At 40.1% G+C, this 576,716-nt stretch overlaps 30 protein-coding genes, 3 long non-coding RNA genes and 21 other non-coding genes across 59 annotated transcripts in view; 39 read left to right on the top strand and 15 right to left on the bottom strand.

Moving 5' to 3' along the window:
- Positions 1-4,407: 4,407 nt before the first annotated feature.
- Positions 4,408-4,837, bottom strand: LOC111610831 (histone H2B 1/2-like). The gene has a single exon (XM_023345809.1). It carries the CDS (start codon positions 4,835-4,837, stop codon positions 4,463-4,465), a length of 375 nt encoding a protein of 124 aa, XP_023201577.1. The 3' UTR covers positions 4,408-4,462.
- A 1,141-nt stretch (positions 4,838-5,978) lies between these two features.
- On the top strand, positions 5,979-15,373 carry LOC102219674 (scavenger receptor cysteine-rich type 1 protein M130-like). The gene is made up of 10 exons (XM_023345790.1): positions 5,979-6,175; positions 8,751-8,783; positions 8,884-9,168; positions 10,029-10,352; positions 10,444-10,728; positions 11,619-11,942; positions 12,031-12,315; positions 13,286-13,612; positions 14,376-14,458; positions 14,554-15,373. The coding sequence occupies exons 1-10, from the start codon at positions 6,133-6,135 to the stop codon at positions 14,668-14,670; spliced, it is 2,106 nt and encodes a 701-aa protein (XP_023201558.1). The 5' UTR covers positions 5,979-6,132; the 3' UTR covers positions 14,671-15,373.
- An 8,940-nt stretch (positions 15,374-24,313) lies between these two features.
- Positions 24,314-24,972, bottom strand: LOC111610839. Its single transcript, XR_002753791.1, has 3 exons — positions 24,878-24,972; positions 24,667-24,755; positions 24,314-24,544 (listed from the first exon to the last, which is right to left on the bottom strand). It is a non-coding gene; the product is annotated as an uncharacterized LOC111610839 (long non-coding RNA).
- A 19,109-nt stretch (positions 24,973-44,081) lies between these two features.
- LOC102219165 lies at positions 44,082-46,583 on the top strand. The gene is made up of 6 exons (XM_023346642.1): positions 44,082-44,085; positions 44,179-44,883; positions 44,965-45,084; positions 45,728-45,765; positions 45,877-45,981; positions 46,557-46,583. Exons 1-6 carry the CDS (start codon positions 44,082-44,084, stop codon positions 46,581-46,583), a joined length of 999 nt encoding a protein of 332 aa, XP_023202410.1.
- A 1,594-nt stretch (positions 46,584-48,177) lies between these two features.
- LOC111611032 lies at positions 48,178-49,302 on the top strand. Its single transcript, XM_023346639.1, has 4 exons — positions 48,178-48,220; positions 48,343-48,672; positions 48,751-49,113; positions 49,196-49,302. Exons 1-4 carry the CDS (start codon positions 48,178-48,180, stop codon positions 49,300-49,302), a joined length of 843 nt encoding a protein of 280 aa, XP_023202407.1.
- Positions 49,303-55,019: 5,717 nt separating this feature from the next.
- Positions 55,020-57,684, top strand: LOC102218639 (immunoglobulin kappa light chain-like). Its single transcript, XM_023345802.1, has 5 exons — positions 55,020-55,083; positions 55,172-55,858; positions 55,940-56,065; positions 57,292-57,335; positions 57,592-57,684. The coding sequence occupies exons 1-5, from the start codon at positions 55,020-55,022 to the stop codon at positions 57,592-57,594; spliced, it is 924 nt and encodes a 307-aa protein (XP_023201570.1). The 3' UTR covers positions 57,595-57,684.
- Positions 57,685-60,979: 3,295 nt separating this feature from the next.
- On the top strand, positions 60,980-62,712 carry LOC111605758. 3 transcript variants are annotated; one of them, XM_023345797.1, is made up of 5 exons: positions 60,980-61,066; positions 61,140-61,838; positions 61,934-62,059; positions 62,159-62,172; positions 62,299-62,712. In XM_023345797.1, the coding sequence occupies exons 1-5, from the start codon at positions 61,012-61,014 to the stop codon at positions 62,326-62,328; spliced, it is 924 nt and encodes a 307-aa protein (XP_023201565.1). In that variant the 5' UTR covers positions 60,980-61,011; the 3' UTR covers positions 62,329-62,712. The 3 variants fall into 3 exon arrangements, with proteins under 3 accessions (XP_023201565.1, XP_023201564.1, XP_023201563.1); XM_023345796.1 differs by having other exon boundaries at positions 62,295-62,712; XM_023345795.1 differs by having other exon boundaries at positions 62,129-62,172; positions 62,295-62,712.
- Positions 62,713-64,710: 1,998 nt separating this feature from the next.
- Positions 64,711-66,076, top strand: LOC102218126. Its single transcript, XM_023346638.1, has 5 exons — positions 64,711-64,753; positions 64,853-65,533; positions 65,645-65,758; positions 65,854-65,888; positions 65,987-66,076. The coding sequence occupies exons 1-5, from the start codon at positions 64,711-64,713 to the stop codon at positions 66,074-66,076; spliced, it is 963 nt and encodes a 320-aa protein (XP_023202406.1).
- A 2,532-nt stretch (positions 66,077-68,608) lies between these two features.
- On the top strand, positions 68,609-71,176 carry LOC102217877. The gene is made up of 6 exons (XM_023345801.1): positions 68,609-68,662; positions 68,755-69,099; positions 69,189-69,524; positions 70,365-70,475; positions 70,564-70,592; positions 70,663-71,176. The coding sequence occupies exons 1-6, from the start codon at positions 68,623-68,625 to the stop codon at positions 70,771-70,773; spliced, it is 972 nt and encodes a 323-aa protein (XP_023201569.1). The 5' UTR covers positions 68,609-68,622; the 3' UTR covers positions 70,774-71,176.
- Positions 71,177-73,795: 2,619 nt separating this feature from the next.
- On the top strand, positions 73,796-73,869 carry trnan-guu. Its single transcript has one exon. It is a non-coding gene; the product is annotated as a tRNA-Asn (tRNA).
- Positions 73,870-74,237: 368 nt separating this feature from the next.
- On the top strand, positions 74,238-74,311 carry trnan-guu. Its single transcript has one exon. It is a non-coding gene; the product is annotated as a tRNA-Asn (tRNA).
- A 372-nt stretch (positions 74,312-74,683) lies between these two features.
- On the top strand, positions 74,684-74,757 carry trnan-guu. Its single transcript has one exon. It is a non-coding gene; the product is annotated as a tRNA-Asn (tRNA).
- Positions 74,758-75,120: 363 nt separating this feature from the next.
- trnan-guu lies at positions 75,121-75,194 on the top strand. The gene has a single exon. It is a non-coding gene; the product is annotated as a tRNA-Asn (tRNA).
- A 371-nt stretch (positions 75,195-75,565) lies between these two features.
- Positions 75,566-75,639, top strand: trnan-guu. The gene has a single exon. It is a non-coding gene; the product is annotated as a tRNA-Asn (tRNA).
- A 363-nt stretch (positions 75,640-76,002) lies between these two features.
- On the top strand, positions 76,003-76,076 carry trnan-guu. Its single transcript has one exon. It is a non-coding gene; the product is annotated as a tRNA-Asn (tRNA).
- Positions 76,077-76,446: 370 nt separating this feature from the next.
- Positions 76,447-76,520, top strand: trnan-guu. Its single transcript has one exon. It is a non-coding gene; the product is annotated as a tRNA-Asn (tRNA).
- A 364-nt stretch (positions 76,521-76,884) lies between these two features.
- trnan-guu lies at positions 76,885-76,958 on the top strand. Its single transcript has one exon. It is a non-coding gene; the product is annotated as a tRNA-Asn (tRNA).
- A 363-nt stretch (positions 76,959-77,321) lies between these two features.
- On the top strand, positions 77,322-77,395 carry trnan-guu. The gene has a single exon. It is a non-coding gene; the product is annotated as a tRNA-Asn (tRNA).
- A 371-nt stretch (positions 77,396-77,766) lies between these two features.
- On the top strand, positions 77,767-77,840 carry trnan-guu. Its single transcript has one exon. It is a non-coding gene; the product is annotated as a tRNA-Asn (tRNA).
- A 363-nt stretch (positions 77,841-78,203) lies between these two features.
- Positions 78,204-78,277, top strand: trnan-guu. Its single transcript has one exon. It is a non-coding gene; the product is annotated as a tRNA-Asn (tRNA).
- Positions 78,278-78,640: 363 nt separating this feature from the next.
- trnan-guu lies at positions 78,641-78,714 on the top strand. The gene has a single exon. It is a non-coding gene; the product is annotated as a tRNA-Asn (tRNA).
- A 363-nt stretch (positions 78,715-79,077) lies between these two features.
- Positions 79,078-79,151, top strand: trnan-guu. The gene has a single exon. It is a non-coding gene; the product is annotated as a tRNA-Asn (tRNA).
- A 371-nt stretch (positions 79,152-79,522) lies between these two features.
- Positions 79,523-79,596, top strand: trnan-guu. Its single transcript has one exon. It is a non-coding gene; the product is annotated as a tRNA-Asn (tRNA).
- Positions 79,597-79,967: 371 nt separating this feature from the next.
- On the top strand, positions 79,968-80,041 carry trnan-guu. The gene has a single exon. It is a non-coding gene; the product is annotated as a tRNA-Asn (tRNA).
- Positions 80,042-80,795: 754 nt separating this feature from the next.
- On the top strand, positions 80,796-88,120 carry LOC111611031. The gene is made up of 13 exons (XM_023346637.1): positions 80,796-81,484; positions 81,590-81,676; positions 81,800-81,925; positions 82,083-82,352; positions 82,437-82,918; positions 83,020-83,347; positions 84,213-85,014; positions 85,133-85,342; positions 85,459-85,703; positions 86,184-86,408; positions 86,492-86,596; positions 86,698-86,984; positions 87,511-88,120. Exons 1-13 carry the CDS (start codon positions 81,296-81,298, stop codon positions 87,530-87,532), a joined length of 3,378 nt encoding a protein of 1,125 aa, XP_023202405.1. The 5' UTR covers positions 80,796-81,295; the 3' UTR covers positions 87,533-88,120.
- Positions 88,121-88,583: 463 nt separating this feature from the next.
- On the top strand, positions 88,584-88,655 carry trnan-guu. Its single transcript has one exon. It is a non-coding gene; the product is annotated as a tRNA-Asn (tRNA).
- A 372-nt stretch (positions 88,656-89,027) lies between these two features.
- Positions 89,028-89,101, top strand: trnan-guu. Its single transcript has one exon. It is a non-coding gene; the product is annotated as a tRNA-Asn (tRNA).
- A 361-nt stretch (positions 89,102-89,462) lies between these two features.
- On the top strand, positions 89,463-89,536 carry trnan-guu. The gene has a single exon. It is a non-coding gene; the product is annotated as a tRNA-Asn (tRNA).
- A 363-nt stretch (positions 89,537-89,899) lies between these two features.
- Positions 89,900-89,973, top strand: trnan-guu. Its single transcript has one exon. It is a non-coding gene; the product is annotated as a tRNA-Asn (tRNA).
- Positions 89,974-90,344: 371 nt separating this feature from the next.
- trnan-guu lies at positions 90,345-90,418 on the top strand. Its single transcript has one exon. It is a non-coding gene; the product is annotated as a tRNA-Asn (tRNA).
- Positions 90,419-94,274: 3,856 nt separating this feature from the next.
- trnan-guu lies at positions 94,275-94,347 on the top strand. The gene has a single exon. It is a non-coding gene; the product is annotated as a tRNA-Asn (tRNA).
- A 14,835-nt stretch (positions 94,348-109,182) lies between these two features.
- On the top strand, positions 109,183-110,370 carry LOC102226740. Its single transcript, XM_023345803.1, has 5 exons — positions 109,183-109,236; positions 109,351-109,692; positions 109,781-109,912; positions 110,017-110,042; positions 110,131-110,370. Exons 1-5 carry the CDS (start codon positions 109,197-109,199, stop codon positions 110,260-110,262), a joined length of 672 nt encoding a protein of 223 aa, XP_023201571.1. The 5' UTR covers positions 109,183-109,196; the 3' UTR covers positions 110,263-110,370.
- Positions 110,371-123,268: 12,898 nt separating this feature from the next.
- LOC111610825 (V-set and immunoglobulin domain-containing protein 1-like) lies at positions 123,269-124,825 on the bottom strand. The gene is made up of 5 exons (XM_023345792.1): positions 124,742-124,825; positions 123,933-124,637; positions 123,728-123,844; positions 123,613-123,656; positions 123,269-123,512 (listed from the first exon to the last, which is right to left on the bottom strand). Exons 1-5 carry the CDS (start codon positions 124,794-124,796, stop codon positions 123,381-123,383), a joined length of 1,053 nt encoding a protein of 350 aa, XP_023201560.1. The 5' UTR covers positions 124,797-124,825; the 3' UTR covers positions 123,269-123,380.
- Positions 124,826-128,600: 3,775 nt separating this feature from the next.
- LOC106700360 (V-set and immunoglobulin domain-containing protein 1-like) lies at positions 128,601-130,038 on the bottom strand. The gene is made up of 5 exons (XM_023345794.1): positions 129,984-130,038; positions 129,175-129,879; positions 128,970-129,086; positions 128,855-128,898; positions 128,601-128,762 (listed from the first exon to the last, which is right to left on the bottom strand). Exons 1-5 carry the CDS (start codon positions 130,036-130,038, stop codon positions 128,625-128,627), a joined length of 1,059 nt encoding a protein of 352 aa, XP_023201562.1. The 3' UTR covers positions 128,601-128,624.
- A 3,181-nt stretch (positions 130,039-133,219) lies between these two features.
- Positions 133,220-134,701, bottom strand: LOC106700359 (V-set and immunoglobulin domain-containing protein 1-like). Its single transcript, XM_023345793.1, has 5 exons — positions 134,624-134,701; positions 133,817-134,521; positions 133,612-133,728; positions 133,497-133,540; positions 133,220-133,400 (listed from the first exon to the last, which is right to left on the bottom strand). Exons 1-5 carry the CDS (start codon positions 134,676-134,678, stop codon positions 133,281-133,283), a joined length of 1,041 nt encoding a protein of 346 aa, XP_023201561.1. The 5' UTR covers positions 134,679-134,701; the 3' UTR covers positions 133,220-133,280.
- A 1,548-nt stretch (positions 134,702-136,249) lies between these two features.
- Positions 136,250-138,047, bottom strand: LOC102227253. Its single transcript, XM_023345800.1, has 4 exons — positions 137,997-138,047; positions 137,209-137,904; positions 137,030-137,121; positions 136,250-136,463 (listed from the first exon to the last, which is right to left on the bottom strand). The coding sequence occupies exons 1-4, from the start codon at positions 138,040-138,042 to the stop codon at positions 136,341-136,343; spliced, it is 957 nt and encodes a 318-aa protein (XP_023201568.1). The 5' UTR covers positions 138,043-138,047; the 3' UTR covers positions 136,250-136,340.
- Positions 138,048-138,942: 895 nt separating this feature from the next.
- On the bottom strand, positions 138,943-142,507 carry LOC102227512. Its single transcript, XM_023345798.1, has 5 exons — positions 142,211-142,507; positions 141,421-142,116; positions 141,223-141,333; positions 140,839-140,882; positions 138,943-139,245 (listed from the first exon to the last, which is right to left on the bottom strand). The coding sequence occupies exons 1-5, from the start codon at positions 142,263-142,265 to the stop codon at positions 139,123-139,125; spliced, it is 1,029 nt and encodes a 342-aa protein (XP_023201566.1). The 5' UTR covers positions 142,266-142,507; the 3' UTR covers positions 138,943-139,122.
- Positions 142,508-157,418: 14,911 nt separating this feature from the next.
- Positions 157,419-158,830, top strand: LOC111610835 (histone H1-like). Its single transcript, XM_023345814.1, has one exon. The coding sequence runs from the start codon at positions 157,699-157,701 to the stop codon at positions 158,326-158,328; it is 630 nt and encodes a 209-aa protein (XP_023201582.1). The 5' UTR covers positions 157,419-157,698; the 3' UTR covers positions 158,329-158,830.
- Positions 158,831-158,968: 138 nt separating this feature from the next.
- On the top strand, positions 158,969-160,493 carry LOC111610833 (histone H4). Its single transcript, XM_023345812.1, has one exon. It carries the CDS (start codon positions 159,137-159,139, stop codon positions 159,446-159,448), a length of 312 nt encoding a protein of 103 aa, XP_023201580.1. The 5' UTR covers positions 158,969-159,136; the 3' UTR covers positions 159,449-160,493.
- A 716-nt stretch (positions 160,494-161,209) lies between these two features.
- Positions 161,210-162,109, bottom strand: LOC111610838. The gene is made up of 3 exons (XR_002753790.1): positions 161,903-162,109; positions 161,725-161,833; positions 161,210-161,647 (listed from the first exon to the last, which is right to left on the bottom strand). It is a non-coding gene; the product is annotated as an uncharacterized LOC111610838 (long non-coding RNA).
- A 5,300-nt stretch (positions 162,110-167,409) lies between these two features.
- LOC111610824 lies at positions 167,410-173,106 on the top strand. Its single transcript, XM_023345791.1, has 4 exons — positions 167,410-168,182; positions 168,644-168,847; positions 169,921-170,131; positions 172,677-173,106. The coding sequence occupies exons 1-4, from the start codon at positions 167,477-167,479 to the stop codon at positions 172,927-172,929; spliced, it is 1,374 nt and encodes a 457-aa protein (XP_023201559.1). The 5' UTR covers positions 167,410-167,476; the 3' UTR covers positions 172,930-173,106.
- An 11,085-nt stretch (positions 173,107-184,191) lies between these two features.
- LOC111610832 (histone H2B 1/2-like) lies at positions 184,192-184,697 on the bottom strand. The gene has a single exon (XM_023345810.1). The coding sequence runs from the start codon at positions 184,695-184,697 to the stop codon at positions 184,323-184,325; it is 375 nt and encodes a 124-aa protein (XP_023201578.1). The 3' UTR covers positions 184,192-184,322.
- A 933-nt stretch (positions 184,698-185,630) lies between these two features.
- On the bottom strand, positions 185,631-186,265 carry LOC111610834 (histone H4). Its single transcript, XM_023345813.1, has one exon. The coding sequence runs from the start codon at positions 186,092-186,094 to the stop codon at positions 185,783-185,785; it is 312 nt and encodes a 103-aa protein (XP_023201581.1). The 5' UTR covers positions 186,095-186,265; the 3' UTR covers positions 185,631-185,782.
- A 522-nt stretch (positions 186,266-186,787) lies between these two features.
- LOC102227773 (histone H1-like) lies at positions 186,788-187,903 on the bottom strand. The gene has a single exon (XM_014469140.2). It carries the CDS (start codon positions 187,527-187,529, stop codon positions 186,903-186,905), a length of 627 nt encoding a protein of 208 aa, XP_014324626.1. The 5' UTR covers positions 187,530-187,903; the 3' UTR covers positions 186,788-186,902.
- Positions 187,904-191,248: 3,345 nt separating this feature from the next.
- LOC111610830 (histone H2A-like) lies at positions 191,249-191,807 on the bottom strand. The gene has a single exon (XM_023345808.1). It carries the CDS (start codon positions 191,635-191,637, stop codon positions 191,251-191,253), a length of 387 nt encoding a protein of 128 aa, XP_023201576.1. The 5' UTR covers positions 191,638-191,807; the 3' UTR covers positions 191,249-191,250.
- A 71-nt stretch (positions 191,808-191,878) lies between these two features.
- Positions 191,879-193,391, top strand: LOC111610828 (histone H3). The gene has a single exon (XM_023345805.1). The coding sequence runs from the start codon at positions 192,000-192,002 to the stop codon at positions 192,408-192,410; it is 411 nt and encodes a 136-aa protein (XP_023201573.1). The 5' UTR covers positions 191,879-191,999; the 3' UTR covers positions 192,411-193,391.
- A 6,878-nt stretch (positions 193,392-200,269) lies between these two features.
- Positions 200,270-211,091, top strand: LOC106699653. Its single transcript, XM_023345746.1, has 6 exons — positions 200,270-200,349; positions 208,277-208,343; positions 208,437-208,532; positions 209,258-209,374; positions 209,467-209,510; positions 210,769-211,091. Exons 2-6 carry the CDS (start codon positions 208,301-208,303, stop codon positions 210,895-210,897), a joined length of 429 nt encoding a protein of 142 aa, XP_023201514.1. The 5' UTR covers positions 200,270-200,349; positions 208,277-208,300; the 3' UTR covers positions 210,898-211,091.
- Positions 209,049-211,847, bottom strand: LOC111610806. Its single transcript, XR_002753784.1, has 3 exons — positions 211,770-211,847; positions 209,243-209,366; positions 209,049-209,094 (listed from the first exon to the last, which is right to left on the bottom strand). It is a non-coding gene; the product is annotated as an uncharacterized LOC111610806 (long non-coding RNA).
- A 1,027-nt stretch (positions 211,848-212,874) lies between these two features.
- On the top strand, positions 212,875-214,311 carry LOC102228539. The gene is made up of 5 exons (XM_023346636.1): positions 212,875-212,909; positions 213,026-213,730; positions 213,858-213,974; positions 214,055-214,098; positions 214,183-214,311. The coding sequence occupies exons 1-5, from the start codon at positions 212,876-212,878 to the stop codon at positions 214,309-214,311; spliced, it is 1,029 nt and encodes a 342-aa protein (XP_023202404.1). The 5' UTR covers position 212,875.
- A 3,574-nt stretch (positions 214,312-217,885) lies between these two features.
- LOC102228808 lies at positions 217,886-221,341 on the top strand. Its single transcript, XM_023346635.1, has 5 exons — positions 217,886-217,940; positions 218,064-218,732; positions 219,523-219,648; positions 219,725-219,771; positions 220,858-221,341. The coding sequence occupies exons 1-5, from the start codon at positions 217,886-217,888 to the stop codon at positions 221,041-221,043; spliced, it is 1,083 nt and encodes a 360-aa protein (XP_023202403.1). The 3' UTR covers positions 221,044-221,341.
- A 9,042-nt stretch (positions 221,342-230,383) lies between these two features.
- sorcs2 (sortilin related VPS10 domain containing receptor 2) lies at positions 230,384-539,893 on the bottom strand. Of its 4 annotated transcripts, none has more exons than XM_023346473.1 (27): positions 539,272-539,893; positions 440,875-440,942; positions 386,916-387,015; positions 282,563-282,727; positions 279,886-279,959; positions 277,792-277,856; positions 272,680-272,798; positions 268,649-268,738; positions 259,565-259,744; positions 256,758-256,904; positions 255,740-255,842; positions 255,281-255,357; positions 254,975-255,066; positions 248,181-248,288; positions 242,478-242,598; positions 242,173-242,306; positions 241,968-242,087; positions 241,126-241,297; positions 240,853-241,039; positions 239,521-239,654; positions 238,473-238,596; positions 237,193-237,305; positions 236,267-236,389; positions 236,076-236,175; positions 235,619-235,721; positions 234,616-234,809; positions 230,384-233,700 (listed from the first exon to the last, which is right to left on the bottom strand). In XM_023346473.1, exons 1-27 carry the CDS (start codon positions 539,581-539,583, stop codon positions 233,636-233,638), a joined length of 3,390 nt encoding a protein of 1,129 aa, XP_023202241.1. In that variant the 5' UTR covers positions 539,584-539,893; the 3' UTR covers positions 230,384-233,635. The 4 variants fall into 4 exon arrangements, with proteins under 4 accessions (XP_023202241.1, XP_023202243.1, XP_023202240.1 ...); XM_023346475.1 differs by having other exon boundaries at positions 234,616-234,764; XM_023346472.1 differs by having other exon boundaries at positions 233,613-233,700; positions 234,510-234,809.
- Positions 539,894-559,562: 19,669 nt separating this feature from the next.
- Positions 559,563-563,603, top strand: grpel1 (GrpE like 1, mitochondrial). The gene is made up of 4 exons (XM_005800023.2): positions 559,563-559,664; positions 560,288-560,435; positions 561,783-561,864; positions 562,728-563,603. Exons 1-4 carry the CDS (start codon positions 559,597-559,599, stop codon positions 563,072-563,074), a joined length of 645 nt encoding a protein of 214 aa, XP_005800080.1. The 5' UTR covers positions 559,563-559,596; the 3' UTR covers positions 563,075-563,603.
- A 1,368-nt stretch (positions 563,604-564,971) lies between these two features.
- tada2b (transcriptional adaptor 2B) lies at positions 564,972-573,352 on the bottom strand. The gene is made up of 2 exons (XM_023345573.1): positions 572,969-573,352; positions 564,972-570,727 (listed from the first exon to the last, which is right to left on the bottom strand). Exons 1-2 carry the CDS (start codon positions 573,341-573,343, stop codon positions 569,528-569,530), a joined length of 1,575 nt encoding a protein of 524 aa, XP_023201341.1. The 5' UTR covers positions 573,344-573,352; the 3' UTR covers positions 564,972-569,527.
- The window catches only part of LOC102229329 (coiled-coil domain-containing protein 96-like), a 4,754-nt gene continuing 1,378 nt past the window's right edge, over positions 573,341-576,716 (top strand). The window contains exons 1-2 of the mRNA XM_023345574.1: positions 573,341-574,061; positions 576,385-576,716. The exon at positions 576,385-576,716 is cut by the window's right edge and continues 1 nt beyond it. Of these exons, the coding sequence (XP_023201342.1) occupies positions 573,342-574,061; positions 576,385-576,716 (1,052 nt within the window). The 5' untranslated portion in view covers position 573,341. The remainder of the gene's footprint in view (positions 574,062-576,384) is intronic.

Raw genomic sequence — 576,716 nt, 5'->3', positions numbered from 1 at the left:
GGGGTTTTGCAAACGGTTCAGAAATACACTAGACATTTTCTCCTAGTTGCTCTATTATGATGTTTTCTTGCTCTTCTTCTGTTGTGATTTTTTTAGCTTAAAACTGTCCTGTATCCTCTTCCATACAGACGTTTTCTTGCCCGCTGCCTCCACTGGTTCCTCTGACTGATTTGCCACACAGCTGTCTCTCCTGTCTGTGGCCTCAGGTTCTCTCTCTACCATAAAATTATTTGCCTCCCTGTTCGATGTGTGAGGAACATCAATGTCCTCTTCCAGTGTTTCTTCTAAGTGATGGTCCTGATTTTTGGCTGCAGAGTCAGAAATGCTGTTTGTGTCTTTTTCATTTTCTTTTTGACACTTTGCCATGTTTTTTCCTGGAGGTCCAAATTCATTTCCGTCTTGAAGGTGAGATTTCATTTTTTCCTTCTCCATTTTGAAACTAAACTCACAGCCAGAGTTCAGTTTCTGGAAGGCAGTCAGCTCTTTTATAAGATGTTTCTTCTCAGCTTCAAGCTCCATGATTTTCAGTGAGGAAGCTTCCCTCTCTTTAGCTACATCCTGCCTAAAAATGTCTGCCTGCTGCATCAGGCCAGAAACTTCGCCTTCATGTCTGGCTTTAAGTCCCTCAAAAGCAATAGTAGCCAGATCCAGAATACTCTTTAGATGTATTATTGTCTGATTGGATTGTTGTTGCAGGACAGACAATTCTTCTCTCCTTCTCTGGTCCAGATCTTCTTTTTCTGCTCTCAGTGTGTCGATTAGCTCAAGGTCGTTCCTGGCTTTCTCTAGATGAGCTTCTTTCATAAGAGTTATTTCGAGCTGGCAATCCTTGTTTTGTTGTCTTAGCGCAGAAACATCCGCTTCATACCTCCATTTCAGGTGTTGGTAAGAAGTCGTCATCTGATCTAGCTCTCTCTGCAGACGTTTCTCCTTGTTGTCATCATTATAGTTCAGCTGCATCTTGTCAGAAGCGTTTATAGCTTCTGGACTGCTAAACGTCTTTACTGCCTCTAGTTCTGTCTTTAGCTCTCTGCTCATTTTCATGAATATCTCCTTAAGAGTTTTCTGCCTCTGCAGCTCATTTTTTGTCTCCTGTAGTTCTTTTTGGGTGGAGGCCAGCTTTTGGGTCTCGTCAAACCATTTCGCTCTCTCCATTTCAAAAAGAGATCCGAGTCTTTGGATCTCTCTCTGGAAGTCCATCACAGGTCTGTTCTCTTCCCAGCCTTGCTGCTGTTGTTCAGCTATAAAATCTGACTGCTGGGGTCTCATCCCACCGTTGGAGTATTGTTGTGTTGGATATGACATGTTTATACAAAACAGTGCTGGTTCAAATCCGTCTTTTTCTGCAAACAATCTCCTTCTGAAAGCGCTTTGCGTACGTCTGAACTCGTCAGTAGTGCAGGAAGCAATGACAAGAAGGTAGCAGTTTGTTACATACATACAGTGCTGATGACATCACAAGCATGACTCTAGTTGTGACATCACAGTTTTCCTTCATCTTTGGAATGATGATGATGCCAGTGTTTGAGAAATCTACCACACTGACCAACCAGCCTTCCCCCTCCATATTGAAATTGGGCTGAGTGGGAGTTGAGGGGGGGGGGGGTTATACAGTGTTAGGGTGACTGATTAGGGTGACTGCCCCCAAGTGTGCCCCTGCACACTTGGGGGCAGTGTCTCAAGAACTCTGAAATGAGTCTCCATTTTAGTTCATGGTTATTTGTTTTGCTCTTACTGTTTTAGTTTCAGGTGATCCTGGTCCCTTGGCTCCGACACCAAATAATCACATCTAGTTGAAACAAATTGAGGCCATTTTATATGGAAATAGTTGTATTGTCTGTAATGTCAGCATCAATCCATTTGTTTCATAACTGAATCAGAGGATTTTCAGAGAATGGAGAGACCAAAGATCTTCATGAATCCCAAGGAACACGGCGGGGAACGGTCAGAGAAAAAGACATAAAAGTTCCAGTTCTAGTTTGTCATAAACCATGTAATTTGTTTTATTGGTATTTTGAACGACTATTCCATGGACTCTAGACAGAAGTTGCTGGTGGATTGGAAATGAATGGGAAAGCTGCAGTTTTTAGTTTTTAATTTTATGAAGAAAAAAACAATGCAGGAAGATGCCAACGCCCAATGGGCTTATGTAAAGCTTCCACCAAATAAGAAAATAATATGTAATAAAATCCACTAATACAGTCCTTCATTTATTGATTGTAAATGCATGAAACAAAAATACATCTACAAAGTTTTGACAGGAATTTAAATAGCTTGGGAGACTTTAACAGTCGCTAACACAAGTTAGTTTTTGGTTGGTCATTCCGGAAATGAAGGGGGCGCTAGTGACACTATTTCCTGTACCAACCGTGTTATAATAATTATAATAATAATGTATTTTATTTGACAACGCCTTTCAGAACACCAAGAACACTTTCAGCATTAAAAATACAAATTAAACAGTAAAGAAATGGCTACAAAACGTGATATGTCACATGGTATGACCCTTTTTTATTTTTAAATCTTTATTAAATCTTAATTTAGAATTATATTAGTAACAAACAATCTAAAATAAGCAACAATAAGGAATCATTATGGAGATGTATTTATCTATCCTTACACCCTATCTATCTCAAACAAAAGTCATAAAACATGAATCAAATCAATATTTTGGAGACAAATGTACATTACATTTATCCATCCATTAATTATTATACACGCACGTTTATCCCTATAGTGGGTCATGAGGGCTGGACCCTGGACAGATCGCCAGTCCATTGCAGATTAAGAAAACAGATATAAACAAATATTTGCTGGTGCTGAAGTTCAAATAAAAGATTCTGATGTTGTGAATGGTACTCTTAAAATAAATAAGTTAAAATCTAAAATATAATAGCCTCTGGCTTATTTAAGAAGACCGAGGTGGAAAAGAGGTTTGGTCAGTAAAACATTTAGTCAACAATTTTGGCCAACTCAGTACGTCCATTCACAGAGCACTTTTGTTGTTTACCTGCCAAACATTTTTCTTATTATTCACATTATGAATATAATTTACAAACAAACCAAAGGACTTTTGAACTTCTAACAAGTGCCATTCAGAAAACTAGAATATTTTTGGTTGCAGGTGACCTGGCTCAGCTGTTATCATTGTTTACCATAATGTCTCATTGGAAACTTTTGCTATAAGGACTCCAGCTCAACCAGTAAACTGACTGGTGTCCCACTATTCCATTTAGAAATTCAATTCTACCAATTGCAATCGATTCATAGAATAAAGACCTTAAATATCCAATTGTTGCGAAACCCAAAGTGATTCATTGAAAACTTTAAATGTAGCTTCAACCTGGAAAGACAGTCAAGCAACTTAACTGAATGAAGAACAGATTTTAATCCATCAAAAAATAAAACATGATACACAGATAAATGTTTGTTAGGTTCCTTCTAACCTTTATTTGTTGTCTTGTATTAATGTTTTTCATTTTTGGTTTTAAAATACCTAACAGTGCACATAACGTCATTGTTATTCATGTCTGCTGAAATAAATGGGTAATATTACATTATGATCAGTGAAACAGTAGTTAATAATAATAATAATAATAACCATTTCACCAAATACTTTGTTACTTTACTTGTGTCGTTTATTGCAGTTACTTACTAAAACTATATTGAAGTTGTGCTGCTCGTCATTAGAGCATCACATCTGGGTACTACACCCAGCTATGATGGCAGCTGTTAGTTTATAAAATATATTAGACTTTCCAGAAATTTAACATTGGTGTATAAAACATATTTTAAAAAGATTAACCTTTAAAAAGAAAAGAAAAACACTAGACAACTGGTAAGTATGTAAAAAATATTTGATATTTTTCAGGTGTAGTTTTACATGCCGTCATGTTGCAGAAGAATCTCAGCGCCGTCTAAACTCTCCGCTCTGCTGAACTCCTTCACTCACCGCTGCAGGACCTGAACACCGACGCAGGTTTTGTCCTCATTCCTCTGAGCTCAGATTGTAGCAAACATGAAAGACGGGATTTGAAAAGCAACGTTCACGTTCTGACAAAAAATCAACTTCACATGCTGAATCTGTACAAATTAGAAAACTGATCATTATTCACATATATTTGTGAGGTTAGTGTCAAGAAGTTACTTTTTTTTGCATGTCTGAGAAACATCTAAAATAAATTTAATGTACAATTATGCAGCTTTTAAAATGCTTCATTAATATTAATGCCACCAACTTTCATTCAACAAGTGGATTGCAATGGCAAAGTAAACAGATTGATTTGCTAGATTGCCGTCACTTTGCTTGTAGACTGGATGTAGCTTCCCAGTTTAGCATCACAGGACAAACATGTCATATTTTAATAACTTTAAATGTCTCAGTGCATAAACCAAAGCTCTCCAGATGCAGTGAGTGGCTCTTAAAAGAGCCGTTGGGTTGGAGCATCAGCAGCAGAGCTGGTTACTTGGAGCTGGTGTATTTGGTCACAGCCTTGGTTCCCTCGGACACGGCGTGCTTGGCCAGCTCACCGGGCAGCAGGAGGCGCACAGCGGTCTGGATCTCCCTGGAGGTGATGGTGGATCTCTTGTTGTAGTGAGCCAGACGGGAGGCCTCGGAGGCGATGCGCTCAAAGATGTCGTTGACGAAGGAGTTCATGATGCTCATGGCCTTGGAGGAGATCCCGGTGTCGGGGTGGACCTGCTTCAGCACCTTGTACACGTAGATGGCGTAGCTCTCCTTCCTGGTCCTTCTCTTCTTCTTGCCTCCTTTGCCGGCCGTCTTGGTGACCGCTTTCTTGGAGCCCTTCTTGGGCGCAGACTTGGCGGGTTCGGGCATTTTGTCTCTGGAAACTTACAGCGACGAATGAGCTGCTGGAGAGGAAACAGCTGATATTATACATGCTGTATGGAAATTGAGCTGCAGCGTCTCCTGGCTGTGATTGGACGAGGCGCTTGAAGTGAAACCACGTGGCTTTTCAAACGGTGCGCGCAGTCGGATCATAGAGAGAGAAAGAAAGGCGGGACGGTAAGCAAAAACAGAACTTTACAAGGAAACTCACACTAGTAGAATTTACACCTGATTTCGTTCATTTACTCCTCACAACATGATTTCATGATTGTATTTTTTGTATTATTATTATTATTATTATTATTATTATTATTATTATTATTATTATTATTATTATTATTATTATTATTATTATTATTAGCATCTGGAATGCAATTTATTCTTATTACCTTAGATGACATCTTGTAAGGATTCAGTATTTCTTCGTAGTGCTTATTAAAACCATCGCCACGTCCTGACAAGTCGAGTATGAGAGAGACGATCCACCGCCAGGAGACGCTCCTCTGGCTCCTCTGGCTCCTCCTGGTGGTGCCACCGCGATTTGCAGAAATGCGCTGCTGCCAGTCAGAAACGACCAAGCAGAGCCAGGAGGAAAGTCAGACAAAGAACTTTGTTTTCCTGATTATTATTATTATTGTTTTTTGGTCTGAGCAAAAGTTAAATGTTTGGTCAAAAACCAAATATCTGGGCCATTACGTCCCGGAGCAGCTCTGTGATGATGATGATGATGATGATGATGATGATGATGATGATGATGATGATGATGATGATGATGATGATGATGATGATGATGATAATGATGACATTGTCGCATATTGTACCCCCAGGCAAACGTTTTTTGGGGAGGACATTTCATATGTGCATGAGGTAAAAATAAGTCTGTTCAAACAGCCTGTTTGTGTTGCACATTTAAAAAAGTCACTGCCTACGACTCTCAGTAGCCATTAGCATCTCCTTTTAAGGGCCTAAAATACTCTAAACTTACTCTGGCCAAATGAATCTGATGGAGCGGCTCAGGTCCGCTGGTTCTCACGTATCAAACATGAACGTGTTTTTGCAGTGCGACTGCAGCTTCTTTTTTTTTTTTTTTAATCAAGATAAAGTCGGTCGGGACACGTTTTTAGAAATGTGGACGTGATCAAATGTGACAGTTGAGATCAAATTCAGACGGGCAGCGCCGATCGTGTGGCGTAGAGAGCGACTCGGTGGGAGGAGAGAGCAGATTTATTGCGGACTTCATCCGAAGACGAACACACGCGACGAAGGAGCGGACGGGCCTGAGCATGGGTGACCTGTTGGTGCTGCTGGCGCTGCTGTGGACATCAGGTAGGCCTCTGCTTCACAAATCGGCTCAGAGTTGATTGAAAAACTGTGCAAACTGCTGAAAAGCTCCTGCTTCATGAAGTCTGAGAAGGTTTACATTTTTTAATTAAAATAGACAATAAAAGACAAGGACTCCATATGCAATACATTGAAGGGTTTCTGTGTCCGAAGGTCAAACTGCCAGGATAAAAGTTGGTCAGTTGCAACAAAAGACTAATTCATCTATTTAGAGAAAAGGCCAGAGGGAGCCACCCGAGTGAGGTTTGTGTGTTTGTGCAGCAAAAAAATGTTTCCGTTTGTGCTGCTGTTATTTTCAAGATATGGAGAAATGTTCCCAGAGGTCACGAAAGGTCAACCAGCGCCTCCACCTTAGTCAAATCAGACAAAGTTGGTGTAATATATATATATATATATATATATATATATATTTATTTTATTAATTTGAGAACATTTAGAATAAAAACATGAAGTGAATTTATCTGAAGCTGTATATCATGTTTTCACTCATTTCTCAGAGACAGATAAACGCTGAGAGTAAACAGATGAATCTGAAGCGTAACGACTTGGTTTTCAATTCGGACACAGACTCCACACAGCCTCAGTTCCTTTGTTTGATAACTGCATTCTAGAACGGTTTTGTGACGTGCTAATGAGGTGCATAGTGCGTTACTACATGCACAGCACATACATTAAATAATCATTTAATGTAAAGAAAATGCATGAAGTTGCATCGCGGGGCCTCCAGACTTTAAGCAGCTCTCTGTCGCCCTGACTCCAGTGATCAGCCCAGTCCTGATCAGTATTAAAGATCCTGCTAGTTATATGCTTCTTAACATTCCGCCGTCATCCGACCCACTCTGAAAGAAATAAAATCCTCGCACTTGTTTACGGGTAAAATAATCTGATGGAACAGCTCCGGTTCTGCTAGCTGTCGTGGTGTCAGCCACGTAATCTTTGAGATGCGAATGCGAGATAAAATTAGTCAGAACATTTCTCAGAAACGTGGATGTGATCAAATCTGATGGGTGGGGGACAAACGAGCAAAAACCCGATGAGCCTCAACTTCCTCCCCCCGGCCACAGACATTTTCTTCAAACATCTCTGTTTGTTCTGCTATCATTTTAAAGGTACTGATAAAAAAAAAACAGGGGGTAACACTTTATTTGACGAGGTGTGCATAAGACTGACATGACACTGTCACAAACATGACTTAACACCTGTTATGAACATGAAGGCGTCTTTGTGAATGTTTAGGACCGTTGTCAGGAAGTGTCATTTGGTAAATAATGACACTTTCGGGCGTACTGTGGTGGCGTAGTGGATAGCGCGACCCGTATTTGGAGGCCTTCAGTCCTCGACGCGGCCGTCGCGGGTTCGACTCCCGGACCCGACGACATTTGCCACATGTCTTCCCCCCTCTCCTTCCCTATTTCCTGTCAGCCTACTTTCATATAAGGGACACTAGAGCCCACAAAAAGACGCCCTGGAGGGGTAAAAAAATAAATAAAATAAAATAATGACACTTTCAATGCAAAGTTGATCTAAAAGTTGCATTAAAAGTGCCAACTTTGCAATTATTTTGCAAATAATGACACTTTAATGCAAAGTTGGCACTTTTAATGGACTTTCAATGCAACCTTTTAAAAAACGTTTGCATTAAAAGTGTCATTATTTACAGAATGACACATCTTGACAACAGTCAGACATTCATAAAGACGCCCTCATGTTCATCACTCGTGTTATGTCGTGTTTACGACAGTGTCATGTCAGTCTTATGCACGCCTCGTCAAATAAAGTGTTACCAAAAAGGTTTACAGAGGTCGCCGAAGGTGAACCAGCCGCCCACGTTGCCCCAACCAAGCAAATTTGGTCTGAATCAACTGTGCTATCTATAGTCAAGGCTGAAAGGTCAACCAGTCCAACCCAACCTTACACAAGTTAGAAAAGAAAAAAAAAAAATTGGTGTCAATCAGCCATTCTGTGTTTGGGCTGCTAATATTTGTGTTTGCAATGCTACAATATTGAAACTATTAAAGCAGGTCAATAGAGACCATCACAGGCCACAGTTTGACTGAGGCAGGAACAGGATGCTTTGTATAATAATACTCATGCATGAATTGACTGGCAACATTACTATTGACGTCCATTAACAGTTTGGATTTCTTGATTTGAAAACCAAACAAATGTAGTTAGAGTTTCTTTCCTTTAGTTTTTATCCAAATATTTTCCTACTGTCAGACAGTCTAAGCTGTAATTCAGAATCTTAATTGGACATAAACTGGATAAAAAAAATATGATAAATGTAGATTGAGGTATTTATTACTGGTATTATTATTTATATGTCCTTCTAATTCATGTAAAGCACTTTGAACTGCCTTGTTGCTGAAAATGTGCTACGTAAATAAAATGACCTCACCTACCAGATATTATTATTTTTTTAATAGACTTATGCTCGCAGGGCTCTCCGTTCCAACTCCTGACTTGGTGCAGTGGTCCGTTTTTCTACCAGAATGCCTAAAAAAAAAAAAAAAAATAGCTTTACTAATGGGTTTTGTTTGACTCTTTATGATCCCTGCAGGAGTCCAGGCGGAAGAAAAACACGAGCCAGAAGGTTAAAGAACAATAAACAATCACACAAGTGGAATTATTGTTCTTTCATAATTTACTTCCTCAGTAATGACTCTTTTCTTCTTCTTCTTCTTCTTCTTCAGAGGCTGATTACAGGTTGGTGGGAGGAGCGAGTCGTTGCTCAGGTAAACTGGAGATGAGGCTGGAAGAGTGGAAACCAGTCGCTGGATCTGACTTGATCCTGAGGGACGCGGCTGTCGTCTGTGAGCGTCTGGGCTGTGGCTCGGCTCTTTCTTTAGAAGAAAAGTTGCAATCGCTGCTCTTGCCCATGTGGATGATCACACCTAAATGTCTTCAGTCAGGAAAGTCTTTGAAGGAGTGTGCTTATCCAGAGAATTTCATTTTGGCCCTAGAGCTCACCTGTTCAGGTAAGCCTCTCATCTACAGTATATGTTATCGTATTCTATTGTCTTAGAAAGCTTGGTTGCTGTAAGTACAACAACACTTTTTTCTATTTATTATTGATAGCAGTATTTTTTTGTGTATTTTCTTTAAAGTTCATATTCCTTTTAGTTCTGTCTCCTTTTCTTTCACATTCTTGGATGATGTTTCGAGAGACGCTTGTCGCACGCTCCATCAGAAACTCGCTCTTTAGTTGAATGAAATTAATACTGAACCTGTTTTCCGCTGCAAACAAGGCTTACACCTCAACATGGTTAAATATTAATAAAAAAAAGTTTTTAGACCTCTGGATGTTGAAATCAGGAGATAACGGTTTCATGCATGTTGTATTAGCCGGTTAAGTTTGCACAACAGGACGGTACAAGTCTGGAGCAAAATGTGTCTTGTTGTCTGTTTTTAAATGGCAAGATTTAACATTAAAGTAAGTTTGATTTATTTTTATTATTTTAATAAGGACTTGGGAGATTTATAGTGACTTTTTTCGGTTGACAGAAACTCGAAAAAGCGGTTAGGATTTCCTGACGACCAGATTGTGCCGATGTGGCTCCGTCTCAAAACGCTTCCGCCAGCTGACTCCCGTACCGTCAGGTGGAACTTAAACAGAAGATTGTCTTTGCCACTAATAAAACGCAGCTCAAAAATAAGTCACTGTATTTATACAGAGCGGATGTGGAATCACATTTAGCATTGTGTTTCTCAAATTTTAATTGTAAAATAAATGGAAATGCCGCGGCTGTCCAAACTTTATTCATCAATCAATCAATCGATCATAGACCCAAGTGTTTTGATTCATTTGGCTCTCTTTGATCCCTTCTGATCTCCACAGACTCCATTAGGCTCCTCAATGGGACCAGTATGTGTTCAGGCAGACTGGAGGTGAAGTCCTCCCAGTCTGACCAGTCCAACCAGAGTTGGTCCTCTGTGTGCGACGCTGACTTTGACCACAAAGCTGCAGAAGTGGTCTGTAGGGAACTTGTCTGTGGGCCTCCTGTTGTCCTCCAGGGGGCGCTCTACGGAGAATCGGAGGCTCCAACATGGACCGAAGCCTTCCAGTGTGCAGGAGATGAGTTTTCTCTCCTGCACTGTAGGCGCTCAGGCTCAACCAGACACACCTGCTCACCTGGCAGAGCTGTAGGACTCACCTGCTCAGGTAAAAGACGCCCGGATTTCCTGTTCTTTGTGTCTGTTCTGGTCAAAGTCGGACATTACCTGTTGCTAATTACTCTCTGCCTTCGGTTCAGAACCTGTCAGGTTAGTGGGTGAAGGAGCCAGCCGCTGTGCAGGTACGCTGGAGCTGAAACACCAGGGAGAGTGGAAACCAGTGAACTTCTATGGGATCAGCTACAAGAGAGCGTCTGTCATCTGTGAACACATTGACTGTGGCTCTCCTCTGTCTATAATTGACAAAGGCTCCTCATACAAGTCTGTATTAGGCATTCGCTCTGACTGCTTACCTCCTGTCCACGCACTAAGGGGCTGCGTTTCTCCACAAGACGCTTCCGGAATCAGCCACGTTGTCTGTTCTGGTAAGCTGACGTCACGTCTTTTGATAATATGTAGAGAACATTTCCTTCAGTGACTATTGCTGGGTTTCAGACACGTGACCCGGATGACGCGCAAAATTCAGATGGAGGTCCGGAAGTGGATTTCTCCGGTTCAAGAGAGTAGTATACAATACAAATACATGTATTGGATATAATTATGTCTTGAATTTACTGTCCGTTACTCGGCACTGAGCTAGCTGCTAACGACATTAGCGCTCTGAGGACAACCATGCCAGGGCATAAAAATAATAAATCTTACCTCCCATATGGATGCTTGTCTTTCTAAGTAACTGTCCAATAAAATACCTGAAAATACAATTATGAATATAAATATAAATACATACGATGCGATCGTTACCTGTTAGAAAGTGGGCGCTGCAAACTCTGGCGAATGGTGAACTAAAGTGCTTTTAGAGTCAAGCTAAAGGATATTAATTACAAGAAAAATGCCACAAAAGCAATTAAAGTTTCTAATAAACATGCATATATATATATAACAAGAGACAAAAACATGGGAACAATTGCAGTCCTGAATAGATAACACATATTTTCTAGTTTTTTTTTTTTTTTTTTAAATGCAAATGCACACTGCTTTTTTGTGCTGGTCCATCATGTGAAATCTCAGTGAAATAAATTCTAGATCCCAGCTGTGCGGCATGACAAAAGTGAAAATATTTGAGGAGTAACAATACAAAGCGCTGCGAGAAATTAAATCCTCATCACTTCATGATGTGCTGGTGAACAGATTACAAGTGGGACCCGCCCACTTTTTCCCCCCCATATCCTCCAACGCAAACATAACTTAGTTGAGTGTGAAACCCTAAAATTTGTCTTTTTAACTATCTCCTCTGGATGTGTTCTGATCTCCACAGACTCCATTAGGCTCCTCAATGGGACCAGTATGTGTTCAGGCAGACTGGAGGTGAAGTCCTCCCAGTCTGACCAGTCCAAACGGAGTTGGTCCTCCGTGTGCGACGCTGACTTTGACCACAAAGCTGCAGAAGTGGTCTGTTGGGAACATGGCTGTGGGTCTCCTGTGGTCCTCCAGGGGGCGCTCTACGGAGAATCGGAGGCTCCAACATGGGCCGAAGCCTTCCAGTGTGCAGGACATGAGTTTTCTCTCCTGCACTGTAGGCGCTCAGGCTCAGCCAGACACACCTGCCCACCTGGCAGAGCTGTAGGACTCACCTGCTCAGGTAAAAGACGCCCAGATTTCCTGTTCTTTGTGTCTGTTCTGATTCAACTTTTATTTCAGTTACTGATTACTCGCTGCGTTCGGTTCAGAACCTTTCAGGTTAGTGGGTGAAGGAGCCAGCCGCTGTGAAGGTACTCTGGAGCTGAAACACCAGGGAAAATGGACAACATTGGGAAGTTACAACCTGACCTCAAATGAAGCCGCTTTAATCTGCAAACACCTGGGCTGTGGCAGCGCCGGTGTCTTACAACTACAACGTTTACCAAGCATGACCATGTTGACTCTGGTCCCTGAATGTGTTTCCTCCGGTTCCGCTCTAAGGGAATGTGTTTCTTTCCTGTTCTCCTTCCACTATGTGCATCTTACCTGCTTAGGTAATAATTCCACCACAACATCACGTGGGAATCTAATAGTCTTGTTGTCCTTTTTCAGCCGACGTTCTACAGAAGATCCCGTCCTAAAGTCTACAGAAGCAGATTTGTTTTTGATGTTTTTCCAAACCTCAACGGAGTACTTATTGATTTGCTTATAATAGGCTGATAATGAGCCTGAATGAATCAGAACCTGAAAAACTTTGATCCCAAAGTTAGCTAGATTTCACAGAGGATTTCAAAACATTTTTGTAAATACAAACTTATTTTAGATAGTTAAAGAACATACCATGGTCAGGATTAAATTATCTTTATGTTACTTATTACTTTAAAAAATAATCCAACCAGAGGTGGAAAGTTTTATACTTTCTATCTTTTTAACTTGCAGAACATAATGAAATTGAAGTCATTTCAGAAATTGAACAAGTTACTTTGTTTACTGCTGACTGTAGTGGATGAAAAATCATATATTTTTACATATTGTGCTTCAGTGAAGCAACAAAATAAAGAAACTGCAATTTATATGAAGGATACACCCATAGAAGCTACTTATGTCTCATTAACAGAAAACTAATCAAATGTACAACTTCAATAGTCGTCTGTTAATTCTTCTGGTTTACCCCAGAGTCAAGGTGGCCACAAGCAAATACAGAGGGAGATATTCTCCTCTAATATGAAGATTATGCAGTGTCAACATAGATGAGAAGTTTTTTTATCATAAATGAGCAGATCCTCCTTTAACACTAATAAACTGGAACATACAGTATATATATATACACATTTATATGTATGTATTTATGTGTATATATAGATACATTTTTTTATTTTTTTAAACGTACTGGTTGTTTTTACAAATACTGAGTTTATCATTATTGCTTAGTAACTAAGCACATTAGGTTGCCCAATTTCTTGAGAATTGCTGGACATGCAGTGCTTAATTCTACCATCTGATGATCCCTCTGTGTGTTCCCAGGCCAATCATTTCAGCCAATCATCTCTGTGTCTGACGGCAACACAACCTTGGATGCCCAGCAGCTGAGCATACGGGTGTCCAGAGGTTCCAGCTTCATCATCAGCTGCTCCATCCAGTCACAGCATCCGGGGGGCTTCTTCAAACTCTTCTTCACCTCCTCCAACACGGCACACAGCACAATTCAGCCGGCTGTACACCACTGTGCCCATTTTCTGTTCCCTAAAGCTGAGCCTGCCCACCAAGGAAACTACAGCTGTGTCTATGTTGTCACCGTTTTCTCTCAAACAACTTTCTCTGAGAGCCATGTGCTGTCCCTGACCGTCTCAGGTAAATGGAATCAGTGCCAGTTATCGACTAAGACACTTTTTAGTGTGTGGTGTTATGGGGACCGACTGCTCACAACAATTGGGTCCAAATCCTGGGCCCCATAAAAAGAAGTTCTGTTTTTGTGGTTACTTTTTGAACTAAGGTGTGAATGAAGTTTAGGTTATGTTTTGGGTCAGGAATGTACTGGTAATGGTTAGGTTGAGGGTAAAGGTCAGGGTTAGGCTACAGGAATGAAAAACAAATGAATGGAAGTCGATGCAAAATCCTTGTCAAAAAAGAATGACATACCTTGTGTGTGTTAGGTTGTATGTGTGAGAGTTTAACTCCAGATATTTATACAACTACATCGGTAGTTATGTAACTACAGTACTATATATATATATATATATATATATATATATATATATATATATATATATATATATATATATATATATATATATATATATATATATATACAGTACAGACCAAAAGTTTGGACACACTTTCTCATTGAATTCAATGAGAAAGTGTGTCCAAACATTTGGTCTGTACTGTATATATATATATATAGTATGTATAAGTGTGCATGTATATACAGTACGAATACATGTATCTTATATAATTATGTCTTGAATTAACTGTCATTCTGTCTGTAAAGATTGTTTTTGGATGACTTTTGTCCTGAATTGGTGCCATGTAAATAAACTAAATGAAACTGAATGAAATTGATTAGATGAGCATTTGTGTGGAATAGAAATGATGACTGAATATGTTTGAACAGATTCAACAGTTCATCTCATCAAAGTCGTCCTCCTGCCTTTGACTCCGCCATTGCTTGTTGCTGTCTTGTTTTCCTGCTGGAAGGTAATGTTTCCATCCCCGTCTATGGTAATTTAACCGTCTCACCCTAGACGAACAACACACCCACGTCGTATCTGTGTGCTGTAATGCCTCCTCAGGTCACCAGGAGGCAGAGGAGGCACAGACAGGACAACGTGGAGATGCTCCAGTCCAACATGTCTGCAGCTGGAGGACAGACAACCGAGGAGGAAGAGCAAAACAGTACTTCCAGATGAATTCATCAAGCAAGACCACCAGAGCACAGTAGCTGTATTTTTATAATTTCACTTTGAAATCCAACAAACAACTGCCACAAACACCACTGCGTTTATATTCAGATCACTGGAAGCGCTGTTAGTTGTGGTTTTGTGGGCTTTTTTTAAGACCTTGGATTATTTCTCCAAACACATAGTTAAATTCTGAGTCACTTTTGAATTAACTTCCATCAAATGTTATTATCCAATTTATGTTTTTTTTTCTAATTTATGTTTTATATGATGATGGTGTATACAGATATACATAGGGATGCATTTATCTGGAAAAGGAGTGGGAAGAAGGCAAATTTATTTACCCCAAAATTAGTGTTCTGTACATGCTATTTCTTTTTTTTTTTGTAAATGCTACTGATGTCACCCATAATGTCCCCACCAAATTGATATTTCAATCATGCATTATATAAAATAAAATAGCATTTAGCAATTCTATTAAGGTATTGAAGCAATAGTAATTCTGAGTTTTGTATGTTGTGCATTAGAAAGTATTGGTATTATGTTAACCCAGCGTCTACTAGCTTAGCATATATTCATGGTCAATAATCACACACTTAATATTCTTGGTTTTTACAAATTTATGATTGTCGCATTTCTGGAATTTTGAACTATACGGTATCGATTTTTCATCGTCGGCTTGATTTTTGAAAAATAAATGGCTTGGATTAAACATGTGTTGTGTTTTGTACATTCATCCAATAGAAATAGCCAAAAGCAGGTAAATCATGTTTTTCCTTTATGTGCCAGGCTTTTTTTTTTACTTGTCTCATAGATTATTGTAATATTTTGGAGTGCTATTGATCAATAGATTTTCCAGGTGCTGTGAGGAACAAAGTTCAAAGACTTAAAAATATCTCAAATTGGCAAACACTCTGACTAGGGAGCTTTTAATTAACCAGAAATAATTTGGCAAAGATATTACCCAGAATCTTAACGACACATCATCCTTCAACTGATCATCTGCAGTTTTCAGATTATAGCAGTTTAATATTTTTTTATACTAAAAGCAGCTTTTTGTTTTCCTGGAAGCTGTAAAATACAGGGGGAAAAAAACTTGTGAGCGCAGAAAAGTACAGCATTTATTCAGGTCACCGAACGCTGCTTTGAGCACCGTCACATATAGAAAGCTGCATTCAATGGCAGGAAAAAAAAACTGCAAATTTTTGTAGCTTGTGACATTCATGATGCCGTCTAAGGCAGCATTTTGGCGCCCTGCCCATGCTTTACTTTCCCACCTAATTTAAACCGCAGTAACCAAATAGGGGAAGAAGTACTCAATGTCAGTCTTTGCTTCTTTAGCATCTTTTTTCATCTTATTTATTGATTGATTTTTTTTAGGAAAAAACTGCCAAAAAACTGGGATTTTTTTTTTGGATTATTGGATATTGACACAATCTTAGAAGAAAAAGAAAATAAAATCCTATTATAGATGAGATGGGCCACTGGGATTTTTTTGATGTTGCCCAATTCAAACCTGCAAAGGTAACTTCCAGTTACACTTTGAGGTTGTGATGAAGGTTCTTTTTCTTGATGACTGTTCTATGGAAAGCGTGTTGCATGGTGGCTGACTGCAGGTAAATGTCAGAACCTGGTTTGTTTGCTTTAAGCTCTCCAGTCTTTCTGGTGGTGAGGCACAGAGAGGTTTCATCGGACAGCCGATGAAGACCGTTACTGGCCGCAGACCGGTAACGGTCCATGGATCAATTGGTACTGCACAAGAAATAGTTAATATCCGTAATGTATTATCTCAGTTGTAAGGATCTTTTATTTCGGAAAAACCTGTAACCGGATTCTCTCGGTTTCGTCTTGCACGCCAACGCTGTACCCACAAGCAAGCAAAATCAGTAAGAAACAGATGTCTTTGGAAAGTTTCTTTACGAAGGGGAAAAGGCCTGGCGAAGACACAGAAGCACTTCCAAGAAAAAGAAAGCCTTTAACAGACAATACCGGGCTTCCTACTTGAAATATGGATTTATGCCGGTAGGTGATTCCGACATTCCAAACCCACTCTGCATAATATACGGCCACTGTCTCGCTATGCCTTCAAAACTGCTTTGCCACTTAAAGCTTTTGAGTCTAAACCCTATGATAGAATTAAAATAATAACCTATATAAAAACTAATCATTATATTTAAGGAGGCCTCACTGAAGGGAGCAGTAGACATGAATGTTTTGAGAAAGGGTGTGAGTGCAGCCGGTTTCAGCAGGTAATTGCTCGGCAAGAAGTTCCTGTGCCCTTGACACGAAAGATTGTGTAAAGCTGTATAGCTTGTTTTTGTTTAATCGTACATGGACACGTGTTCCAGAAGATATGCTGTGTAACTCTGAATCACGTTGCAGCTGTGTGACCCATTTTCCTTAGAGATGCAACGTGTATGTAACTAGGGAACGTATGAAATAAAAAGAGAGGGTGCGGCAGGAGGTACTTCAGGGCAGGAAGAGCTTGTAACTGAGTACGTCTCTGTCCGTTCTCCACGAAAGTATAAGAAATCTAACTCTTTTTTCTTTTCTCTTTGTGTTATTAATGATGTTTTAGGATGTTTAAACCCGACACCCTCGTTCACACGGCACAATTCAAAGATCCAAAATGTTTTCAGTGTTTTGATGTGCTTAAGACACGTAATTAGTTATGTAAATACTTCTTATTGACACTTCTTATCTGTTCTGAATATTTATGAATTTCAAAAAGGGTGAATCTGTTTGAAGTATTTGGAAAATAAGAAGAAATGGAATTTAATCAATTTCAAATGCTCATTAGGTAAAGAAAAAAATATATATCAAGCAAGACACAATGTCCATTGTAAAACACATTTGTTGGAATAAAAATAACATTTATTAAAGGAAAATTGTTGCAATATGTTTCTTTGATGCTTAAACTATAAAAAAAATGTAATTTTTTTTTTTACATCTCTAGTGATTTTGGAACATCTACTGAAATGACACAAACAAATATGAGGCATGTGTGACAAAGTGAAATGTATTTTTGTCGCTAAGGAGACAACCTCTTACAAAAGAATAAACACAACAGCTACATATTAAGATTAGGGGAAAAAAAGCATTTTTTTGCATTTGGACCTAAATAACACAACACCACCTCCATTTCTATGTAAACTAGTTTCACCTTTAATGTTACAGATGAAATAGTTACTTACATAACTATCGGCTATTGGCTTGGTTTGGCCACGTTATTAACTTGGCCAAGCCAAGTTTTACTTAAAAACAAAACCTGAAGGCTGTGCTTGAAAATCAGGTCATTAACAAAAATAAGAATATTCCTGCTCAAGGTCTTACATTAACTAATATTCTTTCTAAAGAACATTACTTCATGTAATATTCCACTACGGCCACAATATTTAAGATGCTTTAACTTGCAGATTAAGAATATATTGTGTTCAAGTCATTTGAATATATTTCACACAGTTACAATAGTTGATATAGAAATAATTATTTTACTTTAGAATGATAAAAAATTATTTATTTTAACCTATATATATATAGCCATCCATCCATCTTCTTACACACTTGTCCCTAGTGGAGTCGGGAGGTGCTGGTGCCTATCTTCAGCGAACATTTCGGGCGAGAGGTGGGGTCACCCTGGACAGGTTGCCAGTCTGTCGCAGGGCAACACAGAGACAAACAGACAGGACACACGACCAGGCACACACACTCACTCACACCTAGGGAGACTTTAGAGATACCAATTTACCTAACAGTCATGTTTTTGGACTGTGGGAGGAAGCCGGAGAGAACCCACCATGCACAAGGAGAACATGCAAACTCCATGCAGAAAGACCCCAGGCCGGGAATCGAACCCAGGACCTTCTTGCTGCAAGGCAGTAGTGCTACCAACTCTATATGTATTTCATTTCCTTTCGGAAGACGTTTCCATCAGGCAGTTTTGTCCACTTCAGGGTAAATCCATGCACTCCTGTCTCTTGCAGTCTGTTCTGGAGCTTTAAGACAAAATTACAAGCCATTTAAAAAGTATAGTTTTCTAAATTTGGAGATCAGATTGGATTTTTCTCTAATCTGATATATATTAGTTTGTAAAAAAAAAAAAAAAAAAAAAAAAAAACAGATCTTTACATTTACAGATCAGATTTTTTCCTCATCTGAGGTGTAATTATTTGTGCGCTACAAACAGTTTTTATTCCAAACTTGCCTTTGTCAGGATGTTTTCCCTCAAAACAGGGTCATTCAGATCCACCGGGTTGTCTGTGCGAAGTTTTATCTTCACAGCCTGTTTCATTACTGATTTGAAATAAGAAATACAGCAACAGGTTGAGTGTCCATTTTAAAAACATGTCCTTATATGACCAAATAAATGAGTATGAAATGCATTGATATGTATGTAAGTTTCACATTAGAAAATGGGCTGAACTTATATGTCACATTTCCAGTTAGTTTGACCACCCAAAGCGTTTTCTACTCCGATCTGTAGGCAACTTGAGGTTAGGGGAACATTGGCATGGGCCAATCCCCCTTCTGACCAACACCAGCATGCAGGCCGACCGGGAATTGAATCCACCGATTGCAGGGCGAACTCCTACCGCCGTTGTCATGTTGCCACCATGTCTGTCGAAGGCATGCTTCTGTGTTGTTTGGAGCTCAGAGTTCCACCTAGTGTCTTTGACTTGTTATAATCATGTTCTGCGGAAGTCTGATTATGCCACTGAGAATTTGCATGCCAAGAGTCCTGCCCTTGACTGCCATCTACCTGTCTTACATTGACCCTGATCTTAATATTTCCCTTTGCACATGGAGTAGGACTCCTGCAGAGTCATTGGGCTGAGCCCAGCTGTGTCCTGGTATTGAAAGCTCAACCACCAGGTTCCTACTGGTGAGTTCACCCCAAGACCTGGCTGTAGGAGGGAGCCGTGGATTTCCTTCCTGCGGTCAGACAAATCATCAAAGTCACTGAAGTGGTCTTAGTCTGACTCCCAGGCTGGTTTGCCTTTTGAGAGCCAACCAGGAGCTAAAACTACAGACAACATAGAACTGTGGGTAATAGGGGTACACAGACCCTACAGCACACTAAGGCGGTGATTCGACAAAGGGTGATGGATTTAGGCTTCATCTACTGTTATACTGTATGTAGTGGCAAAGAAAAAACTAAGCCAAAAGACAAAGCTCTCAATTTACAGATCTGTCTATGTTGAGAGGAATCACTCATAGCCAAAAAAAATTACATCCTGGATACAAGAAGGAGAAATTAGCTTCCTTTATTGGGGGGCTGGGACTCGGCCTCACAGTCAGGGTGAAAAGCACCTTCTATGAACTGAAAAGTCTTAGTTAAGATGATCGGGGCATTGATCAGTATGCCTCCTGGCGACCTGGAGACTTTACAGGCGTGTCCCACCAGGAGGAGGAAACCATAGTGACATTAAATCTCACTTAATATGTTGCAAACCCCAACATCAAGGAGTCCAGTCCAAACTAAGAGAGAAAACATGGTATTTTAACTTAGTTGTGCATTGTTGCTATATACAGTATGTCAATTCAGATATAAGAAACAAATGATAAAGCCATGCACTTCTTTATAACTGCATTGTAACTACATTCCTAGTTAATCCTGGTTAGATCAAGATATTGAAATTGACTTGCAGAAACTCCAGACGGAAAAACAACTCTGCTTTTGTCACTAAAAGCTGACCTGCATAATTTAGGTGAGTGACTTAAGAGACAAACTGATTAATAAATATAATGAATCTTCAAAGCATTTAAATGGCATTTTTTAACTAACATTTAGGAAGTATCAGACAGCAACTCAGCATGTAGAGATAACTGTTCTTAAATGACTGAAATCTGGACAAAACATATCCTAATCATCCCCAATTCTTCCTATTACTTTGAATTATAAAAAAGAAAAGAAGAGAAACACTCACCAGGAGGGCCATAACAGACAAAAGGTAATTTTGTTTCACAGGGCAAAAACTTCCAGTTTCCTGATCTTGCAGAAGATGTAACACCACATATGACTGTCATCGAGCCAAGCGGATTCATAACGGAATCCCAGCTGGTAAAGACGACGCTGCTCCCATCAGACCAGTGGAAATTTGGGTCTCTAAATAGCCCAATCCATGCATAGTACGTACTAGGCATTTGGCTCTGAACCTTCTGGTTGTCTGTGTCACTTTTTATGGTGGCGAGGTCTATGAAGTTGTTTCTGCAGTAAGTCTGAGCACTGGACCAGTTCATTGGTAGATTCACAAACACAAATTCAGGGACCAACTGCGAGCCTGTAGTTGAAGGGAATAGAGGACAAAGGTGAGAGGAAGTTCAATATTTCACAAAGAGGTTTTAAGAAGGATGTGTCATATTTAATATTGTTAACCTTTGTAGCACACAAATTGGCGATTGTCTGAGCAACTAACATCATACCAGTCCGCATAGTATGCGAACATTACGCAGAACTCAATGGAGTAATGGAAACTAGGTTCACTGGATGATGTTCTCCAGTGTCTGTAGTCGGCTCCGCTCCCCGTAAAGCCATCGGACCATCTCCAGTCGATTTCATCGAACAGACCAATCCAGACGTCAGAGCTGTAACCAGCAGACGAGAGAGTGCTCATGAATCGGTTCTTTTCTTCTGAGCTTAGAACGGTTGCCAGGTCAGTGTGGGTCTGTCTGCAGTAGGACTGAGCTTCAGTCCAATTCAGATATTGATTAACAAAATGGTAGACAGGCTGAAGACGAAGGCAGGTGGAGAGGATGACCAGGTCTGGAACATAATATAGATTTAATTGTTTTTCAACCTTCAGTGCTGCTTTGTTAAATAGCATTTAATACCAGATTGGAAACATAACATCACTGACTCTGACCTGAGAGAACCAAGACCCCCAACAAGATCCTCTCCATCGTGACTCCGCTCTGAGGACTGCAGTAGAAGGCGCTGAAAGTCTCTGAAACGTGTTCTGGCTTTCTGCTTGATACAAGAGTATTTGTCTCATCTGTAGAACATGGTCACCTCGTTGCCACGACTGACAATAGGTAAATGATGTATAAGAAAGCACTGAGTAGATTTGCAAGGTTTGTAGGCTACACAAGCAAATTGTTCTCCTTAAAAACAAACACAATCATGAATGACAAATCAAGCTGTCAATGTGACACTGAGTGCCAACTTTTGTAGTTTCTTATATACATCTAGCTACATTATGTAACTGCTGGTATGTGGATTTTACAAGTCAAAATTGATCAGATACTCTACCCCCACTCAAAAGTTTGGGGTCACCCAAAAAATGTCCTTTGGCTGTTTAGCTGCCAATTTGTTGAGTTAATCTGAGGAAATATCCCCTCAAACTGTTCCCACTACAGCTAAGTAGGGTTGAGATCTTTTGATTGTGCCGGCCTCTCCATTATAGACAGAATACCATCTCACTGCTTCTTCCCTAAATAGTTCTTGCATGTTTTGGAGCCAAGCTTTGGGTCATTGCTTCGTCAGACAAAACTGGCTTCAATAAAGCGTTGTCCACAGTGTGATAGTCAATATACCTTTTACCAGGTGCAAATCTCCTACTTCAACAGCACAAAAGCATCTCCAGCCTATAAGCCCAGCATCCTGGAGCCATGCACTAACTTTGAGGCTGATGTTTTGGGGTTTAATGAATATACCAGCTGATGACCTGAGAGATGTCTGTTTCTAAAACTAGAAACTCCGAGGGGCTTATTGTCTTGTTCATCCTAAAATCTTAATCCTGAAAAATATCTGGAAATTCCCTACTTTGCTTACCTATTTAAAATGATTAATTGTGAAAAGATAGCTTATCTGTCAGACAGACTTTTATCAGTCGTAACAGTGATTGTTCTCATTATATTTTATTTTCCTCTCATTCTTAAAGACGTCTCAATGGAGGTTATTTTCTCCAATTTGCTGTATTCCAAAGTTGGGAGACACAGCTTGTACAAGCCATTTTAAAACTAGCGTAATTAGTTAAAAACCAGTCTGTGCTAAATATAACAGACGAGTCACTGAGTAGAGGGAAACAACACACGGAATGGAACAGGAAAAGATTATTTTTGTAATGAAAGGAGCTGTAGTCTAAAAAAATAAAACCTTTAGTTCAGTGGTTGTTTTATGCAAAGCCTGTAGCACAGAGTAGGCAAATTTAATCATGGGAGTTGTCAACCTGGTAGGACTGTGTGTGTTTCCTAAGCAAATGGCTCTTAAAAGAGGACACCACACACAATTTTGAAGACAGATAGTGAAATAAACACTCATTTATGATGAAGACAGATTATATTTGTTCTGTGTTTGACATGACATGTTTTGTTTTTTTCACTTTGTTATTGATCCCATCTAAACTTCTCGACAGTTTCTGTTTCTCTTCATATTTGGATTGTTTCTGTTTGGCTTTTTACATTTCAGCTCAACCTCATGTGAACTGACAACTATTAACAGACTGATTTTATATATAAGTTGTGGTATGTAGCTTTAATAAAAGATTGCAGCTTTAAAAATGTATTGTGCTACTTTATAGCTCTGTCCCTGAAGTTAACTCAGTCTGTGGGAATCTATATTAGCGTATCACAGGCTAACATTAAATATTACTTCTTGGTCACCTTACTGATCTATGACTGTTATCTCTGCAGCAGGACCAACAGCCGTCTCACGGATATGATGTCACACATGCAACTTTACTCTTCGAATGAAGAGACACACTTAAACTACAGTGCCACCTGCAGGACACTTTGAAACCTGCTCGAGACAAACTGGAAATAAAGGTGACTTCACTTTGGAAATTTTGACTTATTAACTTCACCTGGCCACACACACACACACACACACACACACACACACACACACATGATATCCATACATAAATTCGCTCTGTGTTGCTTAGGCTGTCATGAAAAGATCAGGTCAAAGAAATTAGATTTGGGCTCCGGGGGAAAACAACAAAAGGATTGAGTTGTTCATACGACTCTTAAAAACTCAACCAGTTGATCTTGGAGAAGAAAATGTTTATTGGAATACATGAACATAGACCTATAAAGCTGAGATGCCATCAAGGGACAATTTTACTTGACATCTTAATAATGCAGACAGAAAACCAACTTTGGTTATATAGTTACAAAAATGACAATTGTTTTTCACAACAGCCCCAACCCCACCAGTTAAACCAGTTTCTAGTAGCAGTGGCAAGTCTTCTCGAGCTCTTCCATCATGTTTTGTTTTTCTTTTTCATACTTTCAAGCAAAAGAAAGAAATTAATTGCTGAGCCCAAAATTATTCATACCCCATGGCAAATTTAGATTAAGTTTGACTTTTACCAACATGTTTCTAACTGACAGGAAGTAGTATTAATAACTCACGGCGGCCCATTGATTGGTAGAACGTCATAGAGAATCTGTGGAGGTGAGCTAAAGATTAAGGTGATGGCAATGAGGCCATCACAACCTCACAGACCTGGAGCTCAACATAAGAGATCATCTTTCAAAACACCGAAATCTGGTCAGAAATTTGAAGAAGTGTTTGATTGCTGTAGTGCCAGGATTTCCCCCGCTCATAACTGGGAAGAAAATCCTTAATTGTTCAGCATGACATTTTATTAAAATCTAAATAAAAAGAAACGTTCTATTTTTCAAATGATAGTTCCTTTGCTTTGTTTTATCGTTCGAGAGATACCCGTCTCTTTTGTTATCAGAAATAAACTTCCTTGTAAATTGATAAAGAAAAAGGATAATTTTGAACTTAATTGTAACATGTCTGGTTCAGTCCAAGTTGGGACTATCAGTTCATGGTTCAGCCTCCTTTATCTCCCTCTGCTTGTTTTCTGCCAGCCTGCTCTGTCCACTCCAGGGAGACTCCACTCACTCCTTTCGCCTCCAATCTGTCCTGGAGCTTGGGGGGACAAAAACTTTGTCATTTTTAAATATTTCAACAAATATTTTAAGGACACCCTCTTATCCTTGGGCTGTAAACTCTGTTCCCTAAGATATAAATACCGAGCTTTTCAACTCTACCTTTTTTAGGATGTTTGCTTTCAGAGCGGGATTGTTCAGACCCACAGAATCCTCCGATTCGATCGTCATCTTCATCGCCTGTTTTGCTTCTAGTGGTAGATGGGATGGGGAAAAACAGCTTTATTCGAAGGTTGACAATTCAATTGACTGAATACCACTTTCCTCATTGAATGCATCATTTTATGTCTCTGAAGGTCAGTAAAACACCCACCTGGGGGGAGGCTGTAGCAGACAAAAGGTAATTTTTTTTCACAGGACAAGAATTTCCATGCCACTGATCTCGTAACAGACGTGGCACCACATATGATTCTCATTGAGCCAATTTCATTCATAACATTATCCCAGCTGCTGAATTGGAAACTGCTGCCGTCAGACCAAGAAAACTTTTTATCTCTAAACAGACCAATCCATGCCAAGGTTTTATTTGTCAGGTTATTGATCTTCTTGTTTTCTGCATCGGTACTGACAGTGGCCAGGTCGGTGTAGCTCTCCCTGCAGTATTTCTGGGCACTTCTCCAGTCCGTTGATTTATTAACAAAAACAAATTCACGAGCCAGACGTGTTCCTGTAGCAAGAAAGGATGGAGGACAGAAGTGATTACAGTTTTGTATGCTGTTATAAAACTTTTAGACCTAAATGTCATGCTTGGTATAATTACCAATGTAACAAACAAATGGTAACTTGCTGCTGCACTCTGTGTCCAACCATAACCCATTCTGGTAAATGTTTACACAGAACTGATTGGCTCCAATGAAATCAGGGTCATAAGCTGAAGTGTACCAGTTCCTGTAGTCAGCCCCACTGCTGCTGAAGCCATCTGACCACTTCCAGTCGACTTCGTTATACAAACCAATCCTGACATCAGAGCTGTGACCGGCAGAATTGAGTGTTTTCTTAAGCTCATTATTTTCATCAACGCTGCTAATAGAGGCCAGGTCTGTATATGTTTGTCTGCAGTGGGTTAGAGCTTCACTCCAAGTGGATGACTGGTTGACAAAGTGGTACTGACGGCAGGTAGAGAGGCTGAACCACCCTGCCGGAAAATACATTACATTCTTGAAAGTGAAATGTGAAGTCTGAAACCAGCAATCTAAATCTACTTCTTCCTTAATGAAAGAGTAAGTCAAATATAATCGCATTGAACTATTTCATTTACCTGCGAGAAGCAGGAGTCCCACCAAGATCCTCTCCATCGTCAGGCATCTGTAGACTGGAAAAAAACCCTGGAGCTCCCAAAATAAAAAGGTTCCTCTTTTGCTGTTTATGCAAATGTTTACTAGGAAATCCATTTAGCATTCTGAATAAAAATGTGAAATGAACATGAAGTTTGAAATTTGATATCATTGTTTTCATTGTGTGGAGATGGATGGAAGAAGAAATGACAGTATAACTGTTTTTGCATTTTGACATTTCAAACATAAATTTGGTTTATGGAAACATGGCAATTTCAGAAGCACACCCGTTTTCAATAAAAAGCTTTGGAGGTAGGATAAGGTGTTTTCTTTGGCTGTATTGGTTTATGTTGCCATTGGGGTAAACCAATGGCCCTCATACTTATCAGAGCCTATTGTCTCTGCCTTTCCTCCTTCCTTTCTTCTCTCATGTCCCCTCTTTCATTCCTAGCCTTTTCTGTCTCCCTTCTCTTTTCTTCTTCATCCATCCATCCGTTTTCTTACAGCCTTATCTGCGTTAGGAGGAGGTGCTAGTGCCCATCTCCAGCTGTCAACAGGCCAGAGGCGGGGTCACCCTGGACACGTCGCCAGTCCATCGCAGGGCAACACAGAGACAGACAGGACATGCACACACACACTCACACTCAAGGAGAATTTATACAGACCAATTAACCTCATGTTTTTGGACTGTGGGAGGAAGCCGGAGTACCCGGAGAAAACCCACAAACTCCATGCAGAAAGACCTCGGGCCGGGAATCGAAACCAGGACCTTTTTGCTGCAAGGCAACAGTGCTACCAACTGTGCAGCCCCCTTTCCTACTGTATGACCTTCATAATTCTTTTCTTGTTCCATATTTTTTGCTCTTTTCTGTCCTAGTAAAGTTCTTCCCTGACCTCCTTTCCTTCCCTTTTAGTGTCTTCCATCAGTGTTAAACCTCACCTATCTAAAAACAGTTCAGTCTGTGCAACAAGCCTTACAGTGTTTATATTTTGAGGAAATGTTTCCATGGAACATGTAATAATTATTTTTCGAACAGCCTCGCTCTGTCACTCTGCGCAGACAAATTTGACATGTAAATAAAAGTCAGATGAGGGTAAACCACACTTCTTTATATCATCACAGCTAACCATTCTAACCATTCTAACCATTCTAACCATTCTAACCAACAGCAGCAGTTGTTATGACTTGCTAGGACATGATCTTTGCATATTATGTTTGTAGAAAATTCTACAGCTTGTCTAAATCTACATTACACTTATCCTAACCCTGACTTTCCCATTACTGTAAGTATTAGTCAACCCATATGTGACACCACACATTATGATTCCCAGTGAGCTAATTTCATTCCTAACATTGTTGGGTGCTGTCAAACGAAGCCTTTATGTGATTCCAACTTTGACCCAGGGTCTCCAGTTCATTTTCCAATTCTGTGTGGACTACCAGCCATTTATTCATGGTGTAGCGTAGGGCTTGGCGATGTATCGAGTATACTGAAAGTATTGTGAGTTTTTCAATTTACAATAGTTAGAATGACTACATCGCAACCATTGAGTATAAATTGTCGTTCAAATAATAAGCTTTCGCCTTCAAATTCATTGCGAGTATGGTTTATCCGACACCTATGAATGCATCACAAGTCCCTCGGCCCTCCCAACCTGAACATTTTCTACCAATCACGCTGCGCGGAGAAAACAAACAACATGGTGACAGCGAGAGTTCGAGGTGAGCCGTGAATGAGACGGTAACTGAAGACGAATCAGATGAACTAGTCTAGTTCCGAAGAGAAACAGCGCCCGATCAATAATTTGGTGGTAGTTCAGATTTTATATGGAGGATGTCGAACAAAATGAGGTAATTTGCAAAACAGGTTATAAAACTATTGCCACGAAAGGTTTTACCGCAAATTTATTTCAGGATTCAGCACCAAAAACTCTCAAACATTTCCCCCACACTTAGAACAGAACATTCAGTTTGTTACAGTATTAGTTTTTAGGTTTGATGTGTATTTTGCGATTATCAATAAGTGATCGCTGTGGTAGATTAGCCACCGCTGCTCTTAGCCACGCTAACACAGTGGTGGCTGATTAGCTCATTTTAACACCCGCTCTACTGATGCTCTGTCGGTTTGTGTGTAGGTCGCTTTTTTATTTTTAAGCTGAACCAATGCACACCTCATTCCGCAACACGTTTATGTGTTAAGTCAAGCAAGCAACTGACCTACTTCCCTCTCCCTCGCTATTTTTTCTGATCTTGTTATCTAGTCATAGTGTAGACAATTCATAGCAAAACACTGCATCCCTTTTTATTTCATATATCAAGATTACATTTAAGTCTGGCAGGGAAATTGGGGTGGAAACTTGTGTGGGTGACATCATGCTGCAAGGGATCTATAGTTTAAAATGAACTTAAATGAAGCTCATTTAAGAAAATCATGATATATATCGTGTATCGTGATATAGCAAAAATATATTGGGATATTAGATTTTCCTCATATCACCTAGCCCTGGCGTATCTTGTATTCCGTTCCTGCTAGTATCTTTCATCCTTCACACAGTCTGCCTCTGGGTTCTTGTCTGATCTGGTAGATCTTGGTCTCTATTGCCCTGGTGCTCAAGACCTTAACCTGTTTTGTCATCTTTAGTGACTCTGTGCTGCCTTCTCTAGCTATTGGTAGAATTTGGTTATCTCAGCAGCTAGAGGTTGGTGGATCAAATGTCGATAATATCGATACCAAGTTGGTACCAGTACTGGATTAATGCTACCTTGGTAAGATCAATATTTTAGTCTCAGATTCCCTCCTGAAATTTTGCTTTGTTGTTGCATTGTAGTTTCTCAATTCTACCTTAAAAAAAGATTTACTTTTGATTTGGTCTCAATTGATCCTTTGTTTTAACTTTGGTTAGTTAGGAAAAATGCACATAAATCATGTTAATAATGTTATGAAAGTGTTTTGCATACACCTATATAGAAAAGCACCAAACGGTCAGAAGTTCATTATTATATTAAACTTAAATAAAAAGTTTATTTTTACACGGCTTTGGATCAATATCAAAATATGTAGCCTCACACACCTCCTTTCTCAACCACTTCGGCCAGTTTTCCTCGTACGGTAAGTTGCTTCTCTGTCATTAGCAAATTTATCAACATGTACACAAGCATGATTGACAGAGCTAAGACCCTCCTGCTGGCTCTGATTGGTTGTTTTTGACCAGAAGCGGTGCGTTTCTGTTGGCGGCAGTAGCAGCTCTGGGAGGAGGTGGAGAAGGTAGATTTTTTTACACAGATTATGTGTTTCATATTATACTAACAGGACAGGGGGACAGCTTAAAATAAACAACAACAAAAAAAACATATACTGCAACTGCTGCAACAGACTGGCGACCTGTCCAGGGTGACCCAGAATAAATCTTAATTAAATAATAAGAGAACTATCTACATTACAATAACACCATTTTGGCATTTCCATAATTTTTTAAAAATGTTCTTTTAATATAAATATTTATATTTTCATAACATGACAGTATAAAGTACAAACATAAAATTTTGTAGCTCTATTTTTCCTCTGCGATCTATGCCTTTTACCGCGCTACGTTTATAATACCATACCAACTTTATTTATGAAGCACTTTATACACCGACAGGACCAAAGTGCTACACACAATCATAAAATACAATGCGATTATAAAATAGAAAAGATTGAAATATAAAATACATACCTGCCTTCTCTAGCTACAGTAAAACAAAGCGAAACCTCTCGGATTGTGCCAAAAGCCAAAGAAAAAAGATGGGTCTTACGAAGGGACTTAAAAACAACAAGTGAAGAAGCCAAAGGAAGATCATTCCATAGCTTGGGAGCTGCCACAGAAAAAGCACTGTCCCCTCTGAGCTTACACTTTGTTGTTGGCACCTTCAGAAGCAACTGATCAGGTGACCTGAAGGAACGGGAGGGTGTGTAATAATGTAACATAATGGCTGCAGGTCCACGTGCTTGTAATAAACGACGGCTTAGTTGAACTTGTAAAGATAAGATTCAATCGAGAGTTTATTAAATAAGGATGAAGATGGATCCCATGCACATTCATCATCCAACGCCGTAATCTCAATGTGAAATGGCTAACCGCGGTGCGGATCTGAGAAAGGTCAACGGCAGAAACACAAATTCCACAATTTGATTTCACGTACAGTGTTTTTTTAAATTATTATTTACACATGTGATTCAGAGTGTACATTTCTTGGTCTAGACTGGTCAAGGAACGGGAGTGAAGTGAACTTGCAAACTTGTGGATTTGACCTGCTTTGGGTCAAATTATTGCAGAATTTGCTTGTTTTCGATAGAAATACACAGAGCACTGTGGATCTTTATCTTTTTTGTTTGTTTGTCATATGGTGTTTCAAACCTCCAGATCAGTCAGGGAGCACATGCTGACCCCAAACACCAACAACGGGCATGTGAACATCAACACTGGACTTGGAAACAATGAAAAAAAAGTATGGCTTTGTCTGATAAATTATGTTTTTTTTCCACAGCACATGGAAGTTGTGTGTGAATTACATACCCAGAGAAAACATGGGAGGACCAGAGGAGGGTAGCAACTTTTAACATTTACTTGAGTAACTTCTTGGGAAACAAACTGACTTTTAGGAGAAGTTTTACTCTTTAACCCTAATTTTACTTGAGTAATTGTATTCTAAACTATCACTACTGTCTTTCTGGATACTCTACCCGCTGTGAGTAATTTGACTGAATGGAGAACAAACATAATTTGCCCCAAAATGCATCTGATGCTGATGCAAACCTACAGTTTATGTTAAAGTGAGACTTCTTGGTTGTACACCAGCTTCAAGTTATTTGGAGGTCAAGTGAATATACAGTAAACACAATTACCGTACTCTGCCCTGTTTAAACATGCACTCTATACACATAATCTATTGTAAGGATTATAAGTTTTTATAAGAAGTCTTATAAGTTTTACACTGAAACAATGGAAACAGAAAAGGGCTTCTTAGATTTTTTCATATTAGTTTCAGAAATACCAGAATTTGTGTAAAAATGTAATATTGTTAGTCTATCTGAAGACACTAACATTGTAAAATATTGAATCTAATTGTACAATCAAATACGGTCAAGCAGTCAGAACTTGCGTGGCTGTTTTACAGAATACTTTTTTACTCTTACTTGAGTAACTTCTGTTTACTTTTACTTGAGTACAACTACGCTGAAGTAGTTGTACTCTTACTTGAGTACAATTTTTGTGAACTCTACCCACATTCTCCCTGAGTGATGTGGAGGTTTGAAACGCCACAGTGCAAAGCTCTGCACATTTCAATGTGTGGAGGACGACGTGCTGGTAGAGGCAGCATGCAGCGGTCTTATGTATGGAGAATTTAAATACATGATACAAATGAGCTATCATAAATGAATATTGGATTATATTTTGGATCTCATTGTTCCCTCAGGAAGACTCCTCCATCAGGTCGCTCGCTCCACTTCAGGGCAGCTCCACTCACTCCACTCTGCTGCAGTCTGTCCTGGAGCTGAGACACACACACACACACACACACACACACACACACACACACACACACACACACACACACACACACACACACACACACACACACACACACACACACACACACACACCGTTTCAAGAAAAAAAAAAGTTTTTTTTTTTTAATCAAACAAACATTCTCATTTGAACTATGGATTGAAATGTGCAATTCTGTGCAAGATTTTCATATACATTCACCCTTTACTATTTTCATATGAACTTTATCAGGATTAGACAGACGGACGGACGGACGGACGGACGGACGGACAGACAGACAGACAGACAGACAGATAGTGGTGCATGTATGTCGAGGTTGAACTACAATGTCTGCTTTTTAAAGGTTTTGTTAACTACGGAAATCTGAAGTGTACCGTTTATATACATTCTGGCTCTTTGATTTAATATTTTATGCAAATATTATGCATGACTTCCATCTTCACGAAACGCAAACCAAAAATGGATTGATGTCAGATTGTAGCAGTTGCAGGATTTCTCTTTCTCTCTTTTGCGAGAGCCATTATTCCGCTCGTGCGAAACACGCACGTTTGTTTTGCTTCTATTTACCCAGAATGCCCTGCGCTACAGCCCACTTCCTGCTTTTGGAGCGGTCTCCGATCTGCTCCAAGGTTGACTTCAACTGAACAAGATCCAGGTTTTGAGGTGGATGCATTCTTGGTCAAACAAACCGGACGTTCTAGGCAAATGAACTAGAGTTGGACTAAAGTGGACTCACCGGGCCTGGGTGGATGAACCCTTAGAGTCCATTGCAGCTCCTGCTGCATATTTTTAATTAGCATCCTGCTGAACTTCTCTCCTAATCTAAATTGTTTTGCTACCTTTGTTATGTTTTCTTCTTCTTTATTTTCACTGAAATAAATGTAAAAGAAAGAACTGTAGTGTTCCAGAGCATTTCTCACGCAAGAGTAAAACATAATGCGATGAAGAGGTTTTACTCCAGAACTGAGGGATTGTTCGATCACTTGATTTAATCAGTAAACGCCATGTCAGGCAGAAAAGTATAAAGTTTTATGCAATATCTGGTATTTAGAAAAAAAAATTATCGAAAAAACATGAATGCATGAAACTTAATATGTGAGAAACAACTTGAAGTAGTTAATGTTTATGTGTTAGAAGAAATGTCAGAAAGTCCTTCCAGTGATAATATATGCTGTTTGCTACATATTAGGTTGCCCTTCGAGCAGTACAGGAGATTTACAGAGTTACAGAAAATAATATTAGAACAACAAAGCTTGAGTAGGCAGTGCGTGTGTGTGTGTGTGTGTGTGGGGGGGGGGGGGTGCCAGGATGTGTTCCTTATCTGTGTTTATTTTGAGTTTCTGTGTCTCTGAGTCTCTGTGTTGTCCTGTCTCTCCTTGATTGTGCCCAGGTGTTTCTTGTCTCCTTGATTACCTTCTGTGTATTTAACCCCACCTGAGTCTAGTCTGCCTGTGTCACCAGTTGTGAGCATTTGCCCTGCGCTCCTTTGTGCTGCCTGGTCTTTTGAACTTTGATTTTCATTAAACCGTCTTATTAATCTCTACCTGGGTCTGCTGCCTCACCACCAAATCATGACTGTGTGTGTGTGTGTGTCTGGTGCTCTTTTTCAGCATAGTAACTACAGCTGGACTGAGTAGCTGGAAATTGGAGAGTAAAATTAGTAAATATTAGTGAAGTAAAGATGAAAAAGTATATTGTGTATAACTAAGTATTTTTTTTTAAAGTTTATTCAACTGTTTGCCACTCATCTTTATGTGCAGCTCTAGTTCTCATCATCTTTGACTTTTTTTTTTTTTTTAAAGTTTGAGTCGCAGGAAAAAGTTTAATTTATGTCTCAGCTGATCAGATCATTTAGCTGCTGTGTTCACTTAATGGCTTTTGTTTTAAACTCCAAAAGGTGATTTTTTTTAAATTTTTTATTTTCCCACTGTGACATTTTTCTTTCCACTTATTCGTAACAAATTTGTTTGCCAGTTAGTGTTGGTGTCTGTGGGAGATTTGCACTTCTACTCTTCTCATTTTCAGTAGATGGATTATGGGTAAAATAAGCTGAATTCAAATGCATGGCACACTTCCTGGGTTCGCATTTGTAAATCATGTTGAGCAGCAACGTGTCACCTCACTTGTCGGAGATGGACTATAACAAAATCCAAACTGCAACACACAAGCATGTGAAGGTTTCATGTCTCAGTCCGCCTCTCAGACTTGCCTTTGTCAGGATGTTTGCTTTCAGAACCGGGTCATTGGGATCCACGGCGTTCTCCACATTCAGTCTCAGCTTCACCACCTTTCTAAATACTGGTTAATCAAGACGAGCAGATATTTAATGATCCTTCATATCATACAGATGTTTGCACTAGTTAGATTCTGGTTGTAGACGTGCAGTAAAATACTCACCACTGTAGCAGACAAATGGTAATTTAGTTTCACAGGACAAAAATTTCCATTTTCCCAGTCGCCCAGAAGACGTAACGCCACATACGACTGGCATTGAGCCAAGCGGATTAATGACAGAGTCCCAGTTGCTGAAGAGAAAGTCGCTGCCGTCAGACCAAAAAAGGTTTGGATCCCTGTACAGACCAATCCAGGCTGAAGAACCTATTATGTTAACCAGTTTCTGGTTTTCTGCATCTGTTTTCACGGTTGCAAGGTCCACAAGGTTCTCCCTGCAGAACCTCTGAGCGCTGGACCAGTTCCTTTGCTCATTCTGAATAGAAAATGTGGCCGACTCCTGCGTTCCTACAGATAAGAAAGTGGGAAAAAAACGCTGAACAGAATTTTCAAAAATGTCTTTTTATTATCATTACTACTGTTGCTATTTTAAAAGCCGTGATGAAGCTCCTTACCGCTGTAACAAATAAACGGAAGGTTTAGCGCACAATCCTCATCCCACCAATTTCCGGCGCTCCCGGATTTCACGCAGAATTGCTTGGCGCTCTCAAACTCCGGTTCATTGTAGTCACTTCTCCAGTGCCTGTAGTCAGCCCCGGTCCCAGTGTAGGCGTCGGACCACTTCCAGTCGATCTCGCTGTACAGACCAATCCAGACGTCAGAGCCGTAGCCGGCGGACTGGAGTGTGTCCATAAGCAGGCCCAGTTCGTCGGAGTTCTCTACGGTTGCCAGGTCTGCGTGCGTCTGCCTGCAGTAGGCCTGCGCTGCAGTCCAAGTCAAAGGTTGACTAAAAAAGCGGTACTGATGGGTGAGACCGGAGGAGAGGATGAGAGAATCTGAAAGATACAAATACACAATCACTTTGTAATCTACCCTTAAATTGAAACATCTGTTTAAACAAATACAAATCACTCACTTGTGAGAAAAATCACTCCTAATAAAATCCCTTCCATCGTGATCCTCCTCTGTAGGAGACACCTACTGTCACGAATGCACGTTGTGTGAGGACCAAATAGGTTTTTGAGTCTTTGAAAACGTGTCTTAAGGCTTTTGATGCAAATGGTTTGGCACCACGGCCGTATGTAAGTGCAGGCAAATGTCTCTCCTGAGGAAACGCCACTGCGTGAGTGTAGCTGCACGTGTTACACGAATGTCCTGCGAGCACCACTTGGTGTTGAAACAAGCAAATTATGTTTTCTCCAATCAACCTTCCAGACCTCTCAGGTCTCCTGGTTCTGGTTCTGCTCAGCATCCACAGAACCAGAACCAAACATGGAGAAGCAGCAGCCAGCTTCTATCCTCCTCAAATCTGGAACAAAATTTCAGAAAACTGCAAAACTGTTCAAACACTGACTTCCACCTGTTTAGAATTGCATCTGATTAATAATAACTGTATTTGATGTATCTTTGATGATTATTGCTGAAATGGACTTTATGAATTTCACTTGACTTGACCAATTTCTTTACTGTGTTTTGTGCAAACATTGCTAACTGTTCAATGTTTATCTATTAAAATTAAAGAATCACAACTTGAAGTTCCTTAAACTACGAACTTCAGTTTTTCAGAAGCTGCTACCAGTACATTAAATCATTTTAAAAAATTGTCGAACCATTTTTTTTTTTTAAAGTTACGGTCCAGATTCAGGGCTGGACATTTTACTCCAATCCATCCATGTTCATCCAATTCCATGTATGCAATTGTAATATTTTTAAGTTGAATCTAATTAGATCCTTAAAGCAAAAAAGAAAAATTGACCAGTAGACCTGAATGCCATGTAGTATTTGATGAACTTGATATGTTTCTAATAGAAGAACCTCAGAGGCAACAAAAGCAAAATTCACCACAGAGGACCAAAGCTGGTGTCATGATCTGTGTTTTTCTGTGTATTTATTTCGAGTTTCTGTGTCCTTGAGTCTCTTCGTTGTCCTGTCTCCCCTCGATTACTCCCAGGTGTTTCTCGCTCCCTGATTACCTCCTGTGTATTTAGTGTCACCTGTGCGTCTGTGTCTTTGTTGGGTCCTCGTCTCGTTTGACTTCTAGTCTGTGTACCCAGTCCGTCGTCTCGTCCATTGGTGTAACGGTTGCTACCGGCGTCGGGCCCTGGCTTCCACTCGGCCGTGCTGCCCGTTGTTTGGACCATGTTGGACTGTGTTATTCTGGACATTCATTATTAAACTCATTTATTTATCGCATCCTGGGTCTACAGCGTCTGCCTCACCAGCCCTACACCGCAATTCATGACAGCTGGACACTCAAAGACCTGCAGAGGTAGAAGGAGATGCCAATGGAAAAATACAACCTTAACTATTGAAACACTCAGTGTTTAAAAGTCGTTTCAGTGCAGGCTGGTTATTCTAAACAGGAATGGCAATATGATTGGTTCAGGCAAATCTAAAACAGCTCAACTTGGTGACCAAGGCGCTATATCGAAATAAGATTCTGCAATCCCTGTTTGACTGTTGCTAATGTAACAGGTTAACGCAGCTAACTACAGAACAAAAATGAAAAAAAAAAAAAAAAAATTGAATCATGAAAGATTTCAGCCCTTTTAGGGTAATTCGAGGAGATAATTTTGTTTTTCATGCAAAATGGTGCTGTTGCGCAACACCTCTTGAAAATAAAGAACAGAGTGACGTTGCAATTGTAATCTGACTCCCAGGCTTCCCAAACAACTATTTTACATCTGAAAAACAAACACACGGTGTCACATGTTTGGGTACCCATGGTGCCATGCAAACCTTTTGAGCCGATTGTCTTTTCTTTGTACCAAGTCAACCAATCAAGTTTGTTTGCATCGCACATTTCAGCAGCAAGGCGGTTTCAAAGTGCTGCACATCATTAGAAACTTGCATTATAGTTTACATCAGTGAAGTTTGGCTTTTCAGAAATATTTACAACAGATAATTAATGTTTCTCAAAGTTTTCTCATTGCGATTTAAGATTTTTTTATTTTATTTTTTTACTATGAAAGATCTTTAGTACGCTGACAGATACAATTATTTCAGTGCAACTAAGTGAGCAGTATCGGATGCTTACCAGCAGAGGGCAATTGTCTGCTTTGCCATATAACCCAGTTAATCACAATGACGATGGCGGTTTCTTTACTTCATCTCACAAAACTTGAATGTGGTCTTGACACAAGATGAAAAGGTTTGCAGAAACAAGCTTACAAGAAGCAGAGAGACAGGACATGAATGCGGCCACTTCAATCAAAGATTGCTGTGTGCTGCTCCACCTACGGATCTTCTGCTCTTTGTTCAAGTCCTTGTAACATTTGTCATTATACAGGATTTAAAGGGTACATGTTTTCTTGAACTTCAGCCCTTTGCCTCCTAAGGAAAGTAAAGTTTTTAAGATCTACAACCAGCAGCTAACATTGAACACGGAAACTACTTGTCGCTGCTGGGTTTCTGCTCTGGTCCAGGTTGTTTACGTCAACTTCAGCTCCATTGGTTTAGTCAACCCTGCTACTGACATGTCTTTGTGGTCGTAGCTTTGACGGTGTGTCTTAGTTCATGTGGCTTTACAGTAAGACCTCTACCATGTCTCTTCTTAACAGGGATGGAGGGCTTGAGACCGGTCATGACCTGTTTTTTTCCGGTCTCAGATTGTTAGGTCTCGCTGTTGGTTTGGTTTGACAATATTGGTAGAGGGTGGCTTGAAGCTATGGTGTCAAAGCTTTGCCCCCTTTTTTTTATCTTCACCCGCAGAAGCATAACAAGACGAATATGAATTAAAAGCAACGTGAGTGATCACAGCGCAGCTGCATCCCACCGTCTCAGAAACATTGCAACGTTGGTTATTGCTAACGACCGCGAAATCGGGCTGCATGTGAATGTCTACAACAGACGGCAGCTGGTCTTTGGTTTGAAAGAGTGCGTCTGTGCGGTTTGTCCTGGTTTGTGATGAACAAACGACTGCAGAGCCAAGAAAAGGATTAAATCTGCTTTTTAAAAACATGAAGAAGTTTAAGAGAGGGGAAAGTAAAGAACACCAGGATTTTGACCACCAGGATTAACGCAGACGGAAGGAGAAAAATGCCAAAAGCACAACACCAAGTTTCAACCAATGTTCACTAATATGCTTTAACAAACCTCTGAGGCCTTTATGTAACATTTGAAATTAGAATATAGGTTATACATAGATGGACTGTGCTTGTTTTTCTTATTTTTTTTCCATGACCTTTCAAATTCAATACATCAAAACATGTCATAAGACGGCAAACGGGTAAAGTTCAAGAATTGTTTTTGACGGCGATCCAAACGAAAGGGGTTGTAGCCCTGACTTTACTTTATCTTGGAATTTTTTTTTTTATTAATTCAAAACGTGCCTTCACCATCTTCATATAAAGGCACTCGGTTTGAGAAATGAAAAGATATTTATACTGCGAGCAGCAAAATGCCTCCAACATGGGCCCCACATGTGGTCTTGCTTTTCATTGCAGGAGTCCACAGGAAACTTATCACCTCAAAACTGACCTGAATTTTCTGCTTTGAAGCCCGAGAGGCACAGTGGAGCAAAAATCAAGTGGTACCGCAAAGCTGTAGCCCCTCGTGCTTCTGACCTATTTTGATTTCTTAGAAGAGTGTTGCTGTTGCCATTCTCGCTTACTGTCAGTGAGTGATTCGGGTGAAAACCACAGCAGTTTATTTATTTACTCTGTCAATGTGAGAAGGAAATCTTACTCGGGCATATAGCTCAAATAACCGGGCATTTCAAATATAGTAAAAGTAAAGTATTAACATAAAGAATCAGTTAAACAGATTGAAAACACAAAGGTAGGGTAGATAAGGTATACCCTATTTGAATCTGAATCCAAACAAATGACTTCTGGTGTCTTATTTAAGAAAAGATCTGGAAAAGTTTAAAGCAGAGATGGGAGATTTAAGAGTATGAAACATCCGCATCCACGAGGATGATCTTCATCATATATACTGTATATGTACAGTATATATATATATAGTTCCCATATATAGATTCAGAAATCAAATTCCCCTGAAGCCTTTCTAGTTAATAACCCAGAGACAACTGTTTTAAAGATGTCATGGCCTGTCTCTTGTATTGAAACAATGTTATAAAAATACTGTATATCTAAGCAATCCTCACACTTAAGTGTTAATGTAATACATTGTTCAACAATGTTATTATGACTTTATTATGACGACATTACAAAAAAACTTTGACTTTCTTATCAGTGTTGAGATGAATAGAAAATTAACAAGGCAGAAGAATCACTACGACACCTTTATTGAGTTCCCCTGTTTTGCTGACTGTCATGTTTGGATCTAGGTTTTTAACCCACATGCAGAACACGACAGGAGTAAAGAAATCAATAGTATAATGTTTATTGAATACAATTTCGCAATATTCAATTATATATGATATACAAGAAAGAATTGCCCAAATCTTTTTTTTTACAATACAAGTGCAGATTTATGTCTTTTGATTGAAACAAACGTCATTCAGTGAATTTACTGCAATCTAAAAAAATAACATTAAACACAGACTTTAAATTGTCTCTGTAAAATGATTCAGTTTTATTACAAATTAACAATAAAAAACAAGCAGAAATGAGATGACAGATGGACGATAAAAGCGTTAAATGAAATGGTCCGGCGAACCACAGTACAGGCAGAGACGGGAAGTAATGGGTCTTTGCAGCTCTTCTGGCGAGAGCTGAGTACTGCCGATCTGCATTGGCTCAGGTTCGGTGGTGTCATGCGAGCTAGCAGCTGGGTGAACGGAAGTGGATGCTGGTTCTGATTGGACAGGATTCCTACGGTTCCGTTCTCTGGTGCGAGATCGAATCCTGTTATCCAGTCGGATCGTCTGATTTATGAGCTCTTCCAGAGTCTCGGGCTCGTCTTTTATGTTTTCATTTAGCGCGTGAAAATAAGCGCTCTTAAGAGCTGCAGCATTCCAGTTAGAAGCTGCCTTTATCCTGAAATCGATGGCAAAATCTGCCACTGTTCTTTGACCCTGCTTAATTGTCCATAATTCCCGGGAGTTAAAGGTTTTATCTGGGTCCTGTCTGAAAACCTGTTTAAACTCCTGCAGAAAATCCTCAAATGTGCAGCCAAAATTAGTGGGGTCTGGAAAACGAGCCTCAGTTCAATCTGAAGCTCGTCCTGACAACAGGGAGAGAATGTAGGCGGTCTTAGCGCCGCCATGGACATTAAACACAGACTTTAAATTGTCTCGGTGTAAGACGATTCAGTTTTATTACAAATTAATAAAAAACAAGCAGAAATGAGATGACAGCTGGATGATAAAAACGTTAAAACTGAAGTGTGCTGCTGGTTCAGTTCTGGCAGCGCATTGGAGTGCCCTGACCTTTCTTCTGCTTTAAGAAAGGTAGGTGGTCTTAGTGCCGTCATGCACAAAACTCTGCGGTGAAGGAGGGACAGGTAGATTCTGGAGTGGAGGGAGGTAGAGGAGCGGCACTGCTAACTGGCAGGTCCGGGTTCGGCTTGAGATCCAACTGAGGAGATGGAAGTGGAACTAGGGCAACCAGTGGGTAGTCACTACGGCGTCACGAGGAAGGGTTATCCAAAGGGCCAGAACGAGATCATCACACGGCGTCGCTAGGAACACGGAGACAAAGGATTTATGACCTTGGGGGTATAATTTCTGTTATGTGTGGAGAGCCTTAAATCCTCTATTTACCAGATCACACAGATGCGTTTGTAAGAATTATCAGAGGCACTGTTGCAAATTAAATACAGTTTATTAATTTCATAAGTTCCTTTGGACAGAGAGTTTATTTTATTATACAAAATTGACCACAAGTTAAAGCAAAAGTCTATGCTGGCCCTGGAAACCTCAAGCTAAGAGACAATTAAACCCAATTAAATAACAGACTGTTTGGGGGAGGATAAATAAAGAAAACACAAATACAACTAAATGCACCCAAGTGTTCCCAAACAAAAACACACTCACACAAAGAAAGCCCTGGTGATACAGCAAAGGAAAGAAAAACTCCCCTTCCACTAGTCTCCTCAATCTGAATACAATAGCTTGGGACCCAGAGACAGCACAGGTCCTTTTTTATTATTTAAAACAAGCCAAAAGGCTAGACAATAAAAACTCCCCTTCAACAAAACTAGCCAAAAAGAAAATACTTTTAATCAATAATAACTAACCCCCAAAAAAGGAAAGAAATTCTAAACTAAAGCAAAAACTGAAACAGGCCAACCTACACATAAAAGACATCAAATTAGACAAGCACCTTAAGTAGTCAGATAATTATGAGAAACTGCCTTCACCAGTCAGTGGTGCTCTGTACGTCACTGGCTAGAAGTATCTCTCCTCTGTAGGAATCATCAGCCTGGGATCTGATCTCTTCTTCTTCTTCTTCTTTTGTTTTTTATTGGCGGCTGGCATCCAACTTAAGGTGCATTTACCGCCACCTACCAGACTGGAGTGTGGTCATCAGAGATCTCAGAGGGAATTAAATCCACCTCAATGATGTGTAGGATGTGCAAATTCACATCCTAACACACTCATTAATACCTGAATTAATGCATGAGCATGCACTGGCATACACACAAATACTTGTTCATATCTTAAATACGACTCATTAACCCAGTGTTATTTAAGAACCTAAATAAGAGATTTCTAACATAACTTGATTTATTATCTAATAGACTAATCATAGACAGTCCTATATTCTTTCTGCTTAGTAACGACTTTAAAATCTGGCGTTCCTCTGAGTATTTATCACATTCTAACAAGACATGCTCCACTGTTTCCACCTGATTGCAATAATTACAAGCCCCATTCTCATGCTTTCCTATTTTAGATCTGATCTCTTCAGCAATCTACCTGCTTTTAAATGCAGCTGCTGATTACCTGTCTGGCTAATGAACCAGCTGCGCTCTGTCACAGCGTCTTCCATATATGGGCAAAGGAAGAATGCGCAACACTATACTTCCAGGACAAAATGCCCCGGCTACAGATTACTTAGAGAAGATTCGCTGGGTGAAAACACAGAGAGTAAGTCAGGGTAGGCTCGATGTATCATCACTGGCAAACACTCAGGCAAAGAAGTGCAGTCAGTCCCCTCCTCTTAAACCTCAGGATGATTAGATGATGACCAACAGGTGTGCTGAACCGCAGGTAACACCTTGCCTGGGAGGCAGCCTCTGGCGCTATCCGGTGGACAACCAACGGAACCACAGATGAACAAAAAGGAAAAGAAAACCCCAGAAGGACAAAAAACCCCTTTTTTTGTCCTAACACTGACTTTTGACACTACTTGTGATGCGTGACTTACTGTCATACAGAAACCAAGTTTTTATGGGAACTACATCTGCAAAGTGACACCTAGACATGTTAACGTCTCAACCTCTTCAGTTTGGGTTGAAACACCAGACGACGTACTGGGAGATGCCGACTCTCATCTCCAGGCACGTACAAACACATCCTGTCCATGTGGAAGGTTACAGCCTGAGCAGAGCCGCAGGTTGATGTCGTTTTGGCCCTTTCCTCCACAGGGTTGCCACAATAAAGCAACCTCACAATCACCACAGCTGTGCGCACACAGACTCAGGATTATTTTGAAACTCTTGGATGTAGTTTCAAGAACTTATCTTAAAGCAAATCTACAGGGGGTACATCCTGTTTCTTTTGATTAGCAGCTAAATTGTTAAACCTCTCTTGATGTAAAAATGTTTCTGTAAAGGAACTTTTATTTATGTTGGAGCATTTTGGGATTGACATTTAGTTTTCAAAAACAATTGGTTACTCTAAATTGTCTTTATGTAGGTGTGTGTGTGTGTGTGCGTGTTTATAATTGTTAGTCCTGTGTTGGACTAGTGCCTACAGGTGATGGACGGATATATGGACTTTTTTGACTCAATGTAGTAAAATATTTTCACTGATAAGATCTATTTCATTGTTATAAATTTTAAAATAACTTTTTTTTGTACATGTATTTGAAGTGTCATGTCTTCTGCGCCTTGCTTTCGGATACTTTATTGTCTTTCATCAGTAATTTTGACAAACTTTTACACAATGTAAATAACTGATAAGTCTTTCCAGTAGTTGCCTTTCCTTCTATCTTCAGTTAGTTTTCTGTCATCAATCTAAGTGTCAGTTTTCAGTCAAATAAATTATTGGAAGTCACATTTGGGCTCATTTTTCTTTCATGTCTGTTCTGAACGCTTTGAACTCAACAATTACTATACAAAGACGCAAAACTGGACATTTTGTTTCTTTTCCATCAATCTGAGTAACCATGGTAATAAGAGCGCACCCTCAAATCCCAAACACAACGGAGTATTCCTTATGAGTGACAGTAGATTTTAACTTCCTTTTAAAGAAGTGAGCGGCACATAATGTATTTTTTTCAGTTTGTACTTTATTTGATCTAAAACACTGATACACATAATAATAATAATAATAATAATAATGTAAAATTTAAAAGTAAGTTGATCACAATCCTAAAGGTTTCAGTCATATTAAAAAATAAAAGAAGTATTTTTTTTAACCCTGTTACATCCTTTGGCTGTTTCTTGGAGATGCACCATGTGATGGACGTGTTGCTTAAGACCCACAAATCCCAGAGAGGAGATTAGATTAATTTTTAAATATGAGGCATTGCGTTATATCTGCTTGCCCAATGTAATACCATTTCCAGTGAAGAAGTTTGAATTGGGTTGTTTTAAACTTTACCTTTACCCATATATCTTTACATATTATCATAAATAGTCCAGAAGGTGTTTGAAGGGTTTGACAATGTATTATGGCAGATATTAGGGTAAAGCGGTACATATTTGATATGGCCAGGTTTTCAATTAGAGGACTGGGAGGTAGTTACAAAGACTCAGAAATCTTTCCATATTTGTATTTGTTGAAGTCTGGAAAAATCATGTTGTTTTCCCTCCATTTCAGAAGTGTGATGCACCTTGTGTTTGCAATATTAAATCCCAATAAAATCTACGAAAGTTCATAGTTGTAATTGGAATAAATAACATGAAAACTTTAACTGTTTTCTGTTCACTGTAGCGTATATACACAATATAACTAGCACTTACACAGGGCCATTGTTTGAGTAGGATGACACAGAAAGAATGTGGCTCTGAAGCTGACTGTGGACATGTGACCAAGTTTCTGAAATACCGGACGTTGCGTCACCTCTGCTTGGCCAATCAAGCATCCTTGATGCTTGATTGGCCTGTACATCCTTATCTATGAAAACTGAAAAATGGGTCGAGGTTCTTCTCAATCAGAACAGAAATCTAAACGCCATGATAGGCAAACGCTTTGTTGTCTATCTGATGTTCTTGTTCTTGGCGACAATGGGTGAGTCTATGCACAAGTTCCACATTTCGATGCACTGTACCAAGTTGTCATATGTTTATCATGTCGGGGTTTTTTTTTTTCTTTTTCCCACAGCTCAGACAAAGACCCCAAAAGTTTTATCTGTTCGCCAAGACAAACATTTCGTGTTCGCTAAAGCGGGAGACAGCCTGACTCTGCAATGCTTCTACGAAAACATTGTGGACGCACGGTTCTACTGGTACAGGCAAAATCTGGGACAGAACCCGAGGCTGGTCTCCTCCTATTACAAGTACGAGACCAACGCCACTTTCCACAATGAATTCAGAAACAATCCGCGCTTTGAGCTGGAGACCACTAAAGGCAAAAATCACTTGAAGATAAGAGATCTGAAGATTTCAGACTCTGCAGTTTACTTCTGTGCAAGTAGCTACCTATACATGCTGGATTTCGCTGAAGGCACAATGGTGTATGTAGAACAAACAGGTTCCAAGCTGCAAACTTCAGTTGATCAGTCAGCATCGGAGACCCTCCGGCCCGGAGGCTCTGTGACCCTGAACTGTACGGTACAAACTGGGACCTGTGGCGGGGAGCACAGCGTTTACTGGTTTAAAAACTCTGAATACTCTGAACCAGGACTCATTCACAGCAAAGGGGGTGAGAACAAGCTGTGCAAGAACAAATCCAGCGCACGGACACACAGCTGTGTGTACAAGCTGCCGATTAGCAAACTGGACGCCTCTCATGCTGGAACCTACTACTGTGCGGTTGCCTCGTGTGGACACATTCTGTTCGGAATAGGAACAAAGCTGGACTTAGAAGGTGAGCAACTGCAATGCAAAACAAAACAAAAATGACCCATTTTAACTTAAACAGAAAGTTTATGTTGCTGTGTTTCTGCAGATACCAACAACTTGGAGACTAATTTATGGGCCGGAGCCTTTTCTTTCACCTCCCTCCTGAGTGTTTCACTGACTCTCTCGCTGTGTGTGATACATAAGAAAAGGAGCTTCAAACATTCAAGTAACAGATTTTTTAAAAACCTTAACAGCTTTAAATCCACATACCTATACATGCAATGTAGTAAAAATCAACATTTGACTCATGATATATTTCTTTAGATTTTTCTTTCTTCCCCCACATTTATTTTCTTGAGATTATGAAACTTGTTTCAACATTGAACAAAGATTAAATCCAAATCCAAAGTGTATTCTCCAAATTCTGATTTCACTCAACTTAATTTGATGCTCTTGCTTGAAAATCCTCCAACGTAAACATATTCATGTAGTTCTTAATAAATTAATGGATAACAATTCCTCCACAGTGATGCAAATGACTTATTGCCAGTTATGAGAAACTCTTGATATCAGTTGTTGACATGGCTGTAATGGCTTCTAGAGGTAATTAATTTGCAAACTGCTTTTTGTAATTTGTCACCTTATCTTTGCTAATAAAACACATTTGAACATATATGTTTAGGATTAGGGTCACAGAGAAAAAAGTATTCTGGCTTTTTTCCCTAAAATTCTGACTTTAATTTCAGAATTTTGACTTTCTTCTCCCAAGACTAAAGTCAGAGTTTTTCTTTTTGTGGCGCTAATCCTCCTCCGTATAAAATGTAAATAAATATACAAAAAACTAAGTAAACTTCTGCATTTACCTGCAGAGTCTGTAAAAGAGCCATCCCATAAGCCAGATGTGAAGGTGAGCGATTTTTTTTCATCAGTCCTTTTCTATTTAATATCATACACATAACATAACAGTTACTGTATTTTTTTCTGTGTGCAAAATTTTAACAAACCTTTTGCTTTCCAGGATGCTTACACTGCACAAAAGGCATATTATGCTGCCTTTTTTGCGCTGCGCGATAGACCCCACAGGAGAAAGGATCCCATCTGGAGTGAATGTGTTTACCACAGGGTTTAGTAGTGGGATGGAACTGAAAAAAATAAATAAAAACACAGTCAAGTGCAGAATTACTTGAAGCCTTTACAGATTTTGTTCTGACTAGATTTAACATCTGCACATCTTGAAGTGACCCAGCCAGAATCACAACTTAGATCTGATAGAGAATCTGTAGAGCGAGTTTTAATTATTGAAGGATGCTTTCTACTCTCATAGACTTGTCAACAATTAGAAATAGAAATCAACAAAATACAAGTTGAAACATGAAAAGAAAAATACAGAATGTAACTGATTTCAACACGCGTGTTTAAAATTGACATAGGACTAGAGTAACTGTTTTTATTAATTGATTGTTTTTCAGTTAGATCCGTAAGGACTTGCCAGATATGTTAATTTCTTTGTGTTCAATGTTATGGCATAATGAAGTAATGCCATAAAATCTTACGTTTTATAGAGGACTATGTTTTACATAAAATGCCATGTTTATCAAATGACTTAAACAAAATCTTGCTTCTTAATGTAAAATACGCCTTGAAATTGGGCCTCTGTCTCTTTAAAAACTCCTGTTTTTTCCGAAACTCCGCCTTCAGGAAGTCATCACCACGTCGCTCCCTTAACCCTTTAACAGCTTTGCACTGAAAAGTACCATCATCACAACATGCTGTAATGTTGTGAGCTTCAATGAGCTTGAACCTTTTCTGAACGCAACATGATAATATAATGAAAATTGTTATAAACACTTTTGTCATTTCAGTAAATGTGCTTATAATTCTATGAATTCTGAGTTTATCAATTTTTGTTTTTGTTATTTCTTTTATCAACATTTAAGCTTGAATGTATCTGTTGGTTACATTGACATCATGTCGTTTGTGAATCATTTCTGTAGCTTTGTTATCATTTTTAAGATGCCATGAGCTTTTATCTGCTTTTCTTCTACATTAAAGTGTAACAGAATCAAATGTGTTGTGCCTATTTCACACATTTCTCCCACCCACTGAATGTCGGTGACACAGGTTTCACTTATCTGTTTCTCCATTTCCTTTTGAGAAACCTTTCCTTCAGGCTTCTCTCTTTACTTTAAGGTGATTTCTCTCTCGCCTTTCAACATTATGATGTCCTGCAGCTGTAAGCCACAGGTTTTGGTGTAGCCTACTTAAAATCCAGATTAAATCCGATTAAGAGTGTGAAGATACCTTAAATACATAATTAAATGTGGTTGAAGTAATTCTGCAGTGAAGGGTGGACCAGAAGTTTTACACTTTGTTCCACTTTGACCGTCAGCGTTCGGTAAGTTAGATTTGGGATCAATAACTTTTTCACCTGGTGCTAGTTGGGTTTAGATGGCTTTTTCCCTTAACCTTAATAAGTGATTTCATTTAAGGCTACATTTTTTTTATTTATTCAAGTAATGTTTGTTAAATACTTAAATTTTGTTGAATGATCTGAGTCAAAAAGTCTGAAAAACAGCAAAAACAGAAGGATGTTATTTTTATCATTTTACCAGGGAAGCCAAGCCAAACCAGGTCCTCCTCCTCTTCCTCCCAGTGCTCCTAGTACTAACTGGAAACAACCAATTAGAGCCAAGAGGAGGGTCTTAGCGCTGTCAATCATCTCGTGTACACACTGCTCACTTCCTCCCTCACATGTTCTCTGCTATGGCTTCTTCCTGTTAGTGGACCCTCTTGTAAATAATGGCAAGGCTGGTTAGCATAGCCACCGATGACGGTGGATAAAAGTTGTTTTGTAACAATAAGTTGTTTCTCTGGCTTTAGCACATTGAGCAGCACATACACAAGATTGATTGACAGCACTAAGACCCTCTTCCAGGGCTCTGATTGGTTGTTTTTGACCAGGAGCGCTGCATTTCTTCAGACGACCATAGCAGCTCAGGGAGGAGATTGATTTTTTATTTATTTTTTTCACAGATTATGTGTCTCGTATTATACTGTCATGACTTGGTGACAGCTTTAACAAATGTGTAAAAAAGAAACATATTGCAATAAGAGTTACATACCCCAGCTTTAAATGAAAAAAGAAGAATAAAGTTGATAAATAGTGAAATCAGAGCTTTTCACTTCCTTTTGTGCCCACACTGTTTCCATTGTCAGAGTAAGTAGAGGTAATTTCTGCTGAACATGTAAAGTCTAGTCCTCGACCCGTTTACTGAAGTCACCATTACACTGGAAGAGTCCAAGCAGTGAAGAGTGAAGGATGCTGAGGTTTTATGTACTCCTGGTTCTTCTCTGTAAAGCCTGTAAGTCACTCCACTCACACACTTCCTGCATCGTGACGGTAGCTTCTCAATACGGCAACACTTTCAGGTACCCGTAAACCATTCTGTGGACTTTGACTCTCCGATCTTCATCTGCGTTTCAGACGGGAACGTGCTCTACGCTGACTTCGGAGACAATGTGACTCTGCGTTGTTTCTACACCTCCAGTGCCTCCCATCTGAACTGGTACAAGCAGGTGCCAGGAGAATCGCTGCAGATCATTTCCACTTTTTACAAACATCATGCCGGCTCTGACACCTTCCACAAGCAGTTTAAGGACAATAGACGATTTTCAGTTCACACCGAGGAAGGGCTCTACGATCTGAAGATCTCCGATGTCCGAGACTCTGATTCTGCTCTGTACTACTGCGGCTACACCAGCATCTCCATCACCAAGTTTGACAACGGAACATTTTTATTGCTAAAACGTAAGAGTACCTTGATGCTTTCTAGAAGCTTTGTGCACTCATTTTCACCGCTTGTATTGATATCCTTAGAACATCTCGTCTTAGATTCCAGCTACAAGACTTTCCTCCACCAGCCGGACTCTGTCTCTGCCCAACCAGGAGGCTCTGTGACTCTGAACTGCACCATGCTGACTGGAACCGTTAACGGAGACCACAACGTTTACTGGTTCAGGAAGAACTCGGAGGGATCCGGTTTGGGAACGCTGTTCACAACGACACGGAGCGGCGGCCCGTGTGCGAGGAGCTCAGAGGACGGTCCTGATGTCCTCAGGTGTGTGTACAGCTTACCAAGGAGGAATGTGACCGTGTCTGATGCCGGGACGTACCACTGCGCTGTGGCTTCATGTGGACGGATTCTATTCGGGCCAGGAACAAGACTATATGTGGGAGGTCAGTTTGAAGTTTGTTGCTTTTTTTCCTCCCCAAATCTGCAAACGTGTTCTATATTTTTTCTCAGAGAAACAGCTTGACCCTGTGTTGATGCATGGAGGGGCTGCATCCCTGGCTGCGTTTCTGATCTTGAACATCATCCTGACTTTTATTGTTTGTCGATATTCCAGAAGAAAAATAAGTCATTCAGAAGGTACAACCAGCTGATATTTAGTAGGCAACTTATCTTCTTCTTTTTGATGATTTTTTTTTAAAACTTGCCCAGAACTGCCAACGTTGCGTAACCTTTTCGAAAAACCCAACTTGTAATTTTTGATGAATATCTACCAAAAGTAATTTTTCCTTGTCATTTTTATAGAATCACAACTTTCATTTTTGTTTTTAGACAATAAAACTTTATTTAAAAAATGGAAGATGGATATAATATTTTTTACTGGATCTTAACATTAGGCATAACATTATAAAAACAGTACTACTGGTACTTTTAGTGTCTTTTTACTATGGAAATTCAATGCAATTTTCCCTAGAAAATCTCCTCCCCCCCAGAAAAACTGGTAAAACCTGCATTTCTTTTCATATGCATATTTAAAAACATTGGTTGGTTCCTTTTCCATCTTCAGAAAGAGTTTTGAGAGCCACTGTGGAACATCCAGAGAGCGATTTGCAGCTCTAGAGTCACAAATTGCAGACGTGAGCTGTTCGGCAAAACCAAAAACGGTGCTGCAATTTATTCATCTGTACTCTGCTCTTCATGTAAGTGTGACCTCTTGCTCCAGCCTTATTTGTCAATCTATAGCATCTTTATTAATATCTAAAATGTCTTGTTTACGCTGCTATTTTACTAAAAAAAAAAGTCAAAGCAGGGGCCACAAGTTAGCTGGTGCCTACAAGGCCTATGCACAGCGTGTATATATGTGTTGTTGATGATGTTTTGTTCCTGACCAAATAAAGTTGAATGAATATATTAGAACTTTAAAAAAAAGGATTTGTTTTTTGTGTGAAAAAGTATCAGTTACTATCAACTGTGGTGTTACATTTACCTTTTGCTCAATCAGAAGGAACCACACAGACATGCTGTCTCTTGCCTGTTACTCAGCAGACCACAGAGGGTCAAAGTTCAGCATATTTCTTTAACAGGATAGCACCTCCACCAAGCTAGCAAGCTCATGTTTTGCTGCTGTTGCATGCAAAACATGAGGTAAATATTAATGTTTAAAAACTTAAAGAGCATTCAAAATGTTAAAAGAGAACAACTTTTCTGTTGTATGTACTTAATACTCTCTATTAAATCACCTCGGTTTGTCTGTCTCTCTTTTTTAAATATTATTTTTTTCTTTCCTCATTAGCAGATTCCAGACTATTGTCTATAAGACTTGATAACACTTTAGCAGGGTGTGTTCACTGACCGCAAAAAAAAAATCAGACAAAGTGAAGCTGAAAATGAACTAATCACAATCAACAGCCAGATTTTCTGTGATCTTTATTCTTCTTATGCTTAACCTCAAAGTGAAGTGATATTCATATTTATAAAATAAATTGATATTTTCTTGGTTATGTTTCAGGAGATTTTGGGATTTTTTGTGATAATCTCAACATCATGAACTCCACCACGAGTTTATTCCTAAAACAAGTTTGAGACTTGTGATGAAGTGAAGGTTGCTATAGTGACTTTACAGATAAAAGTATTTCAGTCATGTTGGTAAAGTGACATTTTTTGAGTATTTGATTGAGATATTGCAAACAATTGCCTCCATTCAGGACATCTCATCCCAGCGCTGCGTGTCCCGAGGCCGAAACATCATCAGTGACCCCTCACACCCCCACCATGGACTGTTCTCCCTGCTGCCCTCTGGAAAGAGGTTCCGCAGCATCCGGTGCAGGTCCACCAGGTTCCGAAACAGCTTTTTCCCACTTGCCATCAGACTGCTGAACTCTTAACTGGACTGCACTTAAAATCTGGTCTCCACTTTATACCTTGCACATGTACAGAGCTAAGTAACTTCCTTTTCACTGTCAGTCCTGCACTTTATATTTTATATTTATATTTATATTTTATACTGTATTTTATTTTATTCTGGAGTAACCTCACAACATTGGAAGCTCAAAACATTGTCCTGAGCCGTATGCAACGAAATTTCGTTCTGTATACACCCTGTGCATGCAAAATGACAATAAAGTCAGTCTAAGTATAATCAAATATGCAGTTAGGAAGTCAGCCAGCAGAGAGCAGCAAAGTCATTCCTGAACTGCCTTAGAAGTTAACACACATTGTAAGAGCGGTGTGGTTGCGATGCTAGAGGGCAAAATTAGCTCATTTAAAAAAAAAAAAATCTGAATAGAGGTGAAGCTGAAGATTTTAACCCTCTATGGCATGGCGTTGCCCTCAGGCAACAAACCACATAGCTGTACCTCACATTGCTCCTTTATTTTATTTTTTGGGGGGCATGATTTTTGACATATTTTTGTCCAAAAAAAAGTTTTTTTATGAATATAGTTTTTGTTTGATTTGTATTTCATTTCTCATAATCAGTGTAGACAATCTTGGTGTTCTAGACCAATGTTACCCTGAGGCAACAAACCCAAATCTGGTTCCAGGAGGTGTCAGAGTCCGATTTTATGATTGACATGTAATTAGGGACCACCAAGCTCCCAAAGAATGCAGGAAAATATTTCTTCCCCACAAAAATAAAAAGTCATGCCATAGAGGGTTAAGAATTCAGCTGGAGCTCATCAGGTGATCGTCTCTGTTCAAAATGTAGAACGTGAACCTACAGAGGGAAGTTCTAGCATGTGCTGCGGTTGGCTGACATAAAAAGTTCTCTGTTGAAGTTTTTGAAGTTCAGCCGCAACATATCACAGTTTCTCAGCTCGGTTTGCCTGAGGACTGTCGCCCTATCAGTGCAGTGACTGCATTAAAACAAAAGCCTTTTACAATAAAGCTGGTAATCGGTGAGGACATTGTTGTTTTGTCCTCACCGATTACAAAACGACTAATCAGCGATGGTTTGTAATCAACGCTGACTACAGTGATCAAATTTGAGCCAATTGGTCTCTTGGTAATAAAGTGGCGTTAATCTCCGGTTGGTGACTAATATAGCAAGTTTAACAGACTTAAAAATACAACAGCAACAAACAAACAAACAAACAAACAGAAAAGGAGCAGTTCTCGCTCTGGCCCTGCCTGCTAGCAGCGACCTCAGCCCCAGTGGTTCAGTTAAAGCCCCGCCGCTCCTCCGTCCTGACAGGATGTCTGTGCGGTTGTAGCTTGTTCCTGCTTTCAATAACACATCTGGGCCATCGGTTCTTGTCACGACCTGTGATTTGAGTTTTGTATTAGAAACCAACGCAGTAGTCATGTCTCTAGTGACACAATAAACTAAAAAAGATGACTTTGCACCACCGCTGCAGCTCATACAGTAGGAGTTTTGGGCCACAAATTTTACTTTCTTTCCTGTGCATCTCCTTGTATTCTAGCTAAATATGCCGCTACCTTTTCTGTTCTAATTTAGTCATCTTATGACAGTTGAGCAGTGCTGCCGATGTGCCCAACTATGGCCATTTGTTTCCATTGTTCAGCATTACAGAAATCCACAGACTACATATCTGGACAGAACTGACCTGAATGTACTTTAGTAAAACCTCAAGCGCAGTGGAACAAGCAGCAGTCCTGTTACCACGGGGTGGTGGCCCTCTGCGCCTCTGACCCATTTTAGCCAACAGGAAAACAACTGTTTTGTGTTTGACAAATTAAGAAGAACAAAAAGGCTCTGAAATATTTTCATTTCCAAAAACAACCCACCGCCTGAAAAACCAGAACAGCTTTCTGCCTTTGTTCACTATGCTAAACTACTCTAATATGTAACAGTAAAATTTACTCAACCGCTCAGAAGACATTTTTAACTTAAACTTGAAAACTTGATTATTTGTTATGCACTAACAAATAGCGTCCCTCTCTCAGCAAACATAAACTTAAAATGGTGAAAGCTGAATCACTGAGCAGCTTGGCTCGGGTGTGCTATGAATTTTCCAAATTAAAATGTAAGATTCACCATTTTTCAACAATTTCAAATGTTCAATTGAATTGCGATATGCATTGTTTTCTGGTCGTCCTATTGATACTGATTAGACTTTCCTCAAAACAGCAACAACAACAAAAAAACAGACTACAAATGTGAAAAACTGTACAAAATCTTTTGTTAGGGACTGTATGTGTCAGCTGAGTTTTAATCTGAGCTGTTTTTGTTTGCATTTTAGTTCTTTGTTTCCACCTTATATTCATCCATCACGTACAGAGAAGAGACGCTGACGATCTCCATTACGCTTCTCTGAATCTCAAAGAGAGGCGATGAACGTCACAATCAAGAAGATGAACTGGTCGGCATCTGTGTGTACTCCAGTGTAAAGCGGAAAAAGAAATGAGAGTCCAAAAAAACATCTGAGAAATGACAATAAATCCTGATGAAACTGAAGATTGTTGGTCTTTTTTCCCCCCACTCTTAGGTTATGTTCTGAGTGAATCAGCAACATGCTTCAGGATCTCTAAACCTCACCAAAATACAGACACAGCAGAACTGCAGCGGTGTCCTAAAAATATCTTCATAATAATAGCTTACTGTACATGTATTTACCCCTGTGGTAAAGGCGGTGTGACCTACAGTCAGGTAAGTTTCCAGTGATGGAAACAAGCTCTTGCTGAGCTAAAGCATAAGAAGGTTAGCATAAAGCCTCCAACCACAGTGACCTGTTTAAGTGTGATGTTGAAGGACCTGCTGTACAAGTTAGGTAAATGAGTCTGGCCTTTGAGAAACAGTGAAGTTAGCTCAGTTATTCCGAATTGATAGGAAAAATCATTTCTGGTTGCACTTTGCTTCAAACTCACGTAGAAAGACAGCAAATATGAGAAAAACTGAATCTTTTGCCAATATCAAAAATAGCATAACATGTAAGTGGCCTCTACTTGTTTGGTACTTTCTCCAGTCCAGAGGACTCCAGAATGTTTTATTCAGTCATTCATGCAATGATGCTGCTGAGATCCATTGTTGCCACAGCTGCCATACAAACGGTGCTACTGGTACCAAAGAAGGGAGGTGAAGCGTCCAAACACACCACAACTGAAATGAAAAAAAAAACTCTCCAATTACAGGACAAACTCCTAGAGTAACCTCCTGAGCCACTATCACCCCAAAAACCTTTGAGTGGAAAACTGACATTGCCCAATCACCCATCAGCACATGAAGCATCATGATTTCAGGAAGCTTTTCTCCAGTAGCAAGAAGGAAGTTGGTCAAAGGTCAAGAGAAGACTGACTAAATGTAGGAAATGGTGAAACGAAAGGCTCAACACGAGGAATATGTTAGCGTTCCAGCAGAACAATGGTCCAGACCTTTAATGGAATTATTTTTAGTCAAAGTGAATTCTTGTTTGAGTGGCCCAGTCAAAGTTTATTTTCAGAATGTTTATGGGGGTAGAATTGAGTTGTTTATCCACACGTGATCTGTCTGTAAGTGATGAGAAAAACTTGTAGAAAAATGTGGCGTACCACTGAGGTCAGGAAGACAAGCGGGGCGACGACACCGTCTCTTTCAATAGCCTGTTAGCGCTGACATCCAATCTCATTCGTCTCTTTAAGTTCCCTCTTCCAAAGTCAGTTTAGAAAATCCAAATACATTAAAAAATATTTAGACATCATTCACAGCTTTAGGTTCCAAACAACTTTACCGAATTTCTACAGGGTTTGTAAATTGAAAACTAAAAATACTATCACTTGTTCTGGACATTAAATGTTTTTAGCATGAATATTAACTACAGACACAGAACATGTGAGTGTTCTGACATTTATGGTGGGCCAATCGTACACAGTCTTGTCTCTTGAAAGTGGAGCAACCAAAAAGATCTTATCAGTGAAGCAAAACCCCTTAAAGAAAATGGATCTTCCAGTGTGTGCTGGCTATGCGACATGTCTGCTTTTGGGGAACCTGAGTAAGTTGTGCGACGTTTTCTGTTAGACTCTGATGCGTTTCTGCTCATCAGAAACACTTACTATTCTTAAATGTTTCCTTTCCAGTGTTTGCGGCAGGTCTGGCACCGTCATCGTCAGGTTTAGGTTTTGAAGCCGTCAATGTTGGCCGGGACGTGACTTTGAAATGCTCCTATCAGGAAAATTCTGCAATAGGCGTTTACTGGTACAAACAAAGTCCGGGACGGAAACCACAGCTGATGTCGGAATTCTTGAAACATGCTAGGAACGGCTCTATGAAAAGTCCGTTTAACAACGATCCACGGTTTCAGCAGGATACAGGCGTCGGCAAAAACAACTTGAAGATCTCAAATGTCCAGACGTCAGACTCGGCCGTTTACTACTGTGTAAGTGGCCACTCGTTCCAGTTCGACTTCTTGGAGGGCATCACTGTCCAGGTAAAGGACTTAGCATTAAACCTCCAGACGTCAGTCTACCAGTCAGAACTCGAAACCATTCATACAGGAGATTCTGCTGTGCTGAACTGTACTGTGCACACTGGGATCTGCGATGGAGAACACAGAGTTTATTGGCTAAAAAACTCTGATGAATCTAGTCCAAGAATCATTTATGCGCAAGGGGACAGGAGAAACCAGTGTGAGATGAATCCAAACAGTCAAAGTCACACCTGTGTGTACAACCTGCCACTGGAGAACCTGAACGTGTCTCACGCTGGGACCTACTACTGCGCGGTCGCCGCCTGCGGATACATCCTGTTTGGAAACGGGACCAAGCTGGACTACAAGGGTAGTAGATCGTTTAGCAAACACAGCTTTGCGCGATGAGTTGAGGCGGTTGTGAGATCTCCTAACCTCTGTCTCCTTACAGAACACCTGGACTCTCCTGTCCTGCTGTACGTGTTGACAGGAACTTTGGCCTTCGTCGTTGTTCTGATGGGTCTGTTGGCGTACACATCCCACAAACTGTACAAGACGAAGAAACGCAATCGTGAAGGTGTGTCACATACTTTGTAACTTATGATACATGTTAGACCAAAGTGATGTGGGCAGAAGACAGGGAACTGTTATTATTATTGAGCTAACAAGTACACTTGATTGACCTTAAATAATAACAATAATAATAATAATAATAATAATCTGTTCTTTTTATATAATCAGTTATGTTATGGAATTCCACAATTTAGCAAAAAAACCAGAGACCATAATGCTGGTTGCTCGTGTTTAATCACTCATTTATCTACCAACAGTTCTGAGTCGACTGTAAGATCGAATACATTTTATGCCCATTAATAACTGACAATGGCTGGTTAACAGGTGCTCCATTCCCATCATTCAGCGCTTTTGCACTTATAACAAACTATTCATGTCTTCTCTATCTTTTCTTGTCATGGTTCCTTATTTTTTTTTGAAGAGGACCTAATTGCTGCCAAAGCAACTATTTAATCCTTTAAATCTTACCAATAGATTTGCAATGGTCATTTTGCTCCAGTACTTAAATGACGGTTTCATTAGACAACAAAACATGATTTAAACAGTGGATCTGAACTGTGAACTGGTATTTTAATGTTGCCTCTTGAGTGAAACGGCTTCTTCCTCCCTGAGCGGCCTTCCAGCCCAGGACCGTGCAGAACTCTTTCCACCGCAAAATATAAAACTCTCCTCTGAGCTAAAGTTGGCGTCTTCACGAGGCCTTTTGCTTTTGTACGCAGACGGGTTTTGGTACACCAAAACACAAAATAGTAACTGGACATCGCCATGGTGTTCATACCTGTCTGAACAGATGAGCACGACACTCTGTGGCATCTGTAAATTCAATCAATCAATCAATCAATCAATCAGATTTGTATAGAACCTATTTGATTCACCTGATTGTGATTTTATTTTTTATTTAAATCTCGCCATGATGTCACACAACATCACAACACAGTGAAACAAAAAGAAACAAAAAAAATTCTCCTAAAACTGATCTCTCATCATCCAGACATTCAGAAAGTAGAAATAATCTTTTTTAATCCTCCCTGAGCTGCAAGGGGAAATGTTTAATCTGATGCAGTAAACCGCATTGAGAAGGTAAGAATAACAATTTTTAAAAAAATAGCCGGTGCATTAGTTTTGGCCCTCTAGACGTATGTTTATAGAAGCATTTTACCTGCTAGATAAAGTGTTTAAAATAAAAACAAGAAGAATAAAACACCTCCCCCTTTTGTTTCACTTAAACAGATCCTCCAGAGAGATCTTCAGCTGCTGCAGCTCCAAAAGCCCAAGTGAGTATTTCATCTACAACTACAAGCAAAGTCAAACAACAAACAAATGTGACATATATCTAGTATGCAGTGTACAATAATCTCTTCTTAGTTGTTAAATTTCTTAAATAAAAACCGGTGTTTACAAAATTGCCTTGATGGTGGGGAAGGTTTCTCAACAACCGTCATGAAAAGACAAAACAAAAAGACGTTCCTTTACAAAGCTTTGTGCAACTTGTCGCAAGATATGTTGTGAAAACTCCTCTTTTCTTACAAGTAGGATTCTGCGGAGGCAGCTGACCTCCACTACGCTACGGTCAGCGAGAAGAAGAACGCCATCAGCTCAAGGAGGCAGAGTGAAGCCAGCGATGTGTGTACATACTCTACTCTAAAGCAGTAGAGCCGGACGTGGCGAACATGTGGCTTTCCTTCATTTTGAAAAAAATTTAAAATAAATAAATGAAATCCGACATCCTCTACAGTATCAAGCAAATGCTCTCCGTGTTTCTGATCAATGTGTGTTGAATAAAGAAGAAGAAAACCAACTGGTCTCAGTGTTGGGAGGTTTCAGGAAGAGAGCGTGCAACAACCTGGGCGACCTCGAAGACTGCAGAGGTGGCTCAGGGAACATTTTACTGTAAAAGCAAAACCACTGACATTATGTATGGATGTAGAGCAAGTCAATATGTGCTGAAGCGACCGGTGAGGTCGGCAACTCTTCACAGGCCGCGCATGTTGGACCCCCCCTGTGCTATTCGTGGTCTCAGGCAGGAAGTCTCTGCAGTCGTTTGATGCCTTGCAGATTCAAAGTGTGACTCTGACTAAAAATACAAGAAACTCAAAGCTGAGCGAAAACTAGTTTTTGATAGAAACTGAGTTAAGTGACAACATGTAATAAAGAAACATTATAGACGCTGTTCAACATTTCTAAAGTTTTTTCAGGCTACGGTTTATTTGTTACACTGATGTAGAGCGATGTGAAAAGGTTTTTAACCCCTTACATACTTCCTGTTGTTGCTGGATTATTATTTTTTTTATTTCAGTCGGACAAAGATGATCTGAGTAAATGCAAAAGACAATTTTTTTTTACAATAAAAACAAAAAAAAAAACAATCCTTTTGGTAAAGCTGAGTTAGGGGACTTTGTTGTGTTTGGCTACATTTTCAGTTTTACCAGCCAACCTCAGGTTTGATCACTTCCTGGTCTTAAGAATTAAAAAAAACATCTAAGTAGAAGATTTTTTTTGAACATTTTATACATTTGCTGTACAGAGAAATGGATCGTGTACCGAGCTGAAGTATCTCTTCAACTTCCTGTGCGGTCTAGACTTTGTAGATTGGATCTCAATATGGTTTATGTGAAACGGATATGCATATTTATGAGCCTTTTTTTTTTTTTCTTCTGTCTTTGTGGTTCAAGGGAGGAAATCTTTGCTTTGGTGCCGTCAGGTGCAGCTTCTCGCTTACTTTGTACCCAGAATAACAGAAATAAAGGACTTTGTGGTTTTGTACATCAGAGCAAATATCACATGTCATTAATTAAAACGTAAAGCTGCCTATGTGATGGTTACAGTTTGATTCAAAAACAAAGGACTTACTGAAGATCCATTAAACCCGACATCAAACCTAAAATGGGATGGATGGAAAAAAAAAAGAAAACTTACTTTTGCTATTTATGAAGATTTTTATTTCATACGTTTGACAGTGTTCAGATCGATCCTAACCACAACACACATCAGCTGGATTTGAGCGCCCCCTTGTGTTTGGTAAAGTAACACAAGGAGGCTTATATTACTGAGCATAACACCTGCTAAGTAATATAAGTACAATATATTTTATTTTGAAAAAGAGAAAAGAATTAGGTTATGGTTAAGGAATTTGAGCAGTTTTTGAATAAAATGAAGGTGAACTGTGTCATTTTGAGATTTTATTTTTGTTTGATTCTGGATTTAAACACGTTTCTGAATACATGTCAGTATCGCTAACAATGCTAACATGGTAAAAAGGTCACATTTTTTTGTACAAAAGCCATTAGGCTTTGGGGAATTTTATGATAAAGTTTGACTAATTTTATTTTGCGTCTAGCTGGTTACATAAAAAAAAAATAATCAAAAATTCATCAAGAATTGACCAAAATATTTTCAGCGTCGTGTCTTCATGTGGAATCATATTATTTTACGTCGATGTGCCTGGATCAAACATTTTCTCAAAGCAAAGCTAAAATCATTCTCAAGACATATCTGAGAATATTTTGGTCATTTTCTGAATAATGGATTTTTTGTATTTCCTATATATGTATATATTTTTTAAATGAATACTTCTTTGAACTTGACACCAGCTTGATGTTATTCCACTTGTAGATATGACCTTATGAAAATATTTTGGTAATTTATTGATAAAAATTTTATTTTGTATGAATTTATTAATTTCGGTATAAAACGTTTAATGGCTCACTCCATTGAAACAAAACTTGATCCAGGGGCATGGACATAAGAAAATATGAATTAATCTGCAGACATGACCACTTGAGAATGTATTGGTAATTTTTTATTACCAATTATGAATTTTGCTTTAAATTGTGGTAAGTTGTGGTTATGTTGTGAAATAGTAGTTGACATGAGTATTTAACGCCAATCTGGGGGGAATCAAAGGATCATGTGAAGCCCATGTACTTCCCATGTAGTTCAAGGGTCGTACGCTACATCACCAGCCCTAACCTTTGACACAAAGCATGATGGATCCATATTTCTGAGCCTTCTGTCTGAATGTCACTGCAAAAACCAAGACTGTAAACGCTTTTCTTGTCCAGATGTTGTTGAGTCTGTGCATAATTCTGTCTGTTTCCTTTCCTTAGCTGACATCAGTGGTTTTCTGTTGCTGTGTCCCATCTGAGTTTATATGTGCGCTGTGCATTTAAAGACGATGCTATATACTTTGGTTGCAGCAAGTTGTTACTTGACCTTCTGTTGCCTCTCTATCATCTTCTACCAATTTGCTGATTCTCCTCTTACATTTCACATCAGCTGTTGCTCACTGGAGGCTTTTGAGGGGATTTAAACTTCAACTAATGGCTGTCCAAGAAAATAACACCAGCGGAGCGGTTTCTGAAATGCTCCGATGAACCTGCATTGCACCAACAACACTGCAGCTTAGTTGCGTCTAATCCATTGTGAGATATGATCGTTTCCCTCGTCATAATGTTGTCGTTCTCATCTAACAAAAGGGCTGCAGCCTCAGGCGCCCTGTCTACGCAGGTCTGATGTGTTTGTTTGTTTTTTGTTCATTGGATGGACTTAAGTAAAGTAAGGTGTGACATTTACATCTATGAAGATGGTTCCCTAGTTAGAAACAGTTTATTGCTAAAGGTTATAAGTTTACAAAATAGCTGTGCTCAGCTTCAACTCAAATTCAGTTTTGTTAAAAGTTAAAAAATATATAGTTTTAAAAATCAGTAGAAAAACATTCACTCTCTCACCTAAAGCTGCGCAGAACTAAACTTTTTTCTCGTCCACCTGACCAAACCGGTCATTTCTCTTTCGTTTTTCTCTTCTGCATTTGAAAATTGAAATGGGAGGATCCTTTTTGAACTTCAGGTACTTGGGTTTTCACACTGCTACTGTATGTGGCTGTGATAATGAGACCATGTTCCATTTGTAGCCACTCAGCGGGGTGACAAAGTGCGTTTCATTCAATGCAGGATGACTCTTTCAGAGGCTCTTGTCTGTCTCTCATGTGTTTTCTTATGGAACAAGGGTAAGTAACGCATTAGCTATTAAACCACTTTATATCTGGTAACATTTAAATATGACTTTCTCCTTTATTTTAGCCGAGATGAATGATTTGGAGACATTTGTGGATCACAAGACAGGCTTTGTATTGGCTGATGTTGGTGGCAACTTGTCTCTACAATGTTCTTTTGACGAAGAAGAGGCCAGTTATTTTTGGTACAAGCAATCCCTGGGACAGAAACCGCAGCTGATCTCCATGAGTTACAAATTACAGAAAGAAAGTACTTTTTACGGGAGGTTGAAAGACGACCCACGATTCAGTCTGGAAACTGAAGTAGGGAAGAGTCGGTTAAACATTTCCAATTTGCACTCTTCAGACACAGGAACATACCTCTGCGCCAGCAGCCTTTCAGTCCTGCTCAAGTTTGTGAAGGGTGTGACAGTTGTTGTGAAAGATTCAGCGGTGGGAGGCGAAGCTTTGGTCCGCCAGGCGGCATCTGAAACCGCACGGCCAGGGGACTCCGTGACTCTGAACTGCACGGCCCAAACTGGGAGCTGCCGGGGAGAACGCAGAGTTTACTGGTTCAGAAAGTCCTCAAAATATGATCCAGGACTCGTTTACTCCCGTGGAGCCACGGCGGACCAATGTCTAACAAGTCCCGACACGCATACTCACACCTGTCTGTACAAACTGCCAATGGAGAACATTAAAAAGTCTCACGTTGGGACTTATTACTGCGCTGTTGCCTCCTGTGGACGGATAGCGTTTGGAAACGGGACGAAATTGGAATTGGAAAGTGAGTCGTTTCACTGAATAATTGCTTTTGTTCTTTTTGCTTGTCTGGAGAAGAGAGAAGCTAAAACTTTGGGGTTTTGATGCTTGGATCTGCAGGTGAGGCGGTATCGCTGGGGTATTTGGCGTATTTCTTATGTGCAGCTGTGATTTTCACCATCGTCCTAAATGTTTTGCTGGCCATCAAACTGTACAAGGAACACAAAGACAGCTGCCAAACCTCAGGTAACTGCTGGTTTTGTATTCGGGTTATCCACATTTCCTCATTTTAAAAAATGTCTCCGTCTTTCACAGTATTTCAAGGAAAGTCTTTGTTTTGTCCAGCTGCAGATGGAGAGGTAAATACAACTGAATGTGTTTAGTGAATACCAAAAATGCACGTCTCTTCAACATGTCCTGATCAGATAACTATGTTTGGAAGGAAAATTTGTTCATAATCTCTGATGTGTCCTGTTATTAGGAAGACGGTCTCCATTATGCTGCTGTTAACGTGAACCAGCCCACCCGATCAAGAAGACAGAAGAAAAGTCAAGAGACCGAGTGTGTTTACTCCTCTATGAAACAGTAGATTGAGCAGATTTTTGTCTTAAATGTGTTTCAGTTGGCAGGTTTGGAGTTTAAATGATTATGTATAAAGAAACTGAGTTTGATGCCCCGGACCTATTTCATCCCAAACTTTACATTCCTGGCTGATGTCTTGAAATGTCGCTTCAGTGTTTCCACGTATTGTGGGAAACGCACCAGTTCTTCCAGCTGGAAAACAGCAACATACTGGGATTCTGTCACACTCGTCCCTTAACGTTGGGACAGTACTGTGAGATTTGAAAGCTTCTCTCATTTTACTCACAAATAAAGCAATTGTCGTATGAGTAAACAAATCAGTTGTTGTTTGGAGCATGTTTCGAAAGGTAATGGCCGTTAACTGTATTTGCAAACTTTATTCTGTCTCTCTTGTTCTGCTTTCAAGTGATAGTTTCTTCCTCTGTGAGCGGACTGTTAGCCCACAGACCTCATAGATAATGATACTACTTTTACCAATTTCTAGCTAGCATCTTCACAAGATAATTTTCTTTTTTTTTCTTGTTGTGTTGGGTTTCATACTCACAAATTGTACAAAAACACATTTCTCCACGTCCTTCCTGAAGTGTGCAGCCGTTGGCTCTTGCTGCTAAAACAAATTAACGTGGTTTGATGATCATCCCAGTTGATAACAAGCTTTGAAGAACCTGTTAAAAAATATAGCAAAGCAACATTCTGTAAATATTTCTACTAATAGAGATATTTATAAGTATAATATTATTTTATTCATTAGCAAGTAAGTGAAGATGCGCTCCAATCTGCAGGTTTCTTTGAACAGACAAGCTTTTACCAATTTACCAAATTTGGAAAATATCTCAAAGGACCCTTTACCATTATTTAAATATATGTTAAAAATATATACAAGTTAACTTATCCTGTGTAAGTATAAAACAAAAATATTGTAAATATTGTAATTACATCACTGCTGCCAGCCTTACATGGACCATCTGACAATTTAATCTAAAATATTTTATTTAGACATTTTTGCTGAATCTAGGAACTTTATATTGTTCTCTTATTATATGCAGTACAGACCAAAAGTTTGGACACACCTTTTAATTCAATGAGTTTCCTTTATTTTCATGACTATTGACATTGTAGATTCACACTGAAGGCATCAAAACTATGAATAACATGTGGAAATATGCACTAAACAAAAAAGTGTAAAACAACTGAAAATACTCCTTATATTCTAGTTTCTTCAAAGTAGCAACCTTTTGCTGTGATTACTGCTTTGCACACACTCTGCATTTTCTTGATGAGCTTCAAGAGGTCGTCACCTGAAATGGTTTTCACTTCATAGGTCAACCTGCCCTGTCAGGTTAATAAGTGGGATTTATTGCCTTATAAATAGTCATGAAAATAAAGAAAACCCATTGAATTAGAAGGGTGTGTCCAAACTTTTGGTCTGTACTGTATATATATATATATATATATATATATATATATGGGATGAAGATCCAGTGTTTCCTTGTTAATAAAACAAGTAAACACTTGTTTTATTAACACTTTTATTAGTCACTTGTTAATAAAACAAGTGATTAATAAAACATAGTGTGAAATTGATCCAAAATACATGAGTAAATCACCTCCGAAAGGATTCATTAAGTGTAAAATCAGCTTCTTCCTTAGCAATCTCAGTTCCCTGAGCTAAATAAATCCAATGTAAACTCAGTGGGACGACCAGAAAAGGGAGTCGCATGACAGAGAACTCTCTTAGCTTGGATGATTTAGAGGAACTATGCAAATCGGATTGGTTAAAGATCTGCATTGGTTAAAGATCTGCTTTTATGTCTGCCCCAACTTTGTTAAACGGTTCACAAAGTCTAAGTGCTGTCCAAATGACTTTGTGACAACGCTACTGTCAGAAGTAAAGATTACTCCTTTTTAAGACTTTCCAAAAACTATGTTATGGGGCCTACAAACATTCAGTGGTTCTACAAATATATATCTATGTATGCGTGCGAAACAGATTTTTAAGTAAAATAAAACACAGAAGCATCTCATGATGTGCAAATCAAGTAAATCTAATGAGCATTTGTTACGCAGGGCCCATAGTTCAGTGACACTGATGTTGATCTTCATCTCAGTGAGAACTTTTAAATGACTTTCATGACTTCTGACGGCATCTTAACCAATTCTGTCATCACATCTTCCTGTCTGCTGCCCAGCGTTAACACCAGGAAGGCTTACTGACTCCCTCCTCATTTCTGATTGGCTGGTAGCATCCAGCTCACTCATGAGAAAGTAGAACATGTTGAGAGATTGTATCAGTCCAGCGCAACCATTTAAACATAATGACTACTCTGAAGATTTTCTATCTGTTCTTGGCAACAGTTGGTATGTAATAACATATTTTTTTTCATTTTTAGAATATTTAATAAGTTTGCAGCTGTAACAAATGGCCACTTTTGATTTTCTCCTCAAATCTCTCTTTAGCTCCTTCGGCAGCTTTGGCGCCGTCGTCCCCTTTGGACTTTAAATCCGTTCGCGTTGGCCAGAACGTGACCTTGAAATGTTTCTACCAAGGCAGTAATGGACCGATCTTTTACTGGTACAAAAAAAGCATGGGGGAAAAAGCCCAGCTCATGTCTGAGTTCTACAAACACAAACAAAACGGCTCTCTTCACAGCGACCTGATCACCGGCGATCCACGATTCAAACCGGAACCCGGCAGCGGCGAATTCCACCTGAAGATACTGAATGCGCAAGTGTCGGACTCGGCCACGTACTACTGTGTCAGCCTGTTTTCCCATGAGTTTGACTTCTTGGAGGGCATCGATGTCCATGTGGAAGGCCCGGGCTTGAAAACCGAAGGCCTGTCGGAGTCGGAGAACGCCCGGCCGGGCGGCTCTGCGACGACACACTGCACGTTACGAAATGGGACCTACGATGGAGAGCACGGCTTTTACTGGTTCAAAGGCTCTGAAGACTCTTTCCTGAAACTAATTTACACCCACAAAAGCAGCGGCAATATGAGTGACAAGAAAGCAAACACAAAAACACACAGCTGTGTGTTCGTCCTGCCCCTGGATGCGTCTCAAGCTGTGGACTACTACTGCGCCGTTGCCTCATGCGGACAGATAGTGCTCGGAAACACAACTAACCCGGACTTAACATGTGAGTACCGATATCATAGTTTCTAAATTAAACCTATAAAATCGTTTCAATTTGTCCTTTCAAAATAAAAGACAAATAAGAACTCTATCTGTATCGTCTCCTTCTATGCAGACGACTCAGTTACCATTTTTCTGAGTGCAGCCTGTGCGTTCACCTCTGCCCTCAGTCTTTTACTGGCTTTGTTGGTGTGCAAAATCACTAAGAAGACAAAATGCATATCTTCAGGTGACACAATATTCAACTGTTTTTGATTTTACTTTTTTTAAAATTATAAATAATTGACGTTGTCATTAAACAAACATTTCCTTTGTCACAAGCAGAGTCCCAACCAAAGCACCCGTCAGCACATGTGAAGGTGAATTAACCTTTAACATTTAAGCTTCGTCCAGTCACAGTTTTCCTGCATGTTGCAACGACTATAAACACCTTTTTCTTTTTTTTTTTTTTGGAAAGAGCTATCACACTGCAGTAGCCGTGGCGACCGACAGCTCGATGAGACAGAAGGATGGAGTCTGGAGTGAATGTGTTTACCACAGATATTAGAAGGTAGACATTTTGGTATTTGTGTCTCTGAAGACGTAATACTGAGTTTGTAGAAGAAGTCTGAGGTTTTTGTTTTGCAATTCCTTTGATACTATTATCGGCACCTGAAGCTCATCGGTTACAGAATGAACTCCTGCCTCTTGAGATGTGCAGAAACCTTTAATTTAGGGCTGAAAAGATTTTGGTGTACTGATCTAACAACCCGACTTGAGAACATTTGGTTCTTTTATGCATTTGATATTTGTATTTTAACTGTATTCTTTTAATGCAATGCCTTTACGCTTATCTGGGTTTTTTTCATGTGTTACCCTGGACGTCCTGGAAAGCATTTTGAAAGTGATTTCTGTTTGAACGATGCTGCATAAATAAACTTGCCTTTCCTTCGCGAGTTTTCCTAGCAATGTTTGTTTTTGCCAATCGTTTTTATTGATCCCATTTGAAAAAGTGACGTGAAAACCGAATGTGGAAGTGCAACGAGAGGACGGCTGGTACCACAGTGTGAGAAGGGAAAGGTTTGTTTCTTTACTGGATAATTATCACAATAGATCCATTCAACTAAAGCATAAGCTACAAATTATGACTGATGATTGTTTTTCTCAGAGAGAAAATCTCTTCCCTGTGCTTTCAGTTGTCATGGAAATAGATCCTTTTGTGCTTTTTTCTACACTGTTGAATGAGTCAACAATTATTTATGTATAACCCTGAATAGGTATACATAGAGTTACTGGCTTCTTTTGAGTTATTAATGCTATTAATTGAGAGTGAATAACAGAATACATAACAAAGAAAACACTGATTCCGTTTTAATGAGTTCCTTGTAGTTTCTCATTGTACTCAGTATGGATCAATAATCAATAAGCGCTAGCAAACAAATTATGTTGAGATTTGGCACAGAAAACTCTGGAGTCAGCCATAAACCCTATCAAGAGATCAATAGACCTGTGATTAGAAGCACATGATGTTTTTTTTAAACACTTAAAAATCTCTGTTTCCAAATTAACCAAAAATCCAAACTGTGCTGCGTTCGCCTAATCTGCCAAGTACATCAGTCAAATGGAGGCGGAACACCGAGAGTCGAGGCATTTTCTCTACGCCTGGAGACAAGCGTCTGTTTTGACTTTCACAGGGATCAGATGTAGAGATAACCTATTTCAGAACACTTGCTGTCCTACATGTTTCTATGTCTGTGGTTGAGAGGCTGCTTGTAGCATCGGTCCTGAGATGTTCTGCATTTTTTATAACACCTGTGTCAATGCGCAGCATAGGATTGATTCATCAATGCTCTGAAGAAAAGTGATAGCTCTGACCTCATCTCAAATGAGTAATGAATTTACGGCAAGTGTTCATTTTTAGGAGCAGTTATTTTTCACAACCCTTGCACTCAAATTCAAGAGCTTGGTTTCCACTCTGTGTGTCGGCACCCAGCGGTGGGTCAAAGTATTATGCACACATATTTGCCTTTTTGATTACCCAGGATTGATGATGTTTATCACCATCCTTCCTTAACCATGTAAACTGAACACCCATTTTGCCAAGTTAACGTCCATTATACTGCGCAGAACCTGCTGCACTGAGGGCTTGGAACCTTTTGTAGATCTGCAGGTACAACAGAGAAAAAAAGATTAATGTACCTGCAGATTCTGTTTTTTCTAACTCACTTTTATCAGATAGCATGTGAGGATTTACTAAAGAGGAACAACAGCCTCGTAGTGTTTTCAGGAGAGTAAAAATTGAAATCTGTCGACATTTCAGACTTATCTAAAGCCAAAAACATACGTAAATAATAAAGCAGATAAGATAAAATGATAGAAGAACTGGTTAATGTTGAGATGTTGAATTAGCCGGTGAACTATTAAGATGAACTAATTCAGTTTTATTCTATTTGAACTGAACTTGGAACTGATACTTCTTAAATGTGATGGGGGGATAGAAAAGTGTCATTCTACTATACAAGTCGGTTTGAACATATTCCTTGTACTTTATGTGTTTTCTATAATTAGTTGCTAGTACAGAATGTGTGTTATGATATTTGGTTCTACTTTCGTTGAAGCAGCACATTCTGTGTAAACCGTAAAAACAAGTTGAATTTCAAAGTTTGGAGAAATCAATGCAACAGCTGGTGCTGAATGATCAGCTCCTAAAATTCAAACGTCAACACCCCGGCAAGGTTTAATTGGTAAAAAATAAATAAAAATTTCTACCCTGTGTCATTTCTCCTGCTTGCTTGTTTCACACTAAAACCCATAAAGGTCACATTTTGCTGCCCTAACTACTGGAAGACAAAACAAGGCCAAACTCCCCACAACAAGTCTGAGTCATTCAGCTGCTTTAAATAACCACTTTTTTTTTCTTGCTATATTGTTTCCTCAGGAATCAGCAAATCAGGCTTTTCTGTGCTAAACTTTATGAACCAATCATATCAGAGCTGATAGATGTGGCAGAATGTAGAACAGCCTGGTGTTGGTACGTCTACGCATGGTCATTTTCTGCCACTTCAGTAGGCTTGGCTGCTGCAAATAAGTGGAAGTGCAAAAGCAGAAGTGGAGATGGCTTTCTTTGCGACCGTGCTCCTTCTCTGTTATCTGTGTGAGTACAAACAAAAAAATGTAGATTAGGAAAATCTCTTTTTCTCCCTCTTTGTGCACAAACATGATGATTTCCTCTGTGTTTCGTTGCAGGTGAAGCAGAGCCCAGTGACGTCTCTCAGCCCGTTTCGGTGCGAACACTGAAGCTCGGAGAATCGGCGACCATCGAATGCTTCTTAAAGAGTGTCATTTATAATAGAGTGTGGTACAAACTGACAGCAGAGAGAAGACTGCAGGTGGTTGCAACTTATTCTTCTCGCTACAATTGGAGTGCAGTTGTTGACGAACTGAAACATCGTTATTCAGTTCATTCCAATGGGATCAATAATCACTTGACCATAACAGCAGCGTCTTGGGATGATGCTGGAACTTACTTCTGTGGAGTTCTGCGGCTGAATGACATTCAGTTTGGGTCAGGAACCTTGTTGATGCTACAAGGTATTCAGTCTATTCTCATATCCACTTAGTTTTAGTTGGACCCACAAACGGCTCTTCTGATCACAGCTGATCTGATTTCTTTCTCCAAGGCGTGAAGCTGAACCACTCTGTGGTCCAGCCGCCGAAATCCCAGCCAGCCGGGTCGGAGGACGCCGTGCCTTTCAGCTGTACTTTCCACGCCGCTCAGTGCACGGCAGAGGACACTGGGGTCATGTGGCTGAAAACCTCTCAGCGTTCCGCGCCAGAAGTCATTCACGTGTCTCGGAAAGCAGACGACTCCTGTAAGAGGACCGAGCGCGGGGAAACGACCTGCGTGCACAAGCTCCTCGTCAGAGACGTCGACTCCGACGGAGGGGGAACTTACTACTGCGCCCCCACCGTGTGTGGACAGACACAGTTTGGAAATGTGTCCATGGTTTTTAACAGTAAGAGAATCGCAAAATATATGTAATGTTTATGACATTGTTGGTTTGATTTTATGTGGAAAATATGTATCAAAAAAGTCAAATAACATACAACAGAATAGGCGCTCAATGTAAAATTAAGTGTAAATAGTTTAACAGTCAAGTCTCTATCTAGCAGTGCACTTTAAATTGGTTTAATAACAAAAAAGAAATTCTATAAATTTGCAAATCCCAGCTAATCTTTGAACAATACAGTATAATTAAAAAAAATGTTTATTTAACTAAGTCAGATCATCCTGTGAAATGTAGATTTACTGCATACAAAGCCTTTATATGCATTGAATTTGAAGATGATGGCTTACGAACAAGATTCAAAAATGTGTTTTATTCCATATAACATTTCTGATAAAAAAGACATAAAGTTTGTTATGTCCATATCATGACCCACACGAGTCTTATGGAAAACTGCTGACTTAACAGTTTTCCAGTAGAAAGTGACTGACACAATCTATAAGAAGGGTAAGTCGCAGTGAACCATTCTGAACTAGCTGCCTGCTCACACATTGCTATATTAAAACATTTTAATTCAAAGTTAAATAAGATCCAAAGTCTGGTAAACAAAGAAAGAAAAAGTTCACAAACAACATAGAAGCAAAACGCATTCAAGAGATGTAGAGAGAAGTTATAACTGAGCGCAGGACACCAACAGAATTAGCCTCACTTACTGTAATTAATCACAATGACAACATATTTCACTAAAAATGTGAGAGTATTTAAAATTTCCACTATTTCGCCACATTTTAATATGTTACCTTCTCGATGACGTCATGATTTATTCACTATGTGTCCTTCTGTTTGAAGGTGGCCTGAATCCAACTGTTGTTGTACTGGTGACGTCAAACATCATTTTTGGAATCACGACTCTCCTCCTGTCCTGGATGCTTTGTAGATCCCGGAGGAAAGCTTCTGCTGGTGTGTAAAACTACGTGCAAAATGGCATAAATGTTGCTTCTGCATTGAGTTGAGTTGATCTGAGGTTTTACTTTTAACCCATCTCCAGGGGCCCCTAAAAGAACTTTTGCTGATCAGGTGAGCTCACCTTTTCACGTTATGCTATATGTAAATTTGAATGATTATTTCATACAAGCGCCTCTTACAGACTGCAGAATCCGTCGTCTATTCGAGTGTGTCTTCGCCCCACCGAATCGTCGATTGCCGATCGTCCACAGCGACGCACAGCGGTGTGGTTTATTCTGACACTAGAAGCTGAAGAACAGAACCATCTTGGACTAAAGACAAAGAAGAAATACTGAATATTGTTGAATACATGTCTTTAAATAATGTATTGTAGTATAATGTTAGTAGTGAAGCATAACTGACCAAGATAGCAACGGAAAAATCAAGAATGTCATAGAGATGGTGATAATTAAATATCTGTTATGCATTGACTAGTACAGCAATCGCTATGGAAACTCTGAACCTGCTTGAACGTGTGTTGCTGTTGATGTTTTGTATCATGTTTGGGTTCTAACACTATGATTTATTTGTGAAAGTCCTATAAAGTTTTACCATTGTTGTCTTAAAGCATCAGACGAGGACAGTGTGAAAAGTGGCCGTGGAGTTGCAAGGCAATGTAAGGCTGTGGAGGAGACGGCATGGATGGGAAGGAACAGAAAGGGATAGAGCATGAGGAGATGATTGAGAATGAACCACACACACACACACACACACACACACGCACACACACACACACACACACCCACACACACACACACACCCCTGTAAAAAAAACATAAAGAAGCAGTGTGGAGGATTGGGTTTGCAATACGTCTCAGGATTTCTGCTCCCCAATATTTGCTTTATTTCTTATAAGTTGATTGTTCAATAAACACTTATTGACAGATTTGTGTTTAACCTTTTTGTTAAATACATACAAACAGTAGATTTTATTTTATTTTTTAAATGCTGTTTTAATACCACAAGTAAAAATCTTTTGTTTTAAAGTTATGGCCTCGCATTATTATTCTGTGCAATCAACAAACTGCTAAACACTGACTTTTTGCTAAAAGTATTGCATGCCATTTCAGTTTGGCCTCTCCAAACCAAGCTCCCAGGGTGAGTTGGAAAAACAGCAAACTCCTGGTTTGGAAACAAAGTAAAAGAAAAAAAATGGTAATATGTGAAAAACATATTTCTAACCTTCCTAAAAACGTACTTTTAAAATATTCTGTTTTTTTAAGTTGACAGTTACTCAGAACAAGCCATTTTATCGACAAGATAGTTTTTCTGAATGAAATTTGCAAAAAAGCAGAATAATCTGTTGTGAGTAAACTTAATATTTATTCAAAAATAGTAAAATACAATTATTTTTCGTACCCCTCAAGGGGGTCTTTTGTGGGCTCTGGTGTCCCTTATATGACAGTAGACTGACAGGAAATGGGGAAGCAGAGGGGGGAAGACATGCGGCAAATGTCGTCAGGTCCGGGAGTCGAACCCGCGACGGCCGCGTCGAGGACTCAAGGCCTCCAAATACGGGTCGCGCTAACCGCTACGCCACAACGGCACGCCCCAAAATACAATTATTGCGATTTTGTGCAAAGGAAAAAAAATGGTATATATACATCAAATAAATACTTATATATAGCCATAAGTGATTGATACAAGTATTTTGTGAGTATTATTAAATTATAGCACTACATATAACAAAGAAACCCATCCATCCATCCATCTTCTTCCGCTTATCCGAGGTCGGGTCACGGGGGTAGCAGCTTCAGAAGGGAGGCCCAGACTTCCCTTTCCCCAGCCACTTCTTCTAGCTCTTCCGGGGGAATCCCGAGGCGTTCCCAGGCCAGCCGAGAGACATCGTCCCTCCAGCGTGTCCTGGGTCTTCCCCAGGGCCTCCTCCCGGTGGGACGTGCCCGGAACACCTCACCAGGGAGGCGTCCAGGAGGCATCCTGACCAGATGCCAGAGCCACCTCAACTGGCTCCTCTCGATAACAAAGAAACATAGAGAAAAAAATGGACATGGCTTGTTTTACATGAACAAGTCATGTTTTTTGTAACATTAAGCATTAAAATTATCCATACATTTCCTGTGATAAATTTACAGGACAAATAAATTAATATATTTTAACTAAATAATAATAACAATGGAAGACTCACTTTACTGTGTGATTGCCAGAGACACTGTGAACATATCTGAGGATTAGAGCTACACCTGTATTTTCGGATTTCTCAGAGGATTTAGGGGTGTTTTTGAAAAATCCTGGGGGGCAAAGGGTATAGGGCACAAGTTAGCTGAATGGGCCATCAGACCTTACCCTTATGCCCGACATTCTGAATTTTTAGCACCCATGGTGACCCAGTGATGGGTCATTCGGGAGGACTAATATTGGGACATTTGGGAGAATTTAATATGGGACATTTGGGAGGAATTAGAAAAGCACCCCCATCCATCCATCCATTTTCTGTTCACCCTTGTCCCTAATGGGGTAGGGAGGGTTGCTGGTGTCTACCTCCAGCTACGTTCCGGGTGAGAGGCAGGGTCACCCTGGACAGGTCGCCAGCCTGTCGCAGGGCAACACAGAGACATACAGAACAAACAACCATTCACACACACACTCACACCTAGGGAGAATTTAGAGAGACCAATTAACCTGACAGCCATGTTTTTGAACTGTGGGAGGAAGCCGGAGTACCCAGAGAGAACCCACGCATGCACGGGGAGAACATGCAAACTCCATGCAGAAAGACCCCGGGGAGGGAATCAAACCCAGGACCTTCTTGCTGCAAGGCAACAGTGCCACCAACTGCGCCACTGTGCAGCCCAACCATAATGGTACATATGGGAGGAATTTTAATGGGACATTTGGGCGGAATTAAAATTTATAAGGTTGCACATGTGATGACTCTATGTCACGGCTACCTGTAGCTTTGCAGCATCTCAAAGGACGTTACATGGCTGATTAACACTGAGTTTTGGATTTCGTCTACCAGTTTTGGCCGTTGCTTTTGAAATACTCACTACAGTACGTGATTGCCGCAAAAAAAAGACGTTGACCAAACGCAACTTTTGGATTGCTCGACGTTTGAATTGTAAAGACTGTATAGAAATCTAACATGTTTGGTGAGAGGCGCAAAGCCGTGTTTGAGGTTGAAGCAATTCCCCATCATCTTACCGCTTACCTCTGTCTTTTGCCATGGTTATTGCATTGGATATCAGAAGCGAGGCTAGAATGTTGCACATGTAATCAATCTTTGTCACGACTACCTGTAGCATTTGTGGATCGCTGTCTCTGTGGCGCAATTGGTTAGCGCGTTCTGCTGTTAACCGAAAGGTTGGTGGTTCGAGCCCACCCAGGGACGACTGTCAATATTCTAGATAGGACAAAGGATGTTGTCTGGCTCATTATCAATGATTGTTGAATTTCATCTGCCATTCCTGTCCGCTGTTTCTGAAATACGCACTACAGTACATGATTGCCACATAAAAAGGAAGTTGACGAAATGCACCATTTGGATTGCTCCACCTTTGAATTGTAAAGACTGTATAGAAATCTGACATGTTTGATGGGAGCGCAAAGCCGTGTTTGAGGTTGAAGCAATTCCCCATCATCTTACCGCTCAACTCTGTCTTTTGCCATGGTTATTGCATTGGATTTCAGAAGCGAGGCTAGAATGTTGCACATGTGATGAATCTATGTCACGGCTACCTGTTGCGTTTCAGTGTCTCTGTCTCTGTGGCGCAATTGGTTAGCGCGTTCGGCTGTTAACCGAAAGGTTGGTGATTCGAGCCCACCCAGGGACGACTGTAAATATTCTTCATAGGACAAAGGATGTTGTCTGGCTCATTTTCAATGATTGTTGAATTTCATCTGCCATTCTTGTCCGCTGCTTTTGAAATACTCACTACAGTACGTGATTGCCAAATGAAAAGGAAGTTGACCAAATGCAACGTTTTGATTGCTCGACCTTTTGACTTTGAACTATGGTAAGGACAGTATAGAAATCTATAAGGTTTGGCGAGAGGCGCAAGCAGTGGTTGACGCAATTCCCCATCATCTTACCGCTCAACTCTGTCTTTTGCCATGGTTAATGCAATGGATTTCAGAAGCGAGGCTAGAATGTTGCACATGTGTTGAATCTATGTCACGGCTACCTGTAGTATTTCAGGGTCTCTGTCTCTGTGGCGCAATTGGTTAGCGCGTTCGGCTGTTAACCGAAAGGTTGGTGGTTCGAGCCCACCCAGGGACGACTGTCAATATTCTAGATAGGACAAAGGATGTTGTCTGGCTCATTTTCAATGACTGTTGAATTTCATCTGCCATTCTTGTCCGCTGCTTTTAAAATACGCACTACAGTACGTGATTACCACATAAAAAGGAAGTTGACCAAATGCAACGTATGGATTGCTCGACCTTTGAATTGTAAAGACTGATTAGAAATCTAACATATTTGGTGAGAGTCGCAAAGCCGTTTTTGAGTTTGAAGCAATTCCCCATCATCTTACCGCTCAACTCTGTCTTTTGCCATGATTATTGCAACGGATTTCAGAAGCGAGGCTAGAATGTTGCACATGTGATGAATCTATGTCACGACTACCTGTAGCATTTCAGTGTCTCTGTGGCGCAATTGGTTAGCGCGTTCGGCTGTTAACCGAAAGGTTGGTGGTTCGAGCCCACCCAGGGACGACTGTCAATATTCTAGATAGGACAAAGGATGTTGTCTGGCTCATTATCAATGATTGTTGAATTTCATCTGCCATTCTTGTCCGCTGCTTTTGAAATACTCACTACAGTACGTGATTACCACAAAAAGGAAGTTGACCAAATGCAACGTTTGGATTGCTCGACCGTTTGACTTTGAACTATGGTATGGACAGTATAGAAATCTATAAGGTTTGGCGAGAGGCGCAAGCAAGTGGTTGACGCAATTCCACATCAACTTACCGCTCAATTCTGTCTTTTGCCATGGTTAATGCAATGGATTTCAGAAGCGAGGCTAGAATGTTGCACATGTGATGAATCTATGTCACGGCTACCTGTAGTATTTCAGTGTCTCTGTCTCTGTGGCGCAATTGGTTAGCGCGTTCGGCTGTTAACCGAAAGGATGGTGGTTCGAGCCCACCCAGGGATGACTGTCAATATTCTCGATAGGACAAAGGATGTTGTCTGGCTCATTTTCAATGACTGTTGAATTTCATCTGCCATTCTTGTCCGCTGCTTTTAAAATACGCACTACAGTACGTGATTACCACATAAAAAGGAAGTTGACCAAATGCAACGTATGGATTGCTCGACCTTTGAATTGTAAAGACTGATTAGAAATCTAACATATTTGGTGAGAGTCGCAAAGCCGTTTTTGAGTTTGAAGCAATTCCCCATCATCTTACCGCTCAACTCTGTCTTTTGCCATGATTATTGCAACGGATTTCAGAAGCGAGGCTAGAATGTTGCACATGTGATGAATCTATGTCACGACTACCTGTAGCATTTCAGTGTCTCTGTGGCGCAATTGGTTAGCGCGTTCGGCTGTTAACCGAAAGGTTGGTGGATCGAGCCCACCCAGGGACGACTGTCAATATTCTAGATAGGACAAAGGATGTTGTCTGGCTCATTATCAATGATTGTTGAATTTCATCTGCCATTCTTGTCCGCTGCTTTTGAAATACTCACTACAGTACGTGATTACCACAAAAAGGAAGTTGACCAAATGCAACGTTTGGATTGCTCGACCGTTTGACTTTGAACTATGGTATGGACAGTATAGAAATCTATAAGGTTTGGCGAGAGGCGCAAGCAGTGGTTGACGCAATTCCACATCAACTTACCGCTCAATTCTGTCTTTTGCCATGGTTAATGCAATGGATTTCAGAAGCGAGGCTAGAATGTTGCACATGTGATGAATCTATGTCACGGCTACCTGTAGTATTTCAGTGTCTCTGTCTCTGTGGCGCAATTGGTTAGCGCGTTCGGCTGTTAACCGAAAGGATGGTGGTTCGAGCCCACCCAGGGACGACTGTCAATATTCTCGATAGGACAAAGGATGTTGTCTGGCTCATTTTCAATGACTGTTGAATTTCATCTGCCATTCTTGTCCGCTGCTTTTAAAATACTCACTACAGTACGTGATTACCACAAAAAGGAAGTTGACCAAATGCAACGTTTGGATTGCTCGACCTTTTGACTTTGAACTAAGGTATGGACAGTATAGAAATCTATAAGGTTTGGCGAGAGGCGCAAGCAGTGGTTGACGCAATTCCACATCAACTTACCGCTCAATTCTGTCTTTTGCCATGGTTAATGCAATGGATTTCAGAAGCGAGGCTAGAATGTTGCACATGTGATGAATCTATGTCACGACTACCTGTAGCATTTCAGTGTCTCTGTGGCGCAATTGGTTAGCGCGTTCGGCTGTTAACCGAAAGGTTGGTGGTTCGAGCCCACCCAGGGACGACTGTCAATATTCTAGATAGGACAAAGGATGTTGTCTGGCTCATTTTCAATGACTGTTGAATTTCATCTGCCATTCTTGTCCGCTGCTTTTAAAATACGCACTACAGTACGTGATTACCACATAAAAAGGAAGTTGACCAAATGCAACGTATGGATTGCTCGACCTTTGAATTGTAAAGACTGATTAGAAATCTAACATATTTGGTGAGAGTCGCAAAGCCGTTTTTGAGTTTGAAGCAATTCCCCATCATCTTACCGCTCAACTCTGTCTTTTGCCATGATTATTGCAACGGATTTCAGAAGCGAGGCTAGAATGTTGCACATGTGATGAATCTATGTCACGACTACCTGTAGTATTTCAGTGTCTCTGTGGCGCAATTGGTTAGCGCGTTCGGCTGTTAACCGAAAGGTTGGTGGATCGAGCCCACCCAGGGACGACTGTCAATATTCTAGATAGGACAAAGGATGTTGTCTGGCTCATTATCAATGATTGTTGAATTTCATCTGCCATTCTTGTCCGCTGCTTTTGAAATACTCACTACAGTACGTGATTACCACAAAAAAGGAAGTTGACCAAATGCAACGTTTGGATTGCTCGACCTTTTGACTTTGAACTATGGTATGGACAGTATAGAAATCTATAAGGTTTGGCGAGAGGCGCAAGCAGTGGTTGACGCAATTCCACATCAACTTACCGCTCAATTCTGTCTTTTGCCATGGTTAATGCAATGGATTTCAGAAGCGAGGCTAGAATGTTGCACATGTGATGAATCTATGTCACGGCTACCTGTAGTATTTCAGTGTCTCTGTCTCTGTGGCGCAATTGGTTAGCGCGTTCGGCTGTTAACCGAAAGGATGGTGGTTCGAGCCCACCCAGGGACGACTGTCAATATTCTCGATAGGACAAAGGATGTTGTCTGGCTCATTTTCAATGACTGTTGAATTTCATCTGCCATTCTTGTCCGCTGCTTTTAAAATACTCACTACAGTACGTGATTACCACAAAAAGGAAGTTGACCAAATGCAACGTTTGGATTGCTCGACCTTTGACTTTGAACTAAGGTATGGACAGTATAGAAATCTATAAGGTTTGGCGAGAGGCGCAAGCAGTGGTTGACGCAATTCCACATCAACTTACCGCTCAATTCTGTCTTTTGCCATGGTTAATGCAATGGATTTCAGAAGCGAGGCTAGAATGTTGCACATGTGATGAATCTATGTCACGACTACCTGTAGCATTTCAGTGTCTCTGTGGCGCAATTGGTTAGCGCGTTCGGCTGTTAACCGAAAGGTTGGTGGTTCGAGCCCACCCAGGGACGACTGTCAATATTCTAGATAGGACAAAGGATGTTGTCTGGCTCATTTTCAATGACTGTTGAATTTCATCTGCCATTCTTGTCCGCTGCTTTTAAAATACGCACTACAGTACGTGATTACCACATAAAAAGGAAGTTGACCAAATGCAACGTATGGATTGCTCGACCTTTGAATTGTAAAGACTGATTAGAAATCTAACATATTTGGTGAGAGTCGCAAAGCCGTTTTTGAGTTTGAAGCAATTCCCCATCATCTTACCGCTCAACTCTGTCTTTTGCCATGATTATTGCAACGGATTTCAGAAGCGAGGCTAGAATGTTGCACATGTGATGAATCTATGTCACGACTACCTGTAGTATTTCAGTGTCTCTGTGGCGCAATTGGTTAGCGCGTTCGGCTGTTAACCGAAAGGTTGGTGGTTCGAGCCCACCCAGGGACGACTGTCAATATTCTAGATAGGACAAAGGATGTTGTCTGGCTCATTTTCAATGACTGTTGAATTTCATCTGCCATTCTTGTCCGCTGCTTTTAAAATACGCACTACAGTACGTGATTACCACATAAAAAGGAAGTTGACCAAATGCAACGTATGGATTGCTCGACCTTTGAATTGTAAAGACTGATTAGAAATCTAACATATTTGGTGAGAGTCGCAAAGCCGTTTTTGAGTTTGAAGCAGTTCCCCATCATCTTACCGCTCAACTCTGTCTTTTGCCATGATTATTGCAACGGATTTCAGAAGCGAGGCTAGAATGTTGCACATGTGATGAATCTATGTCACGACTACCTGTAGTATTTCAGTGTCTCTGTGGCGCAATTGGTTAGCGCGTTCGGCTGTTAACCGAAAGGTTGGTGGTTCGAGCCCACCCAGGGATGACTGTCAATATTCTAGATAGGACAAAGGATGTTGTCTGGCTCATTATCAATGATTGTTGAATTTCATCTGCCATTCTTGTCCGCTGCTTTTGAAATACTCACTACAGTACGTGATTACCACAAAAAGGAAGTTGACCAAATGCAACGTTTGGATTGCTCGACCTTTTGACTTTGAACTATGGTATGGACAGTATAGAAATCTATAAGGTTTGGCGAGAGGCGCAAGCAAGTGGTTGACGCAATTCCACATCAACTTACCGCTCAATTCTGTCTTTTGCCATGGTTAATGCAATGGATTTCAGAAGCGAGGCTAGAATGTTGCACATGTGATGAATCTATGTCACGGCTACCTGTAGTATTTCAGTGTCTCTGTCTCTGTGGCGCAATTGGTTAGCGCGTTCGGCTGTTAACCGAAAGGTTGGTGGTTCGAGCCCACCCAGGGACGACTGTCAATATTCTAGATAGGACAAAGGATGTTGTCTGGCTCATTTTCAATGACTGTTGAATTTCATCTGCCATTCTTGTCCGCTGCTTTTAAAATACGCACTACAGTACGTGATTACCACAAAAAAGGAAGTTGACCAAATGCAACGTTTGGATTGCTCGACCTTTTGACTTTGAACTATGGTATGGACAGTATAGAAATCTATAAGGTTTGGCGAGAGGCGCAAGCAGTGGTTGACGCAATTCCACATCAACTTACCGCTCAATTCTATCTTTTGCCATGGTTAATGCAATGGATTTCAGAAGCGAGGCTAGAATGTTGCACATGTAATGAATCTATGTCACGGCTACCTGTAGTATTTCAGTGTCTCTGTCTCTGTGGCGCAATTGGTTAGCGCGTTCGGCTGTTAACCGAAAGGATGGTGGTTCGAGCCCACCCAGGGACGACTGTCAATATTCTCGATAGGACAAAGGATGTTGTCTGGCTCATTTTCAATGACTGTTGAATTTCATCTGCCATTCTTGTCCGCTGCTTTTAAAATACGCACTACAGTACGTGATTACCACATAAAAAGGAAGTTGACCAAATGCAACGTATGGATTGCTCGACCTCTGAATTGTAAAGACTGATTAGAAATCTAACATATTTGGTGAGAGTCGCAAAGCCGTTTTTGAGTTTGAAGCAATTCCCCATCATCTTACCGGTCAACTCTGTCTTTTGCCATGATTATTGCAACGGATTTCAGAAGCGAGGCTAGAATGTTGCACATGTGATGAATCTATGTCACGACTACCTGTTGCATTTCAGTGTCTCTGTGGCGCTACTTCGCTCACGTTAGTCGGTGTTTCTCCTCCAATGGCGCTTGCCCCTCTCCATTCTCACATTGAACGGTTTAGCCAATGTCGTACCGCCTCATAATGGACCGAGCCTATCAATGTCCGCGCTCACAATGGAAATCGGCCAATCACCGTGGCGACATGAGAACCTATCAATGTCCGCGCTCACAATGGAAATCGGCCAATCACCGTGGCGACATGCGAACCTATCAATGTCCGCGCTCACAATGGAAATCGGCCAATCACCGTGGCGACATGCGAACCTATCAATGTCCGCGCTCACAATGGAAATCGGCCAATCACCGTGAGCCCTCCCTCCCTCAGACGCCCTCACGCCCCCCACCACCACAACCAAAACAAATTTCGAATTTTATTTTTAAAAATAAAAACCGTTGGAAGATTCTGAAAGTCAGATGTCAGTAGCCTAGCTTCGTTGAAGAAGGATTCGTCATCGCATCATTGATCTCTCGACCTAAACGATCTTGCTGTGAGTACCCATTAATATTGTTTATTGTCTGTTGTCGTTCAAACAGATTTCGTATTTATAATTGTACATCAGCTAAAATAATATATTGTGGGTTAAATAAAAGGGCGACATAATGATGTCATGTTCTGAGTGCAAGAGTAAGGACACATTTTATTTTATAATATAGTAGTAACATTTTAAGTTAAAATGTAAATGCATACATAGATATCAACCTATATATAGACCAACCTCGATCGATCGATCGATCGATCGAGGTTTATAGTTTTTTTTTTTTACCTCATCATAATTAGCACAGAAAACTATGGCTTTGATTTTACTTTTAAATGCTTTTATGTCATACCCATTGTTAGTTGTGCACAAAGTGCATCATTAGTTTATGGAATTTGATTCTGCTAATTCCCAATGTTATCTTCAGATGAGCACCAAGCCAAAGAGCCACAAAGGTATGGGGGATGGGGAGTGGATGGCAAGGCTTAAGGCATTTGCCAGCACTGGGGTTTGGCCTTCCAATGCAGGGAATAGACCAGCCCCAAGGCAGAAGAAATGGCATGATATCTATCAGAAGGTAAAGTGAAGTCACTGTTTCATTCACTTGTGTGTGTAGATATGTTTATAAAAAAGGACAGACTTGAGTAGCTGTCATTAATAAGATTATGTTACACTGTTTCAGATAGAAAAATGCCCCATGCAAGTTCGGGGACAGACCACCCTTTTTGGAGCGTCTGTCACTTGTGACTGTGGCTTTCACACTGTTAAAGTAAGCTGGTTTAAAATAATATCTAATAACAATCACTTCTTAGTCAAATTTGAAGCTATGTCTTGTCTCTTGCAATTCTGGTGAATGGTGACTTTTATACTTAAAATATCTTTGTTTTGGTAGCCTGCACTGCAGCCTCCTTCTGCACCTCCTTCTTTGACCCCACAGTCTGTGGGTTCACAATCTAATTCTGGAGATACAGCAACAGCCACCCGCTGTTTCCTGAGGTCCCCTCCATCTTTGTCAAGGGTAAATGTTCTTGTTTGTTTGCTCAATACTTTATATTATTGATTCTGTCTTGGCAACAAACTATAATAGTTTTTGAACAAAACATTTTCTTGTGCTTATTTTGATGTAGTGATTTATAAAGTATATACTTCACATGATTGTACATTTCTCGTTTCAGTTCACTAAGTCCTATTTTGGGGGTTCTCTTTCGGATTCAGTGAAGCCAAACTTGGTGGCCCGGAAGACACCGAGTCCCTCTCCATCCTCTGTGAGGAGCCCAAGTCCCTCTCCATCCTCTGTGAGGAGCCCAAGTCCCTTTCCATCCTCTGTGAGGAGCCCAAGTCCCTTTCCATCCTCCGTGAGGAGCCCAAGTCCTTCTCCACCCTCTGTGAGGAGCCCTAGTGTTGCTCCATCCTCCCAGACACACTCCGGCAAGACAGTTGCATCTGTGAGTACAGCATTGTATATTCATTAAAATAAAGCAGTTCTAAGATATCTGTTTTCAAACATATTTATGTTCTGTTGTTTTTAGGAACAGCCTTCAACGTCTCTGTTACAACCAGCTGCAGGTGATAATGCAGCTTCTTTCTGGTTACCGAGTGAGATGAGGAAAACCATCCCTGTGCAGGATCAAAGATGGATCTCAAATACCCTCTTTAAATCTGGCAAACTGCGCCCAGATTTAAAGCTGTGGTACGAGCCTCCTGCGCCGGCCCTCATTTACCATCAGGTGCCAACACCTGAGAGGTTTTTTTCACATCGGCTCCTCGTATGGATGCCCTACCATCAGTGGAAGGTCAGGGTGTTCTGCAAAACTTGTGGGAATCATCTTACAGGTGCTGGCATCCACAAGAGGGCTCGGAAAGTCCTGGATATTGATAGGTATTACCTCCTTGTGACGGAGACACTCAGGTGCAGCGGGTGTAATCTCACGTATCTATCAACATCCCAGAGCATCCGAGACCAGCTGGACTTGCCGCACCAGAAATTATTTCGGCTCATCCTCACCCAAAAGTGAGTAAAACATTTAGTAAAATGCTAACTGAAGGAATGAAGATATTACATTACATGCAAATGTAACTGCAAAATAAATACTTTGTTAATCTGCCTTCCAGGTATGCTTGTGACATACGAGTGATCAGGCTGATGAGAGACAGGACACAGGGCAACAGTTCAGCACGGCTGCTGAAGCAGCTGAAAGAAAACCACGGGGAGGAGTGGCTGAACAGGTTGGGGCACTATCTGGAGGAGTGCGCTAACTTTGTAAATAGACCCAGCCTTTTCCCTGTGGTGTGCCAGGAGCCCCCAGAACCAGCTGACATCCCCACTGATCGCTGGTTGTTGTCAGTGTATGGCAGAGATATTCTGTCACGCATAGAACACATAAAAGCCAGCATCACCTCCACCTTGGGGACAGTTCTGAAGCTGGACTCCACCAAAAAGGTTAGTAACCATGTAATGATAATTGTCAAGTTAAAACAGCAAATGGTACATTTGTGAGTGCATTTACTATCTCCACCCAACTGGCACACACATCACAGAGAATCAAGCGCACCCCTCCCTTTCAATCAGGCCTATCTGAAGTCTATAAGGTAACTTGGCACACCTGTGCTCAGACAAAGAGCCTCAGCTTCAAGCTTCCACAAAGACACCACTGGTAGGAACTGGACATTATGCACAGTTTATATCATTTAATCTGCATTCAGAAGACCAAATTAGCCTTGGTGATGAAATGGGATTTATGTGTGTGGAATGTAGTTTGTTTGTTCATTCACTGTTCACTTAAAAGTAGATTAACATTACCTGGAAAACTAGTTCATTAGTTCATTGTGATCTGTAATTGATTTTGTTTCATTTGTTTGTAGGTTTTCAAACTGCTCTGTGACTCTCTGTGACTACTTCTGCAAAATCATGGTGGTCTTACACTGTTAATTGAACTAATCTAAAGACAAAAAGAAAAGATGAATAAAAGATGTCGCTGAAATGAGTGGTTCCTGCATTTCTTTGAGGGAAGCAAGCTTTTTCAAGTTTGGGCAGAAGCTGAGGTGGTTTAAAGAGAGCAAAAAACTTGACAATAATAATATTGATTATTATATCCTACTTGGAAAAAAAGTTGTACACTACTAAATTTAAAACGCTAATAATTTTAAAAATGTTTGGGATAACTTTTTTTCTGTTTCACAAACAATTAAACTTGTGAAAAGTTTATTGTTCTAAGTACATTGAAAATGTTATGAAATACACAGCCGGCAGTGGTTTCTGTAGACATGAGAAACGGCAAGATTTAATTCCACACTTTCTATTGTAGATCACCAAAAAGCTGGCTGGCCACAGCAAAGGAACGGCTCTGTGGGTGTCGTCAGTCAGCAATGAGCTGGGCCAAATATTGAATAGTGTCCTGACTGTCCAGGAGGGTCCAGGACTGGACAAAATGGCTGCAGGACTGATGGAGCGGTACCGCCAGGCTGGGGCTGCACCTCCAAAGGTGCTGTATGTGGACTGTGGCTGCTGTGTTAGTGAAGGCCTCAGCAAGCTGCAGGCCAGGTTTGGAGGGTGGCCAGATATTTACATTCGCCTGGACATTTGGCACTTTATGCGGAGGCTGGCTGTTGGTTGTACCACGGATGCCCACCCTCTGTATCCTGCTTTCATGCGGGCACTGTCCTCCTGCATTTTTGAGTGGGATGCAGGGGACCTTGACCTTCTTCGACGAGCGAAAGAAAGGCAGCTCCAGCAGGAACAGAGGCCAGGTATAACCAACACCATGGTGGACAGGCAGATAACCAAGAAGGAGTTGAGTAATTTCTGTCGTAGGAGGACACGGGGAGAGGACATCACTACTGTCCTTATTGAACGACTGCTGGAGGAGCTGAATGGTCCAAAAGGGAGAGATTTGATGGGGGTTCCCTTACTGGATGAAGTCAGGATAAAACACATCTGGGGTGTCCAAAAACGGCATGTGAAATGCATTCAGGATGTTGCAGGGATTCAGTTGTACACTGAGGTGGGCAGTGTCAACAAGAGCGGAATCAAGTTGACACGTTATCGCTGTTCACGAGGCTCTACATCCCTGGAGTCATTTCATTGTCATTTAAACAGGTTTATTCCAGGTAAGTCGCTTTCTAACATGACTACAACACTTTACTGTATATTTTTTGCAAAACTGGATCAACCAGTATTGTTTCAAAGACATTAATATGATGTGTTGTTTTTTTCCTTTTTTTACAGGAACCAGTGCAAACTTACTGAATTTCCAGCTCTACCTCCTGGAAGGCCTGAATAGATGGAATCAGGATCGGGGTTCTGCAGCAGTGACCAACAAACCATCGTCTCTTCTGACATATGCTGGAGACATGACTCAGTCCATAAATCAGAACAGCTTGAAGGTGCTGGGACGAGAGTACGTCCCACAATTTATGCCCCCTTCAAAGTACACAGGTACAAATGAAATATGTGAAGGATAAACAGTTTAAGATAAACTATAGTATAAAAAGATCAATAATATGTAACATGTTTTGGAATGTTTTACTATCAATATGTTTGATTTTCCATAGGTGAGCTACTGGGCGTTGACTACCTTCTAAGTCAAACAGGAAAGCCACTGAAACCCCAGCCTGACTCAGAAGAGACAGATGTTCTGCTGGAAGATGTGGAGGCTAATGTAGCAGAGGAAGATGAAGGCTTTGTGGACGAAGAAGCTTTGGACTTTCTAGTATCAGAGCTAGACGATGAGACCCTTTTCTCAGCTACATCACATCTCGAATCCTCCTCCCAGCCAGCTCCCTCCACCCAGCCAGCTGCCTCCACCCAGCCAGCTGCCTCCACCCAGCGTGCTGCCTCCACCCAGTCAGCTGCCTCCACCCAGCCTGCTGCCTCCACCCAGCCTGCTGCCTCCACCCAGCCTGCTGCCTCCACCCAGCGTGCTGCCTCCACCCTGTCTGCTCCCTCCACCCAGCCTGCTCCCTCCACCCAGCGTGCTCCCTCCACCCAGCGTGCTGCCTCCACCCTGTCTGCTCCCTCCACCCTGTCTGCTCCCTCCACCCAGCCTGCTCCCTCCACCCAGCCTGCTCCCTCCACCCAGCCTGCTCCCTCCACCCAGCGTGCTGCCTCCACTCAGTCAGCTGCCTCCACCCAGCGTGCTGCCTCCACCCAGCCTGCTGCCTCCACCCAGCGTGCTGCCTCCACCCAGCCTGCTGCCTCCACCCAGCCTGCTGCCTCCACCCAGCGTGCTGCCTCCACCCTGTCTGCTCCCTCCACCCAGCCTGCTCCCTCCACCCAGCGTGCTCCCTCCACCCAGCGTGCTGCCTCCACCCTGTCTGCTCCCTCCACCCAGCCAGCTCCCTCCACCCAGCGTGCTGCCTCCACCCTGTCTGCTCCCTCCACCCTGTCTGCTGCCTCCACTCTGTCTGCTCCCTCCACCCAGCCAGCTCCCTCCACCCAGCCAGCTCCCTCCACCCTGTCTGCTGCCTCCACCCAGCCTGGCATTGCTGAGCCTATGTCAGAGGTGGGCATTCATAGTAAGCTGTAGAATTGAAGAAAAATTTAATAAAACTTCAAATAACTTCAACATTATTTATGTTTTCTCAGGGTTTAGATGAGGCCGGTGTACCAGGCCTGGACAAAGTTGACAGCTTGGCTGAGTATCTGGTGGAGCTAAGGAGCAAAACCTCACTGGTGCTGACCAACCAGGAGGTCAGTAACATGCATTGTTGCTTGCTGCAGACATGCACACGCCTTTCACCTCACTTGCATATTGTTGTCCTAATGTAAAATTGTTTTATTTTCCTGTTTAGGTGAGCTGCATTGTTGCTCTGTGGCAGAACCTGCTGGAGTTTGATAAACAGAGAACGGTATTTGCTGCAAGACATCAAGAAAGATTGAACACTGGGAGGTTTCGGTCCCCCAAGAAGAGGCAAGAATTTACTCCTGGGGTTGAGAGTGTAAAGAGGCATGCTCTAACCACTCCAGCCCCATCTGCCCAATGGCCAGACTGCTGCCGCTTGGTGGAGACCATCTTTGTCCGACTGTGCAATATCCATCGTAGTCCAAAGAAAAGAGGATCAGGCACAGTCTCCAGGTGGGATTTGATCCTACAAGACTATAGAAAGATCAGGCAGCTCGTTCTGGCGAATGGAGCTGTGATGGGGCAGACACATTTGCAGCTAGTGGATGTTAGCTACACCACCCTGGTTCAGTGGCATAACAGAAGGGTCAAAAGGCAAGAGACCGCTGTGGTACTTCAAGGGCTAAACCTTCCCAGCCAGTTTTCTGTAGCTGCTGACCCGCTTCTGCCTGCAAATATACGCCCGCATTACGGCGTACCACATTCAGGGCCACTGCATACATATAGGCTACCATCCAACACTGTGGGGCAGTCAAAATTAAAAGAAAGCTACAATTCACTGATGGGACAAATCCATCAGGACAGCGGCAGCTTCTCCCTGCCCCACCCAAAAGGCCTCAGCTAGTGGCAATTACTCCAATGGCACCACAGGGATCTGTTATCCTCACTACCCAACAGCAACAGAGTTTGTGGAACCTCTCCACCCCTCCTCCACATGCTTATCCTGTGGCCCCTGCTCTGGCCCCTGCTCTGGCTCCCAGAGCAGCCCCTGCTCAACCTGGTAGAGAACCTCGAAAATTGACTCGCAAAGTTTTGCACAACACATGCAAAAAATGCGGGCAGTTTAGAATAGCTGAAACAGGACACAGCCAATATAGAGGGCAAATTTACTGTCCCTCTAATGAAAGTCTCACTAAAGAGCAGTGGCTGGAACAAATTAAAAAGAAAAAATAAACATTTTCTTTATTTTAAATAACTTCACTGTATATAAGTTTTATTTAGTTCATAGTGTGTTTATTTTGTTTTGGGTTAATGATACAGATATTTATTCTTATTGTCATTGTGTACACAAAGTAATTCAACAAACCATACAGTAAAAGGATTTAAGTCCTTCAGCAAACCACAAATTTCTTGGTTAAGAAAAAGAAATGGGAGACTTCAATGGAAATGTGTTGCATCCAAATGCTACAATGTTTTGGGACTAACTAAAAATGTTTAATTCACTGTCTTAATTGTTGAATAAATATTTGGTTCTTTTAAACCGATAAGGTCTATGGTCTTTTGTGAGTAAATATTAGCTGCTTCAAATTCTGAATTATTGGTAATTTAAGCATACACTAGAAAAAAGATATCATTCACTTCACTCAAAGTACTTTAGGAAGACACTTGCAATTTTAGTTTCAGTCACTGTTTTGCTGTGAAAAATGAAAATAAGCACTGAGTATGATTAAGGACATTAAAATATACATCAAGTATATAGTATACAGTATAATTTAACACATTAATTTGAATATATCAGAATAAAAAAGCAAAATTAATTAAGCAATTCAAAGTTTTAAAAAGAAAGCCTTTTATGACAAGTGTTGGGTTTTAGTTTACAGTACTACACTATCTGTACAAAAAGCATTTAAAATGTTTTCAAGATACAAAAAAACAGCCGTTACTTCATAACACTTAAACATTAATTGTGGGAAATCTTTTCACTAAAACATAGTATGGCGACTGGTAGGATCGAACTCGCGACTCTGGGATCGGCCTCACTCTTCCCCTTTCTTCTCCCCTCCCTTTCTTCCCCCTTTCTTCCTTTCTTCCCCCCCCCAAGTAGACTATTGTTCCCCAACTTTGGCGCAATTGGTTAGCGCGTTCGGCTGTTAACCGAAAGGTTGGTGGTTCGAGCCCACCCAGGGACGACTGTCAATATTCTAGATAGGACAAAGGATGTTGTCTGGCTCATTATCAATGATTGTTGAATTTCATCTGCCATTCTTGTCCGCTGCTTTTGAAATACTCACTACAGTACGTGATTACCACAAAAAGGAAGTTGACCAAATGCAACGTTTGGATTGCTCGACCGTTTGACTTTGAACTAAGGTATGGACAGTATAGAAATCTATAAGGTTTGGCGAGAGGCGCAAGCAGTGGTTGACGCAATTCCACATCAACTTACCGCTCAATTCTGTCTTTTGCCATGGTTAATGCAATGGATTTCAGAAGCGAGGCTAGAATGTTGCACATGTGATGAATCTATGTCACGGCTACCTGTAGTATTTCAGTGTCTCTGTCTCTGTGGCGCAATTGGTTAGCGCGTTCGGCTGTTAACCGAAAGGATGGTGGTTCGAGCCCACCCAGGGACGACTGTCAATATTCTAGATAGGACAAAGGATGTTGTCTGGCTCATTTTCAATGACTGTTGAATTTCATCTGCCATTCTTGTCCGCTGCTTTTAAAATACGCACTACAGTACGTGATTACCACATAAAAGGAAGTTGACCAATGCAACGTATGGATTGCTCGACCTTTGAATTGTAAAGACTGATTAGAAATCTAACATATTTGGTGAGAGTCGCAAAGCCGTTTTGAGTTTGAAGCAATTCCCCATCATACTTACCGCTCAACTCTGTCTTTTGCCATGATTATTGCAACGGATTTCAGAAGCGAGGCTAGAATGTTGCACATGTGATGAATCTATGTCACGACTACCTGTAGCATTTCAGTGTCTCTGTGGCGCAATTGGTTAGCGCGTTCGGCTGTTAACCGAAAGGTTGGTGGTTCGAGCCCACCCAGGGACGACTGTCAATATTCTAGATAGGACAAAGGATGTTGTCTGGCTCACTTTCAATGACTGTTGAATTTCATCTGCCATTCTTGTCCGCTGCTTTTAAAATACGCACTACAGTACGTGATTACCACATAAAAAGGAAGTTGACCAAATGCAACGTATGGATTGCTCGACCTTTGAATTGTAAAGACTGATTAGAAATCTAACATATTTGGTGAGAGTCGCAAAGCCGTTTTTGAGTTTGAAGCAATTCCCCATCATCTTACCGCTCAACTCTGTCTTTTGCCATGATTATTGCAACGGATTTCAGAAGCGAGGCTAGAATGTTGCACATGTGATGAATCTATGTCACGACTACCTGTAGCATTTCAGTGTCTCTGTGGCGCAATTGGTTAGCGCGTTCGGCTGTTAACCGAAAGGTTGGTGGTTCGAGCCCACCCAGGGACGACTGTCAATATTCTAGATAGGACAAAGGATGTTGTCTGGCTCATTATCAATGATTGTTGAATTTCATCTGCCATTCTTGTCCGCTGCTTTTGAAATACTCACTACAGTACGTGATTACCACAAAAAGGAAGTTGACCAAATGCAACGTTTGGATTGCTCGACCGTTTGACTTTGAACTATGGTATGGACAGTATAGAAATCTATAAGGTTTGGCGAGAGGCGCAAGCAAGTGGTTGACGCATTTCCACATCAACTTACCGCTCAATTCTGTCTTTTGCCATGGTTAATGCAATGGATTTCAGAAGCGAGGCTAGAATGTTGCACATGTGATGAATCTATGTCACGGCTACCTGTAGTATTTCAGTGTCTCTGTCTCTGTGGCGCAATTGGTTAGCGTGTTCGGCTGTTAACCGAAAGGATGGTGGTTCGAGCCCACCCAGGGACGACTGTCAATATTCTAGATAGGACAAAGGATGTTGTCTGGCTCACTTTCAATGACTGTTGAATTTCATCTGCCATTCTTGTCCGCTGCTTTTAAAATACGCACTACAGTACGTGATTACCACATAAAAAGGAAGTTGACCAAATGCAACGTATGGATTGCTCGACCTTTGAATTGTAAAGACTGATTAGAAATCTAACATATTTGGTGAGAGTCGCAAAGCCGTTTTTGAGTTTGAAGCAATTCCCCATCATCTTACCGCTCAACTCTGTCTTTTGCCATGATTATTGCAACGGATTTCAGAAGCGAGGCTAGAATGTTGCACATGTGATGAATCTATGTCACGGCTACCTGTAGCATTTCAGTGTCTCTGTGGCGCTACTTCGCTCACGTTAGTCGGTGTTTCTCCTCCAATGGCGCTTGCCCCTCTCCATTCTCACATTGAACAGTTTAGCCAATGTCGTACCGCCTCATAATGGACCGAGCCTATCAATGTCCGCGCTCACAATGGAAATCGGCCAATCACCGTGGCGACATGCGAACCTATCAATGTCCGCGCTCACAATGGAAATCGGCCAATCACCGTGGCGACATGAGAACCTATCAATGTCCGCGCTCACAATGGAAATCGGCCAATCACCGTGGCGACATGCGAACCTATCAATGTCCGCGCTCACAATGGAAATCGGCCAATCACCGTGACCCCTCCCTCTCTCAGACGCCCTCACGCCCCCCACCACCACAAACAAAACAAATTTCGAATTTTATTTTTAAAAATAAAAACCGTTGGAAGATTCTGAAAGTCAGATGTCAGTAGCCTAGCTTCGTTGAAGAAGGATTCGTCATCACATCATTGATCTCTCGACCTAAACGATCTTGCTGTGAGTACCCATTAATATTGTTTATTGTCTGTTGTCGTTCAAACAGATTTCGTATTTATAATTGTACATCAGCTAAAATAATATATTGTGGGTTAAATAAAAGGGCGACATAATGATGTCATGTTCTGAGTGCAAGAGTAAGGACACATTTTATTTTATAATATAGTAGTAACATTTTAAGTTAAAATGTAAATGCATACATAGATATCAACCTATATATAGACCAACCTCGATCGATCGATCGATCGATCGAGGGTTATAGTTTTTTTTTTTTACCTCATCATAATTAGCACAGAAAACTATGGCTTTGATTTTACTTTTAAATGCTTTTATGTCATACCCATTGTTAGTTGTGCACAAAGTGCATCATTAGTTTATGGAATTTGATTCTGCTAATTCCCAATGTTATCTTCAGATGAGCACCAAGCCAAAGAGCCACAAAGGTATGGGGGATGGGGAGTGGATGGCAAGGCTTAAGGCATTTGCCAGCACTGGGGTTTGGCCTTCCAATGCAGGGAATAGACCAGCCCCAAGGCAGAAGAAATGGCATGATATCTATCAGAAGGTAAAGTGAAGTCACTGTTTCATTCACTTGTGTGTGTAGATATGTTTATAAAAAAGGACAGACTTGAGTAGCTGTCATTAATAAGATTATGTTACACTGTTTCAGATAGAAAAATGCCCCATGCAAGTTCGGGGACAGACCACCCTTTTTGGAGCGTCTGTCACTTGTGACTGTGGCTTTCACACTGTTAAAGTAAGCTGGTTTAAAATAATATCTAATAACAATCACTTCTTAGTCAAATTTGAAGCTATGTCTTGTCTCTTGCAATTCTGGTGAATGGTGACTTTTATACTTAAAATATCTTTGTTTTGGTAGCCTGCACTGCAGCCTCCTTCTGCACCTCCTTCTTTGACCCCACAGTCTGTGGGTTCACAATCTAATTCTGGAGATACAGCAACAGCCACCCGCTGTTTCCTGAGGTCCCCTCCATCTTTGTCAAGGGTAAATGTTCTTGTTTGTTTGCTCAATACTTTATATTATTGATTCTGTCTTGGCAACAAACTATAATAGTTTTTGAACAAAACATTTTCTTGTGCTTATTTTGATGTAGTGATTTATAAAGTATATACTTCACATGATTGTACATTTCTCGTTATTTCTCGTTAGGCAGTCAGCTGCCTCCACCCAGCCTGCTGCCTCCACCCTGTCTGCTGCCTCCACTCTGTCTGCTCCCTCCACCCAGCCAGCTCCCTCCACCCAGCCAGCTCCCTCCACCCTGTCTGCTGCCTCCACCCAGCCTGGCATTGCTGAGCCTATGTCAGAGGTGGGCATTCATAGTAAGCTGTAGAATTGAAGAAAAATTTAATAAAACTTCAAATAACTTCAACATTATTTATGTTTTCTCAGGGTTTAGATGAAGCCGGTGTACCAGGCCTGGACAAAGTTGACAGCTTGGCTGAGTATCTGGTGGATCTAAGGAGCAAAACCTCACTGGTGCTGACCAACCAGGAGGTCAGTAACATGCATTGTTGCTTGCTGCAGACATGCACACGCCTTTCACCTCACTTGCATATTGTTGTCCTAATGTAAAATTGTTTTATTTTCCTGTTTAGGTGAGCTGCATTGTTGCTCTGTGGCAGAACCTGCTGGAGTTTGATAAACAGAGAACGGTATTTGCTGCAAGACATCAAGAAAGATTGAACACTGGGAGGTTTCGGTCCCCCAAGAAGAGGCAAGAATTTACTCCTGGGGTTGAGAGTGTAAAGAGGCATGCTCTAACCACTCCAGCCCCATCTGCCCAATGGCCAGACTGCTGCCGCTTGGTGGAGACCATCTTTGTCCGACTGTGCAATATCCATCGTAGTCCAAAGAAAAGAGGAGCAGGCACAGTCTCCAGGTGCAGCCCCTGCTCAACCTGGTAGAGAACCTCGAAAATTGACTCGCAAAGTTTTGCACAACACATGCAAAAAATGCGGGCAGTTTAGAATAGCTGAAACAGGACACAGCCAATATAGAGGGCAAATTTACTGTCCCTCTAATGAAAGTCTCACTAAAGAGCAGTGGCTGGAACAAATTAAAAAGAAAAAATAAACATTTTCTTTATTTTAAATAACTTCACTGTATATAAGTTTTATTTAGTTCATAGTGTGTTTATTTTGTTTTGGGTTAATGATACAGATATTTATTCTTATTGTCATTGTGTACACAAAGTAATTCAACAAACCATACAGTAAAAGGATTTAAGTCCTTCAGCAAACCACAAATTTCTTGGTTAAGAAAAAGAAATGGGAGACTTCAATGGAAATGTGTTGCATCCAAATGCTACAATGTTTTGGGACTAACTAAAAATGTTTAATTCACTGTCTTAATTGTTGAATAAATATTTGGTTCTTTTAAACCGATAAGGTCTATGGTCTTTTGTGAGTAAATATTAGCTGCTTCAAATTCTGAATTATTGGTAATTTAAGCATACACTAGAAAAAAGATATCATTCACTTCACTCAAAGTACTTTAGGAAAGACACTTGCAATTTTAGTTTCAGTCACTGTTTTGCTGTGAAAAATGAAAATAAGCACTGGGTATGATTAAGGACATTAAAATATACATCAAGTATATAGTATACAGTATAATTTAACACATTAATTTGAATATATCAGAATAAAAAAGCAAAATTAATTAAGCAATTCAAAGTTTTAAAAAGAAAGCCTTTTATGACAAGTGTTGGGTTTTAGTTTACAGTACTACACTATCTGTACAAAAAAGCATTTAAAATGTTTTCAAGATACAAAAAAACAGCCGTTACTTCATAACACTTAAACATTAATTGTGGGAAATCTTTTCACTAAAACATAGTATGGCGACTGGTAGGATCGAACTCGCGACTCTGGGATCGGCCTCACTCTTCCCCTTTCTTCTCCCCTCCCTTTCTTCCCCCTTCCTTCCTTTCTTCCCCCCCCCAAGCAGACTATTGTTCCCCAATTTTGGCGCAATTGGTTAGCGCGTTCGGCTGTTAACCGAAAGGTTGGTGGTTCGAGCCCACCCAGGGACGACTGTCAATGTTCTACAAAAGGCAGTAGATGTTGCTTTACTAAATATACTTAATTTTTGGATTTCATCTGCCGTTCTTGGCCGCTGCTTTTGAAATACTCTCTTCTGTACGTTATTGCCAATCACAGTGAAGTTTAATAGGGGCATTAAAATAAATGTGTTGACGATATTTAGTGGTCGGGGTTTGATGTCAGACAGAATGGATCAGGAGAGGAACCTAAATAACCAGACATCGGTCTCTTCATCCCACAATCATTTCCTGAGATCGAAAAATTACATAGATGGCAATTTAAAGAACAAATCATACAAATAGATTAATGGTAAATAAATATTCTGAAGAGAACATTTAAAATGTTTGTTATGATTGTGTAGGAACATTGTTGATATCTTTTATAAATACAGTGTTTTGTGGTCAATATTATTTCACCAATTTATTAATGTGGGTTGCCAGTTTGGATAAGGCTTCCTATCAAGCAACAAGAATGATAGAAAACATGCTAACAAAAAGCTTCAGACCTGCAGACACAGGCTAACAGAACAGTCTCTTTGGCTCTCTTGTACAAGTTTATGTGGGGGCCCGAGGGGTCGGGGGGTGAGATGTTCACATCCACCTCAAAAATATGTAGTTGCTCCCCTGCCAGGGACGTATGTTTTTATTCTAGAAAAGGCAATGGATGTTGTCTGACTTATTAACACTGATTGTTGGATTTCATGACTGTTGTCATAAAGTGTCAAAATTTATATAGCTTCATATTATTAAAGCTAAAGTTTAATCAGTAATACTTTTATAACAAATTTATGTTACATAATGATTTCTTGGTTAATGTCCAGTTGTCATGACGAAGACATTTTCAATAATGTCAACATTGTATTAAAAGTGTCTTGATTTTCCTAATGACAGTTTATGACAACAGTCATAAATATTCATGAAGACTTACTGATGTTCATGACAGGCGCTATGTCTTGTTTATGACGGTGTTCATGACAGTCTTATTCACAACCCGTCAAATAAAGTGTTACCTTTTTTTCTTTTGCTAAGTGTGGTCTTTGCTCATGTAAAACATTTATGTACAGCCTGCATACCAAAAGACTTTACTGCTTTTACCTCACCATGAGGTGTTGCTTTGAGTATGTTTGTCTCCTGTAATTATTAGCAAAAAAATCACAGTTTCTTGTTTGACAATCAGTAAGAATAATAAGCACCCTCACATCACAAGAGACCAAGTATTTCAAACTCAATGGAGAAAAGGCAAGTTAACAGTTTTTTTTTGCAAAATGTCGTCTACAAGTTTTGACTTAGCGTAACAGAGCTACGCTATATACCGTTAAGAGTTAAATAGTGCAGACCGGATGAAAGTTAATCGGTGCTCTAACCTTAAACATTACAGTTAAAACTGTAGGATCAAGATGAAAAAAAACTCAAAATATTGGCAATTTTTTCTCTGTAAATAAAAATAATGCAGTCAATAGATTTGATGTTATTGGTGAATATTAGGCAGTTTTAGTAGGTTTGTTTTTAAAGAGTATTAAAATATACCTATTGTTCTAAGTTAACCTTTGAGGATGAACAAATTATCTCTTTGTATGTACAACAATGTGTCAGTTTATCAGGTGCATTCATTCATTGCTTCAGAGGGAAGAAAAGGTCTATAATTTATCTATAACAAATTGAAGTTAATTTGATTTTTGTAACTGAACTGTTTGCATCACCACAAGTTACAGAGAAACAGGCCTGAAAGTTCAGTCAGTTTAATTTTACATTTGATGTTAAAACTATGAGCGACTGATAGACCTTTTTACAGGAATGCTGCACAGTGATGAAATTGGACATGAGATTGAAAGTCTGTCATCTGCGGTTCAGATTTCATAAAGAACATTTAATATTTAAATTATAATAGATCACCCCAAACGTGTTTTTATTTTATTTATTTATTTTTTTTGATGCAATATTTTAATATTTTTTTATTTGACCGGACACTTCCTGTGGCGATCTGTTGGATTATGAAAACCAACCATTGAAGTAGTGGAAACTACAGTGGAAGAGACAGAAGAGGCCAAACATGCATGACAACCCACAGCACCCCCACAACTTGGTATTTATTTATTTGCTTTATGATAATTTCAGAAAGTCTAAATAAACATGATGGTGAAGTCTAGTGCATTACTGCAACGGGACACCATTTTCCTTTGCACATGGTTGTTATAGCCAGTCATATTCCATCTTATTCTATGTGAAAACCATTCTACATAGTCTTAAAAGAGTTTCTGCCACTCTTCTTTTTTTTTCCTAGATGTATCTCAAAGCCCAGCAGACGGTCCCGAAGGTGTATCCATGGACAGAGAGAAAACGAAAACTTACCAGCTGTCACTAGTACTGAAGTATGATTACAACAGCACAGTGCTCAAAAGATTTTAGATCTACAAAGAGCCAGTGAACTATATGCATCAGGACTCACTCAGAAAATAATACAGTGTCTAGAAAGATATGGTCTCAAATACTGTAGGTCAGAGGTGCATCAGTGATGTCTGCTGGTGCGCTAGGGAGTTGCTGCATGGATTAAACCAGAGGCTAAACGTATCTTTTTCCGTTCATTGCAGCACCCACTGCTTTAATCTAGTTATTGTCGATTCAGTGAAAGTAGTGCCTGTGTTTTTTTGTATTGCTTCAACAATTGTATATATGTACATCAGGTTCTTATGTTCATGAGAAGTTTTACTTCAATTCAGTTCTTACATTGAAAGCACATACACAGGCAGACTGTCTCTGGTGCATAGTGAGACTGTGATGCGTTCAAGTGTCTGTTTGTGTTCTGGATGTCCCAGGTTTTGAATCGACTGCAGAGTTCTAACACTCAAATCAAATCCACGTGTTTCTGTTTTGGTGAGTTAAAAGGCTTTACTATTCAAATTCTGCCGTACCATTTATCACGATCTGAAACTGCAGGGAAATGAGACAAAATAGCATTTTTACTGTACCACCACTCTGCAGTCTATGGCCCAGTCTGACTCCCCCAAGGCGGCACTCGCCTAGCTGTTAGCTGACTGGTCGGTGGTTTAAGTTGTCCAGGAGATGCTTGTCTTTGTTATGAAATGCTGATGGATGTTGGTCATACAGCGACCAATAAAAGTTGGCGTATTGTGCATCCTGTTTTGTGAGACTTGTTTAACTTTTTTGTCAGAGTGAAGTTCCAGTCAGAATTGCCAACCATGATAAAGCGAGGCAGACAAACCTAATAGAGGTGAACACATTTTATTTTTCCTGTTCACACAGTATTTAAACATCACAATGGATAAGTTGATATAATTGAAGACCTTACTGTTTTCCTTCAAAATACACAGCAAAAAGGTGGAGTTTTAGGTTTTTACATATACTCTGTTGAACAAAGTAAAAAGAATAATTATTTATTTTGTCTCTTTTTCTTTCTTTTTTTCTCCTCAAAGTTATATTTAAACAAAATTCATTCTCACTGTGAATGCTAACCGGATACTAAAAGAACACCCCACCTCCTGGCAGTGAAATCATTGCTACTGGAGCACAGTTCAGTCACTAACACTGTCCATTCAGGCTCTTACTGTGTTCACAATGGGAAACTTCAGCTTGATGCTCGCTTTACTCTGCAACCTCAGTAAGTACACCTACATGTCTTAGTACGTTCACTGGCTCACTGTACTGCAATCCATTTCACATTCATTGTTTTGAACTTAACAAAAGCATGCTGTGTTTTTTTTATTATTATTATTAGTATTATTTATTATTATTTGTTTGTTTCAGGTTGGGTCGCTCTGTCAGCTTCCCTGTTTCAAACCGTGACGGTTCGACCCGATGAAGGAGTCACTCTGCGATGCGCCAACCTTAGCCGAATTGCCGGTCACATTTTCTGGTTCAAGCTGAACGACGGACCCGACGTGAGCCGGATCTCGTCTATGTCCACCTCCGAAGCCGTTCCTTCGTTGCACGGTGAATTTCAACGGGGCAAATTTACCATGAGATCCAACGTCACAAACATATTTCTGGACATCAAACAGGTGGAGGTGACCGACTCCGGATTGTATTTCTGTGGGTTTTATGCTGAGGATTTCCCTGGAGTCTTTGCTGCAACATATTTACATGTCGAAGGTAAGATTGTGATCCCTCGTATTTCAAGTGACTTACTAAATATTGATTACACTCCAACGCTGATGTATCTTCTGTTTTTCCCTAGTCAGCCTTTTACATCAGATTGAAGAACCAGGCAACCTGCTGAATTGGACCCTGGGTGGTGTAGTCATTTTTCTTGCTATGGTCATCATCAATTTGGTTGTCAAAATCAGGACTTTGCGTACAGGTATAAATATTTTAATTCCAGCTGAAAAGTGAGATGTTTATTTGTGTAGAAATGCTCACATTAAGCCAACAGTACTAAGAGTTGTGGTTGTTTTCAGCTCCAACACACAGAAATAACGCTCAACACTGTGAGGTAATCAATTTGAAACAAATGACATATTTCCTCAATTAAACCCGTTCTGTAGGTTTCTGAGTTAGTGACTGTCAGTTCTTTTATTTTACAGAATTTGGACTCTTGCACCCAGAACTATGCAGCGCTGAGTTTCCCTCCAAAAGCAAAAACCAACAGAAGACCAGCAGCAGAACGAGAGCCATGTGTTCTGTATGCTGCTACAAGGTAGACTCATCAAGAGAAACAGCAAATGATAGTAAAAAAAATAATAGTAATTGTGACGTTTTTTTTCTTTTTTGTTGCTTTTTTAGTTAGAAAAAGTTTCTGTTTATTGACTTTTCAAACTTGTAAGAAACGAGTAAGGGAGGCCAAATAAAGCTTTTTGAATCTATGTTTAGAGGTGAGGCAGAGGAGCGCTGGTACATGCAGCTGCTTGTTTCCACTGTGGTGGCGGCAGATGAGAAAAACAAAATACCACAAAGACTGCTTTAAGCTCTCTGCATCAGAGCAGCACTGCCTTTCAATTTATAAACAATTTAATCTATAAATATTTAATAACTGGGGGTTTTTTTTATTATTATTGTTTATGGCAGCCATTCTAATTTCTCCATTTCTCCCCAGGGTTTTACAAACCTGATCTTATGATCCAGTGGTCAGTGTGTCAGGAAGGTTGAGCTCTTTAGCATCGGCTGCTAATGAGTCATTTTAACTGATTATAACAGTTTGACAGTCAGAGTTCTGCAGGGATATTAATAGTCAATGAATTGATCGGGATCTTTTGGGTCATGTTCTGTTAAAACTTAGAGGCAGTTCATGTCTTCGTTGCTGTTGATAACTAAATTTAGTATACATTTACATTAGTTTGTTTTCAGCTTAGAGCAAGCGCAAAAGGGCAAAGGTCAACTGAAACTTATACTGTCGCGAAATAGCTTCTGTCCCTATCGGTACTTTAATGTTCTTTTGGTTTTCAATTATCGCTGAGCATAAGCACAAATAGAGTAAACATGAACCGATCTTAACCGTGGCAGAAGAGTAAAACGGATATTTCTGCTCCCACATGGATCTTTTGTGGTGTGGTATGATAACGGGAGCTAAAACTTGTTAACGTCATGGTTGTAGTTGGAGCCAAATGCAGGAAACTCAGGCACAGAAAGGTAAAATGAAGAATTTTCTTTAAATAACTTACAATACTGTGGTGAAGGGAACAGGACATGGACCAGGCGAGAGTGAAACAAGAAGGGCAAAGGAGAAGGATTTAGAAGGATCCAGTGGTGAACGATGTCAAACCAGAGGGCTGTTTCACAAAGGCAGAATTCAGAAATCCATGAAAAGAGATAAAGCCAAGTTTGACCTAGTGTGATCAGTTCATCCTGGCTTTACCTGTTTCACGAAGGTCAAACCAGAGTCAGGAGGTGCGACTGTGCCGAACCAGGGTTAAGTAACTCGGGTAAATGTGGGTCCACAGCTTTCCTCAACACACCATGAGTTCGATCACAGATTCACTGATGCTGGAATGGATATCTGAGTGTGACATACGTCACACCAAAGGAGCAACAACTCTTGATGGAGGATTATGAGGAGCTGAAGCACATCATACTGAAACTGCAATGGCAAACAATAGAATGAACTTGTAATTACCATAAAATATCCTTTCCTTGCCACTGCTCTGATGTCACACTCTTATTTTTGTTACCAATCTTATCAATATTTAAGCAGAAAAAAACCCCCACACGACCGGACCAATGAGAACCTGGCGACAGGTCAAGATTAACTATAAGAAAATTTTGCAGACTGGTAACTTTCTAGGCAATAATGTTGACTGTAATGTCCAAATGATATCAGCCATCGATCATGACTTCCTCGTCTCAAGGCTGAAGCAGTGGGTGGGTATCAGAGGCTCTTCACTGGTTTCGCTTGTACATCACTGACAGACATTTTCGTGTTAGTTTCTGTGGTCTGAGCTCAGACTGTGCTCTGCTGCCCTGGGGTGTACCGCAAGGCTCTATTCTTGGACATCTGCCTTTTTTCTTTTTTTTTTTAAAACGTCTGCTTTCATCGTTTTGCAAATGATTGCCATCTCTATTTCCAATCGAAACGCAGAACACACTATGTTAGGCCCCTCCTTGACTGTATGGCTGACATCAGAAAGTGCTTGGCACAAAATGCTATGAATTTTAATTATGAACCTTCCACCTTTGGCACCATATGAACTAACCCTGTAAATAAATGTAGGAGTAAAAAATGGACAATCTTTTGAAAATGAACAGTCAAGTGAACTCTGTTGTGAAGTCTCGTTTTTACCAGTTGAGGAAATCAGCAAAGATTGAATCTGTTTCTGTCCAACATCAGTGTTGAAACAGTAGTCCATACTTTCATTATGTCTCAGTTCGATTGACATGGACTTACATTTGGTGTTGCCCAACCTGCTGTTGCTCCCTTACGCCTAGTTCAAAATGTTGTCAAACTGCGACCGGTTGTCCAGATTTTTATTCATGTTGCTTTCCAAACCACTATTTTCAACTGAAAGATGATTTTGTAACATTATGTGGGTCTAGTTCTTTTGCTATATAATGTAATGTAGTTTGAGCTTGAGCTTTGTTAAGGAGAAAAGTTATTATGATAGCTTAAATTTTGGAAAAAGCATGGCTCTCCTTTTCCTCCTGGATGCCCGGGTCGCGAGCGGATGTCGTCACGGCCGGCAAGGAAACGGCAAGGCACAATGACGTCACAGATCACAGAGTTTAATTCATACTGAGCAATCGACAACAAAGCTGCAGAGATACAGAGATATGCATTTTCTCATGAAAATAAAAAACACACAAAGGGAAGACAAACGAACACAGAGACAGACAAAGGCGCCCGCGTGGAGTAAAAAGATGGAAAAAACTCTAACTCCGTTTTCTGGCCTGGAATTTTTAAACAGAAGAGGAGTTTCCCTATTTAATATATGCAAAAAAGGCGTTCTGCTCTTCGTCCAATTAGAACTCCCTCAGGCCCCCAAAGAAAGTTGGGACTTCCTGATTTATAGCAAAGGTGCCTGTTTTTTATCTAAGCAGAGGGCGGACTACCCCGTGGTCATCTCTGCCTGATACGGAAGATCCCTGGAGCCAAACGTCCTAAGATGAGATTTCACAGACACCTGCGTAGCCCCCACTCCCATTGGAATGCAAATTTATTGCTCTGTTGTGTCAATGGGGAAGAAAAGGCCCTGTTTTGTTTGAATGTCTGCTGTTGTGAGCTCCCCCATGCTCCACAGAAAACTGTTCCAAATAAAGTGTTGGCTATCCCTTTACACATGTTGTAAGATTAAGTGTATTTTTAGCATTAAATAATCATTTTCCTTAGCAGCTTCTAGACCTTTTGATTATGTCAAAGCCCAACAAGGGACAATAGTAGAAAAGCAGCTCCAACCATAAAATATCAGTAAAGTACATTAGTTGTACTCTATGTCTGATTGTTTTCCTGTCAAAATAAATTCTACTGTTATCATTAACAATTTTTTCTGATCTTTTGTTGTTCAAATTTAATAGAACTAGCAATTGTAGACCCAGTTTCATGTTTTTGTCCGACTAGTGGGACATGTTCTGCTCCTGTAGCCTACCTGCTTCAAATTCTGTTCAGAGATTGTATATCTTACACCTTGGTAGAGGTAAGTAGTTGCCTTACTGCTGTTACAATCAGGTGACTCATCAGCCCAGGTCTGTTGTCCCAACAGTGAACCTCCCAGTATTTCAGCTCTTCATTGTTAGTCATCACTCGCCGGTTCCTCTTGTCTACTCCTGTTAATTTTCCCATCTGTTCCCTGCCTCACTTCCCCCCGGACTTATGGTTTGCACTCTTTTTAGCTTCATTGTTTGTTTGTTTTTTGTGATTTTTGTAAGTTTTTGTTCTTCATCTTTTTTTTTTTACGCAATTTTCACCACCTGGTGTCTCAAGCCTGCTGCATTTGGGTCCATCCACAGCATACGTCATGACAGAATCTTTCATCTCTACTGGCGCCACATGCTTGCTCGGTATGAGGGATTGCTGTAAAGTCAATGACACAAGACGAGCAATTTTCCACTGTGACCAGCAGGAGGAATGAAGTCAGTGACTTAAAGCAATCTGCTGGTTTTCCTTAGATGCAAAACTTTTTATGCTAATTACAACAATAAACTGAGCTTAATGTTTTGTTTGATAATATCAATCTACAGGATTTAATCAAACTGAAGCAATGTCTCATTATTGCATTTGTGAAGTACCAATTGGCCCTATACAAATGAACTGAATTAGATTTTTGTCCCACCTTCTCAGATATATAAGCTTGAACTAGAACCAGTGGTGGAGAAAGTACTCATACAATGTACTTAAGTAAAAGTACAAATACACAGACAAAAATTTACTCAAGTAAAAGTCAAAGTACCACATTATTATTTTACTTAAGTAAAAGTAAGAAAGTACAAGCTTTTAAAACTACTTAAGTATTAAAAGTAAAAGTACTTGCCGACCATAATACCTAACGGCTTATATAATGTCATTAAGTGTACCTATCGTATTTAGTTTTAATAAATCAGTAATGTACCATTTTAATGAGCAATGCTGCAGATAAAGCATGTTTTTATTGTGTTTACCCCCTGTGACAGTTTAGATTTAGATATTTTATTCTATGCATCAGAATTCCAGGGATGACCTGCAGGGTTACATGTAATTAGGCAAAATGAGAGAAATTATTATACCTTTGAAATGTTTTATTTAATTCAAAATAAACACGTTCAAAAGAAAATTGTTTCCCTGAAAAAAGGGACTTTAAACTGACCTAACAAACATCAAGCGATTTGGAAACATCTAGTCTTTCGTCCTAACAAAACATGAACTTAACTTTTTTGCCAGCTATTTTGAGAGAACTGTTAACAGAAAGGGGCTGACAATAAACACCTTCCAGGCAGGGGGGGTACGGCTGACTCTGTGGGCGGGAATGTCCGCCAATGTCGCCGGACTTGCGACAATTGCGTCTCATTGGAACCCATATTCTAATTTATTGAATATGACTGTAACTGTTACATGGAGATTATTTTAATGGCGCTAACATTTATTCAATAACCAGGACGTGAAGGAGTTTAGCGTCAACTTATATGTAACATTCATGGCGGGAGACGTGATCACGACCGCAGTAATCACTGTTACTTGCAAGTTCATGCTAGCTTATAACAATATACAGTAATCGTATTTATTTACTGCAGTCGAGTTCAACAAAAAGCTTGCTGAGATTACATAAAACTTCACTAACACAAATTAATTTAACATCGATAGCGTTTAGCAACTTAACTTACCTCAATTTTCAAATTTGATGGTGAATTTTTGAAAGATAGAATTTCATGCTTTCGGGGAAGGCAAAGGCGGCATTGGAATCTCCAGGAAGCGTTTTTTGACCCAGTTATTTCAAAGAAATCTTTTAAATAAGGCCATGGGTGGGGCAGGTCTTCTGGAGGATGACTATCCTTGGACTCCATTCTGGGAGTTAATGATTCTGCAGGTCCTGCGTACTGTGCTGCTCTTCTTGAGGGAGGGCCTAATGGTTATTTCCCGCTTTGGATTGGTTCAGCGGACTGATTCTGCTCTCGCCATTGGATACTTTCAAACTAACGAACAAATCAAAAAACTGAAATGCGTCTTGGATGTAACGAGTAACGAAACGCTATATAGAAATGTAGTGAAGTAGAAAGTACAGATACTTACTGTTAAATGTAGTGGAGTAAAAGTAGAAAGTATCCATTATTAAATCTACTTAAGTAAAGTACAGATACACGAAAATTGTACGTAAGTACAGTAACGAAGTACTTGTACTTCGTTACTTCCCACCACTGACTAGAACCCATTCTAAATTCAAAGGATTTATCATGATGATTGCTGCTATGTCAACTTAAGCTCTTCTACAAAGTATTTCTACAAGGTTTAGATTTACATTTTTTTTTTTTTATATATATATATTTTTTTTTTACCATTTCCCCAGAAACAGAAACATATTTATGGGATCAGACACTAATGCTGGACAAGTTGGGGCCGAGCTAGCCGTCCCACAAGTCACCATTCCAAAGGAATAAACGTGATTTTATCAGCAAAATAAATCGCATGTATATAAATATCTTGTCAATAAAAAAATGCACCTCCTGCATGACAGCACACACACACTGCATTGTATCACAGCGTTAACTGTGTTAAAGGCACCGGATACTTAGATAGGAAACAGCACAAAGGGCGTCAAAAATGCTGCAAACTCTTCTGTAGTTGATTCTCACTACAGCATCTACCGTTAGCCTTCATATGTCATATTCAGGCAACTGTCGAAGGTCTGGTATGATTTTTTTGTTGCTCTCACAAGTTTTATGGCTTCTAAAGAGACGCCTCAGCTGTTTCTTGATGTGATTCTGTGTGCTGAACGTCTGTAGTTGGTAAAAGAGAAATAAGTCAGAGTGATTTTATGCAACATAAGAAAGCTTTTCTGTTTCTCACGAAACTTCAAACCATTTTCAAAAATTGTTTGCACAAACCACTACTTTTATTAATCAAATGGGGTTCTTTGTCAGTGTTTTGTTCGACTACTAATATTTATTCCACCTGTTTCTTTAAATGTTTCTGACCAATCGGTTCAGACAGAGAACACGCCTCCTCCTTTCTCACTAGTCACAGTTTACCGTCGAGTCTCATCCGGTGCAACATGACAAACTTCACCTTCCTGCTCCCCTTACTCTGGACCCTCAGTAAGTTCATCCATGTTTTTTGGTTTTTTAGAACAATCAATACCTGAAATGCCTCTTTTCTTCTGGTTAAATTTAAACTCTGTAAGTGTTTCATCGTCTCGTTCCAGGTCGTGTCCGTTTGACGCTCTGTCGGTTTCACTCAGTGACGGTTCAGGCTGGAGGACACGTCACCCTGTCGTGCGCCAACCTCAGCAAACTTCCCTCTCACGTCTCGTGGTCCAAACTGGCCGACGGCGGCAACGTCGGCTGCATCTCGACTATGACCAGCTCTGAATCCAGAGCTGTGCTGTGTGATGAAGGTCAAGGTGACAAATACAACATGACGTCGAACGGGACAGACATCTTCCTGGACGTCCAGGAAGTGAATTTATTAGATGCTGGAGTTTATATCTGCGGCCAATTCACCGACGAGTTTAAAGGAATCTTCGGCGTAACTTATTTACAAGTTGAAGGTAAGGCTGAGCCGATTCTAATCGGTGTTATTAGCGATATTGTATTTTTGGTTAATGAACTTGTTTACTCGGATGTCAGTCGTTGTAATTTTACAGTGTCGGCCCCCGACGCTTTAAGAACAAAATGGTTTTACGGGACTTGTTTTGTAGTACGACCATGTAAAAAAACATGAATCAACATAAAAAAATAAAACAAAAATCTATGATCCACTGAAAATTTGCTGTCAGAAAAAGTGGTTATGTTTCAACAACATCTATCAGAACCGGGCAGCTCAGAGTCACTTTGGTTCAATTCAGGATTGAATCTTGTTGTTCAGAACCCAACTGGCAAACTGAATAGAAAATACATTTAAAACATGAATATCTGTCAACTGTTTAAGTCCATAATTGAATATGATCAATAGTTAACTGCAAGGAATGCCGAACTAACCAATGGCTCAAGTACATCATGCTAACCTGAAGGAGCAAACTGACCCAAACCATTTTCAGTCTTTTTGTTTTAATAATCCAGCAGTCCTGCATTAATGTCGTTTTCTTCTCTTACAGGCGACTCAAACCAGGCGTCACACAATCTGTTGACGGTGATCCTGGGAAGTGTTGTTGTTTTTCTTCTAGTGGTCATCTTTGCTTTAATTCTCAAAGTCACGACCTCTCACACCGGTAATCTGTCGCTGATCGATGTTAACTTGGGAATAAAAAAATGACGAAACCTTTAAATAGTGAACCAGATGAACTGTCTTTGTTTTTTCAGGTCAAGCTAGCAGACAGAGGCAACAACAAAGAGAGGTAATTACATTTGAACCATTTCAGCTGTTTTCTGAAACACTTAATAATAAAACTTGGTGAGTATTTTTTAGGTAATTATTTTTTTTTGTTTTGTTTTGCTTTACAGAACTTGAACTCGGAGGCTGTAAGCTATTCAGCGCTGAATTTCAGATCCAAAGCAAAAGGCGACAGGAGGCCCGCTGCAGAGAGAGAGACGGAGGCAAATGTGATTTATTCTGCCACCAGATAAACTCTCTGACCAGGAATGATGTAGTTTTATCATTTTATCTTCTATTTCTGGGGATTTTTCTCTCTTCTAAAAAGCTGTAATAAAAGTTTTGGTTTTTACAAAGACAAGCTTTGACCAATCCTCATCTTTAGAAGCAGAAAGCTGCTTTCTGTTTTCCTTCCTCGCCTCTCATTTAACTCTCTGTCTTTGTGTTTTCATGTTAGTTTTCGTCACTTTCAGTGAAACTTTTGTTGTGTTCTTGTTGGGAGGTTCATCTCCACTTGGTTCCTTCAGCTCTTTCATGTTCTGTTGTGGGTTTTTTGAAAGATTTGTCTCCAGTTTGTCTCCATGCAGTGGTTCTCATAAAACAGCGGCTCACACATCATTGATTCGACTAAAGGCTCCCGACACGGCCGACTTGTTACCCCTAAAACATTTTTCATGCGACAACCACAAACTTGACCTCTACTTGTAATGCCGACACAAAACAATGTCAAAAAAGTTTGAAAGGGGGAAAAAAAAATAATAATCTGAAGTTTAAATTCATAAGGAGCACTTCTGAACTCCAATAGTCTCAAAGAAAGCATCATCCTGTAAGAAACAAATGTCCCAGAATACTTATTCTGGGACTTTTTTTAATTTACTTTTCCTTTTTTAAATAAGCTCCAGTTTAGTCTCAGTATAAATCAAACTGTTTCATGAAGTTCCTCTGATCTCTGATGAGAACTGCAGTGAACAAAAGCTGCCATATTGCTGGGATGTTTGCGTAGGTCAGAGTATCAGTGAGTTTTTCCTCCAGGGGGCGTGGTGACTGGAGGAGTCATGGCAACTGTTACCTCCAATCGGATCCCTCCAGTCCTTTTCTTCTGTGACTCAGTTCCCCACATATTTCTGTCTCCCACAGCTCAGAGGACCTCAGTACTCATCACAAAATCCCCTATGAAGGCTCACCTGTTTTTTTATCAAAGGTCATGGATTACATGACCTTTAGAGGCCTTACATGTGTCCTGGAGTCAGTAATACCTGCCTTCAAATCATAACTTGTGACCAAGAACAAACAATTAAGGACTTCACCACTTGAAACACTCTGAGTTCCCTGTATCCTGCGAGTCGGGAAATTAAATCTAAACATGACACCAGCAGCATCACGAAGACTAAGAAACACAGGAGACAAAGTTGTGGAGAAGTTTAAAGCAGGGGAAGACCTGAAGCAGAGAGGAGGAAAAAGTTTCAAGACTGGATCAGAGGTTTAAATTCTAACAGGACAATGACTGGAAACAGAGGCAGAGCTACAACAGCCTACGTTAGTTTAAAGCATATCCGTGTGGTAGATGGCCCAGTCAAAGACCAGGCCTAATTCTAAGTGGAAATCTCCAAACTTTATCAGAACTTGAGCTTTTTTAGAAAGAAGACCAGGCAAAACTTTCAGACCCCGACTTTGCAAAGTTGCTATAGTTCCAGTAATTGCAGTGGTAAAAGGTGTTAACTCCTGAGTTCCCAACTTCAACAGAAATGAGTTTTTTTTGTTTGTTTTTTTTTAAATCAATGAAATCCATGTATTATTTTTCTTCCATCTCAGAATTATGCAGAACGTTGAGGGTTTTTCTCAGTAACTGTAACGCATAGATTTATGCATAACAAGATAGTCCCACTTTTCAAAGACTTTGTACCTGGAGCACCGACAAAAGACGGTGTGTGTTGACCGATGAAACCAGCTCTAATGTGCCAGAAGGAAATGTAAAACACTTTTTTTTAACCCTCCAGTCTTGCTCGCTTAAAGATATTTTTTGCTCAAATTTTAAAGTAAAAAAAATGTAAAAAGTTATCTGTAAAATGTCACTTTACTTGAAGCACACACATTTTATGATGGAGTCTCATTCACTTGGGGAGAAAATCAAAAAGTTATATCACCTTTAGTTATACCTCATGGTGTCATGTGGGGAAAAACGGACATTTCAGCAACATGTAAATCAGATGGTTGCCTCAGTTACTGTCATCATTTATGAAAGTTTATGGAAGATTCCTGTGTTGATGTCTGTTACCAGTATTATCCGTGGGTTTTGAATAAGGAAAACATAGATTTACAGTTTTTGTAGAACATGTATTGAAGCCATTCTCAGTGTCCCTTTCAGCAGGCTAAACACACCAAGCAACTCCCCACCTCCTTATCACGAGGTCGCTATAAACTGGAGCTCAGTTCAGATTCTGACACCGACTGTGTTCACCACCATGAGCTGCACCTTCACACTGGCTTTACTCTCCTCATTCAGTAAGTGCATTTGAAAAATGTTCTCTTTTTTTTTCCTTTTTGTACAAAAATCCGACTGAAGTCAACAATTACTATCATCAACTCTTTTTTTTTTGTACTTTCTGAATGCTACAGGTTGGATCTGTGTGTCAGGGGTTCGGTTTCACACGGCGGTGGCTCAGCCTGGTGAAGAAGTCACACTGCGGTGCTCCAACATGAGCACTTATCGCTCTCAGGTGTTCTGGTTCAAGCTGGACGACGGACCCCTCGGCTGCATCTCGGCGATGCTGAACGCCGAATCCGCCCCGACGTCCTACGGTGCGTTTCAGCCGGACAAATTCGCGATGACGTCCGACTCCACAAACGTCTCCCTGCGCATCCGACCGCTGGACGCCAACGACTCTGGGTTGTATTTCTGCGGACACTATTTCGATGCGTTTCCTGCCGTTTTCACCGCAACATATTTAAAGGTTGAAGGTAAGATTATGGGCTTTCATGTTGCTAGGGCTGTGAGATTAAAACAAAAGAACCGATTTGGACCTAATGTTGCTGTAAATATTTACAGGAGTATCAGTCGATTCTTCTGAGGAACCTGATGGACCAGAACATCTGCTGAACTGGATCCTGGGTGGCATCGTCATATTTCTTATAATTGTCATTGTTGGTTTTATTGTGAAAATCAGGACCTTGTATGCAGGTACTCATGATATTTTTATGCAAATTTTACATTTGGATGTTCATAAATGTAAAGATACAACTTAAACTCACCACCTCCATCATTTTCGGTGCTCTCGTCTTCAGACAGAAAGACTTTACAACATCAGGAGGTAAAGGCTGTTTAAACCAATGTGAGCCTTTCTAAATAAACCGTTTATGACTTCATAAGTTAGTAACTGTAAGTCCTTTTACCTGCAGAATTTGGACTCTCACATCATGAACTACGCAGCGCTGAGCTTCCCTCCAAAAGCCAAGAGCAACAGAAGCCCTGTAGCAGAAAGAGATCTGGGGACAAATGTCCTGTATGCTGCTACAAGACAGACTCACTAGTAGTGATGAGCTCAAAATCTCTAAATCCTGACAATGCCGATGCTTTAATGGTCATCTGAGTATTTATTTAATTTTCCTAGTTGAAATAAAGTTTTACTTTAACGTCTACGTTGTTGTTGTTGTTTTTGTCCTTGCCTGTCGGATGGAAAATGTGAAAGGTCACAGACGAGGACCGACTGAGACTTGTGGTATCTATGTTTAGATGTGAGGCAGACAGAAGTCGGCACCAGGTGTTAGCCAACGTTTCTACGGCAGCATTGCTGCTTGTTTCCACTGTGGTGGCAGCAAACGCGAAATACCACAAAGACTATCTTTAAGCTCAGGCTCGGCAAAACTACACGCAACCTTACCAATTACAGAGAAGTTTATTATGCATTACAAATGTAGTTGACGTGTTTATTGCTCCAGTGTGACATGTTTAACAACCCAGGATTTATAAGGCCGGTGTTACACTTCGTGTGTAATGATGGATTCGCTTTAGCATAGATGCTAACAAGCAGATGTTACTGATGTTTTCTTGTTTCCAATCTATTGCTGTTGCTGTTGTTTTTGCTTTTCTTTCATTTGCTGTAAGGCCTGTATTGATTATTGGCCATTTTAACATAATTTCATGCCATTTATGTCTGTAAAACAGAGAAATGACGCCCCATGTCTCGATGAGATTTACCTGTACGGTGAAGAAACAATAAAATGAAAGTTACTGAATTCTGGGTAAAAGCCCAGCACCAAAGGTCACTCAGCAGGTGGTAACAGTCTTGAAGGGATTTGTTCTGTGTTCATTTAAGAAAAATCCAGATCCGCCTTTCTCACAGCTTAAAGCACATGTCGAACTGAACAAATCTGACCCATGTAGCTTTTTATGTGGCCCTCTAGACTCCAGATTACATCAATAAGTTCCTCCAGTTTTTCACAAATCTGAAAAATTCACATAAAATCAACATATACCCTTTTTTTTCTCATTTCACTGCAACCTTTTCTCAAAATTGGCCAAAAACATTGGGTTTAAGTGACCTCTACCGCATGCCTGAGAGGTAATGATGATCAGAGTAAGTAACCGATGTGTCCAGCTAGCCAAGCTGAGGTACAAACAAGGGAACAAAACATGGAAAACAACACAATTAAGCAACAACGCACCTAATCAAATGTCAAACCAAGTCAATTTTATACAACGGCAGTAAAATCAACATGCCTAAAAAGACATTTCAAAATAAAAACAAGCACGAGAAATAATGAAAACCAACAATTCAAGCTGGTAGAAAGTGACTGCTTAGAGATTTAAAGCTACACATAAGCAAGCAAGACCAAGTATACAACCAACAAATAGGCATAAATAAGATCAAAAGAACTATGTTTTAAAAATGTGCATGAGTTACACTTACAGCTTGAGAGAACTGGGAAGTTTTGAGTTTCTATTGAGAAAAATATAAATAAAAATATAATAAAATTTACCCAGACTGCATTTGTTCTGGACAACAACGTGTCAAAGCATAAAGTTGAGTGGGATTTTTTTCACCGTGAATGAATCAGGAGACAATCTGAACTTTGACCCTGATGTTTGCTGTGTGTTGATGGAACGGAAGATAAACTGGTATTCCCGTTTTTATTTACTTTCCTGTTTAAATGACGTTATGATAAATGGTCAAATATTCCACAAGACCTGCATGAAGTGTACGTCTGTTTTATGAGGCTGAATATTAAATTGGCAAGTGATGGACCTCCACCACATAAACCACAAACTGCTTCAAAGTTTACCAGACAAATGAGATACAACAGAGAATTTAGAGTAATTTATTTTCTTATATTTACTGAAATAACTTATAAAACTTTGCAGCCAAAAGTAGAAATTGTTTGACTTTTCTACCAGCCTCTCCTGAAGAACAGATTCAACTGTTACACATATATCACCAGCCTGTGGGGCAAACACACACACACACACACACATATCAACACACACATTGGTTCATATCAAAGCTTTTACTGTGTTAAAGGTAGCAGATTCTCAGACATGAAAGAAAACAAAGTGCATCAAAACTACTGCAGATGAATCTTTCATTTATCTGCAGGACTTGTTACCTTATTCAGGGTTTTGTGAAAGCTCAACATTTTTCTGACTAATTCGTATCGTGTGTTATTTGACGTGACAGGATTACTTCCAGCTCTTCGCAACCAATCGCTGCCGTTTCTCCTGTTCTAATAAAATGATTCTCGTCGTCAGTTTGAGGAAACGGATAACGCAAAGAAAACTCCACCTCTACACTGCAGGCTCACTAGAACTGACACAGTTTATTGCTCCAACTGAACCATGTTGAGAACAACGATGAACATCAACGTGATGCTGGTTTTCCTCTTCAGCTTCAGTAAGTACAGCTGTCTATGGTTTTCTAAACACTTTTACCATTTCTGTTCAGAACGCACAACAAATTGACGTCTATCATTCAGAGTCGTAGTTGATCTTTGTGAATGTTTCAGGTTGGATCACCAAGTCAGACTTTGAGTTTGACTCAGTTCTGGTTCAGCCTGGTGAAGAAGTCACTTTGCTCTGCCCCAACTTTACCAACGTTTTCGAACACATATTCTGGTACAAACTGATCCCTGGACCCGGCGTCAGCCGCATCTCATCGATGGTTAATCCTGGATCTAAAGTTCATTTACATGATGGATTTCAACGTGAGAAATTCAACATGACGTCAAACGGCACAAACATCTTTCTGAACATCAAACAAGTGAATTTCTCAGATTCTGGAGTTTATATCTGTGGAACCAAGTCACCAAGCTGTCTGAAAATCTTCAGTGAAACATATTTACAAGTTGAAGGTAAGAGGACTTGTGTTATGACTGGTAGTCAGGGCTAATGTCATGTTTTTATCTATATACTTGTCCATGTTTTTGAGGTTTGTCTTTGTGCAGATTTGAACCTATGATGGTCTCGCTTTGCCAACAGATGATTTTTAACAGTTTTCTAAAATCTCCTACATAACCGGCCAAATAAAATCCATCTAATGGAGGTGGACTGGAGCTAATGTGGCTTTATCACCAGCTAATGACCTAATCTGCTTTGTTTTACAGGAGTCACCCGACCCAAATGTGGATCAGACCCAGAATCAAAGCAAGGCAGGTTGAAATAATGTGAATGATAAGGAATAAAACGTTTACGAAAGGAATGTAGAAATAAATTAGATACAAGATCTGAGGTGTTATGACAAACGATCCCGAAAATTATTTTTCTACATGTTTGCTGTTATGTGCCGTATACATGTGGATTTTTTTACTATCCGGTGTAGCTGCACTTTTCGTTGATGTGAATTTGGATTTCCCTTACAGTCTCTTGTTTTATATTAATAATAATGTTAATGATAATAACAACACTACTACTAATAATAATAATGTTAATTTAATAATAATAACAATATCATATTATTATAATAATGATATAATGTGATATTATTATTATTATACAGTAATAATAATATAATAATTAGGGTTATCATTGTAATAATAATAATGATAATAATAATAACTATTATTATTATTATTATTGATTTGCTGCCGTTAAAGTGAATTTCCCTACTGAGGGACAATAAAGTATTTTTCTATTCTTTTTTATTTTCTCTTCTATTGTTTAGGTGAAGGCGTACAACATGATTAGTTCATATTTGTGAAATGGAAGTAGATGGAGATACAATAAATCATATAAAGAAGTTGAGCCAAGAACCTATTTCTTGATTCATTAAAAGCAGAATAAATGTCTTTGTCTCTGCTGTAGACGGACTGGATGGAGTCAACAACCTGCTCACTGTGACTCTAGGAAGTTCAGTGATTCTCCTTGCTGCTGTCATCATAGGCCTGGTTTGGAAAATCAGGACTTTTCATGAAGGTGTTTTTGTTGTAGCCTCTATTTTTGTCTTTTTGTTTTTTTTGCAATCAAATTAAAATAAACAACTGATGTAAACAGAAGAGTTTCTGTTTTTCAGCTCCGACCAACAGACAGAATCAACAACAAAATGAGGTACAGACACAACGATTAGATACATTTTCTGAGATTAACCTAAATCGTACCTACGGGACTTAAATCCTTTCTCGTCACAGAACCTGGACTCTTTGAACTACGCAGGACTGAAATTCAAAGCAACCAGCAACATGAGGCTTTCTGAAGAGAGAGAGACGGAGACCAGTGTGCTGTACGCTGCCACCAGATAGGACGACAAATATTATTTTGATTTCCCCAGAAACTCGGACACTTGGTTCAGACCTGAAGCGCTTCAATCATCCTCTGTTTACAGAAGACCTTTGACCTTAACATAAAGTGTGTTTTCTATTAGTGGTTAGAAACTATAACGGAATAAACAAACTTCAGGCTTTCGCAAGTACAAAAATGACTAAAAAACATTGAAATAAACAAAATATGTCTGCATCAACATTAGCATGAACCGATGTTGGTCATTTTTTTTAACGTATCTGTATCAGTCCGATAAATAAAAGAGGACAAATATTAAAAACGAATGTTTATTTCCATTTTGTTGCTGTTTTTCAGGAGGGAGAGTGAAGGTTTGGTTCTGTGCTCTGTTTTCATGCGACAGAAATAATGTGATGTTGAACTGAAATGGAGAAACAAAGCAGGCCCTGTAGATGCTTTAATACAATGTCATATGAAATATGATATCAGTAAATATTGGTAAACGTTGCAACAACAGAATAACAGCAGTATTAATATTGGATATTGGTGTCAGGATCTCTAATAATTACTCTAATGTAGCTTAGGAAATTAGCGTTTAACAATAATAACCTGTTTTAAATCAATTTGAACAACAATTACACAAAACTCTGAAATTATATACAACATTATAATTGAAATTAAAAGTCTTAAGACTGCTAGGCTGTTTTACAGTCTTTAACTTTCTTCTTCATTCATCCTCAGTCAATATAATAAATTAACTCTCATTTTGCAAAGTTTTTTTTGTTTGTGTTCTTGCAGCCTGTTTGAACCTTTGGGACTTTTATCACACAGAAACACACACCAGCTACATGCACAGAAAAACCTGCAGCCCACATAATGCCACCGGGACGGTACCAAGATATTTATTGTCCTATTGGTTCATAAAGCTACATTTACGTTTTTTTGAAAACATGAAATCAAGTCTGTCGTGTTCAACCTTCTGGTTCCCTGAAAATCCTGACGTTTTCATCCGTCATTCAACGTCCCGCAGACAGAACGTGAGAAGTGGACATGTCCAGGGAAAAGAGGACATCTGGTCGTCCTACACAAAACAGACGTACACAGTAATGTTAACATCAGCCCAGAGTCAAAATAATACTTTATTATTATTTTATGTTAGCCTATCAACATCTACTCAATGGCTTTTCTACAGGAATTGCTTTAAAAAAAAAAAAAAGTAAATAAATTGTTTTCACAACAAATAAACTTTGACCTTTCCTCTTTTCTTCTTCAAAGAAACAGTATGATGAATGTTTTTATACGTCACACTGTTCGCTGTTCGGACTGAGCTGGACTTTTCTGGAACAAACAAGGGTAGTTTTATTAAAGAAATTATAACTGAGTCAAAACAAATATTGGGCGTATGATTGTTGAGGGGGGAGAGGAAGGAAATCATTTACCAAGAGTCTATAGATGAGAAACAGTAAGCCATTTTTTAAAACCCTGCACAGTAAAAACAAAAATGCAGAGTCAAGAGTTCGGCTCTAGCTGCTGGTTCATTCTGGATTCCTTTTCTAGGTTCTGGTCAGTAGATCTTATAATGTCACCACTGTTTGAGAAGAAAGGATTGCTTGAACCATTGGTGTGAAGTTGTGGATTGTTTTGTACCAAGACGTTTATGGAGGTCACCACAGACGGTCATGTCATTTGCTTCTTGTTAAAAAAAAAAGGGCTTTAACATCTGATGTTAAAGTAGAAAACTACGATCATGATAAGTTCTGGGAAAGTAACAGTGACTGTGTCATGATGGATTACTATTTTCAGACCCACATACAGAACACAATTCAGGAGAGGTATATACGGTAATTGGTTTATTGTAAAACGGCAAGTGAAGGTTGTGGAAGCTCTGGTCTGGTCCAGGAAGGAAACGGGTTCACGGAGTGACCGGCTCTCTAAAGAGGCAGAGCAGAATGGTGAGTTCAGGGTTGTCGGAAACGGGAAAGTCACAGAGTAAACGGAGCTTACTTGTGGTTCGATGGTACGAGATCTAGGAGAGTTTACTGGAAGGTTCGGAGTCTTAGTCTCTTAAGTGGTCCAGGTGGTCCGGTGCCTGACGGCTGGTGTCCAGGAGGAAAACAGAGGATTGCGTCGGAGGGCGGACAGGTAGGCTCGGGCTCGGCGGGGACAAAGGAGCGGTGCAACTACCAGTCGTGGAATCCGGGGGGAACTTGTAGTCAGACTGAGGAGGTGAGTCTGGGAACTCGGGCAACCAGTGGGTAGGACCCACGACGTCATGAGGGGAATCTCGATCAGAGAAGCAGACAGGATCTGTAAGGGCTTCTCCGGGGAAAAACCGTTTCTGGCTAACACTCAGGCGCTGAAGGACTGGCAGAAGCCTCCTTTAGTACACGCCGCTGATGAGTTGATCGGGTTCAGGTGTGCTTGATGACGGTCTACACACACACTCCAGTCGGGTGAGTATGGCGCCATCTGTCGTAAAAGGTGAGTGTATGCACAGAAAACCCCACAAAGAACAACCAAAGGACCCCGAACCACAACAGACTGGTTCTGAGCATCACGGATCGGATCGACCCCCTGCTGTTTTATGACACTGTCTGTGTGAGACCAGCTGATTTAATCTTATGACAAGACATTGTGTAATCTAAAGGAGAGGTGAGGAACACATTATTATTATTATTATTATTATTATTATTATTATTATTATTATTATTATTATTATTATTATTATTATTATTATACTGTATTTTTATTAAAACAGTCCAGGAGGTCATTAAGAAACTGGCAACCAGACAATACTTTATCGTTGTTCACTTTGAAAAAAGGAAAAAAAAGGTTTTATTGGCTTTAATGGCCTTTATTTGAGAGTGATCAGATACTAAAGTGGGTAACGAGTCTCGTCTAGGACTCAGGCCTCCATCCATGGTGGTGCTTTATCCTTGTGCCACCACAATACCACTGCTCTTCACTTTTAATGGGTTTCTGCTGACTTTCACTTGCACCAGTCAACAGTTTTTAAAACAGCGCTGACAGAAAGTGTCCAACCTTGTGATCCGGAGGTGCAATAGTAAGAAGTCCATTTTGACTAATGGACTTTCTGCTAAGGAGGGGCTGCTGTATTCAATTCACATGAATAAAAGAAATCCTCTATCTGCATTTTTGGCAATTCTGAATAAATTTCCAAATGCAACAACGTTGAACAGAAAGAGGCCAATGACCTTTGATCTGTGATCTTCTCATGACAACTTCATTTTTATTTTTCATATTTAAGCACTCACCTCCAATTGATTAAGATGAAAACATACATCACAGAGTCATTTTTTATGGCACTGTATTTTGTATTTTGTATTTTGAAGTAACAACTATTACTTAAGTAACTATTTTCCTACTTCTCTAGCCACACTCTTCTGCAGAACACATGCAAGTGATAAATATGTAACACACACAGGTGAGTGACACGCTTCATGCAAACACACAATATTCATATCAAAGCTCTTAAGCTTTTTAAGCTCTTGCAGATTCTCCAACTTGAAAGAGCGTTGCGTGTGTTATTCATGATGACGTTACTTTCAGGTCTTTACAACCAATGATAGTTTTGTTCTAACAAAATGATTCTCGTCGTCAGTTTGAGGAAACTGATAACACAAAGAAAACTCCACCTCTACACTGCAGGCTCACTAGAACTGACACAGTTTATTGCTCCAACTGAACCATGTTGAGCACAACGATGAACATCAACGTGATGCTGGTTTTCCTCTTCAGCTTCAGTAAGTACAGCTGTCTATGGTTTTCTCAACACTTTTCCCATTTCTGTTCCGAACGCACAACAAATTGACGTCTATCATTCAGAGTCGTAGTTGATCTTTGTGAATGTTTCAGGTTGGATCACCAAGTCAGACTTTGAGTTTGACTCAGTTCTGGTTCAGCCTGGTGAAGAAGTCACTCTGCTCTGCCCCAACTTTACCAACATTTTCGAACACATATTCTGGTACAAACTGATCCCTGGACCCGGCGTCAGCCGCATCTCATCGATGGTTAATCCTGGATCTAAAGTTCATTTACATGATGGATTTCAACGTGAGAAATTCAACATGACGTCAAACGGCACAAACATCTTTCTGAACATCAAACAAGTGAATTTCTCAGATTCTGGAGTTTATATCTGTGGAACCAAGTCACCAAGCTGTCTGAAAATCTTCAGTGAAACATATTTACAAGTTGACGGTAAGAGGACTTGTGTTATGACATCATATGTGTGGATTGAAATCAGACAAAACTTCCAGAATCTTCAGTGGAACTTATTTGCAAGTTAAAGGCCAGAATGCTGCCATGATGAACAGAGTCTCTCCGATATTGTTTGTAAGTTTATCTTGTTCATGGTTTTGTTCCGCCATTTTGTGAATGTGCAGTTTTTGATGGAGAATCCTCCTGCTTTCTCAACAAAATCAGAATACTGATTTATAATACTGTAAATATCATCTATTTATAATATATTTTAACTTCAAATACATTAATCTAAAGGTCCAATTTAAAATAATTAACAAATAATAATTTTCCATGGCCTACTCGTAGTCTAGGTAACGTGATACAAGTAAACAACGTCTACCTCTGATAGGTCACTAGAGCCAATTTGTTTTTATTGGAATCACTGGGTCCACATCTGGATCAGAGCCAGAATCAATGGAAAAAGGATTCCATTGATTTTATTTCAATGGGAAATTTGTCCTAAACATTCCATTAGGACAAAAAGTTTTCCTAACAGAATGCTATTAAAAACTTATGACCTATTTAAGACAATTTATCTCTATAATTTCTAAAAATGTGTCACAACAACAGGTATTAATGGTTATATCGTCGTTCAGGTGTGTAGAAAATATTGGTTGGTTTACAGGTGTGAAATAAAAGTAGACAGAGAGAAGATGGGAGTCTGGATCAGTCAAGACGGGCAAGTCGACCTGGAAACTTCTTTATTATATTGTGCTGAGTACATAATATATGTCTTTGTCTCTGTTGTAGATGGACTGGATGGAGTCAACCTGCCCACTGTCATTCTGGGAGGTGTAGTTATTTTCCTGGTCATAATCATCCTGGGACTGGTTTTGAAAACCAAACCTTGTCACGCAGGTATTTTGTGGTTGTATTTTTCTCTGTATTTCCTTTTCAACCAACTTAATAATATGAAATATTATGAAATGACACATTGAAGAATGTTCGAGCAGTTTACGGGCTTCAGCGTCTCTGTTTTTCAGGTCAAACCAACAAACAGAATCAACAACACAATGAGGTAATCACAGAAAATGATATATTTTTTTAAATCATTGAATCCTTAAACTTGCAGAGTCACTGCAAGTCTTTTTTTTTTTTGCTTTGCAGAATCTGGACTCTGATCTTGTGAACTACGCAGCGCTGAATTTCAGACCCAAAGCAAACAGGAAGAGAAGGCCTTCTGCAGAGAGAGAGACGGATCCAAATGTGGTGTATTCTGCCCCCAGATAGACTCTCTCAATATTAATAACAGCAGCTAAGGCTGTATTATCGTCATGAGTCATTTCTGTATTGTTTTCTGTGTCTCTTCTAGCAAAAATGGAAAAAACCAGCTTTGCTCAATCTTGATTGTGTACTATTTTGTGTTTGTCTATTAAAGAAACTCTCTATAAAATAAATGGAAGTTTATTGTTTGTAACATGACAAAATGTGCCACACGTGATTTTTAAATCTTTTTAAAACAAATTATGTTGTTCTACCCCTGACCCATATTGTCTTAGTTTAGTTCACTTAGCATCATTTCCCCACTGCCATCTTTCTTGACCTAAACACACATTTCATCAAGAGGAACTCGCCCCAACATCACTACTGAAGCGTTTTTTATGAAAGGACAGTAGGCAACACTTTGCACTTTTTCACTTACTGCTATTGTTTGGTGAGTTTCAGCAGCAAAGGAGAATGAGTTTTACCAGGCCTTCCCTGAGGCCCACTAAACACACCTTAAAAGAGAAGATCGAATCTCTTGATGTGAGAGTAGAGAAGCTTTTGCCACTTGTGGTTTTGGTGCAGCGCTGAAGGCTAGTCTCTCTGTGGCTAAACGTCACCGCAGTGGAAACTGGGGAGGGACTGTCAGAAACCAACACATTCAACATCACACACCTCACTGTTGCTTTATTTCTCTTCAACGCCTTTGCAGAAACACACATTTTGATGTTACTCTCATTATAAAAACGGGAAGTTAGTCCAACATGTCTGCTCAGTCTGAGGCCTTTGGTGCTGAAGGTTGCAGCTGTCCTCTCTCACACTGCAGCCTCTTCCTGAGGAACGGCGTTTATCTCGGCCCGTTTATGACTCACTATGAGCAGACGGATCATCAGCGTCACACGTGGCTTCTCCTCGTCAAACAACCTGGTTCCGTTGCTCCCCGTTGTTTCCGGCTCGCTTTGTGCAACTTCAGTTCTTCACCAACTCATCTTATTCCACCAATCATGAAACAGTTTGCCTTCAGAAGTCCAGCAGATAAAATAAAGAGAATTTTTTTCTTTTGTGTCTTTTTTTTTCATGACGTGTCAACACTCTGTGGTGGGGATGCGCAATATTGTCGCCACTGTTTCGGTATCGGCCAATGTTCACTGTAAAATGTAATTCCGTCACAATAACTCACCGATATAAAAGACGTTTTTATAAGACAAACAAGTGACAATGACGCCTGCATTGTTGTCGTTGTCTTAGAGAGAGAAAATGTCATGAATAAATTAGACATTAAACATAATGCAAGTTGGAAGAGTTAGATCATTTTCCGACTCCATTTTAGCATTTGCTTCTGGTAGCAGGCTAACTTGACAAAGATTATGCAGCATTTTAATTCCACAGTAGAGAAAGACATATAGTGTCACTAAGTAGATATAGGTAAAAATATCGGTATTGGTATTGGTTATCGGCCAAATGACTTCTAATATATCGGCACGGATATTGGATTTTTGAGATCAGAAGTCCAATATCCATGTGATGTTAGTCTAGTCTAGTCTAGCCTGCTAGTCTGTGGTTCTTCTTACTTCCCTTTTTACCATGTTAGAGTGAGAGAAACACAAGATTTGAGAGAAGAAGGAAACCTGCTCTTAATTTGAAAAGGTCTGCTCTCATATGTTCACACTCATAAACTTTGATAGATAGATTATCTACTTAAATGTCTGACACTTTTCTTCTGAGTCACATTTTAATTGGAAGAAACCAGATGGTTGGTATTGACATTATGTATTATTTAAATCTAATTCATTTGAACTGTGTCAGTTTTTATCCAATGAAAAGTGTTCCGATGTGATCCGCCACCATAGAAGCAAAATACACTGAACCAAATTAGACCGTATTGCTGAAGGAAGTCATGATGTGAAGAAAACTATAAATCTGAAGCGTTTTCCAGATTGAGGTGTGTTTCTGTCAGTGCTGTTTGTAGCGTTAGCCTCCAAGATGAAGAAAACCTAAGAACACAAAGAACGTGGATATTATTGTCAGCGTTCATTTTACTGCATGTGGTGTCGCGTTGTTGTTCTGCTGCTGCGCTCGGCTCTCTCACCAAAATCCACACACGAGACCACCCCTACCCTCGGCTCAAACACGTTCCCACGGCGACAGTGACGGTCCTGTCTGATGGGTGTGGTCTGTGGTTCAATGCATAAACGTTGTCTTCTTGTTCTTTTAATCTCACTATGATGTGAGACCATTTAGGTCGCCCTTTTGTGTGTGACACATTTTTAAAAATCAAACTAAGTACGCTGACACTCAGCAGCAGCAGCTTTGATTTGATCAGAACCCTGATGTTTTCACAATGGTCTGAAGAGAGTCGATGCATGAGGTTGAGCGACGCTCACCTCAGATGTGCTCAGACCACACTGCGCTGTCTCTTCCTGTCAAACACTCCTGCACGTTTCTCTCCTCCCACTGCAGACCACTCGACTCTTTGCACGAAAAAGTCTGACAGTCGTTGGTGTCGTGTGCGACTCTCTCTTTTCAACACAATAGACGCTTCACTCGCCTCTCCACACTGGGTGCTTGGAACTAAAATGGAGGCTTTACAGCAGGACTTCCTTTGCGATTCAGTTCTGCTGATCAGTTTTTGACCAGCAGGAGGCGCTCACAGAGCACTGAAGTTTCTTTCCCCAGGGAATCAGTTGACCTTTTGACATAAGAAGTCAACAACAACGAAACAGAAATAAATGAAGCCCCTGAATAACAACAACTTTGCTGGTCTAGACGGAGCAGAACACAAGCAGGTGGACTCTACTGAATGTGAATGCTGGAAAGACATCAATTTGTTTCAACCTGAGTCTCAGTTTTAAAATAAATCAGTATAAAAATAAGTTATTAAAGCTACTTGTGTACTGTAGGTAGACCAAGAGATAAGGGTTGGAGTAGCAGTATAATTTTGCTGGAAACTGTTGTTGAGTTCTTTGCTTTTAAAAAAATAAATAAATAAATCACACATTTTGCTTACTAGCACCTCATCATCTAATATAAGAGTTATTTTTAAACGTTTGTTTTTTGGCGAGGAGCATTATGGAGCATTGTGGTTTCTAAGATCGATGCTGACCTCAAACATTCAGCGATTCAGGTCACAGAACTGGGTCTGTGGCGACGAGTGAGGGTGAGATTGTGCTTCGCAAATCCAGGAGATGACATCACGACGTACCATATACATATTTATTTTATTTTATTTTTTTGTGGTAAATTTAATTCCTTGATGAGAAGTCAGAGGCAGACAACTTGAAATGTGCTTGCTATAGTAAAGTTAATTATCTTTAAAAATGTCAGCAAAGTCAATGATGATGATCTAGCTCAGATATTCAGCCATCAAAATAAGTGAAGAGCCAAATACAATCAGCATAAAATAAAATAAAAAAAGATGGTCCGATTTACAAAGCAATCACATTTTGTTAGCACTAACTGATGGAACAATTATCCATATCTACGTCTGTACAGAGGAGTACACACAGTCAGGTTCTTCATGTCTCTGCCTTGATGATCTGCTGCTCTTCTGGTCTGTTAATCTTCTCGTCCTCAACGCTGCATAATGAAGGCTTTCCCCACTTAGGTCGCCCTGTATATCAGACGGAAAAATAAATTTTGGGAAAATTATTGTAAATTGAGAAGAAAACGTTACTACTGACTTGAATTTTATGAAGGGTAAAACACAATACTTCTGCAGTGGTTGTTGAAGGAGAAGACCTTCTGGACTGAGAGTCTGGAAAAGAATGACATATCCTTTATTGATGCCGTCTTGAGTTTGTAGGTATTAATATGTAGTTGAAGTACCTGGGTCTCCTGAGTGGTTTCTCTTGTAGAGAATGAACAACAACACGGCCTGTGAAACACTTAGAAATGTGGTGAATACCAAAGCTCCTGTCAGGAGATACACAGAGTCTGTCTTAGCTGCAGAGAGACAGAAAGAATACAGACATTAGTGTCTGAAAGAGAGAACTGTATTTGAGGGGAAAACAAAGTAGAAGTTGTTACTCACTCTTCACATTCAGGTTCGTCCCGTTTCCAAACAGTATTTGTCCACATGAGGCAACAGCACAGTAGTAAGACCCGACATGAGACACAGTAAGGTTCTTCAGTGGCAGACTGAACACACATTTATTAGTTTGTTCCCCAGGCTTCCTCTCACACTGATCATTGCTTCCTTCATGAGTGTAAATTAGTCCTGGATAATGCTCCTCAGAGCTTCTGAACCAGTAAACTCTGTGTTTTCCACCACAGCTCCCAGTTTGTATTGTACAGTTAAGAGTCACAGAGTGTCCTGGCTGGAAAATCTCAATTTCTGACTGTTGGACCAAAGCCTGGATGTTTAATCCTGATCCTTCGACGTGAATGACGGTGCCTCCATCGATCTCAATCTTGTATGAATACCCAGTGATGCAGAAATAAGTCGCTGAATCGGAGGGCTGCAGATTTGTAATCTTCAGGTTATTTAAATTTGCTGTAGTGTTTAGGGTGAAGCGGGGATTATCTTTGAACTCTCTATGAAAAGTTCCATTTGGGTCGTACTTGAAGACAGTAGAAATTAGTTTTGGCTTCTGTCCAAATGACAGTTTGTACCAACTGAACTTTGAAGTTGTAGTTGGGTCACAAAAACATTGCAGAGTTACACTTTCTCCAGTTTTTACTGAAATGAACCGACTGTCTTGTTGAAGAGACGAGGAAACCTGGAGAATAGCCTGATCTGAGATAAGGAGAGACGGATCAGTATCTCTGAAATCAAACACGCAGAAACAAATTTAAATATTCTGCATCACATTACGATGCCAAATGAACAAACAAACTTACCAAACCTTAACGAGAATAAAAACATAAGACCGACGACAAGCTGTCCAGGACTCATCTTGATCAACGAGCCGAGCTGAATGAGAAAAGCTCCACGTCTTTGTTCCCTTTAAATCGACAACACTAAATTTGACTGACAAAGTAGGAGTGAGAGCTTTTGTCATGATCACCACCTAATGGCCTGAATGGAAAAAAAAATGTAGACGAGGAGGGGACAGACTCGTCATTTCTGCTGTAGCTTTAAAGAGGACATGGAAAATTAGCTGCATTTGGCGAAGGAAACCCCTGCTGTAGTGTTTTGTTCTAGTTTAAATTCTGTCTGCAGAAAAATCACGTACAACTTTGAAAAAGACTTATTTTGATGTTTAAAGACAAAGAAATCAGAACATCAAACCACTTTATAAGCGGCCACCATGTCAGACCTGTGGCTGCTTATAAAGGCAGAGTACGCACAAAATATGGAGCATGATGCTTTTAACGTACGATTAGATGAAGACTTTGGTTTTGTGTGAATCTGATTGTTTGCAGTGAAATCTGTTCATTTGATGTGTGTTACCACATCCTATAGGACCAAACCTATAGCTTTGTCATCGTCATCTTAGGTTATGAAAATCAACCAACACTTTTAAAATCTTGTCATGTGAACAAGGAGTATAGTTTGGTCTGATGACACCAAACCTGATCTCTTTTAATGGCATTGAACACTGGAGGAAGACTGGTTCTGCACATCAACCCTAAAACACAACGCCAAAAATGAAATTGGAAGGTATTAGCAATGAAGGATTGGGTTATCTTAGAGAAGAGGGTTGGATAACGAAATGTACTGAGAATCTGTAAAATATCAAACTGACATTCTTTCTGAAGAGCTGAAGGTCAGAGTGCATGCAAAGTGCCTGCAGAACCTTGAAGACCAGAAGGCAGTTTATGCAAAATAATTGTCAAAAATCACACCTGTGAAACTATTTGACTAGTTTAAACATTTCGAAGTCAAGAATTACACTTTCTAAAATAATTCAATAAATTTTTGATAATATGTTCAGAAATTGTATCCAGTGGCATTCCAATTTTGGATCATTTGGGCTCTAATGTGGTTTGGATTATTTCTATAAACTGACTGTGAGGAAGAGGATAGTATCGGACTGACAGGTCTTATTATCTCACATGTTAGTTTTGATTATTGTGGCCCATTCTACAGTCAGACATTTTACTGGAACTTGAGGATATATCAGAGACACAAGACACCATCCATAAATTTTATATCACGTCATGTAGATTCAGTCATTATCACCTCCACCCACGACATTTTGTAGCAAGAAATGTTTATAATTTAAAGACATAATTATGACTGCAGTCTACCACTTATATTAACCCATTTGCAGACTAAACCAAAGGTGGGTTATATCTGTGGCTTGAGAAGGCCTTCACAGTTTACAGAAACAAAGGTTTCTGGGGCATAAACAAAGCAAAGGTTTCCATCCCAGATCAGAGGGACTGATTGAATCTTTACTGGATTGAATCTACAAGAGTAAGTAGTCAGAACGCTGCCAAGGCGAAGACAAGGTTTCAAAAGATTTATTTTGAAAAGCTGATATGATGGTGATAGAAACCAATCCGTAGAGAGTCGGACAGAAACGGATGTGATTGGTTCATCTTATGGACATACACTGCGCTGTCGGTCTCAGTTTTTATCTGCTTGGAGGCTTATTAACATGTTGTAATGGTCTTAGGTAAGCTTTTGGCCCACATGCAGAACACTCTCAGGAGGCAGATGGAAAAAATTAATGAAGTTTATTGAACAACAATGAATTTGATTATGAGTCTTTGTCCAGGAAATCTGGAAACGAGGGAAGGATCAGGAAGACTGACTGAGTGGGGAGTACTTGGAAAGTTCAGGGTGGGATGTTCAGGAGAAATGAGGATCTTACTGATGATGATGATGATGATGATGATGATGATGAGTCCACGAGGGAGAGGCGAAAGGAGTCCAGAGCTGAGCCTTAGTGGAGGAGTCTTAGAACTGCCGTAGCTATTGAGGTCTTGGGTATGATACGAGGAAAGCTGCTGGTCAGTGGAGACGTTGGAGGACGGACAGGATACAAAGAGTTTGAATTGAGAAAAAGGAGTGGAACTTTGCCAGCCGTGGAGCTTGAAGCAGAGTTAATTACTTGGAGTCTTTAGATCACGAGGAGAAACCAGATTGACTGGAGGAAGAGAATCCAGGGAGTCACCAGAGAGAAGACTGGTGACATCAAGAGATCATCACAAAGTAGCACAAATACCAAACTATCGCAGGGACAACAGAGGGGTCAGAGTATCATGTTAGGTTGACACTCAGGCACCGAAGGACTGGAAACTAGGTCCTCTTATCCTCGGGCTGATGAGCCTGCATGATTAGCAGACGTGAGATGTGATTGATTGGCAGGTCCAGACTCCACAACAGCTTCCTGGCTCCCTCTGGTGGAAACTGTGAGAAAATAAAGACCACACACAGAACCCAAACCCCACACGCCTAACACACTGTAGGATATAGGAAGACTTCAAGCAATACAAGTAGCTACAAAAGTTTCTCGAGCATCTTTGGGTCCTTTTGGTGAGCGCATATACACTTGTGTTCTACTCAACAAAAACATTGCACAGTAAAGATTTCATTACTCTTTTTTAGTAATTGTTAAATTTAAGCTGAAGAGGGGAGTGCTGTGGTGGCGGAGGGGTTTAGCATGCTCCACGTTTGGAGGCCTTAGTCCTCGACGAGGACAACCTTTGCCGCATGTCTTCTCGCCCTATTTCCTGTCTGCCTACTGTCGCAAAAAATACGAGCCACTAGCGCCTCAAAAACTCTTCGGAGAAAAAAAAAAATTTAAGCTGAAGAATGGTCACTGTTTTTTTTTTTAAATGAGGAAAACTCATTGAGTGTGACTTACAGCGTCTGTGTATTTTCAAGAAGATAATAGGAAACGGAAAAGAAACACTCTGACCTTTTCCTGATTGCCACAGAGAACAACATTCAAATCAGGCACAGTGACGTCATCAGGATCTTCAAAGCAGGAAAAGAGTCTATGTCAAGTCTCTGGTATTTGAACAAGTTTTTTTTCAGATGTTCATACATTTGTGGATTTTAACTGGTTGTGTATTTTATAGATGCTAAAGTAACATCACATTACATTGTCATGTTGTTTCCAGTATGATTGTCCGAGAAACCAATGTGTAGAGTTATGGACATTATTAAACATCTGCATCAGAATACATACGACTATTGATTTAAAATAAGTACACATGATTTTCAAGCTGTGCCTGTAAAAGATCTCACACTTTGAAAGCAGCTGGTCGTCACATATACCACAAAAAATGACCCTTTTTCCATCTGAGCACCTGCCGTCCCTCCGAGGCCCCTACCCCAAATAAAGATGTCTTTGTACTTCACTGGTAGTAAAAGTTCTCTTGTGAACTGTTTTGTATTTAGTTGTTTAAAATACCTCACCTTTGCTTAGAAGCATCTAATATTCTCTCATTAAAATCATCTTTAATAGTTTGTTTTTAGTAAGGACCATTAGTGAGCATTATGACTTCATTCTGGGGTAAAATAAATATTTATTTAGGTCAAAGAACTGGGTCTGTGGTATTGTGTGCGGGTGAATTGACATGTCACACTTTGTTGTTTTTTTTTTTGTGGTAAATTTCATTACTTGATGAAAAGTCTCAGGTAGAAAACCCAAGACACTTTTGCAAGAGTAAATTATCTTTAAAAATCTAAGCAAATGACAATCATCTAGCAGACATTCTGTCATCAAAACTTGACAACAGTTGCACAAAGAGTAACAGATTGTGTATACAAGAGTAACGAGATACTGTTATGTCAGTCGGATTTACAAAGCAACCACAACTCGGATCAATTGTCCAGCTCTACAATAGAGTAAACACAGTAAGTATATTCATTTCTCTGTCTCGCTGATGTGCAATTAATCTGGTCCATTAGTCTTCTGGTCTTGGAAGCTGCATAATAAAGGATTTTATCATTTTGGTAAACCTGTAAATGAAATGGGGAAATAGAGAGTTGAAGTGAATGACAAGAAAAACTTCAGAATAACATAAATGTTGTAAAAAGTAAATAAACAATACTTCTGCAGTGGTTGCTGAAGGAGAAGACCTTCTGGACTGAGAGTCTGGAAAAGAATGACATATCCTTTATTGATGCCGTCTTGAGTTTGTAGGTATTAATATGTAGTTGAAGTACCTGGGTCTCCTGAGTGGTTTCTCTTGTAGAGAATGAACAACAACACGGCCTGTGAAACACTTAGAAATGTGGTGAATACCAAAGCTCCTGTCAGGAGATACACAGAGTCTGTCTTAGCTGCAGAGAGACAGAAAGAATACAGACATTAGTGTCTGAAAGAGAGAACTGTATTTGAGGGGGAAACAAAGTAGAAGTTGTTACTCACTCTTCACATTCAGGTTCGTCCCGTTTCCAAACAGTATTTGTCCACATGAGGCAACAGCACAGTAGTAAGACCCGACATGAGACACAGTAAGGTTCTTCAGTGGCAGACTGAACACACATTTATTAGTTTGTTCCCCAGGCTTCCTCTCACACTGATCATTGCTCCCTTCATGAGTGTAAATTAGTCCTGGATAATGTTCCTCAGAGCTTCTGAACCAGTAAACTCTGTGTTCTCCACCACAGCTCCCAGTTTGTATTGTACAGTTAAGAGTCACAGAGTGTCCTGGCTGGAAAATCTCAGTTTCTGACTGTTGGACCAAAGCCTGGAGGTTTAATCCTGATTCTTCGACGTGAATGACGGTGCCTCCATTGAACTCAGTCTTGAATGAATTCCCGGTGACGCAGAAATAAATCCCTGAGTCTGAGGGCTGCAGATTTGTAATCTTCAGGTTATTTAGATTTCCTTTGGTGTCTAGGGTGAAGCGGGGATTATCTTTGAACTCATTATGAAAAGATGCATTTGGGTCGTACTTGAAGACAGTAGAAATTAGTTTTGGCTTCTGTCCAAGTGACAGTTTGTACCAACTAAACTTTGAAGTTGTAGTTGGGTCATGAAAACATTGCAGAGTTACACTTTCTCCAGCTTTTACTGAAACAAACCGACTGCCTTGTTCAAGAGACGAGGAAACCTGGAGAATAGTCTGATCTGAGATAAGGAGAGACGGATCAGTATCTCTGAAATCAAACACGCAGAAACAAATTTAAATATTCTGCATCACATTACGATGCCAAATGAACAAACAAACTTACCAAACCTTAACAAGAATAAAAATGTTAGACCGACGACAAGCTGTCCAGGACTCATCTTGATCAACGAGTCGAGCTGAATGAGAAAAGCTCCACGTCTTTGTTCCCTTTAAATCGACAACACTAAATTTGACTGACAAAGTAGGAGTGAGAGCTTTTGTCATGATCACCACCTAATGGCCTGAATGGAAAAAAAATGTAGACGAGGAGGGGACAGACTCGTCATTTCTGCTGTAGCTTTAAACAGGACATGGAAAATTAGCTGCATTTGGTGAAGGAAATCCCTGCTGTAGTGTTTTGTTCTAGTTTAAATTCTGTCTGCAGAAAAATCACGTACAACTTTGAAAAAGACTTATTTTGATGTTTAAAGACAAAGAAATCAGAACATCAAACCACTTTATAAGCGGCCACCATGTCAGACCTGTGGCTGCTTATAAAGGCAGAGTACGCACAAAATATGGAGCATGATGCTTTTAACGTAAGATTAGATCAAGACTTTGGTTTTGTGTGAATCTGAATGTTTGCAGTGAAATCTGTTCATTTGATGTGTGTTACCACATCCTATAGGACCAAACCTATAGCTTTGTTATCATCATCTTAGGTTATGAAAATCAACCAACACTTTTAAAATCTTGTCATGTGAACAAGGAGTATAGTTTGGTCTGATGACACCAAACCTCTTTTAATGGCATTGCACACTGGAGGAAGACTGGTTCTGCACATCAACCCTAAAACACAACGCCAGAAATGAAATTGGCAGGTATTAGCAATGAAGCATTGGGTTATCTTAGAGTAGAGGGCTGGATAACGAAATGTACTGAGAATCTGTAAAATATCAAACTGACAATCTTTGTAAAGAGCTGAAGGTCAGAGTCAATGCAAAGTGCCTGCAGAACCTTGAAGACCAGAAGGCAGTTTATGCAAAATAATTGTCAAAAATCACACCGGTGGGGTGTGTCATTGTGGCGTAGGGATTAGCACAACCCACGTTTGGAGGCCTTGAGTCCTCAATGTGGCCGTCGCTGGTTCGACTCCCGGACCCGTCGATATTTGCCGCATGTCTTCCTCTCCTTCCCCATCAGCCTACTTTTATATAAGTGACACTAGAGCCCACAAAAGACCCCCTGGAGGGGTAAAAATACAGTACAGACCAAAAGTTTGGACACACTTTCTAATTGAATTCAATGAGAAGGTGTGTCCAAACTTTTGGTTTGTACTGTATATATTTTAAAAAATCACGCCTGTGAATAATTTTAACCAAGCAGGGGACATTTAGAAGTTGTCAAGAATTACGCTTTGTAAAAGTATAAAAGTGATAATATTTTCAAAAATTGTGTCCAGTGGCATTCCACTTTTACATCATTTGGGATCTAATGTGCTTTGATTTCTTTCTATAAACTGTGAGGAAGAGGATAGGATCAGACTGACAGGTTTTATTATTTCACATGTTAGATTCGATGATGGTAGCACTTGCTACAGTCAGACTTTTCACTGGAGCTTGAGAATATGTCAACTGTACAAGGCATCACCCATAAATTTTGGATCAAGTTGTTCACCATTATCACCTCCACCTGCAACATTTAGTAGCAAGAAATGTTTTAAGTTTACAGACATAATTACTATTGCGTTCTACTACTATATTAACCTCCAAATATAACCTGTCAGACATTTTCTACAAATTTCCACCAGCAAAAGTAGAACATTTCCTACAAGGTTACCAAGGTTGTTAGCTTCAGACACTGATGAAAGCTCTAGCTGTAGTTTGGTTGCACTGGACTGGAGACTAAACCAAAGGTGGGTTATATCTGTGGCTTGAGAAGGCCTTCACAGTTTACAGAAACAAAGGTTTCTGGGGCATAAACAAAGCAAAAGTTTCCGTCCCAGATCAGAGGGACTGATTGAATCTTTACTGGATTGAATCTACAAGAGTTAGAAGTCAGAACGCTGCCAAGGCAAAGACAAGGTTTCAAAAGATTTATTTTGAAAAGCTGATATGATGGTGATAGAAACCAATCCGTAGAGAGTCAGACAGAAACGGATGTGATTGGTTCTTCTTATGGACATACACTGCGCTGTCGGTCTCAGTTTGAACCTATTGGAGGACTGATAACATGAACACTGTAGGATACAGGGTGACATCTAGCAATAGAAGTAATTGCAGACGTTTTTTGAGCACATTTTATTCATTTTGGCGAGCGCCTACACATTTGTGTTGCACTCAACAAGTACATTGTTCTGTAAAGATTTTGTCTCTCTTGTTTGGATATTGTTAAGTTTAAGATGCAGAATAGCCCCTGGTTAATCAGGTTTTGTGAAGATAACTCATTTAATGTGACTTACAGCTTCTCTGGAGAGATCATAGAAAATGTTGAAAATGATCAAGTAGCTAATAAATATATGTATGTTTAGAAGAACAACTTTGACCTAAGAATCAGGCATAGTGAGATCATCAGAACCTTCAAAAGCACGAGAAAGAGAATAATAATGGTCACTTTAGTCTTTGAGCAAAAGACAATCGAAGTCAAGTCTCTTTGAACTTTTTTTTTTTTTTCATATTTGTTGGTAGATTTTGTGGATTTGAGCAGGTTGTTTATATTTACAGACTCTGGTGTGGCTTTGAGGCGCTTTGTTGAATTTGGTTGTTGGAGAAACCAATTCATATAGTGGTGACCATTATGAAATATCTGCGGCAGATTACATACGGGTATTGATTTGAAACAAGTAAATGTCATTTTTTAAGCTGTTATTGTAAAACAAATCTCACTCTACCAGAGCTGCTGCTGGTTACAGAAAACACAAAAGGTGACATTTTTTTCCATCTGAGCAACTGCCCTCCCCCCCCCCAATAAACCGAGTCCTGAAAGACGTAGTTAAATTACATCTTAAATTACCTCATTTTTGCTTTCTAGAACCTTATGTTGTCTTATTAAAATTATATTTAAAAGTGAGTGTTCTGGTGAGGTCCGTTAGGGAGCATTTTGATTCATAAGATGGATGCTGGCATCAGGCAAACAGCGATGTAGGTCACAGAACTGGGTCTGTGGTAACATGTGTGGGTGAGATTGTACCTGTAGACGACATCATGACATGACATGCTTTGTTTTTTTGTGGTAAGTTTAATTTTTGGATGAAAATTCACAATCAGAAAACTCTTAAAACTCTAAGCGCGTGACGGCGACTCAGCAGGCAGTTCGTCATCAAAGCTCGAAAACAAGTTAGCAGAAATAAGAACTTGGATATATAAAAGAAATTAAAGATTGGTTCAGTCTAATTTACAAGGTAGGGTTTCTTAAATCAATTTTAGAGCTCAACAACAGAGGAGTAGATGCAGTTAGTCTTTTCATTTCTCTGCCTTGCTGATCTGCTGCTCTTCTGGTCTGATAATCTGATTTTAAAAGCGGCGTAATGAAGGTTTTCACCCTGCAAACGAGAAAGGAAAAAAAAGTCATTTTAAAATAATTGTCAATGAATAAGAACTAAGTACTAATGACATAAATGTTATAAAAAACATAATACTTCTACAGTGGTTGTTGAAGGAGAAGACCTTCTGGACTGAGAGTCTGGAAAAGAATGACATATCCCTTATTGATGCCGTCTTGAGTTTGTAGGTATTAATATGTAGTTGAAGTACCTGGGTCTCCTGAGTGGTTTCTCTTGTAGAGAATGAACAACAACACGGCCTGTGAAACACTTAGAAATGTGGTGAATACCAAAGCTCCTGTCAGGAGATACACAGAGTCTGTCTTAGCTGCAGAGAGACAGAAAGAATACAGACATTAGTGTCTGAAAGAGAGAACTGTATTTGAGGGGGAAACAAAGTAGAAGTTGTTACTCACTCTTCACATTCAGGTTCGTCCCGTTTCCAAACAGTATTTGTCCACATGAGGCAACAGCACAGTAGTAAGACCCGACATGAGACACAGTAAGGTTCTTCAGTGGCAGACTGAACACACATTTATTAGTTTGTTCCCCAGGCTTCCTCTCACACTGATCATTGCTCCCTTCATGAGTGTAAATTAGTCCTGGATAATGTTCCTCAGAGCTTCTGAACCAGTAAACTCTGTGTTCTCCACCACAGCTCCCAGTTTGTATTGTACAGTTAAGAGTCACAGAGTGTCCTGGCTGGAAAATCTCAGTTTCTGACTGTTGGACCAAAGCCTGGATGTTTAATCCTGATCCTTCGACGTGAATGACGGTGCCTCCATCGAACTCAGTCTTGAATGAATGCCCGGTGACGCAGTAATACGTTGCTGAGTCTGAGGGCTGCAGATTTGTAATCTTCAGGTTATTTAAATTTCCTTTAGTGTCTAGGGTGAAGCGGGGATTATCTTTGAACTCTCTATGAAACGTTCCATTTGGGTCGTACTTGAAGACAGTAGAAATGAGTTGTGGTTTTTGACGCAACGTTAGTTTGTACCAGTAAGCCCTCGCAGGTGTATCAGGGTCACGAAAACATTGCAGAGTTACACTTTCTCCAGTTTTTACTGAAATGAACCGACTGTCTTGTTGAAGAGACGAGGAAACCTGGAGAATAGTCTGATCTGAGGTAAGGAGAGACGGATCAGTATCTCTGAAATCAAACATTTAAAAACATATTGAACTACTCTGAAAGTCTCACATGATAATGGAAGAAAAAAACTTACCAAGTTTTAATAACAACAAAAATGTAAGACTGACGGCACGCTGTCCAAGACTCATCTTGATCAACGAGCCAAGCTGAATGAGGAAAACTCTACGCCTTTGTTCCTTTTTGATAGACACTAAATCTGACAGGTTTTGTCATGTTCGCTACCACCTATAGGCCAGAGTGAAAAAAGATAGATGAGGAGGAGACTGATGGATCATTTCTGCCTGTTTCTTTAAAGATGTAGAACGTTAAGCTATAGATAGCATAAAATATTTCAATTCATTTTGTATGTTTTTGTAAACATACAAATTCACCCTAAACTGACATCACTGCATCTTTTCATTGATTTTTTTCTGTAATTTATTATTTTTCATTATTCCATTCATATAACACTTTTTTCCCCAAAACAACTCTTTCTTTTAGTAATGCAAGATAACTTCTGCTTCCTGGTGTTCAGTCTTATGTTGGCTCATTTCCAGCTTTATTTTCTCTGCTCTCTGAAGCCAAGATTCACTAGTACTTTGAAACATGTGGAGTCAAGATGATCAAAATCACAAATGATTTTATTGGCACAAAAGGTCTTGCTGAGTAAATCAGAGCTTGATTGAAGAGTTCTGGCGCCGTGAAGAAACTATGGGGGGAAATGCCTCTAGCCCTCTAAAGTCAGTGTTCCTCTAAAACACTGAGAGCAAAGCTGCAGTGTTTAGAGTGACAAAGCACAAATCAGTGGCACAGATTTGTGCTCATGTCAGCAGCTACAGTATATGTCATCATCTGACTCTTGACAACTGATCAGTTCCACGTCTCAACACTGGAGAACATTTATTTTTGTAACTTGACATTTGCTATTGTAATCCATATTGTCTAATTTGAGACATATACAGTACAAACTATGTACTTCCTGATGTGTGGATATTTTATTCATCGCAAGTTTCGCTGTTGGTGTGAAAAAGACGGTTCTGGATCTGCTTCACTGTCAGTCCACTGGGTTGTTCTGGTTGCATTGCTCTGTAGTGTGTACAGAATAAAAGCCTTTGCTTCTGTGAGGCAGAGTCTTGTAGTCTGTATTTAGTCTTTATTTATAGACTGAATACAGATTTAGTCTGTACAGCAGACTAAATCAGGGACACAGGTTTAGTCTAGAAAGTTGTGATCATATCAGTAAAGATGTAAAATAAAAGAAACTAGCAGATAGTTTTTGATCTTTATTTAAGATTTCTTGATGTTAACAAAGACACGAGTTCAAAGGTTTGTACAAGAATAGTGACAGAGATGGACTTACTTTGGTCATATCTAACAGGTTTAGCTTAATTACAGCTAAATGAAAAGGACTATTTATGTTTTGGTCAAAAGCTTAGCAAAGACTTTCTACTGGAGACGTTAGCGCAGTGGTTCCCAAAGATTTTCTGGGCCCCCCTGTGGATTACAATAAAATCCCCCCAAAAAATAAAAAATAAAAAATCAACTGGGCACACACATTGTTCAGCCAGACATAAACCTATACACATATTTTGTTTTCAAACTCCACTGAAATTTATTTCACACTTCAGATTGCAACAAAACAAACTACAAACCATCTTAACAGTGAAACACTTTTGTGTAACTGTTTTTTTATTTTCATTTATCCATATCGCTTCTTGTGCTCCCCCTGCAATGGCACGGCGCACCCCCTAGGGGGCGCGTCCCACACTTTGGGAACCACTGCGTTAGCATAACAACACAAAGAAGCAACTTCAGTTCTGAGGCCCAACACTGGAGTACACAACTTCACTGGTGGCGTCCCTCTTCCCTCTCGATCTGCTGAGTTTATTACTGCTTAAAGCAGCATAATGGAGATTTTCTGCATCCTCGTAATCCTGAATAAACAACAGAGTTAAGTCGTGAACAAAGTAGCTTTAATGCCAACTACAACCCTGTATTGTCTTGTGGTATTGTTACATATGTGACTGCATAAATATGGCATTATTTTTATATTCTCTATTAAACCTGCTTTATGTTGGACTGACAAATACAGGCCTAAAACTACCAATCTGATCTTTTTGTTATGTTGTGTAATTCATCAGCAAGTCTATCCTTTACCAGACCAACTTCTTAATTTGAACAAGGTACAAATGATAAGTTTTTAAGAAAAGTGCTCTTGGTTTTTATATCTGATTTGCAATGTCTTCTGATAAATAAAGGTGCGGCTTAAATACCACGAGTGTTGTTGGAGTCATCACAAGTTATTCAGCACAGCCATATCTTATCTGAAACAGTCTACTACACCAGTCCTTGTTGAGACACTACTGGCTGTACTCAAGCTTTTCTTTGAGTGGCCTGATGTTGAATTTATTTTTTGTGCTCTTTCTGCAGCCTTCTCGTATTCTGAACACTGAAAAATATGTCACTGAGAAATAATAAGACAAAAAAGAATCATGCTCACATCTGCATTTGTAGCCAGAATTATCACCATGATGATGCTGAATGCTAAAGCTCCACTCAAGACGTACAGCAGGACAGGGGAGTCAGACTTTTCTGAAGAGAGACAGTGAGACGTTACAATCAGAGGACATCCTCACCACTTCTTGAAATGTAAGACCATTTTTGAAAAAAGATTGTTACTCTCATAGTCCAGCTGCATCCCTTTTCCAAACAGAATGTGTCCACATGAGGCAACGGCACAGTGGTAGGTCCCGGCATTGGACGCGTTCAGACTCTCTATGGATAGGCTGTACACACAGCTGTGTGCCTGTGTGGTTGGCTTCTTCTTACACTGGTCATCGCTGGCTCCATTGGTGTAAATGATCTCTGGAAGGTGTTCTTCAGAGTTTCTGAACCAGAAAACTCTGTGTTGCCCATCACAGGTCCCGCTTTGTACCGTACACTTCAGAGTCACAGAACCTCCTGGCCGGTTGATCTCAGATCTGGACTGATCGACCAAGGTCCAAATGTTCAGATTTGGTTCTTTTACATGGACTGTAATGCCCTCTAGAAATGTATACAGATATGTATGAACTCCTGCACAGTAGTAAGCAGCAGAGTCTGACATTTGCACATTGGAGATCCTCAAGTGGTTTTTGTCTTTGCCAGTTTCCAGCTCAAATCGTGAATCATTGCAAAATTCACCCGTAAGTGAGCCATTTCTCTTATATCTATAAAACTCTGACATCAGCTGTGGTTTCTGCCCTGGAGTTTGTTTATACCAGTAGAAAATCACTCCATCAGTTTCTTTAAAGAAACACTTTAAAGTCACATTTGAGCCGACGCTGACCGATTCAAAATGCAAAGACGGTGATGGAGTCTGAGCTTCCAAACGAACTGAAAATGGAGAAGAAACACAGACACGTAACTTTCTGCTATGGCTGCAACATTGAAGAGAAAATAAAAAAATGCTAAAAGTCACAACTTACCCAGGATCAGACATGTCACATAGCCAATAAACACAAGAGGAATCATTTTCTTTAAATGGTTTTGCTTCACTGATAGAATCTCTTACTGTGCTCTACTTTCTAGAGACAAGACTGGTTGTGACAAGCCAATCAGAGTGGACTCAAGCCTCATGTGATCAGTGTCTGCTTTCAGTGTTAATGGTTAAAGGAAATGGAAAGGGGGAAAGAACAAGTTCAGAAAATGATCTCTGTGAGAATCAGTTATATCACTTTTCGGAGGGGAAATTTGACATTCCATGTTCTCAGAAGTTATGTAAAACCCACAACGTCTTCAAATATGTGGGATAAGGGTATGGAATAGTCGAATCTCCTATATTGTAAATAAGGAGCATCAAAGGGGCCAAAATAAACAAAAGGTTGCTAGTCAAGGCCTGGACTGGTTCAATGTCTATTGAAATTGAAATTACCTTATTTAGTCTGTATTTATAGACTGAATACAGATTTAGTCTGTACAGCAGACTAAATCTGTGATACAGATTTAGTTTAGAAAGTTGTGATCATATCAGTAAAGATGTAAAACATAAGAAACTCGCAGATAGTTTTTGATCTTTATTTAAGATTTCTTGATGTTAACAAAGACACGAGTTCAAAGGTTTGTACAAGAATAGTGACAGAGGAGATGGACTTACTTTGGTCATATCTAACAGGTTTAGCTTAATTACAGCTAAATGAAAAGGAATTTTTATGTTTTGGTCAAAAGCTTAGCAAAGACTTTCTACCGGAGACGTTAGCGCAGTGGTTCCCAAAGATTTTCTGGGCCCCCCTATGGATTACAATAAAATCCCCCCCAAAAAATAAAATAAAATAAAAAATCAACTGGGCACACACATTGTTCAACCAAATATAAACCTAAACACATATTTTGTTTTCAAACTCCACTGAAGTTTATTTCACACTTCAGGTTGCAACAAAACAAACTACAAACCATCTTAACAGTGAAACACTTTTGTGTAACTGTTTTGTTTTGGGGGTTTTTCATCCATATCGCTTCTTGTGCTCCCCCTGCAATGGCACGGCGCACCCCCTAGGGGGCGCGCCCCACACTTTGGGAACCACTGCATTAGCATAACCACACAAAGAAGCAACTTCAGTTCTGAGGCCCAACACTGGAGTACACAACTTCACTGGTGGCGTCCCTCTTCCCTCTCGATCTGCTGAGTTTATTACTGCTTAAAGCAGCATAATGGAGATTTTCTGCATCCTCGTAATCCTGAATAAACAACAGAGTTAAGTCGTGAACAAAGTAGCTTTAATGCCAACTACAACCCTGTATTGTCTTGTGGTATTGTTACATATGTGACTGCATAAATATGGCATTATTTTTATATTCTCTTTTCCAACACATACAGGCCTGAATCTAACAATCAGAGATGTCTTAAGACTTTTTGTAATTCAGCAGCAAGTCTATCATTTATCCGACCAAATTCTCGATTTCAACAAGATACGTATGATGTTTTCAACAAAAGTGCTCTCGGTTTTTATGTCTGAGTTGCAATGTCTTCTAATAAATAAAGGCGGGGTTTAAACATCCCAGCTATTGTTGGAGTCCCCTTTATGTTCTCTATATGTTTTGAAATAAAATTATAATTTCCATTAAAAAAAGGGCGTTAATATCCTAGCCATATCTTATCTGAAACAGTCTACTGCACCATAAATCCTAAATTCAAACTTTTCTTTGAATGACCTGATGTTGAATTATTTTCTAAAGAAGGTATTTCACGGATTAAAAGGTTTAAAATTTTGTTTTCTGTTTTAACTCGATATCAGTGGGTGTCTTGAACTGCGGAATCAAAGGAGTGTTGCTAGAAACTTAACCCTGAGCTGCAGGCGATTTCCACAAGGGGATTTCATTATTCCACAAGGGGCTCAGCATTATTGAGTCATGATTCTCTTGTATGCTGCTCAAATACATTTATGGTTTCAAGTAAAGAAAAGTGGTGTTTTAGCATCCTCCAGCTGTTATCATTTCTGTCAGATTCTGCTGATCAGCCTGTGTGTCACAGCTGATGATGTATCTCTGTTCTGTGTGCGCCTACAGAGGGAGCAACTGCCTGCTTTGTACTTTTAGTTATGCCTCTTTTAGAGGCCATAAGCTGCCATGTGTTAGTCTGTTAATACAAAATCATTTGGTCCCTCAGTATTTCAGTATTTCAAACGTACCTCTCTCCACGTACCTTAGAAGTAGATGAAGTTGTGCCAGAAGCTTTTGGTAATCAGTCGTCTTTTGAGGCACAACATCACATTTGTGTATTATACATTCTATTTGGTTTTATGAAATATAGCTTTTTTTATTATTATATTTTTGTTTGCAGTAACTCACAAGCTTCCAAATTAACAGAAAAAAACATTACAATTCCAGAAGTTATCAAAAATATAAAGTGTTACCAAAAAGGTATAATTGCCATTATTATATTGTCACATATTTTGGTTGACCTTACATTAAGCCTACAGCTATGATATGTAATTTAATTCGATTTTAAACCTGTTTCACTTCAAGGAGTTTTGGTTATGAGTATGAAAACAAAAGCACACCAGTTTTATATTTATCTCTTCTGTAGTAAACTGTTAACGGTTTATTCATCTTGGCTTATTTTATAACTGACTATGAAATAGCATTTTGAACCTACAGTTTAAGGACAGATTATATAAAAATGCAACCTGGTGAATTACAGCTCTAGACAACACTGTGTGATACTAAGAACATCAATATTGCTTTTGATCTCCTCTTTCTGCAGCCGTCTGGTATTCTGAACACACTGTAAAACATTTCACGGAGAAATAAAGAGGAAATAAAAATGCTCACATCTGCATTTAGAGCGGAGGCTGCGGAGGATCTGTCTGGAGAGTCTGTCGGCACAAATAACAGCAACAGAAAAAGAATCGTTTAGGAATATAATCCACAGTATTGTTGAGGATTTTTTTTAAAACTTAGTTTTATCCTCCGATGACAAAATGGTCAACTAGTAGCCTGGTAATAAAATGTCATTTACAAAAAAAAGTGGACGTGTTACTTCAATAGGACGTATCTATCAAGTAAAAAAATAGAAAAACACTAGAAATTCGAAAAGAAAAAAACATCAACAGATTAAAAATGAGGGAAAAAAAAGAAAGAAGGGACACAATAATCTTTCACTGCTTGACTCTAATAATTTCTAAATTGCAAAACTAATCTGTAGCCAAACTTTACCTTTGCAGGACTTGGTCTTGTGCAGTTTTTGAGCCAGAATTACCACCATGATGATGCTGACTGCTAAAGCTCCACTCAAGACGTACAGCAGGACAGGGGAGTCAGACTTTTCTGAAGAGAGACAGTGAGACGTAACAATCAGAGGACATCCTCACCACTTCTTGAAATGTAAGACCGCCTTTGAAAAAAGATTGTTACTCTCATAGTCCAGCTGCATCCCCTTTCCAAACAGAATGTGTCCACATGAGGCAACGGCACAGTGGTAGGTCCCGGCATTGGACGCGTCCAGACTCTCTATGGATAGGCTGTACACACAGCTGTGTGCCTGTGTGGTTGGCTTCTTCTTACACTGGTCATCACTGGCTCCATTGGTGTAAATGATCTCTGGAAGGTGTTCTTCAGAGTTTCTGAACCAGAAAACTCTGTGTTGCCCATCACAGGTCCCACTTTGTACCGTACACTTCAGAGTCACAGAACCTCCTGGCCGGTTGATCTCAGATCTGGACTGATCGACCAAGGTCCAAATGTTCAGATTTGGTTCTTTTACATGGACTGTAATGCCCTCTAAAAATGTATACAGATATGTATGAACTCCTGCACAGTAGTAAGTAGCAGAGTCTGACATTTGCACACTGGAGATCCTCAAGTGGTTTTTGTCTTTGCCAGTTTCCAGCTCAAATCGTGGATCATTGCAAAATTCACCCGTAAGTGAGCCATTTCTCTTATATCTATAAAACTCTGACATCAGCTGTGGTTTCTGCCCTGGAGTTTGTTTATACCAGTAGAAAATCACTCCATCAGTTTCTTTATAGAAACACTTTAAAGTCACATTTGAGCCGACGCTGACCGATTCAAAATGCAAAGACGGTGATGGAGTCTGAGCTTCCAAACGAACTGAAAATGGAGAAGAAACACACACACGTAACTTTCTGCTATGGCTGCAACATTGAAGAGCCAATAAAATAAAACTTTTAAAGTCACAACTTACCCAAAGTTTCCAGGATCAGACATGTCACATAGCCAATAAACATAAGAGGAGTCATTTTCTTTAAATGGTTTTGCTTCACTGATAGAATCTCTTAATGTGCTCTACTTCCTAGAGACAAGACTGGTTGTGACAAGCCAATCAGAGTGGACTCAAGCCTCATGTGATCAGTGTCTGCTTTCAGTGTTCATGGTTGAGACTCGGTCATCTCGATTTACAAAGGGAACTATTACATTCCAGGTTGGTAGAAGTTATCCAAGACATATCTGGGATAACGCTACTTAATCATTGGTCACTATAGTGAAATGTCTTATATTATAAATCAGGTGGTCAAACTCCAATACACAGAGGGCCAAATTAAAAAAAAAAAAAGGTACTAGTTGAGGACTGGACTGGTTTAACTTTTATTGAAGACTTACTGCGTATACTGAACCTGGAATTAAAAAAGTCTATTTTATGTAAAACCATTTTTTACTTGAGTAATTTTGAGTGGAAACATTCTTGTACCGGCAAACAAGCAAAACGTAATTTTTAATTCAAAGGAAAATCAAATGTCTTGTAACAGCACGAGGAAAAGATCTAAAAGTGACTCTGCCAGATAGTTGGTGTCTCATCTTGGATACAACTTGGTCAATGTTTTGGGATTATGCTCTGAGTTGAGTAAATCTTCCGTTTGAGTGAAGTGAGACGACTCCTTTAGGATGTTCGCGTGAGCAAACATGCGGAGCGTTTGAGCAGCTTGGCATTGATGTCAGGATGTAACGCAGAAACTCTGCAGCACCAACAGACTCAGTTTTAGCTGTCAGCGTATGAGGCGTGCCAACTCAGCGTCAAGTATCTCAAGCTTTTTACCGTGTACTTGTGAAGACGCCTGGAAAGAGCTGCTTCTCCGTAGCTTGGCAGCACAAAATGACACAAGATTTCTTGGAGCATATTTGTTTCCTGAGAGCATTAGCTTGGTTTTGAAGACTCTCGCTCCAGCAAAAAAAAAAAAAAGTACCGTATCAATGTTGACATGGGCACGCAGTGGTTCCTGGTGGACGATCCAATGGTCATCTGTTAGCACACCCGTGATGTTTTCCTTCTCCATCTCCTCCAGGGTCCTTCACTACTAGTCCACCTGTATAACCGCACCTTTGATCTAATGTTGGATATTTTTATTTTATTAAGTCTCTACTGAAATGCCAGAACTTGAAAATAAAAATAGCTAGAGTCCATTACCTCGGCAGATGAAGTCAAAGTATTTAAAAAATACTTTGACTTACCCGAGGTTTCTGGTGGCTCTGTGCATCGTGGGTCTGTCATGGTTGAAAAACGACACTAGATTGTAACACATTCCAAATGTAGAATCAAGACTTATTGGAACAGGACATTGTTCTCTACTTGATATTCAAATCTTGATAAACAGTTTTTGGTGATTAGCTAACAATAGTGGTCCCCAAGTACGGACATCTGCTGCTGTAACCTACCTGCCTCGGTGTTTGGCGTGTTGTGTAGTTAGAGATGGTGTTTTGTCTACCTTGGTTGCAAATTTACACCAAAAGAAGAAAGAACCAGTCATTTGAGAAGTTGGTACTTAAAAATCTGCCATCAGTGACTTCAAGTAATCCCTACCTCCTAGAGGACAGCACTTTGTCACATTTTACCAGGTTCTGTGTTTCTCAGAGGTGTTCAGAGTCCTTCCAATGAATAACCACTCTTACTCTAGACCCATTGAGTCAAGATGTTTGGAAATTATCTTCCAATCCTTGGTAGATTGATTGGCAGACACCCTTAATCACTGCTGGTATCTTTTCTACTTGACATAGTAGCAATTGGCTAATATGTTTTTAAGTTTGACCCGTCACACAGTTCCTCTGGTATCCAGATTTTTCACGTTCTCAAATGGGATTACCTTTTTATCTAATGGCTGTAGAGGACCAGCAGGATTCTGTGGCAAAAGATCACATAACAATAAAACCACAATATCTAGTTTCTAACATTTGATTGACCACTAAATGGATTAAAAGGCCCTTTGAGGCCTTTTATCATCTACAATTCTTCGGATGGTAAAATCTGAGCTGGAATATTCTACAATGATTATAGATTCTTCAAAGAAAGCCTTTGGTTTGTGAAACCTTTCCAATAGTAACATGGGATTCTCCTCTTAAAAATTTTTTCTTCTTTTAAATCTGGAGAGACAGAAAGAGACTTTATCAACCGAAGCTGATCTAAAGTCATACATGTCCTTTACATCTCCCTCAAGTTCAAAATGTCCTACAGTCGCTCAACTTTTGTTGTTCCAGTTGTTAACAGCAAGTCCAGATCACACAGATATGGTTGACGCTGGAAGCTCAAGGCCATGCAGCCTCCTCCGTCTTGGCAAGAACAAGCGTTTCCACTGGTGGAAACTTTTGCTGAGTAGGTCAAACCACCGTCACCACACGAGGGGACAGTAGACGGATGAGACAGTTGTGCACCAAAAGATCCAACCGGTGCTCACAGACATATTTATAGACCGCAGGGGATTTTTTTCAAGGTGACTGCAGCGTCTACATCTGTGTTCGGTATCAATCTATACGCATGGGGATTCTGTTGAAGGCGGGTTGGTGTAGAGTCAACCTGGACAAATGAATCCTGAGTGACAATGACCCAAGATTGAACCAAGTAGACGGGAGGACCAACGACGTACGCGTCTTTAATGCCCCCATTACTGACATCAGTGGTCGTATTGGTGCGGTTGTTCTGACTGCAACTAATAAGCTACTTATTTGATCAGCGTTTTATTAGCATGATCTGTTGGTGTCCTGTTTTATTCCATCCAAGTTTATTTCTGTTGATCGGTCACCTTCCTTTGGTGTACCTGTGCAGGTTTGTCCTTAGCTGCACGTCATTCTCCTGATTAACCAAATCTTGCTCTCATGTCCTTCATTATCCCAGGAGCTCTAAAACATTTCAGTTTCATTACCTCCTTACGTAATCCTTCCATAGCTTTGCCATTGTGGAGGTTGTAGTCCTTCATGCTAACTCATCCAGGAGGTCCCAGAGAACCCATATCGACATTTAAAGCGCCGCAGGCCTTACTTCCCTCAGCTGCAGTCAATGTTCATGATTCAACAATAAAGAGACTTGAATTTTGGGGGGGAGGATATTCTGAAACAGAAAAACAGTCACAAAGAACATGATGATCCCCAGAGCTTTGATGTGAATATGGCATAATAGAATATTTTTCATGGACTGATGGGAAAAAGTGGGATTTATTGGAAGGTAAACAGTGTCTGTCATAACACTAAATCATAAATCTTCCTAGAGCCACTTCAACATCAGCAGTTAATCAAGCAAATAGTCACCTAAAAAAACTGAATAACTATTTTCCATTTGTTACAAAAAACAGACAAGTAGCATTTCTAAATAGAATATTTGGACACTTTGTTTCTATAACAAAAGCATATGACTGATTTTTTTTTACTTTTAGCAATGAGAAAAATGAGAGAAAACTCTTCAAAATAAATAAAATTGTACTCAGGCATAATTTCTTTCATTGTTTGTTTTGAGACAAAAGGATTAGCTTAATGATTAAACATCTATCACGTCCTTGTCAGGTCACAACCAAATTCATTTTCTACTTTTGATTATTTAAATGAATTGGTGTGTGTTTTTTTCTTAGAGAACACAATATGAACGTCTGTATTGATGTGATCAGACTAAAAAAAAGAAGCAAAATAGCTCTCGATGTATAAAAGGAGCAAAAACATTTTAAAGGAGTACAAAAAGCAAATTTGGGCGCAACATGGCGGCTGGGATTTCCTCCACGTAGTTTTAAAATCTCATTATCTGTCCTTTAAAACAACCGATGCAAACATACAGACTCTGAGAGATGTTTGATACTCACACGTTTCATAAAGAAGAAGAAAAACTGGAAAGCTGCATCAACACTGAACCTCTTCTGTTATTTGCCGTTCATATTCAGACAACGCACAGAACTCTTTCCGTGAGACAAAGGCTGCTTGTGATTGGCTTAGCTGTAAGGTTTGGTTAAAAAATGCGTCTGACTGTCCAAATGATCTGTCTGATCACGTGACAGAGGGGGTGCAGTGGGTTGGGTTCAGCCCCTTCAGTGGCGTCGTCTTTTTCTTTTCTCGCAATGAAGGACAGCAAGCGCCATGATACCCACACATGAGAATAACTTGGTTTTAACGTGGGGAAGACATGTCAGCTCTTATGCACGTAAAATGTCCAGAGAACTAAAAGAAATGAAACATGTTATGTGACATTTGTCAGTATTTTTGCTTTGTATCGTGTGTGAAAAGAAAGTATGTGTCTGAGTGTTCTTGGTGTTCAACAGTTTGGGTAATTTAAGAGAATTTTGAGATTATTTTGTGTTTAGAAGGTGTAGTAACTATAAATAGAAAGTAGTATGTAGCAAACAGACAGTACTGTAGTAGTAATACACTCTGGCTGGCCAAAAAAACACTTACCACCAAACTAAAGGTAACACACTAATACTCCTCTCGACTTTGATCACGGCACACATTCATTGTAGCATATATTGGGTAAGCCTCTGCAATGTTACCTGATTTGTTTTCATTCAGTGTTAATCATTTTTCACCCAGGTTCCTGCACTGAGGATGAGAGAGTCCTATCGATGTTGCAAAGCCTTCTCCTTCCCATCCCAAAGATTCTCTGTGGAGTGAAGGTTTGGACTCTCTGGAGGCCAGTCCAGGTGTGAAAATGATGTCCCATACTCCCTGAACAACTCTGTCGCAATTTGAGTCTGATGAATCCTGGCATTGTCATCTGGGAACATGATGAGATAAACTGGTCATCCAGTTCATTTAGGTAGTCAGCGGAAGTGATTATCCCTCCGTCCATCAATTGTCTTACACCCTTATCCCATTGGGGCCTGTTGTTACCTATCTCCAGCAGCCAACGGGTGAGAGGCGGGGTACACCCTGGACAGGTCGGCTGTCCATCTCCTGGGTCCACAGCGGTTCACTTGAGTTCCCTCTTCATTTTGCATGTGGAAATACCCTGAGTTCTGCTTTCGTTGATATTTGATTTCACCAAATATATATAATAGCATTCAGGATTTGTTTCTCATCCACATTTCTTCTTCAAAGTCAACGGTTCTCCACTTTCCATCCAGACTTTAGGAATCCGCTGGACAGTTCTTGACCCAGATTGAGTAGTTAATCTGGCTTGACCCATGCCAGAGATGTGACCATTCTTAAACAGACACACATCTTTTTCAGGACTGTCTTTACACGTGAGGGTTGAAGAAATGAGAAGCTACGTGTTGCATTGGTTTGGGTTCCATGACTTGTTGCCAACTGCATAAAATAATCATCCAGTAGGATCCTTGTGTCTGTTTGCTTAGTTCGATCCAGATGATGAGTTTTGTTGGCCTGGAAACGCAAAATACTGTTTAAAGAAGAGCATGTACTAAATCACATGCACATGTTTTTAGCATGTGGTGTTTGTTTCCATCATCATCATCATCATCATCATCATCATCATCATCATCCAATTCAACGGATTGTAGAGATCAAACTATTAAATGATTTTTATTAGATTAAATCATAATCAATTAAATGTATTAAATCACTTTTGGTGATTTGGTCTAAAACCAAAATGGGATCAGAGTCACAAACAGCGCTTTGGGTAAATGTGTATTCTTTAAATGTACTTTATAAATAAAATGGATTGAATAGGATTAATAAAGTACATCAGTTCTTTGTTTACAAAATAAAAGTAAGTTGAAAGTTATAGCAAGGCATCAGCACAATATGGCAAGCTTTTTCTGTCAATGACCTTATCCTTTTTGTCTGATAAGGTCATATAAGAAGAAGCACAAACCGGTCAGCTAAAGCCTTAAACAGAATTATATTGACAAAAAGAAAATCACATTACTGCTTCGTGTCTCAAAGCCGACTGCTGACACCTCATTATGAGCTTTTCCACATCTCCACTTCTTTACCAGATATGAAATACATGATTGGAAAATCTTGAAGCAAAAAAAAAACAAAACAATCTGGCCACATGCTCTCTGTTTTCTGATTGGCTCTTTCACCCTGGGCGGCTCCAGACCTGCTACAGCTCCTGTACTGAAGAGGTGATACTGAGTCACGATACTCACTGACACAGAGACTGAAGCCAATTGGACCAATTTCATTTTTACGCTTTTGCTTCAGCAATGAATAAAAAAATGAAAAATTAAGACGTTTAGTCGTATTGAGATGAGATCACAGTCTTCATCTGCTGGACTCTGAGGTTCACTTATTAACACTGATGAAATATTTCCTTGTTCTTTGTTTTGTTTCATTCTTTATTTCTGGTCCTCTCTAAATAAATTTATGACGTCCCTCATAAATTCGGCCTTTTCTTCCCAACAGGGTTTTGGCAAATTATTTCACGTGAAAAAGTGACTGTTCATAGCTCGACAAAACTTTTAACATTTTACGCAGCCTTATTATTATTTCTTGTAAAGGCAGACCTCGGGGAGAACATGTTACTGTAAATTGTAAACTAATTTTAAAATAGGCAGAGCAAAATATTCTCACAAGTCTTTAAAACACTCTGCAGCTCAAAAAGTATTCAACATATTGAGAAAAACAAGGCTTGCAAAGCACCTTAAGATGTAACTCTGTGCTTACAGGATGACAAATAAATAGATGTTTGCTACGTGCGGTCATGGTGGTTAGAGAGAAACAGAATCAGGTCTGCATTGGCCAGAAAGGTTCCTAGTTTGCTCTGGAAACTTAAACAGTTAAAGTAAGTGCTTTCTTTCGCTCCTTTTCGATGCATTTGCAACATTTTTTTCTGTATTTATCTTTCTCTCTAAATGCATGAATAAAATTTGGTGTAAAAAGACTGGAATATAAAGGTTCAAATCCAAAAACGGTCATTTAAAAGCAGGCCTTCTCTAGCTAACCCTATCAGAGGAGCTGTTGTCTCTACATCAGAGCTATGACCACATATACATCCTGTCAGGGCGGAGGAGGGGTGGCGCTGACTAAACTGCTGGAGCAGAGGTCGACGTGATCGGCCAGAGCGGGAACTCTGCAGCAACAGGCTTCTTTTTTTCTTTCTTTGTTTCTTTGTTTTCTATATTAGTCAGCTGCAGAGAGTAAATTCTTCTCTGTCCTTTTCTGAGGCAGCAAATCTGAAGGATTTCGAAGTTTGATGCCGATTTGAGGCTCTAACAACGCGCCTTGTGTCAACCACAGCCTGACCCAGAACAAGGTTTCAGTGTAACAGAAGGCATTCTGTGGAGGAGAGTTCAACCTCATCTGCAGCTCTCTGATGAGGTTGCAGCATCAGAGCACGTTAGTTAAAAAAAAAAAAAAAAAGACAAGGTGATGAAGTGAAAAACTAAAGGTTATTTATACGGCATGTGTCATAGACAAAAACACAGGTTAAAATGTACTAAATCTGAACACAACAAATGCAGCAAATAAATTAAAAACGTCAATATCCTTTATTCCCACACATTATAACATTTTATAATGACTCTTTAAATAAATTTAGAAAGTGGCAGTTGCTGCATAATAAAGCGTTTTAAGTTACAATAAGGTTTGGTGCTGTCACTGCATTCATTTACCCAAAAATTCCAAAAAAGAAAACTTTTTTTTTTTTTTTTGAAAATGTTATTTTTAAAATGGTCACGCAGATATTCTTCGCTGCTGTTTTCGTTTCAAATATCCCCATAAACGGAACTTAGCCCAAATTACTGGCACGTTTCCTGCTCACTGGAGACTTCCGGGGTGATTTATGTGGTTTGTTTGGTAGGCTGCTGCCCTCTGCTGGCCAAAATCCTTACTTCACTGATTATCCAGACTCATTTCGTTTCATAACCTGTTCACTTAACTGAGGAGCTCCGTCCTCACACACCGTCACCGTTTGACAGGCATGTTGACGCTGGAGGCATTGATGATAAGAGAATCGTCCACAGTGAAAAAACAAGGCAGAAAGGTGGTTACAGCGTAGTTCTCCATAGAGACACAAAACGCACAAAATAAAATATCTCCCGTAATCATATACAGTATACGCTGACAGAAAATATTCCAGTGTGTGATGCGAGAAAAACTGCAAAAAAAAACCAAAAAAAAACAAACAAAAAACACGACGTGTTTACCCGAGCTTTGAATGCCTCAACAAACATCGTTCCATCGTCTGAAAATGGAAAGAAAGGAATATAAATACAAAATCTTAAACATTAGAGAAACTTTGAAAATCTGTACATCTATTTCCGGTGTTAGGCTAAGGAAAAATCTAAATGAGAATAACAAATAAATATGAGTATCAGACAGTTGAATATGTAAAAATAAGGATTATTATTGGTAAACATAAGTAATAATTATATATTTTGTTACATTATATTATTATTATACCGGATAAATACGTGCGGTTTTGTTTGTTTTTTTTCTTCTTAGTTTCTTTTGGTTATAATGTACTATTATTGTTGTCACTTGAGGTGGTTACCGTCCATTTATTGCTCCAGATGGCTGTCCGTCAGCCCTCAGCACAGTTCCATTAACAAGCATCAGCGTCACAGAGTCAACCGGAAGCTAACACCGGTCAACAACCTGCTAACGATTTTTTTTGTTTGTTTGTTTATTTTTTATTGAATATACAAAGATAACAATAACAATCTCAAACAACACGTCAATAACAGACATTACAAAAAAAAACCAACTAATATCACAAGAACAGCTGTTAACAAAACCAATTAGATGTAAGGCTAAAACAAAGTATTAAAATAATGAAAAGAAAAGAAAATAATAATAATAATAATAATAATAATAATAATAATAATAATAATAATAATAATAATAATAATAATAATAATAATAATAATAATAATAACTAAATCAGAGGGGACTCCTAACTGAAATTCTTCCATTAACTCAAACATTTTAATTGCGTTTAAATTCTGCATCTTTCTCCGACATCTTTTAAAAAAGGAAAGATCATTTTCTAGAGCAGAGAATGAGAGGGAGCATTTTGCATAGCGACATTTATGGATATAATATTTGGTTATAATCATTAGAACATTGACTAAAAATTCCATATTTTTTTCTTTGATCGATAAACCGAATTTAATGTTTTGTACGGAAATAAAATCCACATTTATTGTTTTAGAAAATTTCAAAGTTGATCCCATAAGTTTAATATTTCTTTACATTCGTAAAACAAATGTTTAGTTGTTTCCAATTGAGTTTTACAAAAACCACAATTCTCAACATTAAACTTAAATCTCTCTCTTAAGAACTCATTTGAAGGATATATGTTATTTATTATTTTTAAAATGTAATTCTTTATATTTAGGAGGAATTGGGAATTTCAAATAATTCGTCCTAATTTTTATGGAATAAAGACTCCATAAGAGTTTTTATTCCAAGACTCTTATGGAGTCTTGGAATAAAGAAATGAGGTAAATTGTTTTTAACTGACTGAATGAGGACATTAGTGATACGACGTAAAACTTTCTTATAAATTGTTAGTGAACAATCAGCTCCATACTTCCTGTAAAATTCTTCCAAACTTAGAATATTACCATTTCCATCCAGTAAATGAGTAATTGACCAGATTTGTTTATTCCACCAATCTTCTAGAAAAATAGATTTTCTACACATAGAATGGCTCTGTTGTTCCACAGTGGGACATTATGAGGACTGAAGTTATTTAAACATTAACTTCCACTGTAACAAAACCTGTTGGTGGAAATTAGAGAGTTGTAGGGAGTTTTGATCATTCAAAATCACATTTCAATAACAGCTCAATACCTCCAACTTTTTTGAAATACAAACGAATTATTTGGTATAACACACCAAATAAGATCACCGTTTTTTAAAAAGGACTGAAGCCATCTAATTTTTAAAGTACCCTTCATAATTTCAAAATCGATTGCCTTGATACCACCTTCCTCAAAAATTTTTTAGCAAATCACTTTTTCTGATGTCATGGTGCTTGTTTTTCCAAATAAAGTTAAAATTAATTCTGTTAATCTGTTTTATGATATTTGGAGGGACGGCTAAGGAATATGCAGGAAACGTCAGCCTGCATAACAATTCAGTTTTTGTTAATAAAGTTCTACCAAACAACATCAAGTCTCTTTGAAGCCAAATATTTAAGGTTTTGCCACATTTATCAATGTTGTCTTGTAAATTTTTTCTAACACTGGTAGCTCTACACTTAGTAATCCACATGCCTAAGTATTTAACTTCATTTTTAACTGGAATATTGAAAATTGAAGAATCAGAACAATTATGGATACTCATAATTTCACATTTATTTACATTTAGCTGCAGCCCTGAGGCTTGAGAGAAAAATTCTATTTCCTTTAGAGCTAAAGGAATTTGTTCTTTGTTTTTTAGGAAGAGGGTTGCATCATCTGTGAATTGGCTAATGATTATTTTCTGGTTATTTATTTCCAGACCTTCAATATTAGAGTTTTTAATTGTTATTGCAAGTAGTTCTGTGACTAAAATAAATAAGAGAGGCGAGATACTGCAACCTTGCCTGATTCCCTTTTCTACTTTGAATCTGGGGCTTGTGCCCTGTGACAGAGACACACAGCATAATATTAATATTAATATATAATAATATATATAAGTGTTGATATTGGTGTTTAACATGGTAATCATATTAAGAAAACCATTTCCAAAACCAAAATGTCTCAACGTGTTAACAATAAAGTGATGTTCCACAGAATCAAATGCTTTGTGTAAATCTAAAAACAACATAAAACCGTCATCTTTTATTAAGTGACTATAATCAATAAGGTCCAGAACCAGGCGGATGTTGTTATGATGGATCTGCCTTTCAGAAAACCGGATTGGGTTTGACTAATTATTTTAGGTAAACCAGTTTTTAACCTCATTGCCAAAACTTTTGTTAAGATCTTGTAGTCAGTGTTCAAAGTGTGATAGGCCTTAAATTATTTAAATTTTTCTTATCTTTACCAGGTTTTGGGATTAGTTTAATTACGCCTTGTTTCATAGTTTCCATGAGTTCCTTCCTACTAACAGCCTGAAACAACAGAAGTTTTAAATCCTCCCAGAAATGTTTATAAAGTTTAGCTGTGAGGCCGTCTGGCGGTCAGAAACCATATTTCTCATAGCAATGTCAAATTCAGAGATTCTTGGCTCTTCATCACAAATTTCTTTTGAAGTTTTCATCAATAACAGGAACTAGATTACTTATTTTATCGAGAAAGGATGAAGTAATTTGTTCTGTATGTGAAGATTTATAAAGATTACTATAAAACTTAAATACTTCTTCTGTTATTCTCTTATTCTCAGAACATTCCACTTCATCAATTATAAGACTATTAATAGCATTATATTCCTGTCTACGTTTTTCCAAGTTACAAAAGAAAGCACTATTTTTTTTCTCCTTCTTCGATCCACCTGGCTCTGGACCTTACATAAGCACCTTTTGCCCTATTTATGTATATCTCGTCTAATTTAGATTGCAATTTATTTATTATTTCTTTATCCTCATCAGTCCAACTTAATTTTTTCTGTAAAGTGACATAAGATCTTTAATGACCATTGTCTCTTCTGCTTTTATTTTTACAACCTGCTAACGTCTCACCGGTTCTACGGTTCTGGTATATATTCGTTGAACCACAGCGACGCCCAGTGGCCACAACATGACACAGCGACTATTTTATGGCTCTTAACAATACAAATCAACTTTTAAAAAAATGTATAAATTGAACAAACAGTGGTAAAAGACTGACAAACCAGGTACATTATGCAGGACGTTTCTGTTTAGTTTGTGTCCAGCAACAGACTTAAATTATCAGGAAAAGACATTAAAGGCATAAACCTCAACTTGCTGCGATTTATTCAACATGAAGCTATGTTGTTCAGATAACATGGGAGCAGAACATGTGTTCTTAAAAAAATGAATTAAAGAGTTCTGTGGTTGTATTATGTTATATATTAACTTGAACTTTTTTGTGAATTCCTTGGGCTAAACTCCTGAACTAATCGGTCAGGTTTATTTGTACAACACATTTCAGCAACGAAGTAGTTCAAAGTTGTCTACATGATAAAACACAAAAATAAAAAACTCATAAAAACAACACACAGTTATACCAACGTATACAGCAGGAACAAACATTACATTTTGTCGAGTGCCATCATCCAAATCATCAACACGCTAAGAAAAAGGATCCCCGTTAAAATGACGACAATATTCTGTCAGATCTTGTGTTTAGTGACTTGATGAATGATGAAAGTCAAAACAAACCATCAAAGTACAAGAGGAGCAAAAGGTGAAGGGCGAGTTTAAGAGTCGCCTTCCTGAAATGACTGAGTGACGACAGAACAGTCGTCAAGAAGAACACGTTTCAAGTTCAACTCTTCTTTGTTCAAAACTCACCTTAATACTGGTGAGGACAACTAACATTATTCACCGTTTCGGAACAACCAGCATCGACACAAAGCTCGGCTGTTTTATTTTGAAATTGAAACTAAAGGTCTTCCATTCAGGGTTGTGCTTTAAATTCATCTGAGTAATTTAACTAAGTGTCAGTAGGCTTGTCCTAAATTTATTAAATCAGTTAAGAAAGCTACTGTGATGTTCTGTCAATGTCTCACCTGAAACATGTAAAGCTTTATCATGTCACCACACATACAGCTACAGCCTTTAATAAACTCTGCTCCAGCTTTTGTTTTGATACTCAGCTTTTAGTGTTATGCTAACTTTAGCTTTTTTTCCCCCTCCAGCAACAGAAAACTGCTCTAACAATGTCAGATTTAACTGATGAATGTTTTAGCTGCTGTCAACAAACTTATGGCTCACAAGCTATAATACAGATTTATCTAAACTAGTAGTTCAAAACGTGTCTTTTGGCAGAAAATCCTAGGCCAACACCTGCTAACTGGAGTTTAGTTTCATCAGGGTCTCCTGACAGCTATTGTTTCAAAATACTGAGACCATGAAGTTACTATCATTAATATTTCCCTTACCTGTAGTAGCAGACAGACGCCACGTCATTAGCTACTAGGAAAGTGGCTTTACTTTAATGCACGTGAAAAAAACTGGAATATATTGGAAAAATTAGATTTTTTTTGTCACTCATTTCTGAAAGTAAAACTCATATATTACGTAGATTCATTCAACGCAGGGTAAATATTTAAATCTTTTTTTTTCTCTTTTGTGTGTGTGAGTTTAATGATTATGGGTTACAGATACATAAAAACCCTAATACAGCGTCTCCAAAAATTAGACTATGACATAGGGCCAATAAAAGTGAACATTTTTCATTAATTGATCTTCTGAACACAAATGTCACTTCATTTCTAGGCGCTCATTTCTATACTTGGTTTTGCCTCTTGTTTGCCTCGAACTGCTGCAGGGGTATCAAACTAATTCTCATTTTGACATTCATCCAGATCATGAATGCCCTCAAAGTTATATTTAAGAACCGTAAACAGCTTCTTAAGCCATTAGGAGATAAAAAGAAGAGTAGTTTTCCTAAGGGGGTTGTCAGTTTTTACAGTGTACCAATGACCTCTTTCCTGGTTGTGAAGTCACCGATCTCCATCGTCATCAGACGGAGGATCGTGACCCTTTCAGAGGATCCTGGTACGATGAATGATGAGAACTCTCCCAGAATAGCTGTGAAGATAAACAGAATAATAAATGTAACTGTTACGGTCACTGACCTCTAGGAGCTCTCTTCATGAGAGAGCTCTTTCTTTGTGTTTCAGCTTTACCTGGCTGCCACAGGTGCAATGTGTTGGAGCTCGTCAGCCACCCCATAAAGAGCTCCAACCGGAGACGTCAGATCCCTTTTTCCTTGGGCCTTGATCTGATGTGATCTTGTCAGTGAGCTGATTGTTTGTGGAGACTTTGTATAGTTTTGCTGTGAGCATTATTGTGAAGCACAAAGTGTATAACCTAAGTTTTGTTTCTCTTCACAGTGGAAGCTGGTAGGGGTTCTTTGCCATTTTGTTAAACTGTTTTCTCCTGTTTTTGGTTAGTCAGGGAGTTCAGGTATTGTACTTTCTTTTTTCAGTTCTCTTCTAGAAAGTGTTTCTATTTTACAATTAAGAGTTTGTTGTTTTGGCCTTGGAGACCCTGAAGTTGAAAGCTTCCCTGTGTTTGTCTACTGTGAGTGACATTTTACTGAAACTGTAAATTAAACTATATTTTTGGTACTGACACCAACTGTTTAGGTTGCCTTCTTTTTGTGTTACACCCAGTGCCAGACTTGACCCTTATTGGTTTTGTGGGGGGTTGTAACAGTAACACTGAACCTTATTGTAGCAGTAATGTGCTGTTTAAACCGTCCGATGCATTGATCATCAATCGTCTTATACCTTATTGGTTATATTTTGTGATTTTTACATACATACAATGAAACGATTTAAAAATCTTTCTTAGTCTAACTTTAAAAATATACAGTAGACGGTGAGAGATTCTATCAAAATGGTCTTTCAAAAGTTTCAATGTCATTTTCTTAAAGTCAAGTGAAACTGATACGGACATTGGAACGCTTCTTTTTTTTTTTTAAATCTTGAAGGTTAATTTTATTACCATTTATGTTCCAGTAACGACTGTGTGGATGAAGACACCCTAGTGGAAAACAATAAGATGGTCCTGACATGAGAAAATGAAGCAACTATATGGTTACCTGAATGAATGAATGAGACTTTGGTTTCATCAAAATGAGTCATTTTAATTTTCTTCATCAAAATGAAGATATTTTTAATTTTCTTAAGTGTCCTGCTTTTAGAATGTAGTATTTCAGTCATGACCTCGTGAAATTTAATTTGTCTGCAAGTAATAGTTGACTAATTCAAAAACTATCTGTTTAAAAGTGGATTAAGAGGTCGTGCGAATGTGAAAGGCAACAAAAAAAGATATATATTTTCTGACGGGGACTAGCTATGAGAGATTTTCATTGCGTCTGCTGCTGAATTCATATTTAGCGCAGATGAGACGTTTAATCCAGCGGATCATCTGGGAGCAGTCCGCCTCCAGCAGCGGGACAGCGGTGTGTTTACATCCGCGGAAAATGCTTCTCTTAAAAGTCACTGGATCGATTCAGCGCAACGTTTTCACCGTGACTCTGTCTCCTCGTTTGTCTGTTATTAGAAACGCAAACATTACATGCAACTTAAAATAGTTTTAGATGTTTTCGGAGGCGAAATTCTAGGAAAACTCCCCGCAAGCGGCGCAAACAGACCGAGAATCTGGCCGCTTTCAAGGCTCCTGGGACGAAGGAGAAACTTGTCGGACATCAAACATGAGCTCAGCGTGGAGGAGAGAGACTTTTCTACCTGCTTCAGTGACTTTGGTCTTGTAAGATGTTTGTTTTCGGAGTGTTTCGAGGCTCAATGTCGGCGGAGAAAACACAAAGTGGAGCCGCTTTTCGAGGCGGCAGCAGAGCAGCGGGTTGCGTTGTCTCTTCACGGTTCTCATGTGTGTTATAAGTCCCGCCTCCCGCTCTGAGCTCCACAAGTTCCGAGGAACGAAACAGCCCGACAGACATGGCAGAGGAAGCTCCAGCAGCCGCGCCGGCTAAGGCTCCGGCCAAAGCCCCGAAGAAGAAGTCCGCTCCCCGGGCCAAGCAGGACGGACCCAGCCTCCCGAAACTGATCGTGGCCGCCGTGGCCGAGTCCAAGGAGCGCAAGGGGATGTCCCTGGCGGCCCTCAAGAAGGTGCTGGCCGGGAAAGGAGTGGACGTGAGCAAGGCCAACAAGCGCATCAACACCGCCGTCACCAAGCTGGTCACCAAAGGGACCCTGAGCCAGACTAAGGGCACGGGGGCCTCCGGCTCCTTCAAGCTCGCCAAGGAGCCCAAAGCCGCTAAACCGGAAAAGAAGGTGGTGAAGAAGAAGGCTCCCGTCAAGGCCAAGAAGCCCGCCGCCAAGAAGAGCGCAGCGGCCAAGAAACCCGCCGCCAAGAAACCCGCAGCAGCGGCGGCAGCAGCAGCCAAGAAGTCCCCGAAGAAGGCTCCGGCCAAGAAAGCGGCCAAGAAGCCCGCCAAGAGCCCCAAGAAGGCCGCGGCCAAGAAACCCAAGGCCGCCGCCGTCAAGAAGCCCAAGGCCGCAGCCAAGAAAAGTCCAGCAAAGAAACCTGCAGCCAAGAAGGCCGCAGCGAAGAAGGCCAAGAAATAAACAGCAGCTTCAGCTTTTTACTCACCAAAGGCTCTTTTAAGAGCCAACACACATTCTGCTGAAGAGCTCGTCCTTTACTTTGACTGACCCCACATTCTACTTCATACACGCAGCTTCAACACTTTTACACCGATTTATACCTATATGGCTTATTAATTAATTAATGTAGCTGCCACATGTTGTACAGCAGTTTAACAGTCATGGGATTTCCACTTCTTAGAAAGGATTCACCTCATTTGGCTGGATACCAGTATATGTGGAAGACATCAACTTTCACTCTTTTTCTTCTCATCTAGTGTCTTTATGCTACACGAGTCTTTGGCCGCTGCTTATTACTTCACTGTTCACAAATGAATAGATGGAAAGCCAGCAAAAGGCTCACACAGCGCTCACTTCCTGTCACCATGAATCAGGAAAGTCACAATGTTTAAACAGCCACATCATATATAAAATGAACTTTTCATGTTGATCATTGACAAGTTAAATGGAGTGAAAGTTGGTTCAGAAATCCCTCACATGTTCCTCAGCTGCACAAAAGCATCAACACAAACTTCACATGACAGCCAGTAGAACTACATTTATTTGATGTTTGTTCCTTTCAGATTCTGTTGAGCGGAGTTTGATTCAGCCAATAATTTCATTTCATCAAAGTTCAATTATTGCTTTTAAAAAGAACGTTCTCAATCTGGCTTGTAGGAGGAGCTGCTGAGCTCGGCTCCTCATAGGTCCGCAGCTCACACATAAAAAGCGACGCTCCGCAGCTCGCGCTCACATTCGTCTTTGTGTTTCCACAGAAGAAGAAAACAAAATGAGCGGCAGAGGAAAAGGAGGCAAAGGTCTCGGTAAAGGAGGCGCCAAGCGGCACCGTAAAGTTCTCCGCGATAACATCCAGGGAATCACCAAGCCCGCTATCCGCCGTCTGGCTCGCCGCGGGGGAGTCAAGCGGATCTCCGGTCTCATCTACGAGGAGACCCGCGGTGTGCTCAAGGTCTTCCTGGAGAACGTCATCCGTGACGCCGTCACGTACACCGAGCACGCCAAGAGGAAGACCGTCACCGCCATGGACGTGGTGTACGCTCTGAAGAGGCAGGGCCGCACTCTGTACGGCTTCGGGGGTTAAACCGACAACTTTGCTCACTCGACCAAACAAAGGCCCTTTTCAGGGCCAAACACTGATCGGATCATGAGCTGAATTCCTGTGAAATCTTAACAAGGTACTACAGATTTTTGGGGAAACTGTAAGAAGCATTGCTCCTTAAAGTGTTTTCTGATTATTTATTTTACATCTCTTTATTAATTTTCTTTGCTTGTATCTTGCTACTTGACACACAACCCAGGCAGCAGAGCGCTGTTGCTCTCCGCTTCTGTTATGATTTGCATTCACTCCAAAAAATATTTTACTATTGAAACAGCTCGTAACGGATAGTGAACTATTTAAAATAAATTGCCCAAATAATTTAAGAAGCAGGTTGAGACAATAGATTTATGAATATGTTTATATATAAATAAAAGTTCGAGCTTAGATCTCATTTCATTCAGACGTGGTGGCATCAGGTTGGATCATGAAGAGAAAGTTTGGAAACAAAAGCCGTCAGTTTTCCAGAGAGATAAAATGTTTTATTGTCGCTTCAGGAAGGAGTTTGATTTGCTGCTTCAGCGTAAAGAAAACGTTTTGCCGTCGCTAACAGAGAAGAATATTATTTTGCTCTTCTGTTTCAATTTAATTCAAAAATTTTGTAAATATTCTCCTGATCTTAAACCGGAAACTCAGCATACAAGCTAGTTATTATTTATCTTATCAGGAAGCAGAAGTGTGTATTTTACTTTTGATATGTAGATTTTTTTTTCGTATTTGTCTGCAGATAAAGAAACTTAATAATATTTATAATGTGAAAGACATAAATGTGATCAACTTAACAGAAGTCAGAAACCAGCTACAGATGTGTGGTAACTGAAAAAAAAAAATCTTATTCTGTAAAAATCTTCCCAGAAATATTAAATGTGGTTAATTTTGAGAATCAAAGTTTGTGGGAGGGAAAAAAAAACTACCTTGTGGCGCTAATAAGATACATTTAACAACAATGTTGCAACTTGTCTTCCGGTTGTTTTTTTGTTTTTTTGTCGTTAAGCTCCAACAGCGAAGTTGTCTTATCAAAATAAAAGCATCAAATCAGAAACCGGAAGTCAATCATATCTCATCCAAAATAAAACGAAGTCAAGGAAATAAGAGTTAAAAAGGTGATGTAACAAATTTGGGGTCATTTGCAATAGCGATGGATAAATATCACATAAATTTGGAACATCGGCCGGAACATTACATGACTCCTACACGGAAATAAAAATCAGGGTTTGTTAACAAATGTAGTCATTTTTCACAGTTAAAGTTTCCACACACACACAAAAAAAGGTGGTTTGTTGAGAGAGGTATTACATGCAGTTAAAAATACAGACTGTAATATAAGTAGTTATTTGATGTTCACAAACGATCCAATTCTTTTGAACGGCTCCTTTCCAGCTGTTCTAGATTCTGGAAGACGGGACTCAAATCTTAGAGCCGCTCTTTGGTTTTTTAAAAACCTGTTTCGAGCTTACAATACTAGTGGTGCACTCACCAGTATCTCTTAATCCGTTTGACTTAAAATGTGTTTATTTAATACGCCAATAGATGCAAGCGGCGAAAGGGCTGAACGTATGAGCACACAGCGCCTCCTCATTGCTCACCGTTTGTTTTTCTCACGTGTCACCGTGAGCTGCCGTGACGCAGGCTTCACGCAGCCGCAGAGAGGACGGCATCCTTCCTGGTCCTTCTCGCCTCTGTGACCAGCAGGGGGGGGGCTCTTTTTAAAACAAGATGCACCAGAACACAGAATAGTTTACAATATTTTATTTAAACAATTTCATTAAAACATTTCCTTTTAAAAGCATGGCTTCAGGCCCACTACTCTGTTCCTGGAAAGGAAAAGGGATCATGTGAAATAAAATGACAGTTTGAATTATTCCAAAAACAAATAATAATAAATGAACAAACAAAACATGTAATGCAAAAGAAAACAAATTAGTCAGTCAAAATAAAAGAAAGCAAACTCATTAATAATTTCAACAACAAGCAAACAAACTGTAAAAGAAAAAAATAAAACACTTTAAACGGTGGAACAAATCGTCGTTGTCCAATATCAGTGCCTTTCAAATGGGGCCAGAGGAGTCCTGCCCCGCTCCCTCAGCCTGTCCAATCAGCAACAGGTTTCCTTCAGAGCGGCCCAAACAAACACCGGCACAACAAGACAGCAGAGCGTCCAAGCGCTGCAACTCCAAAACAATCCTAAACCCCCCAAAAAAACTCATTAGAAAACCCGTGGATTCAGGTAAAGTGAATTAGAATCTAAACAGGCAGCTTACCCAGGAGTGGTAGCACAGCCGACCCAGGCAGAGAGCGGATCAGCAGGCGAGGACTAGATGGAAGCCGCAACGACCTCCAGCTGCAGCCGCTAACGCCAGCCGAGCAACGCTGCAGAAACGCACGGCAGGTATAGATGGCACCAAAACCCAACCACAGATGGTACAAAATGGCACTTACGATTCAGATGAGCGGATCAAGCACACCAGCCATTTGTGAAGCCGTCATGTAGTAGGGGAAGCAAAGACACACACACCTCTTCTTCTTCTTCTTCTTCTTGAGTTTATTGGCGGCTGACAACAAACTTTAAGTAGCATTACCGCCACATACTGGTATGGAGTGTGGTTCGAGATGGACTATCAATTTATATAATATATATATATACTCCTACAAATAACAATAATGAATAAACTAAATAAATAAATCATACATATATATATATATATATATACACACCCATTCATCCATTTTTATACTTAACTTTATACTATACCCCTCTAGATCATGCACATATTCACAAACATACCTACTATAATCAAATTCTGTGAAACAATTTAGTTTTCTTTAAATATTTAATAATTATTTGTATGTGTTTACTCCCCAAATTCTTCCTCAAAATATCTAATAAATTAATCTTTTCCTTTATACATTCAAACTCTCTTCTCATGTATCTTCTTTCTCTTTCATACTTATGACATTCTAATATAACATGCTCTATTGTTTCATATTTTCCACAGTAATCACATTTGCCATTATCATGCTTTTTTATTTTAAAAAGTGTATAATTAAGTCCTGTATGCCCAAATCTTAATCTTGTTATCACCCTTTCCTCCTTTCTATTTCTTCTTCCATTTCTTCTCTCTCCTACTATTTTCTGAATTTTATAAAACCATCTTCCTGTTTTTTCTTCATCCCACCTTTTTTGCCATTTTTCCATCAGTTTTCCTTTAACCATACTCTTTCCCTCAGATTTACTTGTTTTAACTGTAAAACTAATAGGATTTTGAATTGCCCTCTTTGCCATTTTATCTGCTCTCTCGTTTCCTTCAACCCCAATATGTGCTGGAACCCACACAAATATAACTATTAAACCCATATTTTGTATCCTAAATAATGTATGAAATATTTCAAATAAAATGTCCATCCTACTATCTGATTGAGTGTTCTTTAAACTTAATAGTGCAGAGCTTGAATCTGAACATATCACTGTTTTTAATGGTTTTATGTCTTCTACCCATTGTAAAGCTAATAATATTGCCAACATTTCTCCTGTGTATACTGACAATCCATCTGTAATTCGTTTTCCTATTTTTAAATTGAATTCTGGTACTACAAAAGCTATTCCTATTTTTCCATTTATTTTTGATGCATCTGTATAAATTTGCATATATTGATAATAATTGTTTAAATGTATCTGTACTGAATAACTATCTGCTATGTAAGATTTATCTTGTTTCTTTTCCATTATTGACATGTCTACTGTTGCTTCTGGTAGAATCCATGGTGGTGTTATTGATATTGGTGTCTGACTTATTTCTAAACTATTCATTTTAAATTCTTTTATTTTATTTTCAATTGTCCATCCAAAACTCCTCATTTCTTTCTTTTCTTTTTCCCAACATGGACTTAAAATTTCTCTAGTTGGATGATCAAATTTATTGCTTTGTACATTTAACCAGTAATTTATTTCTAGTTTTGTTCTTCTTAAATCTAATGGCATTTCTCCCATTTCCACTTCTATTGCTGCTGTTGGTGTGGTTTTAAATGCTCCAGTACATAATCTTAATGCCTGATGTTGAATAATGTCTAATTTGACCAGATGTGTTTTAGCTGCTGAACCATAAACTATACAACCAAAGTCTATGTTAGATCTTATCACTCCAATGTAAATCTGTTTTAGAGATTTTCTATCTGCTCCCCAGTCACTGCCAGCCAAGCATCTTAAAATATTTAAGATTTTTTTACATTTATCTACCACTTTTTGAATATGAATATTCCATTTTAGTTTTTCATCGAACCATATTCCTAAAAATTTTATACACTTTACTTGCTCTAATTCTTGATTATATAATTTTAATTTTATTTCCTTGTTTAATTTTTTCTGAGTAAATATCATTACTTTTGTTTTTTCAACTGAAAACTTAAATCCCCATTGCAACGCCCATTTTTCTATTTCAATAATAACCTTTTGTAATTTTCTTACAATGAAATCTACATTTTTCCCTCTTTTCCAAACAGCTCCATCATCTGCAAAAAGTGAACATCCAATTTCTTTTCCAATATCTTTAAATACATCATTTATCATAATTAAGAACAATAACGGACTTATAATACTTCCTTGCGGAGTTCCATTTTCTACTTTATATTTTCCTGAGATTACGTCACCAATTCTAACTTGTATTTTTCTATTTGTTAAAAAGTCTTTAATCCATTTAAATAATTTTCCTTTAATGTCCAACATACATAATTTAATTAATAATCCCTCAACCCACATCATATCGTATGCTTTTTCTATGTCAAAAAATACTGCCACTACACTTTCTTTATTTACCTGTGCTTTTCTAATTTCATGCTCTAGACATAACGTTGGATCATTAGTGCTCCTCCCTTTTCTAAAACCACTCTGAAACTTTGATATATATCCTTTACTATTTAAATAATATACGATCCTATTGTTAATCATTCTTTCCATTATTTTACATACATTGGATGTTAAAGCTATTGGTCTGTAGTTTTCTGGGTTTGAATTATCTTTTCCTGGTTTTGCTATTGGTATTATAATTGATTCCTTCCAGTTCAATGGTAGTTTTCCCTCCTCCCAAATTTTATTATATAATTGCAATATTATATCTTTTGATTTTTCACTAAGTTGTCTTATCATTCTATAATAAATCCGATCTTTACCTGGTGCTGTATTTTTTGTCTTCCTAAGTGCAGAATTCAATTCAGCTTTTGTAAACTCAACATTTAACAGATTATTTGTTTCTTCAACACTCTCTACTAACTCTTTATATTTAAGTTTTGTATTTTCTCTCCCTTTTCTTCCCTCTTCACTAATATTATTTGAACTATGAATTTTACTAAATGTTCTTGCCAATATTTCAACTTTATCTTCATCTCTTACTATATTCATATTATCCATTTTTAATATAGGATATTCAAACTCTCTCCTTATGCCATTCATTCTTTTAATTATTTTCCAAATTTTTTCTATTTTGGTTTCTTTCCCTATTGTGCTACAGAAATTCCTCCAATATTCTCTTTTAGCATTCTTAATAGTTCTTCTTACCATTGCTTGCTTTCTTTTATAATCAATTAAATTCTTATAAATTGGGTTACCTTTTAGTACTTTAAATGCTTTATTTCTTAACTTTATTGCTTTTTTACATTCATTTGTCCACCATGGCACCATTTTCTTATCATTTCTACACCCTGTTTTCTTTATAGAATTATCTGCTGCTTCCATAATTATTTCACTAATTTCTAAATTTATATCATTTATATCCATTGTCATATCTACTTTCTCTAAATTTATTTGACTCAAGTATCTAAATTTAATCCAGTCTGCCTTATTAAAATTCAGTTTTTTATTGACCTTTATATTCTTATTTAAATTTAATCCTACTCTTATTATAATGGGATAATGATCACTACCTATTGTTGAATTTTTATCAATGAACCACTCACAAATACCAGCTAAAACATCTGAAACAATTGTTAAATCAATAACTGATTCCATCCCTGTTCTTACATTGATTCTTGTTCCCCTCCCATCATTAATACATACAAGATTTTTCATTCCCATTAATTCTTCTATAACTTGTCCATTTCTATCATTACTTTTACCCCACAATGTACTATTTGCATTAAAATCCCCACACCAAATTATTTTCCCTTCCAAATATTCGGTTAACTCCTCCAATATTTCAATTGATAATGTTTTGCATGGATTATAAAAATTTATTATTTTAAATTTGCCTTCTTGTTCCCATATTTCAATTACTATATATTCAAGTTCTTTCCCTTTCCCTAATACCTGATATTGAATCCCTTGTTTTATAAATATTCCACATCCTCCTCCACCTCTCTCCTCCTGTCGGTCTCTTCTAACACTATTATATCCTTTAATCACAAAATCTAATGTTGTTTTTAACCATGTTTCCTGAACACAAATGATTTCTGGTTTATCCTCAAGACTATCAACATAACCTTTAAGTTCCTGTCCGTTAGCAATTAAGCTTCTTGCATTCCATTGTAATATTAGCATTAATTATTTTCACCTGGTGGTCCTGATCTACCATCTACCTCCAGCTTTTTGTTTATGTTCTCCCATGATCCCTCTTTAAACCCCAAAAACTTTTCAGCTCCTCTCACTATTATTTTAATTTTCTCAGTTTTATGCTTGGCTTGGTCCGTGCAGTTGATAACATATGCTACAAATAATATTAGTTTTTCTACTGATACTGTGATATTATCTTCTGATTGTACTTTGTTTTGCTGTGGGATTTGGCTCGCTATTTGTTCACTCTTTCTTGTTGTCTGCTCCTTCACATTTTTAACAGCTTCCGCATAACTAATATTTTTAGTTGTTTTAATCTGTATAATTTCTTTTGCCTTCTTCCTTACCTCACATCCTCCATACGTAACTCTATGTTGCCCTCCACAGTTACAACATTTTTCTTGTGCTTCTTCTTTACACTCTTCTAATTTGTGATCTTCACCACATTTTGGACATCTTTGCTTCCCTTTACAAACTGCTGCTATGTGTCCATATCTTTGACACTTGAAACAACGAAGTGGTGGAGGGATATAAGGTCTGACCTGAAAACTGAGATAACCTATTTTGATGTTTTGTGGCAATTCTTTTCCTTCAAATTCAATGAGGATTGACAAACTTCCTACTCTTTCTCCATTTATTGTTCTTGACAATCTCTTCAAGTTATTTACTTTTGCTCCTACAATACTTCGCTTAATTTTATCAAGATCTTCATCTAAAGGGATCCCATAAATCACTCCTCTAGTTTTTTTATTTTCTCCCACAATTTTTTTCTCCAACACAGTTTTTTTACATATATTATCCACATTTAAAGCCTTATTTTTTTGTTCTTCATTTTTACAAACTACCAATAGGTTTCCATCTCTCAAAATCTTTACCATTTCAACATCTCCAATTTTCTTTTTTATTTCTCTTGACACCACAATGGGGCTGATGTTATCCTGTTCTTCTTCGTTCTTAAGTTTTAATATTATTTTAAATTCCTCCCTCACAACTTTCCTCCTAACTATCCTTTCTTCTTCGGAACTACTTCCTTCCAGTTCTCGTTTATTTCCTTGAATATCACCCATTTCCTTTCCTTCATCTGTTTTATGCCTTCCCCGTCCTCTCCCTCTTCCTCTCCCCACTGGCGTCCACCCTTCAAAATCCATGTCTTCCTCATTTCCTGTCTCCATTTCCAACCAAACCATTCACATACCAGTTTATGCCAAAATCCGCCTTTTCCGATATGTGTTTTGTTTTGCCGCACTCCGTCTCCGCTCCCGTGACCAGAATCCAGCCACGATTCACCCATTCGACACACACACCTCGCAGCGGCCTGCTCAGCTATAAAGCTATTTGCCCCGCCCACCAATCAACTGCAAGCTACTTGATACACCTGGTGCACATAGTTGGGAGGGTGGAACACCATCCGACCACGAGTATATTTACGCACTAGGTTTGTTGCCTGTTGTTCTATACGCTGAGTGCATGAAGTAATGGAAGGACCACCGCAGCTGCCACCTGAACTTTGGGTTTATGTGTTCAGCTATCTTAGCACAGAGGAAAAACACACGGTCCGCTCCTGCTGCAGGCACTTAAAGAAGCTTATCGACCACCCATCCCTATGGAAGGACTGCACTGTGGCGATGTCCAAACTTCGCCGCTACACTTACGGCTTCTGGCACACATTGAATTATCGCAAGCTCACCCGGGTGGCTGTGCGACACCTGCGGCGAAAAGAGTGGCGACGTTTGGTGAAGTTCCTCCCGTCGCTCACTGCCATTGTATTTGTAGATGGCGGGCGACAATATAAAGAGAAATACATGAACAACCTTGCCCGATTTCCCAACCTACGGGACCTCGGGGTACGGAACTCTACCTGGGATGAAGCGTTGCTTGGCCACAGCCTGACGGAGCACCTCCAGGAGCGCCTCACACACCTGAGCGTGTGCAACGTGCGGCTGCCCGACACTGTGGCGTTCATCAAAACTGTGTCCCAGCTGGTCAACCTGCGCTCCCTCCTTTTCCACCAGCAGAGCGAGGGTTGCGGGATGGACAAGGTGAGGCCTGTTCCCCGCAACGACTTCCACGCCATGTTGCTGAAGCTGAAGAAGCTGATCCACCTTTCCTGGGGGATGAAGGGGGAGCCACCAGAACCTCTTCCTGACGACTACTTGAGTCCACCGAATCCAGAACTGCCAGGTATGCCTTCTCCTTATGCCTGCCGTCATAGCTTCACAAGTGACGGTCCGAATTATACACTGTACGTTCAGTCCCATTTAAATAGTAAATATACTAATTTGGAGAACAAGCAACATGCACAAACGTTGCCTTCCTTTGGGACAGTCGGTCATATTTTCCCTGTATTTTCGTCACAATGTAGTTCTCAGGACACGGGTTCAAAACTACTAGGACCAGAAGTCCTGCTAAGCATAAAACTAAATCATGGCCACTGTTGTATTAATTTTCACCAGATGGACAATAACAGCCGAGTAGCAGTTTTATAGATAGTTTATGTATTTTCCAGCTGGAAAATCTATTACTTTGCTTGAGTTATTTCAGTTAATAAAAATTAGAACTCCTAAACCTCTCATGTAATCCAGTGTTGAAGCCATAATCTACACTCCTGGATCTGCTTCTTAATGTTTTCCTTTCTGCTGCAGGAATGTCTTCGTACGGCGGCCCGGCGCTGACCAGTCTGGAGCTTGTGGACTACCCAGAGACTATCCTCCCTGAAAATGCTCTGAGGAGTCTGACCTCACTTCGGTCTCTTGCTGTCCGCTACAGGTACATCAGAGAAGGGATGGAGTGTCGACTCGGGTCCTGGCTGACCCCTCTGCGACAGTTGGAGTCTCTCGCCGTCATCGGTCAGTTCTGCTGCCTGTCAGCATGTTTTTACATCCTGTAGTTTGTTTATGCTGATATTTATGTATGGGTGGATAAATCACAAGTACACAATATTAAAATGTTCTTCAAATGCATTTTAATATAAAATATTTACGATTTTAAAAGCACATTTTTGTAGCTTGCTGGTCTGGATCATTAGGATGCGAGTTAGCATACAGCATCAGTCATTCTTCCACTAAAAGTGGGGCATAATGATATTTAGAAACATGTAATTAGATTAATGCTGCGGTTGATTAGTGTCATGATGATGCTGATTACATTGAACCTAAACGGACTCCTTTCTTTTTCTTCTTCATCAATACTGTTTGAGTTTTACCTTCTTGCTCAGTGAGAGGAAACAGCTGGGTGGTCCAACCCTCAGTGTAACAGAGCTCAGCTGAGCCAACAGCGTCTCCAGTGATTTGTGGTATAAAAACAGTTGGAAGGTCCATTCACTGCTTCGTCTGTGTTCCTGGCTGCCATTATATCAGGAAGACTAAAGAACACACAGGTTTTGTCGGGTCATTTCACACAAAGAGAGCCAAGCTTGCATCATGCTGTATAAATCAGGTACCACCCAGGTGAACATTTCATGTTGATGCAGTGGACCTGTGACAGTCCAGATCTCAGCTTTTAGGAAACAACAAATGTGTTTTAGCAAGGCTGTCACTCAGAACAGCTGCGGCCGCAACAAGGAGCATGAGGAGTTTGAAGCCTCAAATAGAGAAACAGTGGAGAGTCCAGGCCTCTCTGCTAGTAGGTGAGCTGGAAGCTGCACCCTTCAGACATCAGAGTGCAGCTCAAGCTTGAAGTGGAAACAGCCAAAGTGAATCAGGCGAAAAGGGAAGTTCTTTAGAATCATGTGCTGATATCATTCTTGGTTAGATACACAAAAACCCTGGGCTTATCCAAAATCTGGTACTTTCTTACAGGTTCCATTAACAGATCTCCTTGAAAGTTCTGTTGATGGGAGATTTTAGAATTTGATGTTTCCATTGAATTTGGCACAATCACTGTGTTGGTTCTGAGAGGAAATGCTCTAATGTTTCTTAAGGTGGGAACTCCCTTGCTACATATACAACCACCATCCCACCCAGTGTGACCAGGCTGACACTGCGAGTGGCTATAACTCTGAAAGACATGGGCTCCATTGCTCCTAAAGTTCCAGGACTGGAGCACCTGGACATTGAGCAGAACCGTTCTAGTGGACGCCTCTGCAGACGGATCCCCATTCTATTTCCTCATCTCAAGACTCTTAGGATACGGTGAGTAGCAACATTTGGACACTTGTTTACTGGAATGCAGACTTCACTAATGTGCGGATTATATTTAAAGATAAAATCATTAATATGTTGACTATTGCTACATTAAACCTTATAGTTTTATTCACAAGATGGGGGAAAAAATGTAAGAAATTATAAAATCATATTTTCAAGATCTGTGAAAACGCAGACATTGTGTTGTCTGTTGAACACAATTAAAGGAATCTAAAAAATTAACATTATATGTTGAAAAAGACAAATGGAAGACTTATAAAATTGACTTTGTGAGCTTTCCATCATGTTACACACTGTGTTCCAAATTATGCAAATTGGATCCAAGTGTCATAAATTAAATTTTTTGTTGTGCTATTAAATTTATAGATGGTATTGTGTGTCAGGGCTCTTTGAATCACTATAATTAATTTCAGAGAGCAGGTTGATTAGTTTGTCTGGTGAGCTCAATTAAAGGAAATCTACTTAGGAAGGATGTTCCACATTATTAAGCAGGCCACAGGTTTCAAGCAATATGGGAAAGAGAAAGGATCTCTGTATGAATACACTATATGATGATTTTCCTCAGCAAATATCTAATGTATGAAAACATTAGATATTTAACAAAAACTGAAGCGTTATCATCGTACTGTGAAGAGATTTGTGGCTGATTCAGAACAAAGATGGGTTTGTACAGATAAAGGCAAAATGAGGAAAGTTTCTGTTAGACAAGTTCATCGGATTAAGAGAGCAGCTGTTAAAATGCCTTTACAAAGCAGCAAACAGTTATTTGAGCCTCTGGAACCTCAAGGTGGAGGATCCTGCAGAGGCTCGCGGTGCATGAATCTACTATTGGGCCCCTAACCAGAGCTCACAAGCAGAAACAGTGGCAGTGGGCCCAACCGTACATGAAGATTCATTTTCAAACAGACTTGTTCACTGATGACTGCTGTGCAACCCTGGATGGTCCAGATGGACGCAGTAGTGGATTGGTGGTGGATGGCCACCACGTCCGAACACGGCTGTGACGTCAGCAAGGAGGTGGTGGAGTCATGCTTTGGGCTGAAATCATGTGGAGAGAATCATTGGTCGGCCCCTTCAGAGTCCATGAAGTGACCTGCAAAGAAATTCAAGCAGAAACGTTCCACAAACTCACAAGTTCAATGGATGTAAGAATTGTGCTGTGATATCAAAGAAGGTCCAATGTTAACATGTAGCTCGATCTGTTGAGATGTTTTTGATTGAAATAGCTTTAGATTTTAGTACATGTGAACACTTAATGCTGCACATTCAAAGAATGACTGTTTACAGTTCTTTATAATCCATAAAATGTTTAGAAAATCTGCTGTGCATAATAATTTGGAACATTTTGCATTTAGAGTTTTTTATTTTTGAAAAAAATACTGTTCTCATGGGGAGCTTTGTTCAGGAAAATTGTATATATACTGTAATAGTTCATGACTTGAAAACTATACTGACCATCATTTGCATTGAACATTTAAGAAAACCTGAGAAAATGTCACTTGCATAATAATTTGGAACACTGTGTAATGTTTTCCCCCCATCAAAAACATACCTGAGGAGTTGCTTTGATTCTTTCATGCATGTTTGAGAAATCCTTGAATCTCCCGTGGCAACCATGCTGGGTGCTAAATGCTTGCTTTCATAAAAATGTGCTTATTTCCACTAGGCTCATTCTCTGAGCTTTCACCTCATTCACTCCTCCAGACTAGCAGCAGCAATTAGCAGATGCCTCATGGAACTAGGAGTCTGCTGAGCTAATCATACAAACTACTTCTCATTTCTGCGTTCCTAAGATGGTTGTAATTGTAAATGGCATATTGACGAACATTATTATTCCACGGTGGAGGGTCAGAAAGAGGAGCTTCTTAAAGAGACAGAGCCCCAATTTGAAGGCATCAAATTGCAAAGTCAAATTTCTTTGTCTTTTTTTTAATATAGCATTTTACAGCAACTGAAGATAACAGTTACTTGCTATAAAATGGCATTATGTTCTTGGAAATACACAATATTTTGTGTATTTCTTTAAGAATTTTGAAGTGCAACAGAAAGCTTTAACATAACTTTTCCTCAAATGAATATTTCCATTACAATTTTCTTAATAACTGACATTTGATGACATCCGTCCATCCATTATCATACATCCCTAGTCGAGTCCCCAGAGGTGCTGTTCCTATCTCCAGCGGTTAACGGGCAAGAGGTGGGGCCGCCCTGGACGGGCCGCCAGACCATCACATCTTGATGATGACATAGAAAAATCTAAATCTTCCTGTGATGAAAACAACCATGCAGATCGCTATCAAAGCAACAATACCAACAGATATTGAGATACCAACTCAATGATCCAGTATCTGCCTTAATCAGTATCCCATGTCATTGTGGATGACCTATGACCTTTCAATGCTGTGAATTGTGCTTTGACCCACAATTCAGTGCCTCTCACTGTTTTAGATGTGTTCTGAACAATCCCTAAGAAAATGAACAGCTCTGTTTTATTTTCTTCAACCTTTAACATGTTTTCCCATCTCATCTGCAGATTTTTCCACCGGGAGCCAGGGAAAGATCTCCTTAGTCTCCACAAACTGCGACACCTGGTGCAGCTGGAGCTCCTGGTTGAGCGCTCCTTCGTTCTGAGGGATTACCTGAACGGCCACCCGTGGCCCAGCCCCCGTGTGCAGGAGCTCATCAGTGAGCTTCGGGATCTGTCAGAGAACAGGATCACTGTGATCACCACAATGCGCCAGAGAAACCTTTTAAGAGAGTGTGACTGTTTGTGGGAGGGGGACTGATCTATCTATTATATAGGGCAAGACAAGAAGCACGCGGTTCATAAAGTGCAATACTCAAGGACAGAGTCAAACAAAAAGTTCAGAGGTGAAAGCTGCAGTGGTTGCCAGTTTTTCTAAAATGAAACGTTTGGATTCTGTATGTACGCATTTCTTAATAAATTGACATTCATATCAGTGGCTGAGGATTCATAGTGACCATTTAGCCGATTAAATACCGGCTCTAACAGATTTCTGTGATTGTCAGAAAAGTCAAGTGGCAAGACGGTTCTGGGACTCAAACTCTAAAATCCACAACTTTCCCCACATGGAACAATGCAGCCGTCTACCTGTGTGCTGCAGAATTCCTGTGTATAAAAAGCTGGGATAAGTTTTCTTAAATGTTCACAGGTTACTTTATTAGAGTACACATTTACCCATGAAGACTCATTTGATACAAAACGAGAAGCACAACTTAAATTATGCAGACTTGGACTTGAATCAGACTTGAGCCGATTAATATTAAGACTTTAGAAATGACTTGGGGAAAAAATGTTCAGACTTGGATTTGAACCTGTTTACTTGAAAAGACTTGATATTTTACCCAAAATATAAAGTGTAAAACACATATTTATAAAGTAGACCCATATAATGTACAATGGTCATCATTTTGTTGGGCCGGATCCTGGCAACAAGGGTCGAGTTGGGAATCCTGGGTTGGAGAATGATAGGTGCTTTGTTTTGAAGTTGACAAGGGGGTTTCAGATGGATAAGTATGGGAATTCTTGGCTGCGGATTGGGGGGGAAGTATACTGGAGGACACAGGGAATGGCGGTGTCTCCACAGACGAAACAAAAGTATCAGCTCCATGATTAAGTTTGCTCTAATGACAGGTTTTAAAATCAGATGTTCATTACCAGTTAGGACAAGAACATGGAATAGGTTACCAGCTCAAACTACTGTATGCATTAGAACCTGCTACACCTGATTATAGACAGAATATCCAGCAAGAGAATGTTGTTAGCTCGACTCATTACCGTTTGAAACTTACAATGACAAGCATCACAGTGCCATACCATATGCACCGAAAAATACTGTTTCATAAGACTCTGACACTGAACCATTTATGAGAATAAACGTCACTGACAAACACTTTAATTTGTTTAATTCTGGCTCCACAAAAAAAGATTTTATGTAAAATCGACTTTTTCTGAACTCTATATACTTTTATAATGTTATTCCTTCGTAAAAAAAACAACAAAAAACATTGTGTTGATTTCAGTCTTTCATGCATGTTTGACAAATTCTTCAAGCTCCTGTGGCAACCATTTGGGGTGCCTAAACCCTTGCTCTCACAAAGCTTCACTTATTTCCACAAAGCTCCTCCTTGAAGCTGCAGTTTACAAGTTAGTGGGGTTCTGTCTCACAGAGCCCCTCCCCTTCCCCACTCAGTTCCACCAGGTGTTTGCTAACTGGGGCAGGCTGCGAGTGCTGAGCTCATTATATACCTGGTTTATGTTACTGGCAGACATTACTGACAATACTTAAACCACTATATTATATATATATGTGACCATGAATAGTGGTCACTACAGTGGACAGCTATCTAAAGGCCATTTTCTTGTGCTTCTTGTGGATTTTTATGTTATAAATTCACACAGACCACTGAAGTGGACACTAATGCATCATAAAATACTCTAATAGTGTATTAGATAGTGTATTCTGTAGTGATCAGGCCATCAGCTGCAAATGCAAGAAATAATTTTTTGTTAAATCCAATATGGCCGCCAGACAAACAAGCACGCCAACTGACCCGGTCCCCCCTTCTACCGTAGACGACTTTGCAGGTAAAAAAAAATATATTGTGACATCAGATAACCCTAAAGAACAATACTACTGATGTATTTTACAAATAACAACTGTGTATTTGGAGAAAATTACAATTGATCACCCGATTCACAGTATGGAAAAAAAAAATTCTGACACAAAGGATCATAATTCATGCATTAAGGGGTTAAATATATTTTATTGGTCAACAGACATTTGATTTTTGGTCAAAATGCTTTGATGTAAGTTGACTAGCAATTGAACAGGTTCTGCGTCTTTCTAAAACTGAAGTAAAAAAATAGGACTCAAAAGTTTGAAACTCAATACAGCACTTTGACCGACAAAAATAAAATCTAAACACAAGTTTTGTTCTTCTTGAACAACTGTCTACATCAGTGCAACAGTTCGATCTACAAAATAAATAAAAATGATACTTTTCACATCTAACAGACGCCTTAGCTTCTCACTGATGACGCAGTCTCACTTTGCAGCTCTGCATTCAGCAACTTACCAAAACATGAAAAAAACGGAGGCAGAAAAGCCTAAATGGTTTTGTTTCCTATCATTTTCAGCCACAACATTTAACTAAAATATCTATTGATATGTGTTATTATCTCTGCCTCCCTTTGACTCTATGTAGCCTGATGGCCCTGCATGGATTCATGTATTTACAACAGACACTACAGTAATGTACAGTGTCAGAATGTGAATTAACTAAATATAAAAAAAAGTATGTTTTTTATCATACAGAATGAGAATTTAAGCAACTTAACAATTTTCAGATGTATACATTATTATAGTACATTGCAACTTTATTTTCTGTGTAACCCATTTCTGAAATCTCCTAATCATTACCCTTATAGTGTGGAAATTATGAAAAAAACTATTGAAACGTTGAAAGAAATCAACCTGACATCAGTCCTCACCTGTTCTCCTTTCTGGTTCTACTATAATTAATTATTTTTTTAATCCACCAGCAACTTCTGTCTAGAGTCCATGGAATAGCCGTTCAAAATACCAATAAAACAAATTACATGGTTTATGACAAACTAGAACTGGAACTTTTATGTCTTTTTCTCTGACCGTTCCCCGCCGTGTTCCTTGGGATTCATGAAGATCTTTGGTCTCTCCATTCTCTGAAAATCCTCTGATTCAGTTATGAAACAAATGGATTGATGCTGACATTACAGACAATACAACTATTTCCATATAAAATGGCCTCAACTTGTTTCAACTAGTATTCATCAGTATTGATTACACAGCTACATGGTCAGATGTTCTTTGTTTCATAAATATATCTAGTTCAGGAATAGCAAAAGCAAATCCGGTTTTATTTGAAACTAAATCTTTGTATATATAATAACGAAGGATTTATAAATATTCTTTTTTTATTTTTTACAAAACTTACCCAGTTATTATCTTTATTAACCTGCATTTCTTTATAAACCTCTAGATCAACTTTCGCATATGGAAACAATCAAAAAGGTGTAATTGGATGAGGCACCGCAGCACCGTACCTCTTTCCCTGTATACCTCTTTCCCTGTATACCTCTTTCCCTGTATACCTCTTTCCCTGTATACCTCTTTCCCTGTATACCTCTTTCCCTGTATACCTCTTTCCCTGTATACATCTTTCCCTGTATACATCTTTCCCTAACACATTTATCTGCTGCCCATGCAAAACAGCCTATTTGAGTTTTTCCACTCTCCCAGTGTAGCAGTCCCTCAGACCCAAGAAAACACAGAGAGCTTCGACGGGTGTAGTAGCTTTGTATTTGCTTCTTTCACAGCCAAGTTTGCTGAATAGCACTGAAATACACCGTGAAAACTCGCTCCGCTGTCCAAGGGCTGCAAAGTCCACGGCGGCAAAGTCCGTGCAGCGCTGCCTCTAGCCTTCTCTGAAGAAAGTGCGCTAACCCAGAGTCACAAAGATGAAGAACATCCTCCTCCTCCTCCTGTCCGTGGGATATTCCCGCCCAAAGCTCTGACCGACTAGCAACACTTCCTCTCATTCTCCACCTCAAATGAAGGCACCAACTCAGACTGAACCAAACCACAGCGCCCCCAGTGGGCACCATGGGTAGCAACCCACAAACAGCACAAACAATGGAATGGGCATTTACACCCAGCAAGGTCTCGGGATTCTTACTGTTGGATTATTCTCCTCCTTTTTTCCTCATATCTTATTAAGTTCTCTGTGATTCATTTATGAAGAACAAATTCAGAAACCACCTAAGATGATGTGGAGACTGGTACCCATCTTACCGATTGGTGAGTTGTTCATTTCATCCATAACATCTCTATATTTTTGGAGATAAAATGTTTAAAAAAAAAAGCATTTGTACAACAGGACAGAGGAAATATATAAATGACACAGCTAAGCAGTGAAAACCAGAGAAGTCAGGATTTTGTCATTATAAACTAAAAGTAGTTAAGCAATTAAAAATGAGACTTTTACCACACTTCACAGGAAGGCTGTATGTAACTCAGCAGACAACAGGTGAAACCAAATAAATCACCTTAAGTTTTTTTTTTATTATGTTATGAAATTTTGAAAGAACGGGTCAGATTGTCTCTTTTTATTTATAGATTGCTGCAGCCAGCCAATGATGGGTCCGACTGATGAGAACGCATTTCAGTCTTCGAGCTCCGCTAATGAGTAAATCAGCCGACTGACCAACCTGGTCTTAAATTAGAGTCTACATGTTCAGGCTTTAACATTTCAAAGGATATAATATGCAAGTACCATTCAAACATTAGAGTATCATGAAAAAAAAATATATATATATACTGTATATTTGTTATCCTTTCAGAAAGTGAAACTAATAGAAAATATACAGTAAATTTATTACACAACACAGTGAAATCTAAAGAGGTTATTATAATTTAAGATTATGGTTTATAGATAGTAAAAAACTGTGTTTCAGAAAACTTGCAAAATGTATGTTTTCTATCAATGCTACAATATTACCAACAATAGATCAGTAGATCAGCAGAACAGAGTTTAGCTTTTCTTCTCGTTAATTATTCTAACAGTGTTTTTATTTTTTTAACACTGCACATTGTGTATACATTTTTGTGTTTCATAAGCAGCTTGATGTCTTGATGGCTCATCATAGGAAGGTTTTCTGCATGTTTATTCAACTAATATCAGAAGAGAAGAAAATGTTTTCCTTTTTCTTCTTTCATTTTTTAAATCAATATTTTATCCCTGCAAACAAAGTGTGTTGAGTGAAACATGGCAGTGGCAGCAGGATGATGTGGGGACCATTTTTATTCCACTGGCCAGGAGAAGTTAGTGAGACTGAGGAGAGCAAGGCAGACGTAACCTGCAGCAGCTCCAGCATCGTCTCAGGGGGGCTGAATGGTTTGTTTTTAGACTTTTGCTTGTAAAATGTTTGCAAACCCTGAGTTAGTTTTCCTTCATTTTCACAATTGTGCACAGCTTTATTGCCAGAGTGGCAGATTTTGAAGTTATAATTTCAAAATAAATATACTGAAGTTACAACAGTTTCCTGCAAGGCAGTGCACGGCTCATTGTGCTGAGCAGAAACAAAAGTAAGCAATCATTTCTACGATTAGCAAAATGTCGCAGTTTATGTGGAATATACATGGTTGGATTGTAGCACCAAAGGTGGTGTGGATGAGACACAATTTTACATAAACTGCAAATCCTCTTAAAATCCTCTTTCCAAACACACTGAGCTCATGTTGGTCTTTTGAAGCAACAGCCTTGAATGTCCTGAGGAAAAAACTGATGCTTAACGTTTTTTGTCCTAAAACGAAACTTTCTCCTTGTTTTCAAACTGGGATAAACAAAGAATTAAGTTTGTTTCTTTGAGTTTGGACTCTTTGAAAGAGTTCAAATCAGTTAAGTAAACGATTACTAAGCTCTACCCAGATGTGGATCTGAACAAGCCGTGTCCTACTTGCCAACCTCAGAAAGAAATCCAAATGAGAAAACAAGAAATGAAGATGTGGTAACAACCGCAGCACAGGAATAATTACATCAGTTCAGCTAAAGGCATTAGGATGGTTTCATCTTGATGACTGATAATCCACACTAATGCATTAATTGACATTTTCTCATGTAAAAATACAACATTTAGTTAGAACAGCCTATCGTTACACAGAAACCTCACTCAGTATTTCAGAAAAGCATTTTGAGTTATCATTGTTAATGTTTCTATGTTTCGTTTATGGTCAAGTAACAAGAATTTAACACGTCACCAATTTTCAAAGTAAATGTCTTTTGAAGATGAAGCTGACATGACATTCTTTCATTGAGTCCAGGTATAAAAGGAAATTAAACTCCAGTTTTATGGTAAGAGAATAAAAAATATTTTTCTGTTCAAGAGACCAAAAACTGATCTGGTCTTAATTTAAATTGAACTTAAACTGAAGTGCCACAAATTACTGGCAAGCTGTTCAGTTATTATCTGCTGCTACTTTTATCATGTTTCTTTTTTTATTATTGCAACATGTTTAATAACACAACAGGGGGAAAAAACTCATTTACTCAGAAAATGAACAGGAGAGGGCGACAAAACGCAGCTCAACTGGAAGAACCACATTAACTGGTCTTGCAATGCAATCAAAGAAGCAAACTCAAGAATAAAATCTCCATTGCAAATGTTTTGGGTTGGGTGTCACTTTATGCTGCAGTGGTAAGAGTAAACAGAAGATCTCTGAAAGGGGAGATTCATAAAAACACAGTAAAGAGGCTGAGATGGGGGTGTTAGAAAATGAGAAAAATTAAAAAATAAATAAGGTGAGATTAGACATAAAATTCTTTGGCTGATGATCTGCTTGGTGAATCATCCTTTTCACTGAGTTCAAACGTAAAAAAAAAAAAAAACAACAATAATAATGTCATTATTAGATGTCGTTAAATGTTTTCCTTATGAACAGAGCAAGTAATTAAGGCAAGACATGATAAGTTGAAGAGGATCCTCCTCACTCCCAGTTCAAAATAGATCAAGCAGATGGTTTAGAGCCAGTTTCTAAATGTGACTGATGTGTGTCTAACTTCTGGAAAAATACTTACAATCTATAAAACCTATCAAAATCAAAAACACTTGTATTAATTTATTTGTTTTCGAGTATTCTCATAGGTAAAGTTACACGTACGTATGAGTTGAAATACAGGACAAATACAAAACTTGCATTTATGCACATTTACTGACTTAAATTCACAAACTTAGATGTCTACGCATGCATTTTAATAGACAATAGTCTTATCTCATACAGAACTCCTTGTGTTTCCATAGCAACTAAAACAAACAAGAACTTGACACAGGTCGTGTGACATCATCATGTCATCGGTGTTCTCATCGATGATGTCATAAAGGTTCAAGCGATTATTATTATCATTTGCAATACAAGAATTCTCAGTTTGCTTTTCAACGGCGTTGGAGGTACAACACTTTGATAGAGAGACGATTTCGGACGGTGATTTTAGAAACCATTTCAACTGCAGTCAAGATGATTTTTACTATCGGTTGGGGCCTTGGGTATCTTGTCACGAAGGGAGTAGAAAAGTTGCTGGGATATCGGATAAAAGATGAAGACCTTTCAGCAGAGAGCTCAACTGACGAAAGTTCAGAACACTTTGATTTTGACGTCGTCGCCGAAGACGATGTAAAACACAGTGGTGTTTCAAAGGAGAGCTCATCTGAAGATGAACGACATAAGTACTTCGGATTTGAAGATTTCTTTGAAGAATGTGTAAAACACAAGGATGTTTCTTCAGAGAGCTCATCTGAAGATGGAATATTTGACTACTCTGGTTTTGACATCGTCTCCGAAGACGAAAAACACAGTGATGGTTCTTCAGAAAGCTCATTTGAAGATGGAATATTTGACTACTCTGGTTTTGACGTTGTCGCCAAAGACAACGTAAAAGACGATGATGGAACTTCAGGAGAATTCAAAGAGGATATGACAGGGAAGTACTTGGGTTTTGACATTTTATCTGAAGATCAGAAGGACATCGATGCTTCCTCTAAAGTTGAGGAAGTTACCACCAATACATGTTTGATAGTAAAGACATCTGGAGACACTGCTGCTTTGGAAAGCATATGTCTTCCTGAAAACAAAATGGAGCTGGAATTTGAAACCTTCTCTGGGGACACAGAAATTAAAAATTGCACAGACCATTTTGAGAACCTGGACACTAAAGATACAGATGATTCACCTAAGGAAGTTGACTCTGGAAGCAGAAATGATGCAAGTGTTGTGCCACATTTTGATGAAGTGTCTGAGCTTTCTTCATCAGAAGAATGGTCTTCAGATGAAGAAAGCTCTGAAGATGATGTTGAATTTGACCCTGACCATAACAACAGCATTTATACTAAGAACACTGATCCTACCTCTAAGGATGAGGAAGTTGGTTCTGGAAGCCCAAATGCTGAGGATATGTGGACAGATTTTGGAGAAGTGTACAAGTTTTCTTCATCAGAGGAATCATCTTCTGAAGAAGAAAACTCAGAAGATGGAAATCAGAATGACACCAATGATTTCGACGCCATGGATGTAAACATTTACCCAGGAATGTACTTTTGCAAATTCTCCAACTCCTTTTATAACTGTTGGATGAATGCCACAACGCAAAGCATCATGAACTTGACTGTTGTAAGAAGGTTTGTGGCTCAACATCCTGAGGAGATTTCTGAACTTTTTTCAGCGACACCATTGTTTGCGAGATGTTTCTTCACAGCAATGTGCAATCCAGGAAGAGACTTTCTTCCACATGAAATCTTTGCTCTTCAGAATGAACTCATTGATATTCTGAAGATGAAGGATGTAAAACATCAGGACAGGCCTGGAGTCCTTTTGTTTTACATGTTGCACTATCTGGCGGAGTGTGGCATCTACACAAACGCTAAGCTATATACAACTGACTACTGTGAACAATGTCAGAAGTGTTCACGAATTATTCGTGACCTTGGTCCTGTCATTCCTCTGCCAAAAGAACAAGAAAATGACACCACATCAACTCTTCTGGAGGATTATTGGTGTGGAATTTCAGAAAGTTGCGACACCTGCAAGTCCAACAAAAAGAGGAATTGCTTTTTTAATGACACTGATGTGATGACCCTGATACTGCCATGGCCAGACAGTCCAGATGATAGCAGACATCCTGTGATACCTGACCCAGCCCTTGAAGTCCCTGTAAAAAATGGAACTCAGCTATATCATCTGTCCTCCATCATTTGCTGGAGACATTCGACTACTTCTGATACCAGCAGCTTTTACACATATCTGATGTGTGGAGAACTGGTGTTTAAGGCAGAGGATGAGCGGGTATCACTGGAAAAGATCGACTGTGGAGCTGACATTTGCAGCAATGGATACATCTACATCTACGAAAAAGCCACAGAAGGACAGGATGAATACAGTGTAGGGCTCAAAGTGACAACTGACCAATAACAAAGATAGTGCTTCAGATGCCCAAAACAAGTCTGAAAAACGAAACACAACAAGGGTGGGTGGAGGGGCGCAGGACGGGGGGCCAGAGTCCAAAAAAACAACCCAACAGGGTGGGCAGAGACACAGGAAGGAGCCAAGAGTCCAAAAACAACAGAAAACAACCCATCAGGTGTGGGCAGAGGCACAGGAGATGGAACCCGTGGGAAAAGTCCGGCGGGCGTCCATCGCGTGGGAGGTCCGGCAGGCGTCCATGGCGCCGGAGAAGGTCCGGAGGACATCCGCGGCACTGGGGACGGGAACCAGGAGGTGCGGCGTAAAGACAGAGACAGCACGATGACACCAAATGAGACGAGGACCTGACAAGGGTGGGTGGAGGGGTGCAGGATGGGGGGCCAGAGTCCAAATAACAACAAAAAACAACCCAGGAGGGTGGGCGGAGACACAGTAAGGAGCCGAATGTGGGTCCGGCGGGCAAAGTCGGTGCTGGGGCCGGGCCCCTGGAGGCTGGTCCGGAGGTCGACATCAGCACAGAGGTCAGGCTGCGGGACGCGAGTCCGCCAGGCGACGTCGACGCAGTGACCGGGCCACAGGAGGCGGCGACAAGGAGTCTCTGAGAGAATCTGGAGGAGCACTAGGAGGCTGGTTCTCGGGAGGAGCACTAGGGGGCGACGAGGAAACATTGGGAACACTAGGGAGCTCGGAGGGGACGCTAGGGAGCTCCCTAGCTCCCAAGTAAACCTGCTGCTGCTGCTCAGCAACAAACACACAACGGCTCTTTTAAGAGCCACACACTCCTTCATCATGAGAGCATCAAATCCTCTTTAGCACATTGTTTGTTGTTCTAATAGGTTTTGGTTGTACATCATTTCGTCCAGCGGTGTCTTAAAGTCATTTACATTGGAAAGTCAAACTGCTGTTGTCATGGGAATTTCGACTCTTTTTAGAGAGCCGGTTCTTTCGGCTCCCAAACTGCCCTTAATGAATTCTCATCTCCAGTTCCATATACAATATTTGTAAATAGGAATGTTTCATAATAAATCCTCTTTCATTCAGTGTTATACAACCTTAATTTTATGCATTATGTTATGAAAGCAGACATTATGCTTGTGTACCATTTTTAATGAATCTTTATATCTTTAACAAAAACAAATGAACAGAATAGTGCAAAGAAATCAGACCCATAATTATTCAATCTTCTAAATTATCTTTAATCTTCAGCCAGATGTTCTTCTCTTACAACTCATTATGGGCATTTTAAACACATACCAATCAAAAACCTTTTATTTTGATTTTTCTGACAACAGCAGTGCTTTATTTCTTTATTTTGGACTCTGACTGCAGCTTCTGTACAGTGGAAAGAAAATGTTGTTACATTTATTACTATCATATGCAGAACAAAAGCTGTTATACAACAAAAGTTGAAATAATGCCGGACACTTTTCATAGTGATGATCAGATTTGGGCCAGTGAGAAATTTTAGGATGGTCAGTACACCAACACTGGTCCTTCTGCTGACTCTGGTAGAGGTCAGCAGTGATGGGCCCTCTGAAGCCCCGCTTCAGGCTCGTGTCGTCTTGTTGAAAACCACGTGACTGGCAACAAACGAGGCCGCGCAGTACATGGGTCACGTGACTGCTTCATTTTGCGTGTCGGTTTTCAAAATAAAGGCGTGATGAGCCGCTGCTTCATTGGTTATTGTATTTGATCGCATCAGGGGAGGATTTGTCTTCAGCAGTGGCCAAAATAAAAGGAACCTTTTCTAGTTCATGTGCATTAATGATGGCACTCAAAGTGAATGTTTATTAATTTTCTCAATGGTTGATTATGGTATATTTTATGACATTATATTTGTGTGTTTTTTTTATTATGTAAAGCTTTGAAACTGCAATGTTGTTGAAATGTGCTGCACAAATGAACTTGACTGAAAAGGAGCCAGCAAGGAGAAAAAATCTGACATCTAATACTTTGAGATGATCATTCACAAGGTTCTTAAATAAAAAATAATTAACCCCTTCATCTCCAAAATTTCTCACCTTCTTGAAATCATTTCCACTATTTCTTTGTTCTGTAAAAATATAGCAGTCATGATCAAAGCTCTCCAGATGCAGTGAGTGGCTCTTAAAAGAGCCGTTGGGTTGGAGCATCAGCAGCAGAGCTGGTTACTTGGAGCTGGTGTATTTGGTCACAGCCTTGGTTCCCTCGGACACGGCGTGCTTGGCCAGCTCACCGGGCAGCAGGAGGCGCACAGCGGTCTGGATCTCCCTGGAGGTGATGGTGGATCTCTTGTTGTAGTGAGCCAGACGGGAGGCCTCGGAGGCGATGCGCTCAAAGATGTCGTTGACGAAGGAGTTCATGATGCTCATGGCCTTGGAGGAGATCCCGGTGTCGGGGTGGACCTGCTTCAGCACCTTGTACACGTAGATGGCGTAGCTCTCCTTCCTGGTCCTTCTCTTCTTCTTACCTCCTTTACCGGCCGTCTTGGTGACCGCTTTCTTGGAGCCCTTCTTGGGCGCAGACTTGGCGGGTTCGGGCATTTTGTCTCTGGAAACTTACAGCGACGAATGAGCTGCTGGAGAGGAAACAGCTGATATTATACATGCTGTATGGAAATTGAGCTGCAGCGTCTCCTGGCTGTGATTGGACGGCCCAGTGGATCAGGAAGTGTTTGAATTGAAGCCACGTGATGACAAAGAAAGGGCGGGAATCGAGAACGTTCTCCAGAAAAGTGAAACCATAGAAGCAAACACTTCAAATTTTCACAGCTTTTCAGGTTATTTTGTTGCTTGTTCTGTGCGCGTTTGTTGAGATACAGAAACTTTTTCAAGATTTATGTGGAAACAAATTCTATAAAAATTCTGTATTTCTCATAAACAGCAAGAAATGCTGTTATGCTTAAAAACCACAGAGTTAAAACCACTGAAAACTCATTTGAAAATAAAACACACATAATCTTTAGTTTTTTGTTCAGAAACGGTGAGTAGAACCTCCCAATTTCACTTCATCTTTTTTCTCATTTAAAATAAAACATAAATTTTTGGCCTACAAAAGAAAAAGACTTTACCCTGGATAAAAGATAAAAGTTCATCTTTCATCATGTCTTACTCTGCATATGATTAATTTATTCTTTCAATAGAATTTTTTTGGGTTCTTCCAAAAGAAAAATAATTGAAAATTAAAATTCCTTAAGAAACTAACTTGTAACAACTCTGTCGTTTTTCTTTAAGACTGAACTTGTAGTCTCTCTCCATCACACAGTGTAAAGTTCTTCCTCTACATTTCATGAGAATACATTTAAATTCACTTTTGATATTTTAGTTTAAATATCTCCCTGTGGATTCACTGATAAAGCAGAATAGTCTAATGAGTTCATGTATTGCCAGTTTAACCATCAAACCTTCAGTAAGAAAAATCAGTGGAAACAAAACTTTTTACATTTTGTGTGAACAAGCAGCTATAATTCTCTGTTTTGTCAAATTAATATTAATATAGATACATTTTTACACTCATAGGTCGCTTATGGAGAGATTTGGTTGCATCAGACAGGAATTCAGCTCATGATCCGATCAGTGTTTGGCCCTGAAAAGGGCCTTTGTTTGGTCGAGTGAGCAAAGTTGTCGGTTTAACCCCCGAAGCCGTACAGAGTGCGGCCCTGCCTCTTCAGAGCGTACACCACGTCCATGGCGGTGACGGTCTTCCTCTTGGCGTGCTCGGTGTACGTGACGGCGTCACGGATGACGTTCTCCAGGAAGACCTTGAGCACACCGCGGGTCTCCTCGTAGATGAGACCGGAGATCCGCTTGACTCCCCCGCGGCGAGCCAGACGGCGGATAGCGGGCTTGGTGATTCCCTGGATGTTATCGCGGAGAACTTTACGGTGCCGCTTGGCGCCTCCTTTACCGAGACCTTTGCCTCCTTTTCCTCTGCCGCTCATTTTGTTTTCTTCTTCTGTGGAAACACAAAGACGAATGTGAGCGCGAGCTGCGGAGCGTCGCTTTTTATGTGTGAGCTGCGGACCTATGAGGAGCCGAGCTCAGCAGCTCCTCCTACAAGCCAGATTGAGAACGTTCTTTTTAAAAGCAATAATTGAACTTTGATGAAATGAAATTATTGGCTGAATCAAACTCCGCTCAACAGAATCTGAAAGGAACAAACATCAAATAAATGTAGTTCTACTGGCTGTCATGTGAAGTTTGTGTTGATGCTTTTGTGCAGCTGAGGAACATGTGAGGGATTTCTGAACCAACTTTCACTCCATTTAACTTGTCAATGATCAACATGAAAAGTTCATTTTATATATGATGTGGCTGTTTAAACATTGTGACTTTCCTGATTCATGGTGACAGGAAGTGAGCGCTGTGTGAGCCTTTTGCTGGCTTTCCATCTATTCATTTGTGAACAGTGAAGTAATAAGCAGCGGCCAAAGACTCGTGTAGCATAAAGACACTAGATGAGAAGAAAAAGAGTGAAAGTTGATGTCTTCCACATATACTGGTATCCAGCCAAATGAGGTGAATCCTTTCTGAGAAGTGGAAATCCCATGACTGTTAAACTAGTGTACAACATGTGGCAGCTACATTAATTCATTAATAAGCCATATAGGTATAAATTGGTGTAAAAGTTTTGAAGCTGCGTGTATGAAGTAGAATGTGGGGTCAGTCAAAGTAAAGGACGAGCTCTTCAGCAGAATGTGTGTTGGCTCTTAAAAGAGCCTTTGGTGAGTAAAAAGCTGAAGCTGCTGTTTATTTCTTGGCCTTCTTCGCTGCGGCCTTCTTGGCTGCAGGTTTCTTTGCTGGACTTTTCTTGGCTGCGGCTTTGGGCTTCTTGACGGCGGCGGCCTTGGGTTTCTTGGCCGCGGCCTTCTTGGGGCTCTTGGCGGGCTTCTTGGCCGCTTTCTTGGCCGGAGCCTTCTTCGGGGACTTCTTGGCTGCTGCTGCCGCCGCTGCTGCGGGTTTCTTGGCGGCGGGTTTCTTGGCCGCTGCGCTCTTCTTGGCGGCGGGCTTCTTGGCCTTGACGGGAGCCTTCTTCACCACCTTCTTTTCCGGTTTAGCGGCTTTGGGCTCCTTGGCGAGCTTGAAGGAGCCGGAGGCCCCCGTGCCCTTAGTCTGGCTCAGGGTCCCTTTGGTGACCAGCTTGGTGACGGCGGTGTTGATGCGCTTGTTGGCCTTGCTCACGTCCACTCCTTTCCCGGCCAGCACCTTCTTGAGGGCCGCCAGGGACATCCCCTTGCGCTCCTTGGACTCGGCCACGGCGGCCACGATCAGTTTCGGGAGGCTGGGTCCGTCCTGCTTGGCCCGGGGAGCGGACTTCTTCTTCGGGGCTTTGGCCGGAGCCTTAGCCGGCGCGGCTGCTGGAGCTTCCTCTGCCATGTCTGTCGGGCTGTTTCGTTCCTCGGAACTTGTGGAGCTCAGAGCGGGAGGCGGGACTTATAACACACATGAGAACCGTGAAGAGACAACGCAGCCCGCTGCTCTGCTGCCGCCTCGAAAAGCGGCTCCACTTTGTGTTTTCTCCGCCGACATTGAGCCTCGAAACACTCCGAAAACAAACATCTTACAAGACCAAAGTCACTGAAGCAGGTAGAAAAGTCTCTCTCCTCCACGCTGAGCTCATGTTTGATGTCCGACAAGTTTCTCCTTCGTCCCAGGAGCCTTGAAAGCGGCCAGATTCTCGGTCTGTTTGCGCCGCTTGCGGGGAGTTTTCCTAGAATTTCGCCTCCGAAAACATCTAAAACCAAATTATACTAAAAGTAACAAACATGTTTCTGTTAGCAAAGACACCTGAGGACAGAATCAGAGCAAAATGGCAGCGGTGAAGTGATTTGTGGAGATAAAAGGAGACATTTTTCAGCGGATGTAAACACACCCTCAGGATCCTGCGTGAGACAAACTGTTGATCCTCTGGCATAAACTTCCTGTCTGCAGTAAATGAAGATTCAACAGCAGCTGGTCTGAAAATCACCTCAATATCCAGATTTCGTCAGAAAATGTTTTTTTATATATATTTTTTATTGTATCTAAGGAGCTTATGCAGGGATTTACATATTTTTACTTTATCACAGTCAAAACTGGATGATTTCTAAAACATTCAGTTTATTAAAACTCGATCTTCTTTCTGACTTGCAGGTATGAAGAGTTTTTCCACACCAACCTAGAAAAAAATAATTCCTTCATACATGAAATAATCTGTAGACATGATAAACACCAAACACACACACACACACACACACAGATTTCTGGTTCATTGTGATTCTCCTGCCAGGAACTATTTCATTTTTCTCAGTGATCTTCATATTATGTTAAAGGAAACATGAGACAGATTCTACACTCATTATTAAATCATTTGTCATTTTATTACTTTCATTTACTTTTACCTTTATAGTGCACATCCACTATAAAGTCAGTACCAATGCTGTGCCCAAACAAAACAAATACAGGAAAAATGACCCAATTCCAACTACTTAATTATAAAACCCTACAGGAAGTTAAAAGTCAATAAGCTCCAGTTCCTGCTGTCTGGATGTTTTATCCTCACATTTCTTTAAGAAAGTTCTGCCTGTTGTTGCTGCTGATCTGATCCAGATATTAAACTCTTGGCTCTCATCAGGCGTTTTCCCCCAGGCTCTGAAAACAGCAGTAATCAAACCACTTATAAAAAAGAACAATCTGGACAAATCACTACTGCAGAATTACAGGCCGACCTTTGACCTCCCATTCATCAGCAAAGTTATTGAAAAAGCTGTGTGTAAACAATTAACTAGCTTCCTAACTATAACCAACCTCTTTGACTCCTTCCAGTCTGGTTTCCATGGTTACCACAGCACAGAGACCGCCCTTGTAAAAGTGTTCAATGACATCCATATAAATACGGACTGTGGCAGAACCACAGTGCTGGTTCTGTTGGACCTCAGTGTTGACCATGACATATTACTGAATCAACTGGAGAGTTGGGTCGGACTCTCCGGTCCAGTGCTTAACTGGTTTGAATCCTACATAAAGAACAGGGATTTCTTTGTTTCAATTGGAAACTTTTCATCATAGAGGTCAAAGGTCACATGTGAGGTACCCCAAGGTTCAATCCTAGGACCCCTTTTATTCAATATTTATATGCTCCCACTAGCTCAGGTTATAACAGGAAATAATATTAGCTACCATAACTATGCAGATGACACACAGCTCTACATTATGATGTCACCAGGTGACCTTTGACCCCATCCAATCACTGAACAGATGCTTAGAGCAGATAAATGTGTGGATGTGCCAAAACTTTCTCCAGCTGAACAGAAACAAAACTGAAGTTATTATTTTGGACCTAAAGAGTAACGATCGAGAGTTATAGATCTAGAGTTATAGATCTAGAGTCAATGCACAGCTTCAGTTATTGCAACTGAAAACCAGCGATCAGCCCGAAACCTGGGAGTAGTGATGGACTCTGACCTGAACCTCCAGAGCCACATAAAGACAGTTACAAAGTCGGCCTTCTATCACCTGAAGAACATTTCCAGGATTAAAGGACTAATGTCTCAGCCAGATCTAGAGAAACTCATCCATGCGTTTATCTTCAGTCGCATTGATTATTGCAACAGCGTCTTCACAGGTCTGTCCAACAAATCAATCAAACAGCTGCAGCTGATCCAGAATGCTGCTGCTGGCGTTCTCACTAAAACCAGGAAGATAGAGCACATAACACCAGTTTTAAAGTCCCTCCACTGGCTCCCTGTAGCTCAAAGAATAGACTTTAAAATACTGTTGTTAGTTTATAAATCACTGAACGGCTTAGCACCACAATACATTAAAGATCTGCTGTTGTTGTATCAACCTTCCAGAACCTCTCAGGTCTTCTGGTTCTGGTTCTGCTCTGCATCCCCAGAACCAGAACCAAACGAGGAGAAGCAGCTTTCAGCATCTATGCACCACAAATCTGGAACAAACTTCCAGAAAACTGTAAAATAGCTGAAACACTGACTTCCTTTAAATCTCAACTAAAAACCCACCTGTTTAGGATTGTATTTGAAATGTAATCAATTACAAATTTAACTTGACTTAATGCTGTTTTGATTATTGATTCTATGTTGCTTTGTGTTTCTGTGTCTTTATGATGTAAAGCACTTTGAAATGCCTTGCTGCTAAAATGTGATATACAAATAAAATTTGATTGATTGATTATAGTTATTTCTTTGCTAGGATTTAATCAAATGAGGTTCTTGTTGCCAAAAACCCTTTCAGAAAGTTCTTCTGCTTTTAGCATCAAATCCAATCAAGATGGATTTTATCAGATTCACTTGAATATAACATCATAGTTTATGCATATGAAATAAATCACATGTGAAACAAGATCAATCTCTAATCAACCACATTGACTGTTCATTCTATGTTGCTCTCGTTCATTTTGTCCTTTGGTTTATTTCAGGATGAATTGTGAAGAAAAAGCAAAATAAAAGCAACACATGAAGACAAATCAGCTCATTAAATAAACTGACTTTTAGTTCTCTAGAACTTTTTCTCTGATTTGCTTGGAATGGCCCAGTCAAAGCCCAGATCTGAATCCAAACCATCTGTGGCAAAAGTTTAGAGAAATATATTTACAGACATTCTCTGAAGTGAATTGAGATGTTTTGGAGAAAAAAGGGCAAAACAATTAATTTAACTTTCTGTTGGTCTATAAAATACAATCCTGATCAAATCAAATCCTTATAAATGGTAATTAGATGAAATTTAATATAAAAAACATTTTGCAAAGGACTGAAAGTTTAAATTAGGAAAATGTGTAATATATGTTATATTACAAAGTGAAATAGAAGTTAAGAGAACTGCTGATGTTCAACTAGATGTCAAGTTTTGTTGAGCAGATTAAACTATTTTATGATGATCTACAGTTTTTGCTTTGATGAAGTTTGACATAAAACTTGTCTCTGATTTCAGGTCTAAGATCAGCAAGTTTATCAAATGAGCAACAATTAAACATTAAAATAGTTTAGAATATGAACAGAGTTATTAGTGTTCTTGGTTGGAAGCAAAACTCTCATGATGAAGGAGTGTGTGGCTCTTAAAAGAGCCGTTGTGTGTTTGTTGCTGAGCAACAGCAGCAGGTTTACTTGGCCTTGGCGGCCTTCTCGGTCTTCTTGGGCAGCAGCACCGCCTGGATGTTGGGCAGCACTCCACCCTGAGCGATGGTGACTCCACCCAGCAGCTTGTTGAGCTCCTCGTCGTTGCGGACGGCCAGCTGCAGGTGACGGGGGATGATGCGGGTCTTCTTGTTGTCGCGGGCGGCGTTCCCAGCCAGCTCCAGGATCTCAGCGGTCAGATACTCGAGCACAGCGGCCAGGTAGACGGGGGCTCCGGCACCGACCCGCTCCGCATAGTTGCCTTTGCGCAGCAGCCTGTGAACGCGGCCCACCGGGAACTGGAGTCCGGCTCTAGAGGAGCGGGTCTTGGCCTTCGCTCGGGTTTTTCCTCCGGTCTTTCCGCGGCCACTCATTTCGTTGCTGCTTGTTTCTGGAGACGAGACTCAAGAAAATGTGACCAGCAGCGGCTGAAAGCTGCTTTATATGTCCGCGGAGAGGAGCGGGACGATGCTGGCGACCAACCAGAAAAGCTCCCAGCAGAGCGGGACGGAGAGGCGGACTTTTTGAACGCAGCTTCCTCCAATGAGCGGCGGACATTAAGCCGGGAGGCGACGCCTCTGGGCGGCGCTGAGCTCCAGGAGGAGCCGCTAACCAACCAGGATCCGGAGCGGAGCTGCAGCGTCACAGAGAGACGCCCAGAGCCGCAGCTTAAGAGCAGCGGAGCCTCAGCGGTTCGCCACATTTCTCTCCTGATCCCGAGCAGAGAAGCAGAATCATGGCCAGAACCAAGCAGACCGCCCGTAAATCCACCGGAGGCAAAGCCCCCAGGAAGCAGCTGGCCACCAAGGCAGCCAGGAAGAGCGCTCCGGCTACCGGCGGCGTGAAGAAGCCTCACCGCTACAGGCCCGGTACCGTGGCTCTGAGGGAGATCCGTCGCTACCAGAAGTCGACGGAGCTGCTGATCCGCAAGCTGCCCTTCCAGCGTCTGGTCCGAGAGATCGCTCAGGACTTCAAGACCGACCTGCGCTTCCAGAGCTCCGCCGTCATGGCTCTGCAGGAGGCCAGCGAGGCCTACCTGGTGGGTCTGTTCGAGGACACCAACCTGTGCGCCATCCACGCCAAGAGGGTCACCATCATGCCCAAAGACATCCAGCTGGCCCGCCGCATCCGCGGAGAGAGAGCTTAGAGGCTGCAGCTCCAACAAACACACAACGGCTCTTTTAAGAGCCACACACACCCAGTTTAACAGCTCTTCCTGTTGGTAATATTGTAGCGTAGATTTAAAGATTAACTTTAAGTTGAGAAGTTTGACTTTCCTTTTCGGTTGATCTTGTCAAAAACAGGCCACCTTATGTTTAATTAACCATTAGTTAATCAACATTATAACTGTCCCTCAAATATAAAGACAGAAATTATCATGGCATCTAAACATTTCTTACATCAACTACAGTTGATAAAACTTGTTTCACATGAACGTTTCCATAAGTGAGTGAAAAATGACCCAAATTCTCCTCGGAGTTTCATTTGTAAACTTGGTTCTGAGCAACATTAATGTATATTTATTTTTTTGACGCACACAGAGAACATCAAGTGTTAGTTATTGTGTAATTTATTCTATTTTACAGTTTATTTAGCTAGCTAACTTCGCATTTTTCGTGTTTGTGTCATTATTTATTACATTATCCTATTTCATCATATTCTTAAAATACGTCACTTCCTCCACGTGTTGGATGAAGAAGCTCTTCCTCATGTACAAAATATTCTATTCTGCTGTCATGAAAATTTTCCAATTTTCAAAATGTTTCAAGTTTGTTTTTTGTTTTTATTAAAAATTATTTTCAGGTAAAAATCCTTCTTTTGTGTACCGCTACAATACAAAATATGTAGCAAATGATGATCTTTAACCAAAATTAAAAACACGTTGATTCTAAAACCGGTCATTTTCGACTCGCCTATATGGAAGCGTGTGGCCGTCCTGTCGCTCATGCAACTAAAGGTTCATTATTAATTTTTTAGGTTATTAGTATTTACACAACATGATTATTGCAGCTTTTTAATCTTTTCATATTTCTTAGCTTGTATTTTTAGTTGAGACACAGTATATTGAATATGTTTATAAATTAAGTTGCAAGTATTTTTTTTTAATTATTAGTATTTCTGAGATCACCAAAAATGGCGCCTCTGCTACATTCATTAGCTTTTCACTTCACACATTCCTACTATCAACCAGTAGAGGGAGATGAAGCGCCACCTGTCTGCTGACGTTCTCACGTTCTGTGTGGAACAGAGAACCAAAAAAAGGAAAGAAAGTCATTTTGGGACATTATAGGTGTTGGAGCTATTTATTCTTCATTTCTTTATCCATTTGAATTTTGTTAGTTTATTCTTAAATTTCAATTTTTTGTATTATTTACAGAGTGAATTTACAAGTTAATAATTGTTGATTCTATTTATCTTTTGTTTTATTATTTTCTTCTTTATTCTTTCTGAGTCAGACAGGAAGTAAGGTGGGTCAGTCCACTTTCTATCAGTGTAGGGGCCTGGAAAAGGACCAGCAGGCATTTGGGTTTGGGGCCTATGGGTTGTTTTTTTTACCAGAGCAAGAGAGGTAAAATGAGAACAAAGGGAAGTTTGAACTCTGTAATTGTTTGCTGAAATAGGAAAAATAAATCATCCAGAACAATCAACAAGTTTGGACATTGAACCTTCTTTTGCCTGCGTACAGAAAACTGGACCCCAGTGGCTTGATGGAACTTTCATTGGATGTTTGGTTTGGCAAACAATGGCCACTACAATAGGAATAGAACTACAAATGATATAAGAACGTAGAAGTTCCTTTGAACTTCTTCTACAGTTTTATCAGTAGAAAACAGCTTTAGACACCCGGACATGTTGGATCAGATCATTTTTAAAATAACTGGACATTTCTCCATATGCAAACTACAAGGAGGGTAATTAAAAAAAACTGCAGCATAAACGAGTGGGAGTGGAAACTCTTACTCCCACTCCTCCCACTCGTGGGAGATAGAAAATGTCAGTGTCTATCTCTATTAGGAGATAGAAACTGACATTTAATGTAATGTAGTAACCATAGTAACAATGGGTGTGTGCCTTTTTCGCAGAAACAAGGCGTGTCTCCGTTTCGTAACGTCTTTTTGTTTACTTTAAATCTGACTGCCGTCACTTTACGCCCCCACGGGTTTTTTTCAAATAAAATATTTGGATGCTAAAAATATACATCACACTTTTCTGAGAGATTCTATTTTTGGGGGCCTAAGATGAAAAAAAGTGTACATGTTGCAGCGGCCACAAGGTTGTACACTTCTGCGGTTTCATTTTTAAGGGTTTTGAGTTTAGCTTCAGGAATAAATAAAAAAAACTTTTAACAAAATCAGTGCAAAACACAAGCATTGTTGGTTTTAGGAACGCCAAAATGTCAGATTTGAATTGAGTGACTGTTCTGATGAGCAACAACGCAGATTTACAGTGAAACTTATACTGTAGTTCTTCCTCAGCTGCTTGCCCCACTGCTACAGATGCATTATGGGAAATGTGAAATCCACGATTTGTTCTCTCGCTACCGACTTCTTAGTCCAAACATGGATCATATTCAATGTCAGCCATGCGCCTTATATTGTTTAGCTCAGTTTTAGCTAGGTACCAAGCTCTGTAGCAGAATTTTAACCAAGTATCTTTTATGGTTATGTATGTTTACAACCTAAACTTGTACTCTGTACATCTTTAAACTCAATGTACCTTGTTGTACATTTGCGATTTGAAAATCTAAAAACCCCAAAGCATTTTCTCCAGGCCTTAGTTTTAACATCTTAGCTACTTGAATACATGTAATAATTCAGCTGCTCAGATACAGATGAGTCCTTTTAATGTTCTTTGATTTTAATCCAGTTATTTTAATTTCAAAAATGTACCCAACTATGGTCTGATGCCGTCTGAACATATAACAGATTCAACACCTACACAGGTTACAGAGTGAAACCCTGGAGAGGCAAGATAGGGCCGGGCATTCCAGGGAAATCCAGATTTAGAGATAAAGCATACTATGTGGGTGTGTGTGTGTGTGTGGGCAGGTTTGTGTAATTATTGTTCGTCAACCCTTGATACCTGTTTAGACTTGCCACCTTCTCAGCAAACCCTGCAGAAAAACAGAGTTTAATTCTTCGGTGGTAAAGACATTAGGAATGGATCAGACTTAATGCTTTGCAGCAAGAAGTCCCAGTCCAGGTTCCTTTACATGTTCTCTCTGGACATACGCGAGTTCTCTCTGGCTACTCTGACGTTTTTCCCACAGTCCAAAAACAGTTCTCTCTGAATTGCTCTTAGGCATGAGTGTGTGTGTGTGTGTGTGTGTGCAGTGTCTGTCCTATGTGTGTCTGTGTTTCTCTGTGAAGGACTGGCGACCTTACCTTTCAGCCAATGACCGTTGGCGATAGAGACCAGCCCACCCACGACCCTGGGTATGCACAGCGGACGGATGGGAACTTTTCAAGAGAAAACATTCGAAATTTTGTCATACAAGCAAAGTGAAGCACAAGCAGTTCAACTCTATGCCTTTCATTATCCATTGAGCTGAATCTAAACACACCAGAGAATCAGTTCAACTCCAACTAAAACCTTCAATCTGGTCTTTGTTGGTCAACAGGTCCGTGTCTCCAACCAGTTTATGTCTGAACCACGGACAGGTAAAGCTGCAGAGCATAACTTTTATGTAGAATTCCCCCTCCCCCCCCATATTTGTTAAAACTATCACTACACTGTGGCAGTATAATACAAGACAGATGAGTGAAAAAAAAAAACTAGCTCCTCTGCCTTCTCTACCACAGAAGTCAACGTCCAAGATCTTATCTCCACTTTTGCCAGTACAGCCAACCAGTGATAAGGAAAGCATATGGTGATCCTGGATTGGCTGCTTTGCAAATGCCAGCCAATAGCGTATCAAGTGCCACTGTAGCTAGGTCCACCGCTCTACAAACACGTACCGGCATCCTTTCTGCTGTAACAGTTTTAATGAACGGTTAGGCCGTTTGGAATCGGCGGCTTCTCGATTTATTCTGAAAAGAACAACAAACAGAACAGAACCATCGGCGGCCCACTCAAAGCCCTACAACTTTAGCATAACTAAAGTTTAATTCCTGGTACTTTACAGTCGTTAGTTCATTTAAATATTCACATTATGCAATGGATTTATCTATTACGATGGTGAAAGTAATAAAAACTAACTTCATAAATCTATAAACATACTGGATGCATTTAGATGAAAAAAAAAATAAACACCACCTACCTCTCTCACAGGACAACCTGACCAAAGGGGAGGGTGGCAAACAATTTAACAACAATACCACAGAAGAAGAAATAAAGAGGAGGAGCTCCCGAGCTTCAGGTCACACGGTTATAACAATGACGGGGTTTTCGAAGGTCAGTCAGGTGAAGGAACAATCTGAATAATAAAAGACATTTTCGGCAGCTACAACAGAGAAACCCGGTTACATGTGTGAGGTTCTAAGTGTGGGTCCGGCTCATGTCAGGTTTTAAAAGTCCTGTTTGCAAAGTTGCTCATGTAAATAGCAAAGCAGTCAAATATGTATTCCTTTTATCCTAACTATAAACAATGTGTGACATTTATCTTTCTTCCCATTAAACAAAATAACAGAAACAATGGAATTTCACACGTCTGCCAGGGATCAAAACTCAGCATGTTAGAAGCATCTGGTTGGTTTTTATTGTTGATGGTTTTTTTCCCTCTCCAATATGGACGCAGTGAATGACGGAACAGGCTCTGTGGTTTTTTTATTGGACTAGATTTTACCTGAACCTTTTGTTACTCTTTGACCCGACTAACTCCTTTTGAGCCGTGGCCACTACTTCTTCAGCCGAGTCAGTCGGCCTTTTATGGAAATATCAGCCTTTCTGGGTTCTGCATAGCCGGGTGATGGATTTGTGTGCGATTTACGAAGCTGATCAGATTTTGGATCAAATGCCACAATGTAAACCTAGACAGCTCTCCCACTGCCTGTTATAGTTTTTGTGGAACTGACAAAACGACAGAGTAGAATATGAAAAGGCAAAGTGTGTGGATTCTTGAAGGTGGTTCGAAAAAGTGAAGAATCCTTTTGCAACTTCCTGAAAAAGCTCACAAAAAGTAGGAATAAGGCTTGCTAGAATGTATTCATCCATCCATGTAATATTTTTTCTTCACGTCGCAAGAGACGGTCTTGGCTTCATAACACATTTTATGATTTTGACTTATCTGTCTGGGGTGTTTCAATGCACCGACTCAGCTTGTAAATTATATTGGTATGTATATTTTCATTTTCCTTTCCTAAATATTCTATACCTTCCCCTTTAAATGTGATGAACTTCTAAGCATCTCCCCACCTGAAGCAGTGAGCTCTGTCTGTATGACAGGTTCTACAAACTTTAAAGGAATTTATATATTTATATATATATATATTTATTCTCTCCCAGCTCCAGGAAGAGGTAAAGCAGAACAGAGTAAAGAACTCAGTCCACCTGAAGTCTTCAAGAAGAGGGGAAAAAAACAAGCTGAGCTCTGAAATATTAATCCTAAAACAGAATGTTTTATTTATGAAGTATCTATAGTAGGATGCATGTGTGTAACTGCAACCAGTTGAGACAAATCAATAAGTTCATTATCTGTATTATATATACTGTATATATATATATAAATTATATGCAAGCTGTTCATTTTAACTAGACTTTTGTATAATTTAATGTCTTACATTCAGGAGTTATATTCAGAGCTGGAATTAAAATGCATACTCTGATTCAATCGGAGGTGATCCATAGTGTGGGACAGACGTTCTATTTTTCTTTTTCGTTACAGCACTTTTTTTATTTTATTTTGAAAGTGCCTTGAGACGGCATTAGTTGTGAACTGGTGCTGTACGGATAAACCGAACTGAAACCGTGATGAATGATGGATCATCTGCTGATAATATCGTTTGCCAGTTGTCCCAAACTTGCGCCGGTTTTCCTTTGTGATATCAAACGCTTCGACGTGTCGCGCGTGTTTTTGGGGCGTGAACAGAGGACTTCCTGTTAACTCTTCTTCTGCTGTCAGCTCTGCTTAGCAGCACAGAGCGACTGCAGCTTTGCTCCATCAAAAAATAATCATTATAAATAATAAAAATTATTTATTCATAATAAATAATAAAAAAAAAATAATTCGTTCCACAAATTATTATTATTAATAAGAGCTTATTATTACAAGCTCTTTCTTTAAAAAAAAAAAACATCTCTTAATAGTTCTGGTAATCTTCAAAAGTATTGCTTTTGATGTTTGAAAAGTTATTTTTTTCCCCTTACAACATTCTTCTGTTTTTACCTTCTTGTCTCGATTAGAAGTTTTGCCCCATCAAATAGGTTTTAGTATCAGACAAATATAAACTCACTAATTAAATAAAAACATTTATTTTTTAAATGCAGTGCTGCGTTCAGCATTATCATCTTTATTACATTGTTGAGTAATAAAATAATATTCCTAATAAAACACAACAAAAATGTATCGATTTATTTAAAAAAAAAAACATATACATGACATCAGTCAACTCTATAAACAAACTCTCCCAAAAACATAATGTCTCTGCGTTGGAGACTGAGGAAAAATTTGAATCCTTTGACCTTTATTTATTTTTTTGCCGTATCTGTCTAAACAATATATGAATAGTTCATAAATGCCAGTTAAAATCGGGCATAATCTGACATTAAGTTGTTTTTTCTGTCTAAAAATAGTTTAAGACATTCTTCTGCAAACTAAACCCAGCCTTGTTTTAGACTCAAATTAAAAAATGGCTGCGGTTGACGTTTCATGTTTTACTAATTGATATGCATCAGTTATGGCTTTATTATTGGATTAATTAATTGAAGAGATAAAAATACAAGCCTGCTTCTAATCTTCCTCCGTTATCAATTCGGTCACAGTGGAGCTAAAACACGGAGATGCTTCTTTAATGTGAAACAAACTAAGCTCTGTGAACGGAGATTAAATGTTTAACACTTTATTCTGGGTCTTAGACCTGCAGTACTTTTTATTTGACGCCACTCATCCTTTCTAATGATGGCCTTTCTTGGCGCACATGTAGCGTAAATCCGTCCCTGCTGTCGCCGAATTGTTTGCGGGTCTCGCCAGATTCTCGTCTTCTTCTAACAGTTAACAAGTTTTCCTAACAACTCCCTCTGGACCAGAACCACGACTCGGCTCAGTCGGAGCCCTTGTACATGACTCGATTCCAGCAGCAGGGTTGGGAGATTTGAAATGTCCGTCGATCGGCCTTGGCTAACACACTCCAGGAACTTCAACCATGACTTCTCATTCCCACGTCCAATTGGCTAACCTGATCTAACTACCTAAACCTAACCTGACTCTGAACTAACCATGAATAGGCTCAAACGGGGGGCGGCGGGGTCTTCCTGTGTTTCACTCGGTTGGTGGGTCTCCTGATACTGAACTACCATTGGTCAATTGGTTACCATTGGTTCAGGCGGCGCAGGCTTGCAGCGTAGTCTCCGCAGGGTTAAAGTCCGTCATCTCCGTTATGCTGCGTTCGGCGCTGGGGAGCTTGTTAAAGTTTGCCATGTTTTTGAACAACATCAGTTTGACGTAAAGAGCCAACAAGGTGAGAAGGAGCATGGACGCAAATCTGGAAAACACACAAAGCACGATCAGGGCGTCGGCGTGCGACCCCGCTTTTACTTCCCCAACCAATCAGAGGCTTGACGGGTGCAGACAGTTTAGAGGTGAAGCTAAACCTCAGAAGGAACGCAGCAACCGGACGGATGAGGTCATCGCTTTCAAACAAGTCTGATAACATTTACTCCAGGATTTCTGTTTTTAGAAAGTTACCAACTCCTGATTATTTTTAGGTTTTAATCAGGCAGAGAGAAAAAAATATTAAATGAGTCACTAATCACAACAACAACAAAAAAACAAGCTAAACTACAATGAAAAATCCCAAAGCTACTCCAACTCTGACACTTACATTCCAGCGAGGATCCACACGGCGGGAGGAACGCCTGAGGACAAGAGGAAGACGAGGTTCAGGGAAAGAAAGTCGACGAGACGACGCGGGCAGTCGGAGCCGCTGCAGGTGAGTTTACCTGTTGGCTCATGTTCAGGATCAGGATCCACTGTCGCCTGGACGGTCCGGTTCCAGCAAACGGTGTTGGAGTATTGAGAGCAAGGACTCAGAACGTCCAGAGAATTATCTGCAGGACACGACAACATGGCATTGTCTTTAAAGAGACTAAAGAAGCAACCAAACAGAAGTCAGTGGTCAGAGTTCAACGTGACGAAGCAACGTTGAGGAGCAGAGGAGGATGGTTTTACCTGAGCACTTGGTGCATGGAAAACACTTAGTCCCAAGTGCAGAGTCGTGATCCATTGAGCAGTTTCTGATTACATAGGAACCTGGAGGTTTAATGCACACACACACATCAGTCTTGAAGATTAGCATCAGGATCGTTGTCTTTAGAATTTCAGCAGAACTTTCTAACCTGCGGGACACATGCGACAAATCAGTCCTGCCACACTTTTGTCGAACACCATCAGCATGGCACATGCAACGCTCACCTGGAAACACACACACACATTGTGTCAGTCAAACACACTCACAGTGAGAGAAAATTACAGAAAATTAAAATATTTAAATCCAGTTTGCCATTCAGTTTGATGCAAGAATCAACAACAACAACAAAAAAAACTCTGTGGTTTTTGATGATTAGGATCGTCTGTAAATCAGCTTCAAAGTTCTTCTAAGTTTTATCTCTCAGTCAGCAGGGCCAGTTCAGACATGTTGGACAGAAAAAGCTGAATGTTGGAAACAAGCTTCGATTGCCACATCCAAGATATCTTAAAGACTTCATATCAGGTCTAGAAACCCCTAAGAGCAAACCAGAACTGTCCACAGCTTCAGCCGTGAAACCCAAACATTCATTCATTCATGGCACAACATGGAGCCATGAATGGTTTAGACTAAAACCCTGCTCTGGATAACCAGTCTAAACATGACAAGCCAGGAGATGACGGAATTTAAAAAGCAACACTAATCCTATGCTAAAAAAAAAAAAAAAAAAAAAAATCAATATCTGCCTCAGATCAGTTCTGAGCCGAAACAGCAGCAATTCCTCACCTGAAGTTTGTCCATGGCGAGGAGACTCAATGACAAGGGGGAGTCGGTTTCCTCGCCTTATGTAACCACGTTGCAACGTGATCGCATGCGCAAGAACCCACCCTGCAGGTCCGTGCTGTCTGAAACCACGACAACCGTTTTGGCAACAGTCGTGATGTGGTATTATTTACAGAAAATAAAATAAAATAAAATCCAGCAAGGCATGGCAAAGTCCTCAAATAAACAACAGAAAACTTTCATTGTTGTTTGGTCAGAACAATAACAGGTGGATGATGAAACATTAACGCCTTTTGCAATGAAAGAAAATTTACGTTTAGGAGCGTTACATTATCTTATAATGTTATCCCTTCATCGTAAAAATATCTGGACTGGTGTCTTGATTATTGTTATTTTTTTTATGCATCTTAATTATTTAATTTTTATTTTTTATTCAATTTATTTTATTTAATTATTTAGGCCCGATTTCAAGACGTTACATTGCGAAGTGAAATGTCTTTTAAGTCGTGTTTGATATATAAAGCATTTTTATAAATACTGAAAGCAACAAAGTTACTTTAAAACGATTCTGAGTGGTTGGGAAACAAATCTTGGATCAGAACCTTCTTCCCTCACCCTGACCCTTCACAGATCAGTGGTGTCCAAAGTCGGTCCTTGAGGGCCGGGATCCCGCACGCTTCGGTACGTCGATGTTCTGCGGAGGCCGGCCAACGAGCCGTCGTTGGATCCAGCTGTGTTGATCCAGGGAGAGAACTGGAACGTGCGGGATCCCGGCCCTCGACGACCAACTTTTTGACATCCGTATTGTAGATGGTTCGGCAGGCAGCTGGGACTTCCAGTCCAACAGGGTGAGTCCCAGAGTGGGTACATTTCAAAACGCGGTTCATGCTTACATGCAAGCCGCTTCCATTTTGAAAAATCTGTCCTGCGTTTTCCTCACTTTCATAAATAACCAACCTTGTGCTGATGCAGAATACTGTTCTGTGAGAGTGTAACAGCGCCACAGACCGGCCCCACACATCTACACCAGCGTTTTCAGACGATACCAGATTGCGCGTCCCGTTGTCTGAACTCACAATTTTCTCAGTTATTTACAAAAGCCGACTGCATTCATCTCCCTGTGGATGGAGCTAGACTGGTAAAAAACAGTCCGTTGTTCAACACTTTGCTTCGTCCAAACAGTCTGGACCTTCTGCTGTTGAGAAACGATTGCTTCCAGGAGGCGTAGACTCTGTTGAGGTTTGACATTTTACCCAATTGCTAGTGTGTGATTCTCCAGCTCTGCGCTATAAAATTGTGCCTGTGCCGCGAACAGCCGTCCTCCACTGTAAAGAGTGAAGAACAAAGCCGATCAAGAAAGGAATATTTTGGAATATTTGAAAGGAGTATCCTGTCTGTTTCTGTAGAACCCTGAAACGGTACAACCATCTTCACTGATGCCTGTCAGATCTTTGGTTCAGGGTACAAGTCGTTCTGACACGTCAAAAGTCACACAAGGATCACAGAGCCACAGGAACATCCAAAAAAAATAAAAAAACATTTATGCTTGTAAGACAGTCGGAGAAAGACACCATCACAATGAGTGAGTCATAGGCTGAACTGCAGGAAAAGGTCGAACCAGTTGCGGAAGCTGCCAACTCTCTAAACTGGAGTAAAATGCCAAAAATAATTGCTTGGTTGTTATATTTTAAAGTGACAATCATCTTTCATGTCTTTGATCTGTGATGAATCACAACACAAAGAAGTTTTGATTAAGCAGGTTAACCTTCAAGTGACACGGGAATTCATAATGGAGTGTGAGTCATGTCTTTTCAGATCAAACGGTTTCTTTTGTGAAGAGATTCTTGGGTTTCAATGACAAAGATCATTGAAACCCAATAATCTTTGGGTTTCAATTATCTTATCCTATACTATTATTCATCGGTATGAATAGTAATAATAAGGTCCAAATAAAAATTAAATGCATATTTTGCATCGGTTCAGCCAGAAAGACTGCAGCGTGACGACACTTTCATTTCTTTCTGAGCAAAAGCAAACGTTCATTTACCCTTTCAAACTAAGAGAAATATGTTTGTTGATGCAATGAAGCATCAGTGTAAACAGTGACACGGAGAAAATGCCGAGCAATTATGGCAAGATTTGTGTAAAAGTTGCAGAAATCTAAAAATCTAACATTTCCGATACCTGAAGTCTATTACTTAAATGCAAAATCCATTTGCTTAAGTAAGATTCGCAGTAGTTCATAATATTACCCAAGTAAAAGTTAAATGTACAGTAAAATGTCCTTTTCCCTAGTATTACCCACCTCTCCTAATTCTGATCATTTTATTACTTTATCCTTATGTTGCTGTTTTTTTAACTTTTATTTTGTATTACTATGGCCTTAATACTCCATCACAAGATACAGGGTTTATTATTTTTGTCTGCATGGTTAAACTTTTGTTAATAAATTCTTCTTCTGCTTCTTTGGACAGAAGTTGCGTTTGTTGTTCGGCATCGTTACATTTACTGATTTAGGGCAAACATTTGTCGCAATCCCTGTTGCACAACACGTGAGGAAACTGAGGCGAAACAAGTGAAAGCAAAGCAGAAACGAACACAAAGCAGCACTCGCTGGTTTCCATGGTGAAAGGAACTGTTCACAGCTTTAGCTTCTGTTTTCCCAACTCTTTAATCTCGGGTGGTGATTTTGTCTCGGGTGAGCTGCCGATTCTTCTGCCCCGCCGACTCAGAAAACCCTTCAGAGCTTCAGGCTCAGAGATGTCAGCCCAGCCTCTGACAGTCGGTTTAGTTGCTGCTGTTTCTGAAATCCTTAAACTGACATTTTGTTTGTGGATTCCATTCATTTCCAGTTCGAGAAACGCATAAATATTTCCTTTTTTCACCTGTCGGTAGCACCACAAACAACTAACTATAATTTTCTTAAAAGTAAACTGCATAGTTCTTAAACTGAAATTAGAGGGTTCTTTTAGAATTTTACATGGTTTTTCCAGATTAAATTTTCTTTTTCCTGCGATCTGGATTTAACTTTGCTTACCGTATTTTCCACACTATAAGGCGCACCTAAAAACCTTCAATTTTCTCCAAAGCGGTGCGCCTTATAATCCGGTGCGCCTTATATATGGACCAATATTGAGCCACAACAGGTCTTGCAACTGCGGTAAGCAGCCGCCGACTTCATTTTCCCCCGTAGAAGAAGAAGCGCGCGGTGCATGCTGGGTTTTGTGTAAAGACCCCAAAATGGCTCCTATTAAGAGACACGTTTACGACGCAGAGTTTAAGCTCAAGGCGATCAGCCACGCAGTAGAACACGGGAGTAGAGCAGCAGAGAGAGAATTTAACATGAACAAATCAATGGTGTGGAAGTGGATATATATTGTGATTGCACTAACGTTTGATTTACCGTAACAGTATCAGACTGTTTTTTACGTGTTTATTGAATCGAGGAAAAGTTCCCCTCCACTATATGTTATACCTTGCTGTTGTTAAAAGATAAAAACTGTGTCACGAAAATACCACGTCACTGACTTTACCTCGGGGAAAATAATCAAACAGCTGTTTATTCATTTTGGGAATGAATGGAGTTTTCAGAACACTGGTTTGTAATCTATTAATAAAGTTTGACTGACCTATTTGACTATTTTGTTGACATTCCCTTTAGCACAGTTCCATCTAATGGATTCATAACGTAACCCCAGCCTCTACTGTAGCGTCTATTCTATGCGCCTTATAGTGCGGAAAATACGGTACTCATATATTTATTTTTCACTTATTTTCTCTTCATTAAAATGTCGTCTCAATTTAACCCATTCATAGTAAAATTGCTAAGTTATTGCACTCTTTTGGCCATGGTTTGCAGAATGATATGTTTTAAAAAGTAAAAATTCCTAAAAATTATTGAAGTGATTGATTTTCACTCATGTTTCAGCAGATTCCTGCTTTTGATACATATTAGCAAATACTGTAAGTGTTTCATGTCAAAAAAGGTTGATTTTTTTTCCACCTCACGAACTTCATAAATGTCATAGTTTCAAGTCTTATAACTTAATATTCTCACTGTTTTCTGAGCTGTCGTCACAGCAGCCTCTGGTGGCAGTAAAAGCGAACTGCAACGTTCTGCTAGATTTATCTCATCATTGATTTTTACTGCTTAAAAATGAACAGACAAAATATTAAGACAGTTAAGACCAAAGCTATTGATTAAAATTACATTCTGTCACAATTTCAAAAATAATCTGTTATATAAATATCTTATAAAGACTGATTTGATATTTGGGTGAGCTACTGCTGCCTCCTACTGGCCAAAAGGCACACAGACAGCTGCTGCATCTTTTAACATAAAGCTTTGAACGCATGAAAGATTTTAGAATAATATATTACTAAATGTCCAATAGATTGTGAATAATGGTTTCTCCATTCTTCTCTTTAAGTAGATATAGAGCCTATAGAAATGAATGAGGTCTGTTTCACATGAGACTGTAGTTTCTCTAGTGTCCAATAGAGGGGGCGACAGAAACACAATCAGTCTGAGTTAAAGCAGGTTAAAAAAATTAAAAGGTTGCTGACAATATGATGTATTAATCCATTAATAAATGGTTAGAAAAATGCCAGTGCTAAAAAAAACAAAAAAACATGCACACCCCGTCACTCACACACACACACACACACGCACACACACACACACCCACACACACACACACACACACGCACACACACACACACACACACACACACACACACACACACACACACACACAGCTATAAATATATTTCCTGACTTCCTGCTCTGGTCAAGCTCGCTCACATCACCTCTAGCCCCTGTGGTTTCGTCAGCCTCACCTCTCCTACAAGCAGGATGTTTGTTTGACTGTTTGCAGGCCCGTTCGCTCTGCTGCAAAACAACACCTCGGACCTCGTTCCCATAGATACGTCGGCTGCTACTCGTCGAAACCAACAAACGGGCCTCCACCTTCAGTAACGCACAAATGCGCTTTGCAACGGCTTTGGCTTGGCAAAGCTCGCAAATCTCCAGCAGTGCGATCAAGCATGTGGGGAATCAACAGAAACTGATTTTCTTATGATAGTAGAAAAATATTTTCCCTAGGCAACACTTCCTGCTTTTTCTTGCAACTAATCTGAAGAGGCCTCTGAAGCCACAATCTCAGGATTAGCGTTGCTTTTTAAAACCTGAAGTCAAAGAGAACATTAGGCAGCCATTTTATGGAGAGGCTCTACATGACTCCGGTAGTTTGAAACGTGAAGTGTTGCTCTGTAACAATAATTTGAATTTAATTTAATTTATTTGGCAGGGACACGTTTATTAACATTTTTGTTAATAAATACCAAAAGACTATTTTTGATCTCTCGTCTCTGGACGATGTTCAGTTTGTCCAGCTAAAAAAAAGAAAGAAAGAAAAAACTAAGGCTAAAATGACTTAACTACAAATGTAGTCAATAAATACAATAAAAAAATACAATCATTAGAAATACCTACAAATAAAGGAGACTACACACACAATTATTATTAAAAAAAAGTATAAGAATAAATGAAACAAAATTACGCAAAATTCACTTTGCGTCTCATGTCAGTCGATATTGATAATTATCAATATGTGTTTTGCTTTAAAATGTTGAAGTACTGCAAAATCGGTGGCGTGACTTTTCCTGTTTTTATCCACAGTTTCCACTGAACACAGTTGTTTTTGTTGTTTGTTCTTTTTAAGTAATTTGAGGTGAAACCTGAAACGGTTACACAACAAGTTGTTGCTAGTTAACTGATAACTGAGTGCAGTTGATGCTACCAAACCTGCTTATCTGGCCTTCAGAGGGTGAGCGACCCAAGCTTTTCTCCCAGAATGCTATGCGCTTCTGGTTTGGAGCTCAGTGGAATTATTGAATATTCTATTGGATGGGTTATCTATTAATATTGATCACCTGTCTATAGTGATATGTATTGTTATTGGTTTACTGCCCAGCCCCTAATATCTTCAATGATTCAGATTTCATATGGATGAACGAGTCAAAATGACACTTTTGACTTAACAGACACGATACCAGTCAAATAAACTCTGTTGGATTTTTGGACCAAGACCATGGTCTTTTTAAAAAAAAAGAAAAAGAAAACTTTATTCATAAATAAAGTTCAAGCATAAAAAGAAAATCTAGTCTTCTCTTTTAGTCTGTAAAGACTGAATGTTATGTGTTTTACAGTTGCTACTGTCATTTAAGTTTGGGTGACTTCGCCATAAAACACTATTGCTGAATTCTGTTGGAAAACCAGCAGCATGCGTCAGGGAACACCTGCATCCACAAATCACCAGAAGAACCCTGGTTGTGTTTGCTGGAAGACAACTTCTATTGTGTTCTAGAACAGACTTTAGTTAAAACAGAATCAGCTTATGATAAAGTACTATGTATATTTTTCAAAAAGAATAAGGTGAAATGGTCCACAATAAAAGTTCCATCTCCTAGACATAGTTTCACCTTGAAACTGTCTTTAAACAAAGATTTGTTAAATATTCTTTCAAGTTTTTTGGTTTTTTTCAAATAAGGAATATTCACGCAATAAAAACATAACCAACAGGTGAAAAACCAATATGATAAGTTTCTCGTCAATGCAAACTTTCCTTCACATGGTATCAGCTTTGTCACTGACAAAGCTGTGACAAAGCTTTGTCACAGCTTTGTGAAAGGGTTTGATGAACCCTTTCATCAAACCCTTTGTTTGATGAAAGGGTTGATCTGACCCCAGCTCCACCTCCAATCACCTCACTGAGATCGTATGGACTGGAACCAATCACAAGTCTGACTTCTAAACTTAACCATTTACAATAGCCAGTCACAAACAGAATTGATCTCATATATGAGCTTTATTTGTCTATTAACCCAGAATCCAGACCACGAAGCTTTGAAGATGGAGCTACTGTTTGTGACTCTTTTGATCCTCTGCAAAACCAGTGAGTATTTGTGGTATCTTTCAGGTCGTTTGACTCTTAAAACAGTGAATATTTAGAATTATAAATATATTAAATCTTTGCTTTTCCATACAGGTGACACGCTCTCTACCAACAACGCCTCAGATATGAATCAGCAGACTGGGATTAGGACCGCTGAAGTTGGAGAGACAGTGACTCTAACCTGTTCCTGTAAGCATGATTCTGTAAATTACCTCCTTTGGTTTCACCAAAGCCCGGGTGGGAAGCTTCACATCGTATCAAAGTGGATGAGGCACCAAACGGAAGTTAAAATTTCCCTTGCACACAAAAAAAGATTTCAAGTAGTTGCAAACTCCACAAATGGCGTCAACGATCTGATAATCTCAAATCTTCAGCTTTCGGATTCAGGAACGTATTACTGCGCTATTCTGAGACACGTTGATCTCGTGTTTGGACAAGGAGTATTCCTCCATGTCAAGACATCCCCGTCAAAAAACACAAAGTTGCTCTTTCATCAACCAAAGCTGAAACTACTACACCTTGGAGAGTCTGTGAACCTGAGCTGCAGGATCTACGCTGAACCCTGTGCAGCAGAACTGGCAGTTTATTGGTTCACACATGCCGGGTTGAAACCCGCACTCCTGTATCCCAGTGACAGTCACTGTACAAGCGGCTTAAACGGCACATTTCGTGGTAAATATTGCACTTCCTACCTCGTGCTAGATCTGGTGAGGTCCTCAGATGCAGGAACCTACCACTGCGCACTGGCTTCCTGCGGTGTGGTTGTTTTTGGAGAGGGAACAAAGGTAGAAATTGTAGGTATGTGGTCTGGTCAAAGCAGCTTTTCAACCAGATTAACAGGAATTAAAACAATTTTGTTTTACCAAACATTAACACAACTATTTATTTATTTTTCTTACCATCACCCACTACAGTCCCGCTTCTCCTGGTGTATTGTCTGAGTGTCGCTCTGGCAATATCTATCATCGGGGTCCTTGTTTTGTCTTCCTTCATGTACACGCTGCAGTTAAATCTCAAGAGTGCCTGTGAAGGTGAGATCATGAAATAAATTTAAATAATCTATCTGTATCAGCCTGACACCATGGCCGGTGTACAAGTTTACAGGACATACTTTGTTTTACAGGAGTTGATGCCAATGAGAGATTTCCTTCAACCAGAACAGCTGTGGTAAGTTCAGTAGAAATATTTCAATAATTTAATATAGCCATCTTATAAGTATTTCGTTTTTTAATCTCCTAGTTGTTCAGCGCTTTCCTTAAAAGCACCTTATCAATACAGCTGTTCTAATTCCTAGTTATTGGTCTTCTTAATATTATTATTAGCAAAAATAATAATAATATTGCGTTAATGTAAATTATGCTACTGCTGGCTATCATGGTAATGCTATCATGCCACCACTTTAGCTAATAATGGTATGTTAGTAATTCACATTGTATGCTACTTAGGGAATGTTAGCCAATTTTGGGATGTTAGCTTAAGGAAGGTGAACTGACAGCTAAATGTTACCATATAGTAGATTATGTTTGTTATAGGTAAATTAAATGCTCAGATTGAGTTGTTGCTTGATAGCAATGTAGCTAATACTGGCAAATAAGATGCTAGTAGCAGAGCCTCAAGTGTAGGCAACTATTAGCAAAATTGCTACAATTCCAATGTTACCAGCTTTGCTTTGACAATCATATGGACAGTAAAAACACTTCTTCTGGGAAAACGCTCAGCCTTTAGCCTGACCTACCACCTCAAAGACTTTACAATAACTGTGGTGGATTACATGTTCATCTTGTAGTGTATCAGTTTTATAATCCAACATGACATGAAGAAGAAGCTCCACACAACAGACTCCACTGAAGCTTTGTCGTTTGCCATTCTTGTTTTTTTGCCGTCTTTACCGCTTTATGTAGAGGCCTCATGAATTCTCCATGTTTAGCGCCACTTACAGGTCTGGGGGAGTAAGAAATAGCATTTTGGGACATTCTTGTTATTTCCGTGTGGATGTGGGTGTCTTTGAAACAGACAAGCAGTTTTAGAAAAAAGCGTCCCTGTGTGAACTGGGCGTTAATTTACTGCATTATAGCTACCCAAATACGACCAAGCTTCAGAGGTCTCAGTTTTTCTTTTTCTTTCATGCTGATCTCCTTTTTCTTTTGCTCTAAAACTACTTTGAACAGATCAGTATCACTCACTTCGTCTGCTTTAATTACTTCTTCTTGAGTAGCTTTCTGCTTCACTAGGTTTCCTTCATTTCATTGTCTTCTACTTTATTTCTTTACTACATTTTCAACTGACTAGTTACTTTTTAACAAATTGTCACTACAACAAGTGTTTCTGTTTATCTCTGTGAACTGACCATCATTCACAGTGTGTTTTTTCAGGACATACACATTTTTCTAGTTTTACAGCAATTTTCCACTTTTTCCACCTATAGCAGGAGCGCGAGCCAGGAGGTCTCCATTATGCTGCAGTGAATCTGAAGAGGAGCAAAGAACAGCAGCTTCAAGGGGACCCAGAAGAGGCTTGTTGTGTATACTCCAGAGTAAAGAGCCCAAAGGACTAAATGTCTGAAGCAAGAAAACGACTCACACCACTGACTTATATCTGTTTGAATGTGGTGCAATGTTTGCCAAATGAGCATTGCAAGTGCAGCACCGCTTCGAGAAACAATAAAATGTCAAATTAATTTAAATAGCAACGCTGAAGTTTTATGAATTTCCCCTTCAATCACCTTTGCTAACAGTCTGCGAACCTCGCTGTGTAATGGTGTCAACTGTTTGGCCCTCCACTGCTGTGGTGAAGGTGTTGTTACTGTAAAGAAGTTTCCACTGGTGGAAACTTAAAACCCCAAACATGAAGACTGGGCCTCCAGTCCACACCACTGAGCTATTCAGGCCTTTCATTAACCTGCTGTATATTTAGTAATTGGTAAAAGGTTTCCCATTCTTCTTTTTCATGTGACAAAAAAAACAACAACTTTCAGGATTTTATGTAACTGAGTACAAAGACGTGCATAATTGTGAAATGATGAAATTTTAGAAGGAAGACAGAGTAAAAACTATGAAAATGGCTTTGTATCTGTTGAGCAGTTATGAAGGTGAGACCCTGATTTGCAAGAACAAGTTCAGATTGACATCAACTGAAGTTTCTTTAACCAAACCACACCAACAACAAGAACAATGAATCACAGACGACTTAAATAAAGCAGAACTAAAATGGGAAAAACCATCATGTGAAATACAAAACTCCAAAAATGGTCAGCAAACAAGAATATTTACATTAACCAAAGAGCTAATGAAACTTGGCTGAGCATTAATGGCAGACCGGCTGGTTTCAGTAGTTTATCTTACAAATCAAGACAAAACATATCTTGATTTAATCCCATTAAGTACTCAATACTTAACACAGAAAACAGAATAATGTGATAACACAGACCTTCATCCATGTCCTAGTGTGGTTCAGTCCCAGAGCTGATCAAATGTGAACGAGCCAACGGGGAATGTTACTGCCTGTTCGAACCTCCTGGGAGAAGGAAATGACAGAGATAAGTATTCACAAACACTGAACTCTCATATTTTACGTCCTTAAACGTTTTGATATAAATTATGAAAAGTTATCAATTTACCCTTTCACAGAAAATGCCATGATGGAAGCCACACATAAACTCAACTCCTACTTTCAAAATAACTCAAACTGAATTGAAAACCCAGATGCAATGACTCATTGCTACACTTTATAATTCTACCTCACAGACAGCGGGTTGGAAAAAATATAAGCAGCGTGTACAAAACATGACTGACAGCAGTAAGACATTCCTCCTGCCACTGATTGGTCGATTCTGACTGAGTGGTGTATTTCTGCAGTTAGTACTGGGAACAGTGGGAGAAAGCAGAGGAGCTCGATTTTTTTTTTTTCATTTTATTTGTTTGATGTAACTGTCACACCACATAATGGCAATAAACTAATATCTCATAAACATTTTTCTTTTTCTTTTTACAAAAGTTACATAATTAAAAGCAACTCAAACTGTAAAGACCATAAAAAAATGAAAAAAATGTAAAGCTATTTCATGTTTGCATATAAACTATTGTTAGCACTGCACGTACAGCTACGCCCAACAGAAAGTTAGAATAGCAGCAGTTGCAGAATGACAGACTCACTATCTTTATGAAATAAAGACAAACACTCACCTTCCTACACCCATACAAAAAGTAAAATGAAACAATATTTACAGAAGAACATGCTACACTCTTCTTTACGCAGTCTGGACGTAAATGAGCAAAGCGCTGACATGTACTGACAAAATAGAAAAAAGCTCCACATGTCAGACTTTCTGTCCTCAGGTCACAGAATGGGCAGAACTGAACTGATCCGATTCCACCTCCGGTCGCCTGATGTGACAGATCTTCTAAACCTGAACAAATTGTAAGCCTGGTTTGAAACGTAGCCACTCGTCTTAGCCAATCACAGGCAGCCTTATTCTTCTTCTAAGAGCTCGGGGGCATCTGTGTCCTCAGAATACAGTCTGCATAACTGCAGTGATGGAGCCACTTTACATTCTTCTCCTGCTTCTCTGTGAGTATTGACTAGATATTTAGTTGTGTTTCTTTGTGAATTGGTATTATTCTGAAGAGAAAAAAAGAACATTTTTACACGCGTAAATTAAACCTTATAATGCATTTCTTCTACAGGCGAAGGGCTTAATGTTTTGAACACCTTAGATATTATTCAGGATTCTGGAGTAAGGACCGCTAAAGTTGGTGAGACAGTGACTTTACCCTGCTCCTGTCAGCATAATGCCGTAACTTATCTTTACTGGTACTACCAAATCCAGGGAGAAAAACCCCGTATCATATCAAAACAGATGAAGCATGATCCGCAAGCCGAAATTTCCCCTGCATATGAAGAAAGATTTCGAGTTCTTGCGAGGTCCAAAGATGGCGTCAATGACCTGATGATCACGGATCTTCAGCCTTCGGATTCAGGAACGTATTACTGCGTGATGTTAGAGTTCAACGCCATCGAATTCGGACGAGGGGTTTTCCTCCATGTCAAGACATCTTCATCGAACGCTCGGCCGTCCAAACAACAGCCAACGCTGAAGAAGCTTCTAAGACTCGGGGACTCTGTGAATTTGAGCTGTAGCGTGTCTGCTGAGCCCTGCGAAGGGGAACGGAACCTCTACTGGTTCAGACGTACCGCCTCCCAACCGCCACTCATCTATCCCAGTGAAGGACACTGTACAAGTCTTTCTAATGGAACCCTCTACGGTATAAACTGCACTTCGAACCTCCAGTTGGACCCCGTGAGGTCCTCGGATGCTGGGACCTACCACTGCGCTCTGGCCTCCTGTGAGTCGGTTGTTTTTGGAGGGGGAACAAAGGTGGAGATCGCAGGTATGTTGCTACTGCATAGGCCCAACTAGTTAAACAATCAAACTTAACCGCATTAATTCTATCCTATGAAAAACTGGTGTAATATTTCAGTTTCTTTTTTTATTTCTCATGTTGACCTCCACCACAGTGCCTTCAGTCGTTCTGGGTTCCCTAAGCGTTGCTCTTGCGCTTTCCACCATCGGGCTCCTTGTTTTAAGCTTCCTGAGGTACAAACTGAAGTCAAAGTTATGCTCTTCCTGCAAAGGTAAGGTTTCTATAGTTACTCAACATAATTCAGCTTTAAACCCTCACCTGAGGTATTCCTTTACATGCCGTGGTTTATAGGGACGGGTAAGCGCCGGATGTGTTCTGAGGCCCGAGACGCCGCTGTAAGTCAACACAAATGTTCTCGTTCCCTTATTTCACTTAACTTTGTCTACCTTTACTTGAACTTTTCTTTTTGCTGTCAAAAGCAGGAGAATCAGACAGAAAGCCTCTATTATGCTGCTCTGAATCTGAAGAGAAGCGTTGAGAGACAGCAGCAAGAGGACAACGTCGAGAGTGTCTGTGTGTACTCCAGAGTACGGAGCAGAAAGGAATAAAGCACAACCGTCTACATGAAGGAGATCAGAACCTACCAAAATATTTGAACGAAATAAAGTACTTTTTTTGTCACCTTTGTTGTTGTTTGAGTTATGAAAAATGCCCCTTGGCTACTGAGCTCATATGCTAATATCTGGTTAAAGTAAAGGAAATGAAATGAATACAATAGGCTCAAAAAAAAAAAAAAAAATCCCCCAGTCTATTAATATCTTTCACGATAGAAGCCGTGAAGCTCCATCTGTAACGGTGTCACTGCTTAGCCTCCACTTCTGTGGTGACGGTGGTGTGTGTTGCTCTGCAGAAGTTTCCACTGGTGGAAACAAAAGCTCACTCAGACCTCTAACACACACAGGAAGGCTGGCGCACAGTGGCTTATGGCTGAGCTAGCTTAGTGATGCTGCCATAGAAATGTACAATCCAAGAAATGTCACAAGACTATAAAATGATAAGTAATGCAGAGGCAGTTTGATAGTCATTTAACGAGCAGGAAAAGATAAAACAAGAAGACCTTGGGGTTTTGTGCGGAGTATCAGCTCAGCAGATTCTGGTGATTTAGAAAGAGTTGTACAGAGCCGACAGATCACTGGGGTGTATGGAAGCCAAAATGGGACAAAAGTTATTCCGCTTGCTTGTTTCAGTTTAAATCTTGAGCTACGTCATTCATAACTAAGTGCAAGGGACCAAGTTATGATACCCAAGGTTAACATGAATGGTATTTCTTTTGCTGAAAAGTAGGATGTTCTGAGTTCCCAGTTTAATACACAACAGTAGCACTTTAACAAAGTGAGAACTCCAAGTGGCAAAGTCACAAGTTTCCAAGCATCCAGTATAGTTGAAGGTATAAATTGTTTTTAGCAACTCTGATGGTTATTATTAAATCAGTCACATACATGGTGGTAGAATCTATTTTCAGACATGTTCAATTTCAAGTTTGAATGCAAAAAATGAACTAAATACATTATCACTTTTTTTTTGCCAGTCGTACTTAGCAGTTACCATGTCACAATGGGTTTTCGACTTGCTAGTACAATATGTCACTTCAGTGTGATATTTTAAGCTTCCAAAATAAATTTAATTGGCAAACTTAATTTAAGCACCAAAAAACTAATACATTAGTCCAAGTGGGAAGACATAAAGGCATCAATGACTTTTTCCAAGGTTGTTAAAAGCAAGAGACAAAGTTCTAAAATATAAGCCTTCTATTCAGATCTACTCAAAACAGATAAACCAAGGAGGAGGTGGTGGGTACATTTAATATTAATAATATATAATATAATATAAATATATATAATATAATATAATATAATATAATATAATATAATATAATATAATATAATATAATATAATATTGAAATTAGATGATATGCTTTCAAAAATTGAATCAAAACGTTGAGTTAGGTTAAAAACAACTGGAGAAAAATAACAGGTTTAAACACAGATCCCTGTGGGACACCACATGAAAAGAGGAGATTTTGCACAAGACATTTCACTTGATGACTTAATCCTAAAGATTTGCTCTAAATGCTTTTGTCAAACACGTTAGAAGCAGCACTGAGGTCTAAAAACAATTCGCCTCATAGATATATTATACATGATGTTCCTAAACATCCTGGTGATTTCTAGTCCAGCCATTGCTTTCTCACGCAATTCTGTTTGATTCTCATTTTGTGTGGACAAAATGATAAAGTTACATGAATTAGTAAAAGATTTTGCGATGCTTATTTACATGCATCTGAAAACCAGCGATTAGCCCGAAACCTGGGAGTAGTGATGGACTCTGACCTGAACCTCCAGAGCCACATAAAGACAGTTACAAAGTCGGCCTTCTATCACCTGAAGAACATTTCCAGGATTAAAGGACTAATGTCTCAGCCAGATCTAGAGAAACTCATCCATGCGTTCATCTTCAGTCGTATTGATTATTGCAACAGCGTCTTCACAGGTCTGTCCAACAAATCAATCAAACAGCTGCAGCTGATCCAGATTGCTGCTGCTGGCGTTCTGACTAAAACCAGGAAGATAGAGCACATAACACCAGTTTTAAAGTCCCTCCACTGGCTCCCTGTAGCTCAAAGAATAGACTTTAAAATACTGTTGCTAGTTTCTAAATCACTGAACGGCTTAGCACCACAATACATTAAAGATCTGCTGTTGTTGTATCAACCTTCCAGAACCTCTCAGGTCTTCTGGTTCTGGTTCTGCTCTGCATCCCCAGAACCAGAACCAAACGAGGAGAAGCAGCTTTCAGCATCTATGCACCACAAATTTGGAACAAACTTCCAGAAAACTGTAAAACAGCTGAAACACTGACTTCTTTTAAATCTCAACTAAAAACCCACCTGTTTAGGATTGTATTTGAAATGTAATCAATTACAAATTTATTGATGGAACTTGACTTAATGATTGATTCTATGTTGCTTTGTGTTTCTGTGTTTGTAATGATGTAAAGCACTTTGAAATGCCTTGCTGCTGAAATGTGATATACAAATAAAATTTGATTGATTGATTGATTGATAATGTTTGCCACTCAAACAGCAGTCTTTACATTCTACAAAGCCTTTACCAATACTTTTAAAGAAGACTGTAGAGATCTTTGGTCTGTTTGCCTTCCTTTGCGACCAGCAGAGCCCATCTGTCGCTTCCTTTAAGTCAGTTGACTGCGCATCAAAAACTCTATGATCTGTTTTTTTCAGCTTTTATGTGGTTAAAAGCCACTGTGTCAAAGACCCTCGGCACTCTGCCAGGAAGTACGCAGTGTTTTTTTTTTTTTTCTTCAGTTTGAAATCCATGCACTGCAGCTACACCAAGTGAGTGACACTCAAGATGCTTCACATAAAGTGCAATTTTTAAGTGTGAAACCATTTTTGGTCATTGCACGAAAATTTAAATGTTATCTTTAGAATGTTTACATACATTGGGGTAGTGTGACGCCACATATAACCCTAAGCCAACGCGATGAAATATGGCAGAATTATGTTTTGATGCACATCGCAATCATGGTATTCCATTAACCTTTGTATCTCTGAAACAGTTGCAGTCCATTGCATTAGGAGAAGTACAATTTTTCCTTAGCAAAGATTTTATTTATTTGATAAAAATGACAGATTATTCATAAAACAATCAAGCTGATTATATCCAAACATCATCCTCGTTGTCTATCAGTCAGTGGGTGATGCATTGATAATGTTTAGAAGGACTCAAACAGGGAAGAGATACTCAACTTTCTAAGAAAATAAAGATATTTTCAGATCACTCAGTGCATTTTTGTGGTTACATTTTTACTGGATAGTCAGACATTTTCTACTTTAGTACTTGGAATGAGACAGGAATGCTTTTATGTATAGTCAGTCACACTATAAGTAGTGCAAATGGAAGAAAATTGATTTTCCTGAACAAGTGGTAGTAGATAGTTAATCAACGTTACGACGAAGGAGCAGAAATCAGCAGAGGAACATAAGAGGCGTTTTTGGGTAGTCAGGCGTTGCTTCTCTTCAGCCAATCAGAGTCTTCCTCTCTGTGATCAGCAGAGTTCATAATGAGATTCATTTTGTTTAGTGCAGCACTGTGGATACAATGACGCCCCTAGTCATCGCCTGGTGTCTGACTTTTCTCTTTTTGGGGAGTTCAGGTGAGATTTTATTAACCATTTTTGCAAAAATAAACCCAACAAAAAAACACTTAAATATTTAAAATAGATCTACATTTTCCAGATAATGAACAAGGTAATTGAAATATTTTTCTCTTTCTCCAGGTCGGAACAAATTATTACGTCAGGAATGGGCTTTTCACTCAACAGAAGTGGGCAGCAACGTTACTCTTCCGTGTTTCTATTATGAGGAAAATGCGGTGATGATTTACTGGTTTAAACAAACCGTGGGCCAGAAACCGAACATGTTCTCCCGTCTTTATAAAGTGGACGAACAAGGCAGCTTTCACGATGAGTTCAAGGACAATCCTCGCTTTGAACTAGAAGCGGGAAACGGTAAAAATCACCTCCGAATCTCTGATTTGCAACCTTCAGACTCTGCTACTTACTTCTGCGTCGCTATCGATTCAAACACATTCGAGTTCGGAGACGGAGCTACAGTCAACGTGGAAGGTCCTGGTTCAAACGTTCACACTTTGGTCCATCAGCCAGAAGGGTCTGTGACTCTGGACTGTTCAGTAGACACTGGAAGCTGTGACGGAGAGAACAGTTTTTACTGGTTCAAAGAGGCAAAAGAATCTCAACCGGGACTCATTTACACTCATGGAGGCAGAAACGGTGGATGCGGTAGGACGATGACGCCAGCAACACACACCTGTGACTACATTGTGCCACTGATGAACCTTGATGGGTCCGATGGCAGGGTTGCCAGCTGCGCCGTAGCCTCATGTGGATCTTTACTGTTTGAAGATGGAGAAAACATGGAGTCAGCAGGTAAAAAGTTGGTTCAAAATGATTTCCCTTTGCTTTTTCTAACAACTACCCTTCTGGATGAATAGAAAATTGAACTACTAATAATAAAACTGTCATTGAATAACTAAACAACTGAAGGGACATCAACTCCATAAGTAGAAGGAATGTCGTATTTCAAGATCTGCTGAAAAAACAACAATAGTGTCCAACTTAATAATAGAGGAAAACTTATGATTTATTCTTATGGTTAGGATTGTTATATTGTTTCTTATTTACTGCAGCCTTATATGAGCCTCGAGTCAAGTTTACTTGTACGGCACATTTCAGCAACAAGGCAGCTCAACGTGCTTTCCATCATAAAACCATCGTACTGTCACCAATTATGAAACGAACAATAAACATTACATTTTGTCAAATGCCATCATCAAAATCACCAATGCAGATCAAATATGTTGCTCACTGTTCCATTTACTGCCAGTCAAAAGCAACTTTAGCAACATGTGTGTTTTAGTCCTGATTTAAATAAACTCAGTGTTATGGCAGCTTTGCGGTTTTCTGGAAGTTTGCTCCAGATTTGTGGAGCATAGAAGCTGAATGCCGCTTCTCCGTGTTTGGTTCTGGTTGTTAAGAGTCGGTTTTCTGTCGCAGCTGACAGTCCTCAAAAAGTGTCTTCCTTTTCCAGAATCCTTTAACAGACTGGGTGCTTCGTATGACTTCATTTTTTTTAGCACTTCACCTAAACGGTAAGCCAGGAAAGCTTTACAAAGGGTTTCTTCTAAATGTGTAATGCCTTTATCGGTTCTTTTTACAGATGAGCTGAACTCCCCTGAGCTTGTACGTTTTCTAAGCGGAGCTCTGACAGTCACCGTCATATTGAGTGCTGCGATGGCTTTCTCGATATGCAGGATGAAGAAAAAAATCCAACATCATCGTGCAGGTAAATGTCTATTTTGTTTCAAGCTGTTTAAAAACAATTACCTTTCATTAAAATAAAAAAAAAATCTGTTTCACAGCAAACTCAGATGCAGAACCAGCAGAAAGCCACACAGCTGATTCAGAGGTGAGCCTTACTTTCAAATGTAAACTCCATTTTTAGTGCTTTAAACTAAAATCTCTCCCATTCTTCATCCAAAGCCAAACACTCGACGTCAGAAGTGGCTGAAAAACGTATCACGATGTAAACGTTTCATATCAGTCGGTATCGATGATTATTGATTCGTTTTCGGTTTTAGATATCTGAAATACTGACAAACTGGTGACGTGACGTTTCCTGTTGTATTCACAGTTTTCACTCCAAGTTATTGTTTTTTTTTTAAGCAGTTATGAAGTATGGTAGCGAAACATTAAGCTGCTGCTGAGCAAGTTACTCAACAGGCTGTTGCTAGGTAACCAAAGCGTGAGTGAGTTAGTTGATGCCACCCACCTAGTTTAGCTGGCTAGTTGACATGTTGAGTGGATAAAGTCTCTTCTCTCCCGACAGTGAAATGACTGAATATTCAATCAGACACATTTTCTGTTAAACTTGTCTAACTGTTTATTGCGATATACAGCATATTGTTATTAATATATTGCCCAAACAACAAACAACTGAAGGGACATCACCTCCATGGCTCTGGAACAGTCATATTAGCACATCTTTCACACAAGGCCCAGAACACCTTCCCGCTTCGGTATACATCACACATCTACCCAACAGGGTTCCGACTCCATCGCTACACTTTCCATATCGCTTTTACAAAACAGTCAAGGAGCTAGCGCTAGTCAAGGAGCTTTCTGCAGGTAATGGGATTGTAATTCTCATCCAGGATCTGTTAGCCATTTGACAGTTTTTGTAGTTATTTTCTGAAGAATCATAAAAATTCCTCATCGTGTCTGATAAACGTTCCTCACAAGACATATCAACCTTGCTGTCCAAGTGTCAAATACACCCCACAAACCTCTGACCAATCACACAACACATCACACATAGTTCTAAACAAAATAGTTCGACTCGGACTTGAAGTCGAGTTCGGCAGACAGATGCCTCTCTGCGAACAACTGTCGTAACAAAACCACGTCAATCAGAGCCGATATTGATACTTCGGGTGAAGTATGGGAGAACTTAATTCAACATGAGATCGTTCACTGATATATGTTTCTATATCAGGGTAACGAAGATGAAGAGAGCCTCCAATATTCCACTCTAAGGCAACCCAGGTCAAACGGATCAAGACGACAGAGAGACGATACAAGGAATCAGTGTGTGTACACAAGTGTAAAACAAGCCAAATCCACCCTTCAACAACAATCTGTTGCAGCAATGTCAGATAATATATTAGATAATGTTTTTTGAATGTGACGTGAAAAAAATGTAAAAAATAATAATGGGGTTTTGTACATTTTTATGAATTTCCAAGAGCTGATATGTTTCTGTGGTTTCGCCAGTTAAGTCTGTAGAGCTGAAACAATGAACTAAAGACATTTTACAACGACTAAAGGCAACAAGAACAAGACAGGATGAGATTTTTTTGTACTAATAGGGTAAATTTCAAAACTCAATAATGTAGCTTATAGAATCTGCAATCAGAGTAATATAATTCACTGCAGGTTTGACCAATGGGGATTTTCCAAAGAAGTCTTGTTTCTGAAATAAACATCGAAAATGTTTTGAGTTTTCACAAATAGAATAAAGGTTTCATTAACTCTCTGCTGTGTTGTGCAGAATCTTTTTTGAGCCAAACAAAAAATGCCTGCACAAACTTTTTATTTTTTAACAAAAGAATATGTTTTCTCACATTTGTTAAAACTGTTACCATGTCATGACCGCATAATATGAGTCAGATAACCTGTGGAGAAAAAAAAAATCAAGCTCTTCCACCTTCTGCCTGAGCTACTATTGCTGCTTGAAAAAATGCAACACAAAAGCAACCAATCAGAGCCAGGAGGAGGGTCTTAGCGCTGTCAATCATGGTTGTGTATGTCCTGATTGTTTGGATCTTGACTTTCACTTTGCAACTGTGTCTTTCGTCAATAGAGAATGTGAATGTTTATAAAGGGTTTTTTTTAACATTAATGTAGCCAACGATGAGTTAACTTAACTATATCCATCATAATGTCAAAATAAGAGTCTAAATTTAGATACATAGGTCAGTCATAAAGGTTAAAACTTCTTTTATCATGAGGTGGTGATAAAAAAAACTAGACATAAATATATATTAATATAACAAGATCTATAATTGCCATTATAAAATTAATAACTTACTCTGTATAGATGGGAACCATTTTTGTATGGCTGATAGATAAAAACACAATTTCTTCTTCTTGCTCTGCTTGTTATGTCAGTTGAATAGCTCAACTATCACTTGAAGCCAGGTACAAATACATCTGGAACGATTTGCATATTGAAATTCAAACAGTCCATTGTTTACCTAGCAAAATCCCACACGCCTCTGAACAAGGAAATGTCAAACAGCATTTCGCTCTCCTGGGTGTTTATGAGTATCATTTTCTCTTGTGGGCCATTTTCTGTGTTTCTCTGGGGTTGACCAGATTGATTCTTTTATGTTGTTTTTTTCCTTTTCTTTTCTTTTAGTTTTATTCTTGTATTCTGTTTCTTATACATTTGCATTTATTTCCATTAGCGTATTCTCAGATTTCCTGCTTTGGTGTTTGGATGCTTTACGTCTTTCATGCATAAAAAGAAGTGCATGACTAAATTTTCTGCTTTAACTTCAGACAAGACAGGAGGTGTCATCTTTGAGAAAGAAAATCAGATTAATCAATCACTAACTCTGTATGGGATTAATAAGTTAAAGATTTTTGGAGTTAATGATGACCAGTTTTTTTTTTGTTTGTTTTTTTTTTTTAAATCCTACACTAAGAACATTTTTTGAGATTTCCTTTCTTAAGCATATTTTCATTTATTTCTATAAATGAAAATATATAAGCTTTTCAGGGCCAAGACCAACATGGCCCAAGTTGCCCGACTCACATTTTATGTGTTTTTTTGTAAATGGGAGATCCAGAAAGCAATTAGTTGTATATAAAATAATAGTAAAAAAAAAAACTTTTGCAATACTGAACTTTTAAAATGTAAACTAAATAAGTTGAGAAGTTAATAAATGTAGTGTAAGCATACCTGTTCTTGTTGTAGGAACTCTCTTTGTGGACCCTTAAGACATTTTTACCCTAGAGGAAAAATCTAAGCAAAAAACATAATAATAATAACAAAAACACTTGTAAACGTGTCTAGCAGTCTACCAAATAAGAAAATAGTACATACATTACTCATTCCCTTAACAATTTTGGGAATACTTAGAAACCTTTGTGTTTCTCCTGTGTGTGGAGTTAGACTGAATTTAAACATTCAACAGGTTTCCTTCTCTTCCTTATTGAGTTATTTCCTTTTCCAAGTATACTTTTTCTTACTGCTTGCTGCAGTGAGTAACTCTTTGTTTTCAAAGTGCTGTTGTAAACTCTGAACAGGTCTGCTCAAAGTTGAGTGATCAGTAGCTCACTCCTCGTGAGATCAACAGAGCAGCTGCTCCTGCAGTCACTCCATTTGTTGGCCATTCTGGAAAATATTCCTTTGACGTATCCAGCGGAGGCCGGGATGCTCAGGATGTGACTGATGATAAAGTGAGAGTGTTAAGGCAGGTCAGCTTCTTTAAAGAGAGTCGCCTATCTGGCAGGCACACCTTTGGACCGCTGCAGCTTTAATTCAGTTAAGTAGCCACAGAGTTGGTCATCTCGTCTTCGTGCAAATTTGTCCCTGAAGTTATTTATGATAGGATATAACTCAATACGGATGCTTTTATCCCTCTCTGGTTTCTATACAACTTGTTCAAAGAGTGAGAGCATATAATTGCAGAACAGAAGATAGACCTCCACACAATACCTCCTTGTTGATCTTCCTCAGATTCTTCACTGAGCTGCAACAAACCACGTAGTTGTCTGGACACTCCTCCCCGTATTTCGACCGATGTTAAGACTTTGCTGCAGTCAAGGTTTGCAACAAATGGCCGATTGCTGGATTTGGAGACAACCGCCTGGTTGTGACATGTCGCTGAGTTTCCTGGAACTCGACATCACAAAAACGGCAAAACTCTTTGAGCGACACTCTTCTTTTGGCTGATGTGGAAAAGTAGCCGTATATTTTCAACACCACATTTTCCACATCTGCAGTGAGCTGGTCAAGACCATGCTTCTCTGTGTTGGGCTGGTGTGCTAGTGAAGACGGAGTTGTGAATTCCGATATTGACATGGGTGTTGTCCGCACTGAACGCTGTCACTTGACCAAACGATAAACCAAATATTTTCAAGCAGTCGCACTGATAGAGTTACTGCACTATCAGTCCAAATCAGCTGACTCATCTGGATTCGCTATGAAATCGAGCCTTTTGCTGGTGATCTCATATTCTGGAGTGAAATGAAATATACTATATATATTTACACACACATATTCATACAGCTAAAAAGACTCCATAATACGTGTCTGTGTTTCCATTAACCATAAAAGTGCGCAAAGTGAAATTACGAAAATAAATTAACTTAATAGAAACAAGCAAATTCCGAAACGTTTTTCGATAAAACGTTGAGGGAGTTTTTCCGTTTTTGTATAAAATCAGTCTATCAAGTACACTGCTCAAAAAATAAAGGGAACACTTAAACAGGTGTTTAACACTTAAAGTGTTCCCTTTATTTTTTTGAGCCGTATATATTTCTAAAGCATTTCAGCAACAAGGCAGTTCAAAGTGCTTTAAAACTCATAAGACCCCCAAAATACAACGTCATAAAAAAACACCATACACCATACAATTGAAAAACCAAAATAGATGTACTCCGCAAAACTGTAATGGAAAAACTTTTTTTCGCATCACAAATCACGTGGTGTTACTACAGCTGGATGTTACTACAGGTAAAAAAGACAAGATGACAGAAAGTAGTAAGAGGATGAGTGCTTCTTTTTTCTTTGTTTTTGGACAGTGTGCAGCTGGATCTACCAATATACCAAAGCTCCCACACAGTTTATAAAAAGTCATGTGTCATTCTAATGTGTTGAATACTTAACTGTTTTATAAAATTGCTGATTACAATTTACCCAAAACGCCACATATGTAGTCACTCTCAAATATAAGGAGCTTGTTGCTCTAATGCCTGAATAAGACGTCAACATCTTGTCCCATGGCTGCCAGATGATGAATATATCTTATGGAACTGTTAACATCCTTGATTCTTAGTAAATTATTGCGTGAACAAGCTTATTCAAGTGTGATTTTAATTTAATTTCTTATTTAACCTTAACATGCAACAGATCACCCGTGTTCCATTTGTCCATTGTATTTTCAGGGAGTGAGAGTTAAACAGAAACACTCGCAAATGCAAAAATTGGGCTTTTTTGACATTAGCAGAAAATCAACAAACTCCATGACGTGGCTGTATGTTTGTCCGCATGCTAAACTGGGAACTGTAGATCTTAATCCTAGGTAAAAACTGTCCTTGTTAAAGCTGGTTTATTTGCATCAGGATCTGCCAACACGTATTTTACGTTGTGTGTTTGTGTGTACCAGATCAGCCGCTTTTAGATTATGCTAATGCTCCACTTCCCCCTCTGTGCGTCATGTTCAACTCCAGTCAGCTCTTTGCAAAGTGAATTATTTCCATGTCCATTTCTGAACTGCATATGGATCGGATTATTTCCAAATCAAGACTAATCCTTCTTGGTGATTCACTTGATGCATAAAGGGTTTTATCAGTCAATCATGCTTCAGTGGCTGAGCTGTCCCTGGAGCGCTCCAAATTGTCTGCTGTTTCCTAGCCATGCAGTCGCCCTCGCTGTGATGCTTTGCATAAACAGACCTTTTTTTTTATTGAAGGCTTCACTGTAACAGAGTACAGTGCAGCATCACGATGAAGAGTTTCCTGCTGGCAGCCTGGATTCTATCAGGTACAATTTATTAACCTTTTATATATTTTTTAATGACACTGTAGAAAATGTAATAAGATTTTAAATATCTAAAGATTTCCTATATTTTTCTAGCCTTGCTCAGTTTTTCCTTGTGCCAGGAACGTCAGTACTACTTTGTCAAAGAGTCCCTGAACTGGGATGAGGCTCAGAGATACTGCAGAAAGCACCACACGGACCTGGCTACCATCGGAAATTCTAAAGACGTGAAGCAATTCCTCGACATTGTTTTGTCTACTGATGACGACGTCTGGATCGGTCTGTACAGCAACATCAACTGGACATGGTCTGGCCTACTGAACAGTGTCGGGTCCCAGTACAGAAACTGGGAGAGTTCCGATTACGATCCCGACTTTATTTCAGCCAATCAGTTCTGTGTGTGCATTGGAGACAATGGAGGATGGTGGGACTACGACTGTGCGAAAAAATTCCCATTTGTTTGTTATAACGGTAACATTTCAGTGGTGAATAAAGTTTGTTTTTGAAATTGAGATTGTAATCTTACCACACTGTCTAATCGTTCTGTTGTCTTAACTTCATACACAGCAGGTACGACTGAGTTTGTGGCTGTAGATGAAGCAATGAGTTGGTCCAATGCTCGGACGTACTGCCGGCAGAACTTCACAGACCTGGCCACAATCAGGAACATCAAAGAAAACCAATGGGTTCAAACCCTGGTACCGACTGGATACTGGGCATGGACTGGTCTATATAGAGATGAAAACATTTACTGGTCTGATAAGAGTAGCTTCGGGTTCAGCAATTGGGATCACATATCGAATCTTAATGGTTCCGACGCACGGATATGTGGAGCTACGTCTAAGGCAAGATCTGCAAAATGGAAGTTTTTACCCTGTCAAACACGACTGCCGTTTGTGTGCTACTCGTTCAAAGGTGAGTTTTACCGTTCTCTGGTAAAACAAATGACTGACTTAGGAAGGAAATTTTCAAGATAAAATTGCAAACGAATGTGTGTTTTCTTCAACTAGTGATGAAGAGAATAGTGAAGATAAAACTGACATCAACAGGTGCTTTGAATCTGAGTGACCCCGAACAGAAAGCCCAACTCCTGAGGAAGGCAAGTGTTTTGTGGCACACAAGTTACTAGCTGCGTTTCCATTGACTGTATAATTGCACAAATTGGAATTACAAAAATAAATTCACTTAAAGGAAACATGGCAATTTTGAAAAAAAACAAAACAAAAAAAAAAAACTGACGTTTTTCAATAAGAAGGTTTTGCGCTAGCATGAGGTGGTTCCTTTGGTCGTGTCAAAATCAGCGATATGGACAGAAAGTGCAAATGAAAACACTTTTTTCACATCACTCGAGTCACGTGACCAACAACTGGATATTACTGGTGGAAAATATGAAGAAGATGACAGGAAGTGGGAGGAAGGTGACGTCACGGCATGATTACTAATGACTTGTTGCTCAAGCAAAAGTTATTCACACATAATTTTAATTGCATTTCTCATTTAATGGAAACACAGCAACTGCGAAATTGTGTTTTTCTTTCAACATTAGCAGAATATTGGGCAACGTTTTGTGCACATTTTTAATGGAAACGTAGCTAGTGATTCCTCAAAGATTGCCTCCAAAACCCAAGTTCTGATGAGATTTTTGAAAAACTGCCAACTATTTTTCTCTCGCAGCTCCAGGAAAAATTAAGCGAAAGTGCATCGTTGAAGTTCGTTGAGCAGCCAAAGAAGGACAAGAAAAAGACTGAATTGTAGAATATACACTACAGATTTCCACTCTTCTTTTGGAGACAGTTTAGTCACATGTGACTCGTAATCTGCTGGACTTCTAATGTACAGTAAAGACACTTTAGTCTTTCTAACAGGTTGATGTCGACCTCAAAAGGCTAAAGTAGGACTGTCTGGACTGGCTTCAGGCCAGACAGGAGGTTGATTTTTTTTATTATCATTTTTATAAAGATTGTTTGAATTTCTGTCTGTAATAAATATATTTTTGTTGTGTAATTCTAAAAAAACCAGAGTGAGAGAAATGCCTATACACTCTCTGGAATGAAGCTAACTAGCTCGTCACTAAGCACAGTGTTGCTCACCTTTTTCACTGGGACAAAAGAGGAGTTCTGCTGGTATCGGGTCTAGAGCTGCTGCTGACTGGTTCCTCTGTTGTTAAGTGTTGTAAAAGGTGCAGGTACCAGTTAAATATATGGATATGTTGGTAATTCTTTTCCTGTCGTTCATTAAATGCTAGAGAAATGGAGGCAAACAGTAGTCTGTAGCTAAGCTAACTATGCTAAATGGTTGATAATCTCAGTCTACTCACCTTTCTTAGAGAAAAACGGCTACAAATTGACACTCTTGTCTTTTTTCTCTCTCTCTTCCTTTGAAAACGTGACTTTATTTTTTTTGGCAGCATAGTTACTGCCACAGTCGTTCTTGACTTGTTCTAACTGCTGCTGACCACAGTCACCTTGAAGCGCGCCAAGCAGGAACGAACCATTTCATGCAGATCCAGGGGGGGTTCAGTGCAAACATGAACGTGTGCTTTTTGGTCTGGGAGGGGCAGCATTTAATTTTTACTACTAAAAACAATTTCAAAAACACGATACGATTAATTTTGTAATTGACAGAAATAGAAATAAATTGGGGCACAATGAAAAAAAAAAACTACTTTTATGTGGGTCCCCCTGTCAGTCAAGATCCCTTGGAATTGTCCTAACTTTTCCCCATACACTGATCCCTGGACCCCAGGATCTCCTCCAGGGCATTTCCTCTGTACCACCTGTAAATTCGGTCAATTTGTCTAATCATTTATTAATCACCTGCGCGTTTCAGACACTGTCAACGGCCTAGTAAATATGTTGGGGTTTTTTTTTTCCAACATAATTGTTCCTACGTTTATACTTATGTCTGTAATATAGAACTAGTCATGCTTTCAATTTTTACATTGCTATGCAGTAGAGGTGGACCCTTATCATGTATTGGTTATCTTGTAAAATTTCTGGTAAGAATTTTAACTTAAGAATTTTAACTTCTCCTCCATGGGCTGCCACCTTATCGTGGTGGAGGGGTTTGAGTGCCCCAATGATCCTAGGAGCTATGCTGTCTGGGGCTTCATGCCCCTGGTAGGGTCACCCAAGGCAGACAGGTCCTAGGTGAGGGACCAGACAAAGTGCAGCCCGAAGACCCCAATGATGAGTAAAAACATTGGACTTGGTGTTCCCTCGCCCGGACGCGGGTCACCGGGGCCCCACTCTGGAGCCAGGCCTGGAGGGGGGGCACGATGGCGAGCGTCTGGTGGCCGGGCTTTTACCCATGGAGCCCGGCCGGGCTCAACCCGAAGAGGAAACATGGGCCCCCCCTCCCATGGGCCCACCACCCGTGGGAGGGGCCAAAGGGGTCGGGTGCACTGTGTGATGGGTGGCAGCCAAGGGAGGGGACCCTGGCGGTCCGATCCTCGGTTGCAGAAACTGGCTCTTGGGACGTGGAATGTCACCTCTCTGGTGGGGAAGGAGCCGGAGCTAGTGCGTGAGGTCGAGAGGTTCCGGCTAGAAATAGTCGGTCTCACCTCGACGCATGGCTCTGGTTCTGGAACCAGTCTCCTTGAGAGGGGCTGGACATACTTCCACTCTGGAGTTGCCCAGGGAGAGAGACGTCGGGCAGGAGTGGGCATACTTGTTGCTCCCCATCTCGGCGCCTGTACGTTGGGGTTCACCCCGGTGAACGAGAGGGTAGCCTCCCTCCGCCTACGGGTGGGGGGACGGGTCCTGACTGTCGTTTGTGCTTACGGGCCGAACGACAGTTCAGATTACCCACCCTTTTTGGAGTCCTTAGAGGGGGTACTGGAGAGTGCTCCTCCTGGGGACTCCCTTGTTCTGCTGGGGGACTTCAACGCTCACGTGGGCAATGACAGTGAGACCTGGAGGGGCGTGGTTGGGAGGAACGGCCCGCCCGACCTGAACTCGAGCGGTGTTCTGTTGCTGGACTTCTGTGCTCGCCATGGATTGTCCATAACGAACACCATGTTCAGGCATAAGGGTGTCCATATGTGCACTTGGCACCAGGACACCCTAGGCCGCAGTTCGATGATCGACTTTGTCATCGTTTCGTCGGATCTGCGGCCGTATGTCTTGGACACTCGGGTGAAGAGAGGTGCGGAGCTGTCCACTGACCACTACCTGGTGGTGAGTTGGCTCCGGTGGTGGGGGAGAAAGCCGGTCAGACCTGGCAGGCCCAAACGTGTTGTGAGGGTCTGCTGGGAACGTCTGGCGGAATCCCCTGTGAGACGGAGCTTTAACTCCCATCTCCGGCAAAACTTCGAACACGTCCCGGGGGAGGTGGGGGACATGGAGTCTGAGTGGACCGTGTTCCGTGCCTCCATTGTCGAGGCGGCCGATCGGAGCTGTGGCCGCAAGGTTGTCGGTGCCTGTCGCGGCGGCAACCCTCGAACCCGTTGGTGGACACCTTCGGTGAGGGATGCCATCAGGCTGAAGAAGGAGTCCTATCGGGCCTTTTTGGCCTGTGGGACTCCGGAAGCAGCTGATGGGTACCGGCGGGCGAAGAGGCATGCGGCTCGGGCGGTTGCTGAGGCAAAAACTCGGGCGTGGGAGGAGTTTGGAGAGGCCATGGAGAAAGACTTCCACACGGCTTCGAGGCGATTCTGGTCCACCATCCGGCGTTGGACTGTACCAAATAGATGCCCGTGCGACGGTACCAGGTCACAAGGCTGATTGACCCAATAAAGTTCAGACACACGTACAAGTTATGGGAGTGATTTATTTCAGGATGCAGGTTCAGTGCATTAGGCTTCCTGAAGAGACAGCACACAAACGAAGAGATCAAACAAACCAGCGAATAGAAAACGCAACCAAAGAAAAAAGCAGCGTGGTACAAATCACAACGTCAGTGTCATCATCCGTGAAACTCACTGGACTAATACCGTGGAATATCACAACCCCTCACGTTCCCCCCTTCTTGCTTAAAGGAACATTGATACAATGACGACACCTCACTACGAAAACTAACTGGAACATGAGCAGAATATATGTACAAAAGATGATCCAAGGTGTAAACAAGCGAATGTAATGTGCCGTATTCAATACGTGATAAACCCCAAGAGTGGTCGTGACAACAGTAGCTGCGTTTCCGTAACAGATGTGCGCAAAACCTAATGTTAGCTAATGTCTTTAAAAAAAAACACAAAAAAAACAGACAATTTCACAATTTCGGTGTTTCCGTTAAATAAGAAAGCGGTTTAAATCAAGTAAATTAAGTTTGTTTATTAAAATAAAACAAAAAAAAACATTCTGTGCCATCATCCTTCTACCACTTCTTCGTCTTTTCCATCAGTTGTAACATCTGGTTATTGATAACATAAACATGTGATGGGTAAAAAAAAAAAATTTCCATTGAAGTGTTGTGAAATAATATTTTTCATAGTTTGGTCAGAAGACCACCTCATCACAGCTCCAATGTTTTCTAGCAAAAAACATGATTTTTTTCTTTTCTTTCTCTAAATGTTTCGCGTTTCCATTAAGTGAATTTATTTTTCTAATACAAAATGTTATGGTCAGTGGAAACGCAGCTGCTGCTGGTTTTTGGTGGCCTGCAAAGGCCTTCAAATGTAAGGTTTTCGTTGGACTGTGTCATACTTCGTAAAACCAGTTAGTGCAAGCAATCGCACAAAAAGTCATCAGCAAGAGGTCAACAGAAAAAGAAAATGAACTTGTGTATCAAAAATATCCATATACATAATAATGACTGTATACAGTAGCTGTCAGCGCCTTTTGGAGATGACAGTCTTACTTCCAGTTAGCGATAAGTGTGAAATATTCCTGATCCGAAAACAGTCATTTTGAAAATGGATACAGGGAAAGCAAGCGATGACATCGAAACCGAAAACATTTGTTTTTAATATCGTCATTAGGAAAGCCATTGGCGAATCAACGCAGAAGGAGAAAGGGGGAAAAAAAAAAAAAAAAAAAAGATTTATTTTGGTAGTCGTGTAAAACACAAACACACACGTTGATGGGAATATATACAAAGTGGAAATCGCTGTTCATATTTACACATTTACATACAACAAAACCAAACCTTTAAAGAGACAAGATTTCACCGTGGGCTACGCCTAATATAGGCTGATACAGAATACGTCGACTTACCCCCCCTTTCTCCTCATGTCGCAACCTTCGTCTCCAGGGGACAGAGTCCGCTCCGACCCACAACGTGTAAGGAGGAGGAACAGAAAGGGCCATTCTTTTTTCTTCTTCTTCTTCTTTTCATTTTTAACGCTCCCGCGGTCAGAAATGGGGCCAATTAAGAAGCTGCGAGCTTTTTACCCTGTGCGGCGACTCCGCGCGCGACCTTTTTACGTTTTGTGTGTGTGTGTGTGTTTTTATGGTTTCAGGAACCTCTCGTCGCCCGTCCCACCCCGCTGTTTGACCGCGGGAGAGTTAAAACACAAATAACATGATGGCAGAGAAATGTCACAGAGCAGATCGAAGTCTGCCGTCTTAGGCACCATGGGACAGACGAGAGCCGATACTCAATTGAAACACCGCACATCGATATTCATACGATTTTAAACAAGGATCCGGAACAATGGTGACGTAGAAAAGGAGGGGGAAAAAAAAAGAAAGATCAAAGCTATGTGGACATAATGGTGTAGTCCCAAGGAGGTGAGAAGTACCTGTGAGTGGAAATTCCAAAAAAGTGCAACACCGCCCTCTTGTGTTTGCATGCTTATTCCCTTCAGATGCAAGTTCACAAGGGTTTTTATTATACTGTACATTCCATTGAGATTATTATTGCCTTGTAAAAAGAGAGGAGTGCTAACTTTGGGGGAGAAGAAAAGTAAGTAAAGGACTAAAAGCGGGCTCATCTTTCGTTTAACATCACTACCCCAGCATGGCTCAAACATAACCATACAATCCCTCGGAAAAGTATTTCTACCCCTTCAAAGCTCTATATTTGGGCACATTACAACCACAAACTTCAATGTATTATTAACACACCAACTTAAATTGTTGCGTAATGTGAAGTAGAAGGAAAACAATTCATCTCTCTGATCGCGCCAGCAGGAAACATAGCGGTGGCAGCGTCATGCTGTGGGGAACGCCGCAAAGGGAGAGACTGGAGCAGATAAAAACGGCGACAAAAAAAAAATCGTAGGCTTTGAAAACAGCCTGTGACATTAGGAAAGACGTTCTTCTTACCACTGAAGCTACAACGGGACGGTTTACAGGAACGCACACGTTAAGAGTGGCCCAGTCCAAGTAACGATTTAAGTCAAATGGAGAAGCTTTTCTTCTCGCAGATGCTCTCCATGTAACCTTGTAGAAAAATGTGGTTTTGCAAATAATCGATTTGTTTGATCTTTAAAAAATTAAAAGTCGTGTATCATTTCTTTCTACTTCACAAACATCCTCATGACTTCCCGGAGTTCAAATATCCACACAATTTGGAAAGTAAAAAAAAACCCAACAACTCTTTTTCATGGTAGTCAGGAGGATATATGCTACTTTGTGTCATAAACGCCCAATAAAATACACTGAAGTTCATAGCTGCAACATGACAAATATTAATAATAAAGGTTTAGGTAAAGGTAAGACTTTTGCGAGGCCTGATTTCAGTCGCTGCTGGCCTGCACCGATCAACCATCTCATCAGTTAAAACCAGTCAGGGAGGTTGTGCTACTTCAGCACATTTTTGAAGCACTGATACATAAATTAACAGATGAACCTTAAACACTTCTTCAGAGCTGAGATGAACTGAAAAGGAGAAGAAAGGGACGTGGAATACAAAAAAATTCAAACAGATCGCCTAAACGTTGGGTTGGAAGAGGCTGTCGGGTAGATCTGATGTCTCCAAAGTGGATGGAAAAACAAAAAGAGAGAGAGAGAGATAGAGAGAGAGGCAGGGGAGGGGAGGAAGAGGAAGTCAGAGTCCCTGTGCTTGTTAGCTGGCTCGGCTAGGCTGGGCTAGCCCGTCAGCGTTGCCCCGTCAGCCATCAGCTGCTCAGGTAACCGTGTAATTCTCTGGAGTTGATGCTCAGGATCACACCCGAGTGGTTGCCTGGAGACGAGGTCGGGGGGGTGGGGGGGAACGAAAAAACAACATGTGCAAACGAATTAACAACAGGCTAACAAATGAACTGCAGAAATCACAGTGAAGGGTGTAAACGGTACTTTGTGGAGTTTTCTAAACAAAAGAGTGTAACCATGTGAACACACATCTCAACCAAATTAACATCAGTCAGATACGAGAAAACATTTAACTATGTAGCATAGCATGCTAAAACTACAGGCACATCTCAATAAATGATTCATAAGTCAATAAATTTCACTGCAAAGTTAATTTGCTTCGATTTTTTATTTTGAAAAAGGATAAACACGATCATCGTATTTCAAGTATTTATTGATGATTTGCTTCTGCTTTTGATGATTACGGCTCACGTCTAAGAAAAACTCCCAAATTCAAAGTTTTTTGAAAAATCTGAATAATCCATAAGACTAATAAAATCTTTTTTTTTTTTTTTAGCAGTCACTGATACCATGCACAAATAGGGCAAACCTCAAAAAGTCACGCTGACGAAGCCGGTTCTCTGCCCACTGCCACAACAACCGGAAGGTTGAGTGGAAGGAAAAAGTGGAGTTGTAAAACAAGCACAAGCAAAACTTAAAAAAAACCAACACATCTTTTTTTAAATTAAAGAATACTTTATTGATTAGGGAAATTAAGCTAAATAATTAATTGAAATTAAATAGGTTACATGCTTATTTACTGAGATGCACCTGTACATATAATCAATTGACTGAAGTGCCTTAAAAAACAGACCGACAACATTAAAATATTAAAAGAAAACGGGTGAAGTCATTCAGTACCTTGGTGTGTGTTAGCTGCTGGAGTTAGTGGCCTGGCTGTTTTAGTAGCAGTGGTTAGTGGTAGTCCTTATAAGAGAACGGAAGGCGGGGCTGCCTCCCGCGTTACCTAGAGTCTGCGAGTCCAGGTCGTCGTCGATGAACTCCTCGCCCTGGATGATGTGCTGCGTGTCCTCGCTGTGGTTGACGGGGCTGGTCATCTCCTGCTCCTTCTCGTTGTGCATCTGGGCGTAGATGTTGCGGTTGCCGGGGAGCTTTCTGAAAAACAGTGGAGGATAGGGGTCCTCAGTCCTAGGCCAAGGACTGTGGGATAGTGGTTTGTTTTTAATGAGACGGGGCTGGAGAACCGAACGGCAGGTTTTCATTCAGGTGACTTTTCGGTGGATATTCGTGTTCCGCGCTCAGGGGCTGTGGTGCCATTAGTGAGCTACTGTTGTGGGGGGAAATAAATTAAAAGTGCATGCAGTTCATAAGATCTTGTTATCGACGCTAAATTTCATGCAAACTACAGTGTGTGGTAGGAAGAAGGGGGGCAATAGTTTGGGCAATAAAGCAACGGTTACCAGCGGGTTTCAGATAATGCTTTTGAATCAAGCAAACAAAATTTAATAAAACTATAAAAATCTGCTGCAAAAATTCAATTATTCTGTAGAATTATTTGCATTTGTTGTAGTTGGTAATGGCTGTGGGGCAGGAGAGATCTCCTGTAGCAGTCTGTGTTACAGTGTATTTGAAGAAGCCTCCGATTGAAGACATTTTTTAACATACATTCTTGGAACTGAATCATGACAAGACCTTTATTTAGTGTTAACAAACGTCCAACTTGTCTTATGTAAACGTGTTTCTGATTCCCCCGTCACTGGGAGGTGGGGTGATGTCACCACGACCTCCATGACCTCTCTGAATGAGGCCGGACTGCAACACCCTTTGAAAAACTACTTCACTGCTGCCATTGTCTTTTTGATTTCCAAATAGGTTTGTGTATCTATAAATATAACCAGCCTTTCATACGTCAAGAAAGTAGATGTTTTGTGTTAAAACTCAGATCATGCTACTGGCTGTGGTCGAGTGCTGACCAACAGGAAGTGACTTCACACCAGGACAAAGCTCACCTTTTAAACTTGTACAGAATGAACGAGCCAGTGCCAACGACGCTTATTAGGAATATGACAGCCAGCGCCCAGACACCTGGACCTCCGGCTGCTCCATGGTAGCCTAGAGTGACAAACAAATGCGCAGGTTTCAGAGAAGAAGGGACCGACGTCACGTAGAAGCAAAAGCAGAAACTTGCTAGCGTTGATGAGAAAGTGTGAGAGGTGTCTGGGAGAACAGGACAGCACGGCGGCCTCAAAGTGGAGACGATTCATTGGGTCGCAACAGGGAAAGGGTTTTATTTGTGTTTGGTAACGTCTGGTGACGCACCACTCTCTGCCGCCGCAGCTATCGAGTCATTAGCAATTAAACCTCTTCAATGGACATAATCATTAGCATGCTGTTTGTTATAGCTTGAATGATAAACGACAGTGGAAACAAACACAAAGTAAAGTGTCGGTAGATTTCAGGGTCTACCTGCGTTCGGGTCGGCCAACATCACCAACACCCGCAGACCGCCTCGGACCATGAAGCTGATGTTCTTGTCGCTGACCGCTTGAACCACCGCTGGGATACGCTAAGAAGGAGAACGTTGCATTAGAGCTGCGATTACACTCAACGGGTCTTTATGTTTTTGGGAGAAACTGCGCGGGTCTGTGTGGATCTACCTTATCTACTAATACGCTGCCCTTGGCTGGTTTGGAGTCCAGCGGCAACACGTACAGGTCGGCCGTCGTGGGGAGGCCTGGGTTCACCACGGTAACCAGAGAGTCCTGAGGTACGCCTGTGGTCTGAGGACATGTGGTCACAAAGAACGGTGTAAGGCTGGTCAGCAGGAAGCCGACAGCACAACAATCGCACATTCTACAAAAAAATTTAAATTGCTCAGCTTTGCAGTGTCTCAAATTTCAGCTCAACGTATTTGCCATTTTTTACACCAATTTAGTAATTAAGCTAAAACTAGACAAAGATGAAAAACCTTCCTTGTCTGTACATATGTTCTAAGCTTCTCTTGAAGTGGAGTAGTTTTTTCCCGTAAAATGCCTCCTGCTGTCCAATTATTGACTAAAAATTAGTCAACAGATCAATCCTCTGCTGCAGATTCATCATTTGCTACGAATGATCCAGCGTTCACTGTGTTGATGCTACGGTATTGCATTTTAGGCAATTCTTTTTAGTTAAAAGGGAATTGAGTTATTTGTTTACTTGCATTTTTAAAAATGTTTTTCTCATATTATAAAAATAAGCTTTGGTAGGTAATGAAAAATATGCAGAATGTGTCAGTTCTTTCATTCGATTAATCGTCAGAATAATCGATTAGTTGTAGCCCTGAAAAATATATAAAGCCGCTGCTGCTGGGCTGATAACAGATTTTGTCAAATTGGGCAAATAGACGACAAAAATCCAACAATAAAGGACAGAGCAACACTTCTTCTGGTCATCTTTCATACTTCATCACCATCAACCATTGAAATTTTGTTTTTAAGCTTTCGTCTCGCTTCGTTGCAAAGCAACCAAGTGATCCAGCGGAAACATCAACGTTGTCTATAACAAAGAAAATGACTGGAAATGAGGTGAAGTGAAGGGATCGAACCTTGGCTAGGAGCTTGGTGACCACCTGGCCGACGTCGTCCCTCCACTCCGGGATGTTGGGGTTGAAACGGTCCAGGTTCCTGCTGAAGCTCAGCGGGATGACTTGGAAGTTGTCTGGAAGGAGAGCGAGTCGGCCACGTCCGTTAGGACCAACACCCGATCGGGCCCCAGCAAAACACAACCCAAAACCCCACAGCTGCTGCTCTGAGCGGACAGACGCGCCTCGTTGCCAATCACCTCGGAGGAAACACGTGGCGTAGTTTCGGTCTGCGCGTTTCCGCGGCGCTGCCGGCGCTAACAGATGGCAGCAGGTTGCCGGCAGAAGTGTAATCAAAGTGGCGTCATTTAACCGAATGGGATCAGAGACGCAGTGAAAAAAAAAAAGCAGACTTGATGTGAAATTACATGTATAGCCGTGCAGAGTGGTAATGTACAGACAAAACACATCTATGAGCTACATGGCTACAACTCAGCTTTTGATGCAAAACAAGATTTTATAGCATGCAGCTCTGTTCAGGGCTGTACAAGACGAACAAAAACTACTATGAAAAAATAACCACTGAATTTGTTTCTCTTTAATAAGGACTCAAATGTAAAAAGTTAGATCAGCGGCATCCAAACTCGTTACACTGAAAAGCTCTCAGGGGCCAAAAAAGGTTTTCAATACAAACATTTTGTGTCGTTTTTGTTAAGTTTATCTGCTCAATAATAAATGAAAGCAATTTTTTTTTATTAATTACAGATACAAAACATAAAAAAAAGGTTGTACACGAATGAGTTATGACACAACAGGTCACCAGTAAAAGAATCCTGACTCATTTTGTGAAGATGTTATTTATCTGCAACAAAACTTCATTTTATAAAACGTGATATTATTCATCTGTAAAAAAAAAAAAAAAAACATCTTGATTTTGTTTAGTAATTTGTTATTTATCTTTTAAAAAATTCTTTTTTTTTTTTTTAGTAAATTATTTATCTGTAAAAATCTTGCACTGCAAGATGAAAACTCATCCATTTGCATCAACCACCTATTTGTGTTGAGGTCGGGGGGCTGTGCAAAATCCTCCAGAGGGCTGCAAAAGGCCCCCGCGCCGCAATATGGACACCGCTGTTTGAAATGGTTGCAAATGTAATACTGTCAGACACTGTTTTAAAGTTATTAAGTAAACCAATCTAGTATTACGTGGCCACAAAGCTAAGCTAAGTCCCTTATTATGGAAAAACACACGCAACCATCGTTACCTTGACGCTTCATTAAGTGTAAGATATTAATTGTCTTACCATAGACTCTGACGATCTTTGTGTCCTGCACCATGGATCGGCCGTTGGACGCCTGGACGGTGACGGAAACCTCTCCGCTCTCGGGGAAACGGGTCACAAGGCTATTCTGGAGGGTCAGTTTGGGCTGGGAGAGGGAGAAATGTTAGCTACACGACAGGAAGAACAAGACAAACTAGAACACCAAGAACTTAGGTATTAAACCTCATAATCAATCCACCTAGTTTTTATACATTCAAACATTATTAAATCGTTATGCTGCGTTAAATATGCCAAAATGAGGTTTGATATACTTCGCATTAACATCAACTGCTGCTTTTTCATGAGTTGAAGGAGCCCAGAAACTCTTTTATGGTGTAAATATTCACAGTCGATATTATGGCCAATACATAACATATATGCATTAGAAATTCCTTTTTTTTAATTGTTATCTAAGAATCTAATTTTCTGAGACCTTTCTGGCTTGAAATATTTCAGCAATAAATTTATGTGATACACGAGTTTCACTTTCTGAAATGAGAGACTGAAAATATTAAACTTTTTATGGCATTTTAGGTTTTTAAAGGGGCAGTGTGGTATGTTTTTCTGGCACATTTTATATGATAATCAAGTAACTATGTTACCTTCAGTTGCTATAAAAATGCTACATATATCAAATACAACTTAAAAGAAATGTGACTTTGTAATTTAGTTCCTTGAAATTGGGCCTCTGTCTCTTTAAGAAACTCCAGCTCTTTCTGAAACTCCGCCTTCAGAAAGTCATCACAACACGGCTCCTCTATTAAGCCTTTAACAACGTATGAAAGGCGGGGCTAGGTCCACCCAGGCGTTTTGCACAGGTGGATGGTTTCCATGGAGATTAAAGGATTTCTCAAACATTCATGAAATAATCAAAGCAACACTTCAGGTATGTTTTTGATGAGGGAACAACACTACAAAATGTAGTGTTATTTTACATGTTATGTGGAATAACACCACCCCTTTAAGATGCGCCTATAGGTTTCTGTCAGTCAGCACTTGCAAAACAACAGCTGAATATTTCCAACTTTACCTTAGGGCCGTCGCCGAGCCACCAGTAGAAGACGGTCAGGTTGGCTGTAGTGGGAAGAACTACGGCCGTCAGGTTGACTACATGGTTTCTCCTGGCGATGGGAACCGCTTCCAGGTGAACTTCCTGCAGAGGCTCTGCACAGGAAATAGTTGGGGGTTTTTATTCACTCAAAAAACTGTTGAATGGAAAATCCCTCGCTGCCTTTCTTATTCTACTGACCAGCTGTTACACTTAAACGTAAAAAGCCACATTCAGCAAGACTGACACCGTGTCCCCTGCCGTCTTTACACACCGATGAGCACAGCGGGTCGATTTGAGTTCAACGTGTTGCCTGAGGTCACAGTGACGCATAAAAAGGACTGAACAGGAACGCTGGACGATCTGACTGGTGGAAAAAATAAAAACACTTTAGATCAAACGGCACCTCTTTCAAAAGAATGAGGCGGCATTTCCGCAGCTCATGGACTTTTGGAATGTTTTTCTTTGCTTTTTCTCACTTTTATTCACTATTTAATATTTGTTTAGCATAAATGCTGCCTCATGCCTTCTGGTTTTAGTAGGCAATGAGTTCTGTTCTGTTCCTTTGGTCTATCTCTTTTCACAAACTTGTCCATTTTGCGCTTGCTGGCTTGAGGAGCAGAGCAGCTTGATAAGTTTGACAGGCAGCCAATCAGAAAGCTGACCATTTCAATAACTTATTTTAGCTTAAATTTTATCTTAATTGGTAAATAGATTTGATTGTATTCTTTAAAAAAATTGAATTTTAAAATGAGAAAATTAGCTTTTTTTCTTCCTCATCTTTCCTCCAAGCTTCTGAGGCTCACCTAGCGCCCCCTGGCGGCCACGACTTTGAAAAACTCGAGTCTAGAGGTTTGATTTTTTTTTAATAAACTGCAAAAAAGTCAAATTGTTGTGAAAACTCAGGACATAATATCTTACTTAACTGATTTACATCATGTTATCTACAATATGGAAACAATCAGGAGTCACTGCGCACGTTTCCATTTTGTTCATCCAGAATTGCTAGAATGCTAGCATTACCTTTTAATAACTTCCTAGACTTTTTACTTCCTCAAACCTGTTTTGTATTTTTTATTTCAGCATTTCCTTGTAGGAACGATGTTGCTGAAAAGTGGTATTTATTTTACTGACTGCTACACAGGTTTATTTGTCTCTGCTGCGATGTTGAACACTCCCAGGTGTGAATAAAAGAAGGAATGAAGCATTTAGGTTTAATGCCTCTGACAAAGACAGCTGTCAGACTGAGGAAAGGAATAAAACACCGACTAAATACGTTCCCTTTAAAGGTCACAGAGTAGGTCAAACACTGACCTGTGACCTGGATGTACATGGTGGCCTCGTCGTGTCCCGCAATGTTCTCCGCCTTCACCGTCACCTTGTAAACGCCGGGCTTTTCGTAGCGATGCTGGATGGGCTCGTCGGTCACCGTCAGGTTCTGGTAAATTGTTCGAACGCCGTCGCCGAGGTCCACCTGATACCTGGTGCTGCTCGTGTCGCCCTGTTGGGAGCAAAACGACCCGTAAGCCGGTTGCAGAGGAAATGCCGGAGGGAGAAGAAAGGAGAAGTCGGCTTTTTTTACGACACCTGCTCCTGGTGGACGATGAACGTGATGTCATCGCCAGGGGCCACGGCCAGCATCTGGCCTTTAATGCCGACCTTCAGCCCTTTAGGGGGCAGCAGAGGACAGCTGTGCTGTTTGGCGCTCTGTTGTTTGTCGAGGCCTCCCTCGCAAGAGTTCGATATCACCTTCCTGTAGCTGCAACACAACGGAGAACAATGAAAGAAAAAAAAAGCTAAGCGACCGTAAAAACAAGCTAACAGCTAATATCCTAAGTATTATAAACGCCTGTCTGGTCAAAGCCACTCTGGTTTCTGCTACTTTCAGACTTTAGCTAAGTCTAAGCTACTTATTGTCCAAAAACACATCAGGAATTTGACCTTAAGCTGTCTCTGTCGCTCAGTACAGAAATAAACCTTGTACTAAAAATGTTCAACTCATTCAGTAATTCAATAACATATCACCACTGGAAAAAACTTAGTCCAGGTACACGGCATCCAAAACAAGAAGGAATGGTTGTCATATAGAAAGAAATTTAAAAAAAAGAAATTGTTCCCCCAGAAAATCAGGAATTAAACTTTGAGAATAGAAAATATCTAAAAATAAATGACAGAACTACTCCAGCGCACTGATTAATAATAGACAATTAAAAAACACTACGTGATGTCATTTATTGCTCAACATAAGCTAAACAAACAAAAAAAACATCACGTAAAAAAGAAAATCTGATTTTTCCCCCCCTTTTTTTGCTTCAAAATTTGAGTTGCTGCCACTAGGTGTTGGTCTCATTAACACATAGCATGAAATTAGGGGTAAAAGAACAACAAACAAACAAACACAAGCTTTTTTTATTAAATATGAAACGTACCCAGTGCTAGACTGGTAGTTTTGTCCGAGGTGGCAGCTTTCTGGGGGAGATTCGGGATCAAACCAGAAGTCTGGGAAGCATCGATCGCCCTCCGTGTAGGAGCGCTCAAAGCCGTAATCACTGCATGTGCACAACGGTTAGAGGCACAGTTACAATCAGACACTTTGTTTTTGAGCGTTTCATTTTTTTTCAGTGGCCCGCTCACCAGATGAAGTCGCTGTCGGTGCACTGGCAGGGCGTGGCGGTGAGAGCCGAGGTGTAGCTCTTTCCTTTCACGCAGAACGCGCTGTCCTTCCGCTTCCTGAAGGTCCGCTCTCGTCCCATAATGCACTTTTCCCCCTGAGGGCGACCCGAGCGCACCGAAAAACATTCACACGAGTTACCACGATAACGTTTTCTCCACTCCTACATCCTCAAAAATAGTTTAGATGTCAGAAAATCTATTAAATAGCTGTATTTATAGGGGGAAATAAAACAAATGTTGTGTTCGTGGCTTTAAGTGTGATTTACCTGCAGGTCTGTGAGCTGCCAGGACTCGTAATCCAACTCAGTGCACTGACGGGGGAAAGACTGCCTGAAGTCCACTTTGACCAGCTCCCAGTCCGACCTGTAGCTGATGTGGCCAAACACACTGAAAACACACACACACATTCAATATTATTTACTGTTGCTTCAGGGCAGAGTGGTCTTTATCTGTCCTTCCATAATTTTCTTTTTATTCATCAATAATTAAAAAGTATCAAGATAAAAAGAAAGAGCTACAATAAGAAAACGTACGATGGCGTATTTGGGCCGGTGTAGATAAGAAAAGCAAAGAATAGAGAAGTACCTTTTGAGATTAATCAGTAAAATTGTCTAGAGAGAAACTTGGACATTTCTGAGCTTGAAAAGTCAAAAATTTGCTAGAAAAAAAACTACAATTTTGAGATTAACCTCAAGAAATTTTCTAGTGTTGCAGAAGTCAAAGGTTTTCAACTTTTTCTCGAAAATTTCTGAGACTAATCTAAAATGTATGAACTTTTCCCAGAAAATTTTAGACTTACTTTATAGTCTTTGCACAAAGACACAAAAGCAAATTCGTCAATAAAAGGTTGTTGCCTGGCTACCGGAGTACGCAGAAACAACACTGAAAAACTGCAAATGTGAGCATTTTCATTTCTGAAATTATTCTCAAAATATCTTGAGTTTCTTCTGGCAAACTTTCAACGTCAGAAACTCAGAAATGTTCCAAGTTTCATCTAGAAAATTTCTGAGATTAATCTAAATATTTTTTTGGCAGAAATTTACACTTGTTTTTTTTTTTAGTCCTGTCTACAATTTCCCTGATAAAATTGTCATAAAATGATACCACTCAGCTCCAGAGTAATAAAGCCTCCCTGACACACACGCGGCATCCCTCCACTAGATGGTGCTGTTCTATAATCCAACACAGGCCCCGTCACCATTCGGGAGCTACGGTAAGCTGTCTTCCCGTTGCGGTTGCAGCGTTGCTTCTAAAAACAGACTGATGTGACTCAAGTCAGTGACTCCAGCATATGTTAGTCTGCCAGCGGTGGCCCACCATCACCTTGATGAGGAGAGCAAAGCAAGCATGACTAATACCGCCTGCACTGACATCGTTAAAGACGACGTGATGGATGAGTTTCTGTCGACTCATACCAGCCGCTTCCTCATTTCCTCTCCTGTTGCTGTCTGAAAATATTCAAACCCCTTGAAACCACAAAAGCAACACGAAGTAGGAAAAGCAAAATCCAGTTTTTCTGTTCTCGCCGCTCTGGTATAAAGCCGATTATGAGTTAAGAAAAAACTTCTTCCTCACAAAATTGTGCCTCATTGATCTGGTCTATAATATAAAATATGGATAAAACAAATGGATGCTTGTGGCTCTGACGTGCCATTAGATGTAATTGTTCATGCATACTTTGGCAAGGCATCGAGTCTGATGCTCTGCTATCAACTCACTGAAGTTTTTACTCAAATTAATGTACATTAACTGTCACTCGCTGCGTTTCTATTACACATTTTGTCTACATTCTGCTGATGTTGAAAAAACACAATTTTACAGTTGCGGCGTTTCCTTTAAATAAACGCAGTTAAATTCACGTGATTAAGTTCACGCAATAAGTTTATTTAAAAAACAAGGCGTACCATCATCCTCTAACCACTTCCTGTGTTCTTCTTTGTGGTTTTTGCCAGTAGTAAGATCTAGTTGTCGATCATGTGACTCGTGTGAAGCGGAAACACCGTTTCCATTGCGGTTTTGCAAAAAACCAAAACAATTTTGATATGACCACAAAAAAACAATCACCTCATCCTAGCACCAAAACTTTTCATTGAAATACTAGAATTTTTCCATTAAGCAAATTTATTTTCAAATTAATCAACTAACATGGTCAATGTAGGTGAAATCAAATGGCTCAAGTGATTTCTAGAGGCCCACACATACTTGCTAATGAATTCCTAAACTATGCTGACTGCCTTCTTCCTTCTCCCGTCCAAATCCGCTCCCACACAAATTCAAATTAATTCGCTCCAGCTTTTAAAGCGAGACTTACTGCTTTATCTGATTCCCACCAGCCTCAGTTAATTTAGCATCTTGGTGCTTCAGTGGTGAGTTGGCACTTCAGAGCCTCTAGAGCTCTGTCAGTTGACAAACAATACTCCGAAGAGAGCCGAGCGAAAACAAACTCGACGGCCATTAACGGATCGTCTCATTAAGGAAACACAGAGGAAAAACGCCACCGCGGGTTGGGTTCTTTTTCATTTTATTTTGTATTTTTTAATGGGGGGAGCTTCTGGTGCCAAAAGATATCGGATGCGGAGGCGCTTCAGAGGAAATCTTTCTGGCGAAGAAGTTCCTGCAGGAGAACGGGGAACGAAGAGTGAGCTGGGATAATGATCTGGCGTGTTTCTGACACATTGTTTCCATCGGCGTTCTTCGTCTGTCCGGTCTTTGATCTGACCAGCTGTCATTAGTACGAGAGCTGGATTAGCTCTGCTCTGCCACCAACACCCACCCTCCCCTCCACCTGTCCTTGGTGCTAAGTCACCGCTCAAAGACTTCATTATGGGATGGCAGACTGTGGCGTCAAAAAATCGAAACTCCATGGTTAAGAAATAGAGCCAGGCTAATCTTTCAGACAGGAGCTGCCCTCAACTCCCCTTCGACCCTATCTCTCCAGAGCCAGATGGGGAACACACATCTGTGTGTGTGTGTGTGCGTGTGTGTGTGTGCGTGTGTGCGTGTGTGCGCGCCCATTTCAACGCATCAACATGGGAGGTAATTGTGAGTGAACCTATATGCCAAAGCCTCTTGTCCTCCTGTCTCTGTCGGTGTAAGAGTGTGTGTTGGTGTGTGTCCTAGTGTTTGTGGTCTTCTCTTTGCCCTTCTCGACAGATTACAGCTGAAAGATTGGCCTTATCTGTGAACCTGGCCGTGTAGTCTGAGATGATGTGACAGGTTTCACTTCAGTTAACTTTCCTGATGGAGGGATTAGCAAAAAGGAGGAGATGCCAAAAAAAAGAGAGAGAGAGAGATATGAGGTCTTGAAAGTTTGACGTTATAGTCTGAGGATGCTTTCTACTGAATTTCTGCCAGGTTGTCAACGCCAAAGGATTGTCAAGAAATCAACCATTTTAGTAGTAGAATATGTTGCAAGTCTTGTCAAAGATTTGGGTTTTATGTTATCAATCTAGCTCAAATGTAGAGGGGAAACAAAAAGATTACTGTTAAAAAGCCATAAAGTATTGGTTTTCACACCTGATATTCCGGTAGACTCGGTTTGATTAGGGACCAAAATTGCAACATTTGCTACATTTTAAGCTGCTGCGGTTTGCTTTCAAACACCACCGTGAAAGACAAAACCTGTTTCCCTTCTCGCCTGTGGTGGCGCTGCACCAAGAACCACAGAAGGAAACAGCACAAAAACGTCAGAAGATGACACTGAGCGCAACCTCCTTCTTCATGAAATGTAAACAAAATGGAGTAACATCAGATTTTAGTGGTTAGGGTCTCTCTTTTGTCTCTGGTAAAAGACCAAAAGGCTATTTCTCTTGCCAGTGTTAGACTCGCTATTTGTTTTGGTTGTATTTACCCAGGATTCCCTGCGCCATCATCCATTTCCTGCTTTTACAGCACTTTCCCAAAAATGTATCTTTTGTTTCCCTCTAAATATTTACGTTTGTCATGGTGGAGCATCACCCACAAATAATCTGTCAACACGTAGATTGTGATTAATGGACGTTGAGACCCGTTGATCTAAATAAGCGGCTTTCTGTTGAAAGTGTCCAACAGATTTGAATATTTTTTTGTATCTCCCTTAGCCTCCTGCTCACTCTGTGTGTTGCAGAGATAAATAGCGGTCTCTGTCCAGCCTGTAGGCTAATAGCTAAAATAAATGGACCTCTGTGTCACATCATATTTATACACCAAGGAAAGTAAAAGTCATTAGAAGTTTTAAGAAACTCCAATTACCATTGGATTTGTTCCCTGCTGAATAAATATACTGGACCTAAAAGCCAGATGTAAAAATAATGTTCAGTGTGAGCCTAGGATACTGGCTCCTTAAACATGAATTTAAGGCTTTTTAGCCATCTTTACTTGGAGCTCCAGTAACTATGGAAGAAACTGTGTTTCAGTGCCATGGGGAAAGTATCCCCCCCTTCATACCATTCTCCTATCTGAAAAATGTTCAGTTGAAATCGGAAGTTTATATACCTCAAAAAGCAGAAAAAAAAAACATACACCTTTTTTTTTAACACCTTTTCTGAAGTTAAATCAAACCAAACATCTCTTGTTTTAGATAAATTTGAATTACCAACATTATTAGGCTAAATGCCACAATGAAAACATATGTCAGAGATTTGTTTTATTAATGTCTGACAGATCAAAAGACTACCTACAGAATCACTGATATCTCTCTCAACAGTGTGGCATTACCCTTTACAAACAATTAAGATAATTATTCATTCCTCTTGTTTTGTCTATCTATTTTGGATATTTAAAATGTCTTCCAGCTCCAGTGTTAAATGTTTGTTAGAATTTAAAGCTTACTGATCTTTGAGAATGTGTTCTTGCATTATTATGGCATTACCACTATATTATATTAATCGGTTTCACAACAACATTATTATCGTTTATCGCGATAACTTCTGGTACGATTTATCATCCAGCAAAAGTTGCTAAAGAGGCTAGAGAGGCTAATGCAGCTCAGAAAATTACCTTAAGGATGAGCATAAATCTGAGCATACCCTTAGTATAACACTTCATGTTGCTCTAAAGTGTACCATTTACCCTATTTAATATGCACAGATCTGCCGTACCTCGCTGGACGTTGCTGGCTGGCAAAGAGCCAGCATGGAGAAACACACACACACAAAAAAAACAACAACAAAAAAAATGCCCAGATCAGATCTGGTAAAATGTCAGAGGGGAAAGAAACAGACAGGAAGGAAGGCCATGAGGCTGATTGGGCTGTTTTCTCCCTTCAACCTCCACTGTAATGGCAATTTAGAGGTCAAGACAGAGGAGGGGGGGCTCTGAGGGGAATCGGGTGCAAGAGCAGCTGCGGTTAGCACCACGAAATTGCTTGCCCCGCTCCAACAAATCGCGAAAGAATCGCTGTGATGGAAGAGTAACTTGAGCCCCCTCCTTAAGCATAGTTTGCAGCCTGGGAGGTTCTGTCAGATAACTCATTAGAAACGAGCAGAAAGCAGAAAGTGTGAGGAAGGAGAGCTCGGGCAGACAGCGTTTGGCATTGCTGTGAAAAGAACCTCATAATAACCTTTTAGCATAATGCTTTTCAAGAGCTCTGACAGAGAAATGCACCTCTGCCTCTTTCTGTAAAGAGGACACGTCGACGGACTCCCAGACCCGCAGAAAATAGAGCTTTAAAAAAAAAGAAAAGCGAATCAATATTTTTTTTCTTCCAAACCAGCTGAGGTAAGTTGGTATACGCTGTAAATTATGCAATGATCCTGCAAAATAAAAGAGAATATGATTGAAAAAGGGAGAGCTACACATGGAAAACCGTATGTTTATATATAGAGAAAAAATACTCCGTTGTGTTGGAAACACAAGCAGGAACTCGTCAAATTTCAGAATCTTAGTCAAAGCAAGTCTGTTCCACATTGATTAATGTCTCTCAGTAACAGGCTCTCAACCAGATTTAGGTTTTATTTGTATTTTTTGGGGGGAAAACTTTATTAACTCACGTCATAACCAGAGTTTCGTCTCCTGGTTCGCTCAGGAGTCCGTCGACGAACACAGACGTGCTGGTGAAGTTGTGAATGTTCCAGGTTCTGCCTTCATCAATGCTGAACCTAAGGAAAGAAAAGCATTAGCCCATATCAAAAAGAAGTTTAACTTTTTATTGAGAAACATGATTAAGATGCTTTAGTTAGCTTCAGAAAGCACATATCTGTGCCGAAAATCCTTTTGGAGGAAAGTAGAAGGCTGTTGCAACTATTTCTTTCCAGTTTGTACTACAGAAAAAACATTTAAATAATAGTTAAATAGTAGAGGTAAAGGCAAATATTTCAAATTCTATTCAGATTTGTGACAAAAACCTTTTAACTTCAGCTTTAATTCACATTATTTGACATAATGCCTGATGGAAGTATCGGAAATAAGAAGAGTTCAAATGAACTTTAATCACCATCTCTTGCAACAACCAATGCAATCCGTTCTGCATCAGAAGAGCTGATTTCAGAAAATGTTCAACCTACAGAAATTCGAACAAGACAAGTGCTAAAAGTTTCCTGTATCAAAAAATCTCAGAAGTGAACAAAGGTCGCATCAAAATGTAGAAGTCCCAGAGAAAGTGAGGTATAGAAAATTACACAGGGATCTTTTATCAGTTGCGAATCTCCACCCAAAACTCTGGATGAAAACCAAACTCGTTTTTCAGGGGCTTCTTGGATCAGTGAACCATTAATGTTTCATTTCTGCTCTGGTAACAGAGGAGAGCCAAGGGAAGACCTTCCAATCAGGTGTCAGCACATTTCATCATGGCAATTTAAAAGTATTTGCTGTTCTTTCTCTAAGAGAAATGATGTTTCAAGTCGTATTACTAAGCACTTTCAGAGTTTCACAAGTTTATTTTAGGATAGTACCATGGTTTGTACTGTAATGAGGGTGACCAAGGCCCTTTGAGTTCCTCAATAACAATTCACTGCCTTTTAAAACGGGGCTGGTGATTAAGTTTCCCCAAAGGTAGCAATGTGTGGTTCTGCTTGTTCTCAAGAGGCAGATAATTAGTGGATCGCAATGATTTCCAAATTATACTTTGCATTAAACTCTAAAACATTGCAACTGAGCGATAAAATCCAGCACAGCATACTGAGAGCTGAATCTTCATACTGTCTTACTCTGAAGTTAGTAAGCAAGTTGTCGTGTTTTACTTAATGTTCAGCTTGAATGATCCCTGAGAAAAGAAACGAGTTTACTTTAACTTTAGTCAATATTAAATATACCACTTAGGAGTAGGACTGTACAACACTGAGAAACTGGATAGTACTATTATTCCAACCAAAACTCTCTGTCAGTCATGCCTCGTTTCCATAGAGGAGGGGTCTCAAACTCCAGTCCTCAAGGGCCGCTGTCCTGCAACTTTTAGATGTGCTTCTGATGAACCACACCTGAATAGAATAATTAGGTCATTAGCAAGGCTCTGGAGAACTGATCTACAGGAGGTGATTAAGCCATTTCATTCCATCGTTTTGTACCTGTGGCACATCTAAAAACTGCAGGACAGTGGCCCTCAAGGACTGGAGTTTGAGACCCCTGCCTTAGAGTGATACGGCACGGGTCACTGCGGTTCGGTAAGCTACTTCATGGCCCGCAGCAGTCTGGGGAACGTTTCTACCAAAAGTCGGACGTTGGACGGTTGTGGTTAGACGCAAACGTCTAACTTTATGTCTCATCTTTGTAACAATCAGTGACGTTTTTCAGTCCATCAGTCAGTGGACTGCATTATGTGACACCAGAAGCTCCACTCTAATCGTACCGTACCGTTGACCTGAATGTTGTGGTATAGAGACACTTTTACAACAGAAATATAAAAATAATGCACCAAATGATGTCGAACTGTGCCTCAACGCTCAGTTGAAACAATGCCTTAGTATCTTAGTCACAGTAGTGAGACTCCATCCAACAGGATGAATATCTGATTATCATGCAAAGTGTTCATTCATGAAGACTGGAAATATCAAACCAAGACTGCATATTAATCAGTCCTTACCTATTGTTGTCCATGTGGCAATGGATAAAGTTTCTATTGTATTCAATATTCATAATGTGCACTCCGATGTAGTGATGATGACCAAGAAGTTCAAAGTATTTGATTAAAAAGTTCACGTCTTATATACCAGTTGATTTTCACTGGGTCTTTATAAAAATGCATATTTCCATCACATCAGTATAGAAAGTAATATCATACACTCAAAATCGGTTTTAGAAAAGTTTTCATCCACATCAGACCGCACAAATCCACCCCGAACGTTGGTTTAAACATGCCAGACACATAGGGGGCAGCGTAGCGCAAAGCTAAAAGCTATGTCAGCCAATCACAATCCTTCAAAGCAACCACAACCTTTTGTTGGGAATTAAATATGGCTGTAGGAGGTTTGTTTGTTTGTGTGGACAGATGTATAGGGTGAACTACTTTATACAACCTATTAGAATATAAAGTTAATAAACACAAGACGACATTGAATAAGAATCACGTCAAAGCAAGCATGTGGATATATTAGCACATTATTTGTTGCAGACTGTGATGTGAATAAAAATTAGTTTTTTTATTCGATGTCCGGCTACATGTGGACTAGGCCTTAGAATGAGGCTAGCATGGAAAGTCAGGCTTCTAAGACCAAGCTAACAGAAGGTGTGAAACCTCGGATCCATTAAAAGGGAAAATCTCCAGAAGACATATTCTAGTTCCCTGAAGACCATCCGTGTTCTGGCTAATTATTAACAACATAGTGGGGTCTTCATCCAGCCTGTATACACTACAAGTTAAAAAGTTGCCAAAGTGGGACGCTATTTTTATTTAATTGTTTTAGCATTGCATCATATCATGTTACTTTTAATCATGTCAACCCAAATGGAGAATCCTTAGCATCTGGATGCGAAGACCCTACAGGATGTTAGCACGATTAGGTTGTTTACGTGGTTCTCAAAGGTTCTCTTTGGGAGTGACGAGGATGGACCAGGTCAGGAATGAATGCATCAGAGGAACAGCATCTGACATGTGGCTCATGTCAGATGTGTGGGGAGATAAAGTGAGAGGTGCCAAACTGAGATGGTTTGGACATGAACAGAGGAGAGTAGAAGGATGCTGAGGATGGTGGGAGACCTACAGGAAGACCAAAGAGGAGATTTAAGGATGGAGTGAAAGAGGAAAGGAAGGTAGCTTGTGAGAGAGAAGAAGATATAGAAGATAGGGTTACATGGAGACAGATGAAAGGTTGTGTACATGCCTATTCTGTGTATTAAAATTCAGAAAAATCCTCATAGTTTGAACAGAAAATGTCCTTTTCCTTGATTTTGACCCCAGTTGACTGAATACGATTGAGGGCTTAGAAAACACATGATATCAGAACACGGCTGTGCAGGCAGGCGTACCCAGTTTGCTATTAAATTCCTTTTTTTCTTTTTTCGGAAAATAAAACAAGAAGAGCCATCTGCTCTCCTTTAGTCACCGTGCCAACAATTTCAGCTGTCGACAGTGGCAGTAGCGCTGAGTAAGTGTGACTGCGTGATGGAGAGGGATCAATGAGGAATCAAGCAGCGTCTCGCTCACACAACGCGGCTGTGCGTTTTAATGACGCTCTTACCGGGACGACAATAAGATAATCAGCAGCGAACGCGCACAGCGAGGGGAAGACAGCACAGATCAACAGCTACTGAGGAATCAGTCGCAAAGCCTCATTATGCATCAAAGAACAGCTGAATCTAACCACGTTGGAGGTCTCTTTTCTGTCAACACAACCTGTTGGGCGCTGAATCCGAGGGCTTTGTAATTGTTTGAATTACCGCTCAGGTGTACGGATGACGGAAATTGGTTTGGAATTACTAAAGCGCTTCTGTTTTCGTTCTGCCTCTATCTTCCTTCGGAGAGACAGACATAGAGAGAGAGACACAGTGATCCCGGAGACGGATTAAGAAAAATGTTATGTAATCACGAGGCTTTGATGGGCGAGCCTTTAACTTAAACTCTGGGTAAGATCAGTCGGATGCTGACGAGGTCCAGAGAAGCTGTTGCCCTCGCAACTTTGTTTAAAGTAAAAATTCTGTCAGATCAAATGGAAAACAGCAACCTAAGAAATGTTTCTGTTTTCTTGCATTCTCAGGTCTTGATTTGACTTCAAATCGTCGATCATCCGTTGGGCAAGAATCACTTATTAGCTCAAACATGGCAGTTTATTAGCTAGCTAACAGCGCCGTACATCAATGCACGCTGATCTTATAATTGGCTTTATGCTACAACGTCGATTCCATTTCGACATCTCCCAGTAAAACGACCACAAATTGTGATGTAATTTGGGGAAAGAGGGGTGATGAGATGAGATAAACAGACACAAAACAACATGTAAAGATAGAGCAGCAACAAAAAAAAAAACATGACAACATTTCATACAGGTTCACTAAAATTGGACAATAATAGATTGGAAAAGCAATCGCTGGTCAAGTGATTGCTTTTCCAAGCACTTGGAAAAACAATTCCAAGTGTTTGGAATCATCAGAATTTGACGGAAAACATGGATCTCACCTGAATTACGCAAAAAAAATAAATAAATAAAAAATTCAGGTGAGGCTGGTGGTGGTGTAGTGATGGGCTCACTTCTGCTAATCCACTAATTTTCGAGCTAATTTTTCAATTAGCCCTTTAGCTAGCTCTGAAAACATTTAGCACACCCAGCTCCCCCTAAATGAACTTTGACACATACTGTATATTGCAGAGTGCTAATTTACGTGGCTGCTTTGTAACCTGTCAGTTGAACGACTTCGACATCTGTGTTGAAGTTTTGGTTACCGACTGAAGGATTCTTCAGACAGTTGGCGGTTTACGCCACCAAATAACGTTATTTTAAACGACATACAAAAATAAAATAAAACACAAACAGTAGAGAAGACGTAAACATACATACAACATCTCCAGAGTCGGAGTCTTTCGAGGGCAGATATAATTTGATTTAATGTCACAGCTTAATGCTTTAGCTTCCACTAAATCCTGTTGGGTGTACTGATGTAGCATTAGCAGCACTGATGTTTATAATTAGTGCTTTAGGGTTAGAGTGTTGTCCTTTTGTGTTCTTGGAGCTAATGTTTACGATTAGTGCTTTAGCGTTAGCACAATTAACATTTTAGTTGCAGTGTCTGCCTCTTGTTCAGCGACCTTGAAGAATTAGGGTCATTCTGAAGGTCGGGTCCATCACAGTATAAGAAAGTAAAGATAAAGTGTCAGATGAGTGTATATCAAGCCCATCAGCTTTTCAAAAGCACATAAAAAGTTTATATGTGTGTGTATTAATATGCACAGCTTAGATTTGCTGCCGTTTGAATTAGCCACACAAAATGATACAGCATTAAAAATTTAGGAAAAGTTTAAAACACTGTAATAATCAGCATCTTAATCTCTGGTACTAAAGCAGCAATCATTCACGGTAATTAACCAAAATTAAGTTAATGGCACACCGCTAGTTTCCCAAATAACGCTACATCTCGCCGCATTAAAACCACATCAGCCTGAAAAATAGAAATCCGTCACGTCCGAGGGAACCTGGGAGGCCTCGGAGCGTGGAAAACGCCTTTAGATGGGCTGCAAAACGATCGCTGACACCGGGGGCGACCGCCAGTTGGAGTTGTAGCAATAACAAATGATCCACTTTACTGAGACTGCGAAACAGTTTCAGCTTAAAATAGACGCAATAAATCAGTTTGAAAAACCCTGGAAAAAAAATAAATAAATCTACATTCCATGATTAGCTGCTGTTTTTTCTTTTTTTTGGCCTCATCCAGAAGCTCTTTAACAGAGCCGTTACACAAGAACACAGGTTTTCTGAGGCCGGAAATATAAAACAAACAGCTCTTTTATGTCATGTTATGTCATGGTTAAAATCAGGATTATTTGACTAATATTTGAGATTTCCCTCTGCGTGAAATTTTTCTGTCACTGCTCGTTTAGAAACGAACGCCTTCAGAGGTCAGGTGAAAGACTGAGTCCGTCTACAGGGTCATCTGAACCAAAGCTGTGCCACATACTTCTCATTACATCTCTGCCTTTGGGTTTTCATCATAGCATTCCTCTTTAAGGGCAAAGAGATAGCATCCTGTTAAGCTTGTGATAGCCTGTGTGAGAAAGAGTGACTGTCTCTAATGGATTCCAAGACTGTAGTGCTGCATTAGCTTAGCAGAAATCTGGTTAGTTTTTAAATGCTAAAAGGAGAAGGTACGTAGCACAGGTGCTGGTCACTAATCATAAACAGTAGCTCCGCTAACTACAGCAACACCAACACTGTATTTAGCTTAAGCTAAATCTAATGCTAAAGCGCTAACTTCAATTCAAACTATATTTGTCTTTGAAAGACCACAACAATTTACTTTATATGTTCCATAATGCTCTTAAATATTGTATTCAAGTTTATATCTTCTCCTGTCCATGTTTTATTTTGTTGCTGTTTATTGGGGAGGGGGGGGGGGGAGCAGGCATAAGGAGAGGAAAAGGTCAGGCTTCACCCACTTCAAAATAAAAGCGGGAATATAAATGTAAACTTCACATCTGTGTTGAAGTTTAAAAAGTCAAACTTCAGCACAGATGTCCAAGTTTATTCAATAAATTAGTTTAGGAGAAGCTAAGTGCGCTAAGTGTTTCCAAAGTCAGCAAATACGCTAAAGCGCTAACTGAACTCCGCTACTAGCGCTTTAGGGGAAGTGTGCGCACCACTGGCAGTTTGTAATGAAATTAAAACAGCAAGTAAGAGGTAATAAATAGTTGGTGTAATCTTACTTCAGTATCTTGAGGGGAATAGAAGTGTCCTTGATGGCAACAATGACTCCACCATGGTCCAGATACAGGATGTGATGCTCCTCTTCAAACACCTTTAACAGGAAAACATTAAGGGTTGGAAATTACTTTACCAATGGAAACAATTCAGTGTTTTTCTCATGATCAGCTTCGTTAAGCACAATTTGTATTTCTTATTTTTTATTTTTTTAGCTTAAAAGAAACCCAAGTAAAAATTGGATATTCGATCTATGCAGGTTTCTCCTTGGAGTACAAAAACTAAAAAAAGTCAGGCAAAGCATGCCGTACCTGTCTCCATGTCTTCCCACAGTCTGAAGTGATGTACATCTCCTCCTTATACTCTACGAGTTTGGAGCCAAGGTTACCTGAGGGAAGATGAAAAATGCAGAGCTGCATCAGAAAGAGGGGACTCCCGAAACACACAACAGAAACAAAGCCAGAGACAGAGAGGAGAGACACGAGCAACAGGGCTGAGAGAGGCAGGTCTACAGAGAGCCACCACACAGAGCAATACAGCAGGATTTCTACCTCAGGCCATTTTTTATTCATTTAGTTATCCTCCCTACAAATGCGCACAACTTTCAGGTTGCATCTTGAAAATCGACAGACACCCACGTTCTAAAACTTCCATTTAAATTTCCGTCTGTTTTTCCAGCCGTTTGAGTAAATTCAGGGGAAAATAGGCGTATAACTTTAAAAGAAAAAAAAACAACCTGTTTTAATCTGAAAGGAGACGGTTCCACTCACCAGCGCCCATGATGAGGCCCGGAGCCGAGTCTTTAGTGTGGACGGTGCCAGAGACGTAGGGATTGTCGGCCCAGCGCAGGTGGAGGTGGAGGTGGCAATCCGGCTGCAGCGGAGCAACAGGAAGGACGGTAAGCCAGCATATCGTAAACTTCAACGTTTCATTCGTAGACAATCAAATTTCAGCAAAGACGGACATCTTCGCTGGGCGGTTCTGCCGTAAAAAGGAAAAGAGTCTGGCTCTGTTGACCTCAGCCTCAGGGAAACCCTTGATATTAGCTCGTCTTTATGCTAGGTTGCGTTTAGCGGTGTTTTCCCCATCCGGATTTCCTTCTACAGGCAGTAAGATTAACCATCTTCACGCCGACAGCTCATTAATCTCCGGAGCCGATCTCCAACAGGTGGGAGACAAAGGATCGAGCCTTACAGTTTTTCTCTCGATGAACCAAGGCGCCGTGCCCCGCGGCGTCACACAGGCGATATGTGTCGCGTCAGCGCTTGAAAATGAAGTCTTTGCTGTGCCTGATAGATGTGGAGACTTACATCCAGGACAGCAGATATTTTGCCGAGCAATTTTTTTTTGAAGTATGGGGCGAGCCCATTGTTATGACAAGGTCAGTATCAGAGATCTAACGTGTGTGTGTGTGTGTGTGTGTCTTAAAGGTGGTATACGAGCGTCAGGCTCATATCTGCACCTGCCTTCATATTTTTTTTTTTTAGCAGATGGGAGCGATGGTTCAAATAAAGGAGAACACTGGTGCTCCCCTCTGCCTCCCGGCCAGGTGTGATGTATTGGGCTCAGAATATGGACGGGGTTTGGGTGGAGACGTATGGCTCTTTGCTGTCTAACCTTGCGAAGCTGCGACTTTGGCAAGATGGATGGCAAGAGTCTTGTGTGCATTCCTCATACTGCAGCACTCATCCTTTTCCCCTTTATGTTCAATGTAGAGATGGAACGATTCGTTATCGATGTCTGTATCTGCCCCGATGTTGAAAAAAAGCTGGAAAATGGAGCACTTACTACTTTGCAGCTGACTGGCTTGCCGTTCATGTCCGTGGCGGGCGGGGCCAGGGGTTCCCAGGTCCGCCCCTTGTTGAAGGTGATGAGAGTCGTCACTTTTCCGTCGACCTTCTGATTGGCAAGGAAAACGCCTTTCACCCCACGCACCTAGGAAACAAAGCAGATGTGCTACATGCTGAAACAGCTGGGATTCCTCCTGCTAAGCAGTGCAACAATGCCTCTCTGTCTTTTTAAACACCATTTAAAGGAAAAGATAGTCCAGATTGGGGATGCTGTGGTGGCGCAGGGGTTAAGCACAGCCCACATAAAGATTCCCGGCCTGGTGACCTTTGCCGCATGTTTTCTGTCTCTTTCTCTTTACCCACTTTCCGGTCTTAGCACTTTCAAATAAAGGCCACCAGAGCCAAAAAAAAAAAAAAGGTTTAGATTGATGGGTGGTAAAGAGTAGGGTTAAACAAGTTTATCTGTAAACATGAAATAATAATACAGTAATATTTGTAGTAGCTGCTACTACAAATATAACAAGTGAAGCTTAATCTAGACATTCTGCTGGAGTACAAGCTCCAGTTGTGCTGCGTCAACAATGCAGCACAAATTGGTTGTGCTGCATTTATAAGAATAAGTGTGTTTTATTACACACCAATTTGTGGCATAATTGGAACTAATTGACGTTGACTATCAACGCCTAGCATGTTACAAATATTCTGTCCTTGACAACAGCTTCTTAGCTACCGTTAAGCAGGCATGTGAGGAGATGTGTAGCTCAACATACAGATCCTGAACTCCTACACAAATGGCAATTAGCTTCAGCAGCGACCCCTGTAAAACTTTTTTTTTTTTTCCCCCCTGGCACTCCTTTACTGATTAGCTGCTATTTCTAGTGTGATCAAAAAGTGGAAAAACAACACTGTAAGCTGCTTAAACCGTTTATTAATACTGCCTCTCAAGACAAATGAGGACAAAACAATAAGTCAGATATTAAAGCCAGGGAGTGTTATGAGTGCGAGCATTTGGCCGTTCACTCACAGATTTACGGTTGTTCGGTCATTTCATTGGGACGCCTCCCAGTTGCTCTGCCAGTGTGCAATAAAACACACTTATTCTTACAAATGTACCACTTTACAACCTCAGTGAATATCCTAATGCTAATACTGTAAATTTATGCCTTTAACGATGGAGAATGTTACATTTATTCTTGCGAATATGCTACCTTTCAGGAACCGACAACATCCGAGCTTTTTCTTTTAAATGTGTGAAATTAACCTGAAGATTTCTGAAACTGGCTCGTCCACAGCCAGTTTATTACTGTTTTGTTTTTGTTTCTTTCTTTTATCTTCCATTCTGTCGTGCTGCTGGCAGCGTGGAATCTGGTTCACTAACTGGAAGCTCTTTTTGTTAAAGCTGCCGTATGCAATTGCTTTTTGCACATTTGCAGAACTTTTGTTATTTTAGAACACTATTACGGTACTTAGCATGCCACTGTCACACAGACCTTGGTCTGATAGGCCTGGGATTTCTTCAGGGTGAGAGAAAACATTGTCTGACATGTTAGGTTTATTGGTTTTTTTTTACCATTTATCTGAGGAAATCCCAAGCCGAAGGTTTAATTCCACAAGAGCTCAGGGTAACATTTTTATCTCAGGTTGTATGTATTAAGATACATGCAAGTTATGTATTGCAGGGTAACTTCAAGTTCAAAGATCTGAATGTTCTTAAAGGGCCGGTTGTGCCAAAATGTATTCAGAAAACCCATTAAACTGTTAAAATGTCATTAAAATCTGTTTGTTTCAGCTTTCAATAAGTAATTCTTAAAATGAATATACATCTTTTCACTCTGATCTTCCGTCCAGGATTCCTTGATTGTTTTTGTGGGTTGTTTTGCAATCAAAATCCGAGATTCTGTGGCGTTAATTTAGAAATATTTAGAAGAAACTTTTATAATATTTACGCTAATGTATGATGCTAAATGTGCCGTATCAATCACGGACGACAACTTGACATCAACTAAGGCTGAGGCAGCAGTCAGGTGAACTCAATGTTTCCTGCCAATTCGGAGAGAAATTTGCAGTAGAAATCTGAAAAAAAAATAAAATAAAAATGTTGGAATCTGTTGATTTTGTCAGTTTTTCGGATTTGTGAAAACCCAGAGGGATTTACTGATGTATTTTGGCGTGTAGAGGGCCACATTAAAAGCTACGGCGGGCCAGATTTGGCCCCCAGGCCTTGAGTTTGGCACATATGAATTAGGTGGTCTGTGAGTGTTTGTTAAATGGGTTAATAGTCCCAACTCTGAAAACGTTTGAGGAACACTATAACCAAGCCATAATAATAAAAAAAAAAAAAAATCATAGAGTTCCACCTCCTGTTTGAGTAACACATTAAAAATAGGTTCAGGAGAGAAAAGTGTATTACATTTTACTAGAAATCCCCAAAAAACGGTCTGAAAGCCTCTCCTACAATAGATAAATCCCAATGAGACCAAGTACATCAGTGGCTCTGGGCTTTTAATGGGATTTACTGATAGTAAGATTAATGAAGGGAAGTGTAAGCGTTATCCCCTTAAATGTGGCTAAGTGGTTCGTTTACTTATAACATCATCAGATGCTCATTTTGTTTGCTTAGGACTCGGGAACACCGTCACGACGTTTCCACCGGTTCCCCGCCAGTGGAACATCTGGCTTCATTTGTGTTCATAGTTGCAACTTATAGATTCAATCACGAAAAAATTAATTATTAAGGAAGAAAACAGAAGGAGAAAAAAACCCCACACAAACAACACATTTGTCATTTGTTACGGAGCGCCTCACCTCCAGGATGTCGATGAGGACGTTCTCCTCAGGCTGCTTGGTGCTGCGGACGTTCTCCAGGATCATGGAGTAGTACACGCCCTGCGAGTCCGACTGGTACAGGTTGTACGTGTCCGACTGGTACCACTCCTGGAGGGCCAGGAACACCTGGCTCTCGTCTGTGCTCACTATCTGAACGTCCTGCAGGATGCAGGAAGGGAGAGAGCAGGAAACGGGTGAGAAGAGATACTTTTTCTTTTTTTAAATCGGCGTAACAACCCCAGGTTAAAAACTTTTACTCCACAACAATTTGGAAAAAGACACTCTCTCATATTGCCCGCTAACAACGTAGACACTCCAAGCAATAACAGATGCGATGAGGTACTGAAGGGGTCAGCAGGATGTGAACTCTGCTGTACGCCTCCAAAAACATGTAATATTGGTTTGACCTTCTGAACGATATCCTGCTGGACGCCCAGACTGAGTTTGGTGCCCTGAAGAATAGTGTCTTTTTTACACATTTTTGTCCATTTGGGTTGTAAATATAAAAAAATAACTGAAACTATGACCACAACTTTACGCAATAAGTCACAGGTGGAACTCTCACTAACGCTGCAATCAGTTCCGCTGCCACAAAAAAGTTAAAGTGTCAGTTTTACGTGTTGTAGTGCCATTTCATAGCACAATCAAGTAACTATGTTACTTTCAGTTGTTATAAGAATGCTACAGATATCAAACATGACTTAAAAGAATATAAGGTTGGAATTTAACGCCTTAAAATTGGGCCTCTGTCTCTTTAAGAAATTTCTGCTCTTTCTGAAACTCCGCCTTCAGGAAGTCATCACAGCATGGCTCCTCTATTAACCCTTTAACAACATTTTCAACAGCGTTGCACTGAGAAGCAGCTCCTATAAGGAAGCCCCGCTAATGTTCAATCAGGTGTTTGCTAATGATGCTAGCTAGTTTGAAGGAGCTGAGCGGGAGGAAACGAGGAGGAGCTGCGCCGAGAAGGCGGGGCTAGGCCCACCTGGGCGTTTTGCACAGCTGAGTGGTTGCCACGGGAGATGGAAGGATTTCTCAAACATGCACGAAAGAATCAAGGCAACACTCCAGGTACGTTTTTGATGAGAGAATAATATTATAACACAATTATTAATTAAAGTCAATTTTATGTAACACCTCCCCTTTAAATAAAATGTAAATTCAAAAATATTTTATTGATCCCAAAGGGAAAATAAATGTTGTTGTTAATACAAAACTTAAATAAAAGCTTATTGTAGATAGGAAAAGTAAAAAAAATGAAAAGCCAAAAAGAAAATACACAAAGAAAAGCAGATAACGCAACCCAATAAAAACAATACCAGTGTAAGCAAGAGGATTTGAAGAAAAAAAAAAAAAAAACAGTGAAGCGCTTCAAAATGTAAGAAAAAAAAAAAAGCAACAACCATTTGGCAGCTAGAGCAAACTTGCTAAGTGTACTTGTCGGTGCTCTTGGGACTGTGAGGAAAACGGCTTCATCACTCATGAAATAATGTAGCAGCCACACAAGGGCGACTCAGCACTTTCTCCGTGTTACTGATTACATTACCATACCATCTGAAGACAAAACCACCAGCGTGCGGAGGGAAGCTCCTCCGAGGGGGTGTGTAATCATTAACACTCTTCCATCTTGATTATAAAGACACACTCAGGCTCAATTACCTCTAGATTTATTGTCGTTCCGAGTGACGGAAATACAAAAACAAAGGGCCGCGCATCGATCTTCATATTTAAGAACGTAACGTTTCTGATTCAATTAGCCGGCTCTGTTGCAAATTGTGTGCGACGGGATTATGACAAAACGAGCAAACTGAGAAAAACGATCAACGTAAAGAGGAGTTAATGTTGAGAGCTGAAGGAATTCATGGCAGTGTTCTGATCCCAATCCAACGCATTAGAAACGCCGGTATAAACTCTATACACACTGATTATGGTTCTGATCCTTTTTTGGGATTGTTCACTGATTAAGCAAAGGATTCATGAGGAGGACATGAATGGACTTTAGGCATTTTTAACCTAAAAACGTCGGTTAAGAGGTTATGTAAACCAAAACAGTATGAAATGACAAAAAGGTTGCCGTGGAATATTTCGTTCAAATCTTGCACTTTTGAAAGCCGAGAATTTAAAGCCATAAAGAGGGTCAGCTGGATGTGAACTCTGCTGAAATAAACAGAAAATTTAGAATGTTTCAAGTTTTCTGAGATTTTCATTACCACAAAGCCTAATAATAACATTAATAGTAATAATAAACAAACTTCCCAAAAAAATGAATTGATTAGTAATGTCTAAGTACATGGAGTTCTTGTGCACAAGTATAAAATAAGGTCACAAACTGACAATAGACTGAATTGGTGTGGGGGGTTTGTTATATGTTGCTGCGTTTTGTTTTGTTTTTCTGTTTCATTATTCCGTTTGTCTTTATTTTCATCCACAAACTGGTGCGATTGGTATTTAACACTTTCCGCACTTCTTACGTTTACAGTTTTGCTTCTGTCGCCGCCACCACTTCTTTGTGATGAAAAGAAGTTGTCTGATATTACGCTCCTCATTATTTGGTTTGATAGAAGATGATTTAGAATAATTTGCATGGTCCACTGTGTGAAAAATGGGGGTCGATTCTATTTTAATCACTGTGAAGAAAGAAAGCAAGGTGACAAAAAAATTCATTAGACTGTAACGAGTGCTCAATGAACGCAAGTGCGGCCCCGCCCCGTTCCGCTCCTGTCAGTCACACGTCCCAGAAAATTTGCTCCCGACTCAACTCGGAGGGTAAATCAGTAAACAGACATGAAATGTAATGTAACAACAAACTGGATTATTTCTACTTTGCTTTAATGCAGTGGTTCATACACGTCCAGATGCAGCTTCACTCAACGTGTCTTATGGCCAGGAAACCAGCGGCCCTACAGTTTTTACTCCTCTATATTAAAGCTCAGATTTACCATCCGAACTGAACTTCAGGCTATGTCGGGCCAATTTTTTTTTTTTTTTTTTTACAGACAGTCGGATTGGGCCTGGGTTTCTGAGGCACGATTAATAAGCTTACCACACGTCCAGCACAGTTAACACTAAACGAGAAATAACGTTGCGAAAACATCGGAGTAGGTTTCTGACCCTGTTGAGGCAAGAACCTAAAGTCCAAACTGAAACAAGCAATGTGCACTGCATAATGACTGCTAAATGCTGCTGGCTAGTCTGAAGGAGCTGACTGGGTGGAGGGGTGATCTGAAGCTTGGAGTTATGGACAGCTGAACGGTTGAAATTGGAGGTTATAGGATTTCTCAAACATGCATGAAAGAATCACAGCAACTCTCCAGGTATGTTTTTGATGAGGGGATACAAATATAATATAAAGCTAAAAAAAATTTTTTAAAAAGAGTTGGTTTAACATAACACCGCCCCTTTAGGAAAGAAACCTTTGGATCGAAAGACATAATTGACTTCATAGTAAAGATATGACACTCAAATAAAAGAGTGAGTTCCTATGAAACCCCATAAGGAGTTTTTTGTATATTATTTTAGGAATAAAAACCTATGGGTTATGTAATAAGCCACTCTGTTTGATGCGTCGCCCTCCTCGTCCCACGACCTCCTCTTCCAAGTCCCCGCTCTTCATTAAACGCCGCTTCGCCGCGGTTTACGGCTGACATCCTGTCTCATTTGGCGACGCGGAGCCGCAGCAGCAGGAGGAGGCGGCGCTGAAAGGGACACCGACCTGCAGCTCCGGCTGCCTTTTGACATTCAGTCAGCCGCGCCGCCCACCGCGCCGCAGAGGAGACAACGTAATCCGCCGCTAAAAAGATTCGGCGGAGGCGACGGAGTAAAGTCAACACACGCATATATAAACCCGCGAGGCTGACGCCGATCTGTGTGAATGTAAGCTGTAGAAATAGTTTCGAAAGACAATCTTGATGCCAGAAAGCTACTGAAATGACTTTTCTTTCTCCTGTAGCTCCATGCTGAGGTTCAACAGCTTAAAGCTGAGACTTGTCAGTGTGACGCAGCAATCCTTCATCAGTTTGCTGACTCGTGACTGTAGCTATAAAAAAAAAACTACAAGCATTCAAAGAAATGACACCATGACACGTCGTTTCAAAACTTTCTACACTTTTAATGGGAAAGTTCGACTGAAAAACAGAAAAAATCTGTCGGAGGGAACGTTATAAGAAATAAACAAACATGCAGACACTTATCTATACTATAGGTCTGCACTGTTAGCTGATGTTAAGAAGTTTGTCGTGTAAAACTGAGAGATATTTAATGTTTAGAGTTTAATTCATCTTAAAGTAAGTCTGCTTTCATCACAATAAGCAATAAACCAATTAATCACAATCTAATCGTTTTCATTTGCATTCTAATGTAGTTAACTTTATTATTATTATTGAAAAGCCGTCACTTTGAAAAATGCTGAATACATTTCACACACAGCATAATGTAGTTAGTTTGCATTTTTGTTATTGTTCTCATCATTTCTTTTTTTTTTTTTTTTTTTTACAAAAGTCCTAACTGGCAGTTTTGCATGATTTTCCTTTCTGAGCATAAAAACTCACTTTGTTTTGTTGAGACTTTATGATCCATTTTAATTGTTTGTCGTTTCGGCTGTCTTGCTTCTTTATTTTAGATATTTAAAAAGTGTTAAATGTTCTCCGAAAGAAAAATTTCCTGATCGTTGAGAATGTGTATTTGAATTATTCTGCCCTCATCGTTATATTAGTTGAAAATGTTTTCAGAATGACAGTGTTATCGTTTATCGCAATGATTTCTGGGACAATTTATCGTCCAGCAAAATATGTTATTGCAACTCGCCTAAATTTCATCTAAAGAAAAGTCATCTGAGAACATGATGCTGCCACCGCCATGTTTCATTGGAGGTACAATGTTTAAAGTTTGTAGTTTTTATGTCAAACATGGCTGTTGGACTTGAAGATAGATTTCATCAGGAACGTTTTGGCTTTTTATATTTCTATGGCTCTTTAGATTATTTTTGCTGTATTATAAGCTCACTGCAACGAATTGACTGATTCATAATTTCAACATGCGTTACAATGGACTCCAGCCTATTTCCCCGTTTGCGAGTCAGTCTTTGCAAATTCATCTATTTGTTGATTTTTTTTTGTGGAATATAACTCCAAATTATTCGCACAAATTTGTCTTATTTCGACTTTTTTTTCAGTTTTTTTTTTCTTAGAGCTAAAATATTTGAAAGAAAATGCAGCTCAGGAATCTGAAACATCTGGGCACAATGCTAGTTGACGTGCAATTGGCTGGCGTTTGTAAAGCAGCCAATCAAGGAGCGCCATTTATCTTCCTTGGCACTGATTGGCTGAACGCCCAAGAGCGGAAATAAGGAAGAACCTGTGAATCGAGGGATGGAGGGAGGGAGGGAGGGAGTAAGAACCTGTGACCGTCTGTTAAATGTAACGTTGCAGTTTTGGTTAAATAAACCATTTAAATCCTAAATCTGTCCTCTGCTCACTATTTCAGTCAGTTGCTCTCAAACAGCTTCTGAAGTTCTCTGCTGCAAGGCGCAGTCTGTGATCAGAGGTAAGGATTAGTGCCTCAGCAGGAACATCTGGGTTTAGTTCTGGGCTCCCAGTCTCAGAGCTTTACTGGTTCGCATTATCACAACAACTCGCACCGGAAAGATTTATTTTTGAGATTTGACAGCACCACGCCACCACCTCCCGGCCAATCAGCCGTCACAGCCGGATGGACGGCGACAATCCATTCACTCTACTTCCTTTCCCAAAATTAAACCCTGACTTTTCTTTCTTCTATTTTTTTTTTTATTGTGACACATTTTATAGTTGAAAAAGCTATCATATATGCAGCCTAAAGGCTCCCTTGTCTTGCTTGGTTTTATCCAAAAAAAAAAATCACTGACCTTTAAAAGTTTGTTTTTTTCCCCTCCCTGCATTCCAGACTAAATCCACAATTATTCTAAAATATCATTGAATTAGAATCTCTAACAAAATCAGCTTATTTATTTATTTTTTTCAAAAAAAACTTTTTTTTTTGGTGTCAGGAATGACCTTGATAACAGTTAAGGGAATAAAATGAATGTCAGTATGTTAGCAGTGCTAATTACAGAGCAGTAATAGTTTGGTGGCTTTTAACCTAGTGAAGTAAGATTACACTTTGCTTTTCTGGAACTCTGCTAAATGATTATCGTGAAACTAACGGAATGAATTAGATTTGAACTGAACCTGACGGCTTTTTATTTCTGGATCGGTGGGATGGAATTAAAGCCGACTGATCATAAGGAGATGCCAGAAGCTCAGATCGTCTCGCCTCATTCGGGTTTCAGCGCCGATTTGCAGATGTTGTTCCAAAATTAGAAACATCAAATCGTGATGCCCGAGTTGCTCTCGACATTCAAAATGGTGACGCAGAAACCGAAATAATGCAGCAAGCAGGACTTCGAAGTTTGGTTCTCCGGGTCTGTGCACTGTCCCGCCCCCATCGTTTCCGGCCAATGGGAGCTATGACTGACACCCAAAGGGCTTTGGCTGTAAACCGAACCACACCAAACAAGCAAACAACCAAAAAAAGTCCACTTTTGGTCCGGACCAACCAAGTGGACCAAAAGTCTTTCCTGGTGTGAATCAGTTGCATTTTCTGTTGGCCGACCATCTTGGAAAAAGACCCTTAGACAATTTATCAAGACTGATCAGTGTGAACAACCTTCCAACTGCAACTATTGAAATGTCAAACCTGTTTTCTACTGTTCCAGGTCCACCTCAGGTTTCTGATTGCTCTTGGACAAACAAACCGGGAGAAGAAAAAACAAAAACAAAAAAGGTTGGCCATCAAAAGAAGAGATTGGAAGCCAAGCAGAAAAGGGACAATTATTACCTGTGATTTCACAGCCCAACAAACTCGGTGCCTGTGCCTATGCGCGCATGTTGTGTGTGGGTGTGTGTGTGTGTGTGTGGTTAATCCATAACTCGGGTCAGGTCTTACAAGACAGAGCCAAACAGCTTTCTCTGATGGCCTCTGCATTTTTTTTTCATTCCCCGAGCTTTTCAATTATTCACAGCAGAAAAACAGAAAAACACTGCTCCCCCTCCCCGCCCTCCTTACAGAAACACACACACACACTTTCTCCTAATCTCCTTCCTTCAATATCTCTCCTCAGGCCCCCGTGTCACTGCCAACACCTTGCCCCATGTCGCTCTACCTAAAAGCTTTGCAAACTGTGACCTATCTGCTCACCCAAGTAAGAGGACACATGCGGAGAGAGGCGAGACGAGGCACAGGGAGCAACTAAGTGTGTGTTTTGACTAAACACACACTCTCACACACACCCCTCCGTATGCCGACACTCATGCATAAAGTGATTTATCCACCGCCTCCCATGCACACCTAATCAAATTTTATGTTTTGTTTTGTGTGTGTGTATGTGTGGGTGTGCGAGCGCATAGGTGCTTAAAGGCAAAAAGGATTGTGTGTGCGCAATTCAATCCCTCTCACCTTCTTTAAGGATCAGTGAGTGCTGCAGCCAAACCACAGGGACGTTGTATGTAGGGGAGCTGGAGTTGAACGAAGGCGACGAGGAGTCTCCTCTGACAGACCGTCAATTCAAGGGTCGATTCTAAACGCGGAAAACTACATGTAGCTCCCCCCCCGGGCTCTGCATGTCATCAGCATAGGTCAATAGCACTCTTACTGGTGTTGCCTTAAAACAGCTCCCTGTGCCGCTCCGGCTGACAGCAGAGGTTCCCGTCCGACCTTGGGCCGAAGACAAAGTTGTTTACCGTCTTTGACCGCGGCAGTGACGTGACGCACGGGTGGATCGATGTGCGAGTAGGAATACTTTATGCAGCGTACCATTTGTCGGGCCGGTGCCGTGATTTATTTGAGGGGCAAGAGCTACGCTAACGCCCAACGCTGACAAGTTTGTGTAAGACGGTGGTGAGACTGATTTCCAAATGCAGGTGGGTATCCCCGGAGTAGAGGGTTTGGATATTTCTCTCTCGGTCTTCTGCACAAGCCTTAGAATAAGGCTTGTGCAGAAGCCAAAAGAATAATTTTCCAATTTTTGGCCAATGGCCTTGCCCAACATCTGCGCACACTACAGAGAAAATCTCTAAATACAGAAATATATAACAAGTGTGAAATAGGTAGACTGTTTAAATATGTGATAAATGGTAAATGGAGCTTTACACCACATTCAGTCGTTCACCCATTCATGCACACATTCACACAACTGAGATGAGATAGACGGTACCCACAGCTGCCCTGGGTTCCTCTGACCACCACCAGCAGGCGAAGTCTCACCACAATGACTGAGAGAGACAAAGTGTGGATCTGAACTGCCAACCCACCACTTCCATTTGTATTGATCAGGGTGCTTTGAGATTAAATACACTCTGGATGCACAATTATTCCATAAATACAAAGACAGTAAACTAAAAGCACTCCTACCCTCTACCACAGTACATCAATATTAGCTGGTTTCTTACTCCCAGGCTATCAAACACAAAGCATCTATTTATATATAATAGAAAAGTGTTTTTCCAACCTTAGTGTTGCAAAACATACAGCTGGCATGGTAACAGGCATCTTTCTAAAGTTCAGAATGTAACAACCACATGACTGTATATTCCAGTGGAGGCCCGGCATGCAGGATGCCGGGCCTCCACTGGGTTCTGGAGGCCCGGCATCCTGCATGTTTTAGTTCTCTCTCTGGTTTAATACATCTGGGTCAAATGATGGCTCGTTAGAAGGCCTAAGAAGAACATTGTCATGCTGAGGAGGTTGTTACTACCTCCAGGGAGAGAACTGAAACATGCAGGATCCCGGCCGTCGAGGACCGACTTTGGGCACCCCTGGTCTATTCCAATAATCCTTAAAGAGTTGCTAAGATGTCTTTAATGATGAAAGAGAAAAAGAAATTTGACTTTGTGCATATGCCTAGTAAGATTCCACTACAATTAGTGTCTGTACTAACAAGGAAACCTAATAGGAAATGAGTAGTCATCCCTGAGGAACACCAGAAGTAACCGAGGCAACTCATGGATTGACACAAGAGCTTAGAGTTACATCAGCTTTGCTGCTCTTTACCTTCGGCAGGGCATACTTGGGAAACCTCATCTGGACGAACTCATTGCGCCGATAGGACACATAGTGCTTGGTGCGGTTACCTGTTGTGACCTATTGAGACGAAAAGAGAAAAAGACACTAAATGTAAGCCTCAGTTCATAACATTGCTAAATATTTTGTATAAATGTGACATTTAGTTACAGAGACATTATATCTGATAACATAGGACTTTCTTAATTTACTTTCTTTTAAAGATAGACTTTAAAAAACTCGGTATTCTGTAGAGGTGCTCCGTAAAGCTTACTAATAGTAAGTTCCATTAAATGGAAACTTACTTTAAGATTGAAAATGTAAAAACTTGACAAAGAAAAGTGACAATTTGGATATAAAAACACATAAATGTACGTTTAGGCTGAAGTTTAAAGTCATTTTTTGTCTTTGGAAATGAAAAAGAAGAAGATAGTGAGCATCAGCCCTTGTGCAACTCACTGGTCAAGCAGGAGTCACTATTTCTCATTAGTGGCTCACACATGTTGTGAGGTGAATTCAAAGAAACTGCCTCACATTGCAGAGATTTCCACAAAATGCGAGTCGCGCTGCCCTCCAGCTGAACCCAACTTCACCAACACAGCTGCAGAGGAATCTTCATAAAAGCCTGAGATCGACGGCACACTGAAGCTGAACATCGGAAATCTAACACGAGAGGTTCGCCTACCACTGCACTTTTTGTACATCACCGGTCATCTTCTTTTATTTTTTAGCTAATAGTAAATCTTTTAAAATCCTTTCTGAATCTGATGGATAATTAATTGCTTTTGAAAGCATCTGCAAAGGGGGAATTTATTTCCGTTTCTTTCCGCTCTTGTTTGAGCAAATCTGAATTTTTGTCAGCTCGTTCAGGAGTTGTGCTGAGAGGCGTCGGCTTTGATTGACAAGGGCAGACGAGCATGGGAGTGTGTTTAAATGCTAACAAGCGACTTGACAAAAAAAAGAAAAGAAAAAGTGATGAAACCGACCGAGTTTTTAAAACAGAATCGGCTAAAGAAAAGAGATCCTGACTGAATTTCTGAAGAGAAGTGGAACAATTAAGTGTAATTAGACTTTATTCTCAGCTTCTGAGAGGATATTTGTGTTTTACTCGTCTATATCTTAGCAGAAGTAGATTAATAGTATTTTCTCTTGCTGTATTTGATTCTGTTATATAACAGCAAGCCACGACAGTAAAATTATGAAAACCTATGCTTTCATATTGTCCTGTGTACTGTAAAAACTGTCCTAGTTTTTTACAGTACACTGGCCCAGTAAAATGCACTTATTTTATCTCATAAATTCCACTCTTTATAATAAGGTTTTGTTTTATGTACACAGAACATACATTCATGAGTCTCCAATGTTTAACTTGTAATTATAAATTGTTCTGTTTTGAAGCTTTTCAGCATCGATTTAATTCATACCTGAAAATTGACTTTTATGATAGTTTTAAGTCAATTTTTTTGAACTTTCGTTTCTAAGACAAAGGATTATAAATATAATAGTGTGGAAAGTTTTGAGGGTTAAGTCAGTGACTTGGTTTCTTTACTTTAATCTATTCTTTAAGGTAAAACATTTTTATTCATATGTGTTTCCATAATATAAGAATAAAGTGTTCAGTATAAGAACAAACAAAAATTCACATAATGTAGTTCAGGGCCTTCTTTAAAGTTACTTCTTAAGAGTACAACACAATGTACATAATTCATATGATGTTTCGTATGTGCCTATGAATATTTGTGATCGGCATGAAATACTAAAAGGCTGTTCTGTGAGTTACATTCATATTGTGTTGTAACTAAAACAGATGTTAGCTGTGATGCAACTTTTTGTGTTTTTTACTTAATCAAATAAAATAATCTGGAGGCTAATTAAGCGTCTTGGGCTCCTTTGTTGCTCTGGTTTCTCTGTTCATTAAGGCAAGTAATTGTTAATTATATGGCATTATTGTATATACAATCACAAAGCAAAAAATGTAACACAACGAGGTTAGGCTAGAAGTAATAAAAATAACTCAACAAACAGAAAAGCAACATTAAAAACCTCCAGAATTTAATTAACTTTGTGTAAAAAGAAAAATCTCCAGTAAGTTTTAAAAAATCAAACGGCATCATGAAAGGAGTAAAGAGGTAAACTAAGGAAATCACCGAGTTCTTGCTTGTTGATCTTAATCAATGCGGCATAATTACACGATTGTTCTTAGACATAAGGAGCTTGTTTCTTCAAAGCGCTGAAGGTCACAGCAAGAGATGCAAAATGGATTGTATATTGACCTTGTAACCAGATATAATCAAGTTCTTTTTCATGAAAAATATGAAATAGTGGCCCTGCTAACAGTTTAGAGTAATGACTGAGGAATACCAAGTCAAAACTACACATGTTTACAAGGAAACAAGCAGCTTTCATGGTTTTTATTTACTATAGTTTCTATATTGGACCTTCACTGCACCTGGATGAACCCGGCGCATCAGGTCTGCTAAGTCAAATGTAAACAGATTTGCGGGAATGCTTCACTTTCCTTCCAGACCGGTAAGATGTAAACATTTTAAAACTGTTGCAAACCATCAAGTAAAGTTATTAAGATTATCATTCATAACCCTGTGGTCAAATTTATCCAATGTAGATTAAAAATCTAACAGAATTCAGGCACCATGCTTCCCAGAGTTTGGTTACTTGACATACCTTTTTTTTTTAACCAGGATAAAATCTGAAGAAGGCTCAAAACAACAAATACAACACACAAAAAAGTACACCGGTTGATAGGGGGGAAAAAACAGCTACATGTCATTGAATCGGCCTCAAAAATGTTAGTTTGGATGTAGAAGCACCGACTGTGGAACACCTCCTACTAAAACCTGATTAGAATTTCTCTAGTAAATCAGATGTGATTCAGTTGTGGAGCTTGTATCGTTAAAATGTCCATAAAGATCAAAAGTATTCCAAAGGAAGTAGCAGAGGACGTCCAACACTTACTAAAATATGGTGTTCTGACGCTACATTTTGCACCGAAACAAAATATAGCATTGCTTTCTTTTGACTACATTTTTAAATCTGTTCAGAATTATTATTTTTCTTTAGGAGAATTTAAAGGATACATTTAATAACTTGTTTTCTCAGCTCCCAAGTGTCAGTAAGCTCCGTTTTACCTGCACGTATCCATTAATATGGTGGTGGTGGGTGAGTGATACTGGGAGAACTGGGTGAATTCCTGAAGAATAACTATACATGACCTTGCTGCTCCAAGGCATTTCATTCACTCTCGCAAGTAATAACAAAAGCGAAAGCTGCAGACACACATTCACACGTATTCATCCACATACGACGCGACACACACAACCCAACAGTATATGACTAATTCATCTCATTACAAGGACTCCGCTCTGCCGTGCCACATGTATATCTTCCTGTTATCGCATGCAAATGGGATTCACTTATCGGGCTTTGCATGCTTTAGTATACTGTACTGCATGGCAAGTCTATTACAGAGGAAATTAATTCAGCACACAATCCCAGAATAGCGATTCTTTTTCGATTTTATGCACACCGCAGTGCATAAAGAGTTATCTGGCCAGGAAGAATTTATCTAGAGAAAAACTGTGAAAGTTAAAGGCTTAACTCTGAAGGCAAACACAGTTACTAGTAAAATAAATGCACGCCTTGTTCGATGCGTCGCATCAGCATTTAGGAGGTGCTTTTTTAAAAAGATGTTATTTGAAACAAAGATGGCTACGTTCATATTAGTTTCTTAGTAAAATCAACACAGGCAATGCTGCTATAACTGAGAGAAAACAAATTCCTACCAAGTGTGTTAGCTCTAGTTTCCAGTGCAAATATCTTGGTACGCTTAAAATAAGACACAACTATCTTACGAGTAACTTTTAGCAAGAAGTACAAGCTTTTTTTTTACGTCAACAATTCCTTAATATTGATGAAAAAGCTACTAGTTCCCCTGGGTAAATATTTCACTTATAAAATGGAAAACATGTCTTGTTATAGGCCAATCCTGCAGTGGTCATCATTACCTTTACAAATATGTAGTCGTCTTGCACCAGCAGCGAATTGTGATCAATTCTACCCAGAAACTGGGCGGTCAGCATTTTGTCCGAACAGTTCTGGATGAGGCAGGTGACGTAGAGGTGGCCTGCGGAGAGACAGGAAGGAACAGGGCGGAAACATTGGTTACCGTTTAAAAATAAAAACAACTCTCTGTCCTTTCTAGGTCTATTTTGAATATTTAGCCAACCATTATTATTATTATTATTATTATTATTATTATTATTATCGGGGATTCCATAGCGATTAAGACTTTCCGATTCGCTGTTCACTGTATTTGTGGATTCAGCAATTTGCTGATTCTTCTGTGAAACAAAAATCCAAATTATTCATGGAAACTTCCATGAATAATTGTTATTCTTAAAAATCCACTCTGGATTTTAATACTTTTTTGTATTAATGAAAAAATTGCATTGGCTGGCATTTTCAGCGCATCCAATCGAAAAGCGCCACTCGTTTATCTTACAGTCGATTGGCTGTACTCCCAAGAAAGACAGAAAATGTTTGCCTCTGTGCTAAGGCAGTTTCCACTGAGCGCATTAACGCATATTAAGGTGTGTTTGGTGTTTAACTATTAAAATAGGCAGTTATAAGAACTTTAAAGGGGGTATTTGCACATTTTCAATGTTTAAAACATAAAACAAACTCTAGATGCCCCACAAGTAGCCATTTAAGTGATGTAAAAAAAAGCAAAACAAAGATGAAGGAATAGTAGTAAAACTTCATCTTTCACTGTAAACCTGCCACACGAAAAGCAGAGGAGGCTGCACACAGCGGGACGCAAAAATGAAAGTGTGTTAGTGTTGGAAAAGACAAGAAATTGAGACATCTCTTTTGTCCAAACACCATAAGATCCGACAGCTTCTCCATGGAAATCTGGCGTCCAAATGGTCGGGGCGGGGGAGCTGATCCTCACAGACAGACACAGCGAGGTTAGCACCTGTTGCAGAGCTCACCCACTGCTGAATTTCAATCCAGCAGATGCATCAGCAATATCAACACATTATCCTACACAGAGGCTGCGGCAAGCTGGTAGCAGAGAAAAAAATTATAATAACACACACACACACACACACACACACACAAAAACAGCACACTATCCCATTCTAAGTCTTCATGCACCCACACAGGTGTGAGGTTTGGAGTTCACATGTACAGTGTAACATTTCAATGGGACGGATGAGTCTGGATTTCCAGCCTCTGCAGTGGGAGGAAGCTTTTAACACATTCAGCCTCTGATAGGAGTCTTTTTATATCAACGTTACAAACATCCTTGTAACTTTATGTTGTCAGTTTTAAATTGTTGGTCTCACATGCAATTTCTGTACATATGTAAGCCAAATTGAATTTGCGTCGGGGTGATGAACCTTTCTTTAAGCTGCCTCCAGGTGTTCATGAGTCAGATGTGTGTTTTCATACATGACTCCGATATTGCAGAACCATAGACTTTGTGCCAAACAGACTTTGTGTAGCTCCCCCTGCTGTCCACATTGAAACACAGCACTCAGAACGAAAATGAGATGTTTAAAATGGCTTTCCAGAGTGGATTTTTAAGAACAACCCTTCCTGGAGTAATTTTTGTAAACTTAATCTCCAGAGATTGTGAAAAAAATTATTACATAGAAGAAGCGGTGGTTTTTGTAGTTGAGTAACTTTGAAAAAAATAAAAAGTAGTTTTACTCCATCATACTTTGACCTTTATTGAGTAATATTGCTACGAATAATCACATCTCTTACTTGAGAAAGTAAAAGTGAAACATATATTAACCAAAACTCCATCAGAGACAAACAAACATTATTTTCTATTTGCTGAGCGAGCAGCATATACTGTTTTGCATTTGATAATAAGTGAATATATGCAGGGGGGACAAACGGTAGATTACAGACTAGTGAGCTTGGTTTTACTCTATTTTTGGAGATAATCTATCTCAGATATGACATTATTTTTTACTAAAATGATTTTTTTTTCTGTTACTATATTATTGTGCATAAAATATTATGAAGTCATCAAAATGTGCTGAATGTTAATTATCTTTCTTTGGGAAATTCTTCTCAATCTGACTCGTATTGGCAAAGATTTTGTCACTCACAAAATGGCGGATATCTCACGGATATCTTGGTAGCTTTCATGTCTCGCTACCAAGACATGAAAGCCAAGGCAGCGTCCACTCTTCTGTGGTTTACGGTTTCACTGCTACTTGACATATAAGCTGAACAAGTTAATAACACGCTAAACAGCGTCAAAGAAAACACAACCTGCATTTCTCTTTGGAAGAATTTTTAGCCGCGAAATAGCTAGCTAGCCTAGCAATGATGTAGCAATTCAAAATCATTGCTACATGATGTTAGTACTTAATGTCAGCATTATCTCCACCTGCTGGTGGGTTGTAGGTATTACAATGTCTTTCTTGTTGGTACGGTTTCAAACAGCCTTTTTTCTGGAAGGTTCTCTTTGGTCCTCCGACCTCCTCCTTTAAGGGAATGTATACTTTGGTGACATCTTATATTGTGTGACAGCATTGTTTCTCAGAGGAATAAAAGGAGAAGAAAGGACAATCAGAGTAATGACTTTAGCTCCGGGATGAAAAAAGTCTACATTGCATCACCTAGTCAGACCCTCTTTATTGGCACTGTACCCTGCCCTCCCCCACCAACGCCCCCCCGAGACACTGGAGAGGTGTCCGCTGTAACAAATGGAGTGGCTAATTTATTGAAAAGCCCAGACATTTAATCAAAGCAGCATATGGCGAGGAACTCATTAAAAAACTATTACGGCGGGCTAAGTGTTCATTTCCGGCTAGTGGCTTGTGCACTTCCTCATGCCTTTTTTAGCTGTCCTTTCACATCTGCAAGCGCGCATATTTGTTCTTCCCCAAAGCAACTGAGGTATTATCCCTGGGAAAACTGTAAGACGACAAGTAAACAGGATTTTAGAATTTTGTTTGGTCTAATAAACTGGTTGTTTGAATATTTAGACTTGAGGGAAATGTGTGTTTGTGTAGGTATCTCTGTATCAGTCGATGTTTCCAGGCCTGTATATATCTACACATGCTTCCCTGCACATCAGTCTCCCTAATGACACACACACACACACACACACACACACACACACACACACACACACCCACACACACACACACACACACACGTACACACGCACACACACACACACACACACACACACACACACACACACACACACACACACACACACACACACACACACACACACACACACACACACACACAGTTATTCTCCCTGTAAGCCCCCGTTGCACACATGGCTCATCCATCAATCAATCGGCGCGGATCTTTTCTGGAGTGCCGTACCCTCTCGCCAGCCGGAGGCCCAGAGCGACGAGAGGCCGCCGTTCCTCGTCTCACATGGATCCCCTCGACTCTGCGTCCTTCGCTGTCGCTCACCGTTTAACCTCGGCGGCGCAGCGTGTGACGAAGGGTGGACTGAACAGAATGGTTTTGCACGCCTGGTCGCCCCGGCCCCGCTTTGACTCGGCTTCTATCTGGGCACCGAAAAAGAGAGGAGGAGCATGTGGCGCCGCCCGCAGCCCCAGGAAGCGCTCCCATGCCTGGGCACCCGGCCCGCACAGACGTCCCTTTCCTCTTCGCACTCGCCGAAGACAGGCGGTCCCTGTTCAGGCCGACAGATTTCACAGCACTCTCCTCAAGAGGTTCGGCTTTTTTTTTTTCTTTTTTTGTTTCTACAGGGCAGTTTCATGAAGAAACAATAAGCGGACGAATAATTCATTTAAAAACAGGTTTTTCACGCCCTTTGACCGTCATTCACAATGAACCCTCACTTATAGCTGGAGGGTTATTTAAGTAATGTATAAACACAAGTGGACATTTACAATATTTACAATGCCCACCCGCATCCATTTACATCACCAACTCACTAAGTACAACATTTATGATCACTTATCGTTTCTAGTAGCTGCACTGAACAGTTGACTTGGTGGTTGGAGGAGAGAATAACTCACCACACAGTTTTGGGAACTGAGAACATCCACAGGGATTAAAAAATAAAGTAAACTAAGGTAATGAATCCAAGGTAGTTGGTACTATTCACATCATACCAACTGTATGCTGGCGTGTCTGCAAACTTTATTTTTGGGGTCTAAGTGTGAAGAAATGAAGCAAACACTTTTTCGTATAGATTTCGTATGAATTAGTTTTATTGTGTGCATTTCGGTAAAACCGTCATTTTGTGGAGGAATTGATCTCTGAGGAGGTACGTTTGAGCCCCTTGTACTCTGCTGCCTTTCTTTTGAGATGCTATTTTGTCCAAGAAAAAAATGTCCTCACCTACCTGATCAGTAGGATTTTCAAGGAGAAATATCAAAATGCCCACGCCATGGGAGAAATTTAAGACACCATTGTCATCGTCATTGCTACAAGGTTTTATACATATATAAAAAAAAAAGAATAAAAAAAATCAGTGCAACTTATGTTTTTATTCACAGGGTTACGTTATTTCTTCTGGCACATTTGTGGAGGTGATCTGTCGTATTGGGGCTTCTCAAAAATTTGTCCTTGATTCGCATTTGTCAATATTTTTTCAGAAATGTTTTTAAAGATTCTGTTTTTTTTCCTCAACCAAACACACATTTTCCACGCAAACTAGAGCATCTGAAAGAGTTTGTTCTTGTCGTGGCGGCGTAGACGGGACCTGAATGTTTAGCCATTGAAAGGAGGAGAGTGTTTCCACTGCCAGTTGGTCTTTCATTGGAGAGGCAGAAACGTACGATCGATAAGCTATAAAAGATCCACCATGTCTCACAAAAACACCGTAAGCAGTCATGTTTTTGTGTCCTCCAATCAACGGAGAGCGTTGTGTGACGCCAGAAGCTCCACCGTTATCTTACTATCCCTAAACCATTTCCCTGTGAAGCTGCAACTGAAGGAATTGTGAGGCATGGTTTGGTTGCAAAAGCCTCTTTTACAATTAAACCCACAAAAAGGCGCACTGGAACACATGAACCTGTGATGTATCACTAAGTGGAAATGACGCATTGGTTTCTTTGACGTTGACACACTAATAAATAAAAGAATCATCACAGTACCTCCACTTGAATCTTGCATTTCCATGTGCACCAGATCAGGGTCCAAATCCACACCAGACACAGACCTAAAAACACACAGAGGTTTTCCATTATTATGAAATGTTTCTGATCGTTTGGTTTGATAATAGATCTTCATTCAAATACTTTATGTATGCGCAGTAGTGCATCAGAGATTTATCAAAGTCAGATTTTTTCCAGACCGGTGAATACTGACGCAATACCAGGTCACATTAACTCCACTCTTTGGTGTGAAGGTTGTTATTGAAAGAAGCTAACAAAGTGAATGATTTAGGTATAGCAATAGTTTAGCAGATCGTGTGTAACTGGCTTTTAGAAATATAGCTTTACTTTCTACACATCAGTTTTTCATTTAGAATGCTACAACAAAGAACCAAACTTTTGCTTATTAGTTCTTTTTGTTTTGTTTTTGGTCTGATTGTTTCAGGCATAAAAAGGAGCCACCTGCTACAAAACATCAACTTGTTCTCACCTTGGGGACTTTTTGATGAACTGCTAAAGAAGCAACTTGGATCTTAGCTGATTCGGCAAACATTAGCCGAGCTGAAGGTATAGCAGCAACGTAGCGCTGTTTTATACCTTTAGGTTTTCAACCTCTGTCTGTTATGCTAGATTTGGAATTGTTGGCAGTATTTTGGAAATCAACGAGTTAAATACGTAGTGAAAACACACTGCTGTTTAGAGCTAGCAATGCTAACCATGCAAATAGAATAAATTGAAGGTTCTTATAAGTAATTCTTAATGACCCTGGCTAGCTTTATAGCTAGCTAGCTACGAGAAGCTGATTCAAATGTAGCTAGCTAGACAGCTAGATAACACATTAGTGATTCCTGGAAAGATAGGGGATGGGGGGGGGGTAATTATTTGTCTCAGCATAGCACAAAAAACAATAATAAAAATAAAAATAAAAACACTCAACAATAAATAACAATGAGGTTGAATAAAGATATTTTAAAAATGTATAATCTCAGTAGAAAATATGGAATTAAAAGGACAATGTCATCCCAGCAGAATACATAAGAAATAAATAAACTGAGTCATAAATAAGGACATCAAAGCATGCTGGTGAACTGCCTTCAATCCCCCCAAGGTGCCCGAGTAAATAAATAAAGCTTTAGTTTAAGGGAAAGTGCAAAATAGGAAGCTTCCATTTCATTCTGAAACACTCAGAGCTAAATACAGTTTTAGTGTCGTTCTTTGCGCCCTTTGGTGATCTGCAAAATTAGCAGCACGTTTGATTAGAACTCTGTGATTTAATGGAAAGTTAAAACATTATTACTTTTCTTATATAGACAAATTAAGAGCAATGATTAACGTATAAGGGTGGATTGAAAGAAGAAAAACATCAGACCGCTAAAAGGAGTTCCATTTCTTCTTATATAAATCAAATGGGTCTTCACGAATAAATTGTATTTGATCTGTTATGTCTTTGTCTTAATCAGGGCTCATTTAATGCTGTGAAATAACACTGAGACATTAATTACAATCATTTTATGTTGAAACTGGGTATTTTTCAGATCAGCTGTAACTAAAGGGAACGATGCATCGCCTGACCAAAACACTGTCCAGTTTCCTGTCAATAATAAAAAAAATTTTTTTAAAAGACCTTTTTCTTAAGCAGAAAATAAAACAGGCTTGTGTATTTTGTCAACGTAATTTTCAGAAAGATTGAACACCTACTGGAAAAGTTGCAACCTTGGCAATTTGAGACTTCATTTTCTGCTGCTTTCTTGTCATTTTATCTTAAAACGCAATGACAAATTAATTAAATCCTTCTGAAATGATTTTTAAGAAAAAGTATATTTCTTTTAAAAGTGTTAATAACACTCTAAACACACTAAAACACACTAAAACTGAACTTTGGATACCACTACAGTTCTTTTATTTTTAACTTGAGAAGCAGACACATTCTCAGTTAATGTGTGACGCGAATAATCTACCAGGGCTCCTACATTATTGTAAAATTACAAATCATTTATGTAACGGCCTGATACTTAATCTTAAATTTATAGAAGGTGCTGTATTTTTATTGTATACGTTTGTGCCTTTTTATTAGGAGAATAAAGCGTTACTGACCAGAAGATTCTGTCCTTGGTCACCCTCTCTTGAAGTAAAGTCCACTTGCGGCCCAGATCGGTTGAAGCGAAGAGCTGCAGACAAGAACGCAGTGAGACAGAAAAACCCAACACTTAGTGCGTTTAGCTTTAATCATGGCCACAACCTGTAGCTTATTACCAGCTGGATCGCTCTCAATGGAGGTTAAATTGATGGGATGGAATATGAAAAAAATAAAATAAAAAAATCACCCAATCAAGCTACAGAATTTCATGGTTCACCAAGTCAAGATTGAGCTCAGTTAATTATTAATCATAACAGGTGAGGACTGCAAAGTGCATATGTGGTGTGTGTGTGTGTGTGTGTGTGCGTGTGTGTGTGTGGGTGTGTGTGTGTGTGTGTGTGTGTGTGTTTGAAACTTCTTGAACTACGCTCAGGACAATGTGTTGGTAGTAATATGCAGGTTGGTTGAACCATTGATCGCAGCTATAATGAAATTCTATCGATTTTCAAACTGTCCTTGATATCTGAAAAATTAAAGTCAGAAAAGGATTTGAGCACAGACCTCTGTATCGTGCGACTTTGACAAAGATTTACTACCATTTCATTAAACCTCACCTTTTTTCCCTACCCTCATTTCTCGTGTGTGATTTATCCTTTGTGAAATATGTCGTCACTAAAGGCCCTTCCTGTTAAAAACGTAAAGCTCTGAGTATAAAAGCGCAAGAAGCCTGGACCCTTTTTTGTGGCATACTTAGACTTTATTTACCCATGTAAAATGTAAAGAGGACTCCATAGGAAAGCATTGTGGAAACAAAAAAGGGCTGATTTCAATGGGAAGAAGCTACTTCACAGTCTAGGTAGCTGAAGTCTAGAGTGTTTGGTGTGATGAATCTTGTTCGGGACGTTTCCAGATGTTTCTGAGGCGAAATCAGAAATGTACCAAGTCTTAACTCCAGTAGGCAAGACTCAGTACACAAGGACTGAGCTTAATGAGTAAACTGCAGCTTTATATGTTGTTTCGTGTCTCTGTAATCACTGCAGGTCGGGTGCTATGGCTAGTGACCAAAAGGACAAAATCCTTTCCTCTTAAGAGTTTAATCTTAACTCAAGAGTCCATGTTACAAAGCATCAGAGTGGAATCTGCCTCTGCCAAATCAAGCCAGTAAAGCGAAGCGGTTCAAGGAACTGGTAAGGATGCCTTTGATAACTCTGAAGAAAAGGTCAGAGAGTCTTGCTGGTGAGTTGGAGGAACGTTGCTGTACGACGGGAAGCAGAAACCGCCTGAAAGAAATCCATTAAGATTTTTACTTTTTTTTTTTTTTGCACTGAGACATTTAAATTCCACTTGCACCAACTTTTACGTTGTGGTTTATGGTTTCTGTGGAGTGTAGCTTCTAACAATAACAAGCTGGACGATAAATTCTCCCAAAAGTTACTGTGATAAACGACAATATTGTAGTTTTGAGACCGCTTTGAAGTAATATATTGGTGATGGCGTTGTAACGCAAGTACAACCTCTCAAAGATCAATAAACTTTAACTTCTAATGAGCATTTCACATAGGAACTGGAAGACATTTTAAACATCAAAAATAAATTGAAAAATAAATAAATAAAACAACAAATGAAATGGACACTGAAGTTTCTGTAAACAGAACTGTCCTTCAAAATGAGGGCTAGTTGAGACCAGTACACCAGACTGAAGACTGTGGTCATCCAGACTTAAGTAAAAAGGCCTAAAATGATTGTAACAAAACATTCTTTTTTCTTTGCATACCTTTAAATAAGTCAAATCTACATCGTGTGAAAATTGTACACACTATATGTGTTTATGATGAAGATTGGCGATCTGACTTTATACATCAAGTTATTACCCGTCAAAAAAAGAATTTTAACTCCGGTTTCGCTTTATCCTCAATGAAGACACGACGACGATAATTCATTTCTTACGAACTTAGAACAATTGAATGTGATAAACTGTAAATGTGATATCACAAAGCACAACCAGCATGACACAAGGTCTCAATTATAGACGAGGGCAGAGCCTTTCACACAGACGGGTCTCTACTTGTGCGGCGCGGTCGTCGAGCGACTGCGATGCCTCCCGGCTACAAAGAGAACGGAACTAAAACAGCATCTGAAGGCATTTTCAGAGCCACGAAGCCGCATTATTATCTAGCTGTGGGCGCGCGCGCGTGTGTGTGTGTGTGTGTGTGTGTGTGTGTACATTCATTAGGCAGCACCTGAGGATCCCTCCCTGCCCTACATCTGTCACTGTTAAATAGCCGGTTTTAAGGCTCCAACTGTAACTGACAATTTCCCTCTAATGAGAACGCCAGACTTTGAAGTTGCATGAGAACACAACGTATTGTCTCGCATTCGGAGACGCCCTCTGCGCCTGAGTTACTTCCACGATAATTGTCGACTCAATACGTGCTGCTCACTTTCAGTTCGTCTCCCAAGGAAGCAGTTTATATAATCAGTCCAAATGTTAGAAAATTAACAGCGCGCCAGTCTGTCCGCTGCTCATATTTTCTTGTTCTAGCACCATTCCCGCCACGCTGTGAACAAGAACAGCCATGTCGCAAACGCTCAGCTGCCAAGTCCATGACAGAGATGCTAATAAGACGGATTATCGAATCGGGGACAAACTTGGCGTGTTTGAAACGGGAAGTCTCAGAGTCCCTGGTCCCTCACCCGTCCGTCCTTGCAGTACGCCAGCAGCTTGTCTTCCTCCTTTGGGTGGAAGATGACGGTCTCTGGTGTGAAGGCGACCGCCTGCCGTTGGAAGGAGGAGCCCTCGTCTGTGCTGATGAAGAGCATCTGGTCTCGTTCGTTGATGGACGAGCCCACCATGACCACCTGAAAGACCGAAGGCAAGGAGAGGTCAGAAGTCAAACGCCTGGAGAGCTAATGTTCTACAGTGGTGATGTTCAGATTGGGGGCCTCCAGAGGGCGCTGTGGGGGTGGTCTCAGAAAGTTGGGAAAACATTGCAAAACAGAAAAAAAATTAACCTTGTACATTTTTTTTTTATTACTTAAATGTTTTTTTAGCATCATTTATTTAGTTTATTGTTCAGTCTTTGTGAAATAAAATATAAGTTAAAAGAATTTATTTAAATGTTCTTTTGCTACGCATAGACCAACAAATCGTTGTGTGTGTTCAAAAAAACAAACCAGTTGTCACCCACAGCCTAAGTCAGTTTTGGGAGTTGGAAGGCTGCGACAAGCATTGTAAAGAAAAACTGTAGCACCTGGTAATAAATTCACAATATCTTATCTGACAATGTCATTTTCCACCACGGAACTCACGGCCGTCAGTATGAGGCAGCACTTATGCTAAATGAATGTAGGAAGTATTGAACAGTGAATATAAAACATTCTAAAAGTTGATGTTTATTTACATATCCTGTAGCAGAGTTGTGCATATTCTCTCCCACACAAATGAATTGTGCAACTTCACGTTTACATTTACTCAACCATTATATAAACCTCAAAAACTTTTTTTTTTTTTTAAATCAACTTCAGAGATGGACGACCTTGCATTGATTATCTATTTAGAGTTTTATAGCTCACAAAGTGAAAGCACTAAACACGGGCCAGAGCAGGACCTGCCCAACCACCAATCACAGTTATGAGCCATTTAAAGCTACCAATAGCAGAAATCAATAGGAATTAATGAGCCAGGACCATTCATGCGCAGCATAAGAGCAGCAGGACGCTGACCAACGAGAGTTTGTTGGTGTAAATTATGATCCAGACTTTCCATCCGCAACACCAGAGCATATTTAATTAAAAGTGTGTTTGCTGTCGGTGTCAGATGAAATAATGCAAAGCAGTGAAGGAAGTATGTTAACATAAAACAATTCGAAAGGTTTTAAATCAGTGAATATGATTGTTGTACGTGGATGGAACTCGATATGCCTTTACACTACAAGTCTCATTAACCCAGCAACATTCAGACACCAACAAGTAGATCAGATTGAACAATTGGCGTGCAAGATAATATCGACGTGCGGCACAAAAAGGAGGCATCCAATCACAAGACTTCTAAATGCCGAACTGAACCAGAGCTGCTTTTCTGCAAATAAGTAAGTTGTATCAGCAAGTTCAGTTGGAATCAGCTAAATCATGACTTCGGACACTTCTGAGTTAGTTGGAGGCAGACCTATGGATGTATTTTAAGACTAAACCTGGAACCCTCTGCTTTCTTGTTTGACCCAATGGGAAAGTCTGTAGAAATCAGCCAAGATATCAAGAAGAGAATTGTGCAGCTGCACAAGTCTGAATCACCCATGACAACTATTTACCGACGCTTGAAGGCACCACATTCTGTTCAAACAGTTGTGCACAAGTATGGACATGATGCGATGTCCAGCCCTCATACCGCACAGGAAGGAGGCAGGTTCTGTGTCTTGGTTGTGTGCAGGTAGACACCAAGGTCTGGAGAAACTGGTGAGACAGGATCATTATCCACAGGGAAACGCCTCTTACACTGACATGGGTTAAAAGGCCGTTCGGCAAGGAACAAGCCTCTACCCCAAAAGAATGAACAAAACACCAAATTGCAGTTCGCAAACACAGACCCTTATTTTCAGAGACATGTCCTGTGGTCTGATGAAACCAAAGTGGAACTGTTTGGGCATGATGACCATTGTTACATTTGGAGGAAAAACAGGGATCACTGTTGGAAACTATTCCAACAGTGACGTATGGGGGAGGCAGCGCCAAGAGGACCTGGTGCACTACATAAAGCAGATGGCATCATGACGAAAGAACACTATGGAAAGGCTACAGACATCCACCAGGAAAATGGCTCTTGGGCGCAGATTGGTGTTCCAAATGGACAATGACCCTGACTATACAAACGAAGAGGTTACAAAGTGTTTTAAGGACAACAAGTTCAATGTGCCAAATCACAAAGCTCTGATCTTAGTCATCGGGAGATCTTGTGGGCAGATCTGAAAAGGCATCTGGAAACAAGGTGGACTACAAACCTGTCTTAGGTTCTGTCAGTCCTGTAAGGAGGAATGGACCACAACTTCAGCTAACTACTGTGAGAACACTGATGAAGGAAACCTAAAACATTTAATATACAGTCAAAGGCAATCCTACCAAATACTGAGGACATGTTTGCAAACTTATGATTTTTAAGGTATTAAAAAATCAACTGCTACATTTAATGGTCGCCTATCTGTGAATTAGAATAGAATAAATTATTGCCTAAAGTTGATTGCTTGAATTAGTGAAACTGTTGAAATCAATTACTAAGAGGGTCTTTGGAATTGAACACAAGAACAACCTTTTTTTTTGTCTTGGTACTTTATCCCTCCGGCTTTTTGGGTTGAGAGACTCTATGAGATTTAATTATCAGGATGCTTTGCAATTTTTACCAAACAACTAAAACACTTGGACTACAGGAATCTGAAACTTGGGATCATTGTTAAAAATGGGAGCTTTGTTCAGGAAACAAAAAGAACTAAAATGGGTCTCCAAGAATCCTTTAATGTTATTTTCTTCCTAATAACATTCACTTATAAGCAAAGTAACTAAAGGCAGCCTTGTACTGCAATGTTTAAACATAAAAAAGCACTTTGCCAAATATGAATTTGGAGTTAGCCCAGCATTTCCATCCCTTTTAATCATAAAGCAGACAGATTTATCAAAACTAATGTTGTGTTTATTTAATACTTTTAAAATGTTTTTTTTCCCCCTTCTTCTCCTTCTTTTCTGCTCTCCGTTAAGATAAAAGGTTCAACATCAAATAAGCTTCACACTTGCAATGCACTTAACTGTAGAGCTGCAGCCGCATGCTGGTTCTATATTATATTAGAGAAATTAAATAAATTTATACGCCTAGAGACACACGCAGCGACTAAGAGGACGCAAATTCTTTTTGGTATTCTCATCATGACTGCAATTAGGCAGCGTGTGAAGAACGTCTCACATCTTTCTGGCTGGAATGCTTAAGTGCTCTGTGTCTGTGTGTGGGGGTGTGTGTGCGCGTATGTGTGTGCATTTATTTATAGTACCTTGTGGGGACCATTTTCCTGACACATACTATGCTGTGGGGACCCACTGCTCCTTGTGGGGTCCAAAGCCTGGTCCCCACAAGGGGAAACACTGTTTTTGGGTCAGGGGTTAGATTTAGGACTAAGGTATGGATTGAGTAGGGCTGAAACGATTCCTCGAATGATTCCAGTACCTCGATTATTAAAATTCCTCGAGGAAAATGTATCTGCCTTGAAGCGTCGTTAAATTATGTTTTATTATGTCGCGCACCGTGTCAATCAATCAATCAATCAATCAAATTTTATTTGTATAGCACATTTCAGCAGCAAGGCATTTCAAAGTGCTTTACATCATTACAAACACAGAAACACAATGCAACATAGAATCAACAATCAAAACAAAGCATTAAGTCAAGTTCCATCAATAAATGTCCCACCCGGATCATTATTTGTGGCTAGCAGCGCTCTTACTTCCGCCTAGGAGTTGTTGTGAAGTGCAAGCAGGACGGTGGTGAATCGTGCGCCGTTTTGTCACGGTTTGGGGACAAATAAGGATTGTTGAATTTTTGTGGTGCGATGGTTGGAGTGTTAACTTACTTGGCTGTTGTTAACTTTCAGTTGATTAAAGTTCCACATCTGCGTTGAAGTTTTGGTTATTTACTCATAAAATTGACTCTATTCGCGTAGTTAGATGTTCACACTCATGCTCTTATTGAGTATGAACTCAATGGTGGGTGAAGACTGTTTACACTTAAGTTTTATTTCTTCTTCTCCCGTTCTCGCTCTTTCTTTCCCCAATAACTTTATTAACAAAAGATATAGAACAAAGTACAACAGAGAGGGTAAAAATATAAACATAAATTCTATACTTTAGGAAATTATAAAACACGTAAATTAAGTCAAATTTAAATTGATGCTTGAAGGTTGTAGTCTTTCAAGGGCAGATATAATTTGAATTAAGTTAGCGCTTTAGCGTTAACCAGGGCTAATTATCATCTCGGTGTAGCACATTAACCTTAGCAAAACGGGTTATGATTAGTGCTTCAGGGTCAGAATTTAGTTGTGTTGCTAAACTCTTATGATAATTACTGTAAAAGAAAATGCATGCAACTAAATCTCACTCGCCCTCACATGGATTCTATTTCTACATAAGCGCTGTTCCAAATTATTATGCAAGTGACATTTTCGCAGGTTTTCTTAAATGTTCAATGCAAATGATGGTCAGTATAATTTTCAAGCCATGAACTATTACAGTATAAATCAAATTTTCCTGAACAAAGCTCCCCATGAGAACAGGATTTTTTTCAAAAATAAAAAACTCAAAATGCTCTGTTCCAAATTATTATGCACAGCAGATTTTCTAAACATTTTATGGATTATAAAGAACTGCAAACGGTCATTCTTTGAATGTGCAGCATCAAGTGTTCACATGTACTAAAATCAAAAGCTGTTTCAATCAAAAACATCTTACAGACCGAGTTACATGTTAACATAGGACCTTCTTTGATATCACAGCACAATTCTTATATCCATTGAACTTGTGAGTTTGTGGAAAGTTTCTGCTTGTTTTCATATCTTGTTATACAGCACTACACTATCTGATGATTTTCCTCAGCAGAGATCCTTACTCATATTGCTTGAAACCTGTGGCCTGCTTAATAAAGTGGAACATCCTTCTTAAGTAGATTTCCTTTAATTGAGCTCAGCAGACAAACTAATCAACCAGCTCTCTGAAATTAATTATAGTGATTCAAAGAGCCCTGACACACAATACCATCTATAAATTTAATAGCACAACAAAAACTGTAATCTTAATGACACTTAAATCCAATTTGAATAATAATTTGGAACATGGTGTAAAGTCAAAATTTGCTAAAATCAAAGTCAGACTTTAGCAAATCTTTAAACCGTAAAGCTGTTATTCTGACCTTCATTTTTCCTCGACTCTTACTTAAACATCAAACATTACTCGTGTAGAAACCTTTTATTGAAGGTTTGCACTTCATTAGATAAATCACACACATAGCATGTATAAAACAACAAAAACAACATAAAAGAAAAAACAAAACACTGTTGTCAGCTTATTTTGCTAATTTCTGTTCTGGACCTTGAGCAAAAGTATTTAACAGGTCCCACAGGTTTTCTAACCTGCTACTGTAGCAAGATTACATTTGGTGTGAGGTCATTTACGGGCTTGACATGCATGAATTAATGAGATTTAAATATGATTTTATTTATTTATTTTTTACAATTTTTAATATTTGCTACGTCCACAAAGGACAAATTAGGTCAATTAAACGTGAAAAAAAAATAATCAGCTCTTGTTTGACTCAACCTGTGTGCTGAAAAATGTCTTTTTTATTTTAGATCCATGCAGACTTTTAGAACAATTTTTTCCTAATAAATAGCATTGTTGCAGGCAAAACAAATATTTCTGCAAATTTAAAATTTTCAATTTTTAAACCACTAATAAATTATCAAAATACCTTCTATTTATAAATTAGCGAGCACAAGTGCCAGAAATGGCCTGTTTTAAGACAGTGCTGCATCGTTTTTTACAGTACTAGTCTCATTGTGCACACCAGTCTTTCAGAGGAAAGATGGTTTTTGCTTTAAGTCCCTGAAAGGCAGAAACATCCATCAGCTCAACCTGCCTCTGTCAGCATGTCCCTGTTTAAAGGACATCACTCAGTTTAACCTCTGACAGATGGACATCCTCCAACACAAGCATCCTACTCCATCAGTGCGCACACACACACACACACACACACACACACAGATCAGACCATCGGGCATATGAACTGGGCATAAATTAGATGCATAAAACCCTGAAAACAATCAGACCTTTGAATCTGAGGGTGTTGGCGCCTACAGAGGACGGTGCACAAATGTGCGCAGACCTTTGTCGATATTCTGCTACGGTAGAATAAACACATCATCCTCCTGCTACTTCCTGTCGTCTTCTTTGTCGTTTTCGTCAGTAGTAACATCCGGCTGTTGATCACGTGACTTACGTGACGCGAAGAGGGTGTTCCCATTGCAGTTTCGCGAAATACAGCTATCTCAATACGACCGAGAAGCTAGCACAAAAGCATATCGAAAAAATTTGAATTTTTGTCAAAATTGCCCTGTCTCCATTTAGCAAATTTATTTTCGGAATTCCAATTTGTGCAATTTTATGGTTAACAGAAACACAACTGATCAACCAGGAATCTGTAAAGCATAGCATGACGCAGCGTTAGCACACTTTGTGAAGTTCGACATGGGCTCACTGAAATCTGCAAATGGGGATCAAGGTGAAGCTCTAGAGAAAGAAGTATTTGGTAACGTTTTGGAATTTCAGGCCTAAAATGACTGAGTTGGTTAAGGTAAATCAGCCGTATTTTAAAAAGTACTTTTTCTGTCACACAGGCAATCAAGACACTTTTCACTAGAGCCGCAGTCCTCCAGTAGCACTCAAAACCTCCTACACTCATGTTCAGATTGGTACAGGCAAATTGGGCGTAAGTGCCTTGCTCAGAGGCAAATATTGAAATGTGGCAGGAGAGGAAGCTGGAATCAAATCCACGACCTCCTGTTTGCAAGACAACTATGCTCTCCCCATTGTGCCACAGTCTTCCCATTGCTGAAGAGATGACAAAAAATATTATATATATATATATATATACATATATATATAGTAAAGCTGAGATCACAGAGATCCTGAGCTAACAGCTAAGAAATGAATCTTTCTCCAGGAAATTAATGACTTCATCATTTTTGCAAGTCAGTTACTGCCTCAAGCAGAGATCATGAATCTTTGGATCTTGTTTAAGAGAGATGTAGGATGAAAGAGGACAATGGAGAAATGGATCAGGGCTCTGGCTGTAAAGGAGAAGAAAGAGCTGAGTCAACAAGCGAAGCTCTCGATTTACAGATCCAGCTACGTTCCAACTCTGATCTACGGTGGTGTGAAATGGATCACGACTGAAAAGACGACACCCTGGATACGAGGAGCTGAAATGAATTTTCTGTTTATGGAGACTGGAATCAGCATTGGAGATAAGGCGCGTAGATTTATCAATCGTGGGGAGCCTGCTACTCTAAAGGATGATGATCGAGACGCCTATTGGATATCTCCCCCTGGAGGCTTTCCAGACACATCACACTGGAAGGAGACTGCTGGGCAGACCCAGAACTGACTGGGGAGCATTAAGTCTGTTTTCACGCAAGATAGTCTGGTAAACTCGATTTGATTGGGCACCAAAGTCGCAACATTTGTTCCATTTTCAGCTGGCACTGTTCGCTTTCACACTGAATTGTGTCAGACAATCAAAACCCTTTGAAAAATCTGTTCCGCTCCATACCCCTTCACCTGTGGTGGCGCTGCTCCACGAACTACTGTAGGGAACAACAAAAAATATCAGAAGAAGACATGAGCAGAACTTCCTTTGTCACAAAATAGAGTAGCATCAGATTTCAGCAGATGTAGGATTTCTCTTTGGTCTTTGGTAAAACTCCACGAGCCATTAGCTCTAGACTGTCATGCTAGATTCCCATGTTTGTTTTGGTTGCATTTACCCAGAGAAACCTGCGCTATACTCCACTTCCTGCTTTGGGAGAAGTCTCTGGTCCGCCTTCACATATGCATTCGAACCACACCAGAGTTCACTTCAATGGAACCAAGATCTAGGTTTGTAGGTGGAAAAGAGTCTGCTTTTTTTGTCTGCATCAGTTTGATTGTGCATTCAACATCCCAAAATGGACTGGACTTTCAAGACAAACAGACTAGAGTTTGATTAAAGCGGTCTAAAAAGTGCTGGTGTGAATCCCTATCAGAATGGGAACACCTGGGGTCTGAATGAAGGAAGGAAGTGTGATTCTTAATCTTCAGAAAGAAAGTAACACAAAAAAGACAAGGTGCATCTTCGATTGCTGTATTCCACTTCTGTAATCTTCCTAACAAGTCATTCTGTTGAAAATGGGGAGGAAAAAAAGTAACTCGTAGTTCACTTCATGAGCAGGTGTGTTTCCCAACTACACACCTGTGGTTCAAGCCAATAAAAAGGCCTCGTCACGGGATGATCCAGAAGACGGAGCAGATGTCGTCAGAACCTCACACCTACGGTCTCCTTCATGCAGTTGCGTAATTTGCCAACAAGCGTCACTCTTGTCAAACTGTAAGTTCTCCTTCAAGCCGTTCACCTAAACTGAGCTCACAGAGACAACGGTAAAGATTCACAGATAGCTCCGGTACCGGGGGGACTGGAAGAGACTGACGTTCCTCCGTCATAAGGACGTCCTGTGTGTAATAACTCTTGCTTCCCTGCAGCACAGTGGTGCTATTGTGTGTGACAGATAAAAGCAGGCCTGAAAACTTCCTGCCTCTGCATTGGAAAGCGCTCGGGTGGGAGCCGTTAATGGGACTAAAAGAATCGCGTCTTTGATTCTTTTAGACTGCTAGACTGCACAGACTGCTCGTCCCGTCTGTGAAAGACAGTATGTTGCACTGCTCAGGGCATGCCCAATATGTTTTCAATCAATCTACTACCGTCTAAAGAGCAGGAACGCGCCACTGGGTCTCACTCTCAGAACTCGCTGTTATACAACGACATTGAGAAATACTGTGTTGTATCTGAAATCTGTAGACCATGTCTGGTCTCACCCTGTACTACACCTCCTCTGTATTTTCTTCACACCTCACAGTTACACCGGTGTGATGCTGAGGTGTGAAAGTCCTGCATCTTTAATCAAGGGATGTCCTGACTGCAACTACAGCCAGGTACTGGTAATTCTTTCTGTTTTAATGCGCCTTTGCAACAACACAAGTCCATTACCGAGATGCATCCTCATGCGTTATACATCTGAAGCCTTTTCTATGGCCGCGAGAGGTGACCAGCGGATGCAGAAATCTCGGCTGGAACTCATGTCAAAACTCTAAGAGGTTGGGGGGTGCCGTGGTGGCGCAGGGGGTCAGCACGCCCCTTGTTTGGAGGCCTTAGTCCTCGACGCGGAGGTCGTGGGTTCGAGTCCCGGCGACCGCAGGTCTTCCCCCTCTTTCCTGTCTGCCTACTGTTGCAGAACAAATATGAGCCAATAGTGCCGCAAAAACTTTTTGGAGGAAAAAAAAAAAAAACAGAACACTAAGAGGTTCACGCTGGCAAACTTTTCAATAAAAAGCTGCAAAATTGAGAACTATTTCAAACTTTGAAGTATGTTTAACTTTTATAAATATATTGGCTTTTTTCCCCCCTCTCCATAATCTTGGATTGTATTTTTTTTTTCCTTATTGCTGTAAAATCCTGCTTTTAAAGTATATTTGCGCTGGGAGTTAGAAAGTTGGAGCTTTTCGCGTGCCAGTTGAACATATGTTAGGTTCTTTAAATTGAACTCGTGGGAATAAAATCGAGAACAGAGTGTATGCGTGTTAACACTCAAGAGTGACAGAGAAGACAGGCTGGCTGTCCCAGATTCAACCCTGTTATCTGCCTGCTGCACCTTCCATCTGATGCCTTTTTAAAGGGCTCAGATTATGATTGACAAGGCCTTGGATCCTCTCTGCGCTACTGGAGTTCATATAACACATATTATTTCTAACAGGCTGCAACAAGTTGGAAGTAAATTTTCTTAATGTCCGTATACGTGTCTATTTATATGTAGCTATACATTCTAGATCCCTAAAAACAAAGGTGGGCACATTCCACTAACCTGTTTACCTGCTAAGAGAGAAGCAAATTTTCCCCTTAGTGCTTTAGCGCTTTTGCTAATTTTGAAAACATTTAGCTCACTTAAATTTCCTTAAATAACTTACTAGATAAGCTAATACTATATCTAACGTGGTAACAGGTTGGCAGCATATTTACACGCTGTTTGAAGATTTGAAATAAACGAATGCTACCTTATCTGGAACCAACAACTATTCCACTTTCAAAGTAACTTAAATTATTATTTTTTCTCCTGTCTGGTGGTTAGCTTTTACTTCATCATGTCTATATACCTAAATGCAGTGGCAGGGTCATTTCCACTAATCTGCTAATGTGCTAGTAGTGAAGCTAAGTTCCTTTATGGATTTTGCTTACTTAGAAAACGCTGAGCACACTTAGCTTCCTTTAAATAAGTTTGTCTCGACAGATAATGAAGTGCTAATTTATTGACTGTTTTGGTTAACTACTGCTCCAGTAGTTATTTTATTTTGCTCTTATTTTGAAGTGGCTGAAGACTGCTTAAGAAGCAGTTCCATTTCCTCTCATCATTGTCTCTCTTGTCTTTTCCAATAAATTTGTTTCAAACAAAAAACATACAGAAACAAAGCAAAACACGAACAATAGAGAACAATATGTAAATATAATAACCAAGAGCATTATAAAACATGTATATTATATGGTAAAGCTAAATTGGTGCTTGAGGGTTGCAGAATTTAGCGCATTAGCTTAATACCGTGTTGATGTAGCGTTTTAGCGTTAGCCAAATTAATGTTTATGTGTAGTGCTTTAGGGTTAGCACAACTATCTTTTTTGCTAACGGTGCCCATCACTGTCATAATAAATGTACGGAGTTGCTGCCATGTAACTGGATGATTCCATATTTGTGCTAACAACCGTTTAATTAGGTTTGCCTAACAAAGCAGTGACTGTATTCCTTTAAAGTCATTTCTTTTGAATGAACATCTCTCTTCCCCATTGCCACTTCAACACTCTCTCTTGGTTTTTTCTGCCGAGTCTTAGCGTACAAATAAAATCTAATTCTATTCATACTTCTCTTCTTTGGATTTCGCCCCCGACTGCGTTCCGTTCCGTCCCCCTTAGCCGTTTAATGTCTTTATCTTTCACTCTCCTGCTCTCGGTGATGGATCTCTCCATCTCCATTGCTCGCCCCACACGTCTCTCTACATCCTGTCGATGATAGACGGCAGGTCTGAGTTCTCCATTGTGGAGGACGGAGACAACGATCAAACCTCAGGAAAGCATTCTCTCTCTCCCGCTGTCTCTCGCTCTCTTTTTTTTTAATTACATTTGTCTGTCAAATAAAAAGTGAAGAGGAGACTGAGAGAGAGGAACCTCTGAGCAATTACTCTAGACTTAATTACATAAAGTGAAAAAGAACAACCTACGTTTGGGGGAGTTTTGTGTGTGTGTGCGTGTGTGTGAGGTATAAAGGGGCAGGTTAAGCTTCACCACAGAGCTCTACATTTAAAGATCATCATCTTCCACGGAAGGCTGACACTCAGGTGTCGGCTGCCCACACACTCACACACAGGAGCATTTATCTCCTCGGCAGCTCGATTGTGACCGGGAGAAAGTCGCATGATAATAAAATAATACAAGGATCTACACTACATGTCTTCTTCTGCAAAGGATTTAAATGATAGGTTTTCGTTCATTTTGATTTAAAAGGTGCGTAACAGCTATCTCGGAAGGATCGCTTCAGAACTTGCTGCTGATTAGACAGTTAAAGCTACAGCGCTGTGAAAAAAAAAAAGCATTCTCTATCTTTCAGAATGTATTTCTTTCCCCCAGCACACTCAGATCCTTCAGTTGATCAAACTGTTAGTTTTATCCCAAAACGCCAATTTTAATTGATTTGGTCTCTACAGGGAAAGGAGCTGCACCCTAAATGAGGAAGTCATGTTGGTTCACCAGCTAATAAGATCTGATCTGTAGACTGATCAGTTTACTCGCAGATCTATAGAATCAAAGAAGCACTTAAACAGATCCTGTCTGACAACACGACGTCGGCTAAAAGACCTCGAAACGCAACATATCAGGGCCAGATAAAAATAAACGTAATTTCTAATGCTTTGGGAGGCCAGTGAACCACAGTGAGAGCCATTATCAATATATTAACCATTAACCATGTTTCACCTTTCAATGAAGGTGAAACTCAATCGGAGTGGCTGATCTTATCCAAAATACTCAAAGACCACATGGCGGCTCAACAAGAGGTCATAAAAACCAAAAAGCGCCAAAGGCCTCGCTTGTCACATTTAAGATCAATATTCACACTGCAAAAACATTAAATTTCACCAGGTAAATTTGGTCTAGTTTCTAGTGCAAATATTTTAGGACACGTGAAATAAGATTAAACTAGCTTGCAAGTAGCTTTGTAGCAAAATACAAGACCTTGTTGTAAGTCAATATTTCCTTAATATTGGTGGAACGTTACCAGTTCCATTGGCAGATTATTTCACTTGTAACATGGAAAAAAATGTCTGGCTTTAAGTCAAATAATCTGCCAGTGGAACTAGTCATTTTTCATCAATATAAAGGAATTACTGACTTAAAACAAGCTAGTACATCTTGCTGAAAAGTTGCCTGTAAGCTAGCTTTGTTTACACTAGAAACTAGACCAAAAATACTTGGTAAGAGTTTATGTTTTTTTTTGCATTGCATAATTGAACAACCACAAAGTGACTGTCCAGATGTAGCATCTTTAGCATCGTTCCGAGGACAAAAATCACTGCTGACCAAAACCAAGACTGACGTCCAACTGACGTTTGTCAGAAAATATCTTAAGAATTAGGCTTCATGTGGAATGAGAAAGAAAACAGCGACTTTGTGAAACATGCGCATCCATTACATCTTTGGTAAAACCAACAGCGTTCCAGAAAAGAAACAAAAACAAAAACACCATCCCAACAATCCAACCCTGTGGTGGTAGTGTACCGATGGCACAGGGCTGCTTCGCCGCATCACAACTTGGATGTTTTGTAGTAGCTGATGGAACCATGAATTCAGCTCTGCCAGAAGATTCTGAAGAATCATTTCTGGCCACCAGTTGTGACTTTAACCTTTTAAAAATGAGTCAAAAGCAAACCAGCAAGTCCGTCCCCCAACTTAACATCTTCAGTCCAGTTGAGACGCTAAGGTCTGACCTCTAACAGACGTTTATGCTCAAAGATATTTCTCATTTAAAACAAGGATTTTTTTTTTCCCTTTATAAATTCATTAATTGATTTTATTTTTGTGATGCTCTGAAAAGTGTATCTTTACCAAGCAAAAACCAAAAGAGAGAAAATGCTTCGTCTATGTTTAAGAACTTTGGATGCTGTTTTTTTTCCCTCCACCTTAAAAATTGTTTAAATCCTCATTTTCTGGAACTCGCAGCAGCAGCAGATGTGTGGGCTATCGAAGCACATGAGGTCAAATCAATGTAAAACAGGTTGGGTTTTTTTTTTTTCTCCCAAGGTTGTGTCAAAAGCAAATGTTTTCTCCTTCATTGGAAACTTGATTCCAATGAAGGAATCAAGTTCCTCACACCCCAACGTGTCACACGTTAAGGGTGTGACACGACCTCTATGATTTTTCCCCGCAGAGGAAAGGAAACAGAAATCTGCTTATTATTTTTGATTACATGGTGTGTCACTCTCACAGAAGTAAGAAAAAGACAGACAACAAAGACGGATAAAAACGCTGGTCGATGCTACTCATCAGTTGTTGGAGTGAGTAATGTTAGACCCTCTCTAATCACCCAGGACGAATTTCGGGAAGGGCTAACTCCCCGTTACCCGAAATCTTGGAAATGGCGTTTCTGACTTGGTGCTTTATTGATCTTTCTTCTTTTTCATGTAGTTTTCTTTGCTGCATTTCAAGCGTCTCTTCTTTGTATGATAGGAAAAGAAATGGAGTTTGTCGTGGCACGCCATCTGAAATGCAACAAGAATATTAGAGTCTGCTCTAGATGATTCAAAGCCGTAAGTCTGACACATCATCTGGTGTTGAATTACGCTCTCCAGGGTCATTTACGTGTAAATATTACAAATATTTTATTTCATCTAGGCAAATGTGCGGACAATGAAACTTTAAATACTTCTAAGTATGCCAAAGATTAGTTATCCAGCTACTGAATTCAGGCCAAAACAACAATCAGCCATTAAACAGACGCGCACTCTTTAGCAGCAGTGACAAAACGCCTGCTGCTGCAGACAACTAGAACAAAAAAAATGGTGAATGATGTAAATGCAATAGCTGGACCGGTGCCACCAACTGGATGCTTTCCACATAGTTAATTATGCAGCCAAGTACTCTGTCTTAATAAATCAGCTTCCACAAGTCCTGGTGAAAATGAGAATGGTCACAACAGCCCTAAACAAATCCAGGAGGACAAGACGGAATTGACCGTTTACGTTTTAATATACGGCTGTCATGTTTAATTGAGAAAAATAGTAGAATTTTAGAACCGCAGCTATCGGTACCATTTTTTGTTTTTTTTTTGCTAATAACATTTTCGACACCGTTTTGCTGGTTGCCTTTTTTTTTTCATGGCAGAGGGTGAAGTTCAGGTATCCAGTTCGTCAGCAGCAGCACAGCCAGAGGCATCAGAAATGTCATCTCCACCCCTGAAAATCATGGCTGAGCCATTCGGGGAGCTCTTTTGAACGGGGGAAGCCCGGAGCCTTTGTCCGGCATCGCTCAGGAGGAGGACGTGTCATAAAAAGTCACAGGGGGCATTTCTGTGAATGCCAAACTCAAAACCTGATTGTTCATCTTGCTTTCCATCTGTTAAGAACTGACAATCAAAAACAAAACAAAAAAAAGGCGTTTTGTGTTTAGTTCTAAGAAAGCAATCTGACGTTACAGTATATGCCGATGATATTTTTGGTCAGTCTGTTTGAACGAATGTAAGATTTTTGGAACTACTACACAATGTCTGAGCTGGGATTTAAATTTGTACAACACACCAGCTTTAACCTCAAAAAGAACAAAAAGCCTTTTGAATTTAGTTTAAAGAAATTCAACTATTAAAAGTTGATCTTATGTTACAATATATGATGATGATATTTGCCTTTAACTGGTCAGTGTGTTTGAATTAATTTCAGAGTTCTGTATAAGTCAAAGCTAGTTAAAGGTTTCAAATCAAATTTTGAGCTTTCTAAGTCAATACAATCTTCATCTGTTGAAGATATGCACTACATAAGCACTTTTTTTTGTTCATATTTGACAGAGAATGACCAATCAAGGTCCGAACAGCAATTTCAAGTGAACTGTGATTCTAATTTGCCAAATAATCCATTTAAAAATGTTTTAAACTTTTCTGTATTAAACAACGGCAGCTTTAGTCTAAAAAAAACATTTTGTGTTTACTTCAAAGATAGCAAACTATTAAGAGTTGATCTTATGTTGCAGTATATGCTGATGATAGTTGCCTCTTATTTTAGGTCAGTCTGAATTTTGTACAAATCAAAGTCAGTTAAATGTTTTAAGTCAAAATTAAAACTTTTTTAACTCACTACAGTCTTCATTAGTTGAACATTTGCAAATTACTCAGAAGTAATTTGCGAATTACTTCTGAGTGTTTGCCTTTCTTCATGGGAGCGAGGAAAACACATCCTTTTTGCCCACATTTAAAGTGAGTCGTGATTCAAATTTGTCAAATAATCTTTAAGTCTTTTTCTACTAGTTTACTGTACACAAAAAAAACACACACAAGCTTTAACCTCAATGTCAAAATAAAATGAAGAATACTAAACTGCTTCAAGACCACACAACATGTTGTTGACAGCAAACCATGGTTCTGTTCCCTCTCATGCCTCTGGAAGTCAGACAAATAGCAAAAAAGAACAATGAACCGAACTGAAAACCATAACAAAATGATTAACCATTGCAACTGTAGGAAACAACAACAGGCTGCGTAATTAGCCAAATTCCAGACATGAGGCCATCATTCTGCACGTCCCTCACTTCAAATGACATTTTCTCTCGTCTGTCAGATTTTGATGAGTAGCAGAGATCAAGGTGCCTCTCTGGGACGTCACAGTTATGACCCAACAACTGCAATATGCCTAAGAAAATCCCTTAAAGCCTTAAGAAAAAGTCACTTCCACTTCCCTAAAGCGGGAAATACAGGCGCTATTTATACTCAACACACGGGGAGAAAAACAAACTCCGGCTTGAATCATCACTCGGTAAATCATCTCCAAATGTCTGGATAAAATCCTAATCACTGCGAAAATAAAACAATGGTTAAAAAAAAAACAAAAACAAAAAAAAACAAGCAGGGACAGCTTGTGCCGAACACAAATTCACAACGTTTGCAGCCCAGTTAAGCCGCTACGTTCGATCCGTTCTGACAGGTTTACTGCTCGCTACCTTCCAGCCAATCAAGTCATTGAACGGCGTAGAAGGACACTGAGCAAACAGAAAGGCAGGAATGCCTTCCAAATATTCAGGAACATGCTTGCTTAATTACTCACTAGGCATCAACTTATTATAGAATTAATCTTTTTTTCTGCTGTGATTTGATCTCCCCCTGTCCATTGCCCCTTGTGTAAATGATATATATGCATTAAGTTTGTATTAGCCTGCTGTATGTGACGCCTAAAGTAAAAAAATAAAATAATAAAGATATTCCGATATTCCTTTTTTGGACTTGCTCAACTTGGGGAAGCTGAAGGAGGTCGTGGGCCTACGCGGTGGTTGTTGGAGGGCAGTTAGTGTGTTTTCTCACTTCGTCTATCACATAAATATTCAATGACATTTTCAATAAGCGCCAGCCTGCCCGGCTTTCCACCTTCTTGCCGACTCGTGTAAAAGCGCCGAGTCGCTCCGAGGTCATTCGCTCCTGAAAAACACCTCGCAAACTCATCTGCGAAAGTACCGCACCACAAGACTGTATCAATATTAAACATCAGCAGTGATTTAGGGCGCCAAAATGTAGGAGTCTCGTTTACTTGGCACCAACCGATGCAGCCTGAGTGACAATCAAGCTGTGCACGTCTATCAAACTACGGTAAAAGACGGAACAAATCGCACTTTGGTCTAAAAATCATTGACGTCGGGTTTGTTTTTTTGGTGAAGAATTTCCTCAGAACTTCCTGTAGTTCGATGCAGAAAAAACTGAAACCGTCACTTTTGGCCTCAAAAATGCAACTGCAGGTAGAGGTCAGTCCTCAACAGACTCAATTGGGCAACGAGGAGTCAAGAAACTATGGTGCAGGTCTATAATCGCATCTTAATTTCAACATTTGTGTAAAAACAAAAAGACCAGAATAAATGGTTTCCAGTGAAAACTTTTATTTTCAGTAGTTTTATCAGTAGAGACATGCAGAGAATGTCTTTCATTTGTATCAGTGCTGAAAAACATCGTTGTTTACTGAAGGTTTTGATCAAAGAGTTTCACTAATGAGCGACCGAAGTGAGAGATTTAAGATTAGATCAAAATTTGAAATGTGTTTATGGAAGGTTTTTGCAAGTGTTTGGGGATTTTATGTTCCTCCTTTGATATTTGTGTAATGAATATCTGTGTGAATGATGCTACGTCGTGCCTTCGACACTTCTTCTGTTCTTGTTTCGTTGTCACACTTAAATGTTTTTGATCAAACAAATTTTAACGTCAAAGATTAACTGAGTAAATGCATAAAAAAAAAGGCAAGTCATTTTTAAAATCCCATAAAAAATTAAAGTCGGCCTAGTCAAGGTTTAAAACAGACTGAGATGCTTCTGAAAGGATCTTTAACACATTCATACTTTTCCATTTAAAGCAATTCTGTAAAGAAAATTCAAAGTAATGTGAAACTCATCCCCAGCTAACACAAGACTCAATGAAAAAACACTGGCATTCGGTAAAAATGTTAATTAAAATGAGTTTGGAAGCAGTTCCAGACAAATCCCTGGTTAATATGAAGGCTAAAAGTCAGTGAGAGTTAAATTACTAATATCAAAGAGTTAATTAATGACCCCTATGTATGGTTGTTACAGTTAACTGCACAAAAACAATGGAGTCAAACAGGAAGTGAAATTGAGGCTGCTAAGACAAAGAAGGAAGCGTCTCTTTAATGTTACACTAGACGGATCTCCATGGTGACCCCCTGACAGACACAATTAAAAGCCCTCTACCCTGCCAAGACCGTCTCATCCCACACACGTACACACCCCCACACACACACAGCAGTGTGTCTGCCCTGCCCTGTCAGCTCCGCCTGGCAAAATTCAATTACCACTTATCACCAGTGACAGGGCGCATCACCCTGACTGGCATACATAACGCTGCTGCTGCTGCTGCTGCTGCTGCTGCTGCTGGACACACAAACACCCGGACGGAAACACAAACCCAAACACTATCATTGCGGTCCACTGGAGGGTATGTACTTCATGTGGTAACTCTTCTCAGTCTGAAGCGCCAACTTAGGAAAATGATGCTAAGTTTTCAGCTAAAGTGACCTCAGGAAAAAAGCGTTTTACAGACATAAAGTGGCTGAGTTATTTAGCCAAGGAAACATCAGTGCGCAACAGAGCTTACTTACTGTAACCGAGACAAAAACAGATTTGCTGCCACATATCAGCAGTGGTGAGAGGTTAATAATATTATGATGCATTTATTGATACATTTGATCTGTAGATACAAGTAGGTTAGTTAATAGTGACATTAGCAGTGACTGACGAATGCTGGCCAATTAAAAAAACTTCAATTTCAACAATGATTTACTTTTTTTTTTTTCTGTTTTGTTTACATATTAGTTGTACTTCCTAGCAAAATTACGTTTAAGAAAGAACAGCAGCTCCAATACTAGGTTACTATATGTCGGCACCTATTTTTATAAATACCCCTGTCACTGTTGTGCACCTCTACGCCAAGATACCTTCTGCAAATCTGTGACTTAGTCAATTACATTACTGAAAAGCTACACAGAAAATGTCGTGGCCCTTTCATAACATTTTTCCACTCTCCTGGTTTGCAATGCAAAAACTTTGCCTGCACCGCGGTTGAGTCGAGTGCCTCGGCGTGCTGAATGCTGAGCTGAGCCTTGTCTTGTTTTCTGATGACGTCAGCTGCTAATCATTTGGCCTTAGACATGGCGTTGAACTTTGAGCCCAAGATGCTGAGGTTGGCAATAAACCTTTGGAGACGATTGTTGCGAATTTGCCTCAAACCGCCATACAGCTAAGATGGCATATCTGTAGGAGTAACACCTGCCGGTGCAAATTCCACACATTGCAAGGATCGTTCTGGAAGCACAATATAGACACTGCTGCCATCCAGTGGTGGAAGTAATGTTAAATCATGATAAATCTAGTAAATTTGCATATACGAAATGCCTCGACAGCAAAAATACTTAATCAGCATTTAAATGATCTTATGTGTATATCAAATAGGGTGAAAGATTAACATAGAGCACAAATATTAGCGCGTCTAGGTGCATTGTCAAAGTCACGTTTTTTGGTGTGAGTGGGGAAGATTGGGATGTCATGCAATGAACTATTACTGTCCATAAAAGAACAGAAGTTTGTTTGGAGACTAAAAATAATACCCAATCTAATCTCAACTGGGCTGTCAATGTACTGCACAAAATACACACTTGATTTTTCCCCCCCCCCAAGGACATTTTTTGAACGAACTGAAATGAGGGTGGTCAGTGGTTGCTTGAACTTCAGATTCCTTAGTCACATTCATATCGGTTCCTCATTTGTTGGTAGAACAGCGGAAGCAGAAACCACTGATTACGTGACCGATTCTAGTTTCACTGTGGGTGCATCGTCGACACGCACTTTTTGAAGTCTAAATGCAAGTTTTGCGAAATCACAGATGAAGCCTTGAAGAGTGCAAGAACAGGAGTTTCACAGAGACAGGTCCATAAGTGTGTGGTTGTTCAAACACGTAAGATATTTATGTAAATTGCAGAGTTTATTTCAAAACTACGGTGGCCCTGAGGTGCAAACCACTACAACATTAACAAAAGCACTACAACATTAATGAAAACGGAAATGTTATGTCCCAGTTGGAGACCCGAGAGATTGCTGATTGGACAACAGGGCATTTGAACGGGTCGGCCCGTTGTTGCGATACGTTGTAGCGTCCGCCATATTGAAAGTGGCTTATCTACCAGCAAGCTAATACAAGTAAATGGACCGAACTTCGTAAAGTGCCGTTCTGCAAAGTATTTCAAGTTAATGAATGCCACTGACACAATCTCTCACACATTATTATACAGGAATGAAAAAACAAAACAAAAACAAAGGTCAACGTTTCAAACTTTTTGATGTGATTATTTCATTGTTTTGGGGCACAATAATTACATTTGATACAGCTGATTCTGATAAATCATTTTTATTGATGAACACACACACATACCTTTAGCGTGATGTATTCATGAACACATTAACACAATTCATTGTGCATTTGCTATTTCAAGATATGAATTAAAAACGTAACGTAAAGGCAGTAGGGGTCCACTTTGTACAGTAAAACTGTTGAAGCTAGCCCACGCAGCAGGTTTTCTCCACTGCCACTTTCAAGATGGCGGTGACGTAAGTAGGACTCAGCAAATACGTATTCATGCCTGTTGTCCAATCAGCGATTTCTTAGGTCTCCAACTGGGACATACCCTTTCTGTTTTCGTTAATGTTGTAGTGGTTTGCACCTCAGGGCCACCGTACAAAACCGCTGCAGAGCAACTTCTGCTAACGTACCAGAAAAGGACAGCAAAGATTTGGGAAGAAGACTGTTTATTTTGGAGCACAGAACACAAGAAACTGTAGTTATAAGTGTAGCTTAGCAATAGTGTGGTTCACTGCACTTTGACCTCTAAATATTTATCCAATTTGTACTAAATTAATTCTATTTATTTACCCATAAAGGAAAATTGTTATTTTTATACCCTATTGCTTTATTACTTTTGAACACTTTAGGGTTTTTTTTTATTCATTTGTGTTTGTGTATAAACCAGCACTGAAAGCAAAAGAGAAAAAAAACAAACGCTTTTGTTTAATTTTTGTCCCACGCAAATGCAAGCATTTCCTAAACAAATTATAATTACATTGAGCGGATACACAAAGGTTCTCCGGAGGACGGCAGTCTGCAAATAACGTCAACGTCTTCAACAATAGCTTAGCTATAGCGACTGTTGCTTCCCCCCCACCGCTAAGTCAATTACCAGTTACTGTCTTCATGTTATTGGCTGCTTTTGAGATTAAATAATTAACAGTTCAGGAAAACGGTGCATTCTTGGGTTTTTTTTGCTCGCATTGTGTATTTATTTTTTCTTCTGGTGGCTAAAGAGAAACCCAAACGTCTCCCTCGTGTCAATTCAGCCCGACTTCAAACTGCAAGTTAGCAGAAAATAACTGAAATTGGCTTTTAAAAAAAAAAAAACACACACACAAGGGTGGATAATGATCTTAATTGCTGCCGAGAGGTTTCATGCTGCATGCGTGGGAACAAAAACCCATTTCCTCACTCACTTCACAACAGCGGTGCAGGGCGCCCCGTGCGCTGGAGATAATTGATTTGAACCGATACGGAGGATTTAATTGGCCGCCTGACTCTGGTACGTGGAAGTTGACGAGAAGTGAGTTTATGTTAAGAAACAAAAAAAAAACAAAAAAAACTTGTAAGCGGTAACTAACTAGTGACTGTTATAACACTAGTTTAAATCGTTTAAAAATAGTTTTAAATAGTTTAAAACTAGTTTAAGTTTTAAATCGAAATCAAATGGCGTTCTTGTCTGCGTATTGTTTAAGTAGCTCTCACAGCATCACGCAGTTCATAAAAAGTTGTGTGTCATTCCAACGTTATGTAAAAACTGTGGTCTATAATTTCTCTAAATCGCTGCATACGTAGCCACGCCCAAGTAGGCGGGGCTTGTAGCTCTAATAAATCGCCTGACGTCTCCTCTGATAGCTCATAGATGAGCAATAGCACCAGGGCTGAGCTACAACATGTTTCATGTGAGGTTTACACCCATCACTGAAATTATTTTTAACAACTTATTGTGTGAACAAGCTTAGTCATGTGTGATTTTAATTTAATTTCTTATATAAAGGAAACACCAAATTTGTGGAGTTTTTTTTTATTTTTTACACTAGCTGAATACAGACAAACATTTGCACACTGTTGTTGTTACAGAAACGCAGGTAGTGAGAACCTCTGGTCGAATGTGCTTGTGGTTTCAAGTGTTGGTTGCTCAGTGCAACTACAAAAAGCGCTACATGGACTCAATCTATTCACCTTTTTTTTTTTTTTAAACGACAAAACGCGACATAAAAACTAAAAAATAATTAAAAAAACTGGCTCCACGTCCAGCAGGTAACTGAAACCAGGCTAAAGCTGGCCAAAACGTTTCGAAAACTTTTGCTCTAATGAACAAACCAGACAGCGCAACATCTCCCACACACAGGCTGACACCTCTGAGAACATATGCTGTGAGCATGAAGGCATAATAATAAGATATTTCAGCCTGGTATCCCCCCATGATGAGGCTAAAAATAGAGCCCCTTATTACAGCATGGTTCAGGATGACTAATATGACTGTCAGTGAGCTGCACTCCTGTCTTGTTGACTCGAACTCGGCAGTCTGCCTCCGCCACTAGAAAGAAATTCATCTTCACACTGACTGCTGATAAAGCGGCGGCTGCTTCAGGCGCAAGCGGGAGACGGAAATACGAGCTTTCAAATTGGAACCGATCACTTTTTTTTTTTTTTTCCCCCTCTTTCCCAATTTCTTTTTTCTTTTTTAAAATAACAGTCACTTGTCAATTTAGGGGTCGGAACGTAGGAGGAAGAAGAGGAGGAGGAAGAGGTTTTTGGGAAAATGGAAAAAGTTTTCCACCTGTTCTCAGAAAAGTATGGACCAAGGAGGAGATTTTTAAAAATATATATTTTTCCAAAAAAGCAAGTCATGATAGTTAGTAATTAATTCTGCACCAGAGTTTTGGGAGACAGGCTAAGGAAAAATATTAAAAATTAAATTGCAGGAATAAAGTTGAAATAATGTGTGAATAAAGTTGCAGAATTATGAGAATAGAGTCATATGAGGTTATTTTCATGATATATTTTCACTTTATTCTTGTAATATTAGGACTTTCTCAAAATACATCTTTATAGCTGTATTATTTCTTCCTTATTCTCTGAAAATTTGAAAAATAAATTCTCATATTTAGACTTTTTCCCCACCTACGACTTCATTCTTGTCATATTATTATAACTATTCTCGTAATATTGAAACACTATGACAGTTTGTATATTATTATGACTTTATTCTTGTATTATGTCCCCTATAAACTTGTAATACTATAATTTCACTGCAGTTGTATAACTTTATTAGTTTATTTTGTCTTAGAATGGCCCTTGGACTCCATTATAGTAATTCAATTTCATAAACATGAAATCAAATTGGGAAGCGAAACATAGATTCCCATTAATAATCCTTAAGCCTTTCCTTAAAGATTTTAATGAACATTAAAACTTTATATAGGGAACTTCAGTCATCTAGGAAGATGGTTAAAGCTAACCATAATCTAAGTTGAAGCACTAAACTCCACATTTTTTTATTTTTTATTTGTAAACAGAAGCGTGTGCCTGAAGCTGGAACATCTGCAGGACAAAATACGTTTCCACATACAGTCCCTGTGTGTGTGCTCAAACTGTTCTCTGGCAGGCCTTCAATAAAAACACTTCACTTTCTTCAGCTCTCCTCCAATGACAGACAAAAACCCTCCACAGTTCACACTGCGCTGCGGGCCTCCGCTGCGATTCACTCAGACGAGGAGGAGGAGGGATGAGGAGCAGCATGATGGAGTCAGAGAGGCAGTATTTAGTTTGGCTGTTTGTGTATGGCTAGCTCCGACTGATGAATTATGCCGGAGCTCCTCGGCGGACTTGGTTCGATACGAATGAGGTGGAATTATGTGCTGACGTAGGGCAGACCCAGGGAGCACGTTGCAATGAGATGGTTGCGTCTAATGAGAACGACCTTAGCCGAAGAAACAGACGTCTTAGCGGGAATTAGCGCTCAGAAAGTGGCAACGGCTAAAACGGGACGAAACGAGCAACGTGGAAAAACGTTCTTACCACATCGCTATGTCTGGAACATTTGAACATTACAGTTTAAAATAAGAACAGAGCAGCATGGCAGATTATATACACGAGCAAGGAGAGAAAACGATGAAAGTGAATTTACACATTTCCAGAGCGATGGACAGAACTGGCTAATTTACGGTTTTCCTTACATAACACTACTCGACTAGCTTTGGGATTCTGTGGGCTAAAGTCTTTTTTTACTTGAATAACTCACTAAGTCATGTATGTTTGTAAGTTTGTTTCAGGTCCCTCTTGAAAATGAGATCTAGATCTCAACGGGGTTTACCTGATTAAATAAAGAATGATAAAATATAATTATATATGTGAAACTGGGCTACCAGAACATGAAGAGCGACAGGAACCTTTTACTTTTCAATCAGGAAGCGTTTGAAAGCTAACCGCGTAGCTGAGCTACATTCGTCAAACACATCAACGTTCAGGGATTCTCTTGAATTATTTTTTGCTGACAATGTTTTTTTTTTTGTGCAAAACTGCATAATTTTAAATATTAATCATTAAGAGGGAAAATAAATCATCTTGCTAATGTTCATACAAGTTGTTAGCTTGAGCTGAATAAAACTGAGTGATATACCAGCGCTATCGACGAGCCATCTAATTTTTATGATGAACAAAAGGTTATGCTGATACACCGAACAAAGAAAACAAGGATTAATAAAAAGTTTGGTGAATTTATTGTGTTTATCTCTCTATTTAAAGCCTAATCTGGCTACAAGATATACGGTTGAAAACCATGTTTGGAACAACTGCATAAGATAAACCAACTTTATGTTTTTTACAGCATTGATGTGAAATCAGACTGAATTTTTTCAATTTTAGGTCATTTAGGATGACAGGCAGTGGTGGGCATATTCCACTAATGTGCTTAAATTAAATATAAGGAAAGTCATGGATAATTTTCCTTTAATTTCACATTTACGCACTCTTTTGACTCACATAAAACACCAATAAAAAACGCTGGAGTTTGTGAATGGAAAGTGACAAAACGTGAACAGATGAAGAGCCACGACACGATAGATAAAACGGTTTCACTCTGAAAACTTGACTTACAACAAGTCAGAGGGGAGAGGAAGACTCCAGCCAAGACCTATAACTTTGTAACTTCGCTGTATAATCTTTTATACAGTTTCATATAGTCTGAACATTACTTAGAATGTTGTGCTCCAGTTCACAGCCACATAAAAACAGAGAGAACTGAACTGCATAATCTATTGCTTTTGATGGAACAGCCAATGGCAACAATCTGACATTTTTGCGACAGCGGACCACGCAGTCCCGTAATCCGTCACAGAACTCTCTAAGCCAACAATCATCAACTGCATGACCTACAACTCACTGTATTTCCTTTTGCTCCAATCCTTTAATACCCGAAGAAACAACAACAACAAAAAGAACATTTCTGTAGTTTGCGTGCTGCAGTCACGAGAAGACGGATGGCCGTGTGTGCGGTGTAGCACATCCAGGCGTGGGCTGACAGCCTCCTGCATCCCACTGGGTCAAACAATTGTCATGGGGTTACTGGGAATTAATAGTGGAAACCAGTACGTCCAGAGGAGGGGTCTGCAGCGGTGTGTCAACCTGAATTCTAACATGTACGAGTAAAATGGTTAGCTAACGTAGCTCGATTAGCCAACATGCAAACAGGACTTTTTCAAAAAAGAACACCCACATTTTCTCTGCCAGGCCAAATAAACCAAAATATTTCTGTTAATTTTGGACTGTGTAACTTTACAAGCGGCACCCCATAACGGCGTGATGAATTGTCACAACGGTGGACCTGCTGGGGCTTGTTTGTTTTTGTTTGCTTGGGTTTTTTTAAAATGTCAGGTCCAATAACGACGCTCCAGGTTACCCTTGGCGATAGCCAATCCTTGTCCGGTATGTTGCTTCTCCACATTCTGACAGTGTAGTCGCAGCAGCTGCTCTGAGAGCGTAGCATCTTCTTGCGTTCCCATCGCTCTGGTTATTAGCCAGACACTGACACCGGCTCTCTCTGGTAAAACCTAGAAAAATACCCCCTCAGCTGCCAGCCACATGGTTAAGAGGAATCCTTCACCAGTGAGGGGAATCATATACAGATGGTGTGTGTGTGTGTGTGTGTGTGTGTGTGTGTGTGCGTGTGCGTGTGTGTGTGTGTGTGTGTGCATGTGTGTGTGTGTGTTGTAGGAGTGGGTTTTGCTGGTGGGAGTCTCCTTTGTTTACCCTCCCAGGCATGTTGGGAAGCCAAGCAGAGCGCGGTAAATTAGGTGAGGGACGAGGGTGAACAGTTGCACGGTGCCCCTCGTTTAATCAGTCTAATTGTTACAATCAGACTCATTTCTCCCGACACTCCCTCACAGACACCATCTCCCCTTCTTTGTCGTTATCTTGTTTTACTCACGCCTTCCCTCCCCATTTTTATGTTTTGGTTTTTTTTGATCTTCAGTTTTTTTTTAAAGCTGACTTCTCTCTCTTTGTCTCCCTCGCATGCCACCAACCTTTACTGGAAACTCCTGTCTTCTGTTTCTTTCTTCTGGATTCCAGTCACCACTCCTCCTCTCATGTCCTTGTTTACTTGTCTTTTATATCTTCTCGTTTCTACGCTCTCCAATCGGTTTCGAGATGTCCTCCTTCACCGATTTTTACCTGATGTCTACTTTCTTCTCGTTGCTCAGTATCTGTGTGTTTATTTCATCTGTTATTTTTGAAAGCATGCTGACGTTGGAGCTAGTCGGCCATCTTCACTGGCTGCATTTCCATTCACGGCGCAATTCTCTCAATGGAAACACACCAATTTTGAAATAACTCAAATTTTTTGTTACGTTCTTGTACTGGGATGAGGTGATTTTTTGGCTGTATCAAGAAAGATGTATTTTGAGAAATTGCTGTGAATTATTATTTTTTTGCCTCACACGAGTCACATAATCAACAGCCAGATGTTACTACTGCTGGAAAACACAAAAACAACAAACAGGAATTGGCAATAGACAAAACCGGCTGATGTCAAGGTTTTGGTACCGCTCATAACTGAACCACTACACTTAAAAATTCAGACAACCAACAATAGGAGTTGTCAGAAAGACTGGGATCTGTGCGGGTGGATGTCTGATTTCTGCACGGACCTATTTAAATGTGAGTCAAGTTTCAAAATTGTGCGTTCATCAGATAAAGTGTTTAAAGTTTATTTACCTGCTGAGAAAATCTTGCGTTGTTTCTCAAGCTAGCCACTAAGAAGTGGTGATTGGTCAGCAATCTTGTTGACCACCAGCTGCCTTTTAGCCTAATGTTGCTATTGCTAACATTTGTATTTTCGCTTCAGGTCACTGTAAATACTACCAGATAATTTGCGGTTGCTAGGGGTAACAGTGCGCTGTTCATACAGTACAGACCAAAAGTTTGGACACACCTTTCTAATTCAATGGGTTTTCTTTTTTTTTATGACTATTTATAAGGCAATAAATCCCACTTATTAACCTGACAGGGCAGGTTGACCTATGAAGTGAAAACCATTTCAGGTGACGACCTCTTGAAGCTCATCAAGAAAATGCAGAGTGTGTGCAAAGCAGTAATCACAGCAAAACGTTGCTACTTTGAAGAAACTAGAATATAAGGGCTATTTTCAGTTGTTTTACACTTTTTTGTTTAGTGCATATTTCCACATGTGTTATTCATAGTTTTGATGCCTTCAGTGTGAATCTACAATGTCAATAGTCATGAAAATAAAGGAAACTCATTGAATTAAAAGGCGTGTCCAAACTTTTGGTCTGTACTGTATATTATATTGGTGTGGTGCTGATGACTGAACATATTACGTATTTTTGTTTCTTGACTCTGTGAAGGCAATAATTATTTCACACAAGTTTATTTTTCTGTTTAGAAACCACACAAACAAACACAAACACACAAGTAAATATTGAGATTTTATGTATATTCAAGCCTGTATGTATAATTCTGGCGCCGTTTGGATGAAAAAAAACTAAACTTTTTGCCAAATTCTTGTTTTTGAAAAAAAAAAGAAAAAGACTCATCATTTGTGATGTCGTCGTTCCACCTTAAAAGAAAACGGAACCAAAATAATACACGTCACATTCATGCTCACGTAAGGAGTGTGTGTTCATTTAGTCGCCCTCTGAATTTTTTCCCCAAATTCATTTCCCCTCGATCCGGTCCACTCAGCAAGTCCTCCTCCAAACCTGTCTTATTACCTCCATGGGGATCCATAAAAGGGACGGTGATGTGTGATCAGCCTAATGATAATTAAATAGGCTCATCATCAAACAGTCATTATGGCAGATTGGCCTCCCAGCCCTTATTCACCATGGCAGCTGACAGCCTGACTCCAGCCGTCTGCTGCTGGTTTCAACAAGGTTGATGGAACGCATCGCAGAGTTCTCTTTTTTTTTTATTCCCCCTTTGTGACCTCAAACAAACATTAAAACTGAAGTTATTCAGCTCATAAATTTGGTGATGTATATATTTAAATTAAGACAGTTTCTGATGCTAAAACATCCGCAGGCAAAATTAAATATTCTATTTTATGCTTTGAATTAGGAAAATTCTCTGCTTATTATCCATAAAGTAATGACGGGACGAAAACAAATGTTGTTCTGCTCTGTTTTAGCTTTGGCTCTAATATTGCAGTGTTCACATTTCTATAGGAAAGCTACCATCTAAAGACTTCGTGGGCAATTTTGACTCCAGGAGGAAATGCCTGTGGTTTAATCCAACTCCAGTCAGTTTGTCTGGAAAGTCCGGTGTGTTTGAGAAGGCGTTAAAGCGCAATCGAGCTCTGATGTGGACTAAAAAAATGCAACATCTGCTCCGCCTAAAAATCTCGGTCTTGGTTCAAATCCAGACGCCAAGCAAACTGGAAACTGCTCCAAACACAGGAAGTGAACTACAGCCCAGGGCATTATGGGTAAATGCAACGTAAACCAACATACTAGCTTAGCAAAAGAGGGAAAAATGGCTCCTTGTCTTTTACCAAAGACAAAAGAGAACTCCTAATAGCACTAATGTCATGACACATTTTTGTTTCCATTTGGTGAAGAAGGAAGTTCAGTTTCGGTGTCCTGTTCAGTTTGACACAGTGCAGTGTGAAAACGAACCACACCGGCTGAAAATGGAACAAATGTTGCAATTTTGGTCCCCAATCGAACAGAGCCTACCAGACTATCAGAAAATACACTTAAAAGTGGAGCATTATTTACTATCTAGGCACATAGTATCATTATGTAGTACAATCAAATAACTATGTTACCTTCTGTTCCTGCCATATATATCAAACAGGACACCCTGAAATTGGGCTTCTGCTCTTTCTGAAATTCCACCTTCAGAAAGTCATCACAACATGGCTCCTCTATTAACCTGCTAACGTTTAACCAGAGCTGCTCTCAGAAGCAGCTCCTATAATGAGCTTAGCAGACGCACAGTCCCACCAGGTGTTGGCTAATCGCTGCTGGCTAGTCTGAAGGAGCTGAGTGGGGGATTGGCGGAAACTCGGATGCTTGGAAGCTGCATCTCAGAAGAGGAGCTTCGTCCTCAACGGCGGGGCTACATCCACCCAGGTGTTTTGAACAGCTGAATGGTTGCCATAGAGATTCAAGAACTTCTCAAACATGCATAAAAGAATCAAAGCAACGCTCCGGATAATTGAACAACGCAACATGATGTAAAGCTAAAAAAATCAGTGTCATGATTTTACATGATACTGCCTCTTTAAAAGCAGATGCAGGTCAGACTGAACATTTTATTAATCCCTTTCTACTTCCACTTATTACCTGTAAAGAAACTATTTTGTAGCAAAGTGTGACGGTGTATTTCTCTTGGTAGCTACGCATCTTGAATTACTGAGACAAATTCAGGTGCATCTCAAGAATTTTGAATATCGTGGAGGTTTCGATTTTTTCTCTAAAGCTAGTAACTAAACACACGTGTCTCTTGGAACATTAGAAGACTCAGACTTCTGAAAAATATTCTCATACTAATTAACTCAATAGTTGGCCTGGGTTACTTTTGCATGAATTACTCCATCGATGCATCGTGTTTTGTTTTTTTCATCAACAGGATTATATCCTGATTAATTTATATTCATTAATCATCTATATAAACAATAAATAAGGTTTTGAAATGTTTCGCTCCATTTATAACGAATCAATATGCGAGTTTCACTTCCTAAAACGAGTGAACGTATTCAACATTTCTACGTGTCTTGAGCTGTACTTCAAATCGGAAAAGGGTTCAAATCTTATTGTAGAGACTTTTTCCCCTTTGAATAACTATTCAAACTAAATGCTGGGAGAGGAGAGGGATTTCTACATTTTTTCAGTGTGAGATTTTATTGTGTTGTAATTTACTTGGGCTAATCTACAGCATCTCTAAAAACAATGACTGTGTTTTTAGCGAGAAATGTCTTATAATCGCAGCAATTCATCAAACCGCGGCTCGGTCTAATCGCTGCCGTGTTTATACAAAGCTCCGATCAAGCCAAGTGTGAAACGTCTCCACGCTCTGCATATTGATGACGGTTAGAAACCATCAACTTGCCCCCTCCCCCACATGTTTCTCTACCCACAGAAGCTGCTGAATCCATCTCCCTCCAGTTGCTTTGCATAGAAGACGGCATCGAGCAAAATATCAAACCAGTCACTTCTAGAGAACTGGCGCGATTGAGTCGATTTCATTACCAAGGTGAGGAAACGGAGATTAGCTGGAGAAGTTGAAATAAGGAGCGCTCTTATTCTGATGAGATTGTGGAGAAAGCGCCGGGCTCGGCGTTAATACATCGGCAGAGGTAGGAAACTCCGGAGGAACGGCGTCATCGATCAAAACGAACATCCGGGCCAGATGATCGTACGGGAACGCGCAACATCGGCTTGGAATTCAAAGGAGTTTCACGTTGACTCAGTGAAAGCGAGCGTCTTCGCACAACCTTTTATTTTCTTCTGACTGTACAAATTAGTCATTTTATGTTTGGATTCCAGATTTTTGTAAATGGTATGTAGTTTCCATGATTTTGATTGGGATTTTTGTTAAAGAGATTAAAAAAAACCCATAAATTTACCTTCTTTTCACAAATCTTTTGGTTAACCGAAAGAATTGCGTTAAAGCGCTGGTATTAGTATTAGTATCGCAGTGTGTTAACACTAGTACTTCTATTACTTCCAGTAGTAAAATAAGTTAAATATCAATATACTGTAGGTAACAATTAACACAAGGTTAAACAAGCACTAAGAGCAGAAGAAAAGTCAAATGAGAAATTCTTTTTTACGTTTTGTTCCTCGTCTTTATATTTCTGCAGCACTCTGTGTTTTTTTTCCCTCCTGTCTATTTCACCTCCTCCTCCTTATTATACTTCTCTTTCTCCCATCACCCATTATTCTTCATCACCCTGCTCTTCTTCGCCGTGATTCGGACTGCAGATTAATAGACACCCCGCTTTTAATAAAGTCAGATGTGACCTCGTGTCGCCTGAGCCTCCCCCACCGGACGGAGAGGCTTATTGGAGGAGCTGCAGAAATGAGATGAGATGGTGTGTGTGTGTGTGTGTGTGTGTGTGTGTGTGTGTGTGTGCGTGCGTGCGTGCGTGCGTGCGTGCGTGCGTGCGTGCGTGTGTGTGTGTGCGTGTGCGTGTGTGTGTCGCTGTTGTCTCGGAGAAAACTGACGGCTGCATAATCCTTGAAATGTAAGAGGAGGGGTGTGCAGGAAACACACGAAAAGAACAGCTGGTATTTGAAGACGTTGTGTGTGTAAACCTGGCACTTTGTTGAGAATATTCAACCAAATAGTTGAAAATATTCAACTATCTATTATAAAATATTATAATAGATAATCACAAACTGGAAAAAAAAAAGTTCTCACCAAAATAACCTTTGTTTGCTAGGCGTCAGAACAATAATAGAGAGAATATATTTTATTATTTTCTGTTTTGAATTATAGACGCTTTCATAAACTAAACACATCTTTTTAATATTGTGAAATACACCAATGTTGATACGGCCAAAAAAACCACCTCATCCTGGCGCCAAAGTTTTTGTTTGAAAAACCTGATCCTTTTTTTTTTAAATTGCCTTGTTTCCATTATGCAAATTTTATTTTGTGACGATATGGTCAATGGAAACACAACTACTGAAGAGACTATTCCATACTTTTATTTTGAAGAAACTGATCATTTTCCCTCCACATTACCCATACACACCAGCTTGTATTGGTCTTTCACGTCAAATCCTAGTAAAATACAGAAATAAAGTTCCTGTCAGCATTTTGTAGTTCTTTAATAAACCACAGTATTATTCCAATTCCTTCCTCATTATGACGTCTTTCAAATAGTTTTTCTCTGCATAGCTCTGAAACCCTTTTTTCCGCTTTGTACTCTGTCTTTTCTCTCACCTCGTATTATCCTGAAGCCTTCGCCTGCTCTGTTCAACTCTCCTTCAACCTGAAGATTACGGACTGCCACCAACATCTGTGTTAAACCCAGTCAAAACAATGTCAGCTTAATATTCAGCTTGAAGCGCCGGCGGTGCGACTGCTAAACCCCCCCCCCCCCCCCCCCCCCCCCCCCCCCCCCCCCCCCCCACCCCCCACTTTAAACATCCCCCGCAGCTCTGATGCGTCCTGCTTACAAATAAACAGTCAAACAACGGAGGCTAGCAAGGCTGGGAGAAGACGGGGAGGCGTAAACCCCGGGATAGGAACTTGAATTCCCAGAGCGTTGGAGTACGTCCGCACACGCAGCCGCACGGAGCAACCACTGGCTGCCAGCAGCGCCGAGCCAAATCCACGTCTTCGCCGTTGTACTGCCAGAGCGCTCACCCGGGGGAGATGATAGTGATCAAAGCAGGCGTCCCGCTGAGATATTCCCATGAATGTGCATCGGAATGGCAGGCCGCTCCTCCTCCATCTGATTGTTCTGACACACCCTTTCCATCATTCCCCTTGAAATGTGGTGCAACCCCATCAACTCGCCGTGCGATTGAACATTCGAAGTTGTGCTCAAAACAGTATGCAATCATGCATGTGCGAGAGCGCATGTCGGAGGGGCTGTGGGGTAACTGGGGGGGGGCCGCGAGTCAAACCCCAGAGGAGAACGTTCCAGAGCCGCTGGTTTAAGTATTCCGCACAATGTGGATGACACCGAAAGGAAAGGAAAAGGAACTGAGGCGAATGCAAAGCATCCATGAGGTACTGACGGGGGAATGAAGACGGAGCGTTCTGCATCCATAATGGGAAGAGTCGTTTACGTGACAACGAAGATATGCAACATCACCAATAAGCTTCTGGAATCTGTAAATTATGTCAATGAATATTCTTAAAGTTTACATTTTCCATCCATCCATCTGTGACCACGTTGCACGCTATTGTTTACGTTCAGAAATGTTGCGCATGCGCACAACTGTGGAGAGCTATTCTTTTACTTGCCACGTGTGTCTAATAAAGTGTATGTGTGTGTTTAGTGCAGAGCCGCAAACACCATTTGAGATTTGACAGCATCTTAGCATTGTTCACTTTGGATCTTTTTATATGATCATTTGCAACAATGACGACTCCAACAGCAGTGGCGGCGTAATCTCCACCGCGACTCGGACCGTTTTTGCATTTGCTCCACGTCGAAACTTCTTTTCATTGTCCTAATTCCCTGCTCCGTCTCCTGTGGCTGTGCACAATTTGCTGGCTATTGATTTCCGCTGTAACAGGTCAGGGCCTCAGGGAGAGTTCCAGACTGAATATACGGAGGGAGGGGAAAAAAACAAGAATAATTGATGAGGGGATAAACGGAATTACACTTAGAGGCAAGCAGCTCTAAGAGGGGAAGAAGGTAAAATAAGACCAAAATGTTAAGATGCATTTTGGTTGTAATTACCAGTTGATCTAGATGATAGATTTCCTTCCTTTGTGTTTCATCTTTCATGATAATACAGCTAGCAGGAATCCTGGATTGCTCTAAGGTATTTTTCCCTTTAGTTAACAGTTTTGCGAGACATGGGATGCCACACACATGCAACGTTGCTAGATTTATAGTCTGCCAGAAAAATTTCCAAACAACTGAGACCTGGAAAAACACAGAGGCAAACCATCTTCAATGTTCTAGAACAAATGAAAAAAAACAAAAAACAAAAGCGGTTCCTAGGTCTACTGCACTCTCGGCTGACTTGATGTGAACTCAAGTGCTGCAGCTGACCAGGTGGATTGTTACAGACAGAGAGAAGAAGAAGAAATATTCTTCCGTTGCCCCGCAGTGGAAATTCAGGAGTACCACCAGCAAGGTGAAGGTAAGTGGAAGTATGAGTACACAAACTAAGGAATGAAAAAAAAGAGGAAATAATAAAAGACTACAGAGTAAAGTACGATGGAATATTAGGGCCATTGAAGATAGAAAAAAAAGGAGTACATTTCGGTGAAACAATGGGAAATGTCTTAGTCTGAAAAGTGAAAAACGTGCAAGATTAAACTCAAAATTTCTGAGTTTTTTTCGTACAAATTGTTTTTGTCGTGAAACTCCAAAAAACAATTTTTTTATAGAATACTTCTGGGATTCATCTAAAAATTTCCCCATTTTCTCCGGCAAATTTTTTGACTTGCGACACCCAGCAGATTTCTTTTTTTTTTTTTTCAATATTTATTCTATATTTCTGTCTACAATGGCCCTAATACACTGTTGAAACAAAGGAAAATTTACAGCATAACAAAAAATACTGCAGTTATTAATTAAACATTTAATGAAATGTACAAGATGTGCACAGAAAGCAGTTACAGACTATTTATGTACCCAGTAAAAAAGACCGTTAAAAGACGAACAGGAATGTTAACACCTATCGAGTTTGTTGGGAGAAGTTCAGGTAAAGTCTACCAGCTGCTGAGAGGAAGGATATATGATAATGCTCCTTTGTGCACGCAGGATTTAGCAGCCATGATCAGCGTAGCTTTGGAACAGTAATGCAGATATTGTTATTAACATCAGTTTATAAAAGCATTGTTTCTTTATATCAAGCAATATAGCACTGAATCCCTCAAATATGAATATCTGTAGCTTAAAATTGCTTTAAATTGCTACAGGAGTTGGACTTAGTTGGATAAAAAAAAAAAGACTTCCAACATGAATTGTCCCTCCAACGGTTGCCATATAAATCAGACTTATTAGTTTTCATTAATAATCAATATGAGGTCTAATCAGGAGAGAAAACAAGCAGCTATATGAGCGACAGACTGCCACATTGATTCATAATATGCCTCATGTTCGTATTTGACTGTGAAACGGTTAGCTTGATTTATTAGCCAGTTAGCTGATGGAGGCTGCTAATGGTTCACAGCAATCTGTTCATGTTTGTTGGAACATTTCTCTGTAACTGATGACTGCACTAAATATTTTTGGTTGTTTCAGATGGAAAAAAATCTAAATGGCATTCAACATTTTAATTCTCATTTGCTGTCAAGCTTGATGCGTCGTTATAAGGTCGCTTCCTGCTTAAATAAAACTACTTCCTGTTGTGTTTGTTCAGAAATTTGACATTCTCCCTCCTCATTTATTCCACCTCTCACTATGCCATAATATACAGCAAAAATTAGTCTATTAGCGGCAAGAAGAGAAAGTCATTAGTTGAAACTAAAGAGAATGTGGAGAAGTGTGTTTGTTAATGGATCATCATCAATATTTTTCCATTGTACGATTTTAATTTATAGGGAATGATTTTGCCCATATTTAAAAAAAAAAAATCACCAGCTAATTAATCAATAAATAAGCAAATAGTTCAATTACTTTTTAAAATAAAAATATAAAATTTTATTGCCTAAAATGCAACAACAGTATTCCTTTAGTGAATACTTGATCATTTGTAGCAAACAATGCATCCACAGATAAAAATATACCGTCTATTTGGTTGATTAATAATTTTACAGCATTTTTTTTTTTTTTTTTTACAGAATTTGAACTAAACTGTCACTTGAGGCATTCCGTGTAGAACACATTTACAGACAAAGACGGTTTTTCATCTTAAATGCAAAACATATAAATATTCTCACACAGTTTTGGCTTAAGTTTCAGCAAATGGCCTTTTTCTGTCTGTAGTTATACAGACTATTAATTAATATTAATTAATATCAATTAGTTAACTATTAATTGATTAATGGCCAGGTAGCAATTAATCTATCACTAAATGAGTTGGCGGTAATCTCAATAATCCCGATTCATCTGAATACTCGTTTCAGCCGTAGACGTTTCTAGATTCAATAAAACATTTCCAAAGATTTGCTTTAAGCATCAACAGCTTGGCTCAGACATATTTGTTGAGTAATATTTCATAACTTGTAACTGCTGCTATATTTAGATGACATTTATACATGGCAATATTACGCAAGTCTCTGTGCTCAACGAAGATGGCTAATTATCCACTATTATACTGCTAATTGTCTACAGCAATAGCACTTTGTGAATCTATAGAAGAATTTTTGCAATTTGGCATAATAATATTTTCAAAAAAACATACAAGATGGAGTGAAATGGATAACCTCTTACCGTATTTTCCGCACTATAAGGCGCACGCTGGGTTTTGTGTAGAGACCCCAAAATGGCTCCTATTAAGAGACACGCTTACGACGCAGAGTTTAAGCTCAAGGCGATCAGTCACGCAGTAGAACACGGGAATAGAGCAGCAGCGAGAGAATTTAACATGAACGAATCAATGGTGCGGAAGTGGATATATATTGTGATTGCACTAACGTTTGATTTACCGTAACAGTATCAGACTGTTTTTTACGTGGTTATTGAATCGAGGAAAAGTTCCCCTCCACTATATGTTATACCTTGCTGTTGTTAAAAGATAAACTGTGTCACGAAAATACCACGTCACTGACTTTACCTCGGGGAAAATAATAAGACAGCTGTTTATTCATTTTGGGAATGAACGGAGTTTTCAGAACGCTGGTTTGTAATCTATTAATAAAGTTTTACTGACCTATTTGACTATTTTGTTGACATTCCCTAATGGATTCATAATGTAACCCCAGTCTCTACTGTAGCGTCTATTCCATGCGCCTTATATGTGAAAAAAGTTTTAAAATAGGCCATTCATTGAAGGTGCACCTTATAGTGGGGAAAATACGGTACATTTTCCCCCCCAAATACTTTATGATTTCTTTCCAGTACCATAAAAAACATGGATAGAAATTTTATAGACGAAGTCAGATATGCAAACAGTTTTTCCACAAATGCCTTAAAATGATCTTTTCAAGTGTTTTTTTTTTTGGCAGCTGCTGGTGAGTGGGCCTGAAAAAAAAAACATGAAAAAAACCGCAGAGGGGATTCATCCCCGGAAAAGGACCGCCAACCTTAAAAAAAGAAAAACTGCCCCCCAAGAGTAGGAGAGAATACTGAACCCCTTTGCCTCTGTAAGGCTTTTACAGTGCTGCTTGAAAGTTTGTGAACTAGTTGAGTAGTTTAGATTTTTCTTATTTTTAACCATGATTTTCTTATTTTCTCATTACCAGTTTTTGTATATGAAATGTCAGGTTTATGTTCATCGATTCCATTTGCTTGTTTTGAGGGAAATGTATGAATTGCAAGCAGACTCAATGAAACATGGAATCAGAGCATCTGCAAAAGTAAATGAACCACAGCTGCACTGGTAAAGACAATCCGGTAAAAGACTCAGGTGAAACACATGTGAGTTCTCAAGCAATCAACTAAGCAGACCAATCAAATGAGACATCCTTGGGAAAAGTTTTGAGGTGCACAGGTTAAATGGGAGAGGAAACCAACCAAACCACTGTTGTGTCAAGGCATAAAGACCAGATCAACACTGCTGAGAGGAAAGGAGACATCTGAGGACATCAGAAAGAAGGTGGTGACAGCCCATCAGTCTGGGGAAAGCTATAAGACCATCTCCAAAAGATTCCAGCTTCATCCATCCACTGTGAGACAAATCATTTACAAGTGGAGGGCACTAGGCATCACCGCAACTCTGCCCAGAAGTGGACGGCCGTCAAAACTTGCACAAAGAAGCACCAGAAAAATAATAATGCAGGTAAAGGCCAACCCACGCATCACCTCCAGAGAGTTGCAGACCTCTCTGTCAGCATCTGGGATAAATGTACATACGTCTACAATCAGGCGAAATATCAATAGACATGGCATTCATGGGAGAGTTGCTAGAAGGAAGCCTCTGCTTTCAAAAAAGAACAAAGCCGCCCATTTAAACTTTGCCAGAGAGCACTTGGACAAACCAGAGGCTTTCTGGAAGTCCATTCTCTGGACAGATGAGTGCAAAATTGAATTATTTGGCCACAATCGATAAAGCGCCATGTTTGGAGGAAAGTAAACACTGCATTTAAAGAAAAGAACGTCCTCCCAACAGTGAAGCATGGTGGTGGAAATGTGAAAGTCTGGGCCTGCTTTTCTGCCTCCGGACCTGGACGACTCCATATAATACAGGGAACCATTAATTCCCAGGATTATCAACAAATTCTTGACCAGAATCTCCTGCCATCAGTCAGGGAGTTGATGCTGGGACGGAAATGGATTATGCAACAAGACAACGACCCAAAGCATTAAAGCAAAAGTACCAAAGATTGGCTTAAGAGAAAGGAGATTCACACTCTGGATTGGCCCAGTCAAAGTCCGGATCTCAATCCCATAGAAATGCTGTGCCAAGATCTGAAACGGGCAGTACATGCCAGATGTCCCCCTAACCTCACTCAACTGGGAGAGATCTGCAAGGAGGAGTGGACAGAAATCCCATAAAGCAGATGTGAGACACTCGTTTGTGGTTATAGAAGACGTTTAGTTGAAGTAATGACTGCAAAAGGAGGAGCCACAAGGTACTAACTGAAAGAGTTCACATACTTTTGCACTTGGCAGATTTTCAGTTTTTTGACAGATAAAATACTTTTGTTGAATAAATAATGAAAACATGTATCCTTTTTTCTTTGTTTCCCTTATTTGGAAGGTTTGCTTTATAATTTGAGATTTGGATGTTCATTTCACATGATTATTCTAATTTTTCTTTAGAAAATAATGACCATGTTCGGGTGGTTCACAAACTTTCAAGCAGCACTGTATATGACAACCACCCCCACCACCACCACCCATTTCTCTTGTCACTTTTGGAGTGCTTCAGGGTGACGATGGTGATTCACTCTCCTGTTCTGCCCTGGATGTGATGTGTTGATAACATAGAGGCGTCAGAAAAGACACAACCTCAGAGGTGGTGGTGGTACTGGTGGAGATTGGCCTTTCTACTTGACTGATCTGATCCGTCCGTGTTGTCGGAAAAGATCCAGCTGAGAAAGAAACGTGTGCATGGTACAGGTGCAGCGAAAGCGCTCAAAATGAATGCCACAAGCATCTTGCGCCGCAGATACTAAAAGAAGCAGAGAACAGCAATTAAAAGATACCAGTCTGGAATGGGAAGGAAAGAAAGATTAAAAACTGCTGCGTTGTCAGCCGTTCATGCTGCGTCAGAATGTTAATGTTTCAGAATGACGCCAAGGAATCTCTTGTTTCAGGAAAATGACTTATTTTTGGGTCTATTATGCTAAGTTTTTAAATATGATCTATTATCCAGATGGGTGATGTGTTCATAATATGGAGGGAAGGCTGCCTGACCGACTGAACAAGTCGACTAAAGCTTAGTAAAGATCCTTCACGGTTCCTCCCCGTTTTTTTTTTTGTGTGTGTTTTTATTAGAAGGACCTCAGGGGCGGTACAAGCCCGGTGAAGCGTGACTGACAGCAGACAGCATGCGTTGATTGGCACGGATTCACATCAATGGATAAGTGAAGACAGAACTTTCAAACTCCTCTAAGATCTCTGCAAACTCTTTCCAGTTCACCATGAGACCGTCGTGAGCTGCAAATCAATAATTCCACAATGACCTTTGACCTTTGATCTGCCACAGTTCCGTAAGCATGGAAACCAGACGGTCAAGGTTTAACCATGGAAGATTAAGTTTCCATGGTCAAAGAACCATGGAAGGTCAAAATAGGCTTGGATCTTTAAAAACTTCTTTGACCTTTCACAGATGCAGGGTCAAAGTTTTAGCACGGAAGGTCAAGCTTCTGTGATCAAGGAACCATGACCTTCTGCGTGAAGGTTTGTTTACATGGAAAAACATCTTTTTACCAATTGTGGAGGAAGAGCAAATACAAGATCAACGGTACATGTGCCCATTGAAACAGTGACAAATTGACCAAACTGAAGTTGCACTCAAAGCCCGACCACATTTCCACATAGTGAAGAATACACTGCCAATGGAGAAATACCCAACATGGATGCAACTAGTATTATTAACTGGCGTTAGTTTTCTCTAATACGCATTTTTCATGTTCTCCTCGTTAATAGTCACAAAAATTCCGTATACTTGTGTGACACGAATCTTTAGCTTCGATTTTGCCATCTTTTAAAAAAGGTTCAACCATGAAGCGGACTCGCAACTTAGCCTGTGGCTAGAAAAAATCTATGTACAAAACAACAATGTCCCGAGATTGACACCAGAGGCAGCAAAAACATTAGCCAAACATAACATCGGAAGGTACCCACGCACGTTGGAGGTCTAAACATAATGTTAGCCAAACATTGAAGTGGTTTCTTGAAAGGTTTTGCGTGGTTACTTGAAAGTTTGGGCTAATGTTCAAGAAACCACTATACCACAGATTGTTTTCCTGCTAATGCAAATTTTCTTGACAATAGACGTACAAGCAGTCTCTCCAAGTACTAAAGTCAACTGAACATATCAACAACGCTAGCAGCCAATATCCTCTGCCCTCAAAATAAAAGTGGTTTTGCTGCAAAACCAATATCCTGATGCTGTGACACTAAGCTTCCAACATAATGACCATGGCTGACCGTTGTGAGTAGAAGAGAGTGATATTGAGCTTCTGAATGAATGGAAGAGGAAGTGATTTTATTTTGATAAGCAGATATGTCAGGAGTGAGTGAAAAAGATGATGGAGGTCTATTTTACTCAAATGACTAATTCCAGCTATAGAAAACATGAACAGAATATTATAAACCATTAGCACACCGCTATCTGAGAAAGTCACAGACTGTTGTAAAACATGTGGACATTGCATGGATACTGCACTGAGGTCAGTATTTCATATACTGGCTTACTTTCACTCCTGACTACATGAGGTAAAAGATTGAATGCAAGGCTCAAGAGTCTTAGGTTTATTACCTTTAAGGTCCAAGGTTTCATCAAGTCATCAAATCATTGCTTTTGCAACAAAGCAAGTTCCACTTGAGTTTGAATCAGAAACTCAAGTCCCCATCTCTGGCTTTACAAGAACACAGTTTCCTTGCGGAAACAGAAAATTTGGAGTAGATGTGAGTGCAGTTCACATAAAGGATAAACTCCAATGTGTTTTGACCAAGTCCCTCTCTGAAACGGCTGAAGACTCTGGTGGCGCATGAGGTCTATGTGTTTGTTTACACAGAAAAACCCCGACTACTCAACTTCCACAAGCCCGTTTTTAAACCAGAGTACAGGATGGATAGTTTTAAGGAGCAATTGTCTGAGACCGTGAGGAAGTACGTACCACAAAAACTTGGTACATCTTGTGGACCCTGAAGGGTGTGTGAAACAACAAACATCCAGCAATCAGGTGACCAAACATGGACTGTTTAGCTTTGGTACGACCATGCTGGGCCCTTTAAATGCCTCATCATCATCATCATTGTTTTCAAGAATCACCATTACCAAAGACTAGTTCTGTAACGAGACAAGATCTCATGATATTGAATGTTCAGAATGTTTCTCGTTAAGGTAAATGCCATCTTGAAAGCACTTGCTAGTTGTGGTCACTATGGTTTTGCCTGAAGAAGTTGAAATAGAAAGATGCCCCAACTAGAGCTACAATTTTGGGTTTCCAGTTCGAACTACAAATGCAACAAAACAATCTGTAAAAATACAGAATAAAGGCCTTTTGGAGGATACATCTGTTCTTTGAAGTCTTCTTCAAAGCAATATTAAAATCTCATCCAGCAACATCTTGTTCTTGTGAAATCAGTATCTTGTCTTGTCTCATGAGCTGTAGGTATCGTTATATCCCTACAGAAATCCTTTAGCTGTGGTAGTGGAAGGGATTTGTTTTCTTTCTGTTATTGGCAACATACTCACCACACATGGGTGGTCTTTGTTTTCATCGTAATTCCCTGACAAGCAGACTGCAAACATCACCTTTAAGCTGTAAACGAGTCAAGTTGATCTCTTAGTAAGTCGGCTGACAGCGGCTTTGAATGCCTTGCTAGGTAAGTTAGAGATAAAACAATGTTGGGTAGACTTTAACACCCTGGCCGCTTGATTCCAAAGTCCTTTCACAAAAGGTGACGGAGAAATGTCTTCAAAGGGTTTTATGAAGCAAAAGAATCCACAGAACCTTAAGAGTGAGTATGATATGACGGCAACATTCTTACGACGAGATAAAAATCCAGCAAAGAGAGTTTGTGTGGATGACCTCACCATCCTCTGGTGGTAAACAGCAGGGACTCACATTAAAAGAAAAAAAAAAAGCTCAGGGGTGGATGGATGAACAGCGGGACATACAGACTGAGAATAAAGGTGGGAAGAAGCACAGAATAAAGAATGATCAGCTAAGCACGCGGTCACCTGCAGGGTAAGTAATTGGTGAGAGGAACGAAAAAACGCCTACTGCAAGAGTCCATTTTCATCCACTCTGTTCTCACTGCTCTCTGCTCTTGTCACCATGTTCTCTGGGAGGTTTAAAGGTTCGTCAGGAGGGAAGGTGGGTGGGCTGAACGCATGATCTGCACTACAATAAGCGTCACTCTTTAAATATACCTGCACAGACCTCGGGAAACGTCACCCAGGCGTTGAAGACCTGGGTGGGTCTGACGCTCTGGCCGTTCGGCACAATTAACTTCCAGCAGTTTGCAACCTACTTTCAACACGGCATTGACTCGCTTGCTTTCTCCCAACACGTTCTTATTTTTTGGCAGTTGCCATGGCAGTGCTCCAGATATTTATGGAATCCACTTTGTGTAATATAATGTAAATAATGTTTTTGTACCTCAGGTGTACGAAACCCCACGACAAATTCCACACTGGTTCTATTCAACGATCAAATAGTTGCTTCAAAGATCATAAATGTGTAATAATGTCCAATAATGTGTAAGTTTGTAGAACCACTTTTAGCAGGCGGAAGCAGTTTCTGTCTGTCTGACTATTATTTTTGAATGTTGTCTTTTGTTTTGACTATGGATGGAAATTGGTATCTTGCTAAATCTGGTGTATTTATGACAATATTGTATGTTTATTATTATGCTTAAATAATGGGACAATCTTGACTTTGACTGCTCTGTTGCAATGCCTTTAATCTCTTGGCTTTCAGCCATTTTGTGTCTTTTGCCACGCTTGCTTCCATCGTCCTGTTAAGGGTACAGTTTGGGACATCTGACAGATACCCTTCACCTTTGACCCCACAACGCTTCGGGCAAAGGAGTCTACGCTCCACTCAATGATTGAAAATAGTCCAAACCGAACCATCACCTGTCCATTGAAATACATGACAGTTGAAATTAGGTGATTTAATGAACAATGGCACAATGTGGTAAGGTAAAACTTCTCAACTCTGGCTTAAGGTCTAAAAGGCAAACACACCAAGATTGGTCTGTCTTTTTTTCCCAATGTAATGTCATAAACTTTAACATTTAACATACAAAGAAAGGATCTTAAGAAAGGGATTCTTTGTTCAGAACTAGATTTTATGTCAATGTGAACATAAAAACACATTTATGTTCACGCCAAGGTGTGAACATAAATGTAGTTTATGTTGGACAACTAGAGGTCCAAAACCTCTAGTTGACCAGTTGATGATAGCTTCATACAGTACATAAAAAGACAACAAAAGAATGACTTCATGTGAAGGAAGTTAAAGTTTTGAACCGATCTAATCGGACCTTCTAAGTAGATGTAACAGAAAAATCAGTGCAGTAAAGCAGCGTGGACGAGACTCAATTTATCTGAGGTACATGTGCAAGGCAGCGCGAGAGAGATCGTCGAGTTAATTTAAGATTAGCTCAAGGCTATTTTCTCTCTAAAAGATTTGTTTGGTTTTCAGACAAATAGTGCAGGACATGTGCCAAAATAACAGTGGAGAAATATGATATAATATGTACACCATCAAAAACATTACAGCTGGTATAATTTTGACCCTGTGCAGAGTAGAGAAAATCAAACATAACTTCAAACTTGTGCACCAGAATTTTAAGAAGTAGAATTCTCAACTAAAAATACATGAAGGGAATATTTTAAATAGATGGACAAGATGCCAACTCAGCTGAATAACTATGTGATGATTGAAGCATGGTTCACACGGCAACAGTTTTTGAAGTAAAAGAACAACGGCCATGGTGCACCAGAAAGTCCAGTCAGAGACATCTTTTTGTAGTGTGCTTTTTTTTTCTTTTTAATTTGTGAACAGTCCAAAATCTATCAGCGCTGTTTCTTCCACGTTGGTCAGGTTTGTTTTCTGTCTGAAGTCTGAATTTTCTGAATTTCTGAGTGAAATCTGCGTTTGGTATGTTGTGTTTGCAGAGTGGCTGTACACTGCAAAAACACAAAATCCCACTTTGCATTTTTGGTCAAGTTTCAATGTCAAGACACCATAAATAAGACAAAAACTATTGTACAAGCAACTTTCCAGCAATACTCAGCTCTGGTTAAAAAACAAAAAATAAAGAGCCTACTGCACAGAACCCCACTGAAAACCTTCCACCATGATCTCTAAACTCTTCCCGAGTTAAAACATTAGTATTGTTGTTTATAAATGAATATGAACTTGTTTCTTTGCATTATTTGAGGTATGAAAGCACTGCATCTTTTTCGTTATCTTGACCATTTCTCATTTTCTGCAAATAAATACAAAACCTTTTTTGCTTGGTATTTCGGAGACATGTTGTCCGTAGTTGACAGAATAAAACAACAATGTTCATTTTACTCACACATATACCTGTAGAGAGTAAAATCAGAGAAACTGGTCTAGAGCTGTATAAGAGCTTGTTTTAGTCAATAACTCCTTAATATTGATGAAAAAGTACTAGTTCCACTGGCAGATTATTTCACTGATATCATAGGAAAAATGTCTGCCGGTGAAACTCGTACTTTATCATCTATATTATGGAATTATTGAGTAAAAACAAGCTCTTGCATCTTGCTGAAAAGTTACTTGTAAGTTAGTTTTGTCTTCAAGTGTACTAAGATATTTGCATTGAAACCTAGACCAGAAATACTTAATAAGATTTTGAGTTTAAGAGTACACACTGTAGGACCAAACATCTATCATTTTTATCGCCATGTGGTCTTTAAGTTTTGAAAATCAACTGACAATTGTAATATCTTTCCACGTGAAAATATATATAGGTTTGGATATGAAAACATGGCTTCTCTTTTGAAAGGAATGGCCTCCATCGGTTCAGAAGACTGTTATGCGTCTAAAGTTGCCATGGCAGCAAACGGTGGGATGTCACAGCTTGGTTAAGACTCCAGTACAATTTCTTTCCCCAACTACTTGTACAGCTAAACCCTTTTTTTCATAATTTTCTATTTGTGTTCCACTTAATCTTACAATCCTGAAATATTTCATTCTTCTCCAGCCAACAAAGCATCTGCTTTCTGTACAAGGTGCCACAGAAAAAAAAAAAACGTTTAAAACCGGAATTAACCGTAAACACACACACGGGGCTCTTGTTCCAGTTAAACAAACCCCATTATTTGACGTCCCGTGGTGAGCATTAGCATTCTCACACCAGGCGGGACTCGTCATCTGAGAAATCCCTCTACACATCCCCGTCCCTGGAGGGGAGGTGGGCTCCTGGTATCCAAATAAACATTACAACAGTCTCAATGGGGATTAGCTCAATGTGCAGCCGTGCGGTACCGGTGATATGTCGCTTTAATTGTCCCTTAAATTAAACGCGCAGCAGCGGTTTATCTTCAGATCTCATAAATCTAATAATCCTCCCTCACTCTCGGTTAGGTTTTATCAGAACGCTCCGCCGTAGCGCTTCCTTCTTCTGGTTTCTTCTCAACACGCCGTTTTCTCTTCCTCACACCTTGCAACTTGAGCTACTTTGTAAGACAAAGTGGAGCTAATCGCCGGTTTGCACATGGTGCCGTTTTTCATCAGTACAAGTAATTTATTAGCCAATTAGGAATGATGAAAGCTCACGGCGGTGCGGTCGACGATTACTGCCCACCCCGAGCCACGACGGGATTCATCACTCCAGCTGAAACGCGGAGGAGCGGGGCAAACGCCGGGGGAGTCGGAGCCACTAGGCTGGAGGAATGAGTTTGGTTCTTTCCAGACGTAATGAATGTTCAGTTTCCATCAGCTGAGGCCGTTCCTGTCACTGCAGCTCCGAGGGAACTTCCAGATGAACCAGGAGCAAAACCTCAAGGAATAAAGAGTTCTGGGGAAAAAAGTTTCCACTAAATTACAAGAAGCAGAGGACTCAAAGATCTGAGATATGAGGCAGACAAGGAAGGAGGAGAGAAAGAAAAAATAAGATACAGGTCAGAAGAAAGACAGAAACAGAAAGTAAAGATAAGCCAAAACAAGAATAAAGAGACAAAGAAGAAGAAACTAGTTGACACAAAAAGAAAATAAGGAAACCAAGTCGCAAAAAGAGAGAACAAATCAGAGAAAGAATGAAAGAAAAGCTAAAAAAAAAGAACAAAAGAGAACGACAACTCAAAACAAAGGAAAGACAAATCAAAAGAAAGATGAAACCAAAGGAAAGACAAGCTAAAACGGAGAAAGAAAAAGAGGAAAGACAAGTGAATAGGAGAGAGACAAAAAGGAAAAATAGTTAAGAGACTAAAACAATTCAAAATAAAGAAAGAAATTGGCAGAGAAGAAGAAAGGAGGGTCTGAACATGTTTCTCCCAATAGTTTTCCAGAACTGAAAAATACCAAAATCAGTTCCAAAGTTTTTCCAGACTATGTAGGAACCCAGAAGTATAATAATAAACAAAAATAAGAAAAGCTGTTAGCGTATGTAAAACCATATTTTAGCTCTGGGAGTTAACATCACTGTTGTACTACACTGGCCAGTTGACATCTGAAACAAAGTTTTATTGAAACAGCCAACTTCACTCAACGCAACCTGAAAACCTCAGCAATTATCTGGGAATATCCGCGTACAACAGATCACATACAGACAAAAATATAGGGAATATTACTGTCAAAGGTGGAAAACCTTTAGAAGGTTACAGAAAACACAGATTCATTAACACCAGCCATGGCTGGAAAAAAAAACAAAAAAACATGCAAAAGTCGATTAAACTCTTCGTTTCTTACCTGAGGAGAAAGGAAGGTGGCCGGTTGTTTGGTGGACATGGAAAAAAAGCAGAAAGGAAAGAAAAATCGTTATCAGAAAGTCAAAATAATATTATTTCCAGTCAAAGCCTCCCCATAACATTCAACACAGCACAGTCACTTCAATGAGAATGGATGGCATTTATGAATCGATTCTGTGAATGAAGGATCCAACTTGAGGCCAATGACACTCGCAATTTTCACTGCCAGTCATTAGCACTGCTTATGGATTTGAAAGGCTACTGAAGACTCCTTCTATATCTTATGTAGATTATGTCAGTCAGCCTTTACAGATAACCAAGGCTCAGATAGTCCCTGTGTATTCAGGCTAACGGCTTTAATGTACATTGAGTTCTAAATGTTTTGCTCCATAATATTTACAGAGATTATACCTACTTTATATCTGAGCTAATCACTTTTTCCATGCAGTCAAGATACTTTCCTTTGTACTTTTTTCAAACTACAAGAACAAGAGCAACGGCGCCTTACAAAGGTATTAAGAAGTGTTTTATTGTCAATTGATGTGACAGACCAAAACAAAGTTATGCAAAATTTCAAAGTGGAAGGAAAATTCAATGGTTTTCAAAACTTTAACAAGAAAAATCAGCAAAGTGTGTCTTTCATCTCTATTCAGTACAAACGTATTCACATGTGATTTTGATTGCGCTTCTTAATGGAAACATTGCAATTGCGAATTTGTGGGCTTTTTGTTACGTTAGCATAATATTGACAATGTTTTGCACACATTTGTAATGGAAACGCAGCTCAAACCAGTTTCGAGTCTTTTACAGGTTTTGATGTTCTCTAACAAACTTCTATTGCTTTCACAGAACAGTTCAATTCATACCAAGACTAAATTACACACATCAGAGGCTGTTTACTAAGTAAGTGAAGCAATGCCTTCCTATGCAGATCCCCTCAATTCTCATCTGCCGTCAGTGCTTCGTCTCAGGTTTCTCCCGTTGTACTGGGTTTCTACAGTTGAATGTCAAACCAGGCCAACCAACGAACAGAAGGAGAAGCTGTGAACAATGACAGCAATTTTCTGCGTCGTTTTAGAGTTGAAGTCTGTAGTTTGGCAACGGCAGGGGAGGAAGTGAACGGAACCATTCGGTCCGTGTCAGCCACGTTTTTTTAAAAACTGAGCAATTAAAGTCAGAGCAAGAGGATTGTCCAAGATATTTAAGATGTTGTGACCCAATCCCCCACGACGTTGTTTACAGGACACGTAATTTCTGGTAATCTTCATTGAACTGGCGCGATAAAGACGTCATGGTCAAACGTTAGCGATTGGGCAATATCAGATCCAATTATTTCAAACTTCAACACAGTGACATTAGTTGCCAACTAGGCTTCAACTTTCAACCTTTAGCACAATGTTAAAAGGTTCAAGAAGTGAAAAATACTTTTGCGAGGGATTGTGTGTGTGACATAATAAAAATGGAAGGAAGAGGATTTTCTGCTGACCGTTTATCTCGACTTAAGAATGATCCGTGTCCATTGAAGCAAGCAGAGGTACACAAACAATTCCCCACGAGGCAGATATTCCCAAACTGAATCAGAACCCGGTAATGGCCGTTTTGTAGACAAAGGAGGGGGGGGGCGCGAAAATTTTTATCTCTTTAAAAACTCACAGTAAGAACTGAATTGAAACAAATGGATAAAATGAAATAAATCCGCATGAGAACCTGTGTTGCACGGATGAGGAGACACAACAGACAAAACACTCTTTTCGACACTATCTTGAGTCGTGATTTAATTTCACCGCCTTCCAGACTCTTTGAAGTCACGGAGACGACTGGTGTCACAAGAAAACAGAAAGGAATAAAAGGCAAGGAAGCTTCAAAGGCGAGAATATATCCTCACATTCATATTCATACTCTTGATGTATGTCAAACGCAAGGCAAATATTTAGATCTCTTTACATGTCTATAGTTTTTGCTTAAAATGCAAACATTGTACATATTCTGTTAAAGGTAACTTTCACTTGATTGGTCATAAATGATATCTTCAAACATCTCCTTTTGACCCTTTCATATTCTTTGACTTTGACACTAGATGTTTAGAAAAAATCTCAGTGTCACATTTTTACAATAAATTACATATATTTTGCATTTTTCTCTCTTCTTACTTTTTCTGAATACAAATTATTTGTACATCGGATTACTTACAGACTTCCTTCAAGAGGCTAAATACAACCAAAACAAACATGCGAGTCTAGTGCAAGCGAGAGAAACGGCTCATGGTCTTTTGCCAAAGACAAAAAAGAAATCCTACAATCACTAAAATCTGACGGCACTGCATTTTTGTTTACATTTTGAGAAGAAGGAAGTTGCGCTCGCGTGTTCTTTGGAGGTTTTCATGTCATTTCCTTCAGTAAATCTTGGTGCAGCGCCACCACAGGCGAGGTGGGGGAACAGACTGTTCAAAGGGTTTGGTTTGTTTGACAACGTGCACTGAGAAAGCGAACATCAACAGCTGTAAGTGTAAAAATGTTGCAAATTCTGTCCCCAGTAGAACCATGTCAACCAGGTACACGTTATATTAAAGAGACAAGAACATACTTTTACAGATTACCACATTAGCAAGTTGGACTGTGGTCAAGGGTCAGATCATTGACTGAAAAAAAATGATTGCCATCTATCCATCCATAGTATAACCTTGCCTAACCTTGCAGAGTTTGTGAATGGGATGGTGTTTATCTCCAGCAGTCATTGACCAAGAGGCTTGATACACACTGGTCATCCTGCCACTTCCCACTTCATCACAGGGCAACAAAGACACCACATTCATAGGAAAGGTCAATACATAATGACCAATAAACCTATTGGCCCTTCTTTTCCACTAGCTTTCACTAGCTGTGGCTTAACATGTCTCTACCCGGTTATAGAAGATTTCCTCTAGTTACCATTACTTAGTACTGGTCCCTTTTTTGCAACCTACTTCAGTGGGATTCCAAGTGGGTTGAAAAGGTGACATCAGAAGGATGTAAGTCACTGGTTGGCCGGGGGTTGGAGTCACTGGTTGTGTCACAAGAATCCGACCTACCATTTGGAAAAAAAAAACACTACAGCCATTGAGTGTTTTTGGCATTTTTAAGGACAATGCAAGACCGAGTGTAGCTTCAACATCCTCCATTGTTCCGTTGAATTGGTGTCTCATTCAGATAACGTTGCGCCTCTCTTCGGACAAGTGTATGACGGCTCCAGCCACTTACCCAATTGTAATGCAAAATCACCCAAACTGTGTAGAGTACAGATGAGACTTCCTGTTAAGTGTTAGTGGAAAAGGGCCATACAAATCATTTTTTGAACTGTAGCAGGAAGCTAGAGAGAAACAACACGATGCAAATACCATGCAGAAAGATCTGAGCCCAGCACTTTCTTGCTGCCAAGCAGCAGTGCTAACTCACCAGGGTAAAGTGAGTTAGCACTTACTCAATCTCCACATGTTTTCAAGGAAAAAGTCTGTTTTTGAAGTTGGTACAAGGCAAATTCATGTATGTCTATGTGGAACAGAAAGTGACATTAATAGGTCGAGCAAATTTAATGAGAGTATGAAGTTTGTCGGGAAAAATTTATCAGCTTGTGTTAAAAATCTAACCATTTGTCTGTGCAGTGACCTTTAACATTAAATGTTTTGCTTTCAGAAAGATTCCGTCGCTTCGCTCTTGCTGCGGCTGTTGTTGACGCGTCTGTTTATTTCAACAAATCCCCGTGGGCTTGGCCGTAATCCGCCCAGACAAAGTTCAGATGAAGTTCACCCTCACCTTCTTCCACTTCCACCGTCACTCCAGCTCCCGCTCCATTTCCCCTCATCACATAACCTCTCTCAAACAGCCTTGTCAGCTTTGAAATATTAAACGCAACACAGCCACCGCTTGCCCTCAAAAAGCTGGTCGAGAAGGAAGGTTGTGTGGTTTTGATATGTAAGGCATGTCACAAAAAAGGGGGTTTGCTAACCAGCAAATAGAAAAACAAGTGCGGCCCGTCAAACCTCTGTTACTCAGATACCCATTCAAAAAATGTCCAGTCCGACCAAATCCCTAGTGACAAAACTGACTTTTGCTCATACCTTCTTACTTTCAGACAGTTGTTATGATACCCAACCGTTGCAACAAGGTATTGTTTTTACAACTGGGTGAAGCTGATTAGCTTCTGAAAAACTCAAATTATACTTAAACTACGACCCCCAGAAGAGTTGAAAATGAAGTTTAATAAATGCTGGGAGAAGGAGGAAGTTCAAACGGGTAAGCATCATATCCCCAACTCCAACGTCTCGACAGCTGTGTGCAAATCTTTGTTGATTTTCTGCTAATGTTCAAAAACATTTCCATGTTCAAATGTTTTCATTAAGTACAAAACAAAATAAAAATCCCACGTGAATACATTTGTTCACATAAGTCATTAGAAAACATGCCACGCCATCACCCTCCAACTATTTTCCGTCTTATTCTTCGTGGTTCCTGCCAGTGGCAACATCCAGTTGCCATCTGAAGCTAAAAAGTCTTTCATTGCAGTTTTGCAAAATAAAACCATTTCTATATGGTCAAAAAATCCCACCTTTTCCTTGCTTCAAAACCTTTTACTGAAGAACAAGAGTTTTTTCTATGTTGGCATATTTCCATATAGAACACTTACTGTATTTTGTAAATGTTAAATCGTGCAATTATACACAACTTTTGTCAATTTTCTTTATTATACAACCAGAGTTATAGAGGAGCGGCAAAAACAAATGAGATGGACTAGCATTGCTTGTCAAGAGCTGACAGCATCATCCTGGACATGTTGCTGAGGAATACCATCAATAATTTCCCTTATGGATAAACAAAGCATTAATTGAACTGCGGAACCAATGAAAACCTTCGCAGATCACAGAGACGCACAGAACAAGTGGAAGGAAAATGGATGTACTCTGCAGCATTAAAGTGTCTGAGGAAGACGGGTGAGAGAAAACAGTAACAAGTTCTGTTCAAACTTTGTTTTCAGCCACAGAAGAAGTGAGAATGTTTATCTTCAGGCACAGACAGAAACTGAGTTCATGGGAAGATGAATGGAGCTTTATAGAGGCTAAATACGATTCTGGAGGAAAATGTGGTAAAGTCTCCAATCTGGAGTGGAGGTTCACCTTCCTCCAGGACAAAAAAAGTAAACCTCGTAAACACACAGCTTTGGCTCAGAACAAACCATATTCTCACCAAGTTTGATGTGTTTTGTAGAGACAAATGGGCTGAAAATTCAGCAACATAGCCAGAGGACTTCCCCAGTCCTGGAGGTGCATTTGCAGGGAAAGGCGGTTATACGAATTAAAATTAACTTTTGGATGTTTACTGATGAATAAATTTTAAAAAAACAACAACTATACATTCCTATCTTTAATGAACTACTTAAAATGCATTTATCTCGAGATGAAGATATATAACTAAATGAGGAACAAATCCTGAGGTACTAGTACGGTTTTTAAGATACGATTTGAAGGTTTTCTTTTATGTCTAACAAAAAGAAGAAAGTTATCATTTCATTTCTACTAGAAAGTGAAAACGAGACTTCCTTGTTTTCTCACTGAAGGGTGTGTAAGTAATGACAAAGAGGTTCATTAGTGCTTCACTTGCAGTCAATAGGGGCCAATAAACTAGATATTTTATTGCATGTCATCACGTTAATGAGTGATGATGTTTTTATTGCTCTTTATTGAACATGCAGGGCTCAGGTTAATGTGCAGCTGTGACCACTGCATGAAGCGCTTCCTCCTGATACAGATTTCAACCAGATCAATGGAAAAATAATAACTCAACATTGACTTACGCACTCCTCATGTTAGCTCCGATTTTTCTGGTTTGTGGTTATGAATTAGTTGTGGGCGATATGGACTTAAAGGTTTTATCAGAATATTTTGTGGTACTGTTGTGACGACGTGAAAAACGATGATGATTATTGATCTTCTTTTTAGGTAACTGCATGTAAGACACAGCGATGATAGACCTACAAACTAACACATGCATTTCACATGAAGTGTCATTTGTGTCAGAAACTGCACACAGTAACTGCATTTAATCATATTTTCAACTTTATTAATGTTCTCATTGAACAAACACTGGAGAAAATAGTATCGGTTCCAACAGAACTAAAAATAGACCTTTACACAGTTCAAGCTATGCTAACCTAAACAGGCTAATCATGTGACTAGAAGAATTAGTCTGTGCCGCAGGCCTCTGCAACAAACAAAGCATGCCAAGCAGATTTATGTGTTTTGTTTAATTAAATAAATAGTTCTGTGATTCAGGTTTTGGCCCACTTTTCATTGTTATCCTAAGACTGCATTGCATTTACATTAAATTTTCATTTTAATGTGCCACCCTTCTACATTTTGTGTCCCTGCTGGTCCTCCCAGAAAAAAATGTAAAAATCTAGAAACACCCCCACTCTCACACTCGGTCATTATCATCAATCGTCATCAGAAACGTACGTTGAACTTGCAGTGTCAATGAACCTCATGTTGCTTCCTACAAGGTTTTAGGTTTAGTACCACCAGTATAACAAACATGCTGCCGATTTCTGAGCGACGGCAAACTAAATGAAAGACTTTTGCCTCTTGTTGCTAAAATATAACAGAAGATGACAACAGCACAAGCTTAGACGGGGAGAAAGCCGCAGTCGATCAAACACTGTTGTTAACGGCTTGGACTGCGCACCCCGGCACGTACCGTACGCCGAGACGAGACGCCTGGAGGTTTTAGAAGCAGCAAACAAATAACCCGACCGACTGTAAGGCGGGACAGGCAGAATCGCTAAGTAAATAGCAGGAGCCACACAGACAAACAAATCATCTCACGCTTTTGCGGAAGATGAAACAAATCAGAAGGACAGAGGTCAAAAGAAGGAGAAGAGGAAGTTACCTACCACCTCACCTGCAGCTAAAGAGTCACATCTGATGATGTGCACTAGTAAGTGCTTCAAAGCAAAACCCCGTCACTTGTCTTTGAGTTTATTCCACTCGGATTCTGGCCACATGCAAAAAGGAAGCTGCTCATTAAATGGATTTTATGACAATTTTACCTCTAAAAACGCACCTGAACCTTCCTCACCTTTGCAAGAAGTTGATCCAAAGAGAATAAATGAAAGTGTGTCTGACATGAAAGATTCATTTGTTAATGATAAGATGGCATTTCAGAAAATAAAAAAACCCACCTTGAACAGGGTGTTGTAAGGCATGAGTCAGAATGTGCAAATTAGATTGGGGGGACGTGCTTTTAGCTAGACGGACGCGTTGTTACATCTGATGAGTCATTAAAGGTGGCGTCCACAGAGGAGAGGGCAGGAGAAATCTATTGGAGCTGCTTGTAAATAGCATGGAGTCAGGCAGGCCTGCTGAAAGGACATCAAGGACATCCTCATATGTGTTCATTAAGATGGCCACGAAGGGCCGGGCAGCTTATCAACTTCTCCTACTGATCTGTGGTAATGAGAACAGCCGAGCTTAAGAACAAGGGCTGCAAGGACAGGTAATACAGATCATTAGGAAATCTTTCTCTGGGATAAACACACACACACACACACACACACACACACGCACACACACACACACACATACACCACTCAAGACAAGATAGACATAAACTATCTCATTTTTCTCATATAACTTAGAATCCAGAGAAACTCTTATTAGTTTAGCTGAGAAACTACTCATTACCATAGATCAAGATTTAGCATTCAACTTTTAATGTCGGAGCAAGACCTAGAGAAACTCTTATTAGTTTACAAATATAGAACAAACTTAGAATGTATCATCTAATTTGATCAGAACAGGGATCCAGAGAAACCCCTACTAGTTCATAAATTACGCATTACTTATTCTTAAACACGAGGAACTCATTTGTAGTTTTATTTTATTTTTTTTTCCTTTGGTTTGTTTTTTGTTCTATTTCCTTCTATTTCATGTAAAGCACTTTGCAGTGCCTTGTTGCTGAAAAGGTGCTACAAAAATAAAAAATACCTTACCATATAAAGTACAATCCAAGGAGTTTTGAACTCTTGAGATAATGTTGCTGCCAAAGCCTAAAACCTGATTAATCTGTTAGGATTAATATGTCACATATAACATATGTGTTGTCCAATTTAGAAAATGGCGGGCAATGTGAAACGTATAATCAGAACAGGCAAAAGGCTCAACTTCACAAAGGTGAGAAGATCTCAACAATCCTGAAGGTGATTCTTAACTGCGAAATGACTTTCAGAAGCTAGTAATACGGACGTTTCTTCTTCTTGACTTTACGCAAACTCTAGCTGCGTTTCCATTGGTTGTAAAATTGAGCAAATTGGAATTACAAAAATAAAGTCGCTCAATGGAAACACGCCGTGTTTCGAGCCCAATGGAATTTGCCGATCCTGTTGCAGAAGAACAACAACCACCAGGAGCAACTTCAGCTCCTGAATGTTTTACAGGGCCGGCAACTTGTGAATGTACCAACAGCTGTGTTTCCACTGACAACATAATTGCGCAATTGGGCTTTTCGAAAAATAAATTTGCTTAATGGAAACAGGCCAGTTTTGAAAAAAACAAAAAGAAAAAAAAAAAAAGAAAAGCTACAGTCTTCATTTGTGGCTCTGCAACAGTTGAGCAAGCTGGAGACGGTTTATTATTGCAAGAAGAAGCAACAGCTTCATTCAGCGCATTACAATTCATAGCTAAACATTGTTGGACGTTAATATCATTTCTTGGCTGTCGCTACGTCTTAGGCGGCTTTAAATGTCCGCGGTGGATAACAACAACCCATGAGCACTAATATCCAAATATCGGCATTAGTAAAAATTAATAATAATTTTTAAAAAATCACATATCTTCCCTATATGAATTGATTTCATTCATGGCATTAAATTGTTTATGCCAAGTACAGGTGAGAACATAATATACCCAACAGGAACAGCTGGAGCTAATTACAGAGGCAGGAGAAGACAAATGAGAAGGTCCGAAGTAAATAATCAGAGAACAAACGCCCCAAACGCCATAATAGAGAAGAAGCTCTTAGCAACAAAAGCGAACGAACAAACCGTCAATCGGCCATCAGACAGTAACTTACAAAATCATATGCTTGCCTGGATGTCTGTAAATATCCACTACTGCTATTTACCACTGGCTGAAGATTCAAAATTCAAACGTTGCCTCAGGGGTTGAAATGCTCTCAAATAGGACCAAGTAGAATGTAATGGAAAGAGTTGTATAAAGAAAAGATGGTTGAAATTATCCCTGGTACTCGGGGAGTGTGGTTGTTCTCTATAAGCTAAGAGATTCTGAGGATCCTAATAAATACAGTCCACTTCCAGCATTCACAAGGATTAGGAACCACAGCCGCCCAGGAACAGCGGAGATCCACAAATACTTGAGACGCCCCTTTAAAAACTTTCATAACTGCCTGTTTTATAAGTTCAAGCACCAGTTTACCTTAAACTCTCATCCGAAAACACCGCAACGCCAATTTACAAAATCGACCTTAAAAATATACAGCTCACAACTGAACAACAGTCCTATAGCTGTGACTCTTACCAAAGTGAAACCTAAGCAAGTCGACCCTATACTCAGGCGCACACATTTTCTTTCATACACATTTCAAGCCTTTCCGTTTCAACACATACAGAAGAGAAGGTTAACATTACAAATGTGCGTAAAATGTTGTTTTTCCATCAGCAGAACACTGACAATTTTGCAACTGCTGTGTTCCCATTAAATGAGAAACGAAATTAAAAATCACACGTGAATAAGCTAACTAGCTTCTTTATGTTTCCGAGTAGTCGTCGTTTCCTCTGTGTGCCGACAAACTATACAGAAAGAGAGATTCTTTCTGTGTAGACCCTGAACCTTGCGCTAAACATCTTAGCTGATGTTAGCTAATTCTGTGTAATTCCACGTTCCTTTTGTTTATTAAATCCTGCGATTCAGTTTACGTTTTCCACATCACAAGAGGATATCTATTGCCCTAGATATCCTCTTGCCTATCATTCCCTCTAAGACCAACGCTCCACTAAACCTTCACTTTTCGCATCTCTTGCCTCTTTTTTTCCCCATGACTGTTCAACAGACACACCCCCAGTCAACCTGAATTACTGTAGAGTGACGTGCGCACTGGCGTTAGCTTGTCATATTTCTTTCTTCTGAACCCATTTTAACCCGCAGCACAACGCTTGAACGCGCACAGCTCTCTTTCAATTAGCTTTGCTTCGTCGCCCGCACATCGAGCGCACGCTGCCGCTGTTCTGGCGCCTGTCAGCAGAAACGTCTGGGTCTCTGAATGACAACCTCCTGCAATTTTGTGACCTCACCTGCATAAACGCACAACCAGATTCTACTTCAATTCACTCTGAGGCTGGAAAAAAAATAATAATCAGGTGAGCTCAGTGAAAAGGCAATAACTTAAGGTAATAACCTGTTGTCAAGTATCGGCTGTGGTTCAGTCAAAGGTGGTTGGTTCGATTGAGGCAACGAAAAGAGTTATTTTGAATGCGCCGCTGATTTAATAAACTTTTCTTTTTTTAATAGTGTCCACAACTGCTTTACGCCTTAAAGCTAGCTGTGCAGCCATTAAATGGAAAGAAAAGTTACAAAAGCAGATTCCCTGTGTTGTTAGAATGCTCAACGCATTAACTAGTGGAGAGGGGGAAATAAATAAAACTAGGCCTATTACATAAACAGAGAGAGAACATGAGAGCAAGAGGAAAAACATTTTAGTAGGACAGTGTGGGAGTGGGATTAGGAAAAGCAATCCTATGGAGGGCTGCACCCAGATACCTGGCATATAAAGATATGCTATAGAGAGTGAAAGGACTGTAGTTGCAACCTTGTTCTCTGTCTGCAAAGGTCTTGTTTTCTTTATTTTAAGTATGTAAAAAGCCAATTTCTATTATTACTACTGTTCATTTTAAGGTGATTTTTCAGTGACATCACTTTATTTCCATACTGTAAAGGTTAGAGTTTGTCATATCTCTGGTTTTGTCCATCGTTGTGATGCTAACAGCTAATAGCATACAAGTGCATTTGTTTAAACACTAAAGAGCCATTACTGAAGAGAGGTTTTACAGTAAAATGTATAGCTTTGGTTTAGTAAGATTTAAAAAATTGTCAAAAGTAGTACCAAACATTTCATATTTATATTTTTTGCTACGCATTATGTTTGCTGCAGCCATATTGGAGGGCTACTAGGAAAGCTTTCCTACTTTCCAAATTTTGGCGACGATTGCTGATGTTTTTCTTGATTCAAACTCGGGTCGAAGGTCAGGAAGGACAAAGGATGAATAAATCCAGGTAATGAAATCGGTTTACAACTTATGAGCAAAACAAAATGGCACGTTATGCCTAGAACTGTAAAATCTACTCTAACTTAGTCAGAAATTTGAATTTAAAGTTGACCAACTTTATTGCTTCTCATGCTTCAACAAATAAAAAGTACCTTACTTTAAATACAAGGCGACACTAAATAAACAAACTCAACATAATGTGAATGAAGACACCAAAACAACAGAGGTAAAACTTAAAGATAAAGAAATAATTTGTCAGCCTTCAGTCAAAGGCCTAAACTTATTGAACCCCCTGTTACCACAAACACAATCTTTTTTTCTGATGTATTTTTTTTCCCAAATTTTGTTTTCATTTTTCAAAATTCATCATAAAGCAAAAGACATTTAGCCTGAAAAATATATATTTTTGAATGACAAAGTGACTTGATATATGCCACTACAAAAAGTCATGCAAATCTGCATCTTACAGAAAAACCGGGCTAATTCTAGCTTCTTTCCTTTCTCTGATCTCAGGCATCTGGAGGATCATTCGGATCAGAACATCTTCTGAGTTCCTACTAATCGTGTGTGGGCAAAGCCTACCGACAGAGTTGTTTCTCCAAAGTGCTCCGACAGTCTTTGCAAAATGCTGTTTTATTGATCTTTTACTCTGCTGTAATCCAGGCCCATGTGAAATAACTGCAACCTGACCTCAACTTAACCCACTCAAACATATATTGAAGGAGCTCTTCTAGAGAGGCTGAAGCCACAGTTTTCCACTTAAGTGCACATGGACAGCTTTTTAGAGAGCTTAGAGAGTATCATTGTTGTTTCATCGTCAAAGAGCGGCAATTCAAACTTGACGTCAACCCTTTTTAACTCGGTTTTAAAAAAAAAACCCCGTCTACTGGAGATGTTGTGACTGATTTCTATGCACTAACCTCGCAGAGTTATGTGTTTGCAGTGTTGCCAGTGGGAGATGAAGGTGTGAAGCAGTGGGAGGGTCACGTCAAGGTTTCTGGAACAATGGCACGTCTGGATTTAAATTTGATCTACGCTTAGAGGGAAAAAAAATAAATAAATACAGACCTCCCTCAATAGCAATGATCAATTATTCAGAGTTGCCCTCAGTGCCACTGCTTTTCTCCTCACAGGGGATGTTAATGAATGGAGGTGGTTTACTCCAAGGATAACTGGTGGTAGAAAAAAAAAAAATTGAAGCTACGTTTGAGCCTGGGTTGAATCGGAAAGCGGGGGAATGCAGATGTCGCTAGAAATTCTACACTGTCAACTAAAAACCTGAACAGGCCTCGATTTCTTTTATGTCACATTTTAGTTCATAGACATGGCTTTTGAAAAGCTTTTGCAGTTTTGGTCATTTTATACTCGACTGTTTTAGATGCAAAAATACTTTGTTTTGTGTTTGTGTTATGACTTTAAATTTCAGCCAGACGAAACCCCAAAATCTTCAAGATACGAATGTTTAGCTGATTTTATTCTGTTCTTATGGGCAAAAGTCACTTGGTTGGATGTCAGATGCAAGACTAATCAATTAATACGAATAAGACTGACTGTTGATAGATTAATCTACTATAGCATAACTCATCAACCCTACATCGATTTAAAAAATAGACCACATGGCAACATTTAGGGGACATTCATATCAGCTCCGTTTAGCCGGCTTTAATTGAGCTACAGTTCATTTGTCTAGAAAGTCTGGTTTGTTTGGGTAGGTGACAAACTCATAATCGAACTTTGATGTGGCCCAAAAGAGTGAACTCTGGTCCGACTGCAAACTCAGTCTGAGTTTCGCTCAGTGTCTTGTTCAGAAGTTTTCGTGTCGCTTCCTTCAGTGGTTCCCAAAGTGAAGAGGGGGAGCAGCTTGATGAAAGGGTTTGGTTTTGTTTGGCGCAGTACAGTGTGCATGGAAACCGCACCAGCTGAGAATGTAACAAATGCTGCCATTTTTGTCCCCAGACAAACCAAGTCTACTGAACTATCTGTTTATACCTTCGTGTATAAACTGAGGAAAACAAACCGGCTGCAATAAAAATTGAATCCTGTTAATTGTCAAAGCTACTTTCAAAGTATTGGTTAGCCAAGTCATCAATGGAATAAAGTTAGGTACCCATTATCTAAAAGCACCTATTCATGGTCCGGTATTTGCTGATTTTTCTGTAGAACGCAATTCTTAATTATCCACATACACACACACACAAAAATAAATAAATAAATAAATACAAAAAATTGGTCTATTTGTGGGTCTTTTCATAGAGCATTTCCAAAAAAAATATTCAAAAGAAAATCCTGTTTGTGAAGCTAAAATGCTTAGCCGCTATAATAGTGACGTTTGTAAGACAGCCAAGCTAGGAGTGACATTCGTTTTCTCTGATCTTAATTGTGCAAATATGAGGAAGTCTGTACATATTAGCTTCTGTGGTACTGCTAAGACAATTTCCACTGAGCGCATGAAGGTATATTAATGTTTGAACTGTTAAAACAGACAGTTTAAAGAATTTCTAGAGGAGGTCTCAAACATTGGCCAATATTAGCAATTCGTAGGAGACAAAGATCATGAATTACTCCGGGATCAGCTTCTACTCAATGGGCTCTGATAGTAACAGTGCATCATCTAGCAAAAGGACTTTGGTGCCAGAAGTTAAATAAAAAGAACAGACAGGAATTAGCACCAGAGCACTATGTCTTCATGGTAGCTACCACCGTTTCCACAACGACGGAGACGTTTGAGCGTCGCTCAAAATTTAAAACGTCACTTGTATCTGTAATGATTGGGTTAGTGCATGAAATTCACAGTGTAGTAGAATCTTTATTTACATGTATTTGCTTTATTTGATTCATTGCTATCAGTTCATGACAGGCTTAGCATAAAAATGACCGTTCCCTGGCAACGCCCCCCCCCCTTCTCTTCCCATCGATCAGACTCGGCCGGCTTATCGGCAACAACAATAAACTCACGGATTCACAATGGAGACAAATTGGGTGATTATCGCTGCGGTGTACAAAAGACTTTCATGGCAGGGTAATATATCACCGCTCGAATCAGGGAAATTTACCCATTCAGCTTTTCTCTGCCTTCACATCCAACATGCTCATCAATAGTGCCGCTCACTCTTGCAAATGAGAAAATCACATGTAACCAATCAGGCAGGGTTTGAATATATATTTGACTATGTTTAAGTAGTTAAAAATTAAAGAAAGAGCTCTTCAGTATGTTGTACTAGACTAATTAACATGAAAATGAGTGATGCTCTATAAAATATGCTTGAAGCCAGTGATCTAATTCCTTGTTGTTGGGCATTCAGAGTGTAAAACTCTTATCGTTATCACCGTGGGCTTTTGCTTGATTTGCAAGAACTGACGCCGATAAAAGACGAACACCAGCGTCGGCGATACGTTCTTCCCCCCTCAGCTGCTCGAAGCGAGAGGTTGTGTGTGTTTTGGTTTGGAAGCTGTCGAGTGCCTTCGGGCGGGCCGGCAGCGCGCCTGGATATTAGCTTTAATTGGGAAGCGGTGACCTTTTTCCACCAGAGAAAACAAACACAGTCGCTGTAAAACGCACATTAGGAGTCAGAGCCGTGTCGCGTGGCGCCGGGACAGGCGCTCATTCGCAGTGTTACGATTCAACAAAGAAATTAATTAAGAGGACAGACACTGCTGTGTGCCTAATTTATGATTCATGTTTATGCAGAAAAAGGGCAAATTCCCCTCTCCCCCCGCTATCATTCTTTAGCTGCGGTGATCTTCTGTGAGTTTTTCCCTTTAGCATCTAACCTCACTTTCTCTTTATGTCACTATGTATTATACAATCCCGTCTCATTAGGTCCCTTGACTGTACGGCTCCCTGTATTGTTAATGCATCTGCGCCATTCAGACACTGACATTTGAATATAAGCTGAAATTTAGACTGCGATTTAGAGGAATTTATTATCTCAGCAGCGGAGTCAGTTGATTTTAACATTTATTTGTTACACAATGACCATTTGCACCTTAGAGGAGAGACTACAGGAAATAAATTCAACATAAAATTCAAAGAGAAATTAAGCATCATCCAGGTATCTTCAAAGAAGATGGTGAAGCTAGCTGCTACTAGCTAACTAGCTAGCACTGGATAGTGAAAAAGCTGCAGACAGCTAGCTAGTAGCTGTCACTAGCTAACTGCTGCTAGTAGCAGTCGCTATCTGCAGACTGGAATACAACTAAATTAAATTACACAAAGTAATTTGTTAAAATATAAGGTAAATACATTGTTAACGCCTAGTAACTGTAGCTAGCTTAGCAGTTGAGATAAACAATTAGCAGCTCCTAGCTTACAACTATAAAATGGTTAAGCTAGGTTGATGTTTCCATCCATACTTAGGTCCACATTGACGGTGGTGCCTCAACATCAGAGTTTGTATTAAAGTTCATTTGTTTGTACAGTTTACTTCAGGAGATCCAGCGTAGCATCTAATTATAAAAAAAATTAAAGAAAATGTTTAAATACAATGTGTAATAACTGTTTTGTTTTCCTTTACTAAACTTTTCTTTTAGCTTTGTTTTAGGGCGTCACACCAATTTATATGCAATTAATACTAATAAAAGCTAATTATAATTTTAATGCTTGCTAGCAAATAGGGAAATAACAGTAACAGTAACAGGACACTAATTTGTAGACATGTAAACTGTGGAAATAAAAGAAAAGAACATAACACAGCCATGGTCAGTACTTGAATATGTCTTTATGAGCTTAACAGTTATGCAACACAGTAACATGCTACTGTACAGTCAAAATATTCTACACTATCCCCTCTCTATTTGTCCAACAGCTTTTACAATAAATCCTACAAAAAAACAGTTACATATGAGAAACTTATGCCTACTTATGCCAGCTCTCTCAAACGCAGTATTTACAGCATTTGCATAGTCATTATAGTAAATGGCGGCGTTGTAATCATCCATTGTTTGCCAACTACGTTTGCAACAATACAGACAGTCAGATGTCATTATGATTTAAATGCTGTGAATTAAATTAAGCAAATGTGTTTGCTAGACCAAATTGATTTTGAAAATTAACGGTAAAAGAAGGAGCAGCAGCGTTCAGTTAGCACTACACTATGCCGCACTTCGCAGCCAGCAACAAACATATGCTTCTGGTAACTGGTAACAGGAAAGAAGAAGAACATGAGTTTTGTCTTTTTAAACAGAGAATACAGTGACGGACTGCAACATACATGTTGTGCTTGTTATATTCAGCTTGATATATTATTTTTTATCAAGCTGAAGGTGGCTAGACATGTAGCTCAAGCAGAATCAGACCACAAAAACAATAATCTTGCCATTTGTAGCTAATGTCATCCACCACAGATAAAAAAAAAAAACATGGCCATAACAGACAATCAAGATCAAGGTTGTGGCAGCATATCAGCATTTTTTTTACGTTCTATAAAAGAAAACCTTTGTCAACTATTATCATACACCATTACCTTGTCAGATCAGTTCTCGTTCCTGTGCCAATCGTGGTCAATCGGAATTCAATCAAGACTAAAAGAAATTCGGTCCATTTATTCACCCTAATCTAAAAAAATCAGTTTCTAGATATAGCTGCTAGAGACTCATAGCTCTATGTTTCTTAGATCATTCAAAACATTTTAAAATCAATGTTGGATTCCTCCCCCACTTCTCAATGATGCCCTACTCTGTGTTGGTCAGTAACGTAACATCTGGAGAGAATACGTTGACGTTTGTTGTTGTGACAGAACCAAAGGTGAAAAAAGTTTAATGACTGGAAATGCTTTTTCCCCAAATCATCATAGGACCACTTTTTCTGTCTGTGTATTTTTGTGGCTTGTCAACTCACTTCACGTACTCTTACTCTTACTGTCACGTGAATAATAGGAAGAAAAACATTTATTTGAATCTCAGATCCTCGGTTTCCAACCCTGCATGATAATGAAAGGCTGGTAACTCAAAGCATCCATATTAAAAATCAGGTTGTTTTTGCTGAGCACCTTTGTTCGTATTTCACAGGTACAGTCACCGACTTAACAATTAGGTTTATTCATCTGGTGCCCATTAAGACCACCGATGGATAAAATAGTGTGAGGAAAGAAGCGAAGGTAAAACTGAACATTGCTCTGACCTGATTCCTGGGAGTCTTCCTGCTGGCAAAGAGAAGCATCATGACAGCCACAGCCGGAGGTTAAAGCACCAATTAGCTACCGTTAATGGAGCCTCATTAGTTTCTGTTAAGTTACTTTGCCTCTCTCACTCTCCATCTTTCACTTTCTCCCTTCACACATCTCCATCAGTGCCCAGCTGTAAATCCTGCACGACCTCACATAGGAGCAAAGGCACATAATGTACATGGTAGAAAAGCGACGGCGTCAGCGCCCCAAGTGTCAATTCTGTTCCCTGCCGCTTTATCCGAATAAGCTGATGAAAGTTCAGGATGCGGTCACTTTGACACAAATGCTCATCTGACTCGCCTGAGCTACTCACAATCACTTTGTTAAAGTCTAAAACTCAAGACTGTTACAAGCCTGCGTTAGCTTGACAAGTGAAAAAGTGCGTCTTGTATTTAACATTGCGGACACTTTTGCTAATCTGCTAACAGCAGAGCAAATTTTTCGTTTAGTGTTTTTGCTAACATTGACAACATTTAGCGCACCTGGCTTACCCTGAATTAAATTTCCAAAATTAATTCTAGATTGTTAATTTACCCATTTTGTAAACTTCTAGTTGGAAAAAAAGTTCATTTATAGTCCAGGCTCTTATTTTGAATTGTTTGAAGACTTTACACAGGGGTTTTGTTTCCTCTCCTTACGTTCACTCTCTAAGAAACATTCAAGAATAAAATAAAACATAGCCAGTAGAGAGCAATCTACAAAAATAAAAATAATATTTAAGGGCATAATAGAACATGTCAATTATGCCGAAATTAAGAAATGTAGTCTTTCAAGGGCAGATATGATTTTAATTGAAGTTAGCAGGGTAGCCTACGCTAAATACCGTGTTGGTGTAGCACTTTAGCATTAGTGGAACTAACGTTGTGAGCAACACTAAACCCAGTTTTGTCCCTCTTTATTTCCACACCTCTAAATCAATTCCAAATTGCCTATTTGTAAACCGGGAACGCTTTTGCCCGCTCGTGCCCTGCGTACTTAAGGAATTGCGTTTTAGGGTTTCTTAACCTTTTTTTTTTTCCAGATTGAAAATGATGCTTTTTGGCATTCGCGCAGACATCAAAAACACCTATTTGTGAAAACACTGCAACATATGCCCAGCTTCAAACCTCACCTGTAGACCCAATCTTCTCACAGATTACAACAACAATGGCGGACGACGTGTTCTTCTTAGAATTTTGTTAGTTTTAGAATCCAAAACTAACAGAAACCAGAAGAAGCTCGACTTCATAGCCATTCCACACAAAAGACTCCACTCACTCTGTGTGGTTAGCCTTTATTTTTAAAGTTACCTCTAACCTCAGCTTTAAGCAAATGTCTCATACTCCATGCTTAGCGCCATATTATATTGACCCATACAATCTTCAAGCAGTATAAATACTTTTGTAGTTTTTACAGCAAACAAACTCTGCTAATGCTTTCCACAAAAAAAACCTGGATTATTAAGTGTAACTGGTTCCTAAATAGCTAAAAGTACATTTTTATTTGGTAACAATGCCAAACCTTTAAATCTGGGGGATAAAGATGTAACTATTAGCAAAAAAAAAAAAAAACTAAACAAGAATTGAGTTCAGTAGTCTAATTTATTGGATGTTCAACAGCTCTCGAGTCAAAACAACTGCACCATAAGAAAATGCAGCGCTTCCCTCTACCTGTAATAATGAGCTCCCATTTATCTTTTTCCAGCGCCCTGCATTGTCCTTTAACATTTTGTTTTGGCACGGTATCAAAAGAGCTATGGGAAGTTATCAAAGCAGGGGCTCCTCTCGTTGAGACGGAGCCAGCGAGTAAGAAAGTGGAGCTGCACGAAAAGACGGAATACAGAATTATAAAGCGAGAACACTGCTGGGACTTCTGAGGTCAAGCAGGTTTTCTGTAATTGGAGTCCTATAAAGCTAAAGCGAGTTAAATGTAAGGCAGTGGTTACAGCCCACCACCACAGCGTGGCGGCTCCGCAGGAACACAGGGGGTAAAAAAAGAAGAAATTAATAAAAAATAAAAAAAAAGACACAGGGTGGGTTGGGGTAGACGATGATAAAATAGCGTCCAAGAACTTTGTTCTGCAGAGTGCAGGCATTGCGCACACACACACGCGGGCCTCACACACATAAACCAACATCATTAAATCGACCCCCCACTAGCGTTCCTCAAACTTGGAAAGGTTTGGAGCAGAGGGAGAGTCGGAGAGATGTGTGGTAATTAACATAGCGGTCGGCATGTAGGATTAACTTGGAGACAGACAAACACTTTATTACATGTAACATCCATGATCTGTAAAGCCACCTTCCTGGTAATCAGACTTCACATGACAGTGATGTGTCTCCATAAAGTGTAATAACGGGGCAGAAACCAGAGCTTGTTAGACGGCAACCCACCACGACCGTTTTATTACGAGCTGCAGAAAGGATTCCGCTGACTAGTGTGAGGGCGGGACCAAATTATTAATACAAATCCAACTGGATACCTTTTATCTATGTTGGTAGTTCAGCTGAACACAACCAATCACAATGCAAATTGTCTATTTTCTCAGCTTTTAAGACATAATGTCATTGGTTGGTTTTTCCCCCATTCCCAGTGAAACTTTATATAACCTTGTACCATATTGCTATTTCTGTGGTCTGATGGGAATTCATTTTTGCTTCTAGTAACAATCTGGTGGGACGCTGGAACAAAAACCTGTGTTCAAGTTGTTTAAAATTCCATTTTACACCAATCTGATGGTTTAATTACCCAAATAACAACATAATAATAATTATTATTATTTGGTGCAAATATATCCATGCAATGACTTAGCAGCAAAAATCATTTTTGACTTGAAAATTTTACTCAATTTGACTATATGTATAATTTCTAATTAAAATGCCAAACATTTATTACACACCCTGCAATTTTAATCCAGTCCCACCACTAATTAGAAGTCACACAGTAAAAGGAAGAATTACCTATAATTCTTATTTCCATGGCAATACTAATTCAAAGCAGAGAGTTTTGTAAAACGTACAAACAGAGCATTGGATAATCAGAAAATATCACTTTTAAAAGTTTTTCAAGGTTATTGCACACGCTTTGTTGCCTTGCGTCAACAAATTGCTGATCCACCCCCGACTTTACGCCAGCTTTTATTTTTGCACGTTTCCACTGATTCAACACGGATTGTACGAAGATAACCGTGGAAAGAAAATGTGCTGTGAAGCTCTGTGTTTTCTTCCTGGGAAGGATGAAATCTGCTCCCTGACAAGCAGATCGTAACGAACGTGGCTAAGTACCATAAAGACGATGACAGACGTGACAAACCTGTGCCGAGTTGAAAGTGACAGCGGCACATTTGGTTGCCATCAGATTAATTGAAAGGGGTGCCGCTGAAAGGGTGCTTATAACTTTGCCCTCATAATTACACTGAGTGCGTCTGAGTCGGGCTTATGAAATTAAAGTTGATTCACTTTTGCCTCCTGTGTAGACGCTCTGTGATAAGACCATGTAGCAAGTGTTCACAAGACGAATTTTATCACATTTTGTCACAATAACGCTGCAAACTTTTATGGATTTTATTGGGAAGTTATGTGTTGGACATAAATGTGAAGGAAAGGGATGTGTGGTTTATGATTGTTTAACATAAAAAAAAATCTGAAAAATGCATCTTAAACTGAAGTCACATTGGTTTAAAAAAAAAAAATCTCTGAGCAATTTTCAGGGCCTGCCTGGACTTTGGGACATTCTAACAAATTTTTATTTTTTTTTTTTACTTAAAACCGTTCCACTGTAGATCTTTGTACATGAAAAGTTACTTTTAACGTTTCATTTCTTCCTACTTTAATATTGTCGTATTAAAAAACACGTTTTGTAGATGTAAATGTGGTTAAATGAACGAGATTTAATAAAAAATCATTCTGAAAGTTAATGTTTCTTTACATATTTTGTAGCCTTGTCTGCAAAAAGCCTTTTACAGAAAGGCTAAATCAGATACTAATTCAGGAAACAGAAAGTACAGATAGTGCAGGGCATTCTGGGTAAGTAAAACAAAAACAAACACACGTGTCTAGCGGTAGCAGGACAAATGATTTGTGGACTTTCACCAACGACAAAAGAGAAATCCTACAAACACTAAAATCCCACACCACTACATGTTTGTTATATTTTGCGAAGATGGAAGTTGAACTCAGTGTCTTCTTCTGAGGTTTTCATATCTTTCCCTTCAGTGGTTCTGGGTGCAGCGCCACCACAGGTGACGGGGTGAATAGATTTTTCAAAGGGTTTGGTTGATTTGACACAGAGCGGAGTGAAAGCGAACCACACTGGCCGAAATGAATGAATGAATGAATGAATGAATGAATGGACTTTATTAATCGCAGAGAGAAATTCACAAATGTAACAAATGTTGCAATTGTTGTTATTAAAGTACGAACAATAAATATTCCTCTTTTCTATATGTGGATATTTTTTCTTTAGAAAAAATATAAATAAATGTTGAGTTGCATTTTGCTCATTAACCAAATAACAACACCCAATTAAATTACAGCAGGGTTTAAAGTGAAACCTAAAGGGGCGGCACATTTCCACAAAATAATCTTTAGAAACCCGTTCGCCGGCCTCTTAATTGAAAAGGGGCATCTGGGATCTGCCGTCGCCGTTCACGTGCTGCTGAACCCAAGATTAGACACCCCGCTCCTGGGTTTTCCCCACTTTACTGCCTTTACTGATCTGACAACAAAAGCAGTAATTAAGAGTCTGCAAACATGAACGCTGTCTGCTGTTTGCGCAGGCCCGCCGACCATGAAATGAGTCCTAAAGAAGCCATCAGTGCTCCCAGCTTGAAAGGCGTCTTTAGCCGAATTTGGAAGTTGCTGATAAATGCTAATTGATCGCGATCCCGTCTTGGCGAGTGTCGACGCGGAGCCTTTATGTTCTTTCCAGACATATTCGAAAGGGGAGTGGGAGTGTTTTAAAAAATCCGTGTCGCGTGTGTAAGTAAGATTTATCTGGTGCCTTCACAGAGGAATAAACAACGGCGCAGAGCGCACCAGCAGGTCTCTTCTTGAGAAAGCTTGTTTTGCAGCACAGAAAAACAAATTCTTGGCTGAATCTCAAAGGGGGAGCAGCACACAGCGGAGCTGTGAACTGGTGGGAGTTGTTGCGGAGTTGCGTGGGCATCCGGCTGCGTCCCAGCGGGGATTGAAGTCTGGACACAGGCGGCGAAGCGTTTATTATGCCGCACGGTCCCTCGGTGGCAGGGATAGGTTTTCTTCTCCGTCTACGTGACACTTTGTGTCAACTTACAGCTACATAAGCTGGACCCCCCGTGGTTCTCTAAACGTCATTTACTTTATGTGACTTTACACCCTTCTCTATAGAAGCAGGACTGAAATCCAACATAAATCACAATAAAAAAGTGAGAATAAAAGATATTTAAAAAAAAAAGTTTTGGGTTTGAGAAAAGCCATTACTTCTGTTTAAACGTTTCCAGTTGGACACACTCCAGCTAAACAGCTTGTTAAAACCCAATCAGATCTGTGCAGTACGGCTGTCTAAGACACGGAGCTGCAAGTTGGAACCAAATCTGTACATCAAATTTAACTTCACTCTAAAACAAACCCCAGATTTAAAGAAATTCCATAATACATGAGAAACTATGTCATGAGCTGCATTTCAATTACACATTTTGTCAATATTCTGCTCATGTAAAAAGAACACAATTCAGTGATTGTGGCGTTATCAATAACAACGAACACAATTAAAATCACACGCGAATGAGGCTGCTCACATGATACGTCATTAAAAGACATACCACGTCACGATCCTCCAACTACTTCCTGTTGTCTTCTTTGTGGTTGGTGAAAGTGGCAACATCCACTTATGAAAAGCTTTATTAAATTGTGCTCAGGGTTGTGCGTATCAGGTGAGGAATTGCTTTCCAGTGTAAATTTCCTCCATGCTTCTGTAATAAAATTCACCATGTGCTCCAGTTAATCCTGAAAGTATTCACACCCCTGACTAAATTAAGACTTAAAATGAGTGATGGGAGGCGAATGTAAGGAGAGGAAACAGAACTGATGCGCGATCAATCTACTTCAAAATAAGAGCATAAATGTAAACGTCTAACTACTTAAATTCTTCAGACGGTAACGAAAACGTCAATAGAGGTAGGCGTTGAACTTCATTCAACTGTAAGCTCAAAAAAACAACCAAATAACTAAATCACTTCAGAATTTATACGTAAAAAATTATTTATGTCAACCTAGCCGCTCTAAACGTTTTCAAAGTTAGCAAAAACACAAAAGTGTGAAACAAAAAATTTGCCATCCAATTAAACTAGCGTTTAAGGCGCTACAATCTGCTCTGCTAAATGCAGAAGTGTACCCACAACTGCTGTTTGCATAAATTTCAAAGTGATGAAGGATATGCAAAGTAATAAATAGGAACATAATTGTTTTTATATGTCAAATAAAATCAGAGGCAGCCTGGCTTAGCTAGAAATCAGACTGCTGATGTTACTATGATAGATTTATATGAAGAAGATGTTGAAACATTTATTTTGCCTACGGATGAGGTGTACAGTACTGAAGATGGTGGCTTTGAGGTTATTTCTCTACACTGACCATCATTTTATTTTCATGGATCCTATTGCAACTCTTATTTTCACTTTACTTGAAAATAAAAACTTGACAAGAAAAACTGTTGAGACTTCAAGCGATGCACGTCAAAGAGAAACAGATGTGGTAAAATGAGAAAACGCCATAATATCAAACATTACATTTAATAACCCACATCTAAATTAAACCCCAACAAAGAAAGCATTTTGTCTCACTTCATCACAGGTGAGAAAACATTTCATTTAGTAGTTTTTTTGTGTGTGTGTGTGTGTGTGTAAATAAAGCATGTAAGGCAATTAGAGCGAATCTGAAACGTGTGAGAGCTGGTTGCCCTGAAACTATGGAGTTGTGTGGCTGTCGAGGAGCAAGTCGTGTTTGAGCTGAGAGGTGCAGAGGATCAGAGGCCCGCCTCGCTTTGCCCCATTGTTAGCACTGCCAGTTATCGTCATGGTGCACATTCATCTCCATTCAATATGCTGTCACCGTTCCATCCTTGTTCACACGGCATATCTGTGAGCTCATTACCTCGGCAGGATGCGCACACAAACACACATTCGCACAAAAAAAAAAAGAAGAAAAAAACCCCCAGAAAACCACAAGACCTTGGTGCGTCGCCGGATTAAAAAGAAGGGAATCGCGCTCTTGTTCCATTATTAATTTGCTTATTTATTCATAGCATCAATAAAACATGGCAATGAGTCTGCAGACTGACAAGGCGTTACCGAACCAGAGGAGAATCAACAAACTGGGTCTGAAGGAGATCACATTGCTCAGTAATTGCCTGGTGTTTTATTCAAACCACCTGGGTTTGGCATAGCCAGAGATCATGGGAGGCAAACTGGATCAAGGAGAATTTCGTTAAATTGTGATTTTGCTGCGGCAGCAGAAGTTCCCAGAGAAGGACTGTGGACTGTTGGGTTGTTATTCAGCCTTTCACAGTAAAAGCAGGACAGCCTTTCCTCTGGGTCGATTAGTGACTGTGACTAGGTTTTGCTGAAATTCTTTTGCTTTATCCATTTAATCCAGTGAAAGGCAAACCCAGTTAGGAAGTTCATCCGTCTGTCCATTCACTGCACCGTCTTAATCCCAATCAGGGTCTTTGGAGAACGTTGGGTCTTATTCCAGTCACGATTCCAATATTTAACTGTGAAGCAACAACAATGACAACCAGAGACACCAAGGAGCGTTTCAGACAATGGGCAACTGAGGCCAAGCTAGCATACATACTTTTTTGCGAAATTTTTGCCTATTAGCTTTTTCCAGTGCGAGACTTTAAAGTGTGCATAAAACGATGCTGATGGAAATATGGATTTTGTTGCCGGTTTCCCCCAAATGTTGGGATTTTTGGTGAAACTTTATTTTGAATTTTGCAGTTTCCACTAACCTTTTCAAGTGCGGTACCTCAAAATGCATGAAGAAAATTTTGATTTGTAAACATGCTTATTGTAAGTGACGGTTGAGATTTTTGTGAAACCGTTGGCAAATACAGTAATCAGCATTCACAACACATCATTCACAAAAAATAAAGACTGAAATGTTTTCAATAATCGACAACTTAAAGTGTGCTTGAGTTTATGTACAATTTACAACACTTTTAGGGGTTAACATGAGTATTTTTCCCATGAAGTGAACATGCTTCCTGGTACAAGAAACCGAAAAGAGATCTATGATAACGTTGAAGAAGCTGCACAACTCAGGTGGGAGAAGTTGTTGACCGAAAAATGATTAGTTATGCACTGATGCAAGTCTTGGTGAGTCAAAGGCAGCGTTTCACTTTTTCTAAAACAAATTGCTTTTACTTTAGAGTAACAGAAATGTTGTGTTTTATATATTAGCCTTACAGTACGACTGTCTTTGAAGTAGAAACACCAATTTATCTGTGTTAGCACTGACATGACGACATTCATAGCGACCGCCTAAAAAGATAAAACGTTGAGAATGGTGATAAAGTGTACAATGAAACATTGTCCGTTCTGCTCATTCCTACTTGTCACATTGAAATACGACTATTTTTTGAGAGAGGTTCAACATCTGTTCTGATGCTGCTTCATTAAACTCCAAATATAAGCTCAAGAACCGGTGAGTTGGCTCGGGCAGTTTATGTAGCGATTTCAGACGACGTGTGGCCAGCTGCTCTATGACTCTAAGGTGCAAACACAAAAAGACCACCTCTGTGTGGTGAATACTTGACACGCATCATTTCTTGCCTTTTATATGCATTGGACTTGTCAAGCTAAAGACAGAACAGATTTAGCCTGGGGTAGTTCTGTCACTCATGGTTACAACTAATAAAATCGAAAAGGTGTCAGAAATAAACCTCTATCTCCAAGTCTAGGGTTTTTGGTGCACCAAGAATAGCAAAGTGCAAGTATATCGTTTCGTATAGTGCATGTAGAATAAAGCAATGACATTAGTTTTATGTTTCCATCCAACTGCAAATTTTGAGTAAATTTTTAAAGTGTGACAAAAGAGAGCAAGAAGAAAAGAAACTCCGTCTACTGGTTCGGGGCGAACCAACCAGGCTACGCAAAGAATAATTTTGTCCGATGTTGACGCTACATACGGTAGTAAAAAAAAAAAAAAAGATGTAGAGGTTGAAAACTAGCGTAGACCACACATCTCCAAAATGGAGAGAGTCCACCCCTACAACAAAGTATGGACATTTTTGCTGACTTTCGTGCCACTGGTAAGGCATTCCAGTGGATGGGAGCGGTTACTATGCATTAGCTCTTTTTTTGGAAAAGCCAAAAACTCTCTGTAGCTAGCATAAAACACTTTGTATTAAATTGAAGTTTTTTGAAGGTTGCCTTTTCTGAGGCAGTGCTACTAAATGTGCATTAAAACATTAATGGAAATACGGCTATTATAATCGGCTTCATCCATACATTGGGATTTTTGTGAAACCTTTGGCAAATAAACAAATTAGTATTACCATCAAATCATATTGATGTGTGGGGATGACGGCATCACTGACTGTAACTAAAAACAACTGTGGATATAGAGCATGACATAAGAATGTTTTAGATGACTTTTTAGCTTTACAATGAAAAATAAAATAAGCACAGTATTCTTTTCGCTGCACTTTTCTGTGGTAGAGGACTAGGACCATTCAGAGTTTTGAGCTCAGAACTCAGAGAAGAAAAAAAAAGCTTCTGAAAAAAGTCATAATTGTGAATTTAGTCACAATTCTAAATTATGTGATGTAATTATGTGATAAAAGTCAAAATTCAACAAAAAAAGAAAAGAAAAAGCCAGAATTTTGAAATTCTAAACTCAAAATTTGGACTAATGAATTTGGAAGATCAAAGTCTAAACTTTTATGAGAGGAAAAAAAAGTCAAAACTCTGAGACTGAAGTCAGAAAAAAAGAATCAGAATTATATAAGTGTAAGTTCCTTTCCTCTCATCTTATTAAACCATTCAAACAGAAACACATTCAACCGCAAAAGAGATACTAACATGCTTGCTGACAGATTCAGTTCATCTTCTTTTCCTGCTCCTGCCAACACCACCCCCTCCACCCCCTCCCACACCTCCCTGAACACACACACTCACGCTTACGAATCACCACTCCTCTGCTGTTTATCATCTGATTCAATTAAAGCAGGCGAGGCGAAGGGGATCGGAGCCCGCGGGACCGCGTTTTAGCGGTGGCAAAAAACAAACGAGCCGAGGTTCAGCCGCTGACATTTAAACGAGAGTAATGAGGCCGCTTGTCTTCGCCGTTTCCCTGCCAGCCGCAGAACTCTGCGGCCACAGCTCCCTTTCTCTGGTCTGTCGTGGAACTTTGTCTTTCCAACTTTCATTTTTCCGTCATTTCTCTCTCTCTCTCTCTCGCCATCACTCTTTCTCAGGGCAATCTCAAGACGGCAGCTGTAGCATAAATTCTTGCTGCCCTCCCTCCCTCCCCGCCGCGTTTCGACGTTTATTCCTCCCTCATCACATCGTTCATCATCTCTCAATCCCGCCAGAGGAAATGCGGCGTGCTTTGTGTGTGTTTTTCGCAGATCTCAGGCGAAGGAGCCGTCGGGAGCCTGGAGTTTGTGCAGAATTCTCCGTAAACGCCATGAGTCACCGGCTCCTGTTTATTCTGCAGTTGGGAAAACCGCAGATGTGTTGGAATGCAGATGGGGGGGATTTTTAGAGGACTTGGGCAAGGAGGACCGTCCCAAACTTTTCAATATATAATGTCTTATATGGCAGAACAGGATTCGGGAAGTGTTTCCACACTAATGGCTGCGGGGCGGACTGGATCTCCCTCGGCTTACAGGTTACGGAGAGCCACCGACAAAGGGTGAAGAAGGTCAAAAATCACTGCTTTTTTTTCCCTTTTCTTTTTTGAAATCGACCAATCATTTCTCACCTTAGGCCGACATTTAGAGGAGGAAGGCCCGACAGAACGTCGCGAGGCCTCATTAGTGGTGTTGGCCACGACTGTGGTGGTTGCTCGGATAGCCAAGAAAAAAAAACAAAAAACGGCCATTAACATGAAAGTCGCCGGCAGCGTATACATTCAGACATGAGGAGGTGAAAATGTCACACACAGAGTCGGTAGAACAGTGATGAAGATGAGTTAGATTAATGCTAATGGTCCATAGAGAGGGGTATGAAACATTTCTCTTCATGCATAACTTTGGTGGAAGCTGGAGTGTGTAACTTTTCCGAAATATATATATTTTTTTACATATTTGTTTTTTATTTCAGTTTCCAGCATTATTGTAGAATTAACTCTGTTGGTGTGAAAATAAGGATAAGGCATTTATTCAATGAAAATCTGTGGAAAACCCACAGATAGGCTGGGGTTCGCTCTTTAATACTACACCAAAGTCTGAATTTCCAAGCAGCTCAAAACAACACTGTGTCTAATGATTCATTCCAAGAAGTAACTGGATATTGGGGTTTGTTTCAGACTAAGACTTGGGACTCCCTGCTGATATGTTCGGCAGTACTTTACACTCAACATTAGCGAGTCTAAAACAAATTACGTCAAAGCAGAAAGAAAAAGGATCTCCGGCTGACAACTAACAAATCAGAGAGAGAGAGTGAAAAAGAGTCAGCCTTCAAACGCAACATCCCGTTCTTCTGGGTTCCCTTTAGAAACATCAGAGGAAGACGAGTGGTTGCGTGAGGAGGGACGGAGCACGCGACAGCCAGCAGCTGTGGGGTAGAAACATGGTGGCGGCGACAGTAACCCCAGCACCTCGGCTTGTCCCATTGATTTCAGCTCAACAGCAAATTGGACCATTTTTCACACCGTCCTGCAGCGGCCTCGTTATTTATTCCTCCGTTCAGCAGAGCTGTTTGTGTGTCAGGACTGAGCAAACAGAGAAACAGGCTTTTCCGGGAGACATCGATGACTTTAACACAACATAAATATGCTGGTATAATCATTTAAAGGTGTTAGCCAAATACATGGTCCTCGTGTAAAGACAAAGTCTGCCGCCTTTATCTTTCTGCTTTTGATTTTCTGTCCTACAGTACGCTCTACAGTTACAAATGTTATGCCTGTTCATCCTTTTAGCTAGGTTTGGTAGCTGTAGCCGACTAATTTTGATGTCTATCAACAAACTGAATGTAATTTGAGCTAGAGTTAAGCTAGTTTTTTTGTTTTTTTTCTTTCATCCATGTGACTTTCAGAAAGCCACAAACTCAACATAAAATTGTTGTGAAAAGGCTACCTTAGCATACTGCACAATGACGCTAGTTAGCATAGTTAAGATAGTTTAGCTGGCTTTTGTTACTTCTAAATAACCTAATTAGCAGAGGTTATTATCAGTACACATTGTTTTAAAGCATAAGGTAGTTTTTGTGAGATAGTAACGTGTTCCTTCACTGAATGTTCTACAATGGCAATTTATCAAAATTAAGTTGCTAAATGACAAAATGTTTGACATTTAAGCTAGACGGCTAAGCTAATTTGTCAGACATTTATCTGTCTCTTTCAGAAAACCTTGTGACATTCTAACAAATTCCTTCACTGAATATTCTACGGTGGCAATTTATTTATCAAAATCAGTTTGCTAAATGACCAAATGCATGGCATTTAAGCTAGACAGCTAAGCTAGTTTGTCAAACATTTTTATCTGTTTCTTTCATAAAGGCCTTTATTTCATATATACTGACATTATTCTTGGTACTTAGGAAAGCAAATAACAGTTTATTTTTTTGTATTATTGGACTTTCAAATTATTTGGACCATCAAACTTTTGCCAGCCAGGCGACTAATTTTTAAATGCAATATGAAAGAGATTTTTGATAGCCTCATAACAGCTATGTGTTGGTTGCCTATACTTTAGTTTCCTCATACTTAAAATCAGCAAATTCTAAAATGTCAACCAAAGCTTTAAAAACAGCACACATTTCCTCCTCCTGTGGTCAGAGTTAAGCTGCTCCCTGATTCATAAATTACTGGCTGTTGAAATCATTACCCAGAGCTTCTTCCTGGCGTTCTTCCTGCTTGGATCTTGGCTGGGTCGCTTTCCACCTCCTTCAAAAGTTTGAGAGTCTGTTTGAAAATGCACCAGGAAAGCTTGCTCTGACAAAACTTTTGTGCATCTGCAGCGTCTTCATACTGGCAAGGGAACTGTAGTTCCACTTTTTTTTTTTTTTTTTTTAACTTACTGCAATTTTGGGGAGACATCCATTTCTGTTCCTCGCTTCTTTGGTTCCTTGATTCCACTTCCACATCAAAGAACCCAATTGTGAGACCAAAAGATTAAGAAAAGAAAAACCCAAGGTATCAAAATTGAGTATTGAGACCTTACGCAATCTTTTACTTCTTGATCCGTTTTAGTTCTTGGCATGGATGTTAAGTAAGATTCCATAATTTCAAGAAAACATGTAGCCTATTTGCAATTCTATTACACATAATTGTGTCGTATCGATTAAACTGAATCTCTCCAAATATGCTTTCCATTATCATTACAGAATGTTCCCACAATGTTAGCATCTCAGCCACTAAAAATATACTTCTGATATGGACATCAAAGGAAGTTACACACAACTGTACACAATATTGCATTGTTGACTGAACTCAAAATCTTGTCCAGGTCTAATGGTAAACTAACCATCTTCTGGGACATACATTGGTTACTTGACGCAAGCTAACCCTCTGACCATAAATCTAAATAAATATAAATATTGGGGGTCTAGTATTTATTTATTTTATACATGTTTTACCTGCATAATCGTAAATAAAATGTGCAATGACTTTGTATTTCTGCTCTTTTCACCACGACAACCTCAGCTTTTAGTGTATTTGTTAAACAGGGTTGTTTTGAAGCAACAGATCGAATTGCTCTTTGCCAGCCCCATGGATAGGACATAAACGCCATGACTGAGTGTGTGTGAACAACTGCATAAACTTCTGTGTAGACAACACCATCCCCAACAGAACCGTGCAATGCTTCCCTAATAATAAACCGTGGATTATTATTGAACACAGTTCAGCCTAATTTGTTCTGTAAGATTGTCTTTAGTCAGAGTCTTCTTCAAATTCGCTTTAATATAGAACACTACAGGAGATCTTTCCAGCCCACACCCATCACTATCTACAATAACGCTGAAGAATTTTGAATTGATACGACAACAACATTTAATTTCCCTTTTGGATCAATATTTGAACTTGAATGTGACAAATCTGATGCTACGTTGAATACTGCCTGCGTTTGGTCGAGCTTCTAGTACAAAGGTTTCCGGTTTGTACCGTAAGTTATCATATATACCCTGAAAATTGAAGACAGCGTTCATGTCTGGCTATTGATGATACACATCCTTCTCAATCTGCATCAACCAAATGAGAGGAATAAAGTTGGAATCTGGCAACCAAGATGCAAAGACTGAATAAAGCCAGAGTTCTTTCTGCCTTTCTTTACACCTCAAGGCACACACAGAACTGGGAATTCTCTGCATTCTTGCTTTTTTTTTTCATTCCTCTCCACCTTAAACCTGTCAACTTCACCAGCCTCTCTTCACTCTCTATGACAGGCCAGCTGCTCAGTACTTTACACCTCTCCAAACCTTCACCTCGTCACTTCCCTACTTTCCTTTTGCATGTCTTTGCCTCCTCTCTTCTTCTTTCTCTCCACTCCTGAGAGTTCCTGCTCTAAAAGTCAAAGAGTAATCTAACAGAAGAACAAGAGCCTAAGCCACTGTGACAGTTTTTGTCCCTGTTGTGTGTGAAGTTGGGTGGAGAAACGTCAAACGGCTGAATATGAAGGTGCCTACAAGTAGACAGAGTGTGAATACGTATAATGGATGACTGGCTTCAGGCACAGCGCCTGCAAGTTGTCCGACTGTCTACCTCAAACTGTCCCGTGTGTTGGCCCGCATCACATTCAAAAGTTAGGACTCACCCACAGGTGGACAGTTCAGAAATGTTATTTTGGGTTTGTCGTCACGTTTCCAATGTGGAATCATGTAATATGAGGATGAGTCACAAACGCTTAGACATTGGGTAGAAAAACAAGACAGAAGACATGATTTATTACGTATTCTATTACGGAAATAGGTATAAGGATGGAGACTTTATGGTTCTATATTAACCACTGGATATATGATTTTTATGTTAGGGGGACAGTATTGTGTATTTTCCAGGCATTTCATAGCACAATCATGTATGTATGTTACTTTCAGCTGTTACTTTGTAATTTGACGCCTTGAAATTGGGCCACTGTCTCTTTAAGAAGCTCAGGCTCCTTTTGAAACTCCGCCTTAAGGAACTCATCACAACATAACCCCTCTATTATTAACCCTTTAAGAATGCTTTTACCAGCGTTTCATTGAGAAGTACCTCGCATAATGAGCCAGGCAGATGTTCTATAAGGTGTTTGCTAATTGTTGCTGGCTAGTCTGTAGGAGCCGAGTACGAGAGTCATGGGGGAGGGATGCTCTGTGAGGCAAACGCTCGGAAGCTTGGTAACTGTAGCTCCAAGGAGGAGCTTCATCCTTGAAGGCGGGGCTAGGTCCACTCGGGCGTTTTGCAGAGCTGAATGGTTGCCATTGAGATTAAAGTATTTCTCAAACATTCATTAAAGAATCAAGGTAACACTGGGTGTGTTTTTCATGAGGGAACAGCTCACAAAAGCTCAGAAAGTTTGATTTTGCATGATACTGCAGCTTTAATATTGCCAAATATCCAAGCTGAAGTCACTATGAAAGGAATCAGTTAGGGAGTTAGATCATCCGTTTTCATGGCCTCACATCGATGCAATTCAATTCGTTTAATTGTGAGATACATCTTTATTTAGAAAGATGTTCCACCCATTTACTCGATGCTGGGCCTTGCCTCTTGTTGACAAACACTTTATTAGAAAGCAGAAGATAGCTAGCACTGCAGACCGCTGTGGGTAAGGATGGGAGCTTTTTATGACTACAAAAGCTATAAAATGGGACCACCTTGCTATAAATTTGCAGAACTAACCTTATTGCACACTGGAGACGGCAATATGCTGTGAATATGGAGCTCCGCCCGCAACCCGGCTTTGGACTGGTCGCGAGCTCCAAAAGTGGTGAGCCACATCCTTTACAACATCTCTTTTATTTTTTAAAACTAAAGACAATTACAGACACCATCAACTTTTTTAAACATATCAAGCCTTACAGTTTTACTGAGAATGGGACTTTTAGTACCTTCCTGATTTCCATTTTTCTATTGAATAGGCTCCAGATTTTAGATCCCCTTCACCACATCACTTCACCTTCCCTCAGCCTCCTGCAAACGGTCATCAAGCGGCCTAAACAAAATTTCTGAAGTGATCATCAAGAAAGGTGGTCCCACATTTTTACAGTGTGACAATCAGGTAGATGGATTTTTTTTTTGTCTGACAAAAATAATTCTTCAGGCTTCAGCTGCTTCTTGGTGACCACTGCTAGAGCGCTGTTGGTTTCACAGAGAAGGTAATGCCAACTGTTCAGGTCAGTTTACAGGTAGCAAAGTGCACAAACTATTGCTAAATGTTTACAATTAAACACGTGGACACACAGACACAAATGCATTGCATTAAAACTCCCACCGCTGCCCCCTTTGTGTCATTGTTATGTGTGTTTGGATGTCTGGCTCCAATTAAAATCGAGTCTTACAGTCCGGCCTTGGCGGACAGATTAATCCACGCTCAGCACCACAACCACACACACACACACACGCACACACACACACACACTTACATAGTTTGTGATGAAATAATAGGCACCGATTTCTCCACATGGAAAACAGATAATCACGCACTAACAAGGGGCATGTGGAGAGTCCACACACACAGATACACACAACCACATGGCTGCGTGCAGGAATAAAAGTCTGAAGGACAAAAATCACTTCCAGTGGAAGGAGCGAAAATAGCATCTGAGCGAACAGAGAGCAGATGAAATTTTTTATAAAAAGTTAAAAAGAAAGAGAAATAGGAAATGATGTGGAAGATTCAGCCTTGATAACTCTTTGTAGTCCCTCCCCGTTGAGTAAAACGCATTGAAACATAATAAACAATGCAAAAAGGACTCTTTAAAAATCATTTCAAGAACCACAGTGTTGTTCTGATCTTCTATTACTGAACCTCCTCCTCCTGCTGCAGCTGCTGCACCTTTTCAAAGTGGAGTTGGGTCGAATGTTGCGGATTTAGTCGAGACGACACCAAACGTTGCTGGGTTTGTAGACACAGCTGTCATGACGCTGCTTAAGATGTCTGCTGCAGGGCTTTCAGGGAGACACGTCGGACTGATGCGGCCACTCTCCAAACTACATAACTATATATATATATATGTATATTTGTAAGTTTCACTGCTTTCTCAGCCACATTCAACACTGAGTTGGTGTTGCATCATGTGATCCAGGAGTCCTTCATTGATCCAATGGTCGATTATTGTGAAGGTTACCATCAGGAGGTAAATGAGTAAGATTTAGATCTAATAACTGCACAATTTTACACTATAAAAGTGTAAAATGTTGGTCTTCTTATGTTCACATGTTCTAGAGTATGAGTAAAATGTAAATGTGGTGCAGTGAAATATTAGAGGTGCAGGGATTTCCTAACTGTATCATGCTATGGTTCCCTAAGCAGCATTAGCTTCTGGGCAAAAACAGACAATACTCCTACACATGTAAAGTCACATCAACTTCTCAAATGTTTTTTTTAACACTTTTATTCTCTATTCAATAATTATGACATTTATTATTTTTCTTTTTGCATAAGATCGGCCTCATACTTTTAATGCTGATTAATGCTGATTAAATATGATTAAATAAGAGTGAATACGTTTATTAATTTAAAAGCATCTTCCAACTACTTCCTGTTTTCTTCTTTGTGGTTTTTGCCAGTAGCAACAGTTGCTTGTTGATCATGTGACTCGTATGATGAAATTTACTTTCAAAATGTAAAATTGCGCAATCATACGGTCAATGGAAACACAGCTATTATTATGCAAATTGGTTCTATTCAACAAACTGAAGAGCTATGTGTATTTATTGTCAAGCAATTATTTGACTGGCAAAACCAATGTAAAAACCCAAAGGTTTTATGAATTCTGCCTGGAATGACCAAATATGGAGTCACTGCACTTAATCCAAAGACAAAAATGTTAAAAAAAAAAGGTGGTATGACACAACAAGATAGATTTATGGATGCATTAAAATTCGTTTTAAATAAGTCACATGATGTTAATGCTAACGCTGTTCTGAACAGAGTAATGGAAGCATGATGTAGTTTCGCCTTTTTTTCACCATTTTCAACTCCATAGGGTAACTTTAGCTGGGACAGCACAGATGCAAAATAAAGCGGAGGGCACATGAATTATAGATGTTAGTGAAAATGTCTTCCTTATTTTTAGAAGTTATCTTTGTGGAGAAAAAAAGCAACTCACGAAAAAAAAAAAAAATTCTTTCATTTTTCCTTTCTCTCCGCACGGATCGAGACAGATAAAGAGGAACGAAGAAATAGTTTCCAACTTCGCCTTTGAGCCGAAGCAGACAGAGCTGCCGTGTTTCCCGTCTCCTCATCCCGACGCCAAACAGGAACATTTAAATGTTACGTTAAAGTAAAAATCAGATCTGCTTGACATTTGCGAGGCACCGTTCCATCACAAGTACATCTGAGAACAGCCTGACGGCTTACTTGGCAACAGATTGACGGACTGACTCGAGCTCTCTGCCGTCACTTCAACGTTTTCGTTTAACATTGAATGATTAATGTAATAAAACCAGCTGGGGCAGATAAAAGGGGATTTAACATTGAGTTTTGGATTTTTATGTCCAGTGTTTTTCTTACGGGCTTTAACCGAGTCCAAACAGACACAAATGCAGCTTTTCTGTTTTCATCGAAGACATGTTTACCCTACCTAAAAGGAAGAATATGTGCAAAATACAACTTTAGAAAGATCTCAAAACCTGGGTTTTCTAACGTACAGTAGGTGTAGAAAAACACTGGAGTTGCCAAACCAATTCTGTATCTTTGCAATTCTTCATTCTTACTAGATAAAAGTTCTGTAAATCAGCATAAAATCTCTTTTTCAAGATGAATTCTTGTGCTACATTTCCCTGGGATGACGTCACTATCTGTGTTTCCTGTACTATCTGATTTGTTCGATGTAAGGATGCAAGCAAATGTCAACTCTGGGATACAATTTACTGTTATAGAGGGTTTCCTCCAGAAAACCTGTCAAGTCCAGTGGTAGGGGCGCCAGGTCGGTCAAACAGCGGCCCACAGTGTTAAAAATGTCAACACTTACAAAAATTTTGATGCTTTTGAGCAAGCATCAAAATCTGGAAATAATAATGTCTAAGACTGGTGGCCCGCCAGGCTTGTAATATTGTGGGTGAGACTCTGGTTATACACAACCATGAAAAACTTGCCAGAAGCTGAGTTTGCAAATCTTTAAATCCTTTAAATAAGAAAAGCAACCAACATCACATGTGAATACATTCGTTTGCATGGTAAGTCATTCAAAAAAATGCCGCTCCATCCTCCTCCTACCATTTCCTGTCATCTTCTTCATAGTTTGTGCCAGAGGCAACAGCTGGCTGTTGATCACACGAACAAAAGTATTTCCACTGCAGTTTTGCGTACGGACAAAAAAAACCCCCAAAAGCCTCATCATCAACGCCATAACCTTTTTCCAAAGTTGATGCGTTTCCATTAAGCAAATGTATTTTTGAAATGTCAAATTGTAGTCAACGAAAACGCAGCTGGTGTAAATGTATAAACTTATGTACATTGGACTCATGAAATCTGTAATTCAACATGTTTCACGTCAATTTTATTCGATCTCGCCGGCCTTCCCTGAAGGCATCCCGGCGAGATCTCAGATTCCGAGTCCCCCGCAGTGTCATGGCAGGGATCTGGTAGCAAATGTATCAATTTATATTCTGTACCGCTTGCTGTCAAAAGAAGAGGAGTCCCAAAGAAAAAGATCAATTTTCCAGTTTGAGACCTCGACTTTCATCACCTCGCTCTGCCCTTCGCCGTCTCTCTTTGCTTTTCTCCTCTTCCCCCCCCATGAGATTCTCCTCCTTGCCCCTCTCTCACTGTGTAATTGCAGGAAGATAAGTGAAAAATTGAGAAAGAGTAGCTGTAAGACGGAAAAATGATGCAGGGGAAAGGGAACAGAAAGAGATGGAAAGATTGCGTGGGTGCAGATATGAGCGAAATAGAAAAAGATGATAAACAGATTGGGGGGAATGTATATGAGAGAATGTTTCGGACCAAAACCAGAATTACATCAACTGTCGATTTTTATTTTTTTAGGTGTTTCAAACCTTTTTCTTCCTCCTCCAGCTCTGGAATCTGATAAAATAATAATAACAATAATAATCAACCTACTGCTAAAATAATTTGTGTAAAAGCAGATGAATCGTTTCACCCGTGGAAAATATCGGCACCGGAGAAAACCTCCACTCGTAAGAACATATGAGGTGATTACTTTGTCGGCGGAATATCTATGAAAACTTTAGATGAAATACTGGAAGCTGCAGTTTCCTTTTAACCTTGGGGCAAAAATAAAATCTCATGGATTATTTACATTGTGGACATTGGCTACTCAGCACAGTGAGCTGCTGAAATAAACTGTTTATGAGGCAGAGAAGAAAAGGTAAATGAGAGGTAAAAAAAAATAAAAATCATTGTGAAAGTTAAAACCTCGTAGCGCTTCTGAGCCAAGTGCCTTTCTTTGCTGGTGAATTACCTTACTGGGCCCTCTACCAGTACTTTAAATATTAAAGTGGCTGAGAGATGTGTACCCATAATGAGATTATTTAGGGTACAGTTTCTTAAAATTAGAAGAAACACATTCAAATCGCTCTGATTGGACTGTTATTGGGAACATTACCGTTCATCGGTAGTATATTCTTAGTTATTGGATCTGGAAAATGCATTTTCAGCTACAAAGTTTTCTCTCTGTGTGTTTTGGCTTTTGGAATGATGATCTGACTTTGCTGAATGAGAGCCAGGAAACCCTGGGACCCTGCTGATCCCAGGGTTTCAGCAGGCATCACCAACTCAAATTTAAGACTTTTTTAAGACCATTATTAATTACTTTTAAGATCTGTAGCATAATAGAAATATACAAAGGATTATAAATTTGCAAAGAATTTGCACTTACCTATGAAGGACCTAGCTATCAAAGGTATATTAGCAGCTAGTTAGCGTTTGAGTCAACTGGGGGTGACTCAAACTTTAGCCTGATGGAAAATATGGAGTTCTTTACTGAGCATGAATTAAATTCTTAGAAAACATCTGAATATTGGTACAGCTGAACCGCTAATTTTCAAGTCATGTGGACTGTGCAAGTTTTTACTTTGTGTGCTGACCCCAACCTGCACTTTTACAAGTTTTTTTTTTTTTTTCTGTGTGGTTTCGGGAACTGACGGTCTGATGGGTTAAGCCCGTTTCCCTGCTGTCCGAACGTGACATTTGCAGCGTTCCTCCTGAGCATCGCGCTAAGACCGGGGGAAGATCAACAACCGAGTTAAATTCTGTTTTTATATTTCAAACATAATTTCATTATTTGATTGGGTTGGCACACTTTTCTTTTAAATCAGTTTTTTCCCCAGTTTAGTTCATCCCTGATGTCCTGCCTTCATATTTCCTCTGTATGCTCACAAGGATTGCCGCTTGAACATAAACAGGATTCCCGTCATGCTTTTCGGGAGGCTGAAAGTAGGGGACCATTAATCTTTTTCGCGAGGGCCGTCTAATAAAGTTAGACAGAAAAAGTCTAAAGAAGGTAGCGCTAATTTAGGAATATGTCGCTAAGCCTTTAATGCAGCAATTATCCTTCTTGTTGTTGTAATTTTCTTTTTCAGAAACTTTCGTCCTGCCCTTTTCCCCACGCTCCTTGCAGTCTAAGACACACTTATGCTAAATAAATGGAAATCAGACAGTCACTCACAGACAGCAAACAACCACCTCTGCATTTCATTGTGGCTTCACTGCAGACACAACACTGGAACAATGCACATTCGTCCAATTTGACTTTAAAAGTAAGTATGTGGATAATTAGACGGAGAAATTATTCACGTAGTTCAGCTGATTAGATTTAGATCTGAGGAAAACATTGTGGTGAAAAGAAAATCCCCTCCATACCTGAGACTAGTTGGCATGCAGAACACAGGCTATGACTCGGTGACATATTAAAAGGTAAGTGGAGAAAGAGAATGGGATTGATAGCTTGGGCTTTCTCTGAGTTTATGTTTCATTTTTTATACAGGGCTGATCATGTGCTTTGTGAGATTTCCCTTTGTTTGTTTTTCACCCAGTGGTGCTTCCGTGAACGCCGCCTCGGGCGAGCCGCCTCTTCTACGCCAATCTAATCCATTACACACAGTATTGGATTCATAAAAGATGAGCTGAGAGGAGACTTTAAATGTACTTTTGAGAAACAAACTTTTTTTGTATCGACTGTTTTTTGTTGTTGTTTTTTAAGCCTTGGTTTTATATGTATATATTCCACTTTTAAAAAGTTGATTCTAGGAATGAAATTATATTTGACAATGTTTCGGCTTGGCTAAATCAGTGATAGTCCTGATTCCTAAAAGCAGTGGATGATTCTCTATGTTGAGTGTTTTTAGCAAATCTGATTGACGTTCCATAAACTCAAACCATATTTAAAAAAAAAAAATGTCTGAACAGTTCAGAATGACATCATTTCATTTGGACTAGTCCAAATTCCACAGATTTATTGAAATAGTGAAATTACTCTTCAATGTTGTCAAATTTTAACATCAACTAAAATAAATATTGGATCTGTCTACAAATAAATTTCCCCGTTTCTACTACCTCCATGAAATACAGTTCAAGTCACAAAAAAACTATCTCTTCCATCCATAAAGGCTAGACAGCAAAATGTGTCGCAAGTACAACAACAATGCAATGATTATGTGTAACGGTAGCAAATAATCGAGTGAGATATTGTGCTTGAGTCCGCAATATTTTAATTTAATAATTGTTACAAAGTAACTCCGATAGCAGTATCACTACACACACACACACACACACACACACACAAAAACATCTGTTCCACAACCGTTGTCACAATCACGTCAAACTGTGACACAACTAGTAAATAACGCACACACACACACACACACACACACACACGCAAAACAACACAAAATTAACTTACCTCGACTATTCCGTCAACATTGCCTGTGTGCCACATATGCGCAATATTCGTATTTCAAAGGACTGTTGGAAATGCAGTAACATACATGTATTTCACATATTGTGAAGTTGCATTTTTCATGCTAATGCCATATGTAGCCAATAAGGCTAACAGTGTCTGAAAGCGCAGGAGCTTCTTAAAGAGACAGAGGCCCAATTTCAAGGTGTCAAATTTATTTTAAGTTGTCTTTCATGTGTACAACATTTTTACACCTGAGCGTAACAGTGACTTGGTTATGCTTTAATAAGGCAATATATGAATGGAAAATATTTAAACCAATTTTTTTTCCTCTCTGTTTATGTATGTCCTCAAAATAATACATTGGCCATTTCATATAGACTGAAAAACAATTGAATTTCTTGTTTACCCAGACACTGTTTAATATTTCCTGTGAGTTATGAACTTTATCATCTGTTTCATGGGAAATGGAGTCACGTGAAATTGAGACAGATGTCAAATAAAAAATACCGTTGTGGCTTCTGGCATAAAAGGTGAAAGTGGACAGATACTGCGGAACCCAGGATGATTTAGATGGGACCTGATGACAGTAGCCTGTGTAACTCTGTTGCAGCGCGCTGCACCTTAAGGCTCTGCAGCATATTCAACGTATTGATTTTGTTACAAGTTATACGACATATCCAATACATTTAAACGCAAATGAACTAAAGTAAGTAAGCGAAAGCTCCCAAACTTATTTGCAGGATGTGTAAAGTCTTAAATTATGGCTCGCTTGTGTTAGGGTCAAAATGTAATTTTATGTGAGCAACTCATCTTAAAAGTTGTCACAATACAGGACACAATTTTTATTGGATTTGTAGTATAAACAGTTTCCATTCAGGTCAACTGAACACCATTAACCAGCAAATAAATCACCAATCCTCCATGTTTCCATAAAATGTTATCTTATGTTCTATTTTCTGAGACATAGGGTGTTTTCACCCCTGATAGTCCGGTTCGGTTGGGGATCAAAGTTGCAACATTTGTTAATTTTTTTTTTCCCAACTGGTGAGCTCTGCTTTCACTCTGCACTGTGTCAACCGAGCCAAACCATTAAAAAACAAAAATATGTTCCCCTCCTCGCCTGTGGGGGCGTTGCACCAAAAATCACTCAAAGAAACAACATGAAAACCTCCAAAGAAGACATGAGTGTAACTTTTCTCTTTGCAAAATGTAAACAGATATGGAGTGGTGTCGGATTTTCGCGGTTAGGATTTCTCCTTTGTCTTTAGGGAAAAAAACGCAAACCATTTATCCTGCTAGCGCTAGACTCACACATTTGTTTTTGGTTGTATTTACCCAGAATGCCCTGCGCCGTAGCCCACTTCCTGTTTTTGAAGTGGTCAACGGTTCGCTTTCCATTCACATGTGCATTCAAACCGCATTGCAAACATTTCATTTAGATTATTCGGTAAATTGCTATGAAAAGTGTGACAAGTGTCCTATTTAAAGATTAAATCCAAAGTTATAGTGTCTCGTTAGGTTTAGCAGGTGTTTGGACAAAATTCTTTACATAAAGATATATATTTTTTGTATTATTTACAAGCCAGGGAGAGGCATTAACATCAGCAGCAGCTTCTTTCCTCCATGTTAGCTCCTCTGAAGCGTCCGGTACGAGGCTACGTCGGAGCCAAGCCGCTCGCCGTAATTCTCGCTTTCACTCGCGCATGGATTTACAGCGGCGCCATGCATCATTAGCCAATCACGCCACTGTCTTCCTTCTGCTCTTTTATTCATCTGTTATTTATCACTCCATCGCCCCGCGCACTCCCCCGCAGTAAAACCGCCGTGCGTTCGCACGGGGATCAGCGGAAGGCACCGGCAGGTTTCAGAACAACTTCCCCGGCATAAATCACTTCCGTCGTATGCATATGCTCTCGTTCTTCGCTCTCGCACATATGAGTTCATCGCTTACAGTCAATCTCAATCGACTCCCAGCGTCGGGCTCGGGCTTTGTCTTCTTGTCAAGGAATGGGAGGAATGAGGGATAAGGAGGTGAGCAAAGCTATAGGATAGAGGATGGAAGGAGAGGAAAAGAAAAAAAAAAGAGGAGGGTTAATATTTATGATGTTAGCACAGAACAGACAGAATTTCTAAAGGTGGGAAGATGAAATGGCTGAGGAAGATTAAACGAGGCCGAGATATGGTAAAAAAAAAATGGAATGAAAGATAATAATAATAATAGGAAAGATAACAAGAATATGGGAAGGAATAACTGAGATATCTTTGAAGAAAAGGGAAGGCTCTGTTACCGGCAGCAACCTGTGTGAAAAAGTTACCATTTAAAAATGACTCAATATTATCATATTCTAGCTTTAAAGCTCTTTAATTGAAATTTGTCAAAGTGAAGTGAAGAGTGGACCCCCAACATATTCAGGGTTTGGAGACCACAACCATCCACGAAGAGCTAAAAATGTTTAAAACTATGAATTTTTATTCTTCAAACATTAAAATAATATCTTAATATGTATTAATACACTGAGTGGAAACCATGTTAGCACAACCACAGAAGCTAATATACACAGACTTCCTTATTTCTGCTCTTAACAGTTTGCAGCCAATCAGCACTAATGAACATGAATGCCGCTCCTGGATTGGCTGCTTTACAAACGCCAGCCAATAGTTTGTCAAGTATCATTGAGTCCAAAGGTTTCAGCTTCCCAAAATACATTTCCTGTCAAATTCCACAGATAAGTGGATTTTCTGTGAATAATTTGGAGTCACGTTCCACAGAAACATCCATGAATGCTGGATTGTCAACATGCAGAGGTCTGCTACATTTCCAGGTCAGATAAAACATAAAGCATCAACGCCCCTCATCCACCTGTTGCTGCAAGAATGTTCCGGTAAGAATGGCAAAGACAAATTTGGCTACAAACTCTGCCAGTGGAAAAAAAACTAAAATGTTCAAGGAGATAGAAGATTATTTAGTGGATATTTATTATCTATTTATTCAAATCAAAACTAGCAATAATGTCTCAATTTTTCCTTTTTTATTTTTTTGTTGTTGCTGTGTATCGTGTCTGTTTATTTGTGTCTATATGCACCATGAGTCTGCTGAATAAAAATCAATCTTTAAATTTACCAACTATTTTCATGGACATCTGACATTATCTTTTGCTCATTTGTTACTATAAAAAAAACAAAAACTGTCGTAGCGCATTTTATATGATTCTTCTAAGGTCTTTTCAAAAATACTGAAGTTTTAAGATGCCTGATCTTAAAACTTTATAAATCCTACAAGTTACTTACGTGTCCCCATGACACAAATAAAACCACATTCATGTTTGTTTTAATCAGACATGGAGCAAGAGTAATCCCTTGTGCATTAAGAATAACATTAACAGTAAAAAAAAAAAATAAAAGTGAATATTTGTTTGTTTTTCTTATTTCTATGTAGGAGGCAAATTCCAAAAATACCAAGTCGGGATGCAGGAAGAGACTCAACTACGCAGAGAAGATCTTGTTGAGCTGCGAGAGTTAAAGTTAAAAAATAAAATAAAAAAATCTGACAGTCACGATCCCAAAGAATGAGTCACAATCAAAAATAGATTAAGTTACAGGAAAGCAAATAAATTCCAGCTGGATTTAAAAAATAAAAAGTCATCTGTGTAAATCACTAAAATGGTTATAATCACTAAAACAGCCACGTTGTACTGCCACCGCTAGATAGATCAATAAACGACCTCTGTGGCACAGCTGATGGAATTTCACCTAGCAACGACTCTGTAACCACGGACACAATAGGAGATGTCAGGAATGAATGGAACTAAATGCAATTTGGTTTAATTAGGACGAGGCTTTGTATGGTACTTAAAGGCAGCATTCTATTTCTAATCCACTTTAAATGCCAGATCAAAACTGAAACACGAAAGAAAAATTTTTACTTTTGCGTACGTGATTATTTATTCGGGTGATTTGTGAAGAAGAAAGCCAGTCACACTGCAGAAACAGAAAATCTTACCAATTTTTTTTTTTTCTAGTTTCTGGCGCCAACATCTTAGTTCACTAGAAATAAGGTAAGTCTAACGTAAAACAATTGTCCCTTTTTTGCAAGAAATATGAGTCTGGTTTAAGTAAACAATCCCTTAATATGAATGATTTTTTCACTTATAGCAAGACATTTTCTCCAAATTATGATTTAAAACAAGCGCCTAATTTTTGTTAAAAAGTTGTTTGCACACTAGTTTTGTCTTAATTCAAATATACTATCATATTTACAAAAATACTTGGTAACATTTTCTGTTTTTGCAGTGCATAACCATCAGGATGAAAAAAAACCAAAAACACAAGAAATCTTTTCATCCCACCTCTGTTTTCTGCACCCACCCTCATATTTTCTTCAGCCTCCTCCGACTGCGTTGAAATATTAACCGAGCCCCATTAAACCCTCGAGTTGAGAAAACACACACACACACACACCTGTCTGAAACTCAGAGTACAGGCACACACACACACACACACCACAGGTTACGAGTCTGCAGAAGCTGCCCGGAGAAATCACTCAGAGCCGGGTGGGCCGGCAGATAGCGGTGCAAGACAGTAAATCTGTCCCTCTGCCTATTGATTGCAATCGGCAGATCGAGGTCAAGTCAATCCATTTAGGCTCAGTGTGAGAATGGCGGCTCAAATCCCCCCCCCTTCCCTCTCCCTGGGCCGCGCCGCCGCGGCAACAGAGGACAAAACGCCAGGGTTTCTGTCTGAACGTGGAGCAGCGGGGTCAACGGGCGCGATCGATGCGAGGTTAAAGATGATCACGGCTAACGCCACGCTGTCATCTGAATAGACTGGGGCGGTAAGATTGATGGAGCTCCAGCAGCAGCAACAACACTATATGTAAAATTAGACATCATGGAACCAGGGGCTAAAAGCCGACTGAGATAACAGCAGAGCGGGATTAACCTAGAATGTTAAGCTCTTTTTGCAGAAAGGGCAGCAGTTGTTATTAATTTCCCATTCTATTGTAAATTCTCTTATCTTTCCCCCATTAATAAGATAAAGTGCCTCGCACCACAAACTTCCATGTATTTTACTGGGAATTTATGTGATAGATCAACACAAAATAGTGCGTAATTATGGAGCCGAAGGCAAAGGATGCATTGTACTGAGAGCCCTTTACTCTAATACTCCTGAGAGGAACCGAATGGAGCCGTCGGCTAATAACTAAACTCTTCTGATCACAGAACACCAGGAAGACCAAAGGAACACATCAGGGATTTAAAGAAGGAGCAGATTATAAAAACAATAAAAAGGACAACTTTTTAATCCATCGTATGGAAACAGGAAGTGTATAACGCAAACCTACTGAGATGCGATGAACTAAATTACCGTATTCCCTGGACTAGATGTCGCACCTTTAGTTGTGCTGTTCCTGTGAACAGCAATCTGGTCCAATTCATATCTGTTTCTTTTCCCACCTTGTGACAGATTTTTTTGACTGATGTCTTAAATGTTGATTAATACTGATCTGACGACTAAACATTATTGAATATTAGCTTTCTTTGATTAGCTATTAGCTGAACGCAATATGGTCAAAGCTAATGGGGGTTTGAAGAAGGTGTTGCTGGGAAAGGCTCATCAGCGGTGCAATTATGGTTCCACGTAAAGTTCAAGAAAATAAGAAGTTACGGGTACAATTTCTTTGCCTTGAGGCCAGTTTGAGTAGCAGGGTTTTTTTTTCATGGTGTATTTTTTTTCATATCTTTTTCATTTCTTTGTAACTACTTACATTATTTCAGTAACCGAAACAGAAAACTGGAGCTAGAGCTAAAGCAGGTTGAAGCAAATTCACGCGTTAGAATGAACTTTTTAAACTTCGCTCCCGAATCCCTTTGACAATCCGTGTTCAAATTTCAACAAAAATTGATTTCCGCCAACTTTCACTGACTGAGCTTCGGGTGGGCAAAACTGATGTGTGAAGACATCAGTTTTACAGCTGAATGTGGTTCAATAAATTAGTCACATGTCTTAGATTTGCGTTTACTGACGTTTGAGATGAAACTGTGAAGCGTTTCAAAGCGCTGGAATCCCAGTGTAATGCACTGAGCTTCTGCATGCTGGAATCCCAGTCAGGAATTATCTTTGTTTTTTTTGGAGGTTTTTTTTTTTGTTTTTTACTGGTCCAAGTTACTGGGGTTGGACCAGTAACTTGTAAACTGATTGCAGTGGAGGGACTGGCTGGAAAGAAGACAGGAAGAGAACAACGCCTGGCGTGTCGTAAAGAAAATCTATCACCACCATAACCTGGAGCCTTCGGTTTAAAACACGCCATACAATGAATCTTAGCTCTTTCTCTCTCTCTGCTGCTTCTCCCCACCACAGTGACACACTATAAAAAAGAGAAAATGCATCTTGGTGAACTGTTGCGTATTCATCATGGAGAATTTAGTCTGGGAAATCCAACACTGCTTCAATATAGCTGCGTGGGTGGATCCATCAGCCGAGTAACCCTCAAGCTAGTATTAGCTTTAGCTTTTAAGGGCTAACCTCACCCCTGACTGTCCTCTGTTCGCAGCCGCACCACACACACTCATCTGTCGACTTATCAAGCACTGCACAGGTCTCAGATCAATGTCTGGGCAGCGGATAAAAGAGGGACCACTTATCTATGGCGCAGGAAACACGGCCGCAAGGAAACAATGGCGAAACGGAAGGTTAGCGTAGCTTCTCACTGTGAAACACTTGTTTTAGAGGCTCAAATGGGAAGACTTGTTTTAACATTTGTCTCATTTTGGGGAAAAATGCTCAGTTCTGCTTGAGAGAATTCAAAACAGGAGCTTGACTTTGTTTTAACAAACTCTGTTAGTTTCACAAGGAATGTAGCAGTTGTACAGCTGGTACAGCTAGCCAGTTCCAAGGAAAATAAATGGCCCTTGTGGATTGACTGCTTTGCAAATGCCAGAAAATAGTGTGTCAAATGGAATTACGCCCAGTTATTCTGACTTCCCCATTTCTATTCTCTTTCAAATATTTTACATAAGCTATATGGAAAAATAGTGAGTTATATTCCACAGAAAAATCCATCAAATTGTGAATCTGTGAATGTTGGGGTCCTCTATGTATGGAACACCTGTACAACAGTGCAAAAATTATATTTCCCTTATAGATTCATTCTGTTTGACTTTGTGATGCCGCCTACAAATCTAAAAAGTTTTGAAACCATAACTGGCATTTTTGAGTAAAACGGCTGATTTAAAATTATGGAACAACTTGCCTTTGCAGGTCAGGGAGGCCCCTTCACTGTCCACTTTTAAAGCTCGTCTTAAAACCCATCTATTTTATTTGGCTTTCAACTCTAGCGGGATCTAGTTTTAAATTGTATGTTTTTGTTTTTAAACTGTAAGTTTTTATTTTATGCTTTTTTATTGTTATGTTGTGTTTTGATGTACAGCACTTTGTATCAGCTGTGGTTGTTTTAAAGTGCTTTATAAATAAAGTTGGTATGGTATGCTTTGGTTTAATTGTGATTAGGATAAGATTATGTCAGTTTCAGTATCCATGCCCATCCATGTAAAACTAGTAAACAATCAAACAACATGAGGTAGACTAAAAGATCTCTAACCAGAGCCCACCAACTCACTCCAACAACGCACTGTCCTCTATAGTCAGGTTGGGTTGCTAGTTGGTTACAAAGACTTTACAGGCTCTGCGATTGGTTGGCCTTTTGTATAAATCATGGTGAGCCATTCTATGAGCAATCAGAAATGTAAAAATCAACCAATCATAAGTTTTTTCCAAGTACGTTGGAGGTACAATCTTACAATTTCTGCCATGTTCCATCCCACCGTTTTATCAATTTCCATCTTGTGAACATTTGATCTCCAGATTTGCGTATGTACTTTCGGTGTAGTCTATTTCCTGGTAAGTTTGATTTGTGGAGGATATATGACAAACTTAAAATGTGTCCTGTGTTTTTACCTGTTGAAGCTGTCTTTTCTTTTGCCTTTACATTTTTGGAATTGCATGCAAAAGACGAGGGGCAACGACGTTCCTTGGTCACTACTGATAAACACGTGTCTATAAACGTATGACTGCCCTGGAGAGGCTGTAGAGAGAGAAGCAGAGCTGCTCCTACACCAGTCTAAAGAAAGACTTGAATAGTCTTGCCTGAGATTACAAAAATCGCTCAGCATCACAGAAATGTCTTCTGAACACCGTCTCTTCACATGTGAATATCTTTGAAGCTCTTTGAACTGCCAGCAACTGAAGTAATGTGAATTTGCAGCATCATTCAGTCTATTACTGTTTTCCCTATTGTTCCTCCTTTTGAAACTTTTCTCTTTTTTTTACTTACATTAAGAGTCTTACTCATCTCGTTTCACCATCTCTTTTCATATTTTTATGGCTTTCATCTCAGCAGGTGAATAAAGGCAATTTAAAAGTGCATTTGATTTGTTTTTGCATCAGTCTGGTGATTTTCATCAGATTCCATCAGTTCCTGTAGCTCCGTCTAAACCAACAAATGTAGCTTCTTAGTGGAATGTGTTTGGCATTGCTTGTTGCGCGAGAAAATGTTTAAATAGTAGAATACCTAAATAGAAAGACACTCGTTTAGAGATATACTAAGAAAAATCAATTTCAATTTGCTATGCCATCATAAGGCATGTTACAGGGCTGGCCGTGGAAATTAGGAAACCAACTCTTTTAATTTTGTGTTGACATGTTGCAATTTTATCCCTTCCTACTTCAATTATACTCGCATAAAAGAGCTATTTTGTGCCTAAGTGCTACAGTTTTGGTTTTTAAGTGCTTTCATTAACAATGACGATGCGATGCACCTCAGGTATTCACGTGAAGAAACAGCAAATTTCACAGAAAACGTGAGATAAAAAAGTTTATGCTTTTTCTTAAACAGTCTGGGAAGTTGTTGTTTTTTTTTCTATTTTTTAAAAAAAATTCTAAATTATGTATGAAAACCGTAACTTCGCTTCTCATAAAGAAACATTGATGATCGTCCGAAGGTTTATTCTCAATTTCCCCAGAATTCCCTCTACTTAGTCAAATTTCCTTTTTGTTTCATTGGTCAACTAATAACCCTGGAGGGAGTGCTAACAGGTGTTAATAACTGATTCCATTATTGATGGGAGCCAGATTGTCAATAATTGTCAAAATTACTTGATGAGCAGCAAAGCCTTAATATTGTGATTTTGGGAATAAATCCATATTCATAAAACGTTCCTCTGCGATCTTTAATGCAAATTAGTGCAAATTAGATTTCCTGATAATTCCATTTTCAAAAACTTGAGTGACAAAATAAGATTTTATTAAATGAAACTGGTGTTATTTCAATCGATAATTACTCATTCAATCGCCAATTAACATCGAATTCTGTCCCCTAGGAATTTTCTCCACATTTACCATTTCTTCCAGTACTGTCCAGACTCATTAAATCCAATCTTTAGATAAAAACGGTATTTTGTCCTTCTGTTGCCTTGGTTACCCGTTTCTCCTTACAAAACAAGTTTATAGCAAACGAAAGAAGCTCTTCCGCGACTGAGGTAAAAAGATCTGAACTCTGCATTACTGACCTACACTGTATCGCATTTCACTGAACACTCCAGTGCACCCCAACACACCACACAAGAGCGCAGCTAATTTTGTTGAGCCTAAAGAGCCAAGCAGGAATGACGGCGGCCACTTGAGAGGCTTCCCTAGTTATTAGGCACTGTCAAATTAATATTATAGAGCAGACTGAACATTACTGCTGAGCAAATCCGGGCTGTATCGCCACTGAAGGACTTCCTGAAGAGGAGGAAGCGTAAACCAAAAGGAGAAAGATGTAATGCCAGAACATGGTTCGTCTTTGAAGCCTCCTGACAAGTTTCTGCTGCTTTTAGGTCATGTCCTTGCTTCTTAGAGATTGACCCTAATGCTGCTTTCAACTGATGGCAATCTAGTGCCATAGAGGGATCCAATCAGGTTACATAGCTTCATTAGTCTACAGGAGAGCAAAGAGAAAAACTGTACAATCGGAGGCTGTGTGCCATTTCTATGGCGCCATCGGATGTTTTTACGTCTCTGGGAAGGTTCTAGATTTAAATTTGCTCACCAGTCTCTTGCACAGTTCTCCTGAATTGGTGTAGGCATGTGGGCGTGGGTGGGGGTATGTGTGTGTGTGTGGTTTTCTATAAAAATACACTCAGACATCAGGAGGCACAACGCCTCAGCAGGGATCAACTTTGGCTAAGCCGTTAATGGACCAAGAAATCAGCTTCGGAATCCGCTGGAGGCCTCTGGATTGTTTTAATTCGCACCCTCAGCTTGGGTGTCTGAGGTGATTTGACCACAGACACAGATCTCCCCCCCTAAGCTGCTTTGCTACAGTAAGTGGAGAGGAAAGCCAAGAAGGCACGAGGTGCAGTAATAATAAATTAACGCAGAAAGCATGGTTAATACATTTATGAGAACGTATTATCACCATGACAGATTTCTTGTGTTTTGGCTTTTTTTAATATTAAAATATTTTTATTGTTGTATATTGGAGCCCATGAATGACTAAACCCTGTGAATACTTGAGACTCCATCTTAAGACATTTATAATTGCCTATTAAAACAGTTAAAATATTTGGAGTCATGTTCCACAGAAAATACGCAAATGGATGATTCCACAAATACGGAACCGTGACTAGACTTGAGTACACTGCATGATGATTATGACCAACTACAAACAAAATGCAGTTTTCAAATGATGATTTCTTTGTTTTTCCAGGTTGCTTTTGGAAAAGCAATCCAAAGCAACATGGTTTTCTCAGAAAAATTGATTGCAATGAGTTCCTGGCTGTAGCGACTCTTAGCAGCAACAAGTGTTTGTGACAAGCCTCCTTCACAAACACTTAAACGTATGCCTGCTATATCAAAGGTGAATGAATGACCTGTTTAAGGTCAGTTTGAAGTTTGACAAGGTCATTCAATACCCTTTATTTTGCACTTCAGCTTATGGTCACCAACTTACGGCCGGGCTTTCTCTTTTAAAGGTAGAGCGTAGAATTCATAGTTCCATCAATAATGGAAAGTTGCCCTGGTCCTGATGCTGCAAAGTAGCCCTAGACTATGGCACCACCACAAAATATCACTCCCTGACCTTTTTTTTCCAAAACGTTTTAGTTTAATGTCAGATGTAACGAGGCGCACACCTTCCAGAAAGTAAATTTTTTATTTTTGTTGCAAGTCCATAGAAATTGTCCTTAAAGTCTTTTGGATTATGAGGACGTGTTGGGGCAAAAAGTCACAGTAGGCGTTTTGTCCTTCCTTTGCTCAGCCTCTCACGTCCGTCATTGACGGCATTTTAGCCCAGCCCCATTTTTCTCATTGAGTCGTGAACTTTAGCTGACAGCGGTAAAAGCCTGCTGTGGTGTGGGAGTCTCCTGTAATCTCCTGGATGAGTGGATGTGCTCTTGGAGTAATCTTTGTATCCGGACAGGTCCTAGGAAGGTTCGCCTCGTGCTCCGTCTTTTATCCGTTGATCAATCAGGGCTCTAATTATGTGGCTTGCTGTAGATCCAAAACCCTTTCTAGGCCTTTGGAGCTCTTTAGGAGAATGATGGACATCGACCACTTTGCTTGTCATCTGTTAAAGTTCTGTAGCTCAGAGCATGATGTGTTGCTTTTTGAGATCTTATATCCAATAAAAAGCTGTTATGCAGTGTTTTTATCTAATTGGGCTTTGGTGAGACTGAGAAAACGTGTTTGATGATCTCAAACATTTAAGGGTGACCAAAAAAAGTTGGAGAATTATCTTTTGATAGCACTGTAATTATGGGTGAAAGTTTAAGGATCTTTCTATTTTTTTTTACTTGATGTTAACTACGGTAGTGTACCCTGTTCCTCATGAATATAAAAGAGAATTGATCAGCGCACTCATCCAGGTGTGAAGCTGAACCTGTCAGACTGATGGGACGAGATGCTCGTCTGAAAGTGCTTCAAATGAACTGGAACCGATGCGATAGCGTAAGCTTGTCTATTATCTAGTCTGGCAATAAACCAGAGGACGGAGGTTGAAAGATTAAACCGCCGTGGGACACAATCGATGGTGTGTGTATACCTTCAAACTCTTAACGGAGATCCATAACACCGTGACGTTTAAACAGCCGAGTCTTTACCCAACTTCACCTCTCTCCTTTGTTTCAGAGAATCTTCTGCTCTCAATCTGCACCTGTAGCACATCCGTCAAACCCTCGCCGCTTATTAAAGCAGGTTTTACTCCAGCAAGTCAGGCGAGCTGCTGTAGCCTTTGGTAACCACTTTATTTTTTCCTTCTTTCTTGGATCTTTGTGTTGATTTTTCCTCAGCATCTGGTCTTTCCGCCGCAGGTTCACCAACCCTGCTCTGCTTTGATCATCCGTGGTGAGTTCGCCCTCACCCTCCTCCCAGTTGTTGCCTTGCCAAATCTCCAGTTCCACGGGCTCATTTCAGGCTTTTGAGTTTCGCTACCGTACTCCAGCGTCTTTAAACATACAAACAAGTTTTCATAATGAATACAAGGCTTTAAAAAAACATGTTCAAGAGATTGCGTCTCTTGAACATTTCTGATAATTGCTCGCCAGCAAAGGCTGGGAAAGGTTGGACATGTGCGGAGGAGGGATAGTTCTTACACTGAACAAAGGACGATGGATACGGACAGTCGCACTTCCTCTGCAAAATAAATCAATTTGGAGGGGATTAAAAAAAATAACCATTTTCTACAATTTTAGGATAAGATCTGTCTGTAAATTTGTTCTGATCAACTGGCTTGACAACGTACAAGTCGGAGACAACAACAGGATGGCGCGAGTAGTAAAAGTGGCCGGAAAAAAATTATGTGGACTAAATAATCGGTTTTAAAATAAATATCTCTAAAGAGAGTCACAAAAGGCGAAAGACTTTCTCCTCTCCTCAGATCGGCCACTTCATGGCCAATTGGCCATCTGGAAAGAGACGCACACAGCCTAGTTCAAGGACCAGCAGGTGGAAAAACTATTGTCTTACGAACGCCATTATTCAGATCAATTTAGGATGTGATTTCTTTGGTATTTTAGTCATATTATTTTTAAATGATATTTGTTCTGGAGTTCTCTTTGCCATATTTGCCAATTGTGCAGAGTGACTGTGTCTGTTTCTGTGGTTTAGTTCATGTTTTTCATCTTAGGCAAGATTTTGTGCAAATAATTTGGAGCTGCAGTTCCACAGAAAAACACAAACAGACAAAAGACTGAACCACAAACATGCCTATGCTCCATGCCTTACATCACCACTTAATGGGAGCTTTCAGGTGGATGCTCGGCTTCCTTCTTTTATTCTTTTTTTTTCTTGCAGGTTTTTAGACTTTTAGGCATGATAATGAATGCCATCTTTCTGAAATACAACCCCAACACAATTTAAACAAAAAATTGTATTTCTAAAAAGCATAAAAATATGTTCTCTGTCTTGTCAAGTTGATTCTAAAAACGATGTGGCTCTGAGGATGTAACTCTTCAGAATAAACGTGTCTTTAGATGGGTTTGTATCCCCATTATACATTTCTTGACATGTTTTGGGAAATTATAGTTTGTTAGTTTGGTCTTTTTTTACTTTTTTTTTCTTTTTTTATGTTTTACAGTTTTTGAATTAAACAAACTGAACATTACTAATATACTAATAAAAGCATCTAGTTGGACGAAGGCAAATTAAATAATAGAAAAGTAATAGAAAGCGTAAGACATTCAAGTAAAAGGCAATTTCAATTATCAGACATTCAGGCATATTTTCCATTTGTAACAGTATGTCTTATATTTATCAGCTTTAAGTCTTAATAAAAAGGTCAGTTTCTCCATTGTGTGAATTTAGTTGATTTTTTCCTTTCATTCCAGAGACGATCCACATCTAGCCAATAGCGAGTTCTGGTTTGCTTTGCCTCTACTAGTAACATTAATAGAAGATATCTGATTTTTCAGGCCTTCATGTAAACTACATAAATAAACTACAGTGAAATCACAGATAAAGTTTAGGTCCATCAAGGAAATCATAGCTAAAATTGATCTGAAAGGAGCAGAAAAATTGGAAGGTACCATTCCAACCTTCATCACCAGTAAGGACTGGCCAAGTTCTAGAGCAGTACCACCAGAATAGCACCTTCGGAGGCTTTTGCCATGCACTTGAACATTCATTTAGAGTCAATGCTAAAAATTTAGCAACAGAAAAATAGACTTGTCCAAACACTTTGGGCTTCCAGAGAAACTGAGCTTGGTGTATTCCGCTCCAAGGTTTATTGGTGCTGAAAAGCGTCACGGATTCTCGGGGGTCTTCCCCTGCAGAGAGTCTTGAGTGGCTCTTTAATGGAAGCCCCAAAGAAATGAGAGAATGAAAGGCAGACACCGTCTCTGTCTGAAGACTCACCTCGGTCTAATTGCCTCGACTCCTATCGATTACCTGAAACCGCCTCACACCTTTTCCGTGAGACCCCTTTACACCGTGTGTAATCCCCGCTCAGAGCTTACACACCCGCTTTAGCCCGCATTGATCTTCGATGCGAGTCAGGTCATCTTTCAAATATGACGACTTAGAACTTCTCATGGCAGAAAAATAGTGGAAAAACTGCTGGATTTGCAAGTGACCCAAGCAATTGACAATCTGCCTCTCGACAAAGAGACAGTCCCTCAAACTGCGGTGTTTAACTAAAGTCTTCCCTTCACACACACACACCGACATTCGGCATGCAGCGCTGAACCTGAGCTTCCATCACTCGCCTCCTGACAGGCCCGGGGGTGTGTTTAAGGAGCAGCTTGAAACCCAGCACCTCTTCCCAGACATCCCACTGTCACAACACACACGCTTCCCGCCAATCACCCTCTTCCCTCTGTGTCTGGGTCCGTCCCCGAAGGGAATTAGGATGACTTCATTCCCATGCAATTAAATGCTCTTGCACAGTCTGGTCTACGGCCTTCCGGTGGGGGTGTGCGTGTTTGCGTAAAGAAGATGCAACGGGAGATTCCTGACAGACACTCGGAGCGGAGACTTGGAGCAAAAAGTGGGGTGGAGGAGGGGGGACAGTAACTGGATCTAATCTCTCTGAATCTCCTCATCGATTGGAGGAACTCTGGACTCGCGCGATAACGTCCGACTGTTGGAGCGGCCGCCACAGTTGGCAGTTCGGCTGCATCCCGGCTTAAGTCGAATACTGTACCTTTTGGCTCCAGCTGCAGCTTATCTGCTGCCTGCTTGTTTAAATTCACCAGGGAACTGCAGCTGCCCATGAACTGAACGAGTTATTTTGATAGGGTGTGTGTGTGTGTGTGTGTGGCCAAAAGGCATCGCAGTGAGCGACAGAGAGAGAGAGAGAGAGAAAGAAAGAGAGCAAAGATTTGAAAATTTGGAGTTTAATATCAAGTGGAATGCTGATGTGCAAAAGCAGCATGAGTGGTAACCTTCGCATTTCAGCAAACTTCGAAAAAATTAATCAGTCCCCCCCCCCCAAATGAAGAAAAGAGTTACTCCAGTATTTTAAAAATAACTTCTAACAAACACAAAACCCCCACTTGATAACAATAGTGCACCTCCAATTAAGTTTCTTGTATTTTATTTTGATAGAGCAACAGGTCTGTTCATTCATTCACCATAACTGTCACTGTGTGGAAGCCATTAACTACAGGTTCATGCATCGCTTCAATTTCAGTAATTACTATTGTGCTTCATACACTTTGCCATGAATCTAGTTTATACTGAACAGAGCACTTTTATAAAGGGCATGCAGATGCAGACGATGTTTGTAGAAGGAAACCATCACCATAGTTAAAATCTCTCACTAGCAATGTTTTCACCAATTTTGAGCAAACTTTTAAAATGATGCAAAAAAACTGGTCGTGCAAAGCGTAGCTTCATCAGATGTTGTAATAAATTCATGGTTGTAATAAACAGGAAGTGGAGGCTGCAAGCCAGCGTGGGGCACACAATTTCAGGAATGTGTTGCTATCGGAAAGTGGACATAGTTTTGTCGTCGGCGATATTACATGCCATCTGGAGACGTAGAGAAAGAAATGCAATTCCATTTAACTCCGACAGCGGAGATGGGTAAATGTTGGCTGTGTCAGAACCTACTAAGCAGTTTTGTTTCCATTTCTTTTTTGGATCAGTATCTCTTTTTTTTGAAGAGCCAAAAACCACTTCAAATGAGAGCAAAAACTTTTTTTTGCAAAACTGAGCAATTTTGTAGTTCAACCTTTTCTAATGCGATACTTCAAAATGGGCAAAACAAAACAACGGAAACGCGGCCAACGTGTCAAGTCGACTCTCGTTTTAGAGACAAATGAAATCTCCTACCTTCTTCTTGTTGGTTGGACAGATGTAGAAACTGGTCACCACGACGGCTGTCCCTGGGATCAAGTTGAGTTTGGTGTAGGTCGTCCCATAATCAGTGGACCTGAAAGACAATCCACAAAATAAGAAGTGGGGAGTTAGTTAATTTGGTGAAAAGTTTATATTCCATCACAGACATTTTAGGCCTTTTAATGGAGTTTCTTTCTGTATTTGGTTGAGTTCATTTCAGCTGGTTTATTTCAAAGCTTCAAAGCATGGCGCATGTTTTATCTTTTTTTGTGTGTGTAAAAATATAACGTCAAGGTTTTAGGAAAGGCCGTTACAGTGTTTTGATGCTACCAGATTTTATCAACTGATCTGACCTGTATTGTGCTTGGAGTCACCAGTTTAAGGTAAAGTTATCAATGAAGCCATTGATCTCTTGCAGTGCACCCCTTACAAAAGGTAAGAGCCTGACGCCACCACCACCATGCTTGACAGTGAATAGATATGCTTAAAACCTCACATTTACTCGTTCAAGAATGTCATTGTGGCCAAATGATACAATAATCGTCTCTTTTCTCCAAAGAGGTATTTGAGTTTTCCCTTTGGAAAGGTAAGTTTTGGTAGAAATGTTAAAGCAGCATTTTGTTTCTTCGTCATGACTCTAGTAGGTGGCAAACGTTCATGAAGTTTCTAGAACTCTAAACATTGACACTGGTGTTTTCATTTTACCGGAGGCTTGAGATTTGGTTAAGCGTCCTAACCCATTATGTTTCATCTGCGGGAAGAATTTGGATCGTCACAAAGTAGTAATGTTTGAATAACAAACTTGTATCAAAGTACAGTTGTTTGAACCGTACTAGGTAATGGTTGCAAAAGGCTTTGCCACTGTGTGAACTCCCTGAAGTTCCCAGCACTCTCCAGTTGTAGAAATATTTCATTGCAAGCAAATGAATCTTGTTCTTGTCGAGGTTTAATACATTTCTAAACCTGCCAATTCTCGTAAAATAGCTTCAATTCTATGCATAATCATCCTGCCTTTAGAAAAGAGCAGCTAGAGTAAATTAGAAAAGTCCCAAAATTAATGTGACTTTCTTGTCCATAATGAGACTGCATCGGAGCTTTTCCAATGTCCTTGTTAATTACATGACATCACAAGGTTCAGGCAAACAGTTTTTTTAGTTTGACTGAAGCAAATGTTGATTTATAATGAGGATTTGAAACCTTTCATTGTTCCATTAGCCCCCAAACAGTTCTATCAAGCAGCTGTGCCTCGACTAAAGTCCTTTAGATTGACGGATCTACCAGCAGGCTGGTGAAAGACTTGACCTACTTGTTCTCTCACACTGCCCTGGAGGCCAACCCCACATCAGCTCCCCATTCACCACATTACTGGTTTATGTTCTGCAGGCTGATCACGGTGACAAATCAGGAACGCCTGGTCAAACTGTGATTGCCCCGGTGACGCATAAACGGCCCCTGGCTGGCTATAAGGTACTGACCGATCCTCAAATCTGGCAGCTTTAGAAGCAGTTGTCGAGTGTAGTGTGCATGTGAGATTGATGGCCAGCCGCTGTAATGGTTCTGAAGTCAGACTCCTGTGCACCCAACAAAAAGGGAAATAAATGTTTTAAGCAGGTTTTTCATCCCAGAAAATGGGAGGTGATCATAATGTTGATATCGATATAAATTGTTCAACTTGCTGTAAATTGCTCTGAAAAGCAGACATCTTGTCTTTTTGGTTTTAGTTATCAAACACCACATTTTAATTTCAAAGATGACATGAGAAAACACACTTCAGTTTTTTTTTAAAATCAAGGTAAGAAATTTTAAGGGGAAAATGGCCTTGCGTAAGAACAAAAGTAACTGCGCCAGTAAAGTTAATGACAGGTTGTACCATCTTTGGCAAAAACAACTCCCATCAAGCTTTTTTAATGACTGGTAGTCAATTATAGAATGTCAAATAAAAATATGCAACATAATTTCAATCAGACTTAAATCCATACTTTGACTGTGCCATTACAAAACCTTTGCTGTTTTTCGTTTGATTCACTCAAAAGTGGACTTGCTGTGTAACCGAAGTGGCTTAAGGTCCCGAACTGAAGAAAGGACATTCACCGTCACAATTTTCTGGTGCAAAGTGGAATTTATACAGCTAAGTATCTCAAAGCCATCATACTGCCACCACCATGTTTGACTACTGGCATAAAAATAATTCTCTGAAAAGCTGTGCTAGTTTTATATGTCACTTTCCAGTGAGCAGCATCAAGATGTTCTTTTTGTAAATGCGAGACAAATCTGTTATTTCTGCTTAGGATTGGTTTTAACAACGTTGGTTTTTATCTCAGTTTCTTCCTTGCAGTAGAGTGACGTTGCTCAGAGTTCTTTTGAGACGTCCTGGGGGACGTTATGTGCGCCTGGAGTAATTTTAGCAGATTATCCCTTTATAAAAAGCCTCCACACTATTCCATGATTTGACCTTTTGTACATAATGGCTGCCAATGCGTTTCTGTGGAGTCCCAAAGCTTTAAAAGGGGATGACAGATGTTAATGATGTTTCTTTCTTATCCGGTCTCGAGATTCTTGAGATCTGAACAACATGATGCCTTTTGAGACCTTTTAAGTCAAGTCAAGTGTTTACTAAAGTCCTATGAAATTAACACCTAGCTTTATGTGTTGATTCATTTTGTCAGTGAAGTTAAGAAACAATCAGTCCAGGTGAACTGTCTTGGGTTCAGGTGTGTTTTGACCCGTTTGTGTGAAAGAGATTTGAGGCAGAGGAGAGAGACACTGACCCGTTGGTGTTGGAACGGTGTGCTCCTGATTTATAGAGGGCTCCTTTCCTATCAGACGTTGTGGTGGAGCGGGGCCCTTTGTTTGGCCTCCAGCTTGTCCTTCTGCAGTCTTTTCTGGGATGGTGAGCGCATTGTGTACTTTGTCTCATTTTCGAGATTGGAGCTTTTTCAGATTCACAGCACAAAAATATATTCAATGTGAATAGTTTTGTTCCAGGTTTATCACAACAGAATCCATTCAGTCTTGCCTACTACAGGTTCTAATGGTGTTTACCAGAGAAATTGAAGTAAACTCTAATAAATGTGATTAATCCCAGTTATTCATAATTCATAAAGTGGAGATCACATTTTGAGTTAGAGCCAGTTTGCTTTGGATTGCTGTTTTCGCTTAATAAATGAAATCATTGTTTGAAAACCGCAACCTTTAATCAAATGATCTTTGTCTGCCGATAATATATGTTTGATTACCCGAAGAAGAAAAACTTCTATACTACACATTGTGTTTGGTGAAGAAAACAGCTTCTGAAAACATTCACTTCGTCTAATAAAGTAAACAAGACAGAATAAGTAGAAAACGAGCGATTACAGCCGGTTAAAGCCTGCATGTAGCTGGAGAGCAACACGAAGATAGGAATCAATAAATACAAATGTTTCTTGTGCAGTTTTGACAGCTTTAAAGGACTGATTTCAAAAACACTCAAGGGAATACAAGAAAGGAAAAGCTGCAATGTTTATCTTTGGGTCAAGGGTCCAGCAGGAGGGGGGCCTCGGACGGAGAGGTCTTGATGAAAGAGAACGAAGAGCTGGCACATCGGCCTGGTTAAGGATGAGAGGATTTTCTCCTTTACACAGCAGGACGCCAGCCGCTGACAGACACTCGCACACACACGCCGAGACACAAACACACTCGAAGCCCTGTTGAGCCGTTCTGCAATCAGCTCTCCCAGAGAGCTCCGGCGCGGCGGCAGAAAACAGTTGCTTAGCAGGGGAGAGCCGTTTCTCTACGGTGAGCCGCCGAGTGTTTTCATCTGCCCAGACGGCGCGCGCGTGTGTGTGTGTGTGTGTGTGTGTGGTGTTTAACCTGAGATCACTCGGAGGACGCGGACAGGATCACTGAATGATGGCTGTGTTAGCAGGGAAGGAGCAGAGCTTTGTGCTTATCTCTGGAAACCCACTTGTGGACAGAGTGAAAGAGCTGCAGGGCGAGTGTGCAGAGAGGTCTGCTCAGGTGCAAGAGAGTTTTAGTGGAAGTGTGTGAGATCCTGACTGGGCTGGCAGATTTAGTAGCAATGAGCCGGGAGGATTGGCGTAAAGGGCCAAAAGAATCATGAATAGAACTACGTTGTATATTCAGTGCTGTATGAAACTATAAAGATCCTATGAATATTTTTTACACTTCCTCGCATAACTAGAAATTATTTTTACGTATTTAATTTGGATTTTTATGATAGACCTACAAAACAAAGTAGTTCATAATTTTAGAAGTGAAGATTGCTTTTGCTTTTTTTTATAAATAAAAATCTAAAAAGTGTGATGTGCAATTGTCCAGTGGTGGGCACACATCTGCCAGACTGCTAATATGCTAATAGCAAAGCTAATTTCTCATTTAGCGCTTTAGCTAATTTTGAAAACATTTAGTGCACTTAGCCTCCTCTAAAGTAATATTGGAAGGTAAACTCTAAAGTACTAATTTACGTGGCTGTTTTAGAAAATATCTGTTGAATAAACTTTGACATCTTCGTTAACGTTTTGGTTATCGACTTTTAAGGATTCCTCATGCTCTTATTTTGAAGTGGTTGGACACGGTTTACGGAGCAGTTCCGCTTCCTCTGCTCATGTTCTCCAACTGTGAGGCGGTGCTGCGGATGACACTGTTCTGTACCCAGAATGAATTGCTGTAGTATTACAGTCTGTCGTTTTACATTGAACAATCTAACTACTGATGTCGTGTGTTTTCTGACTGAATCCCAATAATAGATTGAAAGTCGGTTATAATATGACAAAAGGTGAAAATATTCAAGGCTTATGAATATATTTTGTATATTTTTTTACTATTTTCATGTTCATTTCCAGCTCAACTTACTAATATGCGTGATTCTGATGCATAATTTAGATCACAAAATAGGCTGAATGTTAAGACATTTACAACATAAAAAGGCCAACGATTGTTTATTTCAAGAGCATAATAGTGTAAAAATATTCCACACGTATGAAAGCTTTTCTCAAATGGGATCTGATATTCAGGATTTGTTGCTACTATTGACCTCATTACATTAGCTGCACTCTTGTCTTTCATTGTTAAAATTGAAATATTGATTGAAAGAAGCCTTCTAAACCTCCTGGGAGTTGTTAGCCAATATATATTATCCAACACTTTTACTTTAGAGCCATCCATAAGGACCAGAGGAGACCCTAAGAGCTGTATTAAAATGTATTCATCCACAAAAACCAGTCTAGGGTGGTGCATCTCCCTTTTGGACCAATGACTCTGTTAGAGTGCATGGCATCCATCATGAAGCATCTGAAATAACCCATCAAAATCTTGTGGGTAATATCACTAAAGGGGAAATGGGTTGTTATTGGGTCTTTCAACATCATCCATCCTCTTGCGACTAATCTGGGATTGAGAAACAGAGCTCAGATGCATCAGTAGAGGCTTCCTTCTCCTACGCCACTTTGGCAAACTCAAGTCGCTTGGTAAACCCCAAGTTTTTACCATTCCAGTCAGGAAACATTGTCCCTCCAGTTTGTCTTCTGGGTCTCCTCTCAGTGGGTCGTACCTCACCGTCCTAACCAGATGCCCAAGCCACCTCAACTAGCTCCTCTCAAAGTAGATAAGCAGCGGATCAACTCTGAGTCCCTTCTTATCTTTAAGGGAGAACACAGGCACCCTGTGGCGGAAACTCATTTTGGCCGTTTGTGTCCTCAGTCTTGTTCTTTTGTTCCCTATTGCAACCATAGATAACAGTGGAAACATAGATTAAATGGTAAACCTCTTCACAACATAATATACCAATCCACCTATCAATGTGCCACTAAACTTTTCTCTCATTTGTGTAGAAGACCACAATATACTTAAACTCCTCCACTTTGGTCAGGATTTTGCCCAAAGAGGGCACTTTACCCTTTTTCAGCTAAAAACTGGAAGATAAATTATGGATGACAAGGCTAAGATCTTGTGTCTCCCTGTATGCACCAACAATTTCCAATGTCATTGGAGAATATGCGGTGTCCTACTGGCAAAAGTGGGGTGAACAGACTGTTGACAGGGTTGAAAGATAATCACTTTGGAAACTCGCAAATTTCATACACCAGTGTATAAATCAATGGGCAACTGGTGAATTGCCCACAGTCATACTCACATGTGGTCGGGGGAAAATGGAACCAAACCCACAACTTTTCAAGCTTAAGACTGCTTCTGTTCCCAATTAACCTTGGATTAATCCATTGCTGTTTCAAGTAAGAGTGCATTGATTTATTGGCCGGCCAATTTATCGGTGCCAATTTCCTTAATTTTGGGAGATCGGTGATCAGCCAATTTTTACATGTGAAGTCGATCTTATTCACAGATGTTATCAAACTCAGCAAAAATCTAAGAAAAGGTCTAAAAATCAACCACTGGGCTTTTCTTTTCTCCCGTGAGACTAGCAAACCGGCCGACCAGGTCATATCTGCACATTTACAGTTAACAATAGTCACCCAATTATTGCCAATTCACCAACTTTCTTGATATATCGAGCAACATTTCAGACAAAAAAAATTGCATCGGCCAAAATTGGAATCGGTAAGTTAGGCTTCTTAAAAGATTGGTAATTAGTGATCGGTCAGAAAACTACAATCGGTGCACCTCTAGTTTCAACTCTGCCAGTCTGTACAGTAAGTTAATCCAACTCCAAAGGAACTGAAATTTAAGTGACCTCTCACCAAACTGGTAAAAATCAGTGATTCAAGGAGAGCAACTTTTCTTTTTTCTTTCTTCTAAACCTCACCACATGGCATCGTCTAATAGTCCGGAGGATTCTGCAGCCAGTCATGCGTAAGACAATGAAAAGGGCAAGCAAAAAAAAAAGGAAAAAGGAGGAGTCTGGGGATCAATTTTACGACGGAGCGCCGCTAATAAGGCTAATACGGAGTTTGCCTGGGAGGTTTCTTAGAAAAGTCAGCACCTCCAGCAACTATACAGCAAAGATAATGATGCTGAGGTAATTGGAGAGCTTACTCTGTAATGTCTGCTGTCAAAACCTTTGGACAAATAGACTCTTAGGCAGCTATTGTGCTTTAATGAGGAATAATTAGCTTAAAACGGCATGCGGCACATGAGAAGTAATGTATGGAAGAGAAAGGACAATAGAGAAGAGTTGGGAAATTATCACTTCCTCCAACGTCTTGGCCATTGCAACATAAAAACATAACAGACACCATTACAGACACATTTAGCCTTGATGCATAAAATCTTAACCAAACGTCAGCAGGCATTCAGTTCTGCAGAAGCCAATCATCTGAAATAACAGTGAAAGGACGTAAACCACCGAAATGCCAAGGCATTAAAGAAGGGCGGCATATCCAGACAACAGAGATAGAGAAACGCAGACACAGAGACGTCTGCGAGAATGGATGTGACAGAGACAGACACTGCAGGTGAAATTGTATTTTCCTTGATGCGCTTCAGGAAACACAGAAACGTGGAGGCACTTCAGAGCGGCGACAGGTGCTGATTCAGATTTAATGTCCTAATATGTCAAGGTTGCTCCCGGAGCCTGATGGCCCGCGGGAAGAAAAATTGAGAGTGTCAAAATAAAATGTAATAAGACAGAACACCGAAATGTAAAGAGAGGGGGTAAAATAGAGCACATAAAACAAATCTGATTCCTGGGAGAGAAAAAAAGGGGCCTTCGGAATAATCGCTGACGAAAAGTTGAGGTGATTGACGACATTCGAGACAGAAATGCAGCGCTGTGGAAGACTTCTACATCACTCCTCACTTCTTTAGCTGCTGATTTGAGGGACTGAGATTTTATGATTCTTTGAAGAAAAGTCAAAAGAAAGACTGGTTCTGTTCAAGATTCCTTTCTCTTAAAAGAGAGTTGTTCCTTTCCACTGTTGTGCTGTACTTGTTAAGGACTGCAATGAACCTGCCACAATTCATAGTTCAATATTTGTGGAAAATGTGTCTATTCACAGATTTGTTTTATAGAGAATATCTTAAATATGTCAAAGGATATGCAGTTTGGGTAGCTGAAATATCTGGATGGAATGATACTTAACTTAATACAGTATGGCATTTGAAATTACCCATTTACTTTGCTTGTTGCTGATTGGCAGAAATAAGCAAGACTAGATATTAGCTTCTGTGGTCTTCCAAAATAGGTTCCCAGTGTGTATAGTATTGTCTATTATACTGGTATACTTGGTGTGTGAACAATTAAAATAGGCAGAACTGTTTTTGAGAAATTTCAAGTACTTGGAGATTTTAGCTATTCACAAACGGCTGCAATCGTTAACCCCCACAATCACTGGGGGTTTGTTACTTATTCATGATGTGATTCTTAAAGAACATGCAAACCAGAAGTTGATCACTCAGGTTCTCCAACTACTTGTAAAGACAAATCTGTTTTTTTGTTAATCCATAAGCTATACCTTTCTGAGATTACAGATAAAATTCCAAAAATATCAAAATAGACGAAGAAGAAACTTAGGAAAATTTCACTACATATGATAAGCCATCAAAAAAACACTCTTTTAGTGTAACTTTTACTATCTTCTTGGAAATTGTACCCACTCTAAGCTGAAATGATACACTAAAGATTTTCACAAGTTTTAGCAGACTTTCCCGGCTTATAGCACTGCCCATGATTGACAAGAACTGGGCTGAGAAACATGTAAGGCTCAAACAAAGCTCACACAGCACAGATCGTCGGGTCGGCAAGTCTCAGATGAAGTGGAGGACAGTTACCATCTATATTAAATGCGCCTTGACAAGCTGGCCAGGGAGTGATTTCCGAAGAAAGCCAAATGCTGAGACAGCCAGACACATGCTGTCTGAGTGGATCAGGGCTGAACAGCCGGACAAGGAAACTGTCGACATTCAAGATTTCCGAGGGAGCCCGAGGAACAACCGGAGAGCGGTTTGGACTGAGGCCAACGTCCCTATCTGACAGGAGAAAGGCTTGAGCCGTAGCTCCGCACGAGAAGCATGTCAGAACTTTCCATCATCCGCGGCAAAGTAAATGCGGAGAAGAACTCGGCGACGCGTTTCGATTCCTCAACAGCATGAGCGATCGGATGCGTTTGCCTCTTTGCCAGAGTATCACTCACTCAAGCTATTAGCTGCCTCCCAAAAGACTTTGTGGCAAACTTTGTCTGGACCGGGTTACGGCTCCGGGTCAGGAGCGATGGCAGTTGCCTACATCTTCCCGTCTCTCTCTCTTTCTTTGATAGAGTTCAGGATGAGTGGGAAGCCTGTGATTTATGCCCGTAAAGGTAATTGCTAAAACTGGCGTTGGAATACGCCTCTATGAGGCGGTCACCATTAGCGCTAAAGGTGATTTACGGTGGACAAAAGTAAGAGAGGGGGGTTGGCGTCGTAAATACGGCGAGACGGATTGAGCTTTCAGCAGCAATCGCATTTATTGCTCGGCGATGATAAACATGAAACATCTTTCAGCTCTTTGATACGAAGACAATGATCCCACTGAAATACAAAAAAAAAAAAAGAGGGCAATGGGGGCGGCGTCCCTCCCATCTGCTTCACACATGGATGGCCCAGAAGTGCTGACCTCTTTCTGGCTGCCAAAATCCTTTTTAAAAAAATGACCATTCTGCTTGACTGCTGCTGTTTTATACAGACCAGGCCACATATTGGTGTCATCTGTCTGTTTATTCCACCCACTGTATTTTTTTTGTATAGTGGTTTATTGGTATGGATGATAAATCTCCGGGAGTCTCAGCTACATCCTTTATGGCCATCTGCAAGGTCCTGATTTCGTCAAAGCCTGGATTTACAGACTGCAGAACGGACTGGAGGGAGATATAGTAAATCTTCTGAAAAATAGCTTCTCTAAAAAACAAAACAAACAAAAATAAAACATACACTGTTTGGTAGAGAGAGGCTTGTGTGTTGTTTATTGTGAATTGATGAATGAGGCTATAAGTTCAAAGCGTCCCCTTCGGAGGTTTGCGGTTCTGCCGAGGTTTACTGGCAAGAAGGCGAGACAAACAGGTGGGGCGAGCGCTTCAACAACATGGCAGCTGCGATGAAGAAAAGCATGAATCTGGAGCAACGGGGGAAACTAAACAAGCCTTTATAGCTGGATGGCAGCAGGAGAGAAAACAAGGGCAATAACTGCCGTGTCTAGCGGAAGCAAGGGCCACGTTCGGCCCTTTACGTGGTGCCCGCGGGGTGGCATGCACATCAGGAAACAAGCATGCAGGATGTGTTGTTTTCTGTTCTTGAATCCGAGAAACAAAAAATATTGTGGGAAAAAATATGTTCATGCTAAATAAACAAACATTATTGAAGGGTTTTTGACTTGAAATTAAACATGTATTTACAAAACTTAACGGGTTTCGCTCTGGGAAAAAGAGTCCGGCTAGCTCTGAGGACTCGAGACGCTGAAACAAGATAGCTTTTTTTAAAGTAGCCTTTGAATAACTTTGGCTTTCTTAGTGAAAAGAATAGATCAAATCATTTAAAATGTTCACTATTGCCTTTCTTTTAACCACCACCTTAGCCTCTGCACAATGATGGCAACCAATCAGAATCGAATTTGAGGCCAGTTTTTACACTCCCAAGCTTAAAAAACCCATCAGAAATTACAATTTGCCTAAAAGGTTGTGCATCAGCAGGTGTTTGCCAAATGCTGCTGGCTAGTCTGAAGGAGCTGAGTGGGAGAGAGCTGTGTTGGAGGGTTGGTCTGTGAGGTGGAAATTCAGAAGCTTGGAAGCTGCAGCTCAGAGGAGGAGCTTCGTCTCGAAGGCGGGGCTAGGTCCAACCAGGCGTTTGGAACAGCTGAATGACCAATGGTGGCCAAGGAGATTAAAGGATTTCTCAAAGATGCATAAAAGAATCAAGGCGAGACTCCAGGTCTGTTTTTGATGAGTTAAAAACATTATAACATGATGCAAAGCAAAAAAAAGTAAATTTTACACAGTACTGCCCTTTAAGAACACCATATCCTACAGCACAAAAACTTCATGTGCATTTATTTTGAAAAAATGAAATACCTCCTTTAAGGTTTTAGATTTCAGTTCTTTACATCCTTCACTCACTAAAGTGCTCCCTGCGCTGCCCGGCTTCCCCCCTGTCGTTTCCTTACTTCCCTAATAACCAAAGCAGCACACTGTTTGACTTTGATGCCTGCCTGCATTCTTGGCACCACTTTATCAAAGTGCCATTTGCAAAGCCAGGGGTCCTTGACGGCATGTCCGAGAGCAATCCAGCAAAGAGGCAAAGCGCGGCGCCACCGCGCGCCGTGAAGACTGACGCGCTTTGCAGAGGCGGAACTGATCGGGGGTTCGCTGAAACACGGACAAGCCATCCTGCTTTACAACTGATTTACTGATGCTGCAATCGTCCATACAGTATGATGAGAGTCATTTAGGTAATTTGCATTAGAATCAATATACATGGAGGCAGAAGTTGCTCAGATGTGGCCTGCTTTTATGTTCTGCCGCGGTGACTGATGTCTTAGCAGCAATTGGCAAATTGCATCTGTGAGAGCCTCCTACACTGCGAGCAGTCTGAGCAAGCAATAAGCAAGGATCCAGTGATTCATGCTCGGTGAGGGCACTTCACAGTGGAGCACAGTCTCTTCAAGAGCACAGAACCACTGGAGCATAGCTATTAGGAGCAGAGTGCTGCCTCCACTTGAAAACCTGCTTGAAAAGCTTCAGCAAGTCCCCTGACATCCCAGTTTTGCATTTATTTTTTTCTCCCCCCACTGTTTGTACCGACAAAATGACACGATGCTGCACTGAGTTTATCACAGCGGACTTCCTTCGGCGGCGTAGCTTTTCTGAAAGGTCGGAGTGGTATTCTACGGCCGAGATGTTTACCCGGAGACCGCGATGAGTCGTTGACCCGGTCCGATCAGCAGTTGTGACAGTTTGACTGGATCTTTTTGGCAACAACCAGTGGAAAAAAAAAGAAAGATAGTAAGAGAGATGGAGGTAGATATTCACTATGAGTCATCTACTGGATACGGCTTTCACGGACACGAGGCCTCCATCAGGAGCTACGTATCCCGGCAGGCGCTCCAAAAAAAATGACGTCCGTTTCCGAGATTAATGTGGGCCAGTGAGTCATTTTACACGTTTATGTGATCAAAAGGAATATGGGCCACAGGAGGAGATCAGATAGGATTACATGAGGCGCGATAATCTAGTCATCTAAGGAAACAAGGCCTTTCTTAAATCTCATTTCTTTACAATAAGATGTTTCATGTTACTAAGTAAAGCCGGAGTTCAGATTAGAAAGGAATTATCGGAACGGCAAAGAGAAATCAGGTAATTCTTGAGAACACAGTCTACCTTTCATGTCATAGATATCTTTTGCAAGTATTCGGACCAGCTTCTCTGGACTCTTTCCCTGGCTGTCTTCGCCCTCAGAGCCAGGTTTTTAATCCATCGATCCAGTTAAACACTGAATCCATAAAATACTTTTTAAACTCATGTTTTATTGTCATGTTCAGCCCCTGGATGACTGAATTTCTTGAAACGATTTCATTTTCTACTGCATAAAACGTGATAAAAAGAAGAAAAAATAACATGACTTACTACTATAATGAAACCAGAGCTCTGATTCGAAAGTGTTGACTCGATTAAATACAGAACGAAAAGAAGAGAAACCGAGGACAGGAACAGTGGTCGTTTGTTGTAAATGTGGGGAAACCTTTTCATTGCTTGGCAACAGTTTCAGAACCAGGTTTTTCATGTAAACATGGATTTATTTACATGCTGTTCAATCAGTCTGGAACATTTTTTGGTAGAGTTTCACAAGCTGCGTTTCCATCGACGACGACAAGCAATTTGACATTTTGAAAACAAATTTGCCTCGTGGAAACCACGGCAATTTTGAAAAAACTAATTTTTCACTAAAATCATTTGGTGCTAGGATGGGTTTTTCATAAAGCCGTATCGAAATTGACATGGCAAAGCTGCAACGGAAACACTTTTTTTCACATGACGAGTCACATGTTCAACAACCAGAAGTTGCCACTGCCGCAAACCACAAAGAAGACGACAGGAAGTTGTTGTAGGATGATGGGGTTGCATGTTTTTTTATGACAAAGTTATTACCAAATTAAAATCACGTCTGATTTTTTTATTTAATGGAAACACTTCAATGCTAAATTGTGTTGTTTTTTTGTTAACATCTGTTGCATTTCGACTAAATTTTGCGCACATTTGTAATGGAAACGCAGCTAATGACAGTGAAATACAAACATGTTTAACCAGTCTTCGAACCTTTGAGACATATTGACTATAAACAATGCATTAGCATGTATAAAACCCCAGGAAATCTGCAGAACACTCGACAAAACATCCAGCTCTTTAAAAGGAAATGTTCTATTGATGTGTCTGATGTTTAATTCATCTCTGGAGTAGCAGGAGATAACTCTGCACTCAAACAACAATTGACCTCGTTTTGCTCAGTAAACAACAGACGTCTATAAAAATGTCTTTTTCCAGCTGAATACGAAGCCGGGACGCGGTTCTGTCTGGCAGCCAGTCTCTTCCCTCGTTGGTTGCGGCGTATTTAGTGAGACTTTTCTTGTAGCCATCGACATTCTCCGACATTTTCCGACAACGATCTGAGGACGGATGCCTCGCTCCTCACTGTGAGGCGTCAAATGTTTGAGGGCTTTCTCGCGTGTTCAGTTCCTTTCAAGTTGCCCACAACATCTCTAAAGGATGAGTATCTGAGCTTCCACTCAGAGTACTTTCAGTTTCTTATTTTTCAGTCGGTCCTTAGTGGTTTTACATCTCCAGTCTGACTTCAGCTTTAATGTTTTTGGGGGTTTTTTCCCCTTACGTTGTGTTCATGGTTCGTTGATCAAACCGGCTCCAAAACTATCCCCAAAAGTTTGACACTTCTACCTTCACGGTTCACAGTTACTGTTCTTGTATCCGGGTGTTTCAACTGTAAACTCATCTGTCAAAAAACAAAAACATTATTGCAAAAGTTCTGCTTTTTTTTTTTTACCTGTCATAAACTTCTGTGTTCAAGATCAGATGATGATGGAGTTTAACCGTTTATATAAATAGTTTGCGTGCTAATTGTATTATCTTTACACACCTTGAACTTGACTATAAATCAAGTTCTAGTCCATTTCATAAATATACTTGTGTTATACTTTAAAAATACTTCAATAAACTAAAATGTGACCTACAAGTACTTAGCACACTACTGAATGCAGAATGTATAAAAGTTAAAATGACCTTAAAACAACATTTTTATAAACTTTAAAATGCCCCAATTTATCTTAAAGTAGTATTTAGTAAATGTTCTAGTACACTACAAGTCCACGGTCCTTAGTATACTTGATATACTCAGTTGTATTTATTAAAATGAACTCCAAATAGCTACTTTTTTTTGTAAATGGTTCATTTATCTAACTTTATGAACAGATAAGGACTTACAGGTATTCTTACTTTTCATCATCATTCAATGAATCACAGACTTTTAAACATTTATTTTCTATTACAAAGCACTACAAATGATACAAACAATACGCTTCAACGAAAACAAATCCGGTTTTGAAGGCTGATCAGAGGCGTTGCTTTAAGGACGAACGGCTCGACTTACATGAAAACCCGGCGTAATTAAAAGGAACTGCGTTCTAAATTCATCACTCGCTCTTTCTCTCTGAGGGCCCCGCCTTCAAAGAGCCGCGGTAACGGGGATTTGAGCTGAGCGCTCCATCTGATTGCCTTTGGGCCTGTTGGAAAATGCTCAAGGGCAAACCTAAAAAACAATAGAGCAGACTGTAAAACACGCGCCTTTGAAGTCTCCTGAGGGAGTTGTGTTGGATGTATAACTTATGACCAGCAGACCTTTCATTTATTGGCTGGATAGAAGCGAACGGTAACAGGTGCAGAAGATTTTTTTTTTTGTTGCGGCGATATCAACTGTTGTACTCTTGCGCTTTGTTACTACGCTCGGCGATTTAATCCTATTAATTTGACCTTTGACCTTTGAAAGGGAAAGTCAGAGGAGCTCCTCGTACGCCCACACGGTTGCTGGGTGACAGACATGAGGCTCAAAGCAACGCGGCCCTATGCTTTTGACAGGCAGCTTGAACTAGACCAATTTATCTCTGTCACCGACGGAGGCAAGAACCCGGGAACAAGCAGCCAACCGGGAGCGACGCTAGCTAGAATAACGCTCAATCTGGAAACATTGCTATGAGAATTTAAATACAAATGGATGGAAAACTAGGAAACAGGTTCGTATTCTAGCATATTAAAAAAAAAATTTTGATCCAAGTAACAGTTCCCTCCTGAATTATTGTGACATTTATTCAAATAAAGACAGGAAATTTCTTTTGACATCAAAAATATAGTGTTAACCATCTTAGACTTGCTATCACTACGGTAACCATAACCAAGCAGCACATAAAATAGTGCAATCCTTGAAAATAAAAACTGTTAGAACCGTACCAGAGTTCACTTTAACTGAGACTAAGGTTTTGTAGGAGGACCAGGGTTTGATTTGTTTTGTTTGCATCAGAGTTTGATTGGGCGTTCACACCTCTCCAAGCGAACCGGACTCTCTAGGTTACTGGACTGGAGTTGGATTAAAGCGGATTAAACAGAGCTGGTGTGAATGAACCCTAAATCAGTCCTGGTTTGTTCACTGACCTCTCAGAGTCCTTTGGGTTATCTGGAGACTTCAGTTTATCAGATTCTTCAGCATGTGCAAATGAACACAAACACATTCATTCCTGAACTCTTTACAGCACAAAGAGAATTTAAAAGATTTTTCAAATCACGCCAATTTACAAAAAAAAAAAAAAAGGAAACTCGATTTTTGATTTAAAAAAATGTTGGCAGAGGATGAGGTGGTTTTGTAGCCAGATCAAAATTGATTTATTTCACAAAACTGCAATGGAAACACTTTTTTTTTTTTTTGCCTCACATAAGTCACATGATCAACAGGCAGATATTCCCTTTGGCGTAATCCAGGAAGTAGAAGACTACAGGAAGTGGTTGGGAGGATGATGGCGTGGCATGTTTTGTTTAATGACTTATCGTGCTAACAGCCTTATTACCATCTGATTTTAATTGTGTTTCTCATTTAGTGGAAATGCCAGAATTTTTGAGGTTTTTTTATCATTAGAATATCAACAAAGTTGTGCGCACATTTCTAATGCAAACGCAGCTAATGCTTGCAGCATCTTGCCTGGGGTAAGGAAGAAAAGAGAGTGGACTGGAGCAAAGTCATTTATTTATTTCAAACATGATAGCAGTATGAAATAACACATGAACTAGGAATGTAATCAAACTTAAAAGTGTTTGAAAATCCTTTACAGCACCAAAAGAACTGCACAATGAGAGTTGGCTATAGGTCATAACGGTTCCTCCAAGGGGCCAATTGAGCGCAGCACAGTGTTTCCACCTGTCCTAATCGGGTGTCACTCTCTACAGTTCACACACACCCCTCCACAAACACTGGCTCAACTCTCCAACATCCAAGTGAAGCGAATTCATTGCGGCAGTCTGAGGTCTTCACACGCGCTGGTCCTGGGGGGGTCCTGGGGGTCGTAAAATCTAGACGCCGTCACCATGAAGGACGTCCATCTCTCCGCAAATAAAACGCAGCTAATACGCCTCTTAAACGTCAAGCGAATGAGTTTACAGGGCCTGTAAAGCCGCCCCGACCTCACCGTGGCCCACTAGGTCCAGCGCAATCCACCAACTTTCACTATTAATACCGCCGGTGAGGGTGCGGTGGGAAGGAGACGCCATTAAAACGGCACTGGAAGGGTTTGACCTGCAGGTGCTGCAGGTCGCGCGGCGCCTCTCAGCTAAAGCACGGCGTTGCATGAAGACGGCGAGGCGCACGGTTATACAAACGCCACGGGACTCGAGAGTCAGAAACAAGAGGGGGGGAGAAAGGTTTTTTTGTTTTATATGGTTTATTTTTACTTGAAAGGCTCCGATGTAAAAGGACTGCTTTTTGTCTGTTTAAACATGAAAATAAACTGGCTGGGAGAAACTCTTTTTTTTTCTTTCATCTGTTTTCACATTAATCTCGACAGTCTTAAAACGTATCGGTCTAAAAATCAAATCTCACATCCGATTTCAAGTAGATTTGATTTTACCTTCACTTTCTTTTTGAAAAAATAAAATTCAAATGACAGAAAATGGTTTTAAAAAGTGACTTATTTCTGTGAGGTGTAAGGCAGAGTACTAGGGCCAGGCTACGAGAAATATTGTTTAATGATGAGAATGAAGTCATAAGAATTTGACCAGGAAAGAAAATCTTAAAATTACAAGTAAGTCTTTTTGGTAAGAAAAAAGCTTGTCAATTTATTGAGCTTTGACGTGAGCAGCTCAGTCGTGTCAAAGTCCTTCTACTGATAATAATTTAATACTGATGTGTTAGAAGATTAAGCATTTTTAGCAAGTATAAAGTACTTTCTGTAAAACATACCAAAGTATAACTTCACAAGATGCTCAATAATTCTCATTTTAATCCTTTTTTTTATTTTACTTGTAAATCTTCTCATAAAATTACTGCTATACTCTGGTAATATTATGGCATTACTCTGTTAGACATAAAGGACAAAAAATTGCAGCTTGGGCCTAATGTTACATTGGAGAGTTGAGCTAAATATTCAAGGTCCACATGAATAGAAACTGTAGAACCCTCTCGTCAACAAGATGGCTGCCCTGGGCGGCGCTGGCATCGCTACAGACAGACACCCAATGACGGTACCGACGAGAAGAAAACAAAAAAAATAATCCAGATTTCCCAAAAATGACATCTTGAAAGCCCCAAAATTTGATTCATTGATTAAATTGATTTATTGCCCAGCCCTGATTAAAATCTTGAACGTGCAACCGATAAATTTACAGCAACCAAATTCTCTTAGGAAGGTTCCAGCAATTTGTCATGTAGGCCTCCACTAGGTGGTGGGTCCATGCAGATACTAGCATTAGGTGTACCTAATAAAGTGTCCAGTGTGAGTATAAACAGACCTCCTCTGTTTTCTTGTAGGGAGAAATCTCTCGCAGACTAAGCCACATATTTTTCTTTCCTTCACAGCCGCTGTTTAGTCCTCATTAGGGAGCCGTCTGTGGTGCTGACGATCGTCTTCAGCCTCCTCCGGTTCGGATTTAAAACAGACAGAGGTGACCGTCTCTCCTCCAATTACAGAGAAAGCGTTCCGAGTCGGAGGCGCGAGTTAGTTTCATCACCTTGATCCCTTGTCGTTGCCGGAAAAGCAGTCGAAACGTTTGTTCCCGTCCCTCGAACGACTCTACGCTCCCGCCCCGATGCCGCCGCCAGGCGTAGGCGGTCGTCTCGTTTGAGAAACCGTGTTCGAAAGCGCGCCGGCCGAAAACAATAACGCCTGAAATTTGCAGACGGCCCGCTTCCCGACGTGTGAGGTAATAAGTTAAGAGAGTTGCTGGCGTCAAATCAAAAGCGATATCGCCTGATTGAGAAGCACTACCGGGCCTTGAAAGCTGTAAGAGAGAGAGAGAAAAAAGATGGCAACATGAAAAGGCTAAATGGGAATGTTGCATGTCAGAACCCATCTGGGAAGATCAAAAAAGTTTCAGACGGATAAAAGCTGAGCCAGGAGGAGGACGAGGAGAGGAGCTGAGGTGGTAGGAACAGAGCTGGAAGGTTAAGTGAATTCCATCAGAGTGTCCAATCTGAGTGCCGAGAGCTACGACTGCACAGCAGCTGGACGCCAGGCCGCCGTCTGCAGGCTAATAACCTGTCAAGATCCACCGAAATGCGCATGGGTGTCCACGCACGAAAACACGACGGAGGGAGGCAAGAGGTCCGACAATGGAGCAACAACCAGCCGAAGACATTATGAAGGCAGAGGAAATTACTTCAGCTCTCCTGACACTACCGCAGTCGACGTGCGCCGACTGTACATTTGTTTGAGGGCTAAAATTAGCTTTGGGTTATGAATCGTGTGAGCTGGGACTCAACAGGAATGGATTAAAAACACAGTTTGTGGATCAATAAAAGCTTTAGATTGTTTCTTACAAAACACTAAAAGTTCATTCACACCAACTCTGGATAGTCCGTTTAATCAAACTCTAGTTTGTTTGCCTATAGAAAGTCCGGGGAGACGTTAAGGCATAATCGAACCCTGGTCTGCCTACAAACCTGGGTCACGGTTCGGATGAAGTGACTTGGTGCCAAGCAGACCAAAAGCTTTTGTAACAGAGCGCAGGGCATTCTGGATAAATACAACCAGAACAAACATGTTAGCTTCTTGTGAGGTTTGGCCTTCTGAGGCAAATAGCAAATTCTGTTGCTTTTTCCGAACTGCGGTTTGATTGAACTTGTTTTGATCTAAAGTAGGAAAGGAAAAAGTTCAAAAAATAACCTTTAAACTTGAACTTTGTACTATCGGTCACACTAAAACAGTTGTTTAAACCTGGCCTTGCTGTGCCTGTTATTGAAACGCTTTGTGGCTGATTGCTCGAGACAGTCGACGACGGGAACATAAACCCGAACACGCTGACACACAGCAGACTGCTCCCTGCACAGCTGACTGTAAATAAAGCAATTAATTTCTCTGCGCCCGGCTCCGGGGAAAACGAGCCGTCCGGACCACCTGTGAGTCTGTGTGTGTCAGGAGGCGACTGAACAGATGGACTTGTTTGTGGAGAAGAGGAGCAGTGAAACTGACCAAACTCAGGGGCGAGGGGATTACATTGACTATAAAAAAGTATTCACACCCTTAGATGGTTTACACCCTTTATTGCTTTTACAAATGAATCATGAGAAACAAAATGTGGCATTTTTCACAGAAAAAAGTCCCCCATAATCCGTTAAAATCAAAGTAAAAACTAATTTCTTTAAAATAATGAGTGAAGTGAAAGGTGTGTTCAATTTGAACATGGAAACAAATTGCTCTCCAAGAGTTCAATATTTTTTTTGCAATATTGTTTGTCAAAACAGAATAATTTGGGCTAATTCCTTTTAACAGGTAAGCTAGCTAGTTAGCTATCAACTTAGCTAGCCAGCTATAATTTTAGAAAACTAATGACACGTTTAATTATCTAATTATATGTTTGTAAAATTACATCTTTCCCTTAATGTACATATCTAACTAGATATCCATCTACACAGCTAGCTACGTCTAGGTAAGTCCAGCCATCTGACTAGCTAGGTAGCTGGCTAGATAGATAGCTGGACATCCGTATGTCAGCTGCTGTCATAGCTGGCTAGCAGTTCTTTTGAGGATCTCCATCATGTGACATCAGTAAAAGAAAGAGGTTGTTGGCCAATTATTAAATGGGTTAAAGGCTGCCGTGTTGAGCTCATGGACACTTCATCTGGCGCGTCTCGTAGCCCGCAGGCGCGCTGCCTAACCAGATGGGATCCCTCTGTCAAACCTGTTGCACTATCATGTTTGGCTGAAGTGGCAGCTAATCAAATCAGTCCGTGTCCTTCCCTCCGCCTTGGACGCTGCCTTCACGGCTTGATGGATGTGGACCTAAATTTCATGAAAAAGCCGTTTCCTCTCTTTTTCCTTTTTTTTTTTTTTTAAACAACAAGCAAAGGCAACCAGAACACTTCAATCAACGCTGCTGTGTCATATTCAATCAGCGGGGATTTGGAAACAGGATGTGTGGATAAAAAAAAAAAAACGTTTAAGCCTGCGTTGTTGGTGTAAGTGGAGATGGAGAACGGCGGCGGCGCGCAGTGCCCGCAATATCTCCTAATTATGGCCCTTAGATTATGGGATCCGTTTCTGCCTGACAACCGGCAAATTGAATTGCCCCATTAGCTCAGAGTCAAACATCTGAAGGGTTCCAAAGTAATTTGAATCAATGAACGATCTAAAACCCAAACAGAAAATCCACAGAATAAAACGCTTTAAGCTCTTAAAAGCTTAATTTTCAGGAAATGGTAAAAGAACTCTGGTTAAATATCTCCCTCTGGGGGAAATAAGGAATATAAAAGTTAATTTAAGGCACTTCTCAGCTGTTTCCTCCTTCCTTCTCTGGTCAATATTTTTTTGTAATCTCATCAGTATGTCAGCTGCTGACTGGTGGCAAAGTTCCACTTATCTAGATTTTGTTATTCAGGACGACTCCTCGGTTGGACCGGATGAAATTTTAATGCCGTGAAAAAAGAACTGGGTTAACAAAAACAAGAAGGGGGGGGGGGAAAAAAAAGCGTGTGAGGAGAATTCATGTGGTTCTCATGTCTTTGATGAATCATTGATGACATTACTCCTCCAATGAGCAGGAGGAACGCTGATTTGATAAATAATGTAAATAAAAGGCAATCCAGGATCAGATGGTTAAGAAACTAGCTGGGAAACCCTCGGCTGAATTCACCTCGACTCGTTTGTGCGCCGAAATAAATATTTTAGGAATCAAAGAAGAGCCCAAAAGGTCTCCGGTAATTTTTTTATTAACATTCTTGGGCTTTTATAAGGTTCACGCCTTATAAAAGTTTTTCACCAGGAACCAGAATGATGAAAACTCTCCAACATGGTGTTTTGTATTGATCTGACTGAGAAAGCAGCTGAAACAGGAGTCATGTCTGAGGTCAAGGTTTGGTTGAGCATCTAACATGGTTACATTGAGGAAATGTGGCTCAAACTGACCTTCAACTAACCTGGAAGAGGAAACTACAATCAGCTTAAAATGTGCAAGTGAGTAGGGTAATTCAAAAAAGTGAGATGTGTATGCAGCATGCAGTTTGAAAAGTGGAAAATCGCAAGAAAAAATCTGTCAAATTTTCTAAAGTTTTTTGGGGAAAATGTCTGAGTTTGAAAAGTCACAAAATTGCTCAAAAAAAAACCTCTGACGTTTTGAGATTGATCCAAGAAATTTTCTAGAAAAAGACAACAAAAAAACATGAAAACATCTGTGTTTCAAAAGTTGAAACTTTGATAGTTTTTTGACAGAAATTTACTCCTTAGGTTTTCTACCTATAACGGCCATCATAATGAGGCGTCAATCATCTGCATTGCATTAATGTTGATCACCTTTGGTTATTAGGTGTCAGACCTGTCATCTGCAATAGTTAATACTTAAACATTAAGAAATAAGGACCAGATAATTCAGCATCTGAATAGGATTTGAAAAGTAAGAATGTCTTTTTGAAACATTTAAGCAAATATCAACAGTTTCTTTCATATATTTCGTGGTAAACTTGAGGCTACACTTAATATCAGGCTTTTGATCATATTTCTGTGAAGCAAAAATAAGGCAGAACAAAGCATTCCTGCCTGCAATTATTTATGCAACCCAACCTGTGTAGTTGAGGAGTAGCCCCTCTGGGAAACGCCACCAAGTAGAACGTTGTTACTTATTCAGGAACGCCGTTTGGATCTTTCTTCGTTTTCTCCGCCGAGAATTCTGCCCCCCTGGTGAAACATTTTCAACTTTTCTCTTCCTCATCTCCTCTGAGTCGGTACACAGCGTGGAGGTGATCGTGCTGGTCTTCGTTTCATCTGGCACAGATGGTGTTTTGGGATTTCGGTAACTAAGCCAGGAGGCTGCACTGATAGCCTGACTCTCTTCAAAGGCCGCTTCCACCGAAACCCGGCCCCCGCTCAGCTTCTCGGGTACAACACGCTTCAACCCAAACACTCAGCAGCTCTAACATAGTTGTCCTGTTGGTGATCATGACCAGGAGAAATAACAGACAGAGAGGAGCAGGTCAACCAAACAGAATCCAGAAGACCTGTGGTCCATGACAGTATCCCCCTCCCACGTCCAGCCCTTGCAGACAGATGTACACTAACCTCTTGTAGATTCATTCTTCCATTGCCCGATGATGCATATTCAACACATGCCAAGGATCACGTTGGAATTACTTTGCTGCCATCTAGTGGTGAGTTAGTAGTAGTTATGCTAAATTTAATCAGTTATGCTAGTTTATGCATAATTTACCCAATTTTGTCAAAACTGATATCTATTGTTTGTGTTTTAAAGTTGAAGTCCTTCATTTTGAATACATTTTTAAAGGGAAAATGTAGCATTATGAATTTTGAATGTTGAATAGAAATATTGAATTTATGTAAAATTTACTTTTTTAGCTTCACATCATGTTATACTGTTACTCCGTCGTCAAAAACAGACCTGGAGAGTTGCTTTGACTCTTGAATGGATTTTTAACAAACCCTTTATTCTCCCATGTCAACCATTCAGTTGTGCAAAAGGCCTGGGTGAACCTAGCCCCACCTTAGAGGCGCAGCTACTCCAAAGAGTAGCTGCATTTCCAAGCTTCGGCCTCACAGAGCAACCAGTGACTCCCTGGCTCAGCTCCTTCAGACTAGCCAGCAGCAATTAGCAAACACCTGGTGGAACTGCACATTTGCCAAGCTCATTATACGAGCTACTTCTCGGTGCAAAGCTGGTAAAAACATTGTTAGAGTTAATAGAGTAGCCATGTTGTGATGACTTCATGAAGGCCGAGTTTCAGAAAGAACGGGAGTTGCTTAAAGAGACGGAGGCTTCAAGGTGTTAAATTAAGTCAAATTTCTTTTAGGTCATTTGATGTGTACAACATTTTTGTAGCAGTTGAAGTTCACAGTTACTTGATTGTGCTGTAAAATTGCACTATGTGGCTGGAGAATAGATAATTCTGCCTCTTTGACAAAAACATTTTTTTATTATTATTTTTATTCATAGTTTTAAATAAATCCAGGCGGCAAGGGATTGAAAAAAAAATAAACAGTATCGCAAGATATTGCTAAAATCTATTCAGCGAAAGAAAAAGTGAAACAATAATTTAAAAAGTAAAGCAAAAGGAAAGAAAAATGTCACAGGAATGGTCAGGTCCATCCTTATATTTACAGTTCAAGCTGCTCACAGTTTTCTAGCGAATAGCTGAATTCTTCTGGGACTTTGGTAAGCTTTGCGACAAAAATGTTTCCTGGTTTCTAACTTTTTTGTAGGGTTCGTAGGGAAATTTTCAGGAGCGTGCAAGTATGTAATAATGTAACAATATACTTTTTAGGCATCTTAAAGCCTTTTTTATCCTGAGGAATCTTGTTTAGCTGTTCATCTCCTGTATGTTTCAGTAACAAGAGTAGAAATGTATGCAGTCTGAAAACAGGAGGTCTTTTAACAGCTTGGTGGACGGACAGCACCCATGAGGGACGCCGATGGGTCCGGGCCGACAGGGAGGTGACGGGTCTGTGGGCCCGACATGCCGGATCACATCAGACTCTGGCTAAAAGCGAGTTTCAGGAGGTCGTACAGAGGTCAACACATTAGCGCCTGGGACCACAGAGCGGCCCAACGCGAGCAAGATGTCGTGAAAAGACAAGCCGGACATGCTGGTGTGTAGCCTGGCGTCAGGAGAATCAAAGACACACTGTGAATGTGACTGTCAAACTAAAAAAAAATGTTGTCTAAAGTCTTTGCCGTTAAGTTAAAATGAGCTACATGTGTTTTATTACATGTTAAAAATCTTTAATCAAAGAAATTACCAAAGTGAGCAAACATGCAGCTGTCCAATGACGTGGTTACCAGTCCATCACATAGCAAAGGTACAGTAGCTGTGTTTGCATTAACCATAAAATTGCATAAATTCCAACTACAAAAATCAATTAACTTAATGGAAACACACAAATTTTGAGAAAAACATATTTTTCAAGTCAACGTTTTTGCGCTACGACGAGGCAGTTTTTTTGATCCTATCAAAAAAAATCTATTTTGCAAAACTGCAAATTACAGTTGTGTTGTTTTTGACTAGGCTTGTGAAGCAATTGTTGTATTTAAGTGTGCTATACTGCTGCAGAGTTAGCAAATAAATTTGCAGTTCAGTACATTTATGTTTGTGCTTAAACACACACAAAAAAACATTTAAAGTCAATCTAGTTTGTTTTTTTTCTGTATCAGATTGGCAGATTCAAAACCTCAAATATCGGTAACGGAAGTGAAGAGAGCAGATCGGTGCGTCCCTTTCCAGGCCCAGAATGTTAGCTTTCATTACTGTTGATTGTGAGTTGGGGTCTGGACTTCCACAGATAAGCCCGTTTTCCATGTAGGCTGTGGGATTCGTCTGTACGTGTTCAGACATACATCTGGCATACGTCGCAGATCATCCGTATAAATGCCGGGTTGCCAAGACTTTCCGAGTGGAACTTTTCGTTTTGCTGGCAAGCCGAGTCGAGTCGAGTCGAGTCGAGTGCTCCGTCTGTGATCCCCACGCCTTAAATTTTCCACGTGGGCCGTTGCTGCTCTCCTGTCTCATCCATGCCGTCTTCTACTTCCACCATCATCTGTATGTTTATAGCAACATCAGAGGATTCAGTTTGGCCTTCTGGGGGAAGAGTTGGGTGGTTCTTAGAGGCCAGACAAACTGGATAATACTGAAGAGAGCAGAGATTTATAGGCTAAAGTGATAGACGAAGTGGAGACTGAGTCAGCAGGAAGTGAACGTTTGATTTAAAACATTGAATACCCTACAAATAGTTTCTTTTTCAATGCTGATATTATGCAACATTATACATGACTGTATTGTAAAAACTGGTTGTAAGTGGGACATTATACAGTCAAGTCAGCTGTAACTGGTAAAAGGCTGCTGACTGCTAGCATTTAGTCGTTTCTTAATTTGGAAAATCTCGGTATGAATACCAACCTCAGTCACGGTTCTGTTTACTGTTCAAACTAATTCAAAAGTGGGTTTAGAAAATCAAAGAAACTATTTAACCCTAAAAGCTTTTCAGTGAAGAAATTATAGCGCCTTGTCAAAGTATTCACAGCACTTTTCACATTTTGTCAGCCTACTTCATTGGATTTTGTTACACACTCTGACAAAATACTTTAAAGTAGGAGAAAAAGGATGCACGGTGTTCATATTTTCTTTTCAGCAAAGGAAAACCTGAAATGTGTTGTGTGTAGTTTCACTATCGCTCCTGAAACTCAGAAATGTCCATGCTTTTTTTCTACAAAATTTCTGAGATTAATCTCAAAATTTCAGTTTTTTTCTGGCAATTTTCCAGCTTTTTTTTCCAGAAAATTTCTGAATCTTTTGGCCCATATCTCCAAAAGATATATATGTATACTAAAAGTTTTATTCATTTCTCCTTAATTTCAGTCAGATTGGATTTGACATCACTTTTTAAACGGTAGTGTATTATGCAAAATTGACTTCTTTGAGCTCTATATTGTGCTATAACATTATTACCTCAGTCAAAAACATACCTGGAGTGTTGCTTTGACTCATTCATGCATGTTTGAGGAATCCTTGAATCTCCCTTGGCAACCATTCGGGGCTGCATCGTCTGTTCCTGCAATCCTCCGCCTATTTCCCATTACTCCAAAGCTCCGCCTTGAAGATTCAGTCCCAAGCCGAGTTCCCCCCAGTCTTTCTCTCTGACTGTCAGATTACTGGTAAATAAAGGCCCCTAGTGCCAATTAAAAATTCTTAAAATATATAATTTTTGAAAACCTTGGAAAAAACCCAAAAAACTTAGAAAGCAGAGAAGTTTGGCTTGAGACGTTTTTTTTTTTTTTTTTTTAAGTGCAAGTTTTACATTTCAAGCTTACAAAGTTAAACACAGCAATTAATAGTTTTTATTTTGTATTTTTTTAAGCCACAACATTTTCATTGGCCTGGTTGACTGTATGAAAGTGGGTCAAGCAGACAAACCAGCCACTGCTATCAACTGATTAATTACAGACTGTTAGATGTTTAAGACTTAAACCAAGTATATAATGAGAGGCCTTAATGAATTATACCAAACATATTAAACATAAAGGTGATGGAACTTACCAAAAAACTATAACATAGGTTAAACAAGTAAACCGCACCAAATAGGTCAACATAACTTCTTTATATTCTGTTGACATTGTCTACTGGTGTTAGCTTAATACTTCATAATTTAATGGAAACACTAAATCACTGACTAGTTCATAAAATTGCCGCTGAAGGATATTGAAGCAGTAACTATCAAAAACTCAACATATCAAACTACTTCAGTGTCTTGGAATAATAAACCTGGCCCTTTAAAACGTCTGAATCACAGATGAACCAAAGTCTGGCGGGGTGGGTGTGTGGGTGTGTGTGAGGGGGTGGGGTGTGCAGGCTTTGCGGGGGTGTCTGGTGTGTGTGTGCTCCCGACAGAAACCTACGACACATGTTAAACGTGTCCTCCTCCTTCACTTCACGCTGCTGTGAAAAGATAGAAAGCGTGTGTGAACGTTGGGATGAAAGAGGAAGGTCACACTCTGCATTTCTACAGAAAAGGAGTCGAACTGGTAAAGTGCTCTTTGAGGCATTTTAATCATGTTTCAAAGGTTGGTATACGAGACATAAACTTGACTTGGAGTTTCCTTTGAGTAACTTTGATATTCTTTTTTTTTTTTTTTTTTACTTCTCTCACTGGCTCCCTCTAACCTTTCAATACATCTGGGTTTTTTTTATCTACTTCATGACCTTGCACTTAGAACTGAAGGCCCATTGTGTGGAAGTGAGAGAAAGTTTAAAGCAATTATAATGAAAAGGTTCCATCTTTGACATTAGAAAAAAAATTAAAGTAAGAAGAAAAAAAGAATGAATGAAAGTTTCTATCAGTACTGACTGAACGCATTAAAGTTGTTTTGTACATGTCTGGCCAAGCTTGTAAAGCTATTGCTGTACTTAAATCGGCACCAGTACAGCATACTTATCAAATAAATTAGAATTCAGCACATTTATGTCTGTTCTTAAAAAGAGAAAGGTCAAGTCAATTCAGTACTTTTATGTTTTGGATCGTTATCAGCCGAATCTAAACCTCAGATATCGGTAACTGAAGTGAATCAGTGCATCCCTAGTCAGGGTTGTGAATGTCAGTATTGCAATGCTTTTGAGAATAACTCCCAACATATCTACATATATATAAGTTGAATATTAATGCTACCTTGCAGCTTCTTATTTTCATTCCCCTCCATCCCCCCATAATCAATAAGCTTTTCACCTAAATTGGGACAATTACCTGTTTTCCAGCCCCGTAGTATCATTTTACAGCACAATCAAGTAATTATGCTAACTTCAGTTGTTATAGAAATGTTAGATTTGTTAGATGTTTGATGTTAGATCAAAAATGACATAAAGGAAATTTGACTTTGTAATTTAACGCCTTGAAATTGGGCCTCTGTCTCTTTAAGAAACTCCTACTTTTTCTGAAACTCCGCCTCCAGGTAGTCATCACAACATGACTCCTCTATTAACCCTCTGACAATGTGTTTTTTACCAGCGTTGCACTGAGACGCAGTTCCTATAATGATGAGCAGTTCCACCAAGTGTCTGCTAACTGCTGCTGGCTAGTCTGAAGGAGCTGACTAGCCAGTTTGGAAGTTTGGAAGCTGCAGCTCTGAGGAGGAGATTTGTCGTTGTGCACGGCAGATTGGTTGCCACGGAGATTAAAGGATTTCTCAAACATGCATGAAAGAATTAAAGCAGCCCTCCAGGTACATTTTTGATGATGGAATAATGTTATAACATGATTTAAATCTGAAAAAAAGTCCATTTTGCAGGATCCCGCCTCTTTAAATTTCACAGCTTTTTCTATATGTGGAAAAAGTTGTTAAATTAATCCAAAGTTTGTTAATTTAACGTGGTTGAAAGCCGCAGCAGCCTAATGCAACATATGTTTCTGTAATCTGCAAATGCTTCTCTTTATTTAAAATTCATTCAACATTTTTAAAGCAAAAATAAATAAATAAAATAAAAGTAGTTGACAAATGCAGGGCGGTTAGTGATTACGCTGCCACATAGCAGCTATCCTGGCTTGAACCTTGAACCGGATCTCTAACACCTTCCGCTGAGCAGTCTGCTACGATCCATCGCTATCCATTTAAAAAGGCGCCTCAGGCCTCGCTCGGTCTGAGGCCCAAACGCCTCAACTCACATCCGTCTTCCAGTCAGCAGGGGGAGAGAAAGCATCAGGCTAAGAGGATTAGCCCAAATCCTTGCTGATTTTTCTTTTTCTTGGGGTTAAAGAGGGCCCCGATCGGAGCCAAACACCCCAGCTGGCCGCCAAATGAGCATTATGCAATCTCTCTCCCTGATGGTCCGTTGGTGGAAGGGGTGGAGGAGGGTAAGAGGGGGGGTTCTTTGTTCCACTGAAAGCCTCCTTGTTCGCAGATGAAATCCTAACGATACAGAACGGGGCGGCGGATCACCTCAGCCATGAAGATGAGCGGCTTTCAATGAAATTTCCCGATGTTCCTTAAAGCCAAATCTCCGTGACAGGAGTACAATCAATTCGCCCAAACACACACGGCGAGAAACCCCAGCCTCCATCCTCCTCAGTCAGTCTCCATCCACTTAGAAGTGAACAAGCTGTTCTCTCTCTCTCTCTGAAGCATTAAAAGACGACGTGAGGAGCGAGGCATTAACCTTGATGTGTCTGAGTGTCGGCGCTGCGTCTGAGAAGGGCGAAAGGCCACCGGGTGGAGTAAGAGAGCGAAGCACTTCAAATCAAAGTAGAAGAAGATTGGAAGTGCTGAGGAGTTTTTTAAATTATTATTATCTTATCTGATTCTAATTATCTCTGTAAATAACGTGAAGAATTAAAATGTTTCAAAGCTTCCTTAATTTAATTTAATTAAATTAAAACGACTACGAAACCCACTCAATGCAACTTGAGATAAACTGAGAAGAAAAAAAAAAATACAAATCAAGCTAGCCAGCTAACTCAAATGGTCAGAGGGATCCACTTGGACAAAGGCAGAAAAGTGACTAATGCATTAATCAGGTCCTCCAGGATGTTGCAATGATTGTTTTGTGATGGTTGTGGTTTAAAATGACTGATTTTGTGGCATCTTTTTAAAAAGAATTTGTAGTCAAAATTCCCATTAGTACGAGATTAGCTTTATCTAGGGACCGCATGTTATTTTTAATAATTGGTAAGACTGTGTATGTTGTTAATCCTGTGCGAGTCAACCATGTCCGTAATTTGTAAAGTAAAAAATTTCCAAACAAATGACCTGTTATATTTGGGTAAACTCCGAGATCCTGTGATAATCCAATGCAAATAGGAATCTCTGATCTGGACAGAAATGGGCGGGAACCGAAACGTAATCAGGCGGGTTTTTTTTGTTGTGTTTTATTTTTCCTGGATGCGTTTTACTTTGCTTTCGACTAACAATGAAGGCTATGACAATATAAAGAAAAAAAAAAGAAGAAAAAAAAAAGATCCTTCAAATTTCTGCCAAAAAAATGTTTGAGTTTAATCTCAGGAGTTAAAAAAAAAAGAAAAAAAGGAAATGTAGGAGTTTGAGAAGTCAAAGATTTGCTGTAAAAAAAAACTCAAATTTTTACATTCTTACATTACACTAAAGCAGGAAATCCTACAGTATATCTCAAAATGATTTTTGCTTTAAAAAATTAAAATAAACCCAAATAAAAAAAGGCAAATGTTACCATTTAGTCTCATACATCTCACAGGTTCGTCTTTCAAGAGACAGTGGAGGTTAAATCAGGAGGGGATTGGTTAGGATTCAGCCCACTTGCCAGTGATTGGCCAGAAAACAAGAACATATAAAACCCAGTAAGGTGATTAGTCAGATTTGGGACGTTAAAGATTGGAAGTCTTTCCATGTGTTAATAGTTAATAGTTTAATAGTTGCAATTGCGACTTCCCAGGGAGACTGCTTAGTTAAGTGTAAAAAAGAAATCAAAAACAGAAGAAATCTGTAAGAGGGCAAGATTTTTTGATTCCACATCTTCATAAACATATGCAGTCCGCAAGGTTTTTAAAGTCTCCGTAAACGATGTGCAACACAGGTTTATTTGGGGAGCGATGAGACTCTCTTCTTAACGGAGCTGGACGGAGTCTGGTCTGGCCGTCAGCCTTCAGCCGCATCGGGCTCCAGACCGGAACAGCGGCTGTACAGAACATGATGTCGAATACTCTCTCCTGCATGTTCAGCACAGTTCCTGCAGCTGATTCACACGTTTCTCCCCTTCAGCACTGATGCGACCAAAAGAGAGTGTGAAACCCGTTTCTCAATAAACGAGGGATATCGAGTTCAAGGCCACAGAGTCTTGGAATGCTAACTGCATATCCAGGCCTTAAAGAAAACATCCATGTAACTTGGGGATCTTCCCTTTATCCATGTATCTATTAAGATTTTAGCCTAAACTAGCATGTCTCTGTGTCTAACCCGGCTACAGCTTTACAGAATGGATATGGACGCTCTATAAACATTAATAATAATTTACCAGAGACAGTCTTCTCATACTAATTTTACTCAGTTAATTAGTAACGAGTACATATTTTCCTATTTGGCAATAGAGAGTAATGTGTGTGTATGTGTGTGTGTGTGTTTCACAGTAGGAAACACAGTGAGATATCATGACAATAAATATATTGTACATACAAATACCAATAAAGTCATACCAAATGCCTCACACTTACCTCCTAGAAATGTATCTTTACACTTTGACGTTTCGGAAGACGCCGCTGTGTTCCAACACACACAGTTTCAGTGCCATGTATCGGGAGCAGACCCAAAATGTGCCATCAGCCCACTCACACAGAATGCCGCTTTATGATATCTATATATGTTCTCTATATAGACAACATTGTTCTGGAACAATCTAATCGTGTAGGTTGGATCATCCCGTCTGCGGTTTCAAACATACGTTTTTGTTTTGACTCCAGTTCAGCAATTTGGTCAAATTTAGTAAAAAAAAAAAAAAAAAAAAAAAAAAAAAAAAAAAAAAAAAAGAGAGAGAGAAATGTAGTAAATGTTTGCAACATTTCAAACTTTTGAGCCAATAAAAATGTCGCCCTCCACAGCGAGATAAAAGATTCCTTGCCCGGTTGTAACAGCTCGATGTTGCCCCTAAGGGTGGCGAAGAAAAGGGACATGAAAAAACTTTGTACTGTACTTTCAGCAGATATGCATTTGAAACCGGGTAAGGTCTAGTCAGAGGGAAAATGTCTCTAGTTTCCATCAAACTGGATTCTGCGAGCTCTCTGATGGAAGTCTCTGGTGCCAGGGCTTAAAGTGCTTTACCTCGTAGGCCTTGAGCCACTAAAGATGAGACTGTCCAGGACATTCTCAAGATTGTTTTTCTCCTCTCTCTCTCTGTATATATATATGATACTGTTAGCAAGTCTGCTGACCAGGCATTGACCTGGACCATCGGCGTAATCCAACGCTTCATTTCTCGGGCGGCCCAATGTGCTTGATCTAAAGAGTATTTATTCACTTCTTTGTTGCTTCTTTTTCAGACTCTCTTCTCTAACATTTGAACTCTCGCGGCTGGGAACCAATTCCTCGGCTCTCGTTTTGATTTCTGTTCCTTGCTTCCTCTCTTAACTACATTTGAGAAAAGGAGGCAATAAAACTCTGCCTTTCACTCACACAGAGATCGAGTCTTTTCTGTAAGGCCACATTGTCTAGGTGGATGTGCTATAAATTGAAGATGTTTTCAAGGCAAAGTCCTCCGTAGTGCGGATAAAGAAAGAGGGGAGAGAGAAAAGAAAGCAAAGAGTGTGTGATTCCTTGACTTGCGTCAAACACATCTGTGTTAATCGAGGCGTTGCTATTTCTAGAAATGAATCATTGCTCTGAGATATAAACATGGTACAGTCACTGGGTCCTAATCTTTAGAAAAATTATTTTTTATTTAGCTAAATGAAGCGAAAAGACTTTAGTCAGTGTTTTTAACTCAAGGTTCCTTTGCGACTGTATTTCTACAGCAGAGAGAACGATGAGCACAGCAAAGAGTTAAACCTGCATCAGATCTCATCAGAAGGTCGTCATTGTTTTCTTGTGGTAAAGTTAACAACAGAGAAATGCTTTGACACCGACACACCCTCACACCGGTTAAGTGGAGAGGTGGAGGCTCCGGTCATCGTGGCTCAGGAGGAAGGAGTTCGTCCTCCTTGTGTAGGCGACACCAATGTATGCTTTAGTTGAAAGCATACATTGTAGCCACAGCTAGCTAGCAACACACACACACCCCAAGGTAACTATGTGGCATCAATTGAAACATGGTCCATAGGAACCAACCGCCTTCTACGTTACACACAGCTCAGTTTTTAAACTTCACGACTATTGCCGTCTCTTTTGACAGCGGTTAGCGTGGACAGTCAGGCTGCTTAATACATCCCAACCACTGAAAGATATGAAGAGATGATCCTTGGGTTAACTTTGACTGCCAGTGGTCATAATGTTATGCCTGTTAGGTGTAGGGTTTTTCTTTTAGGAAAGAAAACTTTTATTTGTCTTCATTGTGTCGTTAGTCTACATCAGAGTCGCTGTTTAGACAACTGTGATAATAAGCGACTGTGACTGCATGAATCTGTCACTCATCTCTGAGGTAGATGCTTCCTCCTGTAAGACTGCTTATAAAACAATCACGACACACTTATGTTGTTGTTTTTGTGCCATACTAAATATCTAAAACTAAAAAAAGTCAGCCTCTCCGTTCCCCACTTTCTGTTTCAGCCACACCGGCCACTTGCCAACAGGTTACTTTGAGACTATTGATTAGCTACAAAGGATGATGCCGGGAGAGACAGCTGCTGAACTGCAGGTGCATCATAGCAAAATAGAATATCTGGAAAATGAAGTCAGCATCTCCATAAAGCTCATCAGCAGAGGGAAGCAATGATGTGTGCCAAAGACTCCACTGTTTTTGGACTTGATAAAACCCAGAGAACCAACACCAGAAGACAACATAACACCCAAAATCATCACTTACTGAAAAGTTCAAGCAACGTGGATTTTGTACCTCTCCACTCTTCCTACATAGGTTTTTTGCCACCACACCTTTTCCTCTTAGAAAAAAAAAAAGCAAAGTCTCCCTCTCCCACCACCACACCCCCACCCCGGATTGGTAGTCAGGGTAACAGCCAGAGTCCGGTCCTCCCTCCGCTGTAAAGACAGGGAGAGTGTTTGTCTATAAGCATGTGGCGATCTGGGACAGCTGTGTCAACTGAGCCTCCTGGGAAACGGAGTCTTTGAAGATGATTTTTAGTTGAATTAGGTCTTTGGTCTCAGCCAACAAGGAAGTGAGTGAGTCTGAATCTGTATGTGTGGAGAGTAGTGGGGGTGCAGACATCTTGAAAAGATCCCGTCTACCATAGACGTTCATGTTTTATTGAGGTAGCCTGTGGTATCTGACCCTGGCTTTGCTTATTTGCCCCCCACCACCATCTTGCCTCGGGCAACAGCAAAACCCAACTACATACTGGTGTTTGTGCGAGTGTGTGGCAGAGTGTGACTGTGTGTCATCAGGAGTGGCAACTGTGTCCAGGAGGAACAGCAGGGAGAGACGGTGAGCTTGTCTGACCAGTCGTCACTTTCCAAACCCTCATCTACCAAACCTGTCCCCCTTCACACTCACGCCTCGCTCACCTCGTTTTTATTTGCTTCAGCGTTCGGTTCGGTTATTCTTTGCTCTTCTACACCAGGGTTGCAAAATTTCAGCTTCTCCCTCTACTGTCCGATATCCCAGCAATGTTGTGAAACTAAAGTTGTGATACATAAATGTTCAAACATCGAAGTGTTATGAAAATACCCACATCCAGACAAACGAGACGTTTGTATCAGTCGCTATGAGAGGGACGAAACCAAGGGATCTTTAATAGAGATGCACGATATTATTGGCATGGTATCAGTATCAGCTAATATTAGCTATAAAATTTAATATCGGACATTGGCTATTCCGTAAAAATAACTCACCAATATAAGAAGCGTTTTTATATGACAAACCAGTGACGATGAATTCTGCAGAACATCATCCTAAGTAACTGTTAAGTATTAATGACCAACTGATGGTGTTATTCTATTAGCAGCAGGCTGAACAGGAAGTTTAAAAAAAGGCGTCATAGAATATGGTAAAAAAAAAATTGCATAAAGTAATTTACTGTTAAATTATACATGAAATATTAGCATTTATATGATTACTTTTCCCCATAGTTCAGTAAAAACACCGAATGATCAAACCGATACACAAGGGTTTCATAAATGGATGCTAAACTGAAGCAGCTGGAAAGCATGGTTATGAAATGGGGCTACAATATTTTTTTCGCAGATATGAATTGCTCACTTAGCACGTCACTGAGGATCCTGCTGATTATTTCAGGACCCCCGCCGGCCCCAGCAGATCTGTTCGATGGCAGTAACACCCAACATTTGTTTTCACTGATTGCTCTCTCCTGCTTCTCTCTCTCCCTTCTTGCCAAACGTGTAAAACTGGATCAGCTTTCTCTGCAGGCGGCGCCGGCACACAGACAAGTACCAAAGTGGCCAAGTGTAAAAAACAACAACAAAAAAAACCCCAAAAAACTTCAGGCTTTGTCTTTGTGTCCTCCACCATGGGTCTAGAACCGTCCGTCACCGGCTGGCTCTACCTCTGAAGGGAACGTGCTGCACAGTTTCACCAAATTCATTCACTAGCAAATGAATTTGAACCAGTCTCTAATTTCGGTTAAAATTTTACTGGGGGGGGGACTTTCTCCCTAAACACTACACAGCCCTGACACACAGAGAGGTTGGCAACAAAGCCTTAGAAAGCATTTCCACCAGATATGCTAAATATGATAAAAAATAAATAAATAAAACAACCAAAAAAACACTTTACTTTGCTTTTTTTTCCTGAGTCTGTGCTGGGCTCTGGCTCCAAACTCTGCAGGTCGTTTTGTTTCTTCTTTCCATCCAAATCAGGTGGCTTTGATAAAAACCGCCGTCTGTTGTTGCAAGTAAGCGTATGCTAGCAGGACTATCTGTGTGGGCGATTGTAAGAAGTCCAGGAACTGCAAAATAAAAATGTTGTTGTTTTTTGGCTTACAAAAACAGAAAATTGTTTTTACTTTCTATTTTCTGACACAAGCCACAGAGTAACCTCTTGTGAGTATAACCAGAGAAACATCTCTGCAGAAAAAGCAAACGCAGTAAGTCCAGAGATAATAATTTCCCCTGCTTTTATTCAAACTCCAATCATATATATTTGGGTTTTTTAAAGATGTCATTTAAAGTTTATTTGAATCACTTCCCTCTGCATGATAAGAAGTAATAGTAAACACAATGTTAAAATCCACCGCTACATTTTAATGATTGACCCACCTTTTACCTCGTTTCACCCCATAAATCTAACACCAACTATTGGGGAAAAAAAACCTAATAATTCTCCTTTCTTGCACACAACTCCTACAGAATCATAAACCACACCCAACAGAACCCCTGGCCGACTCAATCGGTCCCGAAGCTTCACCTCAGGGGATCGTACGATTTCCTAATGACATCATTAACATGATAATGACCATTGTTTTATGACGAGCCTTGTTACTCAAAGGCTCATTGTTTTAATGGCGGCTGGCTCATAAATAAACTTTATGAAGTGCTTCATGTGACCACTAAACCGTTACTGATGATGGAGCGGCGAAGATTGCCAAGAGTGCGTTTGTGTATGTTAATGCATTTGTGGCTAATGAAGGCGTCCTGCACCGACCCAGAGGGACCCAGAAGTTGTTAAAGATGTCCTAATCGAGAGTCGATGCAACTTCGGCAACAGAAAAACTCAACTTGCGTTTGTTCTCACACGCTTTTTATGTTGTCTATAAACAGAATAATTCATTGCCATATGCCCTTTCAGGGTGTTTAATGAGAGGAAAAGTATGACATTGGCAGGTCAAGGTTTAGGTTGGACGTCCCCAACATACGACTGGCAAGCAAGATACAACACAATAAAGGGACAGATCCTGAAGGAAACAAGGGGGTTGAAGTCAACCCACCGTTGTCACATTCACGATCCAGGAGATATTTAGGCTACATTAACGAGACCGCTGCCTAGCAACTGCCATTACTTTCGGATGTTGCTTGGGGAAAAGTTCCACGCCTTCTGAAGATGGTGGTGCAACGATGGTTTTTTGCAGTCATAGCACTTGATGCATTTGAGAAACAGACCTCATTAAATAATCATGGTCCTGTGTAAAAAAGTATTTGCAGCCTTTGTTAAAAAAATTTGCTGTTAGTTGACCAAAATTCTTTTGAATGACTGAGGTATAAAACCTTGTTTAGAGGGTCCATCAGTTCTAGAAGATCTAAAAACACTTTGAATGCAGACACTTAAGATTTTGTTCTATTCCTAGCGTTTCACGGGTCAGGCGCGTCTGGTTTACATTCAAAGTCTATGTGGTGCTTCAGATGGGTCAAAATTCCTCTAGCCATTGTTTTCCATTGCCGGCCTATTTGACAGACCTGTTGGACCCTCTTGACAAACTCTCAAGACGATCCAAACGGTTCAAACCGTGCTAGATGCGTGAAACGCGATGCGACGGGGCCTCGACGCGCCTCCACATAGACTTTGAATGTAAACCTGACGCGCCTGGCTCTTGAAACGTGTTTGGTGTGAACGCACCATAAAACAGCTAAATTTTTGACACCTAGCATAGCGCCGTCTATGTAGAATGCAAGCAGCAACAATTATTGCCATACTTACATTTACTCTTCTTATGATTAAAAGATGAATGCGGCAATCAAAGCTCATACCTCAGTAGAAAACACTTTATCTTGTTATCTTGGTACAAGATATTTTTGTTATATTTGTTTACGTATTCTACAGACTTCCTCTTGTACAGGTTTGACACATACATTTACCTCCAGAGGTAAAGGCAGGAAATAAAGGTGATCTAGTCATGTGACCATTTACACTAGCTACAGTACAGACCAAAAGTTTGGACACCCCTTTTAATTCAATGAGTTTCATTTATTTTCATGACTATTGGCATTGTAGATTCACACTGAAGGCATCAAAACTATGAATAACACATGTGGAAATATGCACTAAACAAAAAAGTGTAAAACAACTGAAAATAGCCCTTATATTCTAGTTTCTTCAAAGTAACAACCTTTTGCTGTGATTACTGCTTTGCTCACACTCTGCATTTTCTTGATGAGCTTCAAGAGGTCGTCACCTGAAATGGTTTTCACTTCATAGGTCAACCTGCCCTGTCAGGTTAATAAGTGGGATTTCTTGCCTTATAAATAGTCATAAAAAAAAAGAAAACCCATTGAATTAGAAGGTGTGTCCAAACTTTTGGTCTGTACTGTACATGAAATTTATACTGATTAGAGTAGACAACTATAATTTTATTTGAAAACTTCAGTTAGCTGCCCAAAGCCAAAACAACACTTTTAAGGCATTAAGAAGTAAAAGAAAAAAAAATGTCTGGCAACAATTGTTGCTTGTGAGATTAAACTGGTTGAGTGCAAAAAAAAAAAGGCATCCAAACGGAAAGTTGAAACAACCTACTGCGGACATAAACTCAAAGACCAGCCTCACGTTTGCCACAAATGTCTTTATGATCCCCAAGACTTTTAGAAAGGTATTTAGTGGACTAAAGAGTCCACTAAAATGTCCTTAATGATCATAAAACCTCCAATGTAGCCAAATACTGCAGAGAGGGGAGGGCAAAAACTACCCAGCGATATATCAAAGACTCCTCGCACATTACGGCAAACACTCGATGGCAGTTCTTGCAACCAAGGGTGTCACGAACAGTTACAAGGTGCAGAGGGCAGTTGGTTTTTCACATAGGGTCGGGTTATTTCATAGCTTTCTTTATTTTCTCCTGGAAGTGGGTGGGTGATTCTTCTCTCTTTGAAAACTCTTCCACTGCAGCTTTAATTTGTCCAAGGTTAGCGCGGTTTGGCTAGGAGGGCAAAGAAAACGCATCGGGATTCAATTTGCCCCACCTTTTACCGGCTTCTTTCCACCGTCGCTTGTTTTCAACTCGACTTCCTTTTGCGGTTGGCGTTTCGCTTTCTGGTGAAAGATTAGCACTTGCACCACTAGTTTTCAGTAGTCTAAAACAACATCCTGCTGGAAACCGTTAGCACATATGAATGCATGCTACCTTGTTGATTATACTTTTGATTGAGCTTCTCGCACAGGCAGAACCAACAAGGATAAAGAGAATAACATTTCTTCAGCCCCTGTGACGAGACTGTAGAGTGAATATATTTTACTTCAATAACATAAGTAGAAATAGAGGGAAAAGCCAGAAAACGAACAGACAATAGAAGATGAAACATTTTCCCACCAACATGCTACATAAACATGATGGAGAGGCAATTATCTCCTCTCTTTTTTGTTCAAAAATGACATGTTTTTCTATCAAAGCGCAATTAGCATTTAAAAGGCTTGTCCAAAACACATTTTGTACATTTTAGCTTTGTGTTGCATTTCCATTCTCTCCATTTTCTTTTCTTTTTTCTTACACCTGTGGTTATATAACCAAATAATTTTCACTTTTGAAATGCTCCTATTCTTCTCTTTTTATGACTCGGCTCCAGCTCCTCGCTCGCTCCGTTTATGAACCCGCTTATACAAATGTTGACTCAACCATTGAGTCATTTTTCATTGTTTCATCAAGTATTTTTAACCCCCGTTTTTCTTTGTGGTCGTCAAGTCTTACTTTATGGTCGGAACCACCTCAGTAGAAGCAGCAGTAAGTGTCTGACCACCACAGTGCAGCACAAAGAAGTCAGTCATTCTGCATAATTTGTTAAAATTTCTAAATTCAGAGATGGAAATGTAAACAGGATGCCCGGTGGCCCACCCGCACAATGGAGACTCTGTCCTCAAAATCCAATATGGCCGCCATCTGTTTTAGATAAAGTGATAGGCAGTCTGCATCTCAACACAAACTGCAGTCACCTTTTACAAAAACTTTATTTTACTGCTTACATGCAGAAATTGGTCTAGTGACCGAGCATAATAAGTAGCATATCCAACTGGTTTCTACCAACCATGTCACATTCAATTTCCCTTAAAATCTCTGTCATCTCCATTGATGTTGTTTTGTCTAAACATGTCTTGCTTCCATACTCCAGGCGTATCATATGAATAAACTGCTTGCCTGAATGCAGTTAGCATAATGAACAGTGAACCTGTTTTCTTCTCCATTGTAATGAGGCTTAAATGTGTGAATGCATTTAGGCTAAGCTTGTGCATGTTTGCTTGATTTGCTTTCCATGTTAACAAGAAACAGGTGAGCAAAGTGACCAGTAGAATGTGCAATATCAATCCAATACCAACTAGATGAGGTGCCAGTGTTGAAAATACGATACTTTTTGTTATTTTTATTATTTCTATTAAACTTCTGATTTTCAGTAGCCTGGTAAAAACCAGACTCTTGTTCTACAATCGCTAACGGTTAGCTGTGACAATCCGTATTGCTCAACTTCGACGCTATGAAGCCAACCGGGAATTTTCTGCACTGTAAACAACCACTGCAAAGAGAGAAGTGCCAAGCCAAACAAGGTGCCTGTTAATGTTATTTCAATATTTGGAAGCGTGACCACAACGGAAAGAAACGGCTTCGTTCGCTTCCTCTGCTGCCACTTTTGTAAAACTGAAGGCAGACCATGATTCTAAAACTGCGCAGAAGATCGTTCGCAACTTCTTCTGTTCGCTGATTGGCTCGTTCGAGTTTCTACAAGGTGAATGGGAGAAAGCCCAGACAGTGCTGTGAGGGGAGATGAGAATTGAGCGGAATTGCGTAGGAAGCCAATGTTCAGGCCAGAGTTTTAGGTCATTTTGTAGTTTTTCCTTTGAACTTTTTGTGGCAGGCCAGAATTTGGACAGAGTTTATATGCATCTACAAAATACATTAATGAAAAAAATTTATTTCAAGAGGGAATCTGAAACTAAAATATTGATCTTACCACGTGCTAGTATCAATCAGATACCGCCTTGGGATCGATGTTACCAATATTTTGGATCACTTCTACAATCAGTGACTATAATAAAAGTCACCTGTATAGAAACTAGAGTAATTGTAAAAAATTGGTAGCTTTTGACTTTTTCCAAGCCGGGAAAAAAGAGACTTTACTGAAAGAAGATGATGCAAACCAAGCATTGAGAGAAAACTCTCCAAAGAGTTCTGCTTCATTAAGACTCAAAACACCATCTTCAGAATTAGCTTCATTTATTTGAACGTACATCGACATTATGTTCAATTTATCTTGTGGTATCTTTATCTTGGGTAACCTAATTTCCAAACACGGAGCCCGTTCGCCTTAGATGATGTCTGAAGAGACGAAGCTGCAAACAGAAACATTCATACAACTCCTCCTGCAGCAATGTTGGAGTGCATCCCTTTGTTGTGCGTCATCTAAAAGCCAGAGAGTTCTTTTGTGTGCTCGCCTCTGAAAAAACCCAGTGAAACAAGGCTACAGATAAAAAAAAAAGTTAGCGTGTGGAAGAAACAGGAAGAGGTTGATGGCAGGCCAAGCTCTTAAGGCTAACAACCCTCTGCTAGTTATTGCTTTCCTGTGGATATCCTCTCCCAGTTTAGACAGTAGCAAGTCCAGTAGGAGCGCCGCATCTCCCTCTCGGCGCTGTGGGCAGCGGTTGTGTGCCCGAGACTTGTGTTCCTCTCCGTAGGAAGAATGTTTGCAGAAATGAGAGACCTCTTCCAGATGGCCGGGCTCGCGGCCCCGTTCCGAATCGGTGCGATCATAATCCGACTCCTACGGATTCTGCCGCAGAAACACGTGTAAAAAAAAGAAACGATCCAACAAAAAAACATCTAATACCGCACTACACCCTACAGGGAGGCGTTCACGTGGTAACGATAATCGGATTAATCGTTCTACCTTTCTTTTCTTCATCCACGGTTTTGCGTTGGAATCTTTCGTAGCCTTGCTTTTGGTGGAAGCATGAAGACAAATGAATGTGTTCAGATACTTCTGGCCACACACATCCCTGTAGTCATAACATATATTTGGCTCAGCTGAACCTCAGTGTTCTGTCACACAGATGAAGGGGATAATACACTGATTTGTCATCGGCGCACATGGAGGAAAAAGAGGAAAGAACTGTAAAGGAAAAAAAGTGATTTCTCAGCTGGATATCAATTTTTGCAGCTTTTCTGGTTCTTGTATAATAAATTATCCACAGAGGAAAAACAGGAGATGTTCCCCTATTCAGGGAGTCTATGTTAAATTAAAGGCTTTATTACTACATTATGTGTGTTTTGGACAACAATTACAAGTCTAGTTTTTTTTAAGCAAAGTTCCTGTAGATATACATTTTCCTCTGTAGAATGTGGTAGTTGTGAATAACAAGTTTTAATTTTAATTGCCTGGACATACAGAAACTCAGCAATGGGAGCAGAAAGCTGAAGATCTTCACTGTTTCCCTTCATTTTGGGGTTTGTAGTCCCATCACAGCCAGAACTACAAATCAGAGAACGCAAATTCACTAATCCATAGTCAATCAATTAGAATATGCATTCAGGTGAGTCTTGTCGGCTTGAAACCTTTATGAAAAATACTTTTTACTGAGCCCACGTTTCTATTTTTAAACAGTTTGTTTGACGTAACATTCCAATTTTAAATGTCACATTTCAATTTGCTGCAAGTGGAAAATTATCATGATTAACAAAAACTTTCAAACATCCCTCTGTGTGTAATTAATCTATAGGTTGCGCTTCCTTTTGTGATAAAGTTGCTGAAATAAAAGCACTTTTTAATAATATTGTAATTTAGTAAATGGGTCTGTAAATATAATTTTAAAACTTGTAAAGCCTGTTATTAAGACACGTTTTTAAATTTGATCACAACCTCACAGAAAACTCTGCATCGGCAAGACAACTATTGCTGTTAGTTCTTCTTCTGCTGCTGCTTGAGAGACTATTTCTTGTGGAAAAAAAGAACTTGAAATTGTGTTTTTTGTTTTAAATAAATAAATACATATTGGTAACTGTTTTCTAAACTAAAGTTATATTTTGGGGACTTTCAGATAAACTAGGTAGCATATTTAATTAACATCTTAGTTACTAGCTACCATTTTACCATTTTTGCATTTTGGATTATATAAGCCAATAATGCTAGCTTCAAATAACTCCCTATTAAGATTATTCTTGTTGGAACCATATATATTGCATTGTTTGCATTGTTCCTATAGCTTTAGACTCAACATTGGTGAACTGTAGACTCACCTATGATGCAGTTAGCTTTGATCACCTTGTAACAAGGCTAAATATTCTGCTAAGTTAGCCTTGTTATTACCGAGCTAATAATGTAAAAAAAAAAATAAAAAATACTATGTAGAGTTTTAAAAGATGAATTATAGTGTCTGGCAGCTCAACACTAGTGAGCTATAGACTCAATAGTGTTGTGAGTTAGCCTTGTTAACTTTAATTGTTAGCAATAACAAGGCTAACTTTGCTACTAAGCTCGCCTTGTAATTGTTTAAGCTATTCATGCAATACCGGGTGGATAAAAAGTGTAGTTTTAAAAATATATAGTACAGTGATGTCTGGCATATTTTAGGAAAAATCTCAGATGAGAGCAAACAATATTATAATATAGAAATATTAAAAGGAGACCAAAATCTGGAACAAACATCCATAAAACTGGAGAATCAGTCGAAACACGGATCTCCTTGAAATCAAGGCTAAAAACCCATGTTTAGAGTTACCTTCTATTAATAATAATATATTTGATGATTATTCTTGATCATTTTGATGATGTCCTTTGACAATTTACAATACTGCTCATTTAATAATTGGTTAATGTATTATGCTTTTATCATGTAAAGAGCTTTGACCTGCTTTGATGCTAAAATGTACTAAGCAAATAAACTTGACAAGAAACATTGTTGGTTTCATATTTTTGGTTTTTGTTCTTGCAATCTAATAAAAAGCAACATTATTGATCCAACACATTTAAAACACCTCACTTCCTGTTCATGTATAATTAGAAGGACCTACGCATTTTACTTTAAGACACCACACTTTTCCAGGATATATAGTGTTGCTAACGTTCTGATCTCAAGACAGCGCTGGTCTAGCATTGTTACCTCTGAACCAGAAAGCCCTGGCCCCTCGGGGTCTTCCTGTGTGGAGTTTGCATGCTCTCTCTGTTCATTAGCAGGTTGTCTGGAGATTCCAAATTGCCCTCGGGTGAGGGTGTGTGTGTGCGTGTATGTGCATGGATGGTTGACTTGCTCGTCTCTGTAAGGGTCCTCAGCTGGGCTGGCACCATTTCCTATTGACTGCTGGCCTAAGCATCAAGCTATCGTGGTTCTGCACAGGATTAACTGGGACTGAAATGTCCTTCCCCCTCCCTACACTGACGCAGCATGAATTACTTAATATGAGTAGATTGGATATTCAAAACATTTTTGATTTAGTGTGAACATAACTTTGAAACTGAAACCCATAAAAGGCTCGGCTGACTTTGCTAGCCTGTACAGAGATCTTAGGTACAGACGATACATGAAAAAACATGACTACCATCGGTTCTCCTGGATCATAGCTGACAATGCTGAACAGAAACAGAAGCATGAAGGCCCTCTACACCCTTTCTCTCTGCTGAGCTACAGCTGGTTCATCACAACGGAGTTTGCCATGAATGCTAGGCTAGTTAGCACGGACACAGATGATGGCGGATAAACAGTTTTCCTGTAACCCAGAGGTGTTTCACAGATTGCATGTCTCATAATGTACCATTATGTCACAGTGACAGATTTAGCAAATATGTAAAAAACAAACCGTGAAACGAAAAAATTAACTTTGTTATTAGCACATTAGCAAAAGTGTGCCTACCACTGGGCGTCAATGACTAAAATCTGCACATAAATCAACATATTAGCTGTACAAAATGAAGATCAAAAGATATTAATGGTTTTCAATCAAAATCAAACATCTAGTCTGACATCTTTCTACAACGAAGGTCACTAATGATTGAAACTCTTCATTTCCATGTCTTCTGATGAGAAAGGTAGACCGAACGCGTCATCGCCAAAGTGTAAGACTAAAACCTCGTGTTATTTGTAAGAAAAAGCAAGACTGAGATGTGACTGCCACGTCTACGCAAACTAAATAAATTCTTCATCGCTACACAACACGGTTATTCACACCAAGGGTTGGGAGTTGAGCATCCACCTTCGTTTGCCTTAAAAAAATCTTCTTTCCATATCTTTTACATAAGATGCATTCCACTCTGCTCCACTCTGCTCTGACCCTAGAGTGTTTTTCTCTCCTCCTGCCGCCACTCGAGTTTAGAGAGCAGCCTCGGTCCCACCCTCAGCGCTCTCGCTGGCACCCTGCCTCTCTCGCTCGCTCTGCCGGTCCCTCTCTGGGGTCTCTTCCTCTCCAGGCTGTGAAATCTGCATGGAGGACGGCTAGGGATGTAGTGGTGGAGGTGTGGGGTGTTGGGAGATGAAAGGGAAGCTGCTCTCTTGACTCGATTAAGTATTTACATCATCCCAGGCCATCTGGACAGAAGGAGAGCCGCCTCAAGAACAAAGAGGCAGGGAGAAGAAAATAAATTTATGGAGTGAATCAAAAAAATATATTTTGTGGAAGCGAAGGGGAGACGAGCTGAAGAGGAAAAGAAGCGTTTGGTTCCACTTCTGCTTCAGTTTGGGGGCGGATGGGCTGTGCACCCCAAGGAGGGGTAATCGTCAACACATTGGTTCTGGTGGAGTGGCTGCAACACGTGAAGCAAACTGCTGAAAGAGGCATCAAAGTGGGAAGCAAGCTTGTAGTCGACGTTCTGGTGAGCATGCCCAAAAGCAGAAACAAAAACACGTATTCGACCAAAGAATCAAGCGTTTTACTCGGCTTCCCTGTACCATCCAGTACGATCAAAGTACAACAAGCCGCACACACGACTACGTGTCTTCTCGGAGGGGATGACTTCAACGCTATTTGGAAGGCAGTGCTGCAGATGGAATGAGCGTTCTCTGAACCAGAGGAAGCAGAGTGATCTTGGATTGGGCTCATCGAATTCCACAACTTCTGAAAATGAAAACGGCTTTTCGAGCAGTTCGGGAAACGCTGCGGTACAAGACGTTTGCGCAAGTGCCTGGGAACGGAACTTTGCACAGTCACAGCGTGGATGAGGCTGACTTGTATGCGCAGACTCGCTCACTTCTTTGTGTCCTGAATTGCCTCAAACTTCTCCTGGTCCTGGTGCAGCCAAGGTGATACACCATCTGGCTACTGGTGGTTGATGCAGATTCCATAAGAAGAACTTGTCTGAACGCCACATGTAGGTGGATTTAAACTTTTTTACTTCGTCATAGAGAAAATGATGACGGGGCAAAGTGACCAATATGGATATGTTTTAAATAATACTGCATTAGTCGAGTATGAAAGAGCCAAACTGAAAGGTTCATAAGTCTCTGTGGCAGAACATATCCAACGGTCTCCAATAGTAAACCTGTTACTACGTTACGACATCAAGCTGGTATTTTTCAGGCCAGTAAATCATGAAGAAAAATCTATTTCTGCAGCCCGTTCTCAGAAAGTCTGGCAGGAACAAAAGAAAACTCTTGGCAAAGAAAATATATCTGAATGCGCTCGTATATTCAGATATATTTGAATTTTTATATTAAGTCATATTTTACTTCCTAATATAGTCAGACAAACCACCTCAAACTTGTATTTCATCCATCCACACAATGTTCACCAAGATCAGACGCCATAAAAACCTTCACTAAAGCAGAAATGTTTCTCTATACGAAAATTTTCAAAGATCCAAACATTCAAATATATATGTTTATATATTTATACTAAACAACAACAAAAAAGTCTTTGTTGACATGTTTTTCACATTTAGCTTTTAAGCATGATCTCTTGTCGTTTGCGCGCTCCGCTTTGAGATCTCGTCGCATCACTGTTTGTCTGCTATTATGCCCCAGTTATGTCAGGAATCATCAAAGCCGCGACTCTCCGGATCACATAATGTATTATCTCCCTGATTACTGCTTGTTAAAGGCAGCTTTGAACAGCCGTTGTTCTCGGCCACAGGAAGAGGGGGCGGGGGAGAAAAAAAAAAGCATAAAACGAAGAGCAGAGTAAAAAGGGCGAGGTAATAAACAAAGAAACGGGAGGAGGAGGAGGAGGAGAAGGTGTGATGGGTCCGTCTGAGGCGTGATGCCCCCTACTGCTCATCTTAAAGAAGCCCTGCAGACGGCCCTCCTTGCCCCTGCCCACTTCCTTTTTATTTTCTCTCTAATTTAGTGGATGTCCCGCAGCAGCGAGCGCTTCACCTCACACACACACCAATACAGAAAAAACAAACCCTGACCTCACTGTTTTTTTTATTTATGCTTTGGTAGTTTAGATTAAAAAAAATTTCCCAATCTGTTTTTCTTAGATTCATTTGTATCTAAGAAAATCCCGCAAACTACACATTTCTACTCGACTTGCTTAAATTTATCCTGTGGTTGTTTCGTATTCAGCTTCTATGGACTTCAAATCTGGGACAAACACACAAAAAACTGCAAAACTGCCGGAACACTGAACTGAGATCCTTTGAATCGAGACTAAAGACCCACCTGCTTTAATGTGCTTTTGAACCATAATAATTGGATCACTGACCAATATGCACATTGATGCATATTGCCGATTTTAATGCGACAAAACACATCATCAGGTTTTCACAGCTGCTGATTATTCAGCTCTGGAAAAAGAGTCGGAGCCCGCTGCACTGAACCTCACTGAAAACCTCCTGGTTATTCCACCAAATGTTGATTTAACTCTTCCCGAGCTAAAACATTAGTATTGTCGTTACTAAATGAATATGAACTTTTTTCTTTGCATTATGTGTCACGACATGTCAGTAGTTCATAGAATAAAACAATGTTCATTTTACTCATATACCTATAAAGAGTAAAATCTAAGAAACTGATCACTCTAACTGGTCTCTTAATTTTTCCCACAGCTCTATGATGATTTTATGTTTTCAAAATGGAAAGCACTTTGAACTGCCTTGTTACTGAAATGTGCTGCGCAAATAAATCTGATTAATTGATTGATTTATACAACTTATTGCTTTTGATGTGTCCTGCAACGCTTTATTGTTCTTGTTCAATAAAGGTGAAATAAATTTGTACAAGGGTGCTGTGGTGGCGCAGGGGCAAAGCACGACCCACATATCGAGGCCTTAGTCCTCGTGGCGGTGGTCGCAGGTTCGATTCCCAGCCTGGCGACATTTGCTGCATGTCTTCCCCCCTCTCTCATTACCCTGTTTCCTGTTGAACAACTTTCAAATGAAGGCCAATAGAGCCAACAAAACCTTTAAAAAAAACAAAAACTTAATTCATACAAATAAACTATAAGCTATATTTCAGGAAGTAAAGAATCTCAGCAAAAAAAATCAAAAGCATAACCTTAAACATACATAAAAGGAACAAATGAATGCATGGAACTCCTCCCTTTGTTTCGTGCGGCTCAAAGACAAAAAAAAAAACTGAAAAGGAAAAGGAGTGTGTCTGACAGTTTGGAGAACGTGGTGCTCATCCTGTCAGCACTTCCTTTCGTGGACGGGTAATTTCGGTAGATCTGCCTCACGTAGAACCGGCAGCTTGTCAGTCGATCTCCTTATCCATAATGGAAGAGTGGAGCCCCCCAGAGCGATGGCTACCAGCCCCCCTTCACCTCTTCAAAAGACGCGTGGAGACGGCATTAATAATAAATGCTACCCCCTCTGTCCTATCGCCTGTTTATGCGAGTGTGTGATTACAGAGGGAGTAACTGGATATCAAGCAGGCATCCTGGGTCAAATGGCTTCTTCAAAAGCTTGGGTGTTATATGAGCCGATTGGTGTTTTAATAATCACGATTAACCACGCACCAGTTTATTGTTCACAAAGTTAAAACGTGGCATCCAAAAAGCATACAGTAACACCACCAAATAATAATAAAAAAATGATAATAATAAATGGAGACACCACCGCTCCAAGGCAAAGGAACTCTTAAAAAAGTAGATTCGACGCATGAGACAGAACTCCAGCGTTTAAATCTTTACACGTCGTGTGAAAATAAACATTTGTGGTGAGGATTTAAAGAGGAAAAACTGATTTAGAAGTACATCTGCTTCCTCAGTACGAGGATCAAAAAGGTTTACTCTGTGTTTCACAGCTCCTTCTGGAGCAGCAGCGTTCGGTAGAGCCTCACCCACAAGCGTATTTTCATTCATCTAACGTGAAAGCTTCATCAGGAGGGAGCTTTGAATTAAAGGCAAGAGTCAAGTCTGGTGACCTAAAACGATGTTATCTAGCAAGACAGATTCAGTTTTAATTTTCCCCTTACCGACACGCAGCGTAGAAACACACGGCGGTTCTGATTCTCGTCAGAACCGAACGGAAAGAGGCTGAATCATCGAGACGTTAACATATGAAAAGAGGAGCAGGAACGAGTTGCCAGGCTTTATTCGGTCACACCAAGATGGCGCCAAGTCAGCAAAAAAAATAAAGGGGGTTTGGGACTGATTTTACATATTCTGCTTAAAAGTCTACATTAGAGCTCAACAGTATTCATACTGCTGGGAGATTTAGATTTTTAATGATCATTATCCCACCAAGAAGTACATCTAGAAGATGTACTTATTTACTAACATTTTATTAGAAAATGACAATTACTCATACCATTATAATAACGTATAAAAATGGAAAACAATTTAAGATAGATAGGTAGACAGCTAGCTAGCTAGAGGGTTAGACAACTAGACAGATAGCTAGATAGACGGTTAGATAGAAGGTTGGATAGAAAGCAAGTTAGCTAGCTAGAAAGCTAGCTAAATAGCTAAATAGCTAGAGGGTAGATAGTTAGCTAGGTCACTAGATACTTTTTTGTAATTTAAAAAACTTTGCTGTAGAATATGCATTGTAAACCAATATTTGACCAAACCCATTTACAGTAAGGAGCTACCCAGAGTATCAAGCTCCTATGACCCGCTGCTGCCTCAGCATTATATAGAGCAGAGTGCGACACTCAGAGATTCCCATAGCAAAGAAGTAGCAGAAGAACCACTGAAGACATGACGACTCGTCGACGACTCCCCAACCTCAAGTGATTCATTTTGTACCCACTAGCTGAAGTCTAGAAAGTCTGAAGATAAAACTCCTGTATAATTCCTGACTTCACTTCACTGTCCCCCTAAAGAATTGATTGGAACATTTTGCAGCAGGATTCTAAGTGTCTTAGATATGCAGATATTCTGCATATTTTAGCAGAATGTATCTGGGGTGCTGTGGCGGCGCACTGGTAAAGCACAACCCGCATACAGAGGCTTTAGTTCTCGACACAGCCGTCACAGGTTCAATTCCCGGCCTGATGACCTTTGCTGCAGGTCTTCCCCGTCTCTCATTACCTACTTTCCTGTCTGACCACTCAAACAAAGGCCGCTAGCGCCAATAAAACCTTTAGAAAAAGAACAGAAAACATCCAAAAGAACGCTAAGGTCAAACAACCGGTTGCTCTCACATGCCTTCTCTACAGACACATTTTAAAGCTGCTCATCAACTCCAGACTTTAAGGTGCTTCTAAAGACCCACCTACTCTTTGGCTTTCAGGCTAAACAGAGCTCGACATGTTAACTATTTCTATTTTTTACATTATTGTTATTTCCTTATCAAACTATTTTGTTTTTGTCGTGTCCGTTTTATGTTTTTCCATTTTAACTAGTGTTTATGATGTGCTCTCTGTGCAGCACTACGGTGAAGCTTGTTTGTTGTAAAGTGTTATATAAACAGTGTTGACATTGACATAAAGTGGATCTACTTCATAAAGAGGACTGAAACTAAAACCAGCTGGACCTTCTCCTCCATAAGGCCACATGTGTGCTAACAGCTAGCAGCTGCTAACAGCGTTGTGTAATGCTTTGCTTCAGTGAAGGTCTGAATAGTTCCCAGGTGTCCTTATTTGACCATTTTTCTGTTGGATTTCAAAGTGTCACTGTCACCGAGCCACTTATCCAAAGAAATACTAGAACAAAACGTTTTCTCAAGGACAGCTCAGCTGAAACCTTCAATCATGTTTAAGCTTTAATTTTTCACAACTGCATTTCATTTCCACAAAAGAATGACACTAAAAGTGCCACTATTGTACTTTTAGATCAATTTTTCTTGTCATAAGATTGTATCAACGTCCCAATGAGGAAAATTTATCCATTTTTTTTACATCTATGTTCTTATTTTAAAACCTAAAAATCTAAATAAAACTGTGCTTCTTTAAAGTGGAAACATTTTCGCATGTGACACTTCAAAAAAAAAAACAGTCGATTTTAAAAACGATACATTTTTCAGTAAATCGCTGAACCAATCACGACTAGTTCATATTCAGATCTTAATGCACAATATGCACAACTCAAATCAATTATGTTTACCGCTTACACCAATACCTTAACAGAATGACTAAATATAACTTTATTCATAACTGAAATGTTACAGACGCGTGTAATTAATAAGTTTGCATAGAATACAATTAAAATACTCATTTGGTTGGGAGTGACATCTTTGGTATTTAAGAAAATGCATCTTGAAAAATGTGTACATAAGACAAGTTGCTAAAGTTCAAAGTGCAGTGAACACCGAACGATTTCTAAATGTGAATACTAAGTGGAAGTGAAGAAATGTGTCTTCTCTCTGCTTTTCAAGCTGAATTCATTCTTGTTTATGTCTAAATACAGTGTTACTTTATAAAATATGAATTTGATGACTCAGACAATGTCTTGTTCCTACTTTCTGTTTACTACTGTGAATAAAATACATATATTTGTTCCTTTTATACCTAAAAAAAAAGAAAGGGTATTTTATGCATTATTTCTTTGACATAGCTTGAAATAAAAATACTTTTTTTTTTAGTACTGGTTGTTCTTGGGTAAAAGATGACGACAATTCAGATTGAGTTCCATCTTTAGCATGCTTTCATGTCTCAATGCGCCCTTTCACCAAGGTTACACCACCACTATTTAAAATAGCTGCTTTATGAACACATGAGCGCTCCTCCTGTTGCCTTGCAGGCAACACAGCTCTATGTTGAGAACAGAAGCCGTCAACAGGAAATGTTTGGTTCAGGTTTTCCTTTCCTTTTGTCAAGTTGGATCCCTGTTGAATTCATCATCATGCGCTCATTTGGTGAATTCCCCAAAACCCTTCCTCCCCTCCGAGTCGGTGACTTTCCCCTCTGTAGGAACCTGACGCGTTGATCTCACGCTACCCGACAGTTGAAGACGGCAGAGTCATTCATCTTCCTTTTTTGATCCTACGGCTCAGGGACTTCAAAGCCCAAAGGCCAGCTGACTGCAGCCGACCGCTCGCCGCGCAAAAAAACTCACAGCTACACAGGAAGCGAAAAAAAAAAACACCCCGGATGATTCTACAGTAGCTATGTGAAAAGAAACACAAACAAACAGCAATTTAATGATATTTTACGCGCTTTGGACAAAGAAACCAACGGGGCAGATGGCCCACTCTCGTTCCTGCCAATTAAGATTCGGACAAAACTCCGCCGTTTGTTTCTTTTACTTGCACAAGCAAGCTGTCCGAGTTTTAAAGTCGCATTATTCATACGCTGCGACAATTAAAACATCAACACGGAGAGGAGGGGGAAAAAAATATGTACATTATTCATAACTGTCCTCCAGGGAGACTGGCTCTCAGAGCTAATGAGAGGAGGAAGCTTTGAAGTCATGGAGTCGTCGGTGAGGTGAACGGCATGAATTAAGCCCCGCCGTCAGACATTTTGCTGTGTGTGGAAGCCTTTTAGACAGTCCACCCGAACCAGCGTGGTGAACCTCAAACTTTGCTGTTTAACCGGCTTTACTCAGAGATTCAAATGCTATGAAAGCTGCAGAAACAGAAAACACGTAGATATCTGTTGAAACTGTCACTATGTTGTGACACTGGATAGACAATCTGAGAAAAATCGAACTCCTCTGCCTTCCCCCAGTGGTAACTAGACACAACCAATGAGTCAGGAGGCGGGTCTTGGCGCTGTCAATCATACGCTTCATCCATCACTTGCTCTCTGCTACAATACAGCCATTAGTCCATTTGGCACCACATTCATGTGGTTGACTGACAGCGCTAAGGCACTCCTCTTGACTCTGATTGGTTGTTTGTGACCGGGAGTGGTGCAGAGCCTTTGAATGCTAAGGCTGCTGACATCCGGGGCGAAGTTAGCATTGGTGGACAACGGATAAACTGATTTTCCTGTAATGGTAGAACTGTTTCTCTACCATTAGAACATATAATAACACACTCATAAGGTTGACTGACAGTGCTAAGCTCCTCCTCCTGGATTGGTTGTTTTTGACCGTGAGCGATGCAGAGCCCTTGATGAATGCTAAGGCCAGTTAGCATAGCCATGGATAAACAGTTTTTCTGTAACAATGAGTTGTTCCTCCGCCATTAGGACATATAGTAATGCATTCATGAGACTGACGGACACAGCTAAGCTCCTCCTCCTGGCTCTGATTGGTTGCTCTGGAGCGGTGCATTTCATTGGGCAGCAATAGGGAGGAGGTGGAGGAGCTTGAATTTTTCACAGATTGTTTGTCTCATATTATACTGTCACAACATGTTACAACAGTAAAGAAATATGTAATAATTTATTTTTTTTAATAAAAGTTACGCACTGCAGCTTTAAATCTCTTCCACTCTGTTTTCTTTCACTATTATTTCTTCAAGAAAAAAACCCGGAGGTTTCTTCTTGGTGTCGAAGAAATCCCAAGAACTCGTGGAGAGCAGCCGCAGAATGAAACGGACATTAATACTCCATGAGGATATGTGTACGAAGACAAGATATACTTGTTGTCAAGTGGAGCAGAATGAATGAAATATGCTATCTGCCGCTCTACAGCGAGGAGAGGTGAGAAGTGTGCTGGCGAGGAACAGCTTGGCTAAACAGAGGAAGCTCCGCCAGCGAGACCTGACCCCCTTTCCTGTCGCTGCCGGTGTCTACCCTACTGCCCTGTGCCACGCTGATACCGTATCTGTCCAAACAGATGTCCGCTCCAGCCTGTTAGCATCCCCCTTTTCCTGCTCCCCTACGATAGCGTTAGCCGCCTGCTGATGTTTTGCCCGTCATGGTGCTCTGTCGCGCCCTTGTCTCCTTAAAACAGGCGACGGGGCAGAGATAACAATGACCCCGGCTGTATAAGGGAAGCTGTACGCTCATGCAAACAAAAAAACAAGGGCTCCGTGAGGTGACACATGGCAGGGATGACCAGTGAGGGCGAAGGCGGTGAAAGAGTTTGGCCTACCTCCACAACGAACTCTCCAACACCTTGGTTGAGTCGGCATGGTAATACTTGGTCAGGATCAGGATGACCTGCAGGAAAACAAGGAGAGGAAAAAGATTTAGAAGAAGTCGACAAAGAGCAGTAGGGAGTCAAAGACACTGATTTAAGAGGTAAACTCTAAATTTAAAGGATACTTTCAGTCATTAAAAGCACCACTAATTTCCTTTGAGGTAATAAGATATTTACTAGGGATGAACCCATCCACTCTTTTATATAAAGTATAGTGTTGGCCAATACCAATTCGATACACAAAAACAGTGCTGAATTGACTTTTTTTTTTTCAACACAGGCACAAATGTACTGAATTACATATTTATTTGATAACTCTGCACCAAGACAGCACATTTAAATATACTAGCAGCATCCCAAGCTTGGTCAAAGATATAAAAATAACTTTAATTTGTTCCGTCTGTGCAATTAGGACATGTCAACCAATGTAAAATAAATAATAATAAAACTGACTAAAACAACAGGTTGACTACCTTGGTCAAACATGGAAAAATAGACTTCAACAAACCTTCTTTCAAATAGTTCAAAAAGGACAATTAGGATGTAAAATGAACAAAGCATAACGTCACTCAAAGCACAAAGTTTAGAATTAGACTGAATGGATCCGGCACATTGTCGCCGATATCTAGTCTAAAATTCCTTTTTTTATGTTATTATGGCTGCACTCCTAATATTTACAGTATAATCCAACAACCTAAAATACGGTTTTCATTTCACCAAGGTATACTGGTATGATCCACCGACCGAGGCTACAAAGGATGAGACAAAGCTCTTTCTTTTTCTTAGAGCTTCTGTTCTTGACAGCAAAGGTCTGCTGGGGTTTGCGATGCAACGGCCAGACGGTCAACCAGTCAGGCAATGCGGCGTTGCTCAGAAGTGTGATTGACGGGCTGCTGGGGCGTTCTAGGTAGAGGAGCAGACAGAGATCCCCGGACTAGCCCCCAGGCTGAGCAGAGGTGACTGGTTAGAGGGGGTTCTCCCCCCAACGCAGGCTGTTTTAGCCAACTCAGATACTCCTGATACATCTTAATGTAAGCAGCAAACTCACCATAGCCACACTGAACTGTCTACAGGCAGCGTGACTTATGATTTGTAATGTGTGGCTACTTCGGTTGACGAAAGTATCAGATTCAGGATTTGTGTGGGGGAGAGGGGAAATGAGGAAAGAAAATATGGCAGGAAGTAAACTTATGCTTGAAATCCTTTTGAGAAATGATAATATGTGGGGTTTCTCAAACGACTATCAAAGTTACGGCTCCAGGCTGAAATATTTTCTAGGGAATGTTTTGATTCTTGTCGGGTAATTTGCATGAAGTACAGCTAAGAGCTCCAGTGTTGCCTCCAACATAAGCAAAGTCTCACCGCCTCTAGCATTCAGTCTGCTGCAAATATTTTAAATCAAAACAAGAGTAGGTTTTTCAGTGCTACAGCAGATAAAAAGGGAAACTCTCGATGGTCATAAGAATATATCCGTTTTACACTCGCTGCTTATTTTCTGTTCTAATGAAGACATCCTCCATTTCTTTATTGTTTTTTTTCTTTGCAATGTAGCATGAATTAGCAGGTAGGGTCCCTTCATTGAAGAAAACATTTTAAACAATATGTATGATCAAATTATATACGTTTAGAAATATAAAATAGAAATTAAATAGATTTATCTAATTACCTTAAAATGCTAGCAATCTGCTACTCCAGAGCTTTTCTTTAAAAAAATAAATTAAAATATTTTTTCTACCTTCCTCTTAGCAAGTTAAACTTTTATTTTAATTATATTTTAATGTATTGATTTAGGGACTAATATTTGAGATGGAAAGGCTCTCTTCAATAAATTCTCAATCTGCAGAACAAAAATGCTCTGCATCCCCATCGCATTTCCTTTTCATTTTATTAAGTTTATATATTTAATTGACCCTTTAAATGTAGGTTTTAACATTTGAAGTTTTCATGGGAGGCTTTTAGCATGTCATATTGAAATTAGAAAATCTTTTGGTGCATTATTCAGAATTCCTTTTACTGTCACTGTGCAAGAAAGCGCGGCAAAACTTAAAATGATCATTCACGCCTGGAAGTGATCAACTTGTTACTATTTCAAGTTCATGAACGATATACAAGTAGAAAACAAAACATCAAATTTTGAAGGGGTTTCAAGACCAAGGAATGAAAAAAAACGAATGAATGAATAAATAAAAATGGTATATTCACGGCAGTTTATTTATAAAAAGAATAAAATTAAAATAAAAATCGCATTTAGAATCGACGTCGACGGCACAGAAACTGCAGATTGTTGAGGCAAATAAAAATGTAAACTCAGCATTAAAACATAAAAATAAACAAAACACACAAAAAAGGTCAATCGACCTCGGAGCGGGAAGGTTAAATGTTGATTGGTTCCCAGCCTTCTGCGACCCGACTGGTGACTCTGAGAAGTGGCTGTCCACCTCTGCACAGCTGCCCTCCTGCTAATGAGACGCTGGTGCCGAGCCTGACGCTCGCCATGCAGGCTGAAAGTCCCCTGACAGGAGGATTAGATCTGCCATGTACACCATTAGTGGCCAAGCCTTCTGAGCAACTCTTCATCCAGAAAAAAACACTAAATCTTACCAAGTACTTTTGCTCTAGTTTCAAGTATTACACATGGACTAAAACAAAAGTTGCTTTTCAGTAAGATGTAACAGCTTGTTTTAACATTAATACCTTAATATTGACGTAAAAAGTACAAGTTCCACTGGCAGATTGTTTCACTTTTAACAAGATATTTTTCTCATGTTAGAAGTGAAATAATCTGCCGGTGGCAACAGTACCGTTTCATTTTATTAGAGCGAAAGGTGAGTCGTGACTTTCTCGATATTTTTTTGTTCAAAAACGCGGATCGTTTCCCTCCTCTCCACAGTTGAGCAATGTCACGTGTCGAGACGCCAAACCAAAACACTTCAACTTCAGGTTCGACGGATTCCATGGCACTGTGCCTTTCAGTCTACAACGTAAAAACCAGTCTTATTCCACTCCAGAAACATTTCTACCGATCTCCGTTTAGCCACAAATCGGCGATGAAGAGAAGTAACATTTGGTTTTACATGAAGAATAAAGTCACACTGGGAGGAAAAAACAAACAAACGGATGAGTATCACATAAGCCAGATTCCTGTATCGCTCTATTGTACAGAACACTCTGCATTAAGGGTACAACTTGGCAGCTGCCGGCTGCAGCTCATTGGTCTAAAGGGCAAATTTGGCACAGGGTGAGGAACCCCTTCTAATGCAGGAGAATACACTTCTCTGCCAGCCCGTCATTTGTTATTCAATACAAACAAATCACAGTGGCATACTTTGAGTGAACAAGCATCGGAAAACATGTCACGCCAAGGCGATCAAAGTCTGGGAGCTCATTACTCTTGGTGAGCAGTGACAAGAGGAAGAAGAAGAACAAAAAATAAATAAAAAGTTCCTTTGCGCTCTCCTCATTTAGATAATAAATTGCTAGGAAGTTTGCTATGAACTCCCTGACCGAGTCGCGGAGGAAGTTCTCCGCCGGAGCCGACTCTGTGACCGCATTGTTGGCCACTGTGGGTTTCTTGTTTGTAAGCATGAAGACGGTGACCCTAATGGGCTTTATTGGAGGGGAGGGAGGAAAAAGTCAACAGGACGGTCAGGACCCCTGGACGACTCCGAGGCAGACACAATAGAGGCTTTTGACAGGCGAGCCCAGAGCCAGCCTGACTATGAACTCCGCTTTGACTGTTACCATTTGTGTCCAACGCATTCCTATCAACTGGGCATCAGTCATTCGGCTAATAAAAAAGGCACAAAGTGTCCGAGGAACAGAACGCTCGGGGAAAATAACGACACGGACTCCAGCTGTCTGACTGTAAAAAGGGGAGGCGGGGGCGGCTTCACATTCTCCAGAAGGAGACCTCACGCATAAACATTTAATGACAGGCCACAAAACAGCAGGGCTAAAACATGCTCCTCTAATACATATACGATTTAAAGCTGCAGCCTGTAGCTTCTACAAAAATGTGTTTCTCCCCCCATATTTCTTAAAACTGTCACTGTCAAAACAGAGTTATATGAGACAAATCTGTATAAATTATCAAGCTCCTCCACCACCTCCCTGAGCTGCTATTGCGGTCTGAGGAAAAGGACCGCCCTCGGTTAGAAACAACCAATCAGATTCAGGAGGAGGGTCTTATTGCTGTAAATCAACCTCCTGTATGCTGCTCAATGTGCTAATGGTGGAAAAACAACTTGCTGTTACAGGAAAACTGTTTATCCACCTTTATCAGTGGCTATGCTAACTAGCCTTAGCATTGGTGGCAGGCTATGTTGTGGTGAACCAGCTGTAGCGTAGCACAGAGCATGGAAGAGGGGACATGTAGGAGAGTGATTGACAGCACTAAGACCCTCCTTCTGCCTCTGATTGGTTGTTTCTGACTGATGTATCTGGTGTATTTCTGCAGTACTGGGAGCACTGGGAGAAGGAAGAGGAGCTTGACTTGTTTCCACAGGTACAAAAAACATAATTTTATGCAAGCATAATTTGATGCTTGCTCCGGAGCATAGAGTGCTGCTGTTTCGGTCTAGACCCAATAATCTAGCCAGGCTTTTTATTTCTACTAAGTGGTAGGGAGAACATGGAGGCAAGTCATCTCCACATCCACATCACACATGTGGAGCTGGCAACCAAACCAAAAAGTAGTTCTGGAGGGTTAAAGAGTTGGCGTTTGATGGTTGCTTTTGGTATTTACTCCGGTTGTCTTTACCTGATATTATGTGAAACCTTGTAAATATGTCAAAAAGCACAAAAAACCGAAGGCCATTTGTTCAGAGGGTGAGTCCATTTGTTAAAATCACAAGAAATAAAACTGAGTTGAATAAAATATAAATCAGACTGAAGAAATTACTTTATTACAGCACTTTTATATCATCCCATTTTGTCTCTCTCTGGTTTCCCTCTCACACCAGTAAAAAGCATAACTGGCTTTTCTCCCGAAGCCCAACCTTCTGCTACCTTCCAGTCTAATAATATAAGGTTATCAAAATTAGATTCCAATGGTGCTGAATTTGCTCATTTGCTTATATAAAGAAAAGCTTAATTTGTCCTAGTAGCTCCTTGTTAGCCTCTACTTTTCCTCTCAGCAGCCGTGTTAATGCTGAAGGATTGCTTGGTCACATTGGGTTGGAGTCGTTCTGCAGATGGACCTATACTTCATGCGGTATATGAGGCAGGCTCATCACCCTGGCACTCGTTTCGATTTAAACAGTGGTTTTAGATTGCCACCATTCATTAAAGCGCCGAGCCAGGGAAGCGGGGAGGGTAATTACATGGACCTTTGCCTCTGGTTTCCCCGTTGTGCTCGGCTCACACAAAAGGCTTGTGCCGCTTCCCCTTGATACAGTCAATTCAGTAATGTGTAAAAGGAGCCCGGAAATGTCAGCAGGGGAGAATATTTCAACTTTGTGGCAGTTTTTCTGACCTAAAAATATACTTTGCTGAGCGATTGTAAAAAATTAAAAAATTGTCTTCCAACCAATGGCCAATTGAAACAGTCCCTCAGACCCAACACAGTTTCTCATACTGCATTGGGGTTTACCTCAGAGTTGGGGTGAGCGATATGGACTTAAAGTTTCATCACGGAGCCACACAAGCCCAGCTCTTGTAAACATTCCTATTTGTAATACACTTCTTTAGGACACCAGTCACACACAGTAGTATGATTTGTATCACTAAGCTGCACGCAGCAACCAAACTTAATTATATTTTCAAATTCAGTTACTGTATATTTATTGATACTTTCATTGAACAAAGTGAAGACAATGGTAAAGACAACAATCCTGGCTGACAGTTTCAGATGTGTTTTAAAATTAATTGTTTTAAACAATTAATTGGAATTTATTGCAACAATTTTGGAAACGACACAATAAATGCTCCACTTTGTACCAGAGACGTCCCATATGAACAGTACAGGCAGGATTGTTCTGTCGAATAAGCTTTAATGAACTATTTAGACGGGGACAATGTGCAGCTAAAACAAATGTCACCATATGATCAACTGTACCAGTTTACAGCATAAGCTAATTTGCTGTGAGTGCTAGCCCCTGTATCAACTTTGGACGATTGTGTGACACTAGTGGCCTTTGACAAGAAAGAGAACAGAGGAAAACACACAGCAAATGTTTCCTGGACAGGAATTGAACCCTGTTTCACAGACCAATCAGCACCGACACTCCAACACCAACCCACATGCTGCTCCACAAGCTCACGATCCCTGGAACAGGCAACGTGGCACTGAACCGATGGACAGCCTTTCTCAAACATGTCCACTAAAGTTCAGGAGCATAATCGTCTCAAACCTTTTACATCTTTGGACTAATTCTAACCAATCGACCGCTGTCCTCGGTTTGCCAATAAAACGTGACTTCTGAAGCCGTTATCTACTGTCCAACTTCAGGCAACCAGAAGTTGGCATTATCTTTCCCGGCGTTTTCCAACAAAAGAACGTAGCAGGTAATTAAACTTTTGAAAATAGTCCAACTTAACATATTCCTTTTACCGTTTGGTTGCGTTACATCCATTGTAAGTCAATCAGCATTTCAGGACAACATCTAGAATAATGTCACCTTCATCTAAAAAACAAGTAGATTCTTTATTTCTCTGTGGATAGGTAAAAACACTGCAAGGATAAAAAAGCCAACCATCTTGCTTTGCCTCTTGGAACAAAGCCAGATTAATATTCACATGCCTGCTGCTTCACTATGTCTTATTTATAGATTCCATACTTTTTACTTACAGGTCTATACTGAAACACTTAACTGAATCATTAATCAGAAGGTTGGTGGTTGAGGTGTGGTTTAAATTGATTGCAAACGGTGTAAGCAAAAAAAAAAATGCTTGACTATGTGTGAGTAAATAGGGAAAAATAATAACTTTTTTCCAAATACCTCAGGGGTGATCAGACGTTTTCTGTAGCACTACATATTCCCTGGCACTTCATTATCACCACTTTTCATTTGTAACCTGCTTTCCTTGTTGCTACATTCTCCTTTTTGATCTCTCTGCTTCATAGCTTTATCTCTCGGTGGTTTTCCTCCTCTATCCAAGATTCCTCTGTTCTCTCATGAATTTCTGGGCAATTGCTATAATTGGGCACTGATCAAACTGGCAGCCTGCTTTTCTAAAAGGAGGAGCCTGGAACATTAAGGGCTGGCAATGCTCGACCAAGTCCATGTGCATCCTCCCCGGTACCCCGTAAATTACAGGGTACATGAACGACGGCGAGCTATCTTTGGCGTCGCGCATTACTGTAATTTCACGACTAATCCCAAAAGGCATCATCGGGAGCCACGGTAAGACATGCTTTTCTAGCCAAGGGTGGCTGAATGGTAGGGATAATTTTAGCCCGTCAGGAACTCAATAGATTGACTGATGCTTTACAGCGGCAAACTGGAGCAAAGGAAGTGTTTGAAACGGGTTGCTTAGATGTGTGATAATCCACTGTAGGGAGCCCGAGGTCATCGAGACTTTGAAAGGAACTAGACGGAGAGGGAGGAACGAACAGAAGAAATATCAGATCTAGGAGAAATTAAAGGACAATTCTATAAATCTAGAGATAAAATGGAGGTGAAAAAGGGAGACTTTGACAATGAATACAATAGGATTAGGGCACTACGTGATTTTAAAAGATATACAGAGTAATTGTTCTTCCATTAGCCTAACGGTAGTTACATAACAATATGAAGAAAGGTGCTAAAAGAGGGCAGGTATTCAGGATGATGCAACACACAACTTGATAATCTGATGGCTTTAATAAGGACAGAAATCAATAAGACTAAAGAATATAAATAAGCCTTTTGACCCACAAGTGTGTTTATTGATTACACATCTCTTGGGAAGAGGCATTACGGTTAGGAAGATTTGAGTCCAAATTAACTAAGCCTAAAAAAAAAAAAAGGTTCTTGACCTCATCTGTAATGTAGTTTTTCCAGGGAAAAATAATAATGATTATAAAAACAAGCATAAGGACAGGCTCATGTTACTAAAATCCTGCTATGAAGGCAACAGAGGCCATGGAAACCGTTTCCCAGAATTCAACACTGGTGGAAGGCAACACACTGGACTGATTGCTAGTTCATCACAGAGCCAATCAGCTCAAACCTAAAGGCAAATTATTTCAATATTTAACCTAACATATGCTTTTGGACCATAAACATAAAAAGTTCTCATAGAAAACGTGCACACACTTTCCATGTCCTAATTCCACTTTGAACAAGCACTACAATTAAACCCAAACTAGCTAACCATTGGCCGCTAATGATCCTAAAGTTAGCTTCAGAGGGGTTTTTTGGCTGGGCTTTAAATCCTACTTTTAATAGTCTGATGAAACTTTGATCATCCCCAGTTCAAAATATGAAACACACATAACTGTAGTTAAACCTGAACTACATTATTCTACACTGAGATTTCCAAAACATTTCAACTAGCCAACACAAGAGGGAATATTTTCAGTGTTTACGTCCTTAGATTGAGACGAACATGAAAAATAAGTGTAGCAATAATTAATACTGGACCAAAATTATTTCACTGTGATTGGATGATATTTCAAGCAGTTTATGGTTGCAAACATTTAACTCTTTGTGAAAAAATAAATATTTCCCAAGTATCTAAACCTTCCCCAAAGCTACTGCTAACATCTCATCTTTCTTGCCTTGAGTAGAAAAACCAAAACATAAAAAAATCCTAAACTTTCTTTAAAAAATGGGGGGGATTCCTTGACAGTAAAGTAGCAAATTGACAGACTTACTTTCAGTCTCTCTTTTTCTTTTAAGTAATGAATTTCTTAAGACTGAACATCCATTTTCAGATGTTTGAATACCAGAATAGTACAACTACTCAGATTCCAAACCACAGTGTCAATCTTATTTAATGAGGATTGGTGTGAAGTGCTTACTGTTGCAGCCAGAACATTACACTCACATATTTATTCATGTAAATCATTATTTAGTCCCACAAGGAGCTTTTTCTGGTGACTACAAAGCATTTGCATGGAGGTTTAATGTAATAATACATCTTCATATATCAACAAGACAATTGTATTAGCACGTACTGGTGCGTTATTTTTAACACATGGGAAAGTGTGACTTTAATCATGACAGCATTTTATCTCCATATACTCATAAAGACAGAAACGTTCACAGGCATCAGAGAGCTGGTGGCTTTTAGGAGGTAAATGGTGATAATCTGTGATTTTTCTCTTTCCTGCTGGTTAAAACATTGAGATTTTACTTTTTAACCAATTTGTAACTTTGAAAGTTACAAATGCAAGATAAAAGATGAGTCTGTGTGACTGTGCTTTGGCTGGCTTGTTTTCATAAAGCCACAGTACAAAAAAAAAACATTTGCAGAAATCCATATTAAGCTGTAATAAAACACAATCCTTGACGTAATGTAAATACCTGCAACCCCCCCCCCCCCCCATTCTCTATTAGCACGTTTATTGTTAATCCAGTCTAGACCTTGGACTAAAGCAGAATTCCTTAATTAGGTACAAATTCACACATCAGTCAATAAGTATAGAATTATTATAATCCTGATTCGTTTGTTTCTCACTAAGTCTCATTAAACCCTCTTGTTTCATGGTTGGAGAGAAAAAACTGAGAAGCAAACATGAAAGCATGTTTGTACTTCATTTATTTCAGCTTCAGGTCTGTTTAAATTGGAGGCTTGCAGTTGGAAAATACTCAAAACAGAGTTCTGCTAATGTTCATATTTATTGATTTCACTGAGTGAACCACATCCATTAATTAGACACTGATTTATGTTTTTAAGATCTTTTTTTCCCTGTTATGATGATTTTTTTGACCATAGCCAACAAAAGTATGACATTTAAAGTTAGTTCATTACTTCAAACTATTGATGCACTGATCCATTTCTTCCACTTCTGATACTGATATCGATACCTCAGATTTGATATCGGCTGATACCGATCCGATACGGGGGGAGGGGGAGAGACTAAACGTTTTTCTTATTTTTTTTATACAACAGACATGAATGCACTGAATTACAAATTAATCTGATAACTCTACACCAGCACAGCACACTTAAACACACCAATAGCTTCACAAGCTTGGTCGAACATGGAAAAGCAAATTTAATTTGTTCAGTCAGTGCAGTTAGGAGGAAAAACAGCCAATGTAAAATAAATAAACAGAAACTGACAAAAACAACAGGCTGACTATTTTGGTCAAGCGTGAAAATAGACTGCAACAAACCTTTTTTCAAATGGTTCAGAAAGAGCAAGTAGGGATTCTAAATATAATGTAAAATAAATAAACTATGATGTTGGTCAAAGCATAGAGTTGGACTGAATAGATCAGACGCATCGTTACCAATAGTAAATCTAGAATCCTTTTCAACATCTGGACAGATACAGATGTTCATATCGAATCAGTGCTTCTCTACTTCATGTGTGCTTAATAGGTACATAAACGTTTTTTATTTCTAAAAGGCGCCTTTAATCTCAAACAGCCGTCCTTCCAACGTGGTGCTCGAACAAGCCGCAACTTTTTCCTACACCGACGTATAAAAATTAGGTATGAAAAGTTTGGGTTTTTTTAATTCATGAACCTTTTGTAAGTACTGAAATATTTCAGAATCAGAAGAGACCGCCAAACATTTTGATTCGTCAGATTCCTGTGTTTTTAATGAGAAGCAGATGTCAGTCGATGAATTAAACGGCGAGAATTAATGAAAATGAATTCATAAAGTCGAGTTCAGTCATTACAGTCTGGTCACATTCCCGTCAATGAATAAGTAATTATCTCAGTCATCAGTTAATTACAAGTGAAAATAAATGCACTGTATAAATCAGATAAAGTGAATGTGTAATTTTCATGGAATATTTATTTTCTTTGCAAAAAGCATATAGAAGGTATGGTTTAGGAGTTTATTAGTTATTTCATGGCCACAGACAGCAGAGCTTCTCCTCTGGCAGTTTAAGTTTAGGAGCTGATTTTTCCAGGGTCAGGAAGAGAAATAAATTTACTATGTTTTCATGAAATGGGAGTCTGTAGCTGCGTTTCAAATATAAGTTTGCTTAATGTAAACACTGCAAATTCACAAAAACCTGTGGTTTTCCGATGAAATATTTTGCTGCTAGGATGAGGTGGTTTATTTTTTTAGCCACATCAAAATTAGTTTATTTCATAAAACCGCAAGGGAAACATTTTTTCCCGCATTTCACGAGTCACATGATCAACTACCAGATGTGACTACTGGCAGAAACCACAAAGACGACGACAGGAAGTGGCAGTGATGATGGCGCTGCATGATTTTTAATGATTATCAGCTGAACAAACTTATTCACATGTGATTTTAAAGGCATTTCTTATTTAAAGAAAACACCACAATTGAAAAATATTGTTTTTTCCCCCTGACATTAACGGAATATTGATAAAGTTTTGCACACAACTGTAATGGAAACACAGCTAATGTTAAGGTTTTATCACCGTAAAACCTGACATTATAGATAAGCAATTAGAATAGAACAGACTTTATTAATATCCAAGGGGAAACTTCTTATTTGTTGACAAGCTACTCCATTAAATAATAATACAAATCTAACCTAAGTTAGAGTGGTGTAAAGATGCTCAGTTTAAATTAATTCAAATATCAAGATAACTAAATTTTCTTTTCACACACAAAAATGATCTGTAACATCATCATCTGCCATCAGCTGCACAGTCTCACGATTTGGATGGAGTTTCTTCTACATCACGTGTGAGATAATGATGATGACATCATCATGGGATACGATTACAAGAATAAAGAAGCTCCTTCATGGTCATACAATTCATATCCTGATGTGAACAGCAGGGTTTTGTAGCTGTTATTGATTTGTGTTTTGAAGCTTTGCTGCGTCTAGCTGCCGGCCCTCTGAAGCTGTGCCGGGTTTTTACATATTATTCCTACGTTTAGATTTATCATGTCTAATCGGCGCTCGTGTTTCTTCGTCCTACATTTCCATGCGGCTCCTTTTCCCCCGCCCCGCCCTCCCGGACCCTCTCTGCGCTCGTCTTGGCAAACGTCGGTGTTGTGGTGGCGGCGACACCACAACACCGACTGAGCCCGTCCTGGCCCAGTCTTCATCCCCCTCAGTGGATACAGCTGCTCTCCACAGCCCAACAGCTGTCGTTTCCGTATTGTCATAATCCCCCTCTCTCTTTCTCTTTTTTTTCATTATTCTCTCTCTCCTCTTCCATCGTTCCTGTCGACTCTGCTTCTTTCTGAAATCCGGTTTTCACTTTCACCCTTCCTTTCAAATCCTTTGCCCTCGAAATAAACGGCACACTCTGCATCCGACTTTACACTCGGCAGAAAAACAAACAACGGAGCCACACATCATTAACAAATGAAGCTATTAACCACAGAGTGGGGGAGGGGAGGGCTGAGATTGTTTTGTTAATGGCAGTTAAAGATGGTTTAGGGAGCTGGTGCAAAGGAGAACTGGAGTTGAATGCAACATTAAACGCAGTGGAGTACTGCAAGGGTCTGAAATGGGTAAATTTAGTCTGAGAGCTTCTCTAATTACATGAATGAGATATATTATTTTTCTCCATGTGCATTAATATAAATAATGCTTCCAGCGAAGATTGCGTTAATAACTTTATCCTGCATCCCACACTGCAAAATCTCTACATCTTACTAAGTATCTTTGGTTTATTTTCTAGTCCAAATATCTTAGTTCACCTGAAATAAGACAAAACTAACTTACAATAACATTTTCAAGACGTAGGAGCGTATTTTAAATTAACTCCGTAATGCACTAGTACTAGATCCAAGAGCAGATTATTGCACTTATAACCAGAATTTATATATATTTTTTATGATAGGGAATAGGGGCCAATATAGACAGAAAAATGAGCAATTCCAGCCAAAAAACTCCAGTTTAGCGATTTTTTGCACAAAATTTCTAGAGAAAACATGGAAATTTCTGAGGTTAAAAAACAGAAAATTTACTAAATACATTTAAAAAAAAAAAAAAAAAAATCATACTTTGATTATTCGCAGAAATTTTTGGGGGGGGAAATTTGAGTTTTCGACTTGGAAATTTTCTAAGTTTTAAAAGTTGAGGGTGTTCGACTCGACATTCGCATGATCTGAGGTTAGTCTAAAAATTTTTGATTTTTTATTAGAAAAATTGGAACTTTTCCACCTGAGTAGTTGTCTGGTTTTTACTGGAACACAATCTCTTTATCTACAGTGACCTTGTAACACCCTCATATTTTTTCCATGTTTTAAGTGAAAATCCTGCAGTGGAAGAAAACGTTTTCATGAATATTAAGGAATTACTCACTAAAAACAAGCACCTATATTTTTCTGAAAAGTTACTTGTAAGTTATTTTTGTCTTAATATATCTGATCTAGAAAGTAGACCAAAATACTTGGTTAGATTCTGAGTTTTTGCAGTGTTGTCGTATGATTCCTCGTCTAAATGAGCTACAGAGATAAGGCAAGCTCTTTGCTTCTTTCGCTCGTTTTCCCAGCATGTTTCCATTTTGCTGACTCTCTTAAAGGCCGCTGCTGTTTACTGCAACATTTTTCCACCTTGTCATTAGACACAGTTATTTCGCAGCGCTGTGTTTACTCCATTGGAAATGAGGGTCGTCATAATGCCAGCCGTCAAAGCCACGGGGACAGAATATGGAAATTGTGCAAAACTGAATAGAAATGGCTTATCAACATAAACAGTCGAGAGCGAAAGCGCAAACGGAACGAGCCATGCCTGGACTGATGAATGATTCAAACTGCTTCAAACACAAACTGGATTTATGGCAGAAGTTGGAGAGTTTCAACCACAAGGTCAAAGGTCAGAAGGAAGACTGTAACAGGTTAAGAGTCTCAAGAGTCGGAAATCAGACACACACCATAGAAAAATGCATGATGCTTCTAGATTAGCTTTGTAAATGCCAGCCAATAGCTTAGTGTGTCAAGTAGCACTGTGGCTAGGTGTTTTTAGCTTCCCAAGCAGCATTTTAGTTTGAATATTTTACATATGCTCTATGAAAAACATAGATGGGTTTTCTGTAAAAAAATTTGGGACCAATGTTCCATAAATAAAATAACTAATAGGCAACTCCATAAATACGGAATCACAAACAGATGGAGATCCACCAAACCGTCACTGGGTGTTTAGTTTAGCATTTCTTTAGTGCCAAATTAGACAAACAAAAGTCTATCTTTTTTACCCAAAACTGTCTCACTTGGGTTTTTCTTTTCAAACCTAACCGATCTCAGCAAGTCCTGACCATAGAGTGCTGAATGAGACTCTTGAGCTAGGCCATGTCTATGTTAGCAAAATAACCCAATTCACTTTAAACCCTGTTTCAAACGTATGCCGATCCAACTGCTAGCTTGTTGCATGTCCTTTTAAACAATTCAATTTAAAAAATGGATATGCAAAAAACAAAGACGATTGTTCACGATGATGCACTCAATTTTACGTCTATACCAAACTCAGAGCAGTGCGTCAAAGAGTAAAAGTTTGTCGAGTTTACAGACCAAGTACGAGTTGTGTTTTCCTTTCACCAAACTCTTCATTCAAGAAAGGTGAAGAGACAGCAGATCTTCCCGTATTCAACTCATCGATCGCCAATCAAAAACAAAACATTTCATCTTTGGCCACCTCTATCCTTATCCCTGCTGTTCTCACACATATCCAACAAACTAAACAGGTTTACACTGATCAGGAATAAGAAGCTCCTCTTCATTGATTAGAGATTCATTGAGGATTTGATCAATACCGGCTGCTGATGGCAAACACTTAACCTGCATTGATTAGAGTTAGATGTCAGGTTGATGTTAAAGTACGGCAATTAGCAAGCAGCAACAGCAGCGGCTGTGGAAACAGATCAAGGACCACATGGATGACGATGGATGAGAAGCAGCAGGAGATGAAAATAATTCTGGAAAAGAAAAAAAATGTTATGAAAATGATGCTGACATGTAAACATCAATTATCCGATCTTTAGCCTTTAGCCTTAGGGGATAATGAATGATATGGTGAACATGTCTGACTTAAATTCTGAAAAAAAAAGAACCAAGGCCATGCTGTATTTTAATACATGTCTGGAGAAATATTACTGTAGCATAACAGCTGTATACAGTGAAGGGTAATGTGGTTGACAAGGTCAGAAATAAAACTGCTCTAGGCATCAAAAGCAGAAAACCAACAGGAAGCACTGAGGTTGGCAGAAATGGTCATTAGGTTTTGGCTCCAATTGTTTTTTCTACCAAGTGCCAGAAAAACGTTGGACAGCTTTCTCACTTAATACATGACATCATCATTTTAAAACAGCTGTTTTTTAAACCCAAGTTATCTTAGCATGATTCAAATATATTTGATGATCTGAAATGTTTGTGCGACAAAAAAAAACGTCAAAAACATTAGAAATCTGCACACTTTTCTCCAAAATAAGAGATGGGAAGAACACTGAATCAGATCAGAGTTACAGGAAAACCGTTTACCCGTTGGCCATGCTAACTAGCCTTAACGTACACAAGCTTGATTGACAGCGCTAAGATCTGCCTCCTGGCTCTGATTGGTTGTTCCTCATTAGCACAGGGAGAAGCCTGAGCAGCTCGATTTTTTCCACAGATTACCCGTCTCATGCCGTACCATCATTACAAAGTGACGGATTCAACAAATATGGAAAAAGTTCTATATTTATTTTTTATAAAAGTAGCATTCTGCAGCTTTAACAATGAAAAACTGATGGGAGATTTAGTTCAAAGCAGAATCTTTGTCATGGCGCCTTATCACATCTGGTATAAAATTAAAACATTTTTCACTGTAATTCTGTATTTAGGCTCCATAGGTTTAGTCACAGGTTTGGGACCAGAAATGTTTACCTTCCCCTGAATGTCCAGTCAAACAGAGACTCCCAAACTAATAAGTAAACCCATTAGATGTGACGCTCTCGCTTTAATCAAACAGAGCATTAAGACGGATCATTGAGTTTGATGCCTTTCATCCAGTGTGCCTCAGTACTTAGCCTGCTGGTTGTTATGGGACCACTGGGGATTACCAGACATAAAATAATCAAAATATAGACCTGCTCTCTTGCTTTTGACTGGATTGCTACACCACATCTACTTCCTAACGTTCAAATATGTTTGATATGTCAGATTTGGGCCAACATAAAGTTGCCTACAGTAGAAAAAAAATGGTTCAAGCCTCTCAGATTTCACTGCACCACACATTGCACGTCTGTACCAAACTCAGAACAGTGCGTCAAAGAGTAAAAGTTTGCCGAGTTTACAGACCAAGTGCGAGTCTGAATAGATTGTTGAATCTAATCTATTCAGCTCAGATTCAACAATCTAAGCTGAATAATTACATGAAGATGCACACAGTTTCAATGTGCACTGCCGACACGTTACAGTGACAGAGAATTGAAAACGAGGTAATGCACTGGTTGTTTCTCTCACACAAGAAAATTAGCTGTATTGTTGAACTTGTAAGTAGGAATTGCACCAACCTCACTTTTTATTGTCAGCACAAATTGCAGCCGCTGCAGCAGCTTCTGTCCAGTGAGTACAACGAAGGAAGTCTAAGCGACTGCACAGAACTGTTGTGCATTCGTTTTGCTTTTCTATGCCGTTGTAAAATTTGAGGTGAGTGTGTTTGCTTTATCCAGATGCCAACTAGCATGACCCTAAGCTTTTAGGCTTCCGTTTGAAAACGTGCCATCAATGAAGATTCCAACTGTTCGCTTTTTGAAGGACAAGTCTATCTGGTTTGGTAGAGTATCTAAAATCCTTCAATTTCAAATGGGTAATGTTGTGTTAGACACATAATTTACGACTATTCTAATAGAACAATTACATTCAGGTGTAACTTGCCTCAATACTGGTTTGATTCAAATGTAATAGACAGAAAATTAAAGTCTGTTTGTTGTCTGGGAACCTTCCTGATGCCCTCGGTTACAGCAAACTCTTGAAAGAGGTTGTAGTCTGCCAGATACCCTGACCCTGGTCCCTGTCACACGCCATCAGTAAGTTCTTACTACTTATCTCAACCTCCAGAGTTACACACATGCCCGTGTACTTTCCGTCCACCCTCTCCAGCTGCCTTCATCTCCGTCTCTCCTGTGGCGGGACCCTGGGTTCTGGTGCTGCTTTAATGCCCTGTCACACTTCATTTAGCCACGGAGCAGAAAGAGAAATGGAGTGTGATGTGGGTGCAGACTTTCATACATTCTGCATAGCTGCCCACAATCATGCATGTACATGAAACTGTGGGCTTGTCCATGACCACAGGCAAATTTAGGCTAAGCCTTTTATTTTCCCTCTTGTTACCAAGCGATACAAATGATCAACTCTGAGGAAATCCAGAATTCATTGACCGCCCTTGGTTTTCTTCCCCCTCCCTTGGTCTTTTCTTGCTAACTACCTTGTCAATATCCAGCCTTTTTTTATTGTTCATTCTTGGCCAAGGCCACTTTGCAAGAAAATAAGGGAGAGTTAAGCTCCAAACAAGAGAAACAACAAGACTGCTTCACGCATTGACCAACACTATGCAGTCTGACACTTGTGTAAAACATGCAGTCCTTCAAGTGTGAATGGAAACAGCAACCTTCATCAACTACTGAAAGGACTTTTCAAACACTGTGCTCTTTGTTCATGGAGCAGAAGTTTTATTGAAGTATGGTGACCCAGAAGTGTCAGCAAAATGCAAAAAGTCAAAATCCAACAAAAGCCACAACGTAAAAGAAATAAAGGCGTAACGCATACAGCAACAAGCCCCAACGCAACAATAAAAAGACCACATAACAGAATTAAACCACAACACCAACAGACAATAAAACGAATGACTCAACGCAACAAAAAGACCCGACGCAATGTCAGAAAGTCACATAAAAACAAAAGTAACAGCAAAACCTATGCTAAAACAAAGTTAGCATAAGTTAGCATAAATGCATTTTCAGTATGAATTCCTTTTTATGATGCATTCCATTTTGACGTAACTTTCATCGTGGCATTTGTTGATGCATTGTGGCTTTTGTATTTTATTGATTCTTCTGGCTTGTATTTTCTTGCTACATCAACAAAACAGAGCCCACAGTAAAAGGAACATTTGGAAGCAATATTGTCGCGATAAAGTTTGTGAACTGAAACTCTATACCAAAGGGTTAGATTAACCTGCTTGATATAGGCCTTCATACCTATTAGCGGACTCACCAGAGACAGCATACTAACATCAAAGATTATACCAAGATCAAGGTCAAATGGGTTCGCTGACTCGAGTTAGTGGACTCACTTCAAGCAAAAGGGTCTCGGATGATTCGGTAGTTGTACTTTTACTTGTCAGCTACTATTAAGCAGAACAATAATCCATCACTTCTGCACTGCGTTGTACAGCGCATCGAGTCTTTCCTGTGCTGTGAGGCTCCAAGGTAGCAAGACAGACAAAAGGCAGTGGAATCTAGCACGCGCACACACACACACACACACGCACACAAGCCGAGTCGGCCCAACACCATTCTCCACACGTCATGTTGCTCTCACAGGCTGCTGCACACAAACCGCATGGTGCTGTGACATTACGACAACTTTAAACCTTGCACAAGCCGCGAGGTGAACAACAGATGCTCCCGCTCTTTGACTGGTATGGGAAATGTCAGCTCCGCAGATGGCAGAGGGCTTTTTATTTATTCTTTATTTATTTCGCCGGGTCCGGTTGCGACCCGTCCCTGTGGCGCGGAGCAAAACATCTCATCCATAAACATGGCGGCTGAGCTGCGGATGTTGGGTTCAAGCTTGGCAGACTGCAGAATAGATGCCAAGCCAGCGTAGAGCCGCTTTTATTATTCAACCCGGCGCTGCTCTTTGGGTGTTTTTTTTTTTTTTGGTTTTGTTTTGTGTTGCGACACAGACGTGCTACAACATGGAAAAAAGGAAAATTAATCAGTTTGATACAAATTTTTAAAAAAAAAGCAGTTTGAGGAAATTCTTGCCTGCATGAAAAGGCTTTTATTTGCTCTCTTAATGAGGACGTCGGCTACTTCTCTGGCTGTCTGTTCTGTTGGGGAGAGAGACACACCGGGAGAACAAATATTCAAGGACAGGTCTGAGAGGATACATTTCCTCTGCAGATTTTGGATGCTTTTTTTTTTTTTTTGTTCAGGTTGATGGAGATGCTGTTGCATTAACGAGTGCACATGAATACAAAAGAGAAAAAAAAAAAAAGTGACGAGGCAAAGCTTCCTCTGGCTGAACAAAACCGGCGACACAGACGTAATTACAGATACCAACGCCTTAGAAGTTCGCATCCTTCATCGCCCGTTCGACACTTACCCATAACATTTATACCTGCGGAATGAAAATAACACTCCGTCTCGGAGCGGAGTGAATGATCACTCTCGCTGACTCAGTCACCCATCACCCTCATTTAAGATATTATATGCTATATGCCACGTCTGCTATTCAACATCTAATTTGGCATCACGCTAAAATGCTCTTAGGGTACATAAACGGTTTGAGAGCCACTACTTGCTGATGCTAATGGAAGGAAAGCAATGAATAAACCGCTGCAGAGTGTGATGAGGTAAAAGGACAGGAAGGCTGAGGTGAGATAAAACCCTAAATGTGTTCAGAGTAATGGCAACATTAACTTTGAATGCGTTATGTCTTCAGCTGGCGAGCTCATGGTCCCCTCTGCTGCTGAACTTTGGCGTCATGGTGGACAAGCTCAGCGGCACTGCCGTTGTTCAGCAGGCACACAAAGTACTTTGCAAAAGTACTGTACCTAGGGTTTGGACGGCCAAGATGCTAATTTAGAAGTGCTACATTTAAAAAGTAAGCGGAGTTCAGCTCTGGTTTACTAAATCAGGAATGTAATCGCTAGCTGCGTTCCATTACAAACGGCTGTCAAAACAGTCAGTATTCCACTCATGTTGAAAAACGCAAGTTTGCAATAGCTGTGTTCCCATTGATTAAGGAACGCAATTAAAATCACACATGAATACGTTTGTTTGCACAATGAGTCATTAAAAAACATGATCCCCACAACGACCCTCCAACTACTTCCTGTGGTCTTCTTCATCTTTTCCGCCAGTAGTAACATCAGGTTGTTGATCACGCGACATCTTTTGCAGAAAAAAACCCCAAAACAAAACAAAACACAGACTCATAGATCAGAAAAAACCTCATCATAGAGCAAGAATTATTAATCATAAAACTTTTTTTTGAATTTTTTTTTATTAAAATTTGTTGAATTTTGAGGTCAATGGTAACACAGCTACCATTTCTTATTCTATAATACTCGATGTTCTGCAGGCGCATGCCATTTAGCAATCGTGTTTCCATTAAATAGGAAACCCAGTTAAAATCACACTAAAAAACATGCCACGCCTTCATGCTCCTGCCACTTCCTGTTGTCTCCTCCACCAGTAGTGACATCTGATTGTTGGTCATGTGACTTATGTGATGCGAAAAAAAAAGAGTCTCCATTGCAGTTTTAAATTAATTTTGATAGTTCAAAGAAATTTTTTTTGTTAAATTTCAAAATGGCCTTGTTTCCATCAAAAAATGTATTCTCGTAACTGTAACTTGTAGTTTTAAGATCAAGGAAAAGGCAGCTACTGTTTATGATCCTATTATGCTCGATATTCCGATAATGTGGGGAAAAAAAACATTTCACAATTGCAGTGTTTCTATTGAGTAAGACAAGTAATTGAAATCACGAGAATAAGCACGCCGTTATGTTCCTACCACTTCCTGTCGTCTTTTCCACCAGTAGTAACATCCGGTTGTTGAACACATGACTCATGTAATGTGAAGAAAGTGCAGTTTTGTGAAATACGCTAATTTTATACTTCTATATACTACACAGATCACATTCGTTTAGCTTGTAAGCGGCGAAAATATCCCAATCAAGCTAAGAAAGAAACTGATGATGATATTGCTTTAAATCAGCTGCGTAAACCGAAATGCGGCTTTGAGAGGAGAACTCCATATTTAGCCCGCTGCTATGAAAGCTGCGGCTCAGTTTGCACAATCAGATGATCTCAGCAGAGCGGATGTGCAGACTGCACACTGAAACGGACCGGACATTTAATCCATACCGGTCTTTTCAAAAACATTGACGGCAGATGAGCTCACTCCAGTTAGCCATTTTCCTGTCTAAAAGTATCGATCGCCGCTTCTTCTGGGAAATGACTCTCTTGCTAATTGTTTATGCATTTATACCAAACAACGGGTTGTTGATCACGCGGATCAAATCTTACATTGGCACTAAATCAGACACTTTTTCTGAGATCCCAACATTGAGTTATAAATCATAAAGGATTCGACTATCAATACAACGGTTCTCCCTATGATGGAGGAATGTTTTTGTAAAAGAGATCAAGTTATTCGGGACGTCACATTTATTTCAGTAATTTAATAATAAGCCACTGAAAATGCACAGTCCCAGTCTGATTCTATAAAGAGAGTACCATGTATAGGCAGTAGGATACCACATTTCAACAGTATTAAACTTGGTAAATACTTTCATTTTAGCTCACTTTACTCACTCTTGTTCAAGGCTCTACAGTGTTGATTTCCCCCAACTAAAGCTTCTATTGGTAATCCATAAAATACAGCCATTAGCTTTATAATTTGTATTTAAAAATATCTTAATTCAATTGACTTTTTTATATGGACCGATTTGTGTTTTTAATAAAAGGTGATGATGAGGATATCTAACTCCACATACAGCCAGTCCTCAGTAAACTAATGCAATAAACTAAAGCTAATGTTAGCATACTTACTGTCTTTTTTTATATGACTTGTTGATAATTTGGTAAACCTTCCAATGCAGTTCCAGTTTATTTCTTTTTGGGGCTTTTTACGTTGTTCGTCCCGTTTCATTAACCTGCCACTTGTCTTTGAATCTTGTACGTTTTAATGACTGGCGTTTCAGCTGCTTTCACTGGGACCGCACAGACTGAACGGCACACCGATCAGGAGCCAGAGCAGCAGAGAGGTCACCATCAATGTGATTCTGGAAAAAATAAAAATATCCATGACCCTTTTCATCAGTAACAGAGCACGCATGGCCTATAACACAGTTTAGAAAGACACTTGCATAAATAAATGCACCAGCAGCACGCGGTGGTGGCCAATTCACAACCAGTAGACCTACAGCAGTTATTGGGAGTCGAGAATCACTAGGGGCTCCGGAAGCAATCATTTAAAAAAGCCTCAATCGGGACCCCGAGTCGATACCTGGGTTCGATACCTGGTACATTCCGCTTTCCTCATCCAGGATTGGAGAACACATTTCACAAGGCTCCAGACCAGACATTTTAGGTCGAACAATAAGACAACTTTAAGATGGTGTGTGACAAAAATGTTTGGTGCATCACTGCGCTAATGAAATGACAGTCCACTAACTCATTAATGCTCAACATTGACTTACCCAGAGAGGCTTGATGAAGCTTTGTAGTATCTCAAAACTACACACTAGAAATTACCACAAAAATGTGAAATTATACAAATGTCAGAACACAACCTGTTGTGGATAGGTGAGGGGCGGGATCACGTGGTGTTATTAGTGATTGTAGATCACCTGTTGCGGAACCTAGTGACTTCAGTGAGTGGGTGATGGGGGAGGTTTTACTTTTGCTGACCGCTTTATGCTAATATAGTTTTTTGTCCTTGATCACTGTCTAAACCTGCGGATCCGGTTTTAATGCTTTTTTTGGACACTGTTCTTGGACATTAATAATATAACAAAATAAAACCATCTTAACTGCATCCTGGAATGGTGTTTTTGATCAGCTGGCGCGTCAACAAGGATTCCCCTATTCAGCTGCTCGGCGACTTTGTTTGACAGTCGCTAATATTTGTCAGCAAAAATAAAAAAAAAAAAAAACAACGACAACGGAGTTTTCTCGCACAGCTGGACGCCAACGCGCGCCCACACACCACAGCCACTATACCTACGAAAGAGGATCGTTTGACAAAGAAGTAGAAGACGACAGTGGTATGTAACCTGAATGATTGGTGCTGCGTATTGCTCTTTTAGCGCAGTTTGGTTCTGCCATGTGGAGCTGTTGTTGCGACACGCCCCCCGCTACGTTTTGCTCTGAGGCTGCGGCATTTTGGTGTGCAAGTGTGTTGTGGCTCTGCGTGCGTTCAATAAAGTTTAAGAAGTCGCTGTTGCCTGTAACTTTGCTCTATTTTGGATTAAAATGAGTGGATCGTCTGCTGTATCAGCTGTTGAGAAACCTGAAAAAGATAAAAGAGCGATCGTTCTCACTGAGAAAGCTCTCGCAAATAAAATTGAAACGATCCAAACAGAGCGGAAAAAGTGTGTAAAGAAAATGAAAGGTGTAATATCATCCCTTAAAGAGCGAATGAAAGATGATAAAAATTATTCACAAGTAAAATCACTACTGGATGAGTTAACACACCTGTTTCAAGAGGCCATTATATTGCATGAATCTTTGCTGCCTTTAATTCCGCTTGATGAGCAAGATAAACAAAATACATGGTTTTCAAGTATCACTAAATACAACAAAGGATTTATTGAGGATGTTGAAACATGGCTTTCTGAAACAAATAAATGCTCGAGCAGGTCATCCTCTGACATGTTACGGTCACAGGAAACTCCATTAGGAAAAGAAGTGGAGGTTCAAGAACAAATGGAGCCTCAGTTATCTGCTAATCTCCAGCATGACATTCAAGATGATGTGTTGCCATCAGACAGTGTTTCAAATCAAGGAAGCAAGTCAAGCTCCAAAGTATCATCAACTTCATCTGCACGTCTCAGGGCAGAAGCTGAAATGGCTGCTTTACTCACACGTCAAAATATGCTCAAAGAAAAACATGCTATTGAAGAACAAGAGGAGCAACTTAGGAAAAGGAAAGAACAGCTTCAACTTGAAGCAGAAATAGCTGCAACTGCTGCAAAAGTGAATGTGCTGAAAATTGGATCTGCAGTACAAAGCTCAGTTTCACGGAAATCTAATGGAATGGAATCCTATTTTAAAACAAAAGGAAATGCTGTTGAAACTCTTAATGATAATACTTTTCTTCCACAGACAAAGAGAAATACAGTTAATGAAAATGCAGAGCTTCAAATAAAAACAGTACAACAAAAAGTGACAAAGAAGAAGTTTGCACCTCTTCTTGGACCTTCTCATCCTGTAAGCAGAACCATATCGAATATGCCTCTGCAGCAAGCTGCTCAATCAGCAACCAATGAAAATCTGTTATCCATTATGGAGAAACAAAATGAATTAACTTGTATGTTGATTCATCAACAAAGTCTCTCTTCACTACCCAAAAGAGAAATTCAACCTTTTGATGGCAATCCGCTTCATTTTCAGGCCTTTATGCGCTCATTTGAACAGGTCATTGAATCAAAGACTGGTGATCCTGACGATTGCCTGCATTACCTCGCACAGTACACCAGGGGGCAGCCCAATGAACTTGTCAAAAGCTGTCAACATATGTCTGATGGTGGTGGATATGTAAAAGCAAAGACTATGCTGTATGAGCATTTTGGAAATGGACATGTTATTGCATCTGCTTACCTGAATAAAGTTCATTCGTGGCCATTGATTAAATCAGAAGACGGAAAAGCTCTTCAGGCATACTATTTGTTCTTACGTGGGTGTTGTAATGCGATGGAGGACATTCAGGATCTTTCTGAATTAAACACACCTGCTAATATGCTTGCTGTGATTAAAAGATTGCCATATAAATTAAAAGATAAATGGCGAACAGTAGCATGTGACATCCTCGAGAAGCAGCATCGAAGAGCAACATTTATTGACATTGTTTTCTTTATTGAGCATCAAGTCAAAATTATTACAGATCCTGTCTTTGGAAACTTAATTGATGCTCCATCAATAAATTTATCAGCCAAGACTACAGATGGAGGGAAACGTTTTTCTTGCCCAAGAACTACAGGAAATAGCTTTGGCATCACTACCTCTGCTGTTGAGAGAAATAATCAAGACCATCAGACTGATGTTAAGATTTGTTTGTTTTGCAGAGGTGGACACAAACTGGAGTTATGCTCTCTGCTTGAAAAGAAACCTCATAATGAGAAGATGTTATTTCTTAGAAGAAATGGCGTCTGTTTTGGTTGCCTGTGTACAGGGCACATCAGCAAAGAATGCAGAAAACGCCTTTCATGTAAAATCTGTGGTTTCAGACATGCAAGCATACTCCATATTTACAAGAAGAATGAAGTTCAATTTGATGCTGAAGCAGTGAAATCTCTTGACACAGTTCAGACTAGTGGTCTTACTGGGGCCGGTGAACAGGACTGCAAGCTTGCCATCGTGCCAGTCAAGGTGAAATCAAAGAAAGGTCAACGGACATTGGAAACATATGCCTTTTTGGACCAAGGGAGTTCAGCATCCTTTTGTACAGTGGGTCTTTTGGATAAGCTGAATCTCATTGGAAGAAAAACAAAGATTCTCTTGCGCACCATGGGACAAGAGAAAGTTGTGGACAGCTTCATTGTACCTGAACTTGAAATTGCTGGATTGGACAGCGACATGTATTATGACATGCCCGACCTCTTTACTCAGCACAAAATGCCTGTAGACCTGAGTAACATCCCAAAGCAACAAGATCTGGATATCTGGCCACACTTGAAGCGCATTCATTTGCCAGAGATCAAAGCACAGGTGGAGCTTTTGATTGGCATGAACATGCCCAGAGCTCTAGAACCTTTAGAGGTCATTAGGAGCGAAGGTGAAGGACCTTTCGCCATTAAAACTGTGCTCGGCTGGACAGTGAATGGGCCGATTGACCGAGAATGTTGGGAAAGAACGAGTGGTCTGTCAAATGTCACCATGAACAGAATTTCTGCTGTTACACTGGATTACCTATGGAAGCAACAATTCAAGATAGATTTGCCTGAAAGCAGAGTAACCCCTGAAAAAACCCCCTTTAGTTTTGTTGGAGTGGACTATTTTGGTCCATTTGAAGTGAAGCGTGGGAGAAGTCTTGTGAAAAAATATGGAGTTATCTTCACATGTTTGGCGATCACAGCAGTACACATTGAGATTGCCTCATCTCTTGACACAGACTCTTTCATTAACGCCTTACGACGTTTCATTGCAAGGAGAGGCCAAGTACAAGAGCTGCGGTCCGATAATGGTACCAACTTTGTGGGCGCAGAGCGCGAACTGAGACGAGCTATCGAAGATTGGAATCAGGAAAAGATCTCCGACGTGCTGTCACTGAAAGGAGTGAAGTGGATCTTCAATCCTCCAGCTGGATCGCACCATGGTGGAGCATGGGAGAGATTGATTCGTTCCATCAGAAAAGCTCTTACTTCCACCTTGCAGACACAGCATTTGGACGAGGAAGGACTTCAAACTGCTCTCTGTGAAGTGGAGTCAATCCTCAACAGTAGACCTATCACATTGGAATCCGCTGATCCAAATGATCTGGAAGCTCTAACACCGAACCATCTTCTCTTACTCAAGGCTAACCCAAGCTTACCACCAGGTTTATTCCAGAAAGATGATGTTTATGCAAGGAAACGATGGAGACAGGTCCAATACATATCTAATCTGTTCTGGAAGAGATGGATTAAAGAATATCTGCCTCAACTTCAACAGCGCCAAAAGTGGATGAAGATTAGACGCAACTTTGTTCCTGGAGATGTGGTCCTTATAATGGATGACTCGGCACCTCGTGGTTCCTGGATCATGGGCAGAATCACAGAAACTGTGCCAGACAAAAATGGACTTGTACGTCAGGTCTGGATTAAGACCCCAACCAGCCACTTATGCAGACCCATCACAAAGATATGCCTTCTTCAGGAGACTTCCGACCAATGAAGACAACACATTTGACTTAACTCAACTCTTGACATGACCCTTTGACTTGACTTTACCACAACTAGATGTACATTGCAGACTGACTATATTTAGGCTAAGTGCTGGTAACCTCTGGCCTATGACTGACTGATTATGGATGGACTATTTTGAAGAAAAAGGAGAAAATGACTGACTATTTGAAAATGACTTTTATGGACTTTTGAATGTGTTGTCTCAATGTGTGTTTCTATGTAGTGTATATCTTAGGTTATGGTGTTGTATGAGTAATTATTACTGTGTAATGATGTAATAATTAGGGGCCGGAATGTTGTGGATAGGTGAGGGGCGGGATCACGTGGTGTTATTAGTGATTGTAGATCACCTGTTGCGGAACCTAGTGACTTCAGTGAGTGGGTGATGGGGGAGGTTTTACTTTTGCTGACCGCTTTATGCTAATATAGTTTTTTGTCCTTGATCACTGTCTAAACCTGCGGATCCGGTTTTAATGCTTTTTTTGGACACTGTTCTTGGACATTAATAATATAACAAAATAAAACCATCTTAACTGCATCCTGGAATGGTGTTTTTGATCAGCTGGCGCGTCAACAAGGATTCCCCTATTCAGCTGCTCGGCGACTTTGTTTGACAGTCGCTAATACAACCTTAGAGTCAAACATCTAGTTACCTTCTTTTTTCAAACGTAAGAAACGGCCCATTAGACTTCCACTTCTCTTTTTCGTGGTTTGCGCCAGCAGCAACATCCGGTTGTTTGTCATGTAACTCGTTATGCCAAAAAAAAAAATTTGTTTCCATTGTAGTTTTGTGAAATAAAATGTTTTGGCATTAGGATGAGGAGGTTTGTTTTAGCTGTATCAAAATTTCTTTAGGAAAAAGGAGGTTTTTTTGTTTTTTGCGAAATTGCAGTGTTTCTGTTAAGTGAAATTATTTTTGAAATGTCAGAATTGAGCAATTATGTGGTCAATGTAAACGCAGCTTGAGAAGTGCTTTCAAAAAGTGCTGGAGACGTGTAAAAACAAGCATTTGGAGCAGAAAGAAAATTATACGGTTTCACTAAAAACAGGCTTCAAGTAAACTCTGGATGCTTGGAGTTTTACATGGAAATTATTTATGGAGTGATCGAAGAATAGTTGACCAATCAAAATCTGCCAGCTCAGTGGATCAGGGATCCAGGAGCCTCTTTTCAGATTACATCTGGCTTCCCTTCTTCTGCCTACTAAGATGCTTGGACTTTAACATGCCGTTTCTTCACGATTGTTCTAACAAACCAAAACAGCTGTATATTTTGTAATTAAATTAAATACATTCAGCAATTAGGTGACTTCTGAAGGCTGGTCGTTGCGCTTTAATTTTATTTAACGGTATCAAAGAAAAACAAACAGAAAAGTAAAGAAAGAAGGGGCATTGAAGGTGGTGTAGGAGGTTAATAACAGTGGGTTTATGATTTAAAGCATATCTGATGACATGCTGACAAACGTGCACGCTATAAAACGGGTTTCATTTAAAATCCATATCTTCTATCTCAGCGGCCAAATTGTTTTTTAACTCCGCGGCGTAAAAGCCGCGCGGCTCGAGGTGAAATTGGATCGACGGAGACAGAAATCAGGGAATAAAACGGGTGGAGCAGCCGGAGGACCAAATGAGAGGCGACTGCGAAACTCAGAGACAGAAAGAAAGTCACGGTAACGAGACGGGCACGGGCTCGGGCGGCCAAATTCAGCTTGAAGTAAACCCCCTCTGTCGGCGATGCGGCAATTCGAATCCGTCACTTTTACTTCGCGGTGGCAAAAAAATAAAAATATATTAAAGAATCAGTGACGGGCGAAGCATAAAATGGCAGCTGAGTTACAACGCCATGTGTTCCGGTTTCAGACCCCGGAAGGCTAATGTTGACATTAGCCTGTTGACAAAGACTAGCTGGGTTACAACCCACCAGTGGCAACACGTTGCCTGGGCCAGACAGGTCCAGGTGAGGCCTTCACAGTGCTGCCTCAGGTACGTAAATCTCCACTAGTGCAGCACATGGGTCTACATGTTAGAAAAAAAAAATTTGTTTCTGTTCTTTGGTGGAAATTTGTAAAACGTCCTGACTTGAACAGACGTGCTACATGTTACTGTTCACACCTGGAAATGTTGCGCATGAACACAAAGCTACAGGGCAAGATAAGGATTCTCTTACTTGCCGTCCATAGCCACACAGCCATTAAAATGAAACCACTGATTCAGTGCAGTTCGCCACAGCAAAGGAAAAACAACACAGAAATTCAACACCAAAAAAGCACTCCAACATTCCCTACACAAAGAATAGAACGTCCAGTTCTTTGCTGATTTATGTTTTCAGGCTTGATGTTATCAAGTGATTGAACAGCAATCGTTAATTAGCAAACACCTGCTCTACTGATGATCTAGCAGAGTCGGTCACCTTTTTCTTTTTTTTTTTAAACTGGACCAAAACAAATTCTGCAGAACATCTACATGTCAAAGTCAAGCTAGTATAACAGACCTGCTTCCCTCTCCCTCATTATTTTTAGTTAAAACGATTTCCTGACCTTGTAAACTAGTTGACATGGTGTTGACAATTACTAGCAAAACACTGCATACGTTTTGATTTTTTATATGACGTGTACATTTAAGATTTATGTTCACAACTTGACAGCAAAAAACAAAGGTAGTCGTCATTGGTGAGCAGCTTTTTTGCCCTTTGTTAGGAAGCAAGTGTGAAATTGTGTGCATGTGACATCATAAAGTTGAAACGTGTTTACAAAGTAAAGTTCATAAAACTTTGTGTTTCTCATTTAGACTCACTAATATAATTTAGAATAAAAAATACTAATTTTAAAGTTGTTAAAAAAATAATTCAGAGTAAAAAAACAATGTTACAATGTTGACCGAACTCAGAAATTAGCTATGAAAATGTAAAATTAGATGTTAAATCAATTTGATTCCATTCCATTTTCTGTTCACCCTTTGTCCCTAATGGGGTCTGGAGGTTCTGGTGTCCATCTCCAGCTACGTTCCGGGCGAGAGGCGGGGTTCACCCTGGACAGGTCGCCAGTCTGTCGCAGGGCATAAATCAATTTGATGTAAAACCTTTTTTTAAATTCTCTCAACTCATATTTAGTTTATATAATTGCTAAAGACAGGTAAGTGTACTAAAGCTGTAAAAAGTCTAGTCATATTTGCTGGAGATCCATCAGGATTGTGTCTTACAGGCAGTGTGGCGCATGTATGAAATAACTTCAGATCCCTTCAACACACACACCCCCACGCACACACACACACACACACACACACCTGCCTGTAATCTGAGCCTTTGTTAAAAGGTTTGCCAGTACGGTTCTTTCTCCCACGTTCCTCCTGAATTATAAGCAGCGACTTGAATAGGAAAACTGTTAGCCAAGATAACATTGACAAGTGGCTGTGTCATGATAAGAGCAGTGCTACCTGCGGTCCTCCGGAGGGGAGCAGACGTAGTGACAGCAAATGGATTATCAGTGTATTAGTGAAATGACTTTATGACTATATTAGGATCCGTCTGTCTTTCAGAGCTTTCTTTGAACCATTATTGCCTTCTCAGGGTGTAAAAAACAGGCTCATGTTGCAAAAAAACCCCATACAATGTAACTGAACAAAAAAAAAGGCCGTCCAGAAAAACTGGCTCTCTTGGCACCATTTCTTGGTTTAAAGGAAACAGAGGAAAGAAAGAAGATGGAGGCCAAGACCCATTAAAATATTAAGGATGAAAGTTGGTCTCACTATTACTCTAAGACAGAACACACACACACAAAAGCGTTTCAACATAATAGAGATTAGCATCGCAGTATCATGAGCTCACATTATAAACAACAAAGTAAAAGTAGGTCAGCGCGCCACACCATAGCCACTTCACAGCTCCATTTTTGAATTTCTAAACTTAGCTTAGGGTTCTGCCTATAAACACTGCAGAGTCTAATAACCACCAGCTGGTGTCTATAAATGCAGCTGGAAACCATGCGCGTAAGGCTAAGGTCACACAGCAGCTCGATGCTCAATTCCCATTTTTTGCTGAAATCCTTTTTTTTTTTTTGTTATTGTTTTTTGTGTGGTCGTTCATACCATTAATTAAATTCGACTGAATCCGACTTTTATGACCCCAAAGTGGCACAAATCGGATTTGTTTGGCGTGAAAAGATCGGATTCAGGTCGTTCACACGGCCATGAAAAGTTGGATATGGCAAAAGAAATAAATCTAATATGGGTCACATTTGCCTGCTGTTTGAATGTAGCCTAGCTCCTGTCAGTTGGCACCAACTTTAGCTTAAAAGTTAACCTGGTTATTTTATTATATCTGTAGTATAAATACAAGCTACACGTTTCCAGCAAACTACAGAACATTTAGTGAAAGATTTTTTTTCAGGAGCCTCGATGTTTGATGTAGAGTAGCTAGCTAGCTAGCTAGCTAGCTCTTACACAGGCTCTTGTTTGGCATATCAAAAATGGACTTTGTAAAATTAAAATGGACTTTGTAAACAACTTTTATTTATTTTGTACCTCTATTTTCACAGAACTGAATGGTCATGGAGGAGAAAATAATTACAGAAATCATAGGGCTCCTATGAGGCTACATATTGTCAAATGACCTTGGTTACCATGGTTATATAGTAAAACAGCTTTTCTCCAGCTCTGGGAAAAGGCTTCCCGGTGAGAAATTCAAAAACGTTTCTCATGTGGTGAGGCATTTAAAAGCTCAATTGTTGTTGCTTTCCAGTGTGGACTGAAAATTTGGGGATTATTAGAAGCGTTGACAGAGACGCCCAACTTAGTCCAAACCTGCTGTAACTCTGTATGCCTAAAACCCCAACAAAGGAGTCATTTTTCTGCTTTGTTTTTGTCGCATCCATCTTGACTGTTTCTTTAAAGCTTCAAATAAAATCTGACAGTTAACAGAAAACATGAGCTACAATTGTTCTCCAAGAGTCTTCAAACATCCATGGCTTTAGCCACCATTAGCATTTTCTTATGCTAATCAAGAAGAGAAGAAAAATATTAAATGGAAAGTGTATCCCAACCTAGGTAGGTTTGATAGTGCTAAAACGTTTGCTAATATTAAAACATTTGCTAAAGCTAAAACGTTTGCTAATATTAAACGTTAGCAAACGTTTAATATATAAAATAACATGCTAAAATGTTATTTTAGCATTAACATTTTAGCATGTTAATGCTAAACAATTTAGCATTAACATGCTAAATTTTAGCATGTTAATGCTAAAATGTTTGCTAATGCTAAAATATATGAATATATGGACTCAGAATTTATTTCATTTAGTCATAAGCAATAACTTAGCGAGAACAAATTGCAGTGTTTTAATATTTATTATCAGATGAAACATGCAATAAAATACAGGCTCTAGTAAATCTGTTCCCATTTGTTCCTATAGCTTAAGCTACATAATGTTTATAAATGTGAAATCCCATTTGTCAGTGTGGTGGTCAGCGTTTTATTTTGAAGCAGCTGATCAAAATCAAATATACAGTTCCTCTTAATGTGTGTCTGGATCATTTGGGCTCAGCAGATTGCTCCGGCCCAATACATGTCACAGTTACTCAACGTCTGGGAAAATACATTCCCCACCTCCCACCTTTGAAAATATGGAGAATTTTTTTATCTTTGTTTTTTGTAGACGTGTACAGCAGCAGTTGTGCCAATTTCAGTTTCTAACCACAACTTGACGGATTAAAGTTCAGAAACCAGCTTTTAAATTCTCTCCCCGAGTTCATTGGCGGACTTTTTTTTTTTGTTTGTTTACTGCACGTCACTGTCCACACAAACCCCATAATCTGCGAAAACATCTTTCCGCTGCCAACATCTCTTGAAAGGCCTACATCCTTTGTGGTGTTGAGCTCCCAGCGCCCTTCCATAGATGTTTATATTTCCAGCTTTGTTGTGGCCAAAAGCTCCGATTTCATTTCAGCGTGACATTCCAACACAAGCAGAGGACTTTCTCTCTGCAGGGCGGTGATATGGTCTCTCTCGCTCCTGTAGCTACGGCAGCGCTGTGTGGGAGGACGCTAAAACCGATCCAAGCCTCCCCACATCCGAGAGCCACTGTTTGACTCAGATTAGCCCAGGCCTGCTCGCAATTACAGATCATTGGCCAGAAGTATAAAGTGAGACATAGTTGCTTTATGGCGGATAATAGACTGTGACTCTGCTTTGGCGCCAGCACCGCCACAGAGAGTCCAAACGGCAGCCTGCTCTTCCTATCAGTCTGCCTTTTATTTGCGACCAAAAGCAAGTAGCGTGGTTGTTAACAGTTTTGGGTTTGTCATAGTTTAGATTTATTTTGTTGTGAATTTATGTTTGAATAATTCTGTTGGTTTTACTTTTTAAAAGTGCGTTTGCTAGTTTTTATTAAATATTGTTCAGTCTTTATCACAGTATTAGTTTTTTCATGGTTTAGTTCATTTTTAGGTGCAGAATTCATAAAGGTCAATAACCTCAGGGTTGTTTAGTGGCTCCACACTCAAAATTTCACATTTGTTAGATTGAAAGCAATCTAACTGAACTGAAGGTTCAGTTAAAACCAAATTCTGCAGCACACCTACATGTTAAGGTTGTCATAGTCAAGCTAGCATATCTGACCTACTTCTTGTTTTTGTTCTCTTTAAAAAAAATGTTTTACCTTGTTTTCCCAATTATCAGTGTTCAAAATTAGTAGAAAGGTTCTGTGTTCCCTTTTAAAAGAAATAAAATAAAATAACACATACATTTATAATTTAGTGGGTTTAACTTGACAGCTAAAACCAATGGTAGTCCTCGCTGAGCAGTTTTCTGTCCTACAGCAGCGAGCCGGGAATCTGACATCATGCTGGAATGTGTCTATACACTGAGTGCATAATGAATACTCAACAGAACTGCTGTTTTCTCCCAACTTTTATGCTATTTCCTGTGTAAGTGCCATTAGGAGGAGCATCGAGTGCCGTGATTTGCCGACAGCTTGTGTGGGGAAAGAAAAAAAAAATCTATATTTCATTTCAAAACGCTCATAAATAGATTTATACACCAAATTGAAGGATATTTCGAACTTCAGTACGTTTTAGTCAGTTTTACAAATGCATGAAATAGTTCCAGTTAAGAGTTTCTGCTCTATTAATCACCGTTCCGACTTTATTCCAGTTAACAAAAACGTTCTCCTGATTTCAGTTTTTGTTACGTCATTATCAAGGTTATTCTGATGAACTAAAACAAGAGAGTGAGAGAAAGAAAAGAAAAGAGGAGCTGATGAAGAATCGCAGAATGAGACGGAGGAAGGCAGAATATATAAGAAGAAGACGGATTAAAGGTTAGAAAATCTCAGAAGCAGAAAAAGATTAAAAAATGATGCAGTGCCTCTGGAAAACTCCTGGATGCAGGAGAAGGAGGCGTGTACTCTGTGGGCTCCCTTATGGGACCATCCGAACCTCGCCGCCCCCCTCCTGCCTCCTCATGTCCCCTGGTGGGGGTCCTCCGCCCTCTAATCCACTAATCTGACACTTCCAGAGGCCAGACACGCACGCATTAGACATTCATATTGATGCGTACGCCTGAGTGAGCTCACACACACACACACACACACGCAAACACACGTCGAAGACATGTACACCTGAGACCGAATGCCAACATTAATCAAATAGACTGAAGGCGGGCGCATAATTACACGTATAAACAAACACGCACTTATACCCCAACACTAAATTATCATCATCTACACACACGCAGGCGTCCATTTCTCCACTGCACTCACGTGCTCCGAGTGTGTGTGTTGGGGTGTGTGGGGGTGTGTGTACCTGCGTGACGGGGGTTAAGCTAGACGAGCCGGTCTGGTGTGTAATTTGCAACAAACCGCTCCCACTCCAATTACAGGTGCCTGCTGTACCGAATGAGAGACTGGGAGCGGCCATTAGATCCAAATGGGGCTAATTCAATCCACACATCTAATTGCCAAAAACGCTGTTTGTTGGGTCTGCTGCTATACGCAGATGTGGAACACACAACGGCGGCTCGTTTGGAGCAGAGTTCAGCTTCAACCGGCTGGAAAGTCGGTGAAACGTGAGGATCTGGAGCTTAATGTGATCACAGAGGCTGCCTGGACAGTGGACATCGGGATATTTCTGTCCTTGCAAATTGTACACAACGGAGTTCTGAACATGGTTTCTACAGGACCCAGAAAGAACGACGACAACTAAAACAATGCAATTCTTTTAAAAATACTTTAAAAATACTTTTAAAATATCTGATATTTCTTTAAAAATATCTGACTTACTGGGATTTCTTAGGACCGACCAAGAAGAATTATGAAATAGTTGGGAAAACGGCACAGTCAATCCCAAAATTATTCACCGTCTTTTAATTTTACGAACACGTTTCCTTTGCCTTGAAGATATCTGTGTTTGAGTGGCCCAGTCCAAGTTTTAATGTGACCGGAGAAGGAGGTGGAGATCTACACCAGATTATTTGGGGCCAGACTGATTATTTTTTTTAATTATGAGAGCAAAGCCATAACACAACAGTAAATTAGCAGAGTAAAGAAGTCCCGACAATTTAGAAAACAAAACTTGTTTTGATGAGAGCAATGAATCAGTAGTTTGTCTAGTCCATTCAAAATAGACTGTTGTTTGCGCCAAATCCTGCCACTGATAATAAGACGCTGATTTGTTTGCCGTTTTGAAAATGTTTTAAAAATTACAAAATAATCAGGAAAAGTTTGTGAAAGTTTTTCAAAGCAGAGTGTGAGCGCTGCTGTTTAGCGTGCAGACGGCGCGCATCCATGCGACTGTGTGCGTCTCGTATGCATCCATGCATGACTTAAAAAGGTCATCTTTAACCAGGCGGCAGCTGCCGCAGTGAGCGGCTCCGAGTAGCTCCCTACACTTCCTCCCTATATTAGCACAACAATAAAGAAAACCCACACGCTCATCTCCTCCTCCTGCTACTATAATCACTTTATTTACCTCCCTCAGCAGGCCTGTTTCCTGACCTTGAGCGCCGCTGCACGCCGGTGAGCTTAAGTGCGCGTGAATAAAAGGCCCACAGGAGAATGTTTTCGTTGCCCTTCGCTTCTTTGTGTGCGGTTCCTGCCTGAGCTGCAGCGGCAGCAGCATGTGTGTCCTGGAGAAGCTGCCATCGCATCGTTAGCAGCTACCCCAGCTACCCACACACACACACGCACACACACACCCCACACACATAAACGAGGTGAGAGAAAAAACAAGTGCACTGGAGGAAAAAAAAAAAAGCTAAAAGAAACAAGATGCCAGGAATGAGGCAGGCAGCAGATCGGGACTGTTCCAATTGGCTGAGCAGCGGTTGAAGGTTATCCTCAGCTAACAAACATATCTCACTGGCCCTGGGAGCAAACACGAAAACACAAACACACACACATCCCATACACACAGCCTTTTGTGGCAAGACAATAGAGTGTAACCTTCATTTCTGTGGCAAGGTGCGACAAACACAGTGAGCGCCACACGACGACATCGTCGTCGCCAAGGGAGCCGGTTGCTCGTGGAGGTATAGCGAAGGTACAACACAGGTAAAGGGAAAAGGTTTGGGAGGAAATGCTGCAAACGTAGCGAAAAAAACAGTTCAGAAGATTGTTTCTGCATTTTACCGTCTCCTAAAATGTTTCAGATTGAACTCATTTCGTTATAGTTATCCAAACCATCCTGGCGCTACGACACCAATCATCTAAATGCAAAACGCTTTACGCTACACGTGGTGGCAATAACCGCCATCATTCGTTCGCAGTCGTCACCAGTGGCTCTTTTACATCACCGAACAATTGCTGCGTTTCCATTGAATAAGAAATGAAAACCATGTTAAGTTGGGTTTTTTTAACGCAGTAAGTCATTAAAAATCGTGCCACTGACTGGTGTAAACGGTTACATGAGATGTATTCATAATTCAGCCATGGCACTAGGGCTCATCCATCAGCCAATCAGAGGAGACGTCGCTATTCAGGCGGAGCAACAAGCTACTTTGGAGAGGCTGCGCATCCCCTACAATTTTGGGGGGAAATTGGAGTCGGCAATTTTACAGAAGAGCTATGGACTCGACACGTTGGAATGAAAACGTTTTATGAAGTGTGGGACAAAACGACCGACCATCATCCTCCGACTGCTTCGCGACATCATCTTTGTTGTTTTCGGCAGTAGCAACATCCGGCTGCAAAAGAAAGTCTTTCCATTGCAGTTTGTACTTCAATATGGCTGAAAAACCACCCCATCCTAACATAAGTTTTTTTTTTGTTTATTTTTTGTTTTTTTAAATTGGCTTGTTTCCAATAAACAAATTTATTTTTGTATTTTCAATTTGCATAATTTTACGGTTAATAGAAACACAACTAGTGTGGTAGAATTATGGTCCAGTCTTCCAGACTTTAACTCAGCCACAATGGATGATTTCTTTAAAAAAATACTAGTTTACAGTAGATAAATCCAGTCAAAATAGTGCATGGTACACGCTGTAAATACTTTCCAATGTAATTCCCACTGTGAAAGAGAAAGCTAACCATTAAAACAAAAACTAAATTAGGAGCCCTGATGTGACCCCATTACTTTGCAAATTATTAATTTAAACTAGAGTTAAAAAGACTCCACTTGAACTTTGTTTTCAGTGTTTATTTTATCCTCTCCTCTGCTCCAATCTGTTGTCATGCATCAGAAGAGCACTTCACTGCGCTGGTAAAAACCGGATTATAAAGTATAATTTCAACGCCGTGATTGGCAAAGATTGCAGAGGCTTGTTAAAGCCCGGGTGTTGTGGGCGTCTGCTTTTGGCATGTGGGGGAAAAAAAATACAAAATAAATCAAAAACGACACGAAACACGGTTGCAGGAAACTCGCAGAGACAACAGAATTAATCAGCAGTCAAAGATAACATTTTCTTACTGGAAATACAATCCCATCCCCTGAAGCCGCCAACACTTTGTTGTGTATTTCTGGACCTGATAGCATCAATGGGTTTCTATTTTTACATCTCTCAGTGCGTCAGTTCAATCCCCTTCAGGAGTTTCCTGCAGCACAGTTCTGGAAACAAAGAAAACAAAGATTTTCATCCCATTTCTTGCTGTGAACACCTGATTCTCTCCATTGCAACATTGTGAATGTGGCACCTGTAATGCTGCAGCTGCATCATATTAGCCTCTGAAATGCTAAGCTGTGTCATGACATTAAGGCCAAACCATGACTTTGTTATTCCTAAGGTTTTTATTCTTATCCTGCTTAGTCTAACAAAGATACTTTAAATACTAAAACCTCAACCAACAGGCATGTAGTGATGCATACATGAGGATTTTTGATATTGGATTTAATAGAATGAGATAAAGCTTGGTTTAATTATTCATTGATGTAGAAGAATAAACGTCAGGTTTAAACAGTATGAGTATTTTTTTCTTTTATTTTTTTAGCCCTTTAGGCCCAGTGGGACGCTTCAGTGAACAGCAGCTAACGTCGCCGTTGGAAACGTTGGTGGCCTATTTTCTGCATCTGCTTCAATGTAAATGATCAACTTGTGTGTAAATAACCAACAGGACAATAGTTCAATGGTCCTTAAGACACTATTAGCAAAACCACCTTAAAGTTTTTAAGACTGAATTTGTTTTAAGGTGGATGTCGTCTTTGGTGTTAGCTCTTGTTGGACTAGCCGTTAGCGTTAGCCTCTAGAAGAAACACTTTTAGATTTTCAGTCAATTAAGAGAGTTTTCCACTACATTTAAGATATTAACTGATTCTAACGTTTAACAGAACCTAATTGTAATCATGCCGAACTTATATTTGAATTTTTAGTGTTGGCTAAAGCAGTAGGCTAAGCTAAACACCATAACTGGAATATTACCATTAATAGAAAATCCTCCACAAATGACAAAAGGTACGCATGAGATGGGCTTTGGAAATCTAAATTTCTTAAAACTTCACATAAACTAAACATGACAAGACAGAATTATTTCAATATATCCTTTGTACTTTGGCATTTTACAATGCATTCCTTTTAAAAAGCCAATTGTTGCTGCCAGAAATGATGTACAGTGGTCTGGTAAAAACCACCCACCTTGTTCTACACTTTGCTTTATACAGAAGGTCTGGACCATTTGCTATTGAGAGACCCTGGCTTCCTGAAGGCATGGACTCTGTGTAAATTTTACCCAATTACCAACGTTTCCCCCAGACGTATGTAATGTGCTGGTTCGTTGCCAAGAAGTTTACAGGAAATTGCCTGCACCACAAACAACCATCCTCCACTGCAAAGAGACACACAGAGACAGACAGGACAAACAACCATGAACACACAACCGCACCTCAGGACGATATAGAGAGGCCAACTGTCATATTTTTGGGCTGTGGGAGGAAGTTGGAGTACCCAGAGAGAACACACGCAACACTACTACCAACTGTGCAGCCCATAAAAAGACCAAACAGATGTTAGGTGCAGTGGTTAGTAAAGCTACTACTGCTACCCGTAACGCCGTCCAACCAACATAAAACGTCACTGAAACCCAGACACATCCTTTTCTCTTTTTTTTTTCGTTTTACCTGATGTTCTTCTGTGTGTGCCACAAAAAGACAAACACCAGAAGCTCATCATTAGACATTTATGAACACCTCACGTCCCTCTCTCTTCTCTTCCCTCCCCGTCTACCGTCTGATCGCTGATGTTGAGCTCGGCTATTTTATCTCACAGTTGAGTGAAGCCGGTTGTCAAACTGAATTAGACAGAGATGGGTGGGCCTCGGTGTTAGTTGAGGACGTCGGCGGGCCGACGTCGACTCGTCAGGCTCTCACCCGATCCGGTGTCTGGGTAACAATGGCGACATGAATGATTTAGACGGGGAAGAAGAGAAAGCACAAAGCTTTCCTTCGGCTCTCCCACAGGACCTATCCTCCATTTCAGCCTTCCAGAAACAAAACGCTAAAGGTAACCGACTGGAAATAAAAAATAATAATAAAAGAAAGGGTGTGGCTCAGTATGTTTTGTTAACCCCAAAGCATTTGCTGTTGAAATCTGAAGCCAGTTAAAAAAAAAAAAAAAAAGCTGCTGCAATACAACAAAATACCCTCACCCTTCCAAAAAGAAAAAAGAAAAAAAAAAGCTGCCATGAGGTGATTAATTGGAATACCTTCTGCCTTGATTCACAATCAATACCCTTTTTCTTCCATTACAACAAAAGTTGGGCGGCGGCGTGAGCGCTTACAAGTGGAAATATATTGCACACAATAACAGTTTTACTTCAATGTGGGAGGCAAAAATGAAATATCTGTGCAATTAGTCAATTAAAGTCGAGAGCAAACAAGGTGGCTTTCGCAGCAGCCTGAAGCCAATCATTGGATTTTAATCATCAGAGGGCATTCTGGGAAAAGATCCAGATTTGGTGCTTTAAAAACAAGTTACTCTCCTTTATTTCCAGCTAATTTGTTTCATTGCGTCCTTCTGACGCATTACAGGCCGTACAGCTGTAGCAAAAATATTGCATTAAAAGTCCAAGACCAAATTGAGCTTGAGCCAAGTTGAATGTGGCGGCCATATTGATTACCCCCACTTCTTTGTTAATCTGTCTCCTTTGACAAAACAGCTTGAGCTGAACACCTTTTAACAGCCAAACGCAATGGAAAAAAAAAAAAAAGAATCCAATCAATGGAAAAAACAGCAAAGTAGCTTCAGCGTCTGGCGTCTAGTGTTTACATAGCCTTGTTAAAGTGTTCATAGTCCTTCTGCTCTTTCATAAACGGTTGCATTTCCTCATGCACTGTACAAATCTGGTAGTAGAGGCAGATAATTGAAAGAAAATCCTATTTAAAGCACACAGGTGACACGGGTAAATGTGGAAGGAGGTTTCTGAGTACATAAAGTAAAAATTTACTCCAATATTTGAAAAGATCAATTCAATTTTATAACAGATGATGCAAGTTATTAATTAAACGCGTGTTTATTTCATGGTTCCTGTTCCAGGAGCTTCACTGTGAAATAATTTAGTGAAACTTGCCAATCAGATTTGAGGGGCGGAGCAATGGGTGGGCTTACATTGACCTGTGGAAGCCCACTAGTTTTACTAGTTTTACAGTCAAATCTTCAAATGTATCCGCCACTTATTGGGGTGAATCAGGCTAAACTGGTGGAGTTCAACAGATCTGTTTAAGTTCCGCCCCTCAAATTTCATCAGATTTGACCGAACAGAAACCTGGAAATTCCGAAGCATAAATGTTATTTACCTGATTATTTTAATGATTCAATAAAAATTATTGCCTATTAAATTATTTAAACATTTGTTTGTTTTGTGGTACAATTAGCCAATGATTTAATTTTGCATTTCTCAAATTAATTTTGTCCTGTTCGGCCCTCCGTACACAGCATCAAGTACCAGATGCTGGTTCCTTTTGCATCTGGAATATTAGACCCAAAAAAAAATAGGAAAAAGAATGTCTTAACCACAAAAATATAAAAACACGATAAATCTGAACATGCTACCACCATGAACCTGAACAAAAAGAACATTCAAAATGTACTCGTGTTTTAAATAACCAAAATGCAATTATGAATCTACGACAGACAATCGGTGTTTATAGGAACTCTCAATCTAATCTGACAGAGCTTAAGTTATTGTTCAAAGAAGAAAGAAAGGGGGATTTTTTAAAATTTTTGGATTAGCAAGGCAGGTAGAGACAGAGACTATCAGCTGTAATTGGTTCAAGTATTGAATTAAGGAGGCTGAATATTGATGCGTGCTGCATTTTTTAAAATCTTGGGGGGAAAAAAAGTTTAATGTGGAGGTTTTTTGCCACAATTATGCACCACTTTGTCTCGATCTGTCACATAAAATTTCAGTTGAATACGCTGAAGAGAAAATGTTTAAAAAATTCAAGCAGGGGTTAAAAAAAACCAAAACAAAACAAACGCTTCACCACGTGGATCTTAACCCTTACTACTGTCGGCTAAATGAAGTGCAGGGAAGCCCTATAAAGAATCATCACTTTTTCTTCATATTGTTCTCTTGGAACTCCTCTTCTTGGCCCGCTGCCCTTTCATTATTCTCCCTCTGATTTCCTCCACCTCAGCGAACACCAACTCCCCGGCCTCCTTCGTCTCGGTTTTCCTCCCCCAGCTTCTACTTTCCATCACGTACCTGCCTCCCCTCCGAGCAGGTGAGGAAATCAATCACCGATCGCTCGATTCCCCCTGCGGCAGCTCGCACCCCGGCGGAGGAGTATTTCCATCATCGACCAGCGCCGCCCTGGTAAACGCGTTTGGACAAAGGCTTCGTGGAGGGAGTGTGGCGTCCGTTTGTGTGATTGTCTCCTCTCTTTGCTTCAAGTCCTGCTGGAAGGTGGGTTAAGAAACCAGAAAAACATCTTCCATGCTGCTTCTTTTTTTTTTTTTTCCCCCAAGTGTTTTCTTTTTTTTTCTTTTTACATATTTTTATTTTTTGCCTCGTTTTGTTTCCTCTATCGCATGACAACAAAACAAAACTACCGATGCCCCTGTTATTATTTAGCGAACCTTTGCGAATGTGGAGATTTCTAATGATAGGGCAGGGCTGGCTGTGCTGCTGTTATTAAGATTTCACACACACACAAACACACACACACACACACCCCTACACACAGAGGGCCCATCATTGTCAGCCCGCCAGCTATTTTTGGATGCTTTGCGCTGAAAATGCCTGCCCCTCTCCCTCTCCTCCCACAGCGCCCATCAAGCCCCGTGTCACCCCGTGTCACCTCGCCGGCCAATCAGACGCTTCGGCGAGCGGCTCCGACAGGAAGCCGCGCTGACAGCCCACCAATCAACTAATAACCACCCTCTTCAGGGGCAGGTTGATGGGGCTCATTGTGGATATGGATGCGGTATTTTACGGCTATTTATGGCGTAATTACAGCCTGATTACATAAATACACTTTGATTTGATATGAGACAGGCAGGCATGGCGAGGTGCGCGCACACGGGAAGGGATTTCAAACGTGTTCCCTTCGCTCTGGAGAGATGCGATTGGAACACAAAGGGGTTTAATTGGGAATCTTGGATGTTTCCGGAGCTGAAGAGGGCTTACGAGAAAATTCTGATCATTTCTCAGGGAAAATGCTCAACTAACATCTGCACGGTCCCTCAGTAATGAGAACTGAAGGAACAACAACAAAGAAGAGTAACAGGGCTTTTCTTTTTTTATATATATCAGAGAGCGAAAACTAGTTTTTATGTTAATTAACATTTTATAGTTTTAGATCTACACAAACCAAACATTTAACTCAGTTAACGGCCAAGAGAACTAAAACCAAAGCATGTCTCCAGTACATCACAGGACCGACCAAGAAAAAGTTTAGCATTTTTCACTGACTTTCAAACAAGCCGCAGAAAGCAGAGGAGGAACGGCGTCTCCCAGAATTTTTGCACAATGCGGCCGAACAACATAAAAATAAACAAATAAGTAATGAAACCAACCCATTGCTCTGGGGTGGGATGGTTTCCCATCCGATCTGTTTCATGCAGTTTAGCTGGAATCGCAGCTTTGAGAAACGGTTGCCTGACGTTTAAGATGATTGGATCAGATTTGACCTAATTGCTAACGTTTGACCGTGACGTACAAAATGTGCCAGTTCGACTCTGAAGGAAGCTACGTTATGAAGATTACCAAAATCTGTGTGCGCTGTAAACAACTGGTTGTAAACATTCCTCTTGCTCCGACTTTAATTCCTCGATATTTGGAAGCGTGGCCAACAGGGACTGAACGGCTTCCTTCCTTTCCTCCCCTGTCGTTGCCAAACTACAATTCCAAAAATGTCCTAAAAATTGACATGTTCACAAATCTTTCCATTTGCTGATTGGACAGGATGATTTTTTTTTTCCTGAGAAATTGAGCTGAATGGGAGAAATCCAACACAGAGCACTGAATGGAGATGTGAATCCATCCAGTGCTCTGTATGCATAGAAAGATAGCTGGTGACTAGTTTCCTGTTAAAGAATCTGGATAGCATTTCATTATCTTGTTCTTAATCCATAGTACTCAAGACTAACCAAACCCAAACCATATTCTACACTAACGAGAAATTGTTTAGATGTAATTCACGAAATATTTACTAAATTTTTACAAAGTTTAACTAGAAACACCTAAAACTGATGTGAACAAAACTATAGTCGGCAGGAATAGCATCCACTTTTTTTCATGTCAAATGTTATATATCCTATATACAAGTTTTTGTATATAGGATATATATAAGGTGGGGCTCATCCATGGAGGCATTAATGTAAGAAATAAAAGCTTATTTGCAGGAAGCTGTGGCACAATGACGAAGAGTCTCACAACATAAAGGTTTCAATGTCACAGCAGTGACAAAAGCTTTAAAAAAAACAAACAAACATGACAGCGTTGAAGCTGCCAAATGTTGAGCATCACTTGGCAGGACGCTGAACCAAACAGGTGTATAATCATTTCATCTTTGTTGTGCGTGTGGAAATTACAGATGCATAGAGGTGAGTTTGTTTGCCTTTTTTAAAGATTTGTGTAGTGAAAGCGCCATTTATGCTATAGACGTTACTACTGAGGACAGGATGGTTTGCCATATTCAGCAACAGTGTTCAAAAACAAGGTCAGAGGGAGCAAAATGGGGTAAGAGGAAAAGGAAACTGCTTGTGAGAGCGAGCAGATAACAGGAAGGCTGATAGTAAGACAAAAAAGTTGCTCTACTTTTCTATATTTCAATCTCTGCTGTTGGCCATGCTGATGTGGAAGTGTTCAGAGCCTTTTGGAAATCTCTACGTTCTCCAGAGAGAACAAATGAAGGGTACAGTTGTTGCAACGCCAACTGCGCTAACATCGCTAATCACCATTAAGAGGTGGGAAAGAGTTTAGATTGCTAAATCTTCAATAAAAGTTGCAAAAATAGTCAACGTGACGTCACATCTGCTAATAGAATGCTTGAATCTGACGAAAGAATATTATACATTTTCCATAAACATGTAAGAACACCATTTAAACTGTTAAAGAGGAATCGTTATCAGCCAAAAATATTCAAATTGACCAAAAATAAAAAGAGAAATAAAAACCACACAGAACTGAAACCATAAATAAAATGGATCATGATGTCTCAAATCAAAATTGAGAAGTCATAGAGATTCTGAAAATAATCAGAATGGAAATGATCAAGGATATTTTATTTTATATGTGATTAATCAATTGTTTATTGCGACAGTCTAACATACATTCATACCTAAGGACAATTTAGAGACCAATTACCCCTGCAGTCATAGACTAGAAGACCAGAGCACCCAGACAGGCACAGGAAGAACATGCAAACATGCCAGATCTACAAAAAAGTCTTGCATATTTCCACAATAATTCTAAAATAACTGCAAAGAGATGAGCTTATTATTTTTGAGTCACATAACGGATCATGCATCGTAGAAGATCAGGAATGTCAAGCGCATAATCCTCTCTGGCTGATTTTACACGACTTGTAGAAAAACTCCGCAAGTTTTGAAACATTGCAGGACCAGTGGAAGCAAACTTCATGAATGACTCTAAAATTTTGAAATTCTCCATCCACAATTATGTTAATGGGTTTTAATTAGTGGAGTCGTTTGGAAAAACAAAATGAAACGGTTGTCATCACAAAAGCAATTCACGACAACAAGAATCATTTAGAGACGACAAGAAGAAATCCAATGGAGAATAAAATGTAAAAATTCAACAACAGAGCAATCTGAATGAAACATGGGATCAGCGAACCGGTTCTTTAAAAAGAAAAAGAAACTACTCGGTACCTTCAGGGTTCTTCAAAGTGTCCCCATGCTGGTCCTTCTGGACAAACAGCAACCGCTCAATACAAGATGCCTTCACACACACACCGACACACACACCTACACTTCAGACAAAACCATCTGGAGAAACGGTTTGTCACCGGAGTTGCCGTTTCCGTGAAAAATCATTAACTTGCTTTTTAAAAATCTCCAGAAGCCTGCTGAGGACAGCGTTACATCATAACGGCACTTTGCCTCTGGACGCGAATTCTGCCCGACAACAGAACCACCGGAGCTGCTGCAGAACTCATTCACCACTGACATTCTGATCCACGAAACCAAAATCATCAAACTTCAAAACGGAAAAACTGGTTAAAGTTAACGGCACCCAAATGAAAGAAAACACAGGTTACGCTCCGTAAGTGTGACGTAACCTTTTAAATTTGATGTTGTACATTCCTTCATAGTCACATCATTGTTTTTAAAGCTTATGCGGATCCGTTTGGATCATACATAAAGAAGACAACACTTGAAGCGGACATTCTGAATGGTTGAAAAACAAAGACAGAAAAAGGAAGAACTCACAAAAAAAAAAAAATAGAGGGAGAGCGAATTGAAAATATCTATGACGAGCAGCAAGTAATTACTTTGCTGTTCTATTATTAATCCTTTCTGGTCCAGATAAGACTTGCATGAGAGTTGTATACATAATTAATAGCGGGCACCCGAGTGTCCATTGCTTTCTGCTCAGTGGTGGATGGGTGGATGACAGGGAAAAAAAAGAGAGTGATAACTAAAAGAACCAAAACAAGACAGAACATAAAACACCGAAGAACACTTCACTTATATCTGCAGAGCGCGACTCTGGAAAGTCTCAGACTTCGTTTTATTAGACGCTCATATTTCAAGCAGGGGAATGGAAGAAAACACAATTATTGAGCAGAGAAGGCGGCCGTTAGTGTTTGAGCATCGCGCTGCATTGTTGCTCAAACGGCTCCCCGTAGCCTCATGAATAATCCAATGAAAGCTGATTAATTGAAAACCATCCAGTAAACTATGTACTTCATCATTGCTTTAATAATGCAAAGGGGCCTTCAGTTGTGTACAGACACAGCTCCATCGATTATAATTGGCCGCAGCCGTGGCGTTGCAGATCTCTTGGCTAAATTGAAGCCAGAGTCCAATTTCTCATTTTGAAATAAAATAAATAAAAAAACTCATGCTTGGGGGTTTCTTAATCTGAAAGATGTGTAATCATTCACCAGGGCCGTCTTATTTTCACACAAACTCGCTCACACTGCCGTTCTCCATCAGGTTAAATCAAGATTGCGTTTGTGCGGCGTCCCCCGACCTTGTCTTGTCTGAGTCGTCCAGACAGAGACCCGGAGAGGATTAGAGCACAGTAAAAGGTCAGAAGTGAACTGCTGCTTACATCCATGCCGGCATAACAACGCTGCCTTCCACGCAGGCCGTGGAACCGCCGACATAATGCAGCCCGTCACTCAGATCGCTCCGAGGATTATTTAACCAGCTGGGAGCAAAGTGACGAGAAACAACGTTGAGCAATGGTGTTTTATTCACGACCACTAAACGGACGTCTGAGCCTTTTGTTGTATCAATCAATCAAATTTTATTTGTATATCACATTTCAGCAGTAAGGCATTTCAAAGTGCTTTACATCATTACAAACACAGAAACACAAAGCAACATAGAATCAATAATCAAAACACGACATTAAGTCAAGTTCCATCAATAAATTTGTAGTTGATTACATTTCAAATACAATTCTAAACAGGTGGGTTTTTAGTCGAGATTTAAAAGAAGTCAGTGTTTCAGCTGTTTTACAGTTTTCTGGAAGTTTGTTCCAAATTTGTGGTGCATAGATGCTGAAAGCTGCTTCTCCTCGTTTGGTTCTGGTTCTGGGGATGCAGAGCAGAACCAGAACCGGAAGACCTGAGAGGTTCTGGAAGGTTGATACAACAACAGCAGATCTTTAATGTATTGTGGTGCTAAGCCATTCAGTGATTTATAAACTAACAACAGTATTTTAAAGTCTATTCTTTGAGCTACAGTGTAGAGCCAGTGTACTACGATTTACACACAGACGTGGCTTTTGAACAGCCTTAAAGATGGACAGCATCACTGGTTTCATTCAGAATGAATCAATCTCAGAAATTCTCTATCATAGATTACATTTGTTTTAGCAGAAATTTACTCTTTTTACTATCTAATATGGCGTCATAAATGTCAAAGTTTCGTGAGAGCAGGGTTTCCTCCAGCTGAAGAAGGCTAACGCTTTCCCTGCTAGCACCTCCTTTACTTGTTCCTGTGGTGTCACGTTCATTTGTCATTTACACGACAGAAAGTTAGTTGTTAGGGAAGTAATGATGACATGGAGCTGCTGTTCAGCCTATTCTTTATGAACGGACAGTTGATAAGCTAACAGGCTAATGTGGCTCATGTGGTAAACAGGAGATTTCACACTAGCTAAACAAGCTAACAACCCAACAAATTAGCCAGCTAATGTTTTACTCTATAAAGAGCAGAAACAAAAAAATGTTCTATGCAATAAGTGTGTACTAAGCTTTTTATTAAGCAATTTCCTTCTTCTACAACCAACATATTTGTTTTAAACAAGCCTTTTTATTAACTTTGAATCTGTCTTGGTAAATGAAGTAGAACTTCAATAGCAACAAACTTAACAATAGCTTCTTGTGAAACATGGTACTCCATTTGAATATTTTCAGTTGAAGCTGCTTTAAGTCGATTGATTTATTGACTTTTTTTTACAAACTCACACCAATATACCATCTTTAATAACTGATCATTTCACAGAATCTCACACCGATTTTTTCCTTATGATGGTTGTATTTTGTCATATGTCAGAGCTGGATCTAATGGACTGATTCACACAGGGGCTGTGGGGGGAGCTTCTATAAAGTGTTTCCATGCATTTTTGCCACTCACATTTATCTTAGCCGACCATGAAAGAGCTGTGCATCCACTGAAGAGCGCCAAAGCCAACTGGAATAAATTATGAAAGAGCAATCAAAGAATTAAAGGCAGGGGTGAAAAGGGTCTCTTTGAAGCTGCACTGCAGGCCTGAATATGTATAGTGCCATGCAGTAATGCTGAGTAGCAGGATTTCATCGAGAGGGTGCTGTGGCCCTCAGGGAGTACGACTTTGTATCTGGGTTGATAAGGATGGACTTTAGCTCGCAGCTAACAAAGCGGTAGCAGCAGCTAGCGAGGAGTTGGCTGGAGATAACCGGGGTGTGGGTGGGAACTGGATTTCATTTCTGAACCCACGGGGGGTTAGAACGTTTACATATCTCCGCAGACACACAAAGGAAGGAAAAGAGTTTAGTAACACGCAACTTTTACCAACCATCTTTGCTGGCGAACTACCTTGTAGCCGCCCCTCTGTGCCCATCAGCGGGGGAAGACCAGGTGGAACTAATCTGAGGCAACTGGAATGTGCAGGTACATGTAAAGGTGACGGACCTGAGACCACTGGTAGCGCTAACACAATCTGTATCTGCAATCAAACTGACTGTGCTAAGAGAAAGCCCAGCAGAAAATTGCAAAGAGCAGCCGGTAAGCACCATGATGCTTTGGATCGTCTGGTTGAATTTACTCGAGTGGTGCTTTCTGGGTCGCTCCGCAAAAATGGACTCATATTTAAGAGACTCTTTTTGACTTTGATTGTAGCATTGAAACATCTTTGATGTTTGATGTGGTTAAAAAAAAAATTGTAATCAAAAACTTGGTTTAAAAACAAAAATTACAATTTGACACGTGTACAAGGTCTGGCTAAGAAGGGGGGATGAAAACATTTGGTAAAAAAAAAAGTGTTGATTTTTCAGGGTTATTATTAATTAAAACATTTAAAAATGCATGATTAAAATGATCATTTTTTATGTGTTTTGTTCTACATTTGGTTTCGTACAGACAGACTGGACTCGTCTATTGAGAAACGGCTGCTTCCTGGAGGCATGGACCAATTCGAACTTTTAAATTTTACCCAACTGCTAACATTTGTCCGTGACATACGTACCGCGCCAGTTTGACACTTGGAGAGAAGTGCCGAGCCGAACAAGGCAGCTGGGCCAACATGGACTGAACGTTCTCGTTCACGTCCTCCGCTGCCACTGTTAAAACTACAGAGAGAGTACAATTTGAAAAAAGAAGAAGAAAAAAAAAAAAGCGCAGAAAAACATCATTGTTCAAAACTTATTGTTCTCTTTGCCGATTGGCCTGGTTGAAATTCTACCGGAGGAATTCAAGTCAGAGATGTGAAGTGAAGATGGAATCTAGCTGAACTGCGTAGGACGGAAATGTCCGGGCTACAGTATCTGCAGTTTGCCAGACTTTTTAACGACATTAGCATCTCTCACCGACGCAGCGTTAAGCAGTACGTTTTGCCCCAGTTCAGTAGATATCCCGCACCTCATGATAGACCCACAACGTTCAAGTCTACGGATCATCACATAAAGTCAGCGGGACGCATACATCTTCACCATCAATCCCATCTCCGCCTATTAAAACAAACAGTGCGCCTCATCCACCGCCACCCTTCTCCTTTCATGTGGAGCTAATTAACCAACACTGTTGCTGGTAATTAATTACTAGCCCACGCTAAAGGCCTCCGCTCGTTTGGGCAAATTAACGACATCCTCATTACTGGTGCTGTCTAAGGAGGGTTTAGGTAGTGTGTGTGTGTGTGTGTGTGTGTGGGTTGCATGCGTGAACGTGTGTACGGCAGGTGTGCTGAGAATTGCGCAACAAGTGTTGGATCAGTTACATAAAGGTGGAAAAGAATTTTTTTTTTTTTTAAATGAGGATAAAAATAAGATGGGTTTGGGTTTTTTTCTGTGTGAAATCCTTGGTGTTAAAATGTTCAGCATTCACATCAACGCCCACAAGTCTTCCATCACTTCATGCAGCCAGTCGTCCGTGTCCAAAAATAAAGATCTGAGACAAAGCACAAAGGGACCTCCTGTGTGGTCGGTCAGGTTGGCGGTGGGGGATTTTTTTTTTCCCTCCCCCTCCTCATGTGGCCAGGCTGTAAAATCCAAAAGCGCTAAATGAGGTGAACCGAAACGAAGTACGATAAATCCGCCACAAGAGGTCGAGACATTGTTCTTGTTCAACCATTATCATTCCATTTACACAACCCGTGTGTTCCTCACTGACAAAACTGCACAAGGCCGTCATATTCATGAGCGCTTCATACTTTTTCCTAACCATTTGCTTCAACAGCCACTGAACTCAAATCTTTGCGAAGGAGCCAAAGAGGGAACATACCGAGCTCTGGGGCTACGAAAATCTGAAAATGTCTGTCACTTGAAATTCTGCGTAAACTGTTGGTTCAGTTTTTCTCATCTCGGGCTCAAGATCCGAGTAAACTCTTTGTACCAGTCTGGGGATAATCTCCCAAATATTCCCCTCAGCCTTGCCTGCACATGTCTTTTTTTTTTCCTCTTGCCTTTAGGAATCTTTAAAAAAAAAAAAAAAAGATACATTTTTTATAAACTGCCATGTTTTTTTGATGTCAAAATTCAATTTGGTCCTCGTGTTTTTCTTTAAAGTCAAAAGGTTTTCTGCTTGCACACGTTCCATGGAAGTAAAACACTGTCAGCCTCCTGCTGCTTGCACAGCGAAGCACCAACAACAATAGTAAGACTTTTCTGTCAATGCTGTGATTTATATGCAATGTCTTCATATCGAGCGCTTGTTAAATGAAGTCAAATTCCTCATTTGCACACAAAATTGTGGTCAATAAAGTTATTTTGACGACAGTTCCAGGGTTTCGGGGACTGCCTTGTGTTTCAGCTTCCGTGTAGACCGCCTCAGGATCCCGTCTCTGGATCCCGTCTCTCTCCTTCTCAGTTGTATATATGTATATTATTAAATCTGGAACAATTTTCTGCATTCACTTGGGAGGCGTTTTAGCCTTTTTCCTCCCCTTTTCTGTTTTCTGCCTCCCCCTACTTGCACTTTTGTGGTTTACCCCTTTCCATTCATTTCTCTCCGACTGATCGTCTCAAACGACGAAATTTCATTATCGTGGTCAAAGAGGAGGGCCAGGCCGAAGAGGGTTGAGAGATTTTATCAGATTAACTCATCGCCCTTCAAGAAGAAAAAAAAAAACAATGGGCCGACAAAAATCATTTTTAATATACTTTTTAGGTTAAATAATGACAGCTGCAGGCTGCCCCACTGGGAACTGCCCTGTATGCCAGGTGGCAAGTTCATTCCAGACATAATGTCTCTTATTAGCTTCGCATATGAGATGATCACATATTTCAACACATGCACAACCCTACTACCACCGATCTCTACATCTACTTTAAAAAATAAAAAAAATGTATACAATGTGTCAAGTCATATTTTTGCTCAAAGTGTATCTAGAAAACGAATCAGTAGAAGAGCCTGCATAACCAACAGCTGAAAAACAATCCGTCTTCTTTCGACAACCAAAAAGTGATTTCCAGATAAAAAAAGTGGGTTTTTTTCCCTTCTTTTTGCCTTTTGCTCTTTCAGCATGAAGTTTGATTTACGATTTGCCGGCTGTTGCATGCCGCGTAAACAAATCCATTTCTAGGGCCCAGTGCCTTCTGGCTGTAACCCTTCAAGTATTTTTAAGCGATTCATTAAAGCAGAAGGATCACAAAGATCAGAATTCTCTTTTTCTCCATGGGTTATACTTGCTCCACTCACCGACCGAATCAGAAAACGGTGAGCTCGCTGGTTTTCGCAGAAGCCGGTTTAAGAATCACAGAGTACCTTAAAGGAGTGTGCGCAGAGATTAAACTGGAAGGACCTGTACAGGCTTCAGGCAATATGCCAGCTTACTCCAGTGTTGCAAAAAAAAAAAAAAAAAAAGAGGAAGAAAAAACACAGTCGGCGGTAAAATGGTGGGGGACAAAAAAAAAAAATGTTTGGAAACAACCACGTTTCTCCACCTGTGTCTTTACAGACTCCATTATTGTCTTCCCACTGAATGATGAGCCTCATTGCGAGTCATGAGTGGCTCCATTTATACCTCATTCATGTTTGACTGATTGCATTATATGCTGCCAGTGAGGAGAGTGACAGAGGAGTGGAATTAAAAAAATTATAAAAATTAAAATAATGAAGGAGGACAGTTTAGACGGCCACAGGCCTAATAAATGTTGCATGGCGTCACGGCGACAGTTAAAACGTCTTCGTGACGCTTCGTGTGTTTCTGTAGCAGCACAGTAGCTAACTTGATAATGATAAAGGAACCTTTTTTTGTTTTGAATAGAGAATATTTTTTCTTCCAATACAGAAAATCATCCTGGTTTTTATAGCTTGTAACATTTTTATATACTCTGACGTATCCAGCTTGCCGCTACGCTAGCTAGTTTCCCCCGTTTCCTTTAATGGCCGTGTGAATTTGACTCGCTGTAGCGTTGTTTATGTCTGCGCTGAGCATTATACGACGGCGGTAAATCCTGCTGCTTGCTAATTCACTGGGAGACGCGGTCGGGACTTCGAGCAGGTCACTCAGTGATTTTTGCCTGAAGGGGTCACCGAGATGCTTTTACTGCCGATGGGTCTGAAAATCGACTACCTCCTGAGGAGATTTGAGGGGGGTGGCGAGCGGCTCCACTGGAATTAGAAGACGCATGATTCTTGTTGCCGATGGCGACGATTTGTTTCCCCAGCCTTAAATTAGCTACACCAACAGAGCAGAAAGAGCTAGAGCAATGGGAAGGGCGAGTACTGAAGGAGAAAGAGGGAATAATAATTTTTTTTAAAAGTCTGGTTGTGAATAAAGCTTTAAACAAACATGACGGGGTAAAAGCTCAGCTCCCATAGCTTGCTCTCTGTAATTATACCCATGTCATTGGCTCGCACCCCAAGGGGTGATACTAAATAAAACTATTAAAATATAGGGAAAGAGGGTAAAGTACGCAGTGATGGCAGGGCGAACGGGTCATCTATTAAGTCGCAGAAGGGCTTCGGAGTTTTAATGAGCTTTTTAAAGGCGCTCACTTCCTCAGAAGTGTCCTGGCCGCAGCTACAGCTGTGCCAGCTTAAAAGGTTTAAAACTGTGTAGCTCGCTGGGGTTTTATAGCCACTTTCTGTAAAAGTTCAAGCATGTCCCTTAAAACGTCCTGTGGTGTGGGGGGGGTGGGGGATTTTTTTTTTTCTAGCAAAGGATCCATTAAATATGGATCAGGCCTGGGTTGATTTAAAACACCAGGGGCAGAGTTAGGAGTTTAACCCAGCTTCAGATATTGCATAAAAAATGGAAATGGATCCACGCAGGGCCGGGCCAAGCATTTTTTGGGCCCTAAGCAGATTTTTATTTTCCGTCTTCTCCCTTTCTCATAAGCCAGTTCCCTGCCAGTACTCTGCCAAATAAAGACCAATAGAGTCCAAAAAATCCTTCAAAAAAAAAAAAGTAAACATGTACTGCGGATGCTGACGGTAGCATTGGGGACGTCTGTGCTGCTGCAACAGGTTTAGCACCGAGATGCTATTTTAGGTCAGAATAACTTCGCTGACAAGTTAACTACTTTTAAATACAACAGCCTTTTCCAGGGTCCCATCAGATTGTGTAAGGAAAAATTCTCCCCCCCCAGTAGATCAAGTAAAGTAACTGCTGTCAGTCACAGTTTTCAGATATCATTTGGGCGTCAGATTTACAGACGTACCAGAAATGCATGAATAGAAGGGTTCTAAGGTACACGGGTCAGAGCTTTTCTTGTAAAAAAAAAATTCAATTACTATTGTTAAAATTTTTAACATGCCAAAATCAACGTAATTAACAGGTTAAAGTCCCAGCCCTATTATTTATGTAGATTTGGATTTCATTTAATTTGACCTGAATTTCATTCAAACCAAAAACTAGGGAAAATACTTAGTATTTTATATTCATTCATGCAATAAACATAAATAATATCTACTTTATACATCCAGTGGTGAATAGTTAGCATATGGTGACTAATGACTGACTTTGACAGCATTAACAGACAATAACTAGCATTCCAAAAAGACTAGTTTATGGCTTTACTGAGGGGAACATGAAACGTCTTCTTTTGCACTCCTGATAAAACCAGGCAGTCTTCAAGTTCCTGCATTTAAGACCTTCTTGCATTGCTTTGGTGTGTACAATTTCAGACAATGTCTTCCGCTCACTTTTGTGTTGCACATAATGGAATACAAATACATTTCATTTAAAGTGGTGTTCTTTGTCTTATTCTTACATTTTACTTTGGTACCATTTTTTATACTGCTACATAACTCTAGAAAATTAAACCCGAAGCACTTCAGCAGACAGCGACCTGACATCATTCCACATTGCCATCTTCCATCAACCTGCAGGCAATCTCTGTTAAAGCCTCTATCTTTACATAGATGCAGCTAAGATTCATACATAGTACATTGTTTATTATTGCATCCATTTAACAAACGACTTTACACGTATAATATCTTGGAATTTCATTATGAACCACTTCCTTTTCCCTCCCATGGGAAAGCCCTGCGACATATTAGCTGAGCAGGATGTGGTTAAAGCAGCACTCCAACTGCACAGCTTAATGAAAAGCCTCTTTGGATACTTTAGCTAGGATGGAAGGGTGCGTACAGGATTGCTGCCCACAAACCACAGCGTCCTCCTGGGCTGCTCTCAGGTGGTACTGGACCGGCAGCCTCCAGTGCCCCCCAATGTTACAGACAAGCTAACCACAGCACATATTAGCTAAGCCTGGTGGGGATTCTTGTTTAACATGGAAGTGGAGTTGCTTTGTAAAAATCCTGTATTAGTGCGATATGGAATGACTGTGAAGTTTTAATTTTTGTAATTGAGCATTTATTTATTTAATGAAAATTTGCTTCTTTTTTTTTTTTTTTTTTTTACAAATTTGAGATTTCTTTTCTTTTCACTACTTTTGTGACTTTAAGGACTCAAAGAACTGAAGTGTTTTTTTAAGCTAATAGGTTAAAAAAAATGCTTATTGTGAAATAAAACTCTTTTTTGAACACCAAATACTGGGGGTGGGGGGGACATGCAGGTGTTTCCCACACTTTCCATGACAACCCATGTGTAATAAAGATGAATTACGAGTATTCAGCATTTTAACAGCAACTGATAAATACAGGTGGAACATGTTTCAGTGCGTTGAAGTTAATTGTTTGAACTGGACAAAAACTACTATTGTTTCACTTTCAAGTGTCCCTGAAGATAAACTGTCAGATTTGGATAAGTGAACTACTGTCCAAACTTGTAAAATCAAGGACAAATGGAGAAGAAGACATCACAATAGGCAAGTGCACATTGTGACTGGTAGTCAGATCTCACCATTCTACGTTCCCAACTCAGTCGTCATGATCGTCGTTTTGTCAGACATGACTGTCCTGATCATCAGAATCCAAACCTGGAGAGTTTTCACTCAATTCTGGACGTCCAGCTGGTTCATACTGGTATGGTTGGATATCGTTTACCCCCATAAAGTCTTACGGCATTTATTCAAACACAAAAAAGGGTTCTTCTTCATTTTCCACCAATGAACAACTGAACAGCAGTATAGTTTTAGTGGCTGGCTGAGGCACAGTGCACATCATGAACCGCGGACGATAGTGGACCGTAACTCAACCTCTCAAAATTCCCCCACTTTGGCATTTATTACAAAAAACAATTTCAGTTCTCCTTTCACATAAGGAATTTAACAAGTCAAGAGTTCCACAGACATTGTGTACGTTTATGGGGTTGTCTTGAGTGGCCTACCCACACACGAATGACAAGAAAATAAAGTAAACTGCCTAGAGGTAGTTGTGTGGTGCACATCGCCAACGACTGACATGGATTTAACGGCGTTCAGTAAGTGAACGGAATTAAAACCGCACTATACATTGAACATAATGCCTCATCAGTCCTTCCATCTAAATAAAATCTAAAGTGATCACATTTACAAGACTCTTTAGTGACCTACTCAAGTTTCTTTCACACAGGCAACTTGCAACCGAATGACCGTAAGGTAGACATCACGTTAAAGGTCAGCAGGCCATGTCCACCTGAAAAAAAACTGTGCATTTCCAAAATGACCTTTGTTTTTGTCCTTTTTAAAAGGTCCCTGATATCAAGAATGTCTTCATCCACATAAGCAAGATAGCACAAAATGTTCTTGGAACTATGTCAGGTTTGTAACGTAGTCACACACACACTCACACACACCTTGCCCAGAGAGTACCCCGCTTCTCACACAATGATTGTTAGAGATAGGAACCAACACTTCGGTATGAAGCTGCACCTTACCACCTTACGTATGGGTCATCGTTATAAAGTTTAATACACAGCTAAGTCTGTTTCACTACCAGACTCACCTGGCAGCATCCCAGGTGAAGAGTGGACAAAAAGGGGGATTCTTGTCGCGTGTTGTGTCTTTATAGATATTATTATATATGATATTATATTACACCAACAGATTCTGGGAGTAGACAAAGGAAAGAACAATAGGACCTCGTAGAAGTCAATTCTTCTACATCTTCTCCAATGTAACATCAATGCTTTAGCACAGGATTGAATTAACAACCTCTAAACGTTGTTGCTAAATATTTTGAGCATTGAAACCGCCCTGGTACAGTGCGTGCACCTCAAACAGCCTTTAAATACTGAAAATGCAGACTAGAAATAACGATTCTGTCATGTGGCGCCCCCTATGAGTCACATATAGAGCATATCTACTTTTAAGGCTACTTATTGATACCCCTACTTATTGGATTTAATTATCCTGGCACAACTACAGAATGTCAAGTAAGACATTATTAGGTAAACGCTACTCTCACCTCTACACTCAAACCATTAACATCCTTTTGTGTCGTGCAAACAAAAGACACTGTATCATCATCCATTTCAGAATGGAGATGGAATACTCAAAGTCTCAAAGATCCATGGGAAGATAGAGCGAGGATCAAACATGATCTTGCTCTGGGCGGGCTTCACAGGGAAAAGGAAACCAGGAGGAAAGACAGATTGAAGCCAAGTAGCCCTGAGCAAGAAGGAAGTTCTCTGGCACTGGGGACGACTGACTGTTATGAAAGACGAATGACGCGGCGGAGAGAGAAGCCTTTGTTCATACTTTTACAAATGTGTAACGTAGCAACAACACAGTTATCAAAATGCTGGTTTCTGTTCAGGCTGCAACTAGTGATTATTTTATTAGTTGATTAATCACTTATTCTGACAATTGGGGAAAAAATGGTTAGCTAAAACCATAGCTAAAACCTTTTCATAAAATATTAGAAATACATTGGAATATGCACAAGAGCATGTTTTAACAATTCCATTAAAAAAAAAAAGAAAAAGAAAAACAGCATTTTACTGCCTAAATCTGAATTTGAACCAGGTGAAGCTGAACCCTTTGAGGAAGAGTTCTGGGTTGAACTTTTTTTTTCCTTTTTTACACTTGAATACCAAATGTATACATTTTTTATAAAATTTTGACTTAATTACTGCTTTTATGTTCTTCCAGGACAAAAATTGTCTTATTTTTAGTCTGCATACTCCATCTAATGATTAATTCATTACTAAATTTGTTGACAGTTATTTCAAAAATCACTTCATCACGATTAATCATTTCAGCCCCAATTTCTATACAACTGATTTTGAATTACTCCTTATTGAATTAGTTGGCTATTATGTTAATTGATAAATCGTGATGAATTGTTTAAAGTGATTTAAAATGACTAATTACTAAATTAGTTGACTATTTCAATAATTAATCACAATTAATTGTTTAAAGTGATCTTGAATTTTGCTCACAAAGACTCATATAATCACCTACTACTAATGAAAACACCAAAATACAACGAAGAACAGGTGCTACGAATGCAAAGTTTTGACTTCTGCTGTGAAGAATAAGCTCGTCCTGACTTTTACACTCTTTGGGGGGGGGAGAGAAAAATAATAAAACAAAAACAGTGCGATATGTCTGTGAAATCTGGCCCCTCTCTGTGTAATAATCAGGTAATCACAATTACCTCCGCGAGGCTTTGAGAGCTGATACAGACAGGAGGAACTGGCAGCTCTCCACATCCAGGATGTGCTGTTCCTCCAGGCTCTGCAGGACTGGATCACTGCTGCCTGCCAAGGCTTCACCTCCCCCCCCCCCCACCGGAGAATAGCTGTTTGTCATCAACAAGGACGGGTTTTGGCAGCTTGCACTTTGATGAACACCCAAGTATTATGCTTTTATACTGGAAGAAGCATTGCATTGTTCACGAAACGTGCCAAGGAAACAAAGACGAGCGGAACACTTAATTACCAGCAATGCTATATTAAGCCATCTCATTGTACACTGTTGTAAGTATAGCATAAATACGGCGGAGATAGAAGGCGTTCGCTGGCTTGCTTCCCTAATGCGGCACAACGAGAACGCCTAACAGACAGAACCACAGCCGAGCGCGCCCAGCAGGCCCACCGGGGTTTGGCAACTACTGCAGCAGAAGATGAATGATGTTGGAAATTTGATGAGAGGTTCCTTGCTGTGCGACTAATTTCAATATATTTTTTGTACAGATGTAGTACGGAGATTCTAGCGATCGGCTCCAAACAGGGACGTCTCTCGTTAGCCTTGAAGACTCGTTCCAAACTATTGGCTGCTGCTGCAACAAACAAGAGAAAATGGATTCTGAACTTATGCGGCTACGCTGATCAAAAGATATAAAAATACGACCTGAAAGTGAGCAAATTGAGAACTTTCTGTGATACTATTATGTATATCACAGGGTTTCCCCCAGAAAACGTGCTAAGGCTGGTGGTTGGGGCGCTAGGGCGTCTGGAAACCCTGTATCATCCCAGTTCTAAAGTCCTTCCACTGGCTCCCTGTAGCTCAGAGAATAGGCTTTAAAATACTGAGGTTAGTTTAGAAATCACTGAACGGCTCAGCACCACAGTACATTAAAGATCTGTTGTTCCAAAGAAGCAACATTCAGATTCTATGCTCCACAAATCTGGAGCAAACTTCCAGAAAACCTTCCTTGAAGCCAAGCCTAAACATTGATCAACATATTTTAATGTGTATTTGCTGAATGATTTTGATGATGGAAATCGACCAAGTGTAATGTTTATTGCTTGTTTCACAATTTGCTACCATGTTTTTATCACATAGAGCACTTGGCATTACCTTGTTGCTGAAACTTGTGCAAATAAACTTCAAATCGGAGAGAGTCACAAAGGTTACATGATCCTTAGAACAAAAAACATGACTTTTCTACAGTCTGATTTTCTTTTTTATTATTTACATTTTAAAATAAAGAAAAAGCCTTTGGCAAACAGAGGTTGATACATTTCTTCTATGGGATGTTTAAGAAATCATGTAAAAAAAGAAAATTGTTAAAGTATCTTGCTGTTTTTTTCTGTCTTATGGAAATTTAATGCAATTTTTCCATGACAAAAACTTCTGAACGCTGCATTTGAAAACATTTGTTTGTGCCATTTTCAGGTTAGGTTAATAAGTTTGGTGTTCTTCCATTTAAAAACACAAAATAGCACCACTGAATGTTGATTTTACTAAATGCATAACAGTGTACTAACGAAGTTGTTACTTAATTAAAGCGTTGCTTTAGTCTTCACCTTAAATGTCTTTCTAGCCTCTCCACATGCCTTGGGAGCCGGTGACGTTGTGCCGGAAACGTGGATGTTTTGATTTTCAGTTCTGCAGAGTATGTGTGACACTGACGAAGAAACAGCTTTGAAATTTCATCACAACCAGCTGGCATGTTTGTGTTTGTGACGCCAGTAGCGGGTACATTTGTTATGTCCTTCTCTTAGCAACGGTTTACACTCAAGGTTGCACAGTCTGAGGTCAATCAAGTTCTTCGAATTACGATGTTTTTCAAAGTAAACAGGACTAAAAAGAAAGTTAAACACAAGCAGCTAGAACTTGGCAGGTACTTGTATAAAGTAGCATATCTTGGCTACCATCTCGTCATCGCCGGTTCCTTCACAAAGGCGACAGAGTTTAGCTTTCCTCCGTCATCTATCCTGTGTTGGCTTTGGTCAAGACTAATTCCTCACCGCTGGGATCACAGTGATGCTTCATGTACAATATCACGGAGTCCACAGAGATCTCTGTCTGTGTGTTAGGTGATCAGTGGCTCTGATGGTGCTGACCCGCCGTTTCCCTTCTGTATCCTCTTTCATATTGGAACGCTCAAGACAACAGTCCCTGGGCTAATCTCCACACACCTCTTATCTACCCACACCAGACCGCGCGCTTGATGTGCGTGCACGTTGTAAATCGAATGAATTGGCAGTGTGAAGGAGCAAAATGTCCACAGAGGAAGGAAGGAGAAAACAAAAACAATTGTTCAAGGAGAGGATACCAACGGAGAGGAAAGCCTGGAAATTTCCCTCGGTAGGAGGCAATAGAGATGTCAGCTCCTATCTAGACTTTGGAATGGGGAAAGTGCTTTGAATTTCTTTAACTTTCTCAGGTTATCGGGAGAAGAGTAAGATCAGCAATCCCTTCGGGGATAACCTTTCTTGTGCACATCAAACTGATGTTCCAATAGGAGGTCTAGAGTCGGGCGCTTCAGCAATAACATCCAATTATTTTCCACGCCGTCTCGAAGGGCGCAGGTAGCGCCGCTGCGTCTAATGTCAAGTTGTTTCAACTTAAACTCGTCTTTTAAGGAACCGCTTGTTTTGTGCCCAACTTGCCGAAGGGGGCAAGATCATTTCACGCTTCGAGTCACCGAGTGAAGACATAATTCTCTACCAGAGTCATGATGTCACCTAATTTAACTAGATGTTTCCAGGCAGTTGTTGCACCGCTGCAAAGACAGACTGTTGGTGGCTGAATTAATTTACTTTTCAATTTTGACTTTTTTTTTTTTGTTATGTTTTCACTTTTAAAAAAACAGACTCACCGCAATGTCTTTTGAGGACCTCCAATTGCTGACTTGCTGAATGTTTTCTGTCAACTTAAAGAGCCATCAGAGAATGTATTCCTCTGCTGAGGGCAACAATAGAGGCTATTAATAAAGTATCCAAACCCAAGACTTTAATGTTAGTGCATAAATGTGCGTTTCCATCCATCCTCACCGGGTCAATGCTTTGTCGACCAACATTTTGGTTCCGAGTTGCTGTAAAGTATTCACTCCCTTGGATGGGCAGAATTAGGCTTTTTTGACAATAGAGTAAAATTTTAATATCAAACTAAAAACTTACTCCAGCAAAAGAAAATTATAAAAACATGTCGAATTTTGAAGAAATTGGTTTACATTTTCACATTAAGGCATTTTTCTGTTTATTGACATGTTTGTCTATTGATCTGTTCAGGTTAGCTAAAGATCAATCAGATTAGCTAGAGAAAAAACAGTAACCATCAATTTTCAGGCCTGACCACAGATTTATAACTGGATTTAGGTCTTGACTTTGACTAGGCCATGCTAGTTCACAAATGTGATTTAATCTACAGCATTCTTTGTTTTCTCTGGCTTTGTCTGGCTCTGGCGTAAAGTTCTTCTGGTAGAAGAACTTTACGCAAGTTCTTCTACCAGATATGGAACCTCAACCTCAGTCTCCAGGTTTTTTTTTCCTAGGGTGGTTTATATTTTTCTCCACCAATCAAGTTTGACCCATAACCTGATGAGCCACCATAAGGGATGCATATTTACCATTCTGTTTTTGGTGAAAAAAAAAGAAAAAGAAAAAACTATCAATAAGAATTCTTAACATCCTTTGAGAATTGCTTAGAAACTCCGGTTGATTATGTTTGTCAATCCCAAAAAACTTGCAATCTGAATATGATTGTTACTTTTTAACCATAACAGTTACAGCGCGATTACCAGAAAATTTAATTTACTGAGAAAGAAATGGAAAAACAAAACACAAAAACAAGGTGAAGTTTAATAAGATTTGTCCTGCTGGAATTTCAAATACAGTTCAAATGTTCCATCTTGCATTCCAGGAAAATAATTTATTTTGTACGAGAGAACAAAGGCTTTTTTTTTTTTTAACCTCTGGGGCAGACCCGTTCACCTACGACTGCTCTGTAAATTAATTACCGTGTGTTAATTACAAAGGGTTCCACCTGGGGCCCCTGGGCTGCTGGCGAAGGGGCTTAATCAAACACCGGTGACAGTTATTAGCTTCATTATTAAGCATTCCTAGAGCCAAACGCCAGAGGAGAGTTCATGGGATACATCGGGATCCAGAGGACCCAAAGTCAGACGGCCTTTCCACGCAAACATCTCGGAAAGGAAATGATCCATACGTGAAAAACAAAACAAAACTATTTTTTCTCCCTTTCCTGCATAAATCATTTCTGGATACCCGTGTGCTTTTGTAGTGACAGTTTTCACATCAGTTTTAGCCAAATGGAGCAAGAAGTTCTAATTTTCTACTCTCTGACGTTTGTTTTCCATTGTGTTGTTGTTTATTTTTTTTTACAATATTGTATTTGTATAATGAACCACACAGGATCCTGCTAATGGATGCACTCTGTCTGCTATTTGTATTCTCATTTCGTTAGAACATCAGCTGGACCGTTTCATGAGATTGAGGCGAGCTGTTCGCGTCAGACATTTCCCCTTCTTCCCCGCCTCTTCGTCTCCGTCTCGTCTCTCTCAATTTCTTCAATTGTCACAGTCGACTGCTGCCGTGCTCCAAATTTGCCCCTGCAGGCCAACATGCTGTACGACTAAACCGTTTCTCCATTATCGTGAAAAAAAAAAAAAAGAAGGAGAGAAAGGGGCACGGGACCGTGTGCATGCCCATAAATAGCCACACACCGACGACAGAGCCCTGTTGAGACACGTCTCGGTTCGATTCATACTCCGGCAAAATCCCCTCGCCACGGAAACTCGCCATCACGCCAGAGGAAGTCTAATAATTCCAGGTTTGGACATTGCTGCAAGTAAAGGGACAGAAGAATGAAAGGATTGTCTTTGCGCTGGCATTGGTTGTAGTTTCTATGGTGATATCTTATGCGAGGGAAGGAACAGAGTGACTTTCCTTTATGGTCCTATATGGGAACGTTGCTCCGCATTGGTGTGGACAGATTCTTTACCACTGGAGTGTGAGGAAGCAAAAGAAGTGATGATTCTCCCGAGAGCTGTAGGTTGGAAAAAGTACCGAGAGATGCAAAAAAGCTTCCACCCACCTTGAAGAAACACATTGACAGTACTTTATGAAGCCGCGTCGTTATGTAAGCTGCATTCGAAGCCTACTGCTTTTGTCCCTTACATTCTAAAGAAGGGGGAAGTGAAGATGCTTAATGTTTGGGGTCTTTTGTCACCCAATTCTCCTTTAAAACCCCCCACAGTGTCTATGTTGTCATTTATCCGCTAATGTTCTTCACATTTACTAATTTGATGACTCCTAATGGTTTCAACAGATTTTATTTATCGGTATCAAAGAAAAAGACGTCCAGCAAAAACTAACTACATAACGTTTTTCTTCCACTTTGTGTTGGTCGATCCCTGGACGGTCTGGAATCTTTCCAGTCCAAAGAGCCCTTTTTGCTCTCAGTTTGACTAATAAAACTCTTTTAGAGGCACAAATGACAAATTTTTTTAAAAGGTGTCACTTGGGGTAAATGTCTATAGGAAATTTTACATAATTTAAAAAAAAACAACATTTTATTTCTATTTGTAGGTTTTAAAATAAAGAAAATTTAAAACTTTACCTTTAGAGACATTTTCATCTATAAAATGTTAATTTGTGGAAAAGTATGGAAGTACAAAGTTTCCAATGTAATGACAACGATAACTTGCAGTGACTCTTTGTAGTGGAAATTCAACACAAATGATGACAAAACTGGAAAACTGGCAAAACCCACATTTGTATACAACACCTACACTGAAAAACAATGGTGGGCAACTAACTACAGCATAATTTGGGCTAACTCTAAAAAGAACTAATCACAGTTCCGCTAATGCTAAAGCACTACACCATCACAGTATTTAGCGGTAGCTAAAGTGCTAGTTTCAATTCTAATTATATCTACTCAAGCCCTCAAGCACCAACTTTCTTTTGACAATTTCCATGTTCCATGATAGATGTTGTTTGTGTGTTTCGATCTTGTTCTCTGCTGCGGGTGTTTTACTTTGTTCCTTTATTGTTTTTGTATGAAATAAAGTTATTAGAAAAAAAATTAGGGGAAGTCAGGAGCACTAAACATTTTCAAAGCAAAAGCACCAAATGAAAACTGTGCTGCTGTTAGCGCATTAGCAGGTTAGTAGAAGTGTTTACAAACAGCTGGTTATTTTTAGCTAAGGTCGATAAGTCTTTGTGTGGGAGGCTTAAGGAGTGAAATCCCATTAAACACGTTGTTGCTAGTTTCTGGCTGTAATGAGAGAAAGTAAAAGAAATAAATACGTGAAAGGGAACGTGGAATAAAGTGCTTTGGTCAAAGTTATAACTACTTTTGCTATCAGCAAAGTGATTTTAGGAACTGAATTTAGAAGTAAACCATATAGTAATATAGTAATGTCATCCCATTCCAATCTTCAAACTAAAAAAAAAAAGGAACCTTGAGGGTTTTTTCTAGGTCATCATTCCGTGAGTGCTATCATCACAGCTTAGCTCTGTTATAATTACAAATGGCCCCAAAGGTCACCCTTACTAATTACAGGTGCTACTGGACAGGCTGGCCTTGAAGGCAGACCCACTGGAGCTTGTAAAAAGAACCATTGTCTGTGGGCCAGCTTTCCACAGGAGATTTAAGGTGCCTTGGTTTGGGTGGTCACAGCTGCTCAACCACACAACCCGTTATTTCTTCAAGTTAGCCTCTTGCCACCTCTAACAACGCTACATCTACTCTAAATTTAAAAACAGAAGGCCTTTAAAGGAACAGTATGGGAGCACAATCATTAATGAATGCCCTTAAAGAAAGAAGACAGCATCTTTTCCAAACTTTGACAGTGAAGACAGTGGTGCCAATGTGTATGGATTTGTAGCTATTTGTAATCTCCTGTCTCAGAACACTTTCAGTGTGATGCATCCAGTGTGTTGAAGGTGGCAACTGACGGGAGTTAATTAACAGGATACATCATGGCATTCCCAATGTGTGCTCGCCTCCAGGGTAATGCCGCTGTTGACCCAAGGGAGCAATAAAAAGTCACATCAAATGACTCTGCTTGGAAACCTGCAGTATGTGGAGGGAAAGGTGGAAATAGAATTTCCGGATATTTACATCAGAGAGAAGCTGAAGCTTAGTCCCACTGGGCCTTCAAATATGACACCTTGAAAATCTCTGGATTTGAAAAAGGCAGTCAAAAAACCCCTTCTCCACCAGCGTGGCCTTAACCGTTTCTCTCTCAGTTAGCCTTGGCCAGATTTGGCCAATGCAAACGCATACTGGTTCCTGCCAGCAGAGTGATACAAGCTGAGCCAAGCTGGGTATTGCTCACAGGCGATTTGATTGGCATCAAACAGTATTCATCGATTGGCCTTTGAATATACGTCAAGGCGGTACTTGTGGAAGTGCACATACATCGTCAACTGGAATGGGCAACCCGCAACGAACGAATATACAAAGAGATCTTGAAAATGGCCACCCAAAGGTACACGAGCAAAATGACATTGGAGAGTCCATCACAGCTCTTGCGTGCTCACAGCCTACCCACGTTCCCACCATGTTCCTGTGAGTGTTCCCCACACAGTGAGGAACACTCTGCCAATGGAGACGCACCCAACATAGCTAGAACTGAATCAGGCATTCCTGGCCAGAATGCGACTTGATGCGGCAATGGGACTGTGTATACACAATTCATGTACGGAGGCTTCAGTTCTCTAAGAGTCCGTCAACTTCCTCCTCTCTCACAACCCACTTTCATGTCAATTAACTGTCAAAGTCTAAGACTTTAGACAACAGAAACTCTAAAAAGCGTGAGACTTTACAAGACAGAAGGGCTTATGTGTGAACTTTAGGCCTTTGCCCATAAGGCATAGGCAAAGATTCCTCAGGAATGTGGGCAGAAATCAGCTACTTATGTTTGGAGCAGGTCATAATAAAACCATGTTTTACTAAGTGCTACAGATGCTTGTTTTGAAGTAGTTGAGTCATTTTAAAACCAGAATAGTCATTAAAAGTTGCACTTTGTGTTGAATTTGGAGAAGTCACTTGGGAGTCAGGGTGTGGCTGCTTTACTAGCTGTGCTAGCTAATTTAAATTGTTCGTATTTGCTTGAGTTTGACACATTCCTTTTAGTTAAGTATCGGACGTTGACAGATGTCGGGGGACAGAATATTCTGATCTGGACATCCCTGGAATAAATATCTATTTGCAGGTGTCTAACCAAACTGAATAAAAAAGGAATAAATTAGCTTCCTGCTAATGCATAAGAATCAATGTCCTATGAGTTCCAGAGGCTCTAAGACTTGTTTGCAGAAAAGGGTGAACAATATATTAGCATGCGTCTTGTCAAGGTTCTGCATAGATTCTCTTTATAAACACTCATTTTCTACCAATGAAATATGAGTCACAGATGTCAGTTTCCATTTGACCCACTAAACAAAAACACATGCAAATATATTTATACACACACATACACTGGCACACGCAGGCACACACTGACTGGCATCTATCCGCTGTGACTGATGGCCAAGTGGGGTCAGGCAGTGGCTGCTTTAACAGCCGATTAATTTCATGACCATCTGCACATCTGCCATGTTCCCCTGCTCCATCAGCCTTGGAATGAACGAACACACACTGCGTGTTGTCGTTGTAAATCAAATATTAACCTGCAGCTGTACATAGAGATTTAGTGTCGGCGCAGGCTGATCTCGCCAAATGTCCACCGACGCCAAACAATATACAGCAAGGATAATAAGTATTGATCACACCGGTGGGTTTTCTCTGTAAACATATTTCTAATGAGGCCATCGACGTGCAAGTCAGCCAACCCAAGTAGCCATTCTAGCAGACATATTTTACTTCCTTTAAAACCAGTTGAAAGCTTCCTTGGCTGTGTGTTTGGGTTCACTTGGTTCCTCAAAAAAAAAAAAAGAAATCCCAAATTTTCTAGTACTACACAGAAGATCGTGATATTTCCATCCCTAAACATTACTGTTGTGCAGTTTTTGGGGTGATAAAGTGCTAAATTAAGCTGGTTTGTGGTGAATAAAGTTCTTTCCACTGCAGGAAGATACTATTTTCTCCCCGCATAAGACCACCTGCTGTGTCTTATGCAACCTTCGGCTTTCTCTTGCCTCCACGCGTTGCTGCTACTTCACAAATATTTTTTGTGCACTTTCATTAACATTTTGAAGTGCAAACAGTGGGAAACGCCTATGAACTGATTTGTTTTCAATTGAAAGACTGGAGGTAGCAGTGGGAAGCTATTGCTTCAAGGCAGCTAGTATGGGATCCCACTAATGCCAAAATTTGTCAACGCTGTGCAGGCCTAGAGCCTAACTGCAAAAAGTAGCTTCTTGATTATGAAGAGTGCTCCCTGATTCTTTCTCAGGCTTTATTGTTTCAATATTATTCCACCATACAATACTTGAAACATTAATCCTTATTGTGGTGGATTTATGACTCTATAAAGCTGAAAATAAACTGATTCTGCCCATTTTCGTGGAGAGTTGTGGGTGGACGATCAGATCAAGTTTCAGAATGAGTTGAAGCTCATTGAGGCTGGAGTAGACTGAATGAGTGCCAGAAACAAATAGGACAATATTTGCTTTTTTCCCCCCTTTCGCAATCATACAGTTACGGGTTGCCCAATTTCAAAGAGTTAAAAAAATTTGACTTTGAAATTTAAGTCAAGTTTGATATATATATATATATAGCATTTTTGTAAATACTGAACAGTGCCATTTTATAGCACAATCAAGTAACTATGTGCTGTGAAAATGCATAGTACTGCCCCTTTAAATATACTCTAAATACATTAAAAAATTTAAAAAATAAAAATCAGAGTAAGCGGATTTTCCGTATTCTAAATTCCATTTTTTTCCCAACATACATTTTACCTTTTACAATTGATGAAAATGTGTTCAGAATTTCAACTGCATGTCATTTTTCTTGTACTATACCTTCATAATAACATTTCTATAAGCCACTGCTGCATCTTTACCTAATGCGCTCAATACTTTATGTAATAAAGTGGTTCCACTTTACTACACAAACATCCACTAATGAACTAATCAGTGTGGATTGCCTGGGCTGTAAGTGATTCACCTGATGCAAATCTGGTTTCAAGAAAGAGGTTGGTTTGTTTAATAGCTTCCTGCTCTAGTTTGCAGCTCTACTGAGCATAGTAGAGCTATGTTCTTCCATATTTTTCATCATGTACCAGTTTAAAACCAAGTTTGCTTTGAAACACATTTGAAGAAAGAAAACTAAGCCAACTGCTCTGCATTTGTTCACACAGTCTCTGAACCGATCCAGTCCATTTCTATTCATCGCACCACACCGGCTTCCAGAGAGGAAATGTCAAAGACATCGTTGGAGCTTTCTCCCCCGGACAGCACAGCGAGAGCAGCTGCTTTTTTTCCCCCCCAACCCGGTCCGGCCCGCGTCGCTCTGAGGCAGCCGGGGCAGCGCACGGCTTTGATCAGCACCGTGTCACCCAGCTAAAGGTTCGGAACAATGCCGAGGGGAACCGTCTCTGTTCTTCTCTCCGCAAAGAGGAAAAAATAAAAAAAAAAAAAGGTCTGAGGACTCTGAAGGAATAAAGGTCCAAACAAAAAGGAAGAAATAATAAAAAAAAATTGTTATTCAACTCTTTGATGTTTTCCTTTAAGGCCGCAGTGCGCCGTTAGCCACAGGAATGGATTCCGCACGCTGCCATACTTCTCCTTCAGACGACATCAAGGAGGAACAGGGCGTCTTTTTTTTTTTTTTTTCCTTCTTTTTCCCTGCAGCCGAGATGATTCAAACCGCGCACCTGGATGAGGCGAGGGGCACAAACTGGTTTTCTATCCCCCGGCACGCAGCCCGGCGTCTCCGCTCCACCCTGACTCACAAAGCCCTGAGATGACATCACGTAAAACCCCCACAGCTGCTCGCCGGATCGTCTTCAATTCTCTTTGTCCATCTGCAAATATTCTCCTCAGCTCCAAACAAAAGCGCAGCTCAGAGTGAATTGTTTAATGAGGCTGGAGTAGACTGAATGAGTGCCAGAAACAAATAGGACAATATTTGCTTTTTTTTCCCCCTTTCGCAATCATACAGTTACGTGTTAGTAAAACTTTCTGAAGGCTCTGCTTAAAAAGATATAAACCTGAATTCTTTATATCGGTGTTCTTTTCTGTCATATTCTCTTCCAGTTCTGCTGTATTCGGTTCTGCAGCCTGTCGGGCTCAATCTGACCCCTGCGAGTGCCTCCACAAAGGCCACTCAGTCTACCCCGGAATGAGCAGCCATTTAAGGGTCACAAAGCTTTGCAGAATGGCCCACGCTGGGGAGGAAACGGGGGGAAAAAAAACGCTATAGCTGTACAGCAGAGCTGGAAATTGGGAGCGGCGCTACAGGACTGAAAGCGTTTCTCATGGAAGGCACAAACAGAGCGGAGGAAGCCCCGAGCAGATGAGGGTCGCAGTGAGCCAGCACAATTCAATTAAATGACTTCCTCCCCGACGAGTCTGGGACTCGGAGGGAAGGAGGGGAGGTCTGGGGGAGCACAATCAGTCACGGTGTCCTATAACCTGTCATATAGCTGGGAAAACTTTCCTCCCAAACAGAGCTGTTGCTCTTTTTAACTGATGTTAAGAGTCATTGTTACCGCGGGAACCGTTCCCACAGTCCGTCATGCCTCAGTCTGCATTCGGAAAGTTTGCAGAGATCTTCACTTTTTTCACATTTTATTTTACGGCCTTGTTGTAAATTGTTTTTAATTTATTGCCGTTCCTCAAAATTCCACACACTGATACGCATTATGACATTTATAGTGTTTTGCAAATTCATTCAAAACAAAAGACCAACTGATGTAACCATGTACAGCTAATGGTTTTGAAAAATTCTACCAAATTTTACATTTGGTAGAATCAGGAACTTATCTGAATTCGGTTCAGGAGTCTCAGGATGAGCAGATGGGATAAGCTTCAGTTGTCAACTCATCCACCTTGTTGCTGTATTTGTCAACTTTTCTCTAGCAACAGATTTTTTAAATTATTTTAAAAACCCCAACTAGTAATAAACCGAACGACTTTTTCTGTGTTGTTGTAGACTTGTGGTCATGACTTGAGTAACGCCACGATCGACGCTCTGCTTGGCATTCCAACTCCTGTATTGCCACCTGGTGGCGCCGTGTGTCCGAGTGATATGGTTTCATACCCAAACGCTGGGCCATGAAGAAGTTGTACCAAGCTGGGTCGCTCCAATCAACAGGGAAAATTCAACTGCTTCAGCGCCGTTCGACAGGAGGAGGCCAGCACTGAGACGGCTTTAGGTCAAATATTAAATTAAACAAATTTACACAAAAAAAAGTCTAAATCTGCACAGAAACAAAATTACAACCCTAAAAAAAAAAAAAGTTCATTAAGGGAGTTTGATGAGTACCAAACAGTCCCGTTGGACTCGTGCACAATCCCAACTCCTGGACAACTCCTTTGAATTTTTGTACAGAGTTTCAAAAATTCAGTTACAAAAACGGCTGAGCGGTGGGTCACACTGAACAATCTGGAAGGAATTCCTACAGAGCAAAGAAAGTGGAACCTTTTTCTCCTGCCTTACAGTGATGTGAAGTGTCGCTTCATCATGTCATACCAACAGTGTCATACCAATGTGACTATATTACACTTGCAAAGTGCTGCAACTCTGGGACTGTCGGCTGAAATTAGACAGAGACACCTGTGAACGTAGTCAGATCCGGTTTTCGTTCGTCCGGTTTGGCTGGATTTAAGTCATCTGAAGCGAGGGATTGCTCACCGTTTTCCCAACTTGTCTTTCTCTGTATGATGAAATAAAACCCGATCCTGTTGAGGTAGACGGCACCCTGCGGCATCATGCTGATTATTAACTCTCCAAAAACAAACTGAGGAAGTCAGCACAGGAAACAAGCGCCAGACAGACAGGGGAGAAAACTGCTGCTATTTGCGGACAACGATGAGCATCAAAGAAAGGGAAGCAGACAGCTGGGTATTCTGAGCAGTCGGAACACAAGCCGTGACTCGCCTCTCTTTGCACACGGCATCATAAACCTAGACGGCAACGTTAACCCAAAGACCACTCCGACTTTGAAGCCGACGTCAGCAGGTCATGGCTGCTGGCAGTCCAGCTGGCCAGAGACGCAGTGATTCATCGCGAGATGAGCAAACCATGATTCTACTATGTAATTTAAGGGAAACATCGTCACAATTTTACTCCAAGATTAACTTCTGCAGACATTCAAGAATTGTACTCTCTGATATTCGTAAGCAGAAGTCACCTAATTAATAAAAAGGCCTCAGAGGTTTGTTAGAGAATGTCAGCAAAGAAAGGGTAAAGAGAACTTCTTTCAAAGAAAGCCACAAGTCCTCCAAAGTGCTGTTTGTAAGGGACAGCGCAGAAATGTGGAGGAGAAAAAATCTGTTTTTATTTGCCTAGATACAAAGACGTATATGTGGGAGAAAAAAAAGAAAAAAACAATAACTAAAAATCAACCTCATCTTTGTAGTGAAACATGGTGGTGGTAGCATCATGCTGTGGATTTATTGACATTGAACAAAGTTGTTCAAGTTTGATTTTAATTGTGTTTCTGATATAATGGAAACATAGCGATTGCAAAAATTGTGTTTTTTTCAACATTAGCAGAATATTGACAACGTTTTGGGCACATTTGCAATGGAAACGCAGCTACAGAGTACAGAGCACAAACAACCATGCACACACACTCACATCCCAGGACAATTTAGAGGAACAAAAAAAACCTAATAGTCAAGTTTTTGGAAAGTGGGAGGAAGCTGGAGTACCTGGAAAGAAACCAGGCATGTCCTGGGAAAAACCTGCAAACCGCATGCCAAAAGACCCTAGTCTGGGATTTCAATCCATAACCTCTTTGCTGCAGCACAGCACTACCAATTGCACCACCATACAACTTAAAACCATTGATAAAAACGTATACTAGACGTTTTTATCTGGTATAAAACGCCAGATAAATGTTACACGTTTATCTGGCGTTTAATGCTTTAAACGTCTTATACGTTTAACGCGTATAAAACGTCTTAGTTTAACGCTAATTAAACCTCACTACAGTTTAATTAGCGTGAAGCTAACCTGGATACCTAACTTTGGATTCCTCTACAACCTGAAACTGAGTCAAAATTCCCTCCTCTTGGGGCGTTATGTTGCGTCCCTAACTTGGAAACTCAGAACTTGCGATCAAAAGAGAGCACAGCGTTAAAGCAGAAAACCAGTTAGAGGCTGCAATCGGGACAATCAGGCTACAAGCAGAACAATCACACCAAACCGCTTCAGCTACGACGAAACGGATTAGGTCGAGTTAAGAATCTGTGGCAGGCCTTGAAATTTGATGTTCAGACGCTTCATCTGATCTGACGGGGCAAAAGTGTCCCCAGAAACCTCCAGGATCACCTTTCACTTCGATTACAGTTGGCTCATCTTCGCAATTAGGCACTACTTGTGTTGGTATACCACGCCACTTCCTTATAAAATACATTAAAGTTTGTTTTTGTGACATAATCCTGCTGTAAACGCATACAATAGCTCCAAATCAAAAGGAAAATCAAGCATCAAGTAATACCTACCACCCTGTCCTTATCTCTACATCACACAAAGAGCCGGTTACTCACACTACCAACCTCACCCTCTTTCTGTCTGCCTCTATATTCTTCTCCTCACTCATTTCAGCGTCTTTAAAAAAAAAAAAAAACTTGATTCTTTTTTTTCCCAATCATCCCTCGTCTCAATGTGCTGACCGGCCTTCTGTGCCTCCTCTCCTTGGCTGTATCTACAGGAAGAATATGTAATTACAGGAGACTCCGGGGCTGATAGATGACTGTGTGAAGCCACAATGCAGCCCAGGAAGAGTCATTCTGCCCTGGAGCCATTATCAGATTAGCAACCCTTCTTCTCCTCTGTCTGGGCACAGCTAAAAATCTCCGTCTCTTCTTTGGTGTTCCAGAAGTGCCAGGTTACACGCCATTGTCCTGTTTGGCACAGGCAACAAGGTCAAAGAAAGAGGAAAGTATGTGGGGAGAAAAGGAGCAGATTACATGTCGGATCAAGAGGACAGGAAGTGCTGGAAGTTTCGGAGCGGGGACGAAACAAAAGCATATTTTCTGCTAATAAGCTTTTAAAAGCCTGTGGAATGATAATGATAGGATATTATGTGGGATTTGCGAAGGCAAGTTCGTTTCAACATATCTGGCTTTGGCAGCTTCTTGCAAACACGGCGTTCCGGAGCTCTGGATCGTTTCCGCAGACTGTCCACTCATCCAATCAAGCTCAATTACCCCTAACCAGAGAACACACACAAACGCAACACAAGTTCCTTCAAACCTATTCATCCGATCTCCCTGTGGAGCCAGATCAAGCATCCTCTCGGTGGAGGTTCTCCTCACTTAGTAGAAATGATGGGAGACCCCTAGAAAGTTGGCTAATACTGATGGTGAAGTCCTACAGGCAGGTTGCGAACACAAAGTGAATGCTGGAAATACAGAGTGGATCTCTGGACAGTACAGTTAGAAAGTATTGGCTCCTCAAACAGAAACGTGCAGTAACTATTGCTGATTTTGCAAAACGGTTCAAAAGAAGCTAGCCACACCCAGGCCGGATAACTACCTGATCTGTAGAATCAAGAAAGCACTTCAAACAGAACCTGTCTGACAGCAGGAAGTAGGCTGAAATACCTCACAACAGCATCCATTATGTAAGAAACAAGAGAATCTCCCTAACCGGATGAGGAGACAAGAGTTACAAAGACAAGGCTTTGGAAGTCCAGCAAACCACAACCAACCCACAAATGGAGAAAACATGGAACAGTGATGTAAATCAATGTAGCAGTTTCATATTATAAATGACCACAATATGTATTAAAATGTCAATCCACATTTTTGTTTACTAAATGTTACAAATATTTTCATGTCTTCAGTATCCCAAATAAAACCCAAGAATATTGACACGGGCCTCCATCAATGGAAGATGAGTCTCTTACAAAAAGATCATGGTCTGTATAGGTATATCCAATCAAAAGTATTCGTGTATCAAACCTACTATAGTTAACTTATACTAACAAAGTAACAAAAATTGAAAGGGCATTTTTGTTAACTGAAATAAAAACGGTAATTAATGGGGAAAAGTACACTAGAATTATATGGTGCGTTTTTAAAGCCAACTCAAACAAACTTCCTTCGTTTTCACATATATGACATTCACATTCATTAGTTTTTCAAACTGCTGTGAAATTTAGTTTTTTTTCCCCCCCACACAAGAAGCTTAAGTCAGGCTTTGGCAAACTGGCCACACTTATTCTGATCCACAAAATGGCGACATAAAACGTTGGGAGAAAACACCAGAGTCAGCTGGTTGTTCGACAATAATTGAATCCATCGTTTGAAAATGGCATCTGTTGTCGAGAATGTATTACCCAATCGATGTATGCATAATCACCATACAATATCTTGACCGTTTTGAATTCTGAAAAAACTACACAATATTTAACTAATAAAAACTAGCAAACACACCAATAAAAAAATTGAATTACACAAAAAACACACATCTAATTCAATAAAACTAATCCATAATGAAAAAACTCAAAACTATTATAATGCTATTGTTTATGTTAAACTAAAGCGAACACATTTGCTTTAGTTTGCCCGGATATTCTGCCTTTGCAGGTTCCTGAAATACATGAGAAAATGATCTCTGCCTGATGCGGTACAGCATGCACTACAAGGGGAGTAGATGGTGTTCTTTGTGTAAATGACAGGAGGGCCCGAATTCAAGAGGCTCTTACCACGGGGCTCGATGACAGGCATGATACTAGAGTTGTGCTGCGGCGCACTGCAGGGACCCAACAAGTGGTCTGTAAATGCGACTGTGAAGAGAGGGCAGCAGCAGCATGAGGGGGCCGGCCGACACACGCCCTTGCGCCTGCACACACCCAGCGGGTTGTAATCGCGGCGACATGTGCGCCCAGCATGCGCTGAAGTCGCACACACAAACAGGCAGCTGCCGGCGACCCTCTGCGAGTGTGTGATTGTGACACTTTGGGGTTTTGTTCCTGAGGAGCATGTCATCGCATAGGTGTGTCCTCCCTCTGTGGGTGTGTGTGTGTGTGTGTGTGTGTGTGTGTGTGTGTGTGTGTGTGTGTGTGTGTGTGTGTGTGTGTGTGTGTGTGTGTGTGTGTGTGTGTGTGTGTGTAGCTGTCACGGCCCCCGCACCGGCTTCCTGCGCTCGCTCTCTCTCTCTCGCACAATGGCACCGCGGAGGATTAGCCGCCGCGCATGCTGAGGGGCACATCCCAGCCAATCACGTATTCATGGGAAATTCAATTTCTCCGACACACTGGGATGATTTGTACCCCGACATGGAGGCTCTATCTCACCCGGCGAGTTGCGTCTCAAATTGAAAAAGCAAGCGGAAGACGTCTTTTACAATGGGCCGGAGCTGAAGAAAAATAGAGGAACGCAAGGGGAGGCAGTGATGGGAGGGAGGGGAGTAGCTAAATGTTTGAGTCTTTCCAGCGGGAGCAACGCGCCGCTCGCTTATTTGTTATAACCTTCGTTTGGACTCGAGAGAAATCCATCTGCATGTAAATGTTATTAACTTTGCGCGTTTTTTTATATCTCTGGATTTCGTCAACCGTTTGTCTGCCCTATTCAGGTTTCCGTCCAACTGCAGAGAAGTCTGCGGCCTACTTCACTTCTTGCCGACGCCAACACAATCAATATTTTGATAGAACTGATGCAATTTTGTTAGATGTAGGTCTTCCCAAGTCGGCGCAAAAGTTCAGACAGCAGTGGAGCAGACACCAGCCCTCGCCTCTCCCTTCTAGAACCTCGCCTAAATTATGATGATTGGCAGTCTCTGCTGTGAGCTGGAAGATTAGAGATCAAGAATAGACAAAAGTGTTTCGTCGGGAAAAGACAAAGGCGTCAATGTTTCCCTAAAGCTACGACGCAGACGTAGATGAAAAGTTGACTAGCATGACAGACTTGGCGAAGGATTTTAAAGATTGACACAGTTAAAGGTTCGTAAGGCTCCTGAACTATTAAACACATCACTTGGCATAAATTAACATTCTCTGTTGAGGTATGTCGCTAGGCAAGTCCGTGGGTTTGTGAATAGCATAAGAAGAAAGTTAGCTAAACTGCTAATCATTTATGTCTAAAATACAACTCAGCAAATACTGCAATTAGCAACTATGCTAATAACGCCTGGCTTGTACATGGACCCGTTTATGAATACTATGGTTGATATATTTGGAAAACCAGCAACTAGAAGTTTATTTTTAAACATTAGTAAAAAATGTTCCCATACTTGTGACAACGCATAACTTAATGTTAAAAAATAAATAAATAAATGACATACACTTTGATTAGAATAAGACTCAGGAAGGAATTGAGTTGTTGTTGGACCTAGCTTGTATCAATTACTGTTTCCAAGCGTTAATTTAATTATTTGACGAGTGCTTGAAAAAAATTAATAAAATAAAATCACTCAATCCTACAGCAGAACCGCAAGGAATAGAGTAGCTAGGTTTTACGTTAATTAAGACCATAAGAATATTGTTATACCATCACAGATTATAATTTTCTGTTCTCAGTTTGATAGAATCTTTCTGCTTAAAAAAAAAGAAAAATGTTTATCAAAATATTTTAAAGTAGAGAGTTTATTTCTTGGTAGGCCATCAAAGTTTCAGCATCATGACACCTCGTTTTTATCCCCACTATTAAGACAGATTTAAACTTGGCTTTGATCCTTTTTCTGTACTAAAGCCCGTTCCCATTCATTTGATGATGAGCTCCTCTGCCAGACAGGCTAAGGACTCGCCATGGCGGTGTTGGAAGTGGACTCCTCCCTCCCCAAACCCCCCCGCTGGGAAACACATGTTCCGCAGGTGCCAGCAGGCTAATTGAAGCCAATCAGCATTTCACACAGTAAGCTTCTCCCACATAATCAGGTCCTCCAACACTCCCCAAGGTACTTCACTCATTTTCCCACTCTACATTTGTCCCCTCTCCCTCTCCCCGCGGCGCGGGCCCCGATAATAATAATGCCGTGTTTAACGGTTGGGAGTTCTGGCGGGGGTCACGGGTGAGGAGCGCGGTGGGAGTTCAGACGAGGGTCGCCTTCAAGACGAATCTCGGCTGCGGGCGGGGATTATTGTGTGTGTGTGTGTGTGGCAAAGTAGAAAATCAGATGAGGCCAGCGGGGAATATAAGCGAATTACCCCTAAAGAAAACTTGCTGAAAGTAGAAATGGGCCTTGAAGGCAGAGATAGCTTCCAAGAGATAATCCGCTCTTTTGAAGGAAAACTGTTAGAAAGAAAAAAAGAACCTTTTCATCCTCCTTCATTTGGCTATTTTATCTTCTCTTTACCCTGCAGCAGGTATGATGATTTTCTTTCTCATCCTGTCTTCCTCCTATGGCTAGAAACATGCATATTGCAACGCGATTTCAGGCATAAAGAGAATGATTGAACAACAAGGACGACGGCACGGTTCTGATGCCGGATCAGGATCATTAACCAGCCTGTTTCTAAGGGAGTGGCTTTGATTTGAGCATTCCGACACAAGAGAGCTCGTTAGGCAGTTAAATCTGTTGGATGTTCTCTCTAGTTAAGCCATTTTTATTATCTAACAAGATGCTTGTTGCCAAACCTTTGACTCGACAACGACGCCGTCACCGTCAAACTACAACTTATTCATTAAAAAGGGAAAAACTGGCATTTAAAACGTTCCGCGCGGCTGCGCTTCTCCAAGGTCTGCCACTTCGTGAGACCACTGCTCAGCTTCATTAAGTTAAGCGACCTTGAAGGAATCTCGCTGACGAACCTCGTCGCATAAATTTCCATGTTTACACACGGGCCTCCGTTTTGTGGAAGTGCTTGTTTTTCCAGAGGCAGAAAAATAACAACAACAAAAAACCCCGCATCCATTCAAGACCAGTTCACGAGCCGCTTGCCTTGACGCTCGGCGACGGAAGTGTCGCTAATGAGAACGAGGTCACGGCTTCGATTGCGACAGACGTGGAAAGAGACAGTAACCGAAGCTGTGACACTCTTTATTTTGGCGGCACACACAAGCTTCTCGCCCCGGTGTGTCAAAACAACGTGGAAGAGTACAGGGGCTGACGGGGAAATGAAAGCAGCTTCCTGGCAACTGGTCGCCGTATCGGACTCCAGCTCCAGTAAAAAGGTTTGAGGGAAAAAAAGGGTAGGGAAAAATGCTCATTTTTATCTCGTCCATGTGCCAATCAATCACCCGGATTAGCGGGCGGACTAAGGAAGAGATAATGTATGCAAACGTATTCAATCAAAAGCGGTCTCTGAAGCTTTTAGCTAATTGACACCAATCAGGCATTGTGTTCTTTTGCCTGTGAATGGCATCGGACCGACTGCCTTTCACTTGGCCGGCGAAACGGAGGCGCTGGGAAAAAGGGGGCCAAGAGAAAGGCGAGGTTTAACAGAGGGGAATGGGTTTAACAAGGCTGTAACACTGCAGAGAAGAATGTCTTCTTTCTGTGGACTATTGGAATGGGACTTACAGGGACAGGCACACAGCAAGACAAAAAAAAAGAGAGAGAGAAAACAAAAAAAAGGAACCACCCAGATCCAGACGGACACTGAAGAGAGACGCAGTTTCATGTTTTGATAGAGAATACTTGTTATTCACTGCCCACCAGAACTGCTCTGATGTTCCTGAAAGTGAGCCGTTTTGCGGGGACAGAAACAACAATGTGTCCCAGAGAGCCTGAATCTCCTGTTCATGGTGTCATTTACAATAAGCTTCGTCAGCTTTTGCTTGAAAAGAAACCCTTTTCAAATATCTATGGCTGAGCTTGTAAACTAAGCCATAGATGCATAAGCATCAAAGTCAGTCTTCTCCCCAAAGAAAGAGATATTTTACGGGAAAACCTTAAATTGATTCAACAACCAGATCAAAAATCCAGCTTAGTGCAGCTAATATTTCAGGTGGTTTCTCCAAAGAAGACATAAAATGCCTGTCTGCCGTTATGGCCATCTGCAACATGAGTCTAAGTCCATTCCTTTTGACCAGTGAGTCGACCATCTAGCATCTTCTGGAGCCTTTGCTAAAATCACTTAGGGGACATATTTGGGATTATAGTTGTGCATGATGTCCAGTAAGAGCCAAACTTCAGCTTCCTCACATGGAAAAAGCAGGAAACCAACTATAACGCAGGGCATTCTGGGTCAAAACCACCCCAAAAAATGCATAAGTCTTGTGCTAGAGGAAAAAATGACTCGTGGTTTCTTGCCAAGGACAAAAGAGTCATCCTACAACCGCTAAAACTCCACTCCATTTTTATTTACATTTTGTGAAAGAGGAAGTTGCGCTCAGTGTCTGCAGGTTTTGTGTTGTTTCCTTCAGTGGTTCCTATGTCAGCGCCCCCACAGGTGAGGCTGGGAACAGGTTTTTCAAAGAGTTTGGATCTTTTGGCAAAGTGCAGGATTGAAGTGAATTGCTCCAGCTGAAAATGTAGCAAATGTTGCAATTTTGGTGCCCAGTTAGACCGAGTCTACTGGAGCATCAGGAGTGAAAACGCTCACTATCTCTAATAAATGAGAAAATAATGACATTCTTAAGTAAAACAGGGGAAGTTCTTGAAACTCCAGGAAGGATCTTAGGTGAGCGGTGACATCAAGTACGGTCTGCTCCAATTGCAGATCCATTGTTCTTCCCTCCTTGACAAGAACATACTTTAAACTACGCTTGCCAAGTATGTACTTCCAAGAAAATACTTTGGTATTGAGAAAGTCAGGTATTGTAAAAGTCATACTGAACTGCAATTTTTTTGTGGCATAACAGGTAATATTTTATATGCTTGTGAAGATTTTGTAGTTTAAGTGCAGGAGTATTTGATCTTAATTTGTTGCATTGGATGGTAAAATAGTCTATACTTTTCCTTTACTCAACTTAATTGAGTCAAGTGTGTCTTGGCCATGTCCAACAATGACCTGCAAATAATCCCACAGACAAACACGGATATCCGCTGAACAGCAGCTCTACAAATCTCTCCCAAACCCAAAAAAGAAGAGATGCTACACTCCGGAAATCAGCTTGTGTTTTGGCGCAGCTTTTTGGCACTAAGCCGTTTTTCCGAGGCAAACGAAAAGAAAGGATGATAATGAGAAAGGGATTACCAGAAGAGAAAAGGAAGGAACAAGTTGGGCCTGTTACTGAATACACACAGACTGACAAAAAAGGGCAAACAAGCTTTCCTCTCTCTGCTTCTGTTGCCCTGCTGGAGTGTTGTTTACTCCACCGCAGCAGCGGCGAATCTCTTCGGGATTCTGCCTGTGTGCGCGCGGCGTATGGGCAGGGGGTTCTTCCAAATAATGCATTTGCATACAAACAGGCTGCCCAGATTCACAGAGGGGAGAGAGGGAGAAACGCATGACGGGTGGGGAACTCAAACACGCAGAGTGTTGAAGTACGTCTATGCACAAGTGAACGTCGGTTAGTTTCCTCCCAGAAAGACAACTTTAAGAAAAGGGGGGGGGTTGTTTGTCCTCTTGTGGTGCTGAGGGGCGCTGGATTTAAACAGAGTGGAGAATCTCATTATCTACATGATGCACTGCCTGTGTTTACTCACGTTATCACGAAGTGTCTGATGCTCCTTCAGACACTTCCTCTGCTCCTTCTGACCAAAAGAAAAAGCAAACTAACTGACTTGGCCACAGTGACGAGGGAGTAAATATCATTTTCTCATTCTGAAAAGAACCCCCTCTGCTACTAAAGCCGTCGCAGTTTGAAAAACGTTGCTACAGTCCACCTGAGATGAGACGGGGTGATTTTTTTTGTTTTGTCTTGGAAAAATCACAGCACAAAGCTGAAAACTGAGTAGATAAAGTTCTAGCCTGGTAAACACCAACCCAATGTCCTGTCGGCACCGCCTGCAATTAGCAATGAACGCCGGTGATATACTTCTTTCCATTTTAAGTATTCAAACACAAAAGGTAAATATTTTTACAGCACATACAAACCATTAGACATGCTAATGAAAAGGTCATACCGACGTTTACTTCAGTCTGTAGGCGCACAGCCATACTGGATACCAAACATACGGTTTCTCTGTGAAGTCTGACTTTCCCAGGAGAATTCCAGTTTAAGGGAGTGTTTGAGCTTCTGCTCATCCAAGCTCCCAAAGAGACCACAGCATTATTAATTATTGTCCACATTTTCAGTTATAGCAGCGCTTTTATACATTTGATCGACAAGTTGTGTTTTTAAATGTCCACTGGTTGAAGCAGGTGAATCTAGTGCCACGCCTGTTGGCTAAATAATCCTTGGTATGTTGTTTTTGTTGCGACTTGCTGTAACAGTGGTTGACCACTAGGAGGTGAATAAAGACCTGAATCTAAAACATCGGCTGATTTTTGGGGGAATATTGCTTAGAGGTCTTTCCATTGGATGCGAGTTCACTTGAGAAAATAATGGGTACAATGAGTCATAGATGCATTTTACAAATCCTAATTTTATCTTAAAAGTCCAAATATCCTGCAGTGTCTAAGTTCCTCCAACTCTAAAGGTGACTTTCAGGTAGTTTGGTTATTTTAGAGAGAATATACTGGAGCACCATGTCCTATACTTCAGTTAATACCACCCATATTGAATTGCCTGACAGTGGGGTATAAGCAGAGATCCCTTGAGCTCCATTCTCTCATTCCTGCAGCAGCATTATCCAGCTGGCCAAGAGACAGTCACCCCAGCAAGAACAGGGTATCCCTACTGAATCCCTCTCATAAATCCACTTTAAATGTTTTCTGCCTTTAAATGTCATTATACTGATAATGCCGATCAATAATGAACATCTGAGGCTCAAATTATGGTTTGAAAGATTCTGTTGGTACAGTTTGGTCAGATAAAGTTTCGTGCTTTTATATTTTCCTTCTGCGTACATGGACTTTCACTTGAAACTTGTTTTGTTTCTTTAATTAGTAAAGAACAAAAACAGGGGTCAAACTAAGTTTATCTGCCTTTGAGACACTAAGATAGTAAATCACAAACTTGATAAATTTTTCTCAATAACCTTATCTAGTTTGGTCTTTATGAATCACCAACAGGTACTAGCATAATATGAAGCTTTGTATGCCAATAATTTAATTAACTTTTTCAAGAAAAATTATAACAATGAACATCAAAAGGAATTTGGTCCTCAACCAAAATACAATCCTAAAGAATTTTTCAACAAATGTTTGGTTTTGGTCCAAAATGTTCTCATGTTTTAATCTAAAATAATTAAAAAAAAACATAAAACTAAAAAGAAAAAAATACATCAACACTGACATTGACATTAATGACAACTTGAAAGTTCCAAAGAAAAAGACTGAGCTGGGTTCATGCAATGCAAGGTTAACAATTCCACCAATAAAAATCATTTTAGCTTAAAGTTTATAATAAATCACATTTTCTCCTCCTCTTGATAACTTTTCAGTAATTTTGCAGTACTTTTCTAAGAATCTAAACAGACAGACTGATTTGGAAAAACCATCATAAATTATGTTTATGGGGGAAGTGGCCGTCGCTCCATCATTCACGCCGGGCCTTGGGGTATAAACGCGTCACTAGGGTGCGAGGACGGTTCTCCATCTATTTAATTGTACAACTTAGGCACTCGCTGGTAATATTCTGATGACTCCCACATGCTGGCCTCAGGGTGGGCACACTGAATGGCATCCATAGGGGCGATCCGTCCCATCAGACACGAAGACGCAACAAAATTTGGCTGAAGGAGGGTAAGTGATCGTCGCTTCATTGCACAAGTCCCATAGGAAATTAATAGAGGTAGAGCGCTCTAGTGTGTGGAACCCTTTAGAATGGAGTGAGTTTTTTTTATTTTGTAATTTCTATGTATCTATTGGTATTTGATCTAAGGTGAAAAAGAAAGGATTTCTTTTGGAGAAGTGCATGAAGGAACGCTTTTAACTGCCAATTCAAATCTGAACCTTTGCCCGGCTTATTAAACCCCACACTAACAGCAGACCAGTCTGTATTGAAGCCTACATTTCCTTCTGTCAGAGTGTCATGCCTTTTTAGTGCTTTCCTTTTACATCCGAGCCTAAACTCACCTGACTTCACTCGTTCTCTCGCGAGCGGCACTCCAAAGAGTAATTGAATTTGTCGCTTCTTTGCTTCTTTATTCTCACTCACGGGAACACATCAGTCAAGCAAAAAAAAAAAAAAAAAAAAAAAAAAAAGAGTACACGGCGTAAAGTGGGCGAGGGACACACGGCGAGGCGGAGAGGGAGCGAAAGAGAGAGGGAAAGCAACAGCCTGGGAAGTGGAGTGTGTTAAACCGTTGCCAGCCTCTGATCGCACCATGCGGCCTCGTGTTTTTCATGTAAAACAACCGCCGTTCCTGACAAGCGCGTTTGTTGAAAAACCCAGCAGAGGAACAGAGTTTCAAAAAACATTTATATAAATAAATAACTCGACGTAGTGTTGTTTTCTTCTGTCTTTTCCTCCCACACCCGATCTCCTCCGACGCCACACCTCCCCGGATACACCGGCGCGCTAATTGCCGTCGACAAGAGTCAAACATTCAGCCCACTTTTTTTCTTTTTTTTGCCGTTTTCAAGATAAAAAGAGAACTAGAACTGGCTGGCTCTGTGTCTTTCAACGCATGGTAATTCATGTTTTACTGCTTCTGGACCCTTTTGTGCGAGCACGCAGGTGTGGTTGGCACAGAAAGTGAGCACATCGTTCCCAGTCGAACAAAAGGACGCCTTTGGAGTGCAGACAAGAATTTGAGGTAAAAAGCTCAGGCTGCATGATAAACTTTGGGTATCTGGCAATATTATAATCCCAGCTAGGAAGACACACTTTTTCCACCATTCTGACAAATAATATTTCTTGTCCACCCTGTTAAATAAAGTAATGAAATACTCTTTATAGCCTTTCAGAAAGATCCTAAAATATAGAACTGGAAGTAGTGCAAAAGAACGTCTTTGGGTCATTAAATAAAATAAATAAAAATCTAGGGTTTCTCTTTGAAGTCAATACCTTCAGCAAAGCACAGTTGATGAATGCTGCTTCCTATTAACTGTGAGGAGGGAAGAAAGAGTGTTCCAAATCAAATTAACTTACTGCTAATTAACTCTATTCACTTCAGAGATGGATAGAGTGAGAATTAGCTAAAAGCAGCCCAGGACTGTTCTGGAGACTCCAGACTAGGAGGAAAAATCATTTGTCCTCACCATCGTTCCTGCTTAATGTACGAAGATGTCATGGTCTCTCTGTGGAGCGATTAAAGCGGTGCGAGAGTCAAACAGCAGTGCTCCAGCGGTCATCGCAGAGAATCCTTCACCAACTCCAGGGGAGAAAGTTTTGGGCAGAGCTGATTGTTTAAACTTTTGTGGAAACTGTCGCTCAGGAGGAAAAGAGGCGAGTTGGCGTTCCTCAAGGACCACAAATGATCGGACTGATGAACGTCAAGATTTAGTTTTCAAATATTGCTAGCTTACTTCTCTGCCATCGGGCTTTCCTTTATTACTTTAGTTTCACCAGTTTGCTGTTGTAACCCAGGGAATCAGAAGACCTATTGAGAACTTTGTTTAAAATAACGGCAGCCAGATTGCGGGAGTTGTCATTAGCGACATATCCATAACTTCACCTCCCTTGGTAGAGTACATCCGGTTGCATTTCAAATAAGAGCATCAACATAAATCATACCGTCTAAAAGGGGCAGTATTATGTAAAATTAACAGCTATACACCATGTTATTCCCTTAGCACTGTTAGCAAGACTTTATAGACAGAGGTCCAATTTCAAGGCGTTAAATCAGAAAGTAACTATAGCATTTTTACAACTGAAAGTAATAGTTACTTGGATATAGTATAAAATGCCACTATGTGGCTGGAAAACGTGACACTGCGCCTTTAATAGTCAACTGTAGCAAATTATTAGAGATGATTATAAGTAGGGAGGGCTAAATGTTGCTACCTTGGGATTACATTAAAAACAAAAGCCATTTTGGTTACTGAGATGGTGTGATACTGATTTTAGTTAAAGATAAAACAAAAAAACATTTTTTTAAATTTGTTAAGCTAGCCTTGGGACAAAGAAATTGTACCCTTGACTGGCTTTTTATTTGTTCAACTCTTTAAAGCAGTCACTGTAGATGATTTCGGTAAGTTCCTGAAAGATTTCTGCCTTAAAGTAACTAATCAGTGCTTGCTCTGTAGAAACACCCACTTTGTGTCCGCAGAGAGTCCCTCTCAATCAGAAGGCTGGCGAGTCCATCCTCACTTTCCAACCCCAGATTCTTGAGGTTTCTCCAGGCAAAACAGTACAGCTAAGGTGTAATTTCCAGTCTTTACATCCTAAAATCTGCAAAATCCAAGCCTCCGCTGCTGGTTTTTTATTATTATTTAAAATACAAGACAAAAGATTCCAAACTAATTACAGATAACGGTTTGAGCAGCAGACGCAGGTGGAAATATATTCCCCAAGCTTAAAAAGAACGCATGGATCCACATCCACAAAGGACACGCGAATAACTTTTGATCTCTGTATCGTTTTCTCACATAATGCTCAACTTGTATATAAGGTACCTTTGGAGGATACAATAAAAGGAGATTTAGAACTGAAAGAAAGGCTTCAAAGTGATGCGTCACGATGAAAGTGAAATGCTGAACAAATCCTAATGGACCACATTTTAACATTCTCTCCAGAGCTCTGTAGGATCAGCTTTCCTATTGTTCCAATAATAGCAACAGGGAGCAATACAGGCTACATCTATGTAGCTGTATAGGACTGGGTACAACTTGAAGGAAATAATGTAAATGAACTACCTAAACAAAGTTCATTAAAAGACACTAGTAAAATTAAATGTATATATAAAAAAAACTTCTGAGTATATTTTGTTTTAATGTGATTTTTTTTTATAAAGTCCAATATTTTCCGAACTATGCTGCCATTTCAAAAGAAAAAGTCAACACGAAAGATGCAATGGTATTAGTGTTATGATCTACTCGGCATAAAATGCCATCAGATTGTGCTGCAGTCAATTTGCCTTGGAGAATGAATCAACTTCTTATGTGCAAAGTACCTCCAGCTTTCCAATTTGGAAGTTCAACTTTGGGGGTATTTAAGTTTTCAGACGTTCTCTGAGGCTGGTATGCTCAGAAACCTAGCTTTAGCCAGTTAGCAGCCTCACTGGTTAATCATTTTAATCACCAATTAGACACAAAATATGAAAGAAATCCATACCATATATAAATGGTATTTGTTTAGCATAGAAGCATAAAATAATCTTCCAGATCACACATCGCTGCATTTTTTCCTCAAACTGTGCCACATTATTTCGGGTCAAAGTCCGTCTCACAAAATGCTGACCACTTTCTATTAGCATGAGACGCTCCACAGCAAAAGTAAAGCAAGGTTTTAGTAGGAGCCACTAATGTGAAGGTGAGTGCTTTAAACTTGGCTAATTCTATGTTTGAGACACTTGTGAAGTACAAAGGGAAGGATTTCTTCAGTTCCAGCCATGTTGAGTTAATACATGGGTTTGGACTGGCAATACTCAGCTATGTAAGCTCTAAAGTAACCTTCATAATTTTTAAATTTTTCCACTATCCCGCTTGTCTTTTTTTTGTAGCTGAAAATAGAAAAGGTGACCTAATGACGGACAAAACATGAATGACTTCATACCGAGATTAGCTATGACACTACTAGCTAACCACTGGTTGCTAACAACCCTTAAGATGGGTTGTTCGCACTTGTTGTTTCCAATAAGTGCTAACTTAAACAATTATTTAACTATTTTTTCAAGAAGTCCAAGTTATTTAATTGTGTTTAGTACCAATTCCAAAACAGAGTTAGAAATAACATAGTCCTAACTCTAGGACCATGTTAAGTCTAGGACCATTCTTGTCCAACAGTGTTGGACAGCAACCGCCATACATGGACAACTCAAACCGAGGTGTGAACTTTTTTGCACGGATTTGAATTTTAGAAATACAATTGTTTTCTTGTAAAACGCTTAAATTTGTCAAAGAAACAAAGTGGTATTTTTAGTTTAGCTGAAACTCTACAATTTCATAACCTTTCATCTTGTCTCAGCCGGATGCGTCATTACACCAAATCAAACCAATGTAGCTAGCGTTGGTTAGCCGCCACCAGTTTATCTTGAGCTAGTGGTAGCTAAAAATTAACCACCACCCGTTGTTTCTAACAAGACCACATTTGATTGTTCCTACAATTTCTCCACAATACATTTGAAAACGAAATTCCCCCTCCCCCGACAATTTTTTTTTTTTAAATTCTAATTAAAAAAAATTTAGATTTTACTATAAAGAATTTAGCTAAAATGAACAGTTAAATCCACTGACACTGCCTTCACAAAAGATTTAAAAAGTATTATTTTAACCTGAACAGCCTTTTTATTGAAACCATATAAGCCCCACAGCAATATATTTCTCAGGCTCTCATGCAGGACGGGTATCAGTCATCCATGACAGGAAGCCAGGAGCCAGTCAGCAACGTTGGAGAGACACACTGACAAGATGTATCCTGACGGCAATGTCGGCTGGCAAGAATGTAGTGCCTGAGCTTTACTTGTAATTCAGAGACAATGCTGAGAAAAAGACAAGGAAGAACCGAATGTATGTAGTATGAATGAGGTCATACAAAAATATAAAATAAAAAAAATGTATGGAGGTTGTTGGTTTTTTTGACACGTTTAAACGATTTTCCTCAAAGGAACAACCAGAAACCAAATAAACTGTTTAGAGCATAAACAGAGTTAATGTGACTGAATACCTTTCACGTTAAGTCAAGATGGTTCGTGCGACAGCAGATGTGACAAAAGAGCATGCTGGCTCATCCGTGTGTGTGTGTGTGTCTATATACACACCTGCATGAGCCAAGATTTAGCATGCAAAAGGAAGGCATGCATCCCATTATAAAACATTACGCTTCCTTCTAAATACTCGATTTAAATTCAACCAAAGTCATGTTTACATCAGATGTATCCCACAGGGAGGTAATCCTTGGACCTGATTGGCTACAATGAAATGTTGATACCTGAGGGCGGAATGTGGGGATGGTTGCAAGAGGCAGAGGATGAGGCTTATAAGAGGCATCTTCTTTGTGTCTCTAAGCTAAAACAAAGATCAATGTTAATGGGTTAGAACAGGTCAATATTTAGATTTGCTCCCACACTGATTTTCTTTCAAAATCAAAAGTATCTTCTAGCAGATTATAGTACTTCATTTTTCTCTTCATTTGACTTTGATTGTCCTTAATTCTGTTCAGGGTTGTAGGAGGGACAGAGGTCTATTCAACAGTACATGTCCTCTTGTAAAAGAGATTTTTTTTTTATGCTAATTACTGTTAAGATTTTAAAAATGGACACATCTGTTGTATGGTATAATGGTAACACACTAACAACCAGGCAAACACAACGTAGTTATGCTTCCATTACAAATGTGTGCAAAACTCTCAATATTCTGCTAGTGTTAAAAAAATCTTTTTGCCTCTGCGGTGTTGCCATTAAATGAGAAAAAGTTAAACTCACAAGTGAATAAGCGTGTTCACATAAGTCATTAAAAACATAACGCGCCATCATCTGCACCGTTTCCATTAAGTTATTTTGGCAATGTCAAATTGCACAATTATATGGTCAATGGAAACACAGTTGTTGTCACCCAAAAGTAATTTATTGACACCAGTCTCCCTTGCCTGCATGTCATCCATCCATCCATTTTCTAACACCCTTTGTCCCTAATGGGGTCAGGAGGGTTGCTGGTGCCTATCTCCAGCTACGTTCCGGGCGAGAGGCGGGGTTCACCCTGGACAGGTCACCAGTCTGTCGAAGGCAACACAGAGACATACAGAACAAACAACCATTCACACACACACTCACCCCACACTCAGAATTTAGAGAGACCAATTAACCTAACAGTCATGTTTTTGGATTGTGGGAGGAAGCCGGAGTACCCAGAGTGGACCCACGCATGCACAGGGAGAACATGCAAATTCCATGCAGAAAGACCCCAGGCCGGGAATCGAACCCAGGATTGCTGCAAGGCAACAGTGCTACCAACTGCGCCACTGTGCAGCCTTGCATGTCAATGGAACGCAAAAAGAAACCAGTGTACATAGATAGATGCCATGTATGTATGGAGAAAATGTGCATATCATTTTGACCAGTACGCTAGGTCCAGTCTCAAGTTACATGTTGTCTGGCTCTATTCTTTCATATATCGCCTGCATATCGAGGTTTGTAAAGTGCAGTTAACAGATCTAGGAGGCTCTTGAGAGTTCATCCAGGGGATCCCAAGATATTACAAAACCCCCAGCAGCAAGTTCTGGCCATGCCCTGTGGTCTCCAACTGGGACTCACCTGGGAAAGCTTTAGAGAGCATCCTGATCCTGAAGCTGATTTTATCCACCTGTATCCAGAATTTCATTTTGCAAGTGATCCATTACAAGACTACAGACCAGGGTCAGAATCCTGAGTGCACGTAGTTGTTGAGCCTTTCCTTTGGCCTACCACCAGGGGAAATCTGCAGAATCTGTGAGGGTGCTGACCATAATCCCATTCTCTGGATCCAGTAATTAAAACAGATGAGGAAACCTCTAACAAGCAGTTGTGAGGGGCAATAACTTCTTTAGATCTTGTAAAAAAAAAAAAGTTTTTTTAAATCTGCGAAAATACAGAAAAAGCCACAAGTTGGAGCAGTTGTGGCAATTTCTCAGCATTACATTTCAACACCCATTCACTGCTTCTCATAGCAGCCATAAACTCAGAGCAGTCACAGCAGCATCCTCTGAAGTACCACCACAGATTTACAATCAAGCTGAACCGTCAGTGCAACTCTTTCAACCGTCCCAGGGAGAAACATCTGCTCCGAGCTTGGCACTTTGTCGTGCATACATGAAATTATAAAAGCACACAACGTACTTTCACCACCTTTTCATTCAGACTAAGGACTGAGCAAACCGTGAAGACGTAATGTAAATCAACACTAGCTTTAAAAAAAAACAAAAAACTATAAGGGTTTGAACAGTCAGAATTTACCCTGGAGAGTTCTTAAACCAGGAAATGGCAGAAATAATTCACAATTCCCACATGGGGGTTGAGGGTGGGCCAGGAGTTTGGACTGTCAGCGCCCCTTTTGGCGCTCGTTAATCACTCAGGCTACCGCAAGACAGCCCACCAGGGATCACCAGAACACGTGTGCGCACATTTTTTCCTCCTAAACAGGTGTGGTCGCAGTGTCGCTTTTCAAAACCTGCCTCTCCCCAAAACAATCGATCCACATAGAATAGAGAAACCCCATTATACGCCCGGTCCAGTTTCCAAATGCATACATCAGGTAGACACACACACACTGAGCGATGCTGTTCATCGCCACAGAGAAGACAGAAATAGATGGAAGAAGAGCTGGGCTCAGGGTTCCCCAGGGCTAGCCAACGACTCAGAGAAGAGAGGCACACACAAAGAGAGTCCTTTCAGTGGTGAAGGCTCTCTTCAGTCAGAAAGCTGGTGTCATGTTATACAGCTTCACCCTTGGCGGGAAATCCTCTGGGAACCGAAGTTCTCAGTAAATAAAAGCCGTTATGTTACTCTGGAGAACAAATTTACTCCTGGTAGGTGAAAAAAAACATTTCCAACGCTTTCAGTTAGATTTCTGACTGTATCACAGCACTGACACTTCATTAGGGAAGACTTAACAACATTCCTCTTAACAGTAAAGTGTTGGTATTAATGGATCTCTATGCTGCATTTCCATTACAAATGGGCGCAAAACCTTGTCGAAAAAACAGTTTTGTGATTGCAGCGTTTCCATTGAATAAGAAAAGCAAAATCGCACATGAATAAGTTTGTTCTCGAAATAAGTCATTAAACATGCCGCGCCATCATCCTCCAACTACTTCCTGTTTTCTTCTTTGTGGTTTGTGCCAGTAGCAACATCCGGTTGTTGATCATGTGATGCCAAAAAGTGTTTCCATTGAAGTTTTGTGAAATAAACCAATTTCGATAGAGACAAAAGGAAAAATTATATACATATACATTATGTATAATAAATCATCCTAGCGCCAAACTTTTAATCAAAAAACAAGAGATGTTTCAAAATGGCCATGTTTCAATTAAGAAAATTTATTTCAAATGTCAAATTGCACAATTATATGGTCAATAGAAACAGCTACAGATAATCATCATGTACCTACTGGAAAAGTAGGTGGGATTGTCTGGTATGCTGTTGAATTAGTTCAAATGCAAATGTATTAGACAAGTTTGTGTCATTTATCAACTACAAATCTGAACTGAAGCTGCTTTCCTTTAATATCTATATCTTGTCCCTAGTTTAGGGATAACCCCATATATGCTGATGACTCAACTATTTTTTTTTTGTCATCAGGTTTGTCACAATAACACATTTTACTGGATGATAAATTGGCCCTGAAATTACAACAAACAACTATAGTCGTTTTCAAACCATTTTCAAGGAATATAATGAAAAAGGCATAATAATACAAGTTTTAAAGATCAACAAACTTTTGATTTTGTAAAGAACTCGCAATACTGGAAGTGAAAGAAAAGAAAAATAACCACACAAACAAAACCATAAATTAAATGGATTATGAAATCTGTAAAAACTGCCCTTCACAAAATATCAGAAAGGAAATTCAACTACTTTTAATTTTCATGTGATGAATTGATTAATTAGTCACCACATAACATTACAGACACAGAGTCTGCATGTTTATAAGGCCAACAACTGGCAGGGGCAGAATTTAAGAAAAAACTAGTGAAGATTGTTTACCACTTTCAGCCCTCAACAAAATGCCTTCTTTTAAATGCCAGCTTGAGAAAAACAGACAAGTGCCTTTAAATTCAGCTGATTTCAACCGAAAAGGTCAGAAGTTTGGGGAAGAAAGAGCCTTAAAGTAACACTCTGTCAATCAAAAACAAGCTTTTAAAAAACAAGCTTTAAGCCACGTCTTTTCTTCACTGAATGTGGTGTGCTAAATCATTTATGTGTTTTCAAAACACATAATAGGCATAAAAAAAAAACTCCTAGAAAATGTAGAAACTCATTCGGGTTAGCATTTTCTGAATTGTCCTTCATGAGAGTCCCACCTAATCTGCAAAAAAACGAGGTTTCAATTATGTTCCTAAAAGCCAAAATTATGTGCGATATGCATGTCACCAGACCAGAAAGCTCAATATTCCATTCAGCATACCGAACTGAGGAAGTTTGTGGAATTTTATGTAAGCTGTTATGCAAGTAAGATGATACAAAATTAAAGGGGAAAAGATTTTTGCTGTTTTTATTCCTGCTGACAGCAGATGTATAACCGCCATCTGCCAGCCTCACCCCCTACCACTAAAATGTTTTTTTTTTTCTGAAAACTAATGGTGGGACATGAATCAAGTGTCAGATTTATGTTTCACAAATGATAATGGTAAAATAGGTACATGATGAAATATTGTGAGCATACTCGAAAAGGTGTAGATGCAACAAAAGCTTTAAAAACTTGACTTGGGCAAAAAAACTGAATATCTTTAGGACTTTTTAAAGAAACTTGCTGGAAAGTTTCAGAGTGTAGGGTGTACTTCTTACCAACATGGTGAAAGATAAATCAACATGCGCGGGTGTCCTTACATACCCACTGATTCCAACATCAGCATATTGTGACATCTGTGCGAGCCCACATGCCAAGGAGTTATGAGGCAGCGGTCTGGTTTCATTGGAACTTATTCTTATCATAGTCCGTCCAGTGGGCATGAAACTATGCTGGCGTCGCGATACGAGAATGGTTGAACGAACGAAAGAAAGAAAAAACGGTTTCCAAAGGTGTGATGTGGTTTGTAGACATTAGCTACAGTTTATTTTTCTGTTTTAGACTAGACACGTGGAGTTTTGGCATGTCCCAGTGTCAGTTAAGGACCAGTTCCTGGTTTTAACATTTTAAACTCGTAGCTTTAAATGTGTCTACGTCATTATTATTCAAAGGAATATTTTTGCAATGATAGCAGCTGCCCCAATTTCAACAAACAACCGATGTACATACGTACCTACCTACCTATATACATACATGCATACCCTATGTACGTACATGTGTACTGAGAGGAATTACTGTCATATGACTAGCTACATAAAAATCTATCTAACATTGATTTCTTTCGCTCCCATTTTTCCATTTGACATTTGTACTAAATCTTGTTTGGCATTTCAGGGTTAAAATGCAGATGCTGTAGGATATGAATGAAAGTGTATTGAATTTTTGTTGTAGAAAACAAAAAAATCAATCTCATTTTTCCTCTACACACACACACACACACATCTTTCTATATTCAGAGACTTTGAGATGTAATGGTTACGTTTATGGTCAGGGTACAGAAAGGAATGGAAGTCAAACTCTAACCTAAACTAAATTTATACCTTAAATCCTAAACCTAACCTCCTGTATTTGATACATTGAGCCTTCCAATGTGTCAAATACAAGTTGACGCACACACACACACACTCCAGTTCTGTGGAGATTGTCCAAGAAAAAGCTGTACTGCTACCTCATCCATCAACTGACCAATCACAGCTAGCCAAAGAAAAGTGAATGTCCCTTCAAAACAAGAACCCAGGAAAGCTCATATGAAGCTGGTATCAACAGCAGCACTTTTACTAGCAAACTGTTGGGGCGATTTATCTTCTTGCTAAAGCACTTTGGAGTCTAAGAGGTGGAGGGTGGCCTCCGTCACGTCAGACCGGACATTATCAAGACTGATCAACCTGGGCTCTTGACCCTTTTAGCGGAGATTTACCTGTAGAAAACTTAAAGACTCAAAACTGACATAATGAAACCAGAAAGGAGGTGGAGATTCATTTTTACCTTCCATCCATCTGCACACTGCTCATAAATGTCAACCCTGGAGAAATTGAATGGCCCCATTTTTCTGTGTTTATTAGACCGAGATGAACTCACTCTTTTCGACCTTTCAGTGTACACACGCAGTTAATTGAGTATAAGGCAGGCCTGGAGTACTGGAAGCAAGCGGAGCGGTGGGCATGAGGATCCCCGCGGATTTATCGCCTCGTTTGGAGAGAGAAAAAAAATGGAGGAAGTTCCTCACAAGACAGACAGGAGTCCAGCAGCAGAATGTAAGTTCTTTATTAGTTTAATGAAGTCTTAAATGCCAAAGCATTCCTCTACCATAAGGTATTTCTGAGATGTACTATGACTTCAACGCTGAGCTGCTTGGGAACATCGGGACTATTTTAAACTGTAACTTGAGCTGAAGCTTAAACAGAGACTCATTTTAAACTTTTTGTATTTGCTTTTAGAGCTACATCTGTTTGACTGGAGCAGATTAGCCACCAGGTGGATCCAACTCACCGCTGAGCAAGCTGTTAAGTTGATGCTAAATCCAGTGGATGTACTGTGAATCGCGTCCTGTTCCCAGGAACCGCCCTCTTTCTCTGGACCCGAGATCGTCCTCCTACATACACACTCTAAAATGCATCTACCTAATGGCTGTCATGATGAGGGGAAAAATGAGCCACATTAGCTCTCATTAAGAGACTCATAAGAGTGTAAAACTGCTTCTACACCAGTTTCCTTCAGCATATAGCTAGGCTGCTAGCTCAAGCTAATGCTAGTTTCGTCATAAAAAGGAAGAATTCAGTTTCAAGCTGTCATTTTCATACATCTCTAATCTGTTCCTTAAAGCATTTTCACTTATAAAAACATAATGTCTGCCGCACCGTCACACTACACTTGAGATTTATTGAGGAAAAAAAAAAAGAAAATCAATGTATATTTTTCTGTCCACTAAAAATGTATGGATTGCTTTGCATTGGTTTGTCACATAAACTCCAATAATTAAAAACTTGTAATTGTATAATTAAAAGTATTCTAAGATCTGAAACCAAATGGGATTTGCTAGTTTTTATGTGGTAGAAAGACCAATCATTGTTAAACACAAATGTATTTCTCTTCATCTTACAGCTTCTGAGCTAATTGAACTTACTCACAATAGTACTTGTATATTTTTATTTACGTTACTGCAGTATTTTCCATTTTGATATTGCAAAATGTAACAGTATCAAGTTGTCAAAAGTGCAAATAAGCAGCAAAGCCAAACACGTTTAGCAATTTTCTTTTTTATCCATGGCGGCCATATTTGCTAAGAGCTCAGAACTAAATCTCTTCCTTCAGGAGGAGTTTAGGTCTTTTTCCTGACCTGAAACTTAGAACTTCCAGCTTCCAAATACAACAAAGGCTTGAACTAGTAAAAACTTAAAAAAAACAAAAAGAAACAAAAGGGGAAGAAAATGAACAAATTGTTGACTAAACGAAGAAGAGTGACATAGCATTTTTGGCTAAAGGTCAAAACTCCTGATTGATGTGAGGAAAAGTGCAGCAATGAAAGAAAAGTCTGAATGGGAAACACTGAAATATTTGTATTTGTTAAGAGGAAAATTGCATGATTACAGTTTTAGCATCACAGGTTAAAAAGCTCCACACACATTAAAAATGTTAGTTTACAAGCTCCAGCATGCTAAACGTAGCAGTCCAAAGCAGCTTCTCCTTTCACACAGATTTGCATTCAAAGCAGTCCCTCAGTTTCATTCTTCTAATTCTCCAAGTCTGCAGCTTCTTTGCTGCTCTTTCACCTCCTCCACTGGCTTTAAATCAATACAAAACACAAACACATATTCAAGCTCTATCTTGCATTCCATAATACATCGTTCCACACGTCACACTATTCACCAAACAATCTGTCTCAATCCAGCAAGCGGTCATTTCTCCTCCTCCCAGACAGAACAGCAGCTATAGACAAAAACGCCTCTGACTGCCGGGGACGTCCCCAGCAGACACCAACAGCCCCCACCCGCACCAACCCACCAACCCCCGCCTGGTGTCTGTCAATATCCAACCACAGACGCTGCGTTTGTTTACAACGCTCTCCATAGACTGAATCCAAAGCCTTTAATTTCAACACTGCAGATTTTATTCCTAAGGATATTCTACAGATATTACTGTAGACATAGAGGAAGACAACATGTGACTACAGTTTACTGCTGCTGGGACTCCTGAAGGCAAGCTGTCTGAATAAAGTACTCACACCCCTTGTCATTTTGTCATTTTACAAGTAAAAACTTTACTGAATTTTAATTGGAATTTTTTGTTGTGACAGACAAACACAGATTAGAGTGTGACTGTCAAGTAGCAGGAAACAGATGTGGTTTTCAAGTGTTTTGTTTACAAGTAAAACACTGCATTTCGAATCAGCAATCCCTCCAATCCGACATCCTCAAATAAAATGAAGGATACCCTGAATTGCCTTCAGGAATCACTAAAAGTAAACAAGAGTCCGTCTGTGATTCAATCTCAGTATGAATCCAGCAATTAGAGAACAAAGCATCATAAAGACTAAAACGCAGCAGACAGGTGAGGCAGAGATTCATCGGGCTGCACAGATTTCCTTCGTTGTGGGTGATCGGCGATCCGACCCGATGCTTGCATGTGAAACTAGGGCTGCGGGACATGGCTTAAAAACAACATCTGCTTTTTATTTCTAAATAGCAATTTCAATTTTAATTGGTTTCATTTTAATTTCAAAATTACCAGTGAAAGAAAATTTTTTCTTTTCAAAAACTGGCTTTTACTTCAATAATTCCGTCTGTGAATTGACCTGAATTCAAGGTTGAGATAAATAGAAGTTGTAAAACATTCTCTTTTTTTTTCTTTTTTTTAGCAAAATAGCAGCTCTTGAGTGGGTTAACGTCACCCTGGAAACCCAAGAAGAGAATTGGTGAAAAAAAATGGGACAGGTGAGAACTGATTCAAGGAATGAATGTTAATCACTGAAGAAAACTGCTGGAGGACCCAACCAGGCAGCCAGAGCTATGATGGAATAATTAAAAAACAAAAATAAAATCAAACTACCTTTATCTGATAAGAAAACCACAAAAACATGCCGCACCTTTCAGAATATTTACCCAAAACCCTGAAAGCCATGCATCCTTTCCATTTCATAATAACGTCCCTCCATCATATAAAATTCCAATTACACATTAATAAAGCTTCAAAAAGTTCAAACAGAATAGATACTTTTGAAAGGCACCGTACCTCCATTATGATCATTACCTAAAGTAATGCAGCATTCCTGTCTAACAAAGCTTCGTTATCATTTCTGTCATGGCTAGCGCGCGCGCGCGCGCTGCAGGTCTCCAGACGCGCTCGCGCACGCACCCGTGCCGGACTCTCTCGGAAAGGAACGGAACGGAATAACGCACAGAGGCACTAATGAATCCAAAGCAGTTTTCTACAAGTTAATCAGCACCGTTGTGGGTAAAGCACGAAGCATTCTGGGAGTTGACCGACAACACGCCAGGAATCCGGGCACTGTGCGACCTGGACGGAGGATACGGTGTCATGACAACAAAAGCCCATCCAGCGCGCGTGCAGATGGAGCACCTGAACGCGTAAAAAAAATGTAAAAAATTTTTTTTTTTTTTTTTTTTTTAAAAGCTGCGTTTTTGATCCTCCTGTCTCAATAAGTTGTTTTAAGGGGGGACCGGGCGGAGGGGGGCTGATGGATGCTGGAAGTTGATAAACCGGGGAGGGATGTGGGTGGGGGTGTGGTGGTGGGGAGCCAGCGGCTCGTGACGGGACGGGTTACTCACGCTGCTGTTCTCTCCCGTCCAGTGGACCATCGCCTGGTTGTGCGTCGCATCTCCTTTCAGCACAAACGAGCTGCTGAGCAGGGACATCCGTTTATCCCAGGACACGGCTCTCCTGGCGCGGGGCTCCCCGCCGCCGCCGCCGCCCGCGTCAGACGTCCGATCCTCCCCGCTACCGCAGCGCCGGCTAAAAGACCCGCTGTCCCCCTGCACGGCTCCGGGCAGCGCCGTCCACACCGCCGCGGCGGTCAGCAGGAAGATGCAGAGGCTCGCGGCGGCTGCGGAGACCGCTCGTTCCGGGCGCAGAGTTCCCATCGCCTTGCCTTGCTGGTTTATTTCTGTGCGCCGTAGGAGCGCGGAGACTGATGGAAGAGGCAGCTGATGCTTGTGGGAGACGGATAGGTGCACACTGGAAGCTGGAGAGGCAGAGAGTGAGGGTGGGACGCTGAAGAGGGGAAGTGGAGCGAAAGCAGACAGTGCGAACAACGTGGACGCGTCTCCGAGCCAAGAGCGGTCCGCAGGAACGGCGCAGCGGTGCCATCTGCCGTCCTGCAGCTGCAGCGAGCCGCCGCCGCTCAGCTCAGTCCGTCCTCATGTGGAGTCAGTGGTGTTGGGGGAGGGGGGCGCAGAGGAGGGGAGTCCACGTGTACGGACCTGCTGGTGGGGGGTTTTCTAACGCGGGGGAGTCCAAACGTTTTGTCAAGTGGCCCAAAACTGTCAGCTCTAAAAGACAGGAGAAAATTTTCGCCAAAAAAAAAATAATAAAAAATTCAACATAAATCTTGAGTTATAGAAAATTTTAGATTTTCTGATTTTGTTTTGGCAAATCTTTGGACTTTATCCAACTCAAATTCAATGTTTTGTTTTGAGAAAATAATTTAAATCAGTGTTGGGGTTTTTTTTCCATCAAATGAGGTCTGAATTTCATAAATTGCCTTTTTCTTTTTACACAAAAGTTGAGATTACACATTGTATAAAAGTACTTGTGGGCCAAAAATAAATAAATAAATAAATAAAGAGGAAGTTTTCTAACCTACTCAACAATAAATTAAGCAATAAATATTTTAATGAAACCAACAATCAGATTTTTGTGATTGTAGAACAAAGATTTTTCCTGTTAAATGAAAGGCTGCTTTGCTTATTACTTTTGGGCTAAATTGAAGAAAACTGAAAACAAAGAAAATGGTCTATTCTCAACAACAAAACCAAGATCTAGATCGGAGAGTTCTATTTTGGATCAAGCTGGATCAATCTCTGCTTGTTTTAGCTATTCGAGATTTTTTATTCTTATTGTTATTAAATGGTCAACATAATGAGACGGCCTCAAAGGAATCTCCAAAACCATTAGTCCACAGAGTTATCTGCATAATGTTATTAGAACATTCCAGGCTGTGTTGGTGGGCCAGTTGGAAAAGAAAGGGGTTAAAGTTCACACTTGAGCCAACAAAATAATACCTCCCCGCCCCCCACTGGGTCTGTCTTCCTATCCAATTATGAACCGGAGCTGGATTAGAACCATGATTCCTGGGATTAGGATTTACGCTGTGGAGGGGAAATCTGATGTTTTTCATGTGAACAAGGATTTACCTTTCCAGCCTGATGTCATGTTGATCTGGACCTAAATGTACAGATGGACTTGGTTGTGTAACGTCTGTTAACACCAAACCCATCCGTCTTCTATTACACTTTATCCATATGCTTATGGAGTGCTGCTTGTGAAGTTGCACAGTCAAAATATTTAATTTGTAAAACTGAATACTTAGCTTGCTAATTAAATATCCAGTTTGAATCACATTTATTAATTAATGAACATCATGGTGAAAATATGACTTCCCTCCTCTTATGACAGGCTAACTAACCCAAATAGTTGCTGTTAATTTTTGACTTTGTAATCAACATGTGTACGTCTTATACATGACATGAAATTCAATGTGTCATAAATCTGACCAAAAAAATATATAACTTGGAATCTAAGAAGCTTGAGCAGATCCAGTTTCTGAATTATTTCATGACATTCTGCTACTTTAGGGGCATAAATTCAAAACAACACATTTGGACCTGCAGCGTTGCACAGAAAAGTGTGACTGTCGTTGCGGGATTCAAACTTTTTTTCCCCCTAAAAAGAAAGAGATCTGGTTTTAGTGGCCAGTTTGGGCGCTGAAAGCATGGTCTTGAATTATTTACTCGTGTGAGCCCTTGTGATGTTGCTGCAGGTCGGGGATGAAGGGGGGGAGAGTTGTTGGCTCAACTAACCTCAGATCAGTTCCCAGGGTGGCATCACAGCCAGTGTGAATAATTAATGGCAGTTCGGGCAGGAGTTGCATCAACATCACACCAAAAGCAGGTTTTACCTCATGACAGCACCATGAGGATTCTGAGTTTTTACACACAGAGTTTTTACAAACTAAACCCAAAGTTCTCAATGTGAGAAGTATCTCAGTAAATGTGAAGGCTCTTAGAGATGAGGAGAAGTTTTTACATTTAATTCACAGGTTTGGCTAAAGACAAAAGTCAAGCTAAACTGAGTCATGTGCAATTGCTACAGTGTTGGCAAACAGGAGTTACTTTTTAATTGACCGTAGAATTGTGGAAATTGAAATTACAAAAATGTGTTCAATGGAAATGCAGCACTATAGATAGCAGATAGATTTTTTTTTTTTTTTTGGATAAATACTTGCACTGGAATGAGGTTATTTTTCCAACCATATCAAAATAGATGTATTTAGCAAAACTGCAATAGAAACACTTTTTATATGACACGAGTCAGGAGATCAACAACCTATGTTACTACTGGTGGAAACGTCAAAGAAGACAACAGGAAGGAAAATGGTTTATTCTTGTTTTCTTGGTCAATGTGCAGCTGGCTCCGGAGTTCTCACAGCATCACACAGTACATACACCAAATTATTATGCAAGTGATATTTTCTCAGATTTTCTTAAATGGTCAATGCAAATGATGGTCAGTATAATTTTAAAGTCCTAAACTATTACTAATTTTACTGAACAAACAACCCAATGAGAGGTTTTTAAAAAAAATTTTAAAAAAACCCTCAAAATGCTCTGTTCCAAATTATTATGCACAGCAGATTTTCTAAACATTTTATGGATTATAAAGAACTGCAAACAGTCATTCTTTGAATGTGCAGCATTAAGTGGTTACATGTACTAAAATCTAAAGCTATTTCAATCAAAAACATCTCAACAGACCGAGCTACATGTTAACATTGGACCTTCTTTGATATCACAGCACAATTCTTACATCCATTGAACTTGTGAGTTTGTGGAAAGTTTCTGCTTGAATTTCTTTGCAGGATGTCAGAAAATCTTCCCAGAGCTGCTGTTTTGATATGAACTGCTTTCCACCCTCAGATCTTCTGCTTGAGGAAACTCCAAAGTTTCTCAATAGGGTTGAGGTCAGAGGTCAGAGGAGGATGGTGACCACACCATGAGTTTCTGCCCTTTTATGCCCACAGCAGCCAATGACACAGTGATATTCCTTGCAGCGTGAGATGGTGCATTGTGATGCATGAAGATGATTTTGCTACTGAAGGTACGGCTCTTCTTTTTGAACCATAAAAGAAAGTGATCTGTCAGAAAGTCCAGATACTTTGCTAAGGTCATTTTCACACCTTCATGGACTCTGAAGGGGCCGACCAATGATTCTCTCCACATGATTTCAGCCCAAAGCATGACTCCACCACCTCCTTGCTGACGTCACAGCCATGTTGGGACGTGGTGGCCGTCCACCACCAATCCACTACTGCGTCCATCTGGACCATCCAGGGTTGCACAGCAGTCATCAGTGAACAAGTCTGTTTGAAAATGAATCTTCATGTACGGTTGGGCCCACTGCCACTGTTTCTGCTTGTGAGCTCTGGTTAGGGGCCCAATAGTAGGTTCATGCACCACAAGCCTCTGGAGGATCCTCCACCTTGAGGTTCCAGAGGCTCCAGCAGCTTCAAATAACTGTTTGCTGCTTTGTAAAGGCATTTTAACAGCTGCTCTCTTAATCCGATGAATTTGTCTAACAGAAACTTTCCTCATTCTGTCTTTATCTGTACAAACCCATCTTTGTTCTGAATCATCCACAAATCTCTTCACAGTACGATGATAACGCTTCAGTTTTCGTTAAATATCTAATGTTTTCATATCTTGTTGTACAGCACTGCACTATCTGATGATTTTCATCAGCAGAGATCCTTTCTCTTTCCCATATTGCTTGAAACCTGTGGCCTGCTTAATAATGTGGAACATCCTTCCTAAGTAGATTTCCTTTAATTGAGCTCAGCAGACAAACTAATCAACCAGCTCTCTGAAATTAATTATAGTGATTTAAAGAGCCCTGACACACAATACCATCTATAAATTTAATAGCACAACAAAAAATTAAATCTTTATGACACTTAAATCCAATTTGCATAATAATTTGGAACATGGTGTAAATAGTTAACATTCCAACATGTTGAATCCATACCTCTTCTGTAGAATCACCTTCAATTTCCCCAAAATGCTGCATACGTAGCCGCCCCCAAGTAAGCTACGTATGCCTACTTGGGACACGTAGCCTACTTGTATCCCAAGTAGGCTACGTGTTGGAGCTTGTAGCTCTAACACCTAAATAATGACGTCTCCTCTGATGACTGATAGATGATGAGCGCTGGCGTCATGGCTGAATTCTGAATCTCTCCATGTAGCTTTTTTACATACAACATAGGTATGATTTTTAATGACTAATCACATGAACAAGCTAATTCACGTGTGATTTCAATTTCATTTCTTACCCAATGGGACCAACAATTGCAAAATGTTATTTTTCTGACAATAGCAGAATATAGAGAAAGATTCGAGTTCATTTGTAATGAAAACACAGGTTGTGTGTGCACAAGATATAGTTTGGCTAAAATCATCTACTTGGCATGAGGCAACAGAGAATTGGTGACTACCTTTCCATCAATCCATTTTCCGTACTCACTACTAGGATTTTAGCGAACCCTTCTCGTATAACATTCCGCTCTTCAGAAAGTGACCCAATCCGCCCTGACTGACATCAAGACAACGTGCGTTAACGCCAGAAAAAGCTCGTCAATAAAACAGTTGCTAGTCCATTTAGTTGATTTCACTGTAAAAATTAAATCAGAGCTCTGAAAACCAGACAAGAATATAAAAACAAACATTTTACAGGTCTTGGTATATTTGTGGATTTGCAGAGATGTCTTGGCAAAAAGATTTACGTTTCTCTATTTTATAAGATTAAAATGCAATCAAACAAAGCTTTATGGCAAGTCCACCACTAATCATTGGTAACCATGGTAAAAAAAAAAAAAAAAAAAAATTTTAATCATCATGTAACCTAGCATGTACAAAAAAGAGGTTAGCATCTAGACTTTTGAACGCTTTGAAGTCTGTTCCAGTATCAGAGGAAACGCCATTTTTGATGTAGTGAAATAAATCACGTGGAGGGAGAAGGTGCGGGTCGTTTCTAAGCTAGCTAATACCACTGTGCTACTTTTACAGACAAATTAGCCCAACTTGAAGTAGAAGCCATGGGAAAAACAATCAGGCCTTACTTGTCTAAGTTAAGGTCAACGTTGGAAAGCCACGAAGCAACAACGGCATCAATAGTAGAATTCCAAGTCAAAAAGCATAAAACCTGTCTCACATTTGCCCAAAATTGTACTAGGTTTTAGGAAACAGTGCCAAGCCAGCATTACTTTTGTTGTTTTACTGTAAAACTGAAACAATCCAATATATTTTAGTAGTTTTCAACTCTGCTAAACATCTTCGGCAATATAGGCACAAGCCTAGTCTGGAAGCCTATGATCACATAATCTCTGTTTGGGAAACATCCACTGTTAATTTCTGATTGAACCAAATGAGCAGTAGATTAATTAGGGAAATTAGGTTGATTGCTACATATTTTAAAAACAGATTAAATCAGTGTTCTTAGCTGCTTTTGAGAGGAATCTCTGCAGTCTGCGCGGTATGCGGTTGAGTCCGTGTCCTTGGAGAACCTCATTTACACTTCAGTGTCGGCAGCATTAATGCCCAACGCTGCAACATGCTGCCTTCGAGAGCAACATCTTCCACTGGGTTTCTATGCATTTTTCAACAAGTCAATAGAAAAGCACATTCTACAGATATACCTGGGCAAGAAGTAGTGGCCAAACGTGTGCTGGAATTATAAACTTCTCGGAACAAGATTGAGAAGAAAAACTGACTCCAGAAAATTCAGAAAGGTTTTTGAAGAATTGGACACCGGCCATATTTCTGACGCCATCCAAAACGTCACACAGCATCTGTAATTCCACAAATATGTTTGACCTTTTCTGTTCCAGAACATAAAAAAAGACAACTTTTCAGTGCCTTTCATGTTTTTAATGACATTATCCAAGCTCTGCCAGAAATGAAGTTTTGAAAGTCTTAAACACTTTTATCATTTATTTATTACTTCAACTTTGGACATTAAATGTGCACCAGGTGTCAGCAACTGTCATGGTGTGGGTTTTGTGAAAGAGCTGCGAACAGAGATGTTTTAGTGGCAAAAAGAAAGTTCTTGAAAACTTAAACTGGAAAAACAGACTTACTAAATCGCCGGTGGAGAGCCAGAGTGAACAGATGAATCCAGCAGGAAACGGTTGTGAGGTTCGTCAGGTTGCTCACTGCCAAGATGCAGGTGGTTCATTAAAAACTGGGTGCAGCTGGGAGAGAAGGGGAAGAGGTGCAGCTGCGTTTCCGTTGCAGATGTGAGCAGCATTTCGTCGATATACCACTAATGTCTAAAAAAAAAAAAAAAAAAACAATTTCACAATGGCGGTTTTTCCAGAGATGCTATTAAAATCACACGTGAATAAGTTTATTCACACGATAAGACATTAAAAAACATGCTACCCCATCATCCTGCAACCGCTTCTTCTTCTTCTTCTTCTTCTTCTTCTTCTTCTTCTTCTTTTTGTTTTTATTGGCAGTTGGCAAGCAACTTAATGGTGTGCATTACCGCCACCTACTGGTATGGAGTGTGGATCAGAACGCAACTTAAAAGAAAAACAAACAAAAAAAAACTTCTTCTTTTCTTCTTCTTCTTCATTCTTATGACGGTTGACAAACAACGTTTTAGGTGTGCATTACCGCCATCTACTGGAATGAAGTGTGGCTCGATATGCTAAATATTACACAGATTTTGAAACTAAAAGTCGATAACCAAATAATAATGAAACAAAAAATAAACAATGTATTAATTTAGTCTTCCTTAACAAAGGAAGACTTCCTTTGTTAGTACCTTAACAAACAACAATAAGACTCAGAAGTGGAAAGTTTATCCAAAAGGTCTTGTATAATCTTTGTCAAATAGTCTTTGTTGTCTTCTTTGTGGTTTTCGCCAGTAGTAGCAGAATATTGTTGATCTTTTATTATTATTATTATTATTATTTATTAATTAATAATTTTTTTGCTTAAGACACTCATTTTGATACAGCCAAAAAACCCACCTCATCTGGTGCCAAAACTATTTAATGGAAAAACGTGTTTTTTGTTTTGTTTTGTTTTGTTTTTTTAAGAATTTGGCGTCTTTCAGTTAAGCATATTTATATTTTTTCGTAATTCTATGTTTTGCTGTCAATGTAAAGGCAGCTTAATGGAATATGAATAACATACATGAGAGAAGCTGAAGAGGACATCGACTTTAAACCAAGAAGAGAACGCTGACACAAATTTAAGGAAAATAAACTGAAAGACACACAAAGACCAGAACATAAGAATAAAAAATGAAAAAACTTCATCTAAAGGAATTAATGTATACGGCAAGACCTTTACAGCAATACTAATGAACTAAAAATGGAAAGACCTGTGGAGCAATAATGAATATTGTGAGTGGAAAATGCGAAGATCTAAAGAAAATAAATAAAACAACAAGACATTTAGCAAGACAGAAACACAAGATGAAACTCAAAACCTCAACGATAGTGACGGGCAACAACCAAGGCATTATATTCCAAAGGAATCTGAGCAAATTGTTCCAAAAATTTAATTATGGGTCAAAACTTGGAACGGCACAGGATTACATACTGAAGCCACTTACTAGCCATGTTTCCATCTTTTTATTTTTTCATTCGGATTTTGAAGTATCGCATTGGAGAAGGTTGGTGCAGCAATTGTTTGCTGATTGTTCCGTATTATTTATAGAGCTTTCTGACAATTACTTTTGGACAACTCCTGATTATTCTTCTGATTCCTCTGTTGCATTTATGTTTTACTCACATATTATGGCTCCAACAAACTTTATCATTAGTATTTTATTTTTTTTGCAACAGCAAGACTTTGACTTTTGCTATGAAGGTCTCAGCTTTTGTGAAGGTCTGTTTTCACCAATAATGCCCCTCTGTGCAATTCTTTGGTAATGAGAAACTTTTTAATTGGCCACTGGTTAATATTAAATCAGCTGATATTGATTTGCACAGAGCAGCAGAAATCCTTTGTAAATACTGACAGATTCCACCTGGTTTCTTGACGTTTTATGCCTTCCTGCTCATCCTCTGCTTCCTGTGTTCAAAAGACATTCTCTTAGTGATGCCGGTTTTTAACCCGTGTCGAAGGCCGAAAGACGTTTCTCACGTTACTGAGAAGTGAACACAAAGCAGTCCGTGGCTATTAAAGACATTCTAAAACGTGTTGCATTTATATTTATATTTACTTGAACTCTGTAAATACCTCACAATATGGAAAATCTTGATCTAAGCTCTTTTAACTGAAAATAAAAATGATCCAATATTTATACCTGCGTAATCCTTGTAGGGTCACTAGTATGGAAAGTGAAACGTGCCAAACTACAATAAATGAACAACTTGTAAAATTATTTCAATGTGTCATTAAAACTTGGAGTAAATACAGAAAGGAGTTATTAAATATTGAATAAAATAAATTACAACAATTTACTAAAGTTATTTCTACGCTTCCTGTGAAAATATTCTCCTTAGAAGCAGCCCTAATCCCACCCACTTAGTTTAGTAGGTGAAGTTGACATCTTAAAGGTGCAGTGTTATGTAAAATTGGCTTTTTTCAGCTTTACATCATGCTATAATGTTACTCCCTCATCAAAACATACCTGGATTGTTGCATTGATTCTTTCATGGATGTTTGAGAAATCCTTTAATCTCCCATGGCAACCATTCATCTGCACAAAACTCTTGGATGGATCTAGCCCAGCCTTCAAGACAAAGCTCCTCCTTGGAGCTGCAGTTTCCAAGCTATGTAGCTTCCGCATTACAAAGCAGCGCTCCTTCCTGACTCTCCCCCCGCTCTGCTCCTGCAAACTAGCCAACAGCAATTAGCAAACACCTGGTGGAACTGCGCCTCAGCTGACCTTATTGTGTGAGAAGTAAAATGTTGGTAAAAATGTTGCCGAAGGGTTACAAGAGGAGTCCATTTTGGACATTTTGCTATTTAGCCCAGTTAGAGCATACAAGCTACATGCAGAGAGGCCCTGGGCAGGATTTAACCTGGAGTCTTCTTACTCAGGTGAGACAAACAGAAAACTTCATCTGACTTCTCCACTGCACTCTCTTTTTGATGCCTGCAGCTCTGACTATATCCAAATTAGCCGAAAATCTTAGGCGCGAAAAAAGGCTGCAAAAATATTTTTTTTGGTGTCATTCATCACACACAGACACACCAACACACACAATATGTGCGGTAGCTACGTTGCACCCTTCTTGACCCCAGTTGTCAGCATGCGTGTAATTGCACCTTCCAAACGAGAGCCGACGTTTAAATATTTCATCACTCTGTGGGAATGTGTGTGTGCTCAAATCCGTGGCAGTGTGTGAATAAGATGGAAGGTAGGACTGGAAGAGTGAAGAGCCTGCGGAAAGACTGAGTGTACCCTGATTTAACCCAGGAAACTTTGAGAGTGAAAGTAAATTTAATCCATCCATACACAAACAAACAAACATATAGTCCCCCATATGGACAGGTTTGCCCTGGGATCTTCTGTGGCAGCCTTCCCCTGTGACGCCCCCTCTCAGCTCCTTCAGACTAGGCAGCAGTAATTAGATAACACCTGGAGGAACTAACCATCAGCTGACCTCATTATATGACCTACGTCTCAGTTCAGTGCTGTGGCAAATTAGAGGAATGTCGTTGTGATGGCTTCCTGAATACGCAGTTTCTTTTCGTAAGGTCAAACTGTGCATTTATACGGTCAGTGGAAACGCAGCTATTGCTAACACCTTCAAATGGGTGACTGGCTGTCGTGGAAGCAGCATCGATCGGTGTGACACAAACAGTTGGATTTGCTTCCTGGGGTCATTTAGACTCAATCGCAACAAAGTCGAGGTGCAGGTCCTGCGGAGCGAAACACACCCATTGGTTCCCAGCGATCACTCGGTCTCCGTGTTGTGAGGACGGCAGCCGGTGTCAGACGTCACAGCCCTGTGGCTCAGTGAGACTAAATCATGAGGCGTGAAACGCGCACATTAATCCTCATAACGTCCAATTAGCCATGAAAACTTCATGCGGAACAAAGCTCCATCCGTCCGGCTAACAAGCTCGACTCCCTCGCTCCAAGGTTCGCCTCTCCTTGAACCGTCTCTCCGCTCTGAGGACGCTCACCCACACCTCTCATCTGCAAACACGGCGTCAGAATATTGCCAACGGCGCCCATCATCGATGCCTATTAAATATTTACTGGATATTTTCTTCAGGGTCATGGAGTAATGTGAAGAATTTGACTAAAGTTTGAGGGTTTTCTGCTCAGGTTGTGGATAACGTTCACACCAGCGTGTTCAGCTTTTGAAGAATCCCACTTTTTTTTGAGAGGCGTGAGGAGGATAATGTTGACTTATCGTGAACATGCGAGCCTGGGTGCTGCTTGCAGCGGATTCTGGGAAACACGCTCCAGAACGAAACGTCTTCCAAATGCTAATGTCGTGAGTGGCAAAGACGCAGCCAGAGCTCAGAGGAGGCCGTGCTTTTTGCTGCAGCTGCTCCTGAATTATGAAAAGACCTTCTTTCAGACATCAGACAGGCCTCTGCCCTGTCTGATTAGAAGTCGCCTTCTTTCCTGACCTTTGACACCACTTAAGATGCAGACTTTTAAATTCTTTTATTTTTTATTTATGTTTTACTATATTTTATTTCAGCTAATTGAATAATTGTTTGGTTTATTTCTGAGTCATTTTGTTGTTATTACTTGTATAATATCATATCATGAGACTGCTGTTTGATTATTTTTAATCTTGTGGATAGTTAGACTGCTTCGTAAACGAAGCTGGTACTGGTTCGGTCACATTTCCTAACAAAATGAACTCTTCAATGCATAATAACTTCACACACCCCCAGTTTCTGTCTTGCTAACGTATAGTCTGCTTCACTCCCAAAACACAAAACCTTACCAAGTTTTTTTTTAAAATCCATTTTCTACTACAAATATCTTAGTGCGCTTCAAATTAGACAAAACCAACTTACAAGCCACTTTTCAGCAAGATATACAAGCTTGTTTTGAGTAAAGAAAATTCCATGATATTGATGTAGAAGTGTTAGATCAAACTGGAATTTTATTCCACTTACATACATGTTTACATGTCATATGTAACCAGGTGAAAAATGGGCACCTGTAAATACATATTTTGTAAGCCCTGTTTTGGTTTTATTTCACGTACTGGTTGTAATTCTTGTTTTTGTCAGCATGTGGTGCTGTTGTCTAAAAGTACTGGAAGCTGGGGGGGCGGACGGAGACGACCCCTCTTGTTTACATACGGAGCCCTGTTGGGGACATGGCGAAAAGTTATACTTTTGCGTTCCCTCGCAATAGGCTTTGCTTACTTCAATATTTGCCGGTCTATTTCGTATACAGTCACAAATGTAAATTTCATATTTCAAAGGTATGCACATTTAAAGAGCCTCCGTGAAAACGTGTTTATTCTTAACTCTTTGGTGCAAAAAAGTGATTGAAACTCGATTTATTCACTGCATGTTTATTTCTGTCTGTATAAGGTTGAGGTGGAACGGCACCATTCAGACTAACAACACAAAAGAGACACAATCAAAATTGTCAGATGACTCATTACCTCGCGATAATAACTCAGAACAATGTAGTCCAAATAGCTTGGATGTATTTTTTTTCTTTCTTTCCTCCTTACGCAAAGTTTCTGTTTATATCATAGGTTTGTGGTGCTGTTCTATCCTAAAGAAAAACATATAAAGCTTCAGATATTTCACAACGAACATGGAAAAACCTCTCGAAAGCCTTGTATTATAGCAGAAAATACGATGGCCACCTTAAGAAAGGCTTACAGTATTCAATTATGCCGAATGAACTTATCAGTACATTATTGCCAGAGAACGCAAAAGTTTTTGCGAGGTAATGCAAAAGGGAAACAAAATCCTCCATGTCCCTTAGGGGCCTCCGTAAGTTTGTGTTTACTGCTAATGACGCGCCATTTTACTGAAGCCGTTGCTAGTTAGGAGCTTTATACTAGTGTTATATGGATCATTCACGTAACAAAAGACTAATTCTGCTCCATATCTTGACCTTTATTTTTGCAACTCAGAGAAAACTGTTCTTTTTGAGAATAAAGAAGCCCTTTTAGTTTAAGTCCCGTGTGCAAAATGTATCCCGGCTTCACATAGGTGAATTAATTCGCCAGTGGAACTAGAACTTTTATTTTTGTTACCTTCTCATTGATTTTGCAAAACAATTAGCTTTTTCTCTGAACTCTTTGCCAAACCCATTCGAGGTGATCTGTTTTCAAGCACACCCGATAGCGACGACAACTACGGAAGCCCTACGGAGACCAGAGATGATTCGGGGCTGCGCTGTTTTGAGGGAGCAGTAGTCCTGGAAGGAGTCTGGCTGCCAGTAACCGCTGGACGTCAAGACTCCAGGAGCAGAGGGACGCTTAAAATTAGCACCGAGCGTTAATGCCGGAAAATGAGGCTGGGCTCAAAACTCAGCCTCTTTAATATTTCACATCTCGCACGGTCTGAAAGGTGTGACCGTCCATTAGAGAGCGCGCGGGGGCCCGGTGTCCTCCTCCGTTCTCGCTGCGGTCACACTCTGTCGTCCCGGATTGAAATCAGCGCGGCTGATGACTTACCCCGTCTGTGGGGATTGAATGCCTCTGCTCCTCGTCACCACTGGTGCATGAAGAAGCACGCGTGTTCCGGACGAGTTTACATGAATGTTTTTCGTGTTCGGGCATTCATGCATGGAGCCTCATGACGCCCCGCAGACTGTAGTGGGCGACCTCATACTGCATACACCGGGTTTAAATGATTAAAGTTTACCCAGGTTTGTACTTCTTCAGATTTTAAGGTCAGCCTGCAAAGTGTTGATTGGGTATCATTGGTTCGGTAAGATGTGTTCAGTGGGATATTGTTTCACAAGCTGGCTCGCTTTTCAAGTTTATGTTTGGGGGGAAAAAATCATTTCCCTTTCAATTAGACGCTATTGCTTCTTGGTCTATCCCAATCTGACAAAACACATCGAAGTTTGTAAATTGAAATCGACAAAATGAGAGAAGAACATATTGGGGGTATCCGATATTTTGTCATCCTAAATATTGAATATTCTTTTTAGGGTTTTCAGATCATACTGAACTCATTTGCAAGCCCTGCTGTCACCTTTTCTCCAGCGCTCACCCATTTGCCTGCTGCTATCAGGTTGAAATCTGATTAGCAAAGAGCAGAGCCGAGCTATATGCATATTTAATTCTCCGAGAAATCACCCTGACCTACAATAAACCTTCAAGGATGAGGAGTTAATCAGAGAAGGTCCCGTCTCCAGCTGCATTTAGCTCTCTCTGAAGACGCTCAGCCCTTGCCTTTAGAACAGGTGGTGGTTATCTTAAAAGGTAAAACCTCCCGTTTTGAGTAGGACATTCGTCTAAAAGGAGACAATCTGATGTCTTAAAGAGACAGTATTGTGTAAAATCGACTATTTTGAGATTTACGTCATGTTGTAATGGTTACAATGTTATTCCCTGATCAAAAATGTACTTGGTGTGTTGCTTTGATTCTTTCAGGTCATTTTAGAGATACCCTTCAATCTCCATGGCAACCGTTCAGCTGTCCAAAACGCCTGGGCGGACTATTTCCCTTGTTCGAGGATGAAGCTAATCCTCAAAGCTGAAGTTTCCAATCCTCCATGTTTCTGAGCGTTCCTTTTCCCCATCAGCTCCTTCAGACTAGCCAGAAGCAATTAGCAAACACCTGGTGGAACATCTGCCGAGCTCGTCATAGGAGCTACGTCTCAGTGCAACGCTGGTAAAAACATTGTTAGAGGGTTAATAGAGGAGCAGTGTTATGATGATTTCCTGAAGGTGGATTTTCGGGAAGAGAAGGAGCTTCTTAAAGTGAAACAGACCCAATTTCAAGGCGTTAAATTACGAAGTCAAAATTCTTTCGAGTCATATTTGATATATACACCAACTGAAGGTAACACAGTCATTTGATTGTGCTACAAAGTGGCACTATGTGGCTGAAAAATACATAATACTGCTCCTTTAACCCGGCTTATTTTATTGTCCGAAATAAAATCGAACTCAAATTTTAAAACAGCAACATTTGGTCAATTTTTTATTTTTAATTTTTTTGCCTTTTAGTTCCCTTTTTGGAAATAGTTTGTTAGATAAAAAATTCAAACCATACAGGTTTATCCAGGATGTGTCTATCCGTTTTGAATCAGTAAGTTTACACCCACTAAAGTCAGGTCAAGAATGAAGTCCTTTGGTGAAGATATTTGTCGAGGGTGAAATAACCATGTCTCCCCCAGGAAAACGTCATGCTCCAGGCTTCTTTACATAATTTCCTGCTCATATATGTCTAAAGTTACAAATCTCATGTAATGACTGTTTTGTGCCATTTGCCAATCTGCAGTCAGGAGTGACTTTAAGCAGAATTGCGACGGCTTTCCTCTCGGAATAAAACAGTTTCGATGCGTCTTTATCCCTTTCAGCTTGTCCCTCCGGGGGGCGGAGGGGAGCATCATGGCGAATCATCTGTCTCCATTTATCAGTAATAAAGTTTCGACGTGTAACAGCCGATTATGCGCATACGAACGCTGCATTTAAAGCAGCAGCTGAAGAACCCGACACCTGACCACGGACCAACCGCAGTGCTTCAGCTGAGCCCGAAACCAGCAACCTGCAGTATCTCTCTGCTGATTTTTGTTTTTTTACACACTGTACAATTAAAAGAATTGGTTTTCAATATAGGCCGTAGACGATGTACCAACATCGTACATCGTACAGCAGTGTACTGCAGAGTTGTGGAGATGTAAGAAAGTTGTGTTTTTAAGCGTTTTACAGTTAAAAATCTGAAAATCCCCCTTTACTCGGATGCATCTAAAGGAAATTCAGTTTGACTAAATTCCTTCAGATGGAGCCTGAACAAGTAGAGTCCATTTGTGTTGGACAATAAATATGTATAAAGTCATTCTGTGAAGGCCTAATTATCATGATCCAGTGGTTCGGATATTTTCTACTTTGATAATATTTCATTGCTTTCTTATATTTTACTATTTTAGTTTATTCCTTGTGTTAATTCGGTTATTCTTGTTGTTTGTGTTTTGGATTTGTTTTGTTAGAGTCGTGTTTATTTCTATTCACTGCTCAGGATTCCTTTCATTCTTTCAGTTTCTGTCGGTTTTTCCTACCATTATTCTCCCCGTCGCAGCTGTTAATTATTTCCTCATTAGTCTCTACCTGCTTCTTTCCACAGCTGCACCCACTCACTTATCATTAGCCCTTTTAACTTCCGTGTCGTTTCTGCTTCTCCCTCAGAATGTAAGCTTCTTCTCTCACAGCTGGAGCCAACCCTTGCAAATATGTCTCGATATTATTTATGTAAGTTTGTGATTGTTTAATGCAGAAACCTGTGCATTCTGTCCAGGTCAGCTTTTTTTTAAAAAAAAAATATTTGGTGTCAGTAGCTGCATTTCCATTAATCATATAATTGCACAATTTGATGTTTCGTTTCTTGGTTGCGCATCTGTGCAACGTGTTCATGTAAATCCTACGGACTGAGTCACCGGAGTTTTATATGCAGCTCTCACTTTGCTGCAAAAAGCATAAAATTTTAATATCCTAAAACTTTAATAGCTGTTCCGCAACAAAACCCAAACCCTTCCTGTTCTGCCAACATTTTGTCTCACGTTTTCCACCAGGAACGCTCAGGATTCTCTCCCGTTCAGTCAGATTCCCCCAGAGGGCCGAGCCACTTGCCATTAGCAGCCCACCCACAGATCCCTCTCTGTGGAAACCCACCCAGCCGCCCTCTGGGTGTTTCACCTCACCCCAGTCGTCTGAGCACAGACTCAACCCCCCTTTACCCTGGACCTGTTGGAACAATTTTAATTGTAACATGTTTGCTTACCATGCACATTAGACATCTTAACTGATTTAAAGCAAGGGGGACAGGAGGGTGAGGAAAACTGAAAGTGTGAGGGCAGGACTGATGGGCTCTAGCAGGAAGTCATGTATATTTCATGATTAGCACGGGGTCATCATGAAATGCAGGGAAATGTGTTGGGAGCGTCTTTTAATTTTGCTCTTCCACGTCGCAGTTCAGGTCGTTTTTAAATATTTTGGTGAGTGGAATTCCTCCATGCCTTCGTGTTTGTATGTAATTTGACTCAATGGCTTATAAGGTATCAATATTTTCAATTCAGAGAAAGGTATAAAAAGTTCTTCACGGGTTGGGAAAATACAAGGACTTTCCTTTCCATTCAAAACTTTTATGTCAAAATAACACACATGAAATAAATGAATAGCTAGCTGTAAAAAAAAAAAAAAGACCTCCTCCCAGCTGGAGGTAATTTACCCTCATTGTTCATTAGCATTCAGAGCAAGCTGCTGGGCTCCAGTCACAGCTGGCGGCTCAGGTGGGACGTCATTGGGAAGCAGGGTGTTGGTCTGCAGCAGCTTTGGCTGGGCCGCTGTGTTTTGCTCCTTGAGTGAGTTGACACAGCAGCCAGCAGGACTTTATGTGCTGCTGCTGCCTTTCAGAGACGCTAGCTGCTCCACGGTGTCACCAACACCGAGCGGGTGTTTCCCCTCAGGCTTATCCCTGCTGCTTCTGCCAAACCACAATGTCAGCCACGACCCCGTCCACTCCTTTCACTAAAACCACGGTGCTTGAACGCCCCCTGCTGGTTCTCTTTAGACCCTGTCTGGGTTTTTTAAGCAAATGAGCCACTTTCCTTTTCCAGCGCCCGTCCGCGTGAGCAGCACATCCTCCTTGGTGAAAGAGCTTGGAGGAAGTTCCTAAACGTCAATAATCGAGTCTTCTCATTCATGTATAAAATGTATGTTTTGTTATCTAACTAAATATGTTAGTCAAGTAACGGAATCAGGGGAACCAGATCAACCGAGCATCACATAAGCTGCTCCTACACTTCAAACTTACTACACACGGTTCAAGTTCCTTTAAGGTGCAGTCTGAAACGCGATGGCGTACTTCTGACATTGTAAAAACATCATTTCCGCCCCCTCCCCCCCAAAAAACAACAATAATAATAATTTAAAAAAAAAACCTCAGGTAAATATTCTAGAAAAAAAACATGCGAAGTTTCGAAACTCACATTTTTTTCGACATTTTCAGCCACCGTCGGAAAACTTTCGGATGGAGTCAAAAAATGTTCGACTTTTGAAATTAAATATTTAGCATGCCAAGCTAAATATTTAGTTTACTTTCTAAAGAGTTAGTGTTTAGGTTAAAAAAAAACCCAACAACTAATTATTCTGTTATAAACCCAGATATTTAGTTAGCCAGCAAAATATTTAGCTTACTTGCTAAATTATTAGCTAGCAAGTCAAATATTCAGTTAGCAACCCAAATATTTAGCTAGCAAGCTAAATATTTAGCCTATCTGCTAAATATTTTATTTCTGAGCTAAATATTTAGTTTGTAAATTTAGAATTAAACGTTTAGTTTGAAACTATGACATTTGTATTTGTATCCTATACATATGTATGAATCATATGGTGAAAATATGGTTTGTTTTGTTTCTTGACAAAATGATTAGCCTACTTTACTGGACGGGCTATGAGCTAGAAAGGTGTGATAAGAAATTTCAGTTCTAACTTATATAAATTAGCTCAATCAATTGATTATTAGCTCAATCGGCAGGAATCTGGAAGGTGTAACCTGACAAAACTTGAAAACGTAATCACCCTGCTGAGAGAAACTTGCAACCGGGCAAAGATCGTGGTGTTCACATCCAGCAGCTCTGCTCTCTGCTTTGGGATTATTCATCACTCTGACTTAAAAAAAAAAAAGACAGCATGACTGAACAGGTGGAGTACCCAGAAGATTATATAGGGAAGCAGGAAATAATGCTGAAAGAAATGTAGAAAAGGTTAGAGAACACAGAGGGCCAACAATCTGCGCGGAACCTTCAGAACATCGTTTTGTTTTTTTCTTTTCTTTTCTTTTTATGTATCATGCATGGACAAAAGAGATGCTGCAGCCAGAATCCAAAATAATTTTGTTTCTAACATGAATCATGTCAGTTTTGCAGGAAAGGTTTGAAACACTTCCTGTTCCTTTAGGGCAGCACTGATGGAAAAAGTGAAAAACACACCAAGAGGAGATGTTAAACTTTACAATACTCCAAAGATTGACCATTCATAAACCAATTTCATATCAAGAAAGGAAACAAAACAAAAGCTGTCTTTCTCTGCGGAAAGTCCTATGACACCACTTTCGTTGTTATGTATATATTTTTCATTTATTAGCATGTACAGCTCTCAGCAGGAAGTTTTTCCAATGCAGCACTGAGAATTGCCTTGAGCCTCGTGCATGAGTTGAATATAAATCAGCAAACAAAACAGAAGCAAAAAGTATGAAAAGGTGAGAACTGGTATTATATCTCTCAAAGTCTCCAAGACATCAGACACAGTCACGGGAGAAAAGAACCGAGCGTAAATATATAAATATAGATGTAGCTTGAAATAGAACTCATTTACAAAAGTTTTCACACCGTTACATTTTTCAAAAATCGTTCACAAACTTGGCATTTTATCATGATAAAAAAACGAGTAAGAATATTACGCGTTTTTTTTCTAAAAAGGGGAAAAAAAGTGTGCATTCAGCCTTACCCGAGTTAATACTTTTTACAGGCACCGCTTTGCTGCATTTATGAATGCTTTTGGGGTATTTTGACGTTCTACACATTTAGATCAAGTTTTTTCTTTCTAGATTCAGATTGGATGGAGAGAAACTCTAAATATCACATTGCCACACGGCCCTGCTGTGTGGCAATGTGGAAAGTTGTTTGTCAATTAAGGTCCTCGATTGTGGGAGAGTTGAGTTTGAGTTACGTGGCCACCTGGATTGTATTTAAGGAGCGCGTTCCACTCATGAGAAGAGCCAGGCGCAGACGGAAAGAACAAGGCCAAGAGAAGATCCAGAGGCGGCGCCGGCAGATCGCTTGACACGTTGTGGGAGTTGGGAGCAGAAACCTGTGGGGGGCCAACCGGGTCCATGGCTGGGGGAGGACCAGGCTGAGGGAGCACGCCCTGGAAGCACATCTTGGGCTGCTGCTCATTATTCCCTAGACAGTAACTTTTAATAAATGCCTCTGAAGGGCTGAACAATTATTCTGGTTGTCGTGTCCTCCCTATTTTTTGTTGCGGCCACCTGAGCCGGGCCATAACAGTTGTTATTAAAATAAAAAAAAAGAAGTTCAGTTCAAATCCATTGCATATTGTAATCGCCAATGGTGTAACACAAAGAAACAATTAATTGTTCTGTTGTTGAAACAATACAACATCTTTATGAGCAAAGTTATACCTGATATTTCTTTATTCTTATTTTGACACACAAACAGATGAATGGTGAGAGAACTGAAGTTAATTATTGATAGCCATGTTTAAAGATGAAGATTATTGTAAAAGATTACTATAAAATAAATTATGTTTAGGTTAAAAAAAAACTTTAACACTTCTGCACCATTATGATGCAATGTTTCCAACAGAAAATGGCCCTCAAAACTATATATATATATATTTTTTTATTTTCCTATCTGGCGTCATCACGCCTACCAAAGAAGGCTCGACTGAAGTGGAAAATCTAATTATAATTTTATAAAATACAAATTAATACTATTTAATAATTTATAAGACTTCACAAATCTGTCCTTGGTCACATGTGCAGCATTCACCTTTGACTCAAACTCAACCACACTTAACTAAGACGTCAAAATCTTACCTACTTCCCATTGGTCAACTGACAGCGAGTCCCACTTCGTACTCGAATTTGATTGGTTCGAGCCATCACGGTATCTGAATCAAGCTTACGCAAGTCGTCAAGCGTGTGTTTCTGTGCATTTGGAAAATGGCGAGCTGGTGTGTCCGAGCTGTGAGGCAGAGCTACTCCGTGTTAGCGTCCCCTGCGCTGAAGAGGTGAGCTGCGTTTTTATTGTTTAGCTGAGACTCGGGAAGAACCGCAGGGCTCGCTCTGACCTGGAGTTCAGCCACTGGTAGTAGCTCCCAGCTCATGGTGGGAACCGGTTAGCACGGTTAGCTTTCCCTGCCTACTCTTGACCTTTACAGGAGTAATAACTAACACAGGAGATATTTATTTTTGCTGTATTGGCGGACATGCTGCCACTTTAAAGTCTGCCGTATTATCACTGACATTGTTGGCGAAGGGGAATGGTGATGTCATAATGCCATAATGTAACTTCCTGGGGTGTAGCTATTTAAAGTGTGTCTGGGACACACTCCATCATGGAGCTTCTGCTTTTGTTAGCTTTACATGGCGTGTTTGTAATTCGGTTTCACGCTGCCTTCTCTTTACAGCCAGTTAGGACTTTATGAATGAAGCTGGGCGTCATATCACGACCCAGTCTGATTGGCTGTTGAGAGATGATGACATAAATTGACGAGTCATCCAGTCCTTGTCTACAAGTGCCGAGGCGGCTAGGTTACTTGCGTAACTGATTTGTCGGTGTGTTTAGTCTGTATTAAGCTGTCTTGATGGAATCAAAAGATAAGTGAGGTAATTGTTGTGTCTTCCATTGCAGAGCACCTGTGCGGTTGCTGTGCACTGCCACCCAGCAGAAGAATGGCCCCAGCTCGGAGGAGGAGGCCGAGAAGACAGAGCAGAACCCAGCAGAAAAGGTTCTTACCGAGGAGAAGGTCCAGCTGGAGGAGCAGCTGAAGGAGATGACAGTAAGAGCCAGCATGTTCATCTACCTGTGTGTTTGTCCTGATGGGCATATGATTAAAACGCATATGTGGCGTGACGCAGTGCAGTGGTTAGAGCGGGCGTACAGAGGCGGCAGTCTCGAGCTCAGCTTCTTTGCCAGCTGCGTTTCCATTACAAATTTAGGCAAAACCTTGTCGATGTTTTTGCAAATGTCGGGAAAAATAGCACCATTTTGCATTTGCGGTGTTTCCATTAAATAAGAAACGAAAATTAAATCCAGGCGCGAACATGTTTGTTCAGTAACAAGTCATTTAAAACCATGCCTTGCTATCATCCTCCTACCACTTCCTGTCTTTGTCTTCGTCTTTTCCGCCAGTAGTAGCAGCTGGTTGTTCTCATTTTTTTATTTTTTACCCCTCCAGGGGGTCTTTTGGAAACTGGGAAAGACATGCGGCAAATGTCATGAACCCGCGACCAAGGCCTCCAAATACTGGTCGAGCTAACCGCTACGCCACCACGGCACGCCCCGGTTGTTCTCATTTTGATTCAGTCGAAAAACCATCTCATTCAGGTGCAATTAAAAACAAACAAAAAAAAACAACGTTTTTTTGTTTTTTCTTGAAATTTGCGTGTTTTCATTGAGGGGCTTTTTGTAACTCTGATTTGGGTTATTTTATGACCAGTGAAAAGCAGCTACTGTCAAATAAAAACCACCAGAGCTGAAAAAAGTGCAAATATGTTATTTGCCGTGACATACTGACAAGGTAAATGGGTTATTGGCCGCTTCTTACATTTTTTGTATATTCAAACATTAACAAGTTTAAGAAAACTTTGCCTATTTTTGGTTATCTGCAGTGAGTTATGGCTAATTGGGACCACTGTAGATAATAGACGGGGGAAAAAATTGTATGATTTTCTGCCAAATATCTAGATTAATTTTGCACATTTCCAAGAAAACTATCGGGGTTCTCAGATGTCAAGAAGTTGCAAACTTGCGAGAAAAGAAATTACAATTTGTAATCTGTAATTTCCCAATGCATGGCAGATGTCATTATGATACACAAGAACATCCAGATGCACTTCACCTAAACTTACTATCTTCTGTGACTTTTGGTGGCAAAATTTCAAATTTTCTTTCTTAAAAATAGCTGAAAATACATTGTTAGAAAATGTCCTAGCTTTAATGTTATAAATTTATTCCTTCAATCATGGAATTTCTTTTTCTTTTTGATAACAGAGAATATCCAAGTTTTTTTTGTTTTTTTTCTTGAAATCTAAAAATTTCAGAGCTGCTTTTTGCTTGTTTGTTTTTGGTAGAAATTTACGCCCCTGTAGCCAATTGTTCTTTGTCTCCTCTGTGTCATTTGCAGGAAAAGTATAAGAGAGCTCTAGCAGATACAGAAAACCTGAGGACCAGGAGTCAACGGATGGTGGAGGATGCTAAGTTGTACGGTAAAAACCTCTCAATTTTTAGAACAAAGCTGTTGGAAAGACACTGGTTTATGCTGTGTTACATAAACCTCCAGAGGGGCCTCCAGAGGGCGCTGTAGGAGCCTCAGAATGCTGGAGAGATGAGAAAAAACATTCACAAACAAAAAAAAAACAACCAAGATTTAATCTCATATACTTTTTAATACAACATTTTTCATCAAACTTGTATTAATTAAAAAAAAAAAGAATATTATTTAAATGTTTTCTGGTTGCCAGTCAAATTCATCAAACTGCTTTGCTCCTCAAGCTGTCAAGAAATTAAAAGGTTGATGAGAAAAAGGACCAAAGGAACCGACAAGCAGCAAAAAAAAAAAAAAACTGCTGGAATAAAATCACATTTAATGTGATTAATATAACATTACATATTTTATTATAATCAAAAGAGGGGATGGTGATGAAAAATTTTTTTGATAATAAAATCTTCTTGAGGCAGCATTTATGCTGGATAAATGTAATAATTATGGAATACTGAATAAAAATATTCTAAAAGGTGAAATTTCTTTACATATTTTGTAGGTTTTTCTGTTGCTTTGGAAATGGGGTCGAGGGATCATGGAAATGTTTGGGAACCCCTGGGATAAAACAGACATATTTTTGCAGTTGCCAATATGAACCACTGGATGTCACAAATGAGCAACAAAAGCTCTTTCGTTGTTTTTGAAGTGGCCAGATTGGTTTAGAATGTGTTGCATAGTTTGAATATTACACTTAAGGGCCTCTCATTGTCCAATACGTGGTCAGGTTTCTGTAATTCAAGCTTTTAAAAGAGTAAATAGTCATATTTTAAAGCCACGAGCTGCTCAAACCTCCTCCATTCTCTCCAGGCATTCAGGGCTTCTGTAAGGACCTCCTGGAGGTGGCCGACATCCTGGAGAAGGCCATGGAGAGTGTCCCTAAAGAGGAGGTGACAAGTCAGAACCCTCACCTGAAGAACCTGTACGACGGCCTGGTGATGACCGAGGTCCAGATCCAGAAGGTCTTCACCAAGCACGGCCTGCTCAAGCTCAACCCTGAGGGCCAGAAGTTCGACCCTTACGAGCACGAGGCGCTCTTCCACGCCCCCATAGAGGGCAAGGAGCCCGGGACCGTTGCCGTGGTGACCAAAGTGGGCTATAAGCTGCACGGTCGAACCCTGAGGCCGGCGTTGGTGGGTGTGGCCAAGGCTTCCTAGGACTGATTGGCTAATGGCGTAACGAAGCGGGTTCAGCGTTACCAGTGGAAGACGACGGACTCGGCGGACCACCCAACGCAATGCGGTCATTTCCCTCACAAACTGTCCTCACACTCTGAGACTGGACCAGCAACATAAACTCTGGGGACAGCGTCCAGCAGTTTTAAACTTCTTCTGCCAGTAGACGGGCCTGTACAGTAAATACGTTGTCATCATCATTGTGGTTTGGGCTCTGTTAGAAACAAAGAGTTACAAGAAGCTTTCACAGTGTGGAGCAGGCCAGCATCATTAAACCAGACGTTTTAAATAACAGCATGTTGGGTCTGAGTTTATACATGAGGGGTAGAACTCATTCTGCTGCTGGTGTCATTCCAAACTTCTGTTTTTACTGGTTGGAGTTTGAACTGCATCCTTGAAATAAAAGTTAAAGAGATGTGATAGAAACAGGTGATAGATCCCTGTGCAGTTTCAGTAAAATCCAAACTTTTGTCATCTTAACTTAATAAACCAGCCTCAGGCAGTGATGTAATGTGGCTCATTTCATAATAATAATAATATTGATGTATACCTGCAGTGGTGGGCACACTTCCGATAATGTGCTAATAGAGGAGCTACTTCTCAATTAGCACTTTTGCTAACTTTGAAAACTGTTTAGCGCACTTAGTTCCCTTAGCTCAATTTCTCTGGATAACTTCTAAAATGCTGTGGGCAAACTTTCAGATAAAAGTTCAAAATCTCTGAAGTTTTGGCTATTTACTGATAAAAAAAATTCGAGTAGTTAGACAATTATATCCATGCTCTTATTTTGAAGTGAGTAAAAACTGTTTACGCAGTAATTCCGTTTCCTCAGCTCACCTAGTTTTTTAAAATCCTCAATAACATTATTTCAAGCAAACACAGGAACAAAATACAGCACATTACAGAACAACATATAAAAATAAATAGAATATCTTGAGCGTTATAGAAAATGACGTCAAAATTAAATTGGCGTCTGAGGGTTGGTTATCCTTCAGGGGCAGATATTTGAATTGAAATTAGCGCAGTAGCATTAGCTTCTGCTAAATAACATGTTGGTGTAGCGCATTAGCAAAGCTAATGTTTATAATTAGTGCTTTAGTTAGCGGTGCCCACCACTGAATATCAGCATGTAGGAATGATCTAACCTTCACCAATATGTCTGTATTGGTTTAAAGTAACATTGAAATGTGTGAAGTTTTTATATATATATATATATATATTTGCTTTCAGATCCTGAGCCTGGTACACAAGTGGAAAGTAGCAACAGTAGAAGTTGTGACTCATACAAGTGCAGTTCAGTCCATCGTCTGTAGATCTACTACAGGAGGAAGCAGGTAAAAACATGAAGAGAATTAGCAGTCGATAATGTCTAGCTAAAATCTACAATGCATGGCTAGCATCAGTATTTAAACCATATCAGCATCATTAAAGAAAATGTTCAAAGTTTGAAAGATTGAATGTTTTGGTAAATAAAAACAATGCAACTAGATCAAGTCTCCATTGGGAGAGCTTCTTGTTCCTGGTCAGTCGGTTAGGCTCTGCCCTCCGTGTGGCTTTTGTACGCCTGACTCGACTCTGAGCCATACAGAGCCACCTGGGCCACAAGAGGTATGGAGGCATAATCATGCCAAGCCCAAAAAGAACTCTGCTTTTGAACCTGTTGTTTTATTTGCTACCAATAAAACTATTTGTCTGGGTGGAGCAGGAGATATACAATACAAATCAGAAGGAAAGGACACGGTTAGTTTAGCCTAGCAAAAAAATAAAATAAAATAACTAACTGCATACGTTCTCATGCACTGCAACTTTATTAAGTATTTTGATACTTTAAGTCAAGTGTATTTAAATAGAACATGTAAGCAACAAAGCACTTCAAACTGCTTTATACCATAAAAGCAGTACAGTAACCAATTATGAAACATTACATTTTGTCAAATGCTCTCCTCCAAATTGCTATGTAAACACACAAATATCATTGATCAAGTATGCTGACAAATATTCAAGTTATTGTGAATTCAAACCAGCTCTAAACAGGTGGCTTCTTAGCCTTGATTTAAAGAAAGTCAGTGTTTTGACAGTTTTGCCGTTTTCTGGAAGTTTGTTTTTGAATTCTACACATTCAAAAACCACCATGACTTATGCTGCTGGAAAATTATATTTTATAGTCCGCATTAGCTGTTCACCCATCTGTAAAACCCATGGCTTCATGCCACATGCCTTAGTAAAATAATATAATAAAATTTTACTGTCAAACTCTTAAATCTTGTTCTGGACTGCAGAGCGGCACTTTTTAAACGTTTTAACCATGGAACCTTTTGCTGTTTCTCGTGTCTGCACCTACGTGGAGCTGACCCCCAACGCAAACTGGGTCCACTGGCAAACTGTACAAGCTGGCATCCATTGGCAATAAACAATAAAATAAGCTTGATTAACAATTTACCACGCTTACCGAGATCAACGTCTCAGTCGGAAATCAGACCGACTCAATGACGAGGCAAGAGGATAATTATGAAGTACTTGCGCATGAGAATGGTCTGTGAGGAGTGGTCCGCATGCCACACCACAACAGAATCCCAAGAAAACAACGGCTACGATGGAAACTGCAGAATCGTTTAGGACTTCTGGAATCAAGCCTCAGTGGACATTGAGATGCGCTTTACATTATTGTCCTCTTTGGAATTTCAAACACACCCCAGCTTCATCTTCCTCACAGCTGCCATTACAGTGTCTCCCAGGCTTTCCTGACACTTGATTGAATCCGTCTTGTTCTCCACAAGTCACAGTTTTCCAGGGCCGGAGGAACGGCGCCACCATTCTTCACTGTGCGCATGGTGTTCTTTTCCTCCTCCAGCAATGCAGTTGACATGCCCAGAAAGAACATCTTGTGCACATTTAAATAGCTGTAAGCAAACCAGAGTGGATTTTTATGGTACTTTTGAGTCAGAAGTAATGAATGTTTTGGAAGTTGAGGTATGAACGTCTTCCGTCACTTCCTCTTTCTGCCACAAGGTGGAACCCACAGAATCTGAATCCGATTTCTTTCTTTGTGAAGGAAAACATTGTGACCAAAGGAACCTCATCGACATGCAGATCTCATCCACTTCCCGCTTAACCCTTCTCTCTGTGTGCTTCAACAGCGTCAACATTCGATTTACTCCATGAAAGGAGACGAGAAAATATTTCCAAATATCAAATTCATTAGCACCGGAAAAGTAAAACGGCTCTGCAATGCGAGACCAGTAGATGGAACAAGAAGAAAGAAAGACAGACAAAAAAAAAGAGCATTATTTTTGTCAAAAATCTGTTTTTAATACAAAACTTATAAAAATTTGCACAACACAAAATACTGTACATTACACATTTCTTATCTTACAAATTATTTACATTTGGTTCACATAAGTAAGCATAGACGCCCTCTTTTTAGGACTTTTCTAAAAAGTCCTGACTGAATGCTGAAATAAAAAAAAAATATCTAAAAATCAAATCAAACAGCTTCAATTTCAAGCTTTCAGGCATCAACTGGAAACAAACGCCTCCACAGAGTGTTCAAAACGTAAAACATTTATGCTATATTTCGATTTTTCAACCTCCAACCAGTGTTTCTTTGTAAGTCCAACACCGTTTCTGGACATATATAAATGAGAACAGAAGGTCTCAGTGGACTCAGTGTATGTCTGGAGAAGATAAAAGTCCCCCAACCATTAGCCTGTGTGAACGATACGCTTCAGCACATCTGAAGACTTCAATTGTCAAACTTGCCCATACGGGAGGATAAAACCATTGGTTGGGATCTTATTTTGAACACTTCCCATGTCCTTTCGACAGAAATACATTCACTACTTGGATACATTGATTGTTGCATCACAAGAACGTCTACAGCCTCATTACAGCCGGGGGGACATGCTCCAAAAACGACAAGGACAAATAATCCCCAACCCTCCTTTGCCACGCCAAACATCAACAACAAATGCAAACGGATGTTCAACTCATATTTTCTTCTTTTTCTTTTTAACAACTGCTGGATGATCCAAGAAACACATCCAAGTAAGACGGAGTAACTTTAGCTTTAAAGCTGAATTAAACAAACCAGAAAAACCAACGTAAGAGCAGTGATGTGGTAAGAAAGTGTCTGGTAATGCTGTTCAGGTTCTGACCTCAGAATGAGAGACTTTGGGAGAAAGGAGCACATGGTTTTGATGCGCAACCTGAGAAGCAGAGGATCTTTCTCAGGGTTTAGAGAACTAGTACATTATTTATTTTAATACACTTATAGTAGGCTGTAGTAGGAAGAATATCTAAGATGTAATGCATTTCAAGAAAGGTTTTAGAGCTAAATTAACCAATTACTCCTAGTACAGATATATACCCCTCAGGGTAAGTATAAGTACAAAAAACCCCAAAAAACTTAAGATGATTTATTCAGTGGAGAAACTCCCCATGGCAACCGGCTACTACCAGAAAACAAAACAAAAAAACCTTTCTTCTGTCCTACTATCACAAAAGCAAACTTGGGGAGTTTGCTGAAATTGTGTGCTTTGGTCAGACGAGACTCTGAGCTTTTTTTTGACATATTAAAAACTCCGGGCGGCTTTGGCAGGAAACGAGGGACGGTTGCGGTTCTGTGGGCCTTCCAAAGATCCGGGAACCTTGTCAGAAAACGGTTGCCTCACGGAATACCGGGCAACTTTAGATAAAATGATGCCAGTAAAATGAGAAGGTGTGACGTTTAACCTCACACCGACAACCAAAAAGCCTAGAAACTTAAACGACTTTCTTGGCTGTTTCAAGACCCTAAACCTGTTGAAGAACTAGGGAATAGCTGATCTAGTCAAAGATCCCTCTCTGTCTCTTCTCCATCCTTGTGAGTTGTCTTAGGACATAAAGCTCTGTCCTGCTGGGAACAGGGGGTCAGTATAAAGTATTGACAGCAGGGATACCAGTACGTTTGGCTCTGTGATGCTGCAGGACTTTTACATGTCGTTATCAGGAGGCCAACAAGTCTTTTAGCTTCCGTCTTTCTAAAACCAAGATCAATAACACTCTGGTGAAACTGCTACAGAAAATTTAGCAGGTCATAAAATGAGTTTACACTTATGCCTCACTTCGATTAAGCGGTATGGCATGGGTCGGTTCACTACTTTGTTCCCATAGTAAAAAAAAAAAAAAAAGACTCATACAACCGACCTGAACCAGACCGTTCCTGGGCACCGTTTGGTTGGAGGACAACAGGAGAATGACATGGTACGGTTAGGGTGGAGCCATTACTGTCACACAACACATTCTACTCATTGGGGGAAATAAGAAATTATCGCTTGCGTCAAGGACGGTACATACTAATACCGTCAAGTCGGTCGTCACATTAGCATGTCGCAACGCTAGATGTCTGGGGTTAACCCCTAGTTAGACTCCAGTTGGCGGTGGAAATTTTTCCGGGAATATGCTAGACCATAAACTAGCGTAACGAACCAGTCACGAACCACTCACCGGAATCAAGGCAATGCTCTTCTCTGACCTAGGTTTAGGCACTTTTGTATTTTAACAACCCTAATGGTAGCGTGGGAACTGTCAAATTTCTGGGGAACCTTTTAGCGTTTGTAACAGCTTTAATCACAAGACTGTCCACTCTTGACAAAGGCAAATAAAATTCGCCAACCAGACGTCGGCGGGTTTGAATTAAACATGACATCCTACTTTTTCCTCATTTTTAACACACTATTCTTATCAAAATACTTTGAATCTGCCGGTTATTAATTCAGCTGGAACTTCAATGAACATTGGCAGTGTCCACTATTGGACAACACTCAACTTTAAGCTTCTCTTTTGGTGCTAGCAATACATTTTTCTTTAGTCTACTGACCATTCATTACCCCTTCAGTGCTAATGTAGCATTGACAAAACAATGTGACGGTACCAGTGCATGAAACTGAAAGGAATTCCGTGAATCGGTTCAAATATAGAGTGAAAACAAAAAGGTCATCAGAAAGGCTCCTCAGCAAACACGTGGTTTCAAACATCATTTGAGTGGAACCCCCTTATTTTTCTTTATGAAATAGGTTTTACTCGTTCGTTCTTTCATCTTTACAATGATGCTTAGGAGTGACGCTTGAGATAAATAAATCCCAAAATGCAAAATACCATAATTTATTCATCAAGAATTGTAGCGGGAAGCACACAATGGTAAACTCAAAAGGTGCTGGACATCCTTGAGCCCCGTATCTTTTTTTTTTAAACTTTTGTTCCTAGAACTTGTATGAAAATATAGTTATTATTCCAGTGGAATAATAACTATAAAAACTATATTTTTCGCAAGGTGAAAAAAAGAAGAACTAGAAAAAGTAGTCGGTGAGAGGCAGTAGTTCCATCCAGCCTCCACAGCGTGAAGCTAGTCGGCTACCGGCCATCATCGGCTTGTGATTACCGACCGCAGACGGATCGCTACGAGGCGTCCCTGGATATCCAGCCGCTCTCTGTGAGGAAGGTGAGAATGCGCTTCTTGAGAACCTTGTCCAGGTAGCCGGGCAGTCGGCTTTTTGCCGGGATGCCCTGCCTTTTCTGCAGGTGGTCTTTGATGATGATGGTTTTGACAGTCAGGTAGCGTGTTGGGCTCAGGTTGAGGGAGTTGCACAGCACCTTCTCCCGATCCGACAGCAACTCAAACCCCGTCAAGTTCTCGATGGTGGCAAACTCACCGTCTTTGCTCTCTTCCTTGATCCCACCTCCAACCCCGATCCCCACCGTGACGCCGCCTCCGCCGCCAAGTCCCAACCCAGAGCCGAGCCCGGCCCCTCCCGACCCGCCGCGTTTGGAGGCCACCACGTTTTTGTTTTCCTTGCGCTTCTCCCGTTTGTGACGGGCGGCTTCGTACTCGGCGGACTCCTCCAGGTGCGCGATGCCGTTGCGGCGGTAGCGCTGCAACTCGCGCACCTTGGCCCTCAGCACCCGTTCCTTGTGCATATTCTCGAAGAACTCCTCAAACTCCCGATGGGCCATGAACTGGCAGAGCGCCCGTAGCCTCACTCGCTGCTCTTTCTCCTCCTTGGTGATCTTTCTTTTGGGTGTGCTCGGGATGGGGACGGACCCCGTCGTCGTGGTGGAGGCCGGTCCGACTGCGGCGCTGGATGCTCCCGATCCACCCGTAGGGACAGAACCGCCTATGACCTGCAACCCTCCGGGCTTCTCTTTCTCTTTGTCTTTCTTGTCTCTGCCAAGAAACCCAGGCACCAAGTTGTAGTCACGGGCAATGTTCTTGCGCCGCTGCCTCTCCCTCAGCTTGCGCACGTACATGTCTACGTGGGCACGTTTTAGTTCGATCTCCACGTCCTCGTCGTCGTAGTTCACCGACAGCCCGCTGATGAGCTTCTCCGCGTCCTGGTCGTACTCAATTTCGTAGTCGTCGCGCAGAGGCATGTAGCCGAGCTGCTGCTGCTCGGCCAGGCTTATGTCCAACGGGGGCAACGGGGTGGTGAGGCTGGGTGATAGGGGACCCCCGCTTGGGCAAGTGTGGTCAGTTACTCTGTTGGGAATACTGTCAGGGATGCAGGCTTTACCGAGGTTACCGTGAATGTACATGGTGACGTAATGCTCCATGACTTCCTGCGGCGTTCGGGATGGTCCGACGTGTGCGGCCATGTCCTCCTTCAGGAGAGAGATGCACATTTGTGTAAACACACACATATACAAAAAGAAAAACATCAACGGAAATATTCATATATCTGTTGATATAATACAAATCGTAATATTGGGTAGTATATTTGGCTAGGTGAAAAATAAGCATTTTTTTAGGCCATTGTTTACAACCAATTGACAAAAAATACTTCATAAAAAAAGATTATTTACACCTGCGGTGTTTATTTTTGGAAATTTGATGAATATACTGCTTGAAAACATTTAAAAGCTGCTAAATATGGCATTTTCTTGAATTACTTTTACATTTTAAAACATGTATTGATTCTTTAGTGTTTTTGGTCAAAGTTATTAAGAGGATGATCTAAATAATGACAGGCTGCAGAATGGGGGTGCGCATTTATTGCATCATAGTGTTTATCATTTATTGTGATACATTTCTAATTATGATAGATTTGATTTATTGTCACAATAAATTCCAATTATTGATGTTCAAAAAAAAAAAAACACTGTATTGTCGGGATTGTTTCTCCATTATTTGTATATATTATATATATATATATATATATATATGTTATTCCAGAGCAGTATTTGTGTTGACAGTCACTTTCATACAGTTACCTAAAAAATAAGTAATAAATAGTTATTATTGTCAGATATATTCCAAGGATTTTTTTCACCCCACCTTTGCTTGTTTGTGGTACGAAAATCCGGACTCAGGTCCCAGATTAAGAAATTTAATACATACATTTTTTTAAAAAATCAATCATTTATGGGATCTATAGATATAGCTGAACTAGCTGCATCTCATAAATGATAATTCTGGATTCAGAATCATCATTCATTTTATCGTCGCCCACACCAATGTAGACATCTGGGTTGGTCAAATATATCAAAGAATAAAATGAGATTTCAGCACAAACTTAGTGCAAAACAAAGCATTAATTAGATAATTTAATATCCCTTAAACGATTCATTCTGAAAGATTTTTGTTAAATCACGTTGTTTTTTCCCCTCTTTACCAACGCAATATAGGACGTTTTGGGAATAGAAACAATGCAGTAAAAGCAAAAACAACGCCGTCGCTGTGGTCATGTACCACAACCAACACACATCGGGTTGTGTGTTGCGCCTCAGCGACACACACCAACAGACCCGATTCATGAATAGTTTCTTCAGCAGCAGCAAGGCATTAAAATGGAAAGATAATTCAAATAAATCGCGCAGGTTTTTCACGTGCATCACATGCGGCTGATGTATTCTCATCTTAAAACTGCGGCGACAGATCTGCGCTCGCTTTTTCCAAACTATTCAAAGCGATCCACCTTGAACTTATTTATTTTACACTTAAATGGATCAAATCCGGCTTCCAATTTGTGAAGCGTATTCTTTTCTATTCTATTTTTTTCCCCTTTCTTACAAATATGTGATAGTGTCTGATCCAATCGGGCTTCCATCGTTTGCAGCTTCCAATACATGACCGTGTAAGATTGTCAAAATGCCAAACACATTACAATCACGTTTTTGTTTGGCATAAAGAAAGTGCTACTCACTACAATAAGAAATCTAAAATCTATAAAGGGAAATCAAAGTCAGGTTTGACTGAATAAAGTAATGCAGATTTTACATCAGAGTGATCCGACCAAAGCAGCAGCCTATTTAAATTCATGCTTCAGCTCACTGTGGGACTCTATGTGGTCATATCAGGCTAAAATTGACAAATCAGTATTCAATCAGAAAAATATTTACACATTAATAAGCTACCTGCTTCACAATACTATGTAGGGAGGAAAACTGACACTGTTTATGTAACCGTATACACACCATCCTTCTACTGAAACATGGTGGTGGTATTTAGAAAGCAGGGACAGGGAAGATGGTGAGAATTAACTGTAAATGCTGATTGGTCAAATAAACATAATTCATTTGCTAAGCAAATATCTAACTGTTCTAAAAACCGTGAGATTATCTCCAAAGTCTATAAAGGCCGGAATCAGAACACTGGCAAACTTTTAAAATGAGGTAAAACATTACCAATGAAGTATTTCCAATTCTGTCTGTTCTTTTAATTCTCTATAACATTGTTAAGGTTTCGTAAAGTTTAACAACAGCCTATGTTTACTTAAAAGTTGACACATGTCGCCGCTAAAACCGGCGGCGGTGTTGCTCTCGTGCCTTTAGCTGCTGCCTGGTCGCGTTTCTATTCTATTAAAACCCAAACTTATGTTATTAAACGATAACAAAGTGATGTACCCAGTTTCCAAAGCCGTACTGCTCGATGGCATCGAGCAGCGACTGCTCTTCCCTGCTAGTCCATCCTCCCTCTGCCTCTGGACCCCACAGTGAGAACAGCCCGCCGTCGACCTGCTGGTAGCCGTGCCATCTGCGATGGTTGCCGATTTCGGCGCCCGCCGAGAAGCACTCCGGGCACAGCTCGATATCTGGGCAGTCGGTGCAGCGGAGCCGCAGGTTGGTAACGTCTGCGAGGCAGTTAACGCAGTACTTCTTTCCCAGGTCCGCCATCTTGCCTGGCTGCTGCTTCTTGTTGTAGGAGGCTCCACTCGGCGCATGCGCGCAACGAGCCTCACAGCTCGGAGCCACTCGCACACTCCTCTTGTTAATATTCATGGGAAAGCGCCGGAACGCCTCCGATTGGCTACTGGACTCAGTTTCCAGGACGACGCGAACTAAACGAAAAGCGTCGCCGACTGCGGAACTGCAGGAGCCTATTAGTTTTAGGCAAATGAAACAATTCTTCGGCGAATTTAAAATGGAGAAAAAGAACGAGGAGAAGAAGGAGTTTGATAAAATAGTATTCTCAGATCACGACGAAGAACTTTCTAGCAGCAGGGACGTCAAAACAGAACCCTGTGTTGAAGAACCAGCCACCTGTGGGCCAGAACCCGCACGGGCTCTCAAAACCAACTCTGAGCGCGAGGTGTCACACAGTCAGAGTGTTATTTTTGAGACTGACAGAGGCGACAGTGGCCGATATTCGGGGTTAAACCTCGACACCCCAAAGGCAGAGAGTCCTACTACTGCCGCTGAAGGCACAGACGACAAAACAGTCCAGCGCGTAGACTCCCTCCAAGACTTGGGCACACAGAGAGACGAGGCCCGCAAACTAAACAGGCAGCTGCAGACGAAACTGGCGCAATGCTTCCACAACACAGCCATTGATGGGGGCCAGCTGGGGAGAGGCAGGCCGGAGGAGGAGCAGCGACGGGAGTACGAGCGGTCAGTCCGGGTCCTGTCTGAGCTGAAGCAGCAGCTCGGCGCTGCTGCACTGGCGGCCCGGCGGCAGGCAGAGGAGCTCAGGGCACAGGCCCGCGACAAGCTGGGCAAGGTTGGTGTCTGTGTGTGGGGGGGAAAAAGTCGTCGACGAGTTCACTGTTTAACCACAACTTGAAAGTAAAGTTCATTTCCATCCAGGTTTGATTACAGACAGATGGAGTCAAGAAATCATCCGCCTGGCAACACAAAGTAGGCCAAAAGTTATTAAAAAGCAACAAACTGTGGCAGTAATTGTATTTATTGGAGCGTTTCTATAGGCCAGCACCACTGCTGACCAGAAAAAAAAAACACAGAGGAAGGAGCTTTTTGAACACTGCAAATTCATCCAAATGCTGAACATCATTTATTTATTTATTCCTTCGTATCCTGGTTGTTTCTGTTTTTCTATTATATATATTTTTTATATTTGTTGAAATGCATTTATTTGCACTATTTCCCAATTTCTTTCTTTTTTTTATTGTTGTGCTTTCTTGCACAGTGACAGTGAAATGAATTCTTGTTCTGATTATTTTGGCAGCAGACAGTTTCTCAACAAACCTGAAGAGGCCTCTGACTGAATGCTGCTGTCACATTCCTCAACAAAACAAAACAAAAAAACTTTTTGGACAAAGTTCCCTAAACTGATGAGACCAAAGTACCATTTTTGGAAAGTGTTCATCCTGTTACATGTAGTGCAAAAGTGCATTTCAGGAAATTACAAAACATACCATTTAAACTTGGCAGAGCGACGGTCTCGGACTTCTTGGCTGTCTTAGGATTTTTCTTTATTCTTTTTTCCTCCATTGCTTTTGATTAGTTATCAGTTGACATGCTCTTCTGTCATTTGTATTTCACTTAGACCCTTTTAAAAGTCTGTTGGATGTCTGTTTTATTCTTGTTTTTGGACTGCCAGTGCTGGCTAACAACTGACGGTGCCATCCAGGACGTGTTGCTGTGGAATATTGTCTCTGCCGCCTGGAAACGGAGATCTTCAGTGTTTTAGGTGTTTTTCACTCGAAGCTGTCTAAGTATGTACATTTATAGGCACCCCTGGCAATGACGAGCTGAAAGGCCTCGAACGCCAATTAGCGCTGAAGTACTGACGACTTTTTGCACGTCTTCGCCAGAACTTCTGGCGTTTCTGGGTCCCTCTGATTAGAAGAGCCCGGTGGTTCTTGAGCAGGTGCAGGTTTATCTCTGCCAGAGAGGCAGAGGAGGCGGCGGCAGCTATGAAGGTGGCCATTGTCGCCGTTTCCCTGCAGCTCTCGCTCTGAAGACTTTAATGAAAACCAGCAGCTCTTTTAGATATGAACCTGTGGCGGATGGGCCAATATGTTCAGAAAGTGCCTTTATTGCACAGGCGAGTTCAAGGTTTTGAACATGCATGTCTAATAAGTTAGAATGATTTTTTTCTTGTCTGTTGTGAAGTTTGCATAAGAATATGAACATAACTAGCTTAATGTGGCTGTTATGTGTTGATTTTTTTTTTTTTGTGATCCTGGCAGGAAGGAAATGAGAACAGAAGGTAGAACAGAGGAGAGAAGGAAAGACAGCAGAAAGAGGAGGAGAGAACATAAAGAACAGGGTATTCCACTAAATGTTTAAAATGGAGACAGAACAGAGAGAAAGTTAACAGCCCATATAACCATACTGACATATAGATCTGAGTGTTTTTAGCACACGTTATACTTGTGAGAGCATCAGTTCCCATACTCTCATTTTTATTTGTCAGAAAAAAAATATTTTTCTTGTAGAATATCTCCGTTTTTTTTTTTCTTGTATTCTGATGCGCTTCAGTCACGATGGAGTCTCACTCTAGAGTTTGAACAGACGCAACTTCCAAGTGTTGTTCAGAAACGGACCAAATTTTTTTGTTGACATCTGAATGTGTAGGATCTGCTGCCATCTAGTGGCGCAAACCGCAACACCAAGCAGTCATGTGACGTCATCTTTTTTTAGCTGCGTCTCCAAAAAATGGCTCGTGGGGAGGTTCAAAATATTCTGTCGCTCGTTTGATGAATTATGTTTTAAATAGATTCATTACACATAGAATGAAATATTTAAACCCTCTATGTTTTGTAATTTCAATGATTGTGGCCTACAGATGAAAATCAAATTCAACGTATAAAAAAATGTAGTTAACGTTTTGTTTAAAACTGATGGCTAAACGACCCAATTTTAAGGCGTTAAATTAGGAAGTAAAACTTATTTGAAGTCCTATTGGACATATGCACCATTTTTTTTATAACAACTGAAGGTAACATAGTTATTTGATTGTGCTATAAAATGTCACTATGCAATCAGTAGGACATGAGGGAAAACATGTGCAAAATACCACAGATTTTACGACAAGGAAACGTTTGATTTTGTAAAAATGTCTTGTGTGACATTTTGAGGTGGAGGCCGAGTGGGAGGTGTTCCTGGCGCTGAAGCGGGATGCTGCGCTGGAGGCGCTGAGCCCCCGCCTGGGGACGGACCTGGCCCGGTCCAAAGTGCAGGCGGTGCTGACGGCGGAGCAGCTCCGGCAGAACCAGCTGACCAGGCTGCGTCTGAAGCACTTCTCGCTGAGGTCCAGGGTCCAGAGGCTGGAGGCGGAGCTCCGTGGCCAGGACCCCCAGCGGGTCCAGTCGGAGCGGCTGCAGGCCAGCATGCTGGAGAGGAAGGAGGAGGCGGGAAGGGAGAGAGAAGAATCCCGAAAGCTGCAGAGGAGGATCTGCAGCAGCCTGGA

The sequence above is a fragment of the Xiphophorus maculatus genome, chromosome 14 (assembly GCF_002775205.1).
Source record: "Xiphophorus maculatus strain JP 163 A chromosome 14, X_maculatus-5.0-male, whole genome shotgun sequence".
In the NCBI taxonomy this organism is placed as follows: Eukaryota; Metazoa; Chordata; class Actinopteri; order Cyprinodontiformes; family Poeciliidae; genus Xiphophorus; species Xiphophorus maculatus.
The sequence above is the reverse complement of the archived record's forward strand: the minus strand, read 5'-3'. Positions and strand labels throughout refer to the sequence as shown.

What these genes read in the sequence shown, in the direction of transcription:
- LOC111610833 (XM_023345812.1), top strand. Translation starts at nt 159,137, where the DNA reads ATGAGCGGCAGAGGAAAAGGAGGCAAAGGTCTCGGTAAAGGAGGCGCC.
- LOC111610825 (XM_023345792.1), bottom strand. Translation starts at nt 124,796, where the DNA reads ATGAGTCCTGGACAGCTTGTCGTCGGTCTTATGTTTTTATTCTCGTTA. An exon ending in TTTATTCTCGTTAAGGTTTG is followed by an intron (nt 124,638 to 124,741) that starts GTAAGTTTGTTT and finishes TCCTTATCTCAG; the next exon opens with ATCAGGCTATTCTCCAGGTT. An exon ending in CTTCAACAACCACTGCAGAA is followed by an intron (nt 123,513 to 123,612) that starts GTATTGTGTTTT and finishes TCTGATATACAG; the next exon opens with GGCGACCTAAGTGGGGAAAG.
- LOC111610834 (XM_023345813.1), bottom strand. Translation starts at nt 186,094, where the DNA reads ATGAGCGGCAGAGGAAAAGGAGGCAAAGGTCTCGGTAAAGGAGGCGCC.
- LOC111610824 (XM_023345791.1), top strand. Translation starts at nt 167,477, where the DNA reads ATGGAAGGACCACCGCAGCTGCCACCTGAACTTTGGGTTTATGTGTTC. An exon ending in ACCGAATCCAGAACTGCCAG is followed by an intron (nt 168,183 to 168,643) that starts GTATGCCTTCTC and finishes TTTCTGCTGCAG; the next exon opens with GAATGTCTTCGTACGGCGGC. An exon ending in CTCAAGACTCTTAGGATACG is followed by an intron (nt 170,132 to 172,676) that starts GTGAGTAGCAAC and finishes TCTCATCTGCAG; the next exon opens with ATTTTTCCACCGGGAGCCAG.
- sorcs2 (XM_023346473.1), bottom strand. Translation starts at nt 539,583, where the DNA reads ATGGGAACTCTGCGCCCGGAACGAGCGGTCTCCGCAGCCGCCGCGAGC. An exon ending in GGACGGGAGAGAACAGCAGC is followed by an intron (nt 440,943 to 539,271) that starts GTGAGTAACCCG and finishes GTTTTCCTGCAG; the next exon opens with GTCATCCTGATCCTGACCAA. An exon ending in GTTGGCCGACCCGAACGCAG is followed by an intron (nt 235,722 to 236,075) that starts GTAGACCCTGAA and finishes TTGTCACTCTAG; the next exon opens with GCTACCATGGAGCAGCCGGA.
- LOC102218126 (XM_023346638.1), top strand. Translation starts at nt 64,711, where the DNA reads ATGACTACTCTGAAGATTTTCTATCTGTTCTTGGCAACAGTTG. An exon ending in TCTGTTCTTGGCAACAGTTG is followed by an intron (nt 64,754 to 64,852) that starts GTATGTAATAAC and finishes ATCTCTCTTTAG; the next exon opens with CTCCTTCGGCAGCTTTGGCG. An exon ending in AACTAACCCGGACTTAACAT is followed by an intron (nt 65,534 to 65,644) that starts GTGAGTACCGAT and finishes CCTTCTATGCAG; the next exon opens with ACGACTCAGTTACCATTTTT.
- LOC102219165 (XM_023346642.1), top strand. An exon ending in AACAAAGCTGGACTTAGAAG is followed by an intron (nt 44,884 to 44,964) that starts GTGAGCAACTGC and finishes GTGTTTCTGCAG; the next exon opens with ATACCAACAACTTGGAGACT. An exon ending in CCCATAAGCCAGATGTGAAG is followed by an intron (nt 45,766 to 45,876) that starts GTGAGCGATTTT and finishes TTTGCTTTCCAG; the next exon opens with GATGCTTACACTGCACAAAA.
- LOC106700360 (XM_023345794.1), bottom strand. Translation starts at nt 130,038, where the DNA reads ATGAGTCCTGGACAGCTTGTCGTCGGTCTAACATTTTTATTCTTGTTA. An exon ending in AAACCACTCAGGAGACCCAG is followed by an intron (nt 128,899 to 128,969) that starts GTACTTCAACTA and finishes ATTCTTTTCCAG; the next exon opens with ACTCTCAGTCCAGAAGGTCT. An exon ending in CTTCAGCAACCACTGCAGAA is followed by an intron (nt 128,763 to 128,854) that starts GTATTGTTTATT and finishes TTTCATTTACAG; the next exon opens with GTTTACCAAAATGATAAAAT.
- LOC102227253 (XM_023345800.1), bottom strand. Translation starts at nt 138,042, where the DNA reads ATGATTCCTCTTGTGTTTATTGGCTATGTGACATGTCTGATCCTGG. An exon ending in TGTGACATGTCTGATCCTGG is followed by an intron (nt 137,905 to 137,996) that starts GTAAGTTGTGAC and finishes CTCCATTTTCAG; the next exon opens with TTCGTTTGGAAGCTCAGACT. An exon ending in TTCTGGCTACAAATGCAGAT is followed by an intron (nt 136,464 to 137,029) that starts GTGAGCATGATT and finishes TTGTTTATTCAG; the next exon opens with GATTACGAGGATGCAGAAAA.
- LOC111610831 (XM_023345809.1), bottom strand. Translation starts at nt 4,837, where the DNA reads ATGCCCGAACCCGCCAAGTCTGCGCCCAAGAAGGGCTCCAAGAAAGCG.
- LOC102227512 (XM_023345798.1), bottom strand. Translation starts at nt 142,265, where the DNA reads ATGACTCCTCTTATGTTTATTGGCTATGTGACATGTCTGATCCTGGAA. An exon ending in TCTGATCCTGGAAACTTTGG is followed by an intron (nt 142,117 to 142,210) that starts GTAAGTTGTGAC and finishes CTCCATTTTCAG; the next exon opens with TTCGTTTGGAAGCTCAGACT. An exon ending in CAAGACCAAGTCCTGCAAAG is followed by an intron (nt 140,883 to 141,222) that starts GTAAAGTTTGGC and finishes TTGTGCCGACAG; the next exon opens with ACTCTCCAGACAGATCCTCC.
- LOC106700359 (XM_023345793.1), bottom strand. Translation starts at nt 134,678, where the DNA reads ATGAGTCTTGGACAGCGTGCCGTCAGTCTTACATTTTTGTTGTTATTA. An exon ending in GACGAACCTGAATGTGAAGA is followed by an intron (nt 133,729 to 133,816) that starts GTGAGTAACAAC and finishes GTCTCTCTGCAG; the next exon opens with CTAAGACAGACTCTGTGTAT. An exon ending in AAACCACTCAGGAGACCCAG is followed by an intron (nt 133,541 to 133,611) that starts GTACTTCAACTA and finishes ATTCTTTTCCAG; the next exon opens with ACTCTCAGTCCAGAAGGTCT.
- LOC102227773 (XM_014469140.2), bottom strand. Translation starts at nt 187,529, where the DNA reads ATGGCAGAGGAAGCTCCAGCAGCCGCGCCGGCTAAGGCTCCGGCCAAA.
- LOC111610828 (XM_023345805.1), top strand. Translation starts at nt 192,000, where the DNA reads ATGGCCAGAACCAAGCAGACCGCCCGTAAATCCACCGGAGGCAAAGCC.
- LOC102217877 (XM_023345801.1), top strand. Translation starts at nt 68,623, where the DNA reads ATGGCTTTCTTTGCGACCGTGCTCCTTCTCTGTTATCTGT. An exon ending in GCTCCTTCTCTGTTATCTGT is followed by an intron (nt 68,663 to 68,754) that starts GTGAGTACAAAC and finishes GTTTCGTTGCAG; the next exon opens with GTGAAGCAGAGCCCAGTGAC. An exon ending in AAAGAACTTTTGCTGATCAG is followed by an intron (nt 70,593 to 70,662) that starts GTGAGCTCACCT and finishes CGCCTCTTACAG; the next exon opens with ACTGCAGAATCCGTCGTCTA.
- LOC102228808 (XM_023346635.1), top strand. Translation starts at nt 217,886, where the DNA reads ATGACGCCCCTAGTCATCGCCTGGTGTCTGACTTTTCTCTTTTTGGGG. An exon ending in AGAAAACATGGAGTCAGCAG is followed by an intron (nt 218,733 to 219,522) that starts GTAAAAAGTTGG and finishes TTCTTTTTACAG; the next exon opens with ATGAGCTGAACTCCCCTGAG. An exon ending in AATCCAACATCATCGTGCAG is followed by an intron (nt 219,649 to 219,724) that starts GTAAATGTCTAT and finishes TCTGTTTCACAG; the next exon opens with CAAACTCAGATGCAGAACCA.
- LOC111610830 (XM_023345808.1), bottom strand. Translation starts at nt 191,637, where the DNA reads ATGAGTGGCCGCGGAAAGACCGGAGGAAAAACCCGAGCGAAGGCCAAG.
- LOC106699653 (XM_023345746.1), top strand. Translation starts at nt 208,301, where the DNA reads ATGGAGCTACTGTTTGTGACTCTTTTGATCCTCTGCAAAACCA. An exon ending in AGTGACTCTAACCTGTTCCT is followed by an intron (nt 208,533 to 209,257) that starts GTAAGCATGATT and finishes CACCCACTACAG; the next exon opens with TCCCGCTTCTCCTGGTGTAT. An exon ending in CTTCAACCAGAACAGCTGTG is followed by an intron (nt 209,511 to 210,768) that starts GTAAGTTCAGTA and finishes TTCCACCTATAG; the next exon opens with CAGGAGCGCGAGCCAGGAGG.
- LOC102219674 (XM_023345790.1), top strand. Translation starts at nt 6,133, where the DNA reads ATGGGTGACCTGTTGGTGCTGCTGGCGCTGCTGTGGACATCAG. An exon ending in TGTAGGACTCACCTGCTCAG is followed by an intron (nt 10,353 to 10,443) that starts GTAAAAGACGCC and finishes CCTTCGGTTCAG; the next exon opens with AACCTGTCAGGTTAGTGGGT. An exon ending in CAGCCACGTTGTCTGTTCTG is followed by an intron (nt 10,729 to 11,618) that starts GTAAGCTGACGT and finishes TGATCTCCACAG; the next exon opens with ACTCCATTAGGCTCCTCAAT.
- LOC102228539 (XM_023346636.1), top strand. Translation starts at nt 212,876, where the DNA reads ATGGAGCCACTTTACATTCTTCTCCTGCTTCTCT. An exon ending in CATTCTTCTCCTGCTTCTCT is followed by an intron (nt 212,910 to 213,025) that starts GTGAGTATTGAC and finishes TTTCTTCTACAG; the next exon opens with GCGAAGGGCTTAATGTTTTG. An exon ending in CTGAGGCCCGAGACGCCGCT is followed by an intron (nt 214,099 to 214,182) that starts GTAAGTCAACAC and finishes TGCTGTCAAAAG; the next exon opens with CAGGAGAATCAGACAGAAAG.
- LOC102218639 (XM_023345802.1), top strand. Translation starts at nt 55,020, where the DNA reads ATGGATCTTCCAGTGTGTGCTGGCTATGCGACATGTCTGCTTTTGGGG. An exon ending in GACCAAGCTGGACTACAAGG is followed by an intron (nt 55,859 to 55,939) that starts GTAGTAGATCGT and finishes GTCTCCTTACAG; the next exon opens with AACACCTGGACTCTCCTGTC. An exon ending in GAAGAAACGCAATCGTGAAG is followed by an intron (nt 56,066 to 57,291) that starts GTGTGTCACATA and finishes TCACTTAAACAG; the next exon opens with ATCCTCCAGAGAGATCTTCA.
- tada2b (XM_023345573.1), bottom strand. Translation starts at nt 573,343, where the DNA reads ATGAATATTAACAAGAGGAGTGTGCGAGTGGCTCCGAGCTGTGAGGCT. An exon ending in AGTACGGCTTTGGAAACTGG is followed by an intron (nt 570,728 to 572,968) that starts GTACATCACTTT and finishes TCTCTCCTGAAG; the next exon opens with GAGGACATGGCCGCACACGT.
- LOC111610835 (XM_023345814.1), top strand. Translation starts at nt 157,699, where the DNA reads ATGGCAGAGGAAGCTCCAGCAGCCGCGCCGGCTAAGGCTCCGGCCAAA.
- LOC111611031 (XM_023346637.1), top strand. Translation starts at nt 81,296, where the DNA reads ATGGAATTTGATTCTGCTAATTCCCAATGTTATCTTCAGATGAGCACC. An exon ending in GTGGCTTTCACACTGTTAAA is followed by an intron (nt 81,677 to 81,799) that starts GTAAGCTGGTTT and finishes TTGTTTTGGTAG; the next exon opens with CCTGCACTGCAGCCTCCTTC. An exon ending in TTGCTGAGCCTATGTCAGAG is followed by an intron (nt 86,409 to 86,491) that starts GTGGGCATTCAT and finishes ATGTTTTCTCAG; the next exon opens with GGTTTAGATGAGGCCGGTGT.
- LOC111605758 (XM_023345795.1), top strand. Translation starts at nt 61,012, where the DNA reads ATGACTCTTTCAGAGGCTCTTGTCTGTCTCTCATGTGTTTTCTTATGG. An exon ending in TGTTTTCTTATGGAACAAGG is followed by an intron (nt 61,067 to 61,139) that starts GTAAGTAACGCA and finishes CCTTTATTTTAG; the next exon opens with CCGAGATGAATGATTTGGAG. An exon ending in AGACAGCTGCCAAACCTCAG is followed by an intron (nt 62,060 to 62,128) that starts GTAACTGCTGGT and finishes CGTCTTTCACAG; the next exon opens with TATTTCAAGGAAAGTCTTTG.
- LOC102226740 (XM_023345803.1), top strand. Translation starts at nt 109,197, where the DNA reads ATGAGCTGCACCTTCACACTGGCTTTACTCTCCTCATTCA. An exon ending in GGCTTTACTCTCCTCATTCA is followed by an intron (nt 109,237 to 109,350) that starts GTAAGTGCATTT and finishes TGAATGCTACAG; the next exon opens with GTTGGATCTGTGTGTCAGGG. An exon ending in AGACTTTACAACATCAGGAG is followed by an intron (nt 110,043 to 110,130) that starts GTAAAGGCTGTT and finishes TTTTACCTGCAG; the next exon opens with AATTTGGACTCTCACATCAT.
- LOC111610832 (XM_023345810.1), bottom strand. Translation starts at nt 184,697, where the DNA reads ATGCCCGAACCCGCCAAGTCTGCGCCCAAGAAGGGCTCCAAGAAAGCG.
- grpel1 (XM_005800023.2), top strand. Translation starts at nt 559,597, where the DNA reads ATGGCGAGCTGGTGTGTCCGAGCTGTGAGGCAGAGCTACTCCGTGTTA. An exon ending in GCGTCCCCTGCGCTGAAGAG is followed by an intron (nt 559,665 to 560,287) that starts GTGAGCTGCGTT and finishes CTTCCATTGCAG; the next exon opens with AGCACCTGTGCGGTTGCTGT. An exon ending in GGAGGATGCTAAGTTGTACG is followed by an intron (nt 561,865 to 562,727) that starts GTAAAAACCTCT and finishes CATTCTCTCCAG; the next exon opens with GCATTCAGGGCTTCTGTAAG.
- LOC111611032 (XM_023346639.1), top strand. Translation starts at nt 48,178, where the DNA reads ATGCTGAGGTTTTATGTACTCCTGGTTCTTCTCTGTAAAGCCT. An exon ending in GGTTCTTCTCTGTAAAGCCT is followed by an intron (nt 48,221 to 48,342) that starts GTAAGTCACTCC and finishes TCTGCGTTTCAG; the next exon opens with ACGGGAACGTGCTCTACGCT. An exon ending in AGGTCAGTTTGAAGTTTGTT is followed by an intron (nt 49,114 to 49,195) that starts GCTTTTTTTCCT and finishes TGATGCATGGAG; the next exon opens with GGGCTGCATCCCTGGCTGCG.